This window comes from Diceros bicornis, chromosome 1 (assembly GCF_020826845.1).
Source record: "Diceros bicornis minor isolate mBicDic1 chromosome 1, mDicBic1.mat.cur, whole genome shotgun sequence".
Lineage (NCBI taxonomy): Eukaryota > Metazoa > Chordata > Mammalia > Perissodactyla > Rhinocerotidae > Diceros > Diceros bicornis.
In genome coordinates, this window is record NC_080740.1 from 26,925,678 (window position 1) to 27,502,393 (window position 576,716).

The 576,716-nt window shown below is 37.3% G+C and overlaps 4 protein-coding genes and 1 pseudogene across 34 annotated transcripts; 4 read left to right on the forward strand and 1 right to left on the reverse strand.

Moving 5' to 3' along the window:
- Nucleotides 1-71,693: 71,693 nt before the first annotated feature.
- Nucleotides 71,694-352,726, forward strand: PAM (peptidylglycine alpha-amidating monooxygenase). Of its 13 annotated transcripts, none has more exons than XM_058536239.1 (27): nt 71,694-71,812; nt 118,753-118,862; nt 199,278-199,739; nt 200,699-200,819; nt 233,724-233,781; nt 246,053-246,140; nt 256,336-256,421; nt 257,807-257,890; nt 282,881-282,929; nt 284,552-284,619; nt 286,389-286,469; nt 286,755-286,831; nt 287,423-287,526; nt 293,462-293,646; nt 294,727-294,798; nt 306,309-306,632; nt 316,293-316,422; nt 328,547-328,663; nt 330,526-330,598; nt 331,544-331,754; nt 332,161-332,361; nt 334,321-334,436; nt 340,059-340,158; nt 342,199-342,252; nt 348,034-348,237; nt 351,153-351,209; nt 351,890-352,726. In XM_058536239.1, exons 3-27 carry the CDS (start codon nt 199,651-199,653, stop codon nt 352,069-352,071), a joined length of 2,931 nt encoding a protein of 976 aa, XP_058392222.1. In that variant the 5' UTR covers nt 71,694-71,812; nt 118,753-118,862; nt 199,278-199,650; the 3' UTR covers nt 352,072-352,726. The 13 variants fall into 13 exon arrangements, with proteins under 13 accessions (XP_058392222.1, XP_058392291.1, XP_058392375.1 ...); XM_058536392.1 differs by having other exon boundaries at nt 71,695-71,812; nt 351,156-351,209; XM_058536308.1 differs by lacking the exon at nt 118,753-118,862.
- An 11,208-nt stretch (nt 352,727-363,934) lies between these two features.
- On the forward strand, nt 363,935-365,369 carry LOC131409676 (tubulin alpha-3 chain-like; annotated as a pseudogene).
- An 11,029-nt stretch (nt 365,370-376,398) lies between these two features.
- GIN1 (gypsy retrotransposon integrase 1) lies at nt 376,399-407,939 on the reverse strand. Of its 4 annotated transcripts, XM_058537219.1 has the most exons (9): nt 407,793-407,939; nt 404,282-404,406; nt 394,055-394,200; nt 391,966-392,159; nt 390,036-390,341; nt 384,684-384,875; nt 384,409-384,585; nt 383,632-383,917; nt 376,399-377,087 (listed from the first exon to the last, which is right to left on the reverse strand). In XM_058537219.1, exons 3-9 carry the CDS (start codon nt 394,191-394,193, stop codon nt 376,813-376,815), a joined length of 1,569 nt encoding a protein of 522 aa, XP_058393202.1. In that variant the 5' UTR covers nt 394,194-394,200; nt 404,282-404,406; nt 407,793-407,939; the 3' UTR covers nt 376,399-376,812. The 4 variants fall into 4 exon arrangements, with proteins under 4 accessions (XP_058393202.1, XP_058393180.1, XP_058393223.1 ...); XM_058537197.1 differs by lacking the exon at nt 404,282-404,406; XM_058537240.1 differs by lacking the exons at nt 390,036-390,341; nt 404,282-404,406.
- Nucleotides 407,812-481,323, forward strand: PPIP5K2 (diphosphoinositol pentakisphosphate kinase 2). Of its 9 annotated transcripts, XM_058537172.1 has the most exons (31): nt 408,060-408,221; nt 413,270-413,648; nt 417,308-417,503; nt 420,234-420,324; nt 421,591-421,676; nt 422,739-422,893; nt 424,132-424,233; nt 425,433-425,594; nt 427,259-427,380; nt 428,636-428,737; nt 429,831-429,917; nt 430,688-430,767; nt 430,855-430,960; nt 431,922-432,007; nt 434,209-434,334; nt 434,477-434,598; nt 434,867-435,049; nt 448,338-448,479; nt 449,257-449,480; nt 454,128-454,255; nt 454,815-454,929; nt 458,475-458,582; nt 458,674-458,790; nt 461,271-461,438; nt 463,797-463,970; nt 465,496-465,568; nt 467,416-467,535; nt 468,435-468,497; nt 471,946-472,086; nt 475,512-475,637; nt 481,116-481,323. In XM_058537172.1, exons 2-31 carry the CDS (start codon nt 413,535-413,537, stop codon nt 481,226-481,228), a joined length of 3,732 nt encoding a protein of 1,243 aa, XP_058393155.1. In that variant the 5' UTR covers nt 408,060-408,221; nt 413,270-413,534; the 3' UTR covers nt 481,229-481,323. The 9 variants fall into 9 exon arrangements, with proteins under 9 accessions (XP_058392993.1, XP_058393155.1, XP_058392945.1 ...); XM_058537010.1 differs by lacking the exons at nt 408,060-408,221; nt 463,797-463,970 and adding an exon at nt 407,812-407,885; XM_058536962.1 differs by lacking the exon at nt 463,797-463,970 and having other exon boundaries at nt 408,062-408,221.
- A 32,996-nt stretch (nt 481,324-514,319) lies between these two features.
- Nucleotides 514,320-541,078, forward strand: MACIR (macrophage immunometabolism regulator). 8 transcript variants are annotated; one of them, XM_058537457.1, is made up of 5 exons: nt 523,583-523,722; nt 530,533-530,622; nt 536,553-536,601; nt 538,377-538,477; nt 538,602-541,078. In XM_058537457.1, the coding sequence occupies exon 5, from the start codon at nt 538,625-538,627 to the stop codon at nt 539,246-539,248; it is 624 nt and encodes a 207-aa protein (XP_058393440.1). In that variant the 5' UTR covers nt 523,583-523,722; nt 530,533-530,622; nt 536,553-536,601; nt 538,377-538,477; nt 538,602-538,624; the 3' UTR covers nt 539,249-541,078. The 8 variants fall into 8 exon arrangements, with proteins under 8 accessions (XP_058393390.1, XP_058393440.1, XP_058393470.1 ...); XM_058537487.1 differs by lacking the exon at nt 538,377-538,477; XM_058537407.1 differs by lacking the exons at nt 523,583-523,722; nt 536,553-536,601; nt 538,377-538,477 and adding an exon at nt 514,320-514,335.
- Nucleotides 541,079-576,716: the final 35,638 nt, after the last annotated feature.

Here is a 576,716-nt window from a genome sequence, read left to right on the forward strand (position 1 = left end):
GCAAACTCTGAAATCACCAAGCTGTCGGACTTGAGTATTTACGGTCTTTGATTGCAAACTTCCAAAGAACAAAGACCATGTCATGTGTATTCTGAACCAGCACTCTGTGGATACTCAGGGAATATTAAACAATAATATTTTCTTGTAGAAGGCCTTTAAATGTCCTTTCGACAGTCAGGCCAGGCTCCTTAAATGGTATTACATATTTTGTATTCATTCTGAAGCCAGTGCCTTCCCTCTGGTAAAATATTCTTCCTCTTACCCCTCCCTTGAATTTCATAAAACCCTAGTTATCCTTCAGTAGGAGGCTAAACACAATTTCTTTCTAGAAACTTCCTCTGGTTACTCCAGCCCATACTCAGAACTTCTTTTGTAATTAAAGACAGTATGATGATTTACTACTTTGCACTCTTATTGTTTTTCCCTGTTTTAATCTTGATTTTAGTCCATTTTTTCAGCTGTGTTATCAGTTCACCATGGTGAGGATCATGCCTTATCATTCTAATACCAATCCCATTCCCATTTATTCTTAGCTCATGGTATGTGAGTTTTTAAAAATAAATAATTTGATTAATTGAAAATCAGTTGGATTATTAAAATCTACATATCAACATTTTTATGTTTGTATCCCCCAAAATTCATATGTTGAAGCCCTAACTCCCCATGTGATTGCATTTGGAGATAGGGCTTGTGAGGAGGTGATAGAAGTTAAATGAGGTCATAGGATAGAGTCCTAACCCGATAGGGCTGGTACCCTCATTAGAAGAGGAAGAGACACCAGAGCTCTCTCTCTGCACCACGTGAGGATGAAGAAGGCGGCCACCTCAAGCCAGGAAGAGAGTCCTCACCAGAAACTGACTCTGCCAGACCTTGATCTGGAACTTCCAGCCTCCAGAACTGTGAGAATAAATTTCTGTGTTCAAGCCACCCAGTCCATGGTATTTTGTTATGGACATAGCCCATGCAGACTAATACACCATTAAAAAAAAGTACACAACAAAAAAAATAAAACTGTTTGAAGGAAGCAATATGCAAATCCAATACGTATGTTTTCAATTTAGAGAAAGAACTACATTCAAAGCCATAAGAAATCAATCTTTGGTTTACATGCACAAAGAAAGAAAATCTATGCACAATTCTGGTAGGAAACTTTGCCTTGCACTTTCAGTAATGTAGTGCCAATTTTAGAAAAAGATCATGAAAGGAACTGAAGAAATTTTGTATAAATTTATGAAGGAAAACAAAGTCAAAATAAACATTTAAAAAACAAATCTACTGGGGCCGGCCCGGTGGCGCAAGCGGTTAAGTGCGCGCGCTCCGCTGCGGCGGCCCGGGGTTCGCTGGTTCGGATCCCGGGCGCGCACCGACGCACTGCTTGGCAAGCCATGCTGTGGCGGCGTCCCATATAAAGTGGAGGAGGATGGGCACAGATGTTAGCCCAGGGCCGTCTTCCTCAGCAAAAAAAGAGGAGGATTGGCGGATGTTAGCACAGGGCTGATCTCCTCACAAAAAAAAAAAAAAACAAATCTACTAATAATAAAGTAATAATCACTATATAATATTGATGTAACTTTTTTAAAACCTTTATGAAAAGCTTCCATAAAAAATACTTCTCAAATGTTGAGATCAATTTTAAAAATCTGAGATCATCTGGAAGGCCCAAGCCCAACAGTATTTGGTCACCAGCAGGGGGCAGCAAGGCACATCAGATCCCTCAGTGTCTGCAACTTGAGGGAGGCTTGCCAGGTTAGTTAGGAAGTGTCCAGGGGAGCAACGTGAGGCATGGCAGCATGAGATATGCAGGAAAAAAGAAACCTGTAAGTCAGGACCAGGCACCAGAAAGTGGAGATGGCAGGAATACACAGGTCAAAATTTCATGCATACCAATGGAGAGCTTTGGGTTGGAATTAAGAATGTTTATGGGGGCCTGCCCAGTGGCGCAAGCTCTGCTGCGGCGGCCAGGGGTTCGCCGGTTCGGACCCCAGGCACCCGCCGACTCACTACTTGGCAAGCTATGCTGTGGCGGCGTCCCACATAAAGTGGAGGAAGATGGGCATGGAAACTGGCCCAGCTTTCCTCAGCAAAAAAAGAGGAGGATTGGCAGATGTTAGCACAGGGCTGATCTCACAAAAAAAAAAAAAAAAAAAAGTTTATGCTTCTAGAAATTAGTATGTGTCAGCAATTCCTTAATTCTCCTCAAAATTCACCAAAATAGTACAGAATATTTGGGATTATCTTGCCCTGGTTTCTCACAGTTAAATCTGAGTGCTTTTCCTTTCCCTTCTACTCATTGCCTTTAAGCCTGCATGGAAAGAAGCTCCATATCATTTTGAATAGTTCAGTGGTCTACGATGAAGGGTAAGTTGACTGTTTCTCCCCCAGGAAAAAAGAAGAGGAACTTTCAGTAGTGCATAATGGTAGACAAAGTAGTTTGGTCCAAAAGTAGACTAGCCTTTGCCTATCAAAATATGCCCAGAGAGTTAGGCCCTGAAAGAAATTAAGCTAGATCTAAAAGATCTCAGGCAATGAGAAAGCTTAGAATTGTTTAATTCCTTCCTAGTTTCACTATCGTAATATGGCACCCCTTTGTAGCTACTATGCATTTAATAAATGTAGAGAAAGTCAATAAATATTTCGCTGGTCAGTCAAAAAGTTTGTGAGACGATAGATCGATTTTCTCGCTTTGCCACAAAGTAAGAGTTTACACTTTTCCCAACTTATTGAGCTTACTTCATAAGGTTTCTGTGGAGAATGTTTCAATGCTGAAAAGATTATAGGGAGCCAGAAGGAAAAGCTCAGAGCTTATTTTCCTCAGGATGTATGTACAGCTCTGATTTCCTTTCTCTTTCGCCACTGAGCAAACTCCCTCCATATGTCAATCATGTTAGAAGGACCAACTTCCACTCAGGACCATGATACAAAAAAGAAAGCAAGCCAACAAACAAATAAAATGCCAGTACATACCACCACATCTGACAGCACCAAGATTGATGCTAAATTTCCAGAAATGAAAGCTTATATATATTCTACCTTTTCTGCTCTCTGACCATCTTAGTCTCAGAAACATGAGCAAACTCTCCTGTTGAGATTAAGGAAAGAGATTTCTCTTCAAGACTTGATTTCAGCCTGCAGTGAATTTTTATGACCAAGTTATTAACCCCCTGAAAAATGGGGTTTATAATGGAAATACTGATAGATTCTTAATGGTAGCCATGCTGGCAGGCACCTACATATTAGCCTTAATAATGTCAAATTGTGAAACTAAAGTGATTGAAGACCTGCTAACTTATACTTAAGGAATCCTTGCTCCAGTAGTTTTTGATATCTCTCTCATTTGAATGATTTTTCAGGCTGTTCTAAAGACGAGCGTCCTATATTTGTGAGAATGAGAGTTACAATCCTATAGGGTTTTGTGAACATCATAAACTTAGAACGGCATATTTATTTCCGAACGGCTCAAGACTCTGTGGTCCTTTTCTATTTAGGAAATTTGCCTGCATAAAAATCATGAGTTCTCTAGCCATAAATTCTACAGCCTGAGGCCTGTCTCCTTTTCCTCCCATTTTTATACATTTTATTCTTTTTTCTAGTGGCTCATTGAACAGCTGAAGGGAATAACAATGTAATTTCATGAACAGTGACCAAAAAGAAAAAAAATATATCCTTGACTTGGGTGGATAAGCAGACTCTCCACACTGTTAGTAGAATTACAGCTGGATGCCAGACTTTCATTGGCTTGATCTCGTTACATAACCCATTCCCTGCAACTGTCTTCTGTTATGGCCTGTTTTATGCGACCTGACAGCCCGTATACAGATATAGCAGTAAATACATGCTGCCAATGCTTAAACAAAAATTTTCCCTATCATCATGTTTATCAGGATAAATGTGTTGCCAAATACATTCTTCTCCCTGAGTTGACATTAGCAGAGCACGGCAAATGTCATCTCTCCTTCCTCAAGGGGCTCTTCGGAAGCTCTCATTTGGCATTTAAAAACATTGAACATGGTTGAATGGATCCAGATGCATTCTCTAACAGAAGTTATAGAAACATGGAGAACAGCTTCATCCTATCAAGTGTTATATTATTTCAGGGCTATTCTGACATACAGCAGGAAATTTAAGTACTTTGCCCTGAATCAATTGTAGCTTACAGAACAACAAGGAAAATCAAATCAGTCATTAGAGAAAATTTCGAAATCTCATGCTTAAAAGCTTTTGGGATGTGGGAAACAATTTCTTGGTGATGGTGTGTTTTTCAAGAATGATTAGAACAAAATCGTGTAAACATCATAGACTGAGAAATACAATGCTGCTTCTGATTTCCGATGTGTGTGTTTAAAAGTCAAACACAGCACATAGAGAAAATAGCAACAGTACCAGGATATAAGCAGTACATGTATGCCACTCCCTTACAAATACTGTGCTAAACAGAGTTTGCAGGGATGGAGTTTTCCCTTAGCTTTTATAAGCCACTAGAAACAATGCAAGAATTTCAAGTAACCAACCAGCTTTCCATTTTCCATCACTGAAAGGCTTACCCTTTGCGTGCAAACCTCTAGCTGTGGCTGACGGCTGTAAGCCCATTATATTTCAACTGCCATCTGGCAGCGGAGATTCAATCCATTGCTTCAATCACAGTGGCCTGTCTTCTCTAGCTCTGGGAATTGCACTGAAGTGCATGATTTAAATGTCTTCACTGTCAAATTATTGTTGTTTAGTTCATCAAGATAAATTAAAAAAAAAACCCGTGGGGAAAAAAATACACCCTAAAGAGTATGATTTGTTGTAGGGAAGAAAAGTATTTGAAAATCAACAGTTGCTGAGAGCCCTCAAATTAGTTTTATTCATAATGCTAGGTTTTCTAAGTGTGCGATAACAGAATAATAATTACCAAATAAGCCAAATGCTTAACATATAAACGACCCGATTCAAACATTTGGGTAGGAAAAGGCAGTGTTCTAAATAGTTAGAAGTTTATAAAATCTTTGTCTTTTTGCTCAGCACCCTCCCACAATCATTTCTCATTCATTTTGCGGTACATTTGTTGGGCAATTGTTCTGTACCAGCCACGGTGCGAGACAGTGGGAAGAGAAAGAAAAATAAGACACAGTCCTTGTCTTCTAGACACTAGTGAAAGTGAGAGAACAGCCTTTGATTTATGACATACTGTAAGTCACTAATTCTTTGTCACAAAAGAAAACGCAGCTGACAGTGGGAGCTGGAAAAAACATGGCTCCCAGCTTTGTGTAGTCTCGCCTGGTTTCTGGTAGTTTCCCTGCACACCACAGCATATACCACCAGAGGATGCCTGCAGTTGTTCTCAAGCTTTCATTTACCCAGCTGCACCTGGGGGATGTGACACACCTCTAACAGCGATTGTAACTCACTTTGGCAGTAACTTTCAATGGGGGGGGGGTAGTGGGGAATGAGAGAGTTTCAGGGTGTCCACAAAACTCTGTGTTTGAAAAAGACCTGGAGCTGGTTTTGGTTGTGCCCTTTATCTCCCTTGAGAATCACTGCTCTACATGCAGAATTGAACTGTGCAAGAAGGATGTTTCCATAGCCGCCCCTTGTGTAATCAAGAAAGACAACTGAGAAGCTAACTGTGAGCTTTTACTAGCGATGAGCCTCATGCATCAATTGGCCCACTTACCCTCTCCACTCCAGGGAACACAGACTTTCTATTTATGAAGAGCAGATCCTCTCTCTTATCTTCTCACATTACTCTCCTAAGTTCTTTGGCTCCAATATATTTCTAGGCTTTACTGCAAACAATACAGACAATTTTCAGATTTGGGATTTGGGGATTCTTATTCCACTTCTGGGAGAATTCCAGCAGAATATCTCGTAAAGCCCAGGACCCCAAAGTTTACATAAGCCAGGTCTCCAGGGCTAGTCAGAGAATGAGACTCACTCAGACATAACTATAAAATGGAAGTTTGAATAAATCAGATTAAACATATGAAAGGAGGATTGAAAAAGAATAGAAGGGCAGAATCTATTATAAATTACTGCACTTGGTTCTTAAATTCTGATCTCTCCATTGGGTTGTAGGAACAAAAGGCAGGGAGGGAGAAGAAAAGAAAAAAATAATGTGAATGAAAAGCTTTCTGCAAAGGATATTGGTTGAGAAAAGGGTATCCAAGAGATAAATCCTGCCCCCTTCTCCTCTCCCTTCTCCACAGTGAAGCTAGTGGGAGATCGGACCATTTTACTCCTTCTTAATCCTTCTATGGTTCTATCATCTACAGAATGACAGCCAACCAACCAGACTATTCGGTGAAGGGAGGTGTGGCAGTCCATGCCCGGAGCCCCACCTACCTGCTCCTGTCACAGTTCTGCGAAGTCTGGCAAAACCCAACTGCTAGGCAATTCAGTCTCCCCCCCACACTTACCATGCCCCATGCTGTTTTCTGCCTCGACGCTTTTGCTCCTTCTACTCCATCTGCTAGGAGTCCCCTCTCCACCTTCCTTCGTCTGGCTGGATCTTACCCACTCATCAAGACTTACTACAGTCGTCTCCTCTAGGAAGCACCCCTGTTTTCCCAGGTTGGCCAAAGGCTTCCTGTCTTATATTCCCACAGCACCTCAAATACACCTATGTTTTACTCCTTACTATATTTTCATTTAAATTATCTGTTTCTGCATGTGTTTCTTCATCTAGACTGTGACTTTAAGGCTAAAGTGCTAGTACAATGCCTGGAACATAACAGACTTCAAATAAGTTGGGTTTTTGTTTGCTTACTAAACTGAAAAACAAGCATTAAGGGAAAAATCCTGTTTTAATATCAGGGCAAAACTTGAGGATAAGATAATGTTGAGTATATTAATGAAATTCTATGGATTTACATTTCTAGACATCACAAAAATACAAAAGCAAATATCATCAGAGCTGAAGATCCTCAAACGTATACAGGTTTCCCTTGCTATCTGAAAGCAGAGCATTCCTGTGAAACCTTTCATAAACTGAGATGGTGTGAAGAAGCAATTACCAGTCATTTATATGGGAAAATTTTTTGAGCTTTCCCAGACCCAAAAAATAACCTACCAAATCATACCAAATAACACATAAAACCTAAAATAACACTAACATATAGTGAAAGCAGGAAAGATATGATACATACACAGTCTATATAAAGTAGAAATAATGTTGGTACAGTGTAGTTTCACTTACCAGAATCGGGAAGACAGCGAGCACACTGGAAGGCTGAGAAGTGGTGGGGTGGTAATGACGGCATTTAAGGCTGAGTCGTGGGAGGTTGGGGTGATGGGAGGTACATGAGACTGGGGTGTAGGAGAGAGAGGAAGAGGGTCATCTATTAACATCTCATGGTTGAATCCATCAAAGCAGGCAGGTCATTAGCATTTACACCTCCTTCTATGTCTGCCTGCCTTAATGTCAAATGTCAAGGTTCATCGTCTGCTGTGGCTGATGTGGCTGATGTGGAAGGCTTGAAATACGACAGTAGGCTTGACTGCTTAGCCCCTGTAAAGCCTCGCTGCAAAACAAACATTATTTTCGCTTTTCGCCTTGCCTCATAAAAATGAAAATGCTCTTTGGATTTCTTTCAGTTAGCGAAAACATGTACTAACGTAGGTCTTTGTAAAAGCAAAGTGGAGTCCACTGCACCCCCTTGTCTGTTGTCATAACCAGGGGAAGTGGTCTGGATTAGAGGTTAAGAGCAGGCTCTGGAGACTGCTCACTGATTTCACCTGCTCCACGAACTGCCAGCTGAGTAGCCTTGAGCAAGTTACTGAGCCTCTTTTGCCTCAATTCTTCATTTGTGAAATCGGGGCAAAATTGAGTTATTGTCAGGCTTAAACAAGCCTCACGTGTAAAACACTTATTAACTTAAACACATGCTTACTAAAGTTTATTACCATTACTATTGCAGACTTGTTCCTCTCTTACTGTATTGTTTCTCCATGTGTTGTATTATCTCCATCCACTGTAGCAACCATCTATTGAGTAAAGCATACTGCATAAATTACCACTAATTTTCACAGCCCTGTAATTGTTAGCTGCCATTTTATAGATGATGACATTGAAGCTCAGAGAAATTAAATTTATTACCCACGGTCACACCACTAGTAAGTGGTAGATCCAGGAAATAAAGCCAAAGCTAGCCAGCTCCAAGCCCGTCACTATTTCACAACACCAAGATACTTTCTCAACTCCCCAGGAAAAATAGAATTGTGTAGGTTTTGTAAGTTCTATAATCTTCGAGAATGTGGTTGTATGATTTCAACCAATCTAAAAAGTTTTCCTATCCAAAAGCACCACTTCTCTCACTTCCTAAAGCTTGATAGTCCTTAAATGGGCAATAAGATTTTTAGTTCCACATTCAGAAATGAAACAAAAAAAAAGAGCAACTATTCCTGAGAAATAATACGTTAATATTCCTACTAAAGTAAGTGTTAATGATAAATATGAAGTCCTTTCCTGAGAGCAATCTCAAGAGAAAGCATTAAAGGAAAGAGGAAGTTGTATAAAGTTACTTTACTGCTGAAGGCAGAAAAAAATGAAAGGCAATTTTTTAATAGCAAAGTAATTGTTTTTTAACCTCCTTTTTTTTGGATTATTTCTGATGAGTTGCTGAAAGCTATGAAAATCTTGCCAGAAATATGCTCAACAGCACACATACTCATTCATTCCAACTTTTGAATGTCTTGTCAGGGAGTTCACAACTCATAAATCCCAAACCTAGATTTCAGCTCAAGGATCTCTGGCTGGAGGCCAATGAGGCCAACACAAAGATTCTGCAGCAGAGACCAATATGGGAAAAGAAAAGCTTGAAAAATCTTGAGGAGGCCAATTCAAGCTGTTTTCCTTGCTCATAGACTTACCACCAGTGTCACAGATTCTTTTCTACTAACTTTGAAATGCCCCAGACTTTTCCACGTTGTGTTCAGGTTAAGAACTAATGACCTGAAACATTAAATAGTATGCACTGCCTATAACACTTAACACTCATTTCATTATGCTCCAAAATGTGCGGTATAATGTGTTTTAAACAAGGCTTTCTTGACCACATGTAACAATTCTGACGAAGCTAAAGAAAGGGAGTACAGCATTGGGCTTGGGTTATATGAATATCAGTTGTCTTGGAAAAAGGAGAGAAGCAACAGGATTTCCTCTGTTAGGTACAGTGGAGCTCATTTCCCTTTCTCTCCCACTCCAGCCCGGACTCAGTCTGCACCTGCTACGGTACGCCATCCATGACAGACCAGTGACCCACTCTTTCACACTTGTCTGTTCACTATGGTTTCTGAGAAAGATCTCCATTTATCCATTCATTCCTTTGGACAAACTGAGGTCATATGCTATTGGAGTTGCTGCTAACTTCTTTCCATAGGGTCTTCCTTAGAGACTTCAAAACTGAATAGATTGAGAGAGAAACTATTCAACCTTTGAAGGTCAGGTCATGGTGCTTGTCTAGGGAGAACCAGTGAGGGTTATGGTGAAGCCATTGATTCCAAATATAAGACATTACTTTTCATATGGCTTTCATACATATCCTTAACTTAGCCATCAGGAGCTGTGCAGGCTGTCACCACCATGGTACCCACAGGCCAGGCTGTAGGAAAAAGAATGCTAACCACATGGTGACTCTGTTTCAGCACAATTTTGCAATATTGAAATCATTGTAAATAGGGTTGATCCATTTTTATTAAGCATTCATGACTTTGCTCTGAACCAAAAGACAGATGGGCAAGAATGTAAGGAACAATGTAGCCATTTAGTAAGTGAAATGGCATCAAAACATGTGCTAGAATTGTGCTTGTGAAGAACATTTAGATGAAGCACTTACAATGTCACAAAAATAATGCCCTCCATTTTTTTAAAATCACATTTCAAAAAGCTATAGCAGCCCATCAGTGAAAGAAATATCAGGCAGATGTTTCCCTTATTTCCAAATATATTTTGAATTCTGAGGGAAAACCACAAAGGGTGTTTTTATCATGCACCTGTCGTGGTCAACATCTGGCCCCAGCTCTTGCCAATCCATCAACTCCACAACGTTGGATCTCCTTCCAGCTCACAGAGACTGTGAATAAACCCACAGAGCAGAGCATGCCTCTTCTTTGTTCTTTTTCTTTCTTATCTTTCTTCTTGCTTTTCTTTTTTGTTTCTTTTTTTTTTTTTTTTTGTGAGGAGATCAGCCCTGTGCTAACATCCGCCAATCCTCCTCTTTTTTTTTGCTGAGGAAGACGGCCCTGGGCTAACATCTGTGCCCATCTTCCTCCACTTTATATGGGACGCCGCCACAGCATGGCTTGCCAAGCAGTGCGTCGGTGCGCGCCCGGGATCCGAACCAGCGAACCCCGGGCCGCCGCAGCGGAGCGCGCGCACTTAACCGCTTGCGCCACCGGGCCGGCCCCTGGTTTTGTTTTTTATAGCAAGAAGGAAGCAGCACAGAAAACAGAAAAAGTCTGTTGGTACCATTTATAAACTATATAGTAAATGTGCCTCCTAAAGAAGGAATTACGAATGCAGTTAAAGGCAGTGGGATGAGAGAATTTAAAGTCTTTCTGAGAGAAAATGAGTTGTCTGGTATTTGCCAAATTTTCCATTCAGTCATTCATTTAACAGGCGTTTTTTACTAACTACTAGCAAGTAGAACATAGCATGGTGCGTTAGGGCCTATGGCTACACAAATTAAAAATACACAGCCCTTGCTCTCGTGCAAGACAGTCCTTGCTCTCTGCGCTCAAAGAGCTATTATCAAAGTCTGTAAGTGAGGGGTCACAACCTGCTGTGGTCTTATTTATGAGACTTTCATTTGTGTAAACCGGGAGGGACATTTTCAGGCCCCAGAGCAGGAAATAAGAGAAAACTTTCTACCAATTATTCCATGGAAAGAGAGATAGATCAAGTTCCATTACTAGGAATATAGTTATTATCCAAATTATTTTGTTATTTTTAGACTCTGAATAAATGAGTTATTGACTAAAGATCAGAAGTTTGTTTTTGTAAAAGAAAAAAATATTTTATCACACTTGTTATATTGGATTTCTTTGCACAACAGATTTTTTTAAGCCACTTTTTCTTGACTATCTAAAATCTTATTGAAAATTTCAAGTAAGTAAAGAGACTAGACTTGCATTAATCAATCATCCTCCCATTTGGAGGAACTTGCACACACACGTATCATTTCTAGATAGAAGTTCAGGATATGTATTAGGACTCTTGATTGCAAGTGAAGAAACTCCACTTGAAATAACTTGGGCGGAATAGAGACATCATTAACTCGTCACAAATGAAAGGGCAAGCATGACTGGAACAGGGACTGACATATCTTGGAGATTCTTTTGCACCCTGATCTCTGCTTCTGTCTGTATGTTAGCAGCTGCTTAATTTCTCCTACACTAGGCAGGTCTTTCCATGCTATAGGAGACTTGAGTATTGGCAGCAAGCTCTGGGTTCAGATCATTCCAGATTCACCATCAGAAAGAAGAAATTCTTTTGTACCATTCTTGATTGTTTCTCACCCCAACCTTAGCCTGAAACTTCTCTAAAACATGCAATTGAAGTGTTGACCTCTGACTCATCACTAAAGTCATTGAGGCAATGTCGGGCCAGAGGAAAAGAAGCTCCAATTCACACCATGTGGTGATAGTTGGGATCGGGGTGGGAGGGAAAATGAGAGAAGTTCTACAAAGGTAGGGAGAGCTGGTCCTCCAAAGAGAGGGACGCTAGACAGACAAGTAATGACCCCAAATGTGGCTTAGATATTGCAAAATATTTTATGCTATTGTGATTGTTTTTATCAGAGCTTGTAGTTTCTCTGCAGAGTGTGCTCATTCGTTATTGATAAAGGAGTTCTAATTTTGTTTTGCTGTTCGAGCACAAAGTACATTCCTTGTGATTGGAAATAATGGAATTCTATCTGGAGTTATTATTTGATTCTTTGTATTTTATAACATTTTATTTATACTTATTTAACCTCAATAATAGTGTTAAAATACTTAGCTGTTGTAGTGATAGTTGTGAAATCACTAAAAAATATGTGCTTATAATGCTAGTAATTAAAAGCAACACAAAGATTTGGGCCATTTCTAAACATTTACAGTAACCTAGTTTTTTTTTAAAGCTTCTAATAAATTTAGACAGACCTCTTCTTATAATGCAATTTCTTTTTATATTGTTACAATGAAAACGTCTTGCTCAAACTGTACTTACTACCATGATTTAGAGGGGAAAAATGTACTTTAGATAATTTTAGCTTTCTAAATGGCAATTCTTTTCAAGTTCAAATTGGAACTGACTCAAATGAGTGAAAATCAGTTTCATTATTTTCCTTTTCTACAATGCCCTTCATTTCCATTTTTTTAATGTCATGAGCTAGCTATTCATTCTCTATTTTCTTCACTTTTATTCCAAGTAGATTCATGTTCATAGCTTCTAATTTCCCAGACCTGATATTTTTAATTTCTTAAGGTCTATGTTAGATTCCTAATTTTGAAACTTATAGCGTAAAAACCTAGAAAGGGTCAGACAGCTGAATGTAATTAAGATTGATTGGCCAATTCAACAATAAAAACAACAAGCTAGATAAGGGATTAGTGGTTGTGCCAAGAAAGTAAGAAAGAATCAAATTACCTAGTAGCTGGAATGAAACACTTGAATTTTGAAAGAATGAAGACTGGTGATATAATAAACTTGCAAGTGGGGTGTCAATATCTATTAAGATGTACTACAGTGTGCTCTTTTTGGGCCCAAGAAGATATAACATGCCTGCTAGGAAGATCCGGGGAGACATGCTCAACTACAAACAATAAACTGAAACTTACTCTACATTGAGTAGGGGATCTTAGGACATTTCAGCATAAACACAGAGCCCCTGGGTCTCAGAGCTGTGTATAGCAGAGTTTTCATGAATCCTTCGTACACTGTTCCGTGAAATCCCGGACGCACACTAGTAGTGGTCATGCGATAATTTTAGGTGGTACACAGAACCTTTTTCTTTTACTTTTACTCAACTTCTAATATATTTACTATATAAACATGAGAATTTTATATTAGAAAAAATATAACATATATCACACCCATTTTAATGGATAATTTGTTAACGCTAAGATTGAAGTAGATATTTAAGATAAAACGGGATCAATTTAAAGAAAAGTATTTAGTATTTAGTTGTTCTTTCTGCAAATATTAAGCAGGTGGTCAGCGCTGACCTCTGTGAGAAGGTGAGATTTGAGCAGAGTTGGAGAAGGTGAGGGAGTGAGCCAGAGAGATATCTGGGCAAGTGTTCCATGTAGAGGGAAGAGTTAGAAGAGAAGCCCTACAGCAAGAGCGGCTGGTGTGTGGGAGGAAGAGTAGGGGGACCAGTGTGGCTAGAGCAGAGAAAGAGAGGAGGTCAAAGAGATCACGAGGAGCCAGATCATGTAGGGCCTTCTCGGTGGGTGACCAGATAATCTATCGTACAATCTGGGATGCTTATTAGGGTAAAAGAGGACACGTTTGTTTACACCAAAATGGCATGCGTAAACGGGAGCTATCCCAGGCAGACTGGAACATAGGGTCACTCTACTTACAGGACAATGTAAGGACTTTGGCTTTTATTATGAGTAAAATGAGAGCCATTGCAGATATTTTTAAAGGATGATCCTTGCTGCTATGTTGAGAATAGACTGAGAATAGTGGAGCAGGTGTAGAAACAGACAGTAGATGATAATTCAGGTGATGTGAGCATATGACTCTGGAAAGCTCTGTTCTAACACATGTGGCTCTCTTAATCCTCTTGATCCAGGATAATTCTGAAAGGTCCCTAGAATAGGTGATGCCACAATAAGCCTAAAGAGTTTTTTCCACACACACGAGATTACCACTTACCTTCTATAGCACTGGGCTAAGTACTAGAAATATAAAAATTGAAACCATAGATCTAAACTCAAGAAATTTGATTGGGGAGATAGAACATATATTTAAATGACACATAATAAAACCCTCAAAGATGATGATTTGGGAATACTCACAGCCTGGTGAGTTATTCTCCTCCTCCTGAAGTTAGAGGAGGAAGAAAAGACATCCTGGGCAGACACTAGTAGATGAGCTGTTTCAAACAACTCATATCCTGTTTCTCTTCTAAAGCTTCTGATAAACCCTCAAAGAGAGTGTGTCTAGTTTTAAAGCTTGAAAAATCTTCCTGGGTGATGCTAATATTAGCCCTTAGGTGGAGAACCACTTACCATAGTGACAGCACATTGAATTATAGGATATTCTTTTGGGACCTGTGTTCCTCATTTCAGAATTAAAAATCAGTGTACAGTTACACCCACTGTGAGGTGCTAAATATAGAAAAACTGAGAAGAGAATAGACAAAGAAAATGGGTTGAGTAAAGTTTTCAGTTGTATAAGAAAATGTAACTAGATAGGTAGATAGATAGAGATAGATAGATAGATAGATAGATAGATAGATAGATAGATAGATAGATGGATAGGCATAAGTATATATATGTATTGGTCTGCTCAGGTTGTCATAACAAGATACCACAGACTAGGTGGTTTAAACATTTATTTCTCATAGTTCTGGAAGCCAGAAGTCCAAGATCTGCACAGAGAGAGAGATCTCTGATGTCTCTTCATCTTCTTATAAGGACACCAGTCTTTCAGATTAAAGCCCCACACTTATGACCTCATTTAACTTTAATTACTCACCTAAAGTCCCTGTCTCCAAATACAGTCACATTGGAGGTTAGGGCTTCGACATATGAATTTTGAGGGGACACGATTCAGTCCATAACGATGGATATCTATAAATATCCATATAACTATATCTATCTATCTATATATCTAAATCTAAATCTAGAGCCAGCCCTGATGGCCTAGTGGTTAAAGTTCAGTGCACTCTGATTCAGTGGCCTGGATTCAGTTCCCAGGTGTGAAACCACACCACACATCAGTCAGTAGCCATGCTGTGGTGGCAGCTCACATAGAAGAACTAGAAGGACCTACAACTAGAATATACAACTATGTCTTGGGGCTTTGGGGAGGGAAAAAAAAGAGAGAGAGGAAGATTGGCAACAGAAGTTAGCTCAGGTGAATCTTTCCCAGCAAAAAAAAAGAAAGAAAGAAAAGCTTTAAATTAAAAAAAAAAAATCTAAATCTAAATCTATCTATCTATTTGTCTACTAAACTGCTGGCTACAGGTAAGTCAGTAGGGACACAAGTGCTTTGAATTGCTAGGTTGAAGCTAGTTGCTGTAGCTCTTCTGATGGGCAGCAAGTCTGTCACTTGGAGAGGGAATTGATTTCACTTTGACTGCATTTAATTAACATGGACCCAAAAGAAATAAATCTCTTGTGTGTGTTTGTCCAACAGCTCATTTGGGGAAAAGAGCTCTGACTTGGAGTGGCTGACAAGTTATACAGCCTGGGTGCACCCCAGGAGTGAGATACAGGCAAAAATCCTCATCTGTCTCAGAGCCCTCACCAGTTCTGGACAAGTGTGCAGTGCCTAACAAATACACCAGTAGTAATTCTTGGTAGAAGTAAATGTGCCTCTCCTCATCTTCCTCTTGCACAAGAGGATAATTTCAGTGACTTCTGTCCTATTCTCCAACCTCTTTTCCCAATTGCTCTACTGGATGATGGTACACTTTATCACCTTTTTCCCAATTTGGGTCTTAGCTCTCACTTTAATTAGCTTATATTTTACTGGAATGAACTGAACTTGCCACTTTTAAGCTCTCACTTTAAATTGATCTAAATTCCTTTGCATTATACATCCTATTCCTCTTTATTTCTTCTGATTGAATCTTACAAATTGGATATCATCTGCATACTTGAAGAAAGAATTTCAGTGCCTCTCTCTGCAGCTCTTCTGTCTTGTGAACAACAGTGATTCTAAAATGTGTCCATGATAAATCTTCCTTTGAAAGGAATTTAGAGAATTTTCAAGTTGGAATGCACATTAAATGTAGAGTGTAAACTCTTCATTTTACAGATGAGGAAACTGTGATCAATAGAGATACCATGGTCCGCTCAGAATTACTCAGTTAATTAATGTCAGAGCAAAAACTAGAACTCAAGGAACTTAATTCCAAATCAAAATAATGTTGCACTAAGAAAAGGATCACACTGAAATGTTTTAAGAGACAATTACTCACTTCCTGGATTAGAAATCTAGAGACCAATGTCGCATCCCTATTAATAGATTACCACTGACAAATCATATGTTCTTTTATCTGAAAAATGAAAGAAATAGTCTTCTCAACGTCTTCAAGAGATATACAAATTCACAGTACAAATATTATGGGCCAATGACAGTCATAAATGGTATTCTGTGATATTCTTTGGTATGCATCTCGTTTCAGTGGATTTAAGTCTCTTATTGTGTGATCTGATCATTGTAATGAATAACATGAAAATGATGATAATGATGATGATGATGGAGATGAAAATAGTTAACATCAACATGGTACAATATGCCAGGCACCATTTCAAGCATTTTACATTTATTTGACCCTCATAAAAGCTATCCAATACGGACATCATTATTATCCTTTTTTTAAACATCTTTCATAAAAGGCTTGGGTGTGTAGGGGGGTGAAGTTTTATAAGATCAAAGAAAAAGAGAAAGGCTAAGAGGAGTAGCCTTGGAGAGGAAGTCTATCTTCAGTATATGTAAGAGTAGGGACTCTTGGCTACATGGGAAGAAAATCCAGCTCAAACCAGCTTAATTAAGATGTAAAGGTATTGGCTGGTATAAACCAAAAGCTGGATCCAAGGGCTCAAATTGTGTCCTCAGCATTTGGTCTCTCCATCTTTTGGGTCTGATTTCCTCTGTGATAATTTCATTCAGGTCAACTCTTCCTGGAGGACTAGAGAAAGTCAACCACAGCCCCAGTATTAGATCTCACCACTTTAGCAATCTCATCAAAAAGAGAACTTTTCTATTCCAAGCATCAAGGTCATATTACCATGTTGGAGTTTCATTGAACCCATGCCCATCAAACTGGGCGCAAGCTCATCACTGTGGCCATGGAGTTAGAATATGAGTCACCAGAACTAGGCCATGGGCCTATTCCTAATGCTAACTATCCTCCAAAGAAAAATCAGTTTCTGTTACTGGATGAAGAGAGAATGATGCTGGGAAAGCAAAAGTCAAAGTTGTCTACCACAGCATAGAAATAGGTGCATAAATAAGCAGAGGGAGAAGAAAATCATAAAATATTGGTGTAGGGAACTCTCGTAAGAAAGTTAGTTTAGGAGGCACAAAAAGCATATAGGAAGGAAAAGGAGAACTGAGAGTAGAGTATAAAGGGTGTTCTTGTCATTATGCATGTAAAAAATCATAGTGGGATTTAAGAGAAATATTATGACTTTTATTCTGCATTGGGCTTTGCCCTAATCCTGGGGCTCTATTGAAAGTAAAATACTACATTCTATTGGGTTCTGCATTAAATAAGCTAACAGAATGTAGCGTCAGCTCCCAAATTCAACCCAATGCAACACTCAAGCTATAGCACTGTGTTAGGCAATAACTGATTGATGAAAAAGACAGACTCATAACCAACTACAACTCAAAATAGACCAAGATAAGTACTATAACAGAAACTGTCATAAAGTTCTTTGCAGGGAGGGGATCTGGAGAAGCTGTTAAAGAGAGACAGAAGGCCACAGGGACAAGCATTGTGGAGGAAGTGGCATCTGAACTAGGCCTTGAAAGATGGGAAACATCTTGACGTAAGAGATCACAGGGACAGTGTTTATGGTAAGAGAACAAAGGCAAAGAGGTAAAAGTAGTGACTAGTGGCCCAGGAGTAGAATGTTTGAAGGAATTACATAAGGAGATGAGATTATAAGTGTAGTTGGTGAATAAAGTATGGATGCCATACTGGGAGATTAAAATTCTTCAGGCAGGGGCCTGCCTGGTGGTGCAAGCAGTTAAGCACATGCACTCCACTTCAGTGGCCTGGGGTTCACAGGTTCGGATCCCAGGCGGGCACCAACACCCTGCTTGTCAAGCCATGCTGTGGTGGCATCCCATATAAAGTAGAGGAAGATGGGCACGGATGTTATGTCAGGGCCAATCTTCCTCAGCGAAAAAAGAGGAGGATTGGCATGGATGTTAGCTCAGGGCTGAACTTTCTCACAAAAAAAAAAATTCTTCAGGCAAAGAGGGGCAAATGAAGAAATCTTCAAGTATCTGCAGAGTCTCATGAGTTATGCAGAGTGTCTATAGAGTTGTCCTATAGGAAGAATGTTTTGGCAGTAGCAGTGTGAAAGATAGATTGGAAGAAACAAGCCAGAGGCAAGGAATCCCACTGAGAGATTATGGCAAAATTCTGAGTGTAATAGTAATGGAAATGAAGAAAGTAACAAAGGAAAGAGATGAGAAATTGAAGCAAGAAATATTTTGGAGTAGAATCTGTAGGACTTGTCAATAATTGGTTGTGACACTTGAAAGAAGAAGAGATAAAAACATTTTCAAGACCAGGAACTTAGGAGAACGGTGACACCATTGAGGAAGCTAGATATTACAGAAAAGGAGCGGGTTTGTGTGTGTGTGTCTGCCGTGTGTGTGTAGGTGGAGCGGCGCTGGGCTTGGGCAAAGGGTGAAGAATCACCTCACAGCAGAGAGGAAATAAATGCATGATGGGAAGGTGTTGTATGATGCAGTCGAAAAAGACAACCTTCTGCCATGAGTGAATGTTAAGATACAAATTATAGTATATTTAGACTTTTTAAAATGTTATTTATGTTTTCTAGTCACTACCTCTGAATCAGACTCAAGCAAAATGAAGTTTAAAAAATACCAATTAAATCTACCTTTATTTCTCTGACTGCACCTTCTTAATAATCCTGAACACTTGCCATCTAAACCTGCAGCTTTTTTGCATTAAATAAGCCTAAGCTTTTAAGAACCAAGTCAATCTGTGCAAGGTTTAATTCATTTTCTGTCATTTCTAGAAAACTGATTCTTGACTTGTGCAGTCTCCACTTTCCTTTCTCTAAAGACATTAGAGAAGTAAATATTTAGTGAATATGCCCGTATCCTCTGACACAAGCTCTCTAGTCTGCTTTTAAAACATCCTGCAATTTCTTTAATCTTAAAACTAGCCAGGGGGGAAAGGAAGACGTTGGAGGTGATCACTTGAAATCAAACATCATTTTTCAAAAAATGTCAAGCACTTGTTTTGAGTGAGGTTCTGACTGGAGAGGGAAGGGAAGCAAATGACCTGACAATAGCATTCTTAAGGGATGGCTTTAGTGATTATGATTTCCTAGCAAGTCTTTTTCCTCCAGCCTCTATGTTCTCAAATCAGGAACGTTCCCTGAAGAATTCATCCCAGATTCAACAAGACAAACAGCATGCACTGAGATGAGAATACATCAGGGAGCCTGAAATGACTTGAGGTTAACTATCAAAGCTAGAGATGCTCATTAAAGCTGTAACTTCCTTTCTCTAAATCAAGATGTTGGGGTACTAACTGAAGACTCTCAGGGAATGGGAGTACAGCAGCAGCAAAGACAAACCAACCAAGAAAGTAACAAAGAGAGCTGGGACTAAGGGAGAAGATGGGATAAGGGTCAAATAAAGATGAACATGGCCTTAAAGACAAAGCAGTCACGTTAAAAGAGAAGAAACAATTATTCCACATGTAGTGGATCTTGCCTTCCCAACTACCTCTTTCTTATTCATTATTGTTCATGAAGCTCTAATTTTTTTCCACTCCGTCTCAGATGACTTAGAGTTAAGTCCTAACAAAGTTACCAATGTCAAAAAAATCCCATTTTTCTTCCCAGTGATTGGCTTAAAAATGAGTATGCGATACCATTCTGGCCCGTCAGATGAGGGGAAATCTACTGAGTGGCTTCTGGATGAAGTTGAGGGGTGGAGCACACAAAGGGATGCCCACTAGTCATCCCCCTCCCTTATTCTCTTAAACGGTGTCAAGACTGCCTGTGATGACATCTAGAACCTGAGCAGCCATCATCTCTCCATTAGGGGTGCTAGTCAAGGACAGAGTCAGATGGCAGGGCAGAAACCAGAAGAGCTTGGCTTCTTGAGGATTCCATTTAATTGCTGAATTAACCAATCTGGAAACCACCTGTTATAATTACTAGAATTTGCTTTGAAATACTGTAACACATACATTGTGATATTATGTGAATGTATCTTGGGTTGAGCTCTAAACATTCTAATCAAAGATTCCCTGTCCAGGGATGGTCAATGAATGTGGCAATTAAGAACACAGGAGTGGGCTGCTGGCAATCTCTTCAGGACGTCTATGCACCAGAAGGATTATTACAAGCACTTCTGTTACCTGTGTCTTGTTCAATAACCTACACTTGGCTAATTAGCAAACTAAATGTCAGCAAAGGGCTTTTAGTGATAAAAATAGCAGCCTGTTGACTAGCATGATGAATGTTAAATCAGGCTCTTACTGGTGAACTTAAAGGTATTCAAGCTATGTGGATTAGCTAAAATTATTTTATAGACTTCCTACTCTTGTGTGAATAGAGAATAAGAATCTAGCAAGGTCGGAAGCCTGTACTACTTGGGATTTTGCTCCAAGATAAATTCCTAAACAAGATAGTCCCTAGTCCCATAGTCACTATGGATTCTAGAATTCTGGTTGCCTGTAGCCAGCTGTAAAGACAGCAGAATCTTGTCTCAGAAATCCTGGCTGTTGCCTTCAATGACTCTTTCATACAAGATAGTGATCTGATATTTTAAAAGCGTAGGAAGTTGGGACTTCCTCAGCCTAAACAACAGATTATGTGAACTCTTTTCATTCATTTGCTCGCTAATGAACGTTTACTACAATAAATATCTGTAAGACTGTCAGTGTACTTCGATTATTTTGCAACACCACCCAACTCTGGGGATGCTTGTTTTGAGAATAATTATTTTATTTATTGTTTAAGCCAGCTTATTCAGGAATAATAACAATAGTAATAATAACAGTAAGTAATAGGAAACTATTACTTGCTGCCGACAGCATCCTAAATGATGTACAACACCACCACCAGCTCACTAGTTATCTCTGCAATTTACATTGTAGTTTGAGGGTTATATGATACAGGAATTTTTTTTTTTTACTCAAAAACTGTGTTGTAGGAGAAAAAGCAATGGGACAGGAAATCAAGAGATGAAGTTTGAGACTCCATCCTCAGACAGCCTTGGGTAGGTCATTCAACCTCTTTGAGCTTGAAGAAGAGCCAAAGTAGCAAACGAGGAAGAGTGAGTCAGGCGGCTTGGGTTTAATCCTGGCTTCATCTCTTACTAGCTGTGTGACCTCTCTGTGCCTCAATTTCCTTATCTATGAAATGAGCTGGCACCTATTTGTAGAGTTGTTATAAGGATTAAATGAGACATGCTATGTTCAACCCTCGGCACAATGCCTGGCATGGTAAATAGAAAAGAAATATCATCATTATAATCTCTAAAATAAGAGTATCAGTCTGAATGGTCACCTTATTCCTCCTCTTTCTAGAATTTTACCTTTTACTTTCATTGTTGTACGCTCCAAAGAGAACATTAGTGAAGAAAGGTAAAATTCATCTATTCTAAATTCAGCATAATCCTTGTGTTAGGCAATGACATTCACTCCTTTATAGATACAATCAAACATTTATTGAGTGCCTACTATAAACGGGGCTCTGTGCTAAACACAGGGTGAGAGCTCTGAAGAGCTCTTGGTCCTACAGAGAAACCAAGAATACCTATTTTTCCCCAAAACTGAAATTTCTGCTGGCCCAGGCATTCCCAACTTTCATAATAGTCCTTTCTCAAAACAGGCCTTTGATAGTAATTTGTGTTGCATGTCATACAAATCTGTGTTCCAGCTTTAGCCCCTCACTCAGCGTGGAAGTTGACATTCATCTCTTCGCAGGTGGTGAGGGAACAATAGCTGTGACCAATGAAAAGCCTGCAGAGGGCTAAAGGGAACAGGCAACCAACGCAATTACAAAGGCTTTTGGTGCTATTGTCCACAATCACAGCTACTTGTGATCTGACACAGCCACGCCAGTGAGACCTCCTACACTGATGAAATAAAGCGGCAAAAAGGAGGGTCTGGGACAAGTAGCTCCTTTAGAATTAGTAACTCTTTCTCCCTCTCTTCTCCATAGGGCTCAGTTTAAATTTACTCCTTAGCCAAGAAAGCCAATATTTTCCCCTATAATCATAAAACATTGCTTATAAATTGGTCTCTTTTTATCAGATGCAGTCTACTACATGTGAAAGCACAGTGAGTTTTGGCAACCCAAACAAAGCCTCCATGTGTTTGGAACCCACTGTATCGTACGCACTTGAAACACCATCTGCAGGCAGCCTTTTCCTCTCCAATTTGTCAGAGTGAGTGGCAGGAGAGATTCATGAGCTGAGATGCTTTGTTAACTGGCAGCGATGCTGCCAGTACAAGGGAAACCTCTGGACCAGCCAAGTCTGGTGAAAATTAAACAGTTAACTGAGTCTGAACACATATGCAAGGGAGAATCCCAATGTCCTTAAAACAAAACGTGTGCCTCTAAGACTCCTAATTAATGTCTCCGTGTCTTAGCATTCACTGCAGGCGCTGGGGTCACTTGAGAGTAGTGGCTCTCTGTGGCTACTACTTGGAGATGATTCTTAGATTTTTAGATTGTTAGTGGCTTAAGGGGAGTGCGGGAGGAAGCTGAGAACCAGAGAGCCTTGTCCTCGTCCTGAACTTTTTTGACCTTTCTCCATAGTGAGAAAACAATGAATTATCTCGGCATGAACAGTATTTTGAAATGTTCCCTTGAAATAATCTCTAAAGGAAAAGTGTTTGTGATAGGAGGTTTTGTGAACTACAAATAATTTTTTTTAATCAAAACCCTCTACTTCTGCACAAACTGAAACAGGTTGATCTTCTCACTGTGACTTCTGAGTTTAGGTTTGTTGAAAAGGCTGAGTGAAGAATTCTGAAGAAAATTTCTATGTGTACGCAGGACAAATTGGACAGCTAGAGTGGTTGCCAGCCGATAAATCATGGGGGCACGGGCTATGTAGGCCTAGTCATGAAGTATGCTAAGACTTCCATTAATGATGGCTGCTGGGGAGATGGAGTCAGGAAGAGAGGTGCAGGGAGGACCAGGATTCATGGCTCAAAGAGGGACCAATGTTCTGAACCTTGTTGCCAAAGTCTCAGGCAGAATTCTGACTCCAACCAGACCAGAACTAACACCTCACAGGCAAGTGACATAGGAGACAGGAGTTCCTAGGCTGTGGGTGGCAGTTCTGGTTGAGAAAAAGATATGAACCAGTAACCACGGGTGTAGGAAGCAAGAATATTAAGAGATAACCAAGACATTCAGGCTCCGAATAAGTGAGCCCGTGTTAGGGCTCTATTCCAGGTGGGTGCTTGTAATGCAAACAGAGCATCTGCTGATCTGAGTGTATCACAGCGCAGGTTGAGAAGAAAGCTGCACTATAGCGCTCAGGCAGATACTTAGGGTGTCATCTCAGGGACCCTCAGCTTCCAGAAGCAAGATGAGTTCCAAACCACCACTTGTGGGAGGGAGAGGCATCCTAGTTTTTATAGTGGCTGACTTAACTAGTATTGGTTCAGAAGCTAGATGGTTTGAACCTGTCTACAGCCCTCAATGAACGCTATTGAACAAGATCTATAAAGACAGGACTGGCGTCTGGCAGGACTTTGTTCCTGGACCTCTCCACACCCCATGCATATTACCCTTGACCTAGGTCTGTCTTTATCTCCTCATTATTGGTACCTGGCCACCACCCTACAAGTTGAAATGTATTACATAGTTTAATTTGAGAGTCATGACTGCATCTATACACACACCTGAGAAAACTGTCCTTATAAAGTTATCCATCATCTCAATCCCAGCTCTTAGCCCATAATTATATTGACACCACTTTCAGCATGAATATAATTAAATATCCAGTGTAACCACTGAACTGACACAATTATCAGTAAAAAGGAATAAATTAGAGTGAGGCCTTGCTTTAAGATATCACAATAAACATTTTCTTCTCAAGTAATTAAAGAAGAATAGAAAAATCTGGAGATAAAAACAGTGGATTGAATAACATTTCCATGAGTCCTTGGCATACCTCTAAAAATGACTCATAATAATCAGTTTTAAGTCCTAGAAATGTTCATCTATTTAGCAAATGCTGGAAAAACATCAGAAACTTTTGGGCTGAGGTCAACTCTCTGTAAGTGTGTCACTTCTGCTCCACGTGATCTGTTGATGATTTAACATATTTAACAGGGTGAGTTAGTAAAAAAAAATACTTACTGGTTTTAGCTTGTCGTTCATTCACACCCACTCCTAAAAAGGAGAATATGGTGTTCCTAAAATCCCGTTCACAAAAGATTGTGTTGACTCATGGGGGGTGGTGGGGATGGGGGAGGAAATTCAAAAGAGAAAGGTATGGGAAAGAGGTTTTGATGGGTTTAGGGAAGTGGCAGAGATTGCACCCAGGGTAGCTGGCAGGGCCCTGAAGAATGGTTGAGTATCTCCCTTAACCTCTCAGGAAAGCTGCAAACTAGGCTGAAACTGGCAACCTCATCACAGATCCCATGCACAAGCAGGGCAGGTAAAGGCCAAAAGAGCTTAGATAGTAAGAGTATCCGCACTGACCAGCGGGGAGCAAAGTTGAGAATTCCCTCTCTCCTCTTCAGGCTTGCTTCAAACCCTCGAACTTTAGCATGACCCTGAAGGAAAGGGAGTCACGTTAATGACTGAAGTTGAATTTCTAGCCACCCCTGAAGAATTGGGGCTTTAGAGGCAAATATAATTTGTTTTTGAAAAATGAAGGATTGTAAAATTTTTTCCAACCAAGTTTTGAGGATGATAAAGTTTATACCCACTCCCCAGGTTACATACTAAGAATATCATCTAACTTTGTGTGTGTATAAGGAAAAAAGGATGCTAATAAAACATCCTAGTAGTAGTGGGAAAAGGTTTGGAAAAAAAGAATTAGGACATGTAGGAGAATGGCTCCTCCATGGCACCCTGGTGACTTTGCACAGAACCACCTGAGCCACAGGGGAAAAGGCTTGAACTGGAGCCTCCCTGAGTGTTAAAATGGCAGACTATGAAACTGCTTAGTAGCAGACTAGATTCAGCTGCTAGCAGTGGGGTATCCCACCATGTGCAATCCAGTCATTGGACCCATTGGTGTTGCTGGCATTCTTTCTGGTGTGTCTGAATAAGTTACTCTTCCTTTTGCTGTCTATGTAAGTAATAAACTCTCTAAATGTAAAAGTGGTTTGTTGTCAAATCAGTCAGGTGTTGGCCTTGGCTTTGCCTTGTCTTCTGGTTTGACAGAAGAAAAACCAAAGTCAAGAAAAGGAGCATGGAAAGTTATCAATGAAAATTCGCTTTACAATAAACTTCTTATCAGCAGTTAGGGAAAACGCAGTAAAGGAAATGGCCCTTGTTTTTAACTTCCACTGTGTCTACACACCTGGAATATGAGCCATCCCTGACTAAACACTGTAGCGTGTTCTCCCAAGTTGGCTAATGTGGACCATCGTACTTGAGCGATGGCGGGTGTGCCTGCAATAACAGGGACTGGAGGTTATGATGCCCTCGTGGAAGCACACTGAGTGTCCTCCCTATTCTTAACTTCTTCATTGTTGGTTTTTCTATTTTAATGTTCAGTGTAATGAGATAGAAGTACATTTTATTAAAAGTAGGGATCATTTTGCTTTCTTGTTGCTGTATTCCAATTGATGTAATGAAAGTTGGGAAAAAGACAAGAAAAGACTTTAAGCCAAAGCAGAGTACAAGTTTCTAAAACTGTACTTCCCCCCTGCCCACATAAACAGAGTCAAACCTCAAGAAAATGCCTTGGATTTGTTTTTAATCTTCTCTCTGCCAAAAACACTAAACCATGGAGGAGGCAAAAGCTCAGTTAAAGGGCAGGGCTACAACTGACATGCTATCAATATTTACTAAACTCATGTTATGTGCCCAACCTTGTGTTACGTGCATTGCCGAAAACAAAAATAAACAAACAAAAATTTCATTTAATCCTTATGACTATCTTGTGGTAGTGGGAGTGGAGCCTCTGACCATTTTCTTTCACATCTATTTAGTTTAGCTGATGGCAAAGGCTTAAAGAAGAAAACTAGAAATTTAGAGGGAAAGAGAAGCCCTAGAATACACACACACATATTCGCATATATAAACATAAATTTTGACATTTGACTTATCTCAAGGAATGAGATGTAAGTGAAAATGTTAATGCATTTAAGAAACCATCTAGAATAACATTTCAGTTAAAGCATGGAAGCTTAGGTTGTTTCCATGAAATACACTTTCCTAAATTAAAAACTCTATGTACACTTCTTTTCCATGTGAAACTGTATTCTGTCTTCTGAAGGGTGGTTGCATATGCTTTTATATATAGGATGACAAAGAATATATATACTTTTGCACTTTGACTGTTTTTCACTTTCATTATTCATTTACAAAAAGTAAATTGTTGCCATCACTCAGTAAATGTTTGTAGCAAGATTGCTTTCAGCTGTGCTAAGAAACAAACTAACAACTCTCAATCCAGAAGTTACTATTGCTGCTGTGTATACCACCCCAACCTCTGCCCCACTCCCAACAGTGACTGATATATATGTTATTATGACATAAATGGAAGCAAAAAGGCAATGAGGCCAAAGAAAGCCCATCCTTGTTTCACTCTGCCCCTTGCACTCTAGCCTCAATTAAATGCTCTGACATGGAGATGAATGATAAAACTACATCTGCCATTAAGGTGTTATGAAATTTCTTTAGTTTTAAATCAAATGTCTTAGACAGAAAAGTGCAGAATACCCAATCATTCATTCACTCACCAGCAAATATTTATTCATCCTGTACTATACACCAGGCTCAGCCACTTAGAAAATCTAGGGCCTGCTGCTGAGTTTGGGTGGTTGACAATGGTTCTAAGGCCATCTTAAGTAGCCTAAGAAATTAGAAAATATCCCTAGAAAGCTGAACTCTCTACTCTTAAATCCAATTACTTTATAAGAAAACTACTGTGGCTCTAACAGAAAAACTCCACTTGTTATGTTCTTAATGGAAATTCCTCCATTTTCAATTTGTCATTGGGTGGAGGAAAGACACCTCAACTTCATTAATGAGTTGGCTGGTTAGAACACTTAAATGTTCTTGGATAGGCCAAAGGACTCACGACAAAGAGATAATTGCTGTTCCAAATGTGGTGATACTCCAGACTTCAAGAGTGAAGAGAATGTACAGTTCCACAATCTATAAATAATAAAAGTGCAACAACAAAAGTAGCTGTAATTTACTAGTTATTTTTTATGTGCAAGTCACGGTGCAGAGTGCTTTACTTATAATCCCGACTCTTGTGTAAATAAGGAAAGATATCTTCTGACTCTGCACAATACGGACACAGCATATTTTCACTAGGAGACTGTATTTCTTTATATATATCTTTACTGGGATGCCTTGCCCTGTGAAGATGTATAGGACCAGAATTATCTCACATATGTGACTCAAGAAACACAGGCCCATGAAGAGGTCACATACATATTTGGCAACAGAAACATTCAAAATTGTCATGAAACCAATCAGTTAAAGCAGTAGTTCTCTACTGAGGGTGATTTGCCATAACTGGGATAGTGCTGCTGGCACCTAGTGGGTAAAGGCCAGGGATACTACCAAACATATTATAATGCACAAGATGTCCCCCCACAGCAAAGGATTACACGGTCCTAATTGTCAATGGTTCCAGGATTGAGAAACCCTGAGTTAGACTAATGGTACCCCCAGTGTGGTGAATACCAGGTATCCACTGATTAGGTCAACCCAGGCTTCTATGAGTGTAAGGAAAAGTTATACTCAGAACAATTATTTAATGTTTCTGCTCCTGAACATGTAAGCATAACATTAGCCATCACAGATAGAAAACTTACACAAATACCTTAGAAAAAGTAGGTTTTTAGCAGAAAAAGTAGGTTTTTATTAGGCTATCCCATAGCCTCCCATCTTTATAATAAAAACTGATTGTAGGAAACAGATTCTAGAATTTTTGTCTTCTGTGCTCGTATCAGGTATATCCAAATTATTTACTGAATGTTCATGATGTACAGAGCCTTAGAGAAATTTTTTTGAAATCGTGACACTTTTCAACTTTCCAAAGAAGGAAAGACATGTTCCTGCCATCAGGGAGTTCATTGGCCTCCCCTGTGCTATGTAGCGTTCCCTCCCCTGGTGTACTGTTGTGAGAAAAAAGCTAAAATTCTGCCAAATAACATTCACTTAAAGATGGTGTCTGGGCTATCAATTAATAAGATAATAATTATTGTAACCTCCAAAGTGGCATGACTATATCACAAACTTTGAAATTACTAGAGATTTGACTCAAGATTTCATATCTAATTACATCTTTTTCTTTATTTAAAATCTAGGTCCATTTTTCCCCTGGGGAATGTTAAAAAGAGGTGACACATTTTAGATCGGACCTGGTGGATTTGAACCCCGCCCCCACACACACACACACATGAACCTAGAATTATTGCCATTTCAGCACATTGCTTAAACCACGAATTACCTATCAAACTCTGACATCCAATTTTTGGAGTTACATGTATTTCTGTTGTCTAATGTCAGCATTTTAGAACTGAGAAGTAATAGGGAGACTTGATTTCTTTCTCTCTTTTTTTCTTATTTGGAAGTAGAGGAAAAAGTATAATTCCATTTTATTCCTAATTTTGAATATTCTTTAACAATATGAAAATAATTTGTTAAGGCTGCTTGAAAAAAAATGAGGAGAACTCTACTTTCCGTGGGATATCTGTATCCTCAACTTGGACCGATTATATGATTCTTCACGTTAAGCCTCAGAAAGGAAGCTGCCATTTGAACTTCAAGCCAAGGGTCTAATTTGTTTCTGAACTGGAGTCCAGCATTAAATATGATATAGTGCCAGGCATCACATTTGATTTTAGTTGAAGGTCAAGATATTTAATGGAATCTTAGAGATTAAGGAAGATAGGGATTGCTTCACGTATACCAGAAACTGGAGATGTAATAACTTGTTACAGAAATATGATTGCTTTAATCATTTTTTCAGATACCACTGTACACAAATGGCATACATATTTAACAAAGATTTAAACAAATATTTAGCCAATATTAAAAAGTATTTGCTAAAAGGATTATCATTATTGCTAAATCTGTTAAACGATCCAGCTAGCTAAATGGGTAATTTTTCAGAATATTTATACATGTCAAACTTTGTATATAACACATGCGGTACAGTACATTAATTCTCTAAAGTGTCTCCATAGGTCAATGGGATAATAAACCCCAGTCGTTTATTATAAGGATGGAATGCTAATGCGATTTTCTTGTGACTTTAAACCATATGACTTCTACCCTGAAAATATTGAATGATTTATACTTCAAAGATAAATTACCAACACACAGATTATGCTTCCCAGTGTTGGGAAATGTGAAATAACAACAATGGTCAGAAAACCATATTTCTGTTTATATTATGTTACAGACATGAAAATAAGCCCTAGGACTTAAAGAGAAATTCAGATGGCTTCAGAGCACTTAGGCATAGACACATGCCTCTTTTTGTGTTTCAGTTTATTTGGTTTTCATAACATCTTATTTATGAGGTATTCTGAGAGACTTTGCTTTAGAATGCCTTTTGTTTTCCTGATTTAGACACATGAAAAGTAAGTGAATATAAAGGATATGGTGGGGGGGGGAAGAAATGTCATTCATTCGAGATAATATAAAATTTCTTCTCTAACAAATTATAGCGTTAATGATTTTTGACACTAAGTCCAGGTCTAACGAAATCCTTTAAGGGATGATAGAAAAAAATGTCTAGTTCCTTAACTTGTCATCATTTATTACAAACCCAAAGGTTCTGACTATCATACGATAGAATTTTTTTTATTTCTACAAAAAGAGAGAAATGACAGCTTAAACTGTGTCTCAAATATCCCCCACAAATACTAGTACGAAACAAAGTAATAAAGTCCAATATTATCACATCTTACTATCATGGAAATTATATAGATTTCTAAATCACTGCCTGTAATTTTAAGTATATTATATTCTTTTGACATGTATTGTTATGGTAGTAGTTACCAGCTTATAAAAATTCCTTCTAAAAATATTTATTGAACACCTACTATGTGCCAGATATATCGCTAGCCTTATCGATGCATGGCTTACCTATAACCTAACACTTTTCACACATTACAAGAATGATTCATTCTCTTATCTGTTTTCTCAACTAGACTTATATTCCTTGAAAGCAAAATCATTGTCAACAGAGTCCTTGCCACTAACAAGTTCCCAGAGAAGGAGATACTCAAACAAAATTTTGAAAACCACTAATGGTAATTATAGTATTAGTAATAATTACAATATTAAGAAGGAAGAGGAAAACGAGAGGAGGGAATATGAAGGGATTGCTAATTGCCAATGTTCTGTGTTTATTTTCCCATTTAATCCTCATCATAATTCTACGAGGTAGGTAACGTTACAGACCCCCTCGATTTACATATTAGTAAATTGAGATGCAAAGGTGTTAGCATCAAGGTGTTAAATTGATTAAAGTCATCCGAGAAACAAGTGAGTGGGTGGAGAGAGGCAGAGGAGAGAGAGAGAGGTGTCTGTGGCCCACCCATGATGAAGCAGTTAGATATGTATATCTGGACCTTGGAAGCCAGGGGTCTGGGTCCTAGGCATAGATTTAGGAGTCCTTGACTAACATGTAGTAATCAAATGCTTGAACATGTATAATGTCTGGGTTGTAGACATAGATTTAGGAGTCCTTGACTTACATGCAGTAACCAAATGCTTGAACATGTATAAGAGGGATGAGTAGAATACTTACAGAATACAGACGAGAAAGTATCATGAAAACAAACAAAGGAGGAAATGATGTCAAGAAAGAGTGATTGAAGTGTCAAAATCTGCAGGAGAGATGAAGTAGGATGAGAGGGAAAGTACACAGTCATTTGAGAACTAGAGGGCGATCTGTAAAGTCATAGAATTGGGCGTGTGATAAGGCAAAAGCCAAAGCTCAGAGCTGTGGAAAGAAACAATGGAGACATGGAGTGACAACTTTCTCTCAAGAAACTTGGCTATAAAGAAAAGAGTATAGAAGTAAGGGCAATGTAAGAGAAAGGAAAGATATTTTATGTTTTTAATTTGGGAGATATTTAAATATGTTTATGCACTGAGGGTAATTCAGTAACTTCCAGTAACAAGATTTGACATGGAACAAAGTGATTGATACAGGAAGTTGGGGATCATGGGGTCCAGAGCAAAGGTGGAGAAATTTGGAAAAGCTGGAGCCCCTGCAAAGAAGAGCCTCTGAATTAAATGTGGATGAGTTGTACCATAAGCTAAGTCATTAAACACACAAACATACTAGAAAAGAATATTTGCACTTCATATTACAAATAGCTAATCTCCTAATATATATAGGGCTCCTTGAACTCCATATAAATGTGAGTAATCAATAAAAATAGGCATGTGATTTGACTAGACAGTTCACAAGAAAGCAAATATGATTGGCTCTTAAACCAACACATAAAAGGATACTTACTCTCACTCATAATAAGAAAAATGCAAATGAAAAGTATACTGAGATATTGTTTTTCACCCATCAAATTAGCAAAAAATGCAAAAGTTTGACAATTTTGAACTCCTATGTTACTGTTATAACCTTAAGGAAGGAAATTTTGCAGTACATCAAAATTACAAATTTATTTATCCTTTGAACCAGCCATCCCACTTCTGAGAGTCTATCCCATCCTCAACCCAAGAAGCTCTTGGGCTGCCAGGATTCCTTTTATTTTTCAGATTCTGAACTTCTTGGATCCCAAAACCCATGCTATTTGAAACACTTTCTGTTTTTAATAAGAAGATATTTATATCACTTACATACAAAATAACACATATACAAGGTTATTTGTGGCAGCATTGTTTATAACAGCAAAAAAATTAGAATTATCTCAAGTGTCCATCAATATTGAACTGGTTAACTAGCTTATGGTATAGACTATGTAGCTGTGAAAAAGAAATATATAGGGATGTATATACATATGTATATTCTGTATAGGGATATATTATCACAGTATGTGATATTCAGTACTCTAGGATAGATTGTTAAATTAAAAAAAAAAGCCACGGTTCAGAACAATGAATATAGTAGCCTTCATTTGTGAAAGGAAAGGGGGAAAGTAAGAATATGTATTTGTGTATGTTCGTATTTACGTGAAGAAACACAAGTAAGAACCTGAAGATACACGCTTACCGCAAAGGGCAAGAAAGGAAAGAGGGTTAATGAGAACAGATGCGAGAATGAGACATCTCAGTGTGTGTTTTTTTATATCATTCTGATTTTTGGATAATTTAACTGTTACCTATAAAAAAAATAAGACCGTTGAAAGAAAAATGAAATAAAATCTATTGTTTGCATTCCCAACCTTTTTCATGATCAAGTCAGTGAACGCCGCAGAGAAGTTCTTCTCAGCTATGATGTGCTGAAACATTTTATCTCTATTAGGTGTGAAGTATTCTGTATAATAAAATATCAAAGCTTAGGAATGATTTTTTTTTAATTAATTAATTTTTTTTTTTTGAGAGGACGATTAGCCCTGAGCTAACATCTGTTGCCAATCCTCCTCTTTTTGCTGAGGAAGACTGGCCCTGGGCTAACATCCATGCCCGTCTTCTTCTACTTTATGTGGGACACCGCCACACATGGCTTGATAATCAGTGCATCTGTCCATGCCTGGGATTCGAACCCAAGAACCCCAGGCCACCAAAGTGCAGCATGTGAACTTAACCGCTGCACCACTGGGCCGGCCCCCTAGGAATGATTTTTAAAAATAAATTATAGGAGAGCCAATGTTTTCCTGGAATATTCTCATGCGCTTAATAGCCGATGTGTTTTCTTGAGTAGGAGAGAAAGAGGAGTTACAACTGCTTCCTAGGAATTTGGAGGTGAGTACTTTGGGCCTCTATTGGCCACAGGGCAGCCCATAAGCTGGACGCACATTGAGAATGTGACTCAGATGTGAATACTATGGTCACATTTTACTGCAGAGGAGCAAAAGTTTAGCAAATGCTGCTCTAGCATGCCAAAAAAAGATGTTTAAGCTACAAATCTCGAATTTGTTTGTATCACACTGTTACAACGTGAGAGAAAATTCCTAGTAATTTCTGCCATCAAATAGGAAGTACAAGAGCTCACCAACATATTACCCTGAACCCAGGAAGGACCTCAGCTGCCCAGTTCCCTTTTGCTCAGGTTCTGAACTTCTTAGACACAAATGTCCAGGTTTTTGGAAATATATTTTGCTTTTTAGCAAGAAGAAGGATATTTATATTTGAAATCATAAAGTTCTACAGCCAAATAATTTTTTTTTAGTTTCATGTTCAAATAAATTCTGAGGGAGAGAAAAAGAATCATTTTTCTTATAAGTTATTTGTATATCAGTCCCAAAGAATAAGTGCTTTCAACTCTGCTGCATACAGCTCTCAGCTAGGGAAATTTCTGCACCAGACATGTTCTTCTAGAAAGTGTAAAATAAATAAACAAAAATCTGTCTCAATATGTCTGGTGGCTTGAATTCTAGGTAGCAACCTTAATTTAGAGTTACAAATTAGCTTACCTTTGTAGATCCAAAAACCTAAAAGAAATTGAACATTAAATAAGTGAGAATTTGCCCCCAAATGGAGAAATTGATCTACAGCACTGGTTCTGATATGGTTCCTTAGCCTGTAAAATTAAGGATTGGGGACTAGATTAAGTCTACAGTTCTCACTGGCTTAAACATTCTATGATTCTCCTCCTTTTTGGCTGGGCTAGGAAACAAAGCTGCGTTTTCAGGTGAGCCTTACTCGTGAGACCAACATCTCACGTCAAGCTACTCACTGCAATAGAGAAGAAAATGTAAGGCTTAAACTGTACTTCCTGCCAAGAAGAATTTTCAGAAACATATTCTTGAATGTAGTAGGGGAGCGCTCCACAGTGCAGACCCATGAAAAATGAGAATCTTCTTTTTTGGTCCAAGTTTCTCTGGAATTCAGAAACATTATCGTTGTTTCATAGCCTAACCGAGCAATGCAAGATTTCTTCTCACAATTCTAGTTGAGAAATACCATTATGAGGGGAAAAAAATCAAAGTAGTATACGGACAGCTAATTTTTGACAAAGGTGCTAAGAACATACAATGGAGAAAGGAAAGTCTCTTCAATAAATGGTGTTGGGAAAACTGGACAGCCACATGCAAAAGAATGAAAGTGGATCATCTACTATCGCTATTCACAAAAATTAACTCAAAATGAATCAAAGACCTGAAGGTGAGACCTGAAACTATAAAACTCATAGAAGAAAATATAGGCAACACACTATTTGACATTGGTTATAAAGGAATCTTTTCGGATGACATGCCTACCCAGACTAGGGAAACTAAAGAAAAAATAAACAAGTGGGACTTTATCAGATTAAAGAGCTTCTATAAGACAAATGAAATCAGAATCAAGATGAACAGACAACCCACCAGCTGGGAGAGAATATTTGCAAAACATACATCTGACAAGGGGTTGATCTCCATAATATATAAAGAACTCACACAACTGAACAACAAAAAAACAAACAACCCCATCAAAAAATGGGCAGAGGAAATGAACAGACACTTCTCCAAAGAAGATATACAGATGGCCAATAGGCACATGAAAAGATGTTCAACATCACTAATCATCAGGGAAATGCAAATCAAAACAACACTAAGATACCACCTCACGCCTGTTTGAATGGCTATAATCACCAAAACAAAAAACAACAAGTGTTGGAGAGGATGTGGAGAAACAGGAACCCTCATACACAGCTGATGGGAATGCAAACTGGTGCAGCCTCTATGGAAAACGGTATGGAGATTCCTCAAAGAATTAAAAATAGAGATGCCCTATGACTCAGCCATCCCATTACTGGGAATCTATCCAACGAACCTGAAATCAACAATCCAAAGAGGCTTATGCACCCCTATGTTCATTGCAGCATTATTCACCATAGCCAAGAAGTGGAAGCAACCTAAGTGTCCCTCGACTGACGATTGGATTAAGAAAATGTGGTATATATATACAATGGAATACTACTCAGCCATAAAAAAAGACAAAATCGTCCCATTTGCAACAACCTGGATGGGCCTGGAACGTATTATGTTAAGTGAAATAAGCCAGAAAGAGAAAGACAAACACTGTATGATCTCACTCATATGTGGAATATAAACCAACACATGGACAGAGAAAACTGTACTGTGGTTACCAGGGGCAGTGGGGGTGGGGGGTGGGGGGTGGACACAAGGGGTAAGGGAGTCATATACATGGTGATGGACAAACAAAAATGCACAACTCAAAATTTCACAGTGTTAAAAACCATTAAAACATCAATAAAAAAAGAATCAAAGCAGTCTAACAGTGCTCCTCTGAGGTGGTCTGCAACTTTTGCCCTTTCTTAATTGAATATTGAAAAATCTGAAAAAACACAGCCAGAATAAAGTAGGTTTTATCTCTTTATTAACTTGAGATATTTCTCACAGAAAAGAGAGAGAGGTTGTTGGCAGAAAATAATGAAAACACAAGGGCTTGTGCTGTGTGCTGGAAGAATTGCTCCTGAGACGATAACGGCGAAATGCAGACAAGGATCGTCAAGATGCAGCCTATTTGCTTTTTTTATTTAAAGAAAATTGTGTTTCTGTTCCATTCCTATCCATCCTGGCTATGAAGTAACTGTCAACCCAGAGATCTGGAAGCTCTAGTTAAATAATGTAGACTTACTTTGATGCCCTTTAGGTATCTAATGCATGCTGTAGATGATTGCACTGTCATTTTATCACAGGGAGGTACAAAATAATAGGTCCATCTTCAAAAGATGTGGCCTTAGCAGGACTAGTGTTTTTATTTTTAGTATCCAGAATACTGGAATAAAGGGAATTGCTAAACATAACTTAAAGTGGAAATGTGCATACGTTTAGTCATTGCAAGCACTAAGTCACTTGGGGTATTCTTTCAACACTGCATTTTAACAGAACCAGGTTTTCCTACCTGAAATAGGAACTTTGTAATAGTCATACTGTTAACGGAAAAGGAAGGAACTCCTTGGGCCATGTCTATGCCATGTAGTCCACTGAAATCACCATATCCAATATTTCATCTATTTTAAGACACGTTTTATAACATTTTAACATGTATTAAATCAGAATGCATCTTACATTAGGGAGTGAATCAGTTTAATTGGCAGTATTTTCTTTTTTATTGGTACATAAAACAACAGCGCAATTTTGTGATCATGAAGATGATTGGTAGATTACTGATGCTTTTGCTGTCTCATATGCTAAGAGTCATTCATAAGAGAGCATTACTTATTTCACGGAATGGGCTAAACAGATAAAGAATTAAACTCAGCATATGTTTTCGCCAGGTACTAAGGGATACTAATAGCCAAACGCAGAGTAAAGACCACAGTATCCTGTGGTAAGCTGAATAATAGCTTCCCAAGGATGTCCACATTCAGATCCCTAGAATCTGTGACTATGTTACCCAGCAAAGCAAAAGGGACTTTGCAGATGTGATTACATTAAGGACCTTGAGATAGGAAGATTGTTCTGGATTATCCGTGTGGGCCCAATGTAATCACAAGGGTCCTTATAACAGCGAGGCAGGAGGATCAGAGATGAGAGAGAAGATTTAAGGATGGAAGAAAAAGTTGGAGTGATATACTTTGAAGATAGAGGAAGGGGCCATGAGCCAAGGAATGAAGGGATCCTTTGGAAGCTGGAAAAGGCAAGGGAACAGATTTTCCTCTAAAGCCTCAGAAGGAATGTAGCTCTACTGACATCTTGATTTAAAACCCATTTCAGATTTCTGACCTCCAGAACTATAAGATAAATAAATGTGTGTTGTTTTAAGTCTGTAATTTGTGTAATTTTTTACAGCAGCAATAGGAATCCGATGCTGTCCTCTCTAAGAAACATCCTCTGAAAAATTCAAAATATTTTTTTACAATCCTTTTGATTGGTCTCAAAATATATACGCATACTAGTAATTCCTTTGCTATTTTATAAAAGGATGCAGAGCTCAAAAAAAAAAAAAAAAAAAGATGGGGGCTGGCCCCACGGTGTAGTGGTTAAAGTTTGGCACACTCTTCAGTGGCCCAGTTTTGCAGGTTTAGATCCCAGGCGCGTACCTACACTACCCGTCAGCCATGCTGTGGCAGCGACCCACATATAAAATGGAGGAAGATTGGCACAGATGTTAGCGCAGGGCTAATCTTCCTCAAGCAAAAAAAAAAAAATATATGGAACGATGGATGGATAGAAGGATGGGTAGATGACTAGGTATATAATAAAGCGAAAAATAGCAACATGCTAATTTTAGAATCTAGGAAGTAGGTATGTGTGTTTACCGTATACTTTTTCTTTCAACTTTTCTATGTTTTTTAAACATTTTATAATAAAATATCAGGAGAGAGAAATGATGCATATTCAACAGCCTTAAAATAGAGCAGATACCATTCTTTAAAAGAAAAAATGAGATTTTAGCCTAGTGATTCTCCAAAAGTATAAGCGCCTGTATGGCTTTTACTGTGTAATTGGGTTAAATTACAACTTTTGTATTAGTCCTAATTTTCAGTTATGATGGTTTTTCTATATTTAAAGTAGAAAACTTGAATGAAAAACTGGTTCTTTTTCTTCCTTAAGAATAATTTTTTTAGTAAAGAATGACTTTTAAGATAGCAAAAGAAATTACATGGAGTGTACGGTGATGGGTTGTAATTAGTATTTGGGTGGTGAACATGATATAATCTATGCAGAAATAGAAGTATAATGATGTACACCTGAAATTTATACAATGTTATAAACCAATGTTACTGCAATAAACAAAAAATAAAAAATAATAAATAATAAATTAATAAATAAATATCAAAATAAAAAAAGAAATTACATGGAGAATTTAACAATATGTACTGAAGGATATGCTTGCTGATATTCTTATGTTAGCAAAAGAATTATAAAACATCCTTAGTATTTCCCAATCTAAGAAAAAATGTGAAGTAGAATTTGCCTTTGATTCTCTTCCACTCTCTCCACCAGTACTCACTCTCTTGATTTCTCCCCCTTGCTCTCTCTCTGCAAAGAGATTTGCTCTGCATTAGAGTTGGAAAATGAACATGTAGTTCTTACTCACATCCAGGGTTGTTTTTTTTTTTTACCAAGATTCATTTTTAACAGGCTTCTCTTAAAAATTTTAGTGCTTTCAGTCCCTACAGTGAGTGAATGAATAATGGCAGAGTTCCAGGTCCTACGATGTGCCGCAAAATATCGCTGAATCTCTAAAACGTGAAGCCGGGCTTGCTTCCAAAATCAATTCCAGAGGTTAGCACTGCAGCCAATACATGGTCAACAGCTCCTGCTACCTGGCTAATAAGTGAAATCATGTAGGAACTGTAAAGTAGGCTATTATTTCCTGATTATTTCCATGTCTTTTTATTTGCAGTTATGCTCACGGTCCACAGCATTGCTTCTGAAATTTTAGGAAAAGTAAAACACGATTAACAGAAACAAGGTGTAAAACTTTTATCCCACCTTTAAATTCAATGACTGATTTTAATTATCACACTTATATCTCAATTGGTTAATTGTATTTAATTTTTTTCATATCCCTGCTACTTGTTTCGTTATATGTATTATCCTCTTAAAATTGCCTATAACCTACAGTAGGTATCTTCAGAAATTAGCCAATTAAACAAAGGCACAGACCATTAAGTAACTTAATTGTTTGTTCAATGGACTTTGCCAGTTCATTTTAGATTATCTTATTTTAAAAATTCACTTAAATGTACGGCCAACATGTACACTCCTTGGTCTCAACTGGAAACCATACTCTGTCATTATACCTCTTAAACATCATCCTTGATCACTGTTGATAATATTTTCCTCCTTTTAGGCTTTAAACTGAGCTCCTCCAGAAAAGGCTCCCTTATAGCTTCACCTTCTTTATTAGTAATGTAAAGAATATAGTTCTCTCTTTCTCTCTCTCTTTCTCTTTTGTTTTTTTAATTGCACTGGATTAGAATCTTCAGCTGGGCCCCGAGTGCTACTCAGCTATTCTTTTCTTTACCTCTAATTGATTCCCTATTGCACTTGCCACAGCAACTGTTTGAAAATGAATCTCAAGGCCCTTAACCCACACCTGTCATCCTTACTCTCAGTAAATAATTGCCATCCACCTAAATTACACAGATGACCAAAGCCCCCCGAAGTAAATTTCTATTCTAGCATCTACCCATCATTTCAGATTTTCTCAGAAACTTATTCTTTTTCATTCCTCTGTGAGCTTAAGGCAGGAATGTCATTCCCTTCCAAGACTAATTCTTCCACTACATAGGAAGAAGCTCTGCTTTACCAATGACATTTACAAACAAGTACAAACAAGCAGATGCCCCTTGACACCCCACAGCACACCAGAAACAAGGATGAAATATTTAAATCTGACTTTACTGAAGGCTAGGGGATAACAAAAGAGAAAAAATTCCAAAGTAGTATGTGTCACTGGGGGATCTGATTTGCAATACAATTGACTCATCTTCAGTTTATGGCCCACCACAGGGTCCCATCTTCTTGGCTTCCTAGACTATCAACACAGAAACCAACAGCATTCAGGAGCACAGATCTGGATAGATGTCCTCCTCAGGAAGAGGCCAAGACAGTGGGACCCGAAGAGAGATAAGTGTTTTCTCTCTTGCCTTCACGGGGACCAACTTCAGAGTATTCTTTTCTTTTCTTCTCGAGACTGACACTAGGAATGTCCACTCTACCATGACAACACTATGTGTTCTAGCCTCATGAATTTTTTTGCCCAAGTTCTATAAATAGCTTCCTTATTCTGATTTATAGTCTCTCTTTCTTTCTGGAGTGTATTTCCTTTGCTTCTCCTTCTGTCAATGATCTACCCATTCCTTAAGCACATTTTCAACTTTCTTTTCTTCCACACCACCTTCCCAGGATCTCCTTGTGCTCTGATTGCACTTATTTGTTCTTCATCTAATGTAGATGACTCTGGGTCTATAAGACATTAGTTAGCTGTGTATTTGGCTGCCCCTCTCACTGTACTGAACTCTTGGATAGTAAGAACTCAGTCTTTTTGATAACAATAATAGTATCAATAATTCTATATAACATTACTATAATTTACACTTAGTTGTCTTAGTTCCTTCAGGTTGCTTTAACAAAAATACCATAGACTGGGTGGCTTGTAAACAACAGAAATTTATTTCTACAGATCTGGAGGCTGGAAAGTCCAAGTTCAAGGGGTTGGCTGTTTTAATGTCTAGTGAGGGCTTTCTCCCTGATTTATAGACGGCAATCTCCTCACTGTGTCTTCACCTGGAGGAAAGAGCAAGGGAGCTCTCTGAGGTTTCTTTTATAATAGGATTAGTGCCCACATGATCTAACCACCTCCCAAAGGCCCCATCTCCAAATACCATCACATTGGGGATTTGGTTTCAACATATAAATTTTGGGAGGACACAAACATTCAGTCTATGGCATACTGGACACCTATGTATCAGATGGTCTGCTAAGCACTTTAAATGCATTATCTCATTTAATCTTTACCACAACCTTAAGAAGTAGGTTCTATTATTAGCTCCATTTTACAAACAAGGAAATAGGGGAACAGAGAGTTCAATAACTTGCCCAGATTCACACAGGTAGTAAGGATGGAGCCAGGCTTTATGTGTAGGCATCTAACTTCAGTACTCTTGCTATTGTCCCCTACACAACCCCCACAGCAATCTCTTTCACTTATAAGCACTCTATAAATGTTGGTTGACATTGGGGTTGAAATGATCCTTCCACTTAAAGCAAGATAAGTTTTAGCTCTCAACTATATTCCAAAAGAAAGAAAGGATTGGACTTGAAAAACAAAGTGCATCAAAAAGCCCACTGCGAATCCAAGACCTCAACCAATGCAATCTACAGGAAAAAGCATAGTTTTGGTTCATTTGGGATATCAACGTAAGGGTTATTGGCTCTCAGTTAAAAGAAATTTATGGAAAAATAATGAATGAATGAAAACTTACAGAGTATGCAAAGCCACTTACATTTTCATTACACATACACACATTCATACACAACTAAGTTATACTAAAAAGTCTCTGAGCAGAGTGTGTCACCATAACATGTCACCATTTTATTTAACTTTTATCCGTAAGCAGTAATGCTTTCCATAGTACTTTAGTTTTCAAGCTCCGAAGTTAATTTAGAGCTATATCTTTGAAATGAATCATCTCTTGTTGGCATTCATGATGAATGCCTCACCATGTTGACTACAACAAGATAAACTTGAATTTTGTTAATCAAAATAAAAGATGATCCATATTTTTTGATGGACAATATGTGAAAAAAATTGGACCCAGGCAGGAACAAGTTGTTGATGAAGCTCTCAATGATCTTTGAACAAAAAGATTCCAGGACCAATTGAACTTTTTGTCTAAGTGAAAGCATTTTTCTTTTCTCAAATAATTGGGGAAGAGTATAATATCAAGACAATAGCTGTCAAGTCCACTCACCAAAATCGAGCTTATGAGACTAGAATATAAAAATATACATAAACAAGAGGCAGAAAGTAAAGCATTTTATTGGATGGGCAATTATAATTCAGTATCAAATATTTTCTAAAGACCTCCTTATTTCCCAAATTGTTTCCATATAATTGTTTTTGCTTTCCTTTGAGTGCATTTTAAAGTAAAACGGGAATTGTGAATACTACCACATTAGCTGCTGCACAGAAAAAAATTTTTGTTCCAATTGTTAACGGTAGATATAAGAGATGAGAAGTATTGCATCCTCTTCTTTAGCTCATTCCAACACCACTCAGCTTTTTCTGCTGTGCCTCACTTGTGCAGATACAAAAACGCAATAGAATATAGAAATCCTAAACACTACATTTGAATTCATGTGGTTTGTACGTTATTGACTTTTTAAAATCAATTTGTTCCTCTCCTTAATATTAGTGGCTCAGCACATCAATTTAAGAGAACTGTGCCCTGATTGATAGAGAGTCTGGGTCTCAGCAGGGTTCTCTTTCTACTAGAAGCAATGAAATGTAGGATGAGCTATTAGGATTGAGGGGTGGGTTGAGGGGAGGACGGAGGGCAAAGGTGAGAGATTGCCAGAGAAAATATCATGAAAGGTTCTTAAGCCTGCAAGAACTTATGGGATAATTTCCATCCTTAAAAGAGATCTTTGAAGATTTTCATGCTTGATTATTGCCAGCAGTGTCTTCTGTTGAAATAAGATAATTTCTGTAATTTCGTACCTCAGAAGGACAAGAGAAAAAAAAAATAGAGACATTGGCATATTCTTTCTAAGATACCAAATGAAACAGAATGACAGCCTGAGCTAAAGACAGAGAAAAGTGGCAGCTTTGCATGTGCCTTGGCCTCAGATATCTTGTCATATATTCAGTTACGTGGGTGCTTTTCACGTGCTTAAAGCAAACATCTATGTGAGACAATTACGTAAAACACGATAAAGCTGACCAGAGTTTATTGGTGAAGTACCTAAGGGAGCAGAATTTCTTTTAAAAATTTCTGAGTTACAAGCAATTTGTCAATTACATGAAGAACGATGTAAAAAATATTCCAGATCTTCGTAAAATGAACAGTGTCTCTTTTTCCTGAGGAAACAACGAAGTTGAGAGACCAAAAAGCAAGGCATGGAATAATGATGTTGCTAACTAGTTGCATGAAATAAAAGCTTTAAGCTAATACTAGATTTAAAATATATATATATGTATTTCATAGGTGTCATTGTCCAGTCGTCTACACATGGTATAATATCCTTTAAAAATGTGTTTCTTGTTGCGTTTATCATTCAGATTTATATCCCCAAGGGATTTAAGCAAAGGCTGAGAAACTTTTATTAATGCCTGCAATATGGTTCATCTCATTGCAGGGACATGAATGCCAAAAAAAAAAAAAAAGAACCAGACATTGCATTTTTCGTCAAATATTGAAATAGAGATTATCTAGTAAATGCAGCTTTTTCCAGGAGCTTATGGGAAGTGATTTGTATGTATCTGATGGAGATCTGAGCATCCTTCACTTTGTGTGTACACTTGCACATATTTTAAACAAAAACGCCCTCCTGCTTTCAATGCCCTGGGCCTCCAGGCAAATCGACCAGAGACCCTCGACCAGACATCATTCCGCAGGCCGTGTCAGGCCATGTAAAGCATGGTGACTTGGCAAATGAAGGGCAAACGCCCATGACCACATTCTCTCATTTCCCCCTCTCCTGCTGTCTTTGGTGTTCTTTTATGCCTTTATGTGAAAATTCTGAGCTTATTCTTCCAGAAATTCCACAGGTTTTAACCATCTACCTGTCTAATAGTAGACATCTGCTCACCTATTTCCTCTCAACCAAGAGTCTGCCTGTCACCTTGACAACCTTCTGTGCTTCCCCTGTTTCCTCTCAATTACGTGTAAATACCCAGCTGCTCAATATAGTGTGAGACGTGACGGGATTTCATGTCTTATGAATTTCAGTGTAGTCCTAGTTAGAATATAAAAATAAGAGGATATAGGTTACAGCAGCAGTCTTCACGGATTTTAGTCTCTGTATCCCTTCATACTCTTAAAAATTATTGAGGGCCCCAAAGACTTTTGGTTTATGTGAATAATATCTGTTGATATTTATTGTATTAGAAAGTAAAACTGAGAAAATTTTAAATATTTATTAATTCACTTAAAAAATAACCACCATAAACCCATTACATGGTAACACTAATAATGTATTTATGAAAAAATACCCTATTTTTTCCACAATGAAAGAAATTTAGTGAGAAGAATGTCATTATTTACATTTTGGCAAATCTCTTTAATGTCTGACTTAATAGCCAGAAGTAAAGGTAAATTCTGGCTTCTCTTATCTGCTGCTACAGTTAATCTATTGTGATATCACATGCCATAGAGATTCTGGAAAACTCCACCGTACATTTGTGAGAGTGATAAAGACAAATAACTGTCTTGTTATAGTTTAACCTCATTAATTGTGGGATCTTTCATACTTTGTGTGGCATAACCCTGAAAGCATCTCAGCATCCCTCAGCCATCTCTGGATTTCATTTTGAGAATTTCTGGAGTAAAGGAACCTGAGAAAGGAATCATTGGGTGTACAGTGCAGTGCTTCCTAAAAGTGAATAAAGAACAGAATTCTTGAAGCAAAAATAATTTCGTGGATTCTCCAATGATTACTTAAATTATCTCCAATATAATATAAGCATAAACTAAAAACTAAGTGGAAATTCCATTGCATAAGCACTTGGACAACTATCAAATTGAAATTGAAAATTATAAAGTAAATATAAACAAAAAAATAAAATGTAAATTCTTGACATTGACAATGTGACAGATGATTTTTGCTGAAACAAAATCACCCCTTCTAATATGAATATGACACTCACTGCTCTAGTAGCCATGTTATTCAGCACGTATGTACTATCATGTGCCCCGTGCAACACATTTCTCTCTCTCTTTTGTTCTTTCTGTCTCATTGGAACTCAGGTGCACAAAATTGCATAAATCACCCATGGCAGCCATCATCCTAAATTCTGTATTTACCTTCCCTTTTGCTTTTTAAAATATAGTTTTATTTCATATACATAGTTTTATATACTTCTTCAAAGGTTTATATATTTCTAAAAAGTATATATTTTTATTTTTATCGTTTTTAACTTTGTAGAAGGAGAAATATATATAATATTGGAGACATTCTTTCCTTCAATATTATATTGCTAATATCCATCCATATTATATTGCTGCATGGTGCTGCACTTCATTCATTTTAAGTACCGTATAATATTCTATTGTGTGAATATGTGGGAGTTTATCCATCCACTTTCAGATTGGTGGGTGTTGTCTTATTTTCAGTATCTTTACTATTGCGCACAGCGTTACTTTGAACATTCTTATTCACATGTTCTATTGCACATGTGTAAAATAAGTCATTTCTTCTATCATTTTTCTCTACTCAAACTATAGCAAAACCTATAGCATATCTGATGTTACATGACTTTCACTTGGCTCAAAAACATCATTTATGTAATAAAAAAAATAGAGCATTATTAAGCATTTACTACCTGGCAGACAATATTCTAAGATCTCTACACATCAACTCCTTTAGTATTCACACCAACCTGATGAGATTGGTACTATCATTTTCTCTATTTTACAGACAATGACACGAGCAACCAAATGTTAGAACAAGTTAGAAGAGATATTTCCAGGATTCAAACCCAGGCAGTTTGGTCTCTAATTACAACCACCCTTATTCTTTTCTCTTTAGCTCACAAAAAAGACTAGTGACAAACAAAAGCAATGAAATCACACGGCAGTCCTCAATTAATGAGATCGTCCAGATAAACCAGACTATTTTCACGTTAATTTTAAGCTAGAATTGAAATGAAGATGAACATTTTAAAATTTGTATATAGTTTTCTGGACATTCTAAAAACATGTCTGCAGATGCTAGTTTGAGAAACAATGTTATCATGGCATGACTGGTTGGACCTTATCTGCAATCTAGGACTTAAATCAAATTTATTGTAAGTGGCAGAAATGCAACTGAAACGGGCATAACGCTAAGATAATTTATTGGCTCACAGATTTAGGAAGGATGTGGAATAGGCAGAAAAGAAAAAAAGAAAATGTTGCAGGAGAGATAGACAAATCCACAATGATAGTTGGAGACTTCAATACCCCTCTTTCAACAATGACTAGAATAACTAGACAAAAAAATCAGCATGAGTATAGAAGAATTCAACAGCACAATCAATCAACAGGATCTAATCAATACATAAAACACTCCACACAACAACTCTTTACATTAAAATCAACTGGTCCATTTTGCGTTTTACTTTATTTTATTTTTATTATTATTTTTTTTTTGGTGAGGACAATTGGCCCTGAGCTAATATCTGTTGCCAATCTTCTTCTTTTTGCTTGAGGAAGATTGTCCCTGAGCTAACCTCTGTGCCAATCTTCCTCTTTTTACTGGAAGAAGATTGGCCCCGAGCTAACATCTGTGCCAATCTTCCTCTATTTTGTATTTGGGTCACCGCCACAGCATGGCTTGGTGAATGGTGTAAGTCCGTGCCTGGGATCTGAACCCACAAACCTGGGCTGCCAAAGCAAAGTGTGCTGAACTTAACCACTACGCCACTGGCCAATCCCCCTAATTTTTTTTAACGTGAGTGTATGGCTATGAAAAAGACAATGATTATTAATACAATTTGGTGCCACTGACTTGATTCATGTTAAGGCACCAGCAGATTTACCCATCATTTCTGTTGCACCATCATTGCAAATGGCAACACAGTGAAAAGGACAAATAATGTCTTAGTATTATTATTAAAATAATTTTGACTTCATGGACCCCCAGAGAGGGTAAGAGACTGCCAGGGTTCTAGGGACCACATTTTTGACAGCCACAGCTCTTAGAACAAATCATTTGCTTCTTTAGTTCAGCTAGTGCTTCCCGGATACTAGAACAAAGTAACTTGCACACAGTAGGTGTTCAACACATATTTGTTGGATAAAGAATGAATGGATGAATGAGTTAGCCCTGTGGACACTTGGTTGAAATTTCTTTACACACTGGAATTGTACAAAGACATAGAATTCATCCATGCATTAGTTAATTCACCTTTTTGAGTAGTGCCTAACCCCTGAAAAAAGAAAGAAAGAAGAAATTTTTCTAGTCTGAGGTCTAGTATATAAAGTCTGATGCAAATAAAGAAGTACACATAATATGGATACAAAACAGAGATATTAATAAGTCACCTTAGAAACAATGGGTTCTTTCTTATCTCAAACTTCCACATAAGTCCAAAGGCAGATGGTAGTAACCTTTTATTATTAAGATGAATTAGATGACAAATTCATTATAAAAATATGAGCTTTATGATTACTTTATAAGAATCTGTTAAACCAGATTATCCAAGGAGAAAGAGAGAAAAAATTCCCATACCAGTATCCCTCTGGCATTATTACCCAAACATCTAATATAGTTATTATGATTATCTTTATTTTTGCAATGATTAAATGTCAGTAGATCATTAGATTTTATTCTTTAATAAACTGTGTTTATATTTTTATTATAAAACATGCCACTTCTTCACCTAAAACACAGAGAAAGAGAGTCAGTTGTTTACACAAAGTAGCTATTAGAATAAAAAGCAAGATTCAAACCTTCTCCTTTGAATAGCCCATCATCATTCACAGGCAGCAATGTATAGTCAAGAGTTTGGGGTTAAAAGGAACAAAATCAGGGTTAGAACCCCAGCTCCACTCTTTTCCAGCTCTATAAGTGCCTGGGTGAGTTTTTGATTTATCTAATCCTGAGTTTCCCCATATATAAATAGGAGATGATAAGTTAATTTCATTTCAAAGAATTTTTGTGAGCTTCAAATAGAGTAATGATATGAAAGTGGCTTACAAATTGTAACGAAAAATCAACCGATAGTAACGTTTATCACTATTTTTCCAATTCTGCTGAAGTTTGGTTACACCTAAACAGTCTTCTTAAGTCATATCAATATTGAAAAAGAAAAAAGGTTTTAATTATGAATATTACACTAAAGGAAAATGCCTCTTATTTTTGAGAATAAAGAGTCCTGGCAATTTCAATCATCATTTCCTGTCTCCAAACTGATGAGCTCCAAATCATACGTGTTCTAAGGCTCCCAATAAAAGCAGAAGAAAAGAATTTTAAGATCCAAGATAGCAGATGAAGAAAAGATAAACTGCAATTTACTAACCACTGAAAAAACACCTATTGGACATATAATAGGTAGCTACTATATATGACCACGTTAAGGTAATATATTTTTTCCTCTGTTTAAAATATTTTTTGCACGTAAAGTATGTCTATTTGTCATGTAGTCAAATATCTCCCACAGCATGAGACCATTCCCAACATATGCACATGAGAGTAATAATATAGTATACTGTTTGTTTGAAAGTAATAGGTACACTAGAATATTTTACCACACCGACTTACCTTTCATGTCCCAGTGATAAAAAGGCTCTTTAAGATCGTGAACTAGCAATAGAGTATGAATGCTCCGGTATGCAGTACTGATTCAACAACTTAGAATGTTAAATGCATCGGGAAATCTTTCTTTTTATTTTATTTTCCTCACAAATGCAGAGGGGAAAAGCTATAGCGATCATTTCTTGTCTTAGTCTGAGCACCCCTGTGGAGAGGATCCAAGCGTGAAGTTTCCTTTGAAGTGAATGGAATCTCCACACTCAGATCAGCTCTGAGGATATATGGAGAACAAGAAACTGGCCGCATGAAAACAGACATTAGCATTTAAATGAGGCTAACCTTAAAAGAAAATTCATGCATCAAAAATACTAACATTTGAAAACTAAGATACAATTTTTTAGTACTACATCAAACCACCTTGTATTAGAAGCAGGTCTTTCTTTGGCCTAACACAAAGAAAACAATAATATAAAATGTTCAAAAAGCTTAAAGATTAGGTGAGATATAGTGGACCTAGATCATATTGAAATAGCACAGATGCCAAGTATTCCTCTTGCGGGTACACATAGAAGTCTGACAAAATCCGTGGATTGTATGTGTCCCAAAACCTGATTTTCATTCATAGTATTTAATACTAGTGGACTGGCAAAGTAAAAAACATCACAAAACAATATTCCAGTTAAGAATTCAAGCATAAATCTTGCTGGTGTGTGTAAATCCAGCATAGGAAATATAATCTTCTTTGAATGCAAAATGTGTCTACCATCTGTAAAACCAAAATAGAAATCAGAATCAGAGTTATTTCAGAGTATCCATCCTCTGCCAATCAAGAGCTAGCTTTTGAATTACACCACTGTTCAAGACACTGTGCTCAGCTGAGTTTAAGTCATGGTTCTTGATTTTGACGTTATACGTAAAAAGGTAGCTAACTATATAAGGCAATATATGTTGAGCATGAGAAATTCTTTGAGAGAAGATGATCATATAGTAAGATCAGATGGCCTGGAAAGTCTTCCTAGACAATTCTAGAAGGATGGAGAGCACTTAGCTCAGCAGGTGGAATGTTGAGGTCCTCTACATAGAGGGAGGTGCCCAAGCAGAGACTTGGAAACAGGCAAGAAGAGTGAGTTTGGAAGATAGGAAGAAGACCAACTGGACCAGATAGGAAGAAGACCAACCGGTCCTGTTAGTGCCTGGTGAGAGATAAAGGAGGAAAAGAAAGTTGGATCAGAATTGAAAGGTCTCCCCATGACAGATCTCCCATGGCAAGTCATAGACCTGTAAAATCACATCTAAGGGGGCAGTGGTGATGATCAGGTTCAACTTACCAGGTAACCCTTGATTCCCTCTTCAAGCACCCATGACAAATTGGCATCCAGTGTCTGCTTAAAGAATGATGCATAATTGATGGGCGTATTGTTCTGAAAGCGAGCTCCTTAACTTTCTTAGGGCCCTGGCCTGTTCTCCTTCCATACATCATGAACTCATATACAGTCATGTCCAGCATAATGATGTTTCGTCAACGACGGATCACATATATGACGGTGGTCTCATAGGATTAGTACCATATAGCCTAGGTCTGTAGTAGGCTATACCATGTAGTTTGTGTAAGTATATTCTACGATGTTTGCACAACACGAAATCGCCAAACAATGCATTTCTCAGAATGTCTCCCTGTTGTTAAGCAATGCATGATTGTAATACGAACCGCCAAATTATGTTTTAATGAATGACTGAATAACGTACTCTTAGTACCAGGAAACTTCAAGGAACACAGATGGAAATAGCCAGGGAAGGTATTACAGAAAAGGAAGACATCAACGGGCTTTGAAGAATGGGTAGTACTTAAGCAGAAAGGAAAGGGATAGATTCCGGGCAGGGAGATTTTAGAAGCAAAAGCTCAAAGGCAAAAAAGAACATGCATCAAGGGGAAAAAAAACTACAAAGATCAGCCTATTTAGCACAAAGAGTTTTCACTGAGAAGTGGTGAAGACCCTTGAAAAGGTGTCAAAAGAGTTTGGATTTGTTGATGTAGACAATAAGCTGCTATAGTAAATTCTTGAGTAAAATTAACGTTTAGGATGTGAGGAAAACATATGCTGGAAGTAGCATTTTAGGAAGACCAGACTGACGGTAGTGGACAGGATAGACTGATTTAGAGAAAAACTGGGGGCAGAAACACCAGTTAAGAGTCTTTTTAATTAGAAAAGTAATGAGGACGAAATTAGCAAAACCACTTTGGAAAAGAATTTGGCATTACCTTCTAAAGCTGCACAGGCACGCATTCCATGGCCCAGCAATTCTGCTCCTTGGTATTGATGGTGCTCAGGGCAAGCTGCCCCAGGAAGCACCACTCTGGTATGCGGATTATTTCGAGCTGAAGACAATAAGGACTCAGAGAGCTCAGGAAAAATATTTGAGTTTCCCCTCCCAAACTGCCTAAAGAATTTAAAACCAAAAAATCTGTTTTAGGAAGGGGTTATTATCATGACTGCTATAAAAGATAATTTAGGATAGAGGTTACAATAGAAAAGGCACCAACAAGCCCATCTTATCGGGAGTCCTGTCTCTCTGGCCACATTCTTTGGATGGCCCTGCGAGGAGTTGTCAGACAATCATTTACAAGGGAAGTCTCCATTTGTAAAGGTATCTCCCTCTCTGTATTGAGAAAAAGGGGGGGTGAGCTCATTTCTAGTAACTTATCAATGTGGAAGATGAGGCCTTGGGGCTGTATAATAAACCTTACTCTTGTTTACTGTGCTTTAGTGGTAATCTCCTGTAACTGACTCCCCCACCCCCAAAATCCTCCTTTGTCATTGGCTGAAAATGATATTTAAGACGAGAATTTCTGCTATTGTGTTGAGAAACGCAGTGTCCCTGCTTTCTCCCATGTATACATGTTATTAAACTTGGTATTATTTTCTCCTGCTAACCTGTCTTGTTGATTATTTGGCCAGCCAGAAGAACCTTAAGGGAAAGGGCAGAGGGAGATTCTCCCTCTTCCCCCGACAGTTTTGGCGAGCCAGCCAGGAGAAGCACTGGCTGGTAAGTTGCCTTCTCTGGCTAGAAGACCTGCCTTCTCCCTGGACTACTGCAGATGATGAGATACGGGAACGCCTGACGAAAGCCGGCAAAAGGTAAGACTTCTTACCACGTCAGCCTCCCGGAATCTCTATCTGCGGAGTCCAGCGGAAGGAAGTGGTGAGAATTTTTTCTCTTTCTAAATTTAGATTGGCAGGAGAAAATATTTGGGAAACTAGTTTCTTGGGCTTTTAGTGACTCTTGGTTTAAATTTGGTAGAGTACTCTTGGTTTTGATCTTGATCCCTTTTCCTCCCAGAGATAGCCTCTGTTTTTCTCTTTTGTCTGTGTGTTTTGTCATAAGGAGGAAATACCATAGGGTAGGACGCAGGCATAGGCCCTATAAGCCTGCTGTCCGGGCCGGCCCCACAGACTGGTGAGTTTGCGGGTCTCACCAGACCGGCGTCTACAAACTTTGCTGTGGGTTATTATACACATGAAGTGAAGGTCATTGCCAAGGGCATCTTGGAAGCCAAAAAGGCCGCAAATTTGGTGGGCGCGGGTCGAGCAGTTAAGAGCCATTAGGGCGCTCGCCACTTTCAAAAGACTCCCGTGTCAGGATAAGTTGGGTCACGGAACGGGGTAGATGACACAGGTCCCCCGCCAACTGCAAGAAAATGTCCGTGCAACGACGAGGTACTCTATAAAGCACACAGTCCCCAACCCCGCGGCACCTCCCCCGCTAGGTATTATTCTGGCTCCAAGAGACCTAAGGCGTGGCTAAAGCTGTCATTGTGCACATAAGAAAAAAAAAAAAACCGGATGAGATTTTTCCTTCTGTCTTGTTCTGTGTCCTGAGAAAACTTGGCTTTGTGACCAGTGAGAATATTCTCCTTGGTCTCCACCATACGGAAGGTGCATTTACCGGGGTGCACCTTGGTGGCCAGTCGAGTAGACTGGGGTTCCGAACTGTCTCTTTGTCCGCTGTGCCAAGTTCTCAGGGGAGTTTGTCATAAAAGGCCCAGTCCATAAGGGCTTTTGTCGTCTTAACCTTTGTTGCTTGTTAGTGCTGGAAAAATCCCATTCCAGTATCGCCTGCCCGGTGTCACAGATTAGCGGGTCTGTGACTGGAGGCGTCCCACACTATTGTGGGAGACCGGAGACACACCATCCTTACCGCCTGTGCAACGAAGGTCTTCACTGTCTCTGAATATCTTTGGGAGTGAATTCTGTGGATCATGGGGGCTACATCATCTGCACTCTCACCAGGGACGCCTCTTGCGTCCATGGTGAAGATTTATTCTAAGCGTGGAAAGTTGCCTCCGGGTCTTTCCTTAAAAAGGCTTATTGGTTCGAGTCACTATTGGAATAAATATACAAGTGAAGATCCTACTGTCAATGGCCAGACGACGGATCCTTTGAATTGGAAAAACTTCTAAATTGGAAAAAAAAAATGTTTTGAGAGCTCTCACATAATTGCTTAATTGGTACCTAAGAATTAAGGCCAAAAAAAAAGAAGGAAAAAATTTGACTAGTCTTAAGACCTTGACTCAGGTTACAATTGAATTGAAAACATGTAAAAGTGTAAGTGTTGATAAGATGATAAAGGTTGGAATGTTTGAGCTAATTTTATACAAAGAGGTTACATCAACTTTGCCTGAATATGTTTTAAAATGTCTGACTGGGAATGCTCCTCTTGTCCAAAATTAGAAGACCAAGACCTATTGATAAAAATCTTAATGATAATTATGTTTAAAGGTATAAGAGGTGATGAAATTTACATAAAATTTTGTAGAGAAAAACTGATGTTATTTCTATTACAGAACTGGTTAACAAAAATAGTAATTTAAATGATGGCTAATTTTATCTGAAGTCTTATGAAGTCTTATAGGCAATCTAAATAATTATTGAGAATAAATAACTAAATAGTTGTGAAAAGGATGAATGTTGGATGAACTTTAAACAATAATTATGTGTTATGGTGGTTACAGCTTCCAAACTCTTTTTGGTGACTTAAAACTTGAGAGTTTTGCTAAGTTTTATGATAAAAATTCTCTGAGTATCATCATTTCCAAATAAGATAAGATAGTAGACATTGATTGCTAAATATACATTTGTCTACTTTTGGCTTTTCATTACAGGAAAACTAAAAGGTGTTTTGGATCTATTGGTAAACATGTGTTTTATTAAAAGATTGTACTATAAAGTAATGTGTTTCCAGAAGTTATGAAGTGTTTATAAATTTTCCAAGCCACAAGATACTAATGTAAAAAAAAGTTTATAATTGTTTACTTAGTTTTTACTTACAAATTAAGGTTTCTAAGGGGTAAAATTCCTAATTAGTATATGTGATTAAAGCTACTAAAAATTAAGAAAAATATGTCTGTGTACAAGGAAAGTAAGATGTATAAAGGTACAAAGAATGGAAATATTTTGTTTGGTTGATTAAGAAAGATAAATTTGTCCTCAAGTACTAGAAGGGAAAAGAAAGACATGGGACAAATTCTGAATGTAAAAGGAAAGTTATAGAAGGTTTGTGGAAGAGGAATTCTGGAAAAGGAGTTTTATGCATGGTCAAGTTGGCTAAGATTGAAATGAATTTAATTAAATAAATGAGTTTTAATAGCAGACATAAGCTGGTGCAAAATTAAAATTTGGTCTTCTGTCTCTTAAAAGGATAATTTGCTTAAACTTGATAAAGAGGTTACAAAAGATTTTTCTTTACCTTTGAGTAAGTCTACCTAAAAGACAGAAAAAAAAAAAAAAACTGTTAAAATAATTTCCTGTGTTCAAAAGACTGAGGTCTCTCTATTAAGGCTTTTAGACTGTTAATGCTCTGTTTGCTTTGATTGTTTATATTTTTGACAAGCTCCCCCAAAATTCATATCTTAAAGTCTTTTTTTTTAACTTTTATTTCTTTGGGAATTTTCAAAGCGCCCTGGAACTTCTCAAAGAAATTTGCTCTCTTCCTATAAGGGGAAAGATACTAGACTTATTAGGCTTATTCGATATGTTCAATTACATGGAAAGCATTGTCAGACAAGTGATGATAAGCCTGCTTAGGTGCTATTATGTGGGCAAATGTTATTGATATAGGTGTTTTAAAATTGTATAACATTACTGAAATTCTGATCTGTCCTGGTTATCAGTCATAATTCTGGTTATTATTATTTTAAAGTGTTGTATGTCACAAAATTAACCAAATTTCCTTGTCAATTGCCATTTTGAGGTCTTGTTGTTTACAGACTTATTTCTTTGCTCTAATGCTTTTGCAAAATGTTTCGACTTCAGAAAAATTCATGGAAAGGACTCTGACATTTACACTGGAGTACAGGTTTCTGACAAACTTTCTGATCATAAAACTGAACTTGGTAAAATATTACAGAAATCCGATGGAGAAACTGATGACTTCAATAAAGCCACTAACAAAAAGAGTGGGATCAAGAATGGATTACACAGGACTGAATAAACTGATAAGGATGCTTATAATTTTTATGATTTTTCATTTGAAGTATTGCTGAATTTTTAATGTTTTGTTTTTTCAGATTTAAGGAAAACTTTTTCTCTTTTCTCCCGAGATAGCTATGACTTACAGCAATTTAGTAAATGATATTTTTGTAAGTAAAATTAAAATATTTATCTTTTTCTCTCTATCTGATCCCTCCAGGATTTGGAAACTCTTAGTGAGTGAATATTGTTGTTTTCATGGCAATATAGTTATTTGCATAAGTTCAATAAGAATCTGTTCTCCTTATAACAGGACACAATTAGAAACACTGGTTATATTACCAAGGTTGTGACTGGAACATCATATTTGCGATATAACCATACAGCTTTTGAACAATGAAGATTCGACTTTATGGAATAAAGCCACGTGGAAATATTGGCCTGGTACCTTATGTTCCAAGCAGCACTTACCAAGATAAGTAAAAAATGTCACTTATCTGGCAGGTACAAGGAACCTTGAAATATTTTGGGGAAACCTCGGAATAGAGGAATTCACCCAAATCTATAGGTATTGCAGGCAAAGTCTGATGACAAAATCCTTGGCTTGGCTTTCCTGGCCTCGAGAGACCTTTAAAGTTCAATGTGAGATTCCTTATAAAAAGTTCCAGCAAAGCAGATTTAAAAGAGCCTATGTGATCAACTGCTATTCTTGCTGTACTTATGTAAATAATTGGGCCAACTCTATTGGAACTAGACTTATTTTGCAAACTAGTTTTAATTTTGCTATCTTAATAAAAATGAGGGTGATTTTAGAGAGAAAAATTATATTTCAGTAAAAACTATTTCAGTATAAGTTTGCAGATATTAGATCCTAGTTTTGTTGTCTTTTGAGGTTTTTGTTTTATATCTGTTGACTAGACTGGATCCTGATTTCTTCTAGTCTCCTGAAATATCTGGCTACAGATGTCCAAACCAACGTTTTTGATTTTTTCCATCATTTTCATTTGAAATCACTGAAAACTGAACCTGCCCTTTTTCCTGAAGCCTTACAAACTGAAGCTGATGAACTTGATATAAACTTAAGAGATGACCTGACGACACCATCAGAGACATTTTAAACTGCAAAAGATACTTTGACGCTGACATCTAAAATTCTTCTTCACTGGCTGTCCTCTGAACTCAAAAACTGGTTTACAATTTGCTCTAACCATTAACCTTGTTTTTCTTTCGTTTACACAAATATGCTTTTGGAGTCTGCCATGCTGTTGGCACAATTTGAAAATCCTGTAGATTCTTAACTTCTGCAGGAACTCCTATTGCTAATGGACACTTAATTGCAGCCTTATTACAAGTTATTCACCTTCCTTCAAAAATTGCCATTGTTCATTGTTCAGCCCATACTAAGGAGACTGATGTCATATCTTTAGGGAATGACAGGGCTGACAGAGCTGCTAAACATGCAGCTCACTATGGACCCCCTTATCCGTTTTCCACCCAATTTTTAAATCTGCCTTTATCCCTGACTGATGTTATTAACTATCAGACAAATGTCCCACAATCTGAAAAAGACAATTGGATACAAAAGGGTGCCAAACAATTATCAGATAGATTATACATTGGACCAAATGGACTTCCAGTAGCTCCTTTTCTTTTGACTTTTTGGCTTACACTTATCTCCCACCAAGTGGGACATATGTGCAAACGGGGGATAGTTAAGGAACTGAAAGACAATTGGTTTTGCCCTGGCATCCATAAAATTTCTGGCCAAATCACCTCCCAGTGCACAACTTGCAAATCTTACCAAGTCTCTGGGAAAAATCAGTGTGATCCAGGAAGTCCTCCCAGGCCCACGTTGCCTTTTGCGGCACTCCAAATGGATTTTATAGACTTGCCTTCAGCTTTAGGTTACTCTCACTGTTTGGTTATTGTCTGCATGTTTAGTGGATGGACTGAATGCTATCCGACCAGACATGCAGATGCCACAACAGTGGTAAAGAAATTAATAACTGAAGTTATTCCTCGCTTTGGCATTCCTTTATGGATTGAATCAGACCAAGGAACTCATTTTACAGCAGAGATAAACCACGTGCTTGCAAAAACTCTGGGGTATTCATTAAAATTTCATACCCCATATCACCCTCAGTCATCAGGGCAAGTGGAACGTAAAAATCTAGATATAAAAAGAACTCTAGGAAAAGTCTGTCAAGAAACTGGACTTAAATGGCCAGAAGCTCTGCCCTTGGCCCTTATGAAGATTCAAAATACTCCAAATAGAAGGCATGGACTGACTCCTTTTGAAATAGTTTTTGGACGTCCGATGCCTACTGGCGTCTCTAAACCTTCAATTCCTGGATTAAATGAATATTATGGGAACTTAAGTGAACAATTTGATGCTATGACTTGTTATATACAAAAATTAACTAGTATACTTGAAGCATATCATCAACAGGTAAAAGAGGCATGGCCACCACCTTCTGACAAGCCTTGCCATCGCTTTCGACCAGGAGACCGGGTGTACATCAAGGTCTTTAGAAGAAAACACGCACTGTCACCTCGCTGGGAAGGACCTTATGAAGTCTTACTGACGACCTGCACTGCCATCAAAATAAAGGAAAAATCTTCCTGGATCCATGCGAGCCACGCCAAAATAGACCCAGAACATCGCTCTCAAGACAACTGGGAGATAATCCCCACAGGTGACCTTAAACTAAGGATTTCGAGGGCCAAAACCCAGGCCCCAGAAGCAGCCGACATCACGAAGTAGACAGCTTTTCCCAAGACCACGGATCAAGAAAACCTACTTTGACCCATTTCCTCCCCCTTGCTTCAAAACTCCCTATATATATACACACTCACACACAAACTATTAGTGGATATATATATATATATATTTTTTAATCATTTATTAGAAAGCTGACTGGAGAGTTCTGGTCTCTATCTGTCCCTCTTCCCCTCTCTAAGTCTCCGCTATGGGCTCTTTTCCGATCTGTGTCTTGCTTTTACTAACTCTCTCCTTTTCAACAGGGCGGGCACAGACCAAACCCCCCCTCGTGCCAGTTTATCAAGCCTTAGCCACGTTAACTAATCAATCTGACTGTTGGTTATGTCAACAGCTAGATAGTGCAAAAGAACCGGAACTAGTCTTTGTTCCTGCTGATATGAACACCTGGTAGACTAAGTACGGAAAATGGATGAATAACAGAGTATGGTATCCGCAACAAGGGAAACTTCACTCTGCTTCTTCTCCTGGTGAGTCACTTGGGCCCCAGAAAGACTACTTAGAAGGTCAAGGACTGTCCCTTGCCCAAGTACAAGCAATAGGTGAAAGTTTTTCCCTCTGCATTGAAAGTAAACATGGCGCTGGACCTTTCCTGGGTGACATACCGAGACAATATTGCAGTCAAACTCTGTGGTTTGATTCCGCAGGTGGCATCTTCAGAACTCTCAAGGGAATTGTAAGTGACTCTATCACTACTCCCTCTGGCACAAACATTTGCCAAATCACCAAGTGCTCTGGATGGCCTACGAGCCACCCGTGTGCAACTTGGGGTATAGCAGCTATCCGCATGGTTAAGCTGCCCAATGCCACAGACTATATATGGGTGGATCAAAAATCTGGACTCACCTGGTCAGGTGACAAGACCAGGCTTTATAGCTGTCAGAATCAGACTGCAGGCCTCCTGTACCAGCTATTCCGCAATCTATTCTGTTCTCGCAGACTGACAGGAGCTCATGGGAAATGGAGATGTTTAGGTAGTAACAGTGCAAGTGGCACAGATCATGAAATAGTCCAGATCCTGGGAACTACAGACTCAATTCTAACCTTGTCTTTAAACTACACTGGTCTTTTCATTTTATGCGGCAACAAAGTGTATAAAGGATTCCCACCTAATTGGTCAAGACGATGCGGACTTGGATACCTAGCTCCTCTGTCACCAAACACTCCACCTTAAATGCTAGCCAAATTACAAACTTGGGTTCGTTTGTTCATAAGATTGTGCCACATAAACGTGCCAGTCGAGAAATCGTGGAAAATCCACTTGTGTATCACAACTCCAAGTTCTTTTCAGCCTTGAGAGTCCTATTCCCCGGCTTTGGAGATTATGAGTTGGAAAAAGCAATATTAAATCTCTCTATGGTAATGGAACAAGAGTTCAACACCACCATGCAAACCTTAAACATACTCCAGTCAGAGATTAACAGCCTAGCATCTGTGGTGCTCCAAAATCGACGTGCTCTGGACGTACTCACTGCCCAGCAAGGAGGAGCATGCGCAATCATTGGAGAAAAATGTTGCTTTTATGTGAATCAAACAGGTCAAGTAATATCTAACTTAAATCTATTAAAAGAGAAGATTGACATTTTTCATCAGATAAACGAAGCTCACACATTTTATTGGACTGACTTGTTTCCAGGATTGGGGGACTGGTTTAATGGAGTGTGGGGAAATGTGCTCCGATTTGTTCTTTTCTGCTTGTTCATCCTCATTCTAATCTACGTTCTTTTCTCTCTTTGCAGACTTCTTATCACTCGGATACTAACACGATTTCTCTCTCCACAGTCACCAGCTCAGCTTTTAATATGTGAAACTTCTAGGGAAGTTTCAGAGGAGGGAACTGATGGTGCTCAGGGCAAGCTGCCCCAGGAAGCACCACTCTGGTATGCGGATTATTTCGAGCTGAAGACAATAAGGACTCAGAGAGCTCAGGAAAAATATTTGAGTTTCCCCTCCCAAACTGCCTAAAGAATTTAAAACCAAAAAATCTGTTTTAGGAAGGGGTTATTATCATGACTGCTATAAAAGATAATTTAGGATAGAGGTTACAATAGAAAAGGCACCAACAAGCCCATCTTATCGGGAGTCCTGTCTCTCTGGCCACATTCTTTGGATGGCCCTGCGAGGAGTTGTCAGACAATCATTTACAAGGGAAGTCTCCATTTGTAAAGGTATCTCCCTCTCTGTATTGAGAAAAAGGGGGCGTGAGCTCATTTCTAGTAACTTATCAATGTGGAAGATGAGGCCTTGGGGCTGTATAATAAACCTTACTCTTGTTTACTGTGCTTTAGTGGTAATCTCCTGTAACTGACTCCCCCACCCCCAAAATCCTCCTTTGTCATTGGCTGAAAATGATATTTAAGACGAGAATTTCTGCTATTGTGTTGAGAAACGCAGTGTCCCTGCTTTCTCCCATGTATACATGTTATTAAACTTGGTATTATTTTCTCCTGCTAACCTGTCTTGTTGATTATTTGGCCAGCCAGAAGAACCTTAAGGGAAAGGGCAGAGGGAGATTCTCCCTCTTCCCCCGACAGTATAGTCCCTAAAGAAATGCTTCACATATGGACCAGAAGACATGTATATGAATGTTTGCTGCAGTATTATTTGTATTGGTAAAATCCTGGAAACCTCAAATATTCATTAACAGTAGAATAAATACATTGTAGCGTATTCAAACAGAGCAGTGAAAATGAGTAAATTACAGCTCCATCAAACGTGTAAGAACCACCAAAACACAATGTTGAGTGGAAAAAAACAACTCACAAGAGAATTTTATATATTATCTTGTTAATTATATACATATGCATTTAAATATATATTTATATATTTATGTGTGTATACATATATAAATTCTATTGTGAGAATTTTATATATCTTGTTAATTATACATATATACACATTAAAATATATATTTATGTGTGTATACATATATAAATTCTCTTGTGAATTGTTTTGATAGCATATTTCATTTTTATAAATTTCAAAAACATATAAAATAACTATATTTTTGTTTAGGAATACACACAAATGTGGAAAACCTATGAGGAATGGTAAGGAGATGATAAAGTTCAGAGTGTTATTTGCTTCTGTGGAAGAGAGGAATGTATGACTAAGGAGGGATGCATAGGGCCTTTCTGAGGTTCTGGCAATATTCTATTTCTTAAACTGGGTGTGTATACCTGAGTTCATTTTGTGATTATTTAACTGTACAGGTACATTGTATAAACCCTTCAGTAGTTGTGATGTATTTCACAAGTTGAAAACAAATAATAAGGACTTGATCTAGGGTGATCAAAGTGGGCATAAAATGAAATAGATGTGTGGTGAGATCCATAATTCATTTGGATAAGATTACAAGACGAGTTAATTCTGTACTAGCAATACTAGTGCAGAGGATAAACTATGCAAATCAACAATGCCCTAAAACACTTACTTGGATTTGGAATGAAAGAATAACAATTCTGAAAGTCTTTTGCCTAGGCTTTTTGACAAAGGGTAGGATAGGGATAGAAGGCGTGAACTACCGAGACATGCTCAGGCACATATTTTATCCACTCAGAAGCATAATGCTGAAGGGGTTCAGAACTAGCCTCCCCAAAATGTACTGCTTTGGCATGTGGATTACTTTGAGCTGAAGCCAATCAAAGCCCAAAAGACTCGGGAAGAGTTCTTTTACCTCCACCTAACCTGCCTAAAAGAATTTAGACAGAGGACCTGTTCCTGAAAGAGAGCTATCATATTCTTTGATAACTATAAAGAATATGAGCTAGTTGTGGTAGACTGGAGGGCAACTTAGCAAGGCCTTCTTGTTCAAAGTCCTCTCTATGTCCTTCCTCAAACATCGAATACTTGCTCTTCCCTTCTTCCTGCGAATTGTCTTCCTCCCCTTTGAAGTCCCAGACTCCTACCTTCTTCTTCTTAGCTCAGAATGGCATATAAGCCTCAGTTGCCTGACTATTGGGGAGCCTCTCATTGTCTTCATGGGGCTTCTGTACATATGTAATTAAATTTGTTTTTCTCCTGTTAATCTGTCTTACGTCATTTTAACTAATAGCACAGCCCAAAGAACATAGAAGGGTAGGAAAATTTTTCCTCCCCTACAATGCAATAAGGCTCTCCAAACATGAGCTGCAACGTGTGTGTGTGGGTGTGTTTCCTCTTCTGTCTCACCAATTCCATACCTATTGTTGACTCCGAGTTATAGAATTTCTCTTTCACTTTCCCAAAAATATTTATGGAAAATGAAAACTCATGATATGTCTCCCTGTGATACTGTGATTTATAATAAGAAATATACGTATTTGGTCATTCAGATGACCAAAATATATTTCTCATATATATTTGGTCTTCATTCACAGTTCCTGGATCACAGCTCCCAAAACTCTAGGAATTTCCTGAGCAATAAGAACAATGAGAGCATCTTTTGTTATAATATTTGATCTCTTGTCCTCAGTTCCTGAAAACACTTTGGAGCCATAAAGGTGAAATGGGTATCTTGCTATTCATAACAAAGCCCTTTCCACTACGACTGGGTTTATGTTAATAAGGTGACTTTTGGAAAGCACCTAAGGATGAAGACTGCTTTCCAGGGGAATCAACCACGATTAGAGGGTTGGAACTTTGAGTCCTACCCTTGATTACCGGGGAAGGGAAATGGGCTGGTGGTTGAATCAATCACCAATAGCCAATGAGTTAATCAATCAGTCCTATGTAATGAAGCCTCCATAAAAACCCAAAAGGAGGGTATTCGAAGAGCTTCCAGATTGGGGAAGCAGAACGCTTCCATGCACCACTGTGCCTGGTCCCAAGTTCTGCAAGGACAGAAGCTCCTGTTTTGGGGACCTTGCCCTATGTATCTCTTCATCTGGCTGTTGATTTTTATCCTTTAATATCCTTTGTAATATATCGGTTTCCTGAGTTCTGTGAGCCATTCTGGCAAATTAATCAAACCTAAGGAGGAGGTCGTTGGAACCTCTGATTTATAGCCAGTTGGTCAGAAGTATAGGTAACAACCTGAGCTTGTGTTTGACATCTGAAGTGGAGGGCAGTCTGTGAGACTGAGCCCTTTACCTGTAGAATCTGATGCTGAGATGCTATCTCCAGGTAGATAGTGTCAGAATTGAGTTCAATTGAGTTCAATTCTCAAACACCTTGCTCTGTCCTAAAATTGCTGGTTGGTGTGGGGAGGACTCCACACATACACGTTGGAATTGGGGTCTAGGAACATAAAATACTCCCTCGCTCCCTCCCTTTCTGTCTTTTCTTCTTCATCCAATATTCATTCAAGTTAAATGTCAATGTCGCATAAGATACTGATAGCCAAAGGTGACGAGTCCTGGGTCTTAACTTTTATTCAAGGTTTAGTGGATGTATTACTTTTCTATTGCTATTGTAACGAGGTACCACAAACTTAGCATCTTAGAACACACAAATTTTTTATTTTACAGTTCTGTAGATCAGAAGTCCAAAGTGGGTCTCACCAAATCACCAGTGGGCCTGCCAAAATCAAAGTGTTGGCTGCATTTTTTTCTGGAGGCCTAGGGGAACATCCATATTCTTGCTCATTTAGGCTCTTGGCAGACTTTGCTTTCTTGGGATTTTAGGACTAAGGACCCTGCTTTCCTGTTGGTTGTTGGCCACAGGTCATTCTCAGCTTCTAGACCCACCTGCATTCCTTGGCTTATGGTCCCCTTTATTTTCAAAGTCAGAAATAGCAACTCAGTCTTTCTTATGTCACATCTCTCCTGCTGCTTCTTCCATCATTGAATCTTTCTGACCAAGTTTCCTGCCTTCCTCATCCACTTTGAAGGACTCACGTGATTAAATTGGGCCACACAGATAATGCAGGAAAATCTCCCCATCTCACAGTCCTTAACCTTACTCACATCTGCAAAGTCCCTTTTGCCAAGTAAGGTAACATGTTCACAGGCTCCAGGAATTAGCTTGTGGACATCTTTGGAAGCCGTTATTCTGCCTATCACAACGGAGTTTTTAAAAATCGTAAAATGAATAACAAGAGCCACATACTTATTAATGTACAGCCATGAAGTGGTGATTAATGGAGCAGCCATGGTAAGAAAGGTGAGAACTATCATTTGATTCAGTATATTTCTCTAATTTTTTTTTCTGAGAATGCAGCAAGATGCAACAAATGAGGGACATAGCATAGTGCCTGATGCATAGTAAGCATTCAACAAATAGGAGCTCTCTTGTAACCCAAATGCCCTCAATAATCTCACCCTCAGATGCCTTCTCTTTAATATTCAAACGGTACAGTCATGTGTTGCCTAACGATAAGGATATGTTCTGAGAAATGTGTCGTTAGGTGATTTCATCATTGTGTGAACATCACAGAGTAGACTAAAGAGGAAAAAAATTTGCCACCTCAAAATGTGTCTCTTAACATGAGGATTATTTTAGGCTGATCATTTTGAAGAAATAAAACTCAGAAAGTTTTTCTTGTTACCTCCCCCGTAACTGCCTAAAAGAATTCAGATGAAAAAACCTGTCTCAGGAAGTGAACAATCACCTTAGCATAACACGAACTGTACGGGAGACAGGGAAGAACCTAGACAAGCCTGTTTGCTGGGCTTACCTCTGTGTTCTTCTGTTTCTATGTAGCCGAACAAACAATTGTTTTCCAAACATTTGCTCCTTTACTCCTACCTGTGAATTGCCTTCCTTCTCTGTGAAGTCCCTGACTCGCCCCATCCCCAACATCTTTTGTCTTTAGCTGAGGATGGTATTTAAGGTGAGGGCTTTGGCCATTTTGGCAAGTTACTTGGTTTTCCTGGGTTTCTCTCATATATACATGTTATTAAACTTTTGTTTGTTTTTCTCCTGTTAATCTGTCTTATATCAATTTAATTCTTATACCAGCCAGAAGAACCCAGAAGGGTAGAGGAAAATTTCTTCCTCTCCTACAGTACTTACACATACCTAGATGGCGTAGCCTACTACACACCTAGGCTGTATGGTACTAATCTTATGAGACCACTTGTCATATATACGGTTTGGTTGTGGATTGAAACGTCGTTACGCGGCACACGACTACAATACAATCCTCCATCTAGCTGGATTGATAGGAAGGGCTGCCTTTTACCACATTCCCCTTCCCAGACAATTCGAGGATCATTACACGTTCCACAAATCAGCCCTGGGATTCCTCTTTCCCTCTCCTTCTGCACTGCTACCCCGGGTTGCTCTGCAGATCACACCACCATCATTTCCCTGCAGCTGCAGCTGTTGCCCATGCCTCTCAAGCTCTTCCCTAAGCACTGACCCACACCTTTCCCTTCATTCTCCAAAACTCAGCAAAGACAGGATATAGGGATGAGAAAATGGATACAATGCAGACAGGAAAACTTAAACTTGGATATTCATTATTGCTGTTCACAGAGTCCATTACCTGTACCCACAACACAACAACCCTCCTACCAACCATCTCTCTCTGACTGCTCTGCTGCTGGGACCAACGTGGCTGCCACTGACCGGAGAACACTTTGACTAATCCACCCACACCTGCTTCATGTATTCAGGCATTCAGTGTCTCGGGTGTACGTTTCCTGAGGAGACTCAGGCCTTCATCTCAGGAGAGTAAAAATGCCCACTGGTGCATCCTCCCAGCACAAGACCCTCCACCAAGGGCAACAGTATAGTGCCTCGCTGCTCAAGCACCAAGAAAATTCTGGCATTTTAAAATAGTCGCTTCTTGTAGCCATCAATATTTCAGAAACATGAGAGTCTAATCTCAAAGTAATTCCTTGCATTAATTTTTGCATTATTTTTTTATAGAATAATCTCATGTTATTTTTGAAGGAAACTTGTAGCACTCTAGGCCAACTCCTCACTGTGTATTGGGAAAACTCAGACCCAAAGAGGAGAAGTGATGTGCATGTCACACAGCTCATTAACAATAAGTGTACAATAATGAGAATCAGGTATTCTGACTTCCCGTATGCTACTTTGAAAAGCTTTTTTTCTATTCACGATAAAAACAAAAATTTTCAACACCTTTATTGTGGTTTTCTTTTGCTGCTAAATATGACTGGAAAATCTATGTCATTCTTTATACAACTGGAGATTTTTCTTGTTGAAACCAAATCTCTAATGCCATCCCACTAACAACCTAAAATAGAGATGCAAATCTACAGCTGCAAAATAAGAAAGGAAATACAAATATGATGAGAAAGAACACTATTTGTGTAGCAATATACTTCATTTTCAGTTTTCAATCACTGAAAAGAAACAGAATGCTGTGAGAAAGGATGCAGATTACGCCTTTTGAAAGTAACATTGATCATTTTTCCAACAATAAATGTATTACATGCTTATTTTGGAAAATCCAGGAAAGTATAATGCATCTTTTTTTTTTTAATTCAGCAAAGTTGAGATCATGCACTCAAATATTTTCAAAGAATCTATCAGTCCTTCTAATTTCATTTACATGTACTAATAACTCTTTGTATATCTGTCACTTGAAAAATATGTGAGATTCCCACTTTTTATTAGGAAATTAAATTAGTCCATCTGGCAAGAAATTAATCAGATTTCTCATTTATTTATTTATTTATTTATTTATTTATTTATTTTTCCCCCAAAGCCCCAGTAGATAGTTGTATGTCATAGATGCACATCCTTCTAGTTGCTGTATGTGGGACGCGGCCTCAGCATGGCCGGAGAAGCGGTGCGTTGGTGCGTGCCCGGGATCTGAATCCAGGCCGCCAGCAGCGGAGCACACGCACTTAACTGCTAAGCCACGGGGCCGGCCCAGATTTCTTGTTTAAAAAAGAATCAAAGCTCAGGAGCAGTGTTGGAGATATTGATGTCCAGAAGTTTCTAGTAGTATTCTAGCCTTCATCTCTGCTATACCAACTTCTTACACTGCTAGTAACGTCTCCAAATAAGGCAGTGAAGAAAAGCAGTATTTACTTTACTTGACCTTGTAATCTCTACTGTCCACTCAAATACTATTAGCTTATGGAACTTCTCCAATATAGTCATGTCACATAACGACATCTCAGTCAACAATGGACTGCAAATATGACAGTGGTTGTGTAGTGGGCTACACCATCTAGGTTTGTGTAAGTACACTCTATGATGATTGCACAACAATGAAATCGCCTAACTTAGAACATATCTTATGCATTTCTTAGAACATATCCCTGTCATTAAGTGATGCATATAAAACCTATCATAGGGGCTGGCCCTGTGGCTTAGCGGTTAAGTGCGCACGCTCTGCTACTGGCGGCCTGGGTTTGCATCCCCGGCGAACACCGACGCACCGCTTCTCTGGCCGTGCTGAGGCTGCGTCCCACATACAGCAACTAGAAGGATGTGCAACTATGACATACAGCTATCTACTGGGGCTTTGGGGAAAAAAAAAGGAGGAGGATTGGCAATAGATGTTAGCTCAGAGCCGGTCTTCCTCAGCAAAAAGAGGAGGATTAGCAGGGATGTAAGCTCAGGGCTGATCTTCCTCACAAAAAAAAAAAAACAAAAAAAACCTATCATAGATTCTCTTTGGGGTTAGATTATTTTCATTCTACAAGCATAGTCAAAGTATTAACCACTTATGTGAAACTGCCAGCAGCATTTTAACACTCCTTTTTCAGAATCAAATATTTAGTTCTTCTTTAGTGCTGAATCTACATAAAATGGATGATCCTGGTTGTCCTAGTAATTATTTTGTTTCTAAACCTTGGACTTTGCAGAAAGAATTAATTATAGCATGTATCTGTTTTTTAACTGCTAAATTGGATAATGGTCTAATAGCTCGAGGGGATTACTTGTGAGAATGTAAGACTTATAAGGTTCAATTCCCCCAAGTCTGTTTTCCTACAGTGATCTATGGCTTTGATTCCAGTAACAAACCCACCAAAATGAAGGGAGGTCATGGACTTCCATTGTGAGCCAGACTAGCTATCTTAGCCAGAAAGCTAGGTAGAGAGAACATAATATGGAAAATCAAATTAACAACTTTCTTGATTAAAAATAGTAAGAACTGCACCTAATAGGTAGATTCATTCATATTAAATCCTATATTAAAAAGAACGAGTTTATTTTTATTTGCTAGATCTTTATACTCTATCAATGGCTGCCTTGACTGCACAGAAAAACCATTTAGGGAATTAAATGAACACCTATCCTCGGGCTCCACCCCCAGAAAGTCTTGATTATTTGATTTGAGGCTGGGTTGAGGCATTAGGATTTTTAAAGCTCCCCAGATGATTTTAATGTGCAGTCAGCTTTGAGAATCACTATATCTAGCCACTAGGAATGAAATGTATTTTTCTCCTCTGAATAAAGGGATTGTATGAAATTAGAGAGAACAATTCCTGGGGAATGTGGGATATATGAATCATAATTAGGCCCTCCAAGTGTCAACCACAGTCTGGGCAGGGAACACCTGTGGAGCCAAGAATTAAAAATGAGTGATGCCCTTTGTACTGTAATGATAATACATTCTACTCTCTGGGAAGCTATTAAAATATTCCTCTTAAGAATTTTTTTCGAGTCTATTTTAAAGTGTCACAAAAGAAAGTAATATGAGATATTCAAGAAGGCTCTGTGTACTTAACCTGGCAGAGCTTTCTGCAAAATATTTTGATATTTTATTTATGTGTGCATCACACAGTGAAAGAGGGGAGAATGGGAGTTTGCCTGAGAAAAGAAGGAGAGAAAAAGGTTTCACATTTTCATTACATCAAGGAAGTTTGGGCCTAACTACCTCTTATTGCACTTTTCAAATCTTGAGGTCTGCTGGATGCATAAATTTCATAAAAGTCTAGCCTCATTTAAATGATAATTTATGTCCTTAGAATGCCATTTCTAGCCGTGTTCTTCTGCACACCCCTGCAGCGGATCAGAGTGTGGTGATCCCTTTGTTTTCAAAGGAAACTTCGTGTTCACTGTTCTCTCTACAGGGGTTAGTAGAGGAAAACAAGAAAATAGTCCCATAGTGTTTCTGCCAGTTAATGGGGAAAATTTTTCCTCCTATATATATCATGATAGGTAAGTGAATTAGTACTCCAGTAGGAAAGGGTTTGCTATTTCATACTCCTATAGTTTTTTCTTAACACCATGAAATTAAAGACATGCCAGCATGGAGCTGCGTATTCCCTATCACTTTCAAATAAGCAATGTACTATATTATTTCTTTTATGTGCTTTTATAGCACATGCTGTGCAAGATAATTGACTCCATGACAGATGTCTATATTTCAGGGGAAAATTTATTTGTGAAAGAGCAAACATGTATTACTTTAACATAGGGCTATTCATTATGTGGCCCACAAGGTGCTTTTTGACGACTTGTAAATTGAAATAAATATTTTCTCTTGTCATTCTGAATATGCATAAGCAAATTTGACTGTTTGATATAACCAATTTGAAGCTTATTCTACTATTTGAATGTAATCTGTTCTCATTCAAGGTTGGGTGCCCTTAGATCTCATTTGAAGTGCTGTGGAATGAGGAAGGGTGCACTTTTATTTCTTTTCAGAGAAGCCTGCTGGCCTGCACATTCCCCAAGTTGTCCAGGATAAGTTCTGTCCACTGGACCCATCTTTACAATGAAATGACTCTCAGAAAGGTCTAAAAATAAGAAATACAGGAAAGATTCCCCATGGATCTTCCCTTACTATGTCACTTCTGCTCAAAATGTCACTCTTTTCCAAGACAAAGATTAGTAGGCAACAGCATCTAAGTCCCTAACACTTTTGTGTGAGCTGGATTGGCTTGGAGAACTGGCAACAGTAGGTGGACAAGACTGCTGTGAAGGCAAATTGGAAAAAGGAGGTTTACAGAGGAAGGTCTATCTCCATCTACTTTGAAACACTGCCTGAGACCAATTCTGCTGCCTCTAGATAAACTCTCCTGTTCTTTTTGGTTACAAGAATTTTTTCCCAGGAAAAAAACTAGGCCCTCTATCCCCATTAGCTGACTGGACACTTTTTGCAATGAGATTATACCATGAATATAAAATTAAAATAACTAATAGATACAAAGGGATTACCATACTCAGAAAGGATGTAACTTTAATAAGTTTCCATTTCAGAGATGATTTTTCTTTTAATGAGAAGAGAGGAGAAACTTTTTATTCAGGCAAGTCTCTTCTAGACTCTTGAACTTCCCATGGCTTAGGCTTTTGTGCACTAGAGGAGGTTAGGGAAGAAAAGAAGATTTTATATTTAAATTGGAGGCAGTCTTTACAAAAGTAAAACTGGGACGCTAAGGACTGGTTTCGTAAGGACACTTCTAGAGTGCAGAGCCATCCTCAGGGGGGTGGAGCCCTGAGGCCAGGAGAAAGGAGCCTTCTCCTCACCCAGGAAGCTGAGCAGTTGGCTCCTTTCCATAAGTACACGTGGAGCTTGTGTGCCCAGTGGCTGGACTGGCATGCCCTGAGGCTGTAACGTCTGACCTCCCGGCTTGGCGGTGGCTTTCTCAGGCACCATGGCTCTGTCAGCACAACTGAAGCTGTGGCTGTGCCCACCAGGACCTTGAAGGTGGGAGAAGGCTGCCATCAGGTAACACTGGAAATGTTGTCCCAGCCATTCTCCCACATTTTAAGGTAAAAATGTGGTCACTCACTGAACAGGAAAATTATCTTGACATTAAAATGCACTGAATTGGACTTAAAAATAACAACTACCAAAGCCTTAGGATTCCTGTCCCTCCCCATTTCCTTCTCTTCTCACCAAAACTTATTTATTTAAGGGAGGGTTCCAAGTGCTTGCTTTAGTTAATAACCCAGACCAGGAGGGAGGGATTTAGGGGATGCCTAACGCAGAACAGCCTGACCAGTTGTTGACTGACCCAGCTCTGTTTTCTTGCATGTTGTCATGACGATCATTTTCCAGGATGAATTTCTCATTACTGGCCAAGAGCTTGGGGTCATCAGCCTTCTTGGGAATTTAGGTTGGGAGATGGGGCGCGTGAAGGCATGCTCTAGGTCCTGAAGTTTATCCTTGACTCTCCACTGCTCACTCGGAACTCTGTTGGGAGGCGTCCAAATTTACCAATCTATCCACTGCAAGCATCAGTGGTTTCCCTACAGGGAATTGGCTTTTCTTTCTGGGAATTTCCCTATGGCTGGAGGGCTTTGCCTCGTTCATTACAGCTTCTCTCCCGCGTACTCATTCCGTTCGCACTTTCCTTCCTTGCCCTCAGTCCACTGGATACTCCTTCCTCATCTTCAGTGTCCCTCTTCCCAGCCTGCTCCCCGCCCCCCTCCCCCGACCTGAAGACCCCAGTGGGAGGAGGTGCCTGGAAAGACCAGGGCACTGCGCTGGGGATCCGTGCCCGGAGCTGGGATTGGAGAGGTTGGGGGAAGGGAGGATGGGACTTGGGGAGATGAAAAGCGGCTGGCGCTGACGAGAGAAAAGGCGCGGCGAACACGCCCAAGAAGCTAGGGGGTAAAGGCAGTGGCAAACACCTGCCCTCGAATTTAACTCGTATCAGTTTGTGTGTGGGGCCAGTAACGCACAGCATCAAGCTACTTGGGTATAAAACCTTGCGGCTGGAAATCCCCAGATCCCTGGCTCCCTGTTTTCTCCTGCTTTGGGGTGAGGTGGGGAGAGGATTGGCCCCTGGATTCCCTGCCTGCAGTTTACGGGCGAAGTGGTCAGAGTGTGCGCACTGGGCGCTCTGCGGGCTTAAAAAGCTTTCGAAAAAAGGGATGTGCAGACAGAGGTGGGAAGCCGGGTTAGGAAAGGGGGTGCCCTGAATCCAGGGATCGGGCGGGGGTGTATCTGTGAATGGAAATTGCACCTCTTCCACAGGTTCAACCCCGGTGCCCCGTCTGCCAGTTCTGTAGACTCTCTTTGCCGGAGTCCCCAACCCCAGGCAGGAGCGGGGGGGAGGGGTCTTGGTTCTCCCGGGAAATGTCCTCCCAGCCCCGCGCTGGGCGGAGGGAGAGTCGGACATTTTCCTGAGCCTCTCTCCGGGCAGCCGGCGTGGCCACCTCGCAGGCCTGCTTTTAGGGACATGGGACTTGGGCGGAGCAAAGGGAGACTTGCAGGTCCGGCCTTCACCCCCTTCCCCAGGGCTCACGGGCGAAAGTTCCAGCTCTTGGCCACCTCCTTCCCGCACGTGAGTCCAAACACCCAGGACAAGCGATCCCCGCAGGAAAAGCCCGGGAAGCTGCGCGCGACCAGGAGGTGACCCTGCGGGGACCTCGTTCCCAACGCCCGCGGCCCCCGCGCCCGAGGGAGCAGGGCGGAGCGGAGGCGGCGAGCGCGGGGCGGGCTCGGGGGCGGCCGGGAGCCGCCCCGGGGGAGGGCCTGGGAGCCCCCGGGAGTCGAGGGCGAGCGGCGGACGGGCTGGGCCGCGCGCGCGGAGGAGGGAGCCCCGCCGCCGCGGCCGCCGCGTGCTCAGCCTGTCCCCGCCCCGGGAGCCGGAGCCGCCCAACTAACTCCGCCCGCCGCGCCCGGCGCCCGCAGGCTCCGGCTTCCGTCCCGGACCGTGCCCGCGGCCGCGCAGGTTGGTGCCGCCCCCCCGCCGCCGCCGCGGGGCGGGCAGGGCGAGGGCGAGGTGGGGAGCGGGAAGGGGGCTCGGGAAGTTGGGCAGATGCTGGGCCAGGACGGGGGTCCTGCTGCCTCGGCTCCCTGCGCTTCCCGGCACCCGCGGCGGTTTTTGATTTCTTCCCGGGCTGCTCGGGTCGCGGAGGATCCAGCGCCGCGGCCGGGGAGGGTCTGGGGGACTGAGCCTTCCTCGCACTCCCCAACCTCTGACCGCCCCTCACCACCCCCACGGCCTTGGCCAGTTCGCGAGGGGTCACCCTCCCCTCCTGTCCTTCTCACCTTCGCACCTCTCCTTGCGCCCTCACTCTGTGGGTACATTTGCTCATTCGCCCTTTCTGCCCCCAGATTGGAGAACTCTCCATAAGCGTGGCAAAGCCTCCCCCGTTCCCCGGCCCGCCCCGGAGACTCGTTTTGGGGGAAAATAGGGGCCGCGGCGCGGGTAGAGAGGGGCTGGAGCGGAGGAGCGTCCTGGGGTGCCTGAGACCCGGCGAGTGCCGGGAAGCGGTGGAAATTCCCTCTCCTCTTCTCTCCCGCCCTTGCCCAGCTCTGCTCTCCTTCCTGCCTCTCCTGCCAGACAGAGTGTAATACGCCGGTGAAGGGGGCTCGCAGAGGCGGGATGGAAAGTATCCACCACTTGGAGTTAAATTGGGATTTATGTCTGGTTTCAGTCACCTTCGCATCTGTGTGGCCTCTGGGACCCTCTCTGTTCTCGTCTGCAAAATGTGCGTCTGCTCTGCCCACCGCTGAGGGTGGTTGTGACGATCCAGCGGGATGACTTAGGTGTGTTACTTGATTTTGAGCCACGGTCTCTGGTCTTGTGAAGCTGCTTGATGGCACGTCCTGTGTTCTTATCGTCTGAGTTCAGGTCCTTCGGCCGAGATGTGATTATGTCTCTCTAGGTGGTTTGACCACTAGCTTTGTTGGGATAAAAGATTTGTGTTTCTGGATCTGGTCATTAGTGTTCAGAGCTGAAATCGTCTCTTCCTCATTGAACCCTATGTACTAAGCTGGACCTTACATCTTTTTATGGTCATAGAAATTCAAACAGCAGAAGACTTATTGGCCCCTTATTTCTTATTTGGAAATAAGAACTGTGTTTGCTTCAGATCTTTGCCAGTCTCAGGAAGTAGACCTTGATTTTAGTAAAGTAAGTTCAGACATTTAGCTCAAACAAATGACATGTGCCCTATCATTTGTAAATTTTCAGTTTAGAATCACAGGTGCAAGAAGCATTGTTAGCACCATTCTATTTACTATATGAAGAAAGCAAGTAAGTGGCCTAAGAAAGTCAGCTTTAGACTTGATATTAAATAGCTAAGTCCTGTCAATCATGAATTCCTGATTTAATACACATTTCCAAGTTCCTGTATTGTGCAGTGCATTGTGCTTCTAAAGATAGAAAGATATAGAAAAGTTCCTTGTTCTCAAGGGGCTTCGAATCTAACTTGGAAACTAATTTTTTATTTCATTTTTTTAAATTGATATCATAATAGTTTATAACATTGTGAAATTTTAGTTGTACATTATTGTTTGTCAGTCACCGTATAAATACTTCCTTTCACCCCTTGTGCCCACCCCCACCCCCCTTTCCCCTGGTAACCCTCAAACTGTTCTCTCTTTTATTTCATATTTTTATATGAACATCATATATATTCTAATGGCTACATATGGCAAGTAGAATGATGTCAAGAATGCATTATCAAAGGCCCTTTAAGATCATTATTTGGTGAATCTACTTAATAGATTGAAACAAATAATAAGTTTAGCTAAGCCAGTGTTTTATGAAATAATATTTCAAATGCTTCTAGTGTATCAAATGGGAGGGATACTTGGAAATAAAATGAGTTCTGTATTTTTAGAATGAAAGCTCAGAAAAGCCCCCATACATGTATCATGTGGTAATCAAATGTTAAAAGCTGTAGAAATTTCAATTCTAACTTCAGTCAATAAGTCAACTTCTGGTGCCCATATACAATTTTTTCTCAATTCCTTGAGAAAGGAAGTTACATTATAATGGCTAGAAAAAAATTCCAGAGATTGAATGTAATATTTTTAATAAGTTGAAACTTGAACACTTAAAGGCCTGGTGGGTCCTGGATTGACTGTGGAAAATTAACTTAAAAAGTTATAAGATTCTTAATGAGAGTTTTTTTTTTTTTTAACCATTTTTTAAAAATTTGGCTTGGTGCAGAGGACGGGCAAGAACTCCACCTGGAAAAGATTGACCAGACTAGGTTGTATCTGGTCTGACTCAGTGACATCTGTGATTCTTTTCCTGCTCCTGGGAAGAATTCATTCATCTGCTGGATGTGCGTAGAATTTCTTAGGTTTTACACACCAGTACTGGGCTTTGAGAGCTTTGATTTAACTCACGCACTGAGGTGAGGCAAGCCGGGTTGAAGGGCAGCTGAGGGATGTGAAGTTACCTTTACTCTTCGCCTTTTTGCTCAGTACCTTTGTTTTCCTGTTTGTGAAATGAGAGTCAAGATCTTGTCATTGCCCTGGGACTGTGTGGTTTGGTATAATAGTTATGAATATCAAGCCAGAAAACTTCTTGAGTAGAAACTTTCTTTACCCCTTTAACTCCTTTAGCCAGTAAAAGCTAATTATTAAAACCACATACAAGTAGCTTAACAAAAGTGCTCTGAATAAAGTTGGTGGTATCATGTGCTCCCAAGTTTCCTGGGAGAAGTTTTGACCATCTTTATCTCTTACAGTTTACTGTACTGATGTAGAGAATAAGACCATCTTTTCCAATGTTGACCAACTAGTTACTGGCAGGAATAGAACTATAATTCTGATTGCCTGATAAATAGTTCTCTGGTTTCTCCTTTCCCCGTGTGGTCTCTTATCATCCAGGCACATTAAAAATCTCACATTTGTATATTAATGTAGGGTGAAAAATTTTGGCTTTGGGTTCTCATGGACCTGGATTTGAATCCTGCCCAAGTATTTACTAGTCATGTAACCCTGGGTAAGTTACTTCAATTCCCAAGTCCTCCATTTTCTCATCTTCAAAATGGGAATAATGGAAGTACTTAGTTCAACTGCTGTTGTAAGGATTAAATGAGCTAATCGATGTGAAGAGCTTAACACATTGCCTGTTCTTTAGTACACACCTACTATTCAAGTAGTTTTTTCAGTTTCTTGGGGATGGGGAGATGATATGTCAAAGGTCCAAATAAAAAAAATACATAGAAACATAAATATATGCACATCCCCTCCCCAAATATTTTGTAGTAGCCATTCCTTAGCTAACTTTGTTGCATTTATTTATTCAACAAGTGTTTATTGAACTTCTACGATGTGTTGGGCCTTTTCCTGGGTACTGGCATACAATGGTATATAGGACAGTCATAGTCACTCTGTTATGACCTAAAAGTCTAGGGAGAGATGCAGACTTGTAAACAGAAAATTACAATCTCATGTGATTTCGTGTCATGATAGGGGTAATGCAGAGAACCACAGAAGACCGACGGATGGGATGGTGGGGACCTGGGTGGGTGTCATACAGTACATCATCTCGTACTCACTGGGGTTGATGGTGGTCAGGGAAGACTTCTTGTGAATATGCCAAGAGCTGAAGAATGAGTGATAGTTTGCAGCTGAAGAAGTTGGAGGATTGGAGAGTGTTCCAGACCAAGGGGAATGGAGCATGATGCATTAGAATGGAAGTCAGGTAGATAATGTAAAAAAATAAATAAATGAGAGCAGGAGGGAAAGGTGTGACAACCTGGAGAAGCCAGGCTTTGTCTAAAGGGAACAGTAGATAGTCAGCTTCAACCAAGTGTTGTCATGTTGGGAAGCAGGCCAAGTGTTGCCAGATGCCCTGGTTTTTTAAGAGGAGCTTAAAACTCATATTTTGTAAATCTCCTTAACTGTGAAATGGCCCAAATGCTTTTTATTTATTTATTTTCTTAAAAAATCTCAGTTTAGTTTTTTTTTTTGGCACTTTGATTTTTTATTTTTTTTTTTGAAGAAGCTTGGCCCTGAGCTAACATCTGTTGCCAATCTCCCTCTTTTTCTTTTTTCTCCTCAAAGCCCCAGTGCGTAGTTGTATATCCTAGCTCTAGGTCCTTCTGGTTCTTCTGTGTGGGATGTTGCCTCAGCATGGCTTGATGAGCGGTGAGTAGTTGTGCGCCCAGGATCTGAATCGGCGAACCCCGGGCCGCCAAAGTGGACTACGAACTTAACTGCTGCGCCACCAGGCCGGCCCCCCAAATGCTTTTTAAACTATTGTGTGGGCCAAACCAGACACATTTGTAGTTGGAATTCAACCCAGGGCCACCGCTTTGTGACCTCTGCACGGAAGGAAATGAAAGAAGTTTAGTGTGGCTAAAGGAATGCATCTTAGAAGAAGAGGCAAGGGAAGTGCTGCAGGGAGGGGCAGAGCCACATCATTCATGGCCTTTTGGAACTTGCTAGGGAGGGCTGGCTTAATCCTAAGAGCAGTGGGTGACAACAAAGATTGAAACAAGAGTGACATGATTAGATTTGTGTTTACCAGGTACATTCTGGCTACTCTGTGGAGAATGCCCGGGAAGAAGCTGTAGTGGAAGCAGGAAAACCAGTTAGGAAGCTATTGCAGTAGTCCCAGCAAGAAATAAGCATGGCTAGAAGCAGGGTATTCAAGCAGGATGGAGGGAGATGGGTGGATTTCAGAGATGTATATGATACCTGCTCTGTTGGCAGATAATTTTCCATTAGTCATTCAGGTTTCTGCACGTCCTGTGAGCAGAGGCACTGATTGCTTCCATTCCAGGCTATCTTTTCAAGGACATTTGTATAGCAGATAGTTGTGGAAGATAGAGGTAGTCTTTCTTTCTGGAGGAAGGTAGGCTTCTGAAGAGTAGGTAGGCTTACTGTCCAGTACAAAAGGTTTGGGTACTCGAAGCTCAGAGTTCTCCTTCTGTAATGCAAATCACTGAGTGCACAGGTATCACCTGCCTGCTTTGCATCTTACTGTGGGAACTGGGCTTCAGGGAACTGGCACAACTATGCTGATACTCCTGCTACTGCTGTTTCTGTGAGTAATGGAGTCCCTTGTCTCTGATCTAGGAATCTCATGTCTTCTCCCGGTATCCATGAAACAAATAATGCTTATTTGTTAGATTGCAAGTAGGGCAAAATTTCAGATCCATTACTTTCTTTAAAAGCCACTGGACACATTGTTTATTTAGATTTAAGTTTAAATTAACTAAAGTTAAATAAAATAAAAAATGTTAATTCCTTAATCTCACTAGCCACATTTCCAGTGCTTCATGACCACATGTGGCTAGTGTGTACTATAGTGGGCAGAGAAGATATAGAACATTTCCATTCTTGCAGAAAGTTCTGTTGGATGTTGCTGGTTTAAAGCTTCATATTTTTTTGTGTTGTTGAATGAGTACAGGTGGTAGAAGTTGTTGATTTTGACAGCATAAAAATGATGCTTGTTTTTATGTTAGGTTCATAGCAGTTATTTTGTACAAAGGAAATATTTCAGTTTGGATAATCAGTACACTTGATCAGTACACTTCAGGCCTGTTGAGGAAAAAAAAGTAGAAAATTATCTATGATGTCAATTTGGAGACTGGACAGACTGGGACCATGTGGCAACAGAACTTCTACATCTATATGGCATTCCTCAAAATCACGTGTGACTGTGAGATTAGGATCTGTGCTCAAAGGAGCTCGAACTTCTGAACACTGTCTTCAGCCTCATCTACTAGCCATGCTTGACATGAAAGGACAAGGGCGGCACATTCACAGCGAAGGTCTGGAACACAGCCAGCCCACCAGCACCCAGGCAGCGCCTGCTGCAACCCAGCGGTGCTGCCGGAACTCACATCAAGGATGGAGGACAGGAACAAGCTTTCCAGATGGCTCTTGATCAGGGAGTTTAAGAGGACAGCCTGGAGAAAAGGGGGAACTGGACTCAAAAAGAAAAAAAAGTAGTACTTTAAAGCACAACTTCAAATGATACAGCAGAGGCGGGGGGAAATGCCCAGAAACAATAAAAGCAGCAGATCCGCCTCCCTATCAGATGGGAGAAGCTCGTTTTGAGGAGGGTGTGGACCACAATACCGGGAAGGGAAAGCACAACATTCTGTCATTCTTGCTGTCATTCAATAGGTCCAGCCAACAGCAGCTGCAGCCAGGAAGGATGCTTTTTTACCTGCGCTGGGTTGACGGCTAGTCATGTCCTTACAACAGAAGCGAAACATAGGACAGTGGTAGAAATTTTAAAAAGTCAGGGTGGTGGCCTTATGGAAGAATCATACTACCACCTGCTATTTCCAGGGCTAAAAATGCCCTATACAAAATTTCAGATATTAAGAATTTCATTTACGTATGCCAGAAGAAATTTACTTTAAAATAGTACCTATTTGTGGTGCAGTAAGATTTTACTTATATGAAGACTAATTGAAATTTTAAAAAATCTGAGTTTTAGAATATTTCAGAAATTGAATTTATTATTTTTAAGTGCTTACATACATAACCCAGAACCTGCTGAGGATGTTACCTTTTAGAACTGTTTTGAGGAAAACTTTTGTAAAGAGATGTGTTAATTTTGAAGTAGCATGATAATTGTTTGCATGTATCTGGACGCTTCTATAGCATTTCAAGAAAACTTGTGTAACTCTTGTTAACACTACTAATTGCATCCACAAACCCTTATTTTCACAAATATTCCTCAAGTTTCAGTAAATTCTGGGAGAGCCAAGGTCATGTGCTATTAGGGTTTGTACCAACGTTGAGTCACTTGCATACATTTCTCAATTAGTGAGGTTTTACTCCATGGAGTGTTTCAACACTGCTTTGCTAAATGTCTTTTTTTTTTTTAATTGTGAATTTTAAAATCTTGTTTCTGTAGGGGTGGAAAAAGTTGGTTATCCCCCTCCCCACCCCCGCATTCTCCCCTCCCCTCCTCCCCTAAACCTGGTGATGGCAGTTGTTCAGTGAGGGTGCTTTCATTTTTCCCCTTCTGTTTTGTCTGCCACAGTTGTTCCCATGCGTGCTTCAGGCTTGCATTTCCTTGTGCCTCTGTTCTCTTTGTATAAACAGCATGAAATTGAAATAATCCCTGTCTGTTGTGTTTCTGAAGATCAGAATTTTCACCAGCTTCGTGCTGTCCTTGCTCAGGCAGGGTGTGGTAAATCATCTTGGGAAGACTGGCTCCAGTAGAACTGGACTGTGCGTTGAAACTGTTGGTGTGCCCTCCTCAGAAACAAACCCAGGTGACGTGCTGTTCATTGTATGAGTCACTGATGGGTTCAAATGAAGGGAAATGATACCAGATTGCTTTCCATGCACGTCAGTGTCACATCTTATTTTAAAAGAAGCCTGAAATAAGGAAACACAAATAAACATAAACTAATAAGCTCTTTCTTTCCCCCAGAGAATTTAGAGTTATATGGATTCTCTGTGTTAGGTGATTAAAACAGTAACAATCAGCGTTACAAATTAGGCCTTGTCGTTTAACACGAGGTTTCCTGTGGTGCCCAGGACTTTTTAGTGTGTACCTTTCTTCAGGTTGCACATGAGTGACTTTAATCAGGAGCAAGTGGGTTCTTTTTCTTATATGCCATTTCCTGCATGGCCCTTGCCTCACTTAGCTATTACTGTATGCCTAATCGACCACAGTGAAATGTCTTTAAAACATTTTCCAGGGGAGTAAGGACTTTTTGAAGAATTTTTATAAAGGAAAATGCCAAGGAGAAGGAAAGTTTGAATGGTTTTTTTGCAGAGATAAATGTTTCCAGAGAGACTGATGAGTCAAGGAGTTGTTAATAGGATATGTAAATGTAACCTTTCACCTAGTTCCTGTCATTACCTAGTCATAACTACGTTGTTTTAGCAGATTGTTTGAACTGGTTCTTGTCTAGTTCCTTAATGAAACAGCCTTTCTTGGTCCCATTCTTTTCCAGTCTATAATCAGTGCTGTTTCAAAGTTTGCATTGTCCTGGGCTTCCCTTCTCTCCTTCTCTTTTAATAGCAGCTGATCATCATATTACAGATTTTCATTAATATCTTTGTCCTCAGCTTTACTTAAGTATTGGTGGAGAGTTTTTATATCTTTATATTAGATATTGATGTTCTACCTCCTTGGTTTCTAATAGGGTGCCTTCTTTCACTTATCCAGCAAATATTTATTTGCTGCCAGCCATGTACCAAGCACTGTTCTTGACCCTAGAGATTTGATAGTGAGGAAAAATTCATGGTCTGTGCCATCATGGAGCGAAGAGTCCAAGATGTAGACAATCATTAATTAGAAAAAAACACAGCAATTAATAATCACATGATTGCAAACAGAGGTAAATGCTCTGAATAGAGCAATACAGTTTTATGGGCTTGTGTAACAGAGGAAGTGACACTTGATTGATGTCTGAAGCGTGAGTAGGAGAATTTGAGAGAGGGTGGGAAGAAGAGCGTTACAGACAGCAGAGGTAAGTTTGTGCAGATGCCCTGCAACAGAAAGGAGCAGAGTGAAATCAAGTAACTGAAGAGAATCAAGGGGCGAGTGGAGCGAAATGAGGCTGGACACCTGTGCTGGGGCCAGTCCATGTAGGGTCTTCCTGGCCACAATAAGAATTTGGTGTTTATCTTACACATCATGGAGAGTGTTTTAAGTAGGGGCTGGCGACTCCATGAGATTTGGGTTTTGATAACATCTTCTGTAGGAGAATGAATTGGAGGGGGGCCTAGGGTGGCAGTGGGGAGAAGTTGGGTGGCTGCTGCATTAATCCAAGAGGAAATGACAGGATATACTAGGCCTGTTGTGTATACTGGGAAGTTGCAGTGAAAATGGATTAAAAAGTGCTTTAGGGAATAACTTCAATTGTATTTGGGAATAAGATGAGATTTTCTTTTATTCATTCAACAAATATGTAGTGAGTCCCTACTTTATGCCAAGCTTTATGCCAGGCTCTGGGAATACAGCAGTGAATAAGACATGCAAGATTCCTGTACTCATGGAATTTATGTATTAATTGGAGTGATGGCTAACCAATAAGTAAAAAAATAAATATAATTTCAGGTAATAATAAGGCCTATAAAGAAAAGTGAAGCAGTATAAGGGAATGGAGAATGACAGGGGAGGGTCTTCTTGTATAGAATAGTCAAGAAAAACCTTTCTTAAGAGGTGGCATTTGAACAAAGACCTAAATGAAGTGGGCAAGCTAACCATGCAAAAATCCTCTACCAAGCAGAGGGAACAAGTGCAAAGTCATGAGGCTGGAGCAAGGCTGGAACACCCTCAAAGAATACCAAGAAAGCCATTGTGTTCTTGCCTAGAAATATGGGAGGGAGGGAAGAAAGACAGGCGTCAAGGATGTCTTGCTAGTAGCTGAAACTTGAAGCATCTAGACAGAGTCATTATATTCTCTACAGTCATGACTGGTTTTTCAAAGCCACACACTGCACCAGCCATAATCCCAGGTTGCTCTGTGGCTAAACCATTTTTAACACCGCTGCTGGAACAGCTTCCTTCATCACATCACACCTTGCTAAAAACTTGACAGTGGTAACTGCATGTCCGTCATGTCAAGATGACCCTTTGATCAGCTCAATGAAAGGGCCTCTCCCTTATCTTAACCCCGTTTCCCATTACAACCCTCTGGATTTCTCCCATTAGTCAGTTGAAGGCCTTCCTCCAGTATTTGTTTAGGCCTTCCACATAATTTATTGTTTTTCTCCTTGGTGTTACATGTATTCACCATGGTGCCTTTTTCCTTTCTATTAGTCTAATTTCCGTCTCTTCCTTCAAGGCCCGGTTCACAAGTTATGGGTTACCTTTTCTACCAGTGTCTTCTGATTTATTCCATCTTACCTGGATCACTGAGCCCTTCAGCCTACTTAATCTGTGTGGTATTATTTTTTCTTTCTTCCTCCAGTCACTTGAAGAGCACTCCTTTAAAGTGCTACCATTGTTCCAAGTTAAAATATTTATGATTATATTCTTTCTTCCTAGAAAAACTTTGGCACTAATACTAGCTCTGCCATGTGTGCATGTGACATTGGCCAAAACATTCAACTCGCTGAGTTTCAGATTTCTTGTCAGTGAGATGAAGATAATAAGTCTCCCCTATTTCATTCATAGTGTGGTTGTGAGGAATAAATGAAGTAAAACAGAAAATCTGTTTTAAACAAATGCAAGATATTATTTTTAATATTTTAGATGGGCGTATTTCATATCCTCATCTAAACTACAGGCTTTTTTGCACCAGTTTCCCATAGCGTGGAATCACATGTGTCCTGCAGAAATTCCGTGAGGCTTCTTGAGCTTCCAGACACGTTATGCAAGTTTGGGACAGCTCAGTCCACGGCATGTTTAGTTTCCTAGGGCTGCTGTAACAAAATACCACAAACTGAGTGACTTAAACAACAGAAATTTGTTGTCTCTTGGTTCTGGAGGCTGTGAGATCAATGTATTTGGCAGGGTAGGTACCCTCTGAGAGCCTGAGGGAGAATCTGTTCTATTCCTCTCTCTTAGCTTCTGGTAGCCCCAGGCATTCTTGGCTTGTAGACAGAATTCTCCCTGTGTCTTCACATCGCCTTTCTTCTCTGTCTCCAGTCCAAGTTTCCCCTTTTCCTAAGGACACAGTCATTGGATTGCAGCCCACCCTAATGACCTAATCTTAATTTGATCATCTGCAAAGACCTTATTTCCAAATAAAGTCACATTCCACAACTACTGGAAGTTAAGATTTGAACATCTTTTTAGGGGATACAATTCAACCGATATCAGCATGATTCAATACACATATAAGAAAAGGTAGTCACAAACATGGAAAATTACAATCAGGTGTCACTTAACAAGGATAGATTCTGAGAAATGTGTCCTTAGGTGATTTTCTCATTGTGTGAACATCATAGAGTGTACTTACACAAACCTAGATGGTATAGCCTACTACACACCTAGGCTATATGGTACTAGTCTTGTGGGACCACCGTCGTACAAGCAGTCCATTGTTGACCAAAATGTTGTTGTGTGGCTCATGACTGTAGTTCTGTATTACTAGAATGATTCATAGAGGAGATGAATTAGGTGTGTAAGAGCTAGTTTCCTGTATGATATAGGGAAAAATAAATGAAATACTTGGTAAAAGTTACATGTGAAATTCTGATCCTTCATATGTGCTTATTTTAGAGTTCTGCAAGTCCTGTTAACTTCAAATTGGTATAAATTAGAGCAGAGAGGGCCAGCCGAGAGAAGGAACAAAAGAACCCAATAACTTTTCTTTCAAATTTTAATAGTACATTCAGTTATTATACTGATGTGAATGGAAAAAATATGCAATCCATGTGCTTATTCATATAATCTTTATGTGGACTTCTTTGTGTGTGAAAAATTTAATTGCTTCAATTGGTTTTTTGGCCCAGCATGCTTCTCTTTCACTTTCTGGAAGGCCACATGTGGTCCTATGACACAGACTGACCTGTCTCTGCTAAACACCCAGAAAGGTCTGTGTTTTTTATCTTATTAGATTCCCCAGCCTTGACTGATAAAAGTCACTCTTCTTTTAGACTTGAAAAACTCATTGATGGGGTTGGCTCCATGGCCTAGTGGTTAAATTCAGCATGTTCCGCTTTAGCAGCCCAGGTTTGGTTTCTGGGTGTGGACCTATATCACTCATCAGTGGCCATGCTGTGGTGGTGACTCACATACAAAATAGAGGAAGATTGGCACAGATGTTAGCTCCGAGTGAATCTTCCTCAAGCAAAAAGAGGAAGATTGGCAGCAGGTGTTAGCTCAGGATGACTCTTCCTCAGCAAAAAACAAAAAAACAAAAAACCCCCAAAACTCATTGATGTTATATTATTGTTTTCATCAGTTTCTTTATTGTTTGTTTTTATTTTGTTTTGTTCTTTTTTTGTTTTGGTGAGGAAGATCAGCCCTGAGCTAACATCTGCCAACCCTCCTTTTTTTTTTGCTGAGGAAGACTGGCCCTGGGCTAACATCTGTGCCCATCTTCCTCTACTTTATATGGGATGCCACCACAGCATGGCTTGACAAGCGGTGTGTTGGTGCACGTCCGGGATCCGAACCTGCAAACTCCAGGCCGCCGCAGTGGAGCGGGCTCACTTAACTGCTATGCCACAGGGTTGGCCCCTGTTTTGTTCATTTTTGATAGTGCAGGGAAGTTTGATACATTTTTACGTGTTGATGTTGGAGAATACCTAAATGCTCCTCTTGTTTTATCGGATTTGGCATTAAGATGGTCCATTTTGTCTGGTGAGCATGCATTAATCTTCATTTGGCTTCTGATCGTGGCATTTAGGGCAGCTGTTGCTTTAGGGACATTGAGGAAGGTACCTGAAGCTGGTGTGGTGGTATTTTCCTGTGTACCTGGCTGACCAGTTTAAAAATTTAACCATTTTTTATTTTCTAGCAGTCTGGCTCATAGGTCACTTCTGAGAAACCTGTTGTATAAAGTCATTCAGATTTAGTGACTAAAAATTGAATACTTGACCTTTACTTAGAAGAGTGGCTATTTTTTGTCAACTAGAAGAGCTTTCTTTTTTTTTTTTTTTTTGTGAGGAAGGTCGGCCCTGAGCTAACATCTTCCAATCCTCCTCTTTTTGCTGAGGAAGACTGGCCCTGGGCTAACATCCATGCCCATCTTCCTCCACTTTATATGGGACGCCACCACAGCATGGCTTGACAAGCGGTGCATCAGTGCACGCCCGGGATCCGAACTGGCGAACCCCGGGCCACCGCAGCAGAGCATGCGCACTTAACCGCTTGTGCCACCGTGCTGGCCCCTAGAAGAGCTTTCTTAGTACAGCTCCCACATTCCAAATAGCCCTGTGATAGAGAAGGTTTTTAATTGTTGAACTTTCATTAATTTGCTTCATTATTATTGCCGCATCAAGATTTTCACTAAAAGAAAAGCAGCCATAGGTTGTTTATTTCTGCTTATGGTTTTTTGTAAAAAAATTTTTATAGAACAAGACACAGTGAATTTCAGATTTCATTGTTTTTGTAGAAACAAATTTCCCCTTGATATCCTATCAAGTAGATATTACCTGGAGAAGAAATGTTTTGATCTTAATCTTCCTAATCTAACAGAATACCTTCTTTCTGAAACTATAAAAGAGTGAAAAAATTATATGAAAAGGATAAAATAATGGACAGGAGATTAAATTTATTGCCACCTTAATCTTCATCATTTGCAAATTTTGATTCTTCCTTGTTCTTCAGTAAAGTTTTTGACACATATTTTCCCTCCTAAACATTAATACCGGAAGGTCAAAACAGTTACTGAAGTGATAACATCAACCAAAAAATGTGTTGAAGAGAGAATGTGTTGGATAGAAAATTTCATGGGCTGAGGAGTGGTGTGGTAAGCAGGTGAGAGGGACTGTTAGGCAGGACTTTTTTTTTTTTTCCCAATTTTTTTGGTGAGGAAGATTCGCCCTGAGCTAACATCTGTGCCATCTTCCTCTTTTTTTTTGGCTTGAGGAAGATTAGCCCTGAGCTAACATCTGTGCCATCTTCCTCTATTTTGTGTGTGGGTCACCACCACAGCATGGCTAATGAGTGGTGTAGGTCTGTGCCCGGGATCCCAACCTGAGAACCCCGGGCTGCCACAGTGGAGTGGGCTGAACTTAACACCCTGGGCCGCCTCCAGGACGGGGCATTTTAAAGAAGTGTGTTTGTTCTCAGAGTCAGAAAAGACATTGTTTCTAGCTATTTTAGATGTTCTTTTTGCTGTTTTTGTTTTTGCAATCTTCCACTGTTGTTCCAAGTTAAAATATTTATATGTAGATTCTTTCTCCCTAAAACATGAGCTTCAGGCGACACCTGGGAGCATCTGGTGTTTTGTGTAATCCAGTAGAGGTATTTGACCCAGGGAAGGCTCAGCCATTAGGTTCCAGGGCAGTCATAACCTCATTATACCAGTTGTCTTATTTGATGAATTCCCTGCATTTTTTCTGAGATATAAATATGAAAAATATATATACTTGAAAACTACAAGGGCTTTTTTGAGGTGGTTAAGGGTATGGACTTGAGAGTCAGACAGCCTTGCGTTCAAACCCCAGGTCTAACTTTTAGCAGCTGTGTGACTTTAGAGAAGTGATTTACCCCCTCTGTTTCCTGTTTCCTCATCTCTGAAATCAAATAATAATAGTGATTAATAACAACTGGCCTTATGGTATTTATTATGCACCAGACATTGTTCTATGCCTGTTCCATATTTTTAACACATTTAATTCTCATAGCAACCCTCTGAGGTAGCTACCATTACCTCCATTTACAAATAAGGAAAATGAGATACACAGAGGTTAAAGTAATGTGCTCAAGGTCATATAGGTATTAAGTGGGGGGCCAGGATTTGAATCCACGGATTCTGGCGTGGGGGCCTGTATCACTCGAGAATAAATGAGATGATGGTGTAATGCGCTTAGAGTGGAGTCTGGCCCATAGCAAGCACTCCTCCCCATCACTATTATGGCTACTATTATTACTGTCAATATTGTCCATTCAGATTCGTACCTAACCATATTTTAATAATAGTTCATCATTTTCCCAAACACTCTCTATAGACTCTGAAAAATGGCTTTAGTGTCTAAAGCCATTTATTTTTTTTTTATTTTTTATTTTTTTGTGAGGAAGACTGGCTCTGAGCTAACATCTATTGTCAATCCTCCTCCTTTTTTTCCTCCCCAAAGCCCCAGTAGATAGTTGTATGTCATAGTTGCACATCCTTCTAGTTGCTGTATGTGGGATGTGGCCTCAGCATGGCCGGAGAAGCCGTGCGTCGGTGCGCGCCCGGGATCCGAACCCAGGCTGCCAGTAGCGGAGCACACGCACGTAACCGCTAAGCCACAGAGCCGGCCCTCTAAAGCCATTTAGACACTAAAATGTCTAAACTAAAAATGGCTTTAGTGTCTTTAGTATCTCTCTCGTTTGTTTTTTCAAAGGCAGTAACACTTGCATTGGTTCTCACAGGGGTTTATATTTGTTTTTAAACTTGATTTTTTAGCATGTTCATATAATAAAGTATTTTGTACAGTGGAACCATTTGAAGGTTGCAGCTGTGCAGGGAAAAAAAAAAAGCCACAGGGTTTTGGTTAAGCTTTCTGGGAGTTATAAACTCCTGGTGGCCATTTTAGATTTGCTCCAAAAGAGTTAGGCCCTCTGGCAATTTAAAACTTTTGTTTTACCGTATAGTCTGTACTCAGTTTCAGGAATGTAAGGTTTGAGGGTGGTTGGGAACTATATTACCTAATAACTTTTTTCCATTTCTAAAAATTATAATTCTCTTATAATAATCATTTAGGATGCCTTTTTTTTTTTTTTTTGTGAGGAAGATCAGCCCTGAGCTAACATCCGTGCTAATCCTCCTCTTTTTGCTGAGGAAGACCGGCTCTGAGCTAACATCTATTGCCAGTCCTCCTCCTTTTTTTCCCCAAAGCCCCAGTAGATAGTTGTAGGTCATAGTTGCACATCCTTCTAGTTGCTGTATGTGGGCCGTGGCCTCAGCATGGCCGGAGAAGCGGTGTGTCGGTGCGCGCCCGGGATCCGAACCCCGGCCGCCAGCAGCGGAGCACGTGCACTTAACCGCTAAGCCACGGGGCGGCCCTAGGATGCCTTTTAAAAATGAAAATAAACTCATTTGCCAGGCATGAATGAAAGTGAAAATCTTTGTCATTAGTACTGCATTCTAAGCAGGGGGAACATAGAAGATGGGAAGAAAGTACAGTCCCCTTCATATTTGCAGGTTTAATCGCGGATTGAAGGGCCTACAATGGTTGCGTCTGCCCTGAACATGTACAAACTTTTTTTCTTTTCATTATCTCCTAAATAATACAGTATAACAACTATTTACGTAGCATTTACTTGTATTAGGTAGTATAAGTAACCTCGAGATGATTTAAAGTATACAGGAGGATGTGCGTAGGTTATATGCAAATACTGTGTCATTTTATGTAAGGGACTTGAGCATCCGTGGATATTGGTATCCGGGGTGTCCTAGAACCAATCCCCCGTGGATACAGAGAGATGACTGTAATTTTATTTTTTAATGCGTAACCCTTCTGGGGTTTAAGCTCACCAACTTTGTAATGTTAACCAAGCAGTTTTTCATTTGTACAGCAAACTTGGTGGTGATGATGTTTCTGGCTCCTTCCCATAAGCACCGTGTACTCATGCCTGGTGGTTTAGTCTCGAGCTTTCAACTACGGGAACACAAAGGGAAGAAAGACTGGGGGAGGGACCTTTTAGCATCCTGAGAAGAAGAGGAAATTGATGTTTACACTGCTGTCAGCTAGAATTTTGAAGCCTTCCAAAAATAAAGTTAGACTGTATACCCCAGATTTTTTGAAGAGAAGCCTAATGCCAACTGGAAAATAGCAGTCTGGAAAGGTTTATGACCTGAGTGGCTCCTCCGCCCCTTCAAAGGCTGTGGTGCGTTAGGAGGTCTGTGGCTGGATTTAAAAGAAATGTTTATGTGTTCTCATTCTAGTAAACTATGGACATCAGTATCATAATTGCTCCCATTTATTGAGGTAGTTTTGTATAGAGGAGAAGAAAATCAGCTTTCTGGCATTAGACATTTGGGTCAAGTCTTGGATCTGTCTCTTACTAGTTATGTGACCTTGGACAAATCCCTGAACCTCTGAGTGCCTCAGCTTTATCATCTTTTAAACAGGGCTCTGCTGGTACCTATTTCATATAGCGTGGGAGTTGTAATTATTCTTTCAGGTGATGCATATAAAATATATGCATATAAAATGTTATATGCATATAAAATGCTTGGCACATGGTTAACTTCTTAGTAAATATTAGGTGTTATTATTGTATGTTGTATATCTTACATAGAGTACTTGTAATGCTTTCTATAATGATGCAATGTAAGCCATTATGACTATTTCACAGAAGAGAAAATTGAGGTTCACAAAGGGTGAAGGGCTTTGTTTGAATGTGAAGGCGTGTGGAAATGGTCTTTCTTTTGCCCTCCTCCTCATCGTGGTGGTTGTACTCTGTCCATCAACACCAAGATTGTGAGATGGAGCAGAAGGGTATTGCAATTTGTTTTTTCCTCAGAATTGTGTGTTAGGATGCTTATGCAATTCACGAGATACACACAGCATTCTCAAACTTGTGAAATATATAGGCCCCTTTCAAAGGAAAACATCCTTGCTTGCTTCCAGTTTGACTTAATTATGTTTGTCATAATGTTACGTAAATATATTCCGATGTGGAGTAAATGTCTTAGTTTATGGCACTTATACGGTTATAAAATAAAACAGATTTACAAATTAAATGCCAACAAAACTATAAAACCAATAAAATTCAAGTAATGACATTAATTTATGTGACAGATGTTATATTTAAAAAAAAATTTTTTGTGTGTGTGTGAGAGAGGAAGATCAGCCCTGAGTTAACATCCGATACCAATCCTCCTCTTTTTGCCTAGGAAGATTGGCCCTGGGCTGACATCCGTGCCCATCTTCCTCTACTTTATATGGGACACTGCCACAGCGTGGCTTGCCAAGCGGTGCATCAGTGCACACCCGGGATCCGAGCCTGTGAACCCCAGGCCGCTGCAGCAGACTGCACCTAACCGCTGCCCACCGGGCCGGCCTGACAGATGTGTTGTTTTGCTGAAAGTCAACTGTCAACTTTGGGTTCGTCCATACTCAGGATGGATTTTGTTTAATCTGTGTCCACCTTTTGATTTCATGACATTAATTGTATTGTAAACCTAGAATATCTGTAGTTTCCTGTGGTTCAACCTAAAAAAAAAAGTCTTTTTAAGTAAGTATATTATAACTTCGTAGTAATAATTTAAAGGTTTTGTTTGATAGTTCAGAGTAATAGGACTTCAGGAATACCAGTTTTTTTTTTTTTTTTTTTTTTCTGATCTTACCAATTTTATTCAGCGTTATACTGGAGATTCTAGTTAGTGCAATAAAGGAAAAAAAAAGGCATCCATATTGGAAAGACAGAAGTAAAACTCTCTGTATTCACAGACAATGTGATTGTCTATACTGAAAATCTGATGGATCTACAAACATAAAACTACTGAAACTAGTAAGGGAGTTTAACAAGTTTGCAGGTACAAGATCAATATGCAAAAATTAATTGTATTTCTATATACTAGCAATAAATGCAAATTAGTATTAGAGAAACAATATCATTTACAATATCATCAAAAATATGAAATACGTATAAATCTGTCAGATTTATCCCAGTACAGGCAAGACCCATACACTGAAGACTGTAAAATCTTGCTGAGAGAAATTTAAAAAAACCTAAGTAAATGGAGAGATGTACCTGTCCTGAAGACTCAATATTTTTTTTTTTGTTTTTGTTTTTTTATTGATGTTTTAATGGTTTCTAACATTGTGAAATTTTGGGTTGTACATTTTTGTTTGTCCATCACCACATATATGACTCCCTTCACCCCTTGTGCCCACCCCCACTGCCCTGGTAACCACAGTCCAGTTTTCTCTGTCCATGTGTTGGTTTATATTCCACATATGAGTGAGATCATACAGTGTTTGTCTTTCTCTTTCTGGCTTATTTCACTTAACGTAATACGCTCCAGGCCCATCCATGTTGTTGCAAATGGGATGATTTTGTCTTTTTTTATGGCTGAGTAGTATTCCATTGTATATATATACCACATTTTCTTAATCCAATCGTCAGTCGAGGGACACTTAGGTTGCTTCCACTTCTTGGCTATGGTGAATAATGCTGCAATGAACATAGGGGTGCATAAGCCTCTTTGGATTGTTGATTTCAGGTGCGTTGGATAGATTCCCAGTAGTGGGATGGCTGGATCATAGGGCATCTCTGTTTTTAATTCTTTGAGGAATCTCCATACCGTTTTCCATAGAGGCTGCACCAATTTGCATTCCCACCAGCTGTGTATGAGGGTTCCTGTTTCTCCACATCCTCTCCAACATTTGTTGTTTTTTGTCTTGGTGATTATAGCCGGGAATACCAGTTTTAATGGATGTTACTTGGTAAACCTGAAAAGCTGTTTGGATCTCTTCGGAGTCAATCTTTAAGTGTGGCCCTCGGCCTAGTCCTGGCCCTGCGCTTAGGGCCTGGAGTCCGACTTCCTGGGTTCACTACTGCAACAATATGTTGTACGTAAAAATTTCTATGAATTTTACATTTCTTTGTGATAAACCAGAATTACTGGGTCAACAGTCATGAAGATAAAAAGTTCTTGCTTTGTATCGTATTTGACTGCCATTTACAGTGACAGTGTAGAAGAGAGGATGTTTACCATGTTTCGTATCAGGAGTCAGAAAACATTTTCTATAAAGGGCCAATGGGGTAAATATTTTAGGCTTTGCAGGCCACGTACAATCTCTTAACTACTTAACTCTGCCGTTACAGCATGAAAGCAGCTGTAGACAATACATACAACTTTATTTATTGACATCGAAATATAAACATCATATAATTTTCACGTCACAGAATATTAATGCTTGGTTTAATTTTTTTCCAACAATTTAAAAATATAAAAACCATTCAGTCGTAGCTTGCAGGCCGTACAAAAACAGAATGCAGGCCATTTTTGAGGGCCTGGTTTGTGGAGGCCTGCTCTAGATGACATTTGATAGAGTAAAAAGTTATCTCTTTTTTCCTTTTGTTTATGGGGGCAGTGTAGTGTGATTAAGACAGCAGCTCTGAAGTGGCACTGCCTGCCCTTGGAATGTGACCTATTGTGACTCAGTTTTCTCATGGGGAAAATAGAGGAAAATTTTTCTTTGTACCTCAAACAGTTACGGGAGATCAAATAAGAGACTGGACATAGAACATATAACATGGAGTAGTCTGTAGCTTTAATTCTTGCTATTTCTTGTTATTTCTTGCTATGTGCTTATGGGCCATTTAAAATTTTTTATTTGTTCTTTTGCGACTTCTACGTTATATCTATTACTTGTTTTTTATATATTAACACAATATTTATATATTAAGGTTATCAACCTATTGTCATCTATTTTGCAAACCATTTTTTTTCTGTTTGCCTTCTGGTTTTGTAGTGGTGGGTTTTTTTTTAAAAAAAATGAAAGATATGATCTTTCATTTTTATGTATTTCAGTTATTGAAGATAATTATTTCAGTTATTTCAATTATTGAAGATAAAGTCAATACATTTATCTTCTCCATTATCTTTACTTTTATAAAAATATTCTCAATCTAAGGTCAGGTAATATTTACCTATATTTTTATTTTAGTTGCTTTATAATTTCACATTTTATAATTTAACATCTTAACTATTTAATTCTGGAATTAAATTTTATGTATGTCATGCTGTATCTAAATGTATATTTTTTACATAGATTTTACAGATTAGTTCAACATCGTTAATTGAATAGTTATTTCTTCCCCACTGATTTAAAATGCCACTTTTATCAGACTCTAGATAATTTAATTGAATGGAATTTGGCCTGAAAAAATTTTTTTAAAACCAGGCTGTCAAGATGACACTATGCTCTGATCTTCAGTATTGGTAATTTGGTGTAATATGAAACATTTTGTGTTACTTTAAGAATTTTTATCTGTCTTTTAAATTTGGTAAAAAAACACATCACAAAATTTATCATCTTAACCATTTTTAAATATAAAGTTCAGTAGTGTTAAGTATATTCACATTGTTGTGCAACAGATCTCCAGAACGTTTTCATCTTGCAAAACTGAAACTCTATACTCATTAGACACAACTTCCCCCTTCCTCCTCCCCCGTTGCCCTGGTAACGACCATTCTACTTTATGTTTCTGTGCATATGACTACTGTAGATACCTCATAAATGGAATCATACAGTCTTTGACTTTTTGTAACTGGCTTATTTCACTTAGCATAATGTCCACTTAGAACTTTTTAAAAACTTTTTTTCCTTTTTTTTATATCTTGCTAATTCTGGGTCAAATAGAAATGTTTTAAAATCAAGTGCCTCTGATCTGATGGGATTGTGGATGTCCTTTATGTTTTGTAGCTTTTGGATTTATCTTAAAGAGCATGCATACATTTTGTAGGAAAAAAAATGCAGCAAGAATTCTGTCGTTGGACATTCAGGTTGTTCTTGCTGATCTCTTATGGTAGGATCCTTAGCTGGTCAACAACCCTATTCTGGCCCATTTATTGAACAGTTATTTACTGAGTCCCCTCTGTGTACCAGGCAGAGTGCCAAATCCGATCATCCTCTATTGGTGAAATTTGGTTTGCTCTAATATATCCCCTTTTAATTTTATTTATTTATTTATTTATTTATTTATTTATTTATTTATTTATTTATTTATTTATTTATTGTGGGAAGATCAGCCCTGTGCTAACATCTGCCAGTCCTCCTCTTTATTTGCTGAGGAAGACTGGCCCTGGGCTAACATCCGTGCCCATCTTCCTCCACTTTATATGGGACGCCGCCACAGCATGGCTTGCCAAGCGGTGCATCAGTGCGCATCTGGGATTCCAACTGGCAGACCCGGGCCGACGCAGCGGAGTGCGCGCACTTAACAGCTTGCGCCACCGGGCTGGCCCCTATATCCCCTTTTTAAATACTCATTTGTCACAACTTATTGCTTTAGTTATTCCAGCTTTTAAAAAAAAATTTGATCTGCCAGAGCAGGAATTTTCAGCAGGCTGAAAATTAATACGCAATAGCAAAGCAATAATTAGGGGAAAAACACTTTTTAAGATGAACAAAACACTTAAAAACCCATAAAAGTTTTAAATCTATCTTATTATGTGCCAAAATTGCCATTACATGAAAAAAAAATCAGTGAACAAATTAACTGAGTAGCTTTGAAAAATAGATACCATTTTTTAAAAATTAAAATGTGATGCAAATTCATTGCATGACATCAAGATACTAAACATAAACTAAAAGGAAGAAAAATCAACCAGAGTCACTTACTGTAAACATTTGAGTATATATCCTTACAAATATGTGTGTTGATAATTATAGAATAGAATCACACTGTGCTTACTGTTTTGTAATCTCTTATCTGTTGACTCACCATTTGCATTCTAATCTAATTTGTGAGTCCATGTCTGTTTTCTCTTTTTCTTCTTTTCAAGTGGTTTGGTAAAAATGACCTAAATTCTCTTATTTTTCCTTTTCAATCATTTTTGATGTCTGTTTCTGTGTTCCCCCTCTCTCTCCTTTAATTTTTTAATCCACCTGGTTGTGTGAGGTGTGTGTGTGTGTGTGTGTGTGTGTGTGTAGGTCTGTGTAGTATGAGATATAATTGAAATTTGATCCCCTCCCCACTTTTCTTAAAACAATTTAGAGAACGGTCTATTCCTTCTCCATTGATTTGTGATTTTTCTTTTATAAGAAGAAGTTTATTCTTCTCCATTGATGTGTATATCTGTTTTTCTTCAAGTACCACATTGATCTCATTGTTGTAGCTTGTAGATTGTAATAGGTTGTAAATAGGTTGTGATGAGTGGTAAGTCATACTTCCTAATCATTCTTTTTCTTTCTGATTAGCTTTCCTCTCATTTATTATTCCTGATCATTGATTCTTAACCAGTGTCGTGCATCAGAATTATCTGGGAAACTTTGGCAAAATATATGTAATCTTTGCAGATTATCATTTAGTAAGTCTAAGGTGGGCCACAGGCATGTGTATTCTGAGAAAACTCCCTGACGGATTCTGATATGTGTCCATGTTTAAAAACCACTGTTCAATGACATTAGCATTGTTCTCTACCTTGAGATTTTTAATGGAATTAGATTAAATTTAGCAATTAATTTTGGGAGAAGTAACTCTTTACAGTATTTAGTCTTCTCAAACTGGTTAACAATATGTATTTTCCAGTGTTGCATAACTGCAGTTGTTGCTATCAGCAAGATTTTGTTGTTTTTCTTTGTTTGTGTCTCACTTTTCTTATTAAGGTTATTTTTCTTATTAGGGTTATTCTCACATATTTAGGGTTTTTTGTTGTTTTTTGATAGTTTGTGAATGGTGCTTCTTCCCTCTTTCTCCCTCATATTTTATAACTTGTTTTTGTGGGTATGCAGAGAAGTTTTTGCCAGGGAGAGAGGAGAAATGTTTATATTGTAGGGCAGTTTTCTTTGCATGGAACTTCATCTTAGTTGAAATAGAGCTTTTTCAAAATTACCATGTAGCAATAAAAATAGTAATATGAAAATGGAAAAAGTGAAACAACATATGAATTGACATAATCTAGAGAGAAAGGGGATTTTCTGTGAATTGAAGACTGTTCAAGTCACTTTCTCATTAAGGCCGACCTTGACTACTCTATCTACATTTGCAAACCTTCATCTCTAATTCTTGATCCCTTTGTTCTGCTCTCTTTTTTTTCCCCCACAGAGCTTGTTATAGTCTAACATGTTATATAATTTACTTAAAATTTTTTCCCCTTATTTTCTGTCCCCACTAGAATTGAAGCTTCATTGGGCTGGAATTTTTAGAACAGTGCCTGGAACATAGTGGGTATTCTATAAATTTTAGTTGAATGAATAAAACTTTAAATGGAGAAAAATCAAGTTTTAAGTGAGGGTTTTTGAATATAGTGACCTAGTTGTCTGAGTCAGGTTGAAAAACCTGATTCTACTAGAGAATTTAAAAATGACCCCAAATGAGGATTTTTCTTCCCAGAAGGAATCTGTGGGTAAAACGCACTTTCAGAAAACAGCCTTTCAGCTAAGAGGTAAGTGATTTATATTTGAATATGTGAGGAACAGGAAATGTCACTGTTTACTATGTGAGGTCTTGTATTTTCTCTCAGAAATAGAGAGCATATTGGTTTAGCCCCTCTTTCATTTCCCCTACAAAATAGAAGTCATTGAAGTTATCTTTCTCCATTTTTATAGATGAGAATAAAGAGAGAGAAAGTTGTTTTGCTAGATCAGAGATTAATGTGGGATAGTTCTGTTTATTTCTTCTGTGGTGCTGTCAATGGAAGGTCATCTGCCAAATGTCTATCTGCCCTTGAGAGACCTGCAGTCATTTCTTCTGCAGGCAGAACTGTGTTAATTGTGACTTAACACTTGAATGGCATCGTGCCGTCTTGGCGTGAGCAGACTGGATAGCTGGTTAAAAAAAAAAAAAAAAATAATCCCCAACTGTAATATAAAAAGGCAGTACAAATCAAGTAGTTTATAATAAAATAACATGTATTTCAATATGTAAATGCTTAGTTATGATTACACGAGAGGACGTAATGAAGTATTCAAAAGTACCTCTTGGACCCCACACTAGATAGAAAAAGTTCAAAGGAGAAAATTAAAAAGGAGACTTGAGAGGATTGTCTTTCAGCTTCTCAGCTCCCCACATGGTTTTTTTTTAATATTTGTTTTGTCTTCCCCTTTAATACTTGCATATTGTTCTTCTGCAGTCTCCTTAATTTTGCCCTGTACTTGTGTTTATATGTTTATATTTGTTCTGTCTCCTCTTTTAGGTGGTAACATTGTCAAAGGCAGACAGTTTGTCTTCTACTTTGTAATGCTCTAGAGCATTCTGCTCAGTGTTTTAAACAAGAAGCACTCAATTAGTTTTTGCCTCACAAGTAAACAAGAGGGAAAATTAAGGTTTCAGGAAGGAGATTGTAATATTACCAAAAATCATATTAAGGAGTCAGAGTAATCAAAACGGGCATTTGGTCTCTCTGGCATTTAGAGTGAAATGAAAACTAGACCCCATATGAATGGATAGAATGGGTTGTGGGACTGCCCAAGTAGATTATTGTTATTGTTTCCTTCCAAAGCCTGGTCTGTGGCATTTTGTTCCAGAGGAAATTCTAGACCTGTGGTAATTTAATTTTGCCAAATTAGAAACCTCTGAAATGAGTCATTCTCATTTTCATTCACTTTGTTTTTACGTGGACGATTGTATAAACAACCAAATGAATGAAGTTTAGTTTTCTGATGGGTTGGCGATGACAATTTTCTAGTTTGTTCTTGTCGTGGTTCCCATGGTAATATGTTATATATATTGATGCTGTACAGGTCAGGTTTCTATTGTGTGATTGGAGGGAATACTTGGTGTGAATTTGAATCAGGCGGTCTCTAGTACTCAGTGATCTGTGGATAACATGGATCTAAGATCAGAATGGAAGAGAATGATCTGTTGTGGAAACCTCCTGGACTTGCCATCAGAAGACCCTGGGCTCCTCTCTGGGCCTCCAACTTGACTGTATAAAATGAAGGGGTTGAAAGCATTTGGTCATTTCACATTGGGATTATTTTATTGCCTGGCTTTGGAGGGGTGGGAAATATGTACAGTATAGGATGATGAATTTGTAGTACGAGAGTGTAGAGAATGAGAATTTCAAGAAAAACTACCCCAAGAAGAGAAGGCCCTTTGATAAGTAGGAGTTCACCAAATTCCTTTCTGACAAGTTCCATGTTAATGTTCAAAGGTTACAAAATCAGAATTTTAGTTCTGTAGGAAATATTAGAAATTCGATGTGTACCTTCTCATTTTACAGATGAGAAAAGAACTAAATGCCCAAATGCAGACACAGCTTAACTGTGAACCAGGACTTTAATCCATGTCTTGGGTGTCCCCTGTGCTTCTCTTTGTACATATAATGTTTCTCAACCAGGCTATATTTGTAAAATAGTTTTAGCTTTCTACAAGCGCTGACTCTTGAGAGGGAATAGAAGACAAAATAATACTTCAAAAAAAAATCTTAATCTCTGTTATGCATGCCAGGAAAAATAAGTGAGAAGGTTAGCTATTATGTACAGGGAGTTGCGTTCATAGATTAAACCCAGAAACGTTTTTCATACTAGTGTAATAAGAGCACTTCCATCGTGCTTTTGTGGACTAGGCATTGTTCTAAGAACTGTACCTTTTAATGCTTACAGCAACCCTATGAAATAGATATTGTTACTATTGTCCCACTTATGTGGGTGAGGTACCAAGAGCCTAAGAAACTGGCCCAGGGTGATAGGGTTCCTAAGTGGCTGAGCTGGGATCTGAAGCCAGCAGTCTGCTGCCCATGTCCATGCTCTTGTCTGCTACCTACTCCAGTCTACTTGCTTCAAGCCTTAAGCACTGAACTGATGAAGAATAGATTGCTGTAACTCCTGCTTGTGAAATTGATATTCTTAGGAGCTAAATATTTGGAGAATTTCAAACCTGCACACTTTCAGAACACATTATATTTTCTTCAAAGATTAAATCATTCTTCACACTTCTCCAACATTTACACCAAAGGTGAACTTGCTCTTTATAGGATGTAAGAGCTTCTTTCATCTTGTCTGCGTCTGAAGCACAGTAAAGCAGAACCCCAGCATGAAGTTCATAGCAGGAAGGAACCAGGATCTGAAATGAAAGGATTATATCAAGTCATCTTCCTTGTTTGTTTCACCCTTTGTTATTCCCCCAGAGGAAGGAGAGAAGATTTTGAAATCCTTTATTGCAAAATGAGTTGGAAGTAGACGCAAATAATATATATGATTGACAGCTATAAAAAAGAAAGAAAAAGTCCAACTCTTATTGCAGAAAGACACTTGAAGGAAAAACATCTATATTTATTGAGAAGTGGATGCAAACCTTTCAAACATAATGTTTTAAAATAAAAATAGCGTCACAGGTTTTAGAAATATTTCCAAAGTCAATATTAGGTTTTTAAGTTCCAGGTAGTAGAAAAGGCAGAATCAATTAAATTCTATATTCCCAGCGCTCACTCTCTCTCTCTCTCTCTCTCTAATTTTATTTATTACCAGTGATATTGGTACAGGCAACATGTTGGCTTTTTTTTTTTTTTTTTTGGGAGGAAGATCAGCCCTGAGCTAACATCCAGCCAATCCTCCTCTTTTTGCTGAGGAAGACTGCCCTGGGCTAACATCCATGCCCATCTTCCTCCACTTTATATGGGACTCCGCCACAGCAGGGCTTGCCCAGTGGTGTGATGGTGTGCGCCTGGGATCCCAACCGGCGGACCCCCGGCCGCCGCAGCGGAGCGCGAGCACTTACCCGCTAGCCACGGGGCTGGCCCCTGGCTTTTTTTTTTATTTTTGAAGAAATTGTACTTTTGTGAAAAATCTTTTTTAAGTTTTCTTTCTTTCTGTTAATACTCTCCATATTGTTGATTGTATCTAAATCTCTAATGAGCCTTCATTTCCAAGTTTTTATTTCCTCGTTGGCAGCACCACTTTCACACCTTCGCACAGATGGAAACTTGGCAGGAAAGTTGTACATCAGAGTGTGTTTATGTAAGGAGTGCGAGGGCAGGAAAGGAAGACGCTTGAAGAAAAAGTAAGAAAGCTTTTCATTCAGTGTGATCTCAGCTGGTGTTATATATTACTCAGTTCATCCACTTGCCTTATGAAATGAATGTTTAAATTTATTGTCATGATCAGGATCGGTTACATAATTTCTAGGGCCCAGTTTGAAATGAAAATGTGGGTAAGGTTGCCAGATTTAGCAAAGAAAAATAGAGGGCATCTGCTTAAATTTGTGTTTTTTTTCCCTAGCTTTATTGAGATATAATTGACAAAAAATGTATATATTTAAGCTGTACAACTTGATATTTTATTCTCTGTATGCATTGTGAAATGATCGCCACAATCAAGCTAATTAACTTATCCATCACCTCATATAGTTACCCTTTTTTTGTGTGTGTAGTGAGAACACTTAAGATCTACCCCGTTAACAAATTTTAAGTATACAATACTGTCTGCAGTCAGAATCACTTGGAGGATTAAAACAAAACAAAACTATCAATGCCTGCAGGTAATTGGTTTAGGGTGTGGCAGGACATTTTATAAAACTTCCCCAAGTAGTTTTAATGCACAGCACTGATTGAGAAACCGAAGTGTGATCGTTGGCCTGGTAGCGTTAGCATCACCTAGGAACTTGTAGGAAGTGCAGATTCTTGGGCCCCATCCCAATCCTTTTGAATCGGAAAGGGGAGGGGGGGTCTGTGTTTGTTTTAACAAGCCTGTGCGTGAATCTAATCACTTAAAGTTTAGAACCTCTGCCTCTGCTATAAACAATTTTAAACTGTTTTTGTGTTTTAGAAGAGAATTCTGGTAGATATGTGGGGGACTGATTAAATAAGGAACAAACCAGAGGATAAGGCAACCTGTTAGAAGCTGTTGCCTTTTTAGGATCAGGAAGGTAGGAAGGTGGGGGCTGAGAACCAGATCAGTGAAGACTGGAATGAAGGGAGGTGGTAGATTCAGGAGATGTTTGGGAGACAATTATTGGAATTTCGTGACTGAATGATTGGAGTGAGGGGGTTGAAGAGCAGGGTCAAAGAAAATGTGAAGCTTCTTTCTGGGTTAAGTGATGTCATTAAACACGGCAGAAATGTCTTTAGAAAGTGTTAGCTTGAGGGAAATGATAAAAGTGTTGAATATGTGGTGCCCTTAAGCATCCAAGAGCTGTCTTACCTAGTTAAAAATTTGGTTCTAGAACTTTGAAAGCAAGTGGGGTTTGGAGTGTGGCACTGGGAGTTCCCACTGTGGTATTTACGTTTTTTAAATCATTCATTCAAATGGTTATATATACACTAAATAATTTATTTTTAAATATGTCCACTTTATGTCAGATTGAGCCAAAGATGATGAACTTTACACAAATCTATAATCTCTTATATTTGGATCATTTATATGAAGCTATTTTTAGTAATTAATAGAATTTATAGACCATGTTAGCAAAATTATAGTAAAACAAAAGTTACTTTTTGTAAACTTGCTATTCAGTTCTACAGTCAAGCGTACACTAAACACATTCGTTTTCAGAGAAGGAACTAGAGAAGGAACTAAGATGGGAAAAACAAGATGCTGTCAAAGGAGGCAGTTTTGTGTCATGGTTAAGCCTACAGTTTCTGGAGCCGGACTGAGTTCTACCCACTTAACAGGTGTGTGACTTGGGACACGTTGCTTAAATTCTCTGTGCTTCAGTTTTTTCATCTGCAAAATGGCTAAATTGATATTACCCATTTTACAGGGCATTGAATGAGTTAATACTTATAAAAGTACTTGGAAGATTTCCTAGCATTTGGTTAGCAATCATTAAATGTAAGCCCTTTTTAATACTGAAAACAATTTTCCTCATTCTCTACTCAGTTTTTTTTTCTAAATTGTTGCTGTTAACAGTTTCTGAGTCTTTCTTATGTAACTTCTGTCAGCTTTGTGAACTTCTGAATATTGAAAGGAATGATTGCAAACTGGCGGATTTCTAGGAATTAAATTCTGAATCATTCATGGAGAAAATGTAGAAATGTACCAGAAATGTAGTATAATTTCTAAATATGTAGAAATTAAAACTTACTTTTTAATTTAGACACATTCTAGTATTTTAGCTCAAAGTTGGGGATTAGGAGGGACTAAGCTCCACATTCTTGACAACTTTAAATCTTATTTCATTAATCCTCATTCTGAGCATAGTCAGTAGCAAATCAATAATTTACTCTGAACAAGAATAAGTAAATTACTACTCTTTTGATGCATAGTATAAAAGTCAAGAATATATCATAACAATTTCTACATCAAAAGTTATGTACAGTCATGCATCACTTAAAAATGAGGATATGTTCTGAGAAATGTGTCATTAGGCAATTTCCTCACTGTGCAAACATCATACAATATACTGAAGGGGAACAAAATTTGCCACCCCAAAATGTGTCTCTTTAACATGAGGATTATTTTAGGCTGATTATTTTGAAGAAACAAAAGGCTCAGAAAGTTTTTCTTGTTACCTCCCTGTGAACTGCCTAAAAGAATTCAGATAAAAAACTTGTCTCAGGAAGTGAGCTATCACCTTACCATAACATGAGCTAGGTGGCAGACAGGGAGGAACCTAGAAAAGCCTGTTTGTTGAGCTCCCCTCTGTGTTCTTCTGTTTCTGTGTGGCTAAAAACACTTGTTTTCTAAACATTTGCTCCTTTTCACCTACCTGTGAATTGCCTTCCTTCCCTTTGAAGTCCCTTACTCTCCCCATCCCTAACATCTTCTTTCGTCTTTAGCTGAGGATCATGTTTAAGGTGAGAGTTTGGGCCATTTTGGTGAGTTACTCGATTTTCCTGAGTTTCCCCCATGTGTACATGTTATTAAACTTTTGTTTGTTTTTCTCCTGTTAATCTGTCTCATGTCAAATTAATTCTTAGACCAGCCAGAAGAACCTAGACAGGTAGAGGAAAATTTATTTCTCCCCTACAGTACTTACACAAACCTAGATGGTGTAGTGAACTACACACCTAGGCTATGTGGTACTAATCTTATGGGGCCACTGTCCTATATGCAGTCCATCATTGATCGATACATCGTTATGCAGCATATGACTGTAAAAGAAAACTACCAAGCAAATGATGATTATAATTAGTAATAATAATGATAATTCCCAGCCAATACATTTGACCTTTCTGGTGCAATGAGGTAGCAGCTCTGAAAGCAGAAAATGATCGTACTCTTCCATCTGAGATTTGTAAATTAAGGATGCTCATCACTGCTCTTGAATTATAGTGATCTGAATTTCACTTAAAGTCTTCCCTGACTTTAGAAATCATTATGCTGGTGTAAAGTCCGGGGAGAAATGCTTCATCTATAACATTTTATTTATCCTCCTTGAAATAGTTTTACAATCCACATTTTTCAACCTATTTCAATTGGGATGGGAAGCTGGCAGAAGAGGAGTAGACGAAGTTCTGGGTATTTGTATTTCTAGGCCCTGTCAGACCCACAGAGCTCTTCTAACTTGGGCATATGTCCAGGCAGGTTCTAAATGTAGCTAACACTATCCTGTGCTACTTGCAGTTCTTACGTTCTGGGAATGGCCCATGGTTGGGACAAACTTCCTGGGCTCAGTAAAAGGTATTGAAAATATGCCACTTTATGGTCTCAGTGCCTAAACTCAGCCTGGACAAGACCCCAGGCAGCTTTACTCCTGGGAGGGAATTATTTTGCAGCTCTTAGGAAAGAAATCCATTTTTTATGATACTCCTGGGGGCTAGTAGCTCCTTGAGAGGTGTGAATTCCTTGGTGAATGAATGGAAAATTTAATTAATTTTAGGGCTTTACAGAGATAAAAGCATTGGATATTGTCAGAAAATGTTAGATGTTTTCAATATTTATTTATAGCCCCCTCATCTAAGGAATTGGGAGTTCTCTGCGTCATGATTTAGCATGTATAGTGAGTGCATGAATTAGAAGTTATTAAATAATACATATATTATAGATATTTCAAGGTTGCTACTGTCAATGTTGACAGATTTGGCAAAACAGTTTCCCTAGCTTTTGATTTAAGTACTAACGTTGTATCACATCTGTGAAAAATCTTTTGCTCTTCTTTGCTGGAAAAATACTGGAGGAAAGTCCTATTTCAGTTAATTTGCACTTCCACAGCTCTGATTGACTTCAGTACCAATCACTGGACCCCAGTAACAGAAATCGTATATTTGATGTCTTAGGTGAGAAATGAACAGATATGAAGTAATTTGCTTTTATAATTTAATCACATAATTCAGCCTGCTTTAAATTGTTTGTTAACAAAGTATGACAATTTATGTATTAAAGATAAAAATTTATAATAAGAGACTGCCCACATAGGTACTTGAAGGGTAATTACCCTTCATCTACTTCATAACTCTCCGGCTTTGATGAAGGTGGCAGTGAGTTATTATGGTCTTTATATCATCAGACTTTAATAACTTCATCATGCCACTGGTGTCTTAAAGTTATGGATTGTATGCAAGGTATAATAACTCTCTTTCTTTTTGATAGAAACTACATTTCTCTTCCCAAGTGGTCAGTAATTCACAGTTAGGAATTTGAAAATGGTGACTTCGTATCTCTAGATTATATTTCCACTCACAACAGTGATGAAATGCCTTACTTATATTTACATAATTTAAAAAACTACTCACATATTAATGTGAGTAGAATCCTTACATGCTAATTTTTAAAAAATATAGTGGGATCCTTTGGTAACACCACTGAGTAGCAGATGGTAGTATCTGTATTATGGGCCAACTGTGTTACATCTGGTTTTTATGATGGTATGAATGAAATATTGTGTTGAGAGAAGGTCATAATTTTATCTGAAACGTGTTGCTTTGTTCTTATTCCATTTGACTGGAATTCTTTCCAGTAACTATTAGTTTATTACTTATTCTAAGTAACTATTAGTTTAACAGCAAAATTGTGGCGGCATTATTAAAATATGTATGTGTTATCTGGAAGTGGGAGATGTGTTAATAGCTGGAGGGGAACATATTACCTACAAGGACAGAATGGTTTGCTGGTTAAGTGCCCTAATGGTTGACACTCAAGGGCAAAGGCTAGAAGGTGTGGGGAAACAGGAAGAATATTTATGGGTGGCATTATCAAAGAGAGATTCATTTTGCTAGAGAAAAATTGGCTAACACTGGCATTATTGGGAGATTTACCTGTAAGTCATAGATATGAGAAATACTTTTATTTTTAACTGGAGTTTTTAAAGCACAATGAAAGGGAATAAAATAGTTGTTTTGCTGTTAAAAATTCAGTCTAGAGACAAAATTTGATGTTACTGATTTTTACAAAATCAAAAGGCATGTTTATTGAAAGTTGGAGTTTTTAAAAGCAAAACTTATCTAGCAATTCCACTTCTGAGTATATTCTCAAAAGATTTGAAAGTAGGACTTGAGTATCTGTGCACCAATGTTCATAGCAATGTTATTCACAATAGCCAAAAGGTGGAAATAAGCCAAATGTCCATTAATAGATGAATGGATAAACAAAGTGTGGAATAATAATATGCAATACTATTCAGTATTAAAAAGGAATAAAATTTTGACATATGCAACAACATGGATGAACCTTAAAGACAGTATGCTAAGTGATATAAGCCAGACACAAAAGGACAAACATTGTATGATTCCACTTACGTGTGGTACCTAGAGTGGTCAAAGTCATAGAGATAGAAAATAAAATGGTAGTTGCCAAGCACTGGGTGGGTGAGGGGCAGAGAATGAGGAATGATTTCTCTTCTCAAGTGCAATAATTTCTCTTCTCAAGTGGGGAAGTCATGGATATAGAGTTTCAGTTTAGGAAGAAGAAATAGTTCTGGAGATGGATGGTGGTGATGGTTGCATGACAATGGGAATGCACGTAATGCAACTGAACTGTACACCTAAAAATGGTTAAAAAGATAAATTTTATGTTATGTGTATTTTACTACAATAAAAAAGCAAAACTTACTAAAGTGGTATTATAAAGTAATAAAATGCTTCCAGTTAGAGAACAAACTAACATGACAAATATAAGGGTTAGCTAATTATTCATATTCATAAATATTCAGTAGTCATCATTAGACTAAATTTGGGGAAAATACAGTTTCTTTATCTTGTGTATGATCTGGGGAATGATTTGCCCATACTTAAGAATATTTTCTTTCAGTACTTGACATAATTCTTGGAACATGGAAGATGCTCAATAAATATTTGTTGATATTTATTTATTCAGGAAATTATGGTCATAGCTTCATGTGCAAAATAATCAGCTTAACTGTAACTTGTTAAGCCTACTTATAAGCTCAGTGAACAGGTGGAAAGTATAACCTTTAAAACACAGATAATCCAAAATGTAGTGTATGATATACTATATTATGGGAGCTAATATATCTTAGTTATTATAAAATACACCATGAATTTTTGTTGTTGATAGTTCTTGATATTACCTTGAGAAATGGGCAGTTATTTGCCTGAAAGACTGCCTCTAGGATTGATAGTGCTGTTACCTCCATTTTATAGATGTACAAAGATCACAGTGGGTCTCATGGCCATCTTGGTGCTTATTTTACTATGACAGTAGCTTCATCTAAGCCTCTGATTCTTATGAGGGTGGTTTGACTATTATTCTGGGTATGGATCCAAGTGGTAGGGTGGAAGACCTATCTAAATAGTGTGGTATGAGGTTATGTAACGCTGCTTCATAGGGCTGCTTTTGCCAGGTGGAGAAAAGATGCCACTCTCTTCATTTCTGTGGGCAAAGAGTCTATCTTAGCCTCTTACAGGAACATTATTTTCATTATTATGAACAGTGTTATTCTAGTTATCAGAAACTGAGTATCGCCTATAAGAAGTTACACAGTTTTATTTTTCTGAGTAATTATGGTTTTCCCCCATTGTTTCTTGAGTTATATTTGTTCTTTATGGACTGTTGGCAAATGCAAAAGAAAGCACAAAGGTGACAATATTTCAAAAATTACCCATTATTTTACCACGCAGAGATAGGCACTGATGTCATTTGTTTGCGTGTCAGCAGTTCTACTGTTCTGTCCGTGCATGTACGCACACACACGAACAGAGATACAAAACTGGGAGAAATAAAGTTACGGCTGTAATGATCATTCTGTTTTATAACCTGTCGTTTTTTTCACTGAGCATCAAATAGTGAACATTTCCTCATGTCACTAAATGTTCTTTTACAGCCGCTTTCTAAGCAGCTGTGTTGCGTTTTGTTCTATGCCTGTACCAATCCTCTGTTACTGGGATTTTAGAATGTTTCCTTTTTTGCTATTATAAGTGGCACTCTGATGAAAATACTTTTAGATTAATCTTTTGCCTATCTCTATTTATCTTCTTAGAATAAATCCCTAGAAGTAAAATTAAATAAAAGGGTATGAATATTTTAAAAGGCGTTTGATCCATATGTGCCAAATTGTCCTTCAGAAAGACTGTGTGGGTTTATACTTCTATGGTGGTCTATATGAGAACACCCATTGCCTGTCCTGGAATTAGTTTGTTGTTGTTGTTGTTTTTTTTTACTGCTAATTTGGGAAGTAAAGAATTGTAGTCATTTATTTTAATTTGTATTGGCGACGAGCATTTTTTATATGGCTGTTGAGCATATGTATTTCTACATGTCATGGTTAATCTGATGTGGTTCCTCTTTTCTGTTTGTAAGACTTATTTATGTTTTAAAGATATTAACCCAGTTGTATGTTGTTTCTTTTGCAACTACTCTTTCTCCAGTGGATTTTTCTGTTTTAAAATTTGCTAAGTGTTAGCAAGGAAAAAAATAAAGTAAATTAAAAAGCAAAGAAACAAAAAACCTTTTGGATAGATTACTTAACTTTATTTGGACTTTGTTTCTGAATGCAAGATAGATATGGTGAATTCTCTTCCTTCAAACCCAGGTGAGAAAAACTTACGCTGTCAATTAGTTGTAACACATTCAGTCTTTTGATATGTTACGGGTAACTTCAGATGGCTTGTCTCCTGGGTTTTGTCTAGGACATGCTAGGAGTTTCTTGAAGGAAAGTGTAGCTATAGTGACCATTTCCATTTGAGTATGCTCTATTATAATAAGTATTGCTGAAACACAACAGCAATTGGCATTTTTACTGGGCAATATGCAAACATGGAGAAAAGTTGTACCCATGCTAATAAAGAAGATAATAAATTATTAATAGAATTGTGTTTCTTACAGCAGAGTATTTGAGCAACTCTCTGACCCTTTTTTTCCATGAGTGGAGATTAGAGCCATTTATTGTTTGGGGGTTATAATTTATATTTAAACATGATATGTAGGGAACTTAGGAAATTCACTTCAGATATATGAAAGTTAACATTTACGTATGTGGGTTTGTGTATATGTCACAGGGCATGGAAGGTTACAGAAGTAATGCCAAAATCAGAATGTTGAGAAGAATATTAAAGATAAATGAAATCTTTATTGTCATGAATTGCTTTCCAATCCAATAGTGATAAAGGGCATGTGAAAAGACTAAGGTTACTTTCAAAACAAACATTTACCAAGTTCCAGGAAACGAGTGTATTTGTGAAAAAACACTTGGCAATCATACAAGCCTTTTTCTTTATCTGTTTACCAAGCAATTTACTGTTAAGTTCTCTTTGGTTGCCTTAGGGTCACTTGGTGTACACTCTCTTAAGCTGTCAAAAACATATATATGGTGACTCATTTGCCACTGAGTGCCGTTATGAAATAGAGTTGGAATGGGGCAGGGTACTAACATAATTTGATGGCAAATGTAGTTTTTGTAATTTGAAATTTCTTCTAAATACATTAGAGGTGCTCCCTATTTAAAGGAACCCTACAAACCATAATTTGGTCAAGTGAAGAATTTGTAACACGTAATTACCATTGGTTTATTCTTCTTGCAAACCAGAATACAGCTTCTCGGTTTTTGAGACTTACGAAGGTCTCACACTGACCGACAATTTGATTATGAGCAGGAAATGTGCGTTCTGTAGCCATCTTAGAAAAAAAAAAGTAACACAAAAGTCTCAGGTAGCTAATAAGTTAAGAGTGCTGCCAAGTGGAGTTTAGGGTGAATCAAGTAACATAGAAATAATTTTTTTTTCTCTCTAAAAAATCTCCCCTTTGGCATCATGGTCGGGTAGGAATCTTGGTCCTCACAGGAACAGAATACCTTCTTTTCTTGCTACACTAAAATAATGTCATAGGCCTACTTTTTTCTTTCTTCCTTTAAAAATTATGCAAAATAACTTTTCTGAATTTTTGTAGAACACTTGATTCTTTGCTTTTAAAATACCTAGAAGAAACACAAAGATACATATTTAAATACCCATATAAATTGAGTTGTCTGAAGTGTCTAGGCTTTCCTGTTTTTAATGTTTAAGTTAAAAGCTTCTTGTAAATGGAAATTTTTAACATTTTGAAACTATTGGAAAATCTCTATTTAAAACAGTTGTTGGTTAAGTGCAGTGTTTTAAGTATATTATATACGTATGTATTATATACCTTAGTATATTAAGTACCGTTAAGTAAGTACTGGTTTTATTTTGAGCTCAGATAGCAGTGATATAGTAACATCCTTTCTCATTTAAAAAACTAACTTAGTAAAAGATTTTTTAAAAGTTTTTTAAAATATTAAATGTGTTAATTATAGCAACACTTTGATCCTGGATTTATATACAAAATTAACTTATCAATTTTGTAAAGTGATTAGAATTAGAGCAGATTATTTTTACATGTAGAATTTAAAACTTTTAAATTCAGCAATATGTCTAACATATTGAATGTATTGTGTTATATTTACCTGAGAATTCTGGTTTAACAAATTATGTGCACATTTCTTTCTTTTTTTAAATTCATTAAACATATTCATATATCCACTGATCTCTTTATTGGAGAATTTTAAATAAAATTCATTACTTATTTAACACTTTTGAATTTATAATGTACTTGAAGTGGTTTGTTTATCCTTGGCCAGTTACCCCTTGAGACTCTTTCTATTTTATAAAGCTTATTTAAACGATCATTTAAACATGAATTGCTGTTACTGGTTATCTTCTATTTCTGGTATGTTGAGGGTCATGCAGCACTGGCCACGATGACCAGGTCCCACGGAGATGAGGGAGGAGGCAGGACATTCATCTCCCTGAAGGCCAGGAATGGCTCCAGCCTGGCACGGAAGTGTGATTTGGGCAGGTGGAAATGAATGTTTTCCTGGAATGAATTGGCAGAAGTAGGTTCTTACTGATTTAGATACATTTTCAACAAACTGAAGGGAGGAATTATTATTATTATTTTTTTTGAGGTAGATTGGCCCTGAGCTAACATCTGTTGCCAATCTTCCTCCTTTTTTCCTTTTTTCTCCCCAAAGCCCCAGTAGATAGTTGTATGTCATAGTTGTGCATCCTTCTAGTTGCTCTGTATGGGACGCTGCCTCAGCATGGCTTGAGGAGCAGTGTGTAGGTCCACACCCAGGATCCAAACCGGTGAACCCTGGGCCACCGAAGCAGAGCTCGAGAACTTAACTGCTGTGTCACCGGGCCGGCCCCTGAATGAAGACGTTATTAAAGCCAGGGTTGAACGAAACATTTCAATCATTTTGTCAGAAGTGATTAAATCAGGGAGACTTTTCTTTCCTACTTTAAACTCAGAGAGCAGATATTAATATTATTAAATTAGCAGATTCTTTCTAATCTGTATTTTCAATGAATATTTTTTTTTTTTTTGTGAGGAGATCAGTGCTGTGCTAACATCTGCCAGTCCTCCTTCTTTTTTGCCGAGGAAGACTGGCCCTGGGCTAACATCCATGCCCATCTTCCTCCACTTTATATGGGACCCCGCCACAGCATGGCTTGCCAAGCAGTGCGTCGGTGTGCGCCTGGGATCTGAACCGGCAAACCCCAGGCCACTGCATCGGAGCACGTGCACTCAACTGCTTGCGCCACCGGGCTGGCCCTTCAATGAATATTTTTAAGAAAAATTTATTTTTTGCAGAAAACTGAAGACATTTTGATTAAATGTGAAATTTACAATTATTTGGTTATGTTATTCCCCACCAAAAAAATTACCATGTGTGTGCATTAAAGATTATCAGCTTTAAAAATATATGTCTATTGAACATGTAAAATGTAACTATGAAAAACCTTATGTTAATTTTTTGTTTAATAACCATGTGCTTCAAAATCTGGCCGCATCTTTCATGGGATTCACAAATCCTGTTTCCACTGTGTTGTTCACTTAGGTTTTGTGGCTTTTCTCAAACTTAAGCATTAACTGGTTCATCCAAACAGTGACAAATGAAAGAAGGTACAGAAAAGTGGTTGGAAAGGGAGGAGAGTTATCCTGCACTGATACTTTCTCTGTTTCCTCTTTCTGCTGTTTTCTCCGCAGATAAAACTCAAAACTTATTATTGAGATTTTGTGGGAACCAAGTGAGACAGGAAGAAAAGTTGTAAACTACTGTCTGCCCCGTAATACTGGTGATGCTCAGCTTTTTAAGTGCCATGAACAGTTTAAAAGTGCTTATCAGAGCAACTCTTTACTGCCTTAATTTGTGTGTACAGATTGCTGTTAGTGTTGTTACTATCTGCTTTGTATCAGGCTTGCTAGCTAATTTCCTTGTTTATTAGCTAAGTGATTTTCTTAATGGCTACCCTTTTGACAAACGAAGAAATCTTAGCTGCTCTGAGAGGAAAAACTGAATTTAAAAAAAATCACTGTGAAAGGGGTAAGGAACATCTGTATGCATGCTGGTGCTGTATTGTTGATGTGGGAGAGAGTCTGGTGATTGACCTTGATTCTTAACTGAAGTCACAAAAATATGCATAATTTGGCCTTTATCCATAAAACAAATAGCAACAGTCTCTAGTTAAAGCAGAGATTCAATTTCCTTTGTTTTGGGTGTGGAAAAGGGAATCTTTTCCAACCTTATTGTCAGAGGGTTTAGTGATTTTTTTCCTGAAATATTTTAGAATCTCTATTTTGACAGAAGCATTCAGTTTGAATTCATATTTTGTTAACCAAGACCTATTTTGTTTAATTTACACTTGACGATTTAGAGGCCTGCAATATTTTGTTTAAGGGAGAAATGTCTTTTGATTAAATAATTAAGCAAAATCCAAATGCCCAATGGCATTGACAAAAACTCCCAGGATCTGATAATAGATTTTGGGTGAGGGCGCTTGGAAGGGACACTGGGCATTTACATTTGAGAACCAGTTTAAGATTTTTTACAGGGGCCAGTCCCGTGGTGCAGTGGTTAAGTGCTCGCACTATGCTGCTGGCGGCCTGGGTTTGGATCCTGGGCGCGCACTGATGCACTGCTTGTCAGGCCATGCTGTGGCGGCGTCCCACATAAAGTGGAGGAAGATGGGCACGGATGTTAGCTCAGGGCCAGTCTTCCTCAGCAAAAAGAGGAGGACTGGGATGGATGTTAGCTCAGGGCTGATCTTCCTCACAAAAAAAAAAAAAAAAGATTTCTTACAAACAAGTTTAGATTGACTCAAGTCAATGAAGGCAACACTAGTGGAGTGGAACCTCTAGAGCTAACAGTCAGCGAACCCCACTGACCCTGCATGAAGTCAGTCTCCGAGGGTGGCCCTCGATCCGTGTTAGGAACCGTGTTCATAGGTGAGTAGACTAGGACTTCTATAGAGCCATCTGTGCCTCTACAGCCCATGAATCTGACATGCTACCAAAATGTGTATTTATTCATCAGATGTCATTTCAGAGCTGGGCAGTGAGATTTGGTATTTGCAGTTCCATACAGCAAAAATCCATCTTTTAAGTAAGGCAAGAAAATTTGAGCTTCCTAGTGTTTAAGTAGGAGTCATCTTTGCTCTTGCAAACCTGGTTACAATTCTGTTACCTCTTTATTTTGTTTATTAAGCGCCATAGTTTATTAAGCACAGATAAGATTAGAGAAAATAGTGAGAGAAAGCATTTATCTCTAGTCTGTCTTTTTATTTGACTCTGCTTGTACTTCCGCCTCCTTCATTTTCTTTCCCTTCGTTGTCCATCACATTCGGGACCTCACGTTCTATAAATTGTAAGTTTCCCTCATTGAATTGTAGCCACCTGCTATCTATATAACTCTGAGCAAGTTACTTAACCTCTTTGTGCCTTGTTTTCCTTATTTATAAGATGGCAATAGGATATTACCTAGATCATAATGTTGTTTTGAGGATTAAATGCATTAAGATGTGTCAAACACTTAGCTTAGTATCTGGTTGTACAAAGTGCCAAGTGACCAGTTATCTAATAGTCACTAATAGAACCTATTAATAGATTAATGTTACAGAGCCATACGCTTCATGCTTCATCACTAAGTTTCAAAATGTTAAACAAGATAGAGTTGTGAATTCTTTGTGTGCAATAGCACAGGGCTGGCGTTTTGCTTCTGCTGTGGGGATAGACTTGTAGAATGTCTTAAAGATACAAAAAGACTGTTGGGTCAGTCCCCAAGACTGTTGAATGGCAAGAGAGAATGTCCTAAGAATCCCAGGAATCATATTGAGTCTGTTACTTGTATTGGAAAGGAGACAGCAGTAGCCATATATTGTTGAGCTGGTTGGTTTTTTTATGTATTCATTTCTCTCATAGTAGATATGGTGCTGTCTGTATCCAGTGTGGATGTTCTAAATTATATGATCATTATTAAATCTTATTTGGAACTTAATTTCTGGTGAGTGTCTTTCTTTTTGAGGCATCACATTTTTAAACATTTAGAATATAACCTTATCCATTTTACTTTGAGAATACTGTATGCAAAATAATTTTGAAGGACATTTTATTTCCTAGTATATATTTTCAGCAGGTGGCTAATGGCTTTTGACCTGCTGTAGCAGCATACAGAACTGAATGTCAGACAGAATATTTTTTAAAAGCTGCATTTTCATCTTGCATAATGAAACACAGTAATTCTTTTTGAGATTGCCTTGCATATTTTCCCAAGTAGTTATTGATAGAGATATGTCAATTTGGCAGAAGAGAAAAGAGAAAATTGTAATGTTACAGCATTTAGGTTTTAAGAATATTTAAATGTATTCAGATTGGTAAATACAAGTACTATTTCAATAAATAATATCAGATCTAATATATTTACATGTTAAAAGCAATTGAAGTACATGGTGCCATGTGTTTTCACCTTTCCCATATCTTTGGGCCATTGTTATGAAAAAATCACACATTTTAATCCACTCACTTTTCTTCTTAGTGCAGGCATACTCACTTTATTGTGCTTTGCTTTATTGTACTTTGTAGATACTGCTTTTTTTAAATAAATTGAAGGTTTGTGGCAACTCTGTGTCTAGCAAATCTATCAGTGCCATTTTTCCAACCCCGTTTGCTCACTTTGTGTCTCTGTGTCACATTTTGGTAATTCTTGCAATATTTCATTATTATTATATTTGTTATGATGATCTGTGATCAATGATCTTTGATTTGTAATTGTTTTGGGGCACCATGAACCGCACCTGTGTAAGATGGCAAACTTAGGGGCCAGCCTGGTGGTATAGTGGTTAAGTTTGCATGCTCTGCTTCAGTGGCCTGGGGTTCGCAGGTTGGATCCCCGGGCATGGACCTATGCACTGCTCATCAAGCCATGCTGTGGCGGCATCCCATACACAAAATAGAGGAAGGTGGGCACAGATGTTAGCTCAGGGCTAATCTTCCTCAGCAAAAAGAGGGAGATTGGCAATGGACGTTAGCTCAGGGCTGATCTTCCTCACCAAAACAAAAAGTAAACTTAATCGATAAATGTTGTGTGTGTTCTGACTCCTCCACTGATTGGCCGTTCCCCCCTCTCTCTCCCACTCCTTGGACCTCTCTATTCCCTGAGACACAACAATATTGAAATTAGGCCAATTAATAACCCTGAAGTGGCCTCTAAGTGTTCAAGTGAAAGGAAGACACAACAATATTGAAATTAGGCCAGTTAATAACCCTGCAGTGGCCTCTAAGTGTTCACATGTCTTTCACTTTACATCAAAAGCTAGAAATGGATAAGCTTAGTGAGGAATGCATATCAAAAGCAGAGATAAGCCAAAAGCTGGGCCTCTTGTGCCAGTTAGCCAAGTTGTGAATGCAAAGGAAAAGTTTTTGAGGGAAATGTAAAGTGCTACTCCAGTGAACACACGAAGGATAAGAAAGCGAAAACAGCCTTATTGCTGATACGGAGAAAGTTTTAGTGGTCTGGTTAGAAGATCAAACCAGCCACAACATTCCCTTAAGCCAAAGCTGAATCCAGAGCAAGACCCTAACTCTCGTCACTTCTATGAAGGCTAAAAGAGGTGAGGAAGCTGCAGAAGAAAAGTTTGAAGCCAGCAGAGGTTGGTTCAGGAGATATAAGGAAAGAAGCCATCTCCATAACTTAATAGTGCCAGGCGAAGCAGCAAGTGCTGATGTAGAAGCTGCAGCAAGTTATCCAGAAGATCTAGCTAAGATAATTCATGAAGATGGCTACACTAAACAACAGATTTTCCGTGTAGACGAAACAGCCTTATACTGAAAGAAGATGCCATCCATCTAGGACTTTCATAGCTAGAGAGGAGAAAGAAATGGCTGGCTTCAAAGCTTCAAAGGATAGGCTGACTCTCTTGTTAGGAGCTAATGTAGCTGGAGACTTTAAGTTGAAGCCAATGCTTTTTGACCGTTCTGAAAATCCTACAGCCCTTAAGAATTATGCTAAATCTGCTTTGCCTGTGCTCTATAAATGGAAGCCTGGATGACAGCACATCTGTTTACAAATGTGGTTCACTGAGTATTTTAAGCCCGCTGTTGAGACCTACTGCTCAGAAAAAAAGATTCCTTTCAAAATATTACTGCTCATTGACAATACTGCTGGTCAGCCAAGAGCTCTGATGGAGATGTACCAGATTAATGTTGTTTTCATGCCTGCTAACACAACATCCGTTCTGCAGCCCAGGGATCAAGGAGTAATTTTGACTTTTGAGTTTTACTATTTAAGACATACATTTCATAAGGCTACAAGTGCCCTAAATAGTGATTCCTCTGATGGATCTGGGCAAAGTAAATTGAAAACCTTCTGGAAAGGGTTGACTATTCTGGAAGCCATTAAGAACATTTGTGATTCATGGGAAGAGGTCAACATGTCAACATTTACGGGAGTTTGGAGGTTGATTCCAACCCTCATGAATGACTTTGAGAGGTTCAAGACTTCAGTGGAGGGAGTAACTCCAGATGTGGTGGAAATAGCAAGAGAACTAGAATTAGAGTGGAGCCTGAAGACGTGACTGAATTGCTGCAATCTCATGATGAAACTTTAACGGATGAGGAGTTGCTTCTTAGGATGAACAAAAAAAGTGGTTTCTTGAGATGAAATCTATTCCTGGCGATTAGCTGCTGTAAAGAGTGTTGAAATGACAACAAAGGATTTAGAATATTACATAAACTTAGTTGATAAAGCAGCGGCAGGGTTTGAGATGATTGACTCCAATTTTGAAAGAAGCCCTACTGTGGGTAAAATCCTATGAAACAGCATCGCATGCTATGTAGAAATTGGTCATGAAAGGAAGAGTCAATCTATATGGCAAACTTCATTGTTGTCTTATTTTAAGAAATTGGCACAGCCACCTCAGCCTTCTGCAGCCACTACCCTGATTAGTCAGCAGCCATCAACATCGAAGCAAGATCCTCAACCAGCAAAAAGATTACAACTTGCTGAAGGCTCAAGTGATGGTTAGCATTTTTTAGCAATAAAATATTTTTTTTTTTTTTTTTTTTTTTTTGTGAGGAGATCAGCCCTGAGCTAACATCCGCCAATCCTCCTCTTTTTTTTTTGCTGAGGAAGACGGCCCTGGGCTAACATCGGTGCCCATCTTCCTCCACTTTATATGGGACGCCGCCACAGCATGGCCCACCAAGCAGTGCGTCGGTGCGCGCCCGGGATCCGAACCAGCGAACCCCAGGCCGCCGCAGCGGAGCGCGCGCACCTAACCGCTTGCGCCACCGGGCCGGCCCCAATAAAATATTTTTTAATTAACGTATGTACACTGCGTTAATTAGCATTATGTTAATGCTAATTATGTTAGCATTATATATTTTAGACATAATGCTACTGCACACCTAATAGACAACAGTATAGTGTAAACATAACTTTTATATGCACTGGGAAACCAAAAAATTCATGTGACTCGCTTTATTTCGGGAGTCTGGAACCAAATCCGCAGTATCTCCAAGGTGTGCCTATAATTTCTGTTTTCTCTTGAAATTTATACAGTATATTCCATGGCCTATTTTGACACAATCTTTAAGAATTATACATACTTAATAATAATTCTGAATTTTTGTGTGAAAATGGACCACGGCATACACTATATAAATGACAGAGATTACTCACGGCTCCAAGATTAGCAATTTTAGATTATTGTCAATGTTAGTTTCAAATTAAGTATTGGCTCAAGTTTTTGTACAACTGTAGTCTTTGCAGTCATGTGCCACATTTATGCATTGAATAACACTCCGATTTAAACTTAGTTAAATTTTTGAGATGAAGATGTGTATGCAACTTGACCGATGTCCAGATGTCCATCTTGTGGAGTGGATGAGTTTGAGAAATGGCAATGTGAAGAGTTATATTTCCTGGACTGAACACATTAGAGTGGTATTTTGCCACTGAACTGTATGATGAGGGAGGAATATTGTTTGTATGCTTTGCATTTAAGGCTTAATTTCTGAGGCTGGGTTCTAATTTCGTTTATTCCCTTAGGTAATTACTGGTTTTCAAGATTCGAAAGAAGTATATTATTGGGTTTTTTTTTAATGGTTAAACTTGTATCGGAGATGTTCTTTCTTTAAATTTAGGTACTAAAAATGCTCACACATCAAAGTAGCTTGTGATTCTCATTTGTGCTTAGAGCGTTAATCATCTTTCAATACTGCTTTGAAGTTAGCTTTTTTCTTCTTTTTTTTCCCTTAGCCCAGCATGGGTTCATGAATAAAACTAACCACTCTGATAGATATAGTGTACTATTGCTCTTGCTAATAAAAATTCAAATTCTGGCTGGTTTGCTGGAATCAAATCAATGTAGTATATGGCATACTTGTTCCTGCGGTGAAACCCTGTCACAGAAGATCGGCGGGAAGGAAAGCATGAGGGCAGAGGGAAAGGACAAGGTAATTCAGGGTTAAATAGGTTTTAGCTTTTCTGCCTGTGTTGTGGTTAGTCTGTAACCTGTATGAGAGTTTTTACTTCTTACTGCCCTAGAATCCTTAAAATTAAAATTCCTCTTCCTTAGGACTAAATTCCTAAAACTTCGTATTCTTTCGTCAAAGTGTGTGATATCTGCTGTTGTGTGGTGAGGTAACAATAACAACAATAGCAGTAACTTAATTTGATCAAGTATACTTGTGTGTACTTTTAAATGCAGCTAGATGAGAAGTTATGAGCTGAAGAATCCTGTAGGTGATGAAGAATAGGTAGGTGATTGTTAAAATAACTCGCAGTTCTGACGGTTACTAACATTGTCAGCTTCATTTACAAGATTACCTGATCACCAGATCAAATAGGATTTGGCATTTTAACAAATAGGATGTTTTCCACTAACATCAGCACGGAAGAGATTTGTGCCTGGATGCTTCCTTCAGAATGCGACATGTGAATTTAGAAACCAGAGAACGTGCCAGAACTAGAGTGATGATTGTACAAGACATTTCCTACTGGAGCCAGATGTACTAGGCTCGGCCGGAAAGACCCTTAAAGTTAGGGGAATGCAAATACGGAACTTCTTTAGCAAATTTACATGTCTATGTATCGAGGTGGGTAGGAGCATGGTCTCAAGAGTTAGAAACACCCAGATTTGGTTCTCAGTTTTAACTAAAGGCTGGTCACTTTGGGGAAATAAAGTATTCTCTCTGAACCACAGATTTCTTAACTACAAAATAGGGATAGTAATGGTATCTAATTTATAGTATTATTATGAGAAGTAAGTACCAAAAATTTAAAAAATTAAATGAAACTTATAATGAACAAAAACGACCAATTTCAGAGCCTTGAAAATTTGTTATCATTTATGTATTTTGCAGATAATGGCACACATTGTAACAGAGGCTCATACTTGGCCTCAGAATCCTGCTCAACACAGAATGCCAGGAATTCCTACTATTTTGTAGAAGTTAGCACTCAATGTGAAACATATTCGTTCTCCCTGAGCTAATCCAGCCCTAGCAGACTTCTGTTGTCTTTCTGTTTTACTGACAGTCTCCCTAATGCAAATATCAATTCAGTTACTTGGAAAAGTGGGAGTGGAGAGGTTGCTTATCCATAATCATTATGTTCAGGCACCGTGCTGGGTGCTTTACAGAGATCTGTGTGAGGTAGCTGACTCCCAAATTTATATTTCCACCTCTGTCCTCTACCCCAAGCTCCATTCATTTATTACTTGGCTCCTTCACTTCATCGTCTAATAGGTGTCTAAACTTATTGCTCACTATCCTCCAGCCACAATGGGCCTCTTTATTTTCCTTGAACATTCTAAGCTCATTTCTATCTTGGGACCTTTGTTCTTGCTGATCTCAATGCCTGGAGGGCTCTGTCCTTTTATTTTATGCATCTTGCTCCTTTTCCTTATTCAAATGTAATTTCTTCTGCGACTGAGGTTTCTTTCTGACGACTGTGTCTAAGCCCTCCTCCATCCAGTCAGTCTCTTCTCTTATTGTCCTGTGATATGTTTCTTCACAACCCTTCTCCATATATATAAAATTATGTTATTTATTTGTTTATTGTTTTATCTTCCAACCCAGAGTGTAAGCTCCCCGAGAGCGGTGGCCTTGTACAGCTTGTTCAGCACTGTGTTCCGGATATCTGAAACGGTGCCTGGCTCCTAGAAGTGCTCCCAGCACCCTTCAGAGGTGTGAGTATTCTTCCCTTGATGTTATAGATGACCAAGTGAGGCCCAGGGAAGTTAAGTATCTTGCATAAGATCACAGAGATTGGAGGTGGCAGAGCTCGGATTTAGACCCAATGCTGTGCTCTAAAAGACTGCGACAATGCCTCCCTTCCCACAGTTGAAGGCCAGGGACATTAATGGGAGGGAGGGGGCTGTGTTGAGTTCTTGGAACTTCCTTTGAGTCCCTGGCCGGCAGTTATTGTTTCCACAGCATTGTTAGACAGGAGCTGGTCCTGATCACTTTGTACTTTAATATCCCTGGCTTCTCTTCTCTTCCCTTTTCCTTTTCAACTCAGTGCCCAAGACACGCATGATTAATATTTTACAAGAATGCATTCAATCCCTTACTGCTTGGAAAAAACAATGAACCATCAGATTTTAAAGAAGCTCCCAAAGGGCTAGAATCCATGGTTTTGAACCCAGATGGAATTTTCCACCTGGCTTGGGTCCTTCCTTTTTATATACATGCTGTTTTCTGAGCGTTTATTGCTTGACAATGGTTACAGCTATAGCTTTCTTTTTGTGAGTTTGTGTTAATAATACAGATAATGCTTTGGTTGTACTTGGCCCCTACTGACTAGAATAGTTTCACCTCTGTGCCTTTCCGCCCCATCCCCCACCCTCCATGCAAAACGTGATGCTGAAGCTGGGCTGTTTATATTGTTTTCTCCAGATATACTGTAGAATAAAACAGGCAGTCTTGTAATATGCATCATTAAAATGTATAAATGTGGTTCAGCTTTTTGGGAAAAGAGGAAAAAAAAAGAAAACCAGGGCAGGTTGATTAAAATGGGATAATCCAGTGAGCACATAATAAGTCACACCCAGCAGATTGTAGAGGGAGAGGTTATTGACACTTTTTACTTGAGGACATTTGGTGTGTGGTGCCGCATTTAACCTTTTAGGAGCTATTGACATCATTTGAGAACTGCTAGTAAACCTGCCTTAGTCAGTTAAACAGAAGGAATCTTAGTATTGGGAAGTGACCAATTGATTAATTTAAAACCAAACACACACAGTCCTGCCTGGATGCCCTTTGTGAGACCCTCGCACAAAAGGATTTCATTCAGAAGCATTGTAACCCACATCCTGCTGTCAGACCCTTTCAGCTCTCTTGGTCTTAGGCTGCAGGCATCATCTTTAACCCCTCTTATGTTTCCTTTTATTTCCTTTTATTTCACAATATCTACGCTTAGATTCGTACAAATGCTCTAAGTTTCCCTCCAAGTTCTTTGTTTGTATACTGGGGAAAAGGTATTTTAAAGTTCCACTAATTGAGAGACTAAAATGGGAACTTATCTTAAACTGGCTTCTTTAGAAAAAGTATATTAGAACTTAATCCAGTGCTTCCTCTGGGAATTATAATCAAAATTAGAATCATGAAATGTTGAAATAAGTTTCTGGTATTAGAGGAAGCCATCATCTGTAATTCTTTTGAGTTTCAGATTCAAAATATTGAAAGGTTTATAATTGGCATTTGGTTTGGGAAAACACTGAACTTAGTTGACTGTTGGGCGAATTCAGAGGTAGTATAAGGATCTAGTCTTGGATCTTTAAATGAAAGCAACGTTAAAATTCTTTAAGGATAAAACTTTGAATAATTTCAGTCTATTACATGGACTGAGAAAAGTACCTACCTGTTGGGCACTGAGCTGGGCTTGGTTGCAGAAGAGAGCAGGTATTTGTGTGGGAGAAATGAAAGAATTGCTATAGAATGCTTTCATAGGTCATAGAAAGTTAAATTGGAAAAAAACTCAACACTTTCCTTTAAAACACCAAAAAACTTAAGGTCCCCCACTTAATTATTCAAGCTCCTAAAGGCCTTTACTTGGCCAATTTCTGCTTCCTCATCACCCAGTTACAATTCTGTTCCAGAATACAAATGAAGCCTTTCAAAGAAAGTGGTATAATCCGATTCTCTGTGGTTTTGTTCATTATTATTAATTGTAATAACTGTTGTTTATCAAGAGCTTTTGATGTGCCCGTACTTTATGCATCATCTTTATCTTCATAACTACAATATGAGGTAGTACTGTTCTTCTCTTTTGGGAAATGAGGAACTGATGTTTAGGAAAGTCAGAGACTTGTCCAGACGAACTGAATCAGTGAGACAAGATACTTTTTTTCCCTTGAGAAGGTAGGATGGTAGCCAGATATAGGGAAGAGAAATGGGTAACGAGTTGTTTCCCCCAAGTCTCAGAAGTTGCCGTGACAATATTACGGTGATATGAATGACTATGTCATGAGTCACTGGCAAGGACAAAAAATTAAGGCCATTCTGGCCTTAATTCATCAGAAACAGTAGATTCGCTGTGAGGGAATATGAGAGCACCTCATTTCTGGCTGCAATTAGAAACACTAGATGTCCAGGTGGGGGGCATGTTGGGGAACCAGGGGACCTAGAAACTATGTAACTCAAGAGAAATCACAGCAGCATTTTGACCCTCTGTTTTTCGTTTTCATTTCTAAAAGTGAAATTCCAATTATACCTTATCCTACCACACTAGGTTGTTTCAAAGATTAAGTGAAATAATTTAATCTTAAACACTTTGGAAAAATGAAAAAAATTAGGATATAATAAATTTTTTCTTCATTTATTCAATAAGTATTTATCGAGTGAGTGCCAAATGTAAGGCATGGTGCTACATAGAAAATAAGAGATTGGGCCGGCCCCGTGGCTTAGCGGTTAAGTGCGCGTGCTCTGCCGCTGGGGGCCCGGGTTTGGATCCCGGGTGCGCACAGACGCACTGCTTCTCCAGCCATGCATACAGCAACTAGAAGGATGTGCAACTATGACATACAACTATCTACTGGGGCTTTGGGGTAAAAATAAATAAATAAAATAAAAAAAAAATAAGAGATAATTATAGACTTTGTCTCTACCTCTCAGAATATTAAAGGGAGTACAGAAATCAGATACATGATAGTAACTAGGCAATAGAATGTTTTAAATGCAGTTAGCGAGGTGGAGAACACTGGAATTTCTGAAGAGGAACTGATCCCTTATGGAGTAGATGGGTCTTGAAGGGTTGTAGGGTTTGGATTGGTAGGGAGGAGAGACAGGAAGATATTGGGGGCAATGGGGAGGTAGGTGTGTGATTCCAGGAGGAGACAATAAGAGCAAAGGCCCATAGGAGGGAAAGTTCGGGACATGTTAGTGTATCAGGGCCTGTAGGAGGGAAAGTTTGGGACATGTTAGTGTATCAGATTAATTGGCAGTAGCCCAAGGTGCCCGGATGTAAGGCTGGCAAAGATGGACTTATCTTGAAGCTATGAAATCTGCACTTGCTTCAGTGGCTCCCAGGGGGAGCCTTTTAGGACTTTGGAGTTTCGTGGTAACCTGGGCAAGGCAGTGTTCAGTGAAGATGCATCAAGGACAAAGTGATGCATAGAGTGATTAAAGGAGCCAGACGCTGAAGTCAGAGAGAACAGAGCATTTTGAGAAGATTAAGATTAGTAGAAGATTAAGACTGGTAGAGAAGATTAAGCTAAAGGGACAAGTGTGGGCCTGGAACAAAGAGGAGGTGGATCAGTGAAATTTGGCCCCTGACTGGATTTAAGGGTGATGGGGAGTTAGAACCCTTTTGCCGTTGGGAGTTCGTGTGATACTTTTTCATTACATCAGTATGAATTTGCTTTAATTAACAAATTTAAACCCAAATGCCAATGATAAAATCCCATATACCACTGTTGCTTTTCAGTACTTACAGTATGCTTAACTGGAATTAGGAAAGGTGTTGTATCAAGTCTAGAAGAGCCAAGAATGTTGCTCATCTGGGCCAGGAGGAAGTTCAAAATAAATTATGAGGCAAAGCTAGGTTTAGGATTAAGGGTGTTTTGCCTTATCATCAGAAAAATAATGAGAGAGGAGGCAGGCTGGCTTCTGTAGCTGGGCAGTCAAGGCTTTAGAAATCCTGGCCAAATATCCTCTCAGAAGTGACACTTTAATCCTCATTTGCTCCTGAATTGGCACTTGCCACCATGAATTTACTTTAGTTTAAGAAACAAGTTAGGCTCAGGGCCTTGTTGAACCCCAAACTTCAATTTAAGGGTTAAGGTGGTTGTGTGGGAGTTAGATGAGATTTATAATATTTGACAGTCGAGGAGTAATTTCTTTGGGAAATAGGCTACATCTTTTTTTTCTTGTGAAAGTGTATTTCCACCTTCTAACTTTTGTTTCCTTTCAGTTTGAGAAATTATAATATTGTTTGGATGTCTGGGAAGCTGTGGGATCTGCTGGGAAATAAAAAATGGGTTTTCTGAAATTTAGGACAGATTAAAGGAGGCATACAGTTACACAGCAATAATATGTCAGAGCTTGGTGGAGCTAGTGCTGTTATTAGGTAGATTTTGTCCCTGCTCCCAGCTTTGTGCTTCGTGTGGTCTAATGTGGCTGTGTGTTTTCCAGGGCCTCTCTGTGCTGTCCTTGGAATCCAAGGAAAGGAGGTGCTGATTTTTGTATCAAGTTATCAATTCACGAAAGAGTTTATGATCTTCTCTAAGAAGGTGGTGAGATTGCACCAATCAAAAATTTAGTGGAGTAGCAAGGAAAAATAGAACACTGATGAGAACATGACATGTTGAGCTGTTTTTGTAGATTAAGAGAAGCCTGGAATTAGGGAATGGAGGTTGGGGAAATTAGGCCCCTTTTCTCTAAAGCTAGCATCTTTAACAGGACACATAATCTGGCCACCTGGGGCCGTTGGTCTCACTGTCACTTCATTTCCGTTTCTGCTGGTGGTCTTCTCTATTCCCTTTAGCCTTTTGTAGTGGTCAGAGACCTCTTGATTTAGTTTTATTTTTGGATAGGCTCTTTTTTAAACTGTGCCTTTTTTAAAAAAAACTAACAAACTAGCTTTACTGTTGGATTATTCCTTTATGACTCTCACCTCTCTGGAAAAGTCTATACACCTGCTCCCTTTAGTGTGTGTGTTATCTGGATAACCTTTATTTGCTTTTCTCATCCTAATTCTGTTTAGACAGGTGGATTGTCTGCCTAGTAAGAGTTGTTTGAAACAACCTTTTTTTTTTTTAATTTTTATTTATTTATTTTTCCCCCAAAGCCCCAGTAGACAGTTGTATGTCATAGTTGCACATCCTTCCAGTTGCTGCACGTGGGACGCGGCCTCAGCATGGCCGGAGAAGCGGCGCGCTGGTGCACGCCCAGGACCCGAACCCGGGCCGCCAGCATCAGAGCGCACGCACCCAACCGCTAAGCCACAGGGCCGGCCCTGAAACAACCTTGAAATAGTCTGGCTAGTATGTTAGGATCTGGTCCACTAAAGCTGTCATTGGTCTTCTCTGAGAGCAGGTAAACCAGGATTGCAAGTTCAGAACACATTTAGATGAATTTCCATTTTTCGAATTACAATAGTAATTCATATCCGTGGTTAAAAAAAACTTTTAAAAGCTTAAAAGTGTATAATATAAAAATTGGAAGACTCTTTCAGCCTGTAATTGAAACTGCCAGAAGTAACCACTCCCAGCAATTGGGTCTTTATTTTCCAGACATTTTTCAATGCATATTCAAATAAATAAATACGTTTATTTAAAAATTTGAATCATATATGATGCATATATGTATATATGTGTGGGGTTTATATATATATATAAATATATGTTCGCTATTTTCACTTACATCTTGATAACCTTTGCATATATATGCTATTTTCACTTATATGGTGGTAAACTTTGCATGTTTTGAGTCTCAAACTCAGGACCTCAGGAAGAACAAGTGAAAGGACAGAAGTAATTTCATTTTGTTGGAAAGCTTTTTCACTTTACCTAAGTTAAGGAAAACTGAATTATCATGGTTTTTGTAAGGGCTGACTTTACTCCTCCTCTTTCAAAATTCTCCCTAACCTCTACAGTAGTGAAAAGTCCAACTTGTCAGTTAGGTTAAAATTCTCACCATTTTTCCAGATTGTCCATCGGTGCTCCTGTATTCCATTTTACTATTTTTGTAAGCAGTGTTATTGCTGTACATTTGTATGCTATTTACTCACAAGGGAGACATTAAAAGGCGGGCTTAGCTTCATCTAAATTGAAATAGAGATAATAATAGTTTCCTTGAAATAGCTTAGATCTAAGTATACAGTACAGAATGACAACCTTCATTTTTTATTGTGTTATGAATATCTTAAAGAGGATCTGCCAAGTTACTTGCTTATCTTTACAATTACAGTATTTGCAGTAAAAAAATTAGACCATGGTATTGTTTAAAAACATGTCAATCTGATAGACATGAAGAAGAAAACAGTAGTTTTCGTAGTACAGATGATAAATGTATACTTATTAAAGCGTCACATCTGATAAAATAAGCATGATATATCATTATAGACTCAGTTTGATGTTGAAACATTGTTATTTTAAGCAATTACTTTAAACCTGGTGTTGTTAAGAGGGGTTGTATTCCTGTGAATGTGGGTGACAGATGCAGGGGAGGACAAATAGTTCAAAGGGAAGATTTAAATTATGTGTAGGTTTGGGGGTTGTTAGAAGTAGAAGTAATTCTGCCTGTGATGGAAGAGACTTAATCAAGAAGACTGTAGCAGTAAGACGGCAGATTTCTTCTGATTTTATCTGGGTGTCATCATTAGGCATTTCGCTGGAGGTGTTTTCTGGATAAGTGATGTATTGGCAAGGCTTTACTGGGGCTTGGAGATAAATGGAATGGGCAGCTGCCGCCTCCTGGAGAAGTAAATAGAGGGAATCAGTTTTCATTGTTATCTCTGCGCGACCTCCGAAGGCACAGATGTGAGCTTTCTTTTCAAAGGGATTCAAGTATTCCCCCTCAAGGAAGAGGATGTTTGTAATGCAATAATATTAATGCTTGTTAAATGAGAAAACCATCCTAGAATACTTACACTGTTGCTACCTGGGAGCATTATTTATTGACCTGTGACTTCGTCAGAGCTTCAGCTGTGAGAGGAATATTGCTAATGGAATCGTGTAATGACATTTGTCATTAAAAAGTCACATCGCAATGAACAGAGTCAGAATTCATTGAGTCCCCTTGCTTTGTGTCACACTCGCCGCTTCTGTGACAACCTTCATTTCCTACTTAGCAAATCCAAGCCTGGTAGCTCGAGCCCCAGGAAGTTGTTAAAGCAATTAAAGGCTTCTGTCTCCCAGCACATTGCTTGGTTACCATAGTATCCTCTGCCTCCAAGTCTCTCCCGATGATGTCAGTATGCATACAGGGGTTGTTCAGAGCATCTACGTGGGGATGATTCACCCCGTAATAAAGCCCCTCTCCCGTTGCTCGGTTTCCAGTGCGATTTCAGACGTCCTTAGAAATGGAAGGTGAGTGCCTTGTTTTGCATATCAGAGAATTGCTAAATGCCTCTATTATTCTGTTTCAGCTGTATGAATGGTTTCATGCTTTCCAAGATATGTTACTGACTGAAATCATAGTGTATGGCAGCATTTCAGCCAATTACCTAGAACAGACTTACAGTTTGTACTTCAAGTGTGTGTGTGTGTGTGTGTGTGTGTGTGTGTGCACGGACACACGTGGGGTTGGCTTTTAAAAATAACTGAATGCACAATGTAATGCCTGCTACTCTCCCTGGTAAGCAATCGCAAATACAGTAGAGTTTTTTATTTCAAACTATTTGAAATATAGAAATTCTGTAAAATATTTGGACAGGTGTCACAGGACAAATGGGGCTACGTATTTTTTGTTGATACTGTATATATTTTATCCAGCTTAAGCAATATTAACATTTGAAAGGTCTAAGATGATATGGGAAGATATTATTAGAAAGAAGGGCCAAGTTAGATTGAGAATTTGAGTGTTGGAGAAATTAAAACTTACATTGTAGGACAAAGATTTAGTTACGGGGAGATGCATGAAGTTTAAAGTATATTGATAACCATTGTTTTATATTTTTAATGCTTTTCAAAATATCTCACAATTTGATAGTAAAAATAGTGCTTCTATTGTTGTGATAAATGAAAGTAGTGCTTCATAAAAGTTTTCTCTTAATACGTGCCTGTGCTTCTTAAGGATAAGCCAGCTGTGTTCAGCTTTGTGAAAAGAATACTGTAGAACCACTTACAACATTCAAATAGAAGAGCCATGAATGAATATTTCCCTTGAAAAGTTAGTTTTCTGTTTCTGTTTTTCTACTACAGTATGCCTCACCAATAAACAATAAATGACGAGGCACAGAAGACAGGTTTCTCTCTACCAGCCTACTTCTGAATCTCTCCATTCTGAGAGTTCTGTCCATATGACAACGTTAGTCGTGCATTTATTTCCTCTTCTTGATTCCCAAGGGACTGTTTCAGCATATTCTGTGAAGAACGTAATACTGTGTTTACATAGAGGTGGTAGGTAAAGGCAGTTTCTAATTAATTAATGGATAGCTTTGCAAGAGAAAAAAGACTGAGTGGAGTGGGTGGGATGGGGAACTCTCCCATTTCTGTGTGTAGCTGAACCTTTATTCTGTGTAGGAGGTAGACAGATGGCTTTTTTGAGATGTTGGTAAATGGTTTTGACTGTCCATTTCTGGAGAGATGTTGATTAAAATTGGCATTTTGCTTCTTGCATTTTTGGAGTCTTCTGGAATATACCCTGCTGTCTAACTTTGCTTTGTTTTTGTGTGAGATTATGTTAGTGGACTGATGATACTTTTCATTCACTTTCCTATAAAGAATCAGTGAGAAATACAGTTGTGAAATACAGTTGTGAGAGCGTGTAAACTTTAAAAAGTTTAAAAATTTTAAATTTAGTTACTTGTGCGTAAGGATATCTGTCTTATCTTAAATATAAATACTTAGTATGTGAATTCCTTTCTACCCTGAAAACATGCTAATTTCTTTTAATTTCTCTACTCTTTTGCATACTTAGCCCTGTTGATGTGTTTTAAAATTTGCTAGTTAATTGCTATCAAAAAAAAAATTCCTGAAAAGTAAAGAGAAATTATAATACTTCATTTAGATGATGGTAGGTTAAATATTAAAGCAATTGAGTCAATATAAACCGTTTTCATACTTTTTAAAACCCTTTTATTGAAACACTTTCATAATGCTTGTGTTGAAAAGAAGACTATTATATTCTAGGATGTATTATATCAGGGTTTTGCTCTTTGTTGTATTAATGTTTTGGATGATATAATTTAATCTATTGAGTTGCTAACTCTTTGTAATTAAAAAAAATACTTCTGCAGTTTTGAACCCTTACAATATCCATGAAAATATTCTCCTGCTGACTTAACCGATACAAATAGCAGTTTCTAGCAAGTTCACTATAAAGATTACAGTTTCCTACATGCTTGAGTAAGGAAGTGGTTCCGAGCAGTTTTAGACGGGGTGATTTAAAAAATTGGTTTAGGGGAGTTTTCATTTCATTTTTATGCCATAATAAGAATGTTTTAAGTTTTACAGATACTTTAATTTGTTCTTGCTAACATATGGAAATGCCCCATCTATAGACTTGACCAGCATGAGACGATGAAATATGGCAGAAAAAGGATCACTTGGGCTCTCACTAGAAAGACAACAAATTAAATCAAACCAGTATCCAAAAGAATTAGAGGATGCTGTATGGGGAACGTGGACCTGGAAATAAACGTTTTGTCCAGTGATAGGAGAGAAGCTCAAGCTGTGAGGGGTTGGTTTCGTGCTTTGCCCAGTTTTCTATGTTTGTTTAATGGCAGAGCCAGGGCTGGAACGTGGACGCCCACACTTTCACTGGTCTGTTTTCATTTTCATGGCAGCGCACTCTCTAGTTGGAGTTGAGCACTTTTTCTTTTTTATTGAGGTAACGTTGATTTATAACACTGTATAAATTTCAGGTGTTCATCATTATATTTCACCTTCTGTATAAACTACGTCATGTTCTCCACCAAAAGTCTAGTTGCCATCCGTCCCTGTACACATGTGCCCAGTGAGCACTTTTTCTTAGTCAACTTTTAAACTTATTTTTTTTCCACAGAAAGAGTGATTTAAACAGTATAATATCTAGGAAAGTGTATTAGTTTTCTTTTGTTGCTGCAACAAGTTACTGCAACCTTAGTTGTTAAAAGAATACAGATTTATCTTACAGCTCTGTTGGTTAGAAGTCTATACAGGTCTCAATTGACTAAAAATTCAGGGTGTCAGCAGGGCTACATTTCTTTCTGGAGCCTCTAGAGGAGCATCCATTTCCTTGTCTTTTCCAGCTTCTAGGGGCTGCCTGCATTCTTTGGCTCATGGCCACCATCTGTCATCTTCACAGCTGGCAAGTGCAGACCGAATCCTCATGTGGCCATCTCTCTGGTTCTCCACAGCTGGGAAAGTTCTCCACTTCAAATGACTTGTGTGATTAGATTGGGCCCACTTGGATAACCCAGGATAATCTGCCCATTTTAAGGTCCTTAACTTAAATCACATTTGCAAAATCCTTGATGTCATGTAAGGTAACATATTCACAAGTTTTGGGGATTAGGACATGGACATCTTTAGGGACCGTTATTCCGCCCACCACAGAAAGATTACAAAATACATGGCTGATTCTATCAACATTAAATTCACAAATCAGATATTTTTCCTGACAACTATAAGTTAAAACTGGTGATTGCCCACAGAAACCATGAAATTTTGACCTAATTCGGTGCATGCAATCATCCCCAAGGATATTAAAATGCCTCAAGATAATTAATGAGGGAAAATCAGATTAGAAGGAAATGTTTCACCATCTCAAACATTCAAAACTCTGAGATACAGATGTGAGCCTTATAAAGTGACACAATTTTCAATTTAATATTTTTAGTGAGAGGCTCACATCAGATGAAGTTAATTAAACAAAGTTGATTTGGGATTGCAAAAATTCCATTAGTTAACTCCTATGTGAATGAGCCTAGGTTTCTTCAGAAACTGAAAGGTAATGGCTGGGCCACTAGAGACCCAAATGTGAGATCTAGTAACCCTGAGTTTTGAATAACACTGTCGTTCATTGATCTGTCATTAAGCCATATGAGTCACAAGACCCAGCAGATGAATCTGGAAGGTATGCCCTACGTGGTTTCCTAGGAAAGGCACAATATATTACCATAATCAGTGGTGCAGGACTTGAGGCTAACAGCTGCGAAAATAGTTTCTTTTATTGTTCACATCCTGTGTTTATCATAAATCTGAGACAATTCATGGCACATGGGTCCGTCCATACTACACATAAGATAATTTATATCTAGTCATAGGTTTTAAACCTTCTTTGCTAAAGTAAACACTAGTGGTAAAACATGCAGAGGAGAAACTACTCTAGCATATTACTTTTGGACAGAAAGCCTAAAATTACATTTTGCTGTGCTTCTCAAGGAAAGGAGGTGGAAAGAAAACCAGCTCTTTCCTGCTTGTATTTTTTATTTTTGGAATCACTTGCTGGAAGAAAACTGAACAGTAGTACCTTAGGAGCCTTGCTTAGAAGACGACAAGGGCTTGTGGAAGACATTTCTTTACAAGAAGTAATTATTTTGACATTGATTCTTTTAGGTACTAGAAGGGTAAAACAATCTTGGGATTCTATATAAAAGTAAAATCTGATTTTATGCCATCATGGGATTTATTTGTCAATCAAAATATCATCATTAAAGGAGAGATGTTATTTGACAATGAAGTTAAAAATTAAAATCAGCTAGTTACACCATTGGATAAACAACAAAATAGCTGTGCATCTGTAGAAAATATCTCTATAAATAAAAATGTATATTTAGTTGAGTTTCTTACTCTATGCACATATTAAATTCACTTCAATGTTTAGTTTCTTTTATCTATTGACAGTATATATGATTTCAAGTGCTAATATAAATAAATAAAACCCAAACACCTTTAAACATTTTTTAAAATGTTTATAGAATATTCAGTTTAATACTGAATTTCCCCAGCTATGGTCAATTAGAGATTAAATCTCGCTGTTTCCTTAAAAAAAAAAAAAAAAACTTCACAGAGCAGCTGCCTTCTCTGTGATAGAAGAGACTGTTTAATCTTTAAATCATTTTGAACTGGCTCAGTTGCTTTACTGATCCTTTAACTTTGTTAAAAATTATCTTAAAAGTTTATCTTTGAGAGAAATCAGAGATAAAGCAACTAATGGAGATGAGAGTTTTGAGGTTCTAAATCGTATTTGGTCAGTGGGTGGTAGATAAGATGGAAGGAGACTTCAAAATCAAAAACTTCAAAGATTGTTATGATTTCTCATTGACTATTTTGAAAACTAGCTCAGAGTTTTGTATCTAGGGGGATTTTCCCAGGAATGAGAGTAAAGGTGATCAGCAAGTAAGTGATGGGGCTGGGGAGTTATCCTAAGTCTTTCCTGCTCCAAAGGCTTTGCAGATCAGAGAACAACCGCAAGCTTGACTCGTTTACCTCACTGACCTTGCGTTCGGTTGTTTTCCTTTAATTCATTGTTGCTTCAATTTGACTTCCATCTTTAAAATGGGTGAAACTTAAAAAAAGAAAAGTAATTATTGAAATTATTTATGAATAGAGTTCTGTTATTTTAATTTGTGGAATGCCCCTAATTCTGCCAAGTTCTGCTATGGAAGTGAGATTCTATAAGGGGACCAATTTTTTCATTAACTCCTTTAAGATAGCCTGCTTTGGAGTGAGGATTGGTGGAAATAAAGGCTACCCATCTGCAAGTAAAATCTGTGGCCTGAGGCAAATAGGGAGAAGAAAGTTTGAGCAGCAATACTTTAAAGGGCATGAAGGCATGGGCACGGATGCTTCCCATCTTCTGAAGGGGGTTTGCTCTGACCACTGCTTTGTAGGACTAGCCAGGAGGTGGGAAAGCTTAGAGAGAACTGTGCCCCATGCCTGGTGCTTACTGTCTGTCCTAGATGACTTTACAAAAGGGAAGCCTGTGTTGGGGGCAGGTGGTTGGTTCCTGGGTTTTAGCCACAGCCATGCTGGGAAATAGATGCTTTTTCTCCAAGCCAAGGGTGCAGGAGAGGGCTGGCAGCTGGAGACCGTCAAGTCAGCCTTCAATATTCTTAAGTAAGGGAGTGAGCTGACCAATCCAGAGATTTTCATAAATTCAAACCTTCGAATGGCAAATACATACCACAGTTTAAGCTCAAAAATTTCCCAAGAGTCTCAGGAGAGAAAGTGATAGAGGAGTATGACTTACTAATTGGAATATTAGAGTACGATGGGAGTCAGGCGGCATTGTTTCCCTTATTGACAAAGGTCAGTCTTATCCTCTTCAATCAAAATGCAGTCTCGGTAATTACTATTGAATGTCCTCATGTGCATGACGGTGCGCTAAGCACAATGCAGAATTAATCAAAGGACAGTGTGATTTTGAATGTCAAGGAGCTTCCACTAAGAGCAGGACTTTGTATCGAGAATAACTTTCTTATCACTTAATAATTATTATCGTTTTATTTTCATGGTAATTTTTGCCAAGCGGTAAATTCCAGTTGGGATTTGATAAATTCATTTTATTTGCTTTTGAATGAAAAGTAAATTTTTCCTGAAATTCTAAATGAACTGATGTATTTACTTGATGGCAGACCTATTGTTAGCTTGTTAACCTTTTTATCCCCCCACCTCTCTTAGTCCCATTTGCCTGACTTTAAAACTCATATATCTTACTCTTGTGTTCTTTCCATCATAGAATATTTTTCTCTGTCTTTCTTGTACACACCCAAACGTGCAGCGTGTACACACTCAAAAATACACAGTTACTTTACAATGAATGATTCCTATCCTAGTCCTTCTCTTTACTCTTGTTTCCATCTTCCTTTAGGCTGCCTGTAACATTTATTTTAAGCAACCAACTCCTGTTTATTGAACCTCTACTGAGTGTAAAGCATCATGCTACATACTGAGGCCTCTGCCGCTGATTTTCTCCCACTGCAGACTCTTCACTGTACGTTTATCCGTGTTTCCTTCTGATGGGTAGAAGGTAGGCAGAATTAAAGGAGAGAGTGGGCAGAGGGAAGGGACCTGGACCAGAGAGAAGAAATTGAAGATAGACCTTGTGAACTAGGAGAAAGGGAAGTGAGACAGAGTGCTGAGATTGTGCTGGGAAACTAGAGTCTTGTTAAGTCAATAGAGAAGCTGCACAAGCAGAATTATTTTGAGTGTTTTATCAAGCATTTTATAGCGAGCAAAATAGATGGGTATATTTACACATTGAAATTTCTGCACCAAATTACCGGTTTATCCTTTCCAACTAGTTAAAACCTAAATTTAAAAACCTCAAAACCTTACATTTCTTCGACATCACTGTAACTGTTCCACTATCCTGCCCATTTTCTGGCCACCATTTCTCAACCTCAGGTGCTAAACTTTTAAAATGAAGTCCCTACATTCTATTTAGAAACAACTTGTGTTTTCAAAATGAAACTTAAAGAGGAAGATGTTCTTATGCCAAGAATCAACATGTATTAGACTTGATAGTTATCTAGAATTACCTTCTAACATGTAAGCTCTGTGAGGATTTTCCAATTGAGTTGAACCGTTGTTGAAACACTGATTGTGCAGAAACAATAGCTTGAAATTTGTCCAGACTTAGTAAAATGTTGAAAATTTGAACAATAATTGATTTTTCTAGTCAGTGTATTTTTCATTGTAACAATCTCCTGTATTGATTTAGTTCGCATCTATGGTCTTTATGCATCATAGCAGATATCTCACTGGTTATCTGCCTGATGTTTCAATATTTGGGATTTTTTTTTATCTTTGCAGTAATGTCAAAGAAAAGGAGGAGATAGTGGTTTTTAAACTTGAGATTTGGCAAAAAGAAAAAGTTCTTTCTTGATGAAAGCTTTCACTGAGTTATCCAGGAATTTATACTTAAGCTTCCTGACAGCCACTAATTATCAGATTGCAGTTACTATTCAGAGGTGTTTACCCTGAGTTGAGATTTTCTTCTATTCACGATTGGAATCATGAATTAACTCTCATGTTAATCCAGTAGTTCACATCAGCAGTCAGTCTGCCAACCTGTGTAAGATTACTATATTACTGCTAGACACACATTTTAAATTCTTTGCCACAAAAGCAATATTGGAATCAGAGAATTAAGGCATTCTCTGCTTCAAGGAGTTTACATTACAGTGAGAGAGATGAGAGGACACAAGGACTATGATAAGACACTGCTACAAACCCCGCTATATCCTTGTCCCCTTCACAGCAAAACTGTAGAAGTGTGGTCTATGCATTTGTCTGCAGTTCATCTCCTCCTGGTCTCTCTTGAACCCACTCTTTCAGAATCCATCTCTCTACCAAAACTGCTCATGTCAAGATCATGAGTGGCTTTAAAGTCAATACTGTGGTCAGTTCTCAGTCCTACTAGGGCTTGACTTTCAGTATCATTTGAAACAGTTGTTCATTCTTTACTCCTACAAGTACTGCATTCTGGTTTTCCTTCAACTTCACTTGCTGTAGTTCCCAGTCTTGTTTGCTGGTTCTTCATCATCTTCCTGACTCTCAAAGTTGGAGTATCCAAGGATGCAGTCCTTGGTCCTGGTTTCTTCTCTATTGAAACTCACTCTCTTAGTGATCTCATGCAGTCTCTTGGCTTTAAATTCCATCTGTATGCTGACAGTTTCCAAATTCATGTTACTGATCTGAACCTCTCTCTTGAACTCTAGACAACATATTTCTGCTTGGGGTATCTAATAGGCATCCTAAACATAATAATTCCAAAACTCCTGATCATCCCCCTGTGCCAAACCTGCTCTTCCTACAGTCTTTCCTATATCAGTTATCCCAGAAATAATCAATGGTAACATTTTGATATATGCCTTTCCAGGCTCATGTGGGTATGTATGCTTATTTCTCACTACCACTCATGAGATCATTTTGTGTATACTATTTTCTTTCTCCAACCCTCCTCCCTGACCCCCCTATTTACTATGAACATGTTTTGTATATTCTTAAATATTCTTTGGAAACTTAGCTTTTAGTAGCTATTTGATTGTACCCTAATTTATTACTACCCTTGTTAATGAACATTGGGTTGCCTCCCATGACTTACTATTATAATTTAAACTATGGCTTGTATCCACATGACATTTAGTATCCTCATTACAAAAAAAGAAAGGAAAAAGCACTTCATCATTCTAGTTCTGCACTATCCCAATATGGTAGCCACTAACCATATGTGGCTGTTGAACACTCCAATGTGAGTAGTCCAAATTAAGATGTGCTGTAAATGTAAAATACACACCAGATTTCAAAGACTTAATTTGAATTAATTTTTTATATTGATTACTTGTTGAAATAGTATTTTGTTTTATTGGGCTAAATGAGGTATATTTTAAAATTGATTTCATCTTTGTCCTTTTACTTTTTTAAATGTGACTGTCAGAAAATTAAAAATTACGTGTGTGGCTCACCTTATATTTCTATTGTATAGCACTGTTTTAGTTGCTCAGGTTAAAAATCTTAGAGTTATCCTTTCCTTCTCTCTTCCTCTTATACGCCATATCCTGTTAGGGCTACCTTCAAAATATATCCAGAATCTGACCACTCTTTATCAGTTCCACTACTTCCTCTCAAGTCCAAGCCATCATTAGCTCTTGTTTAGATTCTTGCAACAGCTCTTTGATTTTTCTCCACGTCTCTGCAGTCTAATCTTAATATAGGCAGTCTAATCTCAATATAGTGGCCAAGTGATTCTTTCAAAACATGTCAGATCATGTCTCTCCTCTCCTCAAAACCCCCCAATGGCTTCTCATCTTATTCAGAGTAAAAGTCAAGTCCTAAAAAAGCTAGTGCCCATCCCTCCCTTGGACTTTATTTCTACACTCTCCATATCATAAGCCAAACACATTTCCCACTTTGGGTCTTTCCATTTCTGCCCCCCGTCTGGAGTCATCTTCCTCCGGATATCTGTAGGGTCCGTGCCTTCACCTCCTTCAGGTCTTTGCTTCTTTGTGAAACCTGTACTGAACACCCTGTTTAAAATTATGAGCTTACCCCGCCCAACTGTACCCCAACAATTCCTAACTGCCTTTCTTGCTTTTTTTCTTATTCTTAGCCCTTAATCAGTATCTAGCATAATATACATTATTCATATTGATTGAATTTATTTTCTGTCTTTCCCTACCAGAACCAGAAGTTCATAAGGGCAGGAACCTTTGTTTTCTCACTGCTACATCTCCAGCTCTGAGAACAGTGTTTAGCACATATTAGGTGATAAATAACTATTTGTTGAATGGATGAGTAATGAATTTATTGGTACCACAAGTGCTCTAGGGACGTGAAGAGAATGACTACAGGAGTTTTGGGAGATAAGACTAACTGCTGCTTCCTAGACTGAAATTAACTCAAAGATAAGACTGGGTGGTCAGGGTGGGGCATTGTTAGAGAGGGCCTTAAATCCTAGGCCAAGGGATCTATATTTAATTCAGTGGGAAATAAGGAGCCGTTGAAATTCTTTAAGCAGGGCCGGCCCTGTGGCTTGGTGGTTGAGTGCGCGCGCTGTGATGCTGGTGGCCCGGGTTCGGATCCCGGGTGTGCATCGAGGCACCACTTCTCCGTTCATCCTGGGGCCGGGTCCCACATACAGCAACTAGAAGGATGTGCAGCTACGACACACAACTATCCACTGGGGCTTTGGGGGGAAAAAATAAAATAAATAAAATCTTTAAAAAAAAAAAAAAATTCTTTAAGCAGAAGCATAGCAGATTGGGATTTCCTTTAATCTGTAGTTGAGAGAATAAATAGATGGACAGACAGATAGTTGACAACAGTGCATAAAAGAAAAAATTGATCAGATCATGGAGAGACCAGAGACAAGAAGACCCGTTGAATGGATAATGCAGTCATGCAGTTGTGAATTAAGGACTTGCTGGCTGTGAAAGTCAAAGAAAAAGATGCAGGAAACTACCCACTGCTAGAACCTATAAGATTTGACAACTGATTCATGTGGAAAAGGAGGGACAAGTAGTTAAAGATGACTTTGCTCTAATCCTCATTGACAGAGTTGATGAGGAGATAAAAAGAAATGAAGAAACCTGAAGGAGGCAAGTTTTGAAGGAAGTTGATGATTTCAGTCTTGAGAAGTCTTTGGCTCCAAGAGAGATGGCCTCTGAATTTCTGAAATGTTTTCATGGGCCTTTCAAGTCTCTTCAATAATAAGTGCACATTTGACCAAACTTGGGAGCTTGCTGTCTCTGAATTCATGCTATGTAGGTGTTCTGGGAAAGATAATAGAAAGAGGACACTGCTTTTACTAGTATTTGCCAGCGGAAATCTAGTGAAGTCAACTTTAGATTTGTGTACTGCAGAAACATTAATTACCCTCAAATAAGTCCAGGCCAAATAATAACATGGAGCATTGGTAAAAGAGATAATGAGTAGTGTAGAGTATTTGCTTGCTGCTAATTAGGAATATTGGGATTAACATGTTTGGAGCAGTCAGTGGAACTCAAACTGAATTATTTTAGTCACATTTGCAAAGAAAGTCTGAGAATGCATTATAAATTATTTTGGTTATGAAATTATGTTTTCTGAAGTCTTTAAAAACTGAAGTCTGCATGCTCTTGCTCATTCAAAAGCTTTCTGTAATAACGTCAAGGAGCCTTAAATAAAGATGCTTTAAATGTTTCGTCAGTATTTGTGGGTGTCCGAGATAATCTCATTAATTTTTTCTGATTATTTAAGGATAGACCCAAATGATTGACATTACCATTGACTTTATCTCTTATTTTTGATTTTTGTTGTCAGATCTTCATTTAAAGTTATGTTACTGTGCCTCAGAGGTAGCTTATGATGGGATTTTTTCCCCTAAAACATGAGTTGTAAAGAAAACTCTTAAAACTTACACCAGGCTAAACTTTTAACCACTGTACAGGCAATGAAGAGATTTGTGTATGGTTACCAACTATCTGCTCCCTGAACTGTCTGATTTGATTCATTCAACAAATATTTATTGTGAATCAACTATGTGTCAAGTGCTATTTATCTACAAACAAAAATTTCCACCTTTATGGAGTTTACATTCTAGTGGGAGAAGACTGAAATTAAACAAATGATTAGACTTTATTGACTACTAGAGGATGGTTAGCACTAAGTAGAAGAATGAAGCAGGAAGTAGAGGAAGGAAGTGATGGGGTGTTCGTGGCTGGGTTTGCAATTTTAGTTTGGGTGGTCTGAGAATGACTCATCGAGGGTTGCAGTTGAACAGAGACCTAAAGGAGGTGAAAGACGAAAGAGCAAGCCGTGCAGAGGACTGCAGGGAGAGTAGTTCAGCCATAAGTAAGAGCAGGGGCACAGGCCGTGGGGCCGGTGTGTGCCAGACGTGTTTGAGTAACAGCCAGGAGGTCACTGTGTCTGGAGTGGGGTGAATGAGGGTGAGAGTAGCCAGAGATGAGGTCAGAGAGGTGACAGGAGCCAGATTGTGCAGGGCCCTCTAGGTCCTGGTGAGAGCAGAAACCGCCGGGAGGTTGAAGCACAGATGTCACATGGTCCGACTTGCCTTTCCCAAGGCTCACCTTGTCTGCTCTTTTGAAACTAGCCTCCAAGGGGCCAAGAATGGAAGAGGAGATCAGTTGGGAGGAATTGGGATAATCTTGGCGAGAGGCGATAGGGACCAGGAGAACAATGAAGACAAGAGATCAGATTCTGAATATATTTTGAAAGTAGAGTGGAGAGGATTTGCTGAAGGATTGGGGTAGGAAAGAAGGAGAGGAGAGCCTGTCACACCCCAAGATTCTTTTTGTTTTTAATTCTTAATTTAAAATTTCCCCTTTCCTCCCTCCATGTAAAGAATCTATTTTCTGAAACTTTTATCCATTGCTGTAGCGGATTATAGCTGCTTTCTCACCATTTTATTAATTGGACTATTGGCTGCAATGATAACTCTCGTGAGTCATATACATTTACTTGTGTGGGGAAAAATTCCTTTAATGGAGCAATGTAACAAAGAGTATAATGTATTTTGTTCTACTCCAAATTTAGTAATTTGTTCTAATAAATAACTGTTATATGGAGAACACATTTTCTTTAAAAAATAATCACGATTTGTTGGAGCAGGGAAAAGAAATTGATGTGGCTTCTAGTCTTGTAAAACTTTAAAGTTAAAAAAAAGGAAAAGAAAGCATACCAGTTTTTGAAAAGTTTCGTTGTCAGTATTAGATTGGTTACGTAGTTACCCTTTGTAGGTGGATGAGGTAGCATTTACTTAAGGATCAAGGTTCTGATAATTATAAAATAGTGGTGATTTTAGGGTTATAATGGTGATCTTTGACCTATTTCTAAAGTTTTGTGTTTTTGGAACATTTTGAAAATGTTTCTCTTAATATACTCAATTCTGAATTATCTGTGCTTTTGGGAATCTCATAATGAATTGATTATCTGTATTCCATAGTAAATCTGAAAATTGACTCAAGAGGACGAAGTCTTTACCAATGCTATGAAAAGGTAACCTACAGTAACTGTCTTGTCCCTCCTTATTCTGGGGATTCAAATGAGAAATAAAATTATGAGAAGGTAGGTAGCATTAAGTGTAGGGATAATTTGGATAAGAAAAAGATAAACTGGATTATTTTAGCAAAAGGTAAGTATTTTCTATATGATTGTATAAACTTTTCTGATTATTCAATATAAAAAGAAACTAATTCTTCAATTAAGTATGAAAATAAGCCAAACTTCTACAGTGTCACTAAGAGCAGCCATTTCTGTCACATTTCAGCATGCTCAAATCTTATCCAGTTTTCAGTTCTGTCTCAGGGGTAATTTTTCCACGAGTAGTTGTAAATTGGCTGTGTCCACGGGAGGAGGTGAGTTCGGAGTCTGCTTACGCCGCCATCTTGACTCCGCCTCCCAGCATGCTCAAATCTTAAACCTTTTTTCCACCCTGTCTCCTCTTCAAGATACTCACCCACCTCCCTCTCCCTTCCCCTCTCCCTCCTTCTCCCCCACACCCTCCTCCTCCTCCCCTTCTATCTCTTCCCCACCTTGTACTCTTCCCTCTTCCCCTCCCTCTCCTCTTCCTTCTATCTTTTCTCTGCCAAACTGCTACCCACTTCTTCACTTCTCATTCATTCATTTCAACCTGCTTCAAACCTAAAACTATTCTGTAAAAAATCAGCAATAACTATCAAATGGCTAAATGTAAAATACCCTAGTCAGACCTTATCCCAAATAACCTCTTGGTAGCATTTGACTCTGTAGATCACCATTCTCAAGAGATAAGTAGACAGGAGGAAGCGTTATGAAGTGTCCCCAACTTTCCTCGTGCTGCCCCCTGGCTGGTATGTTCTTCCCCTGTGTATTATTTGTCCCAGTGAAAGTCCGCTTATCCCTTTGAAAGTCTCCCCTAATCCCAGCCAGACCATTTCTTCCCTCCTGTCTGCCACCAGTCATGCACTTTGTTCATATGCTTTCTTATATGTGTGGCCCTCTTTTGCATTCAGTTATTTATGGGGTTGGCCACTTAGCCAGACTCTGAGATCCCTTAGGGCAGGGGCTATCTTTATTTATCTTTATACCCCAACTGTCAACATCTAATAAGTACTTGATGAATGCTTAGTGGACGAGTGAATTTGTTATGATGCAAATTGAGAGTTTAGAAATCTTTTCATTGTCAGTATTTGTGCATACTCATACTTTTCCTCAAACTTCAAAATATAACTGAATCTTTTGAGATTGGTATGAATCTTGGAACTTACTCTCTAATCCTTGATGCCTGATACTTGGTGCTACTGAGAGGGTGGGAGAGAAGACTGAGTTGGGAGAATACAAAGCGGAAAAACAGAGGAGAGCTCTTGTCTTTAATCCCTCCCTGTATTCCTTCCTGCTTGCTTGCAGTCCCAGTCTCGAGAGCCTCTGAAACCCTCCAGGGTGGAAGTGCAGACTAAATTATATCTGTTCTCTCACATTTTCGTTCACACAGTGATGAAATAAAGTGAGTCCCAGAATAAATTCATTTATGAGAATAACAGCAAACAGGAAAACAGAATAGAATAGCAACAACAATGAAGCAACCTAACATTGTTTGGGAGAAAATGAACAGGATGACACTTGCTAGAAAAGTTTTGAAAAGTTCAGATATTTCTTTGAATAAAATAAATTTTTACAATATTTGTTAATATAAGAATATATTAACAAATATAATAAATATATAATATGTAATTATAAAAATGCTAAATGTAATAATATAACTTTGTATATTTATAAATTTATAAATTTTCTCATTTTATTGAATTTTAGTAGGATTACTCTGAGGTGTCCAAAATATTTGGATAATATTTTACTTTTCAAATTTCACCTCTTCACTTTTACATATATAATTATTTCATGTACTTTAGAGAAAGAGTATAACACGTAGAGCTGCAGTAAAATAGAAAAATTTTTGAGAGGATATTCATACTGTCACTAGATTTTGTTCTTAATTGACAGTGCTCATTTCTTTCTTGTTTTTTTTTTCTGGACAGTACTGTATATGGCAAATTCTACTTTCATTTATGAAAGAAAGTATGTGTTCTATCTCTTGTACTGTATGCAAATGTGCAGTTCTGGCAGTTACACTGGATGGTTTTGCTGTAGTAATTAAAACACAGATGGAGCTCATTTCTTTCCCAAGTGTTTGATTGGCAGATACTCTGTGATCAACACTTCTCTCAGCTGAACACGTTGGCACCATCTGCCTTCAGTCGGCCTAGAGAGGGTGGTCACAGTGAAATTTCCTGATCATCACATGAGCCAGTTTACATCGAGTATATTCCTTTTGCTGAAGCCATCAAATGATTTATGAAAAATTACGTATAATATGTAAGGGTTTTCATGACCGTTGGTTTGCAACTTAATGAAATATTAATTAATAAATATATTTTTTAAATCCACCACCCTCCTTCTCTGATTAAATTACTACATCTTAAAAGGTTAAAGTTTCTAAAGAAATTGAGCTGATGGAGCATTTTGTTTTTAGCAAAGTTGTTAGAGATTATTTCAAATCAGAGTCCTATATTTTGAACCATCAGTGCAAGCGCTAGTTACAGGTAAAAATGCTGTCTCCTAAACCCAACACTAAAATAGTTTAGAAAAATATTCTAATTTAAGAAACTTTGTATATTTATAACTGTTAGAAATAGATTTTCATAAATAGTACTTCTTTATTTAGATATCAGGATAAGAAATGTATAGAAATTTATGTTCATCCAATTTTGATGCAGATAATTGAATGTGGGTTGATTATTATGTAGAAAAACATACATTTAAGACTTTGGCAGCAAAGAGACAATGACATATTTAAAAGAAAAAGAAAAAGATAATTATTTCATTGTCCAAGAAATATATTTTGAAATGTATGATACTTGTGCAAACATATAGTCTAGATTTGTAAAAGAATACACATATTATGCATAATAACATGAATTCTATATATAATTAAATAATAGAAAACTGATTTGAGTTGCCCTTTCCTCTCCAAATGGATAAATAATTATGATTGCCAAGATGAAAAACATAGGAAGCTGGCCCCATGACATAGTAATTGGGTTCAGCACGCTTTGCTTTGGTGGCCCAGGTTTGTGGGTTTGGATCTCGGGCATGGACCTACACTAGTCATCAAGCCATGCTGTGGCGGCGACCCACATACAAAATAGAGGAAGATTGGCACAGATGTTAGCTCAGGGCTAATCTTCCTCACCAAAAAAAAAAAAATAAATAAAAAAAAGATGGAAAACATGCTATGTAGAACTTATGGCAGAAACTGAATGAATTAGACTGTTGCTCACAGAATGTTAGAACAAAGAATAAAGGAATTAGATTGGAAAACATTCTGAAGAACCCTGGCATACACTCATTGCTTGTAGTTCCTGTGGAAATCCACTTACGGTAATAAGGGCAAGAGTGACTTTTGGGTCTTTGGCAAGAATTTGAAGATTAAATTCATAAAGCTAATCACTTCACAGTTGGAGTGAAAAATATGATGACTTTTGGAGCTTTGAGTTAGCTTCCCATTTTGTTTGAATATATGATCACTTCTGTTCAAGCTTGGAATTTGTCAAGGTAAGGAGAGGGGGTGGGAAGGAAGAAAAAAGAGTTTTAACTTTAGTTATTTAAAATGCATTTTAGTTTATGTAGTAAACATTTATCCTGAGGAGCCTACATTCTCGTAAGGGGAAGGATGTGAATAATCTTGATATAACAGACTAGGATGAGTACCATAAACCAAGAGCTGCAGAAGTTCAGAGAAGAGAGTTCCCAAATTCAGGGGAGCCCCAGACCAGCTGAACGTACACTCATCACTTCAGTTGTACTCTAACTTGCACTGTCATCTTTCCCAACCTGTTTCTTCTACTGTGTAGTATTATTCTCTCTTGACATTTTTCTGTATAAGATAGTTTACATTGCAAACACCTATCTCATTATAATTATGTATATAATATGGATCTCCAGAGAACTTTATCAGATGTCATTGGTTAATAACAGCCAACATTTATTGAGTACTTACTGTGTGCCAGACACTTTTCTAAGCACTGTCTTATTTCATTCTCACAGCAACCCTACAGTAATAAGTACTATTATTATTACCTTATTTTGCAAATGAGGAAACTGCCTAAAATGACCCAACTAATCCTGTAGGGGGATTGGGATTACTTGGGCTGAATTTGCTCCAGATTACAGAACTCTAGTGCTGTTGAAACCCGCCCAGCTCCTAGAACTTCCCTGAGTGTGAAGAGTAAATGTCTCCCCCACCCCCAACCCCTCTGATTAAACCCAAGGAAGGGGCAGCAGAGGAGACTAAGAAGATGGTCTTGTGATGAGAGATTAAACTAAAAAGAAGGAAGAGTTGCTGAGAGGGGCAGTTACAACTGAGAGAGACTGGACAGGGAGCAGATTGCTGATGCACACGCAGCCACCCTGGCACACAGCCACGTTTGCCAGAACACAGACTGCCTGCCATGTTTGCCCACCTGGATCCCTCCACCTCGTCCCTAATCTACGTCCCTCCACCTATGTCCAGTCTGAAGGCTGATGGGCAACTGAGAGACAAGGTGAGGACAAATAGTCCTTAGTGGAAAAGAAGTTTCATCTCATTAACTTTTTTTTTCCCCAAGTTAAAAGGGATTTCTGAGCCCCTGGGCTAGGTATTGAATGGATGTGGGAAAGTGAATCTCTTACCCTCAAACGTGATAGGAAGTGCCCATACCTGAGGGAGCGTGAGTTCCCTTGTCTTAGTCTCAGGCTTCGCGCTGTCTCCGGTTCTTTGTTTCTTTGTGGGCTAAAAGGTCTGGAGTCCCTACCAGCGCTGAAAAAAGTTTGTGTTGATAAGCAGTTTACACTCTAGCTGAGCAGATATGAAAAATGTCTATAAAAAGTTAAATACAGGGAAAACTTATATATGGTGAAAGAAAGAAGAATAGAGGTTGCCCATGGGGTGTGGAGATTGATGGGAGTGGAAAATGCCTACTGATGTGGTGGTTACATAGGTGTGTAATTTGTTAGAACACATTGCATTGTTCGTTTAAGATGTGCATTTCATTCAAACACACAGCAAAGAGAAAAGTTAATATAACAATGCATTTTTAAAAGTATATCTAAAATCAGTGTAGAGGCTCCAAATAAACTCCAAGTAAGGACAAAAGATTTTAGAGAGGTGCCGCATTAGGAAGGTGGAGGAGGAAAATGTTATAAATAGGTCTAAGATGGCCCAATAACAGACCCTGCTTTTTTTGTGTATGATAAACTATTATTTTGCTTTCCTTAACTATTTTTGTTTCTTGAAATAGTTTTTTTTTTTTTTTTTTTTTTTTTTTTTGTGAGGAGATCAGCCCTGAGCTAACATCCGCCAATCCTCCTCTTTTTTTGCTGAGGAAGACGGCCCTGGGCTAACATCTGTGCCCATCTTCCTCCACTTTACATGGGACGCCGCCACAGCATGGCTTGCCAAGCAGTGCGTCTGTGCGCGCCCGGGATCCGAACCAGCGAACCCCGGGCCGCCGCAGTGAAGCGCGCGCACTTAACCGCTTGTGCCACCGGGCCAGCCCCTTGAAATAGTTTTGAGATTGATTTCTTTTTTTTCCTTGTGTTTTTAAGATTGTATCACATTTTTCTTTATCTTTTTTTAAAAAATTAGCTGTGCTATTTCTTCAAATTGCCCTCCTTAGTTTTTTTCTTTTTTAAATCTGGCAGTTACTGTGTGAGCCTTACACGTCTAGACAGTTTGTGGCACATAGTTAACACTCCATAAACATTTGTTGCATAGAACCATTGAGTTTATATCACTATTTATTTGTGGTTCAGCATACTATGTGGTTTTCTCTTTAACCTATTAAACATTCACCTACTTTTTTACTCTTTTTCTATAGAGAGATGATGTTAGTATACTTTTGCCTGTTCCTTTAAAATTTTCCTTTTTCTTATTTAAAATTCTTATCTTTGGTTAAAATCTTAAACTATTATTTCACTGCTTCCTTTCATCCTGGTGGTCAACTAACTAATCTGTTATACAAATAGCAAATTGAGTGGCATTGATTGAAATTTGTTCTTTTGTTATGTCCAGTCTAAAAGTAAAAAAAATTGTTGACAATTCATGATCTGCTGTGTTAGGTGACACCAATATTAGAAGATAATATAATTAAAAATGCATTATACTAAAATGTCTTACATTAAACAAGATGGAAAGAATGAAGGAGAGAAATAGATGAAAGAAGTTGGAATAATTTTCAGCTTAAAAGATGAAGTATTAAGTATGGAAAAAAGCGTAAGGTAAGGGAGGGCAGCAGTGTCTGCCCTGCTCGTGATGTTCCTTACATTCTCCCCTATCCCAATGCCATTAGCAAAGGTAGCAGATCTAGATTTTTGCAGGTTTGAATTCATTCTGGGCCATGCTTATTTAGTGTTGGTCATTTTTGGTCTTTTTTTTTCTCTTAGTCTCCTGAGCTCTTCAAGTCCATGCTCAATGTTACTTGTTTTAAAAATCCCAAAGGCAAAACGGATCCTAGAAGGTGAGGGTAAGAACAGAAAGTGGGACAGTGGCATAGGCATCAGTAATTGGGTGCTGCAGACAAAATTAGGTGGGCAAGAGACACAGGCCAAGAGTGTGACCACGATCTGTCCAGGAAGGCTGCTCCTGACTTCCCATTCCCCAGCAGGTGAAGGCACGCTGGACCCACCTGCTCAAGCAGGTGGGGAGAGGGGAGGATTGGGGCTGTCAACTTGAAAAGCAAATTTATCTGTTGTTTTATCCTCAAAACGAGTTTATTCGGGAATAACCAAAGGAATTGCAATTCAGGATGTGCATTCTATGGCGAATCATAGGCAAATCCAGAAAACAAAGGTGGGGAGCTTGGTTTTGTAGAGAAAATACGGAGGTAAAGAGGGGCTGTTCTAAAGGAAAGTCCATTGGGGGAAAGTAATAGTTCAGGGTGGCAACGGCTTCACATTGGCTGAGCTGCGGCATTTCTCATTGGCTGGGCTGTTGCCAGGTGGGGAGAGAAATCTTCCTTCAGTTGTCAAGTAGTTTTACTTCCTGTCAAGAGGCAGGCATTCCTCTCTTCCTGTTTGGTGTAATTGCCCATGTGTGATAGGGCGTGAGAGCTCCCCTATAGGCCTTCCCAACTCCAAATTAGTTAAGATTTCTTTTGTTAATTTCCATAGGGCTCAGTATCTCACATGATTATAGCCCTGGCTCCCAGGAGGGTCTAACTCCAAACTGCCTAAGAGGTTTAATTTGAGCAGGTTTCGATATCTAAAGGTATCCAATCTAAGAGTTTTGATAGAGCAGGAATAGGCTGTGGGCAGTGGCAGTGTCTGAAGTCATGGGAATAAAAGAGGTGGAGTTAGAAAACTTTATGAAGAAAATAAACACATTTTTAAGGTACTTGGTACAAATCAAATTCTCAATTCTTTACAGTATAGTTCACTGGGAGGCCACATTAGATTCTAAGTCCCAAGATTAATGAATCCCCAACTGGACGTTAACACCAAGTCTTCTCTGAAGAGAAGCCCAGCATCACTTCTATTTCTTAAGGCTCTTGGATTATTAAAAACTGAATGCCAAAATCAGGTTACAAAACTGCAGCATATTAAATGTTTACATTTAATATGTTTATCTCCTTTGAACACAGTCACAAAATACAATGGCTGGATGTGTAATATAATTACACGATAACATTAGACGTCCAAATTTAAGGTTCTTCAGCTAGCCAAATTGCTCTCTGTTTTCCCACTGCCAACCTTCCATAATTTCTGAATACTGGGTATTTAAACTTTTTCAAATGGATGTATGTGATAGAGTTTATTTTTACAGAATTGTACAATATTGAGAACAAAATTCTCAAAAGTTATCTCTTTGAAATGGAAAATTTTGGTGGGGGAAGGGGAGGATGAATGAAGATTGTAGAATCACGGGGAAGATAGATAAGAGAAAATACCAGGGAATAAGTGTTAGCCTCTTCAGAATTAGATCCCTCACATTTATAAATTTTATCACCAAAGCATAGAGTTTTAAGAGTATCAGAAATTATTACCAATCAGAACAGAATCACAATGTTTATTTAGCAACATTGAGTTGAAATAGAGTCATAATTTGCTATAAAATCTTATTACTAAACTTTAGGGAAGAAAGTTACAAGAGAATTAGAAAAATATTTTTTTAAATGTAAGTAGGAATTAATGGTATATTATTCCTCTAGTTTTTAAATGAAAGCTTAAAATAACTTTTTTCACCTTAAAATGCTTTCATTCTAAGTATGTGACCATCACATAGAACTTTGGTGTGGAAAATAAATAGGTATGAAAGACTAAACAACTGGGCGATTCAGGCTTTCTTGCATCTGTGACTTGATTCCTGAAGGGAACACTGGAGCAGATGTCAAACTACAATCAGGGTGAGCAGTTAAAACCAAGTAATCTTAGAGCATACTTGACTAGGAATTAGAGAGTGGGCATGAAGAAAGAAACTGAAAATGACCCAGAATCAAACTCTAAACTTCAGTGGTCTCGAGTTTAAGTTTACTATAAACGCTTACATTCATGCTCATAGGTTAACTTTTAATAACCTATTCTTATGTATACTTTATAAAGCAGAGTCCAAACTTGTGATAATCCAATCACAGAAAGCAACTGAGTCAAACAGACTCTGACCATGAAAAAGACAGCAGTTCTGCCTCCTTCTCTATTGAGGAGAAAAATACTTGCATTATTTAATCTTTTCTTTGTGTGTCTCTAGTTTATTAAGCACTAAATTAATTTAATACTTTTATTTTATTGTGATTAGGAGCATTGGAAATCAAAACATTTAATATGACATTTGGTTTATTAAAAACCCGCAAACATAGCAGACGGTTTAGGGAAGCGGCATTAAGGATGCTACTTGATCCTTAATTCAAGACCATCTTTGCTGCTGCATTTGGAAGAAGAGCTATGCCAAGAAAAATGCTGTTGAGTTAAAGACTATGTTATTCATAAATGTTTAGGAAAATAAGAGACGAGTGTTCTTGAGCATAGTATATGAAATCAAATAGATATTCCATGGGAGGAGGGTTCTGCAAACATTTCTAAATCTGTAGTATTTATTTATATAACTTTTTTAAAAAATACTTTTATTTATTTATTTTTCCCCCCAAAGCCCCAGTAGATAGTTGTATGTCATAGCTGCACATCCTTCTAGTTGCTGTATGTGGGACGCTGCCTCAGCATGGCCAGAGAAGCAGTGTGTCGGTGCATGCCCGAGATCTGAACCCGGGCCGCCAGCAGTGGAACGCACACATCCAACCGCCAAGCCGCGGGGCCGGCCCTATATAACATTTTAATAAACCTATGGAGCATAGAATTTTATAACGAATCCAGCCAAAACTTTATAGCTACATTGCTTTATCTTATTCATTTTCTGAACAAATGGAAGTTGTCATTTTGTAATAGTTACTAGGATAGATAGTCATTATGTATTTAAACTCCCTCACACCAAATATAGAATCTCCAAGTTTTTGTCTTTAATGTTTTCCCAACACTTGCAATATTAAAAAGCTGAGCATAAGTAATTGGTGCTGTGTGTAACTGTGATAGCCGGCATCTGGTTACTTATCCCGTTATTCAGTTTACTGTTTTGTTGTAACCACTCTATTTCTGAAAGTTTTTGTGCTTCCTGCTTAATACATGCTAATTTCTTTTTTTTTTTTTTTTTTTTTTTTAGTGAGGAAAAGGAGGCTTCAAAGCACTGTTAAATATGGGCGATGGATGGCGTTTCCTAATTTGTTTTATGAGAGTAGAAATAAATCACTTAAAAATTCATGAACTCTTTTGACCTTTTTTTTTTATTAAGATATGTAAACTTTCTGGAATAAGGACTCATTCTAAATAAACATTTTTGTGTTATAATACATATAGTTAGCATATTGTTGCTAGATCTAAAAACTTATGTCTAGATGCCAAGTTAGACTTCAGGAGACCCTGCAAGATGCTGAAATGGTCAGGAAATAGGAAATTACTCTCTACTGATATAGGTGATGGTTTGATGAGAGACCTGTGTGGGCTTCCTAAGATCCAAGACACCCAACAGCTGAAGAGAAAGTGCCTTTTCTCCTTGAGCATTGGTGCTCTGTGCAAGCCCCTACAGGCTCCTGACCTGTAACATGTCAGCATCATGTGTAAGTTCACAGAAAAAGAAAATCTAAGTCATTTTTAAATATATAAACTAAATACTACTAGTTTTATTTTTAAAATCAAACATTTCCTTATAGAACTTCCTGGAAGAAAACTTGGATAATGGATCTCCCTAGATACAGTTGGTTTTAGATTCTAAAATAGACTGTTATCTTTCCTTCAGCATTGCACATTTTAGATCTAAGCTTTGGGTAAGCAACTAAATATTACCCAAATCAAATATGTTCTTAATAGCTCAGAAGAATACACTCAGGAGAGAATCATTGACAATCTTTATAGGAACCTGGCCATTTACTGTTTGTGTATGAGATCAAATAGCGAATGCCGGATTTTAGTGTCAGCGTGCTGTGCCGGAAAGACCCTTTAACGTGGAGTCATGAGACACTGGCCCAGTGTTCAAGCTCCAGAAGGACAGGCTGTGTGAACACAGCCAAGTCACAGAACCTTTTTGAGTCCCAATTTCACCACAGGAATAAGAGTTTATATGAGAATACTACTACTTTCTAGAGTTAGAGTATTATGAGAAATAAATGAGATTGTTTATGAAAGTAATTTGTGCTTTGTAAAGCCTGGGTTTGAATTCTGCCTCTGCCATTTTCTAACATTGTAATTTTGGATAAATTACTTAACCCAGTAAATCCTTATTTTTCACAATTTAAGATGAGTATAAGAACACAATGTTTGCAAACTGATTATTACAGAGTAAGAGCTCAGAAAATGTTAGTGGCTGTTATCACTTATTTTTACTAAATCTCTACAAATGTATTGTCATCTGGAGATTTAAAATAATGTAATAAAATTTTATTTTGTTAAAAGTTATTTAATGCTCATTCCAATAGGTATTTATTTTTATTTGAAAACTTGTTACTCCGCACACTTTCTTGTAAACTAGAATAACTTTTAAGCTAAGTATTTATGTAGAATGAGAAGTTTTCTTCCTAAATAGATGATGTCCCCTTTATATGTAATGTTTTAGCTTTCTGATACAAGAGACTTGAGGAGGAATGGATGTCCAGGATCCTTTCATTGTTCATAGTTTGCCATAATCAATAACAATTTAAATTGTTTTGTTCGTGGATTTGGTATAAAACAAGAGCTTGTATGACTGTAAATGTAGAGTAAGTTTTTTAAAACTTGAGAGGAAAAAATATTTGAGGTTACATTCGAGAGCTGCTGGTGCCCTCTCCAGAGAACATATTTGAGATGCACCAGCAATTGCCTACCTCTTACAATCCATTTAGAATCAACCTCAAACCTTTCCTGAGGTAATGGGATTAGCACTCTGTTGGGACTGCAATCCTTAAGGATACAAATTTGTTTCTAAATGTTCCTGCTAGTAATCCTATGCTCCTTGACAGGTTTTACAATGTAACTGGCACTCTTGGAATGGAAAATGCAGACCTCAGACCTCTTTCTGTCTGCTGGGTTAGGAAATTCAAAGACTTTAACAGAAAGTATTCTGTCTCGAGAAAGTTAAAATTAGTTGCTCCTCATCTTTGTTCTTCAATGATGACATCATTGAAGGAATGAGATGAGTAACCTGAATTTAGAATACAGTGGTGTATGGATGCTTTTATATGCCAGTCAACCATACATGAAAAATTTTCCTTTTAATGTCGTTAATGTTTACTACTTTTTAAAGAAAAGTATGCTAAAAAATACTTTTTGGTGAAGCATATTGCTTGATAATTAAAAACGTTCTGAGCCAGTTCACTTGGTTGGAATACAATATAAAAGCAATGCAAGTCAAGAACTGTTCGGTTCTTCTCTTTTCTATTCTCTTTCAAAATGCCATTTTTTACTTCCCTGGAGGACAATGTAGGTATTCGAGGCATTATGATCCTTGGAAAATAAAACAAGATAAAATCTTAGTAAGCTTGTTTTATGACACATTCCTGATCATATTCTAATATTTTTATTCTCTTTTATTTTTAATTATATCCCAATACAAATAATGACTGAACATTATAAATAAATATTATTACTTGTAGAAAATGTCTATAAATTTGAAATATCCCAAATCTGTTTTCCTGAATCGTATTTTTTTTATAGCTAGGATTCCAATGGAATGTAAAATATAAATCACAATACCTTTTGAAGATCACTGGAGTTTAATATAAAAACCACTCTTGGACAACACTGAGTAAATTAGATAAAAAACAAATATTATTATATAGTAAAACTGATATTTATTGTAATATTTTTCTTTTGAAAATGTTCTTAAATTTTTCGAAAGTGTTCTAGTCATTTCCCTTTCTTTTTGGATGTACTATATTGACTACGCGTTTACCTCGTCTCGATGGCTTCTGGTAGTAACTTTGAATATCAGTTGTGTTTGTGCTGTAGAAATCACTGGGGACGTTGTCTTCAGCATCAGAGTCCTGATCTACTACCCATTCTCTGACTGCCTAGTGCAAGTTACTTAGCCTCTCTGAGCTTCAGTTTTCTCATCTGTAAAATGGGGCTAGTAATACACATCTAGGGCATTGGTGAGGATTACATGAGATTGAATTGCATCTAACAGTGTCTGGCTTATAGAAGGTACTCAGTAAATTTAGCTCCCTAGTTCATGGTAGATGGAAATGCAAAGGCAAATGTTTGGGTTTGAGTTTGGATTTGGATTTGGAGCTGAGTCCATGCTGACTGCACCTGTAGCTTTGGTTTGATAGTTGGTCATTTCTTTGTTTGCTTTTTATTAAAAAAATAAAACAAAAACAAATGAAGCTATATAATATCCAAGGTAGTATGGCATGGCTCTCAGCCAAGTCTGAAAATACATATAACTCAGTCAACTGCATTTGCAGATAAGAAGTTCCTACCTCATAGAGTTCTTTGAAAGACTCAAAGCTGTATAACAGTTCAAATAGCTTAGCACATGCTAAGTGCTCAGTAAAAGTAAGCTATTACTAATATAAAGACACAACCCTTGTGATAGAGGTTAGGGTTCTCCATATTTTGGCTAGAAGTCATATGTACAAAACATTTTCTAGGTACTCCAATTTAGTCTAATCCTTTTCATTTCATTTTGTTTTTTTAGGTTAAACTTGAAATGGTTATAATTAACAAAGTTACTAAATTTTGAGAATATATTCATATAAACAATTGCCCCCTTTGGATCTTTAATATGTAGTCTTTAAATAAAAGAGCCAAAAATTAGCAGACGGGAACTTTTTGTTTTTAGAAAATTATACTTGTGAGAAATAATTGAGAATATACCTTATATTTTATCCAAATTTATACAGACTGTGTGTGTATTACCTTTAAAAATCTCAGAATCTAGAAAAAATTTACTTAGTCCATCTCTCTGGGCCTTGGTATTATACCAGGGAGATGGGTCAATATTTTACTGATCTAACAACATACGTAAATTTCTTTCAACCTACTTGGTAAATATTTCTCTGTAACTGGGGCTTTGTGTCCAGCTGCCATGCACTGGTGTGACTGTACTGGTTGTATGGCTGGCCTTCCTTCTGATTGATCACTACCTATGTAGTACCAGTTGTTTAATATTTTGAATATTACCCCTGCCTATAACTATTTATATCTATATCTGCATCTCTATTTTCTCATGTAAGAGTAACGTAATCTTTTTATGTGTCTTTTCTTTGTCTTTTACTTCAGGAAGATGGAAATGATTAGAGTGAGGTGGTTTCTACCATTTGGCTAGATCTTTCAGTAGAAGAACATTATTTGCTGGGTTGTGGCTTATTTTGTCACTGTATTATACCTCAATACTTGATATAGGGCATGGCACCTCACCATGGAAGTGTATTGTTGGATCACTTCATCATTGCTTATTGACCTTTTCATGGGTTTTTAAATATAGAACTCATAACTGCTTGTCTGTTTTTCTTCATGACTCTCCTATTACCTGAAATTCCCCTGGTGAGAAGATATCCTAGAAAGTCCTGATCATTAAGCTTGAGTGGTAGAGGTCATTGCAGGGGATTTGACAGTATTAGAAATCAGATTCACTTTTATAAGGAGCATTTAAATCATCTTGGTCAGTTAACATCCTCACTGGTGCTTTGACACCACTGAATGCCCGAGTTGCCAAGAATGTCGCCCATGCCTATTTCCCCTGGTATGTTGTCTATATTGCTGAATAATACCTGTCTTCTATTAATTAAGAATACTATACATGGCAAATTAAGCATTTTTGCTTTAGAAAGAGATGGAGGATCTAAAGGAGTCTCACAAATTTTATAGGAACAATGCCTTTATCAGATGTTAGACCTCTGACTCTGGTTTTTTGGTTATCTGAGGGTCTCAAGGTTTAACTCAGAAGCCAACTCTCTCAATTTATAGTTCAGAATAGGAAGTTCAGAGAAGTGAAGTTACTAGCCTAGGGAGGGATAAGTTTCAACTTCCACGTCAGCTCTGGTCAGTTGGGATTTTGGCTGCTTTGGAGGCCTTAGATTTGACATTCTTCCAGGTCATTAGATCAAGGTCACATAGCTTGTTGGTGGCAGAGCCCAGCTCTTTTGGTTTCTAGTCTCATTTTCATTTCTCCTAGTCATTTCATTATAAACCTCATGGAAACCTTTATATCGAATACATTTTTATAACCTGTAATCCATTATGTAAGCATGAAAAGTTAAGATTCTGACATTTTTATTATATGCAAAGAAAGTGAAAATTATCTTGTTAAAAATATCATGCTTATTATTCAATTTTGAAAGGGTAGAAAAGGTATGAAAGAGAATATAGCTTCATATGCATATCTTTTAAGTATGACCCTTCATTACTGAGCTCTTCTTTACAAAGTATGCCATCAACTTTTTTTTTTTTTTTTTTTTTTTTTTTTTTTTGTGAGGAGATCAGCCCTGAGCTAACATCCGCCAATTCTCCTCTTTTTTTGCTGAGGAAGACGGCCCTGGGCTAACATCTGTGCCCATCTTCCTCCACTTTATATGGGACGCCGCCACAGCATGGCTTACCAAGCAGTGCGTCGGTGCGCGCCCGGGATCCGAACCAGGGAACCCCGGGCCGCCGCAGCGGAGCGCGCGCACTTAACCGCTTGCGCCACCAGGCCGGCCCCTTCTTTTTTTTTTTTTTTTTTTTTTTTTTTTTGTGAGAAAGATTGGCCTTGAGCTAACATCTGTTGCCAGTCCTCCTCTTTTTGCTTGAGGAAGATTGTCCCTGAGCTAACATCTGTGCCCATCTTCCTCTATTTTGTGTGTTGGATGCTACCACAGCATGACTTGATGAACAGTGTGTAGGTCTGCACCCCGGATCCAAACCTGTGAACCCCAGGCCGCCAAAGTGGAGCGCACGAAATTAACCACTGTGCCACAGGGCCAGCCCCGCCATCAGCTTTTTTATGGACACATTTCAACATGGATTACATCTTTGGGGAATTAGCTTGAATTATTTATAGGTAATTGCCAAAACATGCGTATATCTATGTGTGTGGAATAGAAATATATTTATCAATAGCTAAGAGTAATTGTTTGTATCGTGATGTTATGAATAATACAACTATATTTCATGCAATTTTTAAGCCCAGTGGGTGTAGTTTGTGTCCTTCCCTGGGTAACATTGTTGGCACACAGTAAATATCTAACATTAGTGATAATTCTTTCCCCATACAGTATTCGCTTTAAGTGGAAAAAATTTACTGCTATGCTAATGTGATACAATTTTTAAAGTATGTTAAGATGCTAAATGAATTTCATGACATTCTGTTATAGTATTATCATTTTTTATGAGAACTATTCTCTTCCTTTCTCTCCCTTTTATACACACACTACTGTACACCCTCCTCTAGTCATTTGCCTTTCCTATGGCATGTTCTATGTTTTCATCCTACCACCTAGTAACCAGTGGTATCCAAGTTCTGCATTCCATTGAAACCCAGGCTTTTTCTTTTTTTTCAATAATTTATTTAAACTAAAAAAAAAAAGTTCACCCATTTCTCCCCCGCCCCCTGCCTCTGGCAACCACCAATCTGTTCTCTGTGTCGATGAGCTTGTTTTTTTAAGATTTCACATATAAGAGAGATCATATGGTATTCATCTTTCTCTATCTGACTTATTTCACTTGGCATAATGCCCTCAAGGTCCATCCATGTTCTTGCAAATGGCAAGAATTTGTTCTTTTTATGGCTGAGTAATATTCCATTGTATACATATATACAGCACAATTTCTTTATCCATTCATCCATAGATGGATACTTGGGGTGTTTCCATATCTTAGCTATTGTAAATAATGCTGCAGTGAATATGGGGGTGCATATATCTTTTCAAATTAATGTTTTCATTTTTTTTGCATAAATACCCAGAATTGGAATTGCTGGATCATATGATAATTCTACTTTCAATTTTTTTTAAGGAACCTCCATACTATTTTCCATAGTGGCTGCACCAATTTACATTCCCACTGACAATGCACAAGGGTTTCCTTTTCTCCACATCCACACCAACACTTGTTATTTCTTGTCTTTTTTGATAATAGCCATCCTAACAGGTGTGAGGGGATATCTCACTGTGGTTTTGATTTGCATTTCCCTGATGATTAGTGATGTTGAGCATCTTTTCCTGTACCTGTGGGCCATCTGTATGTCTTCTTTGGAAAAATATCTGTTCAGATCTTCTGCCCATTTTTAATTAGATTTTTTGTTTTTGTTTGCTATTGAGTTGTATGAGTACTTTATATATTTTGGATATTAGCCCCTTATCAGCCCTTTATTGCAATTATTTTCTCCCATTCAGTAGGTTGCCTTTTCAGTTTGTTGATGATTTCCTTTGCTGTGCAGAAGCTTTTTAGTTTGGTGTAGTCTCACTTGTTTATTTTGCTTTTGCTGCTTTTGCTTTTGGTGTCAGATTCAAAAAATCATCTCCAAGACCGACGTCAAGGAGCTTACTGCCTATGTCTTCTTCTAGGAGTTTATGGCTTCAGGTCTTACGTTCAAGTCTTTAATCAATTTTGAGTTAATTTTTGTGTGTGGAGTAAGATCATTCTTTTGCATGTGGCTGTCCAGTTTTCCCAACATCATTTATTGAAGAGACTGTCCTTTCCCCATTGTATATTCTTGGCTTCGTCGTAAATTAATTGACCATATATATGTGGGTTTATTTCTGGACTCTCTATTCTGTCCCATTGCTCTATGTGTCTCTTTTTATGCCAGTACTGTAATGTTCCAATTAGTATAGCTTTGTAATATAGTTTGAAATCAGGGAGCGTGATGCCTCCAGCTTTAAAGATATCCTCAGAGCCTTTCTTTTTACTTCTTTTGTCCAGTGGTTCTTTATTACCTGAAAAATTCATAAATTTCCAAATTTAACCATGATTACAACTTTCCAAACTTTTCTCCGTCCTAGTATTTGAGTCCTACTTTGTGTCTAGCACTGTATTGATTATTTGGGGATACTCAGTAATTCCTCTCAACAAGGATACTAAAATATTGTTGGAGCTAGCATCCTCTAAGACAGGCCCGACAATGACCCATGCCCACAGCTAGGACAGGGCCAGGCTGGTCCAGTGTAGTTTCAGGGGCTTGCATGTCCTCTTTCTCCCATTTTCCCCATTTTCTTTTATTCTTATATACTGCCCTTTATTGTGTAATTAGATATACAGCTTCCTTGCAAGAACTGGTTGGAGGAATAAGTCACGGGAAACTCATCCACGTGAGAGTGTATAAACCACAGAGCTGGGCACATAACCCACTCTAGACAAATGGGAGGCAGGACAGCTAAGTAACTAGGAGCACAGGCTTTGAGTCAGACAGTTGTGGGGTTAAGTCTTTTCTTTGAGACATTCTGTCACTTTGAACAAGTTAAAGTTACGTACTTTGTTTAGACCACTGTTTCCTCACCTGTAAAGTGAAGATAATTTTGTCAACCATATTATTAGATTAAAAGAAAGAATGTATGAAAAAATTGAGTGATTTGCTTGGTGTTTAGTCAATACCCGGAAAACATCAATGAATATAACAACAAAAATAGCAATGTGTTTGACAACTGAAGAGGGAGGGAAAGTGAATAAATGAGAAGCTGAGAATTCTAAAGGGAGATTTTGTGGGATTCATGTCTTTGCCAGGAGTCCTTCTGTCCACCTTCTATTGGTTGGGGAAAGGTAGACGCCCTGACTGATTATATCATGTCGGTGCCTACAGCTCTGCTTCCCATTATTTATAAATCTTTTTGCTTTTCTTTGATGATGTTATAAACAGGGATTTCATCCTCATCAAACTGAGAATTTATTAATTGAGGATTTTGGCCCTCAAGGAGCTCTTGTGTAGAAACAATATGGATACACAAGAAATAGTTCAAGTATAAAACTTGTTACATAAAGATCCTCAGTGCTACAGGAGATGAGGGAAGGGAATGACCACATTGTGGGGGTCAAACATGGTATGAATGACAACTCCACCTTCCTGCTTTGATGTGGCCATGGAGAAAAAACGGCATAAAAGTGTGTTTGACCCCAGGACTCAATGAGCGTAATCCTGAATCAGCTACTGTAAACATCGTAATTTTGCCAGATCTTGTTTGCAAGATTTTGATTTCCTAGAAGAAATTAGTTTCTTTTTTTTAAGTATTTAATTCATTTGCCATCAGTACTTGAAAGGCAGGTAGAGACTTGGTTTCTTCACATTCTGAGGAGTGGAGCCCAGAATTATCAAGCTGAAGGATGCTGGGTTCCCCACTGCTGTTCCCTGGGGGCCCACACTTTCTGCGAACAGATCCTACATTGAGCTATTTGTGGTTGTCCAATAAACTGTGGTAGTATGATGGCCAAAATACAAACTTTATTTCTATGTGTTTGTGGGAGCAAAACACAGAGGTACTGAATCTCCTATGTGTTATAGTGGCATCTTGATTTCATATAGAAGAGAATTAAAGGCATGTATAATTAATTTAATTACCAAATATATTTGACATTAAATGGTTCCCTTTTTTTGTTCTTTAAAATTTTAATCAAAGATGGATTTGAAATGTGTTCTTTAATGCTACATTGATATTTGGTTTAACTAAAGGTTTTATGAATATGTTTGAACTTTCCTGAGTTTAATGCCAATTTATTGATATACTAGGCATGTTTTGGGTTATTTTGTTTTGTGATGATTTTTAACAAGAGAAAGATCTCACTCTTATTCCTCATTTTTTGTGTAATCTTTTCTCCTTATTTTTGGAACATTTAGCTTGAAACTGAGTTCAACAGAGTTAGTTATAATATTGTAGTTTACAGTTAGCTCACACACGTATATGATTTAAAATTTGCATATCTGTTCATTTAACAAGTATTTACTGATGTCCTGCTATGTGCCAGGCACTGTGCTAGGTATTGAGGGTACAGTAGTGAACAAAGCATTCAAAAATCCCTGCTCTCATGGAGCTTACAGTCAGAAATTAAACCAAGTAATAAGTAAAGAGGTCATATTGTAATGAGACTAAGTTCTTTGGAGTAATAAAGGGGATGCCAGGAGCGTGGGGAAGATTGCAATTTCAAATACGGACATCAGGGAAGACCTCACTGAGAAGGTGACAATTGAGCAAAGACCCAAAGGTGAGAGAGAGAGGAAACCACGTGGGTACATGGGATGAGAATGTTCTAGGCAGAGGAAACAAGTGCAGAGACCCTGAAGTGGGTGCATGTGTATGTAAAGACCAGGAAGGAGGCCAGTGTGCCTGGAGGACAAGGAGCAGGGGAGAGGGTGGAGGGAGGAGAGACCCACGAGGTGGGGTGGGGGGTGGAGAGGCTGGTTTTGTAGGGCCTTGCATGCCAGCATAAGGACTCCCGCTTTTACCCTGATGGAGATGAGAGGCCGTGGAGGGGTGTTAAGGAGAGGAGCGATGTGAACTGCTTTACGTGTTAAAGGCTTGCTATGATTGCTGCGTCCTGAGAACAGGTTATAAGGTGGCAAGGGCAAAAGCAGGAGACGAGTTAGGAGGCAATTACAATAACCTGGGCATGAGAAGATGGTATCTGTCTACTTGCTGTGTGTTCAGTGCTGCGTATATTGTATCCAGAGACCATGCAAAGGGGCCATTTCTGTTTATTTCTCAGTCTCTGCCTTTTTCCCTTGGTGGTTCAAATCATACAGTGAAAGGAAAGAGAAGTCAGTGGTGTGTTTCACATTGTTTTAGTCATTACTGGTAATAATATGAATCTTCCGTGTGTATGGCATTTTATAGTTTTTAAGGCATTCTTATATATATTGCCACATCCTGTCTTCACAATAACCTGTTTAATGGATGGTAGTCCCGCAGCTTATAGGACGCGCCCAGAGTCATGCGGCTGGTCCCTTCTCTTTTCAGGAGTGTGCATATTGGCTTCAGTGAACATGTGCAAACTAAGCAATAACCAATAACTATCTATTCGTGGAGGGTGGGATTTGGGTACACTTAAAGAAATTTACTCAGCTGCCGACTCATTAAGGAGTATATCTGTCATTGGGGGTGGCTGGGTTGTCATGCTGAAAAAACTTCATTGTTAATGGAATTGCGTCTGTAAACTGTTCAGAGGAGAGTCTTTATAAACAGGAACATTCATAATTTCCACCTCTTCTTTTTACAGGATTCACGTATCTAAAGATGAAATAGATAAAAGTACATTAAAACTGGAAGAACCCCCCCAAATGTGGGGGGAATTATAATACCAAAAGATATTTAATTTTTGCTGAGCAGTAGCACTAGGTACAGCGTTGCCTTGTGTATGTCAAAATATTTCAGGCAAAGATGGTTTTCTTATATGGAATTTAAATAATGAGGCCCATGACATTTTACTTTTAACCTACAAGATACATTGAATACAATTAAAATATTCAATTTAATGTCAAAGAAAATAGCATAAATAACTCTTCTGTGTGATTTAATTTAAATTTAAAATATATTTTAAATCTTTCAGAGAAAGGATGAGGGACTGTAGAAATTGCTATATGTTATAGTAGTTGAGAAAGCAGACTGTATTTTGTATCTTGTAACAGCTGTTGTGAAATTTGAATGAAAAAAATCTGAATGGGCAAGTATACCTTTGTAGTCAAAGGGAATAATATATCGCTAGAATTGTGTTCTTGAATTGCCATTTGTCTAGGAGATTGAGTTTTTGAACATAACAGCAGTAAAATGCAAAAAAGGCAGATTAATATAATGATGTCTGTGAAAAAATTTAAGTGCTCAAGATAGAAATTTGAACTTATGGTTCACACAATAGTACTCCATTTCTTTCTTACAAATATGATTATTGAAAAGATTAATATTTTACATTGAGAAAAAGCTACTTATTTGAATCAACCCTCAATTATAATATTCCCCATTAAAGATGTGTTTTTTTCACTTCTCAATTGAAATAGCAATATGTGTAAAATGCAATTGATGTTCTGGCTTTCAATCTGACAAGCTTTTGCAATATGTAGAATACGTGGTAGACATAGTCCTTTCGAAATGTTCTTTGGGAACCTTTTGGTAGGAAGTGGTTTCTGGGGCAGCTGAGGGATGGGTGCCGTGGGTGACATCTGAGACAGTGGCTTGTTGTTCTTTAATCCTGTCTTTTTTTCATCTGGACCACTCATTACATTCTTCTTCTCTCCTTTTCCTTTCTCCTTTCTTGTTGATTTAATTCCACCATTCAACAAAAGTATCAAGTGCTTACTATATGTCAGACATTATTCTAGGAGCTAGAAGTACAGCTTGCTCTCTTGAAACTTACCATCTTGTGGGGAAGGTGAACAATAAACAACTTAACCAAGTGAAAATATTCACTGCGAATAAGCCAAAACAGAGAGCAGTAAGAGAGCAGTATAGTATTGTACTGGGGGTGAGAGAGAGCAGTGCATCATTGTCTTGGGGGTGAGGGAGGGCCACTAACCTCACAGGGAAGCTGAAACCTGAATGATAAGAAAGAAGGAGCTGTTTCTTCCTCCTTGTGGAGGAAGAAGGAGCTGTTTCTTCCCCCTCATTCTAGCCCACAGATTCATAATAGCCTGGCTGCGCTCACAGCTTTCCTTGTACCCATAGTTGAAGCCAATGGCACGCTATACCTCTTCTCCCTCGCCAAGGATATGCCAGAGATACAGATGGACTGTCATTTCCTAATATGCCTTCACTTTCTTACTTCCTATTAAGAATTTGGTCATTATTACGTATTTTAGAAGGTTTTCCTGGTCCTTCCACCACCCCCTTGCTTCATCCTCTTAGTACCACACAACATGTTGTATTTGCTTCTATTAGAGGCCCTCTCACACTGCCTTGCAATATTTGTCTTCCATCTCTATCCAAAATGCCACCCCCACTTGCCCCAGTAAAAGCCAGGTAAGCATCATTTCTATTCCTTTGTTCTTCCAGAGGCTAACACAGTGTCTGAAGCAGATAAGTGTCAATAACTGTTATATTTTTTAACCAAATTAGTAAATTATTTAATCCTACAGTGCTTGCTCTTATGATAATTTCAACCCACAAGTATACTCCTCTCCTTTCTAACACCTAAGTGATTAAATGAAAGCATAAAATGTAATATGAGGGGTTATTTTAAGTAACTTAATGTACGTGTCAATTAAATAAAATGTAAAAGGTATATTAATAACTAGGTTCCTCTCTTTCACTATTTATATTTTTCTCAACAAAGAGAGCAGGATTCTGAACCACATTTAGAATTAATCAGAAGAAACCAAGAGACATAGAAAAACAACATAATTACATATGCTCTTTTAGACTGCAAAGTGAAATTGGAGAAGTCTTTTGAAGATCTGTATGATTCATTATAATGCAATCAATTATGTGGCTCACCTTAAATTATAATGTAACACTGAGAAAACTGCCATGGCCCCAAAGAAATATTTTATGTGGATGATGTTGTCATGCATTTACAGGAATCAGTATAGATATTCGTAATTTTTTGTGGAAAAAATTTTAAACATTTTAAAGCAACATTTTAAAAGAAAATTACATTTTAAATATTTAGTTACACATGCTTTCATTTGTTTGCCCACTCCTAAGATGCATAGAAATTGGTCATAGTACGTTCATTCTTACAGGTCTTTTTTTTTTTTTTGGTGAGGAGAGTTGGCCCTGAGCTAACACCTGTTGCCAGTCCTTCTCTTTTTGCTTGAGGAAGATCGGCCCTGAGCTAACATCTGTGCCAGTCTTCCTCTGCTTTGTACGTGGGTTGCAGACACAGCATGGCTTGATGAATAGTGTAGGTTCATGCCTGGCATCCGAACCCGTGAACTCTGGGCCACTAAAGCAGAGTGTGCTGAACTTAACCACTATGCCACCGGGCCAGCCCCCACTCTTACAGTTTTAAAACTGCTTGCCATCTGTTCCATTTGTTAAAAAAAAAAAATAATAAGTATCTTCGATGTATAGATTAGCAGTCATCATCTTTAAACATCATGGCATTTTCCCACTATTTCTGGTAAAGTCTTTTTAAGTCTACATATGATTTCACCATTTTTAATCATACCGGTCTTAAAGAATGGCCATTATATTCTTTGGACATGAATTATTCCCAAAAAGGGAAAGAATATAAACAACATAAATGCTTAAGTTTATTTTTTTGTAGAAATAGCTACTTTTAAAGACCATTTGTATATTGTTCCTTCTAAAATGTTAATTACTAGACAGTAAAAAGATAAATTCAGCTGAATATAATGGAGAGAAGGGAAGAAAAGATACGAATATGATTTAATAGTTTCTTAACTTTTGTTTTCTTCATGTATGGGAGAGAAACTTCTTTAAACTCCTAAGGTTTTAGTTGAATGATAATTCTTATTATTTAAAAGAGAAACGTAGCATCATTGTAATTGTACTCTCAAGGTAGATGTCTGCTTTTGTTTTGTTTTTAATTTATTGTGAGTTCAAAGGGGATAGTTGTTTTATAATGAGTTTCTGTCCATGATCAGTAAATAAAAATAAGAAGAGAAAAGTCGAAGAGAGGGCAGAGTTTCAGCTTCTGCTTCGTATTCTAATCCATTAATTAACGCATATATATATCATGAATGTCCTTAATTCTTGCTTAAAAATCTTGATTAAGATGGAAGAGTCTCTGGTTTTTCACCTTTAAATATTCTTTAATATGGAGAGTTGACAGTGATGGATTGACTAATATGTAGTAAGTACAGAATCAGAGGTCTGGAATAATCCTTGAAATAATCACCTCCAACTCCCTGAATCTCAGAAGTATACCTAAGTATTTGAATTCCTAAAGATCTTGAAAGAAAATTTCTTTACTTTTTTATTGTGATATATATTATACATATAGATGCATGCATAGAGCTTGGATGGTTTAAAGAATGACTATAAACTCCTGTAGAACCCCCACCCAGGTCGAGAAATAGAAAATCACTAGCATCCCAGAAGTCCTCTCCATGTGAAATTTCATTTCCTTTCTCTCAAAACCAGTTCCAGTTGTTTTCAAAGTTTATATTCAAGGATTCCATGTAGAATCATCGTTTCTCTTCCCCAAAACTTCAGGGATTGATTATTGGAAAGAGTTAAACTCCATAGGAACCCTGTACACGTGAGAGGTTATTTCCATTCCTGGTACTTTTGAAATATGTTTCATGGCTGAAAGTAAAAGTGTATCATGGAGGTAACTGTGCCCGTTGATGCATTTGGTGAATAAGCTGTGGAGAGCGTCCTTCCTGTCTTTAAATGCAGAGGCTTAAGATGAAAAGTTAGAGAGGTTTGGGTGGGTAGAGTTGAGAAGAGATTCTTAGATCGACACCAATTACGTCCATCTTTCATGATGACACAACAAATCCAATAGAACTTCAGTCAGTTGTTGAAATAGCAGGGTAGAAGGCAGTTACTAGAAGGCAATTTTCAATTAATAAGATATCAGACAAATGATTTAACAGTAAGATGATCAGGTTTTTCAGAAGAAAAAATGTCTACTGCCATTCTTGACTAGACACTAGATCTTTAAATATACACCTCAGTGCTCTGCCCATAAAACATGTTGCTTTTCTTCCTTTTGACAGATACTGCATTATGTCCAAACTTATTACTTATGACACTTTCTTACATTGGGACCATTTGTTTGGTTTTGTTTTACCGTATTTTGAATTATTAATCGCTGAGCAGATACTTTATTACTGTAAAAGGAATTATAAACATCATTGACATGATGCTGCTAATGAAGGAGCAGATGGGTGCTGGTTTCTGCAGTTTTTTGTTTTTTTAAAAGTTTTCTTCCCCTAGCAGAGCTGTTGGCAAAGTATAACAATCTATGATCCGATTACTGGAACAAAAAGAAAAAAGGAAGGAAAAAGTAAATTAGGTATATGCAAGTCTACATATATTTTTTCTAAAAAGGGAAAAACACCCATCACCTTTAAATATGTGTATTTATTATAATTAAAGAGTGTAATAAATACCTCCCTATCAGATTTAATATTATCTCTCCCACTTAATTCTTTATTTTCATTTTCCCTTGCCCCCGTTGTTCACTTCTGGGCTCTACAGCAGAACTGCTTAATAATCATTGCTGCCAGGGCAAAGCTGCCATCAGCCAGAGATGTGACAGTTCACAAAGAGAGATGTTTTAGCATTCGAGGACACGAGGACATTAAATACGGTGTAAGACGGAACAGGTCTTCTTTATTTTGACCTATAAAAAACATAGATGCTATTGTAAAAAATATCACTGCAAGATATCTTCAGCCAGCAGCTTTGGATGATATCAATCTTCAAGGTTTGCACTGTATTTTATTACTGTATTTTTTGCCTCTTCCTCTTCTTTACATTTTGAAAAGAAAACCAAGGGCATTCACTATACTGTATATCAATTTTGAAACAACTTGTCTGGCTTCAGAGGCATCTCTGAATGGAGTGTTCCGTTTTCTTGTTAGAGTATATGCTTTAACATGTTAAAGGGTCATGGGTTTTATTATCACTAGCTGGGGTGAAGAGCAAGAATATTCTTTTCTAGATCTGTCCCTGGGTGTCCTACAGCCCCATCTATTTGTTTCTTATTTCTCCTTTACTTCTCCTGGTTGAGATTGAGATCTTTTCTAGTTAAAGTCTCTCACATCTCGTACACACTCCATTAGGATATCCTATTGTCCCTATCTTCGACATACTTCCAGAATCCAACCACCTGTTATCTCAGCTGCTGCCACCCTGGACTGAACCACCTGGATTAGAGCAGAAGACAATTATTTAATATTCTTTCGTTGCTTATACCTTTGTTCCTCCCTTCCCCCACAGTCTCATCAATACAGGAGCCAAAGTGATCCTTTTAAAATGGAAATCCAATCATGTCATTCTCAGATTGTGCAGTGACTCTCCATTTGCCTACAAGGCAAAGTCCTTACAGTGACCTCCAAGGCCTTACAGATCCCTTCTCCATTGTCTGTCTGACCCGCTCCCTCACTTGATTCAACCACATTTGCCTCTTTGTGGCTGCTTAGCTCCAGCTCTCTCATCTTCCTGGAGACATCCACAGATAGCCGCTATGCTCACTCCCTGACCACCAAAGAGTCTTGGTCAAATGTCACCTTTATAGTTTTGCAACTTACCCCATACCTTACCCCAGCAGACCCACTCTCTATTACTCTGCTTCCCTTTTTCTTTTTTCCATGATGATTATCACCTTCTAACATACAAAATTATTAACTTATTATTAACTTATTAGTGTTTATTGTCCATTTTCCTCCTAGAATGTAAGTTGCATGAGGGCTGGGATCTTTATTTTGTCAATGACATATTTTAAGCACTTAGAAATTATTTATTGAATAAATGCATAAATATTTATAAAATAAATGACTGGTATACCCTCCTACTTCTTAATACTTTTCTCCCTTTCTGAGTCTCATAGCCAGCCTTGTCTGTAACTAGACAAATGAACCAGGGCAAGCGTCAGCTCCCTTAGATGTAACATCCAAAACCATAGATGTAAATATTAAAACTGAAACTAAAAAAACTGAAAATTATTTTTAAGTGATCATAACACCTTTATTTCTGTCTCTGTGAAAAATATCCACAAACCTTCATTATCTCTTTTGTTTCCAAAAAGGAGTTACTAAAGAAAGGGAGACATTTTTGGTCTAGATTTAATATCCTTGATATCCATGTGACTGTAAGTGTAATACAGTTCTCCATTAATTTATAGATGGGAGTGAGAAATGAGAATCTCAGAATGAGTGCAGAATAGTATCAGATAAGAAAATAGATCATAATCCTCTTGTCTTAGTCCATTTGGGCTGCTATTATAGAATACCATAGACCAGGTGGCTTATAAACAACAGAAGTTTATTTCTCACAGTTCTGGAGGCTGGAAAGTCCAAGATCACGGCACCAGCAGATTTGGTGTCTGGTGAGAACCTGCCTCCTGATTCATAGATGGCCATCTTCATATTGCATCCTCACATAGAAGAAGGGACTAGGGAGCTCTCCAGTGTCTCTTTGATAAGACCACTAGTCTCATTCATGAGGGCTCTGCCCTTATGACCATCACATTGGGGGTTAGGATTTCAACATATGAATTGGAAGGCGAGGGATGCAAACTTTTCAGTCTATAGCACCTCTCTATTCCTAGATTTAGAAATAAAATAGCAGGATTAAAGGAGGAAAGTTTTTAGGAGAAAGTTTGGTATTAAAAAACCACAAAAATATGAAACAAATTGGTTTATGGCAATATTTTTTAAAAAAACAACCGCTCTACATGTCACGGCATAGTTGGAAAGTATTACCATTTAAGTCAATGGATTAGAAGATTTTAGGTGAACTTAAATGACAACAACATTTGAAGACAGTAAGGATTCTAAATGAAGAGTAAAGATCTTATGTAAATTAATGAAAAAAATATAGATCAGCAGAAAATGTAGTGAAAGTATGGGTTTGATGCTAGAACAGGAGGGTGGATTAAAAATTTTACCAAAAAGTTTTATCAAAATTTGGCTGAAAAATTTTACCAAATGCTAATTAATGAAGGGTGGAATCCTTTAATTTAGTTTTGTCCATTGAGCTAATCACAGTGTCATGCCGAAAAGCTGGAAGGGGCAGCAGATAGATACATTTAATTGAGGAATCAAGGTCTTAAGCATTTGAGATGGGTTGGAGCAAAACGAGTGAAATTTAATGCAATAGCGTAGACTTCTGTATTTAGTCAGAGAAGCAACTGCGTAATTAAAGGATAGTAAAGCTATATAGCATAGAAGGATCATTAGAATTCTGTAGCTACCAGATAAAAAGTCTGATGTGAACATGAACTATTTTAATGACCGCTCAGTTTACAGGGACACTTCCTAGGATTTTTTTTATTTTTATTTTCAGAAACCACAATTTAAGAGGCATTTGGATAAATGGAAACTCTTTCCAAGAATGTTGGCCAGAGTGGGAAATGGAGGAAGAGGAATGAACTATCTAGGAAGCACACTGCCTAGGCACTGACGTCATATCTCATTTAATCCCCTCAGCTCTGCAAGTTCATTAATGTCTCCACTATACAGACATTTTAGTGTTGTTCAGATGAAGTACGATAACAATAATTAACTTCTTCAAAGTCACACAGCTATCACTTAGTAAAACCACCATTCAGACTGATCTGTCTTCATTCCAAATCCGTATTCCTTCTCATTATCTGCAAGAAGATTTAGGAGGACTTTTATAGTTGACTTTAAATATTTTAAGACTGTCATATCAAAGACTTGATTTTTCTCCAAGAAAAAAATGAGTAGACCAAATTTGTGTAGGCTGTTGGGAGTAGGATCTTATAGCTCAGCCTAAAGAACTTTTAACTGATGCAGCTCTCTGAGGACAGAGAGGGCTGCCTCGTGATGGAGTGGCTTTCTGGTCCTTTCAGTGTTCATACAGGCTGGATAATGATGGATTCTTCCTGTTTGCCGTTCCATCTCTGGGAGTCTACGATTAGAATTCCTACCCCCTAAAATCACTGCCAAAAGCCCCAGTGGTAACATTATCACGATTTTAATTATTTGTGTTTTAGAGTAATACATTATAAGAGTATCACGTCATGTAGTCTACAGGGCTTTCAATACATTATCAAAGAATTAAATATACTTCCAAGACCTCTTTGAGCTGGATATTACTATGTCTGGTCTATAAATGAGGGAGCAGCTTCAGAGTATTTGTGGCTTGCCTAGAATAAAATGCCTGGTAAATGACGGAATTGGGAGTTTAACCAAGGCCCTTTAAATTCACTACTCTTTTGACTACATGGAAATTATCAATAAAACTGTCAAAATGGACACGGTCTTGGGAAAATATTTCAAGAGAACTAACTTAAGAAGAAATAGAAAATTGAAAAGGTCTATAACCATTAAAGGGATTCAGTCAGTTGTTAAAAACTTATTTACCAAAAATCACAAAAGGCCTAAACATTTTTACAGGAAAGTTCTGTGAACAATTTCAGTCTTATACAAACTGATCTAGAGACTAGAAAAATATTTGCTTCCCAAGTCATTTTTTAAGGCTTGAATAACCTTGATGTCAAAACCAGAGAAGAGAGTATGGTAAGAGCAAATTAAAGGGAAATCTCACTTGTAAAATAAGATGCAAAGATCCTAAATAAAATAATGAAAACTGAATCTGGCCATGTATTTAAAACATGCATCATGACCAAGGAAGTTTCATTCAATGAGTTAGAAGGGTAGCTTGACATCAGAAAATCTATTAAGATAATTCTCCACATTAATAGATTAAAAGAGAAAAAAACCATTATTTTCCTAATGATTTCACAAAAAGTCTTTGATAAAATCCAGCAGCCTGTCATAATAAAACCTCTTAGCAAACTAGAAATAGAAAGTAGTTTTCCTACCTGGATAAAGGATGTCTACGAAGACCCACAACAAATGTCATCCTTGATGCTGAAACATTAGAAGTGTTCCCTTTACAGTTTGAAATGAAATGTGTCTACTCTCACTGCTTCTGTTCACCATTGTCCTAGAGGTTCTAACCAGAGCAGTAAAACAAGAAAAATAAAAATTCAAGTATCTTACACATATGTTAAGTTAAAATTAATATATTTATATATTATATATAATTTTATATGTAAAATTAATATACATTAAAATTAGTATGCAGTCTTTTCTTTGAAACAACACTGATCCAAACTATTTTTCAATGATGATACTTCAAAGGGAAGAAAATTAGATTATCTCTATTTGTTGCTTGTGACTTTTATAAGTACATTTTTTGTTTCTATTCAAAAGTGTTGATATTGCTGGAAAAAACATGGACAAAACAAAGTCTAGAGAAAATAGTGATTATCTAGTTTGTCTTAGAAACTTTTTGATATAAAAATTCTTTGGTTAAAATATATTGACTTGTATATAGTGAATTTTTATAATGATAATAATTTAAAGAGAAATTTCTGTACAAAGTAGTTTAATACAGTGGGTCTCACAAACTTTGATCTTATTGGGCAATAGTGGTATATAATTTGGGATTGGGTTCAGCTACATATAACAAAACAAATGAAAATAAGATAGTAGTTAATTTCTATCACAAATGAAAGAATTTTGGAGATAAGGTGGTATGGCTTCTCCATATATTCATCAGGGACACAGGCTGCTTCTGCTCATCACTCTTCCATCTTTAGATATAACTCGTGTCCTCAGGGTTCAATACAGCTGTTCAACCTCCAGTCATCACATGCCCCCTTTCACCAGCAGGGCAGATGAAGGAGTGAAGGACACACAAACAGAACTTTGCCACGTGGTTTTACCTCTCTGCAGTTGAGCCTAGAGCATGTCATCCTTTAATTGAGCAGCAATATGACCAGCTAAAAATTAGAGTTCTTGTGGTGAAGGTGGGCAGGGAAAGGCGATATTGTAAGGCTAGTGGTCTCTGTTACAGGTGGGTATTTTCACTCAATAACTAAGCCAGTTTAATTGTGGATGTGGGCCGGCCTGGTGGTGGAGCAGTTGAGTTCAGGCACTCTGCTTCGGTGGCCCCAGCGTTTGCAGGTTCCGACCCCAGGCGTGGACCTACGGACTGCTTATCAAGCCATGCTATGGCGGCGTCCCATATAAAGTAGAGGAAGATGGGCACGAATGTCAGCCCAGGGCCAATCTTCCTCAGCAAAAAAGAGGAGGATTGGCAACAGATGTTAGCTCAGGGCCGATCTTCCTCAAAAAAAAAATTGTTGAAAGATTAGAATAAACATATTCTTTATTTGTTTACCTTGTCCCTTTCAGTATAGGAATAGTGTGTCATTGAGCCTTTTTTTTTTAAGACAATTTTGTCATTATGAATAGTAAAACATAATAAGCTTCATTAAAATTCAGTTATTTAGGGTGAAAATTGCCTCATTCTTTCAGGCAACTCATGTTAACAAATTGTACTGAGCGTAATTGCTGGGTTAATACTGTCTCTTTTTCCAGATTAAATATTTTTGATTTGCATTTATTATGGTAGTTGTTCTCTGCACTTGGAGTGATGGTGCACTGTTTATTTATATAGTCTAGGACCCAGAATCAAGCCTTGCTTTCTCTACCGTCTCCACCTGCTCACTCTTAAACTCCTACATACACACACACACACACACACACACACGCACAGACTGTTGTTTTTCCACTCTGTAGCATAAGTATCATTATTTCCTCATTATTAAAAAAAAAATCAAAACTAAGTAATTATCAGAACATGCACAGTCTGGTTTTTCTGTCCTTTGAAGATCGTAGCAGTTCTGTTGTATGTTTAGAGAGCATTCTTAACCATTTTTCTCAATCTGCGTTTCATAACTTGGCTGGAGGACATAAATGAACAGTTGCAGAAAGATAGAGCACCCCTAAAAGTATTTATAAATTTGATCATAATCAAAATCTCACTGGGATTGTTTTTTGAACTTGAAAATATGGATTCACTAATTTGTCTTGAAAATTAAGCTGCAGATAATAGTAGCCAACAGAATGTTGACAGATAAGTCATGGGGAACTTAAATTGTTAGATGTCAAAGGGTACTCATTATAAAGTTAGAACCTGACACAAAATGGATAGTTAAATCAATGAAATAGAATAAACATCTGGAAAATATGCTTACATATATGTAGGTACATAGCCTATCTCAGCACTCTCTAGATAGGATTTAATGTGGCCACACACAAAATGGGTAATTATCTGTGAAAAATAAAAGTTGATTCCTATTGCATGCCATACACAAAAATATATTTCAGATGGATTCAAAAGTTATTGACAAAAATGAAACCATGATCCAACTAGTCTCAGGATGGGGGAAGGACTTAAAAATGAGAGAAAAACACAAAGGAAAAAATATTGATCATTTGGCTTCACAAAATACAACCTAAATTTATTATATGTTTATCCACATATATGTAAATGCATAGAAAAGAGACTAAAGAATACGTGTAAAATTAATAGAAGTTACTTTTTTTAAGAAATTGGGATTGATATGGGGTATTGTGTCAGGTGATCTTTCACAATTTATTCCAAGTACTGCTATGTTGTATAAGTCTTAAACAACAACAGTGTAATGGGTTAATGCATTATTTATTAAGTCAAAACAATGAGGGATGTGAGAAAAAGCAAACAATTAATTCACAGGCTTTATTGAATGACTTCTATGAGCCAGACTTTGAGCCAGACCTAACTTCTCCATTGGTTATGCCCAGTGATATTGTATTAGGATTTGGGTAGTTTGCCAGAATTTAGAAACATTCTTATTCTGCCATCAGGGACTGTTCTAAGGGAGAAGAAAGAGGGAAGAAATGCATCAACGTGATCCTAAGGAGCAAGTCAGTACAACACCTTCTTGAAGAGGCAGAGGCTTACAGCTTGGTCAGTGGTATTGTTATACAGTGTTCTATCCTCAGGCCTGATGTTTTAAAGAAACCACTACAGCCTCAGAGCTTGTTGACGCATTAGCAGATGTACCACCAAATGTGACCTAGTACATGATAAAACAATTTGATGTTTCTAGAACTGTGGTTTCTTACATTTGATATGTACATTTAGTGTAATTAACTCTTGATTTTTTTTCTCCTTGCAAAGTTACTGTGAATTTGGGGGTGCATCTCAAAACTGATGGTCATGGGGCCGCCTGGTGGAGTAGTAGTTAAGTTCACATGCTCTGCTTTGGCGGCCTGGGTTTGTGGGTTCAAATCCTGGGCACAGACCTACACACTGCTCATCAAGCCATGCTGTGGTGACGTCCCATATACAAAATAGTGGAAGATTGGCACAGATGTTAGCTCAGGGCCAATCTTCCTCACCAAAAACAAAAACGAAAACAAAAAAACCCCCAAAGAACCTGATGGTCGAAAGAAATAGGCATTCAAAGGCAAAAAAAAACAGAAGAAAAACTTCAACCTAAACCTCACAGCTTATGCAAAAACTAACTCAAAATAGATCACCGAGTTAAATGTTAGACATAAAACTATAAAACTTTTAGAAAAAAACATAGGGGAAAATCTTCAGGACCTAAGTTTAGGTGAAAAGTTCTTAGACTTGACACTAAAAGTACAATCCATAAAAGGAAAAATGGATAAATTGGACCTCAAAACTAAAAACTTTTGTTCTGCAAAAGACGCTGTGAGGAGTATGTAAAGACAAACTACATACTGGAAGAAAATATTTGCAAACCACATGTTTGACAAGGCCTTGTATCTAGAACATATAACAAGCTCTCAAAATTCAACAGTAAAAAACAAAGCAATCCAATTAGAAAATGGACAAAAGACATGGATAGATATTTTTCTGAAAAAGATATATAGATGGCAAATAAACACATGAAAAGATGCTCAACATCATTATCCATTAGGGAAATGCAAATTAAAAGCACAATGAGATATCATTACATACTATCACACTGGCTGAAATTTAAAAAACAGTGATAACACCAAATGTTGGCAAGAATGTAGAGAACTAGATCACTCTAGTTGGAATCTAAAATGGCACGGCCACTCTGGCAAAGAGTAGGACAGTTTCTCACAAAATGACCATATGACCCAGCAATTGCATTCTTGAGCATTTATCCCAGAGAAATGGAAATTCATGTTCACACAAAAGCCTGTACATGCCTGTTCACAGCAGCGTTAGTTGTAGAAGCCAAAAACCGGAAACAACCCAAATGTCCTTCAAAAGGTGCATAAACAAACTGTGGTACATCTACACCATGAAATAAGACTCAGCAGTAAAAAGGAATGAATTAATGATATTCGGAACAACTTGGATGGATCTCAAAGGAATTACACAGAGTGAAAAAGCGAATCTCAGAATCACTGTATGATTCTGTTTATATAAGATTCTTGAAATGACAAACTTATAAGAGATGGAGAACAATTTCCTTGTTGTGCTGTTGTACTAAAGATACCGTGGGGAAAATTGGGTGAAGGGTGTGTGAGATATCTCTGTATTATTTCTTCCAATGGCATGTGAGTCTACAATGATCTAAAAAATCCCCAAAACCCAAAAACAAAAACCTAACGGTCACTTCAACTCAAGGGAAAAAAGACAAAAGACTCAACAGTGTGATTGAGTAAATTGCCCAGGGCTCCCTAGCATATGAGTAGCAGAGCTTAGATTTGAACTTAGATCTCTCTAACTTGAAAGTTTGTCTGTATTTCCATTGCACATGTCGTCTTCCTAGAGTGTCTCACTTGAGGTAAATGGCAGTAGTTTTCACATGCAGGCCTTGGAAGCCATTTCTCCAAACTATAAAGAAAATGAGGTCAGATCTTAGGTTGTAGTCAAACTCTCCTCATCTATGTTTTCCAAAAATATTTGGCAGTGCTTCTCAAACATTACAGGAGCACCTGGGGATCTTGATAAAATGCAGCTTCTAATTCAGTCATTCTTGGGTGGGGCCTGAGACATCTGTTTCTAATAAGCTCCCAGGTGACGCTAAAGCTTTGATGGGTGGACCCCTCACTGAGCAGCAAGGATAAAAACAACTTCTGTCATAGCTGTTTGTAACTAAGGTGGCTTAAAGAATGCCTTACAACGCACAGCATTCCAGATGTGGTGAGGAAGCTGCACTCCAGTGGCACTAGGAATGACAGAGGAAGGAAACTGTTATCGGCTGTAGTTTAAGCATGGGGATCCATCCATAAATGAAGACAGTTGACAGGCATTTTGAGTGTGGACAGACAAAAACTCAAGAGTCAAAGCATAATGTTATAGTGGTGCTTTGCGGTCAGTTACAGTAATAACAGTTGTGTGTTGTAAATGTAGTGTTGTCTACTTTCTACATTCGTTTGTAAGAGAAATTACTGATAAGGTGGGAAGTTTATTGTGCCCACAGCCTAGATTGTCATCCAGCCTGACAGCTCCATTTCTGTTCATTTAAGTATTTGGGGATTTGATTTGTCCTGTTATCTAGACTAATTAAGATCAGAACAGCCATAGCTTCCATTTATTCCGGGGTACGCATGTTTTCCTTTTGTATTACTGAATAGCACAAAAACATTGTGTCAAAGAGTTTTAGATGCCCTTCTTTCAAAGTCAATCTTTAATTATTAATGCTTTTATCAGGCTTTATGAAAGGTGCCATGCTTCCTAAAGGAACTAAAGCTTGATATGGCTTTATGTTGTGATGGGAAATTAATAAATCAGTATGAGAAGTGGGGAAATGAAGTGTGAAATTGTGTGGCATTTCAAAGTGTGAGCTTCTTTTGTGATCTATATTTTATCCTGAACTAGGTCACATTTGGTGGTGCATTTGCTCATGGATCAACAAACCTTTAGGCTGTAGTGGTTTCTTTAAAACATCAGGCCTGGGGGGTGGAACACTATACAACTATACCACTGGCCAAGCTACAAGACTCTTTCATGTCACAGGGCGTTGTGCTGACTTGCTCTTAGGACCAAGTTGATGCTTTTTTTTCCTTTTCCTCCGTCCTTAGAATAGTCTCTGATGGTGGAAATCGTAATGACACACAAAGTTATGCTTGAGAAGCTCACTTTCTCACTGGGGTCCTGCCTCCAATCTTGCCTTCAACCTCCTCCACTTCAGCCTCCACATCACAGCCAGAATGATCTTCTACAACACACCTCTGATCCCAGCACTTGCAAGATAAAGACTGAGTACTTGGGCATGAATCATTTGGTCCCTTGTGCATTGGGTCCTGCCCCTCTCTCCAGCCTTATTTCCTGCCCCTCCCCCCTTCCAGCGTTCCTGGCTCTGGCAGTACTTAAACACTCTTAGTTCTTAGAACTCAACTTGCTCTCTCCTGCCTCAGAGTTGACCTATAGGCTGTTCCCTCTATTTGGGATACTTTTTCTCCACTGGCCACCTGGTGAACACCTGGTGTTTAGCTCAGAAATCACTTTCTCCGTGAGGCTGCCTGCCTTAGTTAAGGCTGTTTGGTTTCAAGGAATAGAAACCCACTCAAATTATCACAAAAGTGTTTATATAAATGAAAGTGCAGGCCACTTCATGGACATTCCTAAATAGGACAGGAAATATGCTAGGACTTTGGAGATAGAAGAGGACAGTCGGGAACCAAGGTTGCTCACGCGTTGTTGCCTGGTTTCTGTCACTTCTCTGTGTCTGCCCCATTCTTCTCTTTTCATTTGCAGAGTGATGTTCTGGCTTCTCTACTCTTTTGTCACTTCAGCTTGCTCATGGCTTTACTTTTGCTTACCCTGATGTCAATTTGGCCCTGATTCTACATGAATTTTCAACTCAACTAACGTCTCATTTTCCAAATTTCAAATTCCCAGGGAGAGATATTTGGACTGGCCCAGTTAAGTCAAGTGGTCAATTAGCTATGGCTTGAGGAGTGGGGTCATAGCTTACATGGGCACAGCTTTCAAGGCTGAAAGGATGTATTTGGTGCTGCTGCTGTGCCTCCACCCCTCAGAGGTAGGTGATCGTTCCTCTTTCTCCCAAGACCCACTTTACTGAGCTTCTAAACACACGGCTTTACTCACCCTTTGCTCAAAGGGTATAAGGTACTCAGATTTTAGGGCACAGTGTCTTACTTTATATTAAGAAACTCTTCTCCAAATTCTGGTGTTGTTTTCCCTTTCAAAGTTTTCTTGCCAAGTAAGAGGAGCAAGTTCACTTTTTCTGACTGGGCATGCTGTCACTGGGATTATTATAAAATCTTTTTTTTAGTTGGTGCCAGGGACTCAACTCTTTGTTTATTTGGGAAGAAAAAATTACAGTAAAATTTAAAAGAAAATTAGATTTTTTTTTTATCCCTTGTGCTGTGAAAATTTATCTACTTGAGGGAGCTAAAGATAGTAAAATTACATTTAGGTTAATATCATTCAGCTCTCTAAACTACTTCTGAAGACTATTCCAGTGAGAGTGCTTTAGATGATAAGGGGCAAAATTTTTCTAGGAAAACTTAAGTGGAAATATCCTAAAGAAACTCAGTTACAGCTAAAATTGGTCAGAGAATTATGGAGTTTTCTCTTTAAATACGTACCACATCCTACAAATCCTTCCATGGTGCCCTATTTTGAGAATTTATCTTACAGAACACCAGTTCTGTAATAGGGAGAATGGTGAATATTTGATTATCTCCAATGAAAAATGCTGTTTTTTGAGGGGCCGATTCCAAATAGCCTGCGTGAGTCTCTTAACAGACCTCCTGCTTTCCTGCTGGGATTTGCAGAATATATGGAATGATTTCCCACTGTGAGTGTCAGGAGGAGGGTATACCTGAAGAGAAGAACTGGGTAAATTTTTTCAAATTATGAAATATGTTCTCTTTCTCTCTCTCCATTGCCTTCTTTTTCTCCCTCTTTTTTTTTTTTTTGTTTAACCGGGAGTCAAAGAATTTGGTTGTGCTTTACTTTCCCCATCTATAGGAAGAAGAGACTGATACCTGTTATGCTTGCTTCTTATGATTATTTTGGGGAATCATGTGAATGTACGTTATAAACTGTTGCATTTTAGAAAGATGAGACACTGTTGAGGCCTAGCATGTGTGGTGAAGGGAACAAAGATGCCTACCTAACCCATGGCCCCTGCCCTGAAGGGTTAGCACTTTGCTTGGGAGTCAATCAGATCTAGGCTTTTTTGCCTGAACATTCTGAGTCAAAAGATTTGGAGTAGGGCCTGCTACTGTTTTAATCCCTCAACTCCCCAATTATTCTTATTATTGGTCAAGTGTGGGAAATACTGACAAATGATTTCACTCTCATTTTCTTCATTCCCTAAATGAGGGATAAAATAAAGTGCCTACACAAGAAATTGTGACAAAATATGAATAAGGTCACATTCCTGAAAGTACCCATGTGGTGCTTGGAACACGATAGGTGTTTAGTAAATGGTAGTTCCCCTTCCTTTCAATAAAACGAAGAAAGAGTTGATCAGAACCCTAAGGAAAGAACAAAGTATCGTGGTAATTCAGAGCAGTAGGAGGAAGAGCTTACTTCCTTTTGGGAAGGAAAGGAGACGAGTTCCCTGTGCTCGCCTATCACTATGAGAGGTGGTGTGTGTGGTGGGTTTCGTGGGCAGGCTCTGGCATCTTATAGAACTTGGTCCTACAAGACTTGGTTTCAAATCCTGGCTTTTCCATTAATAGCTGAGTAACCTGGAACATGTCACTTAACCTCGTATGCATCAGTTTTCTCACTTATACCATAAGCATAATAATAAAACCTAACTCATAGGATTGTTGTGAGGCAGTAAAGCACTCATTCATTCATTCAGCAGGTATTTTTGAACACCTGTTATCTGTCAGGCATTATTCTGGATGCTAGGGCTGTAACAGTGAAGAAAGAAGCAGCAGAACACTGCCATATAGTCAGTGCTTAAGAAATGAAAGCATTATTATGCAGTAATAAAAAGTCTGCCAGTCCTGTTGTATGATTTATATGTTATTACCATGACAGAGATATCAATTGCTAGAGCTTTAATTATTTGGCTGGAGCCACAGAATCAAAATCATGAACCTTGGTTGGAAGCGGCCCCAGAGCTCCTATGGGATGTTGTTGACGTTGCCCATCGTATACATATTTGGTAGCTGTTGGTGCCTGGTGAGTGTGCGCCACTGTTTGTTTTTCTAGAAATGGTGATTGATCAGTGTCTGATCTAGGCACATGCTCCTATTAAATCCCTCTTGTGAGCCAGGGCCCATGTTTTAAAGCACTTGATGCTGGTGAAGTCATGGACCACGGACATAATAAATTTAACAGGTCTACATTATGTGCATATGTATGTTTTGAAGGCAGGGCATTGACAAGGAAGGGGAAGGAGAGGGAAGGAGTAGGGTTTTAACTTCATTATCATCAAGCAGGTAATTGAATTAGTCAGCCACAGTTGGCCAATAACCAGTTTAATACTGTCAAGATTAACATATTAGTGGATTATTGTACTGACCATTTTGTTCCTAGTCTATTGCTTATTTGTTTTGCCAAGTTCCATCTCTTTATACATGGCATTGGTAGAGCATCAAAACCATGTAGAAGGATTTTGGCAAAGTGCCAAAAAGCCAGTTACTCCTAGTTGAAGTGTTGTGATAACCCAAATAGTCAAGAAAACCAGGCCTAGAAATAGCTAGCAGCAAGAACTTTAAGATGGTAGGAAGAGAGAGGCCTTGATTACATTTTAGAGGCATTGATCGTGAGCACAAATCTGTGGTGTCTTCACCGATTCCCAAAGCTGAGAATTAGCACTGTAAGCTTTTGTGAAAATTAGTGCTATTTGTGCAATTTATTGATGGTATAGAGGCTACCCAAAAGACATTTAGCACTTTTATGAATGAGAATTCTCTTTTTGGTTCTATTTTTAGTCATTTAGTTTAAGAAATAGTTTTCTTTACCCTAAAACAGTTTCGTTTTTGGATAGAAATTTGAACGCATTTTTATCATATAAAAGTCATTAATGTGCACACTATTTTCCAGAAAAAAAAATTATTGCCTTCAGAGTAGACATATGTAAATTAGCCCCTAATTAACAAGTCATTTGTCAGTTGTCTGTCCCTTCTGTATTTATCAGCCATAATAACATATATTTGGATTTGTGTTGATTCGTTTTTAACATTTTAGATGATTAGACAAATATTCAAATTTACTTTATTGTCATTCAACTAACAGAATATTTTTCTGCCTTCTGGGAACAAAAATATTGTATGGAAAATGAATAAAGGTGTGCAAAATTAATAGTGACTTCTCTGTAATTCTGCAAGGTGGTGCACTCTCTCACATCTTGTGTTCCTGTTGGTCCGTGTAAAGCCTCTACTCTTGCCATGGGCCAGGACATGGCCATTAAGGCTTTGCTCATCCTTGAATATACTGTGGTCTGGACTAAGCAGGGGTCAGACAGAACTGAAGTGCACATACTATGTTCTCATGAGGCCGTCTCTTGTCGTCTTCCTCTGTTTTAGTCTCAAGTCATCGCCTTTGAAGGATTTCAGTGTATCCTTGTTGGAAAGGTGGGGAGGTGCAGGGGGCTGGAACTAGAAGACTATCTAGCTATGTCTGGTTTTCATCATACCCAAAACCCCACCTATGCCCTCATGGTAGCCTCTGAGCTTTTTCTTTTCATGCAGATAGCACATTTAGAAACAAGATACAGAATCATAGGTTAGTGCGAGTGGAATGGTTCTTTAGTATACCCTCTGTTATAGACCAATCTAGATGTGATTGGCTCAAGAAAGTGAAGACCCAAGGAAGGAAGGTCAAGGAGTGAGAAGTTTGTGGGAATAATAAGACTTTCATTTCAAATGGCCTGAGGAGATCCTGTTGGTTTGGAGATCTTACTAGTAGGACAGATTATTATGCATCAAATTTAAGATGATGGTCAGACTTCTGCAAGAACCAGGAATGCCCTGCCTGTTGCAGAGTGATCAAAACTCCTAGGCCATGGTTTTCAAAATTGTTCCTCACTCCACCTGCATCAGAAAATACATATTCCAAGCCCTTACTCAAAGCTACTAAATCTGAATCGGTAAATGTAGACCCTGGAATCTGCATTTTACACTCCCTGGGTGATTCTAGAGTTCGAAAAACATTGTTTTATGGGGTTGCAGGAATCAAACTGAGATTTAGAAAGACCCAGAGGTGAGCTGAATCCCAAAGACTTTCTGCTGGGAACAGCTTCCTGGTTATGCCCCTGAACTGATCCATCTAGACCTGAGCAGATAAGCTTCAGTGACAACAGCACTGACCTGGAGAGCAGAAGTTCTTAACTTGGAGAACTTTTTAAAATTACACATGCCTTGCCCATCCCCAGGGGCTCTGACTGAGTAGGTCTGGGCTTAAGCATTGGTATATTTTTTTTAAGTTTCACAGACCCTATAGTCAGAGGATTCTTGGGCCAAGCAAGCTTGTGACTCTACTTATCTAGTCTAATTTTGCTTCAGAAACAAGCTCCAAGGTCGTCTCATCTCCTAGTTTGCTTTCTGACCTTTCAGAAGTGCGTTGGAGTAGTTCAACGGTGGACAGAGACCAGACTCTGAGACTGCAAGATTGACGCAAGAGTACGTTGGACTTTTTGGAGCAGTTCCTCTCTTCCTGATTGATCCTCATGGGAGAAAGTTTTTTAAAGTAATATATGTAGAACCCTTTCATGAGTTTAGTCCTCCAGCATCCCTGTGAAGTAAAGAGGACAAGAATAACTTTTGTTGTTCTCCTTTCAATACTTGTAATTAAGAGTGAGTGCTGGAACATTCTGTGGCAGAGCAAGCTTGGGTATGATACATAGATTTGAATTAGCTTGCTTCAAGAGCAAATTCAGAAATGTTTCTTGACCATTAGTGAATCCACAGTTATGAGATACTGGGTCTATTTCTATTACTAAATCTAAAGGGATTTGAATAATCTACCTCGTTATCTTCCCTCAATTAAGCTATAGTTTCATCAAAATATAGTCTAATTCTAGGTAGTGAGGACTCCCATCCCCATCCTGAACGAATAGCTAAAGCACACATATTTTAAATCTCTAAATAATCCTACAATTTCAGTGGAATTAGATAAGCAAAAATATTAGGAGGAAGTGTATGGAGTTTTTCTGCTGCAGATTGAGTGCTTTTTGTTTATGTCTTATTTATTAAAAACACTTGTTTTATTTTGAAATATCCAGTTATGCCTTTGTACTTAGGTTGACAAAATTAAATAGAAACTAGCCCTTTTCTATTAGAAGAGGCAGTGTGTATGCCAACGTCATAGAGTAGTGGAAGTTTGGTGATACTTTAGCTACAAAAACTGCCTTGAAATACCAACAACAACAAATATAATTGCTGCTGCATTTTACAACTGTCTTAACTATTTAAACATTTAGTTGTCTTCCTAAGAAAGATAAGTATTGAATACATTATTTTAAGCTTTTATTGGCTATTGAGAAGTGTTTCTTCATGCTTTCTGATTTCTTTTGACATATGACATAGAAAGATAAGTGCCAAAATTTTGGATTTTTTTTTTTTTTGGTGAGAAAGATTAGCCCTGAGCTAACATCTGTTGCCAATCCTCCTCTTTTTGCTGAGGAAGATTGACCCTGGGCTAACATCCATGCCCATCTTCCTCTACTTTATATGGGACGCCGCCACAGCATGGCTTGCTAAGTGGTGCATAGGTCTGCGCCTGGGATCCAAACTCACCAACCCCAGGCTGATGAAGTGGAGTAGACAAACTTAACCGCTACACCACCAGGCCGGCCCAAAATTTTGGATGTTTTTGATGGCTTTCAATTGAATTTTAAAATTCTACCTCACCTAGTCATATTTTTGCCCTGTAATTATTATTTGAGTCCTTAAACACAGTGTCTTACCTGGAAATACTGCAGCTGTGTCATAAATTTCAGAGTGTATAGTTTGAAAATGGCTATCAGGTAATGTAACTATAATAAACAATGAAAAACTACCCATTGATTCCACAATACAAACTACAGAGAGTAAGAGTCAACATAATCCTATTGGCTTGTGGAGATAGACAGAGTCCACAAAAGCAAGCAGTGATTCTGGTGGTTTGTGTGTCCTGGGCACTTGTCAGAATGCGAGACAAGAAAGGGACATGTTACAGGAGTGGATTCTGCCTTTTATGAAAGTGGCCTTGGTGAAAGTCTGTGAAGCACTGATCCCTCACTGCCTCCGACATAGAGCCTCTGCCAGCACACTGCCCTTCTTCACCCCTTACCTGGAGTTCCTGGCACAAGATCTAATGCAAATCTCAGCTGCTTCACGGAGGCTTATGAAATTGTCCTAGCGGTCAGGGATCTCCCCTTTTCTCAATGCCTTGGTGCTTATTATTTTTTATATACAGCATTCAGTATATGCTCCTCTGGTTATTAGTTTTCTTTTTAACTATGTAATTAATGGATGGTTCAGTGGTATATTTCTTGTCTCTTATCCAGAAAGCCAACAAAATACTTTTCTTAGAAAGACATTAAGTTGGGACTCGAAGAAGCACTGGACTAATAGACAGGAGACATGTGACCCCTGGTTCTGCTCTGAACTTGGAGAAGGAACTTGGAGCAGAGCACTTAACCTACCTTTGTTTCTTTCCTCAGCTATTGAATGAGGGAATTGAACTAGATAATCTTCAGATAATCTACTTTAAAATTGTATTTCTGGGACTTCAGGTTCAATGCAGTAGATTGAGTACGGGACTTTTATCTTCTTTACCTCCCCAAATCTCTCTAAAAAGGATTGAAAAGGAATTTAAAAAGTTATAAACCTGCAAAGATAAAGAGAATAGGAGAGGTTCCACAGTGCATGACAGATTAATACATATTGGGAAGTGGAAAGTAGAGGGCTGATAACAGACTTGCTATAGAAGGAGCTGTTTCAACTGAGTAGCTTCGAGAGGCAACCTATGAGAAGCAAGCTGATTGGCCTCAAAGACGGCACGAGAGGTTCAAGACTTGGTGGTACCAGAACCGTGGAAAGGAAGGATGCTATATGGAGCTAAAACAGGGTATTAATGTAAGTCTGCTCCTCCTTCCTCACCCTGCCCTGCTTCCAGAACACTGGCAGCGTACTGGACCCTTTCAGGAGGTGGCCGGATTCTTCTCTAGAGAATTGAAAAGCCCCTTGGGTTGGAAGGGGAATTTAGGGAGACGTCTGACTGGAAAGGGAGAATTCAAAAAGAAAAAAGAACTCAGCTGGAACAAACAATGTAGAAAGGAATATAGAATAGAAAAAGCTGAAACTAGAAAATAGAAAAAGTTGAAAGGTAAAGTTGAGAAAATCTCTAAGAAAGGATGAAAACAAAACAGAGAGATAGTAGAAAAGAATGGTAGGAAAGTTTGAGCATTCCAGCAGTTCCAACATCCAAATTTGAGTTCTAAAAAAGATACAGATAATTGAAGAAAAGAAATGATCAAAGAAATACATAAGAATATTTGTCAATAGAGTGGTTCGTAAGTCTTCAGGTTAAAACGACCTGGCAAGATGAATGAGAAATGCCCAGGAGAATGAATGAGAAAAGACTCATATTAAGCACATCAGTAAAAATTCAGAACAGAAGGCTAAAGAAAAAATGTTAAAAGCTTCCAGAGTGGGGGTGGAAGGGAGAGAAAGATTGAGAGAGATCACAGATAAATTATGAAAAATCAGAATGGCACCTCACTTCTCAAAAACAGGATTATAGGAAAGAAGATAGAGGAGTAATACCCTTAAAATTCTTAGAAGAAATGATTGTCATCTTGTAAATCTATATTCAGCCAAACTCAATGAAAGATGAAACTAAAATAAAGATTTTCCAAACACGATTCAGGAACCATATCATAGTTCCCAAACTCCAGTAAAAGTAAAAAGGTATACAAGAAAGATAACAATCATAGGACACTGACTTGGTTCAGTAGAGAACAATATTTATATAGCATTGACGATTTAAATATTGATTTTACTAAAAATTGTGATATGTCTATTGGGAAGCTGATGGGATGGGAAGCGGGGTATGAGACTTAAACCCTCGTCTATCAAAGTAAGAAGTCAATAGATAATGAATAGAACTGTGGATTGGTAAATCAGAACATCAACACATTTGGAAAAATGAAAGAAAATACCAGAATAGTCTGCTAAAAGAATGGCCAAGAGTTACATCTGAGGAGTAGGACTTGAGGTAGTTGGTCAGAGGACTACTGTTTTCATTGTGGGATTTTAGTACTATTTGACTTTTAACTATGTGTGTATACTACTTGGATTTTAAAAATCATTTTAAAAAGTTTATTTCCTCTTTCTAAAACTTGACATGTATCCAAATTTGACATGTATAATTTTTCTCAAACTTTGCTGTGAGTCCCTGGAGAACTGTGCAGTGTATTTCTTTGTATCCCTTGTTCCCATTCATTTGCTTAACATTTGCTGAGCATGTGTCAGTGTTGGAACAGGTAGGCTGAAGCTCCAGTCTCACTGGATAAAAACAAAAAAGACTTTTTTTCTCACTGGAGATGAGTCTGAGGCCTTAGCAAACATAGTGCACTGGGTCAGAGGAGGCACAGGAGTGTATCTTGAAATTCATACCCTTTCTTTGTAATTCATATAAACTTCGTCATAACCCCCCATCCGGCTGGGTAGTTGGGAAGTTCTTAAATTTGCCCATTAGAGTTAGAGATTCTTCTGGTTTAACATTCTTTTTTCATGTAAATTTTGGGTAATTTCTAAATTCAAGTCCTCATAAGGTGGGGCTGTTCCTTCTCTTGCCCCCTACCTTCCTCACGGAATATCTGGGTTCAGGCTGATGGAGCAGCCTCCCTCTGAGTATCACTGGTCACAGGGAAGAAGGGGTAGGGGTATTTCTGTAAATAACAGAGAAGGAAAAGAGGGGAAAAGTGCGGTGAATAATAGCAAAAGCTTTGAAATCTTCAGCTCGGATTGACACAATTCACTTCTGTTACCCTTTCATTGGTTAAAGGAAGTCACATGCTCATTTGGTGGAACTTCCCTCCCCAGCTGGCCCACAAGTTACCCAGCTGTGGGAAACTGAGGTGTGTCTCCTTTGCAGCAGATATAGTGCCCTGCAAAAATCAGACTCTTGGGAGATTTTGATATGAAGAATAGAGAAAAAAGAAATGTAGGGGTAGAAAAAAGAGCAGCGGTAGCTGTTGACTACCATTAGGTCTTGGATTCAAATAAATTTAATTTGTGAGGCAAATATGAGGGGACAGGAAACTCAAATGAGCAAGTTCCATTAAAGGAAGGCGAAAAGAAGAATAATGTGCAGGGCCGGCCCCGTGGCTTAGCGGTTAGGTGTGCGTGCTCCGCTGCTGGTGGCCCTGGTTCGGATCCCAGGCGCGCACCAACGCACCGCTTCTCCGGCCATGCTGAGGCCACGTCCCACATACAGCAACTAGAAGGATGTGCAACTATGACATACAACTATCTACTGGGGCTTTGGGGGAAAAAATAAATAAATAAATAAAATTATTTAAAAAAAATAGAAGAAGAAGAATGTGCAGATTGGATCTACATGGAGCAGTAGGAATGTGGAATTGAGAGAACCTTAGCTGAATGTATGGGGAGAACTCTGCTCAGTAATCAAATGCATTTTCCCATTAGTTTAGAAAATACTATTTTATGTGCGTAAAAGTGTGATTGCAGGGCCAGCCCTGTGGCATAGTGGTTAAGTTCGTGTGCTCCGCTTCACGGCCCAGGGTTCGCAGGTTCAGATCCCAGGCGTGGACCTGTGCACTGCTTATTAAACCACACTGTAGCAGGCATCCCACATATAAAGTAGAGGAAGATGGGCACAGATGTTAGCCCAGGGCCAATCTTCCTCAGCAAAAAGAGGAGGATTGGCAACAGATGTTAGCTCAGGGCTAATCTTCCTCACCAAAAAAAACCCAAAAAACTGTGATTGCTTCTCCTTAGAATTTTTCTGTAATTTTATTAATGTTGACTTTCTCCTTAGGAGAAAAATTCAGAAGATTTCAAGAGTGAAATGCTTAGATTGTGTGCATATGTATTTTGAATATGTATTGGAATATGTTGCGTAATTAAACTTAAATATTTGAATGATATCTCATTTGCTATATCCTTGGAGAATAATTGTAACTCAGTAAAGAATTTCCCCTCTAGTGTGTTGTGTTTTTACATAACAAAGGCTGCCTTAATGAACCTTTATCTCATTATAATGTGATACCAATAGTGATTTAAATATCAAAATGGAAGGGAAAATTTACCACAGTTTTAGTCTCTTTTAGGCAAGTTAATACTGCTTAATCCATTTATTTTTCTGAGTTAAAATTAGCACTTGGTTAAGATAAAACTTACTGATAAAAGATGTTGACCTCTTTGATAGCAAGCAAATTTTTGATATTTTATGAAAAGATAGCAAGATAATTACAAAGTTTGGGGGACAAGAAATAAAGTAGGCCATCTTAAAACGTTAATTTGGCTAAATCAGAATGAAACAATTAATAGTGTTTTTTTGAATATTTTAAAACCACTCTGTGGCCTTGAGTTCAAGACAAGGAGAGCACATGTTAGTGCTATATTGTTATTTATGGAGGAAGATATTTCCCCCTTTTTCTTAACCTTGACTTAACTGATCAAACAATTTAAAGTATATTTGCCCATTATGTTTGAATTAACTTCACTCATATTTAACAATATCATTCTTTCATTTCTGCCATTCAATTTATCTTTTCTTTAATCATAGATGAAGATATCATAAAATAAAATACAAATTCCACTATACGAAAAGAGCAGTAATAAGTACAGTATTTTCCTAGATGTATACCAGCATGACCAGTCTAGAAGCTGCCTTCCCAGTTGGTATTCATCCCTGAATCAAGCAAGTGGTCATCTGCCAACCATTAGGGTAGTGGAAATGACCAGCTAGTCAAGCATGGGTTATTAATTTTGAATGCACTGATAGAAACATAAATTTCCTTGAAAATCATATTGAAAGATAAAATGATCAGCTTCTTTTAAGTACATTCTGATATACCTCAGAGCTGATTATGGGAACCACTGATTATTTTATAATTTTATTCTGTCACTGGAATTTTAAAAGGTTTGATGATGACCTTAATGAATTTTAAAGTATAATAAATATGGTAGGTACTAAATCTATAACTATTGTACCTTTATGAATAGTATACTTAAAGGCTTAAGGTCCTATTTTTTCTATTTTTACCAAATCTTTACAAATATGCCATTTCAAAAGAGATAGTCTTTTGGTGGAATTACTGGACTGGAAGTAATCCAGTAATTTGCTTTATCAATAGAGTTTTACGTATGTCATGAGTTAGTTGTATCATGATCAAAGTTTTTTTATGTGCATGATTTCTTTACTATTTGAAAGAGAGACTTAACCTTATGATAACAGAAATTCGTTATAATGGGAAACAAATTTTAAAAAAATAAAATTTGTGCTTATATACTAACTTTTAAAATTCCATTTCAAAAGCTGAAAAAAAATCCATTTCAAAAGAACCATCTTTCAACAAGGCAATTCACATAATCTCTCTATTTAGGAATATGTATTAAGTTCAATAGAATCAAGTAAATAGTAAAACTGATTACTCACATAGAATTTAGTACTTGTCTAGTGCTTAGTCATATAGCACATTTCATCTTTAGAATGCTTTGGCAACAATAAGTTGTGTTTCTTGTCAATACTCTTTTAAAGACATAGGCAAGTATTACTAATAAGAATCTTTTTGTCACATTTAAATCCCAAGCGCTTAGTTGGGTCTACCATTTTATGTTTGTTTTTTCCCAGAAAGTATCTAACTGCTTTTATGCATGTTATTTACTCCACTTCTGATTTCTTTGGGCAGTTGGTTCTGCTAGCCTGCCTCTGTATAGTTTCCTTACATCTTGTCTTGTAACACAAACTTAAGGCCATGACATATAATGCCTGTCAGTGCCAGTATCCAATAAATGTTTCCTAATAATCTTGACATAACATTGGTAATTCTCTTGAAATATAAATTGTTATTCTTGATCAGTGGCGCACATTTCAAATGATTTAGGTTAAGATTTTAGTTCTATTTTTGGTGAATGACAGTTACTGTTTTTGCTTTTTAGTGTTAGGAAGAGTGTTTGAATTTGGGTTTTTAGTTTTTTTCCTTACTCTTCAATGATAATTGTACAGTGTCTGCCATCTGAAGATATCGTAGTACTCTGAACGTTACTCTAAGAGAAATAAGTAGATTCAGAATGAATAGTACAAAATTTTAAAAAGTAAAAGAAATACTTAAAATTTCATCCATTGATAAAGCTGAGCCTGCAACACTAATAAGAACTTGTATCTCTATGGCATTTTACTTGTTTCAGAATTGGGTCAGATTATTTTGTTTCTCACAGTACCCCTTGGTGCAGTTATCAATACCTGCTATTTATACAGGACAGAACCAAAGATCAGAAATGTCCCCTAAAGTGGGACTTAGAACCACGATTTCTGATTTTAAATTCAAGTCTGCCCCCTCCATTTTACACCAGTGGTTTCCACCTATTGAGTCAGAACCCACTGGAGGAGAGAGATTTGGGGTGGAACCTAGAATCACTGGCAGGAAGCAAGAGTCGTGCAATGTGAAACATGTCTTACACTTATGTGTACCATTGATTTTAGTTGTAAGGGGTATAAAATACCACATATTCATTTACAAGCATTATTGGATCAGCAATAGTTTATTTATCCTTTACATAATTTCTTAATAAACAAATACCAGAAATACAGCCCCCATCAAGTATAGCCTGGCAGTAATTAGCTCCTGCCTCTGAAATCAGCCAATGCCAATGTCAAGCAAGTTCCTTAATCTCTCTGTGCCTCTATTTCTTCATCTGTAAAATGGACATAATGCTATAACATAGCTCATAGGTTGTTGTGAGAACTAAATGAAATAATACATGAAAAAGTACTTAAAATGCTGCCTGGCATATAGCAAATACTCAGTAAATACTCAGTAATACTCAGTAATTGTTGAATATTATTTTAATTGTTAATAGTATCATTATTATAGTGTATAGGTCCATGAAATATTGTGATTTTAAAAAGAGATTTTCATACTTCAAAGATGAGGACCAATTCTCCATACTATACTGCCTTTGGGTGGCTTTATTTTGGTTAAAATTGGCAAACACAATTGGGCTATTTCACATTTTTCTGTGACCTAAAAACTCAACTTTTAGTTTTGATATAACTTCAATAATTGGAGAGAGAAGGCAAATAAAATCAACTGGGCGTGCTTGGTTCCTTGGAATGATACCACTGAGACCACACTGAGGCACAGAGGATCATGGGCCTCATCTTTTTTCAGCTCTCATTTCAGTTACAGGGTGTAGTGCAAATCATTATGGGAAACCTTGTAAAGAAGCTTAAAAACTGGGGAAGAGCAAGCCAGTCTGTAAGCATCTTGTTAAAATAAACCACTTCTTCCTAAGCTCAAGACAGCAAGAAACAGTTTAATAGCTGTGAAATAGATTCACCACCTGTTTGTGTAGCAGTATCAAAGAGTTCTAGCAAACATGAGAATGCTTTGATCCTCTTCAGCCAGAAGAAAATTATGAAGCTCTTCATTGATCATTCATGGGGAGTTTGGGGACACAGATCAAAGAAAACTATTATTACTCTAGACTAGAAATTAAAATTAATCTGAATATAAGCTACTTCAGTACATTGTATTTCTTTCAGTGGTGAATTGAATATTTGAAAATTCAAATAGTCTTGTTATGATCAAGCTAAATTTTATTGTAGCCTCTCTACCCTAAAATAAAAGACATTAAAATGTTTTTAAGCAACCGTGTTCCTTTTGTTAATGGCTTTCAAATTATATAGTTGAGATGGATTGAGGGGGCAGTGTGTGGTGTATATTTTATAGAATCCCTCTAGGTTACTGTAAACTCAATTGAGCAGAATTATATAAATGAGAGAATGTTTTGACATTCTTTCATGATCTTTAAGAAAAATTCCCATAAGTTTTTCAATTATATAATAGCATTATATGATTATAGATTCCACTTTAAGTACTGTAATTATACAGCTTAGAGGCTTAAAGAAAAGGATAGCAAAACTTTTATAATAGAAAGGGGTATGTTTATGGCATTTTATTGTAAGGATTGGAACATACGAAATGGAAAACATAAGAATCATTTGAAAGTAATTCTGCTATGGAGATAATGCTTCTGTGTGAATAGCACGAGAGTTATTTTTGAGTGAAAATATAGACATTTCCTGGAGATTTTTTCTTATCAGGAAAAAGAATACTCACTTTGTAACTGCATGTTATGGATCTGAGCCAGATTTCATGTGAAGTTAATAGCTCCTGCCTCTGAAGTCATTGGGAGGCATTTAACAAAACATGTCTTAAAATGCTTCGGGAATAACTATGCCTAACGATGTGAAATCATAAACGGAAAAACATCCCTACAAAAGAGGACATCTCATAAAAAACTGTGTTGATTAATTGCAAGAAAGACAGCAGGAAAGGCAGATCCCCACCTTCGGACCACATTCATCTAAACCCTGTGCCTGGCACTAAATATTTGCACTTAAATGCAATACCCTCCCACTCTCCATTCTATACCAACTTCTTCTTAAAAATAGAAGAAAATAATAATGCAAAGATCCACAAAGGAAGCATTACAAAGTTAATATAAAAGATCTTTCGATATCTAAATCGGTGGGCCATTCAATGATTCACACTTTATTGAAGAAAACAAACCAGACATTTGAAATTTACTCAGGTCTTGGGTATGAGTTTCAAACTAGTTCCTCAAAAACTTCACTGAAGAGGAAAAAGAGAGTGTATTAATTTCTGAAGTGGCATATTGAGGAGATAGCAAGTAAATTTAGGCCCTCATCTCTGACTTGCTCCACGAGTGGGAACAGAAATCACCAAGGGCTCTCCACCTCGCTAAATGACTGCAGGACAAGGCTGACGGCCTGCTCCCCCGCAACTCAGCAAGAATGTTTACAGGAGAAAGGAGGTGATAGCTGCAGAGTGCTTTCTGCTCTGCTTCTGAAACTAAATTCTATGTGACGCTCTGAGCTTATAAATAAATAAGATACCTGGTGGGCAAATGAGTAGCATACAAAGGAGCTGTTGTACCTCTCTGACATCATCAGGAATGATGCTCGTCTGTGCAGTTCACTAGTCTCTTGAGAACTTCCAGTGCAGTCCTTAGAACTAAAAGATGTGTGCTGATTGGAACACAGGGATCTGTTTTATCTTACATGAAAATATGCTAGCACTGAATTTAGATACATGTGTTATGAAGTAACATTCTTATTTGTCAAAGCTGAGAAATTTAATTAAGAATGATGTCTCTTGTTTTTTTCCCCATGGAAGTATTTATAGGACTGGGCGATTTGATGACTAATGGACATATTTAAGGGGCATCTGTTACTGAGCATGGAAACCAAAAAAGTATAATAAAATTTGTTACTGTTGGCAAGTTCTTATTGCAGTAGAATCATATGCTGAATGGCACCCCTGAAGTTTTTTAACGTATATATTCTAATAGGTACCCAGCCAATTTTGACTTGCAAGGGAGGGATGCTTCAAATTGGCTACATGTTGCAAGAGTTGAGTCCCAAACAAATCCACACGCAGAAAATGCCATTCAATTTGGTGTGCCTTGCTAATGAAGAGAGCCTTACGAAAAAAGAAAAGAAAAGCAGCAACAACTTAGTATATCTGTGTGTGAAACTCTATGCTATATGTAGGGTGAAGTTTACCTTTTTACATAAAGAAAGGGTAACTTTGGGATCACAATACAAATGATTTTACGGAACAGCTAGTAATATTAATGAGAACAGCTGGCCAAATGTAAAAAAACAAAAAAACAAATGGACAGACAGATGACAACAACTGCACCCCAGGGCTGTATGGCAGTTAACTACTCTTGGCCTCAGAATCTGGGAGTTAATAGGGAGCAGTGGTGACTGTGGCCATCTGCAGATTGTTGGCCCTGTCTAAAAAGGAAGGCACTGCTTGGCTCAGCTGATTATTGCCATGTGGAAGTGTGGGTCCAGTGATGTGAGATTTTACAACACTTCAAGTGACACTTTTTATGTGAAATCTTTTCGTTTTGAAATGCTTACTCAGGATTCAAATTCAGGGGAGGAGTTGGGAAAAATTCTTGCAAGCCAAACAAAACCTGCTTTTAGACCAGATTTTGACCCTAATCATAGATCTTCAGCTTGTTCTTTCTGAGTTAGCTAAATGAGTAATGTTAGTAAGGTTGTAGAAGAAATGTTAATGCTGCCTAATATGTGAATGAAGAAATGACTAGGTTACATTTACAACTGAGTAGTTAAGGGCTTCAACTGTGGCGTCAGATTGCTTGTGTTTATATCCTGGCTGTGTACCCCAGGCAAGTTACCAATTCTCTCTGTGTCCAGTTTCCACTTCAGTAAAGTGGGAACGATAATGGTACAAATCGCATATAGTTGTTTTTAGCATTCAGATGAACCAATCTATATACAGTGCTTATTAGCACAGTGCTTGGCACATACTAATTGCTCATTAAACATTGGCTATTATTATTTTACATAAAATGATATTCAGAGGATTTGCCTATTTATTGTACTTGAAGAAAACATCCCCTGTGAATGTGGAGGGTCTGTTTTGTGTTAAAGAATATAAGTTAGGAGAATAGATTCTGGAGTCCATAAGCCAGGATTTGAATCCTTGCTTTACTGTTGTTTAACCAGAGCAAGTTAATTAATTTTCCTAAGCCTTAGATCCTTCATCTATAAAATGGGAATAATAACCTGTAACTTAAAGTCATAAAAATTCAGTGAGATAATGTGCATAAAGTTAGTGTCTGGTGTCTAAGTCAATAAATGTTATTTGCTGTTATGATCATTACTTTCCCATTGTTTAGAAGTTCCACATTTGCAAACACTTATTTAGTGATATATGTCTCATTATGTATATTTGAAGAGAATTAAATCATATTTGATTTACAAATTAAACTTCATCTTAATGACCCATATTATAACAGTGGTTCTCAACCAGGGTGATTTTACCTTCTAGAAGACATTTGCTAATGTCTGGAGACATTTTTAGTTGTCACAACTGAAGGAAGTGCTACTGGCATCTAGTGGGTAGAGTCTAGAGATGCTGCTAAACATCCTGTAAAGCATGGGACAGTCCCCTACAACAGAAAATCGTTCAGCCCAAAATGTTGCTAGCACTAAGCTTGAGAAACCCTGCGTTACAGCTGTATAACCACCGTAAAATTTAGTTTGTAAAGTTCTTGCCAAGCAAAAGATGGAGAGTTATCCATTTTTCAAAACATCACCCTAACTCAGATAGAAATTAACATGTAAATTGAAATCTGTAGAGCCACATTCAATAAAATATTTAAAAATGTATATATCCCTATTTTCTTCTGGTTACAAAAGTAATATAAGCTTGTAAAAACTAAAAGACTATAAAAGCATATAAATGGAAAGTGAGTGTCTCACTTTCTGGTCTACCTGTCTCCATAGAAAACCAATAGAAATACAGTCGAGTTATATTACTTCAGATTTTTAAATATATGTGTATACTGTTCTATAGTTTGATTTTTAAAAATTAATGTCCTTCTTTTCTCTTCCTAAACTATTCAGTCTTAAAGGCATTATATGGGGCAGAGCAAGGTAGGCATTCAGGAAGGGTGGCCTGGCATGGGGCATGGAGCCGATGTGGAGTAAGGAGGGCATCAGTGCGGTAGGGTTGGTGGCCTGGCGTAGGGTGTCATAGCCCAAACAGGTGAAGATGGCATCCATGTGTATGGGCATCCCAGAGTAAGGTGGCAGCAAAGACCAAGCGGGATGAAGAGCACAAAGAGAAAGGCCTGGTGCAGGGTTTGGAGCCAAGATGGGAGAGGAGGCAAAAAGCAAGGAAGTGCTCAAAGGATGATGGGCATGTCACAAGGACACAAAAGCTAGCTTGAAGGGGCCACAACTGAGACAATTGGAGCATCAAAGTAAGTAATATAAATAAATACAGTTAGTAACAGATTAAAACCCATTGAATAAAATAGGAAAGCATGAGTCTATTATGATGTAATAAATAAATGAATAAAATGAAAGTTTGATGAAAAATGGAATGTTGATAAAGTCAAAAATAACCTCTCCACCAAAAAGATAACATTAGTTACAAAGGGAAAAATAGTAATTTTACAGTTGAAAAGCCTGGAAGACACCACCTTAATCAAATGATCAAAGTTAACATCATCAGTAATGAGACAAATCAAAATTGTATGCTACCTAATAAGATATTGTGGTAGCCAGCCAGCTTCCAAGAAGATGATCCTCACCCCTCGTGTTTATGCTCTTAGGTAGTCTTCGTCCACACTGAGTGAAGCTGACTTGTGTAACTGATATGATGTTACAGAAATGATGGTGTGTGACTTCTGATGCTAGGTCCTAAGAAACATTGCTCACTCTGGTGGAAGCCAGCTGTCATGGTGTGAGGACACTCAAGCAGCCCTACATAGAGGGTCACATAGGGAGGAAACATTTCTGCCAACAGCCAGCACTAACTTGCCAGCCATGTGACTGAACCACTTGTCAAGCAAATCCTCCAGCCCCAGTTAAGCCATCAGATGACTGCAGCCATTGCCAATATCTTGACTGCAACCTCATGAGACACTGCAACCTCATGAAAGAACCAGCCAGCTAAGCCACTCTTTTACCTGAAGCACAGAATCTATGTGTGATAATGTTTAGTGTTTTCAACCACTAAGTTTTGGGGTAATTTGATATGCAGCAATGGACAGCTAACAAAGATGCAGTGAGAACACAGCATTGCTTCTGTGATATTCCTGCCAGAGCTAAATAACCTGAATCTAGTTGTGATGAAACAGAAAACAGACACTAATTGAGAGGCATTCTGCAGAATAACTGACCTGTAGTCTTCAATACAATCAAGGTCATAAAAATTAAAGGCAGAAACTGTCCCAAAGGGAAGGAGACTAGAGATATGACAACTTTACAATCAACACTTGATTCTGAATTGGGTTCTTTTGCTCTCAGGGACATTATTGGGACAGTTGGCAAAGTTTGGAGACTGAGCGTTATATGATAGTAATGTGTCAATGTGGATATTTTTATTTTGGTGGCTGTATTGTGGTTATGTAGTGGAATGTACTTTAGGAAATATACACTAAACTATTCGGGAGTGATAAGGCATCGGGTCACCAATTTACTTTCAAATGGTCAAAGAAAAAAGGTCTTTGTACTGTACTGGCAGCATTTCTGTAAGTTTGAGATTGTTTAAACATTTTTTAAAATTATGCAAAAAAAATTAATATGTCATAGAATATGACCTTGCCCATAAAAATAGACCCATCTTGTCCGTTTTTAAAGGTGTGCATAGTATTCAAGTTTTTGTATCTAAGAAAAAATAGCGTTTTTACCATCTCCTATTGATGGGCATTTAAACTGATTCCAGTTCTTTGCTGTTATAAACGTCCAGTTCATAATTGTTATTATGAACAATGCTAGTAAATATCCTTAAAAACATATTTGTGCCCTTGTTCAATTTTTGCCCAAAAATAAATCCCTAGAGTCAAACTGTTATGTGAATGGATGTGCATCCTTTAACCAGTTTAATCTAAGTCATTCTAGGAAACCACATAAAATCTCCTTAAAAAAAAGGGAACTTATAATTTAGCAGGGTTTTTTTGTTTTTGTTTTTGTTTTTTGTGAGGAAGATCAGCCCTGAGCTAACATCCATGCCTATCCTCCTCTTTTTGCTGAGGAAGACCGGCTCTGAGCTAACATCTATTGCCAATCCTCCTCCTTTTTTTTTTCACCCCCCCAAAGCCCCAGTAGATAGTTGTATGTCATAGTTGCACATCCTTCTAGTTTAATTTGTTTTTTTTCTCCCACTAGAAAGTAATCTCTATAAGAGTGGGAATTTTATCTGTCTTGATTATCACCATCCCCAGCATTAAGATAGTCTGCATTCAATAAATATTTGTTGCAACAACAGTAATAACAAACATTTATTGTGTGTCTGGCACTGTTCCAAGGCTATGAATTCATTGATTCCTTATAACAACCCTATGAGATAGGTAATAGGATTATTTCCATTTTGCAGATGAGGAAACTGTGGCAAGGAGAGGATAGGTACTTGCCCGGTTTCACAAAGCTGGGAAGTTGTGGAGCCGGGAGTCCAGGCAGTTTTTCTTCAGTTTACAGCCTTTTAGTATGCCATTCTAGTCTCTCTTGTTGAATAAATCATCAATGAATGAATGGCCAATATCTTTGAGTCTTTGACCAATTACAAATTTCAGCTATCTTTTTGTTTTTGCTTTTTTCTTTTTTCAAATGAAAATTAGAAGAAACGGACTGCCCACTTTGTAAAAGCTAAATTAGTTTTATGGTCCTCTGAATTAGGCTGTACTTACTACCTAATAGTACTGCTTCTGGAATTAATATTCATACAAGTATAAACTGTACATCATTTTACTGAAGAATTTATAGATATGTAAACAGAATATTTGCTTTGTGTTACAAATAAAATAGTAAATCTGGGTCTGCAGCTTGAGTCGAGGAGGCAGAACCTTTATTACTTGTTTTTCAAACACATCCTCTGCTCCCCACCTGGGCTCCTGTGCCCCTGCCCTTCCCTGCACCTGGAATGATCATGTCCATCTCCCACAGTGGAAACCCAACTCCCTTCCAACCTCCTCCATTGAGGAAGGCTTTACCTTTCTCTTTTTTCTTACTCTCCTCTTGAAAGTTGAAATGGTCTTTCCTTCCTCAAAATTCCCTGGGTTCTTTCTAGAGTACTATTAGAGAAATACTACATTCTAAACATCCCTAATATTAATTATATCAAATCCTCATCTCCTTAATAGACTATGTTCTCTTTTAATTTTATTCATTTTATAAAACCCCAACATGTATTACAATATTTTGTACAGAATATGAAATTAAGTGTGTCTTTTGGATGAGTGAATGAATTCTCTCAGGGAAATATATTTTGAATTTTTAAAATCCTAAATGAGAAGACTACTAAGATTTGAATATTGTATATTCCACAGTTATCAGAATTGTAAAATAACAAATGAAATGGTTAGACATGATTTTCTTCGAATTTTGTTTACGAGGCATCAAGAACCAAGAAGCATAATTAGCTTTCATTCCTATAAGCCCTTTTGTTCTGTTCATGGCTGCAAATATCAACTATGCTTCTGCCCACAACTTCAGTTCCCTTTTCTTTTAGTGGGTGGTTTAGGGACATCAAAGGTAATAAAATCAATCAAAGAGATAAGTGGAATATTTTTTTCAAAGGCTAGTACTTAAGGATGTGTTCCTGTTAGAGAATTTTAATACGAAATTTGTTTTCAATTGTTTGTATAATACCAAATCTCCCTGCCACCTGGAAGGACTGTCCTTGAATCCTGTTCTGCATGAAATAATAAAATATAATCCTTTCCTCACATGTATTCTTTTTAAAAAAAAGAACTTCAGGGAGTGTTAAGTATTGTCATTAGACAAGATTATACTTTGTTGCTAGCAAAGGCACTAGCATAGCCTTCAGGCCAATTGTTTCTCTCTTCCCCCATCAGCAGTTCCTTCCTTTCCCCCTGGAACTGGACAAAGCTGAAGGGTTTTGTTGCTGAAAGCTCAAACAGCAAGCCAAAGAGAAAGTTCAAACAAATATCATCAGTCTTTTAAAAATGTCATTGCTTATGTAAATTAACTAGTCCTTGGGTGCTGGTGAACCTCAAGCATCCTTGGATTGGTTGGATATTCAATCATGTTATGTTTATATTTGGTGCAAGGTCTGTTTCTTCTAGAAAGCATTGACCATGAAGTCTTCACTTTTAATTTTAGTTCATGCTTTTTTGTTTGTTTTAGTTTTGGGGTTTTTTTTTTTTTTTGGTTTGTTTTTGTTTTTCTAGATTGGCTTCACTATCTTGTGATTTCCAAAGGATAATTTAGAGGCTAATGTATTATTGCGGAGCCCTTCTATATCATCTTACTAATTTTTGCTTTTTACTGTTACTCGTCTGGCCAATGGATTTATTTGAGATTTTCCGAACCATGTTTATAAGTGATTAAAATAAAACTTTAAGAAATCTTTTTCTTTGGAGGTATTTTTATATTGCGAATGATACATTTTAAAATAATGCCTTCTGACTAAAATTTACAAACTTGATACATAGTCTGAAATATGTTCAGCACAAAGTCAAAACATGCATATTTATAATTTAGCCTAATTGAGTACTCTTCATAAAATGTTGAGATGTTGCGCTAGTTCTAAACGGCCTCTCGTTTATTTTAATGTGAAGTTCTTGATCATACCCTTTGTAGATAAAATTCATTTGGGGGCCAGCTGAGATTCTCCCTACTGTTTCTCATTGCATTGCATTGTAAATCTCCAAACTTTCTTTAGGAAAGAATGTCTTTTGGGACGCATGCCTTATTAGTTAGAAATTATTACTTTGTATATTAGATGCAGGAGTTTTAGATAGGCATTTACATTTCAGCTGTCAAGTTAGCTGTAGATTTGGGGTTTGTTTTAAAATAATTGAGAACTTAAGCAGTTACTTCTGTGGTGATCCTTCTCGGCAGGGGGTATCTTTCTCCTTAGATCTGTAGCTCTGTGATGCATATATATAAGATGTCTTTGTTCTCCAAGTCTTTTTCTATCTGATTACTGTTGTATCGACGTGCTTTGTCTCTGCCTCTCAGTTGTTTTGTTTCCCGTGCCTTAGCCTGTCATTTGTGTGAATAACTTTGTTTACATTCCGCTGAGGTATTAAGTGCATTTTTGATGATAGAAGGGCGTGATATAGGAAGTAAGAAGAGGAAATCCGGGGGGGGGGGAGTGGATGGGAGGGAAAGGGGGGAAGAAGTAGGGAAAGAAAAGAAGAGAGTGGGTGTAAGGGAGGAAGACAGAGCAAAAGGCAGAACAGGGGCAGTGGGTGTTTGTGAAATCTCGGGGGCTGGTCGTGGGGGAGGGGGGTCAACAGACCGGCATTTTCCAGGCTTGGGCTGAAGCTCGTGAAACTACTAATGTATTAAAGAACCTCAACTGGGATTTGCTGAGGACAAATGCTGTAACGTGTTAGTCATCCATTATCTGCTTCTATTTTTGCAGGTTCTGAATGATGACTGACGCGGGTTTGTGTGATATCCCTCACAGCCCCTGTCATTCCCGAGCGATAAGGAACCCGCACGTCTAGCCCCGGCACCAGGGCAAAAAAGCAGCTCTGGAGGGAGGAAAGCTTCTGCTTGCGGACCGAACAGAAGTACCGCCTTCCCACGGGTTTCTGGCCGCGGCTGGTGATCCCGACACCTCGCCGCCTCCAGCTCGCGGCCCTCGCAGGCAGATGGTGTGTGGCCGCCGCAGGACGCCCGCCGCGCCCCGGCCATGAAGTAGCGGCTGCTGGCGGCGCCGCTGCCCGACCGCCGGCCCCAGCCCCGCGCTGCGCTGCCGGGTCCTCTCCCGGCGGGGCCGGAGCGGCGTGGACATGGCTGGCCTTCGTAGCCTGCTAGTTCTCCTCCTTGTTTTTCAGAGCAGCTGTTGGGGTTTCAGGAGCCCACTTTCTGTCTTTAAGAGGTGGGTGTTTTGTTTTTTTTTTTAAACAGGCGCAATGTTGTTTCGATGGTTTCTGTGCATGCTGTTGAAAACTGTGCTCACTTTTACGAACCAGAGTGTTGGAGAAATATACAAGGTTGATTTACTTTGCTGAAACGACTTGGAATTTTAGCACAGTAACTTCTTGTCAAGTCCCCTTAACAGAAAAAGCCCACTGTTTTGTAGCCAAGCTGCACTGGCTTTCGAAACTCCAATTAGAAGTTGTGATTTCCAATGCTAATCACTCCCTCTTGGGGAGATATTTTAGAAACTACAATATAGTCGTTTATACTTGAATGCCTTCTTGTTTATAACAGCTCAAAGAATAAAATATGAAGATAAGTGATGGGGAGAAGCAGATCATGGACTGTAATAGCTCACGAGAAAATACTGAGCTGTATACACACTCCTCATAATTACCATATTAAATATTTATACACTTGTACATTTGTAATTCACAACGCAGTCCTTTCCCCCCCTCATTCAATTCTGCCTTTTAGCAATATTATTGTTATTTTTGTTGTTTCTGACCAGAAATACTGGACACTCATAAAATAGTTACAAAAATTTTACTGGATTATAGTTAATATTTCTGCCATTAGAAAATCGGCAGGCCTGTGATAATTTCTAATTTAATAATACTGTCTTTTCATTAACTAGAGACAATTATATATTTTGACAAGTTTTTATTGAATCGAGTTTAAATGTAGCCTGCTTGGTTGCTTTGATTATATTTTGTTTACAAGTTGGGCATAGATTGCTCTTGGACTATTAAATGCAATTCTGAGTATATTTCAGAGTATTATATAGTCATCACATCTTTTCATTGGGTCTAAGTCAATTTTTAATCTCAAAGTCATAGAATTCCTTTCTTTTTCTTTCTAATATTGAGTTGATTCCATTATGTTCAAGGATAATTGAAATTATCTTCTTTTTTTAAGGTTTAAAGAAACTACCAGATCATTTCCCAATGAATGTCTTGGTACCACCAGACCAGTAATTCCTATTGATTCATCAGACTTTGCATTGGATATTCGCATGCCTGGAGTTACACCTAAACAGGTGAGAGGAATTCTGTATTTCATTATTCACTTGTTCTGTATACAATCCATAATTAAAGCAAAGAAACTGATTTTACAGCAGTAGTAACTCTTTAAAAGTAGGCGTTTGCTTTCAAGACTCCTCAGATAGGGCCAGAATAATTGAATATTATAAAGAGGAGTAAAGCTTTCAAGGTAGATCTTTCAGTTAGATTTCTTTTTAAAAATTTTACTCACTTTTTGTGTTTTGAAATGGAACCTTGAATATTTATGATTTGGAATTCTCAACGGAGTAATAGCCTCTGTAATGCAGCATGTAAGTATGTATTAATATATGAAAAATTATTCTAATAAAGGGAAATGATATGGAGCAGCTGCATCTAAGAGATTGCTTTGTTTAAATACCCTTCTATCGCAGCCACAAGTTGAGAAATAAAAGCATGTGGTTACTGCCAAGAATTTGAAAAACACAAAACATTCTACACTTTTAAAAGTTAAGGAAACTGTTCATACAGGTGGTTGATTGTGAGTTTGCTTTCACACGATTTGCTTGTTATAAGAGATATATTTTGCAGAAATAATGGCAGAGCTCATACAAACATGACTTACAGAGCATTTTGAGTGGAACTAGATTGTTGCTAGGGCTTTCCTATTTTAGGTACATGCACGAAGCTCAAACCCACGGCTGTCATGTGTGTAAGGTGTTTCATTAAGCATAAAAAGGCCAGAATTAATTATGCTTTGCAGCCAGGCAGTGCAGGGATTTATGCGTGTCATTAAAAGATAGTCCTCTCCTTTTGAAGGGCTGCAGAGACAGGAAAGACCGGGGTGTTATGGAGCTGCAGTGGCTGATGACTCATTGTTGCAGATAACTTTCTGTTTTTCTTTTCTTTTTTTTAAGTGCTGAGAAAATAAAAGTATTCTACTTATTGAGGAGAAGGCCTTTGAAATTGACATCTAGAAGCTCTGGAAAATACACGTGGTCCTTTGTGGGAGGACTAAGGATTGACATTCATTTATTTGAATACCTGTGTATTATCTATCGATCTATAAATAACTACTTCACTATTGTAAAAATGACCCTCACCCCCCACCCCTGCCCATCCCCAAATTATCAATGACTGAGATGACTTTTCTGTACATTCGGTTATTAGTGTTCTGGCCTTTAGTTCCAGAAGCTCTTTATTTAGTATTTAGTCAAAAGAGGTGTAATGAGATTGGGAATAGGAGAGAAGAATGGCAGTTGCTCACTTGTGAAGTGTGCTTCTTCTGGTGTCTTCTCACTTTTAAAAGTGATTTTTCCCCCCTATATTTGCTTGAACTGATTTTATATTACTTTAAAAAGAAAATCCACTAATTGGTCTTTAAGCACTCTTTCCCCTTAAGAATATTATTATTTTCTCAAATAGTCTTTTGTTGTGGGTTGTTGTTCTGTTGTTTTTTCTTCTCATTATTTCACAGTAATAACATTTAAATTATTTAACAATAGTATTAATAGGTAACTATGTTGGGGTCAATATTCTCAGAAAGAGTTCCTAGAGGAATTGATTGTAAAAGAGCGTAGAAGAGCTCCAGTTTCATAAAATAAAATGTGTTTAACTCATTTTTGTAATCTTATAATTATGAAAATAACTCCATGGAAAAAGGACATATATGAAGTAAATTATGGCTTGTTATTTTGCACTGTCTGCATTCAGCTTTGCCTCATGCAGTGGACATTTGTGGGTTGCTTTCCCAGCATACAGTTGCTCTTTGCTCCTTCCCTGAGACCATGGGTTCCCAGGAGCTGACCATGGAGGATCCAGAGGTGGAGCACATGGACTGAGATTAGCAAATCACTGCACATAGCCCCTCCCCTTCCACAGTGATTGGTTCCGAGGAAGGTCTGTGACCTAAATCAGGCCAATCAAATCTTAGGACTTTCGCTAGGGGTGCAATTTTCTGTTGCATGTGAGCAAAAGACCTGTGTGTAGTTCTAGGGTCTTTTGAGTTCATGAGGGGAGGCAAGCCTAGAATAAAACTAATGCCAGAGAGGGCAGCGCAGAGAGACTGAAAGAAGAGAGGTTCTTGGTGACGTTGCTGCTTAGGAATTTTTCAGTTATTTTAGCCTTTCTTGTTTCAACCACATTGAGTTGGGTTTTCTCTGACTTGTAACTGAAACTACCTGAGTAAGAGATTCAGTTGTTCTGCCTGATCAGCTCAGCACTGGTTGTTGAATGTCTCTTCACTTTCCTCCATCTCTCTCTCTACTGACTACATGGCAGAAGTATTTACTGACTTGATCTGGCTAGCATATAGATTATATACCTCCTAAACCTTCATGAGAAATGATAGCTATACTCCCTATTGAGTAAATCCAGGAAGAAACGGATATGGAAGCCCCAGAACCCCTTTCCTCCTGAACTTGGTGTTCTTGGGGAAGAAAACCCAGAGCTGTGATACCATGAGCACTTTTGGTGAAGAAAGTATTCTTTTCTTAAAATGCAGATGAAACTATATTTAACACAGGTCCATAAGAGGACAGGAGATAAAAAGGCAAGGAAAGAAAAATGAGAAAGTATTAGAGGAAAGAAACAAAAAGTGGAAGGGAATAAGAAGAGTGACCAAGAAAAATTCAAGAGAATAGAATGATCAAGAACAAAAATAAAGGGGAAAAATTAAAGAATAACTATAATATGAAGAATGAACATTTAAAAGATCATATAAGAAAAAGAGAAGTGAGGAAACATAAAAACAAGGAAAGGCATTGAGGAGTTAAAATATATATTTTTTAAAAAATCGCAGAGGATCAGGAAAAGAAACAAAATTTAAAGAAAGAAGGAACTGAGGACTCAGAACTTCAGTTGGTAATTGAGGCAGGCCAAGTTGGTTAAAGACATATATTCATTCCACAGATTTTTTTATAAAGTACATTTTAGGTTTTGGCAATAATGAAAGATACCTCAATAAATCTGATGTAAATTCTTTCCTTGGGAAACTTGAGACAATGTTAGGTAGGCTGGGATAGGGAATCGAACAGATGTAGAATAGAGGTAGAGAGAACCTTAGCTATAATACAGATAGTGCCACTCACTAATTTTGCAGATGGAAACAGGTCTAGATTAGTGTCATACCAAAGAATATCTGGGCATGTCAGACCTCGGAGCTGTAGTCCATTCTGCCATACCGTGGACTTCCGAACAGCCTTTAAAAATTGCTCCCATTAAACCAGCTCCAAAAAGTCTGGGGAAAGTAGTTTATTATCTATTGCAGTATCAATTTTATAACCAAAGTGAGTGTACTCTTTCTCTTCTTGAAATTAAAAAAAGTGATTTCCGTCCTTTTTCATAAATTTTTCGTTAACCAGTATTTTTTCAGGCTTTGGGAAGATGAGGGAGAAGAATAAACAGCTTTTGAGTAGCCTGGAGTAGAGGTAAAGTGTGCAGATCTGGTGTCCGATGGTACTGGCTTCAGATCTAGCAGAGCTGTGAAGAGGTGCATTTCGAGACTCTTTTAGCACTTTTTCTTCCTCATTTGATTCCCTTTCTCACCAGGGACCCTGTGGGCTTTTGCTGTTGCCAGCTCTCATATCAACAAACAAAACAATTAGATAAACTGCCAGTTCATGGTCATAGTAAGGTGCTATCATCAGTTTGATGTGTTAACTATCCCATGGGGGTTTGATTTTAAAATAAAATAAATGAGGCATAAGTACAGTGATTTTACATAAAGTTTATTGCCTAAATCTAAGCCAAATCTTCTGGGTTAGAATGTAGGCTTTGGGGCCAGGCTGACGGCATTCTTGTCTCAGCTCTTGTAGTGTCAATTCAGATATGTTTCTTAACCAGTTAGTCCTGCTCCTTCGTCTGTGGTCCAGATAATAATAGTACCTACCCAGGGTTGTGCTGAGGACTGAGCAAGGTAATAATACTAGTGGCAGGTTCAGTTGCCTTGCACATGGTACGTTCTCAGAAAATGTGAACTCGTATTGTTATTATTTATGTGTTGAGGGAAATGTGAATGACCCTTAAGAGAAGAAAGAAATTAGCAACCCTTATGCTTTCAGTAATGACTTCATGGAGCAGGTAAAACGTCACAATAATTTTGAAGAAGGGCAAAGGTAGCCAAATGAAGACAAATAGAAGTACAAGTCCGGGCAAGAGAAACCTAGAGAAAGAAAGCGAGGAAGTAAATCTTTCAGTGTGCTTATTCTTAAGCAGTTATTTCCATTAAAAATGGCCCTTATAATCAGAGAATTGAAGGAACACTGAGTATGGATATGTTTTTCTCCATGTTCTTATGTGTCTTTTATACTGTATAGAAAATAAGTTATCCAAAGCAGATTCATCAGTATGAAGCCTTAATTTTTTTTTATTAGTTTGAAATCAGACTGGATTTCTTCACTTTGCTGAGGACTTTGTACATTGACTTTATGAAAAAAATCACTCTTATCTAATGTAAGTCCTTTCAAATCCTATATTTCCATAGCATTTTATTTACTTGTTATTTGTTCAGCTTAGGTCCTCTGCAGTCTTGGCTTAAGGACTAACAAATGTAAACTAATTGGTAAAAAATATAATTTTACAATATTAAATATTTGCTTTGAACCTAATATCTTGAAACCATATAATAATTTAATTTCTTTCCATGAGTATGTGTTAGGTTGTCATTTTCTTCCCATATTTTGGGAGCAGTTTGAGAACTACGGAGGAATACACTTTTTCCTTTCTGAACCTCTTCCAAATTCTTGTCTCATTCTGTATTTGTCTTTTGAAGAGTCACAGATCAAGCTTTGAAGTCAGAAAGCAGCCTTCTCTTGTCTTCCTCAACGCAAATTATCTATTGCCAGGAACACCAGGAAATGAAACAATTCTGACTTTAAGGATCACATCAGATGCCCCAGAGCAACAAGTTGAAAAACCTGAAATTAGAGTCTTGAGTTATCACTTATTTTACAATAATGATGAAAGAGTATAGTCATTGAAATAAAACCAGAATGAACAAAATACTCCTATGAAATTTTTTGAAAAGCTTCCCACAGTGTTTCTCTTTGCTTGTTTCTTAAAAATGAACAATCATTAGAAAATGTTTACTAATATATTTTAACTTTTTCATTTTCTAACAGAAGAAGAAAAGAGATTCCCCTTGCCTCCACGAAGCAAATATAATTATGTAATAAGAACTCAGCTTTCGTAGGCTTTTCTTACTGCACCTGTTTATCAGTTTCAAAATATCAAGCCATTATCATAACATCACTTATAAATAGCATTTGTTCAAGATATCTGTTTATCGAAGAGGTAATGTACAAGTTAAATGCAGAATTGCTGTGGTGCCTATTTTTTCTTATGTTTAGAATGTGGATTAAATTAGATTTTTTTCATGTACAATGACTTAGTTGTACAGAAGTTTGGTTTGTGGTTAATTTGGGAGATATTATAATATGTTAAATCTGTTTATTTTTAATTCAGTCTGTATGGGGAAAAAAAGTATCCCCAGTCAGTGCTTAAAGTTTAGGACAAAATTAGCAAGGACCCCAGAAGAATGAGGCTTTCCTGGAATAATTTTTAGTTCTTTGAGGGTTGTGATTTGCTTGTCTCCTTCTCTCTAGTTATTAGTATGTAATAATATTTGCATTTTTAAAAAATAAAAATACTGAGTTTTCTTTTGGGCACAAGAATAAAAGGAAGGGAGACACCCCACACTTCCATTCTTCCATTTCCCCTCACAGGCTAGCTTGACTTTCACGTTAAGCCTTATTGCACAGGGGGAGAAAGTTAATCTGTAGGCACCAGCAGCCTTCTGGGCACCAGGGATAGGTTATCTGTTATACTCCTTGGAGAAAATGGATCCAAGCTCTTCCCAAAGCAGCCGGGTGATTGCTAGGAAATGCCCAGAGAAGATCCTCACCTGACTCTAGAGTTTGTGCATCTTGAACCCCTGTGGATTCCCTGATCACCTCTGTATGGTTGGTGGCCATGTTTTATCCCGCCTACTCTGGTCCTCTGACCTGTCTGCTGCTACACCCCTCACCCTCTTCTAATTCAGCCTGTGCACTAGAACAAACATGGCACGTGGGTTTACTTTTTGAGGCAAGTCCATTGAATTGAGAGGAGCTGCCTGGAAAATGTTAAGAAGAATTCTGAGGCCGTGAGTGCGAAAGACAGAAGTGATGGCTCCAGTAGGTACTCCTGCACCAGCGTATTTCTGTTGCTAGAAAACATAGACCACGGGTGAGGATTGATTGTGTTAAGTCATTGTCTTAAAATGAACATGAGTCATGACTTTTAGTGTTTCTTTTTCCTCTATTCTTAGTTTTTCTCCCTTCACAAAAAATAAAAGGAGCATGGTGATCTTGCTATTCAAGGAGGAAAATCGAGAAATGTGCTGATTCTGGACTAGCATTTGCTTTTTATTTAGAAAGATTTAGGCAATGTTTATAAAATTCCAAGATTTGGAAAAAGAGCAGCAAAAGAGATTAAAGTGCTATACCCCTCCCCTCTCCCAAACCGAGGAAGTAATATTATCCATTTTACCACTGGAGAAGCTAATAGCAAAGAACATTTAATGATTATTAGCAAGGACAGTCACCAAGCCCTTGTTTTATTTACTTAGCTGCCTCATATCAAATTGTTTTTTCCACTTTTTACTTTGAAAGTTCAAGATTGGTGTCATTTAAGATACTGCATCACAACTTGTCTTTATCTGTGTAATTCGCTTCTTGCTTCATCAGCAAGGCTCAATTATGTGAGTTAAGTAGAATAGGAAAATGTGAAGTAGATGATGTAAACGGCAAAGTAAAGTCGCGTGAGTTCACTGCTGATTGTTTAAGTTATGACGCCTCCTCTTTATTTTTACTAAAACCTATGTAATGTCCACTTAGGGAAGATGATTGAACTATTAACCGTGTTTTCCTCTTTTAGAATAATCTAAACGTGTCGTGAATCTGGGTTCACAGCTGCAAATATGGATTGACCGTTTTTCTCTTTCTTTATGAAAAAGGAGAAACAGAAAGGAGACTATTTTTGATTACTTCTCGATATTTTTGAATTAACATGACATTTGAGAATATTAGAAAAAGTAACTACAGTAAAGGGACTCCCTTGTGATCACCTCTTTTCTCAATATGTAGAGTTCTTTTTGTTTTGTTTTGTACTAGTAAATTTTTAAAGGAGAAAGCGCATTTATTGAGTGCTCATTAGGTAACACTACTGAATTAGGCACTTTACACGCATTGTCTCATTCATCCTCATAAAAACTCTGAGTTCAAGATACGATTATTCCCATTTTTTATATGAGAAATTGAAACTCAGGGAGATTAAATAACCTGTCCATAGCCAAACAGCCAGTAAATAGACGAACAAGGATTTAAATACAGATCTGTTTGAATCTGAGACCCATGCTCATTTCATAATTCTGTGCTGCCAATCTGTTAATGGCTTATGTGTTTCCCAGAGAATGTTACTATATATATTTTTATGTATGCATGTGTGTGTACACACACACACATAAATTTTTTATCACACATGTATTGTAAAATACAAGCTTCCTTTTGTTAAACAAACAAAATATAGATTACTGGCTCCATCCTAAATTGTTGAATCACTTTTTTCTTATATTTTTTCATGTCCACCTAGAAGGAGATGCTGATAATCTGAATTCTAGTAAGATATCCCTTATCACCTGGCTGTTAAAAGGCACGTTGGAATCAACCTGGTCTAGCTTATTTTAACACAATTTTGAATTATTCCTGTTTAAATCTAAGCCAGAGATTAGCAAATTATTCTTTAAAGCGTCAGATAGTAAATCTTTTCGACTTTTGAGCCATACGGTCCCAGTTGTAACTGCTATAGTTAGAAAGCAGCCATAGACAGTATGTAAATGAATGGCTTGGCTGTGTTCCAATAAAAAACTTTATTTACTAAAACAGGCAGCCACCCACAGGCTGTAGTCTCCTGATTCCTGATCGAAACCATTGCATATGCCATTTAGGCTAATAAATAGATTTAACCTTTGGCATCTCATGAACTGTGTCTCTGACTTATAGAACATAGAGAATGAAAATACCAATGCAAGGTTAACAGCACTTTGATCTTTGTTCCTTAGTTACCTGTTCGGTTTTCGTAAGTAAATGGTCATAAACAAGAGTTCTCTTATTTGCAATATTGTATTTCAGGCTTCTCCATCTCAGTAAATGGCAATTCCTGTGTTACAGCTCCTCTAGGCCAAATACACTAGAGTCTTTTTTGGCTCGTTTTTCTCACACCCCATAAACAACAGGCTGGAAAATTCTATCGGTTCTACCTTCCAAATATATCCAGAATCCAGTCCTTTCTCACCATGCCCATATTTCCCACTCTGGCCCAAGCACCATCCTCTCCTTCCTGGGTTATTGCAGTAGCTCTCCTGACTGGTCTCCCTTGCACCCTTAGATCCCTAGAGTCTGTGCTCCATACTGCAACCACAGAGATGCTGTGAAAACAGAAGTCAGATCACATCACCCTTCTACGAATACCCTTTAAGAGCTTCCCATACCCCTCACATTTAAAACCAAACACTTTATAGTGACTTCCAAAGCCCTTCATTTTTTCCTGCAATCTTTTCCCACTCCTGTGTCTCTCATCCTTCATTTCTAAGTCATTGTAGATATAAAACAATTCAGAACTCTAATTCTGCCACTTGCTGCCTGCAAAATCTTAGGCAAGATACTTAAACCTTAATGACCTTCAGTTTATTCATCTGTAAAATGGGGATAATAATAGTTCCCATCTATTAAGATTGTAGTTAAGTGAATTAATATATGTAAAACCCAGTACTGCTCAGTAAATTTTAGTTATTATTATTTCTACCCCCAAGTACATGAATTAAGTCATGTTATCAAGAAACACATGCAAGGCACTATATGATAATACCTTAGAATTGTTGAAATAAAGAATTACAGAGGATCAAGTTGAGCATGAAGAGGGTGACTGCAACAGGAATACCTTAGTCAGGACTGCAATCATAATTTTCTAAAGCACATTATAGAAGCAGATTAGAATCTGCATTTCTCTCGCTTCACTAGGGAAATCTTTGTGGAGGCAGTAGGATTTGAAGAATGTAGTTCAATGGGTAGAGAGAGAGATTTGGAAACATATTTAGACTCTCTAAAAGGTACCATTCTAGAAATAGTGCTATAAAGAGATGAAATAATTGGAAGCTCAACTTTTATAATTTTGTCTTTGAAAGAACCTAGTAATAGGAAAAGAATCTAGTAGGTACAATTTACTAAGAGAATGGTTAAATACCTTTAGACAGCAAAAACCATCACTGCCAAACGTGAAACAAAGATTCAAAGTGAAGTTGGTTAAAATACAATTATAGAGACATTTTTGGTAATATCAAATAGACTCCGAAAGAGAAGTGTATAAGGCATTTTAATGTTTCAATCAACAGAATAATTTAATATATAGTAAATATAATTTAATATCTATATAGATATTAAATTTTACATTTTAGGAAGAGAATATACATTCTTTTTGAATGTATATAGAACATTTATAAAAAATCACATAGCTAGACATTAAGAAACTTCAGTTGACTACAATAATTAGAGTTTTATAGCTCTTATGCTCTAATAATAATCCAGTAAAACTAGACATAGACCATAAAGAGATGTCATGGAGAACTTTGTTACTTAGAAGTTAAGAACTGTTCTTCTATACAACCCCTGAAACAAGGAAACAAATAAAAACTGAAATTCTAAATTATTTGGAGAATTGGCAAGGAAAATACTTGATAACAAAACCCATGAGACCCATCTAAAGCAGTACTCAGAGAAAAATTGATAGCCTTAAATTCTTTTATAATGAAAAAGTAGAATAAAACTAAAATTATATAAATATTCAACTTAAGAAATGAGGAAAAGAGCAATCAAATCAGTGCAAAGGAATAATAAAAGATAAAAACTGAAAATAAAGTAGGTTAAAAAATAGTATAAAAAAATAAACCATTTTTTTGAAACACCCATTAAAATGAATAAACTCATGGGAAGCCTAACTAAGGATAAAAAAGTGCAGAAATTATACATTATTAAGTATTAGAAGGAGTAAAGAAAAAATTTTAGACACTATTATGTTCAACTCTGTGTCGGTAAATTTTATCTTGAGGAAATGGGTGATTTTCTAGAAAATACTTAGCTATCCAAATTTTTAAATTTTATTTATTTATTTATTTATTTATTTATTTATTTATTTATTTTCTCCCAAAGACCCAGTAGATAGTTGTATGCCATAGCTGCACATCCTTCTAGTTGCTGTATGTGGGACGCGGCCTCAGCATGGCTGGAGAAGTGGTGCGTCAGTACGCGCCTGGGATCCGAACCCGGGCCGCCAGCAGCGGAGCGCGCACACTTAACCGCTAAGCCACGGGACCGGCCCTTTAGCTATCCAAATTGACCTAAAAAGATATTTAAATAACTGAACAGACCACTAACTACAGAAGAGACAGGAAAGGTAGAAAGATTTTATTTATACATATACACATACATACTCACACACACACATGCACGTGCACAAACTTTTGAAGATGAGAATTATTTAACCAAGAACAGACTGCAAATGAGTAAAAACACCTATGACAGAAAAGGGGCTCATGTACCATGTATAAAAAGATGTCCCACAGACTATTGAGAAGACAAGCAGCCCAAAGGAAAAGTAAATGAAGGATATTAATGTAAAATTAACAGAATGAAAAGAAGTTCAAGCCTGTTAATAATCAGAGAAATTAAAATTTAAAAAGTAGGATACCTTATTTTTTCATCCACTTATTTGGCAAAAAAAATAAAAAGAGCTGTAATGTACAGAGCTTTGAAGGATGAAAAGATGAGCAGTCTCATACATTGTTGGCGGGAGTGTGCATTGCCACAAGCTTTTTAGGAAAGTTATCTGGAATTATCTTTTAAAGTAAAAATACTGCTATCCTTAAAATTGTGGGAGATCATTCTGTAGAATATTATGCAATAGGTGAAAGACTGAGATAATTCTACATGTCTTGCCCTAGAAGTATTGTCATTGTGTATTAAATGAGAAAAGCAAACTGCAGGGTTGTGTGCAGAATGTGATCCCATCTTAATAAAAATAAATAGTAACACAATCCCTATATATGTGGGTCTGTCTGGTTATATATTTTGGTATGGGCATGGAGGAAGTTAGAAGGAGGCACATTAAGCTGTAAACAGTGGTTCCCTTGGAGAGGTAGCAATGGAGGAGGATGACAGCAGATTTTTTGGTATATATCAAAGTTGTTTTATCATTAAAAAGATCATCTATTATTTTGTAATTGTTAAAAATTAATAAGGGATTAAGTAAGCAATATCATCAATAAAAACAATATCAACAAGAATGATCTTCTACCTTTCTGATATAAACTCCTAATGTTCTAGAAATCTCCAGAGGGGTTTTCCACACAATGCCTCTAATTGATAAATTTTTAATTCCTGTTCCTCTACTTTGCAGCAGTGCTGTTAAGAGAGCCTGATTAATTAGAGAATTTAGGAAATTTGGTACACGCTTAGAAACAAATAGAGCCAGATTTGTAAGGGGTCATTCTTCTATTATAGTCAGTCTGAAGATATTTGTGGAAGGCAACCATGCATATCTGTCCACATTAGCAAGAAAAGTGATTCTCTTTGCACTTATTAGCCACCAGAAAAATCTTCTTTGTTTTACTTATTTTCGGATTTATGTAGTCTGAATTAATATTTCAATAACCCTATTCATGAGGAGCATTTGGAACCATTCCACATGAATGTTGCATTCGTTAAGCAAAAGTGCAGAACACACTCTTTCAAGGTACAGATTGCTTTTCATAGATAATGTATTCTACTTAATCATGTATAAAGGAATGAATCTGATATACACATTAAAGGAATAGCTCTGTTTTAGCATGCAAAAGTCACCCCATCCAACAAACCTGAGAGCAGTTTTAAAGAGGAAGGTCTATAAAAATAGTGAGTACATTGCTGCTATACATTGTGTCACACTCCCACCCTCAGCTAATCCAGTATTAAATGAAAACATTTGCCATAGCAACATTGATTTACAAAGGGCAAATGATGTTTCTTAGAGATTGGAGTATTTCCTTTCATAGATCTCAGATGTGCACGGAAACACTTCAACACTCTATTTAATAATTTTATATATAACGTAAAAAGCTTTACTTGATTATTTTTAAATGTTGTAATTTGGAAATAGAATCCAAAACAAAACAACAAACTCTTAACAAGATCTGACATCAAATTAAATACAAGCAGAAAAATACCACTAGAATATTTCAGCCTTCACTCTTACAGAAATAAAAATTATTTCATGTTGTAAACTGTACTGAACTATGGTTAAATCATTTGCCTCCAAATGAATAATCATTTTGCTGTGAAAATGCAAATTCTCTGTTTACCTTACTATTTCTACAATTGATGTTATATTTAGCTTCCCCATTTTGGACATATTAAAATATTAATTTTATCTCCTTAATGTATTTTTCATAAATGCTAAGGCAGTATTCACAGATGTATTACTGTTGTGGTTTCAACTCCTGGCCTCAGACTTTGAAGGCAGACATAGTAAATGTAAGAGAGAAGACAGATTGGTAGCCTGGGTAAATGCAAATATTAAAGAGGTGACCATACTGGGGTCAACTAAGTTTAGACGTTAACGAATAGTCTCTGTATTGTTTTTCTGCTGTCATAACCACTCCATAATACAAAATGGAGAAAATTGTGCTCAGGGGTGAGGAAATTAAGTTCCTGCCCTAAATAGCTCAGAGTTGAGAGTAAAAAATATATCTTACTCAAGGGGAAATCTTTGACTCTGCCAGAGGTATATACTGTTCTATCTTCTACCTATCATTTATTTAATCTGCACAGTAAGCTTGGGTCTAGAAGCCCACGGCTGTTCGGTGTAAGGGGACTTTTTGTCCTTCAATCAATTATGGCAGGAGTCAGTTGAAATATGATAGTTCATACAGTCACTGCCCACAATATTCCCTTTTCACTTTGGTTTGCGATGACCTGAAAACCTTCTACAATAGCCGAAGAGATTTGAAGCACCACTGAAGCAAATAAAAGCCAAATCTAGCACTCTTTTAATGCTTGCAAGTCTGCTGCTGTTGGAAGACTCCAAGTTTATTGGAAGACTGTGTGTTATTTATTTCCGCACTTCCCTTCCTTCCTCAACATGTATTCCCCAAGATCCAAAAAAATTTCAGTTGTCCAAAAAAAGTTTACAGATATATGAATCCAAGATAGTTTCCTTGCATTTTTTAAATAAACCTTCCAGAACCTATTTGTTATGGTTAAGAACTTTATAGAGAATAGAGATTTGCAGACCTGTAAATCACTCTGTTATGAAGGAGAACATTAATTAAATTAAGAATGACCTTTTCTTTTCGTTGTGGTAGTCAGTTCAGGAAATCATTGACTGAGAATGAGTTTTTTCTTCGAGGTGTATTCAAACCTGCTAGCGAAATCCAAAGATATCATCACACATGTATTAGTATTAGTAGAGTTAATTCAGGCAAATATAAAATTTTTGGAAGTAATTTTGCAGGGTATTGAAATGTAAACAAGATTTAAATGATTTTCCTAACTCTTCCCTTTCTAAATATCTGTCTGCCAGATAATTTTCTTTCCTAGTCTTTTATAAAATAAACTTATGTCATCATTGTGACACCAATATACAGCAGTCACTTAAGTGTACCTAACATATTGTGTATTGCAATGAATAAAATAGCCTTGTTAGCTAACCATTATTTACAATATTATTTCTATGGGTTGGGAGGAGAAGTCTGAATTCCATCTGAGTATTCATCACTCCAGGAACAAATTTCCGTTTCATGTCTTTCATTGAAATATCATCCCCACTCTATCTTTCTGGAGATATGCTGTCAGGAATATAACTTCCTTGAGAGAAAAGACTTGTCTGTCTTGTTCACTATTGTATCCCCTGGGCCTAAAACAATGCCAGATGTCCAATAAAGATTAGTTGAAAAAAATTTTTTTTAAAGGGAAGGAAAGTATCTTCATACCAAGAATATTCCCTGCCTCTCCCCAGTACCTCCAGACACACACATGCACGCATATGCACACACACACGCACATATCAGTGACGGTAGTATTTTTATGCCTCCTCACTGATCACAAGTTATGAGTTCCCTGCTGTCATGCTCTTCATATGTAAGAAATGTTCTTAAGTTCGAAGTTTTAATTTCAACTGCTAACTTTTTTTTTTTTTGGTGAGAAAGTTTGGAAACACTGAGCTAACATTAGAAAAGACTGAGCTAACACCTGTTGCCAGTCTTCCTCTTTTTGCTTGAGGAAGATTGTCCCTGAGCTAACATCTGTGCCAGTCTTCCTCTATTTTGTATGTGGGACACCGCCACAGCATGGCTTGATGAGCAGTGTGTAGGTCCACACCCGGGATCCGAACCCATGAACCCTGGGACACCGAAGCGGAAGGCTCGAACTCAGCCACTACGCCACTGGGCCGGCCCCTGCTAACTTTTTACTCTTGCATGATTTTTTCGTTTTTATTAGCTTATTTGAGATGTAATTTACTTAAAAATAAAAATTCATTAATTTTAAGTGTATAATTCGATGAATGCTGACAATATATGCAGTTGTGTAACTGCCACCAGAACATGATGAGGAACATTTCTATCACCCCAAAACATTCCCTTGTGCCCCTTTGTGCTCCCCCTATTCCTTCCCTCATCCCCGACCCCTGGTAACTACTGATCTCTCTGTCATTATAGTTTAGCCTTTTCTAGATTTACATATGAATGTAATCACAACAGTATATAGTCATTGGTGTCTGGCTTCTTTCACTCAGTGTGGTGCTTTTGAAATTCATCCCTGAACTCCTGTTTATCAGTAGTTTGTTCCTTTTTATTGTAAGTGGTAGCTGTGGGGGAGTCTAGACTCTAACTCAGGCATGCTGGCTCTAAACCCTGTGCTTTTCACCTTTATGTTATGATGTTTCTCAGTCCATATAATTTTGCTAATAATCATCTCTGATAATGCCATTCTCCCACTCAAAAATCTTGAGCGACTCCTCATTCTGACCAAATATATTTCCTAGTCCATATTCTGGTTTTTAAATTCTCTGCCCTGTGGTCCGCATCAGAGCCGCTTTAATTTTTATTCCCTGCATTGCCCCTTCCTGAATTCCCCCATTTTCTACCACACTTAGCCTGTTATTCCTACAGGTAGATGCCTTGGAACCTCCTGATGTTACTCTTTCTGCCTGTTATAATTTCCTTCCCCTGCATCTTCACCTATTGAAATCACACACCGTTTATTAAGTTATAGAATACGTGTCTCTTTCCCTGTGAACCTTCCTGATTCCCTCAAACTGATCTGATCCGAGTGCCATAATTTGTACCACTCTTATAGACCTATTGTATTGTTGCTCACAGAGATTCATTTTCATGTTTTAAATCTCTCACACTAAAGGGTTTCTGAAACCAGTGACTACATCTTATTCAGCTTTGTGCATATTTTTGTCACTTTATTCTCATACTGAGCAAACAAACATCACAATCTGTATTTAAAAGAAGCCAGCTCATACCTGTGCTGCAGACAAGATGTTGTTTGCACAGTATTTTGTATTGTATTTTGCACGTAGAAGCTACTCGGTAAATATTCATTGATTAATAGATCTTCCTTGTATCTGTGCTTAGCTATTTCTTCTGCTCTTGGGTACGTGTAGGAGAGCAAGTTGGCTGATGACCCATATGATGTAATGATTGTCTGTCTAGTTAAGGCTATGTTCCCAGTGCCTTGCAGAGTGCCCAATGAATGTTGAGAATAGATATTTATTGCTTGTGCTCTTTGGTCCAGGCACAAAGCACATTAGCAAATACAGATTCAGTAGGCAGTTAAACATCTCATCTTGGAACCACATTAGACTGTTTTACTTCCTTAGTGGTCTAAATTCTAATTGTCTACAGTTCTTTTTATTTCTTCCTTTGAAATGTCTTTCACATTTGTCCCTTTTCCTCTCTGTGCCAGCGACACTGGTTTTCCTTATTCCCTGTGCTTCTCACACTCCCTGTCCAGGCTTTGCCCTCGCCTCGACCTTGCCGTGCTACTCTTGCCTCCCATCTGCCCTGGGTAATGCCTTCCCAGCTTTCAGATCTCAGATGAGCATCATTTTCTCAAGAGAAGCTCTTCCTGAGCACCCCCCATTCCCCCATCCCTCCTGCTCCCCACCCCCACCTTTCAGAGAACTGTCAAAGCTCTCAGAGCACCTCAGGCCTCTTTTTCAGGGGACCCTTCACAACTGCGATTTTACATTTGTTCATGTTGTTCCTGAGTTCACACCTCTGTTTCCTCTTCAGACTGCAGACTCTGTGAGGGCAGGGAATACATCTGTTTCTGCTCACCAGCATATCCTCCCTGTCTAGTCCAGGGTCTGGCAATAGTACACTCAGTATACATTTGCGGGATAGGTAGACACATGGGACATAGGCTGGATGAATGGATGGGTTTCCACGGCTGCTCTTCTGTTACAGATTTAACCCAGGTTGATAGCAACACCTCCTGGTTTGTTTCCAGACTCTGTTGCCCCACCCCCACCCCCACTGTATCCTCATTGCTCATTCTCAGCTCCATCGAAGCGTTGCTCCTAAAGGACAGCACTCATGGTTTCATGCCCTACACCTCACTTACTTGCCGTGACTAACATCACGTCTAAACAGATCAAGTCTAAATTCTCATCTCCCAAACCCTTTCATCATCTGGCTTTGTTCAGTCTCTCCAGTTTCCTTTCTCAGAGCCCCCTTAACAATGTCACCTGTGCCTTTTAGTCCAGTTACCACTCTGTCTCTGCTTCCACCATGCTTACTCCCATCGCTGGTTTTTGTTTAAACTAATATTTCAGCTCAGAGGGTCTTCGTCTTACCTTTGTTTGTGTGAATTCTTCTCCTTCTACGTGAAGACTCAGCTTCTCTGTTCAGGGCTTCTCAGATGCTAAGAGAAGCTAAGGTCACTTCCTTTTATTTTTGAGGCTTCCATTTTATCATTTTTTTAATATTAGGAAAATGCCAAAGCAAGTGTGTAAAAGCAGGGATGTATTCTGCATGATGGATATTCTCCACTGGCCTCTCCAGATGTGCTTTCCCCTCTTCTCCAGCCTGCTCCGGGCTCCGGGAGGCTGAGCTCTAGGGATGCCGTCAATAAGCTCTGTTGCTCTCTGGTTTCCAGTTGTCTTTAGTCAGTGGGAGGAACGGGCGGAGGACTGGGAAGCAGGAGGATGAGCTCAGAGTATCTATCTCTTTGGCTCCTTTTCTGTTGGGCACCAGGTTGACAGTGACTGGTTTCTCTTCCTGTACCATAGCTCCTGTCATCTTCTATGGCTAAAGCAGTTTCTGGTTTTGATGACTCTTCCTCTTCTTGCCTAATATGTCTTTGAGTGGTAACAACTTGCTGCTTTATAAATCCCTAGGGTGTTTCAACATCCCTTACTTGCTTCCCTTAACCTCGCCCACAGCTTTGTTCCATGGTTAAATTTTCCTCATTTGCCCCCTGTATTTGTGCCTTCTGTTTCCTAAAGGAACCTTGACTGATATATTTTAAATATTAAATATAACAAATTAATACTTTCATTATAGAAATGGTCCAGTGCCATATACAGTGCCGTTCCCAAGAAAATTACAAGATTTGTAAAATATATTAAGCCTATGCATTACAAGTGGTGGAATCTGAACACAAGGTGAACGTTGTAAGATAAGTGTCATCTTTTTTCAATCCTGTTTGTGTCTCTCACTCTCTGCGTAATCTTGTTAGGAGGAAAGGCCCTCTGAATGTTAGGCTCAGCCAAATGGCCCTCCTACCCTGGCCCTGGACAGGTCCTATCTAGGACCAAGTCATCCCTTCTTATCTCTCCCTTCTCTGAACTTCTGTCATTCCTCTCGCCTTTAACACAAAGCTTAAGAATTCACTATTTCCTATCATAGGCTTTGTCTCCTTCATTAGATTCTAAAATTTCTGAAGGAAGAGAATTTTTTATATCTATTTTTATGTCCCAGGAGCAAAATATATATAGAATCAATATATATTTGTTGTTCAGTTTGTTGGTTGTTGCATTAATTGGTTGGTAGGTTGGTATCAAAGATTCTTAGAGACAAACTGTATCTTTTTTATATTTTAAACATTTTAAGGGAAAACTTCTAATATACACAAAATCAAAAGGCCTGTATCATATATAATGAACTCCCACATACACATCAACAATGATCAACTCATAGTCAATCTTGTTTTACCTATATCCTTCCCCAACATATACACTGAATTGTTTTGAGGCATCTACTAGAAATCATTTCATTTCATTTCACTTTAAGTGTTTTGGTATGTATTTTAAAGAGATAAGTACTTTATTTTTAAACATAACCACAATCACCATTATTACCATTATGTCATCAAATATCTAGTCAGTGTCACATTTCTCTGTTACATTTTTAAAGTGTTGGTTTGTTTGCATCGGGATCTAAATGTAGTCCACATGGTAAATCTTGTTGATGTGTCTCTTTTATAGGGAGTCTTGAAATTCCTTTTGTCTCTTTTTTTCCTCGTAATTTATTTGTGAAGAAAACAAGGTATTTCTTCTAAAGAGTTTTCTGCTTTGTAGGTTTTGCTGGTTGCATCACTAGAGTATCATTTAACATGTCCCTCTGTCTTTTGTATTTCCTGTACTGGTACATCTAAAGGCTTGATTAGATTTTTAGGTTAGAGTTTTTGTCGAGAATATTTCATAGGTGATGTTATATGCTACCAACAGGAAGTGTGTAATGTCTGTCTCTCTTCTTATGATTTTAATCTACTTATTAAATTGGAATCGTGAGATTGATTAATCCATTATAAAGTTTCCTATTAGCTTTTCACCTATTGATTTTAGCAGCCATGGATGATTATCATTGCCTAGATGCATTAGAAGTTGCATATGATGAGTATTCTAATTGTGTCATTCCTTCTGAATTTGTCAGTGGAAATACTTCTATAAAAAGAAACTTCCGGGGGGCCGGCCCGGTGGCGCAAGCGGTTAAGTGCGCGCGCTCCGCTGCGGCGGCCCGGGGTTCGCTGGTTCGGATCCCGGGCGCGCACCGACGCACTGCTTGGTAAGCCATGCTGTGGCGGCGTCCCATATAAAGTGGAGGAAGATAGGCACAGATGTTAGCCCAGGGCCGTCTTCCTCAGCAAAAAAAAAGAGGAGAATTGGCGGATGTTAGCTCAGGGCTGATCTCCTCACAAAAAAAAAAAAAAAGAAAGAAACTTGCCCCCACAAATTATTTGATCACTCTTAAATTCAGTTTATATTGTTAATACGGTTTGTGTTCTATAGCTGCTGTATATAAAAGGTCAAGTTTTCTTGAAATACCTAAGGGCCACTAACTATAGACACCTAATTATGTAATAATGATTTAGGTTTGTTTAGTTTTATTGTTCTTATCATTCTGTGTGTGCGTGGGTAAGTCTGAGAAAATGTAAGAAAATAAAGCTGATTTTGAAGCATTGAATTTACTTTTTCATTTAGTATTCCTAAATTTTCCAAGCTAGCTTAAAGGATACCATGCACTGAAGTGCAGGATTTATGTTTATAATGCAAAATGAACTAATGACAAGTGAAAAACATATCTGGAAAACGGACATTTGCAATTTCTACAGCTATTTGGTTCATTATAATAACTCCATTAACTATATGACAAATGCCCACCCCTGGGAGTTTAGTTACAAAGAGGAGACATCCTTTGTAGAATCATTCCTTTGCTTGAATTATTAATACTGTCTTTCAATGGAAGTTGGAAAATTACAGTGGGATAAATTTGGTTTGGTAATTTTAAAAAAAAGCACAAATAAAATCCTTAAAGGAAAAAATGACTCAATGCTCTGGAACTATTTTTGTAAGAATAGGCCCTTTGTGAAAGGTTATTAGTCATGTAACATAACAAAATTTAACAAACTAATTCAACCAACATTCACTGCATACCCAGTTTTTATGCCAGGTGATCTTTGGGAATACAAGCAAGAATAAACCAAGGGTTCAGCTCTTAAAACACATAGCAGGAGACAGACTAGCAAACAAAGAGCTTTGTTGTAACTGCCTAATGTTGAAACAAAGATGTTTATGACGTGCAAAGGAAAAGCAAAGAGCGTTCCGAAGAATATTTTTATATTTCATTTTATAGTTCCTCTTAGAAGTTCAAGGCAAAGGATGCAAATCTGTTGTAATATTTTCTTTATGAGTTGGACGTCTAAGGAAAATGAATAGGTCATGGAATCACTGTGAGGGAGGTGGAGAGAAGCAGAGTGACTTTGCCCTTGATCATTATACTTAAATATATGACTTCATCATTAAACATAACTTCCCCATGCCTGTTGTGCCTCTTGTTTTGATGAAAAAAGTATCGTTTTTCAAAAGCCACAGTTGTCTTCATTTACCTTAGAATTGAATTGGCTTTCCATCTCTTATTTCCCTCAAGATCATCAGGCTTGGTGAACTGAGAATTGGCATTTTATCCATTGTTGGCCCCTGTATCTTAGTGTATCTTGGCATCTAGCTAAAAGATGCAGCAGGAAATGTCTAATTGAGTATATATTTAGTTACACAGTTATTTTACTAGACAAGAAGACAAGGATTTCCAAAAATTCTGAACATTACAGATCAGTACATTGAAATGTATTGCCAAATTTGCCCAAAGATTATCTACCGCGGGTTAAATTTAGAATCATGAGGGTTTTGTATTTGTTTTCTGAAATGTGCTATCAGGACCTATTGGTCGCCTACTCTACAGACATCTCCTCCCCTGCTTTCTTGCTAACTGAACCCCACTTTGTTTCAGCATTGGCCTTCCCTAGCCCGAAAGCGAATCTTGATTAGACTAAGCCATTCATGGTAATCGCTTTTCCCTTGCTAATGACTGGTTTAGAGCTGGGCACATGATACAGTTCTGGCCAGTTAGATGTGAAAGGAATTCTGCTGGAGGTGAAGTGCTTCTGGCAAAGTTTCACTCTTGAAAAGGAACTTAAGGAAGAGGCTTTTCCCCTGCTGGCCTTTGGGAATTGCTTTATGAGAATATGATACTGGAAGCTGCTGCAACCATCTTACAGTTATGAAGAAAGCATCCTACAGATGAAAGGCAATATACTGAATATGATAAAGCTGAAAGGTGGAAAGAACCTGGGTCCTTGATGACATTGTTGAGTTGCTGGATGAAATAACCATTCCTGCGTCTGTCCTACTTCTGGACTTCTCATTATGTGAGAGACTATATCTCTGTTAGTTTAAGCCATTTTGAGTTGTTCTTCTGCAATTTGCAACCAAATTCATTGTTAGTAATCCTAAGCATTTTCTTAGACCTCTTACATATGACTGAGATGGCATATATTTGAGTTAGTATGGTCTTTGTGATATGTTCTGGTGACCTTATGCTCAATACCCTCTAAGGAGAAAGGGCTGTTTCTGATAAATACTTTCATAGCCCTAACTGTGCGTTGCCATTTTGCTTTCTTGAAATCTTTGTACCAATTTTAAGCACGACTAGCGATGAAATAAAAAATTAATCACCTTTCAGGTGAAAAAGTCTGCTAATAGTTGCCATAAGTACATAAATATATTTGAGCTTTACAAGATTATCTGCATATTTTACATCTCTTCCACAGGAAACCCATCAGGCAGTGATACACTGTGCTAATGCCGGTTATCAATGCATAACAAATAGTAAAAGTGCAAATAATACATTAATTTGCAAATTGTTCTTGGCTTATGTATGTAACAGTCACAATTTATCCACTCTTCTTCAAGTATGCAAAGCAAATAAAGATTTTAATTGTCAAAACTGATCTGATTTAGCTTCTTAAGCCCCTGACCCTCTGGGTCGCAAGGGAAGAAAAACTTAGTATCAGTTGAAGGTATCTCACTCTCTCCAGGTTCATGACAATCAGCTCAACTTTTGATTAAGCTGTTTTCCTTCCTCTCTCTTTTTTATTTGTCAGGATAATATCTGGATGTATGAAAAGGGGTGGTCTTACATGAATGGCCTTGGGCAGTGAAAGAGGTGAATGGGGTCCATAGGCTCTCTTCCCTTAATTAGTATCAACTCTGACATCTCATCTATGACTATGAAATTAACTTCTCCTTGGCCAGAGACTTTCTTTTATTTTCTCCTCCTGTCTGGAGGGGTATTCTGCTATGCCGTGTTCTCTCCCTTTCCTAGCTAGCATTAGCGTTGCCCCATTGCTGGGGGCCATAATACCAGAATGGCTGCTGGGGAACCAAGTGTGATTTATTTGGGAGAGGAATGTGAATACAGCAGTGTAATATTTTCAAAATATTAGTCTCCTTACAAATATATAATACCTGAAGACTCGAAGCCTTGTCTAGGACTGTAACATTTATACAAGTATGCTAAAGTCTGTTGGATTACTTCTAAAAGTTGCCTTTTTTAATATTGTAGTATTTGCTCTTTTCTAACTCTTTTATGTAAAAAGTATGCACTTTTATAGTGTATCACCTCATTAGTTCTTAATACATTACAAGAAATTAAAATCAATGGGTGTGAAAGGGTAAATCCGGCATTCAGATTCTTAGGTTTGTGTTGACATCACTAGTCTGTGGAGCAGTAGTTTCCTGGGTTGGAAGTCAGCATCCATAGAGACCTTACTTGGTGGCAGTATACTCTCTTGGAGCTTATATAATACCAGTATTGCTTCAAATAATTTTTCCTTATACTGTTTTATTTTGAATATTTGGATTTTTTAATTTTTTTGCAGGGAAAGATTTGCCCTGAGCTAACATCTGTTGCCAATCCTCCTCTTCCCCTCGCCCCCTCCCCAAAGTGCCACTGCATGGTTATATATCCTAGTTGTAAGTCCTTCTAGTTCTTCTATGTGAGCCCCTGCCACAGCATGGCAACTGACAAACAGGTGGTGTGGTTCCGCGGCCGGGAAACGACCCCAGGCTGCTGAAGCGGTTAGAGCACCAGACTTTAACCACTAGGCCATCAGGGCTGGCTCTGGAAATTTTTTTAATTAACTTACTGACCCATCTTTTTTCTTCAACTTTCTAAATCTTTGTCTGGTTTTTGTTGCTGTTGTTACTGTTAATTTTTTCATTTTTCTTTTCATTGATGTTCTTTCCTTCTTTCCTGTTTCCCAAGTGGCTGTAGGCCCTGTGAGCATCACCAAAGGAGCTGGTAGGAGAACTTTGTGGTGACTCTGCTATGTACTGTTTGTTGCTGCAGGCATTTTCTTGTTGGGAAGCAGTGTGGATGACAGCACTAGAGAGGCTGTGCGTTAACTTGGACAATGAATGTGGCTGGAGCTTTACATAGTCTTGAGAACACCCTGAGTCGTGAGACCAGAGTATCCACAGTCATAATCCTTGTAGGAAGAGCAACAGAAAAGAACTGGGTTCCTTAACATAAGTTAGGGATATTAACAAACACAAAAGTAGATGTCCAAATGTTAGTATTATATTGTAACCCTCCCTATAAGAACACTGCTAACATATGAATTTTGATTAGTGACATTGTCAGCTACTCCCTCCTTGAAACATTCTCTTCTTTTAGCTTCTATGATATAACACTCTCCGGGTTTTTCTCTCAACTTGCTGGCAGCTCTTTCTTTCGCTGGCCACTTCAGAGCTCTGTCAGTTCTCTTTTCTGTTTTATTCTCTACTGTCATGAAGCAGCCTCCTCCACACCCACACTGCCCAGTTACCACCCAACTTGCCTGTCGCATAAATTTACATCTCTAAGCCAACCCTTTCTTCTCAACTCCAGACCTTTGACCCAACTGCCCATTTGACATTTACAGGTAGATTTTTTCAAAAGCTTCTTAAATTCAACATGTCCAATGCCAGATTCATCATCTTCAAACCTGGTCTTGTTGTGTTATGTCTCAGTGAATGCTACCACTTGTACATTCAGTTATGCAAGCTGGAATCATCCTTGATACTGCCTTCTTACCTTCCATTTGAATCCACTCCCAAGTCATGTTTCTTTTACCTTTTAAACGTCTGCAGAATCTGTACTCTTCTCTCCTTCTCTACCACCGTCACCCAGTTTCAAGCTACTATTTTCACTTTTCTTGAACAACTGCATGGCCTTTTTACTGGCCTCATCTGATTAATTCTACCCTCCATGTCAGTTTCCTACAAAAGATTTCACTGGCTTTCTGTTGCTCTCAAGAAAAACAAAGTAAAATAAAACAACCAAAGTCCTTAACATTGACTAGAAGATCCTGTATTGTGTGCCATATCTACTTTTCCAGTCGAATGTGAAACATGTTTCCCATGTCTATATGTACTGGCTTTTATCTTCTCAATCACAGCAAGTTTCTCCAATTACAGGGCCTTTGAAAATACTGTTTCTTATGCCTAAAACATTGCTAGCCCCCCTTCACCAAGATCATTTCCCCTGAATATCTGGCTCTTGTAGCAATCTGTACTTCTCCTGTGTATCATTTGAAACAGTAAAAATTTAACACTTCACTTATGTGATTGTCTTTTATACTAGTAGACTGTAAGCTCTATGAGGATTGAGACCACCTGTACGTTTGCTCACAGTTTTATGAGTTTAGCACAATGTCTAGTTCCTGGGAGTTACTCAACATATATGTTTGTTGAATGAATGAATGGATGGGTGGAAGACTGGACTTCTACACAGGCATTAAAAGAAATTTAAAGGTTGGCAAGTATTAATGAGATAACTATGGCAAGATATGAGAACAGGCCCAGAAAGAACAGACTGTGTTCTACACAGAACAACTGTGTAGACCACAGTTGTTTTCTGATGATTTCTTTGTTTTCTGATGGTTCATTTTAAACTTCAAGAGAATAGCATGCAACTCAAGTAGTAAAATGGTTGACAGACCTGTTCAAGTCTAGAGGTTCTCTTCCACAATGCTATATTGTCCCAGAATCAAATGTAAGCTACTTAGCATAGAAATATAGTGTTTGGGGTAGGGATTGTGGGGCCTTTTCTGTTCTGAAGTGTCTTCAAGCAGATTTGATAAATATAGTCAGTTTCCAATCAGCTGTGCTAAAAGAGAGGAACGTAGGTGTGACTAGTTAATGTTGGCATGAGGTTCAGAGAATTGACTGCTTCCATATTCCGTTTTGTTGACTGATGAAAAACAAAAACCACTGGCTTAAGCTTGGCGGGGGGGAAGGTTGAGTGGCATAGGTTATCAGCAACCCCTGTTCAGAACAGTAGTTTCCCCTCACATGACTCCCTGTAACCAGGAAGCCAAGGAGGATCCCGCCGCTGTCACCACCTGTTGTGCACAGGCAGTTAATTATAGATCATTATTAGTATGCCCCTTTTTGTTTACTCTTAGATGAAAGTGTGTGCAAGCTCTTAGACAGATGTTCTCTCACCAGAATATTTTTTCCTTCATCATTTGCTCGTACAGATTTGTAATTCCCAAAGAAGAGCCCTTGCCAGAAAAGTAGCTTCCATTTGAACTACTTGGCATTGAGAATCTTGTCTTCATCAGCCACAGTGTGATTATGGTTTAAAGATGCAAACGGGATTCTGGGATGAATCAACTGAAGGATAAAATTCATATGAAAAGCTGATGCTGTATAAAACCCAAATTAGGCGGCATCTATAATACAGGTTTTAGTTCAGCCTTTCTTAAACTGTGAGTTTATTGCCACCAAAAGAGGAATGTACCTGCAAAATTCAACAAATATTTATAGAGCTCCCAGTGTGTGCCAAATATTATTCTCAATGCTTGGGATGCTAGCAGACATTATACAACAACAGTACATTCTAGGTTGGGATAAACATCCAACAAGTTGGTGGGGAAGGAGCTTAGTTTAATGGTAAGGAAAAAAGGAGAGCATTTTGGAGAAAACTCTGTTTTAGGCATTTGGGAATGTTTTAACATAAAATCTTCACTATGATTATTTCTTCCAGAGCCTAATAAATAAAAATAGGCAACATATCTTTTATTTATATAGTAAGAGATAGGAAGAGGAAAAGGAAAATTAGGATAGACTTTATCCAAAAGTGACAGTTCAAGGAATTTTATCTATAGTTATCTTTAAGTTCTGGTTTCCAGGAGGTAGAGGTAGATTTTTTAAACCTGAGTATTTCACTCCAGAAAATCATTTATGCTTTGGTATAATTTTCCTTTGCCTTAGCTTCCTTCTATTCTAGGATAAGGTTGGAAGTACAAACACCACCAAGTCAGGAAAGCTTACTGTGTGTATATTAAAATTACTTTGGGAAATAGCAATTTGATTCTGTTATGTATCTGGATCAATTAAAAGAAAACTTTGAGGGGCCGGCCCGGTGGCATAGTGGTTAAGTGCTTGCGCTCCACTTCTGTGGCCCGGGGTTCGCAGGTTCAGATCCTGGGCGCGCACCAACGCACCTCTTGTCAAGCCATGCTGTGGCGGCGTCCCATATAAAGTAGAAGAAGATGGGCACGGGTGATAGCCCAGGGCCAATCTTCCACGGCAAAAAAGAGGAGGATTGGCAATAGATGTTAGCTCAGGGCTGATCTTCCTCACAAAAAAAAGAAAAAGAAAGAAAGAAAGAAAACTTTGAGGGGCCGGCCCAGTGACATAGTGGTTAAGTTCACGGGCTCCGCTTTGGTGGCCTGGGGTTCACATCTCGGGCGTGGACCTGCACACAGCTCATCAAGCCATTCTGTAGTCGCGTCCCATATACAAAATAGAGGAAGATGGGCATAGATGTTAGCCCAGGGCTAATTTTCCTCAGACAAAAAGAGGAAGATTGGCAACAGATGTTAGCTCAGGGCCAATCTTCGTGACCAAAAAAAAAAGAAAAAGAAAACTTTGAAAGTGATTTTCCTGTTGCTTTCTTCCTCTCATAACCAAAATTCCTGTCAAAGAGGCCCAATGACTATCTGTGCTTTTCTCTTGTTGGTCTGACAGCACTAATGTTAGTCCCTGAGATTTCCATTAGTTCTTTGCAGAACTCAAGTTATTTAAACCTGAAGTGTGTACTGGGTGAAAATGTAGGACTTTCTGGATCCTTCATGGTTTGTCTAGATCGGATTTAAATGGTGCATGATCTGGGTTAGTAGAGAGGTTACTACCTACTTTTTGAGCAACTACTCTAAGGCACAAAGTCACAATTGCCACCATGAGATGCTTCCACTGCTCTGGTTATTTAACAATGGATGACTGGGAGAAGTTATCAGAGACCATATTACACACAATATAAAATTTTTGTGGGTTATGGCCTATTTACAGAGAACAACCAGTTTGCATATAGCCACAGAAGTAAGCAAAAGGGCCATTCCCAGGTAAAACTGGGTCATGTTGTCTATTTGTACACCTATTTGTGTCACCACATTGTATAGTCTCTTTAAGAAATGTCGTCTGCAGGGATTCTTTAAGCCTGAACAATAAAAGGGCAGTGAAGATATTATCCAATCAGGATCGAATCATAGCACTCCACACTCGAATCTGAATGGTACCTCTGGTTTCCCAGAACAAAAATTACTGGTTTTATGTGAACAGTTTTCACGTGTAATAGTATACAGATGGTTTTGTTTGTCCCATATTAATTTAAATAAGCAGTTGATTTCATTAACTACTTACACCATAGAAACCACTGCATCTCCATCTCACAAATGACTAAATCAAAATAAGAACACTTTTTTCTTAAATAATGTAAGCAAGATGTTACTGAATACTATTGTCTACATGAGAACTCTTGGTTTAAAATGGGTAATAATAGAATATAATAGGAGGTTTCTAGGAATAAGCACATTTTTTTTCATGTCTACCACACTGTCTTCTTTTGTCAGAAAAATGTGCTTTTCTTGGAGAGTTCCCAATAGCAGTAGTAAAGAGGCATCAGCAATATCATATCCCTCTTGATTCAGATTTGGCTGATGTGCCATAACAGATAGCACTGGGAGACATGGCTACGTAGATTCACATTATTTCTCCCTTTTTGTACATCTGAGCCTTATGTTAGCAGGTTGAATTCGCAGTGTTTTACAGACAGTCCCCTGGCAGCAAGCTCACTGTTCTTGCCACAGGGAGGAAAAGAGGATTCATGATGATGATATATGGAAAATTGTGAAAGGTTGTACTGGTAGTTTGGGTTGAATTATAGCACTATCCTTTCTAGGACAGTGTGTTCAAATGAAGAAACTATTATAATGGGCAGTAAGGTGCTGTTTTTGTGGTTTGAGAATGTGTTAGAGAGAAACATTGATCTGAGTTATGTATATGTTTTCAAATAGCTTTACTTTGCAGAAACAAAATGATGACAAAATTAAATAACTGCGGCTCTAGTCTAGTTGCAGTTTGTCAACAAGCTTTCATGAAATGTTCTCAGGTGCTATTGAAAATTTAGAGGACTTGGACTAAAACTTCTTGTTAAGGTTTATGTGTCTTTGATTCCTTTATTTCTCCCATTAATCAAGTAAACAACTAAAATTGTGTCTAAGAACTGATATTTTCCTTTGAAACATTAGAGGTTTGAAAAACAGCCTTTTAGTAGCTATCTTTCTATAGTGGAAAGAAGAGTGCTGTAGTGAACTGGGTTCAAATTCCATTTCATCAGTTTTGAGAATTTTTTAAAATCATAAACAACTTATTTACCTTCTTGAACCTCAGTTTTTCCATCTTTAAAACAGTGTCTGTAATACCTACGTGGCGGTGTTATCATGGGAAATAACTATGATGGAAGGCTTCTAGAATAAAGTAGAAGGCTCAATAAATGTTCTCGCTTTTGCAAGATCATATGCTGACTGCTGATCGTATGTATAAATCATTTGAATTTTTTGTACGTGTGTTGTTAAATGACAGAGGTTGCAGAGTTATATTTACCTAATCAGAGTATTGTTAAATAGCGTTTTTGGTGTTCATCCTGCAAAAAAGAAAAACACAGCTGGTTACTTGCTCATATCAGTGATATAATTATCACTTTGAGAAATGTGTTGTTCCAGTTTTCTTAATATTGCCTCAGGAGGCTTTGCTTTTTAAAAAAGAGTTTCTTGATCACAGGGTTAGTTGTAGTTGACTATGTGATTACACATTATTATAGTTTTAAATTTTTAAACTGACTATTGCTTACAGCATGGAATTTAAATTTAACGTAATTATCCATTCTTGGGGACCTGCTATAGAAATTAACATATATTGATGAAACAGTATTTTGTAATTGCCTAAATAATCTCTCTTTCCCCATACTGTAATGAACTTATAATAGTTGCCAAAGGCCATTGTCCAATTCATTCTTCAACAAATGCATATCTTGTTAAAAAAAAAACCAAAATGTTATTCATTGACTTATGAAGAGCCTTAAATTTTATTTAAAATATTAGACTTAGTCTCATAGTTAGAAAACCAGGTGTGAAGGTTGAAAGACTCTTCAGAATCACAATTAACTAGATTAAAACTCAATGGCAAGAAAGTGGCAAGAAGGATACAGAATTATGTCTAATGATCTTCAAGGCATAAACTTGAAGAGTTTTAGTCTTAACTCTGACATAACTACCTGGGTGGCCTTAGGTAGATCAATAACCTTTCTGTGAATCAGTTTCCATTTCTGTAAAAAAGATACAGTGCCTGTTAGACCTACTCTTAGCATAATTGTGAGAAGAAAATGAAGTAACACAAAAGAAGTGCTTACGCATCCTCAGCTGGCCTATGGGAGACGGACCTTGGCCCTGAGTCGCCCTTAAGATTTGGCTTCTCCTACTGAACCATGTAAATGACCCTTAGGAGCATAACATCTTTATATAGATCTTGAGCTCTCAACTTAATTCCAGAAACTAAACTATGTACCAGAATACTCCAGAACAAAATCACTGATACCTTTTACAGTTGGAGAGAAAAGAATAAATTACCTTTTGCTGTTCTCTGTTCTATTGAACTGTGGTCTTCAGAGCTTTCAGCTAAAGGCTAATTATTGATTTAATACACACTGTATTTTTTTGATGTGCTCATCTTTAGAAAAAAAGTTTTACCTTCTTTTCTTCTAACAGAATTATTCTCTATCTTGAAAATGGGGCATAAATAAAATCCTAAGTCAATGTATGATGGTGTATGGTAGGCCGTTGATACAATGTCTAATATAGACTTTGCTCTCCCAAAATAATTTTGCAGGATACTGGTTATTATGTAGAGGATCTCCGTCATCTCTCTTTCTCTTTAAAAAAAAAAAAAAACCTGGCCTTAACAAAACAGGAAAGAAATAGTTCAAATCTGAACACGTTCTCATCATTAGAGAAGTTATAAGCCAAGAACTATAAATTGCTAGAAGAAAGATGTTCCCAAGTTCTTCTGTCATTTTAAATTGCACAGGTGATGATAAGAGCAAGAATTACAGTATGGATCTGATCAATTCTGAGTATAAATAGTAGTTTCCTTTATTCTGTATATGTAACCATTATTGTGCTTAGTTTTTTTTTTAATCAAAAGAACCAACTTGCTGAATTCTATATATCTATTTATGCCCATAACTTGTCTTTTCCAAAAACAACTTGAGGTGGTGTATTAATAAAATCAAAGGTAAAATAAAACCAAAAACTGTAAGTCCAGATTTAAAAGAACTTCTGTTTGGTTTGCATTTCATTGCAGCCTTTGGATCCTTCCTTGTTATAAGTGTATGCTTAGTTACTTTAAATTTACTTTTGTGTTTATATTTGCTTCTAAGTCATTAATTGTTCACATTGCTTTTACTGATCTGTAATACATTAATCAGACTGCCTGTGTTCAGGTCCCAGCTCCTGCACTTGCTAGTGTCCAAGATAAACCAGGTGGGCACTAGTTAAAGTGATAAGGACAGATTTTCTTCAATAATAACTATTGCAATAGGGAAGGGGGGTCTAATGTGAACTGAGCTCAACTTTGCCGAAACAAAAGGCAGGAGACCTTTCAAAGGTTGGGAGGGGCTAAGGGAAAGGCACTGAGGGGAGTTAAGGCGGGTTGGTCTGGCCCGTGTGACTAGGCCATCTGGGTTTGTTAATTGACACTTATCCAGAGGAAAAACAAACTTCTCTTATCTTTATGACAGGAGACAGTGATGTTAAATTAGAGCAAGGTATCCACTAGCTGAGAACCAGAGCAGAATTATCTCCTTGAATGTGAGAAGGAGAAGATTTACATCTCAAAGAGGCAGACAAAAGATTTATAATTGCCAGCTTTCTGAAGTAACTGAGGGGTTCAGGAGCCTGTCCACCTATTACCAGGTTTTGGCTAGAACAAACAATAAAGTTACTTAACCTTGGTTTGCCTCAATTTCCTCCTCTGTAAAATGGGGATAATACTAGTACCTACCATCATAGGAATGTTTTGAGGATTAAAGAAGTTAATACATGTAAAGTGCTTAGAGCAGTGCTGGCATATAGTAAGTGCCCAATAAATGCTAGTTATTATTCTTATTATCTTTAAAATGGACTTCATAATAGTATCTGTCTACCATATTGGATTGTTTTAGTTATTAAATGATGTAAGACAAAACATTGAGAACCACGCCTGGCCATAATAAGCATTCAATAATTGTTGGCTGGAAATAGTAATAGTAGCAGCAGCAGCTACAGTAGCCACTAAATATCTTCCCGTCCTAAATTACTCATAGCTCAGGATGATCACATAGAAAAGAATCATGAGTTTATTATTATTTATGTCAGAACAGAGTAGGTATGTTTTGTAACATTAATAATTCAGAGATTGGAAAAATGTTTATGAGCAGTTTGTACGTAATTGTAAGATCTTTCAGCACTATTTTGCCAAAATAGTTCTTGGGCTTTGGATACACAGTTCACATCTCCTGCATTTATGTGGCTTAACCTCCTGCCTGTGCAACTTTCAGCCTTTCCCAGCCCATTCCTTCTTATCAAAATAAGGGTGAATCTAAATAATTTTAAAACTTTTCCGAAATGAAACACTTTGCTCAAATGAGAAAAATATGGCCTACATAAAGTAGGAATGAAGACTGAATCATATTTCTGTAATTTTTCAAATTTTAAGATACTTGTTTGATGTGTATTTGAATCTCCTTGCTTCCCACCCAACACAGAAGTTAACAAAAGAGATGTAAATTTCAAAGTTTTTCAGTGCTAACCAGTAGTTTTAGAGAAACCCAAATGATCTCCATCCATGTTTGTGGAGTCTCTTGATTCTAGCACTATACAGTTACCATCCATGAAGTATGAATTATTAAATGAGTTCAGTCTCTATTTGTGTTGGATATATTATTAGCTGTAGCACATACTTCACTGCATATGGATTTCCATTAAGTAGGTGGAATGCGTAGATCAACAGAAGCCCATTCTACTTAAATTGGAATTTTTATCACTAAAAATTCTTGATGTTAATATATTTGATGTGGAAAATGTGGAAAAATGGCCATTTAAATAAAAGACTAATAACTGGAAAAGAAAGATTGAGTTAATGTTTATTTCTTCAATGTACTATATAAAAATTTTAAAGTCAGGGAGAACAACCAAATATAATATTTTATTTTAAGACTAACTTTTGTTCATTGTACTTCTCTGATAAATATGTGGGGCAGTTGTAAAGTGATTCAGGAAATTAAATATTTAATTATGCAAATAGCAAAAATAGTCAAAACCAAGCTTCTACCATTTTTAAATCAAATGTATTATTGTTTCACTGTTTTTATAGTAGCATCTAAAATGTTGCCTCAACTGTGACAATACTAGAAATAGCACTCATGATAATTGGCTTTATAAATAAGAGTTGAAGTCAGTTAGGAAAGAGTCTTAGGAAAACGTCTTGGGTACCTGAGTTCTAGACTTAGCCCTTCCGTTAACTTGGCACCCAGTGTTTGGCAGGCAACTTCACCTCACTGGACCAGTAGTTCTTTTTCAGTCATACAGTCCATGCTTTTACTGGTTATTATTCTTGACTAGCAGCAGTTTAATTCGGATTTTGTATCTTTCTTTCTTTAATAGTCTGATACATACTTCTGCATGTCGATGCGTTTGCCAGTGGACAAGGAAGCCTTCGTGAGTAAGTATTAACTGAATGCTGTGGGAGTGTGGGCAGTTGAAGGGAGGGCAGCTATTTGAAATCAGTGAAAGGTTCTCTGTGATGGTTATGAACATATTAATCTTTTACTGTCAGTTTCTAAGATGCATTTATCATGCCTAATGCAGAAACAAACTAGAGAGAGCCACTGAGAAACAAGATTACAAACTGTATCTGGAGAGATTCGTGAGTAATAGTAGTTAAGGAGTTGCATGCAGATGTCAGTGTCTGCCGATACCGTGTGGGCCCATTTGCAGAGTATTGGCTTTCTGTCTGTGGCTGGGTGCTTAATTCCGCTCCGCTCGACAGACTGTGTGTTTACCCGCTGGTTCATGCTATCAATCGACTGCACTTAGAATCAACATCAAGGAATGTAAGATTTTACCTGCCAGACAGGTAGATGGATAGGAAGGAAGGAAGAAAGGATGAAAGGACGAAAGGAGGGTGGGAGGGAAGGATGGAAGAAGGAAGGAGAGAAGGAAAGAAGAGAAGGCAGGAGGGAGGGGGAAAGGAAGAAACGTCAGTCCTGTTGTCTATAGTATAGAATAAGAGGACTCTTAAACGTCAGGTCCTTCCACAACTGAGCCTTTACATCAGATAAGAAAAGTGACGAAGCACCGTCTATTTTCATCTAGGTTGTTTGAATTTAAACATCCCTTATAACACACTTTTACCTCTTTAGGGAAGAGGTGTGATTGGCAAATTATTGACTGATTTCTCATCTCCCCCCACCTCCTTCGCTTTCCTGGTTTGAGATGTTGATTTTGGGGAGAAAGTGATGGTAATGAGAATTGTACTGTGGTCCCTTGAAACTAAGCTTCAAGTGGGCTGTCTGAAATGGCTACTATGTGAATTGTAAAATGTATACAATAGCCTTGGGGCCTTCTGAGGATGAATTTTCATGAGGTGCTCCCCACAGGAATATACTTTATAGACCTGTAAAGCCAGAGTAATGTGCCTTTATTTATTTTTTTCATACACTTTGGTGGCAATCATGACAGAAAATACAACCTATAACAATCCTCTCCAGACAAAATTTGCTTCATAATTAGTTCCTAAAAATGCAAGCCGGACCTTGGGAAGTTGAGCATTGCGTGACTGTTGTTACTTTGTATAGTAATTGGACATTACCAAGAAAAAAGTTAGGAAGGATGGTGCTCCCAGATTCTGAACTTTAACTTTCAAGACAAAAAAATAATTTACGTTCCTAATTGCAGTGCTTTGAGTAACACCAAATGTGAGTTAGGATATAAATTCATAATTAAAATATTAACAGTAAAGCTTTCCTCAATTTCATATCCACATGTTTGGCAGCCTAGGAGAAAATAGTATTTACTCATAAAAAGAAATTTTACATGAAGTTTTTTCTTTACAAATTTTATATTTTCTTTGTCCAAGTTCAGAGGTAGACTTGATTCCTCCTGTTTTGAAGAGAGGGCCACTCTCCACACCAGTATAAATATAGTAGTCATGTTTCAGAGCACTATTCCAGGTCTCAAATTAATAGGTAACTGGTTTGTTTCTGGAAGTTGGTAGTAGTGTATGATTTCAGAGCTGGTAACTCTAAAAACTATAAATATATATTCTGGAATGTGCTATTGCTCTCCTAACATAAGTGTGTTTACTTTCACTTAATTTATTTTTTCTTTTTTTTTCTGAGGAAGACTAGTCCTGAGCTAACATCTGATGCCAATCCTCCCCTTTTTTGCTTGAGGAAGAGTGGCCCTGAGCTAACATCCGTGCCCATCTTCCTCTACTTTATATGGGACGCTGTCACAGCGTGGCCTACCATGCAGTGCGTCGGTGTGCGCCTGGGATCCGAACTGGCGAACCCCGGGCCACCGGAGCAGAGCACCTGCACTTAACTGCTTGCGCCACCGAGCCAACCCCCTACTTTCACTTAATTTAAAATTGAAAAGTACAAGTCAATATATTCAGTCAAGAAAAATATTCACAGGAAACACATAAAGGGCTATGTTAGACCAGGGTGCTAAACTTTTCTGCATTTTCTTAGGTAACTCTCTTCTAAGATTAAACTGTTCCCAGTTCTAAGGTCCTTAAAGGATCTTATAAGATTAATAATTATTTTCATTATTTCTTCTTTACTTTATTGCTGGAAGGATTGAGTGACTACTAAAGATTTTATCACCTGTTCAGAACTTGGTTGTTTCATCTTCAGTGTGAGTCCTTTAACGTGCTACCCTCAGGTGATTTGTGGTTACCATTGTTTGCATAATCCAGCAACCACAGAAGTTTAGGTGTAGGCAAATTAGAACCAGAAAGTTTAAAACCAAAGAGAAGTACCAAACAATCTTTTGCATAAGGGAATAAGTAATGGGAGTTTTGCATGTATTATCCCATTAATTCTTAGGACAACCCTGAGAATAGTCTCATTTTATAGTTAGAGAAACAGAGACAGGAACATCTGTGTCTGTGATTTAATCAGGTGCTAGGACAGTAGTTTGTATGGAATCCTTGTTCATATAATCAGCCCACCACCAGCCATCGTTTACTGAGGACTTGCCAGACACTAAGATACTGAACAATAAGCAATTTAAGCCATTTTACAGAAGAGGAAACAGGGAGGTTAAGGACATGCCCAAGCGTTTTACTAGCTGTGTGTTACCCTATTTGTATGTCATTTAAATCATAACAGATTTGGATGTGGGGATAGTGATAACAGGGAAGAGAGGGAAGAAGTTATTGAGTGGATAGATGGAGCTGAAATACGGCAACAGCACTTCTCTGTCTTCCTCACATCAAACACAATTATTCTTTCATTCCTTACCTTCACTCCCTACTGGGAGCACTCTGGTCACTTCTGCCAAAAAGTAAAATAAACCTCAAACCATCTTACAAAAAACCTAATACACATGAAGACTTAAAGATTTGCAGAAAGGAAGAGGGCTTGAATATAAAGGTTGTATGTTGAGCAGGTGATCATGCATAGCTTTTCCAGATTCTAAAAGTGAAAGTTTTACTTGCAGGGTAACCAAGGCTTTTCCATGACTGAAGCTTTAGCCTTTTTTCTGAATTTTTTAGCCTTTTTTAGATTTTTTGTGGATCCCTAATTCTGGGTGTCAGGGTGCCTTATCATAAGATTAAATGTGGTTGAAGATGAAGACTGGTAAAGACCTATAATACTTTGTTCATTCTTTACTTAAAACACTTACCGTTTTATACCATCTGCTTTCATTATCTGTGCTTTTACAGTTTTTGAATGCCCTCAGGGTATGTGCCACAGGATGTGGGAGGGACTCAATAATTTCTTGCTTAATACATGTGTGAACAGTAAAAAAGTGTTTTGTTTGGCCATTTTCTAAGGCAGCATATCGAATAATAGACAATTTACTTTTTTGCCTTAAATTATACTCTTGTTTGAAAGTAAGGGAATAATTGTTTTTTAAGAAAAGCCACTTGTTCATAAATTCAGCAAACTTAAAATTCTGCTGTGTGCCCATTATTGGAATGGGCAACAGAGATGTGAGGTATGATACAAATGCAAGGAAATCACAGCCTGGCAGAATTGTAGAAGACAAGAATACACATGTTACAACATATGAAAAGGACTTTCTCCTTTTACTTTTCAAATTCTGAAGAAAATCATAAAAGGCAGAGTACAATTCAGACGGTTTATTAGGACTAAAACAAACTCTCTTGATGGTGTTAAAAGCCCAAATTGCATTTGAATAATTCATAATTTTGGCTTTATGTGTGTGTGACTAATTATGTAACTCATTTTAGATAAACATACTCTTAATTTTGAGAAGATACCATCACAGTTGTCATGGAATTTATATGTGCGTATGCCTGTCATATTTACATATGAGCATACACAACCCGTTAGATGTGTTTATATGTCCATATTGAATTATTAAATGTGAATTAAAGTAGGTGTTTGGGGAAATACCATAATGAAAATAAGAATAATTTTTATATTTTGAACAAAATTATAGCTTTCCCTAGAGGATTGCTTTTGTTTGTCGTTTTAACAAGAAATCACAGAATTGGAATGGGTGAAGGTATGATAAAATCTGCATTTGACCACTGAACTGTGATGCTGTCTAAAAGGTGTTTTACAGACACTCAGAGGAATTGGCTCTGACAGCAGCCCACTCAGCCAAGAAATTTGACTGTCATCTTCATCCACTTGCTTTCCTTCACATGGATGACCAGTAAATAAATGTGTCTTTTCCTTAGTGAATGATGGCAGGGCCCTATCTATCAAATGGCAGTATACAAATGAGATAGAAGCCACTGAATTTAGAAATAGATCAAATTAATCTAATGATTCATTGCTTTTCATTTTCTTGGGCTTCTCCCTTGAATGTAGAACAGTTTCTACTGAAGAATAGCACAGTTAGACTTGAATATTTCCAAATGTGACCTTTCTTAAACAAAGCACGTGTTTAGGTGATGTTGGGATACTTCAAAAACTGCAGGAACAATCTAATTTTGATCATTCTTATGGGTCACTACATAGTGTGACTATAAAGACCAAGGTCTGGCAGGGTACAGTGCTCATATATCCATATTTTATGGCTTTGACAGCAGTAAATAGAAGAGTGTGTGTGTGTGTGTGTGTGTGTTTGTACATTTATATGTGGTTGTACATGTATGTGAGTCCCCATCTCCAAGCAATCACTCTGTCTCCAATTAGTTGACTGCATATCCTTTCTCTTCTCTCTTCACCTAGAATTTTCTCCAACATGAATAATTTAGTCTCTGTCTTCCACATGACCATTGGGTACCTTCCAGCAAGCACCCTTGGAAGCTGTTCTAGTTTCTTAGTGAAGCTTGGAGAGAGCTGAGATAGCACAAATAAGATACACTATGGGGGCCGCCCCGGTGGTGTAGTGGTTAAGTTCACGTGCTCTGCTTTGGCAGCCCGGGGTTCGCAGGTTTGGATCCCGGGTGCGGACCTACACCCTGCTTATGAAACCATGCTGTGGCAGGCGTCCCACATATAAAGTAGAGAAAGATGGGCACAGATGTTAGCTCAGGGCCAATCCTCCTCAGGAAAAAGAGGAGGATTGGCAACAGAGGTTAGCTCAGGGCTAATCTTGCTCACACACACAAAAAAACATACACTATACTAGATGTCTCTGATGGGTAGATAAAACCTAATTTTCTTGGTCATAATCATGAAGGAGAAGCTGTTACTATATACTCTGTCTCAGAGTATTTCTTGAATGTCCTCTATGCTTTAGTTACCCAAATACCCACATTTCTAATATGACAACCCCCAACAACTCCCAGGGTTTTCTCAGGAAATAAAAAAGGGAAGGGGGAGAAGTAGGAACCATTATATTTTATAAAGCTGAGAGGAATGTCTTCAGTTAGATACATCTAGAGATCACCAAAAAGTAACTGACATGCTGGCATAGCTGTTTTAATGCAGTAACATCAAAATGCCACCCCCTCCTCCACTCCCAGGAAAATGGCCAATTCAGAAAGCCCGTGTCTGAATCAGATTTGATGTGTAAATGTCCTTCAGTGGAGAGGAGTTCATGGCATTTTGACAGTCATTCTGAAGTAGCCATTTCAGCTATTTCAGTTGGGACGACTTCAGTGGCCAACTCTAAAATAATCAGTATGAATTGCTGTAGTCAGAGAAAATTTCATGAGATAGGCAAGATCTGATCTGGATCTGGGAGGATGGGCTATTTGGATCTGCAGAGGGGAGGAGAATATTCCAGCCGCCAATGGTATGGGCATTGAAGGAGCACGCTGGGCACATGTGTGAGACTTACCACTTGCTGCTACATGGCCGTGGACAGTTACTCGGCCTCTCTCTCCTCATGGCTCATCTATTTGAGGGGAAGAGGACCAGACTCATAGGGTCTTCGTGAGACATGAATAAGCCTGGCACAGGAAAGCTCTCAGTCAATGTTAATGGCTATGGTTATTAAGTGAGACGGGCTGCCTGATGTGAGTGAAGAGTGGATGTTGAGGTCGTCATATTGGAAATGTGGTGGCCTAGGAGACTGGTGCAATATTATGCATAGTCTCAAAAGGCAAGAAGGGGGATAAGGAGTTGATTCTGTAGGAAATTAATAGGGGATTATTATAGGGATGACATTACAAAAAAGGGTTTAATGAAGCTTATGCTGTTTTATCTTGCATAGTCTGGCTGATAAAGTCTATTTATTGATTTTCTAGTTGGCTCTGTCATATACCAAAAAGTTCTATTTTAAAAGATATATCATCTAGAAGTTTAATTCTTTTTTGTGCTGAAATTCCTTTATTCAGAGGTAAGGATTCTTTAAATTTGTGTTCAATTTATAGGCTTGCTCAGGTGTCTTATTTCTTGGTTAATTTGGCAACAGCAGCTTAAAATCCTCATAAACCACGTTAAGGATTCTTTCTGAATTGTACATCATCATCCATGCTAGGCGAGAGTTAATGACAATTTCTCTATTAAACTTTCTGATTAAAAATATTCAAGCAAAAGGTCTTTATTTGAGAGTAGAATTGCTTTGTGGTTATCTGGAAAGCTGGTGAAAGATAATATAATATGCCATTGCTGTGGGTTTTTAACATGCTGCCAAATGGACTATACTGCTGTGAGCTTTACATTTATCTGAACCTTCTGGCCCCACTGCAAGATTATAAACATTAAGATTGATCATATCCTACGCTTAAATTACAATTTAGACATTATCTTCAGTTCCTATGAATGGTTTTTGAAGTATAATCTTTACTTTTTGGAAGTAATGTTTATGGGAGTGATATTAAGATTTTGAGTCCTGTAATTTTTTTTAAATTATGACAACTCTTTTACATTATTGTTTCTTGAACCTTACACCTCTCTGTTCTCTCAATATTGAATATGGCTTGAAAGCACTAACACTATTAGAATACCAATTCTGTCACAGACGGGAACATAATCACCAGAGGCTCCATTTGTGTGCCTGCTTCAGACCTCAGCCCTGGAACGATTTTAGGTGATGTAGCTAAAATTGCATGATGTGATGCAGAGTTCCACTGACCTTTTAATAAAACAATTCTGAAGGATCAACTAATTTTTATCTTCAGAAACTCTTTTTATACATTTGTTTTAGAAGAAACCTTGTTTTTACTGTTTGTTCTGTACGTTTAAAAGAGCAATACAATCCAAGTTAACTAAGGTGAGTTAACTAAACTCTGAGTATGCTCGTATAATAGAATATATTCAGCCACTAAAAATGTTGACTATAGTCAGAATCACCTGTGATTCACCTGTGACGCTTTTCACAGATACACTCACCTGGAATGACCTCCGGAGATTTAAATGAGATATTGATGAGGGAAGAGTCAGGACTGATCTAGGATCATCCCTGAGCACTTGTATTTTTAACAAGCTCCAGAGGGTAATTCTAATGCACAGCACTAGCTGAAAAATACTGTTGACGAAAATTGTTTAAAAACATATAAAAATATCCATAGTATGCAAAATAAACCATTTACTGTGTATAATATGATTCCACTGGGAGGAAAAAAAAAACAAAATTAATAATTATCTCTAATGATATATACAGGCAACAATTCGAGAATGCCTAGGTTCTGGAGATCCAAACCTGTATTTGTAAGTCAGTTCTTTTTTATTCGATAGTTTAATTATTTGTGGTCTGTAGTATCCCTCTACTGCGTATCTTTAGCTAAAAATGGTGTTCCTCTCATTTCCAGTGGTAATTTAGGGTTGGTTATACGTACATGGATATTTCCTAAATTGCTTGTTCCTCCACTTGTCTACACAGGTTCTTCGAAATCTTTCCACATCCTGAGTCTGGCAGATTCATCAAAATTGACATGCAGACCTGGGTATCCACTTGGAAAGGAAAACTGGAGAGAAAGCCAAGTGCTAAATGAAGTTCTCTCCTAGGTCACATTCTTAGAGAATTTTATGGCCCTGATTGCAGTCTGATGGTAGCTAAAAGAGGCCATAAATCCAAAACAACCTCATGCAGTTAGAACAAATTTTGCTTAGAATTTTGCTCCAGAAAATAGACCTAGTTATCTCTCCTCAATATGTCACCCACACACATACTTTTAAGTCTTTCATTTCAGATGATATTATCCTTTGAGAAATCCTCCAACCTATGCACTTTCGGTGTCATCCTATTTCCTTTTAATTAATGTGCATGAGTCACTATTTCTGGAGTCTTAGTCCTTCAAAAGTATTTGGTTCCCAGGACTTACTCACACTTACTTGCCTATAAAATTTTCTCTGATCTTATACATCAGGTAATCTGAACTGTTAACACCCTTTGAGACTGAAGTACCATTTCCACTTAAGCAACTGTCATCTTATTATTGAGTTAGAAGAGTCGGTGGCACTTTTAATCTTGTCAGATATAATATTCCCTTGCATTCTCACAAGGCTGTGTTTTTGCCTGTTTGTCACCATCCCAAGGCTGCCTTTGTTTATTCTGCCTGTCAGAATTGCTCCTTAACCATAGTTGTTTTCATTATTACCCTCTGGCTCTGTTCCCCTTGGATCTTTTATTTCTTTTGTGTATAATGGGAGAAAAAGAAAGAAGGGGGAATTTTTTTTAAGATGTGATTGTTAAATATTTTTCCATATTCTGTTTTGTGTAGTGTTGAAATCTCCAGCATAGTCGTGTGTGTCTTGTGCTCAACAGACCTTATTCCTATTCACTAGGAGTGGGGTCTTGTTTTGTAAAGCCAGGCATAATAAGCAGGAATGGAGCAAACTCAGGAAATGAACCTGTCAACCTAATCCTTTTCCAAGTGACCCCTCCCCACTGGCAGCAAGCCCTTCAATGAAATTGTGCAAATCTTGCTTTATTTTATAGCGTCTACTGTTTGTTTTAGATTTACATTTTGATATGATATTCCTTTTGCTGGAGGGATTTTTCATTTCAACCTGCAATGAATTACACTTTGAGCTATAATTATATAAATACTTCGATATTATAGTCTTTTTAGGATATGAAAAAGATGGTTAGTTGCTTGTTTTCACCCTGTACCAATAATTTATTTAGCATTTAAATTAGATCTTGAGTTTCTGGAGGAATGTATGAGTCAGTGAGAATAAGTTTTTATTAGCGAGAACTCTGAGGAATGTTCTTTTACTACCACTTAAAGATATTGATTTGTTTCTCATTATAGAAACTGAAATTAAACACATATCTAGTAGAAGTTCAATGTGGAGTAAATAAGTAGTTCTTAAAATAGTATGTCAGAATGAGAAAAAACTCAAAAAATGCCTAGAGAAGTTATACTTTGAATAATTTTTGCCCTTTACAAAGAACAATGAGAAGATCCTCTTGCATAAGCAAGGGCTTAGGCGAAGAATTGGGCTTTCCTTCCTAATGAAAAACCGTGGAGATTGTAGTTCTTGTCTTCATGATCTATTCCTCTCCCAACAGGTCTCTTCCCTATCCTTACCTGAATCTTTTGCTCGTTAATATTTTATTTTATAAATTTAATGATAGCCCACTCTTTTTTCAAAAAATTTTTTGCCTGTTTCACAGCAGTGCACACACTGCATTAATATACGAAAGTTGCTGTTGGAGTCTCCTGCACAGATCCTGACAGCTCATGGTTTCCCTAAAAGTCTGTCCTGAGCCTTCTCTGTGGTTCTTATTTTCACCTCTCATGCTTTTGTGCACCCTCGTGGCTTCAGGGTTCAATTTTCGAGTGATTTCCAAGTATGTAATTCTTTCTTGAACAAGAGTCACGTAATTCGAATTTTCTGCTGGATATTTCCATCTGGATTTTTAGGTGACACTTCAAACTCAAAATTGTTTTGCATGCAACAGTTTAATTGTTGGTAAAATGCACTTGGCCATGTTGGTTTATTACAAAAATTTCCAGAATGACTCAATCTTAGGAAATCTATGATATCCACCCATAATAAAAGAATGTAAGGGGGATGGGAACCATGTGATCATCCGCATAGGTTCTGAAAAAGCAGAGGAGTCAGCCTCTTGTTTGCTAAACCTCTCATGAGTTGGCAGAGGGATATTGAAAAAAAAAAAGAGTGAGAGGCGGATATGGTCAGATCAAGAAGTTGTAGGTGCCCATGGAGTGATATATGCCATGTAATAAAAATGAGTATAAGATAACAAATTGTATCACATACCAAAATAAATTTAAAATGAATAAAAGACAAATAAAGGCCAGATACTCACACCTCAGGGCTATTTCAATTTTCCTTCTGCCAGGAGTGATACCCCGAGAGGATTCTGGAAAGGAAGAAAGAAACCCCGCACTCAACTGGAAGAAAATGAGTCTATGGAGATAAAATTGCTCTTTTTCCTTCTATTTCTCTTACTAACAAACTTAGGCTTAGTAACAATATGATTTTCTGTGATTTGTGAACTGTTGTAACTTCCAATTGATTCTTTCCTTCCGAAGTATCTTCTTCGATCTCCTAGGATTACTGTAATCTTTGGCAATAAAAAACAAAGCCTCAGGTTATATCAAGTCCATTTTCCAGTCGTCCTTTCTTTGTTAGTTTTTTAAATGGTTGGTATGAAAATCTCAAGATGTGATTTTTAGGCTTTAAATTCTTATTTTCAGTGCAGTAAATGAATTTTTTTTGTTGTTTTTACCTTTTTATTTATTTATTTATTTTTTTGGTGAGGAAGATCAGCCTTGAGCTAACATCCATACTAATCCTCCTCTTTTTGCTGAGGAAGACCGGCTCTGAGCTAACATCTGTTGCCAATCCTCCTTCTTTTTTTTTCCCCAAAGCCCCAGTAGATAGTTGTATGGCATAGTTGCACGTCCTTCTAGTTGCTGTATGTGGGATGCAGCCTCAGCATGGCCAGACAAGCGGTGCGTCGGTGCACGCCCGGATCCAAACCCAGTAGCGGAGCGCCCACACTTAACCGTTAAGCCACAGGGCCGGCCCTGAAATGTTTTTTATTTCCCATGAAAGTTGTGAGTCAAGATGGCTCATAGTAGGTACCCTGTGTTTTCTCATCAACCACACTTTGCAAGTCATGGTGCTGTCGTTTAATGTAGAACGTCTTTTATTTTATAAATACTTATGTGTCAGATACATATTTTAGCAATAAATGGTGTTTTGTTAATTTTATCAGACAGACAGACAAAAAGAGCTAAACCATGCGGTTTTGCACACACCGGAGAATTCAGATCATTTTAGACTTTTAGCATTTTTATGTGGAAAGGTGACTTCTAAACTGCCCTGGTAGGACAGCATTTTAAATGGTGACAAAAGAGGATGAGCCAAACCCAAACCAGGAAAGAAGCTCACGCTCAGTACTGACCAGAGATAATAGTATCACTTATCTTTAATTTTTTGTTTTACCTCTGAGCTGATTTTTGTTTATTTTGTTGTCTTTCAACCACTATTATTAGGAGAAAAAGAGAAATGACATTGCGTAAGTTTCAGTATCCCTCTAACAAGTGCGCAGTGCTCATCCAGAGCTGTGATTTTCCCTCTTCTGTATTTTTGTAAAGATACATTTTCCGGGCCGGCTCCGTGGCTTAGCGGTTAAGTGCGCGCGCTCTGATGCTGGCGGCCCGGGTCCGGATCCCGGGCACGCCCCAAGGCACCACTTCTCCGACCAACCCGAGGCCGAGTCCCACGTACAGCAACTAGAAGGATGTGAACCTATGACATACAACTATCTACTGGGGCTTTGGGGGGAAAAAAATGAATAAATAAAATCTTTAAAAAAAAAAAAAGATACATTTTCCACTTTTCTTTTCTGGTAAATTGTTTCTCCATATCACATCCCGGTGACTACTGTTATTTTAAGATGGTCATAAATTTGAATTTATTATGAATAAATGAATTTATTTATTATGAATAATAAATAAATTTGTTATGAATCCTTTGCTCACGTTTTGACCACTCACTGTGGCTTCTGTGTCAGTGCAGTGTTGTGCAGTGTTTTATGGTACTCAGCACTCTCCTGAAATCGGGAAGGAAATATATTGTGAAGACATAGCCTGGAGCTTTCATTTTATACCCACATAATAATACTCTCATCACTTTAAAAGGCATCTTCCATTAAAAAATGTATGTGTGTGTAGTAGTCAGCCTATTAATTATTATTTTCTCTTGTACATAATAGTTTACTATCCTATTAAATTAAATTATCAAGTCATGCTCATCTTAAGATAATTTATACAACCAGGGTGTTTTGCATAAGAGCATCAAAGCATGTTTGTTATACAGCTATTCAAATTGTTGAATGATGCAGTCTCTTGTGACATTTGTGCACAGAAGTGTAACCTGTATTCACATGCATGTATCATTTTCTCTTAACAGTTGACTTCAAACCTCGTGCCAGCATGGATACTGTCCATCATATGTTACTTTTTGGATGCAATATGCCCTCATCCACTGGAAGTTACTGGTAAGGGATAATGCACTTGTAGTACAGTGGTGTAGTAAACGTACAGTACAGGGTGTAGTAAATGTGTGTTTTTTTAAGTACAGAGTGCATCTGTGCCAGTATTTCACAACTGATTAATAAATAGGCAGAATATTTCTTTTTTAGAAGAGAGCATTGTTCTTTTGCATTGTGTGGTTATCATGGTTTAAATTATCAAAGTTATTTCGTCTGCTATAGAGCACATCCATCAGTCTTTGTCACTGACTTAATAAATATATGTCTGTTATCATAGATAATGTGTCAAGGTGTAGAAGGCTTATAAAGAAAGATTGAAAGTTTACTCTGATGTTTATTTTTTTAAGTTCGTGATTCAACCCAAAGAGCACCATGGCTCTGTTCATTGAACACTCCTTTGTCCAGACACTGTGCTAGGTGATCTGTATACACATTTCATTTTATCCTAATGTATCTGCAAAGCAGGTATGACTATCCCCACTTTACAGACAAGGAACCTGAAGCTCAGAGATTCAGTAACTTGCTCAAGGTAACACAGGCGGTTAGTGTCAGACCAGGATTAAACCCTAGGTTGTCTGGTTCCGAATCCAAAGTTATTTCCATTTCCCTACACTGCCTCCCATTTATTCAAGTAACTGTTGCAGTTTTAGAATTTTTTTTAATCACCGTAGTGAGTCTTAATATCATGTCATGAGCAGTCAATAAACATCTATTAGATGCCTGTTATGTGTCAGAACTGCAGCAGATGTTGTAGGAGGTTGTAGGATAAATAGCAACGTTTTCTACCCACAGAAGCTTACAGCATAATTATGGCTTGAGATCTTCCCTTTTATTTTGTTCTTTGATGTTCACGAAGATCAGTGAACTTTGAAAAAAGCTGTGCATTCTAAGCCTCACATTTTGCACCTATAGACTCACTGTTATATATTTAACAGTCCAGGATGACTAGTGTGTCTTGCTTTGTGTTGGGAAGGGGTCTGTTTTGTGGTCCTGTTCCTGCATAATCATGTAGACTGATAGACCTTTCTCTGTGCATCCTAATATTCATTAGGCTGATGCGAGGCATGCAGCAACTGCTCTCCAGTCATTTTTATAATAAACAATTGTAATATGTATTTGGAACTGTTAAAAGCACAGGGCAATTAGTGGAAATCTCCATGGACCAAGTACCATCAAAGCATTTGTTAATAAGCTTAAGTCATTTGATGAAAGGGGCATATCACATCACCCAACTCACGTGACTGAGTTTATGTAAAAATGGGAGTCAGCAAATCACAGTTAATAACCTTTAATATCAGCATTCCAGTTTTTGCTCTTCAGTAAATTTTTGTAAATAAAATTCTGAGATTAAAAGATTATTCTGTGACAGCTTTTCTGAATCTTATTCAGCAAATCACATCCTTTGGTTTTTATGTTGTAGAAGTATTTCTTCTCTGGGCATGGATGTTAGCCCAGGGCCAATCTTCCTCAGCAAAAAAGAGAAGGATTGGCAGCACATGTTAGCTCAGGGCTAATCTTCCTCAAAGTAAAAAAAAAATTCTTCTGAAATTAGCAGTATTTACCTTTGGATTAGAATTAGTAAAAATAGCTAGAAGGGATGTAAGCTTTTAAAATCTTCTTTAGCTTCACCTTGGTTAAAGAGAATAAGTGAAAAAATAAAACATCCTTTAAATGTTATTATAGTTCTAATTTTGAAGAAAAATTATATAAAATGAACTAAGCCTAGTTCACTGTTCTCATGTTGAGAAAATATCAGAGCAAACATCCTCTGGGCCCTTTTATTTATTAATATTCTTAAATATACTGTTTTGAGATTAAGTCTATAAAACATATTTTCCAAAAGACTTCCATGTTGCAGAAAGAGAATTCAAAGAAAAATGTAAGTACAAGTAGAAACAGCAATTTTGAGTAATTGCCACACATATTACTTTGCTGAAGTTATTACGTGAAAAGGCAACATAGTAGAGTGAAAGATTAATGAAGTAACTGACTGGATTCCCTGGGTAAATTACTTATCCCATGCGCACTGGCCTCGGTTTCTTCATTTTATCAAGGGACTATCACTAGATCCTTTATAGAACTCCTCTATGCTCTAAAATTCCATAATTCTAGGAATATAAATTGTGTGCAAATGCTGAGTCAGATTGGAAAGGCATCATTATAAGGAGTTGGAGATGCGTGCACTGGTTGAATCAGCTCAGGCAGGCAGCCCCACTGCATTTTGCCATTCAGTTGCATTGCTGAATAATTAGAATTCTTAATGACATTATACCCATGTCATTTTAAATGGATTTTTAAAATCTGCCTTGCAGCCCATATTCCCACTTAATCTATAGGTTTGTTATAATTAACTGTATAACCATAAACAAGGATAATAATTCATACTGTTATTCATCTTCTTTTAGCCAAGCCCAAAGTATTCATCTAACATTTAAAAGTAGTATCTTTTTTCTCGCTCTCTCTCTCTCTCTATATATATGTATATATATGTAATATCTGTTCCATATGCAAACTGGGAGATGTGCATTAAGTAAAACTTTTCTAGTGACTCTGACTTTCACAGTCCCGCCTTTTTCTCCATTTAAAGATGGTATAGACTTTTTATCCCTCAATATTTGGCAAAATCCTTGCATCTTTAAAGAATTAGAGCTCACAGGATATTTCATGGGCTGAACTTTCCAGTTGCTTCACAAGAACATCCTCTGCTCCCTACCCCGAGAGCCACACAGGCTCACCCCTAGAGACAGTCAGTGGATGTTTTCCAACTGCTCAGCCTCTTATCCTCCCACCTGAATTATAATACTAATAACAAAAATCTGTCAGTGTCAAAAGCCTTACATTATTTTTTTAAAATATTTGAGTCATGGAATTTATCACACTCATTTTATGGTTACAAATCTTTTCTTCATTTGCTCCAAGATAGAGACAGTACTTAAATGAAGATTCCCAAACTTTCACATATATTTTTGGTTATGATTCCTATAATGGTTTTTGATGCTTAAGAATATCAAGAACTCATTCAGGCTCTAGGGAAGTCTTTTTGGGAATACAAAGCTGTTTTAGCGAAAGAAGAAAAAGCTAATAGGATATTTTAACACCAAAACGTCAAGCTCGGATTTCCTCTCTTTTCTATTTGTTAACCAGGATTTCCCCGTTGTCACTTGGATGTTCTATTTTCATTGCCAGCAGGTTGGCAAATAGATATGTGTCTCTAACAAAGTAAACATTTTTCCCCTGAAATTATGAAGTTATAATTCATCCCCTGTCTTCAGGCAGCACTTTTAATATGAAGGCAAAGAGCTATTCTGATGATGTTTCACTGTTGTGCTGCCCTCCTTTGCTCTTTGTAATTGCCTCTTTCTACTGTTCATTAAAATATATTTACAGTTATATTAAGTTTACATGAAAATAGTAGACACAGCATGAAGCAGTTTTCATTATGCAGTCATTTTAATTTTAAAGTTTTTTTTTCTCTCACATATTCCAGTCTTTTGTGTCTCATTCCAAATTAGCGACTCACACTGGTAATGTGTCTAGTTAATTATATGCATGTGCATTTAAATCGCATACATTGATGTGAACCTTTTAATATACTGTGGGGTGGTCCCTTTATAGTTAGAGTGGGCCTGGTGCTCGATTCCCAGTTAGCATACCTCTCGAGGATGCAAATAAGGACCAGCTGATGGAGAAGCAGTAGCTCTGCTGGGCCCTCTCAAGAAGGCAACAGTGCCTGTCAGATGTCACCCTCATACCTTCTTTCCCAGGCTTTTAAAGGAGGAGACAACCACATCTAGGGACCAACAGAAAGTAATAGCACCAAGATTGGAGCAAGCATAGCAATAGCATGATTTGTTGGACTCCATTTGTGCTTGCAGACTTAATGTAAAGCGTAGCAATTCGGAGTCTCCCAGATTTGTTGGCTGACTATGAGTCATAAGTGAGCAGATGCTTTTGGGGGCTTTTTAGGGTCAGTAGGGAAATGAAGTGCTGAAAAATGGTCATTTTAGATATAAAAAAATATCTATTACTGCTCTCCACTAAAAAATGGTAAATTTTAGGAGATCTTGGAAATTGAAATATTTCATTTATCTATTCTATGAATACCTTTCTTTATTCTATCTTTACTCGAACAATAATTTTAAAAAAAAAAATGAGTGGTTAGCTACGCAGAGTTGCAGGCTGTGAAAATCATGATATTTTGTTCATACAAATTGTTTTGGCATTGGGGGAATTCTGGAGAGCTCCCTTTTTGTAACGTGAGATTGTATAGGCTTGTGCACTTTCTGTTCTGCTGAGCATAGGCCTTAGGGCTTAAGGCAGACCCCAAGATTCTGTGTTCACAATATCAAGTGATGAAAGTGAATGGGCTTTTTGCGTATCCTGCCTTGTACTTTTGCGTGATCTTCTATGCAGAGCTAAAATTATTATTTTTAGTCTTAGTAATTACTATTTGATTTGAAAACTACTTCTAATGACACATAACCAACTACTCTTTACAAATCAAAGATAGCTTCTACAGGTTGTTGGATCTTTTTTGAAAAGAATCCCAGCTGGTTAAATGAGGCTATTTCCAGCTGTTCTAACTTGGAATCATTCTCAAGTTAAAGCGGTAGTGCTTTACCATCCTATGAAGCTTTGGCTTAAATCCCTTTCAACTGCTTCTATTTATTAACCACCTGCTGTGTCTTTTAAATGCCACTATCTCCACAGGGTTACAGATGCTGATGAGGGGAAAGAGAGAAGTAGCGAAAACATGTAAATATATATATATAGAAGCCTGTGTGTGAGACACCCTGCTTGGTTACTCGTTTCAATGACTGTTTTTTTTTAGGTGATGTTATTTTCCAGATAAGTCTACAGCTTTGTTGCCTCCCTTATGATGATAATGATTCTTTGGTTGAGAATGGTATTTGCATATGCTGTCTTTATGTGCCCTCTCCATATCCTAGCTACCTGTCATCTATACAGCAAGATTCACAGTGTGTCTTCTGCAGTCCCTCCCCTCTTTGGTTCTTCTGCCATAATGAAACTTCTCAAGTTAAACATACGTGACATCCTTGTCCGTATAAATAAAAATAAGTCTCCAACGTCTGTGCTGTCTCTTATTTTAAGCACTATAAAATGTGTCTTTGAGTGTAGTAGCAAAGTTTAGACATATATTTCTGCTAGGCTGAAATTAATTGTATCCATTTCCTTTTTCTACTTTAATATTGTAATAGATTCATATAGTATTGCATATCAGGATAGTATAAAGGATCTTCATTAAAATACAGTTGGCATCTTGTTCTGACTTCTAATCTCCAATGATCATATTCCTTGGCTAATTTTTAGGTGCCTGGATTAGAAATGTTGACAGGAGTTCCTTAGCAACTGACCAATTCTTAGTAGACTAGTGTCACTTAAATAAAACAGAATGGCGTGGTTGTAACTGTTTGACAGTTTCAGCAGAAACAAACATTACATAATTTTGAACATTATTCTTTCCTCACAAAACTAGTATATATGTTAAATAGAATAGCAGTATTATAGCACAGTGCTGTAACATGTAACACAGAGCCAGAACTTTGAAATGAGAGCATCTTGGGTTCAAACTTCAGCTCTGCTACTCGATAGTTGTAATAAACATTGGTTAAATTATTAACCTGTATTGGTCTGTTTCCTCATCTGTAAAATGGGGCTGCTAATCCCACCTGATTGGGCCATGGTGGAGAGTAAGTGAGGGGAAGTAACTAATGTGGTTGGTGTAGTGACTGGCACATAGAAGTACTTAGTAAATGGTAGCTATTATCCTTATTCCTTTATTAATAGAATATTTATTAACCATCCACTATGTGCCAAGCACTTTGCTGGGCACTGAGAATTTGGTGTGGACAAAACAGACACACCCTCTGCCCTTGTGGACTTTATGGCCTCTCTAATCTCATGACGCGGTTGTAGGGCGTGGGGGGGTGGATATTGTGGTGCTGTTTATCAGGCTGGTGCCTTTTAATCACCACTCATTTAGCTTTCCAATTAAGTATCCTTCTAATTACTATGTTGATGCATACCTTCAATTTGCTTTGAAATTCACAGAGGATTTGTCTGATATGGGAAATATGTTCAATGGGTTTATTGAACAGTTAATGAAATTTGAATACCTGGCTCAAACTGACTCATACAATTTTGAAAGGTAAGGATATTCCACATATGCCATTGATTTTATGTTGTGTTTCTTACAGAAACTTTCTAACTTTGGATTAATTTTCCTGTGGTTCTATTAGATACTTAATGCATCAAAATTGGAATTTAAGACCATACAGACTTAACTCGAGTTTTATTTAAAACAAAAATTTTTTTTTGCCAAAAGAAGAGATGACATCAGTTCTGATCTTCCCTGAGTAACCTTGGATTTTAAATAGTCTTTCACAGATACAACCAGAGAGTACTTTAACAGTCAATCTTGCTTTATTTGGATAATTCAAACTGACAGGCTAGCACTTTTCAGTTCTTGGCATAGTCTGAAAATATTCATGCCGTCTGAATGGTTTCCCCATGGATTAGAGGTGAAAAGGTTCTATAGGAAAGGTCCAAGAATCCAGAATAGTTTTATTTTCAAATGTTAATTCTCATCATTTTTACTATGAATACTAAGAAACCACAAGGGAGCTATGTGAATCTTTTCCCAATTAATTGGCTTAATCTGGAGGAGCCTTTAGGAGAAGCTGCTAGAATTATAAGAATAAGAAACCTGGTTGATGAGGCCTGAAATTACAGCAGCCATTGATCAAGAGTTACTTTGCTTCCTAGCCTTAAGACTCTTCTTATTAATAAGAATAGTAAAAATCCTCTCTGTTTTTGTAGGTTTCTTTTGGGAAAGTCAAAGTATGCAATACCATCTCTATCCTGTTGGTCATTTTATGTGGAGAAAATATTTTCATTTAAGATGGGAAATAGAAATCTGAAAATGAAAAGGTGCAGGGATTTTATCAAAAAATTCTTTGCCACTCTGTCGTGTTCTCTTGATGGACTCATTTCTCTTGGCTTCTTGTTTTTCTTCTTCATTTAGTCCTCATTAAGTTTTAGGATTAGTTTCAATATCCCAGTGCCCTCCAGTCATTCTCTACTCAGTCTTGAGTTTAATAAATTTTTTAAAAAATCATAAAACAAGGGCCAGCCCTGGTGGCCTAGTGGTTAAGTTCAGTGCGCTCCGCTTTGGCAGCCTGGGTTCAGGTCCTGGGCGTGGACCTACACCACTCGTCTGACGGTGACCATGCTGTGGTGGTGGCTCACATAGAAAAAGAGGAAGATTGGCAGCAGATGTTAGCTCAGGGCGAATCTTCCTCAGCAGGAAAAAAAAAAGAAAAAAATCATAAAACAAGGTTTTAAAAATCAAACCAAAGTTTGCTTTTGAAGCTCTTTTTTTACCAGAATGATGAAAGAATAAAACATAAAATCATTGACTCTTTGAAAATAAGTCAGAAGAACTTATTTTATCTAGAATTTGATTTCACAATTGCCTGTATACACAAATTGCAACTTAGTTCAGATATGATAGTGGTCATCAAAGCTTATCTTTATATGAAATCATTCTCTACCCATAAATCAGCCTCACAAATGGAGATATAAGAGTGTGACAGGGACAGCCAGAGCTGTGAATCATGGCTTGGCTGTGTGACTTTTGGAAGTTACTTAAATTCTCTGAGCTTAGTCAGCTGTAAAGTATAACCTACTTGCAGTGTTCTTGTGAGAGTGAATATAAAGCTGTTTTGTACAGGGGGAAAGGTAGGACCCCAAACCTCAGAGCACTCACAGCCTGGTGGGAGAGGAGACAAGTGAGCTGATGCTTAGATGAGTGCTGTGGTGAAAGAATGGGAGTTGGATGGGATGGGGATCAGAGAAAGCTTCCCTGAGGAGGGAGACTGGAACTGAATCTTGAAGGAGAAGGTGAGTACAAGTTTGTCAGGCAGAGAGCTGGGGAAGGAGTTTTCCAGGCAAAAGGAACAGTGCAGAAGCGAGAGATCAGGAACTGGTAGGAGCTTGGCATGACGAAAAAGGGGCTTTTTCTGGAGCTATAACCAGGTCTCAGATCATGAAAGGCCTTATGTGTTATGCTACAATGTTTGGATTTTATCTTGATGTTATTTTTGGGATGCATTTGAAAGATTTTGAGCCAGCGAATGACATAATCAAATATGTAGCTTAGAAAAATTTACTAAACCCATTTTCTCTGTTATATTTCATTCTGGTTCTTTCTAGTCATACACTGAATTGACTTCCCTATCAGAGGAAACAATTATCTTGTTTAACCTAAGACTGTCATCGCGTTGATGTTAGGCACTTGTATATTTATGATCTTTGTTGAAAGCTATGAAAATTGCCACCCAGATCTTTAAATTTTAGTAGCTCCGAGCAGCGAGATACAAAGTTCATCACATCTGACAACCTCATTTCTTAAACAGTTATAGCATGAGGCGAAGGAGGAAAATTTTGCTTTTGGGCACTGTCCAATACCCTAAGGCTTTTAACACACTTGGCACAAGGATGTCACAGACATTTGTTCCAACGCACAAATCTTACATGGTAATGATCCTTCATCGTATGTATATTGTTCTTGACAGTGAACAGTAAGAAACCACTGGTTGATGTGTTTTACATTGCACATTACCTAGTCTCTTTCTGAAGCCTGATTTATAGAGGCAAGAGCATTTGCTAAGCATAACCTTATGGGGACCTCCTGGTTCCCAGTCCCTCACCCCTTGATTCAGACGGGTAACAGTTGTCTGCACTCACTGCCTATCTTCTCACACCATTTCTGGCTATAAGCAGGAAACATGTTAGGAGTCCCTGTCTCTGAGAATGAAGGTCTTCTTACTGGTGATTTTCTTACCTGAGACCTGGCTGTTCTCTAGGTTTCTAGCCTCAGTTTTTAATCTGTTTGGGAAGCCAGCATGCTCTGCCTTGACTTCCCTTCGAGGCCAAGGGCAGTGCACATTTTCTCCCATGTGAGCCAACCTCCTGGCCAGGAAGCTGTATTTGTTCTCATCCTTGAAAGTCCTCAAACCTTTCAGATCTGCCTAAACGCCTGACTCTGACCTTGCCTGGTGCCAGTTTCCCAAAACACAGATATATAAAAGCAACATAAAAATGTCACCTAACAGTGTTTTGAACAAATTCAATTCTATAACAGAACAAACTAAGAGATATAGTGTAATGGGAAAAAAAAGTGTGGTTTGGAGTCAGCTTACCATTTATGAAATTGGATCTTTCAATGTAGATACCAATGTGCTTGTTACCACACTGGGTGTCTTACACACATCATCACAACCCTATCAGAGCGGTTTCCACGTGAGAAGAGCCTCTGAAGACTTACAGCATGCCCATGATACACAGCTGTTGAGGGGAGGTTCTGGGATTCCACTCCAGATGTGTCTTTCTGCCTGAGCTCCTTTCACCCTACAACGCTGCCTCTCAACAGTGCATCTTTAGATAAAGTGAATGTTTTGTTAAATAATGCATTACCCTGGTATAGCACTTTGAGGTTTGTAAAGTGCTTTCGCTTCTATCTCATCTGATTTATAGAATAACTCTATAAGGTTAAGTATAACTAGCCTTGTTTTACAAGAGAGAAAACTCAGGCTCGGTAAGATTAAGTGACTTGCACAACATGGAACAACTTATAAATGGTGCAACCAGTAGTCATCACACCAAGAACCCCATAGGTGGGGTATGCTTCTATTGTTCTCCCTACTGAGGGTGGGCACCGTGTACTCTTTGTTGCTGTGGCCACAGATTTATTGATAACACTGGTCCCTAATGGGGAAATGTGTATGACACTTCTTTTAGACCACTTCCAAATTTCCACTATGTTAGCTTTGGGTTGTCTGCACTCTTCTATGTAATGCTTACTTTCCTACCTGATTACATAGAGTACATTCCACATATGAGTGTATCAAATGATAAATTCTACATCTACCTCACAGGATTGTTGCACCTCAGGCAACAAACAAACAAAAAAATCTCCCTTTATATGTGCTTTTTATGTATATAAAATTCTTCTTTAGTCTTCATGAGGATGTTAAAGCTGATATGACTACAGTGACAATATATTCATGTGCTTTTCTTTTCTTTCAAATACCTTCCCCTCCTCCCTCCCCCCATGGTGAGTGATTTATGAATTTTACTACTTGAATCTTCATTTATAGCTACTTTCTTTTTTCTTCAGGTTTTGTGATGAAGGCACCTGTACAGACAAAGCCAATATTCTTTATGCCTGGGCAAGAAATGCTCCCCCTACCAGACTCCCCAAAGGTACATCTCAAGCCTCTTGGATAGTCTTATATTAAACTGCTTAATTTCTGATTCCAAAATACTTTTTATTTATCTCCTTTCCAATAGTTGACAATGTTCCATTTTGCAATTTCACACTAAAAAGTACCTGTATCACCTGCTTTGTGTTGAAAAGGTTTCATTTAGGTAGTTACTCTTTCTCTGCCTCTCTTTGGTAAGTAATTTGCCCACACAACAGTTTAGACAGAAAATAACTAAGTATACCTCAAGCCACCTTTGGCGTAAGGCACATTGGTTCTTGACAGCAGGAGCACTTCCTAAGCCAAGAGAGCTAGGAATTAAATAAATTGCTGTTTCAGCAAACAGATTTTTTTAATAGTCCTGGAACCTGGGTATTTAATGTGATGCCAAACCTCAGCTGGCTATCTATCTGACTTCACCTCTAAACTGTTCATAGCTTCCAATGTGCGAGTGAATTACCACACTCTCTTTTATTACCTGGATGTGTCTTAATATCAAAGGGAATGGGAGTTCTCTTACAGAATAGGTCTGCTGTGGTTCGGGGATTGCATGATGCACATATTCCTCTCTTGTTTCCTTAACTCATGCCAGCTCTGATTGATGTCTCTTTGGCTTTGCTTGAAATGAGCCTCAGAATCCTCTCTATAGTTTACCAGGCAGCCGCTACCAAACACGTTTGGAAACTAATAGGGAGGTCTGTCAGAAATTTGTTGACATTTTTAAGATCCATTTGTAGAATAGATAGAAAAAAATTTTTTCTCTACCTATAAATGTTTTCTCTGTAGATTTTTTTAGCTTGCTAGCAAATTCTATTAATAGTAAGACTATTAGGAATCCTTCTGAGTCCAAAGATTTATTGACACACTAGACTTAGTAATCTAGTTGGTAACTGGTTTCTTCAATGACATTTTTGCATATACCTGTTTTCATATGGGAAGAAAAGTAATTCCTCTGAGATGCTCCTAAGAGGTCTATTTCATATATTCAATTGGAAAATAAAAACTGTTATGAATATATACAAAATAAAATGAAAGAGTGGGTTTGTGTATGTCTGTATATAGTCAACAAGGACAGAATTTTGTTCTGTTTTGCTTTGTTCTGTTCCTTTCAAAATGAGTCAATTGTCCTTTATCTTAAAGCATAAGTGATTACTCTGGTTCTGAAGTAGGAACTATGTATAGAATTCTATCAGAGCTTTGAGAAGGAATGATAAATTATATTAGAAATTTTCAGTGAATGCCTAGTTTATTTTCATTTTCATATAATTTCCTGTGTTATACGCTATTTTTTTCCCTTTGGATTTTATAGATCAGCAACCTGAGATTAGCTCTATTTTGGACTTCCATTTCTAAAATATTAGTTTATCTTCTTTTGTAAATCTTTAGGTGTTGGATTCAGAGTTGGAGGAGAGACTGGAAGTAAATACTTCGTACTACAAGTACACTATGGGGATATTAGTGCTTTTAGAGGTAAGTTTTGAAATGTTGGAACTAAGCACAACTTTTAATACTATATTGTTTAAAATATATGTACTAACTATTATCCACATAATAAAATGAAGAATTGACCACACTCTCTGCCCACTAGGAAACAACTGCTTTTGGTTCCTTCAATTTGGGACTGTTGAAGAGATGATTTTTATTTTGAAAGTTAAATTCTCTTATGTATCCTACTGTGCTTTCGCTTATGCTGACGGTAGGGTTCTTTTGTTTTCCAGTGTATTGTCTTACCTACCTGCTCCTTCCTTCCAAGCAGCATTATCAGAAAGAATAGGGACTAGTAATTTATTTACATTAGTATAAGAAAGCCGTTGGAGAGTCAACAAGTTTTGCAATACCAAGGAAGTTCTCAAACACTCAGGCTCACGTCAATGCTTGTCAGTGCTTTATCTGTAATCCACACTTCGCACTTCGTGAACTATCCATTGTCCACTCACTAATGCACAGACCCCACCTACTCCTTAGACACTGCTAAATACCCCACTAGTACCTGTTGCTCTATCTGTGATTACCATGCACTTCATTTAGATGCTCCTTTTCTTATTATAGAAGCATTAACATGAGGAAGGGGCCCTGTTCCCAAGGCAACCGAGACTGGTGCTTGTTATTCCTACTGCTGCATTTAGTCTAACTCCAGCTGCATTCCAGGTTCACACTTGTGTTCACAGGAGTGTAAATATTAAGCAGTCTTCTCCTTGTCAGCTTTTTCACTATGTCTTGCTGACTTATACTTATTCTCCCAAGTTCTCTAATTTAACATTATATTTCTACTAACTGACTAGATACATTTCCCTCTCCAGACACATTAGCTTTCTATCTGGCAACTAAGTCTAGAAGGACGTGGCCATCTCTGCCGATGAAATATCCTCTGGGGCCTTTGCAGAGAGCGCCGCCCCATGTGGTGAGAGGTTACATACATTCTTGGCATTCAGAACTGGGACAATAAATGCAGTCTCCCTGTGGAAAAAGATGTTGGAAAGAGAAGTTTTATGTAATTGAAGAATTATAATTAGTACTGCAGTCAGACATATTATCAATTAAACAAGTTTCTGGGGACCAGCCCAAGAACCTAACTTCCAAATAAAACCTGTTTTTATATTAAAAATATGTTTTGAGTTATATACAAATATTTTTCCATTTTTGGAACAGAACCTAATCTTAAGTTGTTAACTGTCTGTAGTGCTCAGATAAGGTTCTGTTGAAAACAAAGGAATAAATAATGTTTGTGTTTGAGGAACAAAGACAGAAATTATCTGCTCTAAAAATTTACCATGTTAGTATCAGTGGGACAGGCAGATTCTAAGACTGCTGGCTTCCAAAGTATTGACAAGACTATAATTTTTCCAAAAAGACAGGGAAGGCTTTCCCTAACCACCACCACTAAAGTAACTGGTGATACCCACACACCCTCCCCTGCCCCCATGCTGCATCCCTCTACGGACCCCTGGCCTTGACTTTTCAACCTAATTCCTCTTAGTTTTGTAGTACCTCCTACAGATACTGCATTGATACCCAGGGAAAATGGATGATATATACTAGTTTTTAATATACTACTGTATATTATACACTGTAATAATTTAACGTATTATTGATGAAGAATTAATTTTATTTTCAATTTATGTTTAATCTGGGGGTCATAAAAAGTGCTGATATTTTAATATATAAATATATAGTTATTCTTTACTATAAGAAACTGATGAGCAACTTTATATAGTAATTTTTCAATTTTCACTTTTGTGAGGACCATTTTTCCAAAAGAAGGTGTGTACGAGGTATGAGGTGGAAAGATTACTAGTGTTGTAATTCATAAACTTTATTGTTATATAATAAAAATGTAAACAAAAAATTTTACCCGTGTAACTCATTCAGTACCATTAGATACTATCTTGTGCCTTAAGCTATACCTGACTTAAACAGTTAATAAACACATGGGAAAAGATCAAATCTCAGTAAAACAATGAGAGAGCATTTTACGTTTATTAAATGGGAGATGAGTGGAGATTGAATTATAAAACCCAAGACTGCCAGAGTTTGGATGAATCTGGTACAGTTTGGGGGGCTTTATAAATTAATGCAATGTTTTGGAAAACAACTTTACCATATTTATAGACATTTCATATAGAACATTAAAATTTTACTCTAGGTTTTTATCCTAAAGAAAGAGTTTGTTTGTTTATTTTAAATGAGCTACCTACCCACAGTTATTTATGCACCATTAACTATTAATGTGTAAAACTGGAAAGTTAACAAATGTCCCTTAATAGGAGACTAGCTAAATAAATGACATAACAAAAAAAATAGCAAATCATAAAATTTTATACAGACTACATAAAACTGTATGTATGTTTGTATGGTTCCAAGGATTATAAGGAACAAGGGAAAAAGGGAAACAGTCAATAGGCATGAAAGACGGGATTGTGTGATTTTTTTTTTTTTCCTTTAGAATGTTATAACACGATCTTTCTATTTTTAAATTCCACAAGTAGAAGCACTATGTTCAGTCCTTCAGGACCTGCCAGTAAGTGTGCTACATTCCCACTCAGACCCTCCTGACAAAAAAGAGTTCATGTAAATCTTTATGTGCCGATTTACCGTTAAGGAGTGATATACTATAAAAAGGTTCTATATGGTGCTCACACACTTATCTCCAGATGCACCTAGAAGTAGAAAATAATTGTATCATCATATCTTCTAATGTATCATCATATCTTCTAATGATTAAAAAAATATGTTATATATGTATTTTATATGTATATATATATACACGTGTACCTATATAATCGTATTAGTGTCTGTGAAGATTTGAACTTTAATAATGTTAATTTGAACTTAATAATGTTAATAATATTGATGATATTTTTAAGTATACAAATTGTAACTCAAAAGCAGACTAAGACTACCAGGAAATTACTGCACTCTACTGAAAAGCGGGAAAATGTTTGGCTTAAGGGTATGAGCATTTTTCCACACAGGGAAGGTTTTAGAGAGTTGAGAAGCCTAGGACTTTTCTTTAATAAAGCACCAGCAGTGAAGGCAAAATATCTTCTGAACTTTGTTGGAATGTGGTCAAGTATCAGAGAACATAGCCTGGAGCCAGCTGGATACGTCTTGGCCTAGGATCTCTGTTAGCAGGAAAAGATTGGGTGTGATTTTAGAGTGAGTTCTGTGGGATTACATGAAATGTTTGTTTGGTTTTGGTTTTGGTTTGTTTTGGAAGTTGCGCAGAATGTGAGGCTGTAAAAGCATCATTTAAAAACAGGCAACTTTATTAAATGCCATGTCAGTCATAGTGTCAGACCTGTGCTAGTGCTGGGTGTACTAATCTTCCTGCCCACGGGAGTTTAGTGTATTCTAGCATGAGACACAAGCACAGGGGTGCCTTTATAGGCACTAATAGAAATGCATAACAGATAACGAGGCTGAGGCAAGGCAGAGTGTACAGGTCTGCCTGGAAGGGGAGGGGGGCATCATCTGGGAAAGGCTTCTTAGAAGACGGAACCAGAGCAAGGGTTTGAATGGTGATCAGGAGCCCCCAGGTAGGCAGAGTCTGGAGGAAGACACGTTCCAGACAAAGGTAAAGTGTATGCACAGACGCAGGGGAGTGAAAAGCCTTATGTCCACAGGGAACTCTTGGTAATTTGGCGTTACTGGAGTGTGAAATGCAAGGAAGATGTGGCAAGAAATGAGAAGAGAGGTGAAAGGTGGGGACCAGACCTTAAAGATCCTTGTTAGGACTTAATTCTGAAAGCGCTCAGAGTGCTTATCAGTCAAGCAGTGACCTGATAAGAATTTTCACTTCAGCCCTAGGCTTAAGTGTGTGGAAAAGCTACTAGCCTTTTGAAGAAAGGATTGGGGCTCTAGGAGGCCAGGGTGAGCCAGGTTTGGGACTCTGGAAGCCAGAATAAGTTTTTTTTTAAATGTAGGCTTCTTAACTTTTTATAAATTAATATTCCATGGAAAACAGAAGGAAATCTAATTAGAAATGAATTATCTCGTATATAAGCAATAACATAGTACAGGGGTTAGGTCATCAAACTCGATGATTGGATGGCCTGGCAGTGGCACTTGCTAGTTTTGTTACCCTTACCTCATTTCTCTGCCCTCCTCATCTGTAAAGTGGGATCATAATGGTTCATGGAAAGGTACCTGGTAAGGACTCAATAAATGTTAGCTGGTATCATTATAGCCCCTATAAAAGGCTTCAGGGTGACATAAATTCCCCCAAATGCGACCTTTTGTCAGAGTTGCCTGTAATATGAAGAGTGTGTTGGTTACTTTTCAAGAGTGTTGTAATTTCCCGTTATGTTTAGACTCTGTGTCTAAACATAGTTTTGTACTGTGTTCACGTCTGTCACGTTGCCAGTGGGAGTTTCCTAGTTATGCTCTGTTTCCTGTTCTCCACAGCAGTTTTTGTTATTCATAGTTCAGTTATACAAAGATAAACTGCAAGACCAAAACCCTGCCCTTAAGGAAATTCGAATAGTGGGAACAAGAGATTCCTCCTGGTCCTTGTTTTTTTTTTGGCCAAGTTTTTTTTAATAAAGTCTTGTTCCAAAGAGAAATTTCTCTTGAGATGGTTGCAGAAATTTGCCACATTTCTTCTGGATGTTTTGGCCTGGGGGAATCTTAAGAATACTGGCCTCTCCTTTCTAGAGTTTCTGGCATTAGCTTCCTAGTCTCCAACAATAACTCATTTCTCAAATTGGAACACCCGTGCACTCACCAACTGAAGTTGGAACTGATATTCTAAAAATGGAGATAAGGTGCCGGCCCCGTGGCTTAGCGGTTAGGTGAGCGCGCTCCGCTGCTGGCGGCCCTGGTTCGGATCCCGGGTGCGAGCCGACGTACCGCTTCTCCTGCCATGCTGGGGCCGTGTCCCACATGCAGCAACTAGAGGGATGTGCAAGCTATGACATACAGCTATGTACTGGAGCTTTGGGGGGAAAAAAATAGATAAAATTTAAAAAATAAAAATGGAGATAAGGATCCTGTCCCAAGTGCATAAGCTCTGTCTTTAGGTTGGCAGAATTTCCAAGCTATAAACTACTTACTGGCCTTAAGCATTTGGTACATATAGGAAAACCAGCAGATATTATCAAGGGTACAGACCACACACACACATGCACGTACACACACACAGAGCACACACGCACACCACACACACATCCAGGGCTTGCTTCCCTCCTTCATCACAGCCCTCAAAGTACACCTACATTTTAGCATGTTCCTGGGAGTACAGCTAAAAGATTCGTTTTCCTTGGAGTGGGTCTTTAATACCTATATTCTAAATGAGATGCATGAAACCTGGGGATCCGGTTTTCAACTCTCCTTTACATGAGCTCTAAGAAGTGTAGTCTCCGAATTTCTGGGGCTTTATTAGTAAAATTAGATCATAAAACTCTAGTTAGAACCCTTGAAGAATGAATCATCTTCAATAGCCAAGTTTTCCAGAAAGCTAAGGTTTTAACCCTTTAAGTACTATAACTTTAAAACATTTTGGACAGAAATCTTTCCCAAATACATTACGTGTCTTATGACATTAAAATAGGTGGTGGATGTTAAGTGCCTACAGCTGTGCCCAACACGGAGCGGACTGGCAATAAATGTTAGTTGTGCCTCTTATCCCTTTTCCCCTTTTCTTCATAATTTTGCGATCTCATCCTGAATACCAACTACTGCACAATGATTTCCCTCAAAATTTTAGGAGTAGAGTTTTTCCATGTTACTGGGCTTGTTGCCTTCTTCTGTCTGCTTTTCTATAGCTTCCTCTGTTGTCAAGCTACCAATTCAACTCTCTAATTCAAGCAAAGCGCTACATGGAGGCAAAGATGAGAAAGAACAAAAGTCTGCCTTCATATAGCTCACCGTCCAATGGGGGCAAATAAAAATAAAACAGTAACTGTAATCATGTGAGCCAGTACACAGTGCAGTGAGGGAGGGGGTTGAGAGGCAGGCAGGAACACACCTAGTTTTTAGAAAGAGAGTTCATGTTGCCAGATTGATTTCCTATAAGCGTCCTTCTCCCTTGTTCTAAATTGATGCTTTAGATGTAGAATCTAGGTAGCTAAGTTTCATATAATTCTTTGTAAATTTTGAACAAACAGACTCTGAATTGAAGCCTTTAAAGGGAACTTTTTGAATAAAATCATGGGAACACCAGTGCCTGGACTTGGTGACCAAGGAGATGTGATTTCTCCTTGCCTTCTTGGTGTTATTCTATCCTGGCTGTGATCCGTTTAGTTGTCGATTCTGAATAGCTTAGTTCCAGACAGGTGAGTGTTACTGACCTGGGGTACGCATTGACGCATGCCCTCTCCACACTCACGCACATGCGCGCACAGGGGTTCCTAGCTCACCACAGCTGAAGGAGTAGTAGAGCGAGCATGAGGGAATGGAAACAATGGCAAGCGGAAGGGAAAACAGAGGACTCCAGAGGAATTCTAATTCCACTGTGACTCCTGCTGCATCTCTGCCTCTTACAGGACTTCTGCCAGGGAGCTATTGGAAAAAGCTTTGAAATTGTGAGCCCAGGAAAAATCCCTCGCTAATGCATTTTTTTAACAAGATGGAGCATAGATCAGTGGCAAGGCAGCTACACTTAGAGTTATTTCGTTCCAGTGGAAAGCAGACTGCTCTGACTTCAGTGTAAGCATTAGAGTGCTCTTGACTCCCTGATACCTGATTGCAGAGAGAGGGGGAACCTGGGCGGGAGCTTGCCTGCCATTGCTTCGTTTTCTTCTCTACATCTGTGAGGCGCTTCCTCCTGCATGCTTTCCAGTGAGACACACCAAGCCTGCTTTTACTCACTGCTCTGCAAAGTGAGGGACACTGTGGCTCGGGGTATTTAAACCCAGTATTTTCAAGCACTCTGGATTATTTTCCATATTTAAGAATCTCCTTTGAAATTGCAAATATGGAGGCTGTTGTTAATGCTTCCTCACCCCCAGGGAAATGCCCGAAAGCCGTTGAGTCTCTACACTGAAAGGGAAGCATAGATAGCACCCTTCTAGCACTCAGCTTGGCCTTCCCTGAACAGGATCCTGCTGTGCCATAGTCCAGCAAGCCTGATCTCCTTCCAGAATATAGGAGGTTAATTCTCATCATGATCTTTCCTTCCAGGCGCACATAATGTTTCCGAGTTCTCAACTCCAGGGACAGCAGCCCTGCTTAAACAAGCCTCATCCCCAGTAGATACAGAAATGTGGTTCCAGGAAGGGTGCACATTACCTGTTTCCCTTTTCTCTCCCAAGGCTGTGATACCAGTACTTCAGCAAGTCTCCTTTCTTCCCTCCCCTACTCTCAATTCCTATTTCTCTAATATTCCTTGATATGGGGCACAAACTTTTTTTTATAGACTAAAAATATATTTTATTAATAAGATATCAGCTCAGATTTAAATATTGAAATTAACACCACATCATTCTGATTATTATTACTTATGTGATATACTCTTTCTCTCTTCTCTCCCTTAAGAATTTATTTTCTATTTAATATCCCTTTTTTTTTATTGTGGTAACATTGGTTTATAACATTGTATAAATTTCAGGTGTACATCATACTTCTGTTTCTGCATAGATTACTTCATGTTCACCACCCAAATACTAATTACAGTCCATCACCACACACATGTGCCTAATCATCCCTTTTGCCCTCTTCCCTACCCGTTTCCCCTCTGGTAACCACCAGTCCAATCTCTGTCTCTAGGTGTTTGTTTGTTGTTGTTTTTATCTTCTACTTATGAGTGAGATCGTACGGTGTTCGACCTTCTCCCTCTGACTTATTTCGCTTAGCATAATACCCTCAATTTCCATCCATGTTGTCACAAATGGCTGGATTTCATCGTTTCTTGTGGCTGAGTAGTATTCCATTGTGTATATATACCACATCTTCTTCATCCATTCGTCCCTTGATGGGCACTTAGGTTGCTTCCAGGTCTTAGCTATTGTGAATAGTGCTGCAGTGAACACAGGGATGCATGTATCTTTACACATTGGTGGTTGCATGTTCTTTGGATCAATACCTAGCAGTGGAATAGCTGGATCATAGGGTAGTTCTATCCTTAATTTTTTTAGGAATCTCCGTACTGTTTTCCATAGTGGCTGCACCAGTTTGTACTCCTACCAGCAGTGTATGAGAGTTCCCTTCTCTCCACATCCTCTCCAACATTTGTTGTTTCCTGTGTTGTTAATTATAACCATTCTGATGGGCGTGAGGTGATATCTCATTGTAGTTTTGATTTGCATTTCCCTGATAGTTAATGATGTTCAACATCTTTTCATGTGCCTGTTGGCCATCTGTATATCTTCTTTGGAGAAATGTCTGTTCAGGTCTTTTGCCCATTTTTTAATTGGGTTGTTAGTTTTTGTTGTTGTGGAGATGTATGAGTTCTTTATATGTTTTGGAGATTAACCCCTTATCAGATGTATGGTTTGCAAATTTCTTCTCCCAATTGTTAGGTTGTCTTTTCGTTTTGTTGATGATTTCCTTTACTGTGCAGAAGCTTTTTAGTTTGATGTAGTCCCACTTGTTTATTTTTTCTGTTGTTTCCCTTGCCCGGTCAGACATGGTACTTGAAAATATGTTGCTGAGACCAGTGTCGAAGAGTGTACTTCCTATGTTTTCTTCTAGAAGTTTCATGGTTTCAGGTCTTACATTCAAGTCTTTAATCCATTTTGATTTAATTTTTGTGTATGGTGTAAGATAATGGTCTACTTTCATTTTTTTGCATGTGGCTGTCCAGTTTTCCCAACACCATTTGTTTAAGAGACTTTCCTTTCTCCATTGTATGTTCTTGGCTCCTGTGTTGAAAATTAGCAATCCATAGATGTGTGGGTTTATTTCTGGGCTCTCGATTCTGTTCCATTGATCTGCGTGTCTGTTTTTGTGCCAGTACCATGCTGTTTTGGTTACTGTAGCTTTGGAGTATATTTTGAAATCTGTGATATCTCTAGCTTTGTTCTTTTTTCTCAGGATTCCTTTGGCTATTCGGGGTCTTTTGTTGTTCCATATAAATTTTAGGATTCTTTGTTCTATTTGTGTGAAAAATGTTGTTGGAACTTTGATAGGGATTGCATTGAATCTATAGATTGCTTTAGGAAGCATGAACATCTTAACTATGTTAATTCTTCCAATCCAAGAGCATGGAATATCTTTCCATTTCTTTGTGTCTTCTTCAGTTTCTTTCGGCAATGTTTTGTAGTTTTCACTGTACAGATCTTTCACCTCTTTGGTTAAGTTTATTCCTAGGTATTTTCACAAACTTTTACTTAAATGCTTTGGGCCAGATGTAGTTTGGAATTAAGAACTTGAAACCTTTTTGAAAGGTCCTCAAGTGCATAAATCACGTATTACATTATATCACCTTTGGCAGTTTGGGACACCATGCCTAATGAAACATGCTAATATTCCTATAGCAAAATGTTCAAATAGTCACGATACAAGGAATAAATAAAGACCGTAAACAACATCACATTTGTTCAGATCAGATTTTGCTGCCAAACATTATGAAAAAACTTTAGGCTTCCAGAGCTCTTCAGATTTCAGAAGTGCAAAAAGTTCTAGTATTAGCATGAAGAAACCTATTCCTTAATACTTGAGTTATTGGTTATAATACTAACAAGGATGGAGGACTCTAGATATATTTGAAATTTTCTCATTAAAATAATCTCTCTCAAACTTTATTTTTCAACTTTTGGAAAACACAGAAAAACATTAAAGAGAAAACACAATATCTTGCTATTTGAAAAATCTATAAATGAGGTGATGGTTGCAGATATCTGTGAATATACTGAAAACGATTTACTTGTACACTTCAAAGGGGTGAATTGTATAGTATGTGAATTATATCTCAATAAACCTATTGAAGAAAAGTTACATATATTTAAAAGGAAAAAAATTCTAAGTACCCTCTTCAATCCCACCTCCCTTTTTCCCTCCACCCCCAGGTAACTATCATTTATATCTGCCAACATTTCTGCTTATCATATGCTTATCCCAACATTTCTCTATCACACAGAAACCACAGATATGTATGTATGCACTTTTTTCTTTTTTGGACAAAAATCAGATCACACTCTCCACAGATCTATATCTGCTGTTGTTTTTAATTTAACAATGTACCCCAGGCATATTTCTAAGGCAGCACATCTAAAGCTTTTCCATTATTCATAATGGCTGCCTAGTATTCTGCTGGGCTGATATACTATAATTTTTGTATCCCGTTCCCTAATAAAGACATTTAAGTTCTGAGTTTTTTGCTATTACAAGCAATGCCGCAGTGAACTTTAATGTTAGAAATGTTTTAGGTAACCATGTATTGCTACTGCAGGGTAGATTTCTAGAAATGGGATTTTTGGGTCATGGAGTGTTTAAACCTTAACAGATTCACCAAATTACCTGACAAAACAGTTTTTCCAATTTACAATCCACAGTGAATGAGCAAGCCCCATATCCTTACCTGCATTAGATGTTTTCACACTTGAAAAATTTTGCCCAGTGTTGACTTAAACAAAGGAACTCCTCTTACTGTTTCATTAAAAGGATTAGAATTAGCTGGAAGGTCTTAATAGAATTACCTCTAAAATACATAGTCTAGGTCAGGATTTCTCAAAGTCTGATCTGAGGACTACCTGTGCCAGAATCTCCTTGGGGTGTTTTTTGGAATGAAAATTCCTGGTTCCAATCAGACCTACTAAATCAGGTGCACAAAAAATAGAGGCTAGCCAGTGCTGTACTGGAGCTGGCTCATATATACTCACAAGAGCCAATTTTTTATTTTCAGGTACATTGTGTGCGGATTGTATGTGATATGTGAGATAGCCATCATTAAAAATAAAGGCAATAGGGGCCCGGCCCCGTGGCATAGCATTTAATTTCGCACGCTCTGCTGCAGCGACCTGGGGTTCACAGGTTTGGGTCCCGAGCGTGGATGGATGCACCACTTTTCAAGCCATGCTGTGGTGCTGTCCCATATAAAGAGGAGGAAGATGGGCATGGATGTTAGCCCAGGGCCAATCTTCCTCAGCAAAAAGAGGAGGATTGGCAACGGATATTAGCTCAGGGCTAATCTTCCTTGCAAAAAAATAAAATAAAAAAATAAAGGTAATAAATACTCAAAAATCATCATCTCCTACTTATTCTACTACATTGTACTATTATCTGTGCTCTTGGGGATATTTACGTTTATTGTATCTGTATGGTGGAAATACTATAAAATGGTGTGTTAACTGCTCATCTCTTCCCAACCAAGTGTTCAGTGATGTCATATTGGTATCTTGAAATCGATCATGGTGGGAAAATTTCCACCATGGAAATTGACAAACGCTGCAAATCAGTGATTGATAAATTATTTTGTTCGTTCTTTAGATTTAAGAAAATGGTGGAAAAGATGTTAGTAATGCAGATTATTGTGAATAGCCAAAGAATTTGAGGAAATAATTCTTCCAGTATTCAAAAACTATTATCCAATACAGCAAAGATTTTGCTCACATCATTGACAAGCAAGTGCAGTTCTAACATATATCTTTGTTGTTTCAGTAAACAAGAATGTCAACAAACATTCTTGTCTGAACTATTCACATATCAGTCACAACCATAGGTTGGTTCAGCAAAAATTAACAAAACAATTCTGTGAAATTCAACTGATTATATGGAATTTACAATAAAGAGTATTATGTATTTTATTATTATTTATAAATTGTGTGCTACACATTTTTTATATTAATAAAAGCTATATTAAATTTATATATACATACAAGTGCATATTTTTGTCGGGGATCCAGTTTGTTACCAGCACACCATTGAGCCTATGATTCTGAAATTTTAACCAGCTCCCAGGTTGATTTTTCTGAAAACTAAAATTTGACAACTGAGGCTCAGATTTTTCTAGTAAGCATTGAAGTTACTTCTACATTTTTTTCCCTGTACTATAGGTGTGTCAGGGCTACCTCCTGGGACGTGAGACAAGAACAGAATAATTTGCATTTACCAAAATAAGTATAATTAAATCTCAATTCTCTTAAGCAAAGAGGAGCTTTGAAAGAAGAACATGGGTTTAATTACTGTCTGGTTATTCTAGCACTTTCTTTTCTTCACTTAGAAATTTGAAGGAGAGTTTATTTTTATTCTTGACTTTTTCACTTTCTCCATAGCCTCTTAGGCCTTTTCAGGTAAAGGGAAGAGATTGAAACATGGCTAAGAAGACATTGTTGAAAAGGAAACCATGACTTTTATTTTCTTTTCTTCTGAAAAGAAAGGAGTAAAAACCATAGATCTTATGTGTTGTGCACCAATTCATTTTTGAAGCATTTGTTTTTAACACCAGAGACAGAGTCTTTGGGGTGATAGAACGAGAATGGTGTGACTGGAAGGGATTATCTAGCCCAGCCCTCCATTTGGTCAGAAGGGTTAAGTGAGTTGCCTAAGGTGATATAGCTACTAATCCCATGCTGTTAAAAACTAAAAGAATTTAATTTGTGTGGGATTTCTAGTTAGTGTATGTGCCAAAGTTCGTGTACCAACTATATAAAACAAATAATGGAGTCAGTATTTCTAAAAGTCCTTTGAACCACTAGGAACGAAGAGGAATGAACTCATTCATACACAATGGAATAAATATGAATAAAGATTGGAGTCCTTTACCTCATCTCATTTATGCCTTTTCATTCTGAGGTATGAAGTAATCCACTTCCCTTATCACGTAGGGATATTTCTAAATCAGGTTGCTTGATAATCCCACTGATTTCAGAAGAATTGTAATCGGATGTTCTTCATGTTCTTCTCTAACCTTCATTATACACAAGCAGCTTGATGTGAGTCAGGAGAATGATTTTAGGACTATTCAGTACCTCTCAAATGATCTGAAAGAAGCCTATTATCCTGAAGTATTTTTTTGCTCTTGCCAGTCTCTTCACATAAATGTGAGCTCCCTGATTCTCTAGCTTCCTGCATTTCAGCTTCGTTAATCATCTTCCGTATGGAAGACTAATGATCCTTATTCATCTCATTCATTTCCATTGGACACCTGTTTATCTTAATACCTAAATATGGTCATTAAGTATCAGGAATTACACTTTCATTCATTTGGTTATGAGACGATATGTAAAGCACTGCAGTATTATTTCTTTTTTAAAGAATATATTCAGAATGTTCTTTATCCCTTAAAAGGTTGGTTGAGTTTTTTTTAAAAAAAAAGCAATTTAATGTTGAACAATATAATATTTAGCTTAAGTGATGTCTTTTTTTAGGAAGAAAAGACTTTCCTTATACCATTTAGTTTTTCACATTTCGTGTTTATTTTCTAGTTGTTCTTTGAGAAAGCCTTATAGTTTACCTTCATTTACGCCTTTGCAATTCATGCTTTTTTAATCACTCATAATTATTAACTCCTTTTTTGAAGCTGGTCAGAGGACAACATAGTCATCAGCTAATTAATTCCATTTACATTCACAGCAGATAACATTTCATTGTTAACCAAAACAAATTAAGAGGAGAAATAAAGTTACTTGCCCATTGACTCGCATAAAAATTAGGAGATGCAATTAGGTTTCAATGAAATCTAGTTCAGGGCACTGCAACACCATCCCAGGTGTTTTTCACATATTCCACACGTACTCCCTGTCCCTCACTGCTTTCCTCCTTCCCTTGGCATGTTTACGTTTGTTTACTGTGTTCTAGGAATTAGGGAGAAATGCTAGGATTTGCACCTTCCATTTCCCATTTACTATCAATTCCTTTTTATATTAGTTGACTGTCTTACTTGCAAAATGGAAAAGATGCTCTAAATAGATACACGACCAAAAAAACATTTGATGAGGCCTGCCCTGGTGGCCTAGCACTTAAGTTTGGCGCACTCTGCTTCAGAGGCCTGGGTTCAGTTCCTGGGTGTGGACCTACACCACTCATTTGTCAGCAGCCATGCTGTGGCGGCAGCTCACATACAAAAAGAGGAAGATTGGCAACAGATGTTAACTCAGGGCGAATCTTCCTCAGCAAAAAAAAAAAAAAAAAAATTGGTGAAAACCATTCAAATATAACATTTAATGATATTTACAAAATATTCTGTTAGAAAAATAAAATCCAACCTTCCCTAGGCCCAGAAGGGACCCATCTAACCTTCCTGTTTCTGCCAACAGACACGTTACTCTCCTCTTCATCCATTTTGGAAACCCTTCATCCTGCTCTCCATTTCTTCTCGTTACATATTAATTCTTCTTTTCTCTATCTTTGAAAAGTTTCAAAAGTCTTTTTTCTTTGGGGGATATTTCTCCTCCTCCATACTTTTCTAGCCCCATTTCTTTGTAAGTATTCCTTATCCTTGTTTTCCTAACTTACACGTAATATACCACCTATTAATAACTGAAAGCGTAAAATTGGATCAGTAACCACAGACTCTTCTCCACTGACCCTTTATCTTACAGTATAAAGACTTGCTTAAGGTCTGAGGGAATTTTGAGAGATAATTTGGGTCACTGAGGGGTTTTACTGTTTTTCCATTAATGTAGTAATGATATTTAGCATTTATATACTGCTTCTCAACTCAGAAGTGCTTTATAAATATTACTTTATTAATTCTCATACCACATTACAACAGAAATATATAAAATGACTGAAAATTAATGCTAAGTCAAATATATGAGCTATAATGTTCAAAGTGTATTCCCTAATTAATACCAAGAACTACATGCATTCATAATTACATGTCAATTAGATGCTTTGGATTTATTTTTTCATTGAAGAACTAAAACACAATACACAATAGTATTTTAAGTTGATGAAGATAATTGGGTTGAAAATGTAGCCACTGATTTTAGGTTGAGCTTCAAAAAACACATCTTCCAATTAAATTACAGCTTTTGCAGAATATAAACTTTCTGTTTCCAAAACAAAATAGGATGGTGTTGCTGCTAGGTTATCCTCTCTTTGTTTATCATTCATGAGCATTTAGAGGGTTAAGTTAAATAAAAGTAAAAGAGGAAAAACACATGTAAAATAGTTGAGAATTCCAAAGGGATTGAAAGGTAAGCCTTTTATATATATAAAAAAATACCCTGAACGTGATTCAAAAGTTTATAATAGTGCATTTTATATGAGAAACATGTTTTTAGCTTTATATTTCCAAGTGAATTGAAAACAATTTCTTTGATCAAAACTCTTGAAGTCCTTTTTCATTCCATTATTTATTTTATCTAGTACTTTCTCTATGTTTCCTACACTTTTGCAGGTACATTCTGCCTTCAGTGGAGAGAACAGACGATAATTGGGAGAATGTAAAAGGAAATTGATTATCATTTTAAAAATGAATATATATTAAAAACAGAGACACAGAAGTGAAAAGTGGTTGACAGGACTTTTCCCTGGGAGAAAGGGGAAATTAAAAAAATAGTTTTAGTAACCAGGTATATTATTTAAAAGTGTCCAACCAAAGTCCGTGAAGCTAGTGGACAAGCTAGTTAAATGTGCCTGGTTTTAGCCAAAAGACAACTCCTTCAGAAAGACAAATAAATGTTTAAATATGATATGTACATAAACATAGAGGTTTAAAACTTAATGCCTCAGGAAGGGGACAGAAGTGGAGAGTTTTTGCTTCTTGATCTGGGTGCTGGTTACAAGGTTGTGTTAGTTTTGTAAAATTCCTGAAACTGTACCTTCTGATTTGTGCACTTTTCTGTATATTATAGTTCAACAAAACGTTCAAAAACCAATCAATAATTTAAAAACTCAGTGCCATGTTTTAAAAATAATAAGTATTTACCTAGGATTGGTGGGTTTTGTCTTTTAATTTTACTTCCTTAGAAGTATGATTCTAGAGCAGGTTCATAATTCTGAGAGAAGAAATAGTGTAAACCATAAGCTTTGCTGTAGATTCTTTTTTTTTTGCATTCATAAAAGATGGAAACAGGAAAGTGCTCTGACATTAGTCATGCCATAACATCTTCCATGCACAGGGCGATTATAAAAGCACATTGGTGAGCCTGCCTGCCTGCCTTCCATTTGATCTCTTTTGGGACCTGCACAGGCCGTCATTTGTGAAAGTCGTCTTCTTGCAGGGTGAATAAATACATTTTCTCTTCCTTGCCACAGGACAAATGGAAGCTAGTAATTTCTAGTCCCATAGCAGTGAATACAAAATCAAATGAGGCGAACTCGCTGCAGTGACAGCTTCAAAAGGAATACTTTTTTGAAGATTTTTTTTTCCGTAGTGCTGGTGTATTTAGCACTGAAGCTTGTCTGCTAAGCCAGCTTTCAGCAGCCTCCAGGAAGACTTCTGTGCAGTTTATGTCATATATTAACAGTGCCCCTATTTCAGTTATATTTGCTTAAGCAGATACACATTTGCCATGACAGCTTAAAGTGTTAGTGCTTTTTGAGTAGAGACTATTTTATATCAATGTATCTGTAACTGGAGAGTCCTGATATTCTGAAAACATGCTTTCAGGGATCCGTGAATTCTCCACAAGACATTTGGGGACTTGGTTTTTGTTTTGAAGAAACTCTAACAGAAAGCTTTAATATATGCATTTTCTGGTTGATTTGGAGGATCGTCCTTTTACTGAGTACTGTCAAGTGACTTGAGGACCTGAATTTATAATCCAGGTGGTACCAGAAAACCAATGAAGGGACTGTGTCTTTCACTTCATTAAAACCAGGGTTCCAGGCCGGCCCCATGGCATAGCGGTTAAGTGTGCGCACTCCGCTGCTGGCGGCCCGGGTGCAGATCCCGGGCGCACACCGACGCACCGCTTCTCAAGCCATGATGTGGCAGCATCTCATATAAAGTGGAGGAAGATGGGCACAGATGTTAGCCCAGGGCCAGTCTTCCTCAGCAAAAAGAGGAGGATTGGCATGGATGTTAGCTCAGGGCTGATCTTCCTCACAAGAGAAAATAAAAAAATAAATAAAATAAAATAAAACCAAGGTTCCATTCAATGTTCCTGTGCCGACAGTGAACACAAGATAAGACCCCAATCTGCTGTTCCCTCTGCTGTTTCCTATTCCCATGTCTTGTGCTTGTGTCCTTCTCTCTGCTGCTGCAGGGTTTCAAATGTACAGAAATAACCTTTTTTTATATAACAACACAGTCCAGCTATATAGAAATAACTTTTTTTTAACAACATGGCCCAACCGACACAACTGACAGCAATTTGTTCCGACAGTAAGGAAACTGGCTGTGTTGGATCTGTTAAGAGACCTCACTCTCCACTTTCCTAAAGGATTTTCCAAATAATTTTGACTATATGAAATTTTCCCTGACTTTAGAAATGAATCCCCTAGTAATTGCCTGGTTTTGGTCACCTTGGGAGCCTTGACTTAATCTCAGCAAAACTATCATCTGTCCAATTAATTTATTGTTGTTAATTTAGAACAAACAAAGAACTGTAAGGTAAAGATCAAGTAGCTTAATAGTCAAAGAGTTATTACAATGTCTAAGTACATACATTATTGCAAAGTTATTGATGTGTAATATGATATCCTTGATTCATTTTTGTTTGTTTGTTCAAAACGGAGAAAAGTCGGGAAGGTACCTTTAAATTATATTCAGAACACTCTGAGAGGGTGGAAGCATATGATACAGTTTATAACTATTTGCTTACAAACTTTCTTAAATACCTTTTTATTATTAAAGATGTTACTTCTTTGTCTTTCATAAGACTTGGCAGTGGTTTCAGCACTTCCACAAGGAAAGGATCCATTGTTCCAAACTGTGATTGGGATAGTAGATAATGGGTTTGCTCTACCTTTGTCTTCCTAGGAGAGAGTAGTGAATTGAAATCTACTCTACGACTGTCTGTCTGAAGGACTTTTCCAATTAGTGGGATTTAGCTTATAACAATACATTGGTTCCCTCAGGATTGATGGTTAACCTATCCTTTTATTGAAGCAGGAAACAACCAAGACAAGATGAGTTCATGAAGTGTAGAGGGCTATCTCTAGAGGGAAAGATTAGGAGAGACTAACAGACTTCTAAGGATCTAGGATGTAATAGGTTATTATCATGCATTATTCCACATACTTACTTTACTACTTAGCTATGAACCCAAGCAGGAACTACAAGCTATTATCAGAAAAACAAGCTAAATAGTTTGGAATGGATAACCTCATATCCCATGCATTCACCTCCCATTAGGAGAAATAAACTTGCTGCTTAAGTGGATGTCCTTAATACCACTGGTTACTTATCCATTCTTGCATAATTCCTTTATCTTAGCTTCAGGATATTTCATAGATAAAATGCCTTGGAAGTCTCTAAGAAATAGAACTCTTTTTTTTTTTTTAAGTAAATAACATTTACTAAATATTAACATTGGAGAAGTAGATTTGATACCCAGGCTAGTCAAAAATTAGCTGAATTACTTTGGCCAACACTCTCACTGTCTGTAGCCTCTTTTTCCCTGTCTATAAAGTACAAGAGTTGAACTCCATCATCTCCAGGGTCCCTTTCAGTTCTGAAATTCTATGAGTCTGTATATTGGATAAAATACCTTGCTGTGGTTATACATCTCTGCCTAAGCAGAGGAGGGCAGTTTCTCAAAAAGGTAAGCTGAGACCCTTGTGGAGCGGTCATGCAGTTTTCATCTTGTTCAAGATTAGATTCTGAATGAATGCTATTTTCAAGTCTCATCCAGTGGCTGGAAATACTTTATCTGACTACTCTTTGGAAGTCTTACCACTCAACCACCAGTACTGCAGTACTCTTCTATGCTGTGATGTGCTTCTAAGGCATTATTAGACTTTGTTCTTTTACATTTCTTTTTCAAAATGATTCTTTTAACTTTTCCACTGTTAATGTCTTCATCATTACAAAAGCTTCTAGTATATACATATGACATTATAATGGAATATAATGACATATAGTGAAATATACGTCTTAATGTCATAAATACCCAATGAAATTTCATCTCCATATCCTGAAGTCCTTTAAGCTAAAATTATGTCTTACTGAAAGAGAACAGCAATCATGAAAGATCCCTTTTACAGAAATGTCTTGGGTTCAATCCTCTGTAAATATAGAACATTAATGGCAAAAAGTCAAATATTTACCAGTTTACCTCGAGAGAGAGTGGACCTATAGCCCCGTCCAATGAAGAAGAGAACAATTTTACCTTGGGATAAGAAAACTAAAATAAGATAAATGAAGCTCCCTGGAAAGAAGAGCTGTCAGGATTTTCACATGGTGACAGTCGTACAGGATAAGTGAACAAATATAGATTAAAACAACAATTTCAATATCAGTATAAAAATGACCTCACTCTCTTTTCTACAAACATAGGATCCTGTTGAACTGACTTCTAGCCCAGAACTCAGAAAGAAGCAGATTGTCCTAGGTCTGGTTAAGGGGAACTTTAATACTAAAAGTCGTACAAGAACCTTGAAGCAATGCATTATTGACTTCTTCATGGTCCTTAGGTCCCTAATATAAGACTTTCATTTTAGCCAGACCATGGTGTTTACGTCTTACTAAAATTTCTTAATTTCACTGATGACTCTGTTCTGTATTTACCTAGTCCAGAACATTCTGAATCAGCATTTCTATTGCCAGTTTGAGAATATCTATTTTGTGCAACATCTTTAACATACCATTTTAATTGTAATTCCTTTTTTTTTAAACCATCTCTTGACTCATTTAATATTCCCATATTCCTTTCCCCCTTCTATTCCTGTGTTATTAGTTGGAGAAATCTGAGTGCTTCAGTTACTTCAATTAAAGAAATTTCAGACCTAGGACTTTGAAAATATATTTCTTAAAAGCAAAATATTCGTGTGCTGAAACTTTTTGGAATCTACTAATAAAAAGAATAATGATAATAATAACTGATACTTGCTGGATTTTTCCTATGCTCCAAATAGAGCACTACATTCTTTATGTAGATTATCTCATTTATAGACTGGAGTTTCTTAGTGGTATCAATACTGATTCTTAAATACTAATCTACCAAGTATTAAGATAACCTTCTAGATCCTACTCATTTTAGACAAAGGAACCCAGTGAGCACCTAGTTGAAAACTGACGATGATCTTGTAAGGCACTGTGGTCAAATAACTGTGTGTGGTTAAAATACACGGATTAATTCCACGCTTTCCACACAACAAATCTTACGTATTGTACATTGGAAATGCATAATATTTATGCTGAAATATAATTCTGGAATAGTTCAGTTCCTATTCTGCTTTTCATTCAGACAAATTCAATCCTATAATTTCAGGCCATTGTAGTGATTTGACTCATTACTGTTTCCGTCTTTTTTTAAGCTATGGGATTCCATTTCTCTCGTCTTCCACCCTGTGATAACTTTTCCATCTAGTTCCTCTCCTCCTCCCAGTTTACTTTCATTCTAGTCACAGAATCAGTCTTTCTGGCCATCTTTGTCAGCCAGCGTACAATTTTGATATTCTGAGTTTATTTTCTGTACATTTCTTAACTATCTCAGTTCTGATTTCATTTTTTCGTCTTATGTGGTAAAACACTAGCAGAAGCACTGATGTTATTTCTTTATGATAATAGGCCTTTTAAGTGCCATCCATTTTTATGCTGATGCCTGTCAGAGACAGATTTCATATAGAGCCGAGTGAATTGAAATGAATTAATTCTTATGAGGCTTCATATCTGGTAGCTGAAGCACTGTGTTGCAATAGAAGGGCAGGCAAAGTTACAGCACACTGGAAATCATCAGCAAAATATGCAAAACTAGCTGAAGTTTCTGAATTCACCACCAGTAAGATCAGTATAGAGGTTATGGAAATAATAATGCATCACTGTAGCAAGGATCACGTTGGAGCTAGAAGGTCGTAAATCTTCACACCAAACACTAGGCTGAAATATGCTTCTCTCCAAAGCTGCCACTTGCTATGGGAATAGCTGTGGATCCATGAGCCCTCCAGAGCCCCAGACCACCATGTTTAAGGGAGTTCAAGTTGCTCCTGCTGGGACTTCTCACTGTGTGTATATGCCAGCACATGGGCTCTTCAGGCCAAACTGTAGAAAGTTGTACTAAGAGATCACATGCTGTATAAGTATTTTCTTTACTTGGCAATAACTTCTAGAATTTTGTTCAACTAAAATATCATTGTGAAAATGTGTATTTATGCATTACTAAATAACAGAGTTTCTTAAGTCACACAGAATTGTAATTCTATCACCCCATGGTTAAATAATGATGATAATCTAAAGTGTTATCTGTAATTTAAAGCATATCTACATACTCAGACACACATACAAACACACCGCATAGTGTTTAGAAATGCCTCGTTTCTTGTTGATTCAGTGGATCAAACTGACCTGATAAATTTGATGTAAACAAATTCCTTTAGCCATGACTCAGAAACTCTGTCTGGTTTTTAAGTGTATCTCTTCACTAATTTTCCTTCTGTGTATTTTGACTTCTGGAGCTTTTTGTAAAATAGGTGAGATTTTCACTTTGAATCTTTGTTTATTCACCAGCCTTCTACCCATATAAGATTTACATTCTATGATACAAAACTTAGAGTCTCTAAAATTCAGTTTTCCCTAAAGTCATTATATTATAATACATAGGTCAGAAGTTAAGTATATTTTTCTCTAGAATGTGTTGATCATCTCATATTACTACTTCAGGTTTTTTGTTTGTTTGTTTGTTTGTTTGTTTTTGGTGAGGAAGATTGGCCCTGAGCTAACACCTTTTGCCAATCTTACTCTTTTTGCTTGAGGAAGATTCGCCCTGAGCTAACATCTGTGCCCATCTGCCTCTATTTTGTATGTGGGATGCTGCCACAGCATGGCTTGACAAGTGGTGTATGTCCATGCCCGGGATCCAAACCCATGAACCCAGGCCACCAAAGTGGAGCGTGCCGAACTTAACCACTATGCCATGGGGCCGGCCCACTACTTGAGTTTTTAACTGTTTTGTTATTATTGTGTAATACCCTTGACTTTCTTATAGGATATGGCATGCAGTTGATAAACATGTGGGATCAAATAAACATGTGGAATCGAATGAAAACCTGATACTATGTCTTTGCAGTGGAGTGAGTGGTGAGACTGTGGCTCACTTTTAAAACTCTAGAGGGAGGCAAATAGACAACAATTATATAGCAATGGGTGTTAATTTAATTTGGAGAAAACTTTGATAAGTATGGTTATAAAATGTCTTCAAATTAAAATTTATTTTTGACTTATTTTCACGCTTTTCTTTGAGTAAAAAGCTACTCAATCTGAAAATTCTAATAACGTTATCTAACAGGAAGATGCACTGTTACTGTCCATATCTGGCATGTTACTATTAGTAACATTCCTACTTCTCTTAATTTGGTGACACACTTCAGGTTTAATAATAAACTTCTTTAATAGTTCCTGAGATGTGTTTGTTTATTAATTTCTCTCATTTAATTTTTTTAAAGTCATGGTAAAGAATATCAACCAAGTTGGATATCAAAATGTGATTCTCTTGATTCTTTCAATGCAAAGACATAATGTAAAACAAAGAGGCAATTCTCATTGCACATGGACCCCTTTGCTTGGATAGATGTTGTATGGGGAAAACTCTCTCCCTGTATTGTGAATTAAAATAAAAAATTGCAAAAACTGACATTCAGTAATTAGTAAGTAATCTGTAAATGCCAGGTACTGTGCTAGGTGGACACCTTATGTGAGCCTGTTACTCCATTGCTTAAAATCTTCCAGTGGCTTCTTTGCAGACAGAATAAAACTCAGACTTAACACACTCTGCATGCCCTGTGTAATCTCCAGCCTCGTGGCCACTCCGTCCATCCTGGATCACAGTAGATAAAACAGCTACCCAATCAGGTTATCCTGTTGGGTTCGCTGTGTGACATTATCTTGTTTATATATTTGGTGTTTTGTTTTTCCCTATCCCTCCTACCCCATTTCCCTATTTCTCCACTCCAATGAGAACATAAGCACCATGAGAGCAGGAAACTTGAATATGTTATTTTTCACTGTATCTCCAGTATATAGAACAGTGCCCGAATATAACGATTACTCAGTAAATATTAATTGAATGAATGGATGATTCCCATTTCTCAAAATCACCTTATAAGTATGATGTTTTTTATACACAAGAAATGTTTCCTGAAATCAGCTAAGATAATTAGGTGAGTCTCTGGAGCTTAGAATTCATTTGGTATGAATGAATGGTATACGTTCCACCATTCTCTTTTGATCAGTGGAGATATTTACATAATTCTGGGTGAAGTCATTGGCTAATCATTTTGAAAGTATTATATACCAGGCATATTTACTAAATTTCATGCAGTACATTTAGGAAACCTTGTTCTCAAAAATAAAATTTTTTTAATAAATTAAAAACCAATAGTCAATTATCTTTTCTGCATTTAAAAGCATAGGCAAAAATTAAGATAAACCTGTGGTTATTTATTTTTATTTTTTTGCTGAGGAAGATTGGTCCTGGGCTAACATCCGTGCCTATCTTCCTCTACTTTATATGTGGGATACCTGCCATAGCATGGCTTGATAAGCAGTGCTTAGGTCCGTGCCTGGATCCGAACCTGCAAACCCCGGGCTGCCAAAGCGGAGCACAAACTTAACCACTACACCACCGGGCCAACCCCTGTGATTGTTATTTATTATTATTATTATTACTATTATTTCCTCCTTATTTCTTTAAAATTCAGTTGAAATTTTAAAAAAAACTCACTGAAATTATTACGAAAAATCACCTCATTGAAATTGATTTAGGAGATTGGATAGAGATCCCTTTGTAAAATGACAAAAAAAAAAACCCAATTGATTAAATATAAAATGTTTATCATTGAATTTATTTTTGTACTATCTTTGTTAAGATCTAGCTTAATACTATAGAGAGAAATTTCCTTTGTGTTTTATTACCAGTGTTGAATATGATGTGTTATACTTTCTAAACTCCATGGTAAATCAAAATGCATATCTTGTTAGTTGTTACCTGTTATATATTTCTGTATGAAACTACTCTTGCTTTTCTCATGAGAATTACAGCAGAAAGAAAAAAATTCTCTTAAAAAAAACTCTTCCCATCTGCTATTTATTAGTGCACTTCACTTCTTAATTGCTAGTATAAATCTATCAGTCTTGTACACACACACATGCAATAGTTATTTATGTTAAAATCAACTCTCAAAATTGAGATATAAGGTTTTATAATGACTTAGAATAAAATGTGAAATAGAAAGAATTTAACAGATACGGAAATAGAAGGAATGAGTAAGTGAGTAACTGTTTATGGTCTCTGTGGTGCGAGATCAGCAAGTTCAACAGAGACAGGAATTTGGATGGGTAATTTAAATTTTTACCTTACTTCTGCTTGGAGAAGGCAAAGGAAGAAAGAAGAGAGAGGATTTGTAAGAGGTCTCTGAAGTGTCCTTGGCAAAGATAAAGAGATACTCAGAGGCTTTCCACTGACGTTAGAGTGTGAAAAGAATGAGCATCAGGTTTCTATTTAGAAGGTGGAATGAGCGAGGCTTAGAAACCAAACAAAGTGATTCCTATACAGAAATTTGAGACATTACAGACTCTAAAAATGGTAAAAAGCCCAAAATATGGACTACTTCAGTTTTTGAAAAGTAGAAAAGCTAGTTGTTTAGAGCCCCATGGAACAAACCATTCAGTTCACCAACTTTTCTGGATGTTTCAACAATATAGATAATGCATAGAGAGTAGCAATGACTTTTCTTCTGTGAGCTTATGACTAATATCTAGTATGTCTGTAGGAAAGCAGGTAACTGGTCAGTTTGATGAGTCAAGAAAAAACCACAGACTGCTTGAAATGAGAGTTTTGTTGTTGCTGTCGTGATACATTGGAGATTAAATTAATTCATGAATATGAAAGTACTCTGTAAACTATAAAGCACCATACAAATGAAACATTTAGTTTTTTTAGTATTGAGTTATAATCACTTAAAATTTATTAGTTTGAAATCTGCTTTTCATGTTTTCATATTTACGATGTGTATTTTGTGTGTGTGTGTTTTCAGATAATCACAAGGACTGTTCTGGTGTGTCCTTACACCTCACACGCCTGCCGTAAGTACTTCTAGTTATCCTAGTTGAGTGACAATTTTAAGATCTTTGAGAACTTAAAAGTGGGACATCCACTGTATTAGTTATCTATTGCTATATAACAAATTACCCTAAACTTAATGGCTTAAAACAACAAATATTTACTGTCTCAGTTTCCTGTGTGTCAGGAATCTGGGCACAGCTTAGCTGGGTGCTGTGGGTGGGCTGGTGGTCTCACTCAAAGGCTGCAGTCAAAGTCCCAGACAGGGTTTCAGTCATCTGGGGACTTGACCAGGGAGGAGCCGCTTCCAAAATCACTCACGTGGGTCTTGACAGGATTCAGTTCCTTGCTGGCTGGTGGCTGGAGAACTCCCTCGTTTCCTTGCCATGTGGGCTCTAAACAGGGTAGCTCACAACATGGCAGCTGGCTTCCATCACAGCCAGCAAGAGAGGCATGCAAGATGGAAGCCAGAGTCTTTTTGTAGCCTAATCTTAGAAGTTACTGAATAGTATGTAAGTCTGATAGGTGAACAAAATAGGTGAACAAAATAGTGGCTACAGGGGCCGGCCCGGTGGCGCAAGCGGTTGGGTGCGCGCGCTCTGCTGCGGCGGCCCGGGGTTCGCTGGTTCGGATCCCAGGCGCGCACGGACGCACTGCTTTGGCGAGCCATGCTGTGGCGGCGTCCCATATGGAGTGGAGGAGGATGGGCACGGATGTTAGCCCAGGGCCGTCCTCCTCGGCAAAGAAAGAGGAGGATTGGCGGATGTTAGCACAGGGCTGATCTCCTCACAAAAAAAAAAAAAAAATAGTTGCTACAAATCTTCATAATGTGACTCCTATGAAAAAAAAATGAAATCACTTTTGCCATATTCTGTTTGTTAGAAATAACAAGTTACTAGGTCCAGTTACTAGGTCCAGCCCACACTCACGGGAAGAGGATTAGACAAGGGCATGAATGTCAGAACCAGGGATCGGGGGAGCTGTATCAGTCAGTGTTCTCCAGAGAAACTGAACCAATAGAATGTTTTTATATATGCATATACGTAGACAGAGAGAGAGAGAGAGATACTTTAAGGAATTCACTCACATGGTTGTAGGGGCTGGCAAGTCTGAAATCTGTAAGGCAGACTGTCAGGCTGGCAGTTCTGGCAGAGAGAATGTTGCAGTTTTGGGTCCAAAGGCTGTCTGGAGGCAGAATTCCTTCCTCTTCGAGGGACCTCAGTCTTTTCTCTTAAGAGACCCACCAACATTGTGGATGGTAATCTGCTTTACTCAAAGTCAATGATTTAAATATTAATCATATCTAAAAAATACTTTCATAGGAACATCCAGACTAGTGTTTGACCAAACAACTGGGAACTATAGCCTAGCCAAGTTGACGTATAAAGTTAACCATCACAGGAGCAATTTAGAGACTGCCTCCATGTTCACCATGCCATAAAAAATGTGTATTTAGCTATTTGCCCAAGAAAATAAGTTATGTTTAGGAAAAATATATATATTCTACTTTTTTTCCATATTATTTTGTTTTAATTTTCACACAAATTATATTTCATAGACCAATGTATTGAAATATATCTTATTTTTCCAAGGTAATAGTTTTACCTTTTCAAATCATTGAGATAAATATTACTGTTTTCTGCAGACAGCCTTTAATTGCCGGCATGTACCTTATGATGTCTGTTGACACTGTTATACCAGCAGGAGAGAAAGGTGAGTAATGATCTTTTAGTATTTACCATTACCTCATTACTAATCTATAGGAATGGATTTACAGTATATTTTTTATAAATTTTTGAAATGACCAATATTTTTGTGTCCCTGAAAAACAAACTAATTCTTTATTATCCTTGGATTTAAAATAGATTTTTGTGTTATTCCAAGCTAGTAGTTTATTATTTTCCATTCTTTTATTGAGATGCTAAGAATTGAGCCCATGAGTAGGTAGTAGGTTATATAAATTAAAGAATAAATCTTGAGTATAGTACAAATCAATCATCCATTCTTTAGATGCCAAAGACAAACTTCATAACATACTGTGGCATAAACTACTATAGAGAATATCAGGTTCAAAATCAAGAAACCGGCAAATGCAATACCAACTCAGTCTTTTAATGTGGATACCCTGATCTTATTTCCCCATTTGTAAAATGAGGATAATAATAGCTGATTCTCCTAAACTTACAAAAAGCTATTGGAATAAGTATAATATTATGTATCAATGTATCTGTTCCTCTGATGGAAGTGCCGTGTTAAATACAGTGGTCCCCCATTATCTACAGTTTCACTTTCCATGGTTTCCGTTACCTGCTGTGAGCCAAGGTCCAAAAATATTAAATGGAAAATTCCAGAAATAAACAATTCATAAGTTTTAAATTGCATGTGTTCTGAGTTGCATGATGAAATCTCGGGCAGTCCAGCTCCATCCCGCCCTGGGAGCTGAATGATCCCTTTGTCCAGTGTATCCATGCTGTATATGCTACCTGCCCATAGTCACTTAGTACCTCTCTGGGTTATCAGATTGACTGTCACAGTATCGCAGTGCTCGTGTTCAAGTAACCCTTATTTTACTTAACAATGGCCCCAAAGCTTGAGAGTAGTGATGCTGGCAGTTTGAATATGCCCAAGAGAAGCCTTTAAGTGAAAAGGTGAAAGTTCTCAACTTAATGAGGAAAGGAAAAAAAAATCGTATGTTGAGGTTGCTAAGATCTATGGTAAGAATGATCTATGGTAAGAATGAATCTTCTATCCGTGAAATTGTGAAGAAGGAAAAAGAAATTTGTGCTAGATTTGCTGTCACACATCAAACATGTATGTATAGGAGAAAGCGTCGTCTATACAGTGTCTGGTACTGTCTGTGGTTTCAGGCATCCACTCGGGGTCTTGAACCATCCCCCTCTGAAAAAGGGAGACCACTGCATTATTCATTTGTTTTCACTGAGAATCTTTTAAAGTTAATAACAAGTATGGTCTCATTGTTACTGTTCATTTGCTTATTATCAGATATGTTCATTGAACCGCTACTATGTGTTAGACTATAAGGAAGGAAAAGTATATGAAATGGTCCCTTCTCAACAAGAACTGTCAATAGAGTTATCTTAGGTATTTGCAATCAATTTTTCAAAAATCCTTCTGTTCTAAAAATAAAAAGCAATTTTTAAGCTTTTTCAACTGCATAAATTTCATAATAAAGGTAACAAATTAAGCCTGTGTTTTCACTGACAGGGTGTTTTGGTTTGGCCCTAGTCATTTTCTTTATGAATAAAATACAGTGTGAGGGCACGGGGTTCTAAACTCATCTTAGTCAAGTGGCTGGCACAGAGTAGGTGGTTAATGTCTGCTGAGGACATGAGCGTGTGTCTACTTCGTAAGAAAACCCCCATGCCTAGCATCCTGTGAATACCCTATACATACTTTTAGACAAGAATGATGTTATTTTTCACTTGAATAGTGACTTTTTTCTGTGTTTTTGTTTCGAATAGTGGTGAATTCTGACATTTCGTGCCAATATAAAAAGTACCCAATGCATGTCTTTGCCTATAGAGTTCACACTCACCATTTAGGTAAGAACTTTAAATTACATGTTAAATTATAAACATTTACCATCATGCTTGCTATTGCTATAAATGTAAAATGTAAATTATATTTGACCTTAAATCTGTTAAAATGAAAGAGGTTTTGCACAATACCTTGAAATTCTGTATGTTTTTTCATCATATGGTTTTCATAAACTACCTAGCATTTTGGGTTCTGAAAATATTCAGATTTGATTTTGAAATGGGAAAGCAAATAATGTCTTTTATTTTCCTAATGCCTTATTATATGATTATAATTTGCATTCATTACAGGTAAGGTAGTAAGTGGATACAGAGTAAGAAATGGACAATGGACACTGATTGGACGTCAGAGCCCCCAGCTGCCACAGGTGTGTAGAATCTGGTTTAATTTTGGAAGAAAAAATATTAATCAGCACATAGTAATTTTAAAAACCCTCACAATTTTAAAAACTTTCACCCTTGTGAATTTCTCTGGCATCTCAGCAGCTCTAAATCGAGCTTTACTGTATATCCAAGCTGTGTATAACCTCCTTTCTTACGACTTCCAACTTGGTTGTTTTCTTGTCAGTTCACTTAATATTTCTAAACATGGTGATGAAGTGTGTGCGTATGCGTGTCTTTATCCTCTCTACCCAGGGTGCTCCAAGCCTCATGTTATTAATGCATGTGGTTCTGGGTTTTAGTGATAATTTTTTTTTTTAATTTTTTTTTAATTTTTATTTATTGATTGATTTTCCACCCAAAGCCCCAGTAGATAGTTGTATGTCATAGCTGCACATCCTTCTAGTTGCTGCTTGTGGGACGCGGCCCCAGCATGGCCGGAGAAGGGGTGCGCGGGTACACGTCCGGGATCCGAACCCGGCCCGCCAGCAGCAGAGCTCACGCACTTAACCGCCAAGCCATGGGGCTGGCCCTTTAGTGATCATTTTAATCAGTCATTTTGTTTGTCTTCTTGGCAGGCTTTCTACCCTGTGGAACACCCAGTAGATGTCAGTTTTGGTGACATATTGGCAGCAAGATGTGTATTCACTGGTGAAGGAAGGACAGAAGCCACACATATTGGGTATGATTCTGCAAATTCCACTATTTAAAAATATTTTATTGGGACAAGGCATGATTATAGGTGACAATCGTCTTTGTGAATGGATTGCACATTTTTTTCCTGTCATGAACAATTACAACAAACAATAGCATTTTATCATTTTAGAACTGATTGATTTGGATAAACTCCAGAATGTGTGCTTATTTTTTCATGTTCCTTTCTTCCTGCTTATTCAAGACCTTCAGTATCACACCTCTACATATTACAGTTACCTCAAGAGTGCATAGTACTTCCTCAGACTCATCTTAATAAAGAAAAATATAATAATTATGAATTTTTTTTCCTCAAGTGTCCTTTTGCCCTGTGTTCAAGTTAGGCAAATATATGGGTTCTGCATTTGGTGGTGCTCGTTAATTACTCAGAGCCGTGGTTTTTTCTGCCTGTTAAAGCTTGGATTATTCAATGTCTTCCAGTTGTTTTGTCTACCCCAAATAAGATGCAGCGCTTTTGCAAAATAGAATGTTGGACTTTTAAATAATTTTCAAAATACTGAGCCTCTTTGAAGTAAGTAAAATTTTCAAAGTACTGTGCACTCTTTCAAAAAAGGTTTGCCTAAATTAATAATGAAAGATAGTCTCTTATCATGTTTTTTGTTAGAAAAGAACCAAGGAGCCCTCCTTTCCGTGTTAAATTAGGTTATAAAATATTTTCTGGTGCTACCTGGAAGCTGGAGTTCTAAACCATTTATCTCTTGATCAAAGAGAAGTTACAGAAAGTAGGCATCTGAAAATATGCATTAGATGCCCTGAAGGTGATTCTTATGATGACAACACTAGCTGTTGGTTGTCATGAGAAAGGGAAAAGGTACTGATGTAGGTAAAATTACAAAAAGGCATTTGAGATGGTGGAATAGGATTTTTTATGTCATTCTAAAAGGGTTTTTATATTAATAAGCATCAATTTTAAGGCTAAAGATAGAAAATCTATGTTCAAAATAGAAAAAAATGATCAATTCATATTAAACGAGAAGTTTCCAATGGCTTTGCTTTTGGATAAATTTGATAAATTTGGAAAAGAAATTTGAGAAAAGCAATAAAATTATTAAATGACATGAAATGGTAATAATAAAAGGATAGACAAAGTCGACATAATTAGATTTGAAGGAAGGAGTCTGACAATTCACTTCTTAACAGTCTTTTAATACATGAAGTAATAGGAGTCACAGGGTATTGATCAGCTGATCTTCGTTTTACGTTAGTGTAGAGCTCCAGGAGCTTGACTTAAATGCCATTGGTTATTTTATTAAGTTTTGAAAGAGGTAAACAAAGTTGTAAAAAATCCTTTTCAACACATTGTACGTACTAGTTTACAAGTTCAAGTGTGGAATAAGTAGAATTTTTTGGTTAGAGCTCCCTTTAAAATTAGGGAGGAGGAGGGCCTTGTAACTGACCAAATTCTATCCTTTGAGTCTCCTCTTGAGGCACTATCAACCACAGAAGTTAATGACCTGTTCTAGTACCAGGATGAGAGGCCAAAGTGGTCTCTGGAGGCCTCTTTCAGTTTCATGAGTCCAGAATAATTCTAATCTTTTTCAAAATGTGCGTTTTGCTTTAAAATAATACCCCCAAATAATTATATCAACCTGTCTTTCTGTAAGTCTCATGTGGGCTAAAGAAAATGCCATTTTGTGTAATACAAAAGAAATAGAAAAAATTATAGGAAATTACCTTATTTGGTGAGTCCACATTCTGAATACTTAATTGATACTAAGGAAGCAATTGTTTTCAGTGGAATGATAAACTAATAAGACAAGTTTGAATAAATTTAAATATGGATAAAAATCTTCATAATAATGCTTAGCATTCCTATAGCACTTAATATGCTTTTTAATTATAGAAAAGTGATAGCAGCAATGCATCTGTTTTGTAGAATAATGGATACCACTTCCATGGGGTACTATAGAATCACAGTTGAGAATGTAACCAGTAAAACAAGAAAACGAGTATTTTATGATGTCTGTTAAATTAAATGATACTCTTTAAATCTCCTCTCCCTCTTTCTTCTCCCCCCCACCTAACCCCCAACTCACATACACAAACATACACTCCCACTGGGCACAAGTTTGAGCACTGAGCATGAAGCCGACTTAGATACAAATCCCAGTTATCCAAAGGTCCTATGGGGCTAGTAGATTCCCCTCAGGCACTGGAAGAACCATTGGCTTCAAGTTTTTAACCTTCTTATCATGCAGCCACTGGAAAACTAGGTTTTACAGGAAAATTGTGTCATCAATGGCCTACTAGGAAGATTTTCAGTTGAGTGATTTTTCCACCCAATCTGAGCTTAACTCTGTATTAAGCTAGAAATTTTAGGACTGGAGAAAACTTTGCTTGGATAGAACAATCATAGTTCTAATAAAAAGCACTTTAAAAATTAGTGATTGATTTTCCCATACCAGGGATTCGTCTCAAAATACAACCATTAAAAATAGGTGGATTTAAGACAAGACATATTAATGAATTTACTTAATGGTAACTTTTTTTATTCATATATATAATATTTCTCTTTAAATAGTAAATGTGATAATATATCTTAGACAAAGTTGCACCAATGTATATACTGACAACATAGTATTATCAATATATGAAGAAGCAGTATTTTGTGCCTGACTGCATTATGTATTTTTTACTCAACATGACACTTCTCTAAATTCATTTCAAATGTTTAGTCAAGTTTAAACTACAACAAAAAATAATTGTCAGCTAATTTGCCTAAAAGTTTGTATGCTAAAATTTAAAATTACTTCTTGAGAATTGGTAGATAATATTTACCTATTTGATCAATTTTCTTAATCGTATTTTTCATTTGGAACCAGTTATTTCATGTACGTATGAGAATGTCTAATGAATATTCGTAGATACCAAACACAGCACTTTAATCAGCATTTTAAATTGTATTATATGCAAAGATAAAGTTATATGATCAATAACTTCTTAATGTATAAATTTAAAAGCACCATGAAACCTCTTAAGAAACAATTCAAAGTTTTGTAAAATAACTTCTTTAGAGTTTTCATATTTCTCTCCAAAATTAGTATGACCTGCCATTGGTTATTTTTAAGCCTGGCATCTGTTGAGTGTAAGGGGCGGGAGCAAGGCATGAGGGAATCATCAAAGTGCAGTATCACTGTCTGAAACATAGGCATGGTGTACAACAATCTATGGATTTTTTTAATGATACATTTCAGAATGCTTTGTACTTTCTTAAATCTCTATTACATATCCTTATAGTGTGAAATAATATATTTTTGTAAAAACTCTCATAGAACATGATAGATAGATAGATACATAGATAGATAAACAGATACATATAAATATTTTTCAGAAATGCTATAAATCAGTTGAGTTCATAAAATTGACCTGACTCAGCAGTGTGATATATTAGGTGTAACAGGTTATGCCATAATAAGTTGTAAATATTTATTAAGATAGATGATTCATTCTTCTTTCATTCAACAAATATTTATTGAGGGCTTACCTTTTTCAGGCTCACCACGCTTTGTCAGATTTAAAGCTAGCTGGTATAAAAGAAGTAGTTATCACATAAGCACTTTATTATGCATGAAGACGAAGGAAATGCACCGCTGTAATTTTGGAATGTAAGCGATGCCAGCAGTCGTCATTTAGGGACTGACGTTGGCGTTAGGGAGTGTTTAAAGGGCCATTCAGCAAAGCCAGGGCAGACATGTGGGCACAATGTCCCTGTATGCTTTCTCATGTTAATAATCGTTAGATTGACAGAGTTGAATTGCATATATTGTTCCCTATGGAAAATAAGAATAAACGTGTCAAAATTCTCTCTTAAGAATACAAAAAGCAGTTTGGTTTAAAGTCAGATTTTTTTTTTTTTTTTTGAGTGAAAGAAAGATGAATGTAAAATAAAATAGGCAAACTGTTGCTGAGACCAAGGATGATTTGAGTCCTAACATATTTAGGATATGTTAGTTTCTCTGTCAGATGGGAGCTCAGAGTTACCTTGACTATAAGTTCAATTATAGGTGGAAAGGAGTCAAGTATGACTCTTTTCTTTTTCTTCAGCTGTTTAATGAAATTTTCTTTATGATAGCAAAGATTCTGAAATTATTTGATCAGCTCAATTTTGTATCATAGAATCAGTACCTTAAATGAAGTATATTGGGGAGCTGATAAGGCTGTCTCACAAAATCACATGTGTTTAGAGATCAACATGGGCATGATGTTCCCAAACAGATAAAATATGGAAGAATCTGTTCATGGATTAGTTGTAAGTTTCATTTATTATTGTATAAATTTATTAAATTTTTCCTTTCATTAATTTGAGAAGCTTGCATGATTATTTTGTTTTCCTTCTCTGCACAATGATTCTAATTTTTCAAAGCTAGAGCCACATCTTAAATTCCTTTTCTCTCTCTTGGTCTATACATTTTTCCTCATTTTGAACAGGGGGAGGGTAGATAATATGGTGGAAGGCTCTGGCTTATTACTTTGGCAGCAGCCATTCCTTTTATAGCACAGAATTTTCTGACCAACTCTAAGGCTGTTAAAATGTAATTCTTAGGAATGGTGTTTTGACACATGAAGATGTGTGTAGTGAACAGGTGTTTGTTTGGATTTGCACTTCACTGTTTGCTTATATTTCACGGGAGAGGCAATTACCCTGACAGGTATCAGATTCAGAGTGAGAAGCCAAATGATTTTTTAAAGCATAACCAGAGCTTCCCATGGCAGGGGCTCATTCCTGTGGTCTCTCAGGGGCTCTACGTTTTCAGAGCTTAGAGAAACCACATCCGTGTTTGGAAAAGATTTTTACTTTTCCCTTCCCTTACTGATGTCATTAGTGTTGCTATGGAGAGCAAGTGAGTGCTGCATGACATTGCTGGAAAAATCAACACTGACGTCTTTCTGTACAGCAAATAGTCCACTTCATAGCTTGTTTTTTATTAGTAAAGGCTTGCTAGAAATTGTCAAAACTAACACCAAAAAGGAAATGTTCATTTGCCCAAACTCCCTTGGTATATAAACGTTTTTTGAAGGTGTACCTAAATAATACCTTCCTAATGATAGTGAAGAGAATGAGATACATAGTAACTCATGTGAACTGAGGAAGAGGAAAACATTTTATCAACTATTAGGCATAATTTGTATTATTTGGAACTTTTTTCTTGGAAATGACCATCCCACTGTTTTAAAATCTATTTTTAACATTAAGTTGTTCAATTGTACTGAACTACCCCATTCAGGTCTGAGCCCTTGGAAGAGATTAGGGCTGATTTTATTTTGTGTCATTGCTGAGGCATTCTTTTTTCCTTCTCTGTAGAAGCCAAGCTGCGAAGTCAGATATCAGGGATACGTTTATGATGTCTTAGTATCAACACATGATTCTTGATTCGTCTGATCATGGGAAAGGAGTCAGTTACCAAAAACAAGATCCCAGACTCTCAGGGTTAAATGGAAAAAAGCCATTTTTAAAGACTTATGAATAATATATGATATTTATGTTGAAGTGTTCTGAATTTTACTGTTATTAAGTAAGTAATTAAGATTTTCCATGAGACAAGAAGTTTTCCCAATCTATGAGTTGTAGCAAATGGAAGAAGGACTTAAGAATAAAAGGATTTAGAAGAGGAAAGAAAGTGTCTCGCTGCTACTTAAATGCTATTTCCATCCGCGGTATTTGGTGATATCCATGGAGTGACTGCAAACGGATACTCCATTATTAAGTGGAAATATGGCTTTGACAATGTGCTTTTGATGTTGAAAACTGTGATGGGTTTTAATGAAAGCTATAAAATAAATGCACAATATTTCCAACTTTGAATCCATTGCTGGCAGATTTACTGGTTGCATTTTTCATGCATTAACAATGTGTTTTATGTGAATGGCTGATTTGTTGTGTCTACTTTTTTTTTGGCCTGCAGTGGCACATCTAGTGATGAAATGTGCAACTTATACATTATGTATTACATGGAAGCCAAGCATGCAGTTTCTTTCATGACCTGTACACAGAATGTAGCTCCAGAAATGTTCAGAACCATACCACCAGAGGCCAATATTCCAATTCCTGTGAAGTCTGATATGGTTATGATGCATGGACATCACAAAGGTAAAATTGTTGTGAAATTTAAAGGAACATATGATTTTGTATTTTATATTTTCTTATGCATCTCACTTGAGTATATGATTAATATTTAAAATCATCCTCCTTCTGTCAAACAATCCATGTGTACACATAATCTGATTCCCTCTTTTCTCTCTTCTATACCTTGTCTTCACTCCTGACATGGTCCCATCAAAACAGTTAAAGTGAAAAATCTCGACTAGTGATGAAACAGATTCATTTTGGGACCAGTTCCATAAATGTAGATTTTTCTTCATTTAATTCATGTTTTCTAGTTTCTCCATTTCATTCCTCCTATAACCAGTAATGACTATGCAATTTGTGAATTTATATACCACGTTCTAAAGAGTGCTAGAATTTGCCAATGAAAATGGTTATCATGTCCAACCATACCCCAAATTATCTGTTTAATGGGCCTCCTCAAGCAAAGAGTGGTTCTTGATTTATGAGGCATTACTAGTCTTGACCTTTTTGGTCTCATTCTCAGAAGTGTTCTTTAACTTACTGTTCATCTGCAAAATGGTCATATTGATTGTCATTTCTTAAGTTTAAAATTGCAAAACCCACACCCTGTTTTATTAGATCAAGTATGCTGAGACTACTAAGCTTTACAGGTTCAATCTTAAAATGCCAAAGCAACTTCTTATTTCTTTCTACTGGAAATTTTATGAAAGAAATTAACATAGCAGTCAGGTCATTTATTAAGATCCTAATATATTATAGAATGTGCCTTAAAGTGTTCTTAAAATATTACTAAATTCAATTTAAAAGAAAACAAAAACAAATGCAAGCAGTTTTATTAATGCATTTTTAAAATTCTGTATCGTGTATATATTACTGAAAGGGTAGTTAATCTATTTATTAAGTCAGAAGTCTGATAAAGGTGGTTATGCCGGAGTTTGTGTGTAAATTAGAGCATTTCTACCATATAAATTCTTAATACTGTTGTTTTTATGAAATATAAGACCCTAAAATATTTTTATATTGATAGCATATTTCCAGTAAACTATTAAAGTATGTAATATGTACTGCAAATTTATGCTCAGCTTTTTAAATCCTTTACAGAAACAGAGAACAAGGATAAGACTTCTTTACTACAGCAGCCAAAACGAGAAGAAGAAGAAGTGTTAGAACAGGGTATGTATGCTTACTTCTGTAACTAGGCCTATAAAGTATTCATTACCCAAATAGGCAACCAAATTTTAAAGTTACTGAGATATTTTAGGTCTTTCTTTATCAGTCTCCAACGCTATGTATTGCTCTTTTTACATTATGCATAATTCATGATAAAATGGTCAGTTGTTGCACTTTAGCTTAAAAGTAAAATTCATTAGTGTAGTTTAGTCCCATTAGATTTTTCTGTCTTTGTTTTAGCTTATTTAGTATTGTAACTTTTAAATATAATGCAAATAAGGGCAAATTTAATTAGTAGAAACAATAGGTGGGCTGCTTTTGAAATCTTATGACCTTTACTATTTAAATTCTTGTATGTTTTGTATGATGTGTTCATTAACTGTATTTGAGGTTCAAGAAAAAAGAAATTAAGAATTAAACCTGCATCTTGCCTCTCTTAAGTCATTCTTCTCTGCCTTCAGTAAGGTAGGAGGGATTATCGTCTTACTCTTTTGTACTTTTGTATTAAGTTGCCATCTGATGAGTTAAGAAAGCATCAGTCTTCCTCTGTTCCATTTATTTGAAGTGGTGATACTTGATGCTTTATGTCATACACTGCATGTGCTGGCACTGAAAAATTATTCTCCTGAATCTTGGTTTCTTGCCAGTTGTCTGAAAGATAGTACTTTGTGTTAGATGTTGGAGTATGTTATCTTATCAAGTCATTTTTGGCCTAGATATGATATATCTTGAAACATTAGTTTAACGTTAATGCAAACAAATTCTAATGACAACATAAAGTGTAGAGGAAATGGGTAGGATTTTTCTTTTAGTGATGTGTAGAAATTTCTGACTCTTTGGATATTGTAAACCAGTTTGGAATTCTTCAAAATGTATTCTATTAGGTCTAGGTCAAAGATACCACTCTTGCACTAATAGTATTTGCAAAATTAAAGAATCTAGACTTTTTAAAGGAAAAAATGCACTCTGAAAGGGGAATAGAGTAAACTGTAATATAACAGTTTTTAAATTATATAGATTATGTTTCATAACATCTTATTCTAACAAAGTGGCCTTTAAAAAATACAACTTAGCTCAAAATTGTTTCTATTTTTGTGTTGTCAAAAAAAAGGGAGATAATTTTATACTAAATAGTTTATGCTAAGTGGTTCATAGTAAACTATTGAGTATGGTTTAAAATAGCTAAATTTATCAACCCTGTGTATATATTTGTAAAGAAGTCAGTAATTGCAGCCTAAATATAGTAGTATTAAGAGTGTTTACTATAATTGTACTGAAATTTGTTCAGACTTAAAATGAATTATTTTGACATTGCACACACTGTTTGAAATGTATGTCTTTGAAATGATTTGCGTCATCTTAGAATACATTTCCAAATATCAACATATGTGATATAGTATGGAATGAGACCACCAGCTGGTAGATGCATCTTGTAAAATGGTCAGTTTCTGTGGAAACTGAGGGTGGACTATGTTTTCTTTTTGAAGTTAGTTGAGTTGATCAAGGGAGACATTGAAACCTCTGGAAAATTAGAAACCCAAAGGTTTTGTTAGCAGAGGAATCTTAAATGTTAGATTTAATCTGTTCTTTCAAATTATAGGATTTAAGGGGTGTCATATATGCCTACAAACCAAATCGTTTAAAACACGTTCATATTTTGCCATTCATTTACCCTTTTATGTTTGACAGCATATATATAGTATTAAGTTTAAATATACCCAAAGTCTTATTGGTTCCAGAGAAGAGTTCTATGGACATCGAAGAAATTATTTTCCTGTAGTTATTGTTTTCTTCTACTTATGAATAAAAATGCTGTAAAGTGATTTAACTTTGGAAGGAAAAAAGCCTTATTTTGACTCAATTTTTATACTGCAGAAAATAGGGTGTGGTATTCATATGTTGAAATCAGTGGGTTTATCAAAATGTCACCTCCTAGACTATGTGAAGACAAATACCTCACCACAAGCCATTTCAGTGACCAGGGTAGCCTGTGTAATATTCTACTGGTCTTTGGGGACCACCAGCCTAGAATTTAAAGAGAAATATAGAAATATACTAAATGCACATTTGTACACAGAGTCCATTTGCTTTGCTAATGAGATCAATCTGTCTCCTTGCAATATGCAGGGCAAATCTACTCATTACTGAGAGAGTATCCCATTCTTCTCAGAGATGTTTGTTTGCACAAATGACTATTTGTATTCATTCCCTAGGGAGTTAAACTGACCAAGTAGCAAATAGGAGGGCTCTAATTATTCAAATAAATTATGCCATGTATGCTGATTTTTAAAGTAAACGCTCAAACTTAATGCTTTGCCTTATTTTGGTGTTCTGCCCAAAACAATTTATGTTCGAGTACTCATCCAGGTTGTATTGATTCTTTTAATATTTTAAATCCCAAATAAATGAAAGTCTTAAATTATTTCAGCTGTGCTAGCCACAAGCTGACAGATAGCATCTGTGTTGGTCACACAGAAGATGCCAACCCCCCATTGGAAATGGAACATTTGAGGGGCAGGAAGGAAGAGACCCAAAAACGTTAGAGGACATGCACTCAAAGGCAAGCTCTGTACCCATCAGTGGCTAAATGATAGAGACAGTTCTGTCTAGATAATACAAACAGTATTTTTTTTTACTTCCTATCTTAGTACATTGGAAAGCAGATAGGAAGACAAAGGTCAAGATATGTAATAAATGCTGTGTTGGAAAGAAGGGACAACCTTTATTAAGGTAGTAAAAAAAAAAAATAGAGAGAGAGAGAGAAATATTCATATTCCATAGACTGGAAAAAAAGAAGTGTAGCTGTGCCACAAATGGACAGGAAGTAGTAGTTAACTCCAACATGGAGAAAAAGAATTCAGAGCAAACCAGTGATCTATCTAACACAAATTTATCCAGTACTCTGTTTCTCCAGAAGAAATACAAGTATTTTATTTTCTTTGCAATTCTAATCACTAAAATTGCTAGCTGTTAATTTTTGCCAGAATACTAATCTTGATTGGAAATTAACTAGAGTTTGAAAGAGGCATCTGAGTTGTGTGAATCCTTGTAGCCCAGCCTGTGCTTACTCACAGACATACTAGCCTGCCACCATATCCTTGTCTACACCTGCTCTCTCTAGAACAAAATTTGGTGTAAGGCAAATATATCTCAGACTCTATCTGAAAAGATTTAATCACAGAGACACCAGGAGAGTCTCGTTATATGACACCTCTACCTATCAGGTTGTCCTGGATCCTGCAACAATGGGAAACATTTTAATGAGGCTTTAATTAAGTCTGCAGGAATTTTTTAAAAATTATGCTTCACTGATTTTTTAAATAATATTTGTTATAGAAGATATGGAAATTGGGAAAAGTATGAAGAAGCAAATAAAAATCATCCACAATCCCCAGAAATATGGATGTATACCTACATCTATGTGTATAATATATATTATTCATGTAAGCACAGTTTTGTATTCTCTTTTTAACAATATTATATCTTGAATATTTCCTCCAACTGTAAAAATTATTGGCAAGCACAATTTTTAATGGCTGCATAATACGTGTGTATTCCTGCCAATACTGCTTTGAAAATAGCCTATTTGCCTATAGGTGAGTTTAGCTGAGTGAGTTGATTATGTCTGCCTCCATGCAGAAAAATACTAATGGATATTCAAAACTGAAATGTCACCATCTTTGGAAAACATTGTAAGTGAAGAATTACCTATGTATGTAATAAGTACAATAAACTGAACAATAAAACCCAATTAGACAGTGATTTGGGGTGGAGGAAATGAATCCTGGGAGACTGTGTAGAATGAGGACAGTGGCGTTAGGTTTCCCAGAGCAGACACACATGTCCCTCACTTATGTGTTATGCTTGGCACTTTGAGGAAACTAAAGCATGTTTAGTACATTCTTTTTATTTCTTATGCATTATGATTTCTTATATACACTCAGTATACCACAGGTGCAATCTGAGCTTTCTATCAACATTTTTAGGCAAGGAATATGGGCTGAACCTAAGAGGCTTGCCAGCAGCAAGCAAGAATCTGTACAACTACATTTAAGAGTTCTGAATTTGAGTGTTTCTCTCCTTTAAAATTCAAAGTATAGATGTAGTATTGAAATTTATGTCAGTTGTATTGGGAAGATTCAGTGTCTTAAAACAACTCAAGGCAGAATTGAAAGTCCAAATCTACAACACCAGGATGTCCTTGTTATTGTGCATTATGCTCTGGACAGCATTTCTTTTGCTGCAGAAAGAGCTTTAACATGTTTTATTCAGTTTGCTCCAAACTCTTCTCATTGTAGTCTTTGTGCCCTCGTGTAATCAATCTCTCTACTCAAAGGTCAGCATGAGCTACTATATTCCCAAGGCAGGGAGACTATGACAAAAATACAATTTGTAGAGGGAAAACACTCCCTGACCCCAGATAGTTAAAGGTCTTCAGACACCTTCTGTGAAACAGAATAATTTCACAGTGGTTTTATGCTAACAAAAATGAATTACCATTGGCATGTTTTATCAAATAAGCAGAATCAAGGGGACAAAGTTGCCAGTTAAAAAGACAATAGTCTACTGTAAAAGCTTGTTAAAGTAACAGTTGGTAAACCATTTATGAGAGGAGTGAAACAAAGGCTAGGCTTAGTAGCTAAAATTTCTGTTTCTTTGCTTTGTTCAAAATAGGATGCTCCCTTCATCCTCTGATAAAATACAAATGATTTTAGTAGCATCTTCTTAGCTAATTCCAAGTACTCTCAATGCCACTTTGCTGTTTTAAAGAAGACACAATTCTTGTTTGTATTCCCATTCACTAAAAATTTATTGGTTCGTTATGATTTATGAGCAGCTCACAAGTCTTTATTTATTGAGCTCATCTATCAAACGCCATTCTAAACACCCCTCAAGGCTCTGGGAAGCTGAGTGGATGCTGTTTTGAATTGGTTTCCTAACAACAGAATAGGCAGATGTGAATGATCATTTATCACATGGTTGGGCTTTCCGATATAGATCTGTGTGCGTGGTAGTTGCAAAACCATCATATCCTAACTTCTCCTTTTTTATATTTGTCTCATTTCTGATTGTTTTTCAATCAGATGAGTCCTATAAGAGGGAAAAATAATAAAGTTCATTTTATTTGTGATCCTTGAGCTGGTCATCATGATCATGTGTTTTATTTTTCTAAGGCTAGTAGGTTAAATGTTGTGGGTTAGTAATAAGTAAACAGTAAATAAAACAAATAAGCTTTAACCAGAAGGGACACTCAGCTATGACTGAGTCATAGCCAAAATATCAAAATCTCAAAAGAAATGCTTTTATTTTTCTATTCCTCATATTTCTCTCACTAATCAGTTGTGTTGCATGGTTGTAACCTCGTTAGCTTGGATACTTGGCATATTTTGTCAGTAGTTAAACTGCTGATGAACATCCTATTTACTCTCCATGTACCATAGAAATCACAGAGCAATAAGCAGTAACAAGAGCTGTTTGTTTTAGGTAATGAAGCACTAGTGATTTGTGTGGGAAATGGGAGTTTAGATTCTGAAAGATTACCAAGAGGTTCTTGATCATTTTTAAAATAAAAATGCTTGCCACAATTAAGATTTTTATGGTTTCTAAAAGTAGAGATACTTATTTTTTTCATCCAATAATCTTAAAGCATTTTATTAAAAAAATAAAAAAACTCACGGGGCAATTTTTCAATGTATGTTTCCATCTATTTGATCTCACCATATTCCTGAAAGTAAACCAGAGAAATTAGAAAGTAAACCAGAAATGCGGGTGGCAGGGAATAATGAGTGATCCTCACTAAATAGAAAAATGCCCTTTGAGCCATGAAGTAGTTAATGCAAGCACACAACTTACAAACTTAGAGTTTAATCAGTATTATTTTAGATTCTCTTGTGCTATGCTGTGTTCCTTTTCCTGACGCATTAGCTGCTACTACAGTTGTGTTTTCCAAGTACCAAACCCACTCAGCCAAATTACTTAAAAGCCTGGAGCATGTCTGCATTTCATTAGATAAGAATCAAAGTTTGAGTGAGGAAAAGAAAGAAATGGAACCCACTGCAGCCTAAAATCATCAAGGAAATATTTTTATCTTTACTGATGCAATAGCAACGAGTGACATTTGTAACAAATTGTTCATTCCAGAATCATTTATTGAATATCTGCTATGATAGGAAAAGTACTAATCACTGGAAATATGACAATGAATAAGAAATGAGAGATTTTTATTGTTTGTATAAAATCACATTTATACCTTACCACTTGTCCCTTCCCAGATAATCTTAATGTACAGAAAACATTTTTAGACCATCTTATAGAATTTGATCATACATGTAAGGTATATTGCCAGTGGTAAGTGAAAACTATTGAAGAGAACAGAAGACTCTTCTACTTTTTCAGACCAAAGAAAACCAGTCATTTTTCTTTAGGCCAGTTTTGTGCACATCACTATGGTATGTATGTAGGGACTAGTTTATAAGCATCTTATGTTATAATAAGGAGAAGACAAGCCAGGACAGGACAAAAAGAAACTTGTTCAGTTAAAGAATAAACCCAGCACCTGAGCTCGGAAGACTTATTTAAAAAAAAAAATTAAATATAGTAAGATTGACAGGTCTGAGGTAGATTCACAGGAAAGAGTATATCGGCCAGTACAGAAAGGAGAGGGGAACCTGAATCCAATCTAGTGATCAGTTAGAAGGTAGGCTTCTCAATCAGGCTGTCTCCTCCAAACCCAAGTTCAGCTTCCTACGAGCTGTGCAGGTTAGTACTGTGCCATTAGTTTCCTCATCTATAATGAAGACAGTAACTATTTCCTAGAGATTAAAAATGTTAAATGGTATGAAGCACTCAGCCAAGTGACTCGGTCATGCTAAGCTCTCAAAAAATATTAGCTGCTATTACTGTTATTGTCATTTGTAGTTATAAAGTACTTCTTTATATGTTATCGCTGTCAACAATAGGTAGGGTTACTATACATCCCAGTTTTTCCAGGACTGTCCCAATTTATGCCTAGTATAAATATTAACAATGCCCTTTTCCTTCTCAAATGTGTCCCAGTTTGGGAAATAAATGATATGGTTCCCTTAGCAGTAGGACCCAGAAAGAATTGGAGAATACCACCCAGAAACACATAGGTTGACAGAGCTGAGGAAAAGGTGGGATATAACCGAGGAGTGTCCAGGGGAGGTGTGCTATCAGAGGTTACAAGTCATTTGGACAGACGTAGAGCAGCTTTAATACCATTCCAAACAGATTTTGACATTCAAGGCAGGGATGAGGATCTACTCGGAGGAGAAAGAAGAGTCTTTCAGCATGCCAATCATAGGATGATGAGAATCTCAAATAGGTACTGTGGTAGGGAGGGAAAAAACAATGTTGACAAATCAGCATCGACGAATCAGTTGACTCTGTGATTCACTGGTGAGAGAGGGAAGAATCTAGTTTTCTGGATTGATTGACCCAAAACACAGTTTTATCACTGAGAGAGATTCTTAAAAAAGATAAAGTATGGAGAGAAGATTAAGAGCTTTGTTTTAGACATGTTGAGTTCAAACTGCCTATGAAACAGACATCCAATCCAAGTGGAAATTTCTAGAAGGCAGTTTTATATACCAGTTTGGTACTAGGAGAGCTTCAGATTGGGGAGTCATTTGTTTGGAAGTAGCACCTTAAGCCTTGTGAGTGGCTGAGATCACTTAGGAGGAAGAGGCCATAGCCAGGGGGAAAAAAGTTATGTCAGGGATAGACCTCAGAAAACACCAACATTTTCGTATGTTGGGCAGAATAAGAGGAGGCAAAGATGACGGGTAAAGAGGATCTGGAAAGAACAGCATTATAAGGAGAGAGTTTCTGAAGGGACTTTCAACAGTGCTACATGCCACCAGTGGGTCAAGATGAGGAGTCTGTTAGCTTTGGGAACTGGAGGCTCTTGAGCAGCTCATGCAGAAGCCGTGCAGGGCTGAAGTAGGAAGTGCAAGCAAATGCCTTTGATTTAGGGAAGGAAGAGGATGTGAGGAAGAATAAAGCAGCATGTAGCCCTGCACTGTCCAATATGGTAGACACTAAACAGATGTGGCTATTTAAATTTGAATATAAATTAATTAAAAGTCAGTAAGATTAAAAATTAAGTTCCTCAGTCACACTGGCCACATTGCAAGTACTTAATAGCCCCATGTGCCTAGTGGCTATCATATTGGGGAGCACAGATACAGAATATTTCCATTATCACAAAAAGCTCTTTTAGACAGTGCTGGAACTTGTTGAAAGAAGAGGAAAGATTGGGGGCCGACCCCACGCCCTGGGGTTAAGTTTGGCACACTCTGCTTCAGCAGCCTGGGGTCGGTTCCCAGGCGCGGACCTACACCACTCGTTGGCAGCCGTGTTGTGGCAGCAACCCACATACAAAATAGAGGAAGATTGGCAACAGACGTTAGCTCAAGGCAAATCTTCCTCAAGCAGAAAGAGGAAGATTAGTGACAGATGTTAGCTCAAAGTGAATGTTCCTCAGCAAAAAAAAAAAAAAAAAAGGAAGAAGGAAGAGGGAAAAGTTTGAAACACATATTGTGTCGGAGAAAAGTCTCTTCTTGCCTCCCTGACCACTGAAGACAAGCCCAAAGTAGTGTGTTTATAGCCTGTGAGTTGTCTTTGGCAGAGAAGTATTTATAGAAAAGAAAAGAAAGAAGATAGCTAAGGCTCTAGGGGGCGCCGGGAGGGCTGGCATCCAGAACACTGGAGGAGGGATAGTTCTTTCTCCAAATATAGACTAAAAAAATGAGAGAAAATGCAGGTACAACCTCCTTTGGCAAAGCCAGGAAGCAAATCTCAATGGCAGCCATAGTGACTTGTTGAGAAAATAGAGGGCTATAAACTTAAAGGGAGGGGGCTTTTTCTCCGTTATGAAAATTCCAATACTTCAATACGAAATAGGAACTGATTTGTAAAATTTTAGGTAAACAATAGATTGAAGCAGATGCATGTTGCCACTAGAGTTTATATCTTTTTCGTTAGTAATTATAATAGCTACAATTTAGTGATACCTACTTTATGATATACAATGGACTGGTCATTTTACATTCACTATCTTCTTTAAATCCACAAAACAATTCTTAGAGGTAGTTGTCATTATCTACTTTATAAGGTTAAGTAACTTGCTTAAAGGCACAGAATAGCTATGAAGTGTCACAGTTGGATTCGAACACTAGTGTGAAATACAGACCAGACATTGGGAAATAACAATTTAGGGAAAGAGCAGGGTGCTATAGGTGCACATAGCAAAGGTCCCTAATTTGATTGTCAAGGAAGGTTTCTGGGATGTAAGTGAAACTTAAGTAAGATCTGATAGTTGAGGAGCTAGTTGATTTCTGGGGAAAGAAGGTCCCAAGAAGAAGAAACAACATCTTAGAGTTGACATTCAAGGAAGTGAAAGTCCAATATGCCTGTAACATAAACTGAAAAGAAAGAAAGGAATACTGAGAGATGGGACTGAGGTAGAGACCAATCCAACTTCCTCCATTTATATTCTATTCCATCCTTTGCACTCAAGGTAAGATATATTTCCTAAATCAAGATCTTAATATGACTGAGAAAAATGGTTACATTTCAGGATTCCATATATCCAATACATCAGAAGAGAAAAAAAGAAAAAACCTTTTCTGGTTTGTGCATAAGAATGTAAGAGATAGCCATCTAGTGGTCTCTCTCTCTCACGTGTAATCTCTATAAATGAGATGCAGCTCTGAAACTATGTTCTCACAAGGCCAATGCGATCTGTGTGCAGGCAAGCCTGTCACATTGCCAAATTTTTGTTTTCCTAACCCCAATGATAATTACAAATGGTAATTTCAAAGGAACCGGAACACTCTGCATTTGGTATTTTATCACAGCTTGTAGATTTTTGCTGACAAACCTGAGTAACTATGCATAGTTCTGAGCCTGTATTCCTCCATCAATGTTAGCCTAATGACATGGATTCAAGTTTTAAAATTATGTTTTTTATCTGTCCCTGAAATAATCTTGGTTTATTTTGTATATAAAATGTTTCACTGCACAACAGCATATTAAACTATTTATATTTAGTGTGTAGGGCAGGAGAATTTCGCAGTAGTGGATTAATTTCACTTCTGTGAGGCAGAATGCCACTGCGGCCTAACAGATGTGGTTGACTTATAATTTGCTTTGTTCATATTAATGAGATTGGCCCTATTACTTGGTAATTATTTTCTGATTGAAGATTTCACGTGGGATAAGCTGCTTTCATGGGCAAGAATTGAAAACCTACTTTGAGTCATTAAACCAAGACTATTTGTAAACTTGACAGGATCTCTTAGCATCATTTTGGAAAGACTTCATGTCCCCTTGCACCAATTTCTTAATAATATATTCTTTAGTGGAATGTATCATAGCTAAACCAGTTATCATTTTCATTTCCTAATGGTCATAAAAAAGATTTTATAAATGTTATCTGGTCGTGCTGTAAATGTGATTAAAACTTAAGCAATAGGACCCCATAGTCATAAGTAATTTCATTAGCAGCACTTGGTATAGGGTAAGGAAAAGGCAGAGCTGTGGGTTACCTTTGAGTTTGGCTTAGGAAAGTGGATTTCTGTTTCCATTGAGAACATATACATGTTTCCTATTCACACAGTTGATGTAAATGGATTTGAAGACATGGATGTAAATGATGAGGATTAAAATGCTTCATGAACTTTTCATAGTCATATTTTGTATCTGTCATAACATTTTGTAAATAACTTGTTTCTATGGAATTAGATTATTGTATCCAGGTTTACTTCTTAGTACAGGAAGATATGAAATACATTTTAGTGATGAATCATTCCAGTGATATTAGTTTGTTCAAATCTTCTGTTTTGTTTGAAACTGATTTAAAAGTATTCTTTTCTCACAAAATTATTTTTCTGGAATTTGTTCATTTCTTGTTTAAAATAAACAACCGGAACTACTTGCAGTAGCACTGCTAACAAAATAATAATAAAACTTGGGTTTTCCAATTGCCAAGTAGATGCATATCTGGTAGATTTCTTGTGTTTTATAGCACAATATATATTTAATTTCTGTGGATTACACTTCAATAGACGTTTAAAGACAACTTCAAAGGGTTTGCCTGTAGAAATAGCTGTTTTCTGATGTAGCTGTTGATAATATTTTATTTTAGAAATCTGACGAATCTAACTTCTAAATCAATACAACTATACTATGCAAACCATTTATTGAAATGTGCATTGCAATCACGTATGCATTATTTTGTTTCTACTAACATATTAATAGAGATCATCTAGTGTTGTTGGCTCCTGAGATGACAAAAAGAAACAGGTGGTGTATAACATGAACTATTAAGCATATTATTTTTTCATTGTTCTGGAAAATCATCTTTTTTTCCCCCATGCTTGAAAGTCTAAGAGCAACCTTCTCTTTCACTGATTTTTAAGGCACAAAATTTTGTAAATTTTGCACTCTTATCAACCCTCCACCCCTTACCTCTTCTCTTTTTTCCACAGGTGATTTCTATTCACTACTGTCCAAGCTGCTAGGAGAAAGGGAAGATGTTGTTCATGTGCATAAATATAATCCTACAGAAAAGGCAGAATCAGAGTCAGACCTGGTAGCTGAGATTGCAAACGTAGTCCAAAAGAAGGATCTCGGTCAATCTGATGCCAGAGAGAGTACAGAACATGAGGAGAGGGGCAATGCTATTCTTGTCAGAGACAGAATTCACAAATTCCACAGACTAGAATCTACTTTGAGGCCAGCAGAGAGCAGAGTTTTCTCATTACAGCAGCCCCTACCTGGTGAAGGCACCTGGGAACCAGAACACACAGGAGGTGCGTTTAGGGCTTCTTTTAAAGAATATAATGTGAAATGCTACAATCCACATTAGCAAAATCTGAAGGGAATAAAAATTAATGGGTGAAAAAACTCATCAATAAAAAGGACTTATCATTAGAAAAAACATTACTCTGATTTGGGTTATCAGATATCACCTTCGTTTGAGGAGTTTTTGTTTTGGTCCAATACTACATAAATTCAGTTTCTGTTCAATTCGTGAGCTGGAATTACCAGGACCAAAAGTATTTGGATCATGTTGGGGAGGGCATATGAAATTCAGGGTAACAAATTCTTACCAAATCAACATGCTCCATTTTACTCAATGGAAAGAAACTGAAAATTCAAAACCTAATATGCAAAGTCCCAGTGTATGAAATGCTTATACACTACCTTCTTTTAAGGCCATTAAATTTCTTTCAAAGGAATCTTATACTTCAAACATTCTCATCCAATTGACTTGTAAAATGGAACCATTTTTATGACTTTGATTTCTTAAGTTCCATTACCAATTACCATCTTAATTGGAAAGTTGAGTAGTTATTTCTGAAGGGACCTCCAGCAAGTCAGTAACTATCAGATTTATCTTTATTTCTAACCAGGATTGGCTTCCATAATTAGAGGACAATACCTTATTCCCTTCAGGTTTCTGTACCAGCAAGCTATGGATGCCTCATCTTTGTCTTTAATTGTATTGTGGCCTCTGTGATATTGATTGTGTTTCATGTTACTTGCTAATGTGGAAAGCCAGATAATACAGCATGTGGAGATAATCTCCAAAAAAGTAACGGATATGCGTGCATGGCAGCTGTCCATGCGTGGGCTAGAATGGCGCAGGCTGCCAGCTTGATGTTTTCAAATACAGCTTTGCAGGAAGCCATAAATTGTTCAACACCCAGCTGATTTTTATTTATAATTGAAAAAAATTAGCATGCAGTGTCTTTTGCTCACAAGGAAGTTTCAAGCACTGTCCATTGGGATTGGCCTAATAGTCTTTGTGAGATATTAACTGGAACCTAGATTTTTACCTCTTCCTATGTAAACAGGATCAGTCCTGCTCTAACTCATTCTAAATTTATCTAATAAAACTATGTTTTTCAAGAGGTGGTCCCTGGACCCCTTTGCACCAGAATCACCTAGGGCTTATGAAAGATCTAGAGTCCTGAATCCTACCAAAGAACAATTGAATGGACATCCTTGTGTATGGTGCCTACAAATATACAGTTTCTCCTGCCCCTATCCATTTCATAAACAGACTGGAATGTCTGTCTGAACCTCTATATTAAGGACAGTAAATTGTAACTCAAACAACACAGAAATGTAAAAGGCAAAAGGGCCTCTTTGGTGAGAATCGAATTCTATTCAAATGTGAAATGGAGTTGTAGCATGCTTTATTCCATGACTGGTCTCTGTTATTCTTGGATTTAAAATAATAACATAATCATTTATAGGCATCGTAAGTGTCAGTGTAAAAATCATAGTTTGACTTAAGGCACTGTATCCCTAAAACCTACTTAGTTTTTCTAAGAAAGAAATGCTTAAAATACCCGAAATACATTTACTTTCCAAATCTCCTCATACCTTCCAGGGCAGTCAAAATGGCAGTGCCCAGGAGAAAAATGTTTCTCCAGGATCTGGTTCAGGAAGTTTCCTTTCATTTTAAATATGTGGGTGAATGTCTCTGAAGTAAATAAAACAATGAGTCATCTAAACATATAGCACAAATCCTAATTATAGAACAGAAATGTGCATGTGTTTCCTTTCTGAAGTGATTTATTTTACTGTTATTTCACTACTCGGATTCAAAAACTCTTTTAAAATTGAATGCAAAATAGCAAAACTCATATTTAGGTAAGCTATTTCTAAAAGTCTTTTTTTTTTTTCAGTTCTTTTTCACTGTTTATCATGACACAATGTAATATCTAACTTTAATGGAAGATGTTTCATTCCTTTGTGTAAGCCAGAGAAAGACCCATCCTCAGGAAGCTTCCACTTGCAGAACAGAAATTAGGAAATTATTAGCATGTGATGCCCTAATAAAATATATTAGTAGTCTAGTGCGTGTATATTCCACAGGGTATGAGCAAGGGGACTAAATTTGGTGGATCATCTTCCATTGTTTCTCTCATACCCTTTCTTTACTCCAGGTGAAGCCAAGAATGAGACCCTAATGGTCTGGAGGAATTAACTGTCTCTCTGAGTGCCTAATTTGCTATAAGAAATTGTATTAGCTACAAAGAAGAAAGTAGCTTTTCATATGAGATTATTACTAAAAGAAAATATAAGGCTGTGGTATTGCTTAATATTATAGCTGATACTCACTTCATATATCTTTGAGACCTATTATTAATTTTCAAATGAAGAAACTGAAGCTTGGAGAAGTTAACCCATTTGAATGAGGTCACAGAGTCTGAATTTAAAACTTGCACTAATGTGTCCCTTCTAGTTCCTTACACTTCAGTACAGCTCAGTCAACTGGGTTAACTTGCTAGCTCAGTTCAGAAACCGCTTCCTAGAGCTCTGGGCCCTCACTGCTTAGAAGCTGGAGGCTTCCACTCAGGACCCCGTTCTGATGTCCTCAGTTCAGGGCACCAGCACAACCCAATACAGTGGGTTTTCAGCAGCAGCACTTTAGATTTCATTAACCGACCCATATTCTGGAACTGCAGTATGGTAATGGATCCCATCCAGCTGATTTGAGGATTCTAAGGTGAAATTATTGGATCAGCTCAAAAATCCAGTCACAAAAATGTGACTATGTGTAGTAGGCCCAGGACTATCTGAGGATTTCAAAAGCAACACCATTTTGTGGACCTTTAGATTGGTCTGAATTCCACTTGGTGCCACACACTGGCAACTGCCTTTAAAGTTGAGTTCTTCCTCATTATGAGTCGAGAATCAACGGGCACAAGCTGCAGGAAGAGCGCAATAGAATGACATCTCCCAGCTTTGCAGAGCTGAGAAAGTCCTTAGCATTCCTAGGAACCAGATGGTTCAGTGCTGTGTCTTCAGCGTATCTGAGTGCAGACATCCTCACACAGCACCCTTTTTAGGTCTTACCTTCACCACTTTTGATGAGTCTATTCTGAAAACTCGCCTCCCAATAATTGTGAAAACAGTGTCAGAAACAGAAATTTCCTGGACAGGCTCAGCTAGACTAGATCAGAGGTTTTCAGACTGTTGTTGGAAAGATCATGCCTCAAGTGTAAGTAGTGGTTGCAGCCTCCCGCCATTCACACACACCCAAGCATGCGTGTGTGCATGCACAAGTATACTCACAAGACAGCTTGCTCCAGAGCAGTTCTCCATTTGGCCAAAATAAAACTTGACAACCACTCCCTGGAAGTCGCATGATGTAGAACTCTTCCGACTCCAGAGCCTGACTGCCTGACTTTGAGTCTCAGCTGCACCATTTATTATGTGGTCCCTAGGCAAGTTTTTAAAAAAATCCTCTGGGCTTTAGTTTTCTCATCTATAAAATGAGGATTATAACAGCACCGTCCTCATAGCATTAAAGTGAAGATCAAATAATATTTCCATGTATTCCAGATAATACATAGAAAGTGCTTTGAACAGTTTCTGGCACATAGAAAGCATTTAATAAATGTTATAATATGTTGACAATAATTATGATTATAATTGCTACCATTAACATCATGTTGGATTAATATTTCAAAAATTTAAACACCAAAGTAGTAGAACTAAATATTAACTACTTTAACTTAAGCAGCATCCATGAGAGAATTTTCTTGCGATGTGTAGGAAAGCTGCAAAATTGGGCACTCTAATTTGATAAATTCAGAAAATGACTTGGCAGTGTTCTGTCATAATGGGAGTTTGTGGCTCTTCAGATCTGATCACTTACATTGATCTGCCTTGATGTTTGTGATATATGATGTACAGTGTGAAAATAGTCAACTTGGTAAATTGAGAATCAAATGCACTTCTTTTTATGCTTAACATAGTTTGGTTTCTACCGTTAGTTTGATATCTACATTAAGATATCATTAATAGTTAGAAAATCTTAGTCTTTATTCTAGTTGCCTTCTGCAAACTAGACTCATTGAAAAATAAATTAAAAACTACAGATAGCTATTCTCACTGGCAAACTTGATTGGACTACTACTTGCTAGCAAATGGAATCCTGATTCGGTATATACTGACACCTCTGGACATCAGAAAATACACATTTATGTGATGCTTTCCATGAGATAAGAGAACTCACAGAGTCTGTAAATATTCTTATGATACGTTTAGATTTTAATTAATTTCTATGGACAACTTTTACTTAGCTCAGAGTCCATACTTTTAACATATTTCAGTCAAATGCTTACCTCTAGGTTCAAGTCTTAAAGAATTCCCAGGATAAAATAAGGCATTCAGTGGGCTGAATTTTCATCTCTGGAGAGGAAGAGACTAATAAAAACAAATACATACATAGCCCTTACAATGAACCAAGTTGAGTGTTTCAGATGCATTAATTCATTTAATCCTCATAACAACCCTATTTATAAACCCATTTAAAAAGGAAGAAACTGAGGCATAGAAAGATTAAGTCATGTGCCCAAATTGCCACGGCTCGCGGAACCAAGATTCAAAGCCAGGCAGACTTGCTCCAAGTCTTGGTTTTTAATCACTTTGTTATTCTGTCTCTCATAACAGAATAAAATGATAGATAGATAGATAGATAGATAGATAGATAGATAGATAGATAGATAGATGGATGACTGGTTTTTTCCAATCATCCCATCATCTCATCTACAATCATAATAACTCTAGGTGTAGATTACCTTTGGTCATACTTTCTCAATCAGTATCCAAACAATTTGACCAAGATGAAAATCTCGTTTGCGATTAAATTTTAAAAAGAGAAGAAATTCTGCTAATGCTTTTGAGCCCTTTGTTACATCTTAACTCTCTTCCTCACTTCACTCCCATTAAGTGAAACATTATAATTAATTCTTGTTTTCTTTCTTACTTGGGTATAAATATTTCTCCTATAGTTTTAGTTAATTATAGTTATTGCTGGCACTTCAGATGAATAACAATCCCTGACCAAAATAAAGCATCTTTTCCTCGCTAGATGAGAATTTGCAAGTGCAGAAAAAGCAGCCACTGCATTTTGTTCTTGTTGTTGAAGTCTTCTAGGGATTTCATCAGGGTCTTTTCCTTAAGATTAAATGTGAAGAGCGTTGTTACATGGAAGTTAAGTCATAGGTTCTAGGTTTGAAATTATATTTTTTCTCAACTTTATCTAAAAATTTTATTAGTCCTTATGTAACACAGATGAATGAATGCCCTTTTAAATGCTTATTAATAATTTCATATGAAAGCAGAAATGATTACTAACATTAATCTCTTGGAAAGGTGTAATTCGTTAATCCTTTTCATGATTTATTGGTACAATTTTAATAGTAATGTTAATTTTTTTATGAAAATTGTAACTTTTTTCCTAAATATATGGCAGAATATGAGGCTGCACATTTACCTTTATTTATAATGAATGCAAAGATTCTTCTGAAATAATCCTATCGTTTGATATCTGAATTTAGAGCAGCTGACACTTGGAGTTGGGAATGGCTTGCCCAAGGTCATGTGTAAGAAATTTGTACTGAATTTTCGAATTAAAACTGTAAGTCTACAACATTAACCAGTCATATGCTGAATCACTTCTTAAGTAAAGGCTAAGAGCAATCTGAACTCGAATTTTTAACTTCTCCATGATGGAAAATGTTAAGTTTAAGTTAGAACCCAAATATATTTTATCATACAATTGCTTTAATAAGGATTTGGAGTATTCCTTAATTGGAGATTAGAGAATAATCATCCTTGATGTTGATGACTGAAGTTTGACCCAAGCCTACAGTTTTTTTCCTGTGAAATGAGAAAATGACCTGGGATAAACCAGCACTGTTCTAGCATTCTGTGATTCTTGTGTAAAGATGGGCAGGGATTAGAAAAACATCAGTATTAATTCCATATACATACACCACTAGTCCTAAATGACTGCCTTGATTCTTGATCATTTAATCTTAAAAGGAATAGCCTTTAACTACCTAATAGCGAAAAAAATGGTGACACTAGAAGCAAAAACATCAGTTAACTGAGCTAATATTCACAGAAGAGAATATGAACTCACTTTTCCTTTAACTATTTTAGAATTTCTGGTTAACACAGAGACCTAGCTTCTGAAAGTTTTGAGGTCTTGGCTAAGTAATCTTAATAAATGTGCAATGATATTTTTAAATGAAATTTAAAATAATTTAATATAATTTCTCCAAACATTCTTGCCATACACAAAATAGTTCTCCTTTGCATTGACTTAGTACTCAAAGAGCCAGTTTGCTCACAGAGTTAGCCCTCTTATATATTTCGTTACATACCACCTTAACTGTTTTGAAAATTCACCAAAAGTAAGTGTTTAAGAAATATGTTCTAGATATTTATACTGATTTTCCTTCTTGAAAATTTCCAACCAAAAAGGATTCTTATATATGACAAAATAGGTTGTTAACAACCTATTAGTCAATGCTTTTTGCAGACTTTGGAGCACTTACCAATCTAAGGTCAATGATAATTGGGATAATTCATAGCCAGATTAAAAGTTCTTTACACAATATTTCCAATATTTTATGAAATTCACAGTTGACCCCAGAACAACGTATTTATTTTGGACATTGCATATTTTCTCTTACAATTAGTATCTGTGCACCTTCACGAGCACCTAGCTTCTAGGACCTGGTGGTGGACCACTGAATAGAAAGGTTCCAGGAAGCATGATATTTATTTGTCTTTAATGAAAATAATTAGCCAGTGGTAGGGGTAAAAATAGATAGTACAAGTGGATTATGAGATACTAAGGATGTTGAAATGCTAGTTGACAACATAACAGTAGAGACTCGAGCATAGAGTACAGTTTAGTGCATTTATTAGGCTGTTACAGTGGGCCAGGCCCTGGGCAAGATGTGATGACAAAACAGTGAATAAGACATGATCCTTTCCCTTAAGAAATTCCATCTAGTTGTAATGGTTCTGGGCTCTGAGAATCTGATGAAAGCAATTAAATGTCTGTATTGTCATGAAGTTTGAGGTTCCTTAGAGCCCATCCAGAATCTACAGGAGTTAGTGAAAGAGTATAGAATGATGACCACAAAACGGACAAGCTGTAACTGAGATGAGAATGAATGAAGTACAACCTGAGATTCGAGCATCTTTAAAATAATCTAAAACATTTTCTTTGAGGAATGATTTATCCATCTGTTGATACATCTAGACATCTCTAATTATTATGCTTATACCATATTTCTAGAGTTCATTTTCAAAACATGGTTTTAATCATGTCACCCCATGCTTAAAAACCTTCCATGGCTCACAGTCGCCTGTAGCAGCTATTTGTATCCTTTTTTCCTGTTATGACAAGCACGATAGATGATGAATGCTGTTCATCTGAGCAGCCCCATTCACATCCATTGCTGTGCCCAGAATTGTTTGCAAATTTAGGCATGCCACCAGTAACTCTGCCTCTCTTCTCTCCAGCTCAAGGCATATCACAACAAACATGAGTGAAAATGACATTCTCATGTGCTCTAATGTATTTCAAAAGTAAATTATTCCCAAACTCTGTGCTTTACTCCTACTAATAAAGTACTTGCAGCATGCCTCAAAATTAATCATGGTATAGATCAAGACAGCACAGCTGAGAACTACATTCATTCATTGTTAAATCCATACTCCTTCGTGTGGTATACAATACATTTTCCAGTCTAATGTAGATGTTGGGGTCTGTTAATCCTGTCTCTCACTCCCCTACCCCCATCTGACATGTACAGATATCCTTCCCAGATTATTTTAAGATCTTGAAACATATTCTGCAATTATAAACATTCTCACTTTTGATCTTTCTGACCAAAATATCCTCTACCCACTTCTATACTTGATGAACACCCTCTTAAGTGCAAACACAAATGTTTCTTTCTCTAGAAAACCTCCCAGCTCTGACCTTAACACTGCCCTCTCGCAGCCACGCCTCAGGGAGGATCATGGACACTCTGCTGTGTTCCTGCACTATGTTGTGTCACGAGTATTTGGTTTCTTTTTTTTTCTCGTTTTAACCCAAGAGTTCCTCAAGGCCAAAAACCATGTTTTATTTCTTTGTCTTCCCAGAATCTAGCATAATGCCTTACACAGACAATACACTTAGGGAATATCTGCTGAAGATGCTTCAGCAAAGGCTGTGGGCAGAATTGATCTAGGCATCCTATTGATTGTGGTATCTTTGTTAATTTTTATTAAAGAAAAAATTCAATGTGCAAAGGTAAAAATATTTTGAGTGGAAAGGTACTATTTCCTTTTGTGTAGTTGAGAGAATTATAAAGTGTTTATTCTCACACTGGCCTCCTCTGATGTTTTCAGAAGCTGATTAGACAAGCCCTGTGCTTCCCTTTCTTCCTCTGGTCTTTAATGCCTAGCTTTGAGGATTTCACTGCATGTTGCCACATCCTCCAGAGGGTGGAAAGGAGAAATGAGACTAGACTTGCTGCTTTTCTGCTTCTCAGCATCTCTGTTGAAACATTCGAGAGGGAAAGAAATATTGACCCTGATACAATAGATTCCACAGTATCTTCATAGGTTTATATCTTCAGTTAGTATAGCTACTCCATACGTCAAACCTCTTTATTCATGAGCATATTTATAAAAGGGTTAGCACAAATGAACCCAGGTACTCTCTAAGAATAAATGTATTCTGATCAGAAATTTTTCCTTTCTCTTGTTACGACACAGTGAAATATAAGCAGTGAAAGAGAGTATCTTTCCATTCCCATTGTTACAGGAACACTGAAGTTAGGAGAAATGAGATGGGTATCTTATATAGTTCCTTGTACAAGGGATAATCAGTAATGGTTTATTATAGTGTCTAATGTATATTGAACATTCAGAATTTACACAGGAGTTGGATGAGAGACAGACAGACAGATACACACACATGCACACACACAGACTTATTGCCCATGCTTGCTGTTTATTTACAGCATTCAGAAAGCTTTGTACTGAGGCCGGCTCCATGGCCTAGTGGTTAAGTTCGGCACACTCTGCTTTGGCAGCCCGGGTTCAGTTTCCAGGCACAGACCTATACCACTCATCAGCGGCCATGCTGTGGCAGCTACCCACATACAAAATAGAGGAAGCTTGGCACAGATGTTAGCTCAGGGCGAATCTTCCTCAAGCAAAAAAAGGAAGATTGGCAACAGATGTTAGCTCAGGGTGAATCTTCCTCAGGAAAAAAAAAAAAGCTTTGCATTAAAATGATGCCATCCATGTTGCCATATTTTCCAAAGATGCTAATGTAAAATAAGAATCTTGTCAAGGAAAAGGCAGTCTCAAATTTGCTCTTTAATGACTTAAGGGTAAGCTGGTTTTATAGCCATCTAATCAACAGGAAAAGAGAGCATATAGTCCCCAAACAAGTTCACAGTCACTTTATTTCACTCAGGAAGCTACTTGGCATGTGCATGTAGTATATTTTATGTAGAGCACGGCTTGATTTTTTTTTTCTTTGCATCTAGTGACATTACTGCATGACTTTCTTATAACCATTGTGAATCTTCATGAGGTTATACAGGCTTTCTTTTTTACACTAAATGTATGGATTTATCTTTTAGATTTCCATGTAGAAGAGGCACTGGATTGGCCTGGAGTATACTTGTTACCAGGCCAGGTTTCTGGGGTGGCTCTGGACCCTAGGAATAACCTGGTGATTTTCCACAGAGGTGACCACGTCTGGGATGGAAAGTAAGTAATATTTTTCCTTTGACGAGTAAATGAAGATAAAAATAGCATGCATCACTTTTCATTAAACCAAGAAAAATGGTGAGAGAACTATCAAGATTCTTTTTGAACTTGATTTTTGAGGGCAAGACATATTTGTTCTCTTAATGTATGACTGTGATAAGGAGCAGAGAGGAATCTTGTGCATTTTAAAACAATTACAATAGTTTCAGGAACTAGTTTATGGAGAGAATGCAATAACAATCTGTGAGTCTGCCACTTATCATTTTGCCCCCCCCCCATGAAACTACCTTCACATTCCCAAGGAGAATAACATTAAAGGCAGTTAAGGCAGTACGTTGCTGAGGCATTTCAAGACTTCAAAGAAAGTGCATCATGATAAACGATCAACTAAGAGAAGTTATTAGTTCACTACAGTAAAGCACTTTGTTATTTCCATGTACTGGGTACAGAACCATTCTAAGGCCGTTGGACTCTCCCTTCCATCCGACTGCTCCACGGCAGTGACAACGATGAGCCTCCTGGAGACTGTGGTGGGAGCAGTTTGGCCACCACCTGTGTAGAAGTAGTCAGTACCTTGGCCTTCACATTTTCATATAGATTAATTTTATTCCTCAGATTTGCTCTTTTCATGAGCACCAAAGACTTAAGCATAACACTAGGACTACTACCCCTGCTTTTCTCTCTGGGTTTCTCTTTCCAACCTTTTATTCTATCTTCCACTATCTTCTTATATGGGGATTTTTTGGTAAAAATGTCTAAAATTTATTGTTCAGTGTCGGCCTGTTACTCTTCTAAATGTTTACATAAATTACCCCACAACAGTTAGGCACTATTATCATCATCATCATTCACATTTTACAGATGAAGAAACCGAGAGAAGATAAGTGTTTTGCGCTATCACAGTTGACAAGTGGCAAAGCCAGGCTTCAGTTTCTTTCCATCTGACTCCAGAGCTGGCCCGCTTATGCACTTTGTGATATTGCCTTTTATAAGACTGTGAGCACATTCACATGATTTTGTTTGTTTTGGTTTTTTGGGGGGTTTTTTGGTGAGGAAGATTACCCCTAGGCTAACATCTGTTGCCAATCCTTCTCTTTTTGCTGAGGAAGATTGGCCCTGGGCTAACATCCATGCCCATCTTCCTCTACTTTACATGTGGGACACCTGCCACAGCGTGGCTTGATAAGCGGTGCGTAGGTCTGCACCCGGGATCCCAACCTGGAAACCTTGGGCCGCCGAAGCGCCGAGTGCATGAACTTAACCACTACACCACTGGGCCAGCCCCACATGATTTTGTTTTTAAAAGCTTGCTCCAAAATTTAGCAGGTCATCTTAATTCTCCTGAGTAATGAATATCCATTTTCCATTTGTTTTAGCACAAATTTACATATGAAGGTAATTTTAAAATATCTTATCAATTAAGTGTAATGAATCTTTTCCTTTCAAGTGTACAGCTATAGGGTCCCATTTGGAAAATTGAGGGTCTATGTATATATAGTTTGTTTTTTTCCTTGTTTTTCAGAGATGTTGATTAAACTTATGCTACACCTGCTCAGTCATGTATACGTGTATGTAGTTTTCTTTGTGCAGTTGAAGATGGAACTCAGTCGGCATTTCAAAGTAGATTGATAGCTTCATTACTATTTAATTGTCCTTTCCAGTTGTCACACTTGAAAATGGAATCTGAGAAAGAGATCACTTCAGAGTTCAAAGCAAACAATTGAACTCAACATTCCTATTCATACATCTCTGTTACATTGTCTTAGTCATTATTGAACATCTAATGGTATTTTAACAAGTGCTTTTAAAAGCAAACTATTACTATTCATTGTAGCATATTTTCTTCATTTTAATGAATATTGCTACATTTTCTGCATGGATTTCTAGCCACATTTTACCAGAGAAGAAAATTGCAGCATCATTTTCTCCCATTGATACTGTTTCAGCTAGTTAAAGCTAAATTGGACAAAGTCCAATTTTCCATTTTAATGTGATATTCATTCCAAGTGAACAGCAGAGGCTGGAATAGTTTAATAGAAAAAGGGGTCAGTAAAGGCCAGCTTGGGATAGGAGGTGACACAAGACTATGAAACAAAAGCCACATAAGAATATTTTCTGTGACTTATATGGCAGTCTTAGCTGAAAAACTGCTTTTTCCTGGCATCTAGCTTTCATCTAGATATTACATGTAAACAGATTCCAGTTTCATTGCCAAAGCCCTGGTGTGTTTACCCAGATAAATGGCACCAAGAAAGGGGCGTGTTAAAAATGCAAGACTTATATGTGGAATCTAAAAAACAAAACAAACAAACAAAACAAAACAAAACATAAACAGACTCACAGATACAGAGAACAAACTGGCGGTTGCCAGAGGAGAGAGAGGTGGGGGGATGGGCAAAATAGGTGAAGGGGACTAAGGTACAAACTTTCAGTTATAAAATAAGTAAATCGCAGGGATGTAGTATACAGCATAGGAAATATAGTCAATAATATTGTAATAACTTTGTATGGTGACAAATTGTTACTAGACTAATTGTGGTGATCATTTCGTAATGTATATGAATGTCGAATCACTATGTTGTACACCTGAAACTGACATAATATTATATGTCAACTATACTTCAATTAAAAAAAAATGCAAAACCTCTTCAAAGCAGAAGTGCTGATTTAACTCATTAAATCTGTTTCTTCTTTCTTCTTCATCTTTATCTTTCAGATGTAAGAATATTTGTTCTCTCTCTTTCCTCCTGCTTCTCTTGTATTGCCTCTTGGTCTCCAGCGTCCTTTGTAATCTGAGGTTGTGAGGAAATTCTCTTCTGGAACTCAGATCTCTGCTTTCAGCCACTCTCTGCTTTATTATTCATGAAGGGAATTAGAAGTGGATTACTCTGTTAGTTATTTTTTAGGAAAATAGAGTCAGATTTGTGAGTTCTGTTCTTTGAATGGTCATGCATGACCATCCTTCCTACATGCATAAATCACATTATATAAAATAGACAAACTACATAGTTTTTCTTACCCTTCATTAAATATCCAAGGATTATACGAAGAAAAAGCTTCTTCCTATAGAATTTATGATGTGCTGGTGAAAGACAATGGAAATTAAAGTTGGGGTGAAAATTACATTCCTGTTGTAACTGTAGGGGAGTGAGCACTATTCCTCTACCCTCTTGGTGCTTCTGGCTGTTCTAAGAATTAAATTGACATGAGACAGAATAACAGGAGAAAATCAAACAAAGTTTAATAACATGTATACATGGGAGAGATCCAGAAAACTGAGTAACTCTCCAGAATGGCCAAAACTGCCACCTTAAATACCATCTTCAGCTAAAGACAAAGGAGGATGTTGGGGGTAGTGGTTTGGAACTTCAGAGTGGAGGAAGGCAATTTACATGGAGATGGAAATGCAGATGTTTGATAAACAAGTGTTTGCTGGGCCATCTATAGACAATGTGACGCGAGAGACAGAACTTTGATAAAAATGGGCTTGCTAGTGCCTTCCTGTCTGTCACACCTGGTTTATATCATACTCTAGTTATCTTCTGGTATTAGCCACTTCCTGGGACAGGCCTTCTATCTTAAATTCTTTTAGGCAGTTAGGGGGAAGGTCAAAGTTTCTTTTGTCTTTTGTCCCAAAACTAATGGGACAAAGAGACTCATTTGGGGGTGGCAAATTCTGATGCCCCACACTACCACTGTTTGGATGGAGTAGTGAGAAATCCTGTATTAATTTTCCTTGGAATCTTTCCATCCTGATATTTCTCACATTCACAAAATTGTAGGTTACATAAGGCCAGAGCTTGCTCTAAATCAAATCTAAGCACCCTATAGCCCGTAGTTCTTAGGAGGTGATCATTTTTTAAGTATCAGAAAGTTATTGGAGGGCTGGCCCCGTGGCTTAGCGGTTAAGTGCGTGCGCTCCGCTGCTGGCGGCCCGGGTTCGGATCCCGGGCGCGCACCGACACACCGCTTCTCCGGCCATGCTGAGGCCGTGTCCCACATACAGCAACTAGAAGGATGTGCAGCTATGACATACAACTATCTACTGGGGCTTTGGGGGGAAAATAAATAAATAAAATCTTTAAAAAAAAAAAATTATTGGAGTTAATAATAATCCCTAATTAATTCTCAGTAGCCAAAGCTCTTTTGATTTCATCATATCAACTGTCTTTATAAAGTACTATTCTCTTCCTGCCTGATAGCCCTGATCAGCCCTTACTCTTGTAGTTAACCATGCTAAGTAAGCATGACAACCAAAATAATAATAATAATAATAATAATAAACCACTTAACCTCCTGAAAGATGATTGTCACTCCCTTTCTCAGTTTGATTTCCATTTTCCTTGCTGTCTGTCCCTTACTTCAATATGGCTACTTTAAGAAGCTTCTTCTCTCTGAAATAGGAAATGCCTATAACCAGCAGGGTGTAATGAAACTTTAAAGAGCCTTTTGTCTGCCCTGGTGGTAGAGCAGCCTGTCAGCTAGAGCCCTTTAAAGTTTAAATGTCCCCCAGCAGGGGCTGGGCAGCTCCTGTCTCAGTAACAGCTTGGATCTCTGTCTTAAAATCACCAGCACTGTCAAAGGCTTGTTTCTTGGCCTTTCTTTTACTTATCTCAGCTATGGTTGAGGTTCTGCTGTGCACGACTCATATCACATACCCAGTTAACTAAACCACGGGTTGTACCCCTGATTTTTGAGTGTTAAAAGTTGTTTCCTATATATCAATTATTATTTCTTCACATGGAGCTGGAAGCGTTCTTGGAAGTCGTTATCTCTTGGGATTCTTTCTGATACCAATAAGAGAGAAAACCCAACACAAACTAGCTTAAGAAAAGAGGACATTTATTAGTTTGTGTAAATGAAAACTTTAAGGGTATGGTAGCCCACATCACCAGGATCCATTTTTCAACCCATTTTCTCCTAGTTGGCTCCATTCCTAGGGCCTGGTTTATTCCCCCTCCTGTCGTGCAGCTTCAAAATCACATCATCACACTCATCTCACAAAAGAGATAGTCTTTGTCCCTGGTAGGTCAACAGAAAATCCTTAGGTTGAGTCTTTTAGCATTCTTTGGTCTGACTTAGATGATGTCTCTTCCATCCCTAAACCAATCACTGTGGGCAGAGGAATGAAATCCACTCTTTGGCTTAGTCTAAGTTTTTTGTTCTATCCCTGGCATGTGCGAGTGGAGTTGACATCATCCAAAGCAAATGGACTGAGAGTGAAGCTCAGAGTCTATGTCACCTAAAGAAAAATTGAGGTTTCATTAGCACGAAATAGGCCAGTAGACATTGGGCACCCAGAATAGCAAATGTCCACCAGTGAGCTCATCTCCAACCTCCCCCCTGATGCAGACTTCTCTTTCGTTATAAAATCTTCCACAGTCATCCAGTGCTTGAACTCTTTCCATGCCAAGAAATTCCCTGGATATGAGACATACTTTCTGATTATGGGACTCATCTAGATGTTATAAAGTTCTTCATTATGTTAAACTCAAATCTGAGTCTTATAACTCCAGCTTCATGACAGCCTAATGCAGGATGAATTCACTCCCATTTGTCAATGTCAATTATTTGCATATTTGAAGAAACTCTTGTCTTCTCCAGCCTAAACCCCCAGGCCCTCAAGCAATCTTCATGCTGACATGATTCTTTCATCTGAAGGTGCTCTGGTTTCTTAGCTCTTTAAAGTGTTTGGTTGAGAAGTGGCCACAGTTGCTCATGTATTATCTGATCAGCAATGCAGTTGCTTTCCTTGCTATGTATTCTAAATATCGGTCAATATAAAAGGATTGTATTCACTGTTCTTCAACAGTCATATCACCTTGTTGCCTTGTGTTGAATTTATAATCTACTAAGATCTCCAAATATATTTCATAAAATTGTGCTCAAGTTTTTACTGGAAATTTATACTTACACAGTGTTTTTAAAATATTGAATTCGGGACTTTATTCCAATTACATTTCACTTCATTAGATTTAGCCTTGCTTCAATTTATAGATATTATTTTATTCTTAATTAACCAGAGAATATGCTGTCCCTCCCAGCCTTGTATTAAGTCTGTTCGATAAGCACGCCTTTCATATCTTCATCAATGTTTATAAAATTTTAACAGTTGAGTAGTTGGTTTAGCAAGTTTTGTTCTTAGAGATGTGGTCTTCTGGGAATCTTGTGCCACCTGCCTGGCAAATAGTTCACAAACCATCTCTTCATCAATGCTTTACGGAATTTTGCCAAGATCTATCGTTTCAGAAATCTATCTGCTTCTTAACTTTTCAGAAAAATCAGTTCAAGATTTGCCTTGCTAATTTTGTGGAGTCTCAGTTAAGATATCTGCTCAGGGTTCTGCTTCTACATCTGCAAATTCTTTCATATCTTGAGAATTAATTGGGTCTGGAAAACAACTCAAAGTGACTGAGTGGCACCTTAGGACCTTCATATCTGAGAGAACACTGTGAGGAGTTCTACAAAAAGAATGTTCCCCTTTTCTCCCTGTGTCTGTCATATTGCCATTTCCCATTTTACTCGAGCCATTTTCTTCCAGTTTTATGCCACTTTCTGTAATTCCTCTTAGTTATGTGACTATTCTTCTATCCCTTCTACATATCCAATTAAATTTTATACCTGGCAGGGACATTCTCCAGTCTAGTGAGGTCAGTCCTAGTAAGAGAAAACCACATTTTTGAAGACAGGAGACCTGGGTTTGAATCTTGGTTACCATTTCCTAGGTTTGAGACCTGCATCAAGACATTTGAACTCCCTAACTCTCAGTTGCCTGGTCCAAAAAATAAGGCTTTAATAAGTGCCTCATTCTGTCGAGTAACAAAAGGCGCTTTGTTAAGTGACTTGTCCCCAGTGGCCTCACTGACCAACAGAGCCCAGTGCCATCATACCTAGTTCTTTGTTCTTTTCATCCCTATTTGTGATGTCTCTGATGCTAGGTCCATCAGGGCACTAAATAGTGATACTGGTTTCTTTGTATGCCAACCTCTTTTCCTCCTCACAGGGATTTTTTGCAATGTGTATATATTCAGAGGTAAATGTTTTCAATATAATATTAAATTACCTTCCATTTAAAGTCTCTGGCCTTTGTATGATATGTCTTTGCTTTCCTAACATTGAGGGTACATTTCCACTTATTTTCTCTCTTGAAAACCTATGGTTCTTTCTCCAGCTTCTTAATTTATATAATTACAGCATTATATTTTACTTCTCTCTTCAGTTGCTATTATTTATTTTGCACTCCCTTAATTTTGATTGATGGCCCAGAAGTTTATTTTTCTCCTTACTTTAGTTTTTTGTGTGTGTGAATCTAGCAAAGCATTTCTTCTCAGCCTTATCTAAACTGTTTGATTAGCTGCTAATGTGCAGAATCATTAATGGGGGATTCAAATTGCTAAAATAAAGAACTGATGAATTCTGGCCCACAGGCTGCTGTTCAATCTTTTTGGCTGAGTGCTTTTTCAGAGAAGCAAACAAAAATCAGGAGTGCTCCAGGCACTGTGTGAAATGTGCAGGGGAGTATTATATCCTGTAAAAAGTTAAATGGGGTTGAAATAAAGACCTCTCCCCAGCATATAATGCAGGGTAGCTGCTTTAAAACACTAAATAAGCAGTTTGCTATAGCAACGGTGTATCCAGCTCTATAATCTGACACCCATTTGTGAACTGTTCAAGGATTACCTTTCTTTAAATTACAAAAGAGTTTATAAACTACTTTATTTCACAGATTTAATGTGTGTGTGTGTGTGTGTGTGATTTTCCCATTTAAGAAAAAAACATCAATTTCTTTTACTTGCTTTGTGTAACTATGAGGGGCAAGCCATTAGTTGCATGAAGCTCCAGCTCTCCCAAGTGAAAGAATTAGGACTGGTCCACCAATCAGTTGAGGGATTGAATGTCCCTTGATGCTGTCAGTTTAAACATATAGACATCTGTTAAAGGGTATCACAAAAGATTTTCAATGAAATGGTTGGGCCTATTGTGTTGTAGTTAATTCCTTTTAAAGCTATAATCTTCCTAAGAATTCTAGAATTTTGTTAGTTGTTATTTATGTTACTGAAGTAAATTAATACATTTAAAAGATGCTAATATATCTTAGCATATTAGCAAAAACCATCTTTGGTTTTTGATTTTTATGTTTTGTTTACTTTGTGTTATTTTTTCTTCTTTGTTTTGAGAAGTGGTGGTTAAATGAACAGAGTCTCTATAATCATTAAATTCAAGAACTTGCCTAATCACTGAGATCCTTAATGGATACAGAGAACATGTAGGAATATTATGAGTAGTAATCGTAAAGCTGTAAACGTAGGAAAAGTGGCTAATCTTAAGCATTATATAAAATGCCCTCTGTACACACTAATGACGTGAGGGTAATTTGTGGTAGCAAAAAAACCTAAAAAACACACCAAATTATTGGTTGTCACATTGTAATGAGATATTGAGAAAGATCAGTTGAGAGATCTGACATTTTCTGCGTATCCAATTTTTTATTATAAAAATCTGATTTATTTACTCTATAGCTTATTTAGTTTTGTTACATATTTTTCTTTTGGCTCCTTCATTTTCTATTTCACAATTTACTGTAACACCACCAAAAAATGGATAATAAAGTAAAGGGGATGATGCTCAAATTAGTTAATTTTACTGTTTATTACCACCACTAGAAACTTAACATTTCTAGATTATGAGTATAGACACCCACACACAAATTGTGTTTGTGACAGCAAAGCATCAACTGCTTGATACGTTTTTTTCTCCATTTGTGGGCAGTGCAGAACAGTACCAGTGATAAAGGATGTTTTTCACTTACCTAGTCATCAGCTACATTTTCATTCGCCCTGACTGGCATGAGGACTCTGGGTCTGGGTTGTTTATATTTCTTCCTTAACATAGCTTATCTTCTGGGAAGCCAAGTCCAACGTTCAGGTCCTTGATTCTGAGTTTACATGGCTGCCAGTGAGTAATTTAAGTTAGAGTTTACATTTTGGAGTATTTGAGTGTCTGGAGAAATAAGCTGGAGCTATCAAAAACATGCTTTAAGTTATAGGAGTTCAACGTATGCTCCTGGGGTGGGAGTCGGATCTCCTTCCTACTTTCTCCCCATCAATAAGTTATAGGAATGTATTTCCTAAAGTAGTAGGACCAGAGATTTAGGACTGATGGTGAATATTTAAGTGAATGACAAGACAGACCAAAAGGGCCATTATCTTACAGAACTACATAACCCATTTCTTGGGGAAATTCTGAGCAAGTAAATATGCCAGGCTTCCTGTGTGGTTTGTCATTTTGCAAATAAGAGATGTGGCATTAGGTGTGCTGAGTCTGATAAGCTCCAGTTTTATCAGAATATCCAGTTGGACCACCACTAGTATTTGCTGTCAATGGTGAATCAGAACACTATCTACATATGAAGTGGAAGGCAGTTGGTAAGAATTATGAGGATTTAGTAACTTTCCATATTACTAACTCCTAGGTAGGGGTAGAGTAGAGAAGTAATGTACTAGTATATTCCATGCCCAAGCAAACAAACTGTAAGAATAAAGAAAATTTTAGGAAATACAAAAAGGAAAGGGAAATCTAAATATGATCAGTGGATTTTATGAATATCAATATCCTGGATATGATATTGTACTATAGTTGTGCAAAATGCTACCACTGAAAGTGTACATGGAATCTCTCCATATTATTTCTTGCAACTGCATGTGAATCTACAATTATCTCAAAATTTCAACTGAAAAAAAAAGGAAAAACAGATTTTAACTCCTTATAGTTGGGGAAAGCATAATTCTCACAATATTTAGATTGCCATTACAAAGCACTGAAATGTTTCTGAATAATGAACATAAGATGTAAGCCTTAAAGGAGATAATAAATGAAGAGACTTCATCCTATTTCACATGTATGTAGAAGTCGTAGCATACTGTGAGTCTTAGACATGCTGAACTTAGGTTATCCAATATCATAGACAAGTTGGAAAACAAAGAGATCATTGATGGTTGAATCCAATACCTTGTTTTCTAGAAGAATAGTTATGATGTTTTTAATACAGAAATTCATATTGAAATAGAGTTTCAGATATAGGATAAACTCTTTGGTGTTTCATAGTATTGAGAAAGAGTTACCTCATGTTCCCCCTTTACCAGTCTCCCCTGATTTAATAACACCTTGTATATTCTTACATTTCTATCTAATAAAATTTCACATTTCAATTTAATAATGATCTCATGAATGTCTTATAAAATATGCTTTGTTAGTGATATTACTTCCATTTCATAAACTTATGTTTTTTTTTCCCTGAGTACTGCTGTGTGGTTTTAACTACACATAATAGCATATGTAAACAGTATTACTTAAGTTTTAGGTTGACAAAGCTGAATCAATATTCTGGGTTCAATTGAATGCATCATTAATAAGAACTACTTCAGGGACTTATTGTTATCTTTCAGGAAAAATATACCCGAAAGACTGTGACAGTCAAGAAGCTCAAATAATTGTATGATATGTACTTTTAAAGGCAAGAAAATGTAATCTTGAAATTTTTATTCTCCTAATGTTACTCTACATAAGTTCCATAAAAATATCAACCAGCCAATCAATAAGTGTGTGACAGATTTAAGCAGTCTGCCACTTTTCCAAATTACAAATATATCTTCGTAAATATTTAATGTTATTCAGATTCTTGTTTTGCTTATACGGTTGACCTACAAAATACTAATAGTTTTGGTTTCACAGCCTTGTCAGATTCTATAAAGGAAATTTTATTTTACAGAAATATTCATTGATCATCCATTGACTTCATCTGGAAAAATATATTATATATTTTATACACACACACACACACACACACACACGTATGGCTCAATTATGTGCTGATCCAGTTCTTCTTTTTTTTTTTTTTTGTGAGGAGATCAGCCCTGTGCTAACATCCGCCAATCCTCCTCTTTTTTTTTTTTTTTTTTGCTGAGGAAGACGGCCCTGGGCTAACATCTGTGCCCATCTTCCTCCATTTTATATGAGACGCCGCCACAGCATGGCTTGCCAAGCAGTGCGTCGGTGCGCGCCCGGGATCCAAACCAGCGAACCCCGGGCCACCGCAGCGGAGTGCGCGCACTTAACCGCTTGCGCCACCGGGCCGGCCCCCCAGTTCTTCATTTTTGAAAATATAAGTTGGTCTCCTGGTGCTTTGTATATTTACCTCTCTGTTACATAAGCTTAGATTAGAAGAGTTTATGTTTGTCATTTATCCCAAATAATTTCCCAAACAGGAATTGAAGTAAGTACAATGTCTATGATAATTGTCAATTTAAGGAACAATAATATGCCAACAATTTAGATAGAAATATAAATGGAAAATATATATAAACATATATGTATATAATATTTTATAATAACCTGGAAGGTACAGAGTTAAAAAGCAGAAATTGTCATATTCGTTTTAGTTTTTATATTAATTATTACATAGTTGTCCATTTTTTACTTACAGAAAAGCCGTTACATGAAAAAAGTTTTATGTCTCTGAGCATATTTTTGTTTCAAGAATCAATTATGTTTTATATTTTTGAAATATTTTGAACATTCTGTTCTCTATCCTTATAATATGTTTCCGTTTTGTGCCTGTAGCAAGTACCACAGCAAACATATTTTTGATCACTACCTTTCCTCCCATCACTTACACTTCCCTTATCATTACAGAGAAAGTTAAAATGTTATGCTTTCTTATATAGGTTAAAAGAAAGTAACTATTGAATTAAAATATTTTGAGGAGCTTTAAAAAAATTAGTTACTTTAAGAGTTCGGGGTAGTTTTTCTCAAACTCTCACGTGAATGTGAGTCACCTGGAGGTCTTGTGAAAGTGCAGGTTCGGGTTCGGTGGGTCTGAAACCTCACGTCTCCGTGCGGTTTTCATGGTGCTGCTCCACTGACCACTCTGAGCAGCACAGTTCTACAGGCTCGTGGGGTATGTGTCATCCAAGATGCTGAATCACCGGGGACAAAGAGTGAAGTCAGATACATCTGAGCTCTTCTCTTGATTCTGCATTTAGAATCTCAAGTGAGTGGTCTGCATTTCTCAAGTTCTTTGAAGTTTCTCATTGGTTTATTTTCTATTTTAACGCATTTTTTTTAGCTCCTTTGACAGCAAGTTTGTTTACCAGCAAAGAGGACTTGGGCCAATTGAAGAAGATACCATTCTTGTTATAGATCCAAATAATGCTGCAGTCCTCCAGTCCAGTGGAAAAAATCTGTGAGTTAAATCACTTATGTTGTTATTCAGGCTTGTACTACATCTATTGGGTATAAAGTATGTCATTGGATCTGGTCTTGGAAAGAGTGTGTTGTACAACAGTGGTCAGAAAGTGCAACTTAGGAAAGCAAGAGACTTATTGGGCCATCTCATCCTTCATTTTCTAAATGGGTAGTTTTAAAACTTGATTGAACATTAGAATTGCCTGGGCAGCTTCAAAAACATTACATTCAGATTTAGTCTGAGATGGGGCCCAGGCATCAAAATGGTACTTTAAAGCTCCCCAGGTGGTTCTTATTAGACTACCTATTGGCAGTCAAGCTTCAGAGAACCACAGATACACATAGCTATTGAAGTGCATTGCTGGTCAGCTATATCTGAAGATTAAAAAAAAAATTCTTCAGCAGAAAAGTTACATAACCAAACTCATTACATAATCACCGTTAAGAAAAAAGGCTTCTCTCTTCCCATCTCAAAGTGAAAACTAAATAAATGTCATTTTTAGCTTTCCTTAGCATGCATAGATAATTTGGCTTTGAAAGCCGCTCCCTATTTGGTCTTATTCCTAGATGGCATTTGGCAAAAAAAAAGTTGGCTGATATTCATGGTCATTGAAAGAAAGGGGCACCTGCTTACAGAGTGTCCTCAACCATTTTAACCTGGCAGCTTCAGGCAGGGCAGCGTCTGCTTAGGCACAGGGACAGCCAGCTTCTTTGAAAGGCGGGGAGCCATCCACTTTGAATGCAGCTGCTTCTGGAAATGGTAATAAATAGATTTTTTATAGGATTCTAAGATAGTGAATCAGGAGCCAAATTCTAATACCAGCTCCACCACTCAGTGTGTTTGAACCTGTCTCTTTGGTGCTCTACCCATTAATCAGAAGCATTCCCTTTCCAGAAAGGAATTAAAGGGGAAGGCAGAGCAACTGCTGCTAAATCAACTTGGCCAACAGTGGGGGCAGTCTGTGTCGAAAGCAAATCATAACCCTCACATTCAATCGGCAAAACAGAGATCTAGTTCAGTTTATTAGTCAAGGTCAGGGTATTGTAGTCTTGGCTCATGAGAAAGAAAATCTGTTGTGTCAACACTGTGCTAAGGCTAGAATCTGACAGACACAGTTTGTGGACTGTCAGGTGTCATTTGGCCACAACCACATTAAGATGTTGTCCGTGTGTCTGTTAACTCTGTCCGAGTTCCTTAAGCTTGTGAGCCTCTGTCTGCATTAGTTTACAATTCCCTTACCCACATCATTCCAATTGATTCGTTAAATAGATTAACCTTCTCTAATGATTATCCAGCAGACCACTTCACTTTGCTGAGACGAGCACAGCCCATATCTGCTGAAAGTTGTTTTCTGTGGGTTTTACAAGTCTTTAGTAGGCACTCTTAAAGCTTTTGAGGCATATATTTAATATTTTATATTAACACAGCCTTACATTACCTTGGAGTATATTTAAACTATTCGAACTACATAAATCCATTTATATTTCTCTAGGCAATTGGTTTTATGCACGTTCTAAGATGTTAATATTTATGATCTTAGAACTTGTTTTTAAATTGATGTTATTTGTGTTGTTTACTCTAAGATACCATAGTTTATAATAAATATTTGTAATTGATATTTAGGCTTCGTTTGTAGATTTTAAAATGATTAAATACCACTTAAGATTTGTTACAAGGAGGTCTCTATTATAACAGGTATTTTCATTTGACAACTCTTGTGATCTTTTTTATAGTAATGCACATATACATTTATCGATTTATAAGTTTATGTTGCCTTTATGGATTGATTAGCAAAAAAATCCTCTCATTTATGCTTTGGGCATCAATATATAATTAAGACAATTATTTTTATTTTGCAGGTTTTACTTGCCACATGGCTTGAGTGTAGATAAAGATGGAAATTATTGGGTCACAGACGTGGCTCTCCATCAGGTAATCTTCCATTTGGCAGTTAGTCAAATAGAATTTATGGTGTTATGCTTTTGAAATGCTCTGGAGTTGTCTGGGTCTTTTTCTGTGATCCAGTAAGTTTATAACAAGAAAATGGAGTGACCACATCTGAAATTCTTGTTTTAGAACTCAGTGCTAGGAAAGCTAGTATGTAAGTGATCAAGTTACCCTTCTCGTCTGGGCTGGCAAGAAGCTTAGGGCCAGATGTGAAGCTCATTCTCGTGACTGTATCGCCCTCCCTCCTCCTTTTTGGCTTTCCACATTTGCTTTTCTTTCCTCTGTCCCCAGGTCTCAGTTCTGTTTTGCCACTTGTGTTTTATGTTTTCTTCCTGAGCCACCTTAATCTTCTATAAATTGAGGCAAGGTCTCTAGTACATACATGTATATGTATAATACATCAAATTTTTGTCCTTTTTAAAAGAAGTTATATTTCAATCACAGAATAGTCATAAGGTCTTTCCCTCAAAGAGTAAGTCATGTTTAATGTTGTTTTATGAATAGGTGGCAAAGAACTAAGAAAACTAGAAAAAAAGAAACTGGAATTCAAAAGACATAGTTACAAGACTCTTCAAACATCATCTCAGTAAACATCTGTTGCTCGTGTATTATCTGGAGAGTGTTGTACTGTTAGCTAAGGAAAGACAAAAAGGAAGCATGGAAAGGACATCCATGTTCTAGTCTCCATTCACCACTAACTACCTGGGTGCCCTTGAGCAGACTACTTAATCTTTATAGGCCTCACTTATCAAATGAAGGAATCAGACCAGATAATTTCTCGAGTCCCATCCAGTTTGAAAAAGTATCTTCCTTTAAATAAGTTTCTAGGCGCCTACTCTCTAATTGTCTGTGAAAGTGGTTTTAGACAGGTAGGTGTATGCCTCTAATATTCATGCAAAATGGGTAAGGCTTTTGTTCCTTTTTAAAAAGGTGTTCAAAATGGATCCAAACAGTAAAGGAGGCCCTCTGTTAACCCTGGGAAGGAGCATGCAACCAGGCAGTGACCAAAATCACTTCTGTCAACCCACTGATGTGGCTGTGGATCCAGACACTGGAACCATCTATGTATCAGATGGTTACTGTAACAGTCGGATTGTGCAGTTTTCACCAACTGGAAAGTTCATCACACAATGGGGAGAAGGTACTCAGTAAGACTCTTGATCTCTAATTGTAATTCTTAGGCATTATTACAGGACAAGAGATTGGCCACCCCTCACATTCTTTAGGATGTAATTGTCCTCTGCAGTGAGGAAAACAGGGCCTCTAGACAAATCCAGTTGGCTATTCACACACACATACACAGTCATCTAAGAGGAAAAAGAATGCCTATCTAAAAAGTACTTTATCCAAACAGGGAGAAAATCTGTAAAGGGTTTGTGGGTAAGAGGTCTTATGGAATAAACTTATAAACTCCTTTACCTTGTTTTTCCCCTGGTTCTAGATATTTAATCATTTACTATCATGAATTTGAAAAATTGGAAAACTTTAGAGTCAGACTTCAGGTGATTTTACAAATTGATTATCTGAGGTTTTTCTTTGTTCTGTAGAGTCTTCTGGGAGCAATCCTAAACCAGGCCAGTTCAGTGTTCCTCACAGTTTGGCCCTTGTGCCTCATTTGGGTCAATTATGTGTGGCAGACAGGGAAAATGGTCGGATCCAGTGTTTTAAAACTGACACCAAAGAATTTGCGCGAGAGATTAAACATGCAGCATTTGGAAGAAATGTATTTGCAATTTCATATATACCAGGTATTTCATCTTAATTTATTTTTTGTTTTGTCATACTATATTCTTAAAAATTATTTGTCTTATCTTAATATCCTCTTTCTATGAATTTTTTCTTATTACAGGATTGAAGATGCCTTATATGTCAGATCTTAAAATATTTTAAAACTGTTAGTGCATTGTAAATCATTTTCAACTCAAATGCCACTGCTCTTTATATGGAAATAACAAAGACCTCAAAAAGATTTAACAACTGTTTGTAATGGATTAAAAAACTGTTCTTAAACATTGATTTTCATTTTTCCTTAATTATGATCATTTTCTCTAGTTAATGAATGATTAATATTATGTCTTCACACATCATCAACAGATGGTATGTGTCTGATAAAATCAGTATTCAAAATACTTCTGCTTCATATTTTTTTAAAAAGTGGTGGCCATTTTTTTTTTAAAGGTAAATATGGAAACTAAGTGAAGCTTATGTCTAAATGTCAGGAGGAATGACCAATAAAATCTGAAACTTTTTTTCACATTTTCAAAATAGATTTTCTTGAGTTGAAGAAAATCAGAAAAATAATCTAAGCTTAAGATCCACTTAATTCATATCACAAAATAACTTAGCATAAGATTTCTTTAAATCATGACTACTGAACAACTGAAAATATATTTCTAAAATTTACATACAATTTTTGCAATACATTTCATTAAATATATCTATACTTACATTAAAGTAGCATTGACTATTTATGGTCGTCACTGTAGTATTTATGTTTCTGATGTTATTCAAGTTGCACATGGCTACTGTCTTCCCAAACAGCCCCCAATTTATTTAGGACATGGAATAAAGGGACTCAGGTGACTGGATAAGGAGCAAGTTTGGTTTCCCCAAGGAATAAGTAATAAAGTAATAAAAGATTCTCATTAATGTCAATGAAAGAGAAATTCTCATGTTGGTTTTTACCTCATATTTAAAGAATAAATTTGGCATAACCATTCACTTGATAAAGAGGATGATCATGTTCATAGCAAATAACAATAAGTCATATATGAGGAGAAAAACATCAGGAGAGAAGATGAGAGGTTATCTGGTTAAAAACAGAATCTAAGCAAAAGACAAAGTGTATTATAATTAATTCTCTCTACAATATTGCACAATAGTAATTGATGTTGATAATGTTGATTTTTTTTTTTAGTATGATATGCTAAAGAACCGTATCCTGAAATCCTTAAAGAAAGATAGAAAGATCTTCAACAGCAGTTTAGTGTTGTGTATATTTAATTGTTTTAAAGATTTAATCATCTAAAGTATTTATTTAACCAAAACATCACAATTTCCATTATTTTGGATAAACACTACTATACTAAGAAATACAATTTTACTACAAAGAGTATTCATGGAATTAATATAAAAAGATGGTCTAATTTTTTTAATTGGGAAAAAATATGTCTTTGATAATCTGAAATATGCAACTCACATATTCAAACTTCAGCTGTTTAAAATTAGATCATTCTTCTATTTATACTGTAACTTCCCTTACTTTCTTTGCATATTTTTCTATGATTCTCCTTATAGCTATAGCAGACATTACATATTTTTTAAAAGATCTGATATCCCAAAATTGGCTTAAGTAACCTAACTCTTCCCAATACCTGTTTAGGATGCCTGTGATCTCTATCTCTCTATGTCTCTTATTCCTATATCATCTATATCTATGTGTTCCTGATTTCCACTGGCTTCCTAAGTGGAATAGGCCTTCCATTTCCTGGTTTTTCTGTTACAAGGAGGTTAGTCCCCTACCTGGTTTGCTCCTGATCTTATTACTCAGGAAGAGACATTTGCTAAGTATTTTCTTTTCTACTTTTGTTGCCAATTGTAGGGACCACGTTACCCTACATTTATTATTTGTCTAATGTATATGCATATATGTGAAGGCCAGTCTTCTCCATATTTTAAAGAAAGTTTATCTGGATATGTTGTCACAGGTTTGCTCTTTGCCGTGAATGGGAAGCCTTACCTTGGAGACCAAGAACCAGTACAAGGATTTGTGATGAACTTTTCCAGTGGGGAAATTATAGATGTCTTCAAGCCAGTGCGCAAGGTATTTACATACATTGCCTAGGTATCAATTTTCATGAGACTAAAACTAAAATACAAGTCTTGGCATTCAATTTCTACTTGAATAATTTAAAAAACTTAAAGGAGATATGATAACTTTCTTAGCTAGGTTGATGGGAGTATCCTAGTAATATGTTTTATTTAGAGTAAATGTCTTAGTCTGTTCCTAGATCAGTTTCTTCTGATGCAAATTAACGCTATATGCAGTTCTAAGGTTCTTAGTAGACTTTGCACTCCATAGCAGGTTTAAATTCACTGTAGTTAGAATACCAAAAGAATAAGTCTTTTCCTGGTTTCATCCCAGTAGAGAAGATACCACAATATGTTAAACTGTACTTTTATAGTTCTCTTAGATCCAACGGAAATCTTGTTTATTTTTTTTGTGCTATGACTACACTGAGCAACAAGACTTGAAAATAGCACTTCCTGGAATTTATTCAAGTCCTAAAGACTTGGTTTAGATAAGAGATTAAAGGCTAGTTTTGGCTTCGCAGATGGTTTACCACTGTTTATTCTAACAGGGATTTTTGCAAACACGGTGACTATGGCTCAGTAAGCGCATAGCCCTTCTGTTGCCTTGATTTACTTTCTCTGCAATGTGATTGCCAGAATGATCAGACTGTTGACATATACTGCCTGAATGTGCTTGTGGTACATCAATTTTAGAAAATTCAGCCTGCTAAAATGCTGCAAATAAGACTTATTTTTCAAGACATGTAAAGATTTATTGGCTTTGCTTGGATCATAAGCCACTGGACCAAACGTATCTCCATACTCATAACTCATTTATAGTATTCTTTAAGATACCAAATTTACCAGATTAAAAAAAACTTGAAAATACCTCAATATTTTAGAAATTAGTCTGTTAGAATACTGACAGCTAGTCTGGGGTTTATCAAAATTCATTCTCAAGGTATTTATCAAGAACCTACTAGGTACTAGTAGGTAGTATGCTAGGTACTAAGGATATAATGGTGAACAGAACAGGACAGAGCATCTTCCTCAGTAGAGTTTTAGCAAAGGTTACAGGATCTGAGTTGAAGCAAACTGGATTTCAACTAAAGATTCCAATACAAATTCCTTTTCTTGAGTTTCTATTCATATACAGCAAATAGGACTTTTCACAGAAGTATTTCACCTGAAAAGCAATCAAATATCAAATCATATTAGCCTTTAAGAAAGAAATTCATTACATTGATCATATATATTTTGCTTCAGTAGTGTTTCAGATCATTATTGATTATTCGACCTTCATTGTTTTTGCTCCTTTGAGCTAACTGCCTGCTATCTATTGATGAAGAAAGTGAGATACTTAACCTTCTTTCAGGTCTTCACTTTGTATTAGTACAGCGTTTGTCTTGATTCTTGTTTTAATGATAACATACTGTGTCAACCAGGATATTAACTTTTAATTCAAATATGCATCTAGAAATCAAAACTAAGTGCTAAGTAAGAGGCTAGATTCCAAATGAGCCTTACCCTCATAAAAATGTGAACAGCTCTGAATTAAAATTTCAGAAAGCGTTATGCCTAAACATCAGCATTCATCTGACATTCAGCGATGAATGAGTCACAATATATGGGTCAATACAGCAAACTTGAAAAGAGAGTCTAACTCCAGGGTGAAATTTGCTTTTCCTTTCAATAAATAAGATTTCATATTATACCAAAACATAAAAATTTGTTCTGTGTTGACTCAGTAAACTGAAATCAGTTTATGAATCTCTCAGAATTTTCATTTAATTAGATTATCATCACAAAGATTAGATTTGGGGCCGGCCCCGTGGCTTAGCGGTTAAGTGCGCGCGCTCTGCTGCTGGCGGCCCAGGTTCGATCCTGGACGCACACCAACACACCACTTCTCCGGCCATGCTGAGGCCGCGTCCCACATACAGCAACTAGAAGGATGTGCAGCTATGACATACAACTATCTACTGGGGCTTCGGGGGAAAATAAATAAATAAATAAAATTATTAAAAAAAAAAACAAAGATTAGGTTTGGGTGAAGAAAATAATATGGTGCGTTGACTCCAATATAAGAAGCAATTTTTGGGGGCCTGCCCCGTGCCTTAGCGGTTAAGTGCGCACGCTCTGCTACTGGCGGCTCGGGTTCGGATCCGGGCACACACCAACGCACCGCTTGTCTGGCCATGCTGTGGCAATAGATGTTAGCTCAGGGCCAGTCTTCCTCAGCCAAAAAAAAAAAAAAAAAAAGAGGAGGATTGACATGGATGTTAGCTCAGGGCTGATCTTCCTCACAAAAAAAAAAAAAACAATTCTTCTTTCGAGTCAGAAGTCACATTTTACATAATGTGTCTATGCCTCTGTTCGTGCCTATCCACTACTTATTTCCTCATGTAGTTCAGTTCTCCCTCTTCTGTTACATTCTTTAGAAATGTTTATGTCTGAATATATGGTCCCCATCTTCATGTCTGTGCAGGGAAGCTGAGACAGTAGGACAATAAAGAAGAGGGTTCTGTCAAATGGTGTCAAAAAGCTGTGAGGGCAAAAGACACATAGTTGCCTCGCCAATTCTTCCCCCATAATCACAGGAAAAACTTAGAGCCCTTATCATCTGCTTTCACACACAGCCTTCAGGCTGGCACTTTTTTGTCTTTTCTCTTTCTGCAAGGCAGCTCATGTGGAAAAAGAAGGAAATGGTCCCCATCCCTCCAAACCAAAAAAAAAAAAAAGGAAAGAAAGAAAAAAATAGAGAGCCCAATTCATGTTGTCTCACCAACCTCAACAATGGAGGTTAAAATTACAATATTTGAGCTGAAAGATTCACATAAGTTAAAGTACTTATCCAAAGCTACCCAGTAAGTAGCACACCTGGATCCCAAACCCAGGTCTTTCTGACTATAAAATGTGTTTAGCCTTTTAATCCCTTGAGGTACACATTGGTATGCCAAGGGATATTTTAAGCCACAACATAAACTTGGTGCCACTTCTTTATTTATTTATTTTTATTTATTTATTTTTTTTGTGAGGAAGAGCAGCCCTGAGCTAACATCCATGCTAATCCTCCTCTTTTTGCTGAGGAAGAACGGCTCTGAGCTAACATCTATTGCCAATCTTCCTCCTTTTTTTTTTTTCCCCAAAGCCCCAGTAGATAGTTGTATGTCATAGTTGCACATCCTTCTAGTTGCTGTATGGGGGACGTGGCCTCAGCATGGCTGGAGAAGTGGTGCGTCGGTGCGCGCCCAGGATCTGAACCCGGGCCACCAGTAGCGGAGCACGCGCACTTAACCAGTAAGCCATGGGGCCGGCCCCTGGTGCAACTTCTTAGAGAACTATTTTACTTAATATTAAGTAAGTTTAAACATTATTTTATATTAAAGCAAACATAGTTATGATATGGAGAGCACAAATTCCTTATGAATTTCTAAGACAAAATATAAGATTTTGAAGGCAGGTTGCTCTGGGCTATGTCACCAGATTCCCCAGGAGAATGCTATCATTCTTCTCTCTTGTCAATTTTATTTTGCTAGGGAGGAGTACCTCAAGAGAAGAGTTTGCCAAGCCTGAATTAGAAGTTCTTTAAATCTGTTCAACTCTGAAATCCTAAAGCTTACAACATAATTTTCTGTTTCAAATGACACAGAGCAGTAGAATAGTTCATTAAAAAGATTACAGTTGGGTGCCTCTGATTGCAGTAGGAATAGAGATCCCAAAGTCCCACCCACTGAGCCTGCCGCTGAACCCCTCCAATGGCCCCAAAGTATTTCCAGCAGAACCCTTGTCTCCCTAGATCAGTATGAGAACCATGGATAGAGGCTTATTGTTATTGTAGCCTTGAATTGATGACATATTGTGATTTATTTAAAGCAAAGTCCTCAGCCAATGACTAGTTCACACACTCCCCCCTCACCTTTATTCTCTCATCTATTGTGATATTTTTCCTATCAGAAAATATGAAGCTGGGCCAGCCCAGTGGCTTACTGGTTAACTGCGCACACTCCACTACTGGTGGCCCGGGTTCAGGTCCTGGATGCGCATGGACGCACTGCTTGTCTGGTCATGCTGAGGCGGCGTCCCACATACAGCAACTAGAAGGATGTGCAACTGTGACATACAACTATCTACTGGGGCTTTGGGGAGAAAAAAGGGAAAAAAAGGAAGAGGATTGGCAATAGATGTTAGCTCAGGGCTGATCTTCCTCACACACACAAAAAAAGGAATAAAAAAGAAAATATGAATTACTTTACAACCATATGTTTTACAAAGCGGTTTCTGAGAACATATTTTGGTATAGAAGAATAACTGCCTGTCATTTGCAAGTCCATTGCCACCCACTAGCTGAACCCAAAATAGAGATGAACATTTAATGACAGGCTTGTGAGATTTCAACAAGGCAACATTTCTGGTCCTCTGTCCTTGTCGTGCACATTTGCCACAGCTCATTTGAGAGTATGAAGGAATGAGCCTCCTTGGCATGGCTCTCTCATTTTTCTTTTCAATGTGAAAAACTGTTGCTGATTTTTAAAGCGTGCTAGTATCTCCAAGCATGTATTCTGGCCCTCCTAAAGAGAGCTAAGAACAGTAGTTTGCCTCATTAGCGCCCTTTGTACTCGGCAAACCGAAGCGGGCAGATGCTGGCTAATAAGCCCACAGTCAGGATAATGCTCCTGTTCAGACTCACTGGTCATATTTTTGAGAACTGTATATTCAGGCAGGCCTGCTGGCCTCTAAGATGAAAACATCACCCACGTCCTGCCAACTGGCGGGCACGTGGCGCCTCTGGAGGCTTCAGTAGACAGATGGAAATGGCGGCAGCGCAGCATTTTAAGGCTGCTCTTCCAAGAACTAGCTTGGTGACCCTGAGAAGGTCACATAAAGTGCTCCTCTACCTCCTGTGTCCTCATGACGGAGATGGTGATGATCTGGACTGGAAATATGTCATGGAGAAAGACATGCTAAAACACCGAGTATCTGAGTCGGTACAAAAGTAGGTACAAAAGCTGAGGAAGTACTGGGAGGTAACACTCAATTAGTTTCCTTTGCTTACTGAAAATATTGCAAACACTAGGCTTCGGAGTATTAAACTCCACGTTGCTACATATCTGCTAGTATGTATTTCGGAAATAATCTAAATTCTCTGGATCTTTGAAATGACTCCTCTTATCAGTAATGCACAAATAATGTTTAAGGTAGATATGAAGCTTGATGGGACTAATAGTGAAAATTAATACCTGGTCTTTTTTACTTGTATAGATTAAAACACAAATTTGATAGTGATTGAAAGGTAGAAGAACTATGAAGGCAAAATAAATATAAAGAAATAGGTAGGTAATGCAGCACCAACAAAACAACACTGTAAAAAAATAATCTACTTGTACATGTTTACTTTGTAAAAGACTTGCAAGTCAGCGGTGAGGGTCCCTTAGCATTTCCCGATGCACAGAATTATGTCTGGCAGAGTCAGTGCCCAGAGAATAAAGGAATGATTCTCCTGGCCTAGAGTTGGTTTGGTGGAAATTATTGTTTCTTTGGTGTAAGTCACATGCTCATTGTTTTGTTGTGTGCCTTGCTTTGTTTTTCTGCCTTTTCATGAAGAATTCAAATATACGCTCACCCCTCTAACGTCTGCTTCTTCTTCGGGCAGCACTTTGACATGCCTCATGACATTACTGCCTCTGAAGACGGGACTGTGTATGTCGGAGACGCTCACACCAACACCGTGTGGAAGTTCACTTCGACTGAAAGTATGGTTTTTACAGTATTTTTGTCCACATTTTTCCTTAGTTTTATTGCTTAAAAATGTGAAAAAAAATTGCATCTCCTTCTCTTTTTATTGATAGGAGTGGGAAATCAAAGGTATAATTGACAGTTGTTAAAAGACCTGTTTGGTATTAATTTGAGAGATTAAATTAATCTTCAAGAGTGGAGAGAAGCATCTTTTTTTTCCTGGCTGTTATCCCCTTGTTTCCACAGATATTCCACAGGAAATTCTTGACTCCTGCAGTAATGTCTGCTACAGTGAAAGCCAGTGTTAACTCCGGTTTAGTTCCAGAGAAGGAGATGGCTTTGGCAAAGCAGGGGGCTGACTGGTTTCCACAGAGGCATCACTTCCCGTGTTGCTCTTCGGCTCTCAGCAGCTGCTGAGCATCTAGGAATGCCGGCTTCTGTGTCAGACACACGTCATCCCGCACAGGGAGCACTCTGCATTTTCCCTTTAGGCTTCAGCCTGCTCAAAATACTAAACTGCTCTTTTCATGTCACTCGAAAGTATGTGTGGGGACAGAAGAGTGTCTCTGTCGGGATCAAGCCAGCTAGTTTGGGGATATTCAAATTGCAATTTGGACATTACTTCTAATTCTTAAAAAGTATGCTAACCTAGCCTCTAATGTCATGCTAAAAATGTAAGGTTTCTAAATTGAAGAGCACTGAATGCTTAGTAGGTCACAAACCTCAATGTCCAGAGATGCTTTTAAAATATGGCAGGGTCCATAGGAGAAAATCGAGTTAAAGAAAAGAGTTGAGGATGATAAATTTGAGCTGCAACAGGCCCTTTTAGATGGAGAAATAATAAGGACATGGAGACTTGATGAAGGTAAGAAATATTAATTATAACCAGGAAAAATGCAAATTACAAGGAAAAAATATAAATTATAACAAAAATAAAATCAAGAATTCAAGAACTTTAATCAGATACCATACAAGAGCCCAAGTAAATATGATAACTGCTGTCTTCAGAATTGTCCTTTGAGCAACTTTTGCTGTTTTGTAATAAGGACCCAGTTAGAGTTGAGTGCACAGAAGTGCCCATGGACTGCTCTACTCCGGCAGTGGCTTTACATGCCCGCTTGCAAGAGTGGCTTTCCCACAAAGAGGATCAGAAGCTGTGGGCAGACAAGAGAGCAAAGAGAGATGGATAATTCCCAACTGGATGACTAAACCCAGGCTTTTCACAATAAAAAAATGAATAAATACATTTAAAGATGGAAAAGATTTCAGAAATCTAGCCAATATCTTCATTTTGAGGATAGGAATATGATACTTGAACTCATTAAGATTCCAGGCTAAGGCTCTTTATACCACCCAAGGGGTCGGTATTCAACAGAGATCGATATCTGAGTCACCTGGGGAGGATTTTTAAATACACAAGGCCAGACCCCACTCAGTCTCTATAGAAAGAAGAGGAATGATAATATGTGTATTTTGGAAAGGCTTCCCGAGTGGATTTGATAGAGCCCCTGATTGAGAAGCATTGCAATATAGCATTCAGCTTCAAAATAGAAAAGCCCTCTGCATAGTCCAGAAAGCAACCAAATAATAAATCTGGAAAATGGTACCTTTGGAACAGTAAGACTGCCATCAGAGGCTTAACAAGTGTCTCATGTATTTGCATTCTAGTATTTAACTAATCGGATCCATTTATGTCAGCTATAAAACTGGTACTTGAGCATGGCAGAACTAGTAATTAGTCTAAGATGTCCCCATGAAAGCAGAACTACTTGATACTTCAGAAATAATACAGTGTTATGAACTCCACAAGAAAAAGCTCATTCTAAATATGAAGACCTTTGAAATATTATTTCAGCTTTCCCTAGGATATTTTATTCAAGATTCATGGACCTGGCACCTAATTAGTGCTTTGTATTAAATTATTTTCTAATATTGTAATGCGTTTGATAAATTAAGGAAATATTTTGTACTGAGTAACGTTAGTATCAAAATTAAGTTTTCAAATGTTCTTTTTTGGGGATTCTGATTTTCTCTCTCCCTGTTGTGCTATATTACAGAAATGGAACATCGATCAGTTAAAAAGGCTGGCATTGAGGTCCAGGAAATCAAAGGTTGGTCAGATTCCTCTTATCACTGTGAAACCCAAGGCTATTTGTGTTGAGTTCTTTTATGGCTCTTGACTGCACTTAAAAAATTATCAAGCTAAAAATATAATATAATCTGGTAAATTATCCGTAACTTCTGCTATGTACTGAGCCTTTTAAACCTGCATGTTGCCACTGCTTTTTCTGATAAATGGAGTAGTAATAATGAGCTCAGATTTACTGATTTCAAATGATTGAGAATGTAAGAAATCTATAACGAGTGGGCCAGAGACATTCAGAGAGGAAAAAACGTCAGTCAATCACTTTGGGAAGTACGTTAACCCCAGACAAGCAGAAAAATACCATCGAGCATACTGGAAAAGGCCTTTCCTAATGGTCTCTAATCTAAAGGAGTGAAAAATATCTTCTTTTGTTTGTGAGGAAGATCAGCCCTGAGCTAACATCCACGCTAATCCTCCTCTTATTGCTGAGGAAGACTGGCTCAGAGCTAACATCTATTGCCAATCCTCCTCCTTTTTTTCCCCAAAGCCCCAGAAGATAGTTGTATGTCACATTTGCACATCCTTCTAGTTGCTGTATGTGGGATGCGGCCTCAGCATGGCCAGAGAAGCAGTGCGTTGGTGCGCACCCGGGATCCGAACCGGGGCTGCCAGTAGCGGAGCACGCACACTTAACCGCTAAGCCACGGGGCCGGCCCTGAAAACTATCTTTGATGAGTAAATACTATAGGTGCCTGAAAAAATTAGCTGCTCCTTAAGCTCCCGTCTTAGTACCATTCAGCCCCCATCATTTACTGAGGGCCATCTATGTGTAAGGCACTATAGCGTGTTTAAGGGAAGTAAACTGCCTGACTTCAGGAGACTTACAGCCTGTAAGGAGTGTGTGTGTGTGGGGGGGTGTATACATAGATATACATATATAGAAATAAATATATCGCTGGTATATATTATAGGAATGGGGAAATGTGTTCGCTACTGGTAAGTAGCCACTGGGTTCATTTGGAATCTCAGTCAAATTATTTTCTCCCTCTCCTAGGATCAGTTTGTATTTGCATATTTTCTATATCTGCAGACAGATTTTCTACTATCTGCAGAACTATTTCTACTATTTTCTATTATCTGACATGGTCATATATAGTTAACAACTCACTAGAGGTGCCCCTAACGTTTAAGTAGCAAAGTGATTCCATTATTAGTTGCTTTACAAATGATTCGCCTAGATATTCAGACTTAACCCTAGGCTTACTTGTTTTCCTTTCTCATGAAAGCAGGTGGAAAAAGATGAAAAGAAGCAAGAATCAAGAGGGAGTTTAGGGATTTTATGTAGGCAGATAAGAAAAAATAGCCGGCTCAAGGTTGAAAGGGGTAAGAAAGTATTATAAAGTAAATAAATAGCAATTGTTTGGCATTTGTAGAGATTTTACCCAGGTGACACTACAAGTGGCATTCATAGCACACTCATATATTGAAGAAGGTTCCTGATCCCCTATTTTTCTATCACTGTTATATATAGAATTATTGGTAAGTTCTGTTTGTCCTGGAATGAAGATGTTGGGAAAGATATTATTATTAATAATGGCTGTCACTTATGGAGCACAAAAAATAGCTATACAAAAATTATCATATTTAATACTTACACCAACTATGTGATAATTACCATTATCCCCATGTTACATATGAGGAAACTGAGGATCAGAATTACTACTAAGATAGTAGTACATTTACCACAGCTTCTCATTCCATTCTCAGTCCAATTCATTCACCACAGATTCTCCCGAGAACTACAGGTTGGAAGTGGTTATAATTGACTCTGAAACCTCTGGGATTTCAAAGTGGCTACAAACCATTTCTGTTTAAGTAGATCCCACCAAAAGATTCTAGACTGTGCTGGTTGGCCTGTTGAGAACATCCCAACCCATCCCAACCCTCCCCCACTGACCTCGTCTTCGCTGGCCAGTGAAGATGAACGAGCTTTCCTATAGGGCATTTCCTTTCTCCTCAGGGCACACCACTGAGTCCATTTGGTCAGAAAACCTCCCAGCCTTGTGGCAGAGCCCAGCAGTTCAAATAGTAAATTTTATTGAAATGTCTTGTCATGACAGTCCCTTTTTAATAGTTAGGAATACCCAAACTCAAATGAAGTTGTTCTGTTTCTCTTTAACCCTGTATGACTCTCATTAATCCTTTTTTTTTTTGACAATTTTCTTTTTTTGTGTGTGTGTGTGTGAGGAAGATCAGCCCTGTGCTAACATCTGCCAATCCTCCTCTTTTTTATTTTGCTGACGAAGACTGGCCCTGGGCTAACATCCATGTCCATTCTTCCTCCACTTCATATGGGACGCTGCCACAGCATGGCATGCCAAGCAGTGCATCGGTCTGCACCCAGGATCTGAACCGGCGAACCCTGGGCCACCGCAGCAGAGCACATGCACTTAACCGCTTGCACCACCAGGCTGGCCCCTACGATTATTTTCTTATTACAAAAAGGAATATAAATAATGCTGGATCTCCAAGAGTTTATCTTTTATCAAAATCTGGAAGCTTAATTTAAACCACCACTTACCAAAAAAAGGGGAGAAACACCATCCCAGATTTAACAGCCCTATAGATACATGTTAATTGTAAATTTCTAATTCGAGTAACCAGTGATGACGCTCATCCCCACTGTGAATGGTCACATGACTGATCAGTAATAACAGTTTCAGACCAGTGTTGTGTTCTCAGGGGGCTGCAGGGCTAAGAGAATTTGTGACAAGAAACTTAGGAAAGGGATTTAAATTTTCAAATAAAGTTACCAGGCATAAAACAGATATGCCAATATCCCACCAAAAGCATAGCCTTCATCCTTCCCTCACCCCTTACAATAAAAGATGATGATGGCGAATCAGTCTCAAGAAAATAAAAAGAAACTCTCTAGTACAGTTAGTTAGCATCTTGGGCCTTATGGAAAACAACACAGTGTAGGGGAAGAACATTGCATTAAAAAAAAAAAAAGTAATCTCATTGGTGCTATATGCACTTTTCATGTCTTCTAAAATGTTACCTGCTAGTAGCCATCTAAAACCTTCAGCCTTCAGGTCTGTCTGTGATGAACTGGGTAATAATCGCTGTGTTGCTGTTAAAAATGTCTCTCCTCTCCTGTCCTGGTAATTCCAATTCCAAGTGGTCTCTGGGCTTCTCTCTTTCTGTCAAGGGGAGAGAGACTTGTACAAATTTGTATGTGTGAGCTCACACAGGAGTGCACCTAGCCTCGCTCTTGAAATGCATTGCTTTAAGGAAGAAGGAGGAAAACTTCTTACACATCAGCTTTTCAAAATTATGTTTATTGCTAAGTATCTGTAAAGATCAGAAGAGCTTGTTTGAAGCATTTTTGTTCTAGATGGAATACATCTGGCATCTTATATGATAGACGAATGTCATATGAGGTACCCCCTATCTTCCAGAATTCTCAGGTCCTGGCTAATCTTAGAGCTTCTTCACTCCTTCATCAGCGATGCTCCAAATTATTGGGGTTTTTAATTAAAGAATTTAGAATAAAGAATAAAAGTGGCAGAATTTGGATTATTCTTTATGCTTTGAATGGATTTCTTAGAATCTTAAGGGCTAACTATTTTTTAGGCTTTTTATTCCACTTATAAAGGCTCCTGAGAAGAGCAGCAATTTTTTTTTTAGACTGGGAAATTTAAAATTTTTATCCTCTTTCTTTAAAATGCAGAGCATCTTTTAGAATCTAAACATACTTCAGCTGGTTCCAAAGTCAGGATGAGTAAGTATTTTTAGTAGATGACACACAGAATACCAGAAGGGGTGTGGAAATCAAGAATTTCTGAAGTGCATTGTGTGTATCTCAGCAAGTTCGTTACCTCATTCTCAGCGCACTTTCTATGAATGCTAAACTGATTCTTTTAGTCTATCACCTACTTCATAGTTCTTCTTTCCTTTTAATGGAGCCCAATCCTAGCTCTGTCTTGTGAAAGAAACTAGATATGAGCTGGTACGGCCATTGTCTTAGATGCAGGGAAACCCACTAAATCACAGGTAGAAAATACTATGCAGTTACTCTGGTTATAGTCGCCTTCAAATAGAAACAAACCCTTCTTCCAAGGCAACAGGTTCTTGACCACCAGTCTACATCTCTGGCCTATATTTTTTTAATCCTATCATCTATTTATGGTTATTTTCCCACTTAAATACAGGACAATTTGTATACCTTTTATACAGTAATGAAGAAAAAGACAAAACAGTTACTTGTTGGGAAGACTAAGATCACACTTATATTCCTCTTGGAAACTGAGACTTAGAAAGGTTAAATTTGAACCATATACATCTCCGAACCAATTCCTTGTCTTCTCTCCCGCTGAAGTTTCAAGAGCCACTCTAGTGGGCAAAAGAAGCGAAATAATGCTCTCCCCTTAACCATAGTCCAGGGAAGGAAATGAGGACCATGAGGCCATCTGTAAATGGTGATAACAGTGCCTACTTAAAGGCTTGGTGTGATGATTAAATGAGAACAATGCCTGAAACAGTGTAAGTGCTCAGTAGCTATAACTGAGACGGTGAAGGAGGCTGGCTCAGAACGTTGAAGCAAAGAGCTGGGCCCTGCCATTTGTGTGTATCATAAATCATGTTTACAGTGTCTTAAGTAATTTGAGAAATGCCTCCTTGGAGAAGTGTCCAGCAAGCTACTAAGCTGCTGGACATTAACCAAAGATTTTCCTGATGATGTTAAACCACCTATGCCTGCCATTTAATCAAAATTTCCATGAGGCCATATAATGCCCTCTGCATCATAGGGCAGAAGGGCACGCCAAGAAATTGCAGTTCCAGAAACCTTGTGAGTCTTTTGGCAAATGTGGTTGTAACTTCTAGCCTTTGCATACTAGGGTTTTTGTACAAACACACATATGTGCTTTTGGGAGACGAGAGTGTCTCAAAGCTCAACCTCATCTTCAAGTCAGTAGTTATTAAGGTCTCTGCAGCAGCTTATATCATTTTATTGCATCGGTTTCCCAAAGAGTACTTCAGGCCAGATATCTGCCTGGTACCTGCCATTCTCAGAATAGTTTTATAGTTATTTTTATCAACAAGCAAAGGATATACAGTGCATCCGTGTGCTCTTACATTTGCTGGGAACTGTAGAAGCGAGCCTGAAAAGGACACAGTTCTTTTTTCCAGTTTGCAATCCTAGAATTAATGTGTGCAACTATGCGTATGATATACTGATAATTCATTGAACATGAAAGAGATTCATAAACTAAAGATACAAGGAAGCAGATACTTATTAAGCACCTTCTTTATGATAACATTTACACTCAGTAGTTTTATGAAGGAGGCATTATCATCACAGTTTCACAGATGAGGTTACTAAAACCCAAATCATTTAAGTAACTTGCCCAAAGTTACACAGGTAGTTATATAGGAGAACTGGGATTGGAGCCCAGATTCATTTGACTCCAGTGTGCACACAAATTCTGTCCCCTACACCTTGCTGCCTGTTAAATAAAAAAATACAAAAAGAGGATATATTTTTTGTGGAATTATCACTAAGTACAGAATAAAGCATAGAACTAAAGAAAACCAATTGAAAGGTGAAAAACCATTCAGTAGAAATTACTAATCACAATTCCTGCTGCCAGCTTGGTAGATCCAAATATTGAAACATGAACCTCACGTGCATAGAACTCAGCAAGTTCTTTGGGAGCAGTTGTTGATCTGACTGGGAAGGGGTGGGTGGGGGTCTTGAAGTCTTTGAGTCAGTTGAATATTGTGAACTCTTCTTTCCCTGAAGAATCCGAGGCAGTTGTTGAAACCAAAATGGAGAACAAACCCGCCTCCTCAGAATTGCAGAAGATGCAAGAGAAACAGAAACTGATCAAAGAGCCGGGCTCAGGAGTGCCCATTGTTCTCATTACAACCCTTCTGGTTATTCCGGTGGTTGTCCTGCTGGCCATTGCCATATTTATTCGATGGAAAAAATCAAGGGCCTTTGGAGGCAAGTAAAATGAGCCCCTTGAACTTGGAACCTACCTTTGAAAGAGTGTTTGGCTTTATTATCCTCAAAGTTCGGTTGTGATTTTTTTTCAGTGTTTTTTTTTAAGTGCTCTCTACCTTTTTTGACGTTATTGTCTATGTTCCAGATACTGTCTGTAGTTAGCATCACAGTAGAAAATATATCTGCAGTCTCAGAAATTTGGATAGTTAGATTAAAATATAACCTTTAATATTGCCTTTTAGCAATCGACTTAAGCCCAATTAATATCTCCCTATGAAACTATGTAGATAAGTAGAGTCAGTAGAAATTAGCTGAAGGGTCAGGAAGGCAGAGATCCCTGCTGTTAGAACAAGGCTCAGTCCTCAAAATAGCTAGCTCAGTTATTTGGGAGTTGTATCTTGGCCCCTCGTCCTGGCTCTAGCTCCTAGCTACATGACCTTGGGCAAGTTACTTAATGTCTCTAAGCTACAGTTTCCTCATCTATACAGTGGGGATAAAATACTCACAAGCTTGTGTGAAGATTAAATGAAATAATGTACATAAGGCATTTATCATAGTACCCGGCCCTAGTAAGTGCTCAGTTAATACCACCAATGATTATGAGGAATAATCATTGGTAGTAAAGTAATAAAAGTCATAAGAAGACATAAAAGATACATGTCTTAAACCTTGGCTTTCTCAGGAAAACCAACTATTCTATAACAAACTATTTGGTAGTTTTTAAATAGTCATAATTTGGGCCATCAGCCTCCCCTAACCAAACAAGGCAGAGTCCAATACTGGAGTCAGTATTTTAGCAAATCATTATTATAGTATAGAACCCAGGAGCTGAGTTCCTTTCAGGACATCCAAATAAATAAACAAATAATCCTACCCATGATTCTCACATCTCAGGAGCTGTCCCTTGGCTGGGTCCCCAGGTCCTAAGGCAAGAGTCTATAGCTGCGTCTGGGAAGGAATCCATGGACCAGGATAGGAGGTAGCATTTGATCAAGAAACAGCATCTGATCCTATTTCAGGCCAAGGCGGCCATGGCAGGGATTCAGTGCCCATGGCAAAGCCCTGACACAGAAACAAAAACCAGAGGATTCCATTTACTAAGTTGTGAAAGGGAGTTTTTCTAGGACTTTCTTTTGTTTTTCATTTGCAATCAATAAAGCTCTGCAAAAATACAATTAACTCTTCCCAAAAAAGACTTCTGTTAAGCCCCTCTGATGGGTATGGAACTGTGGTAAGCAGGAGCAAAGATAAATAAACGTGGTCACTGTCTTCATGGAGTTAGATGAAAGCTTCAAAAGAACAAGAATTTTGTATGTTTACTTGTTTACTAATGTATACTTAGCACAAATAGTAGTTCCTGGCACTAGGGGTTCAATAAATAGTTGTTGCAAGAATGACTGAATCATTAAATGGAGCTCACAGAATAGATGACACATAAAAAAGACATGACACATAAAAGTAATAATCGAGAATGAAAAGTGCAGTAATAAATACACAGAATCTCAGGAACATGTGCAGCCTCGGGGGAGGTAGCAGGAATGTTGGTAATCAGCCCACACTGGAAGGAGTTGTGGCTGGGGAGTCAAGCAGTGGCTAGGCTGCTTGGTCTCTGCTGTTTGCTGTTAAGCATATGTGACATGGCCCTGTTACAGAATGCTGAGTCTACAGGAGCGTGTTGGGAAGGCAGAGACCTAGGTCAAACCATATGAAATTGCCATTATTCAATCATGTTTTATTTAGAAAAATTGCAGTTTTATATGGTTCAATCTGTACAGTTTAATTCTAAAAGTAGATCAGCTTCTCACATTTTTTCAACATTTGTTCTTGATAGACCTTATCCAATCTGTGAAGGTTTTTAGTAACCCTCATAAAGGACCTTCCATTTATTCAGCACATACTTAATGCATGTCAGCTCCACATCAGACACTGTGCTAGGCACAGGGGATGCAAAGCCAAGAGGACTGTCCTGCATCCTTGTAGAGCTTACAGTCTAATTTGTTGGCTTTCTGACAGTCTTTTCAGATTCTTGTTCCCTGCTTGCCTGTTTCTCCCCACACACACCCTTCTGCCTTCCCTCTGTCATCTGCCTGCTAGCTTTCTCCAGGATGCTGCCTCCACTCCTGGTTAGAGATTTTTAGGAGAACCCTGAGCCTTGCTTCCCTTAAGGAATGTTGGAAGCCAGGGCAAAGGGTGCAGAGAGATACACAGCAAGGGGAAAAATGAAGTCTGTTGGGAGTTCTGCCTCCCCATAAGGAAAGAAAGTCAATTTTTCATGGAGATGGGCGGCCCCATAGGAGCATTTGGGTCACCTTGTATGATTGAAAATACTCAAGGGTTCAAAGTCCTTTGCCTTCACTCAAGTCTTATATAAAGGGGAGATAATGTACATGGATCCCATCCCAAGCTTTCTCAAGCAGGACATGCACTGTTCTTAACAGAAAAACTAAAGCCTAAGACAAATATTCCTAATATTTGTAATAACCAAAGCTTCTAAATTTTTACAAATTATTGACAACTTAATTTTGTCCTAATAGAAATAACTAATATTTATTGAGCATTTACTCTGTACGTACCAGGCACTGTTCTGAGCATGTCATATGCAGTATCCCATCTAAACCTTATAGATAGGTAGGGATTGTCATGGATTCCTCTTCTCTCAGAGGAGAAAACTGAGGCTCAGAGAAGTAATTTCTGGAGATTGCACAGCCTGTAAGAGACACAGGCAGGAGTAAAAGCCAGATCTGGCCCTCAGAGACATCACAATAATATATTGCCTTTTTTTTCTTAGAATTGCATACAGACAAGAACCAGGCCTTATTAATCATTTATGAATTCCTGATTTTGTATTGAAAGTTGAGCCCATGGATTGAGGAGGGTGATTGGGACTCATTTTGAAATGTGCCATCTTTTTCTAGCAGATTCTGAACACAAACTCGAGGCAAGTTCAGGAAGAGTACTGGGAAGACTTAGAGGTATGCCCATGACCTTTTAGAATCCTTCACATTCGGTTCAAAGTCAACAAGCTCATGTCTTTTAAAGAGCGAGGAGATATTTCTCATTTTCTCTCTGAAAATTAAACTCCTTTTGTGCAGAGTAGCATCCCCCCAGTGTTAAGTACAGAATGCAAACCATAAACTAAACTGAAGTGTGTGGCTATGGTGGCAAATTTCGCAGTTTCATTTTTCCCATCTTGCCATTCTACATTATCTAATTCTCTTCGCCTGCCTTTTATCTGGCTTCATTTGTCTTCAGTAAATTTTCTGTCACTCCTGTCAGCATGTCAGTGCTTGTCATAGTGAATATGACCTTTTCATAAAGTCATTGAAATGAAGAGCTTCTCGAGGGATGACAATGCCAGAGAGCCTGGAAAAAGCAGGAGGTGAAAAGTGAATCTGAAATAATCCTGTGGGAACACATAATCCTGGGGAGCTTTGTTTTTTCCCTTATTTATCTTACCAAGTCTGTGGAGTAGTATCTTTCTGACTCTGTAGGATAAGTCTCTCTGTATGTCACTCTTTTTATTATTATTAATATCTACCCTTTCCCGTCTCCAACTTCCAACTTTGTTTACCATTTTAAGAATTTACAAGGAAACTGAGAATCATTTGTGCAAACTTGACCTCAATTCTATGTCATTGTTTACTTTCTTCAGGAAAAGGAAGTGGAGGCTTAAACCTCGGAAATTTCTTTGCAAGCCGTAAAGGCTACAGTCGAAAAGGGTTTGACCGGCTTAGCACGGAGGGGAGTGACCAAGAGAAAGATGAGGATGACGGAAGTGAATCCGAAGAGGAGTATTCGGCACCTCTGCCCGCGCCTGCACCTTCCTCCTCCTGAAAACCGGCTTTGATTTAGGTTGATGAGATTTACCAAGAATGCCAGATTCCTTTCCCTTTAGCACGTTTAGAGTTTTGTGTATTTAATTGTAAACTGTACTAGTCTATGTGGGACTGTACACATTTTATTTACTTCGTTTTGGTTTAGTTGGCTTCTGTTTCTAGTTGAGGAGTTTCCTAAAAGTTCATAACAGTGCCATTGTCTTTATATGAACATAGACTAGAGAAACAGTCCTCTTCTTCCATCACGCTACTAATTCAATGATGGAAGCTTTGCTCATTTACATTTTGAGACTTTTCTGTAGATGTAAATAGCCCCCTTCTCTGCTTGGACACAGTATTTTCCCAGTAGCACTTCCATTGCCAGTGTCTTTCTTTGGTGCCTTTCCTGTTCAGCATTCTCAGCCTGTGGCAGTAAAGAGAAACTTTGTGCTACACGACGACAAAGCTGCTAAATCTCCTTCTATTTTTTTAAAATCACTAACATTATATTGCAACAAGGGAAAGAAAAAAGTCTCTATTTAAATTCTTTTTTTTCAGTTTTCTTCTTCAGTTGGTGTGTTTTGGGATGTCTTATTTTTAGATGGTTACACTGTTAGAACACTATTTTCAGAATCTGAATGTAATTTGTGTAATAAAGTGTTTTCAGAGCATTAGCTGTCAGAGTGTATTTTGCCAATTTTTGCATATATGCAGGGTTTTGTATACAACTTTTGTAATAATTACATAAACCACAGATATAGTGAAACGTACTCAATGTCTTCAACCAAAAGAAATATGTTGTATTGTATTAAAATTAAGAAGATATTTTGTTATGTAGCTGATATAAATTAAAAACCAGCCTAAGAGTTTACATACATGTGTAAAATCAGGCTCTCTTTTACAATTCAAAGAGGGTTTTTGCCTGTATATCAATCAGAAGATAAATACTTTAATAAAAGGTGATCATAGCTAAGAGGAAACCTGTGTCTCAAATTACATATGCAAATGAATTCATCAGTGTAGGTTACTACTGATAGTTTTCTTTTTAAAAAATAATTTCACTCAAATTCCCGTGTATTCATAGGAATATTTATCTCTTAAAGTGACTACAAATTACTTTTAAAACAGCTTGTTCATAATCCATCAATGCAATTTAGTAAGAACCTGATGATTTTCCTTTTTGTAATAATCAGACTCTAGAACCCTTTCTTCAAAATGCCTACTTGCAATTCAGGCATCTTAGTATTTGGGATATTAGAGATTTAATTGACTAATCGTAAAAACAATGCAGGGTAATTTGGAAAAAATATAATGTCTTCCAACTATGTTATTTAAAAAATGTAACCTAACCTAGATTTTTTTCCCCTCATAATTGATAGCAGAGAGGATCTGATTGAAACATTTGTCACTTCCCATATGTTCACCTCACCCTCTTGTTAAAGCTCAATTTGGGCATCCTCCTTGGGTAGAAACTTGACCTTTTTTTGATTCCTGTGATCTTCCTTCTCAAATAAAAAATACATTTTTCCTCCCTCTGACCACTCCTTTATGCCCCTTTCACTGCATCGGTGGTAAATATGTAAATGTAGAATCACATCATTATTCTGATGTGGGTGTGCCTGTTCGCTGTGTCTTACATATTTTTATTTTAACATCAGAATTAGTCCAATGCCCGAGACATATTTTGTAGGTTGACTTTGATCCTGTTCAGGTTTTCTTGCAGTGAGGAAATCAGTTGACTTGCACTAAAGCCATCTTTTTTGGTGCAATGTTTGATCATCAACTCCATTAGCTACAATTTTTTTGATGTTATATACATCTAATCTTATTCCTAAACAGTTTTACAGTGGATTAATGGAGGCAAAAAACTAGACCAACATGATAAATTAGAAGGACGTGAGGAAGAAAAAGGGAAAACAAGGATAAAAAATGGAAAAATTAATATAGGAATAATTCCTATGACACGTGCTCATGGAGAGAAAATTTGGCTTCAAACTTTCTAGCAGCTCATTAAATAAAACCTGATTATTTGGATAATTCATGAGTCCATTAAACTTTAGAATTCCTAATAATAAGACCAGAAAAATTTGCTCCCTAGTATCTTCTGAAACATAGCACCTTTCAAGTGTTCAACAATATTCATAGAGTAGAGAAATACATTTTGCAAGTCAGTTCTTAATGTATGTCCCTTAATATAGTACGTGGCACGATATGCCTAATATAAGTAAGTGGCATTATAAGAAAGGAAATTCAGAAAAAGAAAGTCTGGTGAGGCATACAATCCTGTCCTAGTACATGACCCTTATTCTACCAACCTGCTTTAATTAAAGATGGTAGACTAGAAATGAGTGAACTGCATTGACTTCAGGCAATCTCTCCATGGGTTATTATTCTTAGCTGAACTTCATTTATTGAGTCAATCAGAGATTGTACTACCTGGGAAGTGCCTAAAGGAGTGGATCCCATCCCTGGCTTCACAGTAGAATCACCTGGGGAATTTAAGAAAAATTGGGCACTCCCTCCAGAGATCCTGATTTAGTTGGCTTACAGTAGGATATTGGTATAGGTCAAGTTTTAAATTTCTCAAGATAATTCTAATGTGTAGTCAGAGTTGAAAATCCTGTCTTTGAGAATGACTGTTCTACTTTACCAGTTACTACAAATGGATAGCTATATTTTTACATAACTTATGGTTTACAGATGTTTAGAGAGGAAAGATGGTCTGAGGTGTTGCTATGACCATTAATATCAAGATCTGAGTGCCTTAATTTTTCAGTGTTTTAAATTGGATAATTAAAATAGGCATAATTGACTTATTAAAAAGGCAAAGGTAAACAGCTGTGCTTTGATGTTTTTTTACATTAAATTATCTAGAGAATATTGTTTGAGAGAGTTAAAAGAATAGCTTTGTCATTCACTGTATTGGCCCTGAATTACCATATGCATAAAATCTTCTGTGCCTTCTTCCTTAGTTTATTAAATAAGCACATTCTTTTTCAAAACTCCCATGCATCTTTAAACTCTCAGTCAGATGTTATATAAATTGAATATTTAAGAAGCTGAGTGACAAGGGAAGCCACAGACTTGGTATTAGAGCTTATTCCCCAGACTGTTACCTACCTAGTAGCTCAAAGTTGATGTAAGTCAAAGTGGATGTAGCCTATTGCAATATTTCTTAGACTTCACCGAGCGTGAGAATTAACTGGGAGTACTTATTTTAAAAGAGTTCACTCTTGGTCCCATTTCCAGAGTTTCTGATTCTACATTGGGCTCCAAGATCTGCATTTTTAAGAAGCAGCCATGCTGATTTGGATCCAGATGTTCTATGGACCATCACCAAAAACAGTCCTACAGAAAATAGCTGAGCCTTAAAACAAATTATTGGGCACACAAAACTCTTTTCTCAAATATGTGGTGTCTGTAGAGTAATGGTTAGGCCCAGAAGTCATCAATCCCAGTTCCTCAAATCCAGCACAAAAAATTCAGATGCAAATTACCTTCAGGGCCAGAACTTGCCTACCAGCAGCGTCCCCCTTTAGTTCTCTAACAGTGATTATTCCACCATAGGAAATAACGTAGATGCATAGAAAGGCTACTAGGGGCCTCCCAATAACCCTCATTAAAAAAGCATCAAAGACAAAATACAAGTGATATCTTCAGCAGATCACCATGGTAGACATTTTTTAAATCACATCTAAAGGCAAGAATCAGCCAAAGCTATTTGGTGTGTTTTTCTAGCATCATGATTTAATTAAGGGAGCATATTCATTCTAGAGAATATGTTGATGATGATAAATGTACTTATAGCCTTAAAATTTTTGAAACACCAAAGCACAAAGATGTCAATCATATATCCAAACTACAGGGATGAAACAAGGACATGTATTTTCTGTGCTCCAAAATTGAGTACACACTGTACCATCATAGAGAAGGGGTTTACCAGTGAAGACGTGATAATAAAGTGCTCAAGTTCAGATACACCAAGATAGACTATGAAATAGACAGGAGTTTATAAAAATAAGTTTGACAATAGAAGAGAGAATTCTCATTTCTGAGGGAAAATGCATTTCATCACATGTACTCTCCTAAAATGAATAAACCACTCACTTGAGAATGCTCTATTTATTTCCTCTACTATGCCATATCATTCTCTGTTTCTTTCAAAAAAAATATTGTTGGGGGCTGGCCCGATGGCGTGGTAGTTAAAAGTTTACCCACTCCACTTCGGCGGCCCAGAGTTCACAAGTTCAGATCCTGGGTGTGGACCTACGCACGTCTTATCAAGCCATGCTGTGGCAGGCATCCCACTTACAAAATAGAGGAAAATGGGCACAGATATTAGCTCAGAGCCAATCTTCCTCAGCAAAAGGAGGAGGATTGGCAACAGATGTTAGCTCAGGGGTAATCGTCCTTACCAAAAAATAAAAAACTGTCCAGGAACTCAGAGGTAAGCGTGCATGTGGATAGAACAACACAATTACACTAGTTCTTACAACCCACTTCTAGAAAAGGAGACAGTGTTATTCAATAGTATGGCCAGTCTTTGCCAACAATGAGTTTGGAAAGAATACTGGGTTAAGATCAGAAAGATCTGAAATTCCAAGTTCTAGATTTGATTATTTTATATACCATTGTATTAGACTTCTTTAGTCATAAATTACAACTCAATTCAAAAAGGTTTAAGAACAATTCTTATTTATCAAGAATTAATAATGATATAATAAATAATAATGAAATAATAATCAAGAATTAATAATTTATCAAGAAAAAGTATTATTATTTATTGATTCACATAACTGAAAAACCCAGGCAGGGCTAGATCCAGGGATTCAGATGATGCTATCAGGATCTGCCTCCCTCCATCTCTCAGTTTGGCTTTCTTCTATATAGAATTCACTTTCACACAGACTCTCCACACATGGTAATAAAGGTGGCAACTAGCAGCTTTGGGTTTAAACCCTACCAGCATTAACTCAGATCAATAGCTTCTTTTTCTAAAGAGTTCCAATACGTTGACTAACTAGCCTGATTTGGTTCATGTGCCAACCTCAGAACCAGTCACTTTGGGCAGGGAAAATGTTATGCATGGAACCAGGGTAGACTCATGTCCCGCAGTAACCACACTGATGATTTATAAAGAATTCATTTCCCCAAGAAAACTTCTGCTACTGTTGCCAGTTGAATAAGAGTAGATTCTGGGAAGAAAAAATAGCACATATTCGCTACTGTTATATTAAGACCATAACCACTTAACCATAAAATTTCTAAGAAAAAGGGGTTTACTGAAATAGCTATTTGTGTGGTGTTTAAATTATTACATTAAAGAGGGACATTGAGTGATTAAATCTGTACCAATGTATAAATAAAGATAGTCTCAAATTCCCACAAACAATACTGAATACAAGAAGAAATGTTCAACTTTGGCTTGTCACAATAATAACGAAAATAAAAAATATACAGAGGCCAACCAAGTGGCATAGTGGTTAAGTTCGTGTGCTCTGCTGCAGCTGCCTGGGGTCCATGGGTTCAGATCCCGGGTGCGGACCTACACACTGCTCATCAAGCCGTGCTGTGGCGGCATCCCACATACAAAATAGAGGAAGACTGGCACAGTGGTTACCTCAAGAATAATCTTCCTCACAAAAAAACAAAAAAATGTATATATATATATATGTATGTATGTGTGTATATATATGTATATATACACAAAGGACCAAAAGCAGAGATTTGATGCCTAAAAGTTGTATTTATACTATAATTTCCACTCAACCAAGGTTGATGGAAACAGGTAGCTTCCAATCAATAAAAGAGGTAGTTGCCTTAGTTATAAAAAGATAAACCATTGGTGTTCAGTCCATCCAATTCATTCTAAAATAACACACAAGCAAATTATTATTCTTTTGTCTCCACTTTTTCCTCTGAAAATTTCAAAGCTACAAAAGTATTGAAGACTATTACAATGAACACCCACACACTATTGACCTAGATTCACCAGTGATTAGAATTTTACCATATTTGCTTTCTCTTTCTCACAGGGGTGCACGCACATGCATACACACACTCCCTCTAATTTACTTACTTTTGCTGAACCATTTGAAAATAAGTTAAGGACATCATAACCTTTACACTAAATACTTCAACTCGTATCACCTAAGAACTAGGCATTCTCCTACATAACCACAAAACCATTATTACACCCAAGAATTTAACACTGCTTCCTTCATATCAATCAATATGTAGCCCACATTCAAACCCCCAATGACCCCAAAATGCCCTTGGGAGCTTTCTATTTTTGATCCAGGATCCAATTAAGATTCACACAATGTATTTGTTTATCATATCTCTTTTGTCTCCCTTAATCTAAAATAATTCTCTTGCCATTTTTTTCTTCCAAAACATTTTTTAAGAGTCCAGGTCAATTGTCTTGTACAAGGTCTCACAGTGTGGATTCATTTGTTTCCTCATGGTTGATTCCTGAGTGCAATGTTGCCTACCTCCCATGGCCTCATATTAGAAGGCACATAATGTCAGTTTGCCTCATGATTAGAGATGCTAAATTTGATCACTTAAGTAAGATGATGTCCAACAAATCTCTCCACCATATATGTTCCATTTCCACTTTGTCTTTAGAGAGTGTTTCTGAGAGAAAACACTTTAAGACCTGAATACTCTGTTCCCTAACAACGTTTTACCCAATAGTTCTAGTATCCATTGATGATCTTTTCCTGAATCCATAATTTTGGGGGAGTTCTTGAATAATGATGATTTTCTAATTCTATCATTTCATGTTCATTTATTAGCTGGCAGTCTTCTGTAAATGAGAGTCTTACTGATTCTCACCCCCAAAATACTGGCAGCATCTACTCAAGAGCATAAAATAATCCCCTCATTTTATTTATAACCAATATGACATGCTTCCCAAACTCATTGCACAAATATGGTCAAATACCTTTTATTATCCTACTTAATTGCTCAAGTCTTTATATTTCTTATAGACAGAAAGCCAGCTATCAGCCTTTTGATGATTGGCTTCTCTCTTCTTTCCTTCTATGGAGTGGTCAGAAAAATCCAGATCCCAAAAGAAGAAGACGGGGCATGATTCGTCTGATTCATCCATGCTTTGATTCCTTCTGGCTGCCTCATGATGTTGCTGTTGAAGATTGTTCTCCATACCAGTCCTAAGAAAGTTGTTGCTTGGCCTCCGAGAGCCAAAGTTTTTAGTGCTGGGAACTTTTAGTTCACACTCACACAGCCACCTTCTCAGGTGCTGATAGGCCCAGGAGTCCTGGGTCAAGGCTGATCCTAATATCTATGCCCCATAGACACAGAACCATCACCTACCTGCCTTCCCTCCCTGTAATCTACACTAGAGGTCAGTTTTTCCTCTTAAACCCTCAAAACTCACAGAGTTCCTTTAGCCCTTCGTTTTTTTAGGGTGGTAACAACAGTTAACGTGAGATCTACACTCTAAACAAAATTTTAAGTGTATAATACAGTATTGTTATCTATAGGCACAATGTTGTACAGCAGATCTTTAGAACTTATTCATCTTGTGTAACTGAAACTAATACTCATTGAATAGCAACTCCCCTTTTGTCCCTCACTTCAGCTTCTTGTAACTACCATTCTATACTCTGCTTCTATGAGTTTGACTATTTTAGATACCTTTTTAAGTGGAAACATATAAAATTTGTCCTCCTGTGACTGGCTTATTTCACTTAGCATAATGTCTTCCGGGTTCATCCATGTTGTCACATATGGCAGGATTTCCTTCTTTTTTTAAGGCTAAATAGCATTCCATTGTATGTTTATACCACATTTTCTTTATCCTTTCATCAGTCAATGGACATTTATTTTTTTCCCACATCTTGGCTACGTGACTAATCCATCAGCCCTTCTTTACCAGAGTCTGGGGCTGGCTGTTGGCCCTCAATCCCTTTCTGAGACTCCCTGATGAGTCTTAAGTGTCCCAACCTGACCTAGCCAGAGAAGCTTCCTTCTATGATTCAGAGGTGATTTCTGACACCCGTTTGTCATTTAGTGAGCACTTCTGAATGTCTAACAAGCAAAAAACTCTAAGTTCTGGAGACCCAATTTTGAAGGGCAATATCCTAGCTCTACTGGGATTTACATTCTAGTGGTGTGTATATTTTTCTCTTATTGAAGAAGAGAAAAACAGAAATGTAATCCCTGGCTGGGTACTCTCTTACATATATTAATTTTAAAAAAAGGCCCGAACAAAGGAATTGATCAGTCTAATTATACTAATCCCAATTCCTCTTTAGGTTGATTTAGTTTCTGCCACTTTGATTTTCCAGTTTATTTTCTCTTATATTATTGTATTTCCAAGAAATCACAAAATTCACAGAAATCTTTAAGTGTTTCAAATTTCTAGGGCCTTGTTCTGAGGCTTTTTTGGCCTCCTTAAGAAAGGAAGTGCTCTTTTTTTTTTTCCCCCCCAAAGCCCCAGGAGATAGTTGTATGTCATAGCTGCACATCCTTCTAGTTGCTGTATGTGGGACTCGGCCTCAGCATAGCTGGAGAAGCGGTGCGTCAGTGCGCGCCCGGGGTTCCGGACCCGGGCCGCCAGCAGCAGAGCGCACGCACTTAACCGCTAAGCCACAGGGCCGGCCCAAGTGCTCCTTTCTTAAAGTGCAACCACAATTCTCACATCTATAATAAAATATGTACTCAGGTAATCCAATAAAAAATTAAATAAATGGAAAGACAAAGGATTCATTCACCAGACATTGATTGAGCTTCATTATGTGCAAAATACAAAGATAAAAAAGGCACAGCCTTGCCCTTGAGGGTTTGTAATCTAGCAAGGGAGCTAAAATAAGCCTACGAATTATTGCACTATAAGGTATAAGAGAAGCACATGCAAAATGCTATCAAACCTTCGATAGAAGAGCACTGAGTTTTTGTAAAGCAGGTGATACTGAGTAAGGAGGAGGAGGGCTAAGGGACAATGCTGGTCATATTAGGGGATTAACAGCACAGCTAGAGCTCAGGGCAGTTCATGGGAGCAGTGGTAGAAGGGCTAGAAAGGCAACAAGAAGGGTTGCAAAACCAAAGGAGGAATTTGAATTTAACTGCATTTATTATACTTGATTTTATCACATATATTAATTTACTAAGGTCTGTTAGTAAAAGTAAAAAAAAATTACTTTATTGAAGAGGACAAAGAAAAGAACAAATTATACTTGTAATAAAATCTCGAGTCCAAATTCTTCGGAAATGGGGTATTGTTCTTTGCATACATTGGATAAATGTCCTTTATCAGATATTTGATTTGCAAACATTTTATCCCAGTATATGGGTTATCTTATCATTTTCTCAACCTTGTTTTTCAAAGGGAAGTTTTTATTTTATTTATTTTTTTTTTGAGGAAGATCAGCCCTGAGCTAACGTCCATGCCAATCCTCCTCTTTTTGCTGAGGAAGACTGGCCCTGACCTAACATCCGTGCCCATCTTCCTCCACTTTATGTGGGACGCCACCACAGCACGGCCTGACAAGCAGTGTGTTGGTGCGCACCCGGATCCGAACCCCGGGCCGCCAGCAGCAGAGTGCACACGCTTAACCGCTACGCCACAGGGCTGGCCCCCCAAAGGGAATTTTTTAGTTTTAATGAAGTCCAATTTATTATATTTCCCAACAGTCATAAAATTCACAGAAATCTTTAAGAATTTCACTAAGGCTCTGAATGCTCTGTTTCAACTCAGAAAAGAAAGTGAACACCAAGAATACCTCTATCCCAGAGGCATGCTTACTTCTCCAGCCTCATCTCACCGCCACCCCACCCCAGCATCCCCAACTCTCCTCACCAGGCTCACTCCAAAAAGAAGCCATATTCAACTTCTTTCTCAAATGGCCGTGCCCTTACTGCCCTTTCAGCTTCTAGACATTTTTCCAGCTGCCAAAACAGACTTCCTCTATCAAAGCTCTTATCTCATTGGGTTATAATTGCATAAAATAAGAGAGAGAGAGAAATTTATTGGCTCCTTGGCGCATAAAAATCCTAGGGTAAGAGGACATAGGGACACAAAGACTAACATCAGGACTTTCTCTCTCTTTCTCTCCCAGCTGTTTTCCTCCGTGTTTGTTTCATTCTCTAGAATGTTCTTTTTACATGATATGAAAGATGTCTCTAGTAGGTGTCTGAAAATTTGAGACTCCCTACTCTCCCAATATCTATATCAACCCCCAAAAGGATTCAGAAACACAAGAACATTAGGTTTTTTGTTTGTTTGTTTTCAGAAATGAAAATGGATTTACAAAGATTCATCCACCAGTCTTCCTTGTAATCTGCTCTTTCAGGAGTGAGGAACATTTTCCTTGAACCCTCTAAGAAAATTTTCCCTAACATGCATCACATGATCATTTCTGAGCTAATCCTTAGCAAAGGGAATGGGATTATTTTTAGACCACTCAGGCCCATGCATGAAGCTTGGGTGGGATCAACTTTCCTCAAGTCCCATGGCTCCACAAGAAAATGCTAGATATCTAAATACAATTTTGATTGGAAGGAAAGACAGAATAAAATGATTGCTGAGTAGGCAACCAACAGTCCTCTATAGTCTGGCTGCAGTCCATGTTTAGAGAATGAAATTCATTCACCAATAGATACCTGCTAAGCTCCCAAACACAAGTAGCTCGCAATGTAAAGGGGAAAGAAAGCATAAATTTATTGTGTTAAGTTCAGTGATGAAAGTAGAGTCAGGCACTAGACAAAGTTTGGAGTGAGGGATCATAGAAGATATATGTTAATGCTCAAGAAGGCATTTGATAGAAAAAAAATAAAATAGAAGTTTTGGTGGGGAAAAATTCTCTTTGCAAAGTTCTCCAATAGTTAATTAGTTTTTTAATCACCTTAAAGCCTTTCTTAAAATCAAATATTGCATAGTTTTCTCAATATGTTGTTGATACTCTTCCAATAGGAATGTAATTCCAGAATAACAAAAAGAATCTAACAAAAGTTCCAAAAAGCATGGGTTCTGGGTGACAGTTGAAAGTATGTTATGAAACAAAGGCTGCAAAATATTGCATTGGTCTCAAAGTCCATGGGCTGAAAAGAACCTGAATTCCAGACCAAAGTTTAGGAAACATTTTAGCATCATTTTCACATTCGTATGTGTAAATATTTATACTCTTCATTGTGTTAGTTTCCTTAAAATACCTAGTATATCCCTTTTATCATTTAGATAGAACAGATATGTGCATTATAAGTAAATAAATAGATGATAGATCAATAGATGATTGATTGATAGACAGACTGACAGTCATAGCAGGAAGGAGTGAAAGAGAGAGGGAAGGATAGATGAAGGAGACATCCACATACCTAGATTCCTCATAAAAACTTCTTCAGAGAGTTATGACCAATGCAGTGAATGGCTGACATCTGGTGGTAAAACTTAGTAAAAATTGCGTGGATTTGTGCCCTCATAAAAGAGGTACTATTCAGTGAATGACAGCTCTGTTTTCAAGAAGAATAATTTAAAATGTTGCTAGTCATCCAATTTTTATGTCTACATCATGCCAAGCTTCCAGTTTTTTGAAAATATCTGGAACATCAGGTGTCACGTAGTTACTGACAGTATCCATGTCCTCTTTACCGACAGAGTCACTATTCTTTAACCAGAGAACAGAAAATCATGAAATTGTTTAGCTATTTTTTTTACAGGAGCACTTAAAGAGGCAAAAAGTAAACATACATAATGTCATTCAAAATCATTGGCATATTTTGTTAATCTATTGCCATTTTAAGAAATAAAAGTAAATTAAAATTAGGTTCAACCAAAAAAAAAAACTTGGGCACTCGGTGTTGGACAGAGAGGAGGTGCGAGCGCAGCGTGCAGCTGCGTGGCGACCACCATGACCATGCACCAGTGCAACTCTGTCCACCTCCGGCGGGAAGGAGTCCAGATTGGTAATGCCTGCTGGGAATTGTACTGTCTGGAACATGGAATTTAGCCCAATGGTCAAATGCCAAGTGACAAAACCATCGGCGGTGAGGATGACTCCTTCAACCCATTCTTCAGGGAGATCGGGGCTGGCCAGCACGAGCCAGAGCAGTGTCTGTGGACCTGGAACCCACCAGGGTCGCTGGAGTGCACACAGGGACCTATAGGCAGCTCTTCTACTTGGAGCAAATGATCACCGGGAAGGAAGATGCAGTCAATAGCTATGCCAAAGGCCATTACATCATCAGCAAGGAGATTGTTGACCTGGTCCCAGACTGGATCCAAAAACTGGCAGATCTCTGCGTGGAGCTGTGGGGCTTCCTCGTCTTCCACAGCTTCAGTGTAGCACTGGCTCTGGGTTTGCATCTCTGCTTATGGAGCAGCTCTCGGTGGACTGTGGCAAGAAGTCTAAGCTCAAATTTGCCATTTATCCAGTCTCCCAGGTTTCCACAACCATGGTGGACCCCCTACAACTCCATCCTGACCACCCACACAACCCTGGAACATTATGACTGTGCCTTCACGGTCGACAAGGAAGCCATCTATGACATATGTGGACACAACCTGGTTGTCCAATGGCCCAGGTACACCAAACTTAATCGTGGGATTGGGCAGATGGTGTCCACCATCACCGCCTCCCAGCGATTTGATGGGGCCCTGCACGTGGACATGATGGAATTCCCAACCAACCTGGTCCCTACTCCTGCATCCACTTCCCCCTGGCCACCTATCCCCCAGTAATCTCAACCAAGTCTACTATGAGCAGCTGTCCGTGGCCAAGATCACCAGTGCCTGCTTCTCACTGGCCGACCAGATGGTCAAGTATGACCCTTGCTGCGGCAAGTACATGCCTGCTGCATGTTGTACATGGAGGACCTGTTCCTGAAAGATGTCAACGCCGCCGTCGCCACCATTAAGACAAAGCACACCATCCAGTTTGTGGATTGGTACCCAAGTGGATTTAAGGTGGGCATCAACAACCAGCCTCCCAACTGTCATCCCCCGGTGAGACCTGGCCAATGTGCAGAGGGCCGTGTGCATGCTGAGCGTGTAACACCACCCCCATCGCCAAGGCCTGGGCCCGCTTGGAACATAAGTTCGATCTCACTTGTGCAAAGCGAACATTTGTGCCCTGATACATGGAGGAAGTCATGGAGGAAGTGGAGTTCTCTGAGGCCCGGGAGGACCTGGCAGCTCTGGAGAAAGATTACAAAGAGTCAGGCATGGATTCCGTGGGAACCGAGACCAAAAAAAAAGGGCAGAATATGGTACTAAATAGGAGAGTGCTGCTGGCGGGTATTCCTCTCTTCCCCTCTCTCCTGCCACCCCTCAGCACGGCTGGTTTCAAGTAGTTTACAATTAAAGTTTCTATATTAAATGATAAAAATCACAACTCTGTGAACACTAAAAGCCATTGAATTTCACTTTCAATGAATGGATTTTATGGTATGTGAATTATATCTCAATAAAGCTCTTTTTAGAAAAACTGTACAATTATTTTCAAGCCAGGTAAATCATCGTCCATCCCCAAGGCCCGAAAACTTCCAGCGACAGCTGGGCCACAATGCAGCTGTGCTCAAAAATGCATTCATGGCTTCCAAAATTGAGTCTTGGCTCCTTCAAATACTGAATCATTCCTACTACTACCGAGGGCCTCACTAAGTAATTCCCCAGCTTCACACTTGTGAAAACACACTGTAGATGCCCTGCTTAGGCCAGCTGTATACCCTTCCCCAAGGTGTCCTGCAACATTGCCTTCCTTGCTTAGGGAAAGGCCCACGGACAGGGGAAAATTTTTATTGTGTGTGGAAGTCTGCGTCCACAGCAGCATCTCCCTGCCTGGTGTTGTCCTCTTGCCATGGATACATCCCCCATCCCATCATCAGATAGATCTACACCCTACTTTAGCTTCCTCAGCTCAGGGAGCCTCAGTCTGTGGGATTCAAAACCTGAAGGATAGAAGGCTTCCCAGTGGGGAGAGATGTGAAGCTAGCTATGGAAAGGGCTGAATGAATAGGTGTGTGTGAAGAACAGAAAACATTCAGCTTTCTGCTTCTTTGCTGCCTTCAATGTCTACTCTGTCTTCCCTAGTTTTCCAGACATTCGTTATAGTTGGAGTAAAACTCTTTGCCAGTGGAGCCAAACACAGCTTACGTCTCTGAGTGAACTGAAATGTCGTATTGCTTCAGCAAAGCCCTGTATCCCAATGACCTTGATAATGTAGGTGTCTTAGTAAAATTATGTACAGTGCTAAAACTTTTAGGTTCTATTATTCACAAACATAAAATTCAAAGGAAGATTTAGAATTAAAGGCTAATAACTTCAAGTTTGTGAGGTGGCATAGAAGATATTCCAAAGAATTTCTGATTCTTATTCCGGAAAAAAAAAGTTCTCTCTCCAGTTTTCAAATTGCAAATTGAGGTGAAACTAGGAAAGCAATATTGGAACAATCTCAGAAATTCTATATAAATTACATTGGGTTGTAAATTCCCTAGCAAAGACAAACTACTATGTGATTGCAAAATAATGCGTTACGGCAGAGACTAATGTTCTGCCTCCTTCAGTCTCCACTGGCAGATGAGAATGCAGTTCTTGAGAACTTGCCGGCTCTATTTGTAGTCCCTTAAATGTGGTGTTAGCATTAGCTATATCCATCAAAAGGGGGAAAAGGGACAAATGCTCTGCTACCATCATTCATAAAGGTAGGAAACTTACTAGAGCATCTGTTTGCTGTGCCAGGTAATATAAACAATGCCATATAGGATGTATAATCAATCACCAGATGCTTTGGATTGCTGCCTCAGCAATGATTAACAGGAAGTGTGGCAGATCAACAGCAAGTGCAGATCTCTGCAGCAAACAGAATGCCTTGGCTTCCCCAAAGGGAACATATTAATTAAAGTTCTATTTTGGAGAGTTCTGATCTGTGCATAAATGAATGCTGAATTCCTATTCCCTGAACTCCAGACTCTTATATCCAAATGTCTACCCAACACATCCACTTGAATGTATAATAAGAATCTCAAACTCAATGTGATCAAATCTGAACTTCTCTTTTCTTCTCCAAACCTGCTCCTCCTAGTGGTCTTCATCTCAGTTAGCGGCAGCTGCATCCTTCTTCCAGTTATTGCAAGCCTACAATGTTTAGAGTCTTCACAGACTCCTCTCTTCCTCTAAATGCCTACATCCAATGTCAGTAAATTTTGTCTAATCTAGCTTCAATATATAACAGATATTAATGCCACATCATCTCTCACCTAAGGTATTGCCACAGCCTCCTAACCAGTCCTCCATTGCCCTGGCTCAGTCCATTCTCATTCCAGCTTCTAGAGTGATTATCTAAAAAGTAAGTCAGATCACATCACTCTTCTCAAATATCTTCAATGAGTTTGCATATTACTCAGACTAAAATCAGTCCATACAATGGCCTACAAGGCCTGAAACAATTTATTCTATCCCCTTACCTCTCTGATCCATTATATCCCTCTTATTCTGTTCTAAGTATCCTGGGCACCTTACTAGTCCTCCAAACACCAGACACAGAAACACCCCAGCATCTTTGCACTTGCTGTTTCTTCTCTCTGGAATGCTCTTCACACATGAAGAGGTATACACGTGGTTCCTTTTCTCACTTTCTTCAAAACTTTGCCCATGTGTCACCTTCCTCTGTAAGCTAATTTTCTGCTCCCTGTTGTGTTCCTGAATTTATCCATGCTTTTTTTTTTGGTAGTTGGAATTTATTCATTTTCACTGCTATATAGTATTCTATTGTATAAATATGATACTATCTGTTGATATCTGTGCTGGCTCCAATGTTTTGCTATTACAAAAACTCCTATAAATATTCTTGAACGTAGCTCCTGGTGCAACATTGCTGGATTATAGGTTTGTGCATTTTCAACTTTGCTAAATAATGCTAAATTGTTTTTCCAAAATAGTTGTATCAATTTATACACTTACCAATAATGTATAACTGTATTGTCTTCTCTACATCCTTGCTAATATTTTTAATTATTCCCTATCTGGTAGCGTTTAAATCATCTCTAATAACGGTTTAATTTTTTTTTCTGGATATTAATGAGACTGAGCATCTTTTAATATGTTTATTGGCTGTATCAGGATTCCAACAAGGAACAAATGACAAGTTAGGATAATCAAAGGGACTAAGTACATGGGGTGTAGGAGAACCCAGGCTGTCAGCCATAGAGCTGTTTCCATCCCTAGATCCAAAAGGACAAGAGGAGGGAGAGGTTACTGGAAACCCAGAGGAATAGAGTCTTGTAAAGCAGGATTTTTGGTTGAAAGAAATGATGAGGGTGAGGAAGGGAACAAGGAGAACAAGTATCTCAATTTCCTTCTCCTTCCTCCTTCTGATCTTCTGCCAGGAATCTCCACTGGCCAAATCCAACTAGAAGTCAGAAGGAATGAGAACCCTGCTGATGTTAGTCCACAGAGGCCAGGATCCTGGGCAGAGTGCAGAGTGAAGAAGAATGGAAAGCTAGGGTATACGGGGTACATTCAAGATATCTGCAGGAGCCGTTCAGCTTTTCTCTTCTACGAAGTACCCATTCAAGACTTTCGTCCATTTTTATACTATCTTTTTCATACTGATGTATATTAGTTCTTTATGTGGACAATTCTAATTATTGTAAATAAGATCAGTTTTCCTTCTAATCCTTATGACTTTCTTTTTTCTTGCCTTAATATGCTGGCTAGAGCCTCCAGCACAATAGCAGTGATACTTGTCTTGCTCATGATCTTAAAGAGAATACTTTCAATGTTTTCTTCATTAAGTGTAAATGTGTACCATGGATTTTTTTCTTAATAACATACACTTTATCAGGATAAGGAAATACGCTTCTAAGTTTGCCCAGAGTTGATTTTTTAAAAAATTTCAAATGGATGTTAATAGTCAGCAAATACTTTTTCTGTATCAACTAGATCAAGAGTCTACAAACTACTGCTCCCGCAGGCCAAATCCAGCCAACGATTTTTATTTTTGTAAATACAATTTTATTGGAAAACAACCACACCCATTTGTTTGGTATATATGGCTGCTTTCACTCTGCAGTGGCAGGATTGTATAGTTCCAAGAGAGACTGTTTGGCCTACAAAGCTGAAAATATTTACTATCTAGCTAGCTCTCTGCAGAAAACATCTGCCAACCAGATGATACTTCTAAAAAAATAAGATGTAACTTATTTTTTTAACATCTGATCATATGGTTTTGCTGGCTATTCTCAACTTGCCCACGCTAAATTTGTTCTCTGTTCTTTTCTGTTCTGTTCCCTAGGAGGCTGATCTTTACTGCTTGCATCCCCAAGCTCCCTTGCCCTGGCTTTCCATGGGGCCCGAAATGAGAGGCACTAGCAGGAGATAGGAGGGTGGCACTCCCCATTGGTCACAGTTTGGGCAGTGGTGGTCACAATTCTGACCTGTTATAGTTCTGGCAGAGGTTGCCTTCCTCTATGGCTACAAATACTGATGGTTAAACCCTCTTCCATAATTCCATCTCTCACTGGGCATTTCCTCTGCTTGCCCCTTCAGGCCTAGAGGTTTCTGGCTATTGCTGGTCACCAAATGTCCCACCATTCCTTGTGGATTCCATCAACCTTTCTTTAAACAGTTTCTTAAATTCTCTTAAAACCATTCTGTGTGTTTCATCTCTTTCTCACTAGGTCTCTGAAATGTGGTTGTTAACTGTGTGAATTGCTCTTCTAACATTAAACCAACCTTGCATTTTTAGGATCCACTCAATTTGGTCATAATGCATATTGTTATAGGTCACTGGATTCAGTATGATAATTGTTTTTTTAGGTCTTTGTATTTGTGTTCATGAGAGAATGATGTGTTGTTTTCCTTTCTCATTCTGTCCTTTTCAGATTCTGATATCAAGATTATGTCACCCTCATGACAAGATTTAAGGAGTATTCCTTCTGTTTCTATACTATGAATAATTCGTGTAAGATTAAAATTATGTACTCCTTAAATTTTTTTATAAATGTTTGGTAAAATCATCTGGCTTATCATTTCTTCTTGACTCACTTTTACAGGTTCAATTTATCTAAAATTTATCCATTTTATTAAGCTTTCAAATTTATTGGAACAAAGTTGTAATAGTCTCTTCTAAATATCTGCATATACGTGGTTCTGAGGCTTTTTACATTACAATATTTATTTATAAATTCTCTAGGTTTATTTTTTTTATTAGGATTGCTAGATTAGTCTCAATTTATTAGTGTTTTAAAGTAAGCAACTTTTGGCTCAGTTCATCCTGTCATTATACATTTATTTTCTATTATCTTCATGATTTCAAATCTTCTATTTTCTTTAGGCTTATTCACTTGTTCTCTTTATACCACATTAAATTGGATGCTTAGTTCATTACTTTATAACCTTTATTTTTTCCAATATAAGCACATAAGTTATAAGTTTTACTGTAATCATAATTTGAGCTGCAACCCATAAATTTTTTTAAACAGCTTTATTGAGATATAATTCATATATTATACAATTCACTCCTTTAAAGTGAGTAACTCAATAGTTTTTGGTATATTACATTAAGTTAAAAAAATTGTGGTAAGTATATATATAACATAAAAGTTGCCATTTTAACCATTTAAAGTGTACAATTCAGTGACATTAATTACATTCACAGTGTTGTGCAAGCATCACCACTATCTATTTCCAAAACTTTTTCATTACTTCCAACACAAACTTTGTAACTATTAAGCATTAACTCCCCATTCCCCCTCCTCTAGCCCCTGGTAACCACTAATCTACTTTCTGTCTCTATGAATTTGCCTATTCTAGATATTTCATGTAAGTGAAATCATACAATATTTGTCCTTTTGTGTCTGATTTATTTCACTTAGCATAACGTCTTCCAGGTTCAATTATGTCGTAGAATCATTCAGAACTTCATTCCTTTTGATGGCTGAAAAATATTCTATTGTATATATATACCACATTTTGTTTATCCATTCATCTGTTGATGGGCACTTAGGTTGTTTCCACCTTTTGGCTGTCGTGAATAATGCTGCAACAAACACTGGTGTATAAGTATCTATTTTAGTCCTTGCTTTCAATTCCTTCGGGTATATACCTAGGAGTGGAATTGCTGGGTCATATGGTAATTCTATGTTTAGCTTTTTGAGGAACAGCCAAACTGTTTTCCATAGTGGCCACACCATTTTACATTCCTATCAGCAATGTACGAGGGTTCCAATTTCTCCATATTCTCATCAACATTTATCTTTTTTATTTTTTAAATTGTTATAGCCATTCTAGTAGGTGTGAAGTAGTATCTCACTGTGGTTTTGATTTGCATTTCCCCAATGACTAAGGTGTTGAGCATCTTTTCATGTGCTTTTATTGGCCATTTGTATATATTCTTTGGAGAAATATACAATGAAGTCCTTTGCCTGTTTTTAAATTGGGTTGTTGTCTTTTTGTGTGTTGAGTTATAGGAGTTTTTATATATTCTGGATTTTATGCCTTTTCATATTACATAAAAAGAAGCCATTACCCCTTTAACCCATAACCCATTATCTACCTCAGGTAAAATTAGTGATTATTAAACATAGTTTGTGATCAGTGTGGCTTAACAGAGGAGTGATTCTAAGTCCTATTCTCAAAGCTAGGCAGACTTGCCACTGATTTGCTTCTGGCTGTGACCCAGTTACATAAACCACCATTATGATTATTTTATCACTGTTTATTTACCAAATAAAATTGAAAAATGAATAATATATGTATATATTTGTAAGGATGGAATTCTAAATGGAAAGAGCAAAAACCCAGAATAAAATACTGCCCAGAAGCCCAGAGACTACAGACTGTAATATATATATATATATTACTATGCAATAGCAAGACATGATATTGGAAGAAGATACCCATTCCATTTAGTATTTTTCTCTCCACCACTATATGATAATGGTACCAGGGGAGGAGAGAAGTCAGATTCTCCTTCCTTTAGTTTCTCCTCCATTTCAATTTCTAGGGCCTCTCCTCTCAGAACTAACAGAAGCTTCACTGGGATGTGGGGGAGAGGAATGAGGTTGTCATCAGCTATCTGGTCTCTTCCAGCCACCCAGCAGGACAAGGAATTGGCTCTCTTCACGGTTTACTCCTCACAACGACCTTCCAAGTTTAGACAGTGAGGTGGTCAGAAAAGGAAGTCCCCTGGACCCAGTGCTCCTTAACTTCTAAACAAGGTTGTGGGTGGGTACACTAAGGAAGCAGCATTATTGGGGGTGAGGAAGTAAGGAAGGGAGTGAGGAGGACATCGAGAGATTGGAAGAAGCAGAACCATTTGGCTCGGGCCTCAAACTCAGAGCAAACTACCAATTTAGATACTTTTTAATTTGACGACATTGAATTGATCTTGGCCTGCTAAATATCAGTTGTAGCATTGCACAAAGCTAGCATTTCCCTCTCAATAATAAATGCATTTGCAGAAAACAAAAGTTTGAAAAATTTTTCTTTTTAAATGCTTATTTTGGTTTTTAATTATTAATTATAATGGTTAGAAACTGCATCTGGAAGTGGTCCAGTCCTTTTTAGACCTCTGAACAAAACGTTGTTACAACTTTCTACACAGCCAAAAAATAAGTGGAACAGAATATTTATGCTTTTCAAGGCTTACGGTAGGGATCCCAACAAGATGTCTGTGAAAAAGGCTATCAATGAGACTTTAAGATTGGATGTAAGTAAAGAAATGTGTTCATTAAGAACTACTGGTCACCATTTCACCATCCTACTGGAACGTAAACTCTAGGAGGGCAGGGATTTCTGTTTCTCACTAATATAACCTCAGTGCCAGAACAGGACCTGGGACATAGCAGGCGTTACATGTTTTTTGAGTGTATGAATGAATCCCATAGTTAAAAATGTAGTTAAGTATTCTTTTATAAATCTTACTTTTTTTAGATGATATTATAAGAAAATTTTACACTTGAAATGTTTATCATATTTGAAAATAACTTTTCAAACCAGGAAATTATTCTCAATCAAAATATATTTTTCCTTTCTTGTATAGCTCAGCATCTCCATTTCCTTCTATATCATGTTTTAACTGTTCATTAAAATACCACAAGATGGCATATAGAACCTCATAAAGATATTTCTGGATTTTTTTGGTCAAAATTTTACTCCACACTTCTTATAGAAAACCTCCCTTAAATCCAGGCAAGAGGGACCCCACTCTGGACACGGTGCTTGAAGGCAAGGCTGTCTCCTTAGAGCATATGTCCCCCCCTGCACGGTGAGAAGACCACAAGGCCCACGGACATGCCCTTCCTCCCCTGGAGAACCTCTTCCAAGACCTTCCTGGTCTGTCCCGGGAGGGTGAACAGAAAGCTGGAGAGCACATTCCAAAGGCCTGGGCTGGTCAAGGGCTGCGTCTGCAGGAAGTGGGGTGGGTTGGGACAAAGAGGGCTCTCTGAGAACAGCTCTCCCTGCTTTGCCCAAACTTATTAGGGTGAGGCTTGAGAAGTTCAAGAATTCTAGAAACCTTAAGAAGGCATATTTGCCGAGGTAGGAATAGTTTGTTGGCTTGATTTATACCTTCTAAATATTTAGGTATCTGGTACGTAGATCTCCATTTTTGCTGTTGTCCGGGATCTGCAAACATTAAAGACTATGTGCATGTATATAATTTGTGGGTATTTTCTGTATTTGTTTACTTAAAATTTGTATTTGGAATCTCCACATTAGAATCCTGAGATTTCAGTAATAAAATCAGCATTTTATTTGAATAGCTTGTATTGGCTATTTATCACGAAGTAAAAATAACTTTCATCACACATGCCTATAATAGAATTTGCAAACAGAGATGAGAATGGCAACTATTACAGCTATCCACCAATATTCTGCTTTTCCTCCTTCCAGGAATATAGTAGGATGGTACTTACCTATCCTTTGGTAATAGATGTGGCTCATTTTTTTTTAAAAACTTTGGTTTAGACTCTTTTTATAAAATTTTATTGAGATGATTCTCATACCATAAAATTCATCCTTTTCAAGTTTACAATTCAGTGGATTTTAGAATTTTCAGAGTTATGCAACCATCGCTACTAACTTGAGAACATTGTCATCACCACAAAAAGAAACCCGTATCCATTAGCAGTGTGTGACTAGGTTTGACCATTGTAACACCAGTGGGAAGGATGTGCGTAACTTCACAGCAAGTCCCTTCAGAGCCGGTGCTCACTTCCCCATCTTCTCCCCTTGCTATGGTGATGGTGTATTCCAGAGGTGAGGCTCCATCAGCCTGCATCTTGGAGTGAGGATGAAAATGGAGCCACGCTCTTAATGAACTGAGAGGGTGACTAAGAAATAAAGCTTTGTCGTTTTAAGGCACTAAGATTTTGGAATCGTTTGTAGACCCAGCATAGCATAGCTCAACATGACCGACGTACACAGGATAAAGGTCTGTTTGATGAAAAATTATTAAGGAGAGGCAGAATTAAAAAAAAAATGTTTAGAAATTGTAATTCTAAAATGACTCATTACTAATTATCCTCTTACAATGGAAAAAGAGGCTGATTCTGGGTCGGATGATCACTGAAAGAAAGTTACTTCATTTGAGCTAAGAAAAGGACACTTGACCACTTATATTTAACCAAGAGAGCATCCAATATGACTCCATCATGAACTTTGTTCTGCTGACGGGAGCAAGATAGGTATCACTGTTTGAGACAACTATGCTTTCTTAAGGTTTCTTTCTGGAATTCTACCTGGAATTTATTCAGTCTCTCGTATAAGATGAGGTCCTGGATTGATTTCTTTCCCCAAATCACTTATCCTTCAGCCTATATTAAACATAATTTAAATCTTTCTTCTTAAATTAGTAATTGCAATACAGGTCTCCATTTTCAAGATCACATATCACTGTTCAGTATGGTTGATGCATAAAATATGTGAGATACTCTATAGATCTTAAGAAATGCTCCATTCATTACTAATGCTATCAGCATAGTTAAGGTTTCTATTACTCATCATCACTGCAAATTATATCAACTAATCCCCATGCTTTTCTTCCCTCATCCTTTAATCAATTCTTTACTAGGTGCCAGATCAAACTTCCTAAAACACTGTTCTGATTATGACACTTCCCTATACAAAGACTTTCAATAGGTCTCAGAAAATAAAAAATAATTTAGCCCTTTGGTAGGGCTACTGTAACAAAGTGCTACAAACTTGGTGGTTTAAACAAAAGATATTTATTGTCTCAGTTCTGGAGGCCACAAATGTGAGATGAAGGTGTCGACAGGGTTGGCTCCTTCCAAGGGCTGTGAGAAGGAATCTGTTCCATGCCTCTCCCATGGTTTCTGAGGTTTGTTGGTAATCTTGGGCATTTCTTGGCTTATAGAAGAATCACCCCAATTTTTGCCTTCATCTTCACATGGCATTCTTCCTGAGTCTGTGTCCAAATTTCCCCCTTTTGTAAGGACATCAGTCATATTGAATTAGGGCCCCACTCTACTCCAATATGCTCTCATCTTAACTAATGTTAATATCTGCAATAATCTTATTTCCAAATAAGGTCACATTCTGAGTTACTATGGGTTAGGATTTCAACTTATGAATTTGAGGGGGGGAAACAATTCAACTCATAATAGTATTCAAAGCCCTCACAAGGTTTCCTACTTCCCTTTTCAGCCTTATCTCCCTGTACCTCTCTACTTCACTTTATACTCGAGGCACTGTGGACAATAAAAAGCCCTGCCCTTCTGTGAATCATTAAAATACTTTCCTGTTTCTGTGCGTTTCTTCTCCTCTAATTCTTTTGTACTTTCACCAATCCTATACATTCTTCAAGGTGAAACTCAAATGATTCTTCTTCCATAAGCATAAACAAGTTTACTATTCAGAAATAACCTCTCTTTCTTGCCTCAAGTACATTATTTGTCCTTCTCTTATGGAATTTAGCACGTAACTTCTAACTTGTGTTATTCTATATTTTTTACCAAACTGTAAGTCCCTCATGAGGACCAGGCACACATCTGACTCATCTTTTGATCTTCCCACAGTATTCTTCAAAGTGCTTTATAACAAATATTGTTGAATGAAGATATATATATCATAGAAATTATAGTTGAAAATCTTTGATATTGGTTACTTTATCATTAGTGACTTTTTCATGATTGCGAACGAAAATCCTATTAATGGATACTTTTGGCTTTAAGAGATATTATGGAAATGCACAAATGTTTTCAAATCAACATACAGTTTCAGATCCTAATCCTGAGCCTGTCTAACAAGGTAAAAGTACCAATATCCTGTAAGAGCTCATTAAACAATTCTAAATATTTTCCTACAATATTGTTTTTAGAAGTTCCAATGACACAGAAAAAAGTTTCACTTAATTCACTGTATGGTTGAATAAATATTTATTAATCCCATTCTAGGTAGTTCAAACATTTTTTAAAAGGGGGAAATATTTCAAAAAAATTAAAACTGAAAACATGGATCCATATCAGATAAAGATCTGAGAGTTTTAGGCTGGAATTTAGTTTACTTCTTAAGAAGCAAGCATGCTTTGCCTGTTCTCTTTGTAGAAGAGAAAGTGAATTCTATATACGCTTCCTTTGCCTTTATATGTATGCACTGATATTCAAACGTGGCACACCTTTGGATAAATAAATAGTTATAAAATAAACCTTCAGGATTTGTCATTAAGAGTGTGTAAAGACACTTCTTCTATACAACCTTTTTTGATGGAAAAGATATCAAGATTCAAGGAGTTATACATTCTAAACAAGCACTTTAAATGAATTTTGGTATTCACTAACTTAAGTACTCAAGGACTTGGTTTGAAGAGTCCAACAGACTAAAAGTCTGCTTTTCAAGAGTACTGTGATCGTCTATCAACGGACAGATTTTGGCATTTCTATATTCTAACAGTTCACGATCCTTGCTTGATGTCAGTAATTCATTACCAACTATGCCAATAGTTGCATCTTCTACCAGAATATTGGCTTGGTATGCTCCAACTGGAATTTCAGGCAATCCAATGTAGTCATGATCTGCCACCACTGAACCTTGTAAGAGATAAAGACTGTCTGAAAGAAGAAACATCATAAGTTTGCCTTTTAGAATTATAATCAAACATCATTTAAAAAAAATTAAACAATGTTTAATGTGGAACAAAATTCCCAGTAAAAAAATTAACTATCAAGATTAACTTCTGGTGTGTTCTCCTATCTACTAAATAAATATATATGTCAAAGAATAAATAAAATGATATATAAATTTGACAGTTCATACATACAGAATTCGGGAAAGACCAAGGATTTTGAGAGTCATGTTTTCCTGTTCCATTGACCCGTCTTTGGTAGGTGTGGGTGAGGGGGTGAAAGGGGCTCAGGATTATGGTATAGATTAAAAACAAAGTTATAAAACTATATTTTTGATGTTGATGATTTTTTTTTTTTTAATTTTATTTATTTTTTCCCCCAAAGCCCCAGTAGATAGTTGTATGTCACAGCTGCACATCCTTATAGTTGCTGTATGTGGGACACGGCCTCAGCATGGCCAGAGAAGTGGTGCGTTGGTGCGCGCCCGGGAGAACCCAGGCGGCCAGCAGCGGAGTGTGCACACTTAACCGCTAAGCCACAGGGCCGGCCCCTGATGATATCCTTAATATGCTTTTGCAAAGCATTTCTGGGTGAATTAACAGGGTCTTAAAAGATTTTAACAAACAGAATTGTTAAATCCTTAAATTTACAACTTGAGATAATTTTCCAATCTTTATAGAATCCATATTAGGGCAATATCAAATTACAATATATTATTTTGTATTGTATTGTACTGTATTTATATTGTATTATTTGTATTGTAATAAATATTATACAGTAATTACAATATAAAGTTATAAACTAAAACGAAGATAAAGTTTCTAGAATCAGTCTTATGTAATAGGAATGTGTAAGTAGGCAGGTTGCAATGAAGTAGTTTTAAAAGCTTAGCTTACTTAAGTCTAATTTAATATGAAAATACTTAAAAACTTTTAAGGTGTAGCTGACTCCATACTGAAATACTGACAAGGAATTTTCCTTGTCAAATTTTGTTCTATTTTGAGCAAATTTATCATCACTACCAGGAAAAAAATACTCAAATGTTAAACTGATAGCCAAGCAGCAGCATCTTTATAAATAAATGTTAATGTATATAAAAGGATTCCTCCCTACCTGACGTTTTAATTCATTACAAGGAACTCTTCCACCACAGCTGATTAACTTCCTGGACCCCTGCCTTCTGTTTCTGGATTTTCTCCCAAAACATTAAGATTCTCTTGAAGATTTTAATAGCTTAAAGAGTTCTCAAATTTTAAGTTCGAGAAATAGCAAAAGGAAGATTAATTGCCCATTTAAATTAGAGATCAATGAAAGTTTCTCAGAGCAGACAAATTTGTTAATATGTCCTGGAACACGATCTCACTCCACTCATCCTCATACTAATATGTGAAAAGCTCACTTGGGCCTATTCCAATCCCAGAAGTTTATACATTTAAGAACTTCCAATTTACAAACTTTAGTAGATGAAACAAAGCTATGCTCTCTACTGACAGATGGAATAAGTGGACTTGGACTTCTAAAGACATTTAGTTTTGCCCACTTAGTTCTTCATTAGGCAAAGTATTCTTGGTATTTTAGTTTTGAGAAGTTTTCTAAGTTTAATCCCCCCAATTCTTCTTAATGCAAAAGTAGTAATTAGACTGAAAATATTCTTAAGAAGATACACATATTTATGATGGAAATAAAAGTATGGATAATTGAAGGTGGCAAGACAATGAATTTGTATGTTAGTATGGATGAATTGCTGGACAAGAGGCACAATTCTGAAGCATACAAAAAAATCATGCAACCCAGGAGAAGTGCTATGCGCAATAGCAGCAAGAAAGAAGAAAAATGATTAATGAAATTGAAACACTTTTAGAATGTGTTGCTAGAGGTTCAACATCCACGTTTGCTATTGGCCTCTTAATACCTGGAGAAGGCTAGATAGTAGTTTAGAAGAGAGCTTAAAAAGGTAAGATATAGTAAAAGTGCTGCTGATGAAATTTTTCTAACAAGCCATGGAGAATTCCATAGATTCAAGGCCTGTACAGTGCTGCAGAGTATCAGTGACAGCACATACCACAGCACTTAGGGTATTTCCAAAGATCTTTGCAGAGATTTTTGATGAAGGAAGTTTTCTATCTCAAAATTTTTTTTCCAAACAGATGAAGCAGGTCTATTTCAGAAAAATATGTCCAGTAAACATATATCAACTGGGAAAATATGCATATATGTAAAGCTCTTAGAAGTTATTATTTTGATTTGCTGGAAATGCATTCATAGACCTGGAGCTTAAGAACCTCCTAGTTACACTGGACTTAGAAAAGAACGGACTTTACCAACCTCACTTGTTTGTAAGAGGAGAGCTATATAAGTAAGTGACATACATATATATATTTGAATATATATATCTGAATATATATATACACACTTTCTTTTAAATAAATGATAAACTTTAAAGCACCTTATTGTAATAAAACTGTAGAGAACAAGGATTACATTCATCAAATTCTACACAAATCACTTTATATGCAATGGAAACCCACTCTGGAGATTTCAAGCCTTGTTTGTGTAGGAAAAAAACAAAATTCTCATTCATTCAGAAAGGTCAAATATGTTTCAACTCCTACTATGGTCTCAATCTTCTGGAACCAAGAGAAATGCTCTTTACCTTCAAAAAAGATTACCAAAGATAACCAGAAAAGAGACTCTTGAGGCCTTACGTCCATGTTGAAATAATATTTTAGATTCATTGGGTTATATAAAATATATTATTAAAATTATTTTCACCTATTTTCTTGTAATTTTTTAACATGGCTACTAGAAAATTTAAAATTACTTATTACACAATTTTTGCATTATATATCTATTGGACAGTACTGATCTAGAATAATCCTGAGTTAAAAATATAGAAAAGAACAAGATAAGTTTTTGCCCTCAAGATAGAGAAAGGTACACAAACACCATTTTTAAAGGACTTCTCTACTCAGTCACATTACACTATAGACTCTTCTTAAATATTTTTCTTTTCTCATTCTATCAATTTAGTTATGATTATGACATCTGTTTAATAAAAGCATTATTTCAGCTTTGACAAGACTAAATAATTAAGGTTTTTACTTTCCTAAAAATGGAGATATTTTCAAGACATTACAGGAAGGTGTCATTAGCAGTTTTGACACACTTTTCCTTATGTAGCTTTAAGGAGTAAAAAAATGAGATTACGATATAAATTTTTAAAGTTCTTTAAGGAGAAAAATAAGTTAAAATCAAAGCTTCAGAAGTCTGAGTGATTTGGATTAATCTATTTCTTCAAATGGAAAGGAAAGTACAAGGTTTCAGAATAATTAATTTTCTTATTCTGAAGACAGGTGACTAGAGTAATCCTATACATGGCCTGATAATCCTAAAACTATTAGAATGTGTTGCCATACTAGTATACCCTTTCTCTTGATAAAATAACAACTAATATAACAACTAATAACTATAACTTGATACTATATAATTGTCATTATAATAGATAACCAATACTAACAGAAAACTGAACGATTATTAGTTTAGAGATTACATAACTAAGAGGCCAAAGGGAGGTTCTTTGTATAAACTATATTAATAATAAAGCCAAGATCATGGGCTTGATAATACAGGGGCTAAGCTTTGTTTTGTTTCATGAATGTAGACCATAATTGTGGTAGGCAGAATAATGGGCCCCTAAAGATGTCCATGTACTAATCCCTGGAACCTGCGAGTACGTTATCTTACACGGCAAAGGAAAATTAGGGTAGTGATGGAATTAAGGTTGCTAACTAGCTGACCTTAAAATAGGGAGATTACCCAGGTGGGCCGAAGGACGAGGGTACTTAAATGTGGAAGAGGGAAGAAGAAGAGCAGGTTGGAGTGACCTGATGTGAGGAGGCCTCTATCTGCCATTGCTGGCTTTGAAGATAGAGGAAGAGGGCCACAAGCCAAGCAATGTGAGTAGCCTCCAGAAGGTGGAAAAGGCAAGGAAACAGATTCTTTTCTAGAACCTCCAAAAAGGAAGACAGCCCTGCCAATGTCTTGATTTTAGTCCAGTGAGACCTATTTTGGACTTCTAAGCTGCAGAACTGTAAAATAAATTTGTGTTAAGTCACTAAATTTGTGGTAATGTTATGGCAGCAACAGAAAACTTATAAAATAATGAAAAACATCTCACATGTTTTTCTGTGAAGGAAAATCAGACTAACACCTTTGTAGGAGGCAGACACAAATCTACCACAATAACTCCCACCCAAAACAAAACAAACAAATAAAACTACTCAAAATCTATGGTGGATAGAATAATGGGTCAATAACATTTTCCCTTTCAAAGGGGAACATTATGATTACAAAGACACTATGGTCATAAAATTTCTTGTTAAAATAATTAATCTTGAAAAGGTGCCTGGCATTAAACTAGACAAAATGACAGAGGCCTGCCTAAAATAGCAATGAGAAATATTATAGACCTAGTACTGAATGTGCTCTCTCTACATTATGTTCTAGATAAGAATGGATAAGAAGTTGGCAACAGAAGCATATCTGCTTTGGACAGTGAGTCTTTAATACAGCTACAAAATCTCAAGGCTGGTAAGAGTACCACTGACAAGTGCAGACAGACAAATTCATAGTTCTTTTGGCTACAGCTCGTCCAAATTTACATCAAATAAAAAAACTGGGATGATTATTCAAAGACATTTTGTTTGCTTTAAATTCAGTTCAAGGACTATTTAAAATCAGCTTTTGAGGTAAAGATTTTCAGGAAAATATGCAATAATGAAGAAAAAGATGGCAGAAATCACATTTATTTCGAATTTCTGCAAATTAAGAGAAACACAAAAAAAGGATCAAATAGCACCAGATTCCAAGATGGCCAGATCGGTACTTCCTTTGGTTAACAAGAAAAAACAATTCGACCCATCAATCTCAGGTTCCTTATATATACACCAGTACTAATGTGAGTGAGCAACTTCCTTTCCATTACTGGAAGAGTATCTGCAGAGAACTCAAGCAAGAGGCAAAAATTATACTGTCTCTGTTTAGAAACTCTTCTACTCAATTGGGTTCTGAAAAATGCAGGAGTAGCAAAATGTTTGGCCTCCTTTCTAAGAAAGTCTTTGGTAAGAGCAAATTGCAAAATGTTGAAACAGATCCTGATACAGCAACATTTTAAGCGTAAATTTTGTATTAATTAAGGAAGGTTAACACATTAAAAGGGAGCAAGTCCTGAATGCCAAAGATTAATGGGAAAATCAGCATAAAGAAGAGAGGACAACAGGTATAATCCTTTTTTTTTTCTACTTAACTTGCACAAGGGAGAAATTAAAAAGGGTAGTTCAGAACCGAGAAGAGGCACACAGGGAACGAAAATGCTTATCTTCTAAGAGAATGAAGGTACTGTGAGTTTTCAGAATGAGACCAGTCCAAGATAAGTTTACCACTAGAGCAACTAGGTCTGTCACAAGCATAAGGAAAGGTACTAAAAGCTTTTGACACAAGAGTAGTGACCCAGATGAGAGGCAGAGTTGAGCTGTTACTGAGCAGCCCCCAAGGGCTTCATATCCTAAAAAATAGGGTAAGTGTAGGTTATCTGTTGTTATTGCTTTTGTAATTATTATTTACTTATGCCTATTAAATAACTCCATTGTTTACATTGTTCAAAAATGTACTAAATTCTATCTTCCATTAATTGTTACTCATATTCAAATAATACTGATGCTTTTTCTTTCTCTATAGAAAAGGCAAAATTAACTGGCTAAGGTACCAAGTAACTTCTCAGTTATCTACCCCAGAGAAATTCTAGGGAGCAGATACAATAGGACAAAATAAAAGAGTCTCAATAAAGTGGGCCTTACTCTGAAAGCTATGGGAAAATCTCATTTAGCTCTAGTCTATGAAAAGAAAGGGTTAGAAAGATCAGGATATCTTGACTGTTCAGAACCTTATTTTGGGGCAAGTACAACCTTGTTTAGGGTGCTGTCATTTCTTCTTGTAGCATCTTAGAGCACTCTGGGTACATCCCACTCTGTACCATACCCTGCACCCACCATGACCTGACTATGATGCAACAATACTCAGATTATTAAAAATTAATCATATTTTTTAAAGTACCCTAATATATTTATCTCACAACAGGATTCTGGACAGTATGGGTTTTTTTGGCATTAATTATCTTAATTGCTGATTTTCCATGCTAAAATGAGGCACAAAGTGACTAATAAAATATTGTGAAAGTGAACACAAAGAAGACATAACTCTTCCTTCTGTGAAACAGGCGCACTATCTCCCACATGAACTGTGGGAAAGTGTATGAAAAGTGCACTAGAAATCAAAATAAAATCTCTTACAAGCCTGACAGTTCCAGAAGAGACATTCTGATAAAACAGACTACGAGGTATCTAAAACTGTACCAAATTTTATAAAAATGAGAACGGAAAAGAAAACCTAACCAAAGGAGGGGGGAGATTTCTTATATTTTTAACTTCTCATTCAAAGAAAGTAAAAATGTGGAGAAACGATAGATATTTACCTTGTTCACTAGATTCTCTTACGTAGGGCTTAAGGTGAGACATTTTGATAGGTCTTTTAAGTCTAGTCCCAGTGTTGTCTCTCAGAACAGCACATCCACTTTCTGTAATATAATCTATGACACAAGGACCAACCCATTCAGACTGAAAACGGCCATCCTTCCACCAATTTTTTCTTTGTCTTAAAACTTCGTGACCCACTTTTAGATGAAATGGATTTAATTGCTTTGGTTTCTTTTTAACAATGATTTTGCTTTTATTTAGTTCATCAAAATTGTTGTTCTCCATCTACGAGTGCAAAAAAAAGAGAACAAAGGGATGAAAGAGCTCGAGTTTCTTGAAGGTAAATGCAGATAATAATATTATAACAAAATGGTTATTTACTGAGAGGCTATAAAAGGTAGGCATGAATCCCACTTAATTCTTAAAACAATATTTCAAAGTTAGTATTATTACCTCAACTTTACAAAGAAGGTAAACTGAGATAGATTAAGTAATTTGCCCAAGTCAAACAACTGGAAAGCAACAAGACCAGGGATTTGAATTCAGCTCTACTTGATTCCAAAATACATGGCTTTCCCATTATTGTCTCTCAGAATTTCATAGCTAATAAGCATACTGTTTAATCAAGACAAGAAGAATTTGATAGAAAAAAATTTGGTTTAACGATATATCGTATGTATGTGTGTGTGCATCCATGTGTGTGTATATGCTGAAATTAAAAAAACAATCACTGTCTAGATTTTTAGATTATAGAGTTTTCTATTAAATAGAATCACCTGGCCTGCTGAAGTTGTCTTATTCTCCATTATTTTGTCAGCTTCTTTAATTGCACCTAGAATTTTGGCAAACATATTTGTATTATCACCATCCACTTCATGAAGAATATCTGAAGTCTCAGGCACACAAGGATTTCGATTAAACATTTGAAAATATGGTGTATTTTTAGAAGGCTCCTATTTTAAGGAAAATAAACCACAATTTGTAATAAAACATTTATCTAGCCAAGAAACAGTCATAACTCAAAAGTAGACAGTTCTATAAAGGCACATACCAAGTGAGTCACATTGAAGGCAAATGAAACAGCTGATAGGTGATCATCCCAGTTGTTTGGGTGGTCAGCACAGTGTTTGGAAAGAAATGTTTTGATTGCGCTAGATGGACTTTCAGTTGGATTAACAGTTTGGGAGGCGTGAGAAATTACAATTTGCTTTGTGCCAAACAATCCACGAAGTTCAACATTGATCTGCAAAATATATAAAACAAAGTTGACTTTAAAATTTCTATTTTATTTTTCCCTTGACTGAAAGGTTTCAAAAGAATTTGAATCTTGCCTTTTTCATTGACCATAGCCATTCTATATAAAAACATACATATTTTGTTTAAAACAGCAATTACCATTTATTGAGTCCTTATTGGGACTCAATGCTGACCAATGCTGGTCAACACACTAAGTGCTTTACATTACTGTCATTATACCTTACAACAATCTTATGAGGCATTATTAACCCCATTTTAAAGATAAAAAGCTAAATGAAGCTTTGAGAGGTTAAGTGCCTTGTCAGAGACACACATACAACAAAGAAATGGAAGAACAGAATTTAACATGAACTCTGAGTTCAAATAACATTTTAATTCAGTAGACAGTTTCTCAAATAAACACTAAGTCACATAATCCTGTAACAGTTATGTGTCCTTGGCCACATCACTAAACCTCAGTTTCCTCATCTGCCAAATGACGAAAATCCTAACCAGGACTCTTTTGAGGATTAAATGAGTAAATGTTTGTAAAGCACTTAAAACACTTCTTGGCAAGTAGTCAGCATTTTATAACTCTTAATTTTACTATTATTACTGTTGTTGTATTTATTATGTGCAGGGCCTAAAAGAAGTCAAGAGGTCAGCCCCGTGGCCTAGTGGTTAAGTTTGGCATGCCTCTCTTTGGTGGCCCAGGTTTGGTTCCTGGGCGTGGACCTACACCTCTGGTTGGCGGCCAACAAATTAAAGAAGTAATTTTTCCTTTGAAAATGTTTATTCTCTTTCCTTCAGAGGTTTACAAAAAATTCTTTGTGAATTTTATTGAAACAATTTAGCAAATACTCTAAGCTGTGTTGGAAACATCTGTATTTTCATCGAACTGTATAATAAATCTCCCACGTTGTGTAAAATGTTCTAATCTTATTTCAACACTTCAGCAGTGTTTTCTGTCAGTATTTGCTGACAAAAGAAAACATTTTATTTTGTTATCAGTATGCTTTCTGTGTAATATTTAAGCCACTTAAATCATAGCAAATAGAACAAATTTTCCCAATCATATGTGATTTTTAGTTTTTTGTTATCATTAAACCTCACAAAAGAGGCTTATAAACATTTACTTTACCTTTGGTAAAATTTTCAAAGTCTTGGACTGATTATTACGTGACTTGAAACTTGATGCAAAAACTGCTGGCGATTCATAATGGCTTCATACTGTCATTATCTAATATCTTGAAGCACTGTACGCACTTAGGGTAAGGCTCTTCATTAATAAAGGTGGAAGCAATCCAATATTTCAAATAGTTTTCTTGATAATTTTGAATTTTGGTAGCCAATTTCCTATCAGATCTGATTCGCTCATATTTGTTATCATCTCATTAATGTGTCTATGAAAGAGCCAGGACAAGAAGTTAAGCAGAAGTGTCAGCTCTATCATTTTGTTGTGGTTGATAGGTGATTGCATTACTGGTATTATCTTGTTTCACTGAAAGAAACTTAAGCCACTTGGCTATTCTGTGGGGAGTAGTCTGGCGAAAACTAGCCGATATCCATGAATTCAATTACTGTTGAAAACAAAAGAATGAGTGAGGGAACCACTGTAGACTCCTACATGTTGTGGATTCTCATTTTTCTCTCAGGATACCTTCGCGTACAAGGTGTGACATATAATCATCTGCCTTGTTGATTCAAGATGCTATTATCAATCTGCATACATTATTAGTAAACCTTCATTTTTTTCTTATTAGATAAAAAAGAAATAAAAACAGAAGTTTTAATATTCCCATCCCACAAACTGGACTGTCTTACACACCCCATTTTGCAGACCACTGCTCTGGGATCCGAACTGGCAAACACCGGGCTGCCACAGCGGAGCGCGTGCACTTAACCACTTAAGCCACCGGGCTGGCCCAATGATTATGTATATTTTAATCACTAAAAACTTAAAAGGAACATAATAAACTCAAAAATTAAGAAAAACAGGGCCCGGCCCCATGGCGTAGCAGTTAAGTGCGCGTACTCCACTGCTGGCAGCCTGGGTTTGGATCCTGGGTGCGCACGGACGCACCGCTTATTAGGCTATGCTGTGGTGGCGTCCCACACAAAGTGGAGGAAGATCGGCACGGATGTTAGCTCAGGGCCGGTCTTCCTCAGCAAAAAAAGAGGAGGATTGGCATGGATGTTAGCTCAGGGCTGATCTCCCTCACAAAAGAAAAAAAAAAAAAATTAAGAAAAACAATCTATAATCTCATCACTCTAAAAAAAAAACTCCTTGGTAACCTTATGGATTTTTATTTTACTTTTTAATATCTTTTTTTAACATAGTTATGTAAATATATGTATATGTAATATATGTAATAATATTCTTATCCAAATTTTCAACTTAATGTGGTAAACACTGTCCATGTTATTTGTTTCATTGCAAACGTCTTTTTTTTTGCTGAGAAAGATTTGCCCTGAGCTAACATCTGCTGCCAATCTTCCTCTTGTTTTTTTTGTACATGAGCTGCCATCACACCATGGCCACTGACAGACAAACGGTGTAGGTCTGCACCCGGGAACTGAACCTGTGCTGCTGAAGCACACCAAATTTAACCACTAGGCCACCGGGACTGGCCCTAAACATCATTTTTAATGGCTACAAAATATTTCATCATGTGGCTAGACATAATTTTCTGAAACACTTCCTTTTTTGGATACTTAGGTTGTTTCTTGTCTCTCAGTAATATAAATAGCATTGTGGTAAACAGCATCATAAAAGAACTATCTCTATTCTATGAATAATTTCCTTAGAGACAATTCTTAGAAATAGGATTACTAATGAAAAGACAAAAATATAAATAGCTCTTAACGGACTTTTGGCAAACCGCTTTACAAAAGAGTTAGTTTCAAGTTGTAATGCTACCAGTAATGTAAGGCTATATCATTCTACCCAGAGTCTCTTTGGTATTATTACTATTTTTGTTGATTAGATAAGCAAAAAGTGGTCTTAATGTGCATTACTCACTACTATTATGTTTGAACATTTCTTCATGTTTATTATTTTTATTGCCTTTTGTGAATTACGTTTTTGCCATTGACTATATTTTTAAATTTGTTGTATAATAAAGACATTAGCCCTTTCCTGCATGGATTTGCTTTATCTTTGCTGGCCTATTTCTTGGTCTTTATGTTTTAGTTATTTTACCACACATAAGTTTCTAATTTATATGCAGCCAAATTTAGTGATGTTTTCCACCAAAATTCATATCACTGTTGCTAAGCTTAGAATGTTACCTCTGTCTCTAGAGATAAAAAAAATAAGAAGTCAATTGTACTTTTTTTGTTTCAATTTAAAAAAATAATAATTCTTTAATTTACCTGAAAACAATTTTGGTATGTGGTATGTAATTCTAAAATCACATTATAGAAATAACTAGAAACAATTAGAAAACTGTTATCTATTGTTGTTAAATTAAATTTATTAAATAATCTTTCCCTACTCCACTCATTTGTGATGCCACCTCTATCAAGTTAACTATGGTTTCCAAATTGTGCCAAGGGGCCCCCTTAACATCTGTTGGACACCTTGGAAACCACTAGCTAAAGGTAGTTTTTGGTTTCAACATTAGATAAGGCTACATTCCTTTTGATGATGTTTTATCTTTACAGAACTGGTTTTTCAGTAGATGCTGTGATAAAGAGCAACTACTGTGTAAAAATCAATGTGAAACAGGAAATGAGTGTTCAATCTGATTCCAAGGTTTGAGAAGCTGAGCAGTGGTAAATAGGTACATATACACATCCCATTAGTAAGTAATTGTAGTTATTTAAGAATGAAATAAAAATATTTTTTCTTTCAATTTATGAGTCTTATTTTTTTAAATGGTTAAGCGGTTAGGATGTAAATACTTATTAAGTTGTTTAGACCTGTGGAGAAAAGAGTTAACATAGCAGACCTCAGGCTGCTCTCCTTCGAAAGGCCTGCTTACAAAGTTGGCCCTTGGCTAGTGTCTAGGAGCTTGGATTTCAGGAGGGTTTCCACCATTCCCTAACAGAAAAGGGTGGCTCACCGTGCCTAAACTGTTTATACAAACAAGGTGGTTTATGCTCAACACCTTCTTTCTGTTGGGAGTCTAGAATTTTGGTACATACTAGGCAGAAGTTGTGTATGTGACCAGCCCCAATAAAAATCCTAGGCACCGAGTCTCTAATGAGGTTCCCTGGTAGACAACATTTTACATGTGTTGCTACAGCTCCTTGCTGAGAGAATTAAACATGTCTGGAATGATTCCACTGGGAGAGGATACCTTGGAAGCTTGTACCTGGTTTCCCCTGGACTTTTCCCCGTGAGCCTTTTCTCTGCTGATTCTGCTTGGCATCCTTTCATTATATTAAATCTTAACTGTGAGTATGACCATCTGCGGAGCCCTCCTAGTAAATCATAAAACCTGGAGAAAATCTTAGGGACTCCCTGACGCAGGACCTAACTACTTAATAAATATAACTTCAGAATTTCTTTTGGACTGAGATATTAAGGGTGCTGTGAACCAAGACAGTCTGGCTATCTCTGATTTTTTTCTTATAACAATACCCTGTCAATTATTAAAAATTTTTAAATATGCCTTGAGTATAGTAGTTATTATATTCCTTTTTTAGATTTTTCATATATATTCTTGCATGCTTATTTTTCCAGGTTAACTTTAATCTAGAAAAAGGTCTGGACAAGGGAAAAAGCTCCCTCTTTTTTTAAAGCTGATTAGAAATTTAGTAATTATATAAATTAATTTTGGTTTGGGAAAAATCGTTATCATTCAATATTGAATATTCTCATTCATGAACATGATGTATTCCCCTATTTAGTCAATTCTCCCTCTACATGTCAATCATAGAATTTTTAAGCTAGAAGTTAACAAACATAATCTGGTTGGTCCAATCTCCTTATTTTAGTTTGAGGAAATCTGAAGATAGGTTTACAATTAGCTAGTGGCACATAAAGTACTAAAATCTTGATCTCTTAATTTCCCGTCTAACTATCTTTGTACTATACAATATTAAATCTCTACATCTGTAGCAATTTATCTAAACTTATTAAGCACCCTATAATGCACAGGTGTGCTGGGCACTGAAACATGAGTAAAATACGCTCCTACACCCAGGTAGTTTGTCTTACCTGATGAATGAACTCATCTCTTTGGTCCATTATTATTTTCTGAGGAGGTCCATATAAGAAAAATATATTGATAATAGCTTTAGAAATTTCTGAGGCTGAAACATCACACAGAGGCAAAATCACAACCCATTTGGTGAACAAATCTGTCATGATTATAGCATATACATGACTTCTGTTGCTTGTATGAAATGGGCCCATCAGATCAACAGTAACTATACTCCATGGATTTTCCACCTTGAGAAGGTGCTGTTTAGGTGCTAGAATAACTGTATTTTTTGCCACTTGGCAATGCTGACAAGCATATACCTATAAAACAGGCACACAATAAAGAAAAGATAGACAAATGTTAATATAGTCAACACAACAAAAGCAGTCTTATAAATGTAAACTTTAAAGTGGTTAATAGGTACTTTGTGTTTTAAAGGAGAAACTTTTGGACTACTCTCAGAATAGAATAAAAGCTTCTATTCAGAGTAATAAGCAAATATTACTTGCTACTGGTATTCAATGATCATCTTAAGAAGTCTTACTCACAAGGAACGTAATTCTGGTTTACATTCAATAAATATTTATTAAATTAATAAATCTTAAAACAAGTTTGCTATAAACTTTAAAACAGTACGTGAAAATACACTAATTTCTATAAGCAAAAGCTTTTTCTTTTAAAGTTATCATTCTAATAAGTTCATTCACTCATCTATTCCAATAATATTTATTAAAACATAATTTTATTCAAACAATATTTATAGATGCTAGAAATTCCTTTAGGTCCTGGGAAAAGAGAATGAACAAAAACAAAGCCCATGCTGTCATGAAGCTTTCTTTTGAGTGAGATGAGAAGAGGTCAACGGATCAACTTATTGATGGTGCCATTGCTCAACAGGTTTCTGGAATTCCACTTTGGAAACTACTTTCAAACCAACTCCTAAACAAAATTTTAAAAATGATCTTATTGCATGATAGTTACTTTTGATCAAAATTTTTATTTTCCAACTTATGCATAAATAACCTCTGGTTATTCCGAAAAATCACGTCCATCATATCCATTCTCAAATGCAAAGATCTGACAAAGATTTCATTGAATGCTTGTAAAGGAATGTGTGACAGGTTCTTAAGGCAAATATAAATATCAAGGTCTTTGGAATACCCGCATAGACTCATAAACTGAGAACACATAAAAGATACTTAGCTAAATGTTGGTTTAATTCTTTATGCCTGAAATGACAGTCTTTTTGATGCACTATTACAATTATTACAGGGATCTCACATACATACCAAGGAATTCCTACCATCTGCCATATACAGTACGCTAGAAAGAGGAGAGATCAGTTGACCTACCAGCAAGAATCCCAGAATTCCTAGGTGAATTTTCTATTAGAAGAAGTTGAAGGTCCTGATGGGTTATAAAGTTACAAAACTCAGACTGATTTCATCATCTTCACAACTTGATTCTGCATTTAGCTGATTTTGAGTTTCTTTGACATTTTCTATGTCAAGATGAAATAGGCACAAAAGATGAGAGCACACACTGGGCCTGACTTATTATGAACATATTCTCCTCTCAAGAAAAGATTCCATGACTGCCATCAAAAAGGCAACGATTTAGTCAAAAGAATTTTATTCCCCTTTAAATTCTGCCTACACAAAAGAGTTCAATGATGAAAATCTGGTTCTAAAAAATCTCCTATCTAAATATGGTATTTCAAAATGTTTAAATAATGCTTTGTTCTAGTTCAAATTATACTTTACTGATTTTAAAGAAGAATTCTGAAGGGAAATAAAACCCCTTTTAAATGTTTTTGTACAAAAACTACCCATACAAAAAGTACTTAATGAGAGGTGCTACCCAGAGTAAGTCTGGAGCAATAATGAATTTTGGATATCTATTACAAAGACATTCTTCAAAATATTCTAAATACATAAGCCATACCCACTGTTTGACATCATTGGTCACAGAAGTCCAGTAGTAATTGGATTCCACTAGAGTAAGGGTTCTGGAGATGCCATGATGGGCTCCAGTGTCATTTTCATGGCATTCTCTTAGGACTTTCTTCTTTTCTTCTTCTGAAACAATTACCAAACGATTTTGTTTTCTGTCTTTTCCAACATAAAACAGCTTTTTCTCTGGAATAAATGATACCAAAAAGAGAGAGTTGCAATTTTTAGAGCTCTATATAGTTTTAAGATAATCATAGCCTTGTCTTCAAACCAGAGGAATTTTTTTTTACTAAAAACTTTTTTCCCTCTAAGACAGAACATTTATTTGTAATGATGCTACCATACAATCTGAAAGGTCCTCAGCTGTTACACTTACTAGATATGTAGGAGGAGCACTAGCTGCTATAATTTTGTAGCTATCAATATAAGTGGAGCTAGCTTGTTCATCGAAGCACATAATAACTATGGGAGTATGAAATTATCTTTCGACGGGAGTACTCAAACTAGAAAAATACTTGCAGGCACCTCCTAAAAATGGCATGAATTAGCAAATGAATTATGTACAGACAAGCAATTTTAGGAATACATTTTCCAAAATAGTATACATTTTATCATAAATACATTTTTGTAAGCCACCACCTCTCTTAAGTTTTTCTGGATTTGAGTAGGAGGTGGGGTTGGTAAAGTCAGAAAGTGGAAGAACCTTAATCCTCAAGACAATTCTCTGTTTTCCTTTGGAGGATACCCAGAAGAACTGACAGCTGGGAAGCAACTAGGGCAGGGAGAGAACCACCAGTTCTCCACCGAGGATGAGGTAACTATTCAAATGCCAGAATACACCTTTAAGCTACTAATGTGCTTAATTAAGCACATGCTGAGTGAAACATTCCTTATTTGAATTAGAAGGTAAGCAAGTTGAGGGCAGGAACCTCATCTATATTATTCATCTGTGAATCCGCAATGCCTAAAATGTGACTGGCACACAGCAGGAACTCGGTAAACATTTGGTGCATAAATGATTAAATAAATGAATGCTTACTTTAGTCTAAGAGGTAATAGGTGTCCCTGTTTTTAAGTGTAAGGGAGTTACTGGAAGGGGTGTACATAGGGAGAGATGAGTATGTATTTATTTATTATCTTAGAATTTTCTTGACCTGCTTTGAAAATGCCTGATTCTGTATCTATAGGCAAAACTCCCATTAATAGCACCAACATTCATTTAGTTACCTGGTGACTGTATTTCTTGCTTATCTCATCCCAAATTTCTTTTCCCCTTGGAAGGAGGAGGAGAAAGAGGCAAAAATTATCATAATCTTTCAAGATAAATATTCCACTGTGCCTTTCAAATATTTAATCCATTCAGGAGGATTCCGGGGTCCAAAACCAAATGTAATTCTGAGAATTGAGAATGTTTTATGGCAGTGGGAGAGGGGAACTACAGAAATAAATATAGTAAACCAACAAGTTAACTTTGTCAACATTTTCTACTAAGCATCAAGTAAGTTCTTCATTGATAGTGACATAGGTGCTTGAAAATGCACCATTAGAGTAGGAACCACCTGAGGACAAAAGTAGGAGAGGTTAATTTAGGGAAGTGTTTTGGTTTTTTATTTTTTTTGTGAGGAAGATCAGCCCTGAGCTAACATCCAATGCCAATCCTCTTCTTTTTTTTTTTTTTTTTTTGCTGAGGAAGGTTGGCCCTGAGCAAACATCCATGCCCATCTTCCTCTACTTTATATGGGACACTGCCACAGCATGGCTTTGACAAGCAGTGTGCCGGTGCGTGCCCGGGATCCGAAGTTGCAAACCCCGGGCCGCCAAAGCGGAGCGCGTGCACTTAACCACTTGCGCCACCGGGCCGGCCCTGCCTATGATTTTAAATGCCCTTTTCATGCTTACTGGCCTTCAGTTAGCTTCAGGGTGATTTTTATTTTGCTTTTGACTGAGTGGCATCATCAATTCAACTGGTAATTGTTAAGCAACAACCAATTACTACAGAAATTCTCTAAATTAAACAAGGAACACATATAGAGAAGCATCTCTATTAACTCTATACTCAAGATTTGGGGCATTAATTTTACCTTTGAAGACAAATTTTTTTGCTGCTCTTCTTATGCCACTTCTCTCACTCGGCAGAGTAGTTGGATGATATTCACCAGTTCGTTTATAATATGCAATCTGTTTAAGATGAAGGTCACCATTTTTTCCACTACGGACCATCGTGAACCTAGGTAAAAGGTATTTAAAGATATAATTTAAATGATAAGCTAATTCAGTTGCTATTTCAGTTCAGGCTTCTGTCATATTTCTGCTTACATATGAAATGAACATTCCCAGAATATTATCTGTGACAGAGATAATTGTAGTACAGAAAAGGAACAGTGTGATGTTCTAAATGAACTAAAATATTCAAATGCTATTTTTGAGATACATCATGGCAAATTATCTTGTCTCTTTCCATGTGACAGGAAATGTTGAAAAATTTCCACATACTTGGGGAAAAAGGAAATGAACAAGAACACTTCAAAAATTTTGCTTAAAGTCTCTCATCACCATCAATTGAAATGTTACTTATATAGAATGGTTCATTATGTGACATTTAAATAAATGACAGGTTATAAGGGGAGATATATAGTTTTATATTACTTCTAAATATATTCATGGCCATTGCAAAATGCAAAAAAAACTTATTCAAATTATTTATGAGAAAGATATATTTTAAACATGTTCAAATGATAAATGACAGGGAAGATATTTAGGTATTCTAGATCTCATACACTCTTCTGAACTACATCTAAGCTGCTTTTTCTTGAACAGAAATGATTTTTGATCTGTGCATACTTTCTCTATGTTACAAAGAAAAATCTGGCTGCACTAGCCAAAACAAAACTTCTCTATTTTTACACCCTAACTAAGTAATAGGTGAAACCACTACATTAAAAAGAAAAAACCCTCTTTTTTCAGTTGAAAGGAACTATTCTGTGCTGGTTCTTCTGTTTGCCAGCACCCCCACCCATCCAGATCCATTTCTGGCCTTTTTCTCCCTGCTGTTCTGCCACAGAAGACTGACTCTTACAGACTGCATTTATAGTTTTCTGATTGGACTTGTCCAATAGGAGGCACCAGCAGGCAAATCAGAATACAGAAGAAAGAGGTCAGGATATTTATTTCCTGAGTTCTTCCTTGGTTTAAGCTGCAACCCTCTACAACCACAGCTCCTGTCAGGTAGCCCACCTCCCATGTTTCTACTTCTCACTGGAAGTCTACAACACCATTTCTTCTTCTTGCTGCTTCAGCCCTGGAAGCGGTAACTATTTCCTGCTGTTGCTAGTCTCCAGGTGCCATGTTGGTTTCTTTGACCTTGTCCATATGTCTGTAAATAGGAGCTTCATTAAATTTCTTTAAAATCCCAGCAAGGTACATCTTCTGTTTCCTGCTAGGACTCTGACTAATATAAATGCCTAAAATTTTGAATGTCTAAAAACAATATGGATGTTTTCTGATGACTAGAAGATGTAGAGATGAGGCTAAAAGAGCACATTACCGAAGAATAGACTGTGCCTATGAACTATGGCTTAAATTAAGTCTCTTCCCCTATCATACAGCATTTTGCACATTCAATAACCATCTTTCTGATCTTTTCATAATTTCCAGTGAGATTATCAGTACATTTCTAACATACCTTAATCTTAGGTTAGCGTGAAGTGTAAGCTATTTTAAAAGCAAAGGTTCTGCAAAGCTAATTCTGTCCTAGCACAGCCTAAAAAACAGGTTCTCTATGAAGTATTATAAAACGATTAGTTTGTTCTAAGTTTAATACACTTTCAATTAAATATATGAATTTTTTTCATTTTATAATAGATGGATGTACCCCCAAATCAAACAAATGTAGCTAATCACAGTTTCTAAAACATCTCAGAAATAAATGAATCAGATTTTAAGACCTTCTATAAAACTACAGTAAATAAGACAGTAAAGTACCGGCATAAGGATAGACAAATAGGTCACTGAAACAGAACAGGGAGTCTAGAATTAGATCCACACAATACAGTCAAGTAATTTACAACAAAGGCATCAATACAACGGCAGAAGAGATGGTCTTTTCAATAAACTATGTTAGAACGATTGTATATCTGTATACGGAAAAAAATGAATCTTAACCATCTACCTACATCTTCCACAAAATTAATTCCAGATAAATCAAAAACCTAAATGTGAAAGGTAAACTATAAACCTTCTGGAAGAAAACATAGGAAAAGATCTTCAAAATCTTGGGAAAAGCAAAGATTTCTTAAACCGGACACAAAAAGCACTATCCATAAAAGAAAACAAATTATAACAAATTAGACTTCATCAAAATTAAAACCTGTTCATCAAAAGACACCATTAAGAAAGGGAAAAAGTAATACACAGACTGAGGGAAGCTATCTTTAATATATATACCTAACAAAGGACTCATCCCCAGCACATATAAAGTGCTACCACAAATCAAAAAGAAAAGGATAAAAACCCAATTTAAAACATGGGGAAAAATCTTACATGGCACTTCAAAAAAGAGAATATCCAAATGGTTAATAAGCAAGTGAAATGTGCTCAACATCATTACTCCTTAGGGCAATGCAATTAAAGCCACAATGATTTATAACTACACACTATCAAAAAGGCTAAAATTAAAACCAACAGCAGGTTTGTGAGGACAAGTGATAACTGAAACTCATACATTGTCTGTGGCAGTGTAAAATGCTATAGCCACCTTGGAAAACTGACAGTTTCTTCTAAAGCTAAACATATGTCTATCAAAGGACTTGGCAATTCTACTTTTAAGTTTATATCCCAGGGAAATGAGCATATATGACTATCAAAAGATGTGTACAAAAATGTTCATAGATGTTTTATAGTCATAATAACCCCTAACTGGCAATAGTAAAGGCATCAAGAGGTTTTACCATGTGTACATTCAGTCCTGTCCTGTAGCCACTTGTATTGTTTTCCAGTTCCATGTTGCCCTAAATCTTAGTGCTTTCAAACTATCTGTGGTGAAACACTAGCCTCTCTCCTCCCCCAATCTGTCACTTAGGACCCCTTCATGCCTTTACTCTCAGGTCATCCTCATTACAGCCTTTCCTCTGCCAAAGGATTCTGTGGCACACTTCCACCCTTCATTAATTTTCAATTCAGGAAGCCTCATGTGGTTTCAAGTAGGGGATACAGACTATGTCTGTCTACTTATCCATTTGCCTGTCTGTCATTCTAGTTATGTACTAATCCTCCTCAACTGTTAAAAAACAAACCAACAAACAAGCAAAAATCATTTTTCTCTGTGTCCTGTTTTCATCTCTAGGCTATACTGACACAAGTTCTTCCAAGTCCAAAAGATAGAAAGACCTGCCCTTTCTCAGTTTAGATTAAATCACTACAGTCTACATTCTGTAAAATGTACAATATACTATATATGACTCCAAATTATTGTTTTCCCTTAATGGCTTTTGGGATCATCAATATTCTAAATCATCTAAAAGAAAAACTTTGAAACATCCCATCCTAGCCAGCTGGGAGCATATCTGTAGGAAGATGAGGTTTATAAAAAGAAGATAAAATCCTTTATTGCCTCCCTTTCAGAGACCAGTAAACGTTGCAAAATCTCCTGAGGGACTTTAAAAAGAAAACAGGGGGAAGTCTTTTCAGGCCTCTAAAAAGCCCCCAGGAGCAAAAGACCAAACTCTCACACTTTAGAGGAAGAACAGACCCCAAAACACAGAGGGGTATAGGTAATTGTAACTGACAGAAAAAAACGGGCCATTGGAAAACATGCATGTCTGCATAAACCACAGTGATGTTCATATTTTGCTCTTATACTTAAAAATCTCTCTCTTCTAAGTTCCTACAATCTCCCCTCCCCCATCTCCCTTCTCTGGGGTGTCTTAGTTCATTTGGGCAGCTATAACAATATACAATAGACTGGGTGGCTGATTAACAATAAACATTTATTTCTCATTCTGGAGGCTAGGAAGTCCAAGAACAAGCCAGCAGATTCCGTGCGTGGTGAGAGCTTGCTTCCTGGTTCATAGATGGCCTATTTGCTACGTCCTCACATGGCAGAAGGGCCTAGGGAGCTCTCTGGACTCTCATTTATAAGGGCACTAATCCCATTCATGAGGGCTGTATCCTCACGACCTAATCACCTACCAAAGGTCCCACCTTCTAATGCCATCATATTGGGGGTTAGGATTTCAACATATGAATTTTAGAGGGACACAAACATTCAGTCTATAGCACTGGGGATACCAGAATATCTTTTATCTAATTACTCAGTATAAGATGAAGTCCTCAGTACATTTAAGTATCTGTGCTGTTAGGATACTCTTTACTTTCCTATCTACAATACATGCACAAAGATTCATCTTCAGAAAGTCTACTTACTGAAATTAACCTCTCCACTTTCAAACACTAATTTTTGAATAACTGAAAACGGATCAAAATAGAGTAATTCGCTCTTCTCAGAGTAAGCCTGTAGTACAAAAGGTCAAGGGGTAGAGGAAATCACTAAACAAAATTTTCAAGACTGAGCTCTGAGGTTTTTGGTTTGTTTATCTTTGTCATCATCAAGGTAGAGACTCTTCTAGTGGCAGAAGACATAAAAATCAGAAAATTTCTACATATTTTCATATTTCACAAGTGTGTTATTCTCATCTTATATTTTTTATAAGGGTCAGCTCTCTTGGCTTAGTAAACAAGAGAACACTTAAAGCGGTGATTATTTGCTTGACATAGTTATCTTGAAACTTATTTAGACTATCAATCGTCCTTAGCATATTTTTACACAAATGATTCACTTGACAGAGCAGACACTATTAGACTGCCCCTGGGCATCTCCACTGCTTACTGACTGAAGCCCAAACTATTTAGCCTAGCCTCTACCACCTGGCACAACACAAGCCTTACAGCTTCTTCCCTCAATAGTCTCCTTTATACATCTTTGGCCACATCCCAACCACTCTCTGTACCTTGGTTTACATCATCATTTTTCCCTTGAATGGCATATCTTTCCAATCCTACCTGATTAAGTCTTACCCATCTTTCAAAATCAAGCTCTAGCTCCTCAATGAAGCAAGCCTTCCACGATTTCTGAATCTGAAGTGATCTCGACCTCCCCTGACCTGGTTTGTACCTTTGTAGAACTTCCCATGTTTTACCCTCCATTATAGTTGTTTGCCCATTCATCCATACAACTTTTTATTTGTTTGTTCATTCATTTACCAAGTGCTTAAATCCTTACACATACTAGGTGACAGGAATACAAAGTTAAACAAGATGAAATGCCTGCCCTCAAGGAGCTGACGGTGTAATGACAGGAACAGAAGAGTAAATCAGCATTTATATAGTACAGAATGGTGTTATGACAGAATACGCAAAGAAAACTAGTATTAAAACAGATGAGCAGGGGACGGCCCGGTAGCACAGTGGTTAAGTGCTCGCGCTCCGCTGCGGCGGCCCGGGTTTCGCAGGTTTGGATCCCGGGCGTGCACCAACATACCACTTGTCAAGCCTTGCTGTGGTGGCGTCCCATATAAAGTGGAGGAAGATGGGCACGGATGTTAGCCCAGGGCTGGTCTTCCTCACAAATAAATAAATAAACAAACAAATAAATAAATAAATCAGATGTGCAGAGACCCAGATGCACTTAGGGAGGGAGGCAAAGCATTCTGGATGAGGTGGTAGCTTGGATTTCATTCCAGGGCCACTGTATTCAGACTCACTTCACATCTGACCTCGCTTCTCCCGTCTCTAGTTTTGTCCCTCTCCTCACTGCAGCTACAGAGGTCATCCTAATACCAAATCTTATCAAAATACCCACGTAACTTGAAATAATGGCCTTCTGATATTCCTGATGATATCTAAACACTTCAGTTGGTATACAAGATTTTTCAAGTTTTGGTTTTCACCAATCTCTCTATGCTTATCTCTTGGCATTCTCGATTCAAACTCTAAGCTCCAGTTACACAAATCACCATAGTTCTTCAACCATTCCATGCAGTGTGCTCACACTTTTTATTGATACTTTTGCCTGGAATAGAACTCATGCCCATCTCTCCAAGCCTATTCATCTTTCAAAACTCTGGCTAGATGTTGTTTCCTACAGAGTGCTTTCTCTGACCACCCCCACCTGGGATAACCTGAATTTTGAAAAAGGAATAGATAGAATATTGCACATCTTTCTTGGTACACTCACAGTAACACGCACCAACTTTTATAAAGTTCAACCTACTGGTTTATATTTCTCTCTCCCAAACATATTGTAAATCCCTCATGGGCATGAGAATAGCCAGAGAAATAGGAAAAAAGCCAGAAGAGGTTCTGGTTACAGAAGCCTAGGGAATAAAGAGTTCTTAAGTGCCAAGCAGAGGAGAGGTTAAGTGATACAAGAACTAAAATGTGTCTAGTGGTTTTGGCAATAGCTACAGTAGAGAAGGGCAGGTGGACACCAGAGAGCAATGAGATAAGGAATAAACAGGCACCAAGCCAAGTGAATTCAGTAAGCTTAAATTTACTTTGAAGGCAAGAAACTACAAGACAGTTGCTAGAGACGAATATGAGGCTCATCCACTGATCTAAAAAATATTATTGGGGGGCCAGCCTGGTGGCATAGTGGTTAAGTGCATGTGCTCCGCTGTGGCGGCCCTGGTTCGCGGGTTCAGATCCTGGGCGCGTACTGATGCACCATTTGTCAAGCCATGCTGTGACCGCGACTCATATAAAGTAGAGGAAGATGGGCACGGATGTTAGCCCATCCCATGGCCAATCTTCCTGTGCGGATTGGCACTGGATGTTAGCTCAGGGCTGATCTTCCTCACCGGAAAAAAAAAAAAAATTATTGGGCACCTGCTATGCATAAGACACAACACTGGAGAGACAATAATGAACAAGACATATACCCTCTTGACCCTTATAGTGTTTACATTCTAATGGGGTTAAGAGATTGTTTTGACACCCATATTCATAGCAGCATTATTCACAATAGCAAAAAGGTAGAAGCAACTCAAGCCTCCATAGATGGATGAATGGATAAGCAAAATGTGGTATATACATACAATGGAGTAATTATTCAGCCTTAAATGGGAAGGAAATTCTGACACAATACTACAACATGGATGAAGCTTGAGGACATTAAGTGAAATAAGCCAGTCACAAAAAGACAAATACTCTATGATTCCACTTATATGAGGTACCTAGAGTAGATAAATTCATAGAGACAAAAAGTAGAATGGTGGTTACCAGGGGCTTAGAAGGTTGGGAGTAATGGGGGAGTTACTGTTTAAAGGGTACAGAGTTTCAGTTATGCAAGATGAAAAGAGTTCTGGTGATGGTTGCACAACAATGTGTACTTAATGCCACTGAACTGTACACTTAAAAACAGTTAAGATGAATCAATGCCTTTTTTGAAAATAAAATTGAACAAGTTGAATCTAAAGTTTCTCTGCAAGTATATATAGAGAAATGAAGCCAAGGAAATGTTTAAGGGATGAAAAAAAGAGCAACTTTTTGATATCAAATTCTACTATAAAGTTATAGTAATAAAATAGTATATTATTGATGCACATATAAGCAGAGTTCCATGAAAGAATAGAAAGTTTAGAAACAGAAACATTTATATACGAAAATTTATAGTAAAATGAATCACTAGAGAAATAGCACATATGAAAAACTGACTATCAATTTAGATTAAAAAGTTGAATCCTGGGGCCGGCCCCATGGCGTACTGGTTAAGTGCACGTGCTCTACTGCTGGTGGCCTGGGTTTGGATCCCGGGCACGCACTGATGCACTGCTTGTCAGGCCATGCTGTGGCAGCATCCCGCATAAAGTGGAGGAAGATAGGCATGGATGTTAGCTCAGGGCCAGTCTTTCTCAGAAAAAAAAAAAAGAAGAGGATTGGCATGGATGTTAGCTCAGGGCTGATCTCCCTCACACACACACAAAAAAGTTGAATCCCTACCTGGTATCATTCATAATAAAAAAACATAGTTAAGATGATAAATTTTATGTTATGTGATTTTACTACAATTAAAAAAAGTTTTTAAAGAGAGATTGTTTTGCTTTCAAGAGAATGACCCAAAAAGCTTTATGCTAAGGGAAGGGCTTCGAGAGACTACTGGAGAGAAATTATGATTGATGGAAGAAAATTCCTAGGACAGCAGTAGAGAATAGGATCCAATTCATAAAAAGAGGTATTAGTCTTTTGATCTCTGCCATTAAAACAAGAGGAAAGGAGGAAGAAAAGGTAGAGTTTAGAGTTATATTCACTACACTATCCTTAAGGAATGGACCATACTTATATACCATTATATCCCTATGCACACATACCAGTCTTGAAGATAAGACTAAATATATATTTTATAGATTCAATCTAATTTATACATTAGTATAAAGAAATACCAGGGGCCAGCCCAGTGGCACAGTGGTTAAGTGCATGCGCTCCGCTTCGGCAGCCCAGGGTTCGCATGTTCAGATCCTGGGCACGCACCGATGCACTGCTTGTCAAGCCATGCTGTGGCAGCGTCCCATATGAAGTAGAGGAAGATGAGCATGGATGTTAGCTCAGGGCCAATCTTCCTCAGCAAAAAAAAGAGGAGGATTGGCATCGGATGTTAGCTCAGGGGTGATCTTCTTCACCACAAAAAAAAAAAAAAGAAATACTTATACATTTATTTTAATTAATTTTTTATATTTCTATTTTAATTAATTTTTTATATTTTCAAATACATATACCCAGAGAGAAATTAGGGAATTATGCTCCTTTCCTAATTTGTGGTTTAAACTAGCTTATAATATAAACATTTAAAAAGCATACTTGTGGTTTGGAAATGAGGGAAGGGTAGTGACTAGGAAAGGAAAGAAGGGGGGGCTTCTGGTGTACGATTAATGATCTATTTTATTATCTGGATGGTGAGATCTGGGTAGTCGTTACATGGGTATTTCACTTTTTTAACATTCACCAAGTTCCATAAGTGTACAACAGCAAGCACCTACCAGGTCAATCCCTCATTCCTGTTTTCTAAGCACTTCCTGAATAAATAAAAAAGGCAAGAAGCAATTACACAGAAGACTGAGATTTCCTATTTCATTTTCTCTTTGTAAAATTAATTTTTACACTTCTTAAATCATATACATCATGGTTGGTGATATGTATTTCTAGCTTCCAATAAGTTCATTAAGTAAGGCCTTCTAATGTGAAAGACTAATTATCATCAACAGGAGGGTGAGTTTATTTCATTATTGCCATTTGCTGGCATCTCTCACATAAATATAATGCAGCAAAGGATAATAAAAATATATTCAATTTTCAAGAAGTAAAGAAATATGGGGGCCAGCCCAGTGGCACAGGCGGTTAAGTGCACGTGCTCCGCTGCCGCGGCCTGGGCTTCGCTGGTTTGGATCCGAGGCACGCACCAACGCACCCCTTGTCAAGCCATGCTGTGGCGGTGTCCCACATAAAGCAGAGAAAGATGGGCACGGATGTTAGCCCAGGGCCAATCTTCCTCAGCAAAAAGAGGAGGATTGGCAGATGTTAGCTCAGGGCCAATCTTCCTCACACACACACACACACACACACAAAAAAGAAGAAGTAGTAAAGAAATATGAACAGATTTTTGAAAAATTAAATATATCACACCACGTGTGGAAAAATTAGATCTTGACTAAAGAACACGTTAATATGGCACTGAAAGGAAGCCAAAAGATTGTGATTCAATCTCCTATTTTCCAGATAAGAAAAAAGACTTCAAATGGTTAACTTAGATTGAAATTGGTAAATTATAATACTCAACAATGTAAGTAAATTATTCCTTTCTGAAATAGCATTAAAAAAATTCCCATATAAGCTTCTGTCTAGAATGTGGAAAGCTGGAAAAAGAGTCACTCCCACCCTAACAATGAGAAAAAGCTGGATAAACTCACTAAGATGTGAGTTCTCTGCAAACTGATCTACAGAACTGATGCGATGCAGTTAGAAACCCAGCAAGCTCGTTTGTGGAAACTGACAAGCTGATTCTAAAGCTGATACGGAAAACCAAAGGACTCAGAATAGCTAAACCAAGTTTGAAAAAACAAGAACATAGTTGAATTTCACATTACCTAGTTTCAAGACTTCCTTTAATGCTATAGTAATCATGACTGTATGGTGTTGGCAAAATGACAGCCATCCATCCATGGAACAGAATAGAATGTCCAGAAACAGAGCCACACAGAAATGGTAAATTAATTTTTGACAAAGGTGCCAAGGTAATTCAACAGAGAAAGGATAGTACTTACAACAAATGATGCTGGAACAACTAAACATCCATATGAAAAAAGATGAACCTCAATTCATAACTTGCACCATATGCAAAAATTAACTCACGATGGATCACAGACTTAAATGTAAAACTATAGAATTTCTAGAAGACAACAAAAAAGAAAATTTTTGTGAGCTTAGGTTCCTGGATAGCAAACAAAAAGAACCATCCATAAAAGAAAAAATTAAAACTTTTGTTTTTATAAGGACACTGTTAAGAAAATAAAAAGATAAATCACAGTTGGAAGAAAATATTTGAAGTACACATACATAATAAAGAACTTGTGTCCGGAATTTATAAAGAACTCTTGAAGCTCAATAATAAGAAAACAAACAATCCAATTTAAAAAAGGGGCAAAAGATTTGAACAGACACTTCATCAAAGAAGATATGGTTGCCAAATAAACATATGAAAAGATGCTCAACACCATTAGACAATGAAAAATGCAAATTAAAACCACAATAAGATACCACTACATATCCATTAAAATGGCAAAAAACAACAAAAACAAAAACCTAATACTAAGTACTACCAAGGATGCAGAGCATTGCTGGTGAAAACACAAAATGGTGCAAACACATTAGAAAACAGTTTTAACTCAAGAGAAATGAAAGTATATGTCCACACAAAAATCTATATGTGAATGTTTCTAGAAGCTTTATTCATAACAGCCAAAATATGAAAACAATCCAAATATTTATCAACTGGTGAATTGATAAACAAACTGTGGTAGATCCACCCAGTGGAACACTATTCAACACTGATAAGGAACAAACTACTAGCATATCTAATGGATGGATATGGATGAATCTCAAGATCATCATGCTAAGTGAAGCCAGACACAAAAGGCTATGTGTATTATATGCCACTATTTATGTAACGTCTGGAAAAGCCAAAATGATAGGGAGAGGAAACAATTCTTTAAAAATTTTAGAAATCTTTTAAATAACTATAAAAGCAATTTTTAAAAATAATTGCAGACATTTATACAGTACTTTATGTGATGATCCTCACAACATCCTACGGAGTAGGTACTAGTTTTATATCCATTTTATAGATAGCAAAACGGAGGTTCAAAGAAATTATCCAATGTACTCAAGGCAACACAGTTAACTGAGTGCACGTGCTGACATTTGAACCTTGGTCTCTGTTGCTTCAAATTTCATGTTGCTTTTTTTTCCCCTGCTACACTAATAATTATTTGTCATCCTCAGCTTTCATAATACTTAGTTCAGGCCTCTGCTAGAAAAGTTATCAAGTGATTTTTGTAATAAATAATTTAGATTATAAATGAGGAATGAGAAGGTCTTATTAACTTTTAATGTTTACATTGTTTCACACAGTGGGACACAGTGGACATTCAACTATTTGTGAATGAACAAAGAATTACTTGCATTTCCTGACAGGAGAGGGAGCACTGAATTAAAAACACCACATGTTCCAAAGGTAACTATTACTTCACTTCGGAAAATATTACTTCACTAGCATATTTACGGCACTATAAATAGGGTGTGTCTAAGAAGGTGGTAAGGCTTTTAGGAGTCAGAATTTAAGGGGGGGACAGTTACCTAAGCGTCAGTATCCATGTTTGGAAAAAGGACAATACCTATCCCTCCTTTTTCACAATTATGTGGATCAATGAGATAATGGATTTGACAAGTCCTTTGTAAATGGTAAAGCAATACATAATTATTGTTAAAATATTTAAGTATTATCATTCCCATCAAGCTGTTCAAAGAAACAGAATGCTTTTTATTCTCAAAATCTTTATCTACAAAGAAAAATATTTTAAAATCTCATTCCTTTCACTCCTAGTAATTAATGTTTTATAGCAGTGTTGATAATGTTTCACTGCTAACAACGAAACCCAGAAGACTCAAGAGTTGTGTACTTTATAACGAGACTATAGTCTAAGCTTCCAGTTCTGGCAGTAAAGACGGATGACAAGGACAAGTAAAAAACGTGTAAGAAAGAAAAATCAATTCACAAAAAATAATCTTTTAAGTAAATGGTTAAAATTTGCTGCTAATAATTGGTATTTACATACAGGAAAAAAGAACCAGTAGGTTTTTTTCGTTTCAAAGTATATTCACTATTTGGTCCCTGGAAACTGTTTGCTTAGTTAATATGAGAAAATGGTTTTAAGCTGTAATATTCAGAATAAATATAAATAAATAATCTTCCTATACCTGAATATTATTAAATGAAAGTACCATTTACAAGGGAGAATTAAATGGCTTGAATTATGAAAATGAAGATTATATTAGGCCTTCTTTGGATATGCTCATATTTTCAAGAATTTTTGTTAAAATAATTGCTTGTGTATTAAGACACATAGGAATAAGAAAAGGCGTGAAAGTGGCTCATTACAACTTTTGGTTTTGCAAGAGGAAACGTCAGGGTCGTATTTGGTTGAACTTTTTACACGATGTCCCTTGTACAACATCAAAACCAATAAATACTCGTGTAAATACTTATTATTTAATTCCCTTAATAATTTTATCTTGTATGTGTTATAAGGCAGTTATCACTTTAAATAAAATTAGGATTTAACTGTTTCACTAAGGGCAAAACGCATCAAGGCTACCAATTGAATCCCCTGAAAGATTATAATATACGTGTCTTCCAACTTAAAATCTGTAATATTTCAATAGACATGTTAACTTGGGATCAGAATTTTTACTTCTGAATTAAGCTATTTTAATCTCTGAAAAATGCAAGAGCACAATTTTATGTAACATCAAAGACTGCGAAATCTAAATACACTAGACATTTCTCTATAATCTGCTTCACTTCAACGCACAAAATCGTTTAGCAAAAACACCCTCATCTCCATATGCATACACACAAAGACATGTGATACATTAATTTCCATTTTGAAAATTATGTCTCTACTTTGGGTCAGAAACGCTCATTCAATGAAAATCCAAACTAGGATAAAGTGTGTCCTTTTCCCTTAAAACTACGGGACAAGATTCTCCCTGAGCTTGCGTTTCTCCCCTTCACAGGAGATTTTAATTGGGGGAAAAAGGGTAATACTTCAGATTAAATGACAACTATGGTAAAGTAGGGGGAGAATTTAATATCAACCAAGCGCCGCAATCAACTTGAATTTGCTCGGAGTCTCGGACGCTACCTTAATTGCGAGGGAGCATTTACAGAGCGTTTAGGCGGCTCGTTAATTCGTAAGGGCAAGGTCCAGGTAAACTTAGCATAAGGAGGGAAACGGCCATTAAGTAAAGCCCGGTTACAACGAGTCGTCACCTCCCCAAGCCCAGCAACGGAACTCGCCCCTTTTCCGCTCAGCTGGCGCGGGACATCGCAACGCCCAAGCGAGGCCCTCCCGCCCCAAGGGCGCCTGCGCAATACCCACAAACTCAGTTAAACCCTTCCTTAGCTAGGCGACGCGAATGGTTTTGAAATTATCAGGTCACGCCTCACTTTAAAAATCATTAGGTATGACAAACCACACCAGAACCACCACTCACCGAAGTGGTCCTAAACGCAAGCGACAGAATTTAGGCTTCCTCTCGCGACTTATCTGATGCTGCCGGAAGCGGAACTACCCGTGTCGTTAAGAGGTGGGTACTTATGGGGCCGGTGGAGCCTGGGTCAGGGAGAGTGACGGCGGATCGTTTGGCTCTTGTCGGAAGTTGTTCCGCCCGGTGAGGTTTGTGTGTGAGACCCGAGGCGGGCGAAGAAGAGGCGTGACCAAGGTTCGCTAGATGTAGTAGCGCCTTGCAGTACCTGTCTGTGGTCCTTCAGCTGCTGCTGAAGAGACAAGACCCACGTGCACGCCCACAGCTGGAGTCTCTGGACGAACACCTCACTGCTGCCCCCGGGATTCAAGGGGAAACCGAGACCTGAATGGGCTCGGCCGTCTCCAGCAGCTCGCGTGACGACCGCAGCCGTGGCAGGTGAGGCCCCGCGACCGGAGGAGAACCGGGATGCGGAACCTGGTCGCCCGAGGTCTGCGGCCCCTGCTGGACGGTTTTTTGTCCCCCGCCGCGCTCTGCGGAGCCTGGGCGCGCGCTCCTCCGAGGGGCCAGTGCCGGAGCGGAAGGCAGCGCGGGCGCGGAGGAGCGACAGCACAGCCCTCAGGGTCCTTTCGCCTCTTAATGTCCCCTCCCCCTGCGCCTCCATTGCTTCCCTTTTTCCTTTCCTGGGTTGGAGATCCCAGAGGCTGCAGCTCAGCTGGAAGCGAACTGGCGCGCTGCTAGCTGGTGCTCCAGGCTGCGGTCTCGCTCCACCCACGTGGGCAGCCTCGAGTTTGGGGACTGCTGTGGAGAGAGATGGCTGTTTTTATGTTCATTCCTCAGCCTTTCTCCCTCTGCTCCTCGCCGCCTGCACCCCACTTCCAAAGAACAAAAGGCCCCACGCGTCGCAGCTTTCCAGTGTAAGGACGGAGGCTGCAGGGCGCTGCCGCACCCCGTCGGTTGGGAGTGTTGCATGCTCGCGCGTTTCCAGGGAGAAGGGGCGACGGTGGCGACCAGTGGATCTCACTTACTAGGTTCCCGACGCCTTCCTGGGAGTCGGCGACCTTTCGAGTGCTGTGGGTAATACTTGTCTTGCTTTAGTGTGCTAGAAGGCTTAGCTGTGGAGGTAGGAAGCATGGCTGACTTAGTACCTAGCTTCCTTGCCCTCTTCTGGGATGGGGTTTTGTTGTGCTTTTGAAAATTCTTCAGTGAAAAATAAAGTTCTTGTTTCAGGCAGACAAAATAATGATAGCTGCCATTAACCGTGCCAAGTGTTTTACATATTTTCTGCTATACTCCTGCAATTCCATGATGTACCCGTTAGATTATTATTGTCATTTTATTTAATTGTTCAGTTTAATAAACTGAACAATTGGTAGAACATTTATTGATCACCCAAATAAGTGCTATGCACCAATTAAGTACTGGGACTATAGATGAGGTAGGTCCTTGTTCTCCAAAAGCTCCCACACAACTGCGTGTAGATGGTATCGTGGAACTATTAATTTTCTAAAGTGGAAATGATATTGTGGTTATGTAGAAAGATGTCCTTATTTTTAGGAGATGCATACTAAATTATTTAGGGAATGTGTTGATGTCTACAACTTACTTTCAAATGGTACAGCAAATATATGTTTATATATGTGTGTATAAATAGAAAGTAAATATGGCAAGATGTTAGTCGTTGTTGAGTCTAATGGTGGGTATATGGGTGTTTATAGTGAACTGTTCTTTCAACTTTTCTGGATCTTTGAAATTTTTTCATAATAAAAAGTTGGGGAGGAAAAACCCTAATTCTAATGGAAACAGGTAATTGTAAAGAGACATCCAGAATGCTGTGGAGCGTGGAATTTGAGAGAGGGTGCTGATGTGTGTTTGGGGCTGGCAGAGGCGTGATGGTTGTCAGAAAAACATTCATTGAGGACTTTCTAGTTGGCTATTGAAGGAGAAATAGGAACTTTCAAGGAGAGTAGTGAATTCCAGTTAGAAGGAAAGGCAGACTCAGCAAAAGGGTATTGCATGAACGTTTGAAGAAGGAAAAAAATCACTGTGAAGGTTGTGTGGAGCTTGGCATGGCCTTTTTTGTATAAATAATTTTATAAATGATACTGGGCTGCCTTGGCCACCCTGCAGAAGCCTATTTAATAACCTATTATGTAGCTGTAGCAGTAGTTCACTGGAAAGGAGTTGCCATTTGTAACAATGTTTCTTTCCATTGGCAAATCGTTTTAGGATTTCAGAAAAACTGGTTATGCGTCTGTGTTCAGGCTGAGCAGCAGGAGCTGGGACTCCTATTTTCTCTGATTTTGGGAGCAGAGATTTACTAGTTCATATGGGCTCCTGAGAACCTATGAAAAGGGCTACAATGATGCCTTGGAAAGATTTTAAGTTCAGGTAAGGGGAGTGGTTCTGAATGCTTCGTGGGACTGATGGATGATCCAAGATGTCATTTTAAGGATTAGGTAGCTTTGACCATGACCAGTAAAGATGTGAAGGAGATGACTGTTTATTCCAGGCAGTAGTGTTCGTGATAGTCTCAAGCAGTGTGGTAAGACTTGAAAAAAAATGTAATGAGGTCTCTAGCAGCAGCAGTGGCAAAGAGAAGTTTCTGTGGCTTCATTACACAGGAGATGAGTAGGTGCATTCTAAACTGATGTATTTGTTCTGTGCCAGTTTAGTTTAGCTCAGAGATCTTAGTTATAACAACAGCTAACAAGATATATAAACAGCTAACATTTACTGAGTCCTTACCATGTGCTAATTGCTATGGTGTCTGCATTGTCATTTTTTTTTTTTTTTTAAACTGGGACCTGATGAGGTTAAGGAACTTGTTCAAGGTCACACAGCTTTTTTTTTTTTTTTAATTTATTTTTTCCCCAAAGTCCCAGTAGATAGTTTATGTCATAGCTGCACATCCTTCTAGTTGCTGTATGTGGGACTCGGCCTCAGCATGGCCGGAGAAGCAGTGCGTTGGTGCGCGCCCGGGATCTGAACCCAGGCCGCCAGCAGCGGAGCACGCGCACTTAACCGCTAAGCCACAGGGCCGGCCCCTGCATTGTCATTTAATCTTCAAAACAATCTGAGATTTATCATCCCATTTTACAGATGATACCTAGAGAGTTTCAATAACTTAGTTAAGGACACAGAGCTGAGCAATTATAAGAAAAAGGTTTCTAACCAAGTTTTGTCAAGTGTAGAGCAATGGTTCTCAAAGTGTGATTCTCAGACCAGCAGCATCAGTATCACCTTCGAACTTTTAGAAAAGCAGAATGTCGGCCCCCACCCCCAGACTTTCTAGTTCAGTATTTTAACAAGCCCTTCAGGTGATTTCCCATGCTAAAGTTTGAGAACCACTGCTTTGAGTGTGGATACTTCAGTAGCGTGGTACTAATTTCAAATTTAGCATCAGGGTTAAGTAGTAGGTTTTTTTTTTGCACGGATTTAAAGAGATTCCCAAAGCTGGCTGCACATCCCTTTGTTAAAATATAGATTCTCTAGTTAGGCAATGCTACTTCAGAAAATTTGTGGTAGGCTTAGTAACTTGAGTTTTTACAAGTGTCCCAGATAATTCTGATGTGGTCAGTCCATTATGGGACTACTGCTATAGAAAGAAGCTTAAAAATGCAGACAGACTCAACTCTGATATTTGAATAATGTAATATTTTTAAGGCTAAATAGTTACATATTTTGGAATTCATGATCGAGGATGTAGTTTGATCAAAATGTTGAATAATGTGGAAATGCCCTATGGGTAAACTAGGTTTGGTTTACTTATAGTGAAATGAGGGACATTATCTGTATACTTCAGGCATTTTCATAACGAGGAAAAGGGCCATGTTTACTTTGATTTTATATCACCAGCACTCAATACTGTGCCTGCTATAACGGGTGAAAAGTATTTGTTGAATAAATATATTCAGTTCAACAAATAACAAGCAACATTCATTCTATTAGATTTCTACATTATGTTAGGAGCTTGGTTTATAGAGTGCCTATAGAAGCTAAGTTTCATTGAGTGTTTAGTATATGCCAAGCACTTATGCTACTCAGTCTTCACAGAGTTACAGGGTATTATGATACCCCCTTTTATATAGATGAAGAAACTGAGACTTAGAGAAAGTAGCATAAGTTGCCTGTTAATGTAGTGACAGATTTAAATAGGTGTCCAAAACATTGTGCCCTTCCCACTACTGACATCTTAGGGCTGTTTTTAGATGGGAGGAGTAAGAAAGTGAAAAGAAACTAGAGGATGTAGGATATAAAACAAGAACTCAAGTCAACTTATACACTGCCATCAAGTTTTACAGCAATTGGAAGCTTTCTTTTGTTCTTTTTCAGCAAACATCTTTTATATATAAAACAGTGCAAAGGGAGTAGGAATAAAAGGCATTGATTTATAAAGTGAATTATTTCTACTTTTATTTTACTCACAAACTGTTTTAAGTTTCATAACACTGTGTAATTATAATTATGAAGAGGATAAAATCAAGCCTGGATGAGTAAACTAGTTTTCTTATTTCATAGGAAGCCACCAATTAAACTGGAATTAGATCTATAGGACTAGGACTTTTGGAGTTATGCTTTGCAATTGTATCTTGCATATCATTCAACTCTTCTTAAGAATATTTGGTCAAGTAATTTCTTATATTACCTGTAATCAAATGAAGCATTTGATATGTAGTTTCATCTTCGCAGGTAATTAGTTTTAATATGACCAAGGAACAAGTACCTGCAAACAGCTTTGATAAAAAATATTTTGAGGTTATATCACTATTATTCTCAAGCTGATGCTCACGGACATCTGTTTATGTGGAAGAGTTTGGATGTCAGTCACATACAATTGCTTGCAGGATTTAGTGCACATGTCCATTTTTTCTGAGGAGAAGATCTATAGATTTTATTAGATTTGCCAAAGAGTCTTTGACTTCTAAAAGTTTGAGAGCTGCTGTTAAAATGAAATCTTATTTTCACTCTGATCTTGTTTTGTTGACTTATATATAAGACCAGAATGCCGAATGGTTATGTTCCTTAAAAAATCCTGTTTGCAAACTGAACTTTTATAAATTAAAGTCTTTTGAAAATTGATTTAATATAATTTCAGATTGATGTATAGCTGTCAGTGGTTTTTTAAACTCAAATTACATTTTTATTCTTTTCCATTCAGATATTACTGAACTATGTGCAGAAGGATTTAGCTTTTAACGTATTTTTGTTATAATATGAATAGTTTTCTCCTAGTTTGTTAGATATTTTTGGACTTGAGGAATTTACTGTATAGTCTTTGTTATTTTGTACCAATTTGTCAAATTGCTAAGATGTATATTATTGAAGATCAGTCTTAATTTCTTAATTTTATGGAAAAAATGTCTTTTCATTTTGAAGGTATGCATCAAATTATTGGTACTGATTTTACAAGTGTCATTTAAAATTATTTTTACATGAATATTTTTGAAGTACAGTCTCAAATTATTTCTTTCATTGCATTTTAGGTGAAAAGGTTGCTGTATCAACTCACGGAAGCCATAGCCTCACCATCTTTGTCTTTTAAACTGCATCAACAGTGAAGTGATGATATCTGAGAACAGAACATTTGCCAACTAACTGTCATCACAGTTTTCAAGTGATTGTATAAGCAGAAACAAGCTGCAGCAGACCTGTGTGTCAGCTAGTATAGAGAGAATGCTTTCTTCTGAGGCTGTTTATTTAGAAGCAGTTTAGGTATAGCACATTTAAATTATATCAAATGAAATAAAAATGAGTGAAGCCCCCAGATTCTTTGTTGGGCCTGAAGATACAGAAATAAACCCTGGAAATTATCGACATTTCTTCCACCATGCAGATGAAGATGAGGAGGAGGAGGATGAGTCTGTAAGTTGTTTGGTGAGAGAAGACCAATATGGGATAGGCTTTTTACTGATCACTGTTAACATGAGTTAATACTATTATCTGAAATTGTGAAAACATTTTTTCACAGAGAAATTTGTTGGAAATATTTTAAGTTGAAAAAGCATATTTTGTTTCATGAGAACGTTATTGAATCTATGGTGCATTAAGAAATACACTTGGAGGTCAGACTTAAGTTGTTTAATGATGCCTATTTCAGTATCTTTCAGTGATGTGCCTAGCATAACACAGACTTGGGTAGAAAAAGTGGCCATAAATCCAAAGGGTTTCTTGTATGTAGTACATAACAAATACATCAAGATAAAGAAGTAGGGGCCAGCCCAATGGCTTAGTGGTTAAATTCGTGTGCTCTGCTTCAGCAGCCTGAGGTTCACGGGTTCAGTCCTGGGGTCAGACCTACACACTGCTCATCAAACCGTGCTGTGGCAGCATCTCATATACAAAGTAGAGAAAGATGGGCAACAGATGTTAGCTCAAGGCCAATCTTCCTCACCAAAAAAAAAAAAAAAAAAAGATAAAGAAGTAGAAGGAAATAACTTTAAAGATGCTAAAGAAGGACTACTTAACTAGCCTCATTAGGTTTCCATGTTGTCAATACAAGTAGTGGTTGACCTGAGGATACCCCTATTTATTAACTATTCAGAAGTCTGTAAACAGGCTAGAAGGAGAGACTACCTCAAGTTATCTACGGATGTGTGTGTATAAGTCTTGTTCTCTTTCTCATGTGAACCTTTAGAATGTGTATCCATACAGGATCTTAAGGAATGACACACATATATTATGTTCATTTTGCTATAGTTATGTTAGCTTAGCCTTTTTCTTATCATCATTGTTTTCCCTTTACAAGTAGAGATTGCTTTATTCTGAGAACTGATTTAAAATATAAACTTAGAATATGTTTGTTTTTCTTTTTTTTTTTTTTTTTTTAATTTTATTTATTTATTTTTTCCCCCCAAAGCCCCAGTAGATAGTTGTATGTCATAGCTGCACATCCTTCCAGTTGCTGTATGTGGGACGCGGCCTCAGCATGGCCGGAGAAGCAGTGCGTCGGTGCGCGCCCGGGATCTGAACCCGGGCTGCCAGCAGCGGAGCGCGCGCACTTAACCACTAAGCCACGGGGCCGGCCCAATGTTTGTTTTCTTATATCTCCAATTGGAAAGAGAATTTTGTTTGAAAAACAAAAACCTGTTGTACTTGGTAAAAGTAGTAAAAACAAACCAAGAATAGCTATTAGATGACTCTTGAAATTCTTTTTCATAGTTATTTAACAACACCATTCACAGTGCAGTTACACATATCTGAAATGCAAATCAGACTGCCATCATTTAAAACCTATCCCACCCCCCCACTTCACCCCAGAAAAAAGTAATGATTTTCAAGCTTCTCTTACCAGCCAAAATTTTTCTTTATCTTAAGTCTTATGTAGAAGTCCAGTAAGTAAAACATAAAGGCAGAGCTTCTCTGGCTGACTTAGAATAGAAAGTACTGTGGACTCAGGCTCTAGTACCCTTACCCCTTTTCTCTGAGTTCTTCTGAACACATTGTGAACACCACTGCTGGATCAAGTCCAGTCTTCTTACATATAAGGACTTTATCTCGTATCTGTATTTAGAACTACTTGTCTCTCATCCCTTCTGTGTTTTAGCAGTATCAAATTTTTATTTCCCACGTATTCCATTCCTGTTTTACCACGCCTCTTTGCTGTTGTATAAACTCCTTTATCTCTATGAAATGCCCTGCTTTTTGGGTACCTTGTGAATTGTTTTTCATTCTTCAAAACCCTACTCAGATTTTATGTTGTTGACTCTTGCCCCTCCTTGCTCTTTTCTCCGTGAGAAACTCAAAGACTTCTTCCTCAGTACTATTTCTATACCTTGACGTCTATGCTTGTCTTCCATGTATCATAATTTCCTGTGTTAATACTGTGTTCCCTTCTAGACTCAAAGTGTTTTGAGAACAGGTAGTTCTCAAACTACCCTTTAACATAGTTCTTGGAATATTGGCTTGGGTGCAACTAATTAGATTGAGTTTACATTGATGATGTGTAGTTGTCACTTTTGAGGAACTTGATATGGTTGATTTGACCTATAGATTGATAAAATGGTTTGTTCCTGATCATTCTCCTGGTTTTAAGATTTCAAAGATGTAAACTATTTTAGACATTAAATCTAGCAAAATTACTTAGATCTGTTTAAAAAATTATTTTCATGCTTCTGAGGTTTTACCTAATAGGGGTGTTCTCTAATTTTGTCTTAATGTAGGTTTATTGGTACGTTTTAAACTTGAATGTTTCCAGTTTATCTTAGCCAATGAGCAGATACTCATTAAATAGATCTATAATTAGTAAACAAAACTTAACATATTAGCCTTTTTATTTTAACTGTAAAGCAGCATGAAATGTTAGATTGAGTACTCTTGTTGTCTGGAGAAATCAACTTTAGGAACATCATAATGAGCTATGTCGAAATGAGCTTTTGGTTAGAAAAGAATTGAATAATGAAACGTAAAAGTGGATGATTAGAGGGGGAAAGAAAGCAGATCCTAGGGAGGTTAGGATTTACCATCTGTTTGATTTACAATCCAATACCAAATTGAACTCTAAATTTCATGAGTTAGAGGAGGCAGTGAAGAAATATAATTCTAGGCTAAAGAAGAATAACAATTTAATTCTGATGTTATATCCAATTTTATTTTTAGATTTATAATAAGAGAAAGTCTAGTAAAATAATCTTGAGCAAGATTGTAATGTCACATGAAATATATAAAATATCATGGAAGAGAGAGAAGAATTGAAATGAAAAACTAGACACACTTTATATATTTGATAAAACTCCAAGCTCCTAAATGCCAAGACCTCAGAATGAATCTTGAGTAATTTTATACACCCGTGAGCTACTCCTCAGTTATTATTTCTGTATGCTGCTTTTTCAGTTTCAGGCCAAATCATGGCCTTTGAGCTGTAACGTGGGTGCCAGAGATGAGCAACACCATTAAATGGGAATATCGAGCATGATGATTGGGATGTCAAAGAACGTTGACACCTCACTTAGCAATGTGGCTTTCTCCAAAATTTCCTTCCAAGTTGTCATTGGTGTCCAACTAAGATTCAAGCTCAATCTACAAACATAGTTTAATACTATATAGCTTTGTAGTCAGAACAACATTTTATTTTAGGCAAGAGAATTTTTTTCTCACTCCCATTGGCCATTTTACTTAGATTAGATGCTTTCTGGCCCTTATTTGTCCCTTTCTGGTGTGAGGAGGGTAAATAAATGCTAGAGACAGTTAAAGAACCAGTAATTTGTGTAAGTTCGAAATCTGAATGAATATAGTAACAGTGTTCTGAAAGGTTTTTTTTGTTTTAAAATTTTTTCCAGGCCTTTGTAGAAAACTATTTTATTTATTATAACAATGATATAATTTTGAAAAGGCCTTTAATTTAAATTTAAATATTTAAAAATATTTAAAAATTATTAAATTTTGAAAATGCCTTTTTTGGTTAATACGTCACTTTTCATTGATTCATGACATGCCTCATCTACTTATGAAAAAGGTGTAAAATAGCTGTACTTTGGAGTTCTTATGAAGTCAACCTGATTTTTTTTGTTTCTTTTCTGTTTTAGCCACCGGAAAGGCAAATTGTGGTTGGAATATGTTCCATGGCAAAGAAATCCAAATCCAAACCAATGAAGGAAATTCTTGAACGGATATCCCTATTTAAATATATCACAGTAGTGGTATTTGAGGAGGATGTTATTTTGAATGAACCAGTGGAAAACTGGCCTTTATGCGATTGTCTTATTTCTTTCCATTCTAAAGGTATTAAAGAATGAGGAGGGAAACTCCTTTATTGTTTCTGATTATAAAACTAATACATATTAATTGTAGAGTATTAGATGAATTAAAAAAAAATTAAACTGACCTATTCTCACAGATAGGTGATGTTATCATTTTGATATATATTTCTTTCCAGTCTTTTTTTCTGTGTGTATTTTTTAAAAACAAATTTAGTTTTATAGTATATATTTAATTTTTTCACTAGTTAAAATGTGAAGTTTTTTTCTGTCCATATCATACTTCAAAAACCTGATTTTTAATGGCGTCATAGTTTATCATCGTGTGGATGTACTGTAACATACTTAACCAATATCCTAACAGATGATTGACAGTTTTCGCTATTAAAAATAAGGCTATGATGAACTCTGAATGTATATCTTTGTTTGTATCTCTAAATTTCTTAGGATAAATTCTTGAATTCTTGAATGTTTTAATCCCTTATGCTTTTGCCATGTAGAAAATGTTCAATCATTCCTCATACACATATACTTTACTTCTTAGGAACTTAATCATTTGAATTTTAGATTTTACTTGCTATCTTTTATAAATCAACAAATATCAATTAAGCTTACGTATTACTTCATAGTCAAGTCCACTAATCAAACTTATTAAGTGTATATGTAGGGCCAGCCCTGTGGCTTAGCGGTTAAGTGCGCGCCCTCCGATGCTGGCGGCCCGGGTTCGGATCCCGGGTGCGCACCGCTTCTCCGGCCATGCTGAGGCCGTGTCCCACATACAGCAACTAGAAGGATGTGCAGCTATGACATACAACTATCTACTGGGGCTTTGGGGGGGAAAAATAAATAAATAAAATCTTAAAAAAAAAAAAAGTGTATATGTGAAAATTTATAACCTAAGAATCTGTGAATTAAGTGAATTTCTCACCAAGAACTATAATTTAAAAGATGTGCACTCAGTTATACATGTATTCATTTTAAATCATTCTTGTTATGTAGTCCCCAGCTGTGTTAAAGTCTCACTTCGGTTAGGTGTTCAGGAAGCATCTCCTTCAGCAAGAAGGAGATGGAACATGGTTGAGCCTTTTTGTGCTCCCATAGCTTATACTGATTTTCATTATTTCATAGACAAGCCAAGACCCTGGTCTTCTTTACAGACTAAATCACTCTTGCAGAGAATCTTAAAATTTGCTTATCCTTTAGGGTAAGGTGTTCTTCCCTTACTACCACATGGTTCTTCCTATGAAAGCTATTTGTCTATAAAAACTAGGTGCTGTCTAAGGTCATATCCCATATGCTCTCTCTTGGTAAGGAAATAGTTCCTCTTTAACAACAACAACAAAAGCAGGGCACTGATGGTGTAGGTGATTCTTATTTGCTGAATTCTGTTAGGAGGCTTCAAATCATAGGCATTGAGACATCTTTACCACAAGTGATGAATTCTTCTGTGAGTCTTTATAAAACTTGAAGAGTTTGTAATTTGTGGCCAAATGATTCTTGGTATGGATTACTTCTATTTAAATTTTAGAAACTAACAGGAATTTAGCAATAAATTTTTAATTGACGTAGCTTTTTTTTTGTTAACTTCAATATGCTTTAATACTTACTTCCTCTACTAACTATTCTGGTAATGCTACAAAATACAGTGCCTTTACAGCTATACTGTAGTTACTATCGTATACTATAGTTAAATGCTGAAGTTAGACATGCTTGCTGATTTTTACCCTTTTCCTTAAATAAGATATTCATTAAAATATTGTCATTAAAGGAATAATAATAGTTAACATTTATTGTGGACTTACTATGCCAGATATTCTGCTGTTTTACATACACTCTTTTATTTGATTCCTTAAAAACTCTAGTATGTAAGATTGGTATAATATATATAGCCAGGAATCAGAGGCTGAGAGATGTTAAATAAGTTTGCCCAAGGTCACATAGCTAGTGAAAGATGGAGCCAGGATTTGAACCCTGGTTTATGCTCTTAACCTCCATAGTATACTGCCTCTCTTAATAATATATATTGATCGATAAGATTGTAGACTTTTAGTGTAAAAACAGAGAGTGAAGTATAATCATTAAAATTCTTTAGATTTTTTTTTTTTAGATATCTGCCATTCGATTTGTTTTCATTGTAATTAGTAACTTTACCAAAGTCTAGAAATTTTAGGGAGTTAACTTCTGATACCTTAACATTGCCCTAGTAACCACAAGCATGATTCTACTTGTATATTTTATATCTGAGCACATTTGTTGTATGTGAATTAGTTTTTGTTTTTTCTGCTATTTTTAAAGATGCCTAAGTTCTTTGAATTAGCAGCTAATTTATATGTATAAGCATCAAAGTATTTTAAGTGAGAAGAAGAGGAGTGGTATATATTTTTTAAAAATCATCAGGTGATTGTGATACACTTATGTGTATAGATTGATTTCTCTTTGCATATGAGGTAATCATACCTTCTGTCAGGTGACCGAATAGCAGTGACTAACATGTCACTGCTCCAAATTTGATTATATAACTGCTGGTTTGCTGTGCCTTATCAATCAAATTAACTAGGGAAAAATAAGATTTATTTAATAGTGCAAGTTAAATCAAGTTTGATGTGTTTATTATTCCGTGCTTTATACAGAAAGCAGTTAGATACATAATGAAATTAATCTTTTATGGGAAGCAGTATAAATTCAAGTTGATAAAGTTATAGATGTCAACTTACCTTAAGATTGTACAGAATATGTTAATAATATGTGTTCTTAGGATTTCCACTGGACAAAGCAGTTGCCTATGCAAAACTCAGGAATCCATTTGTAATCAATGACTTGAATATGCAGTATCTCATACAAGATAGGTGAGTGGGGAAGTTGGCTGAATTAAGGGAAGGAAAATTAACATTTATTTAGTATCTATAAGCTGACATGACATCAGGTGTTTTCATATACATTAATTTGTGGTATCCTTGAAATAATACTTAGAAATAGGTATTTATACCCAATTTTACAGATGAAGAAACTCAGGAATCAGGGTTATCAATTAATTTGTCCAAAGTTACAAGTAGTTCCACAAGTAGTGGGACAAGGAGTTAAACCAGGTTTGTTTAATTTCCAGAGCCTACTAAACCATTGAAAATTATGAACAATTGTTCTATCGTGACTGACGATGAAATTAGGGCTTTACTCATTAGAACTAGATGTTTTTTAATGGTAAAGTGTAACCATTTTGAAAAATATTTCACTATATATCTTAGCATTCATTTAACAGGCCAAAAGCATGGATTTCTAAGAGAAATAAAATAAGAATATATTTATATATCATTTAATTGATGTTTCACTCTGATGACTTCCTTTATAATTTCACTAGCATTCTATTTTTTGTGTGTTAGCATTACAATTGAGATTATATATATGAAAATACTTTATAAAGTATAAGGCCTTATAGTTTTTGTATTTCTCTTTTTGTTTTTTTCTATTCTTCCAGAATAGAATAATTCTTCCACATTATTAATATCTAAAATTTTAAAACATTTTTCCTGGGTTTACATATTGATGCATGTTTATATATTATAACTATAAATATGTACAGATATATATACATATTCATTTTAAGAAGTTTGGAAAATAAAAGCATAAAGAAAGGCATTTAACCCTTCTGTTACATCTACCATATTTTTTTGATATAGAAAGCAATAGATACATATACTCAAATTTTACAAAATTAGGATCACTTTTCTCTTATAATATTGTGAACATTTTCCCACGTCATTACATGTATAGAGTATCAGGTTTTCAATGGTTAGGTAATATTCTGTCATTGCAATATAGCAAATTTATTTAACCATTTGTTTTTATACATTTGCATTCCCAGTTTTAAAAATTAGTATTTTAATATGCCACAAAATGTATTGTGCATGCATTTTTGTTGTAATTGCTGAATATTTCCTTAGAATACATTTTTTTCAATACTTTAAATGACATATTTGTTTATTTAAAAAATAAAAAGAATATACATGCCTTTTTTAGTGGTGGAACAGTAATAATGTACTTTATGAACAGTACAATAATATACTCATTGTGAAATAGAGCAATAAAATAATAAGGATGTTTTCCTTTTTCTTTAGGAGGGAAGTATATAGTATTCTTCAAGCTGAAGGTATTTTACTTCCTCGTTATGCGATTTTGAATCGAGACCCAAATAATCCCAAAGGTAGGAGTAAGAGATTGTAAACAAGCTACCTTCTGTCACTCAACATACTTTTGAACCACTTCCCTTGTATTTAAAGAATGCGTAGTATTCTATTCAGGTTTTTTTAATGATCCAAATAAACAAGCATTATATTTAGTTAAAATGTGACACTATGAGCTAAAAGGCTAACTAATAATTTAGGAGTTAATATATCGTATTTTTCTTTGGTCTACATTTGACATATCTCTGAGAATCATAAAGAAGAATTTTTAAGTTACATGCTTTAATAAATTTGCATTGATGGGGTAAACAAGTGATTCATCTGTGACTGTTGAATTAAATATTAGTAACTTCATGCTGGGATACCACAATTAAATTTCTGGTGACTAGGAATTTTGAAATATTACTATTAATATTTTAAAGCGCCTTTTGCTTCATTTTTCTCGTTACCTAAAACATAGCTCGTAGGCTATATGTAATTTAGTCTACAAAGGCAAGATAAATGTTCTTCTGTCTTAAGATTTAATATTCTGATAACAATATTTTGGTGAATTTTGATGACTTTATTGTACCTTAAAGCAACTTTTATTAAAAAACGGATATAGCATTTATTATCTGTATCAGGGAACTTTTCTTGTTGGTCTAGAGGTGAAAAATTAACTTGCTGATTGGATTGCTTGCTTACTCTGCATATAGGTTACTTTTCTAACTTAAATAGTTTCATGTTTTATGGCATCTGTGATATGAATGATTCCATATGTTTTTCAGGAGATGATAGCATTCTGGAGTTATTTCTCAGTTTTTCTTGTTGGCATCATTTCATATTTAACTTTGAATTCTGTGGGATGATAGAGTGAAATGGCAGGTCCGTAAGATTTTAAAGAACAGCTATAGTTCTGAATGCCGTATATCATAAATGTTGGCATATGTTTGCATAAACATTTTTAGTTAAAATCAAATCAGTACATTATCCAAGGTTACTTTTCTTTGTAATCAATATTCTAGCAAAAAGCGTCCTCAATAATATTATATCTAGATAATATACAATATGTAATTTTTCTTGCTATTATGTTTGATTTATAGAATGCAGTCTGATTGAAGGGGAAGATCATGTAGAAGTAAATGGGGAGGTTTTCCAAAAGCCATTTGTAGAAAAGCCAGTCAGTGCAGAAGATCACAATGTTTACATTTATTATCCAACGTCTGCTGGTGGTGGAAGTCAGAGACTTTTTCGAAAGGTAACCTTTGTTATCTTACTGAATACTATCTTGATACATTGTTGTATAAATTTTACTAAAAGTAATCAAGTATTTAATAAAACTATTTTAAATAAGAATGTATCATTTAGAGATAAATTAATGAAATTGATGTCATACTTTGTTAGAAAAGCAAGGCATCATTTTAGTTACATAATGTTGTTTATGCAATATTTCTACCTACAGAATACCAAGAAAATTACTTGATTTTCCTTCTACCTTCCATTTATGTATCTGTTATATAAGAAATTCAGATAGCGATCAGCAGTCTTTTAGAAAAATGGCCCCCAAAATGGATAGTTCATAGAAAAAGTAATATCAGTAACTTTTACATCCATTAAATTATGCTCAAAATTATACCCATAATAAATGCAAATCAAGTGTAAAAGATAATGCCATTGAATTACTTTTTTGGATTAACAAAGATCAAAAAGATTGAGGTAGTTGGAAAAGAAGCACAAATCCAAACATTGGCAGAAATGCAAATTAGTATAGCCTCCTAGCAACATAACTTAGCAATATATCAGGATTGAAAATGCACGTATACTTATAAACAATCATGAAATGCAAAGTAGGAACACAATTTTAAATCCATGAGAGTGCCAAATATTAAAAAGTCTAATAATAGCAAACATAGACAAAGATATAGAGCAGTAACAACTCTTATACACTGCTGGAGAGACTAACTTGTTAAAACAGCGTATAAAAGATTTTGGCATTATCTTTGTAAGTTGAATATGAGCATATTGTATCACCTAGCGATTCCACTTCTGGTATATACCTTAGAAACACTCTTGCACACATGTGCCACAGGGATACTTATAAGAATGTGCAAAGCAACATTGTTCTACTAGCTAAAGCTTAGAAAACAACCTAAATATACATTGATAGAGAATGACTGAATTATGGTGTATTTATACAGTGGAAAATTCTATAGTGGTAAAAAGGAACAAACTAGAGTTACATGCAGCAACATAGTTGAATCTTAGAAACATTATTCTTAGTATTCGTTGTATTTTTATGCTGTTTAACTTACATGTAAATTACAATTACAGCAGAAAATAATATAGGGTCAACTACATAGTAAGTTTTGTTAAATATTTGTAGATTTAAAAAATGTTTGGAAGTATCTAAGATGGAAGTAGATGGCAAAAGGGTTATACTATAAAAATGAGGGGAATAATTTAGTTTTCATATTGATGGATGTGTTTGGTTTTCAGATTGGCAGTAGAAGTAGTGTTTATTCTCCAGAAAGCAATGTACGAAAAACAGGCTCATATATATATGAAGAGTTTATGCCCACAGATGGTACTGATGTTAAGGTAAGATTGATTAAAGTATATTTTAATTGTGTATTTAGAGTTTACTAATGATTTCAGAAAAAGAGGTTACCCTTTCATTAGCTATATCTAACCTCTACTCTGTGTGTCTTTCTTTTTGACTAGGGATTCTTAATCTCTTTTGGACTGTGAATGCCTTTGGTAGTCTGAAGCCTATGGACTCTTTTTTTAGAATAATGTTCATAAAGGCTTAAAAGAAAACATACAGGATGACCAAGGAGACAAATTTTATTAAAATATAGTTATCAAAATATTTAAAAACAAACTTTGTGATGCAATAATATGTATGCTTCTTTGAAAGGACATTAAGTAATAAAATATAGTGAGTAAGGGTCTAACAGCCACCACAGTTTCCAAGCCTTGAATAGACTAAATGATGTTTTGAGATCTACAACAACTATAATGTGATATAAAAATATGTGATTTCTCTTGGTGAAAAATAAGGTCTTAATTGCTTCACCTTTAGCCAGTCTCTGTCTAAACAGAGTGTTCTTTCTAAGGGTAAACCTGATGGTGAACCTCTCCTTAAAAATTCTCTTGTGGATCCTCTCTTGTGGATCCTCACTGACCACAGAATAATAATCAGATTCAAAAGGCTGGCATACAAGATATTTCACATTCTGCCCTCTGTCTGTCCTATGGGCCTTATTTCTTACAACGTAAACCATACCAAATAAGTTACTCTTACCTGAATGTCGTGCTGTTTCATGCCTCTGCCCCGTGTCTGTGTTTATTACCTTTGCTTAGAGTGCCTTTCCCTCTTCTGTGTGCCTTCAAATTCATGCTGTCCCTCACCTCCCACTCCTTTTTTAATCTTTTGGCAGTTACTTCCTTATGGTTATTTGTTCCTTTTATGGTTATTTGTACCTCTCCTTTGTTAAACTAAAAGCAATTTGAGATGGATGACATCATATACATCCTAGAATTCCCTCATAATGCTCAGTATAATTGTTTTCTATGAAGCATGGAACGTCACTTTACCAGTTTTGCTATAAAATTAGTTATTTATAACCTCTTCCAATGTATTGAAAATTTTGGCATGTAAAATAGAAAAGTGTGTGAAAGAATAGTCTGGAAACTGAAGTATTTCTTATTGATTATTTTTTTCTTTGAATTTGTTGTCTGCTGGTTTTTATATATAGATATCTTTAAATAAAATATACATTTAATATTTGTGAAAGGTTTACACAGTGGGTCCAGATTATGCCCATGCCGAAGCTCGAAAATCTCCAGCACTTGATGGCAAGGTGGAACGAGATAGTGAAGGAAAAGAAGTAAGATACCCTGTTATTCTTAATGCACGAGAAAAATTAATTGCTTGGAAAGTCTGCCTCGCATTTAAGGTAAGATGTCATACAGGCCATATAGGCCCTTGTAAAAAGAATTCTAATTTTCTTTTTTGAGTAAAAGAGATGTTATTTGGGCCTATAATTGGAGAAGTAAGCTGAGAAAATAAAAGCGGTGCATCTGAACAATTTATGTACTTTTCAAGGGATTCTTGTAGTGCCAATGATAAAAACTAATATGATGATTAAAAAATGATAATAAATGAAGGCCTTTGTTTCTTTGTATTCTTTCTGTATTACATAAAAGGGAACTTTGGGGCTGGCCCGGTGGCTTAGTGGTTAAGTTCGCGCGCTCGGCTACCGCGGCCCGGCGTTCAGATCCCGGGCGTGCACCGTCGCACTGCTTGTCGAGCCATGCTGTGGCGGCGTCCCATATAAAGTGGAGGAAGATGGGCACAGATGTTAGCCCAGGGGCAGTCTTCCTCAGCAAGAAGAGGAGGATTGGCAGATGTTAGCTCTGTGCTGATGTCCCTCACCAAAAACAAAAAAGGAACTTTGTCCGTTTATCCAGAAATTAAAATTACAGAGGAAAACTTAACTAAAACAGTAGGGTTAACCAGTGTTTAGAGGTCTTGTTTAACATATTAAAAACAAAACTGGTTACAAGTATTATTTACTCTTAGAATTGATAAATGATATTTTTGTCGAATCAAAAATGTCCTCAGTAGTCTTCCAGCCGTGACAATTGATCTTTGGCCTATTATGTGATAAAATATGTTCATGAAAGCAATGCAAATACATTTCTCAAAGAAAACTTTTTACTTCTGACATTTGACTAATTCCTTCAATTAATCTATATTGTTAGGCTTTTACTACCATATAGTAAAGATTTAAATAGAAGTAGTACAACCTGCATCTAACAAAGAATAAACTACCTTTTTGAAGCCTTGTCTGGGATATGTAACTTAAAGACTAGTGTATAATAATGGTTAGTAAATAATAAATAAATTTTTTTTGTCTTAATAATTTGAAGTCTCTTTTATGGAAGGAATATTAGCCTATAAATATGTTTTAATAGCTTTATATAAATCATTGCAATTTTGTAATACCAGGATTCTCAAAGCCATGACTTAAATCACATTATATTAATATGTGATGATTTGAATATAAAATGTAGAAGATCAGAAAATTCCTCGAGCCTGAGCAGGAAATTCATAGCTTTCAACTGTTTTCTTCTCCCAAATAAAGTAAATTTATGTGGGGTGCTTACAAGTGTATGGTTGTTAGGGTTTAAAAGATTCATAGGGATAATTGGACATTTCTTTGGGGATATGTCTTTTTAGGTTAAAGTGGTATAATTGTGCTAGCACAAAGTTTATCAAAGCCTTTAAAATTTTTTACTTTTTTTTTTTAATTAAATGTTAGTTAAAGAACTTTTTGATACAATGTGTTATTTTTTTGGCCTCTCTAGTCCCTTAAGCATTATTGTTCTACATCTACTTCATGGTAAGGAACTTAACTATTTGGCATGTGCTATATATTTTCAGAGTACTCAGGTTATAAATAAGTAGTTTCTTTCATCTTTTACTTATTATGAAGTAAACTAATAAACAGTAATACACTTTTAGACCTTTATAAAATTTGATATGTTCTAGTAAGACTGGAAAACTGTGACTCTTAATTCAAATGGTACTTTAAAGTTTATAATTTATTTTAAATAGCAAACAGTTTGTGGCTTTGATTTGTTACGGGCCAATGGACAGTCCTATGTCTGTGATGTCAATGGCTTCAGTTTTGTGAAAAATTCCATGAAGTATTATGATGATTGTGCAAAAATACTTGGGTAAGAATTTTTTCCTCTCTACCTTTGTTATAGCTAATGTATACTGTTTATTCAGAAACCAAATAATTGTAAACATCAAATGATCAAGATTTTGTGTAAGCACTCAAGGATAAAAATCAGTGTTCATAAAATGACATCCCCAAAGACTGAGCCAAATCCTGAATTATACTTTGGGTTATCGAAGACAGATTAATTTATGATCAGTATAGATAAAGGCTTAAAGGTATTTTAACTTCATAGATTTAGAAATGCTATAACAGTGATTTATACAGTGATTATTAATCAAAACAGCTAATTTATTAGATTACTTTGCTCCTGAAGTTTTTGCTGTATAATTATAGTTGAAAAAGTTTCCTTCTCTTAATGGCACAAAGTTAATATTCGTAAAATAAGTAACCAGAGTAAAATAGAAATATTTGGAATTCAGGATTCTTTTGAATGTTGCTGCTTTTAACAAGCATGTGTTACCTAAAGATAATCTCATGAGATTATCAAGTGAATATAAAAGAAATTATTGCATATGGGAATGCCATTTTTATTTTCTTTGACCTGTTTTCTTATACTTTGATTTAGAAGACTCACAAGACAAAAACTGTTTTAAACTCTTTCAAAGTAAAAATAACAAAGCCATAAGAAACTTACACTTAAAAAGGTATTGTAATAATTGGAGTCAGCTTTTATAGTATATTTCAAAGATTTGTGAAGTTACCCTTAAAGTGAAGTTTGAGGGAGCTTACTAAATGTTAGCATGAATAAATGCTAAATTTAAATAAAACAAAAAATGTTTGTGTACTTAAGCATGTTTTCATTGTTAACCCTATTAGTAAAATACAATAGAAATTTGTTAAAAACGAGCAATGGTATTTAGAATAGCTTTATAGGTGATCAATAAACTGGTAAGAAATGATCAGTGGCTGCCCAGAAGAGACAGTCTTGGGTTTCAGAATCTATGTAAGTAGATATGATGCAATTATAGTGATTTATTTGAATCCAATGTGATTTATATTTTTAAAACTAAAATAAATAAATAATTCCGAATTCATGACATCCCATTAATGTGTTCTGATACACCAGTTTAGAACTGCTAATCTGATTTTTCTTCATCAGGATTGATTCTTTGGGTTACTTTTTATATGCTGTTATCATCACTAGATAGTTTGACTTAACTCCTATGATTCTGTATCATTTGTCATTAAGTATCCAGTGTTGTCTTAAAATGAACTAATTTTTAATTTTTTTTCTTTTTGTCTTAAAGCAATATTGTAATGCGAGAGCTTGCTCCACAATTTCATATCCCCTGGTCAATTCCCTTAGAAGCTGAAGATATCCCGATTGTACCAACTACGTCTGGAACTATGTAAGTTTGAATATTTTAGTTTAGAAACTCCTTGGGTTTTCCCCATCAGTCTGTGCTATTACAATAAAGATTAAATTTCTGAATGATTATTAGACACTTTACTGTGTATGTTGTATATGATTCACTTTGCAGATGGAGAACTAGATTATGTGTTTTTACAAGGGTTCATCTAGACTAAAAATCTTTTGGATTGTTACAAATAAAATCCTAAAAAGTACTTAGATAATTGTAGAAGTACTGAATTAAGCTATAAGAATAAAGGAGGCACCAGAGGTGCCTTACTTAAAGGTTCATAGCCAGTGACCCAACTTTGGTGCTTTCAGCATGTAAAGAAAAAATACACAGTTATATCTTGATGTAAGTTAATTAGACCAATATTGCCAAAGTGTTTCATAGCATTCTGCTGGTGAAAGTTACTACTTGAAACTCACCAAATGCTTCATATTCACAGCTTAGAAATTTACATTAGCATATTAAATATTCTGAAGAAGTCTTGATTAAGGTGAGGGAGGACCAAAAATATTTAATTTTGTTTTTAAACCAGTATTTCCCAACTTATTTAACACGAATTTTTTGGGGGGTAAATTATTAAAATCCTGCAGGGTTGTGTTCTGAGGCTCACAGTTTGGCAAATACTAAATTATACCCTAACATTCTTCCTAGGACAGTTTTATCCTCCAGTAATTTGAGTTTGAAATACTTGTTCTTCTTACTTGGGCAAAACAAAGCAGCTATCAATAAAGCTTTATTTTGTTTTGATTTAATGAAATTTCAGCCTGGAATGATCTAAGGGCAAGGATTTAATGAAGTTCTGGGGTTGCAGTCCATTTACTTTTATCCCAGAGTTAGCATAGTTATCTTGAGAGAGGAAGCAGATATTATATAGCTTAATACTACTCCCCCTCCAGCTTCTTAAATTCTTTTTAGGATTTTATTTGGTAAAATTGACTGGCTGTTACAAGTACTGTTCTTCGTGGGGAATGTCTTGAAATAGTAAAAGATAGCTCTAAATAAATAACTAGATGTTGTATTGATCTGAATTATGCAACACAAATCTTTGTTGGAAAATTGAGAACGTATTTTTTTCTTTTAGGATGGAACTTAGATGTGTCATAGCTGTCATACGTCACGGGGATCGAACACCAAAACAAAAAATGAAGATGGAAGTGAGGCATCAAAAGTATGTTTTAAGGGGAATAATTTAACACTCAGGAGATAATAAGATTTCTGATAGGTGATTAGCTGTTTTGATTAATATGTCATAGAAACACTGTTTACCACCATTTCTTGGCCATTAATATTTAAACCACTGGATACAAACAAAATTCATTTAAAATAATTGTATATATCTGCATCTGAGAATTATTGTAATGGTATCCATAAATGATCATCAGTCTGACCTGGCTTTCATTTATTGTTGTAAAAGTGTTCTATTTAATCTTGGTTTATTATTCTCTTACATTGCTTTCTGAGAGTCATTAACCTCTCAACTTTCTAGAAGAAAATTAGTAGAATGAAAGTTTATGTTATTTCTATTCAGTATTTGATTTGGAGATGATAAAATTTGAAAACCTGAACTATTAAACATGCATTGAAACTGATTTTTTAAAAAAATTTATGTGTATACAGTGACTTCAGAGAATATATGATATTTGTATTATAATCATATATTCAGTTTCTATTATGAGAAAACTTTTAAAAATCATCTAGTGATTATTAGTTTGATATGGTTTAGGAAAATACTAAGTTTTATGAATCAAAGTAGAGGAGCAACATGGCATAGTGAAAGATGACACACAATATTTGAAATCCGTAGATCCCTGAGTCCTATATCTGTCAGTTATAATCATTCTTGTCCCATATCTTTAATTTTTTATAACTGACTTTTTTATGTATATGGTGGTAATGTTAATTATTGCAAACAACTAACAGTGCTCTCTTTTTTATAAGATTTTTTGATCTTTTTGAAAAGTGTGATGGATATAAATCTGGGAAATTAAAACTCAAAAAGCCAAAACAATTACAGGCAAGTGCAGTTGATTTCTTGTTGAGTTTTACATTGCTAATGGCAAAGTTACATAAACATTCAACTCTTTTTAAATTTATTTTATAGGAAGTGCTGGATATTGCACGACAACTTCTTATGGAGCTGGGGCAAAATAATGATTCTGAAATTGAAGAAAACAAGTCAAAACTTGAACAACTGAAGACCGTGTTAGAGATGTGAGTATCTTTTTGAAACGCTTAATTTTGATAACTACTTGTAGTGCTCTTTTTGTGTGTGTGTGACTTTCCATGTTAATTTCCTTCACAATTTGATCTGTTTGCTCTTTGTCACTGTAGCTGAAGAGAAATTAGTGAAAGTCTGATTTATTTTTACCAGTGAGAAAATAGATTATTGTATTACAGGTTATAGTTTTAGTTTTAATTTTGATGAGAAGATCAAAAGAGGACATCAAATTTGCATCTTTTGTGAAGTACTACTTAGGCTGCAGGTCACATTGCTAACTTCACCACGGATTCAGTGCTGTTTAAAAAAACAATGTTGGTGTTTTAATCAAGTGAAATTGGTACCACCAGTATTCCTATTATAAGCTTTACATATTTGGCCACTTATAATCTCATTTCCTTTATTTTTTAAAGACACGTACATTTATATTTTTATATATTTCTATACTTTGTCATCTCTTCAAAACTGTCAAACTTTTGTAGAGAAACTTTTTTTGTATTTTCACTTTGTGTGTGTGTGCGTGTGTGAGGAAGATTAGTCCTGAGCTAACATCTGTTGCCAATCCTCCTCTTTTTGCTGAGGAAGGTTAGCCCTGGGATAACATTCGTGCCCACCTTCCTCTACTTTGTATGGGATGGTGCCAGAGCATGGCTTGACAAAGCAGTGCGTTGATCCGCACCCAGGATCCAAGCCTGCGAACCCCAGGCCGCCGAAGCATAGTGCGCGAACTTAACTGCTACACTATTGGGCTGGCCGCTGTATTTTCATTTTTAGTGTGGTTAGAATGACTACCTGTGGTGCAGATTTTCTGCTAGGATATTTTGAAGAATTCAACAAGGTAATTACAAATACAAGGAGACATTAATATGTAAGATGGATTTTTGTTTTTCTTTAGGAGTTTGCATTGAATGCTTACTGAGTATTGTCCATTCTGCTTGCCATTTTATTTTTCAGGTATGGCCATTTTTCTGGAATAAATCGTAAGGTCCAGTTAACCTATCTCCCTCATGGTTGTCCTAAAACATCTAGTGAGGAGGAAGGTATGTCATTATTAATGCTTGTTGTGTTTTAATTATATGTAGGGACTTACTCCTCATCGTTGATTATCTTTGGACCTCCTTCTGCTAATAGTTTAGGGACTGGCATGCTGAATAAAGGAAAAATAAAGTGAAATTTTGTTAACTGTGCCTTCTATCCTTTAAATAAAGTATAGATTTTGTTCTTTATCATTTAAGTAAAGAATAGATTTAATTATTCTGAAAACTGCTTAGGACTTCCCTTTTACTCTGAGGTTGTTTCAGAAAGCTTATTCATTTATAACTAAATGTTACTTAATAGGTCCCTTTCTTCCTCTTTTGGTAGAAGAGGGCAGAGTATACAGGAAGAAAGCTCAAAAAGTATGAAAAGACTATTTGATAAAATACACAATCAACATGTTTCTAAAATAGATATTTTCCTCCATGCAGTAAATCAGAATAAGCACTTTAAAATTAGTCTCCTAAGAGCAGTCAGCACAAAAGTCCATAAATTTATTTAACTTTCAAAAGAAAAATGGGCAGGGGTTGGAGAAGCCATTTCATGGAGAAATGGAGATGCACAATAAAATAATGATAACAGTGGTAATAATTACTCTTGTCTGTCACACTGGCAAAGTGTTTTATTTTTTCAAACTGGTAGTAAAGAATGTTGATGAGAATATAGTGGGACAGGATTTCAGTCTACTGGTAGGAGTATAAATTGAAATAACTCTTTGAAAAGTAATTTGGCAATATATATATATATCAGAACTTCAAAAAATGTTCATATGCTTTGACTTTAATTCTACTTATAAGAATCTATCGCAAGGAAGTAGTTAGATAGGGAAATATTGATCTATATGGATATTTACAGTGGCATTATTTATAATAGCAAAAATTGAAGTAGTGATTATCTTCAGTGCAAACAAATATTTTGATTATGTTGACCTTTATATATTTATGTATATATATTTTAAAATTTGACATGTTGCTCTCGTCACAATCTGTGATTAATAGCAATACAGATTAATTTCCTATGTCTTAATGTTTATGATCAAAAACATTCATTAAATAACTATTCATTTAAGTCAATTAAGGGGCCGGCCTGGTGGCACAGGCGCTTAAGTTTGTGTGCTCCGCTGCGGCAGCCGGTTCAGATCCCTGGTGCGCACCGACGCACTGCTTGGCAAGCCATGCTGTGGCAGCGTCCCGTATAAAGTGGAGGAAGATGGACATGGATGTTAGCCCAGGGCCAGTCTTCCTCAGCAAAAAAAAAGAGGAGGATTGGCAGATGTTAGCACAGAGCTGATCTTCCTCAAAAAAAAAAAAAAGTCAATTAATTGTTCTTTCATAAATTAATATTGGCCTACGTGGTAAAGCACGTACAACTACTAACTAATCCCAGGGGAAAGGGTGATTTTCTGTCACTTCTAATGAATTATCATTAAGTTCTTTAGTGCTTGTATTACTTATTTTTAAATTGTCTTTGTTTCTGTAACCCAACATAGATCTTAGGCTGTGATAAAGGGCAGGTCAAAATTAAGTATAGAAACTCATTCACTTATGGTACACTTCCCCTACGTCTGAGAAAATTACTTTCATCTGGTACATACAGAAATTCCACAATTTGAAATTTAAAGAGCTGCTCTTGGCTACATTTTATTGTATATCTCACCCATAAATTTAATTTATAATAAATATTAGGCTCTGTCATCTCACATCTACCTAAAAGTATTCGAATCGCTGATTCCTAATCATAAAAATCTATACCTCTTCTTTACTTCAGCTAACATTATCTTTTATGTGACAGCACTACAGGAGGCTCTTAATATAAAGACATCTGGATCCTGTCATCAAGGAGTTCTTAATCTAGCATCTCGAGCACAACTAAATTAAATACATTGGGCAAATACCATTACTTTCATACCACTATGAGAGCAGGGAAGGGAGAGGCAGTACTTCCTTTCAGGAAACTGGGAAAGAGCCTTCTTCCTCAAGTGTGGAAGAGATTTTGAAATTTTCGTAAGATTTTAACAGGTGGACCAAAGGGTATTCCTGACAGAAGCAACAGCCTACAAAGATGGGTATGTTTAAGGGACAAAGTAATTTACATAAAGGCCATTATTCCACTGCAGAAGAGAGCACAAAGAAAAATTAATCTTGAAACATGTCTGTTTAAAAGAAATAAACTTGACATTTGCTTTATCCATTCACATGTATCTTAGACAGCCGAAGAGAAGAACCATCCTTACTTTTGGTTCTAAAATGGGGAGGAGAACTAACCCCTGCAGGCAGGGTCCAGGCTGAAGAACTTGGAAGAGCTTTCAGGTGTATGTATCCTGGAGGTCAAGGTAAATTCTGGAGTTTCTTTAATTTGGTGAAATTCGTACATCGTATTTTCAAATCCTCATTTATTTTAAGATGTTATTAAATATTTATAGAAATACAGTGAGATAAAAATATAGCTTAAGTGATTTGAGGATTTATTTTCAGGAGATTATGCAGGATTTCCTGGTTGTGGTTTACTCAGATTACATAGTACCTACCGACATGACCTCAAAATATATGCCTCTGATGAAGGACGGGTCCAGATGACTGCAGCTGCTTTTGCAAAGGTATAAATAAATGTTTTTTAGAATTCCTAGAATTTTCATCAAATACTGCATTTTAAAAGAGTTTTACTAATGCAATGTTTAAAAATTCCAAATTTGAAATTCAAACTAAAGCCCTGAGACGGCAATGATAAACTGTATTATTAATAAAGTTTTATTTAGTTAGCTCATAACTTATGAATTTCAGCATGTAACAATAATTATTATGATACTTTCTATTATTTCACATACTAATTTTTCAATCTGTATTGGCTTTTTAAAATATGTTTAGGGGCTATTAGCTCTGGAAGGAGAGCTTACACCCATTCTTGTTCAAATGGTGAAAAGTGCAAATATGAATGGTCTTTTGGATAGTGATAGTGACTCTTTGAGCAGTTGTCAGCAACGTGTGAAAGCAAGACTTCATGAAATACTTCAGAAAGACAGGGATTTTACTGCTGAAGATTATGAAAAGGTGAGTTCTTAGCAAACTCTTTTACATTGTGAAATATTATGCACACATAGAAAAGTGCATAAAACATAAAGTTAGAGCTTATTGTATTATAAAGCAAATGCTCATATAATCACCATCCAGATAGAGAAGTAGAACCTTGGTACAATGCTAACCCCTGTGTGCCCCTTCCAGTTGCAACCCCTTCCCTATCTCCTAGAAACAACTACTATCCTGACTTTTTATGTTGATCTTTTTTATAGTCTTATCATATCCAGAATACTTATTTGGACAAGTATGCATTTCTAACTCCTTTAGTCTCAGTTTTGGCTATTTGTTTAAACTTCATATAATAGAATGGCTTCTTCTCCGTCTATTTTGCTCAATATTATGTTTGTGAAACTCATCCATATTTTTGGGAATTTCCATAGTTAATTAGTAGTCATTTCGGTGTAGTATTTTATTTCAGGGATTGGCAAACTTTTTCTGTAAAAGACCAGATAGTAAATATTTTAGGTTTTGGGGGTCACATATGTTCTCTTGTTGCTTATTTTTTTTTTTTTTTTTTTTTTTTGACTACCTTTTAAGAAGTATAAAAACCATTCTTAGCTAATGGGCTATGCAACAGACCTCATTGAGCCTGCAGCCATAGATTGTTGACCCGTGTTCTGTTTTATGAATGTACTACAATTTATATATGCTCTCTACTATTGTTATAGTTTTGGGCTATTATAATTAACACTGCTGTGGATATTCTTGTGTGCCTCCTAGAGCATATGGCATACGTTTCTCTTGGGTATATTCTGGGAGTAGAATTGCTGTGACCCATAGTATGCTTGTGTTTCAATATTAGTAGATAATGTCAACCTGTTTTCTAAAGTCATTGAACCAATTTACACTCCCACCAGAAGTCCATAATAGTTGTCATTGTTCTACATAGTCTCTGTTCTTGGTATTCTGAGACTACTCTATTTTGGCCATTCTGAAGGTAAATGTATTGACCATCTAGATATCCTCTTGCGTGAGGCCTTCTCTTCAAGTCTTTTGTCTTTTTTTTCCTATGGTTGTCTGTGTTTTTCTTATTGAGTGGTAGAAGTTCTTTATATATTTTGGATATAAGCTCTTTGTTATGTGTGTTCTAAATACTACTTCCTATTCTAAGCCTTAATAATGTCTTTTGGTAAGCAGAAGTTCTTATTTCTGTGAATTCCAAATTCAGTTTTTTCCTTTATGGTCAGTGCATTTTGATGTATTGTTCATAATGTCTTTTTTTTTTAAATTTTATTTATTTATTTATTTTTTCCCCCAAAGCCCCAGTAGATAGTTGTGTGTCGTAGTTGCACATCCTTCTAGTTGCTGTATGTGGGATGCGGCCTCAACATGGCCGGAGAAGCGGTACGTCGGTGTGCGCCCGGGATCCGAACCCAGGCCGCCAGCAGTGGAGCGTGTGCACTTAACCGCTAAGCCACGGAGCTGGCCCCTATAATATCTTTTTCTAACCAGAGGTCATAAGATATTCTTATATATGATCTTCTATAAGCTTTACTGTTTTACCTTCCACATTTATCTTCAGTCCAGCTAAAGTTGACTTTTGTGTGTACTATAAGGTAATGATGTCAAAATTGATATTTTTACCCCAACTATATGTACATCCAGCACCACACACTGCAAAGACTGTCCTTTCCCGACCTCTTTGTAGTACCATCTTTATCATGTATGTGTGGTCTGTTTCTAGACTGTATACTTTTGTTGATCCTTGTGCCAGTGAATAAGATCTCCCAAATCCTACGTTGTTCCTTCTTCAAGTTTTTTTGGCTTTTCTTGCATTTCCATATAAATTTTAAATAAGCTGTTCAAAAATCCTTTTGGGATATTGATTTAGATTTCATTAAATTTGTGGTTTGTGAAAATTTTTATCTTTTTTTTTTTTTTTTTTTTGGTGAGGAAGATCAGCCCAGAGCTAACATCCATGCCTATCCTCCTCTTTTTTTGCTGAGGAAGACTGGCCCTGGGCTAACATCTGTGCCCATCTTCCTCCACTTTATATGGGACGTGGCCTCAGCATGGCTGGAGAAGCAGTGTGTCGGTGCACACCCAGGATCCAAACCCAGGCCGCCAGCAGCCGAGAGCGCGCACTTAACCACTGCGCCATGGGGCCGGCCCCAAATTTTTATCTTTTAAAAAAATTTTTGTGCAATTGTGAGTGGTACCTCTAAAAATTTTATTATCTGATTGTTGCTGCTATGCAGAAGTAGTTTTTAAATATTGACTTTATGTGTGTCAACTTTATTGAACTAATTTAATCATTTGTAGCTTTTTTCTTTTTCTTCTTTTTTTTTTTTTGTAAGGAAGACTGACTCTGAGCTAACATCCATTGCCCATCTTCCTCTATCTTGTATGTGGGACACTGTCACAGCATGGCTTGATGAGCAGTGCATAGGTCCGTACCCGGGATCCGAATCCGTGAACCTGGGGCCACCGAAGTGGAGCATGTGAACTTAACCACTGAGCTACCAGGCCGACCCCCAATTTGTAGATATTTTGTTTGATCTTTTAAAAGCGTATCCACAGATTTTTTTCTTCCTTTCCAATCCTTATGTTTTTTGTTCTTTTTCTTGCCTTACTTCACTAACTAGCACCTTCAAAACAAATTAAATAGAAGTGGCGTTTCTTTTCTTGTCCATATTCTCAAAGAGAAAGCTTTTAACACTTGTCCATTAAGTGTGATGTTTTTTGTAGATTTTTTATAGCTACTCTTTTTCAGAATAAGGAAATTCCATTCTGTTCCTATTTTGCTGAGAGTTTTTATTATGAAACATTTTTGAATTTTATCCTATTTTCTTTTCATCTCTTGCATCATATGATTTTGGGGGATATGAAGCTACATTGGTTCCTAGAATAAACTCAACTTTTTTGTTTTTTTTTTTTTTAAATATGTATCACTCATTTAGGATTACTAGTAATTTTGGTTAGGAGTTTTACGTCTGTGTTCATTATCAGATTGACCTTTTCTTTTTTATTCTTGCCATATCTTTGTCTGCTTTCATTATCAAAATTATGCTAGTCCCATAAAATTAGTTAGGGAGTCCTATTTTGGGGGAATAGTTTGTGTACATATGTTTCATTAAATGCTTAAATTTCCTAGTAAATTCTATGAACATTTTCTTTGTGGGAAAGCTTGTAATTAGGGATTCCAGAATAATTTAGTAGTTTTCAATTGTTATGTCTTTTGTCAGTATTAAATTACATTCTTCTAGAAGTTTGTTTATAATATCCTCTTTAAGTTCTTTGTAGTGTCTGCGAATCTGTAGAGATGTCCCTTTTTGTTTCATAACATTGTACTGTCTAATTTTTTCTTGATCAATTTCGCCATGGTTGATCAGCTTTATTATTCCATTCAAAGAACTTTCTTTCAAATTGGTTTGTCCTCTGAATTATGTGCTTGTTTTCATTTGATTAATTTTTATTGTTTAATATTTTATTCCTTCCACTTCTGTAGTTTTATTTTGCCCTTTTCCTAATTCTTGAAAATTAATGTCACTAGATGGATGCTTAATAACTCATGAATATTCAATATTTTCTAAAATATACACTCTAGGCCATAGTTTTGCCTTTATTCACTGTTTTGACTATTCATAAATTTTGAGATTTATGCAGTTTGGGACATTTTCTGATTTCCTTTGATTTTTTTCCCTTCAATCATAGGTTATTTAGAAGTATATTTTAAAAATTCCAGACCTATAGCATTTTTAAGTATACTTTTCTATTTCTAACTTTATATCATTTTGGTAAAAACAAAAATTCTTCCTGATTTTTTTTGTCTGTTTTTTCTTTTTTTACTGTTATGTGTTAAAATTTTCTACTATAATTGTGGATTTTTCTTGTCTTTGTACTTCTCTTAATCCTTGCTTTACATATTTTGATGCCATGTTATTAGATTATCAAATTTAGAATTGGTATATTTCAATCAGTACTTTTTACCTCAAAGTTTACTTTGTCTGAGATTAATATAGCTACAATAATTTGTTTTCTTTTATTTGGTGTTTGCATAGTATATCTTTTTTTTTTTTTTTTATTGATGTTTTAATGGTTTCTAACATTGTGAAATTTTGGGTTGTACATTTTTCTTTGTCCATCACCCCATATATGACTCCCTTCACCCCTTGTGCCCACCCCCCACCCCCACTGCCCAGGTAACCACAGTCCAGTTTTCTCTGTCCATGTGTTGGTTTATATTCCACATATGAGTGAGATCATACAGTGTTTGTCTTTCTCTTTCTGGCTTATTTCACTTAACATAATACGCTCCAGGCCCATCCATGTTGTTGCAAATGGGACGATTTTGTCTTTTTTTATGGCTGAGTAGTATTCCATTGTATATATATACCACATTTTCTTAATCCAGTCGTCAGTCGAGGGACACTTAGGTTGCTTCCACCTCTTGGCTATGGTGAATAATGCTGCAATGAACATAGGGGTGCATAAGCCTCTTTGGATTGTTGATTTCAGGTGCGTTGGATAGATTCCCAGTAGTGAGATGGCTGGATCATAGGGCATCTCTATTTTTAATTCTTTGAGGAATCTCCATACCGTTTTCCATAGAGGCTGCACCAATTTGCATTCCCACCAGCTGTGTATGAGGGTTCCTGTTTCTCCACATCCTCTCCAACATTTGTTGTTTTTTGTCTTGTGATTATAGCCATTCTAACGGGCGTGAGGTGGTATCTTAGTGTTGTTTTGATTTGCATTTCCCTGATGATTAGTGATGTTGAGCATCTTTTCATGTGCCTATTGGCCATCTGTATATCTTCCTTGGAGAAGTGTCTGTTCATTTCCTCTGCCCATTTTTTGATCGGGTTGTTTGTTTTTTTGTTGTTCAATTGTGTGAGTTCTTTATATATTATGGAGATCAACCCCTTGTCAGATGTATGTTTTGCAAATATTCTCTCCCAGCTGGTTGGTTGTTTGTTCATCTTGATTCTGGTTTCATTTGTCTTATAAAAGCTCTTTAATCTGATAAAGTCCCACTTGTTTATTTTTTCTTTAGTTTCCCTAGTCTGGGTAGGCATGTCATCCGAAAAGATTCCTTTAAAACCAATGTCAAATAGTGTGTTGCCTATATTTTCTTCTATGAGTTTTATAGTTTCAGGTCTCACCTTCAGGTCTTTGATCCATTTTGAGTTAATTTTTGTGAATGGCAATAGCACATGGTCCACTTTCATTCTTTTGCATGTGGCTGTCCAGTTTTCCCAACACCATTTATTGAAGAGACTTTCCTTTCTCCATTGCATGTTCTTAGCACCTTTGTCGAAAATTAGCTGTCCATATATGTGTGGTTTTATTTCTGGGCTTTCAATTCTGTTCCATTGATCTGTGTGTCTGTTTTTGTACCAGTACCATGCTGTTTTGATTACTATTGCTTTGTAGTATGTTTTGAAGTCAGGAATTGTGATGCCTCCTGCTTTGTTCTTTTTCTTTAGGATTTCTTTAGCTATTCGGGGTCTTTTGTTGCCCCATATAAATTTTAGTATTCTTTTTTCTATTTCTGTGAAGAATGTCATTGGGATTCTGATTGGGATTGCATTGAATCTGTAGATTGCTTTAGGTAATATAGACATTTTAACTATGTTTATTCTTCCAATCCACGTGCATGGGATGTCTTTCCATTTCTTTATGTCATCGTGGATTTCCCTCAATAATGTCTTGTAGTTCTCATTGTATAGGTCCTTCACCTCCTTGGTAAGATTTATTCCTAGGTATTTTATTCTTTTTGATGCAATTGTAAATGGTATTATCTTTTTGAGCTCTCTTTCTGTTAGTTCATTATTAGCATATAGAAATGCAACTGATTTTTGTAGATTGATTTTGTACCCTGCAACTTTGCTGTAGTTGTTGATTGTTTCTAACAGTTTTCCAACAGATTCTTTAGGGTTTTCTATATATACAATCATGTCATCTGCAAATAGTGAGAGTTTCACTTCTTCGTTACCTATTTGGATTCCTTTTATTCCTTTTTCTTGCCTAATTGCTCTGGCCAAAACCTCCAGTACTATGTTGAACAGGAGTGGTGAGAGTGGGCAGCCCTGCCTCGTTCCTGTTCTCAGAGGAATGGCTTTCAGTCTTTCCCCGTTGAGTATGATGTTAGCTGTGGGTTTGTCATATATGGCCTTTATTATGTTGAGGTACTTTCCTTCTATTCCCATTTTATTGAGAGTTTTTATCATAAATGGATGTTGTATCTTGTCAAATGCCTTCTCTGCGTCTATTGAGACGATCATGTGGTTTTTATTCTTTGTTTTGTTGATGTGATGTATCACGTTGATTGATTTGCGGATGTTGAACCATCCCTGCGTCTCTGGTATAAATCCCACTTGATCATGGTGTATGATCTTTTTAATATATTGTTGTATTCGGTTTGCCAATATTTTGTTGAGGATTTTTACATCAATGTTCATCAGCGATATTGGCCTGTAATTTTCTTTCTTTGTATTGTCTTTGTCTGGTTTTGGTATCAGGGTGATGTTGGCCTCATAGAATGATTCAGGAAGTGTTCCATCTTCCTCTATTTTTTGGAATAGTTTGAGGAGGATGGGTATTAAATCTTCTTTGAATGTTTGGTAAAATTCACTGGAGAAGCCATCTGATCCTGGACTTTTATTTTTTGGGAGGTTTTTGATTACTATTTCAATCTCTACTTGTTATTGGTCTATTCAGATTCTCCATTTCTTCTTGGTTCAATTTTGGGAGGTTGTGTAAGTCTAAGAATTTATCCATTTCTTCTAGATTGTCCAATTTGTTGGCATATAATTTCTCATAGTATTCTCTTATAATCCTCTGTATTTCCATGGTATCCGTTGTAATTTCTCCTCTTTCATTTCTAATTTTATTTACTTGAGCCTTTTCTCTTTTTTTCTTAGTAAGCCTGGCTAAGGGTTTGTCTATTTTGTTTATCTTTTCGAAGAACCAACTCTTTGTTTCATTAATCCTTTCTACTGTTTTTTTGGTCTCAATATCATTTATTTCTGCTCTGATTTTTATTATTTCTCTCCTTCTGCTGGCTTTGGGCTTTGTTTGTTCTTCTTTTTCTAGTTCTGTTAGGTGTAATTTAAGGTTGCCTATTAGGGCTTTTTCTTGTTTGTTAAGGTGGGCTTGTATCGCTATGAGTTTCCCTCTCAGGACCGCTTGTGCTGCATCCCATATGGTTTGATATGGCATGTTATCATTTTCGTTTGTTTCCAGATAGTTTTTGGTTTCTCCTTTAATTTCATCAATGATCCATTGGTTGTTCAGTAGCATGTTGTTTAATCTCCACATTTTTGTCACTTTCCCAGTTTTTTTTTCCTGGTTCATTTCCAGTTTTATAGCCTTATGGTCTGAAAAGATGCTTGTTATGATTTCAATCTTCTTAAATTTATTGAGGCTTGCTTTGTTTCCCAACATATGGTCTATCCTAGAGAATGTTCCATGCGCGCTTGAGAAGAATGTGTAGTCAGCTGTTTTTGGGTGGAGTGCTCTGTATATGTCTACTAGGTCCATCTCGTCCAGTTTTTCATTTAAGTCTAATATTTCTTTATTAACTTTTTGTCTGGATGATCTATCCATTGCTGTAAGTGGGGTGTTAAGATCCCCTACTATTATTGTGTTGTTGTTGATTTCTCCTTTTAGGTTTGTTAATAGTTGTTTTATGTACATTGGTGCTCCTACGTTGGGTGCATATATATTTATAAGTGATATGTCTTCTTGATGGAGTGTCCCTTTTATCATTATATATTTCCCTTCTTTGTCTTTCTTAACCTGTTTTATCTTGAAGTCTACTTTGTCTGATATGAGTATGGCAACACCTGCTTTCTTTTGTTTGCCATTAGCTTGGAGTATTGTCTTCCATCCTTTCACTCTGAGCCTGTGCTTGTCTTTAGTGCTAAGATGTGTTTCCTGAAGGCAGCATATTGTTGGGTCTTGCTTTTTAATCCATCCTGCCACTCTGTATCTTTTGATTGGAGAGTTTAATCCATTTACATTTAGGGTAATTATTGAAATATGAGGGCTGAATGTTGCTGTTTTGTCACTTATTTTCTGGTTCTTTTGCATTTCCTTTGTTTCTTGTCCCATTTGTTTTGGACTGCCAATTCAGTTTGGTTGTTCTGTCTTATGATTCTTCTAGTTTTCTCTTTGTTTATCATATGTGGTTTTAATTTGATTATTTGTTTACTGGTTACCTTGAGGTTTGGGCAAAAAATCTTGTGTATGAGATAGTCCATTATCTGATAGCCTCCTATTTCCTTATACTAAGTCAATTCAGTCACTTTCCTCTTCCCCTTCTAAGTTGCTCTTGTTATACCTTATTCTATCTTGTGTTGTGGCTGTGTGTTTACAGTGATGAGGTTAAATTTATTTTTGGTGAATTTCTTCCTTTGATCTTTGAGTTTAGTATTTAAGTGGTTGCTAACCTATTCCGGTAAAGATCTACTATTTCTCTGATTTTGTCTACCTACTTTTCTCCTTCCTCCAAGCTTTGTGTTCCCTTTCTCTTCTTTTTTTCAGGCCTGATGGCCTTCTTGAGTATTTCTTGTAGTGGGGGTCTCGTGGCCATGAACTCCCTTAGCTTTTGTTTATCTGGGAGAGTTACTATTTCTCCATCATATTTGAAGGATATTTTTGCTGGATAGAGTATTCTTGGCTGAAAGTTTTTGCCTTTAGTATTTTGAATATATCATTCCAGTCTCTTCTAGCCTGAAAAGTTTCTGTTGAGAAATCCGCTGAGAGCCTGATGGGAGTTCCTTTGTACGTTATTTTTTGTTTTTGTCTAGCTGCCCTTAATATTGTTTCTTTGTCGTTGACCCTGGCTAGCCTTACCACTAGGTGTCGTGGTGAAGGCCTTTGTCTGTTAATATATATAGGCGTCCTGTTGGCTTCGCTTACTGGTATTTCCTGCTCCTTCCCCAGATTTGGGAAATTTTCAGCTATTATTTCCTGGAATAGGCTCTCTGTTCCTCTTTCCCTCTCCTCTCCCTCAGGAATACCTATAATTCTTATGTTACATTTTCTAATAGAGTCCGATATTTCTCGGAGTCTTTCTTCATTTCTTTTTAGTCTTAGTTCTCTCTCTTCTTCCATCTGGAGTATATCTGTATTCCTATCCTCTAAAGTACTAATTCTTTCCTCCATATTGTCAGCTCTGTTCTTTAAAGATTCCAGATTCTCCTTTATCTCCTCCATTGTGTTCTTCATCTCCATCAGCACTGATTGGTTTTTCTTTATGATTTCAATCTCTTTTGTGAAGAAACTCCTAATCTCATTTAATTGTTTGTCTGTGTTGTCTCGTATTTCGTTGAGTGTTTTTATGATAGCTATTTTGAAATCTCTGTCATTTAGTTTATGGATTTCTGTGTCTTCGGGGTTGATTTCTGGGTGCTTGTCATTTTGTTTCTGGTCTGGTGATTTCATATATTTTTGCATTGTGGTTCCTGTGTTGGTTTTGATTTTCCTCATCCTGGAAGTCTCTGGTTGCAATTTCCACCTGCCGCCACTGTCTGGTGGTAAAGGGCTGTGTAGTCTAAGGCCCCTGCGCTCTGCCCCAGTTTTTCTGCTGCGATCCGCAGTTTTGTTTTGTTTTGTTTTGTTTTGTTTTTCCCCACTGCGATCCACGGGTCCAGTCCAGTTTGTTCAGGTCTGCCTCGGATCGCTAGGTCTGGTCCAGCTGCAGACTCCGGGTTGCGGGGAGGGGGGAGCTCTCTCTTTTGCCCTCTGGGTCCCTGACGTGGGAGGCTTCTCGTTTGCCCCTCTGTATCCGCTCTCTGGGGTGCTCAGATGTTGATGGTAGCCCTGTGGCTCCTCTGAGCCCTCTGTGCGGGAGTTTCCCACTGGCTGAGAGAGCCCGAAGAGCTACAGTTTCCCGCCGAGGGCCGCCCCTCCCCCCTCTCTGGGAGCCGCGCGGACCGGGATCGCTGATCTGATGGGGAGGGAGCAGAGTTCTCCTTACCTCTCCCCACTTCCTCCGGGGGCCCAGCACGTTCCGCTCTCAGATGTGCGGCAGTGTGGATCCCTCCACTCTAGGTTTTCACTGTCTGGGATTCCGTTGTTGGTCTGTGGCTGTTGCTTTTGTTGTATCTTGTGGGGGAAGAATTCACGGGAAAGCTCACTCTGCCATGATGCTGACGTCACTCTCTTCAGTATATCTTTTTTTATCTTTTTACTTTCAGTCTTTCTGCAACTATATTTTTAGGTGTATCTCTTAATCTGCATATGGTTTTTAAAAAATTTATTATGAAACTCTTTAGGACAGTTGTTCCATTTATAGTATAAATTACTGATAAATTTATATGTGAATCTATTTTTTTGTGTGTGAGGAAGATTCACCCTGAGCTAACATCTGTTGCCAGTCTTCCTCTTTTTTTGCTTGAGGAAGATTAGCCCTGAACTAACATCTGTTGCTAGTCTTCCTCTTTTTTTTGCTTGAGAAAGATTTGCCCTGAGCTAACGTCTGTGCCAGTCTTCCTCTATTTTATACGTGGGTTGCTGCCTCAGCGTGGCTGATGAGTGGTGTAGGTCTGCTCCCAGGATCTGAACCCATGAACCTGGGCTGCCAAAGTGGAGTGTGCTTAACCACTACGCCATGGGGCCGGCCCCTGTTATCTTTTAAGTGCTTTATATTTGTACTGCCTGCTTTTATTTTTCTCTTCCTTTCTTGCTTCATTGGAATTGATACTTTTTCTTTCTTTATTTCTTTCTTTCTTTGTTAGTCTGAAAATTGTATTGCATTTTACTATTTGTTTCTCGTTACCCTAGAGATAACAATAGGCTTCGGTGACTTCTGAAAGTCGAATGTTTACATCATGCTTTTACTCTCTTCCTGGACAATGCAACTACCCTAGAGTGCTTTTCAGACTTTAACTTGCATGAGAATCATCTAGGATCTTGTTAAAAATGTAGATTTTGATTCATCACATCAGGGGTGGGGACTGAGATTCTGCATTTCTAATAAGCTTCCAGTTCATGCCAGTGCTGCTAGTCCTTGGACCACACATTTAGCAGTGGATCATTGTATTTAGCCTAAATCATTGATTTAGCCTAAAATCATTGTAACATTTATGCATCTTGCAACTTTCATGCTATTGTTTATTTTAATTCTGTGTATTTTAAACCCCACGATATATCATTGTTGTTATTGTTCTTTTATACAAGCAGTATTCATTTAGATTTACCCATTAATTTACCCTCTTAATTACCTGTTATTCTTTCTGAATTTCAGCGTTTCTATTTAAGATCATTTTTCTCTGTCTGAAGAAAAATGTAGTAAATCTGTTAGTATCTGTGCACTGGTAGTGACTTCTTTTTTGTTTGTCTGAAGATATTTTTAGTTCAACTTTACTCTTATAGGATATGTTCACTGGGTATAGCATTCTAGGATGGCATTTATTTTCTTTCATTGCATTGAAGATGTTGTTTCGCTATCTTCTAGTTTCCAGTGTTTCCCTTGAGAAGTGAGCTGTTGACTTTATTGTTGCACCTTTGAGGATAGTCTTTTTTTATTTTAATAACTCCTTCTGGCCACTTTTAACATTTTGATTTTATCTTTGGTCTTCAGCAGTTTTTCTATTGTATGTCTAGGTGTAGATTGATTTTTAATTTATCCTGCTAGTAGTTTATTAGGATTCTTGGATCTGTGATTTCAGTGTTAGAAAGTTTTTAAGAAACATATTGCTTCTGTTACCTTCTTCTGGATCTCCAAATATATCTTGTTAGTACTTTTTCTTCTCTTATCCTTTTGATTTTTTCATCCTTTTTTCTCTATTCTTTGTTCTGGATAAAGTCTTCTAACCAGTCTTCCAATTTACTAAATCTATCTTTGGCTATATCTAATGTGCTTTAAATTCAGCCAGTGTATTTTTCAATTCTAGAATTTCTATTTGTGTCTTTTAAAATATAATTCATTGTCATTTTTCAGTAGTTTGCAGTTCTTTGATGATTTCTGATGTTTTCTTTTATCTTCTTGAATGTAGGAAGTCTCCTCACTTTTTAGTTTTTGATAATTCTAATACCTAGAGTCTCTTTGGTTCTGTTTCTGTTGTCTATTCTGCTGATTGGCATTGATGATGTGTTTTCTTGTGTGCCTGAATATCTTTAATTATAGATGTATATTTTATTTGTTTGTGGAAATAAATTGAGCTTAAGATTATACTGTGATCTTCCAGTAAGGTTTTTTTTTATTCCTGCTATGTGCCTGTGGACCTCGCAATCTAAGACTGCTTAATCCAGTTTGATAATAGATCTTTCTGGGCCAACAGTTGACTTGAACCTGGTGTGCAGTTTGTTGGTGGGTTGGTTTGCTTCTGACTCACCCTCACTTTTTTGAACCCTAAATGCAGAGAGTTTACCACAGTTCCACCTTTGGGAACCTGGACTTCGCTTTTGTCTCCTTAACCTAATAAGACTATTAAAGCTCTACTCCACTTCTCTGCTGTCTATTCAGAATCAACAAACTTCTCCAGTGCAAAAACAGCCTTAAATGCCAGGATCGCTCTCTGGATCACTGACCTATGAGTTTTGGTTACATAATTCTTTACCATCTTATCATCTCTCAGATACCTTAAAGCAGAAGTATAGAAATTCTTTGCCCAGGATTTTTACTTATCTTCAGTGGTTAGATTGGTCCAAACTACCTAGTTTACCATAACAAGAGTTGGAATTCCACTTTACATTTTTTATATTTGAAGAAACTTATTTGATGGGGTTAAATAATTTACCAAGCTAAGTGTCAAAACTGGAATTTAAAACTGTTGTCATTAATGGCTTTTGTTGACTTGAGAAAATCTCATCACAAAGGCATTAGCATGGTGGTTAAGAGCACCAGCTCTGTAGCCAGACTACCTGCTTTTTTATACCACTCTTCACATGCTGGTGGTTTGATCTTGGACAAGTTGCTTAACTCTAAGTATCTCAACTGGAAAAACGTGATGATACTTATAGAGTCTTAGGGTTATTACATGTAAATGTACGTCAAATGGTTAGAACCATATTTGCACATATTAAGTGAGTCATCAAATTGTCATTTTAAGTTAGAATAAAATCTCATTGTAAGTTAGAGTACTTCTGCTAAATTTTCTCTGGGCAATCTAATGATAGCTAAGGTTTAGTATTTTTTAAATATGAAATTCTGAGGTTTTTAGTTCCACCTTGATCTTATTACTTACTTGGGAGGTTATCTTAATTTGTGGTATGGAATTGTTCTCCAGCTACTGGGAAATTTTATGTATTGTTCTCTTGGACAATTGGGCATAATCAGATATAAAATTGGTACTTTACTCATTTGTAGCTTACTCCATCTGGAAGCATTTCTCTTATCAAATCAATGCATTTAATTAAAAATCCTGTGAAGACCTGTGACAAAGTTTATTCCTTGATACAAAGTTTGACTTCTCAAATCAGACATCGAATGGAAGATCCCAAATCATCAGGTAAATATTGTTTTTCTTAGAGCATAAAACAAATAAAAATTACTGTCTGATTATTATAAATATTCTAAAATAAGATGCACCAATCTTAAGTCATGCTTCTCATACTATTTCTAGGTGTAATATGAATTAGTATATATCTAGCAAAAGAATAATAGCTAAGTTATAGTTGCTTTTATCTATGATAGCATGGAAGAGATGATAAAACATTCTTATCAGATTAATTATGTAGCATTGCCATATAGTTAAGCAGCAAATAGGCAGCATAATAAGAAGGAGCAAGCTGCAGGAAGGTGATCTGGGCTCTGGCTGTGAGATTAGCTTGGTTAAGAACTTGGGCAACTTTGGCATCTTTTGATTTCTTACTGGTAAAAGTTGATCCTTTGAACTGTTTAATTTCTAAGGTTCCTTTCTGCTAGACAGTCTGTCTATCCTGTTAGTTATGTGAATCTAATTAAAATAATAGTATTTAAAATTCAGAAGTGAAAATGTATTAGCTTAAAAGAGTTTTGTTATAATTGTTGTTCTTTTTCTTATTATTATTGAAGTGTGTAGCATATGGAAAGATCTTTTATAAACCGAGTTCTTAACCTATGTATTTATACCTTTATTCAAGTCTACAGAATATATGGTTGCTAATAGTATGTGCCTGTGATAACATTTCTTAGCTTCTTAATTTTACCTTTGATGTTTAAAAAAGTTTCTAATTATCAACTTTTTAATATATATTCTTAATCTGATTTTTAAGCTTAATATACTAAAAATGTTATGTTGTTTTAGATATTCAGCTTTACCATAGTGAAACATTAGAGCTTATGCTGCGTAGATGGTCCAAATTGGAGAAAGACTTTAAAACAAAGAACGGAAGATACGACATTAGTAAAATCCCTGACATATATGACTGTATAAAATATGATGTCCAGCATAATGGTTCCTTGAAATTAGAAAACACAATGGAATTATATAGACTTTCAAAAGCTTTAGCAGATATTGTTATCCCTCAGGTAAGTAATTTCTAGGAATCAATTTTCTTAAAGTGCTGTAGGGATACTTTTAAATGTCTGTCAGTGGATAAAAGATAGTTGGTTTTCATGTCCCTGTAAAACCCATAACTTTAAAAAGGAAAGTAAGTATGAATTTATATTTTAAACTTTTTATTTGTTATAGTAAATCATTATTTGATTTCTTAATAGTTTGTAGTGACTTTTTAAAATTTAAGAATTGATACTCTTAAAGAACAATAATATACTAAAAATCAAGACAACTAAAAACAGGATGGAATAAATCAATTAAGTATTTATTGGGCACCTATTGTGAACCTACCAGCTCTATGCTATGGAAATGTGAGGAGTGGGAGAAAAAGGTAGTTATGGCCCTATATAAATTTTTCAGGTCTTTTTCCTTTATGTGAAAGCATTTTGAAAATAGTATTTAGAGGTCAAGATGTAAGTGGTTATTTGTGTGTGGGGGGTGGTTATGGGTATTTTCATTATAGGAGAATAAAAATAAAGGTGAAACCAGAATTCAAATAACTCAAATGCAGTTAAGCAGAGAATCAGATTGATAATCAAGAGGCAAGTGACTAGACAAGTCTGAAAGGGCAACTATTTATTTGTTTGGTCAGATATATAATATAGTCAATTTTAGGTATATTATATGAATCAGTGATTTGCAAATATGAATTCTTTTTAAAAGACAGGATAAAAATATCTCAGACTTCTAGAATATGTCTTTGGGCCTCACTTTAAGAAACACTGACTTAGAAGACAAAGACTTATTCTCTGACAACTTCTTTTGTTTACTAAATAGAAGAGAAGTTTTAGTCTGCAAAAGAGAAATTTTATTTTACAGAATAAAGTTTTACTTTTGTAACTGATAAGACATTTTAAGATTACCATCAAAGTGAACACACTAGATTCTGCAGAACTCAGGTTTAGCTGCATGGTACAGACAGATGATCAGTGAGTTAACACTGATTTGATTATAACTCATTCAGTAAAGTTACTGAATCATCATCCATCTTTGCTATCAAATTCAAGATAGAAAATTATTCAAATTTTTCTTATTACTGATTCTGAGAAGAATGGTTACTGTTAATTCTGGTAAATGTATAATTAGTTTGCATTGGAAGCATAAATAAAACCCTGAATTTTTTCATTGTTTTGGATTGCTTTGACGTTAGTCCAGGCTCAGTGCATCTTAGTTGTACAATTCTTACAATGAAGATTATTTAAAAGTGTACTTTTTAACAGGTAAGCTGTAAATATAAGACCCTTTTAAATTTTTATGGTGGCTATGTGTGTTTTTCAAGGTAGATTTTCAATCTGTCTAAATGCGTCACCTACTCAGTGGCAAAATGCACAAATGATTTATTAGCATAATCATGTCTGTGTCATTACATGGCTTATTTAATCTCTCGCCTCTTCTTTCTCAGTTATATATACTAACCGTTCTCGCATTGGGAATGAAAAGTTGGTTTCTACAAGTTGGGCTTAAAGGAATACTCAAGTATTAATGGGGTTTTAGGTAGTTTTTCCTACTTACATTGTGTATGTATTTCAGGTATTTTCCTTATATAGCTGAAGAAATTTCTCACCTTTTCTTGTAAACTAAATATTTATAATGAATTTTTTCAAGTATTATAGTTAGAAGACACACTAAAGATTAGAATGCTTAGGAAAGATATGAGACATCATTTGTATCTTTTAAAGCAATTTGTCATGCTCAGCTGTTCTCAGTCGCTATTACAGTAATTGTCTTTTTATGCAATTATGTTAGATTTTCACAACAGTCTGAGAACTTGTTTGAAGACATCTCCAAAATTATTTTTCTTGGATAGATTATTTATCTTTGAAATCTCGGGACTGTTCAGAGAACATTATACCCAAGTTTCCAGGAATCAAAGTCTTATTTTTGGTAAATTCATCATTAAATTTTGGTAAATTTGTAGCTTTAAAAGCAGAGGTTTTTTTATCTGCTAGATTATATATTGAGGAAAGGATAGCCTGGGAATTACTTCTCTAACTTTTTGGCTTGATATTCCTTATTGTGGCAGAAAGTTGGGATTTCTTCTTTTTTAATGTAGTGTTTAATTCAGTTCAGTAAATATTATTTTGCTTCATTACTTTAGCCTTCATAAATCCAAAATCATGGACAAAATGCAGGCGTTTTCAATCACTGAACAAGTAACTAAAAATTATAAACATATTCATAGTAATTGTAATGAAACTAGTTTGTAATGGAAAAAATGAAAATTTCACATAGTTCTCAAGCAAATAAATACTATTTCAAGCTTAGAGGCTTGATGACTCAGTTAAATAATATAAAATTTTGACTTGTTTAGAATATGCTAATTTAGATTAAGAGAGTATCACTATCTTTGAAAGAAAAATGTATATATGTTCTGGTGTACTTCAGAATATTTCTGTGCCTCTAAAAAATCCATTTCCACTCTTACATTGAATTGATTAATTCTAATATCTATGCTATGTGAATTATGTAATTCTAATCATATCTAAGCTTAAATATGACAAACATGGTTTATTACTTTTTAGTTATTTTAACAGTTAAACTAATTTTAATTATGATACATATTTTTGGTATGATAGAATCAACTCTTCACTTTTTAACTAGTCTCAATTCTCAGAAAATAGAAGCCCTGGTTTAAAAGTGATACTTTAAAATAGTCACAGTGGTATGATGGACAACGGTATGGTGGTAGGTAAGAACATTTAAAGATTAATTTGGTGTTAAGATTCTCTTAATTGAGATGGCACACATTTATTGAAGTTCAACGACAGTTTCTTTGGTTATTTATAGATTATGAAATGCAGAGGATTCTTTATAACAGCATTTGCTATGTAAAGTCCAATGACGCTCTCATTAAGTATCACCACATAATAAGCTTTCAAATAGCCTCATCTGGTATTTTAATCAGTTCTATTTATGGCAGAAATATTGTAATTACATATGAGAACTTGAGTATCTAACGATTATTTGGTCCCAGTTGGCAGTGGCAGATGAACACAATATGTCACTGTGTTGAAGGGAAAGATTTATCACAAAAGGAATATATCTTTGTTGTAAAATTAGAAAATGTAGATATAGCAAAAAAAAAAATCACTGACATTATCAACTAGAGAAAAACATTTCAATGTTTTGGAAAATTGTTAAAGGCCTTTTTCTTTAAATTCATGCAGATATAATTTTTCTCATCAGTTCATCTATATAACATGTATTATTCTTTGCAAAAATGGAACCAGGAAAAGCATACTATTTTACAACTTGATTTTTTTCCTTTGCTTAGCATCAGAGACTTCTTTCCATATCAGTAAGCTATATAAATATCATTACTCCTAATGGCTGAATGGTGTGATATAATAATAATTTATTTAACCAATTTCTCGTACTAGATATCTGGATTCTTTTCATTTCTTTCACTCTCTACACATATCTTTACATGTAGCTCCAGCAATCTTTTACCAACTCTTTCAGACGAGCAGTGTATGAGTGCCTGTTTCCTCATGCCTTGCTAAGAACAACAAAAACTTTCCCCTGACGTTTTTTAATTCCAACATTTTCCTTTTATTTACACATTTTATTTTACACAGTACATACACAATTATATATATATATCCCTTGTGCATTCCCAGTTCACATTCATCTATGTTGGTGAGATTCTTGAACCAACCAAGCTTTAGTTTAAGGTAAATGGCCCCAAGAAATTCCATTTTCTTAGGTCTTCTATCTGTAATCAGTCAACCTTTTCTTTATTAGGCAGGTTTGAGATCTGTTATCCACACTGATGTTTTGCCATCTGGGAAGTACAGGATAGCAGGAAGTAGCCTTTAGATTTAGGTATCCCAGAATGAACTTAGAAAGGGTAGGCCTATTTCTTCCCTCCTTCTCTTGACTCTCCCTTCCTTCCCTCTCCTTCCCCCCTACCCTAGTTTCTGTCTCTTCCTCTTTCCCCCTCTCTTCCCATCTACACACAACACAGATTTTTCGTATCAGGTATTTTCTAATCTATCTCTCTGAACTGTAATTTTTATTACAATTATTACAATTACTATGTTTTCTTGACACTTCAGACTGTAATTCCTCATTATAAATTTAACTCATAATGATTATAGACATCATTAAATTTGATAATTTCATGGCATTTTTTGCCCACCACTAGTTAAAACTTTAAAAGTACTGGCTAAAGGCTCTTAAATAATATGTTAGCCTTTTTAGTCTTTGACGTTTGAATAGATAAAAATCTCATAGTTTCAATTTATATTTCTTATCATAGGTTTATTGACTATTTGTTCTATGCATCAGTGTTTGTGTCCTTAATCCATCTTTCTTTTAGGGTTGTTTCTTCCAATTAAGTTGAACTACTGTCCATAAAGATTGCGTTCATCCATTCATCCTCCCCTTTTCAGAAATTACTTGCTTTTTCAGTTCCACCAAGAAATCCTTCCAATTATACTTAATAGTTTTGGTAATAGTATACTTGCAGTTGCAGAAATATAAACTAGGAGTTGTGTAATAATGTTCAAAAAAAGGCTTAATAAAAGTATTTATCTCTCACTAGAATTCTTTAAGTACATTTGTTAGAGCTCTTTGCAATTATACTCTTTTTCTAATATCATGTATTTTCTGCTCAGGAATATGGTATAACTAAAGCTGAAAAACTGGAGATTGCCAAAGGCTACTGTACGCCTCTAGTTAGAAAAATTCGCTCAGACCTTCAGAGGACACAAGACGATGACACTGTGAATAAACTCCATCCTGTGTAAGAGACTGTACTGGTATTTATAGGCATCTATTTTTACATACTTCAAATCTAAATTACTTTTTTAATGTTTCAATGAAGAAATCAGGAGTGTGTCACTTGGCACACTGTGGAAATAAGGATTACCTAGGTCTTCCTAATTGTTAACTTTCACCCAAGATTCTTTTTGGCTCCAAATTGGGGAAAAACTGAGGTGAACAAGGAAAGGGGCTATGTGTCATCATTCACATGGGCATCAGTGTGTACTCCATTCAGCAGCATAAATGTCTGCTAGATTCTGTCATTGCTAATAGAGGAGCTAAAATGACCTATTTACAGTGAACTTGACCAGCGTTAGCTCTTCTTTGACTAATCTCAGAGGTTCCGGTTAGTTCCAGTTATCTTCATGTTAGAAGAGTATCTACTAAGATAACTCCTCAATTGTTGTTGGAAGAGTGATAGATTTACTTATTATGGTTTTTTATTTCTAGTAAGATTAAATTCCATTTTACAAAATAATTTCAGTACTGAAGTTTTGACTATATGGTTTTGTTTTAACACTGTCTGCTTCTAACTTTAGATATTCCAGAGGTGTTCTGTCTCCTGAACGTCATGTCCGTACCAGATTATATTTCACCAGTGAAAGTCATGTGCATTCTTTACTATCTATTCTTCGCTATGGTGCCTTATGCAATGTAAGTAAAATGAGTTATTCCAATCTACTTAACAAATACATTTCCTTGAATTTGTAATCAAATCACAAACACCAGTTTTTACTGGGCAACTTTAATAATTCATCATTTACCTTCATTTATCAAGGGTCTACTATATACCAAGCTCTATGCTAGATGTTGGGGAGAAAGACATGTTCTCTTTCCTTTGGAGAAGATTCATTTAAGCAAACAATAATGTAAAATATTTTAGGTGATGTTATAGACTGATGGCATTGAGATAAAGAGAATCTGATAAATTTGAGTTATTTGGAGTTAGAATTGACAGGACTTATGGTTGGTTGGACATTGTGCCTCTTATCTACTGTTATGTAATGAATCTCATACCAAAGCTTATTGGCTTAAAACAAAACACAGTCATTTTATCTTTATTTCTCATAATTTAAAGGCTTGACTGTGATCACTTAGGCAGTTTTGTTTTGAGTCTCTCGTGAGGTTGTAGTCCAACAGTGGCAGGGCCTCAAATCATCTTAAAGCTTTGCTCTCATGTCTGGTGCTTGATGCTGGCTATAAGCTAAGACCTCAGCTGGGGTTGTTGACCATAATATCTACATCTGGCTTCCTCGTGTGACGTGCTTCCTCAAAAGATGGCAGCTGGGTTCCAAGAGTGAGCTTCCTAAGGGAACAAGGTGCAAGTGCAGGGCATTTTTATGACCTAGCTTATGAAGTCATGTAACATTACTCCCGCTAAGCTTTATTGGTTGAGGCAGTCGTAGAGGTCCATCCAGGTTCAAGGGGAGGGGAAATAGACCCACATTACTAGATGAGTGGAGTGTCCCTGTCACATTGTAAGATGAGTACTTGAGATTGGGTATACTGTGGTGGCCATCTTTGGAATACAGAATCTGGTACAATATGTCCACTGGCCACACAATCCATATTTCTCTCCATATGGAAAATTCACTTAAGCTTTCCTCCAGTATTCCCCCAGTCTTATCCTATTACAGCATAAACTTGACATCCAGGATCTATCATCTAAATCAGGTCCAGATGTGGATAGAGCTCCTTGGGCATAGCTCCTTGAGTGCTCAAGAGCACTCAATCTCAATTCAAAGACCTATGAACTGAAGAGACCAATTATCTGTCCTTCAAACACCCAGCATACACTGGTGGGATAGGCATTGGATAACCTTTCAAAAGAGAGGAAAATGGAAGGTACCCCATAGTCACTGGTCCATAGCACTTTTGCAATCCACCTAGCTACATGTTGCCCATTTCTTAATTAGGGCTCTGTCATACTGCCAGAGAGTTGTTTACAATGGCTCGTGAGTTCATACTTTTGGTTCTTGATAGCTTCATCTGAGCATCTTTCCTTTTCCATAAAAAAGCTCATGTTTGTAGCTGAGTAGTTTTCTTCAACCTGTTTCCTGCCCAAAGAAGTTTGGGGATCCAAAGGTCTGTTTATTTTTAGTTCAAGATGGTGTAATTTTAAATACAAAACAAAATGGAGTAATTTATAATCTTCTTTAAAAAATCACACTCATCTCTTGAGAATAAGCCCTTTTCTACGTTGAGCTCCCTATGTGGCTGCTGAGGGACAGCACTCAGCAGTCCTTATTGCTTAATAGTGAACATCAGAGATGCACGCTCGTAAGGTCTTGAGCAAGTCTTTTGTGTCTATGAAAGGTCTGTGAAGCATCTCCTTAAATATTTCTGAGGTCTTAGCAAGTGTTTTTACAATCATACCCAGGTTTTCATGACGGATTCCTGTGTTTCCTTTCTTCCAGGAAGCCACTTTTTAATTATAGCATTGTTTGCTCTCTAGAGAGGCTGGGAATGAGAAACGGTTTTATTTTTGAACCCAGCAAGTCTTGGCTCCTTTATAATTAATTTCCCTGTAGCCTATCTCTCTCTTCTCATAGTTTATCACAGGCAGTGAGAAGAATCTTGGTGACACTTTGAGTATTTTTCCTGGAAATCTCCATAGCTAGCTCACTGAGTGCATTAGATACACTTCCTATTTTCCACTGTCCATAGGATACAGTGTTTTTACACTTTCTGCCACTACATAGCAAGTGTTCCTTTTCCTATAGCTCCCAATAACGTTTTTCTTAACCTCCCTTTAGTCCCTCACTGACAACCTCCTTGATGCCCTTTAGGCTTTCAGTAACTTATATCTAGTGAAATTCAGCAGTGCTATGCTAATTTGTTTTGTCACTTTTGAAAAAAATATTCATGCACTGCACCGCCATATAACCTAGGTGTTTAGTAGCCTATACCATATAGGTTTGTGTAAGTACACTCTGTGATGTTCACACAGGGACAAAATCACCTATTGACACATTTCTCAGAACATATCCCTGTTGTTAAGCAACACATAACTACATCCTTGCCCCAAATACAGACACAGGCAGACACACCAAGCACACAGACACACAGATGCAATTTTTACTCTCAGGTGTAGCTTAGGTTGAGAATAGCTGCTCTGTGGCTTGGCCTTGGAGCATTTAGAGATGTGAATAGCCATTCGTTGAAATGAAGCTAAGAATACATGTAATTAGACAAATTACATGATATTGATTCAACTTTACTCTTCCAAAAACTTCAAAAGGGGATTGCTTCCTCAGGGATGTACAATGTCTCAATTTAAAAAGGAAATATATGCTGAATTTTTTTTTAGATGAGTAATCAGCATATGGTCTTCTCAGTTTGGGCTTTTGCATACCAAATTACCAAATTTTATTTTTTAAAACAAGGCACATTGTATACTCAAGTCCAGAATATTGTATATTCTTATTGTATACAAAAAATTCTTTGATGCTTATATATTTGTAATGTTTATGACATATGAGATGAAAGTTATCTGTGATGTACATAAGGTCTAAGTAGACCCTGTTGGCTATCGACTGTAGACTTTGTACTTTGAGTAGTTTTACCTTTTCAGATAGAATTTTCTACCTGGAATTGTAGTATGTGTTCTCTAAGATCCCTTTCAGTTCTGATGTACTATGATGACATGTTTAAAGACCAATGATTCTTTAAAGGCGGAGGAGTGTTGAAGGAGATGGTAAGATTAATATAATCTACGTATGCCTCCTCCTGCTGATTGTTTTAAAATATCACTGCAGTGAATGAGGGATATTTACAGATAGGCATGTATTGCATATATGGACTACATGATAGCACTACTCCTGTAGGATAGTTTTCTGTTTATGATGCATACTATACGAGGTACTTTGGGACCTAGGGTTAACAACTGCCCCTTAGAATTCAATTGTAGGTATCATATTTCAAGAGATTCTTTATTTTTACTTTCTATAAGCTATTAACAAAAAGATACCATTAGAGTTTCTAATAATACTGGTAAGAGATTTTTAAAATAATTTACTTAAGCTGAAGTAATTTATTGAGACTTAAATATAGTGGAGATATTTTGAAAGATTGTGCATGTAAGTATTCATCTTATTTGTATGGTATCACTCAGGATTAAACAAATACCATAATGAAAATAAAGTGACTTTCAAGTAATGCAATATGAGAAAATGCTTAACCTTATACTTTTTGTTCAGGAATCAAAGGATGAACAGTGGAAACGAGCTATGGATTACTTGAATGTTGTCAATGAACTCAACTACATGACTCAGATTGTTATCATGCTATATGAGGATCCTAACAAGGTAAAAAGAGTTCTCGATTTGCTTGTGTTACCAGAGGTAAATAAATAGCTTGAAGTTTCTTATTTTGAAAATGTTCTACAATATTTTTTAGGATCTTTCCTCAGAGGAACGCTTTCATGTTGAATTACACTTTAGTCCGGGAGCCAAAGGATGTGAAGAAGACAAAAATTTACCATCTGGCTATGGATATAGACCAGCTTCAAGAGAGGTAATGAAGATGAAACTCTCAGTGCTTGATTACTGCAGTTCTAGATTTTCCTGAGGTTTCCATAAGAGTTTTCTGTTAATGTACTATAATTCTTATCTCAATTACTAAGTAGCAAGACAGTTTAAATTTACTTTAGGTGTGATTTAAGTAGACAACATTTTTAGGCATATTAGAATTGTACCGTTTATTTAGAGTCTTTGGATTTTTAAGATCAGTATTTAGAATGGATAGCTATAGTTTTGGTTTTGGTTGTTGTTTTACTTGACGGCTAGTCCATGCTAAGCACTTGGCACGAATTATTGTATTTTAGTCCTTATAATAAACTTACAAAATTAAATATGTACTCAGTTTAAAACTTTCCTACTAAATTATAATACGTATTGATGAAAGTACCTAAATCATATAAGTGTATAGCTTAATGATATATCACAAATGAACACAATTGTAAAACAGCCAGCCAGGTCCTAGGTAGAACAGTATTGTCATTCCAGAAGACCCAGTTGTGGCCCCCCCCATCATAGTCTCCCTGTCTTCTCCTCAGAGTTAGCTACTCTCATGACTTCTAGCACTGTAGATTAATTTTGCCTATTTTTGAACTTTATGTAAATGAAATCACAAAATGCCTGCTTTTTTTTAGGGGGGGAGTGGATTTGGCTGCTTTGTTTCATTATGGTTGTGATAGTCATCCATTCTTTTCTTCATTTTTGTTGCCATGTAGGATTCCATTAAATAAATGTAGTGCAGTGTGGATCTATTCTGCTTTGATGATCATTTGATTTGTTTCCAATTCAAGCTATGAAGATGAATGCTTTTATGAACATTCTTATACAGATCTTTTAGTGAACATATGTACACATTTCTTTTGAGTATACACCTAGGAGTAAAATTGCTGGGTCATAGATATTCATACGTTCAAGTTTAAAAGATATAGTCAAATAGTTTTCCAAATAGTTTTCTAAAGATACTGCCATATCCTTGTCAGCACTTGGTGTGATCAGTGTTTTTGATGTAGCTATTTTGGGGGGTATGTAGTGATATCTCATTGTGGTTTAAATTTACATTTTCCTCATGACAAGTAAGAATTAGTACCTTTTCATATGTGTATTGGCCATTTGGATAGGACCAGTATGATGTTGAATAAAAGTGTTGATACTAAGCATCATTATTCATTCCCAAACTAAAGTGAAAAGTATTTTCCAAAGAGAACTTTTTGCGATTTTGATTGAGATTATGTAAACTCTGCAGATCAATTTTGAGAGAAAGAACACTTTTACAGGATTGAATCTTTTAGTCTAAGGACTTGGTATATCTCTGAATTTATTTAGCTATTCTTTATATCTTTTTGATAAAATTAAGATTTTCTTTACATCTTGTACCTTCTTTGTCAGGTTAATTCCTAAGTTCTTTGTGTTTTTTTTATGCTATCGTAAATGGTTTATTTAAATGTAATTTTCCGTTTGTTATTGTTGTATTGAATTTTAACTCATTTTTGTATAAAGATTTTTAACTAGCCACTTTACATGCTGTTATTCATTCTAATAGTTTATCCATAGTCATTTAGATTTTCTCTGTGTATGCTCGTATCTCTGAAGGATGACAAATGTCCAGTAAAATGTTGAGTAGATTTAGTGCTGGTGGGTGCACTTGGCTTTCAATGATTTATTATTAATTGTGACGGTTGTTTCAAGGTTTTAGGTATCCCTTATCCGGTTAAAGCAGTTCCTCTTTATTTTCTACACCCTTCCTTCAGGGAGGGTGTTTGCGTACGTCTGCTTGGCTGCTTATGGTAACGTTAGGTTTGTGAGATTCATTGATGTAACTGTATTTAGTTTTCGTTTGTCCATTCTTATTGCTTTAAAACATGTGTTTTATTGTTTGTGCCCCAATTTATCCATTCGATTATAGATGGGTATTTGGTAGAAATTTTTTAACTTGTCTGTCTTCTGTACTGTAGTGTGAGATTCTTAGAATCTGGGACTGTGTCTTATTCATGTGTACACACAGTAAATATTTAGTGAGTCATCAAGTGATTGTTGTTTATGTATGCAGTCACCACATTTGTTTGAAATATTTGTAATAGAATTTAAATACTCTAAAATTTATAAATTCAGAGGCTGTTTTAGTTTGTGCTCTGGTTGACATTCTCTATAACAAAACTGATCTCTGCTCATTCTTACTGTCATTTATTATGATTGCTTATTTATTTGAGCATTTGATGAAATTTAATTAAGCACTTTTTTTATATGGCTTTTTATTGTCATTTTATTGTTTAATTTATCCATAGAGTATATGTATTTCTTGAAGTCCTAATACTCAGTATAATGCTATGCTGTTGTAAGAATTCAATTAATATTAATTCACTTGAATAAACAAACTTGTATGTGTAGTTCAGGTGACTTCACCAATTTGTGGTTGAATTTGTTCATCAGAGGAGATTGTTGTTTTACCTGAATTTTATATGTTGTATTCTTTGCCCACAGAGTGAAGGCAAGAGATCTTTTAAAATTGATAATGATGACGAACCACATACTTCTAAAAAAGATGAGGTTGATCGAGCTGTGATATTGTTCAAACCGATGGTATCAGAGCCAATTCATATACACAGGAAGTCTCCACTTCCAAGATCTAGGAAGATGGCTACAAACGAAGTAAGTATATGTATCAGAGCATGTTTTTCATAAAGTAAACTAACTATATTTTAATAAAACAGAAAAGAAAATACAGCTTTAATTGTGGAGTTTGGGAACCTAACAGATTTTTAATTGTCAACTTTGTCTGTTTTTCAAACTTTAAAAAATATAGAGGCAGTTAGAAAATAATAGAGATTAGTTTCAGAATTTGGAGCTTTATGTATAGTTTTCATAACAAAATTGAATAGAAATTGTAAAATTAGGCCTTTCTAAGAACTGATCCATTTTTTTGTCTTTTCACTTTAGGTTATTCTAATAAAGAACTTTTATAAAAGTATGATTTAATGGATCAGGAATAATTTTTGGTTAAAAGTAGTGAAGAATTGCCAGAGATGCTTCAGCAGCAACTGATTCCAATGACACTGTAGATTAAGATATGAAATTCTAAATTGTTAGCCTGATTGCAAAAATCAGTATAGGAATTTGAAAATGTGATGAGAGAGTTGAAAAATTTACTTTTCTATTAAGATCTACAGTTAAATAACAGGCTAATTCTTATGTTCACTAATAGAATAACATTTAAATAACTACTAAAATAACATTTAAAAGGAAAGTTGAACAGTTGGAATGTAGCTTGTTAAGTAAATCTTTAACATCTGTATATATTTTTATACTTTCAATACATGTATTTTGGGTTATCTGTATTCTCTATAGGATGATTCTCCCAGCACTGATTGAGATCAGTGCTTATAAATGTTTTCTTAATGCTCCAATAAAAGTATAAAGCAAGAATTTCTCTTTAAGATAGGAAGAACCATCAACTTTTATGTGAGAAAAATATTTTTTGTTGATAATTAAATATGCGAAGTCGTAAGAGTTAGGTATAACATTATCTAGCAGTTGGTGAGTAAGAATATAAACAACAAAGAATTACGCTCATTTCCACAGCCCCAAATTATACAAACATAAGTGCTTTATGATTCTCAAATTTCAAATATATATGAAATTTGACAATTGTATATAGGAAAACACCCATCAATAAAATAGATTGTTGTCATTTTGATGGAAATTGTATACTAGTTAGGGTTCCTGTGAATGTGATACATATTTTAAATTATAAAAGAGGATGATTAGCAATTGTAGAACTTGGGATTATTTGTTCTATTATAGCTTAATTTAAAAATGAGAAACGTGGTGTTATGTTCAGGTGTGTTTAATTTCAGAACATCAGGAAATGACATATATTAATATAACCTAAACTACCATTTGTAGTTTAGGTAGTGAACGCAGTGATTTTGATGTTGTTGAACAAAGCAGTCTGCAATTAATTAATCAGATTGTTCAGAATTTCACCGTTTAACCTTCTCCTATACTCCAAAAAGCCTATAACATGATACAGCCACATGTATTGTGAGTCTTCATTTTGCAACTCATCTGTATTTGTAAAATCTTCAACAAAATCACTGCCCTTTGTTAACTCTTAAAACTCAGAACACATTTATAAACCTTTTTCTCATAAATACTTAAATAGTTGCTTTCAAGAGATTATTTCTATGCCATGCTAAACTTTTACTTCCATAAGGTAAATTATTCAAGTAAAACCTTGAAGACTTTTTCCAGCGTCCACCATCTCCATGGATATCAGAAGTTTGTACTTCCAAAAGACACACAGAGAAAAAGACTATTCTCTTCATTTTGTGCAAGTAGATTTTACTCTGTCCTCACTGTCTGAAACCTGAACATGCAAACATGTAAAATGAGAATGTTTGCTGCATGTTTTGCCTATTGAACTCTAAATAATCTTTGGAGGGGGTAAACAGATAGCTTGGAAGTGTAAACAAGTGCAATTTGAATCCATCTTATGATCTCTAATTTTTTTTTTTTTAAGTCTGACAGACAGATTTTCTTTTCTACGTTATATACAGTGAAATCTCTTTAACAGTTTGCACAATTCTTTAGTGCTTTGGATTGAAAAGTTTACCCAATATAGCACAAAACCTCTTGAATATATAAAATTAAACAATACTTTCCATATTTTTTAAATTGCTAAGATAGAAAATTGTTAAAATCTTTCCAGTTAAAGGGAAGGGACAACTATTAAGCAGTATAAATATTTTGTATATTTAAGATAATGAGGTAATTCTCATAATTGTTAGCACATACAATTAGATTTATAAGTCATTCCTATCAATTTCTCAAATATTGGAATATTTGGCTCCCAAATTACTGTTTAATAGTTTTTTAAAAATTGATAAGCAAATGCAAACAAACTGTATTTTTTTTTCTTTCTGATCATTTGGCTCTGTTGTATCTAACTTTGCATGCTCTGCTTTTTTTTTTTTTTTTTTTTTTTTTTGCCCCCTTTCTCACTTCCAGGAAGAGAGCCCCCTGAGTGTGTCTAGCCCAGAGGGTACTGGTACCTGGCTGCATTATACCAGTGGTGTGGGTACTGGGCGTCGAAGACGCAGATCAGGGGAACAAATCACTTCTTCCCCTGTCTCCCCCAAATCATTGGCTTTCACATCCAGTATTTTTGGCTCATGGCAACAGGTTTTTAAACTTTACTTCATTAAACATTTTTCCTCCCTGCATTCAGAGCAACATACAGCTGTCTTTGAGGACATCTAATCCCTTATATTTTACATCAGAGTAAATCCTTCTGGTTTTTGAGTTCGTTTCAAAATGCTTGTGATATCTGACAATATTCGAGGAAAGGAAACCACTTACATTGCATGTGTTTATCGTTTTTACTGGGAGGGTTTTAAATATCCAGGATTAAAAAATTAATCAGTAAAATATCCACTCCTGGAACTTTATCTTGTTAATAAAATTTTTTAAAAAGGAAAGAAATCTTTCTTTGCCTTAGTTGTCCTTTAAAACATTCAGAAACAAAATTACATAATTTGATGGTTAGAAAATTTAATAATCTTTTCCCTCATAATTGAAAAATTAGATTCCATTTGGAATTTGCTGAGAATATGAACATATTTTAAAATATCAAAATTTATGTGGCTGTGTGGTAATTAGCAGGATATATCTAATAGTGATCGTTCTCTCCTTTACTTTTGCATTATCTGGAAGTATCTAATTTAAAGGATACATACAGTATGATAATTTTTTAGTTGTATAATATTTTAACGCTCTCTTTAACATAAGAGGGGGTGGGGCCAGCCCGTGGCGTAGCGGTGCACGCACTGGTGGCGGCCCGGGTTCGGATCCCGGGCCTGCACCGACACACTGCTTGTCAGGCCATGCTGTGGCAGCGTCCCACATAAAGTGGAGGAAGATAGGCACGGATGTTAGCCCAGGGCCAGTCTTCCTCAGCAAAAAGAGGAGGGTTGGCATGGATGTTAGCTCAGGGCTGATCTTCCTCATAAAAAAAAAAAAAAACGATAAGAGGGGGCAATGTATATGTGCCCAGGACAATATGGGTCAAAATAAAATGACTTCAGAAGGACTTTCTGTGATGACATTTGGAAACTTAAAATACCAAGGGTTTTTTTTTTTTTTTTTACAATGGAAGGTCTGCTGTTACACGTGACTTTTCCGAGAATTTCAGCAATTTCCTTTTGGAAATATAATGCATTTGATTATAGGAAAAGGGATTATGGTATCCATTAAGGCTGTGAATATTTAAAGGTTACTCTGATAAAGCCCGTGCATGGATCAGTAATTGTATGGTGACCTCAACAGTCTTTGTCTGTCTTTTCTTTCGTTTGTGATTGTTTTTCCCCCCCTTCAAACACAGGAGCTGTTTAAGAGTGGGCATTTGGCTTCTTTTAAGAGAGAGTGAAATTATATCAATCTATTAATTGTTTCTTTTCATCTGTCTTGTTTTATTCATGGTATTTCATTCTGAATGCCTGCTTCGCACCACTTCATTGCAAGGACCTCATATGAAATGGACTCCCTTCAGAAGGGGATCTTGCATGATCTTTCATGTTTTATGTATTTCTACTAATATTTATCATACAGCTTATTAACCTCTGTCTGTCTGGAACAGGCTGCAAATGAAGTATGGATTTTTTAATTTATTTTACAGTTTTACCTCATTTATTTTGCTTTCCTTGTGCAGGTTGTATCTGAAAACGCTAATTACCTGCGAACACCGAGAACACTTGTGGAACAGAAGCAGAACCCTACTATAGGTATGTGGTCTAAAGGAAATTGTGTTCTAAACCTTCTTAAACTCACTATTTGCACACATGTAAAACTCTTCAGTGGTGAAAGCATGACCAAATGCTATGCTTTAGATTTTATTTAATGTTATTTTGAGTTACACAACTAGAAATATACAATAAAGTTTATGAACAAGAAATAACATCTAATTTTGTTTCATAACCCTTTTGAATGCCTGTAATGTAAACTACTTAGTTCGATTGCCAATTCTAGTTTTTAATCTTATATTTTGTAAGTTAAGATCCCAACATGTTTTAATTTGGAAAGGAAACTTCATTTTTCCCAGTTGATAAAAGGTGAAAATATGCTATTGCATACAAAAGAGAACTTCCTACTATTCTGATTAAAAAAAAGTTTTAAGGGGCCAGCCCAGTGGCGTAATGGTTAAGTTCTCGTGCTCTGCTTTGGTGGCCTGGGGTTTGCAGGTTCGGATCCCTGGCATGGACCTATGCATCGCTTATCAAGCCATGCTGTGGAAGGCGTCCCACATATAAAGTAGAGGAAAATGGGCACGGATTTTAGCCCAGGGCCAATCTTCCTCAGCAAAAAGAGGAGGATTGGCAACAGATGTTAGCTTAGCGCTGATCTTCCTCACCAAAAAAAAAAAAAATTTTTTTTTAAATGAGTAGTGTTTCCAATCCCATCTGGGTATATTAATTTTCCCTTTCATCATCTCTTAAGGGAAACCAAAGCAAAACTAATGCACAGTGGCAGTGTTATCTTTATTGACCTATAGAACATAATTAGTTCTTTGCTAACATTCAAGCAAAGCAACGTTGAAAAACACCTTTCTAAACATATTTGGTTTTAAGCTCATTGTTGATAAACTATATGAGGTAATGGCATATTATTTTCTGTAAGTAGTTGTCTAAATAGGTTTAATAAAAGCAAAAATAAATTTCATTATAAGTTTCAGCTATGTACGCATTATGATCGCTATACTAAGTATGTGAACTGTCCATTGATGTCTGCATACTTGAAGATCTTTCTTTAGTTAATTACGTATAGCTTATGTTGATAGCTTTTAATATTCCCACAGTATCTTGCCAGAAATATATATATATTACTCCTTCCTTCATGTATCATAGTATATTTGATGGGAACTGATTTAATCCTTATCCAGCAGTAAAAGTTTTGCTTGGGTATAAAGACTTTTGCTACAAGTTAAGCATCAATTTATACTGGCTGTGTTTTATCTGTTAATAATGTATTTCATTGGGGTCTTATTAATTAAGATCTTAAGTCGTTTAAGTATTAGAAATTTAAAGTGATTTAGGCCTGGATGACATAAAAGAAATTATTCTTACCCGTTCTTCTCACAAATAAGTAAGCTTTGATTTGCTTTATTTCATGAAAAATATTGATAATTTTTAATGCAGGGGCATCAGAAAAGATTCTTCATTTATAGACATACATTCAAAAATATTGATTTAATATGACTTTGTGCTAGGAGAAGTTTTTTTATATGACTTCATCTATCTGCTCATGTAAATTGATTGACAGAGTCCTTTATCATCCTAAATTAATTTTTATGGTAGTGTTTTTAATACTTTTAATATGTATATGTCTAATTATTGTGTCGGCATATTATTTTCTTCAAAGAAAACATTTCCTCCAGTGTTAAATACCCCTATTTGTACATATGATAAGTGGTGGTGGTGATTGTATTAAAGTTGACATTACAAGCAAATTGTGAGCCTGTTCAAGGCACTGCCAAATATGTGTGGTAAGAGCCAAGTTATTGCATGCTGCATGAATTCCCAATGTGAATGGAAGAACACCCGTTGTTGTATGTATTTTCTCTAACTCCCATCAGGGTCTCACTGTGCGGGCCTGTTTAGCACCTCGGTGCTCGGGGGTTCTTCAAGCGCACCTAACCTACAGGATTATGCTCGTACTCATCGTAAAAAGCTGACCTCTTCTGGCTGCATAGATGGTATGTGCACACATGCACACACAGATTCATACCTACACCCATGCACACATCCATGAACATACAGTATTTCTCAAAGGCAAGCCTAAGGCCACTGACTGATTCAAGTGGAATCCTAGCACCCTTTGCTTAAATGACTGTCAGTGCTTTATTATCCACAGCTTGGAATCATGTTTCATCAACAGTTAATTGTAGTTAGGCTTACAGTACTTGTTCAATGAGTAGTTTTTTGAAATGTGAAATTTAGAACTGCGTGATGTGTATTCTTCTTTTAGATAGTTGATAAGCCGTATTATAAAGAATGAATCTTTCTTTGATCTTTTAAACTTTTGTTCACTGTTAACCCTTAAATTTACTTACTGATACTGATCTAAATAAAATAAAGTGAATAGAATGTTTATAAGTAGAAGAAAATATCATCTTGGCAATTTTTTATAAAAATAAATATAGGATGAGAATATTTTAGGATCCCTAGTTGAAGGAGATCCTCTCACTATTGTTAATATACCTTCAGTTTTAATATTCAGGGTATCTTGTGAGGCGCATGGAAGCTTGTCCCTTTTGTTAATAGGAGTGTTTATTAGCCCTTTCAGGATTAGCTTTATTTAAAACTTTTTCTCGTGTATCTACAAATTTACTTTAGTCAGTAAAACATGGATTTACCAGAATTGCCAGCTCATCCTGCTTCTTTCTTTTGTATATTTCATTAAACACTTTGCCTCTATCATCAAGCCATTTTACTTCTTCTAACCAGTATTTGGCTTATTCCCCTCTCTCATTGTCCCTTCTGCATGTCACCTAATTCTAACCTCCTTATTTATTTGTTTTTCCCCTCTTTTTTTTAAGTGTCCTTCCTTTGGTAGCTGTTACGAATTTCAGGTACCTGTTTTTCTCTTTCTCAGACGCCACACGCGGTTCTGCTGTTAAAAGGTTTTCTATCTCATTTGCTCGACACCCAACCAATGGTACGTTTTGCTTTTATTTTAAAAGATACTCCCCTGCTTCATCCTTTTTTATTTTTTTATTTCAAAATGTGGGGTAAAACAGTATCATCATTTCTCTGTCCTTAATTTCAATTGGCATGTGATTCCAACTTATTATTCACCCAAAGTACTGATACTGTCTAGCTCCCTTTTTCATCTGTAATTTACACAAGAATTTAGTGCGCTACTCATCAAACTTTTAAGTGACCACAATGATGATGAGTTTTAATACTAAATTAGCACCTGAAAATTCCATCTAATTTCTCAAGTGATCAGCCTACACAAATTTAAAAAATACAACTAATATTCTTTATTTTCTTTTTAATTCTTAATAATTTTAATGTTTTTTTCCTTGTTGATTTCTGATCACATGGTTATTTTACTGAGCTATTTAACAAAAATGCAGAGCCACACTTGTCAAATAGCCAAATGAGATGCGTCTTTGAAAAGTCCTTGGGAACCAGGGGATGTAGATTTCACAGTGTAACATCTTTTATCCCTGGCTCTTTGTCTAAAGCAAAACCCAACTCAGTCTGGAGCACTCTGAAAACTTCACCCAGCATTCACTTTGACCTCATGTGGCAATATGGTTTGCTGTTAAGCAGCCAATTCTTTTTGGTACCACTGCTTTTTGTTAAAATTTGGAGTATTCCTCATAGGAAGAAGACTAAGCTAAAAATCTAGAAAGCTGATTCAATTAAATTTAATTTTTGAGGCTAAACAGGAAAGTGTTTTGTGGCCATTATTTATAAGCTGAATTGTTGCATTCTTACAGCTTTACATAGAGCTTGTTCTTGTGGGCAAGAGGGAGTATTTACTGATTGTTTTTAAATAATTAGGATCAAAGAATTTAAAAGAAAGCATACAAGTTTTTGCTTTTATTCAGAATGAAGGTACTTTTATTCCTGGAACTTTTTTTCTTTTTCTTTTTAACTGCAAATAAGTCTTTCAAAAACATTTATGAAGCTAAAGGATTGAACACAAGTTTATTAGTCACTCTCCCCCTTCCGGATCCTTTTACAGCACACCTAAATAACAGTGCACTGATACTTCTTGAAGGTGGAGTAAGAAGATCTCATCTTCAGCAAGTGAAAATTTAGCCTTAAAGCGTAATGTGCTTTCCCTTCTTTGTAGCTGTTTAAATGCTACTTTTTGAAGAAAAAGATTCTTAATTGATACAGCTGCAGCTTCTAAAGAACCCATATGTATAAGAACCTCTAGAAGAAAAACTGAAGTCATGAGAAAAACAGAAGTCACAAAATTCTAAGAAGAGATGTTGCAGGTTTAAAACTGACTACAGTTTTTGTGCAGATTGCTTATGTGTTTATAGCCAGTATTGCAAGTTTTATGTAGGAGAAATCTGTTTACTGAAGCCAAAAAAAAAAAAAAATCCTTTTGTTAAATTTAACAGAAAATAGAGTAATTTTATATTATTTTGGTTTATGCTTTTAAAAAAATGTTGATTTTCCACACATTGTGTGAGTTAATGCATATAAAATGCATTCCTTTCAACTCTAGAAATACTTCATTTGGCTTTTCAAGATTTCTTTTTTTCTTTTTTATATTATGTTGTCTTATCTGTCCTATGAATTGTCGTTTGACTCTTTCTTTCACTTTTTATTTCCCCTAACTTTCATGTTATTTCCATCTTAACACATATCGTGGATTTACCCTCCCTTCATCTTTAGTTCAAGGAACATGGTGAAACAAGTATCTTCTGACAGTGCTTTACCTTATTTTCTGGGCCTCTGTGCAGAACACCTACACCTCTATAGGTGCTGGTCCGTTTCCTCTGTGGAATTTCTAGGCTCCAGTGGTATGTTTTTATAGCTTCTAAACATGACAGCAGGGTGGCTTTTTAAATTGCTGCGCTAACCCTTTCATTGTGCATTAAAGAAAAGGTTTACTAAAGATAAATGGAAAAAAATATAGTCCAGAGAAACTCGATTATATTGTTATTTGCCTGTTATAAAATCTAACAGGCAAATGCAAGAAAATAGTTGTTACAAAAGACTTGTAAATACTCTGAGGAAAGGATAAAAATCCACATTGTTAAGTTTAGTGTAATGCAAAGAAAGGGTTTGCGCTTATTTGCATGAATCTTGTACTTTAAAAAAATGCAATACTTGTGCAAGCCTAATTTCTTTAGTGCTTAACTTAGGGTGCTTTAGCTGCTGTTATGGTATTATAGTTGTCTTTTGTTTTTCTTTTTAAGTATATGTAATGTTCTGTCATGCTGTGGTTTGTACCTGAAAATCAAACATACCAGTTTTGCAAATCCTTTGGTTATTTTCTAGGAAGATTAGATTCTCTTTTAACCAGTTTCCCTATTCTAGCTAAGAATTAGGCAGTTCTTGGGCCAATATTTCCTCCCAAAATTAAATAAATATCAGTCAGTGTTAAAATGAGTAGATGACTATTGAAGCAGAGCGTTTTGCAGTCTATTTGAATTTAATTAACTTTTACTTTTTAATTAACAATATTAGATTTCATATAAAACTTTAAGTATTAAAAGTAGTTCCTTCAGAGGAAAATTAGTTTGGATTTTTGGAAGTAGATGCAGAAAGACTTGTTATTTTAGGTATATGAAAGCAATTTTAAAAGCCATTCAGTTGAATAAAGTTTACATAAACAGGTAATTTTTATAAAAAGCAAAGAACCTATATCCTATTTCTTAAAAAACAACTGTATATTTAAGTGCTTTTGTTTCACTGATGGTATTATTACATATCAGCATGGTTTGTTTCCTGAAATTTTTGTATTTCTGTGCCATTGTTGAATGCAAACATGTTTGTATTTTGTATTGCTTTTTACTTGGCCTAACTTTACTCAGCTTAGCAATTTCCAATAGAATTATTGTGTTAACTCAATAAAGGTAGGTGAAATATATTTTGGAATTTTAATTTCAGCATAAATGAATGAATGTTGTTTTGGGGTCACACTAGAGAGTATGGTTGGCCTTGGTATGACTAGAAGAGTATTTAAAATCACACTTCACGCATAATTATGTAATTGTTTTTCAACAAGAGGTTACCTTTAGCATCCTGGCATCAGGGACACATCATGGCATCAGCTTGTTCACCTATCAGATAGACCTGATTTTAAAAAGTAAAATCTGAAAAATTGTATTTTTTTCTGTCTTCTCCCCCAGGTTTTTTTCTTTAAGTATTATTCTTAGATTTTACCAAAATATAGAATGAAATTGTGTGCATGCTGTACTATGTGATTACATTTAAAATGAAATCTTTGTCACATCTTGTTCCAACCCCATATTGCATAGCATCTGGTGTCATGACTTCAGAGATCTCATGTGTTTGCATGTGATAGATTGAAAAGACCTAAACTGTCCAATTCTAAGCAGTGGTCTTCTTCCTTTCTAAGTAATGATTTTTAAATATCCAACTTTTTTTTCGTTTTGTTTTTTTTCCAGGCTTTGAATTGTATTCCATGGTGCCATCTATTTGTCCTCTAGAAACTCTTCACAATGCCCTGTCTTTAAAGCAGGTGGATGAATTTCTTGCTTCCATTGCTTCTCCATCAAGTGAAGTTCCACGGAAGAGCCCTGAAATTTGTAGGAAAATTATTGTTGTTATTGGATTTGGGGGCAATAGATATTATCTGAATATAAAGAGAATTACAAAAATATAAAGTCAAGTAGTGGTAGTAAATAGAATTTTAGGAGAGAAAGGGGTGAAAAGGAATATTATTTGGGATTCTTTGGTGTAATATGTAACATACCACTTTTCTTGACTCCCAAAAGTCTTTTTTCTTACAAAAAGGGAAAAAAAAAATCGAAGACCCAGCAATAGAAGTTGACAACATAATATAGAGTCATGGTCTTTTTCACATTCCTATTGTATGTCATTTTATAATAAACTTTTAAAAAATTACAAAATATCGGTCCACATTAACCCACACATGCACACGTGCCCATCCCCTCACCACTTTTCATAAGTAGTCATATTGATTCAGAAAGAGCTCTTGACTAAAGAGAGCAAATTAGGACAATTGTTTTTCAAATGGTGTTCTTCAGAAAATATTTTGAAGAAGTGAATTCCTATGTGTGAAGAAAAGGGGTTCATGGCTAAGTATGTTTTGGAAACTGTGTATTATATCCCACCTCCCTTTGGAGAGGTCTAGTTACGTTAGCATATAAACAGCTAAGGTTCTTCTGTATACCCAGATTTTCCAAAACTTATTTTTTGAGAAAATCCTTTTTTGGCTAACACGTTCAAACATCCTGTAGCGCTATTCTGAGGGACATCATTTGGGGAAATGTTCAGGGCTACCTTTTTAGGTGTGAGAAATAAGCTGGCTGTTGTCATTTTCAGCTCTATAGGATCCTTTGGCACGTTGGAATTTCCAATTAAGGAAACATTAGTTTGAGGAGAGAGTGTTCTTAGAGTTAAGAGTCTTGCTAGTCCTAGTCATCTCTTAGAAAAGCTACAAACTTTCTGTGTGTACCATTTTACCTTTTGTAAGGAGACTGCTGTAAATATGTTTCTCCCAAGAATAAAATTGGAGGTCTTGGAATGAAAGCCACTTTCATGTCTTGTTATTCTCTTCCCTTTCCTGGGCCACCACATTGTATTATTCTAGAGAGTTCTATTCACATTGTATTCTGCTTCCAATCATTGATGGTAATAGAGAGGTATCTTGGTGTGAATGTTCTAAAAGATTTTGCTTTAGGAATGGTTTTGGGAAGTATTCATTTCAAAATTTGCATATGAATATGTCTGATTCTGAGAATTGATAACACTCCAAATGAAATAACTTCTCCAAGCTATAAAGTTAAAGTCAGGAAAATGAAGGATGTTCATCTCCTTTTATTCTCTGATAGCTCATCGAGTGGACAATGCTGCTCCTCAGAATGCAGTAGAACCTGAATAAATTCTCATTTTCTCTTTTACTCCTCTTTGTACTTGATGCTTCACTGCTTCCCTGGGGCAGGGATTTGTAATCTTAAAATAGAGATTAAAGAAAGATTCTGATTAGTAAATAAGAACTTAGGGTAGGTATCAATACTATTTAGAATTTAGAAGCTTTTCAGTGAGTGACTTAAAGGTAAAAGCAGTAATGACATCTGTATGTTTTGGAAAGAGAATTTTGGTGGATTTACGAAAAGATAATCTTTGAAGGTTTTTTCTGTGGGTGCTGTTATTTTATGAAGGCTTCATTTCTGTGGTTAGTGAATTCAGTTCGTCAGAGTGTATTATTTAGGTATATTAGCTAAGGGAAGGATGTTAAATTCCTTCTCTGGTTCTAATTACCTCTTTATATTGTGGATACAAGTTGTACCCCAATCCCTCTAGCTCTCTTAAAATTTCATGTCGTTACTTACTAAGGGAACTAGATAAGAAAGTAAATATAGTTAATGCAATTCATAGAATTGGATAAACCTTGGAGTTAATTCAGTTCATTGGTCTTCAAACTTTATTCCCAAGAGCTTTTGGAAGTTCCATGAGGAAGAGAGAAGGATGCTGAATGGTTAGGCCTTGTGTCTTCCATGGCTGCTTCAACCACAGTATCTACTTTGATCCATTTTATTTAAGATTTCATTTGAGAAAAATTTACTGTTTAAAGGAAAAAATTAGACACTGTTGAGGAAATCAACTAGTTAGTGGTCAAGTAAGACCAAAATGCAGATCTTCTGAAGTGTATGATTTTTTCATTCTTTTTGAATATTAAAGGAAATAGGGTGCCAATTATTATGGAAGTATCTGAATGCTATTTTGTAGTGTAACTGCAGAATTAATATTTAGTAATCATAGTATATGTACATTATTTATACTTAACTTCCTGAATTGTCAAGGAAGTAGCATCATAATATAGAACTATATTGATTTTTGTGGTATTTATAACAAGGGAGAAGACATTAATCTTCTGTCATTCAAAAAATTTTTTCCTCACCTAGTACAAAATTAATCAATATGTGGTAACTAGTAGATGGCTTACAGTGGGGCACTGATAATATCAGATGGGGGGGAAAGGTGTGGAAATACCAACTGGATAACTTAGAGGTGGAAGTTAACAGAATAGGATAAAAAATGCAAGCAGGAAAGCGCTAAATAAAGGTGAAGTTAGTGCTTCATATGATGTTTTAGGGACGTTTTCATCACTTGTATATTATTTCATTAGTGACTGCTTTGAGCTTCTGCCAGTGGAATTTATGTTTGTTCACGTAGATATCAACCACCTAAGCCACGTTTGCCGTAATTGGCCCAAGTATTGATTTTTCAGAGACATACTGTTTATTGCTGTTGGGTCCTCCTCCAAAATTACAAAATTAGGCAAATCCGTTTTTTGTTATCTCCCCACCTCTGTTTGTTTAAGAAGCCAGAAACACATGCCAGTAGCTCCCCTACTCTGGCCTATCCTTCCCCAGAGGACTCCATACTTAAGATTATCCCTACTTTTCCTTTTCACACCTCTTAATCTCCCCACCTTGATCAGAAAGAGAAAAAAAAGGCTTTAAAATTCCCTTGCGTGAAAATAGATCTCAAGTGGGTAGAATTAATATAGGAAGATAGTCTGATTTACTTAATTACTTGTAATCTGTTTAGTTTATTCTTAAATATGACAGTTTAGTAGACCATTGTGTTTATAGATGAACTATCCTTGAATCTCTACTTGATATTTTTGAGAGAAAAACAATTTTGTCTTCTATTACTAGCAATAACACTATGCCATCAGCTCTCTGAGTTTCTATCAGGGCAGGATAAAATTAAATCTGTTCTTGTTGACATTCCTTTGGTGAGTACTGTTAAATGCTAATTGTTTGCAATATAAACAGAACATCTATTTGGCCAAGAACATTAGAGAACTTTTTATAGGAAAGATGGTTTGCTGAATTTACACTGCAAACCCTAGTCTGTTTTCTCCTGTTATTATATATATTCATAGGACCACTACATATGTCATAAGAAATTTTCTAAACTGTAAAGATAAAATTGGCAGGAAATTATTGAATTACTATGTTTGTTTATTTTTTTTCAGCCTCTACAGCTTCACGTTCCAGTCCAGTAATGAGAAGAAAAATATCTTTAAATACATATACACCTGCAAAGATCCTGCCGACACCACCAGCTACCTTAAAGAGTACTAAAGCAAGCAGCAAACCAGGTTAGGAGTGTATGTGATTTTGTGAAGTCTGTGTATCAATTAGAGAAGTAATAATAGCTTGCTTTTTAAGTGTAAAATCTGTTTTTAAGTGTAAAATCATTACACCTCCTGGAGTGTAATGATCCTAAGGGTTAAAAATCTATTATTGTAGCCTATTGATACGTTTGCATTTTTTCTCTAATTGTCCCCCCTCCCCCTGCGTCTGTTAAGAAAATTATTTCATATACTTTTCTCCAAACTAATTTATGGACAGTCTTCTTTTGCTTTTCTGTTGAGCCTAGGCATCATTCTATGTGAAGATTTTTTTTCTCTTTCTTTACAGTATTTTGATATCTCCATTCTCACTCTGATGGTATGACTACCAAATTCAATTATCTTTTATTAGCTTTTTTTTATTTTAAGTTCTTGGCATGTTTGATTGTGTTGTTGATCCTTCCTGAGATATTTTCTTATCCTGACTCCCGGGATGTCACTCTGTCTTGATGTTCTTTCCATATTTCTGATTCTTCTATCTTCTTGTTTGATGGTTCTTCTTCTTTCTACTTTGTTACCCCAGACAGGGATAATCAAGTCTATTCATTTTTTTCTTACCCTGTGCCTTTTTTCTTCCATATAGCTGCAATTCCATGTGGCTGCAAAGCTTTGACTGTCTCCTTCCTCATTGCAGATGTCTTCATTCTTTTCCTCCTTTTAGTGCTCTCAAATATTCTTTTGGTTAAAAGTTTGCGCTTGGGAGTCAGAGGGACCTAAAATAAAATCTCAGCTCTGCTACTTATCAGCTATATGACCTTGGGCAAATTACTTAACCTCTCTGATCCTTGGTTCCACAGTCATAAAATCAGGGTAATAGTACCTGTTTTATGAGGTTGTCAGAAATGAATGCAATAGCATATAAAGTACTTGGCACACATAGTAAACACTTACTAAATGTTAGCTGCTTTTGTTGTTGTTATGCTATAGCCAAACTATTCTCTTCAGTTTTCCCCAAATAAATCCCTGTAACACTGATGTCTTTTTTTTCCTTCTAAAATGTTCCCTGTCTTACCTTCCACTCTTCAAGACCCAACCCAACCCCCTCCATTGATGATGTATTTGTATGATTTTCAAAACAAGAGCTCTGATGACACGCTATACTACTGATTTGATCTATTATACCTGATTATAGCTCTGTCAGAATACCAGGCCTTATAAGTCAGAGGCAGTATCTTAAAGAGATTTGAACCTTGTACATTTCTAAATAGTCAGTACATGCAGCTACAGACAAGTGAAAAAGTACAAGTGAAAAAGTATCTTAAATGTAAATTGTGGTGTGTTCCCTATACAACTCAAAGCTAGCATTTGTATAGTTCTTTATACTGCAAAACACTTTCTTATTCTCATAGTTCTTACCGTAGCCTTCAGAGATCAGTACCATTCTTAGGACCATTACAGATGAGGAAACGTGAAGAGAGGTTGTGACTTGTCCCTGTTCACGTAGCTAGTAGTCAGTAGACCTGAGATTTAAATACCCTTTGAATCATGGTACGTTGTTCTTCCCTACATATTAGATACATAATAAATGCATTATTTCATATACATTTTTAAATAATAAAGATGAAATGGTGTTTTCAAATATAACACAAGGCAATCTTGCATTCCTGGGATGAACCCTACTTGGTCATGATGTATGATTTTTTTAATACATGTTGCTGGACTCAGTTTGATTTTTGAGGATTTTTGCACCTGCATTTGTGAAGGATATTGGCCTGAAGTTTTCTTCTTTTTGTAGTGTCTTTCAGGTTTTGGTATCAGGGTAATGCTGGCCTCATAAAATGATTTGGGAAGTATTTCTCCCTCTTCTATTTTCTGAACGAGTTTTTCTAAGATAGTCATTTCTTCCTTAAATTTTGGTAGAATTAATTTTGTTTCATTTTTGTGGCAGTTTTGGGAACTTGTATTTTTTAAGAATTTGTTCATTTTATCTAGGTTGTCAACTTTCTTGTTTATTATCCTTTTAATGAATGTGGTAATAACTGTTATTCATGATACTGATAATTCGTATTTGGGTTTTTTTCTTGATCATTCTCACCAGGGATTTATCCATTTTGTTGATCTTTTCAAAGAGTTAGATTTGATTGTTTGGTTTTCTTTTTGTTTTATATTTCATTATTTTCTTTTCTTTATTATTTTCTTCCTTCTACTTACTTTGGGTTTACTTTTTCCCCCTATTTCTAATTTCTCAAATCACTGATTGTTAGACATATCTTCTCTTGTTATATAAACATTTAAAGCTGTAAATTTCTAAGTACTTCTTTAGCTACATCTCACAAAAGTTATGTTGTATTTTCAGTCTCTTTCAGTTAAAAATATTTTCTGATTTACTTTGTGATTTCTTCTTTGAGTCATGGAGTATTTAGAAACATTGATTAATTTCTAAATATTTGGGGCGGGGCGAGGTTTGAATACCTTGTTACCAATTTCTTATTTAATTTCATTGCAATTATAAAACATACACTATATGATTTCAGTCTTTTAAAGGTGAGGCTCTTTTTATGGCTTAACATTTGGACTTAGTACATTTTAAATATACCAAGTGCGCTAAAAACGAATTTTTTTTGCATAGTTCATTGATGTAGCATTCTATAGTATCCATTAGGTCGAGATTGTTGATAATGTTATTAAGATCTTCTGTGTCTACCATTTTGGGAGATGGGGTCACGTGCAAGGAAGGGGAGGTTCTGATTGTTCTATCAATTGCTTAGAGAGCACTTTCCACTCACAACTGTGGAATTGTCTATTTTTCCCTTTAATTCAGTCAATTTTTACTTTGTGTGTTTTGAAGCCCTGTTTTCAGGTGCATATATATTTGCTTGTTATGACTTCCTGATGTATTGACCCATTTATCATCATGAAATTTCCCTCTTTGATATCTAGTAATGCTTTGTCTTCAAATTTATTTTATCTGATGTGAATTTAGCTACTTCAGGTTTCTTATGCTTACTATATGCGTGGCATATTTTTTTAACCAATCTGTATCTTTATATTTAAGGAGATTTTTTGTAGACAGCTATATATTTGGCTTTTTAAAGAAGCCATTCTAACATTGTCTGCTTTATAGTTGCAGTGTTTGTAGTCCATTAACATTTAATGTAATTATTGATGTGGTTGGGTTCTACTGTTTTATTTTCTATTTATTCCTTCTGATTATTATTATTATTCCTTTATTCTTTCCTGCCTTGTTTTGTATTCATTATATTTTAGAATTTCATTTTAACTTACCTGTTGGCTTTTTAGCTATAACATTTTGCATTATTCTTTTATTGGTGGCTGTAAATATACATCTCTAACTTTTCATGGTCTACTTAGAATTAATTTTATACCACTTAAAGTGAAATGTAGAAGCCTCGCAACTGTATAGGTTCATTTACCTTCCCCTCCTCCCGTCCTTTACACATAGTTACCCATATATGTTACTTCTACATATATTATAAAGGCTGCATACAATGTTGTGATATTTGCTTTAAACAGTCATGTATTGTAAAAAAATTAAGAGGAGAAAAAAGTCTTTTATTCATCCACATATTTGCCATTTTTGATGCTTTTCATTCCTTCTTCTAAGTCTTTGTTTCCATCTGGTTTCATTTGCCTCCAACCTGAATCCTTTTAGCATTTCTTATGCTGTAGGTCTATTATTATATTTGAAAAAATCTTTATTTCACCTTCATTCTTGAAAGGTAATTTTGCTGGACAGAGAATTCTGGGAAGAAAGTTTTTTCTTTCAGCATTTTAAAGATGTTGTTCCACTGTCTTCTAGTTCCCATTGTTTCTGATGAGAAGTCTTTGTTAATCTGAATTGTTGTTCCCATGTATGCAATGGGTTAATTGATTATTTTTCTCTGCCTGCTTTCAGTGTTTTCCCTTTATCTTTGGTTCTCATCAGTTGGACTATGGCATACTTAGGATCTTTTTTTTTTCTTAAGTGATAATCCTGGTTGATGTTCACTTTTACCTGTCATCTCCATTCTGCTGTTAAACCCATTTAGTGAATTTTTATTTCAGATATTTATTCTAGTTTTAGACATTATTTTTGATTCTTTATAGTTTTTTCTTCTTCAGAGATTTCCCATGTTGTTATTCATTATGAGTATATTTTCCTTTGGTCTTGAGTATAGTTAAAATAGTTGTTTTAAAATTCTTGTCTATTAATCTGGCTGATTTCAGGATTAGTCTGTGTCAGTTTACCCATTCTCAAGAAGAAGGATGATTTCCTGTTTTTTCATATATTGAGTAATTTTGGATTGTATCTTAGACATTATAAATGATATATTGTAGAAACTCTGGATCTGTTATATTCCTCCAAAGAGTATTGGGTTGTTTTGGTTTTTTTAAAGCAAAAAGTTAACCTTGGCTGAATTCAGATTGCAAAACTGTGTCCCTTGAAGTGGCTGGCAGCTCAAATTTCACTTCACTTCTTTTAGCCTTAGCTGGACTTCTTGGAGCTCACTCTGCTCATGCCATAAATTTGATCAGGGTTTATACAAAGAATTGAGGGCTCTCCCTTTCTGGGATTTCTTACTTAACTTTCCAGCAACCCTAGTTGCCTCAATACTTGTCTTTTGGTTCTTCATGCTAATAAGACTGAGTTTTATGTTGGAGTTTTAGCCATTCCACACAGTGCAGACTGGATCCTGTCCTTATGCCAAAAGCTTTAAAGGGGGGGTGGGGGGCAGGGGGGACTCATCCCATGTTGTTTCCTTCTTCCAAGTGTTGATTCTTTTCTAGTATATGCCTGCTTTTATTCACTCTTCAGTGTCTTCAGGTAGTTGTTTTTCATATTTTATCCAGAGTTTATACTTGTTCCTGGCAGGAGGATTGGTCCGACAGGAGCTTACACATCCGTACCAGAAGTGTAACTCGGCGTAGAATAACTTTTGATAATTCATTAGGGCTTGCTGTTGGTTTGGATGTTGAAAGATGAGTCCTAAGTCAAGAACGTTTCTATCTTTCTAACCTTTTAGCTGTTTAGATAATGGTGACATAGAAGCTATAGGAGAAAATAGATGTTTATAGGGAAAATGATGAGTTCAGTTTTAAACCTGTTAAGTTTGTTTCCTGTCAGATATCTATATAGAGATTTCTAGTAGGATATATGGGATATACAGATCTGAAGGGGAGGGAAAAGGTCTGGGCCAGAAGTATAAATTTGAAGTCATTATCGTTAGCTCAATAGATGGTAGTTAAAAATGATGGAAAAAATTAGTTTCCTAGGAAGAATGTAGAGTGAAAAGAGAAATTTGTTTTTTGAACACAGCCCATTGACATTACTTTTCTGTATTGGTGTTGAATTCCAAAAAGTAAAAAATGCTGTATTACATGTTTACAGTGTTTCATTTATATCACAATTCTAACATAAGATGAATTATTTTGTTATTCAGCCCGATTACTTGAACGTGGATTGCTTGTGAAAATCTAAGCAATAGTTCTTCTTTTTTTGTATAGCTACCAGTGGACCTTCTAGTGCAGTTGTTCCTAATACCTCATCTCGGAAAAAGAGTATAACTAGCAAAACAGAAACGCATGAACACAAAAAAACCACTGGGAAGAAGAAATGAAATCTTCTTAGCAGAAACTGGAACTCGTTATACTTATAAAAATCATGTATTCAATAGAAAAAGACACGTAATAAATCTTGACTGAAACTGTTAAAGCAAGTAATTTGTGTTTTCTACTTAGACGTCTCTGTCTTCATTTAAAAATGTTAAATCTAGAGAATTATTTGTATATAGTCAGGTAAGGAACTTTTATCATGATCTGGAAATGTTTAAAACAATGTTTATTTAGCATTTTATGAGTGGCAAAACCTATGGTGATGAAGATCTGTCATCCTTAATATGATGTTTACATGTGCCTATGATAAAGAAAAGGAATATAAAAGCCCAGCTGGCCTGTGCCAGTGTCACACCAGTGATGCTCTTTACTGAAGAATCTGTGAGGTGGCCTCTGTACGCACTTTCATTTTCACGGGATTGCGTCTTGGCTGTAAAAAACTGTAGCCTGGGTTGAAATTTGATGGCCAGGGTTACATATTGGGAACTTTTAAAAAGTATATTTCCAAAGAGATTTCATTGACCATTAAGATTAGAAACTTTTTTTTCTCCCAATTGTTAGAATTACATATATGCTGCAATATTTAATAACTGGAGTATTAGCATATGGGTTATTTTTTCAGTCTGTGCTTTGAATTTTTTTATTGCGTGTTATTTAAAATATTACGTATACAGCTGGGATAACTACACCTTTATGCACATAAATTTGTATATTAATTTGTAGAAAATATTTTCTTTATGTATTTCCTTACCATAAGGTGCTTTTGTTCATCAGGAAAATTTTGCTTCATATATTGGCAAGAAAGACATCTTTAGAGTTTCTTTTTAAGAGATGTAGTTGACAAGTTCATAAATGTTACACTTATTTTCAGAATTCTTTTTGTATCTAAGGAACTTAGTTCAAAAATGGAAATCATCAATGTGAAAAGAATATCTGAATTCTATAGTTAGTAGATATTATGTATAGCACCTGTTTTTACCATTTCCGTTCTTATCTCTAGTGTATCAGTTGATCTCACTAAGAAAGCTTAAAAGATGGAGCATTTGTAATAAATGCTCTTTTCAAATGATTAGATTTTGAAGGGATATAGAGATCATTGTGTTGTGATTTTATGTATGATGTGAAAAAATATTTATTATCTTTGGTGCTTTTTTTCCCCTAATGCACAAATAGTTACAAACCACTTGAAATAAACTGTAAACCAAACAGTACAACCTAAGAATTCTATGCATTGCCAGTCAGATAACTTAAATTACTAAATCTTTAGTTTGAAGCTTATGTTTAGAAAAATTATTGAATTCTCGTATAAATATAACTATTAACATTCTTCAAAAGAGACTCTCTTAACCTTAAATCATCATATGTGTACTGACTTTTAGTAAATAAGCATATTACATGTTAGTTTCCAAAGGTACCAGATGCAAAAGTCACAAATACATACAATTATATATAAGTTCATATACTTGACAAGAATGTAAATGTATTATATGGAGATATGTCTTGTAAACAGTTGAATGTACCTAAGCTTTCTGTATGTGAAAATGTGGTTAATGTGCTCATTGTGTGACTAAGGAAACAACTTTTATTTTTAAGTGGAACTGAATTAAAGTATTTTATTTCCAGAATCAGAGAGTGACTTAAATGGCAAATAATTTTTTATTTTCTTTATCTATTTCCTTTCTTTATCTGTTTCCTTTTAGCTTTCAAAGTAGAAAGAATGAGGAAAACTGTTTTAACATTAAACAATGCTTATCTTAGATTATTACATATAATTTCTTATTATTGGCTATACACATCACAGTATATTGCTTTCCACAGAAATTAACTAGAAAGTTCAGTACAACTCACTTTTTCCATTGTTATTCAAGAACTGTGATTTCACTGTAGTCACTAAATTCAATAATATTGCTATGTAGACTGGACAGTCTTATTTGCAAGAATCTTAGAATCATTTTCCAAAACGAAAAAAAAGTCTTTTATATCAGAGCAAGAAATTATAGTTATCACTGTTTATTCAAAGTTTTACTGAAGTCTGTTTCTTACTTTATTCTATCCCTGGAAGGTGTATTTTTTAATTTGTTTTTTTTTTTAATGCTAGATTTCTTGCCGCCTAATGCTCCAACCAGCAAAGTGATGAGAAACCACAGCTGAGCAACTGCTGAGTCATTCTGGGATATTAGTCGTCATAGTGCATTATTCAGTCTTTTCACCCTTAAACACCCTACATCTGAACTCAGACCTAACTTTGCCCTTGAAGTCTAGCGCCGGCAAATTCTGCTGCTCTGGTTCTAATGAGTTCTCGTAGTCCATTCTCAACTACTAGCAAATGTTTTTGGGGTGTTATGCCAATCTTGAGTTAAGGAGAAAAGTGTGCTAAACACCTTATCTCATGTTTCCTTTAAGTAGGAAATGGAGGCAGAAGGGAGACAGTAAAGGGACAGAATGTGTAGCAGTGTGCTTACATACATAGAGCAAAAGGGCTTTAGGTGGCAATTAAGAGAGAAAAGTTAAATGTTTAGTTCTTCAAAAAATATCTAAAACTCTTTAGACAAGGGAAAAGTTGGCTTTGGTCAGGACCACCCAGATTCCCTCCAGGTTCTGCTGACTCTGATCTACACGCTCGCTAGTGTCTAGTTCCAGGCCAGTTTGAACTAAGGTTTTACCGTTTTGTCTTGTACTTTGGTAGAAACTTCTTGGTCTTTCCTTGTGTGCTTATCAAAGTTTGCCTTACATATAGTGTTCATTAAATTTACATCATTTTATCTTTATGATGTCGACTACTTGTATTTATTGTTCGTAGGTTGGGATCACTTCTGTGATGGTCCAGCCGTTCCCTCTCTAGTCTCTCTCATTCTTTTCCTATACCTCGAGCTGTCACAAACAGCAGCTGTTTTTGCCCAAGGGAACAATTTTTACACTCCTGAAGGAGTCACTTGTGATAAGGAGTCCAAGTAGAAACAGTTCTCCCTTTGTACAGAATCATGGGTACCAAACTATTCCCATGTAAAGTTTTCTTTATAGGGGTCAATTTTGTGAAAGATCTAGTCTCCTTTCAGAGAATGCAGAGCTATGTAAAATGTATTTATTATATATAAATTATATCTCAATTAAATATATTATTTAGATTTTCTGTAACCTGCTTTTCCTTTGGTCCACATGCTTACCATGACTTAAGAGAGAGAGAAATTTTTCCCTTAGGGATTTCTGTCAGTTTCCCCTTTTATTTGTGGTTTTTACTTTACTTTTTTCTATATAGTGTGTGGTTGTTTCCTGATGGATGTGAATTCATGACTGTTAGATTTCCATTGTGGGTTTTGTCTTTATCATTACAACATCTCTTTTTTTTTTGTCTCTGGATGCTTTTGCCCTGTAATTTAAAATGTTGTATATTAAGGTTATGACCTGTGTTTTATTTTGGCTTGCATCTGCCTGATATACCTTTATCCGTTTTTTTTTTTATTTTTTATATTCATCTCACTGTTTAGGTATTTTATTTTAATATAGTATATAGTGGATTTTGCTTTGTGATTCAATTTTAGGATTCCTCTTATTTAATACATTAGTGTAGTCTATATTTATTTATATGTACTATATCTTTGCTTTTAGCTTATGCTTTCTGTTTTTATTGCTTTTTTTAAAAATCTTTTTGTAACAATACTTTCATTGCAAATAAGAAAAACTCCAATTGAAATTGGCTTAAAATCATAAGGAAATTTATTATTACACATTTCTGAAGGTCCGAAGGTGGGGTGGGCTCCACGGTTCTATCAGCCATAATGTCATCAAGGACCCAGATTCTCTCCCTCTCTACTCTAGCATAGTATAAGCTTTATCTCAAAGTTGTTTTCCCTCCTGTTCACAAGATGGCTGCCAGTGCAGTCAGGGCTACATGTTTCTTTATGTCCAACACAAAAATTGAGGAAAATTCTCTCTCAACCATGGAATAGTAAGTCTTTCACTTCAGTGTGACTGGGCTAACTTATTTGGTGATCTGTCAACTCCTACATGATTAACATTCTCCAAGAGAATGCCATGAACTTATTGGCCTTGGAGATAGTGATGGGGTCAGGTTCCCCCAAAAGCTTCAGCACTGTTGATACTTTGGACAGGATGATTCTTGCGGGAGGCTGTTCAGTGCATTGTAGGATGGCTAGCAGTATCCCTGTGCCAAGTTGCAAGGGTTGATGTGGTCAATCAAGGCAATGAGCCAAAATGAAAATGTCTTTGTTTATGTAGTGTAATAATATAAGCAAGAGGCCAAAAAGGAAAGTAGTGCTGGCTCCTCACTGTTCCATTTCCCCCATGGAATGGCACTGAGCAAGGGTCAATCAAATGACATGCAGTGCAGGTATGGGAAGTTGTCTCACGGCTACATTTTCTATCTTAAGAACATTAAATTATGCAAGAGTTTTTATGAAACTAAAAACGGATGCTGAGGAGTGCTGAACAAAAAGTTCCTGCATTTTATGAACCCAGGGGACTGGGGCAGGGAGAGGAGGAAGGGCTAGGGGTGGAAAAGAACAGTGGAGAATAGCATCTTGGTCAAGCCCCCTGTCTTCCCATAAGGAAACACCTGAAAAGTGTTGCAGCCGTGGTCCCCTGATAAGGAGGCCTCCGAATGGAGGTGGCTGGGCTAGGAATGCAGATATGCATAGGAGCATGCCGGCCCATGGGGTCCTGAGTCCTTGGCTACAACTGCCTTGGAAGACTGTGGGGAGGGGCATTCCCCCATGAAGCTGCCAGGCAAAGCCTTTGTAATTGTGTATGGGAAGGCCTGAAAACTCACACATAGGATATTGGCCTGGAGCCAGTCTCTTCATCCTGGCCCCTACCCTAAATGCCAGTAGCATCCCCGCAAATATTGAGTCAAAAATGTCTCCAGACATTACCAAATGTCCACTCGGGGGCCGAATCACCTCCAGTTGACCACTGACGTAGGGCACATGATGGTGTGAAGAAAGGATGGACATATGATGAAAATCAGAGTTCTAATAGGAAGGAGGGGTGGGGGGCATGGATAACAAGTAATCAGCAATGTACACTGTACACTGCACTTTCATTATATTATCCTTTTTTGCTATAGTATCCTTTGTTCCTCTAGTGGTTTTCTTCTTACGTGTGATTTTGAATGATACATTTAATTTTTGAGATGCTTTTGACTCACAGCTGTAAGCAATGTCCAATTAGTATACTTCCTTCTACCTTTTCTCTACTGCACAGTTTTAGTTGTGATTGTCTTATTTCCTTGGTTCTTGTGTTTAACTTTATACCTATAAATATGTTTATGTCTTTATTACATGCTAGTCGATTTAAATGCTGTATTTTGAACCTCACGTTAATCAAGATGAAGAAAGCATTCTACTTTGCTTGTTCTGCCATGGTGTTTCTCATCACCTTGTCTCTCTGTGTGAACTTTTCATTTCCTTAAGTTCTTTGAGTTATGACAGCATATTTGGTCACATATTTCTTGTGCTCAGTAGATTCATTTTTTCTGTTGAATGGTTTTATCTGCTGTTGTCGCTCCTGTTCCTTTCCTCCTTTTCTTGGAGGGTTTTTGTGTTAACACTGTGCAGTTTCATTCTCAATTACTGCTCATCTTTAAATGAGGTAAGTTCCCTTCTGGCTCACCTAATTGATAGAAATTCAAATGATGGGTAGGGCAGTGTTTTGGGCTAACACAGTTCTTCCTGGGTTATAGTGAAGCTGTTTGTGGCAGGATTGTGGGTCTGAGAGAGCTGTTCTAGCCTTTTATTCTCTCCAGCCAACAAAGATTGGCAACTGCAGAGCTACTCACCTCTGGAGTCTCTTTCCTCCCCTTTGTCTCATCTACAGACGGCTTCTTGTAAATGTGATATGTCTCTATTTCCTCCTTTGGCTTTGCTTCTCCTGCTACTCTATGGTACCAGGCAGTATCCAGAAAATTCCCTACTGCCACACTCACCCCATTTCCATTGTTTCAGACAAGGAATTGGTTTTGCCCCTCAGATTATGCCATTTGTTTTGGAGTCTTTTGGCCTAATGACTGTGTCTGAGATCTGGAGCTGCAAGCATCCTCTCTAGGCATCTTCCTGGTTGACCTTGACTGCACTTGTCAGCTGTCTCTCATATATTGTGCTTGAGATTACAAGTGTCTTCTAGTTTTGTTGATGACAATTTATATTTCTGTTTTATATTCGGGGAACATTTTTTTATTGATTTCTCCTTCATTTTCAAACCGGGCATCACTTTTTGTTGTTGTTACTATCCTTTGACAAGAAGGAAGAGGAGGAGGAGGAAGAAGAAAAGAAGCCCATGTCTTCTCATCACAGTTATATTTTTTAAATGACGTTAATAATGCCAGTCCTGCCTACAGTGCAATGTTGTCAGGATCAAATGAAATGATAATTTGGTAAACTGTAAAGGAAAAAACAAATGTGAAGCATTATTTGTACTCTTTTGTTGTAACAGAGTTGTGTAGTCCAAATGTTAGCTAGGCCTCTGTTTTCATTGGTATTTCAGCATTTTTGCAGTCAAGGATGTTCTAGACAGCTCCCAATACTCTTTTATAGTTACTCTTGTTACCACGGGAACAGCATGCCTAGTAACAATCTGACAAGCCAAAAAAAAAAAAAAAAAAAGAAAAAAGAAAAAGAAATCAAGGTTATTCTGGCATCTTTCCTTTTTAAAAAATCTTTAAAATAACACAGTACAATCCTTCTTAAAGCAAGGTTAAAAATAAAAATTCGCAATATTTAACAAAATAAAATTGGGCCTCCTCTCCCACCTATCCATCTCATATTGTGGTGTGAATAACACAGTTGTGTGACCCTGGTGGGATAATGTACGTACAGTTTAGATACTCACTTTAAAGCCCTTATAAGGATGTATCTCGATGAGGAAAGTAGGCCATTTCTTTATCATTCTATGTAAGGTGCTTCAGTATGGGAGGAGGATTTTTTTAAAGAAAAAAACCTATGTGCCTCCTGAAAGTGTTTTGCTGATTTTAAAAACTGTAGATTTTTCTCAAGTTAGTTAATGCTGAATAGAAGCTCAGTGATAAAGGTGGATGGATGGATGGATGGAAAAATGAAGAGAAAAGAGAGAAGGTGAGGGAGAGAGAATAAAAGAACACAGGCTCTACTATTGTATTATCAAAAAGCATCATTGCTAATGTGAAGAAATTGGAAGCCAAATAATTAAAGACTCTCTTTCACCATACGTAGAAATGCTAATTTGTCATATAATGCCCTGCTCAAAATTCATGACAATAAAATGAGACCTAGGAGTCCCAAATGTTATAACTCATCACAATTGTGTATATTGTGTCATCTTCATTGGTCATTTAGAAACCTTTTTGAAAGTCCCATATGCCATTCCTACCTCCCAGTGGGATAGACGGCAAAGCCACAAAGAGAAAATAAGGCACACAATAGTACTCAGACTGGAAGAGAACAGAGTCTGCTTCAGTCTGCTTCACCTGTGGGAAATGCAATCACTGTAAAAATGTGAAAATTGAGAGTTGCAGCTCGAGGAAAGCATGGAGTCATTTCAGAAGTCCCGTAAGAAATAGTAAATGTCCAGCTTGGAATCATGTGGCTGAAACCCCACCGTGTGCTCATTCCACAGGCTGGGCAGGAGGATAGAGCACTGAGTAGCCAGATGCTTTAGTTCATTTTTGGCAATGAAATTTGTGCGTGTAAAAGCATGTGTATTGAACTGCCTGGTTATAATGTCTTTCTCCACACTTTTTCAAAGCCTCCTCAGGAAAGAGCAAAGTCATTCCTTTACCGGATAGAATAAGGGACTAAGAATGGATAGGATAAGAGACTAAGAAAGGAGAGCTGGATTTGAATCTCAGTTCTGCTACTGGCTATCTGGGAGACTACAATGCTCCATACTTTGCTGGGCCTCAGTTCCCGTATCTGCATCCACAGGGTTGGCATGAGGCCCCTTCGTCTCAAAACGTGTCTGTACTTGCTTTTCCCTTCTTCCTCAGAATTCTAGGGAAGAATTAACCATTTCTTCTACTATCACCGGCTCCCTTCTAGCAGTACTCCCTCCCTCTTCATCATAGTCAACAGGTGTTTTTTGAACACTAATTTAGGTAGATAACATAACTAAAAAGAGTTAGTGGTACTGATGACCATTGCTACTCCCTCTTGCTCCCAGATGCTCTTTTGAGGAATTTACTGTTAATACAGTTAATGCTACAATACTCATAATGATAATTTTGAGAATTATCAACATTAAAATATTTACATAATAGCTTCCCTTTATCATTCAGAATGCATTTAGTTCTGGATATCAGTTGATATTGTAAATGCAAAATATTTTTCATATTAGCCTAAATAAAATGAAATATAGTTATGGAAATGTTTTTGCATCAAGACAAAAATGATTTATAGCCAGTATGCATATGGGTGATGTAGTCTTATAGACTGTGTAAAAGCAGATGAGTGTAAGGGGAAATCTTTGAGAGTATAAACTGTGCCATATTCCTACTACATGCGCATTATTACCTTTGACTGGTTGTCTAAATCAACATCTGTAAAGTAATCATCTGGGTTCTGACCTCTCTCTTACAGTCTATGATGTTGTGATTCTAAGAAAGTTCTTTTCCTTATTGTCTTCTGTCCCCTATATTCTGACCACTGCTGCAACCACAAATAAATATCTATCCTGCTCTATGAGAAAGAACAGACCTCATATCATTTTATCATAACACTTTGTTGTAATTCATTTTAACAACAACAACAAAAATTATCCTTAAAAACCTAGAGTGACTCCATAGGAATCAGATAACCTCATATTACTGAGCTGGGCCAGGAGGCTACTACATAAGCAGAAAAGTTAGTTGCCGAGTTAAGGTGTGGGAATTTGAGAGGAACGTATCTGCTCAAAATATCTCCCTACTTACTGGATCTAGTGTCTGAAATGTCAACACTGGAGATCCCATGGGGAAAAAAAAAATCATTAAGAAAGCACAATGAACTCCCTGGTGAACACATATATAGCCCCTTTTAAAATGCAAATGTCCTAGGAAGGCCTACCTCATTAATCTGGCCATTAACCCCATAATTAATCAAATGCTTTTCTCACAGTCATCGGAGAACAGGCATTCCTTCACGAAATGTGTGCTGAGTGTCAATGATAAACCAGTTACTGTGCTAAGCCCTGGTGACACAAATATGAAAAGTCCTGTGTCCATTCTTCAAGGAATTTACTGTCTAGTGGGGACCAGGTGCTCTAAAGCAATCATAGAGTCCACAGCAAAATGACCAAGTAATTAACTCTTCCATTCCAAACACTTAAAAATTCTGGATAAAATATTTATTTTGGAAATGGATGTAAACAGCTCAAAAACAAGAAATTAAAACCAGAAGATATCAGAAATATAAAAGAAATCAACAGCTACATCAAGCTTGAAGTCTTTCTATTCAGGATTCGAAGGGTACCTCAATCTCTGATTTTTTTGGGATAATTTATTTGGTCAACATGAGCTATAGCTAAGGGTACTCTTGAGGGATAATAGGTGTTGAGGTTGCAGACTATATGCGTAGCATGTTGCTGGAGCCGGGCTCCACTCGTAAAGGAGAGAACAAGAAAGGCTCTGCCCTGTCTGTGAATCAGAACTGTAAAATCTCATGCTTACTCATTATCTTGATAAGCCCTATAGGTCTATAAAAAGAAGCAAATGTGAAAACATACCATGGGGACACTTTCACAATCCAGGACACGCAGAGGGCACTCACAACAGAAAATCACACTGAAGAGAATCTCGCTATTAAAAAAAAAAACAACTCGCAAATCCCATGAGAAAACCACAGGAAACAGTTGGCATCCTAGGAGACTTCTTATCTGAGGAACTAGATGGTGCTGTGTTATTGTGGCATATAAGGAACAGAATAATGTTGGGGTAGGAAGAGGCACTTCAAGGGGAAGCTAGGAAATGCAAACAATGACAACTTCATAAATGTGCCTGGGCTGGCTCTGAGTGGGAGGCTTTGGTTTAGGAGGCTTAAAGAATTCTATAACATTTGAGTATAAACTACTGGAGATGGGGATGATTTTCATTCTACTAGAATTCCAAATGTAGTGTGTACTCTAAAATGTTGCTCTGTAAGTTGTAAAAACTTTTCAAAATAAAGTGATGTCAAGCTAATATTATAATATGAAATGAAAAAATGTTCTAAGTCATTTATTATCCCATTTCCTAACAAAACTTTTCATTTTTCCACTGTCTCGTTGTTGTTCTTAGGCGTTTTTACATAGTTGTAATCATTGTGCCATAAACATACAATTTTGTTTTTCCTAGGCTCTTTACTCCATATTACATGATGTTTTCCATCATCTGATGTTATAATGTTCATAATTTATAATGTTAATAATTATAATGTTCATAATTATCACTTTAAAATTCTGGCATTTTACTTAAAATTTAAAAAAATTTTTATTAAAGTAATATATGCACATTAGGTCAAATGTTACTAAAATGTAACAAAGAGCTGCAGTTCCCTGCCTGTTTTTCCTTGACCTCTACCTATCCCTACCCCAAGTCTCATTTTCTAAAGGCAACTCCTTACAAATTTTCCAGCTTTTTCTTCAGATATTTGCCTCCAAATTTTTATATAATAATCTTATACATCACTGTTTTGATTTATCAATTTTAGATGTTATCAATTGACTTCTTGTTATGGCAAGTAAGAAGTTAACTTTCTAAATTCTACTTTTTTTCTACCCTCTAATAATATAATATTGTTAAATCATTAATCAGTGCTTACAGTATTAGTGGCTATGTAAATATTGCTTATTGCTGAGCCAAATAGTATTCTATGATTGTTTCCTTTCTTGTACAATATTTGTATCTTCTTGGAATTAATTGTTTCATTGGTTTTCATTCAGTGTATGTATGGCAAGTTCTTCAAATTCTCCAACAGATATGTAAAGCAGAGTTCAATATTATTTTCAACACAATAGAAAACCAACTAGTTCCATTTTTTCCTCCTGCATATCTCCTTTCTGTTTCTTGTCAGTAGAATGACTTTAGAAGTTGGGCCCACAAAACTAGAAAAAAACAATGGCAGATACTCAGAAATCAAGCCAATGTCATCTTACTATTCCTAAGAGTTGTATGGTCTTGCCAGTCAGGAAAAATTTGAAATGAATGAAGGATTCATAAAGTTCAGTTTTTAAAGTTAGGCAGAGAGATATTTATACTTTAAGAAGGGCCAAAGAAATTCAAAATCCAATCAAGTCATATAGCCAATTAGATGGAGGTGGTAGACTTAAAGACTTCTCTGAGTAGACAGAAAAGTTAGGTAATGTATATTTCTAATCCAAGAGATGCAAGCTACTTAAAAACCTCCTCCTTTATTAGCTCATAAAATGCTTAACATAGTAACTATAAAGCGTGCTCAGTAACGTTGAAGGCAAGAATCCAGTTCTTGCCCAGGCAAAGGTCTTCTCTGAACATAAAGAAACTTTGAACAAGCTAAAAAGGTGGCCACCAAAATGACACGAAATGGTAACTCCAATATTTTGGTGGTGGGTAGCAATTTTTTCCTTAGTAGGAAAGAATTATCTTTTAACCTGGGGAAGATTTAGAATTAAATAGAGGAATATTTAAGGGACTCAAACTTAAAATAACAATATTGTTTTGTGTTAAGGAATCTCTGCACTTTTTTTATCTCATGTGATTATAAAAAAGAAAAGTTGGTCAACTGGAGTTAGCAGATCAGCCTTGTAACTCCAATTTTAAGATGTGTAATTTTAAGTTGAAATCAAACTTAATTTATTAGATTTATAAGAATTATATGAGCACCTTGGAATATTTGTAGACATTTAAAATGCAGTTTAAAATGCTTAAACAAGTATCATGAACCAAGCTACTAAGTGAGACTGAAAGCTAATACAAAGGATTCCTCGAAAGTAATTAAAATTTGCTAAATTTACAAATTGAATAGTGTTATCTTCAAGTCAGTTTAAGTGCTTAGGAATTTTTACTTTGTAGCTTTACTAAATTGAGCATTTTAAAAACCAAACTGCTCTCTGAATAATCTTTTTTCGTGCCCCTAGGCTGCCCTGAGGGCATTACAGAACCGCATTAAGCGAGTCCCCTGCTCTTCTGCTCCAGTCTGGGTTGACTGCTTTCTAAACCTGCTTCCTCCGCTTTCCTGTGCAAGCTCCGCGTTTCCCAGATTCTATGCCCGTGTCTTCCTCTGAATCACATGGCCACGCGGTCGCACTCAGAAAGGACTCAGCGTCCTCCAAGAAGGAGGAAGGGTGAGCCTATAAGGGGCTGGATGGGAAATAAATGAATAGAAAACCATCGCTGTCTGCTCCACAGCTTCTCCCCCAAGCCCCATCCCATCCTGCTTCCCCCAGACTACATGCCCTAAGCCCTGCTGCGCTTCTTGGAGCGGCTGGTTTGCTTCTCCTTATGTCCCCATCTGCAGGGCCTTCGGTTGCAGTGCCTCTGCTCTTTAAATCCAATAACACAATGTTGTATGCTTTCTTCTTTCCAAAAATCTGTTGATACGTCTTATCTGATGCTCTTTTCATTCATACTCTATGGTTTATTATTTTTTATTCTTCCCTTCTTGTCATTTTGGAGTGGTTTGGGATGGAGGTGTAGATAAACGGCAAGAGTTGACTTTCATTAATGGGAAATCTCATCATTTTTATATGTATAATAGTCTATTAGTTGATCTACCATAATTTGTTTAAATGTCCCTTATTGTAGAGCACTTAAATTCCTTCATTTTCTTTCTGGTTAGCTTGTTTTCTTCTGATAAATGATTTCCTTACAGTAAATTACAAGAGGCAGAATTATTGGGTCAAAGTTATAAAGGGATACATTGTGGAGAGTAGAAAGAATGTGGGCTTTGGAATAGTTCAACTCCTAATTCTGTTCATTGCTACCTGTGTGATAAGCAATTTTTTTTTTTTTTTTGATCTACCTGAGTGTCAGTACCCAAATTCAGATTAAGGCGTAATATTTGTTCCAAAAATCAAAATACTCTGCAAAGTAAGTAAAGTAAAATAAAAGTAAATAAATAAAATTTAGCTTTGTCGTATATTTTGAAATCAGGGAGTGTGATACCTCCAGCTTTGTTCTTTTTTCTCAGGATTCCTTTAGCTATTCAGGGTCTTTTGTTGTTCCATATAAATTGTAGGATTCTTTGTTCTATTTCTGTGAAAAATGTTGGAACTTTGATAGGGATTGCATTGAATCTATAGATTGCTTTAGGAAGTATGGACATGGAAATCTTAACTATGTTAATTCTTCCAATCCAAGAGCACGGAATAGCTTTCCATTTCTTTGTGTCTTCTTCAATTTCTTTCAGCAATGTTTTATAGTTTTCGGTGTACAGATCTTTCACCTCTTTGGTTAAGTTTATTCCTAGGTATTTTATTCTTTTTGTTGCAATTGTAAATGGGATTGTACTCTTAATTTTTCTTTCTGCTACTTTGTTAGTGTATAGAAATGCAACTGATTTTTGTATGTTGATTTTGTATCCTGCAACTTTACCGTATTCATTTATTACTTCTAAAAGTTTTTTGGTGGATTCTTTAGGATTTTCTATATATAAAATCATGTCATCTGCAAATAGTGACAATTTCACTTCTTCCTTTCCAATTTGGATCCCTTTTATTTCTTTTTCTTGCCTGATTGCTCTGGCTAGGACTTCCAGTACTATGTTAAATAGGAGCGGTGACAGTGGGCATCCTTGTCTGGTTCCTGTTCTTAGAGGGATAGCTTTCAGTCTTTCACCATTGAGGATGATATTAGCTGTGGGTTTGTCATATATGGCCTTTATTATGTTGAGGTTCAAAATCATTAACTATCAGGGAAATGCAAATCAAAACTACAATGAGATATCACCTCACGCCCATCAGAATGGCTATAATTAACAAGACAGGAAACAACATGTGTTGGAGAGGACATGGAGAAAAGGGAACTCTCACACACTGCTGGTGGGAGTGCAAACTGGTACAGCCACTATGGAAAACAGTATGGAGATTCCTCAAAAAATTAAGGATAGAACTATCATATGATCCAGCTATTCCACTGCTGGGTATTTATCCAAAGAACTTGAAAACACCAATGCATAAAGATACATGCACCCCTGTGTTCATTGCAGCGTTATTCACAATAGCCAAGACTTGGAAGCAACCTAAGTGCCCATCAAGGGACAAATGGATAAAGAAGATGTGGTATATATACACGATGGAATACTACTCAGCCATAAGAAACGATGAAATCCAGCCATTTGTGACAACATGGATGGACATTGAGGGTATCATGCAGAGTGAAATAAGTCAGAGGGAGAAGGTCAAATACTGTATGATTTCCCTCATTAAGTAGTAGATAATAACAACAACAAACAAACACATAGAGACAGAGCTTAGATTGGTGGTTACCAGAGGGGAAGGGGGGAGGGAGGAGGGCGAAAGGGATAATTTGGCACAAGTGTGTGGTGATGGGTTGTAGTTAGTATTTGGATGGTGAACATGATGTAATCTATGCAGAAATAGAAGTATAATGATGTACACCTGAAATAAACCAATGTTACTGCAATAAACAAAAAATTAAAAAAAAATTTTAAGTAGCTATAAATATAGCTTAAAAAATAAAAAGTAAAGTAGACCTCTTGATGTTAATATCCTGCTCCATAACCTCCTTAACAAATTTAATTCTATTATTTATCATTTTCCACCCTTAAAAAGTCTCTAGTTTTGAAAATCTCTATGTATCAAATCACTTCCCAATTTTATCAAGCTGTCTACGCCCTCAAGGCTTTCTAAGGTAGGTTGAACAGTGCTTTTTGGACCTAATTAGAGCTTAGCAAGTGGTATTATAATAAAAACGAGTTCTCTCCCTAACACCCTTTTGTAATGCACGTACAAAGTTATTATTCCTTTCTGGAATTGTCCTATAGACAATGACATTAAACTAGTAAGAATGGGACAATGGTTTCCTTGCCTCATTATCCTAGTTGTAGTAAAAAGCTGATTGCCAAAACTGCACAGAATAGATCTCTAAATTTTCTGCTTCTGTTTTCAGTTTGAAGAGACTAGTTTACTACAAAATCTGTTTGGATTGAAACCTGCCCAGTTTTTGATTCCTGCCTCACTCTCCTCCAACTACAGATGAGCCATTAAATATTTCCTTGAGTATATATCTGTCCTTCAAGGGCACCTTCATTAAAAAGAAAAGTACAAGTAAAATCATAGTAGATGGGAGCAGTCGTTACAACATAAAATTATTTAATCACATTTTTCTGAACGTTACACATTTTACCAGAAATAAAATACACAATTAAAAAATGCTAAGCCTGGGACTAGCCCCGTGGCATAGTGGTTTAGTGCGTGTGCTCCGCTGCTGGCCGCCCGGGTTCGGATCCTGGGCGCACACTGATGCACCACTTGTCAGGCCATGCTGTGGCAGCGTCCCACAGAAAGTGGAGGAAGGTGGGCACAGATGTTAGCTCAGGGCCAGTCTTCCTCAGCAAAAAGAGGAGGATTGGTATGGATGTTACCTCGGGGCTGATCTTCCTCACAATTAAAAAAAAAAAATGCTAAGCCTATTTATTTTTCACATGGTTTAAAAAGCTGATGTTCTAGTCAAGGTACTCAACTCCAGGCCTTTCGTTTGTATAGAGACATATTCTTTTCAACCACATTATAAATTATTTTGTCAAGTTCTTCAAAGAGCCCTGGGAGGTTAGCAGAGCATGTATTATTATTCTTACTCGACAGATAAGGAAGTTGACATCCAGAGAATTTGCCAGAGGAAACAGAGTAGGTCAGTGACAAAGCTAGAAAAGGAATTCAGCTGCCCCAAAAAGCTGCATTTTTGTCACCCAGAACCATCTCTCAATGATTAGCTTTCTCACTGTTTATTACTTTAACTTTCTAACCTTGCTGAGTGGCTGTAGTTCTCAGGGAATATCATTTCTTTTTTTTAAATTCATGATGCAATTACTGAAAATGTATTTTCCAAATTAGAAGAAGTATTTTAGTTAGTGCACAGAAATTCTGGTAGCTTGACTGGGTTACAGGAGTCTTCATTCAAGAGATATAGCTCAGTTTTGTCTTTTATTTATTCAGCCTACATCTCAACTCTTTGTATTGTGGTTATGGGAAGAGAACTGGATGAAAATCTTGGAGGCCTGTCTGTCTTAGCCCTATCCTCTACGGGTGCATGACCCTAGGCAAATTGGTCCCCCTCTTCTAACCTCAGTTGCCTCACAGGTGAAACGAGAATAACAACTACTTTTCCGGCTTTACCAGGCTTTTTAGGATAAGCAACGATAAGATGACGTGTGGGAGAGTGCTCAGTCAATTGTAAAGTGCACACCAAGGTAAGATACTATTATTTCCTCAATACCATAGAACAGGTGAAGAGATACCCCTCAGGCTAATATAAGGGAGAAGGTGAAAGGCCATTTAAGACATTTCAGTCTTAGCCATTGTTAGGACTTATTTGCTTGAATGATACAAGTTCACTTTTAGCAAAAATTTCACTTGAGAGCAATTCAAGGGTGGCAATTTACAATAGGCTGGGTGTCTCTCCAAAGTACAAAAGCGCACCAGTTGGAGCAGGGTGAATTTCCTAGTCTTCAGGGAGTTTGCTGTAGGATTGAATCCAAGTTTACTATAATTTAGTAGTTTACAAGTTGTTTTCAGATTTCCCGTCTGGCTGCTGGGTTTTCAAATTCTCTTACCAATGTGCAGCATTTTTTGAAAGAGAAATAATTTAGTAAACTCTGTGTGTGTGTGTGTATGTACATGTAGGCACTCATGCAGGCAAGAAATAAATGTTTAGAGAAAAATTGAATCGTTCAAAATTGTTTTTGACTTTTATCACAAGCAGAGTTATCCCTCATGAATGATTCATGGAGCTAAAAACACAATCTAGCGCCCAGTATAGAATACCGATCCAAAGGACCTGACTGAAATGTGGTGTCATAGAAGTTTTAGATTTAAGTTTTCTGTTCCACTTTGGTGGAGGGAGAGGGGAACAGAATCTGTCAAATTAAAACGCATCTGCGAGGCCGGCCCGGTGGCGTAGCAGTTAACTTGGTGCGCTCTGCTTCGGCGGCCCGGGGTTGGCAGGTTTGGATCCCAGGCGCGGACAAATGCACTGCTTATCAAGCCATGCTGCGGCGGCGTCCTATATAAAGTGGAGGAGGATGGGCACAGATGTTAGCCCAGGGCCAGTCTTCCTCAGCAAAAAAAGAGGAGGATTGGCAACAGACAGCTCAGGGCTCATCCTCCTTACCAAAAATAAAAGTATCTGCGTGGTAGATTGTAATTGTGGTTGTCCAGATATCCCAGTGCTTTCTTTGCACTGATGATGATTTACATCACCCTATCCATTTCTACCCATTCTGCCTGACTTTTGCAATTCCTTTACTGTATGGTTCTGAGATAAGGAACTTGGATCAATAAAAGTAGGTGAATGAGACTAAACAGAAAGAGAAAAAAGAAAAGAGAATAGATTTTTTAAGTGAAAAAAGTACCATAGAAAATAATTATTCCTCTCTCCAACTGCAAGATAATTTATTTTCTAATATATTTGAAGACCCTCTGGTACATTATTGGCATCAATGTGGCCCTTTAAGAAAATTCTATATGGGACATTGGTCAAGTCATTGAGTGATAATATTGGGAAGTCCCTTAAACATGTCAGTTTTTCAAGCAATCTTTCTGCATCAGAATACCCCAGTGCTATGCCACTTGCTAAGTAGAAAAATTGGCTTAATTTGTCCAATTTTCTGATAAATGATTGTTGATGGTTAATAAAACTGACTTGAGAAATTAATGCCATTTTTCTCCGTCAAACATATATATATATATATATATATTTTGTGTGTGTGTGTGTGTGTGTGTGTGTGTGTGTGTGTGTGTGTGGAAGATCAGCCCTGAGCTAACATCTGCCAATCCTCCTCTTTTGCTGAGGAAGACTGGCCCTGGGCTAACATCTGTGCCTATCTTCCTCCACTTTATATGGGATGCCGCCACAGCATGGCCTGACAAGTGTGCGCCTGGGATCCGAACCTGGGCCACCAGCAGCAGAGCATGTGCACTTAAACCACTACGCCACGGGGCCGGCCCCAAAACATATATTTTTGATAGTGGATTACGCTACATGTCTCACAAAAAAGTTTAGAAATAGTTTTTCCTTTCATGGCATTTATAGTGTAGCATTTGACTAAGAACTAAGAAACAAAAGCATACACTTCTTTTTATTCTTTTAAGACCATTTTCTTGCTCTAATTTTTGCTAAACTCTCATCTGAAATACAGCCTGTCCAAATGTAGTATTGGTAGTACCCAGGCCTTTGTGAATGTTTGATGATAAGCTGTTCATTTAGAACAGTTATTAAGGTAGGTCCTCTGGATGTTAGTAGCAATTACTTGGGAGGAAAAGTTCAATGATTAATTAAATCTGGGAATAAGCTTAGATTAAACAAAGTTAAATGGGCTTTATTAATGCAGGAGTCCTCGCAGCCTTTAAAAATGATAAATTTGTGATTCGTCCAATGGGGAATTTAATAGACAGTGTTCCCCAAATATATTTGACCATGAAATCCTTTTCTCGTGAAGGCATCTCTTGGGAAAGATAATTTAGAAATTGATATTAGCATGGATATTAGGAAAGCCTTTAAAATAGGTGCTGGCTCTGGATTAGAATCAGACAGAGTTCTAGTCCTAGCTCTGCTACTTATTAACTATGTCCCTGCACACGTCGCAAAAACCTTTCTGAGCCTCAATTCCCTCATCTGTAAATGAGACTAAGAATACTTACTTCAAATCGTAATTATGAGAATTTTTGAAAAACAAAAACTATGTGAAAGTGGCCTGTACATTTCAAGGCATTTTAAACATATAAGCCTTATGAAGATAATGAGTACAGCATTAAAAGTTGGTCTCACTAAGAATGTCTGACCTACTCATTTTTTCAAAAATGTGCTTTGACATTAGATTAATGACGTGTAATAATCAGATTTCCTCATTCAGCAGAGGAGAGTTGTTCTCTTCCAAACCATTCAGGTAGAGAAGTGTTAACTGTAGGAGAAATAAGTGTAAAGCAATGAGGCAAACGTTTCCCTGTGGTTCGTTGTTTTATAACAGTATCACATGAATTCTCGCGCAGTCTTTATTGAACTAGAGATGATAAATGTTAAAGAGTAGCTTTCATTATGGTTGGTGAAATACCAGATTATAATTTTTCTCACTTGGATTAGTAGTAAAATACTAAGAAATGAGGAAGAAAAAATCATGTGAATAAATAAATAAAGTGATTTTGAGTTTCATCCTCCTAGCGTCAGCTAGATGGCTGGTAGAGATACCAACCACCCATAAAATGACAATAAGCAGGTTGTAGGAAAGTGAGGAAACAGATGTCCTAAGATATTTAGCATAACTGAAATAGAGTGAGTGGATTGATAGTATTCTCTTAAAATGGACTATAACTGTTATGGGCTGAATTGTGTCCCCCTGAATTCATACGTTGAAGTCCAAACACCCAGTACCTTACAATGTGACTATTTGGAATCAGGGTCTTTTAGGGCTAATTAAGATAAAATGAGGTCATATGAGTGGCCCCTAATCCAGTATGACTGATGTCCCTATAAGAAGAGGATATTAGGACATAGACCATACACAGACCTAGGGGAGAGACCCTCTGAGGATAGAGTGAGAAGACGGCTATCTATAAGCTAAGAAAAGAGGCCTTAGAAGAAACCAAACTTGCCAACACCTTGATCTTGGAATGATGAAAGAAAATGGTTATGAATAACTCTTCTGTATGCTGTGTGTGATTCATGTTTTAGTCAAATCTACTCTCTTACATACCATTGTTATCTAGTAAAAGTTTATGCGGCTTACTCAGAAGTGGGTTTCTGAATGTGAAAGTCTTGAATGCTCCTATATTAGAAAAATGGTAGCGTATAATAAAGAGCAAAGTTTGAAGCTAGAGAGCCTGGGATCAAGTCCTGGTCCTGCTATATAAATCGTCCATAAAATGGATATACAAATAATACTTATTTTGTAGGGTTACTGTGAAGATTAGATGAGTTAATGAATGTAAAGGTTAGAAAACCACGGCCCTAAAGGCTATGTAATACAGGGACATTGAACTTGCAATTTATATATCCAACACCAGATGGCAGTGTGGCCATCCAAGGTTAGGTTGCCATGTAGTCAGGATGATGCACCAGCGTGAATATCTGAAATACAGGGTAACCAAATTCTAGAAGATTTCCATGAAAATAAGATGAATTTAAAACCTATATGCAAATAATTCTATATAAGGTCACATAGATATACATAAAAGAAAAACTTAAATAAAACACTCCTGATTACCATTAGTTGCTTTCTGTCACTAATCATTCAAATCACGGCTCCATGGTTTACTAGCTGAATAAGCTTGGACAAGTTAGTTACCTTTTCTAAGCCTCAGTTTTCTTAGGCTTAGAAAGAGGCTTTCTTTCTAAGCATCTTTCTTTCTCAGTATCTGTAAAATGATACATGCATTTAACAAAACTTTGTTGAGCTCCTACTCTGTGTCAGGCATTGTTCTAGGAGCTGGGGATATAGCACTTTAAAAAAGAGAGAAATCCTTGCTTTCATGATGCTTATATTCCAGTCACTAGAATCTAGTGAATAATCAGAGAACTTCTGTCATTTAAAATCAGACACTGGTTATGTACCAGGATGTTAAAGTGAGACTCTCTACTTCAGTTTTCACTGAATCCCCAAAGGCCCGGAACAAAACGATAGGTTCGAAGTATCTCTCCATTTTGTGGCAGGGTATTCGATAGACCGTTGATGCAGTACCTGCAAAAGGAGTGGTCAACAACTGCAAACCTCAGGTACCCACCTTGGATAGGTTGAAAGACAGACTTGTTTTTAAAGAGAATTTATGTGGACAAAGTTGTTGGAGGACTGGGCATCCCCACCATAGTGAAGAGTGGGGAATGCTTCTTCTCACCTAAATGAGAAAGAGATCTTCAAGAGAATCATTGGGAGGGCTTGAGGTGAGTCCCCTGGAGTTGAGGCACATAAGGACTGTGTGAGAGGCGGTGGCTGCTTAGGCCCGAGGTGGCAGAGCTGAGAGAAGAGAGCTGCACTGGAAGCCAAGCACACTCCTATTGCTGACGCAAAAAAACACAAATGTTTCTCGTGGACCAGATGTGAACTCCAAGGATGTTAAGAATCCTAATCTGGATGGACAGTGTGATATCCACTGTTCAAAGAGAAACTGAGGCACATTAAAATTTTCAAGAGTTTATTTGAGCAAACATCGATTGGAATTGGGGGGTGCCAAACTGGAAGCGGTCAGGAGCGCTCGGTGGACAGGAGGAAGGGAGAAAGGCCTTTATAGCGCAGACCTGGAAGCAAAGCAAGGAATTTATTGATTGGCTATACCTTAAGTGGTTGCCTTATGTGGGAAAACTCAGCTGGTTGTTTGTGATTGGTTGTTCTTAAATTTCCTTTTCCACAAACGAATGCATTTACAGGAATTGACTCCGGCTTAGGTTTCTGTTTGCTTATATAGGCTACCAAGGCCTTAAAGCCACCTCAGTCTAATGACCACCTCATTCAATTACTCTAACTCTATAAAGGAAATGGACCACCAGGTAGATGCCCAGGGCATGAGGGAGGAATCATGATGACCAGTTGGGGTGAGGCATTGCCAGCATCACAGTGTGAGGGGCCCAGCAGCAGTGTCTGAGGCGCTGCACAGAGAAAGAATCAGTCCTGGGGATCCACCCACCCAGGAGGGCCCCGGAGGTCACATCTGCGCCAGCCATGTAGAGCTTTTCTGTCTCTTACTTCTCCTACCCTCATGCCAACTCTGAAGTGAGGGCACGAGGAGTTGCCCACGCTGGGACAGGGAAGGAGCACAAACTGTGAAGAAAGTTTGGAACATTAATTATTATAACGCACTGAACATTTTAATTACTAAATGAGAATATTCTGTGCCTAGAAGGGATTAGAGGACTTATGTTCTTAAGATTCTAAAAATTATTATGGGATCTGCCTGAGATTTCAACTCAGGACAGGAAAATCGCCCTCCAAATAGAGTGAAAGTAGATTTAACATATATAAAGTGCTTAACATAGTAAATATTTTCTGCTTTCATCATTGTTCTTATTATAAGCCCTTGTATCTTGTTGGACTCTAAGTTTGTACAGCTCTTATACTGAAGACTGAACAAAGGCTGCCAAGGACGCCAAAATAGTGTACCATGAAGAGTGGACCAAGCAGAACTCACACTACTCTTCAGTTCCTTCACCATCCATCCACAGCTAGGGGCTGGCTCTGCTCTTTCGGGCCCCAAGGGAGGGGGCAAGTCTCTTACCTGAATGTCCGATTCGTATTTTCTGATCTTCAGCACCTAGTCCCTGTGAGCTGTAGGGTAAGACTGTGTAGCCGCAACCAAGAAAACAAAGGCAGGAGCGCTCGTCCAGAACAGCTCCTGGCATGTAGTGGGCCCTCCATAAGTATCTGTAGAATGAGTACATGCATGAAGGCCTGTGGCAGAATGAAGGGGAGGAAATTACTTCTGGCATTTTGGTGGTGAACCAATTCTGACCATCAAAGCAAAATGGTGCAATCTGAATGGTGCCTTCAGAAACATTTCTTTCCCCCAAGACTGTGGGGTGCTTTTACCGCAGAGTGTCACTACTTTCAGTAAAGGCAGCATTTTTCAAAGTGGTGTTCTGCCAACTCTCCTAGGAGTTAATAAGAATATAGAGAGAAAATAAAAGTTTCCACTAGTCAAATAAGTTTGGGAAATGCTGCACACTTTGTCCTCCCCACTAGGACATATACATTTGCATATTATAGAGTCTTCAAAATCGCATAGGTTAATTTTGCTAAATCAGCATATGTACTGACTTTATAGGAGCTCAGAACACCTTTTCTCTGAGCACACTTGTTAACATCCCTCTGACCTATGTTCTGTGTCACACCATTCTGGATTGAGACATTGTCTGCAGGAAGGCCCTGTGCTAAGGAACAACATGTAAATAAGTTAGTGTGGAGATGATCCCCAGCCATGATTCTGGAAAGTAGAGAGCAGGGCGGCAAGGAAGCAGGATCTATGGGGGGAGGTAGCTCTTGATGAGGTGATGGAGGATCAAGAAAGAATTGAAAATCACTGTATCTGGATGACTGGGAGGTCACGAGGGATCAGGAGCCCGATGGAGAGATGCAATGTGTTTCCTTTCTGTGTGTGACAAAGTACAGAAATAGTATTTCATGTTACTATAGGGGACACAAGACTGGAGGAAGGTGGAAGTGCCATAATTGTGCCATAGCCTACAATTTAGTTGGAGTGAATTTTGTCTATTCAATTAAGACTTCTACAGCACTCACGATATACCAGGCACTGTTCAGAGCATGCTACTGTGGGAGATCAAGATTTGGCCACCCTGAAATATATCTCTTTACCTTGATTGTTTTATCTGAGGGACATTTGACCTCCCCCACTAACTGCCTAAAGAATTTGACATGGTGGCTCCTTCCTGGAACAGATCTTCTATCATGATGGCTGTAAAGATAATGTAGGATAGAGGTTACAATAGGAAAGGCATCAAGCCCCTTTTATCAAAAACTCTGTCTCTCCCTGACCACATTATCTATAGATGACCCTGAAAAGAATTGTCTTCCTGCCCTCTGAAGTCCCAGACCACTACCCATCCCCAACATGTTCCTCGCCTTTAGCTGCAATACTTAAGCAAGCAGCTTAGACAGAGGGACGAGTTGCTCATTTCTGAGTTTCTCCCATGTATACATGTTATTAAACTTGGTATTATTTTCTTCTGCTAACCTGTCTTGTTGATTATTTGGCCAGCCATAAGAACCTTAAGGAAAAGGGCAGAGGGGGATTCTCCCTCTTCCCCCGACACTACAAATATTAATTCATTAAATTCTCAAAATAGCTATAAGGTAGGTACTATTGTTATCATCCCCATTTCCCAGATGAGGCACAAAGATATTTACTAACTTGCTCAAGGGCCCGGGCTCAAGTCCAGATCCTCTGTCTCCAGAATCCACGCTCTTACTCTCTGCTCTCTGCTGCCTTTGGGAATCCATAAAGTAGAATGGGATGCTGCTGGTGGTGATCCCAAATCGTATAATAGTACAAACAGCAATTGCAAATATGGAGGAAAAACTCCCCCTCTTCTAAGTCCTCTGAAATGGGAGAAAGTTCTCCACTTTAATCAAAACTGACTGACATTAATGGTTATTCCTATAACTTCTTGATATGACCTTTTATATACCCAAGATGAAACTAAAACTGATGTGAAGGAAAGTGTTCCAGGTAAAACAACTTAAGTGATAAAACTTGTTACCTCAGCAATGTTGCCCGAGGCGCAGACTTACATTTTTCATGACAAATGTTAGGCAGAAGGTCTTGATGTCATTTCACGCACCATTTAATCAGATTTAGCTCTAGAAACAGGGAGAGATGGAAAGCTATATTTTTCTTTTTTAAAAACATAACTCATATTTTTGGCATAAAAGTAATTCATGCTCACTACAGACAATTTTGAAAAAACATAAATTATAATTAAGAAAATAAAAATTATGCATACCTCCACCACCCAAAGACAACTACTTTGATGTATTTACTTCCATTCTTTTTTCTGTGTTGAATATATACGTGTGTGTTTGACATAATTGAGATCATTCTGAATACATTTTCCATCTCACACATTTTACTTAACATTACGCTGTGAACATTTTTCCATGTCTCAAAAAATCTTTGTATGACTCTAATGTTTGTTCTGTCTGTCATCTTCTTTAAGGTTTTTATTTTTATGTTTTGGTGCCATGTCCTGTGTTCTTTGTCTTTCAATATAAGGAACGTGGTTCTTTTGCTTTTGTCTCCTGCACTGATTTTTATGGTTTCACTTCTTGTTCGCACTTGCGTTGAATGAATAGCTCTCTAATTATGCAAGTCAAGATTGAAACTGACTTTTTTGACTCGGCCCACTTCAAAGATGAGAAGTTTGTATGTTTCTATTTCTTCATACCTGTCCTCCTCCACTTCTTGATCTTTGTTAACATCATTTGGCTTTAAACTATTATTTAATATTATTCATATATATACATATATGATATCTTCAAAGATTATTTGTCAACATTTATAATAATTCTTGATACTATATTTATAGCAATTTTTTTCTTTTTTACCTTTTTATTCAGAAATAATTTCAGACTTTCAAAATATTGCAAAAATAAAAATAGTATAAAGAACACTCCTATAACTTTCACCCAGATTTGCAAAATATTTCAATATATACTTCACCAAAGAGACATATAGATGGCAAATAAGCATATGAAAAATGCATAACTTCATTAGTCATTAGGGAAATGTAAATTAATCCCACAGTGAGATACCACTATGCCCTTATTAGAATGAGTAAAATTAAAAATACTGATTATACTAAGAGTTGGCAAGGAAGCGGAATAACTGAAACCCTCATATGCTGCTGGTGGGAATGTAAAATGGTATACTACTTTGGAAAAGAGTTTGACAACTTCTTTAAAAAATAAACATATACCTATCATGTGACTCAGTCATTCCACTCCTAGATATCCACCCAAGATAAATGAAGGTATATGCACACAAATACTTGAACATGAATGTTCATAGCAGCTTTATTTGTAATGTCTGTAAACAGGTAAATGGATAAACAAATTATGCTATATTCATACTATGGAATACTACTCAGCATTAAAATAGAACTATAGATACATGCAGTAACACGAATGAGTCTCCATATAATTAAGCTGAGTGTAAGAAGTCAGGCAAAAAAAGAATGCATACTGTATCATTCCGTGTATATAACATTTTAGAAGATGAAAACAAATCTAATGACAGAAAGCAGATCACTGCTTGCCTGGGTGGGGTGTGGAGTGGTGGTGCAGAGAGGTGTGGGAGAGAAGGATGACAGAGGCACAAAGCAATTTCTGGAGTTATTGGATATCTTCGTTATCTTGACTGCTGAGATGGCCTCACAAGTGTGTCCATATATTAATACTTGTCAAATTGTACTTTTTATTATTTATTTATTTATTTTATTTGGTGAGGTGTCACTGAGCTAACAGCTGTGTCAATCTTCCTCTATTTTGTATGTGGGACACTGTCACAGCATGGCTTGATGAGCGGTGTGTAGGTCTGTGCCCAGGATCTGAACCCATGAACCCCGGGCCACTGAAGCGGAGCATGCAAACTTAACCACTACGCCACCAGGCCAGCCCCCCAAATTGTACTTTTTAAATAAGTGCAGTTTGTTGTATTTTAATTATACTTCAATAACTCTGTAAAAATTCATTATAGCAGACACATATAGTATATTTTGTATATCTGTTTTCTGGTTCTTCATAAAACATATAAAAGATATATACAAGCATTTAGCACTATAGTAGGCACTTATAGTAGGCACTCAATATAGTTAGTTGAAAATAAATCTGATTTATGTAAAACTTTTTCTATAAAAATGTTTGGCATAGAGTGGAAATTTTATCTGTAATTGTATATAGAATCATAGTTTCCCTTTGACACATTTTTGGACTACAACAACAAAAAAAAATACAAGAAAAAAAAGTTTTCCTGGCCCGTGGAACCCAATGACTAAACAGCAAGAATAGCAGCCACAATCATCTGCCTCTCTCTATATTTATAGATATAGATACGTATACATATATGTATATATATTCATTCAGACATATTACACACAGAGAAATGTACGAATTTAAATCCATCTCAGGGGATTAGATAGATTTTTAGGAATCTATTCCTTGATACCTGGATATCAGAGATTTCAAAGTCAATTTTTTAACAAGATACCTAAAGCACAGTTGGTGTTCAATAAATATTTTTTTAAATGAATCAATGAACAATCTTGTTTCCGGAATTAGTTACACATTCATGTAAAAGCCTTTTAATAAAAATAACTTCTGCTATTTTAAAAATCAGTTTGTTTGGTCCTGTAGCACTAAAAGTTGCTACTATTTATTAAAAACACCACTTTTAAATAGCCTCTAATTGAAGACGCTAAGTAAAATAAATGCTGTTCCAAAATTATTTTGGCATTGAAGTTAGTTAGCATTATTTGTGTAACACTAATTAGAGACAACTAAAAATGAAGATAGTCATTCAATGGTTTAATATCAGGAAATAAAGAATAGTACTATCTTTTCTCTTTTTGGCTACTTGTTCATAATTGAAATATCCTCATGCTGTCATTACTTACAATGCTGGTTTATCAAAGGGCAGAGCTCATTGTAGAATTAATACTTTTTTAAATAGTGAAGTTAAGATGTTAAGGTAAGAAAAAAGGTGGAGAGGGGAGAAATATGAGAAAGAGGAGGTAGAATGCTGAAGATTTCTACTATTAAGTGTGAAAGACTAGTAAATATGCATACTAAATATACAACTTCTAAAATCACTCTTTAGGCTTGAGCTGATATTTAATGAGTTCATCAATCATTCAATACTTATTAAACTTCTATACTTAAGGAACTATGAGATACACCATGATGGATGATTCTCAAATCTCCAAGAAAGACGTTATATAAGAAAGGTAGCATAAGGCTGCAAATTGAACCTTGGGAAACACATTTATAAGGGATGAGGAAGAAGTAATCCAGTGAACAAAAGAGAAAAGAAAGAATAAGAAAGATAAGAGGGAAATCTGAGCAATGAGTCATCTTGGAAACCAAGCTTATGTTAATATACTGACATGGCATTTAGGACACGTGGTAGACGTTACACCAGTGCTCATCAATATCCTGCTCTCCTCTCCTTTCAGATACTTAGAAAACAACATTTTCCAGTCCCTTTGCCGGCACACATGGAAGTTTGACTAGTTCTAGCTGATGAGGTTTGAGCAGTAGGGGCAGGTGTCACCTCTGTGCCCAGACACAGAAGAGCAGAGATAAGATGTCCTTTCATTTCCCCTGCCGGGTGTTGGGGTGGTGGAGTGTCCATCCGCTTGTGTCCTTCAGTGACTGTTTGAAGAAGAGCATTGCACTGTGACACATAACGTGAGGGAGAAATTAACCTGTATGGTGTCAAATGACTGAGATTTGAGGGCTGATTGTTTTCAAAGCATAAGTTTAGCTGTCTAGACTAATAGAGGAAGCAAGGGGTTAGCATTGCTGTGTGTCAGAGCAGCCAAAGCAAATCCTGCCAGCCAGATTTGGTGTGCCTGTGGTGGTTTACAAATAGATCATACTGTATGATGCTGTCTTCAATAGTTTTCTCTGTCTATAACATAATAGCATAATCATGTGGCTCAGACAGAAGAGATAAAACAAACATATAGCAACATTTTTTGGTGATATTGAATTACCATTTCCAATCTCACATCCTTAGTATATTTTATCATAGAATACCATTTACCTTACTGCAAGTTCCACGATGCAATTATCAGCACATTGCAGTCGGGCATCTTCTTATCACTGTGGACCTATACAAAATTTTAACAACTTTCATGAAGCACTTGGAGCACTACAAATGATTTTCTACAAAGTTTGAGTAAGATAAGTTTTAATCACCCCTTCCAATCCTACCAAGATACTGTACTACTGTTAAGTACCACAAGATCACTCCTCCAAGATCAACTCTAGTAGAACTAGAGAGAAACATCAAGACAGACATGAAACTGTGAGAAATTCCTGGGAAGACTGAGGGCTGTTTTGAACTGTTGTGTCAGGGGATAATGGCTCTAGTCTAGAGCATGCCACTCTGGCTACCATTATTCTCTACCTTGCCTCAAGGCCATCATGGTGCCAGAATCCACACAGATGCAGGTGTCCTCAGGTATAAAATGTTGGCAGCAAAAAAGCTGGTTAGGAGCTTCAAAAACATGTGGGGATGGATAAGCCTTGGATACTCACTTCTTCTCTTGCCCTGCCTCCTCACTCAAACCTCCAGGACCGGTGATACAAGCTAAGACGGTTTTCTGGTGCCTAACGCACTCCAACTTTAGACTCCCACCTCCCTCCTGCCCCACGAACAATCCAAGGTGATCACGTCTCAGCCAAATTGGAGTCTGACACTTGGCCTTCGCCCATATAAGTTGCTGGACAGAGTAATGAATACCCCAAGAGAAATGTTAACTAACAGGTTAAAATAAGGAGGTATCTGAGGAGCACAGCCATTTCAAAAGGAAACAGCAAATTGGATTAGAGTCCATCAAAAGAATAAGTGTTGCAACTGATGGGACAAGAATTGAAAATAAACATTATTAATATATTAAAATGGATAAGGAAAGACATTAGCAATATGAAACAATAATAAGAAAATGTAAGGAAATAACTAAATGGAAATATTATGTGTAAAAAATATAGTAGTTGAAATAAAGAGCACAATAAATGAGTAAAAAGTAGAATTGGTACAGCTGAGGAATTAATTAATAAAATGGAAAATCTGACTGAGGCACTCTGCCAGAAGGAAACAGGAAATGATAATGACATAGAAAATATAAAAGAGAAGTTAAGCGATATGGAGGCGATCAGTAGAAGAGCTAACATCTGGATAGTAGGAGTCCCAGAAAGAAAGAGAATAAAAGAGAGGAGTTAATATTTGAAGAAATAATGGAGATAAATTTCCTAAACTTAAAGATGAACGGTTTCAGTTTGAAAAAACCTATAGAGTGACAAACATGAGAAATAAAGAAAAAGCCACATTTAGGCACATTATATAAAATTTAAGAATATCAAGGACAAAAATTTTTGTAAATTTCAGAAAAAGCAAATCATGTTCCCCTATGCACTGACAGCTATTAGTCTGTGTTGGGTCTGATTATCTGTGTATGTATGTATCGTTCATAAGAAATTGTTACATTTCTAAGCTATCAATTTGCCTGTTAATTTAAACAAAGTAGCACTTTGTTTGCTAAGGCTGATTATAATGATAATTCAATCTGATTTGAGGACATGAACAATTAAATAACTTATTCAACAAGACCAGGGAAAATAAATTTTTCCCTGAATAGATGGGATATTTCTTTTGATTCTTTTAAAGTCTTCTAAAGTCCTAGGCATGCAACATTCCAAACGAACATAGCGTCATACTACATGACAACTATGAAGCAGTGTGTATAGATTAATATTCTGATAGGATAAAATTATAATAAAAATAATCTTATCCATTTAATAGTGTTTATCATCATTATCATATTACAAAGTTATCTGGCTTAGACAGGAAGCAGTTCATGTAAATGATTGTAAGTAAAATTATTACAGCTGACCAAAACTTTTGTTCTCTTCTCATTTTTTTGGTCCTCCAGTTAAAAATCAGTAAGTTTTAAGTAAGAATTATCATCATTGTCATCATCGTCATCATCTTTATCACCACCACCCTCGGGGTGTTAGTATTCCCGCCTCCTACCTCCCCATATAAAATGGCAAAGTCTTGTTTGTGATTGTCTAACTGTTGGGATTTCCTTGCCACCAATCTCCTTACACCATGCCTTAAATCATAAGTGCCCAGTTTTTTGTTTGTTTGTTTTTTGCCAAATCATTTGCAAAATGTTCCTTCCTTCCTTATCTCAACATTTATTGAGTACTTATTATGTACCAGCACTGAATGAAGTTGGTGATAAAAGAAAAAAAAGCTAAGCTCACTGACCTATGCCTTCTGCAAGACGCCAAGGATTGGTGAGCAATTGCTGCATGCTCAGCACTCCTGAGCTGAATATCCTGGGGGCTAGGAGATTTGAGGAAGCAGAGAATCTGGACCATGAAGATATTGATTATATGTCACAGGTATGCTCCCAAGATGTGAGAACAAAGATAGTTGCCAATCCAGGAGTTGTAGCTATGGAAAGGCAAGAACAAAAAATATGACTACAGGGGCCGGCCCCATGGCCTAGTGGTTAAGTTTGGCACGCTCTGTGTGCTCTTCTTTGGTGGCCCGGGTTCACTCCAGGATGTGGACCTACACCACTCATCAATGGCCATGCTGTGGCAGCGACCCACATACAAAATAGAGGAAGATTGGCACAGATGTTAGCTCAGGGCGAATATTCCTCTGCAAAAAAAAGAAGAAAAAAGTGACTACAGAGATGTGGTAAAGGTACCCTAGGTTTTAGGGAAGAAAGGATGATCAGCAACCTCTCTCTCTTTCTCTCCTCTCCTCTCACTCTCTGTCTCTCTCTTTCTCATGCATACACAAGGTTTGATTTAAGGACCAATCTTAACTGCACACAGTGTAATTTTGAGAACCAACTCTTTCTGTCTGATTCTGATGATTCAGCACTGAGAAACAAAAGCTTTCATTTGCCTGGTGACTATAATAGGGTTAAAAATGTAGTGTCTCTGAGATGGCTATGTTACTGAGGAGCACAGGAACCAAAGAGCAGATTTATGATTTCTGGCCGATGAGTCATTAAGGATGGGCTTAGTTTCAAAAATAATCAATAAAGTGATAGTGCAAAATCACAATGCCTTATAAGGAAGTCACAGTCAACCTACTGTTTGCTAATGGTACTTACCATGATAACATGTTGATTAAACTCACTAAATTGTGGTGGGTGGAGGTACCACTTCCTTAAAAGACCAGAAGCTGTCAGATGTTAAAAAAGTTGTTAATGTAGAGAGGCTGTCTCCATAACAAGACAGTCAGGTGTCTTTTCCAAGTAAATACTTAGATGTTCAAAGAACAGAAAGGGTAGCGTGGAGGAGTGAAAATCTAGGCTTGGGAACAATTTAGAGCTCTTGTCTGCAGTGTTGCCCAGGAAAGAGAGGTCCAAATGGGCCAAAAAGGGGACCTGCATAATCCGCCCAAACCCACCATGGTATCTGAAGTTCTTACCCAAATCCTAAATAAGCAGGCTTCTCATATCAAATTGGTTTCTCTACCAGGAAGAAATATTTCCCTTGAGAAGTGATTAAATGGACTTTCTACTCCAAATTCTTCTTGTGTGACTTTAGGTACTGAATTTTTCCAGGGAATGGATAAGCTGATCTTTATAGTTGGAAAATCACAGACTATAGCATAGGTTGCGAGAAAAGAAAGTATATGATACTTTTTGAATACCAGTTTATCCTTCATAACTACATAACTCTCAAAAACATTTCAAAACTTTTGTCATGTACAACAGAAGAAGGAGAGTCCCGGCTTGTAATAAGAGTATCTTTTTCATAAATGAATGTAGTGACACTGAGATTAGTAAACATGGGGATCCATACCATTCTGTCTCTGTGAGTCTTCTATTCATGAGTTCTGCTACATATTTAGGTAGGATGGTTACTTTATATAAAAATCCTGTAGAGTTAAAAGGAGTCTAAGAAATGATAATCACCTGCATGGTGCACATTAACGTATGTGTACTATTACTGAAATGAGTATATGGAAGTTCTGTGATTTGACTGTTCTTTTGACTAAATTATAGTTTGAACTAAGAACTTAGTACATGCAAATTGTACATCGACAAAGGCAGAATATTTTGGGAAGTGAATGTTAGAGTTATTACATATTATTGTGAGGACTTCAAAATGGCAACTGGAAACTTACAGTAAAAGTTGAATCTTAAAAATTTATTCTTTACCCACGTTTCAGAAACGCATCTACCACATGCAGCTATTGAAGCAAAGAGGAAATATGGAAACATCAAGGAAATGTCATATATATTCAGAAGTGTGATTTGATGTACGCTAATGTCTTATGTAACTGTGTCTCTGTTGGTGCCATCCTCAATTAAGGTGGATGCACATGTAGATACAACGTTAATCTACTGACTTGATAAGAACTAACCTGTTCAAATGGGCTCAGATTGATTTGTTGTCTTGATTTGTCGTCTTAGGTGGCTACGCAGCTGACAATTCTCTAACATTGGAAGTTTGCTTGTAATGAAAGAAATTACCCAAAATAAGAAGGGAGAGGGAAATGTGGGAACTGTGGTTGCTTTTATTAAGGGTGGTTTCACGTTGTGAGTAGGGATACTTTGCGTCTACTGAATGTAATCTATGTGGTGGCCTCCTCCCATCTCACAGACTCTACTCTCTCTCTCTCAGATTTACAAAGGAGAAGGTTGATTTCATTTTGACCGCTGGTGCTCATGTGGACTGGAAGGCAAAAACGGAACCTTGAGGTAACATGGAGCCAAAAACTGCAGGAAGCAGCTATCACCACTAGGACTGGGGTGACCAAGGGAGGAGGGTGGTTGGGGTTTTTGGGACCTGGGAGTTCAGAGAGCTGAACTCAGACCTCTGAGGTCGGCAGCACTGGTAGTGGGAAGTGTGGGGGAAAAATTGGAAACTCCAACAACTGCTGCTACTGGGGTGACAAGCTGTTACTGTGCTGACAGGCTGTTACTGTGCTGATACTGGCAGGTGGCGCAAAAAGTCAACCAGGAAGCATCAAGTCCCTACTTCCTCCTCCTGTTTTCCAGTCTCCCTCTAGTGCCCCCTATTGGCAGAGCTCACCAGGCAAAGCAGAAATGTTGCAGAGCAGAGTGAAGAAGGGTAGTGGGTTTAGAGTTGAGACTCAAAGGCCTAATAACTGTCCATTCATTAAATTGAAAAAATGGATAATTTGTAGTCCAGAGATGTGGAAGTGATTTTTCATCAGCTAGCCTGAGTTAACAAATAAATTAAGCAAAGAAAAGGTTAAAGATCACAGAAGGACAACTCTGAAAGGAAATTTGAGAAGTAAATCTAGAATTACTGGAATACATTTTATGATTTCTAAAGGACTGAGATATATCTAATCAACAAAGGAAGAGGTCTCTGTTTATGATGAATGAGAAAATAGAGGTAAAGTCCAAGAATTCTTTTATCCACTCAATAAACATTTATCAAGTGCTTAACATGTGCCAGGAACATTTAAAGTGCTACGAAATACAGCAGTGAATAAAGGGATAAAAATCTCTGCCTTCATAGAGCTTACATTTTGGAGGTGCTAAACAAGAGCAATTAAATGAATGGGCTGAATGCCAGAAATACTTTCAAGACCAACTGAAGAAGAAAGGGAAATATGGAGTAGCTGGAGATGGCAGAGAACTGCAGTTTAAAATACTGTGATGAGGAACAGACATTTATAGGTACCCTTGAAAAACTTTCTATAAAAGAAGAGCCACAATGACTATAAATAGAAGCAGGAGGATCTACGGAAAACAATATACATCTGCTATATTATAACAGAAAAGGTAACCTTACCTCATGTCTCGAATATTCTAAAGATGTCTCCTCTCTATAAGAAGAGTATCATCATGGTGTCACATAAAAAGTGGCTTCCTCAAGATGAGGTTAGGTGCTCCTCCTACAGACTCCTATAGCACGCTGTGCTTCCGCTGTTGCAGGAGCTCTATCCCCGATATTGTTCTTGGAGGAGAAGTTGAATACAACTGAGACACAGAGCATGAGGCCTCTGATAGAGAGAAAAGCCTCTAAGCTCCTGCTAACTTTTAAGTTTCCACAAGGTCACCTGTACTTTGTTTCCTGCCTTGTTTTCTGGAATATGTGTCCAGAAAATATTGCCACCCTTAGTTATTTTGGTGGACCTCTGTTTTTTGCAACTAACCTTTTCTTTCAATAATTTTAGCTCTTGAGCCACTACCACATCTCAGGTCCTGTATACAGGTTATATTAATACTCAGAGAAATCTGGAAAAATGGATATAATTATGTTTGTTTTATAGATGAGCAAACAAACAGGGTTAGGTCAGTTAAATAATATGAACAACACATGGCTAGAAATCCTGGACTGTATGATTTCAAAGTCCATGCTATTTCTGTTTTATCACACGGTATCTTGTAAAGTAATTCCATGGTGAGGTAGGATGTCGAGCCTGCGCCAACTGACTCACAAATGTGCAAATAGTTCACAGCAATAGGAACAAATAGGAACAATGTTTTTTTCCATAAACTTCTTATTCTGGAAAAGAATGAGTATATAGAAGTGAATCTTCATAATTAAAAAAGATAAAGATTTTGGCTGTTTGGGAAGAACAAGAAGTTGCAATACTGCAGTAGGTTAATTTAATGATTAGAAAGGTAAAAAAAGCCACTTCATATGATTTCTCAATAGAAAGTTAACAGACTAATCAAGACTGTTAACAATTGGAGAGCATCAAGCTTTGACTGGTTGAGGAATTTTAAAACTGATATTTAAAATTTAATTTTGTGAATAGACATTAATTTTGCATAGTTCAAAATTCAAAACACACAAAAGAATATATAGTAAAAGGTTTACCTCCCACCCCTGTTCCCCAGCCGTCAAGTTTTCCTCCCTAGAGACACCTCATATTTTCCATGTCTTGGGTATGCTTCTAGAGATATATTCTAAATATGCAGATGTGTTGCTTTTAAACTTGTTCAATTTTTAAGACCTTTTGATGTTGAGATAATTATATGTGCTCATGCAGTTATAGGAAATAATACAGAGATCCCATACACCCTTTACCCAGTTTTCCTAGTTGATAAGTATAGTGCAATATCACCCCAGGAGGCAGAGTACTTACATCACCAAGATACAGAATCCTCATGCAGCCACAAGGATCCCTCGTATTGACCTTTCACAGCCACATCCACTTCCTTCCCACCCCGTTCCCTCCCTCTCCCTTAACCCCTCCCAACCACTAATCTGTTCTCCATTTCTATAATTTGTTATTTTAAGAATGTTCTGTAAATGGAATCATACCATTTATAGCCTTTTGAGATTGGCTTTTTTCTCTCAGCATAATTCTCCAGAGGTTCATGTATCAATAGGTTTGTTGCTTTTTATTGCTGAGTAGTATTCCATGGTATGGATGCACCAGAGTTTAACCATTCAGCCATTGAAGGACATCTGGGTTGTTTCCTGTTTTTGACTATGATGAATAAAGCTGAGCCTTATTATTATGAAATCTCTGAGCATTCGCGTACAGGTTGTTGGGTGAATGTAAGTTTTTATTTCTCTGGTAAAAGTGCTCAGGAGTGTAGTTGCGGGGTCGTATGTAGCTGCATGTTTAATTTTTTCCAGAGTGTTCTTCCAAACTGTTTTCTAGAGTGGCTGTGCCGTGTTACATTCTTACTCGCAATGTATGAGTGATTCAGTTTCTCCACACCCTCACTAGCATCTGGTGGTATCATTATGTCTTATTTTAGCCATTATGATAGTTGTGTAGTGGTATCTCATTGTGGTTTTACTTTGCATTTCCTTAATGGCTGACGATCTTGAACATCTTTTCATGTGCTTATTAGCCATCTATATATCCTCTTTGGTGAAGTATCTTTTCATATCTTTTGCCTATTTTCTAATTGGATTATTTGCTCTTTTTACTGTTGAGTTTTAAGACATTTATTATATATTCTAGATACTACTTTTTTGTTAGATATACGGTCTGCGAATATTTTCTCCCAGTCTTCAGCTTGTCTTTTGATCCTCTTAACAGGGTTTTTAGAAGAGCAAATGTTTTTAATTTTAATGAAGTCTGATTTTTCCTTTTATGAATCATGCTGTTCATGTTGTGTCTAAGAAGTTTATCTTTTTCTAAATTTTTTATAGTTTTATGGTTTCCATTTAAGTCCATGATCTACTTTGAATTAATTTTTGTATAAAGTTTGAGACTTAGGTTGAGGTTCAGTGTTTTTTTTTTTTTTGCCTATAGATGTCCAATTGCTCCAGCACTATTTGTTGTAAGGCTATCTTTCCTCCACTGAATTGCTTCTGCTTCTATGTCAAAAATCAGTTTGGCAAATCTTTGTGAATCTATTTCTGGGTTTTCTATTCTGTTCCACTGGGATTGTCTACAATAGTTTTTTATAGTAAGTCTTGCAATGGGGTAGACTGAGTCTTCCCACTTCATTCTTCTTTGTTAAGATTGTTTTAGCTCTTCTAGGGACTGTGCCTTTCCAAATAAATTATAGAATGAGCTTGTCAGTGTCTACAAAAAACCTTGCTGGGATTTTGATAGGGATTAAATTAAACCCATTTTTGGGGAGAACTGACATCTTTACTAGTGTGAGTCTTCCAGTCCATGAACACAGTGTGTGTCTCCTTTTATTTAGATCTGCTTTGATTTCTTTCATCAGCACTTTGTAGTTTTCAGCGTACAAGTCCTATACTTCTTGGGTCAGATTTACACCTAAGTATTTCTCCTTTTTTGAGTGATTGTAAATAATATGATATTTTTAATTTTGGTTTCCACATATTCATTACTGGTACATAGAAATACGTTAGATTTTTTTATGTTTATCTTGTATCTTGTGACCTTGCTGAACTCACTTAATAGTTCTAAGGATGTTTTGTTGTTGTTGTTTTTGTTTTTCTTGGTAGATTTCTTGGGATTTTCTATATAGACAAGTCATCTGCAAATAGGGTCAGTTTTATTTCTTCCATTCCAAACTGTATTTCTTTTGTTGCTTTATTGTACTGGCTAGAAATTCCAGCACAATTTAAATGCGAGTGGTAAGAAAAACAATCTTGCCTTTTCCCCAATCTCGGAGGGAAAGCATTTAGTCTTTCACCATTAAGTATAATGTTAGCTGTAGCTATTTCATAGATGCTCTTTATCAAATTGAGGAACTTCCTCTTTATTCCCATTTTTCTATGAGTTTTTTAATTACCATGAATGGGTGTTGAATTTTGTCAAATGCCTTTTCTCTATTAATTGATGAGATCATACGAATTTTCTTTCTTAGTCTGTTACTATGATGGATAATATTGATTGATTTTTGAATATCAAACTAGCCTTGCATCCCTGGAATAAACTCACTTTGCCATGATATATACTTTTTAAAATATATTGCTGAATTCTATTTGCTAATATTTTGTTGAGGAGTTTTACATCTATATTCATGAAGGATATTTGTCTGTAGATTTCTTTTTTAATAGTGTCTTTTTCTGGCTTTGGTATCAGAACAGTATTAGCTTCATAAAATGAATTGGGAAGGAAGTGTTCACTCCTCTTCTGTTTTCTGGAAGAGGTTGTGCAGAGTTGGTGTTAATTCTCCTTTAAATGTTTGCTAGAGTTCTCTAGGCCTGGCAATTGCTTTTTTGGAAGTTTTAAAATTATAAATTAAATTCCTTGAATAGTTATAGGGCTGTTCATATTATCTATTTCATATTGGGTGAGTTGTGGTAGTTTGTATTTTTCAAGGAATTGATCCATTTCATCTAAGTTGTCAAATTTCTGAGTGTAGAGTATTTCCCTACTGTCTTTTTAATATCTGCAGGGTCTGTAGTAACATCCTCTGTTTCATTCCTGATATTGGTCATTTGGGTCTTCTTTCTTAGTTTTGCTAGAGGTTTGTCAATTTTATCGATTCTTTCAAAGAATCAGCTTTCTGTTTCATTCATTTTCTTTTTTTTTTGTTTCAATTTCATTGATTTCTGCTCTTATCTTTATTATTTCTTCTCTTCTGCTTGCTTTGGGTTTCTTTTGCTCTTTGTTTTTTAGGTTCTTGAGATGAGAACCTAGATTATTGATCTGAAATTTTCCTCTTTTCTAATGTACACATTTACTACTACAAATTTCCCTCTCGGCACTGCTTTACTTGTGTCCTACACATTTTCACATGTTGTATTTTCCTTTTCATTCTGTTAAATAAATGTATTTTTTAATTTCTTTTGAGACTTCCTCTTTGACTCATGGATTATTTAGAAGTTTGTTGTTTTGTTCCAAGTGTTCAGACATTTTCCTGTTATCTTTCTGTTTTTGATTTCTAGTTTGATTCCATTGTTGAAATCAAGACACTCTGTATGATTTCAATTCTTTTAAATTTGTCGAGATCTGTTTTATGAACCAGGATGCAGTCTATCTTGGTATATGTTCCATGGGCCTTGAAAAGATTGTGTATTCTTCTGTTCTTAGGTGGAGGGTTCCATAGATGTCAGTTACATCTTGTTGGTTGATGGTGTTACTGATCCTTGCTGATTTATCGTCTAGTTGTTCTATGAACTGTTAACAGAGGGGTGTTGAAGTCTTCAACTATAATTGTATATTTGCCTATTTCTCTGTTTTGAAGTCTTCAACTATAATTGTATATTTGCCTATTTCTCTGTTCAGTTCTATCAGCTTTTGTTTTACATATTTTGCAGCTTTGCTGTTTCGTGCATATACATCACTCTTTTGGGTACACTGACCATTTTATCATTATATAATGTCCCTCCCTGTCTCTGGTAATCTTCTTTGCTCTGAAGTCTAGTTTTTCTAATATTAATGTAGCTACTCTTGCTTTGTTTTCAACAATGTTTCCATTATATATCTTTTTTCCATCCTGTTACTTTTAACCTGCCTATATTATATTTGATATGGGACCCTAAATACAAATGACTGATAATGTGTGAGGCTTAGCAGGATGGTCCCAGATCTTAGAAATATTCTCTGGCTCCAACTGTGGTGCTGGAGCAGGAAAGAGCTGAAGGGAGGGACCAAGTGTATAGGGTAGGGCCATCCTATCTATGGACATGTGGTGTACTGCAGCATGTAGCTGTAGGTGGCAGCTCTGGGAAGGGACAATAGAAGCCTCTGTGGACAGATAAGTATAAAACAAAAGACCTCCTCCTACTGCCTGTCATCACCAACTACCCATGGCCTGGCATGGCATACGCTCTTGGAACTCTGACCCTACCCAAGGGAGTGGGGAAAAACCTTAAGAAAGACTGAAGCCTTGAAAGTGAAATAAAATGATGTGCTGATCCGGGGCCCGTTTGTCCTGGGATTCACAATCCATGCCCTTTCCCTATTCGCCTATGTGTTGCAGGGGGGCTGACCCCTGCAGCCTGTTTCCCTGGCTGTCATGGCATACTGGCAGGAGATTGGAGGGCAGGAGGAGAGGAGAATCTATGGTACGTTTTCCCTGCCATAGACGGCTTCTTTGGCAGTGGCTGTCTCTCCTCTGTGGCAGCAGCTCCCACCTGGCTGGCCATGCTGCCCTGCCCCTGGGCTCCAGTAACCCTGCCGCCTCCCTTTATTTCTCCAGCTAGAGGCTGTGCTTGCTAATTTCTGGATTACCTCACCAACCCCCGTTTAGCCTCTGAGTTCTTCTATTACCTGTGTTACCAATTTCTTGCATTCAATTATCTCTGTTAGTAAACATATTTGAAGTGGTCTCTATTTTCCTGATTAGACCCTGCCTGAAACAAGTGAGTTTAGAGAAAAGAAGGCAATGTGGTATTTCTTGCACACCTGGCTTTGTAGTTTCTATTTTATATCCACCATGTTGTTATCAAATTTACCTATCCTGTTCTCTCAAGATGGCTGTTTGCTAGGTGATACTATTTACATCAATGCACAATCTTCCCAGACAACTGTCATTTTAAAGTGATTTTTTTTTAAAGGATCCCTTAAGGCAAAGATGTAACTTACAAAGGGCATTTGAGATGGAGTGTCTGACTCCCCAGGTTCAGAAGGCCTTTCAGAGCACAAGGTCTATTTTACCTTTGTGCCTAATTCTTTATAAGTATGCTGTTTTTCTTTATAGCTTGAATAGATCTTCATAGAATGTAAAAAAGCTCTGGGAAGGGCTTCTGCAATACTTACACCCCTCAGACTCCCTTCAGCCACAGCCCTTGCAAGCCACAACTGATCTGAATTAAGACAATACCCAGTCTGAGTCTTTAGGTGGCAGAGACATATCACTGAGGGGCCACACATAAAGCTATTATCAGCCATTAACTGGTGAATTGGTTTATTAGGTGTTCTTTGTGACACTCTAGAACTGACTGAAGTTTTGATTAGGGGAGGAGTTAGGGCTAGGATGGGAGCAGGAACACCACCCAGGGAAGGAGGCAATTTGGAGACAATGCCCTCTGAAGAGGGCTAGACTTGGGCATAATAAACTTAAAGCCAAATCAGAACTTTTATTGCTTTTGGCCAAAGAACACTGTCAAACTTTCAGAGCAAAGGGCAAGTACAAGGCATTCTTCTGAAAAGGTTATAAGATTTCAGACAGGACAGAATGAAAGTAAATTTCTGAAAATAAAATATACAATGTTTTGGAGGTGGTTTTATGAGAATGATCACCAGAACAATACACTACTGTGTCAAACAGATTATAGTCTGAAATAACTTTCAGTGTGTTCTCTTAAAGTACTGACACACACACACACACAAAAAGTCCATTCATGTATTTATTCAACACTTATGTTGTAGCAGGTTCTCTATTAGAGAAGTTACATACATATCTATGTTGGAAATAAAGTAATTTATGTTTTCTAAAATTGTTCTTTAGAGAATATAAGTCAAAATTTCCTTCTCCCTCTACCATCCCATACTTATTCTAGGGCACACAGAGGTAGTATAAAATGTTTTCTAGCTGGAGGAGCCTCCAGGCATCACTCTGCTGAAATAGGGGTGTTCAGATTTATTTGCCTTTATATTTTCAGGGGCATATACAGATTTTGGAACCAGTTTGAATCAAGATTTGTTTAAATTTGTATTAATTTACACCAAGTATATGCCTTTTATGTTCAGATAAAGCATTTTGATTATAAAAAAAGAAAAAAGAACAATAACAACAAGCTCACTTGGACTGAGACTGGTTCATAAATTAGCAACATTATCAACAATTCTGGGGTTCCACTGCCTGGGTTCAAACTCAGCGCAGCCACTACCGAGGAGTGTGATCTCGAGGAAGTTACTTCAACTTTCTGCATCTTTAAAATGCGGATCATAGTTAGTCACTCCCTTATAGAACCGTTGAGCGGTGTAAATTTGGAAATGCATGTAAAAAGGCCTGGCACATAGTAAGAGCTAAATAAATGTCAGCAAATATTCTTAATGCTGGGTTTATTAACCAGTTTGGCAGAGGAGATGTACATGAATTGAAAATAGAAAATCTTGATCAAAGAAAAGAATTTCTTACAAGAATAGAAAAGATCCAGTCTGAAGATTCAAAAATAGCTAATCCAATCAGAATCTGAATTTGAATTTTGCCCTCCCCCCACATTCACCAGATATTTAGCAGTTTTCGGAAGCTGACCTTATAACTTGTCATTTCATGGGTTTCTGGTCTTCTCTACTTCTGCTCACTGCTGAGTCCCTTAAGCAGAGACTCACAAATGACAAATGTCACCACACCACTGACTTAACTGGGGAAACCTGAGTGTTGCCAGGCTCTGGAGTTGGAGCTCTTGAGTTGGAGCGCCAGGTTTAGACTGGGGAGGGGGTGTTACGACTCTTCCTCTCCGCCTCGGTCAGCACCCGCCCCCCCCCAAACCCCGCCCCCGCCCACTTCTTCAGGCCTCTTAGCGCCTTTCTCCCGCAGGTCCGCCCTGCCTCCGGGTGTCTGAGCCGGGCGCAGGAGGCGGGCTCAGCGCTGACGGGCTGCGCCTCCGCAGCCAGAGGGAGGAGGCGGGAAGGCGGGCGGAGGAGGAGGAGGAGGAGGCGGGACTACGCCGGGCGGTAGCAGGCGCTGCGCGCGGTGGGAGAGGAGAGGGTACCCGGCTGGCGGCCTCTGCCCAGATCTCGGCGCCGCAGCCCTGCGCCTCTCCCGCTCTTGTCTCCAGCTCCACGGCCCCAGGCACGGCGGAGGCGGCGGAGCTGTGGACCACTGGTAGGTTGCACGGGGACTGCGGTTCCGTCTGCAACCTTTTGTGCTGCGGGAAAGGTGGTGGTGATGGGTGGGTGGGTTGGGGGGGGTGCCCCACTCCCCGATCCTCGGTGCCAGCCCCAGTCGCGGCGCCGCCCCTTCCTCCCTGCCTCGTGTTGAGGCCGGGCGCGCGGTGTCCGCGCGGTGCTGGGGAACCCCGGCCGGGTGGGCCTCCGGGATGGGCGGCGAGGCGACCCCAGCGGCCCCCGGTCTCGGAGGGCTGGTCCTCGGGCGCTCGAGCTGGGGGCTGGGGTCTGGTGAACTGGGTGGGGCCCTTGCGGGGTGCAGGGAGCCCGCGGTTCCTTGGCACAGGGGTGGGGCCGGAGACGCCGTGAGTGTGCAGCGCGTGTGAGTGAGTGTGCGGGGGCGTGCGCCCCCGTGTGCGCGCGGCGTGCGCTCGCCAGGGAGGTGCGGGGACTCGGCGCCCCGGAGCGCCTCTGCCGCGGTGCAGCGGCGCGGAAGTCGGGGCGCGTTGGCGCGCGCGCTCGCTTGCTCCTCCGCCGCCGTGCCCGCTCCGCGGGGCAGCGGCCCGGGGGGCCCATTGAGAAGTAGCTCTTTCCCGGGCCTGCTGTGCCTCTGGCCGCGTGCCCCGGCCGCGCGCCGGGTGCGACTGCCAGGGCCAGATAGTGTCTCGGGGCGAGCCCTGGCGGCCTTATCTCGCCTGCCTTCCTCGCCCGCGCTGCAGTCTGGGGGGCGAGGCCGCCCGCGAGCCCGCAGCCCGCGCCCGCTGCTCGTCTGCCAATGCGGCGGGGGCGGACGGTCGGGCCGTGGCCGCGGGCGCGCGTGTGGATGGGGGCCGGGTGCTGGCCAGAAGCGAAAGCGACAGATGTCGTTGGGCATCGCCGCCCTCGCCCCACCTGTCGCGGGTGGACTTCGGGGCGGCTGGGAAGCGGAGGAAAGGGGTTTCCAGGCGGGCTGCAGGCAGACCTTGAGCAGGCGGCCCCATTGTGAAGCTGCCAAACTCGCTCTAGTGGTGGAATCTGCACATCTCTGCCAGAAAGGAGATGGGAACTCGAAGGGAATGATGGCCCCGTCCTTTTCCCCTTGGAGGTGTTCCACAGCCTAGGTTCTCCCTGCTTCTCCACCCACGTCAGTTTGTACCCGGGGAGGTTGGTGATTTGTGTCGAGCCAAGATGCTGAGTGTACACACTCACACTGTATGGCTGTGGTGCACAGGGAAAAGTGGGCCTGGGAACTTTTTAATCGTTTGAGAGGAAGAATGCAGTAGAGTTTTACAATGTGCTTGCTACTTCTAGCTGAAAGAACAATTCTTGCACAACATTTCTGACGCTACTAGACTTTTCATTTTACATTGTTTTTCTCAGATGAGCCACCCTACAATTTAGAGTTGTTCGTTGCGGTATTTATTTTTTTAACCCCGTAGAGCAGGTTAGACACTAGAGAGAGAGAAATCACCTCTTCCCAAAGTTTATTTTGCCGGTCATTTCAAAATAGAGTATTGGTCATTATTGCAGAAGCTTTTGGTACTTGATTAATTCAAGACCACGATTTATGCTTACACAATTATCTTTAATGAATGTTTCACAGATTTCTGAGCATTTTTATTATGTAACTGTGTATGCATTATAAACTTAATAAAATGACCAGGATGAAGTATGAGGATTAATGATATAAGATGGAGGGTATTTATTGACCTTCAGTGAATTTGTTTACTTTCTCTGTATAATTTTGTAAACTTTGAGAGCTATTGTACACATTAACCCTTAAAAGTATTTAGTGTGGTGAGAGTAATAAAACTTTATATACAGGATTTAAATTTTCTTCACTGATTTATATAACCTGGGGGGAAAATCAGCTCTTTTCCTCCAGAGAGAACTCTGATTTTGTCACCAGCTTATCGAAGTAAGTTCCTGGTTTTAACCTTTCATCTGGAACGTTAGCCAATTCCACTGTGTACACCTCTCCCATTTCATTATGCTTCCTAAGAGACAAATTTCTTGTAAAGACTGAATGTAGACTTGCGGTTCTAGTTACTATCAGTCATATTTGTAGTGAAACGGAATTTTTTTCTAAAAGTAGAAGGATGACTTCACATAATGATAAGAAGAAATTGGTAATCTAGCTCTAATTTCTATTTGCAGAAATAGAAAATGAATGCTGCACTTTAAGGGGGTTGCTATTAAAAGAACTGATATTAGAAAGAGAAACACGTTTTTGCCTTACTGAACCTATTATGGGTTGTCTTACCACTTGGTGGGGTTAATGATTTGTTTGTAAGGTCAAGGTTGGTTTCAGAAAAGTCACACCTTATTTAACACTTCTTCATAAAAATTACTGATGATTTAGTTTTTACCAGTTGTAAATGGAGAAGTAAGATTATTTTAAAGTAACCTCTAAGAGGAGCATGTAGGTGCAGCTAAGGATTCTGTTTTCCTTGTGTATGTTGTACTTGGGCAGTTAAATCACTTTATTTCTGCTGAATGTTGTGTTTCTTGAGAGATGTTTTGGTCCTTCTCTTTTTTACTTGTTTTTAGAGTAATCTTTGAGATTAGTGGTTACCAAATATTTTCATTAGTCTGAATGGAACTTTTAAGAACTATTTTTTTCCCAAATGCTTTTTCATTATTGATCTCTCCTCGGATAGCCACTCTGAGAAATACTACTTGTTTCCATTTCTTTTCCTTTGTGTTTTGGGGGCTAGTATTAGAACATATAACTTCTACTCTACCAGTTTTCTTTGCCTGAATTTATCTTGCTTTTCGTAATATAATCTTTAATGGTTAGTGGGATTTATTTAGCAAAATTTGTAAGGGCTATGTGCTGGCCTTCATATTTATAACCTTATGATTTGAAAGTGATAGGTTTTGTTAAATTTTTTCTTATTGCTATTTTGTTAGTGGATCTGTGGTGAAGCCTGAGATTTATGGCTTTTTCATGTGGAGATTTTGTATGGGCTTGAACATTTCCATATGTAGCTTTCTACATTTTTGGGAAAACCACTCCTTTCTCTGGGCTCCCAGTGACATTCAAGTTTACTGTTATATGTATTAGATTTATGTATTTCCATGTCTGTCTGTCTTCCCCTCTCCCCTGGTCTCAGGCTTCACTTTTTGTATTTGCCCTGGTGCCTGTACAATGCTGGGCCATAATAAGACTCAAGAAATATTGTTGAATGACTGAGTAAATGAATAATTGAATGGCTGAGTGGATACACCCAAAGAAATACTCCTCAGATCTGTATGGGAAGCCACTATGTAAGCAGAAGGGTGCACCTTTCTCTTTCTGTTTCTTTCTTTTTAAATTCATTACCTTTCCATTGTATGCATTACTTTTGAGTAGGATAACAATATAATCACCAAACTGGGACACTTTTGAGAGATAAGGGGGATGCTGTAAATAATTATGTCCGGGAATGGCTATGAACTGAGACATATGGTCACCTTACTTTTGAAGGACATTCTTCTTTATTTACTTGTGATATCTATCACCTTGCCTGAGAAATTGGACACGTTAGTTAATGTTTGCAAACTTTCTATTTGTAGAAGCTTCATTTGCAGTCAAATGCTGAGTGTCTTCTGCTTAGTCACCCATGGCTTCTCTATCCAGAGGCCTGTGGGCCGCTCTTGGCCATGCTTAATTTTTCCTATTTTCATTGCTTACAAGATAATGTCACAGGACTTTCTGTTTGTTTCAGCGGGTTGTAGCTGGAAGCATTATAAACTCTAGCCTCTGCTCTGTTTAATTCCGTCTGTTTTTCAGTGCAGCATTTGGTCCATCTTGTAAGAATTTCACTGGGATTCTTTTCCCTCTTGCTGACTGACCTTTTTTGAGAGGAGATCCACTGATATCTTGCCAAGCCTTCATGTTCAAAATATTGGCCAGAATCAATTGCAAGTGATAGAGACTTACAGGTTTTTAAAGTATTCTAAAAATGTTATTCGGAAGATATATATTTTGGGGACTTTCGTATAACCGTCTTTAATGGGAGGTGGAGGGTAAAGCCCTTAGTGTAATTTTTTACTAGATTCCTTTATAGGCAATCTCTTCAAGAAGGTATATTTTTATGCTAGTTTCTGGCCTTGTTTTTTTTATTTTTTAATTTTTCCTCTTTTTCACCATCTTCATCAGCATTATCCTCTTCTGAGCACCTGTGTACAGATAGCGTGCAATTAGGCACAGAAGGGTGGGCAGAGTCAGAAATGAGTCAACAAGGAGGAGTAGAATGCAGCTCCTGCACCTTGGTTTAGCCCAGCGTCTCACTCCCTTGGACTGTGTGTTTGTATTCTATTTTTGGCTTGGCACTGGCATCATAGGGATAATCAGTGACTACACTTTGTTTACTATGAAATTACCAACCATTTCCTAGACTGCCTCAGCAGCTCCAGTGCAGGAGGTGGATAATTACTCTAGGGCTCCTCGGCTTTCAAATCCAGAATGAAGTTTTAGGTTACTTTTGCTTTTGGGGTTGAAGAAAATGTTGGAGAACATATTTTTACAATGCATTTAAAAGCTCGCAAAGAAGACTGTATCACCAAATACGTGATGCAGATTATAGGAAAGTTTGAATGAGAAGTTAGATTGTTTTTTAAAACTAGTCTTTATTTAGAATTAGAACAGATTCAGACTTTTCTCATGTTCCTGCTTCTGAGTTTTCAATCTAAATCTCTAAAAGCCTAAATGAAATCTATCTCACTTTGTGATAGATGTAGCCCTGAAAAAGTAAGTGGAAATATCTATCTGTATTTGCTATCCCATCATATAACCAGCAAGTATTGGTTGCTACATTTTTTCTCCTGCTTTATAATTTATGATTTAAAAGAAATCTTATAAGCTTTTAGGAGAAAGAGTTAATGATCTAGAATGATTTTATATAAGACTGTCTACTTGGAATCCTAACATTTTTCAAGTTGGAAATAACCCTAGAGCTAGTAGTTAAAATTACCTCCCTTCAGCCATTTCACAATTGAGGCAATAAAGCTTTTAAAGTGCCTCCCCACACATTTAGAATAGGATTCCATTTACAATAGCTAATTAATATACATTTTTTAGGAACATGATTACTGTGTAAAAAGCTACACACCCAGGCTTATCATTGAACAGAGGCCACGTGTGTATAAAGCTGTGTCACTGGGCATTGGGGTCACATGGATTGGGTTCAGATTCCTGCTCTGACTCTCAAATAGTATTAATTGATCAAACCCTTTAAAACAGGGATAATATTTTCCTCATGGAGTAGTTGTTAAGATTAAATGATGTAAATTGCATATAGCTTTTGACATATAGAAGGTGCTCAAAAATATTAGTTTCTTTTTTTTTCCCCTTCCCCCATTAAAAATCCACTTACTTAAATAAGAAATCAATTTGAACCTTATAACGTTAGTATTGGGGAAATTCTTTGGGGATAATTATATTAAATAAAAAATTTTATTGTTAGATAACAATTTTTGTTACATTACAGTTCACTTTATGTTAAAACCAGAGGCTTCATTGGTGGAGTAGAACCAAGTCTTAATTATCTAGGTTTCTTGGTTACCCAATCTGAAAATAGTTTGTGGCAAAAGACATGAAAGGGAGCATGTCTGTATCGAAATCTAAAGAAGTTCCAAAGGCTGATATAAACATGTTTATGTTCAGAATGACAGTTCTTGGTGCATTAACTCCTTCTAGTTTCTCAAGCTGAGGAAGCAAACATCTTTAATTCAGTAATTATCCATTTCCTTTGGAGGAAACTCTTCTGTACTGGTAAGGAAGGTAATAAAGTGACAAACTCCTTGCCTTTTCCCTTGCTGTTTGTCCTCTGTTTGAGGACATGTTGGACTGTGGCCACTTCTTCAGGCTCTGTGCGCCTGTGTAGGTAAAATGAATCCCCTCAGCTCCTTTGAGGCTCCCCCACCCGAAGTTAAACACAACACCAGAAAACCCAACAACCGAAGAAACTTTTACAGGTGGAAGGAACTTGGGGGAATTTTCTTGGTCTCAAGAAATTAACCCAGTTAACTGGGGAGGTAGAAGGTAAAGATAGATTCTCTTACACATTACCTCCCCAGGCAAGTGAAGAAGGCACAGAGGAGATGCTAGAAACCTTAAGCAATGTGATAACTCTAAAGAAGTATTTTTCAAGCTGTTCTCTTAAAAAAAAAAAAGTTTTCTAAGAGCCTTCCAATCATTTGCCTCAGAGTGGTCTTATGAGGGATTTTTATTGTTGCTATTTTATGCCTAAAATGAGTGGACACCAAAAATTAATGGCATAATAATATTGCACTTTCATAAAGGGCTTTGCACATGCAGAACACATTTACTTAACTCATTTGATCCACATAACAACTGAAGGAGGAAGGATGGTATTGTCCTCATTTTAGAGATTGCTAGTTACGCAGGGTCAGGAGGCAGAGTTCTTAGCAAGGCCAGGGCTAGGGCCTGTTCTTGTGACCCCAGTCTCAGCGTTATTTTTTCTGTGGGATACTGTGAATCTGTTGAACACACGAGTAGGACTAGGATGGTGGAACCAATGTTTAAACCCGTAATTTTTCTTGTCTCTTTATTTAGCCTGGTTAAGCTACTGTTAGTCTCCAGGTAGAATTTAAGCAACAGAACACAGAGGAACAAACATGAAACAATGTTTGAGGTTTCATTTAGCTGAACAAATTCAAAATTACTTAATTAAGTTAGTTAATATTGTATCCTGTATAATCTGTACCTGGTGTTAGTACCACCTGCTAGTTTCATTCTGTTTTGCAGTTAGAATTTATATAATTGCTTTATAAGTTGTGTTACTTGTTAAATTAAAGGTTTATTTTTGTATTTCGTGTTTAGTATCTGGAGTAGAGCTGAAAAATTATTATGCCTGTGTTCTCTTGGGACTCATTGGAAATTGTACAGTGACGTCTCCTGGGATTTAGTCTGGTGAGTTATATTTTGCTTTTTCTGTTTGTGAACCAGTTGTACGAACATAATATCGTAATGTGTTTTAAGGACTACGTAAGCAGATGAATGTGAAATGTCAGTGTATTATTGCAAGTATCTATACTACACTTATGAAATTTTTAATGGTGAGAACTGAAATTGTTGCAAAATGCTAGCATGATTATGTGTGAAATGTTTGATTTTTTGATAGAGTAGATTTTCCTTTTTTTATTCCCCTAAGATAAAAGAGGTCTTATGGAATAATATTTCAAAATATAGTAATTAAGAGGTAGTTGCTCTAATTTCAGGGAAATTTCAATAAAAACATTAATCACCAAAGATTGGCAAAATAATTTGCAAAAAGTTCTGGTTGTATATTATCATACATAAAGAATGGCAGGCAGATGACTGAAAGGAGCATCACTTTCACAGTCATATAGCAGTTCACTGCAAGTGTGACATTCCTTTTATCACACCATGAATTAAAACTGTTAAAAATATGCAGTTCCTTTAATTGTGTTTTGTCAGTGTGTCATCTGTGTATCTGTGCTGACACACTTGTCCATGTGGCTCCAAGTCTTTGAAGGGGAAAAAAATTTAATAATGATCTTTGTAGCTCTAGCATTTTAAAAACTAGATTAGTGTGAGTTCATGCTTTGGTATGTCATTCTGCTTGGCCAATATCTTTGTAAGTCTTTGCTTTGAATTATGTAGAGAGGTCATAATCCTTGGAAAAACCAGTTTCATAATAAGTGATTTTCAAATCAGCAGTCAGCAGAAGAATGATTCGAAGGAATGCTGGGGAAAAACAAACACTTTGTCGTGTTGGGTAGATTTAACTTATCAAATTTTTGTTTTGTTTTTTTGCTGAGGAAGATTCGCCCTGAGCTAACATCTGTGCCAGTCTTTCTCTGTTTTGGATGTGGGTTGCCACCACAGCATGGCTGATGAGCGGTGTAGGTCTGCACCTGGGATCCGAACCCATGATCCCAGGCTGCCAAAGCAGAGCGCACTGAACTTAACCACTGTGCTGTGGGGCTGGCCCCTTGCTTATGAAATTTTTGAAAATACATTTTAAAACATTGAAAAAATAGAAACAGTACTAAAGCTTTCAGTTTTGAGGAAAAGAACAAAGTACTTTTAGAGGATATTGAATAAGAAATAATGTGGCTGGGTCATTAACGTATCCAATTGAAATAAAGCACAAAAAAAAATGAGTAGAAGCTACAGGAATGTGTGTTTCTATATCTCTCTGTGTGCATAAATGTGTACATATGTATGTATACATAGTTACAGATATAGTACAGATATAGTTATTTATGTAAATAAAAGCACGTTCTAGCAGAGCTTCAAAAGGTGAAGTGAACCAACTTGAGAGGTAGTGAGTTATCTGTCATTGAAGGTGTTCAAACATAGGCAGGACAACCCTTAATATTCCTTCTGATTCTAAGATTGTACAATTTGAAGAATTTTAAAATTTGGAGGACCATCAAAAACTTGGACACATGTACCAAGTTTCTTTTATTTTTGAAGTTGGATTTATTGAAGTATGATTTATATACAGTAAAAGTCATCCTTTTAAGGTGTATAGTTTGATGAGTTTTGACAAATGTATCCATTTGTGGACGGAGTGTAGTGACCACTATAGCAAATATATAGACTATTTTCATCACTCCCAAAATTTCCTTGTGCCCCTTTGTAGTCTCTTCCTCCCAGCCCCAGCCGTTGGCAGTCATTGGTTGATTTCTGTCCTGGTAGTTTTGCCTTTTCTAGAATGTCGTGTACGTGGAATCACACGTATGTAGCATTTTCTGTCTGCTTTTTTCACTTGGTGTAATCCTAGTTTGCTCCTTTTCATTGCTGAGTGATATTCCATTCTATGGATGGAGCACAGTTTCTTCATTTGTTTCCCTGTTAGTGCACGTTTGGATTGTTTGCAGTTTTTGGTGATTATGAATGAAGCTGTTATAAACATTCACGTCTTCGTGTGAACATATATTTTCACTTTTCTTAGATAAATACCTACAAGTAGGGTAGGTGGGTTATTTAATAAGCATTTATTTAACTTTATCAGAAATTGCCAAACTGTTTTCCATAGTGGCTGTACCTGACAGAGGCTTCTAAGAAGCTAAAATAACGATACCAACATGTGTGCAAATAAGGAAGCCTAATTCTCATTTAGCACTGATTTATTTTTATTTTACATATAGTTTTAACGTTTGGTTAGCAGATATTTTTTAAGCTCACAATGGATTAGAAACAGTAAATTAGAAGGCCTTAGGGATAGGTTGTTAGTAATTGGAAGCGGCCAAAAATGATACCCACTAATATGACTATAATTATTGATTAAAAAAAAAAGGCAGGAACTTAACAAGAGTGAAATTCTTCTATCTAGTAAGTTCTATCTGACAAGTTCCCAAACATGTCTGCATGTTAGAATCACCTGGGGATCTTGTAAAAATTTCAGAGCCCAGGCTACACCCTAGGTGAATGAAATCACAAATCTAGGGTAGAGCACAGACATAAGTATTTTTTTGAAGCTCCTGGATGATGTCAGCATGTAGACAACTTTGGGAACCATGTGCTCGAAGCACAGCATGATGAAATCGAAGGAGCACTGGACTGGGAGCCAGGAGACCTGGAGCTGCCTGCCTGGCTCTGGGCAGGCGCCTGCCTTCATTGCTTAGGTGTCCTCTTCTCTATAATCGGAGGTGCTGGGTAGGTGAACTCCAAGATGATTCTGGCATTAAAACTAGACGGTTCTAGATATCACTAGACGGATAATAGTCATGCTTAGGAGACTGTTTCCCAAGAAATGGCTGTATTCTGAATGGTTCATTTCAGGTACCTCTTGAAAAGGATTTTGTTCACGTGATGACATTTTTGTTCTGTATGTTTAGACATTTATGTTATATCTGCTTTCTTTTAAATGGTATTGCAGAGTGTTGCTAAAAACAGTTCAAGCATATGGAGCAGTTTTTTGATTACTGAGGGTGACTTTTTTAGATAAGCCCAATTAAAAAAAAATTCCCAGAATGCAGTGCTTCTGAAAAAGAATTCTTTGTACAGCAGTTGGGAAACTTAGCTATTTTCAGAGCTGGTCTAAGGAGCTATATCTTCTGGGTTATATTTTTAAAATGTTGTTCCTTGTGCCAAATGTAGAGGAACTTTGGCCTCTGGGAGAGTGTTCAAAGCTGAGTAGATCCCACACAGGTCACCGTCTTTTGAATGTGCTCATCTTGGGGCACCAGGTTCCCTCACATGTGTGTTGTGGTTTGGACCCGTTTGCTTTAGTTTCAGCCAAAATTCACAATTGCATGCTGTACCCAGTGTTTTTAAAATGTGCACTGTGTACATTTTCTAGTAAATATTAAAGTGTTACCTTGTCTATCATGGTCTAGTTTTGAATCCTCACACATTTCAAAGAAATATAGTGGCACCTATGAACATTGCCAGGTCTTTCGTATGTTTTATAAACATGCTTCAGTGTCATTGTTACTGATTGGATTGTGAGGGAATTTGATATTGAAGACCCTTAGGTGTCATTTAAAAAATTATATTTAGGGGCTGGCCCCATGGCGTAGTGGTTAAGTGCGCACGCTCCGCTTCTGGCGGCCCGGGTTCGGATCCCGGGCGCGCACCTTCGCACCGCTTGTTAGGCTATGCTGTGACGACGTCCCACATAATGTGGAGGAAGATGGGCACGGATGTTAGCTCAGGGCCAGTCTTCCTCAGCAAAAAGAGTAGGATTGGCATGGTCATGTGTTAGCTCAGGGCTGATCTTCCTCACACACAAAAAAAACATACATTGTACATCTGCTTTAACCAATAAAGTAAAGAATGCACTCTCTAAAAAAATAAAAATAAAAAAAATTATATTTGTTCCTAGTACTTGTTTGAGAAACTCAGTTTTAAAAGTATTGTTCAATTATAAGTTGACTTTTCTCTTCTTGTTGCATTTGCTGTTCTAGACTCTACTATCCACAGAAATTTTGCTGCTTCTGTTATTATAACAACATTTTTTCTATTTTCTGTTTCCAGTCTTTATTTTTGCTTTAAACTATAATATGAAAGGCATTGATGGAAGCAATAAGGGTATTGTTGGTCTCTGATTTTTAGTGCTCTGCACTGCAGAAGTTAGCACTGGACAGGATTTCTCAGTTCATGGTTTATTCTTTTTGATGCAGTGGGAGTGGTGCCTGTTGCATATACCTGCGATATTTACGAGTGCTTTGAGATCGTTTATCTTGGCAGTATACTTTTTGATACAAATTTTATTTTAGAATATGAAACAAAATGCTGAATCATGAATAAGCTTTAAAAATAACCAACCCATAAGCAGATTTTTCATGGTAAAATATGAATAATATACTGCTCAACACAGGCCGTCTCCAGTTGTAGTCATGGTAGCCAAGTTTCCTGATAAATGCCTTATAAGAAGAAATTTTACAGTGCAAAATATTGGACATGCATATATCAAGATACGTTGACTTGGAGACCATTCAATCTTGATTGTCTTTAGCGTCACCCTTTTTGGTAGAATTCCAGAATTAGAAAGTGCCTAGACTTCTTCCTGCTCAGATGGAACAGTACCTAGAGTTCTTCCTCTTCAGATGGGACAGTACGTACACTTCTGCCCATTTAAAAGATAATCAGAGAAAGTTGATCTGTAACTGCTCTCAGGTTCTTGCTCCAATATTTAAATCCAGTCAGGAAATTCTCGGGAATTTAACAGCATAAAAAATTTTGTTTTTGATCACGTTGAAGCATGGAAGGTATGCTGCTTAGTCAGCATTCGATCCTGCTGAAAAGGAAATATTTGCTGATCAGTGCTCTCTTCTCTGAAACCCAGCCTCCACCTGGCTTTCTTAGTGCCACACAGATGTTCTTTAGAAGGGCAATATATAACTAAGAAGGATCCTTTAAAAAAAAAAAAAAGTCTAAGCAATTTGTAAGAGTCCTGGTTGCACCATTAACATTCCTACGTGAATATGAAGATCTGGAGGTGTTCTTGTATGTATGGCAATACACTGCAGAGGCCAATGAAACCACCTAAAAGAGTGGTTAATTTTGAGAATATGCTATTGTTTGGAGCAGAAGTACTGATGATTTATACCTAAAAAGTGCAAACAGTTTTCCAGCCCTTAGAATTGCTCATCAGAAGTTTAGCAGGTTGCAGCTGTGTATATAATATTTGAAACCAGCCTTTTCATGTTTCAGTGCAACAAGACTCATTCAGAAATTTTACAGCGAGTATTGACCTTAATTACTGGGTTAAATATTTGTGTTAGAGGATATTAGAAATGCTTATTTCTTTAACTTTCTGGTTCAGTAGTGTTTTTTGCAGGGAGTGTGTTGTTTACCTCAGCAAAGTATGAGAGGTCTTGTATACCAGGCTCTCTGGTTGAAATTTCCCGAGCTCTTAAACCACATCTTCTACTTAACAATCTAGGTTAAATCATCGTCTATCAGGTAGACGTCTGAAGATCCGGCTGGATAGTTTTGTCCAAGCCAGCTGATATTTTTTATGGTGTTATTGGCTGCTGGAAACTTAACCAGTGATAGTTACTCATCTAACATTAGCTTGCCTAGCAATTTTTATCCATTATAGGCAAAAAAGATGACTTTTAGGCTGGCCTCTGTTTGAATTATTACCCAATTCAGAATGGGTGGGGTGCGAATTCATGGATTTTAGGAAGTTTATAATATACCAAATGAGAATGTGGTAAGGTGGCTGGTGGAAATCCATGGACTGTCCTGGACTGCCAGATTTGGAAGAGACCTAGACCAGTGTGTCACTTACGCTTGAATGTCACTTAAGGCGGACTGGGTAGCTCTCCTGGGGTGGGGCACCCAGCCTGTGTGTGCTCCGTTTCTTCCACAGCCCTGGTTATTTTGGCCTCATCCACCCTCCTCTCCTTGTCTTTCAGAAGAAGTATCAGAGAAGCTCTTCTCGCCTGTAGCTGCCTCTCAGGTTAGGTAGGTTTGAGGCCTTGGATCTGTCCTCTTATGCTCCTTCTGGGCTACAGAATTATTGTTATTTTTTTTTAAAGATTTTATTTATTGATTTTTTTCCCCCCAAAGCCCCAGTAGATTGTTGTACGTCATAGCTGCACATCCTTCTAGTTGCTGTATGTGGGATGTGGCCTCAGCATGGCCGGAGAAGTGGTGCGTCGGTGCGCGCCCAGGATCCGAACCCTGGCCGCCAGCAGCGGAGCGCGCGCACTTAACCGCTAAGCCACGGGGCCGGCCCTGGGCTACAGAGTTAGTAAGAAAGGAAGGATTAGTTTGTCATCTGGCTTAGAGTAAACATTTGTTTGTTCAGCATAAAATTTGATGAGGCTTCATGTGGCCCTCTAAAGTTTATTAGATGAGAAATCTTCAGGTTTTTGTACACATATCAAAGTAGCTGATAGTTACCTGCTATTCCCATCCTATCAACAGAGAAGTAAGTAATACAATCAAATATAAATTTATTTTTACATTAATAAGATAGAATAAAGCCAATTACTTTAGAAGAGTTGAGGGCTAAATTAGTTTAATTGGTTAGATTAAAATTGGAAATAGTCTAAGATTTAGAGTAAAAAGTAAGTAAATATTTTGATTCCTTTGGCATTTGCTGTATGTCAGGTATCATTATTAATGCCAGTGTTCAGTTGTGCTGTAGATGTGGACCATAGTGAGGACAGGGTGGCATCTGGTAACTCCTTCATAGTCTTGGTGTATTTATTTTCTAATGAAGGAAAGTACAGCATACACATAAAGGAATGGGTTATGACTTTTTTTTTAGCTTTCTAATTGCTTATATTTTGAATGAATATACAAACTTTAGGAATTGCTTCAATTAGGGAAAGGTTATTTGTTGTACAAAAGGATTCATAAGAATTATGAAATATAATAGCCTTTTTCAATAAATAATCTTTAAATCAGTTATTATTTGACATCGTTTTGGTTCGTGATCTGAGTTACTCAAAATTGTCTACTTCTAATTGAAGTTCAAGTAGAAAAAAGTTTCTCAGAAATGACAGTGTCACTCAGTTTCCCTTAGTATTTTATTTTCCAAGATTTGATTTATCTGCCACTTCCTAGGAACCTGGCCGTTACTTGTAGTACTTCTTGTTAGTGGGGTTTGCCAAACTGTGTACATAATGTGATCATTGTAATGAATAATATTAGTATTCATTGTGAATTGTTCTGCCATTTAGTGAACTATTCAAAAGAGCAATGTCTTATGTATTGCAAAATAAGATAATGATATATTTTATGATGAAATAGTCAAAATAACATCTGATATTTTATATATGTTTAATATGAAAAATGACCTGATTTAGACTACAAAATTGTTTTCTTTAAATAATGTATCAGGCATATGGAAGGAGGAACATTTACAAGGTTTGGCAGAATCTTCCCTTAAGACCTCAAAAAAATTTGGGGGGAGTTTAAATTGGCTTCTTTGCAGAAGTTGGTCAGCTTGTATCTTTTGTTATATGGCCCTTAAACGCAATTGAAAGAATTGCAGATGTGAAGAGCTGAGCACTTATTTTAAGTTAAATGATGGAAAATACGTTGGAAATATTTTGAGGATTCTTGTGAAACTGTGGATGACATTTTTTTTTTGCTTCATGTTGAGATCTGTATTTGATTTGCTTAATAATCACATCAAGGAGTAAACTTGGTGTGATTGAATGGAGTGCTGCATTGAGAGAAGTATCATTTTGTTGTTTTCTGTTTGCTTCTCCGTCTCAACCTTTCAGTAGTAATTCAGACTTGACCTGCCTTTGAGTTCTTGAGGGCAGAGGAGGAGTAGTCATTTCATGCCTGCTCTGGAACATTTAATGGACACAGATAACAATCCGTGAGTACCTTGGCTGCTTTTCAGGTCAGGGTTATTTCATGCTCCCCGAGCCTTCTAAAATGAGCCGGCTTGGCCCAGCCTTCTGCACATTTTACCTTTTTAATCTGAGTCTGTTTCCTTTTAGGAGTGTGCAGACTGGTGCCTAAAATGGAAGTAGATGTTAATGGAGAGCCCAGAAGTGCCCTGAACACCCTGCCCTTGCCCGTGGCCGAGGCCGGCTCCCCGGGAAAGGCAGAGGCGGAGAAGCCCCGCTGCTCCAGCACGCCGTGCTCGCCGATGCGCCGGACTGTGTCCGGCTACCAGATCCTCCACATGGACTCTAACTATTTGGTTGGCTTCACAACTGGTGAGGAACTCCTGAAGTTAGCCCAGAAGTGCACAGGAGGTGAAGAGAGTAAGGGAGAAGCCGTGCCTTCCTTGCGCTCCAAACAGCTGGATGCAGGACTTGCACGTTCCTCTCGTTTGTATAAAACCAGAAGTAGGTACTACCAGCCATACGAGATCCCAGCTGTCAATGGCAGGAGGCGAAGGCGGATGCCCAGCTCAGGAGACAAGTGCACTAAATCTTTACCTTATGAACCTTATAAGGCCCTCCACGGGCCGCTGCCTCTTTGTCTTCTTAAAGGTAAGAGGGCTCACTCCAAATCTCTGGACTACCTCAATCTAGATAAAATGAACATCAAGGAGCCAGCTGACACAGAAGTGTTACAGTACCAGCTTCAACACCTAACCCTCAGAGGGGACCGTGTGTTTGCTAGGAATAATACATGAATGATGAGCAGAGTGTAAACCAGTTTAGGTCAGCCTCCACTTGGCTAGATAAATCCACTGTTGTACTCTGTACAGGACTCTTCACATTATAGATGGTTATATCAGCTAAGTGTTCCTGGAACATACAAATTGTTTGGATCACATTTTGAATACAGGAATGAAATCACAGGTACTCGGGGGGAAATCATTCTAGAGCACGTGACTGCAAAGAAAACAATGTTGACCAATAGTTTGTATAGCTTTTTAGCTGGGAAAATAAAGGCTTTGGTCCAGTAATATCATCTTTATGATTCTGACACTCAAATTGGAAATGTTATCTGCTTGGTTGTTGCTGACTTGGTATGATTCATTAGCAATTTCTATCTTAAGTACTCAAGTACTTCTTTAATCTCTGTATTTTACTATAAAATGTATGTAATGATTTGTTTTATGAAATTTAGAACTTGAACATGGCTGAATTGGACCACTTTTTATTTTTAAATATTGAGTTTAAATATTTTATAACTGGTTTTGCACTGAAAAAATTAACATTTCAGACTGACAAGAGAATAATCTTTCTTCACTTGCCTCAATAATATTATTGAGCAATGAATTTTTTATTTCCGCATGGAAAGTTATTGATCTCGATGGCTGTAAGATATTTCTTTATAGCGTTATTAAAGTGTGTCTTAATAAAATTAAATTTGGGATACAAAGTATTTATTTTACAATGGGTGGGGGGAAGCTTTTCCAGAAAGTTTCCGATATGGAGTTTTCATAAGTTGAAAAAGTTTCCTTAGTGCTTATTTTCTAATTTAAAATTCATCTGGAACTTTAAAATGGAAAGGATTCTTTTAATTGTGGATTATAGGCATAATACTGTTTGCATCTGAATGTTCTGTAAGTGAATGGAACTTTAGTAGAGGAATTCATGATTTCTACTATCGAATGCTTAAACTAGGTATGAAGTGATACCATTCAGCATGGCATTGGGTCATTCCAGTTTTAGTTCTGTGCAGGACAAGCACTCATTGAAATTCCAGTTTCTAGGATTAGTGTAGGAGCCTAAAGTGCTTCTGCAGTTTTAATGGGTTAATCCTGGATTACTTAACAATTTATGTCAATTGCACTGGTTTAATTTGTTGCTAAAGAAATAATGCCCTGGCTTTAGTAACAAATACAGCTCAACTATTCTTGAATATATTTTGAAAAAAAATGTATGTAACTTACCTTTTGTAAAAGTTTCTATTTCTTTTTTTTCTTTTTTGACTCTTGAAGGTGCAATTTATTACTGAATTGGCATTTCTGGCAGCATAGAACTGCTTCTTTTAAATTTTATTTTGGGGGCTATGAGTTTCTTAGGTGTTAGCAATCTTGCTTATAAAATAAGAACACCTTTTAATTAATGATTGGGTCATTCCTGGTACAGGTGTGACTTTTCTTTAGCCAGAATGAATGGCAAACACTATTTAGAGCAGAGTAAGTATTAGAAAACCCTAGGAACTCTTAATCAACATTTATTATACTTTCTCTGAGGCAAACCATGTGAAAGAGCCTTGGGGAAGTTGACCCGTATCTTACTGAGTTGATCAGATTTCTTGGTGGGCTGGAAATTTTCAGCTGTTGTATATTTTAAAGTAAATTGCACCTTTGTAACATATTGTATTGACAAATGATCACTAAGATTAACTATATCTATACAGTCATTAGTTTGACGAGAAATAGAATCCTGTCAGATGCCAAAGAGTTGGGATTTTTACGTTTAATGATTAAACACCGTTATTTATTGATGATTTACCCTGTGGAACTGTATTATTTCTAATTATGAAATAAAAGGGTGATGTAAACACACGTTGTTGTGTGGTGCTTTAAACGAGGTCCGCCTTCAACAGGCTAGTTACTATTCAAGAATTCCACCTAAGCACTGATTTTTAGGCCCCATTTTTGTAAAAAAAATAATTCACTTTTGGCGTTCAAGGTAAAGGATGTATTCATGGCAATGATATGTATTCGGTCCATTAGGAAACATGACTGTGTACTGTGAGATCTGTCCCTGCCCATGTGCCTAAATCATTTCTTGAGCTAAATAAAAATGTGGAGCTGTTTTGTTTTGTTTTGCTTTTACTTAAAGACAGCTGAAACTCTGTGGCAAAAATGAAAGGGTTAAAAGTTCGAGATATGGCATATTTGCTCTTATCTGATTAGGAAAGATACATAATTTTAAGTTCGGTGACCTGGAAAGAAAGTTTTGAAACTCAAGATCCCTAGTTTTCAAAATGTGTTTGCAGAGCCCCCTCACTCGATCAGTCTTGCTTTCCCTGCACTCCACGGCCTCGTGCTCCTCGAGTTGGTAATATCCTATCAAGAAAAAAGATTAGCCTGGACCTCTTAGCTCAAAGAAAAAATCCCATTTTCTTTAGTCTTTTATCATGGTTCTATTTTTTTTTTTTTTTTTTTTTTTTTGTGAGGAGATCAGCCCTGAGCTAACATCCGCCAATCCTCCTCCTTTTTTGCTGAGGAAGACGGCCCTGGGCTAACATCTGTGCCCATCCTCCTCCACTTTATATGGGACGCCGCCACAGCATGGCTTACCAAGCAGTGCGTCGGTGCGCGCCCGGGATCCGAACCAGCGAACCCCGGGCCGCCGCAGCGGAGCGCGCGCACTTAACCGCTTGCGCCACCGGGCCGGCCCCCATGGTTCTATTTTTTAACTCTTTTTTCCCCCCATTTTTATCCAATTTAATATTCCATACTAAACAGGGCTCACTTTTGGCCATAATATACCTGATGATGTTATCATACAGTGTCTGCCCCCTTTATTCATTGCAGTACCCCATGACTTTAATTTTTTTGTGTATGTGCAAAAATACCATGCTTTAGAGGCTCAGCTGATGCTTAAAGTAGCAATAGAGTTTCAGTCCTTGCCTCAGTCTGAGGTGAGCTTTTGCTCCTCTGACTTCCATCTGGCTGCATTTGTACCTCTAGTTCCAGGGCTCCTGTAGTCAGCAGTCAGGGAAGAAAAGACTGTGGGGATGCATTAAAATGTAAATCCATTCAGAACCCCCAGATCTTCCTGACTCCAGCTCAGCTGGGCTCCCGTTCCAGTCCCATTGAGTCTTGTTCATTGCTCCTCAGGCCTTAACAATGCCCATGTGTGGGTCACTGTGTCTTTTTCCTTCCCTGAGATATTTATTTAAATGCTTTCAATATTTGGGGGTTCAGGAAGCTTTTAGAAGATTCTAAGTTAACTTTTATAGGCAAATTGGCCTTTCACTAAAGAAGGACTATGTCTTGAGACCTTGAGAAAAGCAACCTATTTTTACTTATTTTCTTATTCTAACATGCTTTTATCTTGGAAAGGCTTTTGTCCCATTATAACTATTGAAACATTTTTAAGGGAACTTTTAAGTGACCCTGGCCTAAGTGGTTTGTTCTCATTCAGAGGGGGTAGGAGGAGAGACTGACAAGCGGTTTATAAATGGCATAAATGCTCTAGAAGGGTTGGAGTGGAGAGACAGCAAGGATGTACATTATTCTAATGCAGAGAGGACAGTAAGTATCAAGTAAAATTGCCTTTTTAAACAATATAATTTGATTAGAGAAATGGAAATTGATGAGGAAGATTGCCTTGGAAATATAATAAATACAATTATAAAGCTAGGAGTGGAGGTTGTCAGCACTTGATGTGCTTCACTTTGTAATGTGCTTTAGATAAGAATTATGAAATGGATTCTTTGATATTTTACATTAGAAAAAAATTAAGGATTTTTTCTGGCTGTGGAGAACGCTCCTAGAAACAAACCAAAAGAAGAATGAGTTTGCTTTGTTATTTTGAGTTGGCTCAGCCCCTAGGACACTTTGTTACTCTAGAGGGAGGGAGACGTTCAATTTGTATGCTTGTCATTGTGAAACGACTTTGTACAAGGTTTTATTAAATGATTTCAGAGGAAAAGTCTGAAACCAAATTTCCTAAACGCTGTCGCCCCCGATCTTGAGATTGTCTTTGATGTACAGATTTATGTGAGAGCGCAGGATGAGGAAAGGGAACTCTTTCAACAGAAGAACGCAGCATCCACTGGAATAAAAGAGAGGAGCTGCACAGACAGTGGAAGCCTTAAGTGATCCTGGCTGGGGTCGCTTCTGGAACCAAGAGGTTTGATGCTTTTGCTTTTGTGGAAAAGCTGGCGGCGCTTTTAGTTCCTGCTGATGCCCTCGAGAAAGGGTTCTTACTGTGTGCTGGTGGACAGAGGAGGGAACGCTGGGTCCATGACGTTGACCTTTCAGTCTGATTCACCAGGAAGAGTATTTTTCACCAAACTTATGTAAAAGGATTACACGTGGAAATATATATTTGGAAGACTTTGAATCCTCTATCCCTGGCCTAGTGCTTCAGATAGGGAAAGGAACTTATGTGGTAAGAAGTTCTTGAACTTACTGAAATGCAGATTTTGGTTGAGTGGTTAGAGCTGGGATGGCACACGCTGAGCACGCATACCACCATGCTCCTCCCTATGCGTGCGGCAGACATCGCTGATCCATCAGTGCACAGTCTCTCTCTGAGTCCAGCCGTGGCCTCATTATCTTTCTTCAGCACTTAGGCAGCTGCTACTGAATTGATCAGCATGACACAGGAGATAAAATCTGTTTGCCCACCACACCCTCTGCAATGGGTTGCAGTGTGAATTGAAAAATGGTCTGATGGTTTTTCAGTCGGAGACTGTTCTGGGCCCTGTCTTCTAACCAGAGAACAGAGGAGAATGGTCTCCGTTACTGTTATCCACAAGGCACATGCTGAGCACATGCAGGATCTTTGGGGACAAAGGGCTTAAGACGGTTTTCACCTTCAAGGACATGCCTTTTATTGGGAGAGGGAGAGTAAGGTAGCATAAGATGAATGCCACGTGAGTGTTTTGTAGAATAGAGAGCAATTTAAGAGACAGGAGCTTTAATCCTATGGGACTGAAATCTGAGAACTGTCTTGTTCATTTTTCTGTCAGTAGCCTGGCCAACTTATTGGATGTGCTGACTTACATTGCTGTAAGTATAGAAGGTGAAAAAAAGTGCCTTCATGCGGAAGGCACTTGTCAAGAGTGCCCTCATGGGGAAGTCTGGGGAGATGAAAAATATGGGGAAGGCAAAATCGTAACAAAATAGTTGAATCTGAGAAGGATCAAGGCATGCCAACAATGCTCACTTGTTACCGCTGCCTTTCTCCTTGGTGGCCTGCTAAGATGTGCTGATTCACTTTCTAGATGAGAAGAATGGAGGTGGAGGGTAGGTGAACTAAATATTGGAATTGGTCGGGGAGGCGAGAGCTATGAGGGAATAAGTAGATGGATGTTTTAGTGATTTATTTTCTCTTGCATTGCCCTTCATCCTGGGGTGGAGTGGAGATGACAGAGAGAAGGTTTGCTTTAATTATTTAGGGTTTGAAGTACGTTTAAAAATGTGTATTCTTGACATAATTTGTATAAGAAATGAAACTATATGGAAGGTATTTGCTCAAGAACTTTCCTAACATAGATCATCTTTTGAAATGACCAACTAGAGCCCTGCATTAGTTGGTAGATTTTTGTATTTTACTTTCTAATATTTGTAATTTGAGTTTTGTTATTCTTGATGTTTCACATATACTTTTAGTGTCATGCTTGTCTAATAAGAAATTAATGCAGTTATAAGGAAAAATGTTTAAGGGATTAGGATATTTATAGGATTGAAATTTTTGTGGTAGGCCATATAAGGTAATCCACTCATAGATCAGAAAGATATTCATTAAACATGACAGATTTACTTTTTTTAAAGGAAAAGGGCATATTATATTACTTTTAGTATAACATTGCCTAACTACTTTTTTTTCCCCTGGAAATTCATTTCTTAAATGCCTGTTGGATCAAGCCTTCAAAGTGAAATAGATGGGAATTGTGTTTTTTTCTTTAGATTTTCCCTAAATCTTTCCTCGCTTTTTTTGAGGAACCTTTTGACTAGAATTAGTCAAATTGAAAGTGTGGGAATTATTACAAATTGGGAATTAACAATTGAAAGTATGACTTTCCCCATTGGGCCAGGTCACTGTGTTTAGAAATCCTAGGAAATGCTGCAAATGGTAATGGTTCTTAATTTGTGAAGAGAAAAGTCATAAGAGCTGCTTCATTTGTGTTATGCTAGACTTATAGTGTGACTAGTAAGGAGAGAAGTTTCCTTTGTATATTGACAACCAGATGTTGTGATCTTAGGAGGCTACAAACGGAATGCTCAGAGAACTGTGATGGATTTTATATCAAGTGTTATAAAAGCAAACAAATCCGTGTTTGAAAATAGAACCACTGAGACCAAACTGTTATAATTTATCTGTAGGAATTGATGCTCCTTCAAATTCATGATTCAACCTTTATTTATTCATCCACCAAATATTTGTTGTGATATATTGTGTGCCAGGTCCATAATAAGTCATGAGAATACAAGAAACACAGAAACCATGGTCAAGAGCAAATAGTTACATTTTAAAATGAGTGCTTCTAATAAACAGATTTAAGATTTTTTTGAGCACACAGAGGAGAACGTTCCTAATTCCACCTTAAATGTGGGGAAGGCTTTACCAGGGAAGCTATGCTTGGATGTGGAGGGTGAAGAGGAGTTTGTTGGGTGGGTAGGAGGGTGAGGGCCTCCCGGGAAGAAGAGAATGCCTGTATGGGAATATAAACCGGAAAAGGCCTTGAGGTTCATCCATTCTACTTTTCCTGCTGTCCAAACCCACCTAGACAGAAACATGTCATAGATCTTTCTGAAAATCTCCAGGAAAGGAAATCATGCTGAGTCACTGCTGTAGTTTGACCCTTGCTTTCTGGTGAAGAATTTATTGTGAAATTTCAAATCATGGTTGAACTTAAACTGCCAAAGTTTTACAATCAGCATTCCTCCTAATCCAACAAGCTTTTTATCGTAAAGTAGCTTCCGCAGCCTCATGGACCCTCTCATCTTTTGTGGGTCTCTGGCCGTCCAGAGTTCTCACAGATGTTAGCTGCATCTGCGTCTGGAAGAGGAATAAGCTTTTGGGTACCAAGTAGCCAGTGTCAGGCCCTGTTTAGGAACATTGCTGGAAACCGTGAGAGAAAGTCCAAGATGCTCGTACTGCATAGCCTGGTAAGAAGAGTGGGGAGGGAATCTAGCTTGCTCTCTCCACTGCTGTTCTTCCCCAGGCAGAACAGAATGCTCTACTCAGCAGGCTCCAAAACTCAGCCTTACCAAGTTCTCTTTTAAGATGGGAGGATGTCGTTTTGGGAAACACAGTGCTCATGAGCCTCTGAGGTTTCGGACAACTCCATCAGTAGAACCTTACCCTGAGCCGAATTGGTCTAACCACTGTAACCACTCCTGGAATTCTCTCCTGCAGGCCTCTTTCTAGGACTTAAAAGGACTGTTTGCTGGAGGAAAGGAGGATAGGAGCAGGTGGAAATATCTGTGGGCTGTTTTTTTTTTTTTTTAATTTGAAGAATTTTTAATAGTTAAAAGCTTATTTCTCAGTTCCCCTCTCTTTGCTTTAAGGAGCCAGCTGTACATAAAGAAAATATTGAAAGAGCTAAAACACTTGGCCCTTCACATAATGTCCTGTAATTGTGATTATCTTGATTTTGTGGTTTTAAAGATACTCATCCTGGCAGGATATGGTTGATCATGAGCCTTAGTTTCATTTTATTATAAAATGGGAAAAATAATTTCTACTTTACAGTTCTTGTGAAAGTTAGACATGATATATGTAAAGTAAAACGTCTGTTACGTAGCAGTTACTGAATAAAGGGCAGCCATGGGCAGTAATAAACACAATCTTTGAAACCCTGATTTACCATGTCTTTATTTGCCCCACAACTACTTTAAAAAGTTTCTACATAGTAAAATAAAAGCACTACATTTAAAGTTTAAGTATTTTTGGATAAAATATTGCAAAATCTCAAAACATGTGTGTGTGGGTGAGTTATGGGTGAATATATGTGTTGCCCCTCACAATGAACTAAACTTGTGTTTTCTGAAGTGGGCAGTTGAGTGGTGCAAACATGATCCACTTGGGTGTGGGAAGAAAATATTAGATCTGCTTTTAAAATATTTTTTATCTTATCCTTTTAAAACTTTTATTTGTTGTATATGTCATGTATATAGTTTTCCAGTAGAATAGTAAATGCACAAAATATGTAAATAAGTCTACACATATTGGAGATATCAACTCAATTTTTTTTAACTTTTTTTTTTTAACTCATGACCATAAGAGTTTGGAAATCACTGATTTAAATGGCCACATCCATTATAACATGAAAATTCTTCTTATTGACTCCAATTTACCTTCTTGGAATTTTATCCTATTAAATGTTTGAACATGGGCTTGAGATTTGGCAAGATTAAAAAATAAGGACCATCTTTAGATAGGTAGAGACAGTTTTATTTTGATTCTTAGTCTACATCTCTTTGCTAGTAATTTCCTATCCAGTGCAGTAGTTTTAAAATTTCTTGGATTTTCTTTCTGGTTCCCAACTTGAGGACTTGATACAATTTGGGAAATAAAAGATACCGGAACAGAACCCACCTGTCTCAGTAAGTTTCTGAAGTTTGTGCTGGGAACCTTTCCTTGTGCACGTGTTCTGTTTTTGGTTAGGGACTTCTGAACCATGCAGGGAAACATTTGCTGAATATCCCATTTGCAGAATCCATTATTTGTGCCTAAGTGAGGTTGTGTTCTTGGCAGTCGTTTTCAGTCATGTCTTTTAAGAGAATGATACCGCTTTACCCTGCAGAACTTTCTACTTCTTATCCCAAAATTTTTTCAGGCAACCATCTCTGATACTTTGAAGACCTTTTTAAAAAAAAAGATTAGCAGAATTCCTAATCTCATTCTTTGCTCTGTGACACTTTCATAGAATATGTCTCTCCAGAGGTCAATTTCACTTGCACTGACAGGTAAATTGTTCATATGGTTACTATCCTATCCTATCCTATCCTATCCTATCCAGAAAAACAAAAACAAAAAAGAGTAAAACCAGAGACTGTGTTCTGATGCTCTGTTGCCAGAAAATTGGCAATGAAGAGATAAATAACAATGACAGAAAGTGTCTAGAAAGTGGCTTCTTCCTCCTCGTTTTCTACCTCTACTACTCCTTTACCTCTTTTCCCTGATCCTGATGCAACTTCTAAGAGCCAGAGTTGATCCCACCCTCTCTAAGCCCAGGTTGCACGTGCTCAAGCACAGCATGTAAGGCACTGGGTTACGTGTGGTCCAAGGAGCTTCCCCCCAGGAATCTATACATTGTTCTCTCCATCTTTAGGACCAGCCAGCTCTCATCAAACAATATGGCTTAAGGTACCCTTGGAAACGATGATTTGCTACAGTAAGCTACAGCTAACTTGCTGTAAGGCATACATGTTACTTTTACTTACTTAATAAGAAAGGACATCCATTTTCATCATCTCCTTACTCTCCTTATAGAGAAGAAAACATTTCCATGTACCATACCCTGCATGTTTACATCTCTACATTAAATTTGTTTGGCTGTCCTCTCAATGCCTGGTCTGGTTTCTAGTGTTCTTTTTTGTTTGTTTTTAGAGTTGTTTTTGTTTTGCCTAGGGTAAATTGAGAACCCAGAGGGGAAATTTTCAGTTATTTCTGCTCGAGTTTTCCTGGGTTGCTAATAATGTCCTTATTTGTCGTCTAGCTACTGTGCCAACCGCCTTTGACAAGGACTGTTGGGAATTCGGCTTGTCTTCATTTTTCATATAGAAATATATTAGCCATCTTTTGATCTTTCTTCCAAAAATCTCTTTTGGCTGGTGCAGCTTACTTTTTCATAGCTTCTGAAGTAACAAATTTGTCTTTTTTATGCACAACTGTAGAATTCTTCGTTCTGTGACAAAGCCTCAAAATGATCTTAATTCTTCCCTTTGAGGCTTTGTGATATATCTGAAAGATGGACAAATTGGCAAAAAATAAAAGATCAAATTTTATTTGGTTGCGAATGGAAAAGGCAACATAGCCTGTTTGGCTTGAATCTGCATTCATTATGCCTCTGTAGTTGCTAGTTTTAATAAAAACAGCTGAAGCAATGGAAGATTGGGGTGTGTGAGTGTGTGACTGGACCTTTTTGAAATTACAGAAATTCTCAAAACATTTTGTACCTAAAGGCTTTTCAAAGCAGTATTCCATTCATACAAATTTAGATACATAATCAGAGTTTATAACAACCCTCTGTGCGGTTGGTTGCTCCATCAAAAATTTGTGCTAACAAGCCTCTTTATGTTGGCTGTTTAGTGAATAACTCCCCATTCACAGACTGCACTCTCAGCATACCTGGGGAGTCTTGTTGCCCTTTCTCAAGGCCTGCCTCATTGGTGCCATGCCTCATACTCATTGTATTAGTGTTTTGTTTTGAAATCAGTCACTGTTATTTCCCTCGACCTTTTCCTAAATTAAAAGTGATTAGGTTTATTCAGACTATGTACTGTGAACCTACAGTGTGCACGGAACCTTTTTGACACCAAACCAAATTAGGTAGTAGGTGACTCTTAAAGATGGTGCTTAGTGGTCAGAAAGCCTATGAGTTTTCCCTAAGTTAAATATTGCATGTTTTTTGTTTTGTGTAAATATAACCAAAGGTATCACGGAGTTGGGTTGTGACGACAGTTTAATCATCGGTTTGACAACTTAATAATTACGTGCTATTATTGATGCAGTATTCAAGGAACTTTGAAGATACTGGTCTAAAACCAGATAAAGAATCTTTACAAATAAATAATTTCACTTAATGTTTGAAGGAATATGCCAATAAAAGGCCTCAGTATGATCAAGTCAGCCTGTGTGTGAGGGTTTTGGAATAATTGCTCTAGATTTGTTCAAATCCTTATGACACAAATAGTGTCAGAAATGAAAGGAGCAATGCAAACAATACGGAAACTGAGAAATCTAAGTTGGTTCAGTAACACTCACCTCCTCCCTTTTTTTATTATCACCTGGTTTAGATTTAAAAATAACTTTTCACTTGCAGACTTCCTAGTTTGTCCCAATGTTCTCAGTGCTGTGGGCTATATGTGGATGCACAGTGTGTGTTAACAGTACTTTTGTAACCATCTCGGGATTTTTTAAATGACTTGTTATTTCTGTGAAATCACAAAAAACGTGACTGCTGAAATATGCAAGAATTAGAGCAAGGTGATAGAATCTGGAGCACCTCATAAAAGCCTGACCTTATGCTTTAATTCATTTAACTCCCACACAATTTTTTCTGCTCAAATGTTTGATTGAGCTGTAGTTGGTTTTTGTTGATTAGGATCATTATGCCAGAATGACTTTAAAATCTCTTTGCATTTAGCTTGGGCACTTCTTGTAATCACTTAGAGAGGGACAAGATCATCCTACCCAGAATTCCCAGGGTAGAGAGGTGGGGGAAACCTGGGAAATAGCAAGATGGGTTTAGGGAAGCAGTTATCTCTGTTCTGCACGCAGTTTAGCTACTCAGCACTGCGAAGGTCGGTCATTGCATTGAAAGATGCATGATGGGAAGGAGCCAGGTCAATCTGAAAGCAAGCAGCAGAACATGCAATAGAAAAAATATGGGCCTTGAAATCAGACAAAACTTGGGTTTGAATTTGGAGCTTAAACCTGGTGCTGACACTTAGCTGTGTGACCTTAAGCTACAGTCATTGAGACTCAGTTTTTAAAATTTATTGTGGAGAATGTGAGCTAAGTTTGCATGTAATCGCTTAGCACAGTGTCTGTTGCAATAGTTACTCATTTTTTTTCCAGCTTGTGATAAAAGAACAGACATCTATTCACCTTTGGCATACAATTAAGGATATTTGCATCATTCATTTTTATTGACTTTTCATTTTTTTATCATTAAAATAATGTCATGGATGTCATAGACCATGAAAACTCAGTTTAAAAACAATTTGCGGTATCTTCTTCTGCTATGAAAACAAGTTGTTCTCTCAAGATATCTTTTATATTTGATATTGTGCAATAGAAGTGATATGGCTGATGTCATATCTCAATCAAGTTTCCAAAAAGAGTGTCAAGCAATTGTGCATTTGCTCCTAGCTGAATGCTGAAATGATTCTCCTCTCTCTCATGTATATGCCTCATTTTAATGGTGAAGGCAATTCATAAAAACAATGCATAATCAAACCTGCCTATCAAGATAAAACAGCCTCTAGCCCACAGATTTAAATTTAAGAACAAACAACCAAACAAAAATCCCTGCCCTTCCATGACTAAACTACAAAGCATCCTTTATACAGATTGTAAAATTAATGGAATTATGTAACTTACAGATAAACATTAAGAAAGCATTTCTAAATTGCTTCTAAGCCTAGACCTGTAGGTTAGTCACAATGGGTTAGACTTAAAAATATTTTCTTAATTTTTTCTGATATATAGTGATAATTAAATACATATCCTTTTGGAATCAGATATTACAGTGAAGCTAAACAAATTAAATTGAAAATTAATTTAGAGGCTAAGTGTTGAGGTGGAAATGTAGGCTTACCTTGGTTTCAGAAGTTACCTTTTAAAAAAGGTATAATAAAGCTTTAGTCCTGAATCTTTTTTTTGGTTATTAAATCTGTTTCATATTTGGTGTAATTCTGAGGTAAGACTTTCCAGCCTTTCCTCTCTCAGTCCTAAGTCATTAAATGAATGTTGTGTAGGATCCTAGAGATTGTTGTGTTTCATAATTATGTCAACTTATGAATACAGTTTTGGAAATATAAAAACAATTGCAAATTTAATACTGGAAATCATGTATTTTTTATTATAAGTTATTTTTTATTGATTCTGTTGGGGTAGGGGATCTGTTTTCTGTGTGATTCCATAACCTACTTAATTAATACTTGATGACACATCAGTTTTATGGGTTTGTGCCCTGAAATTGCTTATTTTGAGAGCAGTGGGTTTCTCTAAGGAATATTTACTTGGGACTTTTTTCTTTTTCCCTTGGTGGTACAAGTCAGGAATTTTCTAGACCAAACCAGAACTGTTCTGATAAATATAACCTCATTTACACATTAAGAAGAATGTCCTGTTAGGTCTAGTCTGTCACAAGGGAAATAATTGTTCCTTTAACATACAAAAGAAACAGCAAAGTTAAATATAGCAGATGATCTTAATGCATTGAACATGCTGAGGACCCATAAGGACAGCTATTTTCCAATTTGAGTTTCCTAAACAGGGGCAGTAAGCGTAGGCGCCTGTGGTCAGCTGGAACGAATGAGAGAAAACAGTGGTGACCTTTGCATCAGAGGAAAGACATCATTCTGCTTCTGGCTTTTCACAGCCTATGTGTTTGTTTTTAATGTATGACTGAACTTGAAAGTTCATCTCTAAGCTTGATCCACAGGGAAATGGCAGAAATCCTAACCAGCCAAATGATACAACTTTAAATTTCCTGTGGAGGAAAGGTCAGTAATGTTCTGTTCGCTGGGGACAATCTCAGCACAGCACGTAATCCTTCTGATTAAAATTCCTGTTGAGAGCTGGTGATTTGTCTGATTGAAAAACTAAATAGGTCCTTAATCACCTCGATAAGATGACATCACTGGGGCATCATAAACTGTCCAACAGATGAATAACTCCTCTCAAATATCAACTTCGTTTTAAAACTGAAAAACAAAAACATAGGGCTGCCATTTAACAGCAACTGTTTATAGTTCTGTGATGTAAGGCCCCCAGTTTCCTATAATTCCCATTGTTCTCTAAAAATAAAGACCCATTTAATCGAGGAGGACTGACAAGTGATCTTGTGATGGATTTGAGTTATTGTTCAATGTGTAAGACTAGGCAGAGTTGCACAACATCATGTCAACACTGCTGGAAACCTCTGGCGTGACGGGGCACCCGCTGCCTTTGCCCTCTGTAGATATCTGCTTGCACACTGGTACTGTGGAGAAAATAACACTCTTGTGTTTAGTTTCTGCTTTTCCAGTAGAAAACACAGCCATTTTATAAGATGAGCACACAGCCAGCATATTTAGTTGGAAACAAGTGACCGACATAATGAATTAGGTCAGCGTGGAGAAGATCCAGTTCCCCTCACCCATCTTTAAAGCTCTTGTTTTTGAACGTGGGACTTTTGTATCTGTATCACCTACATCTAACTAGGGCCTTCCTATGAAGTTTCAAGATAGCCTTTATCCTGAATTTAAAATAACCTGAGATGCACCATTTTAACTAGAGGCCAACAAAATGATGTTACGTCCTTGTTAATGTTTCTAATATTAGATTTTACTTGACAGTCTCTACTTATAGTTTATTTTTTTTTCTCAGTTTTTATGTGCACTGCAGTGTCTGTTGTTTTTTTGTCTGGTAAGCTAGAAGAAAGTAATGAAAAATAAAAGTTAAGGAAAGACATACATGCAGGTTAGCTGCATTTCCAGTCCCACTTTGCAATCACATGATGCAGTTCCTGTCTTCTCTCGCTCCACGGGGCATGCAGGGAGCTCCTGAGGAGAGCCAGGGACTGTTGTCTGCTTCCAGAAAGGCCCTGGGAGTCCTGGTTTGAGGCTGCTCATCTTGTCAGTGCTGAAGTGCTGAAGGAGAATGTGGGGATTTCTCACAATTGGTAAACCCTGACATTTTGTCTTGAATCTCTTTTCAATGTGAACTCTGTCAGAAGCTCTGAGAAGACACCCAATTACAATCTGAATTGCTATCCAGTGTCTAAAACTGCTCAAGAAAAGAGCTTTCTTTTCAGGAATATGATAGCATATGTGTGTTCTGAGCTTTTAGCTTTTCATATAAAATTACAATAAATTGTGCATGAAGGTGAAACGCTGAGGATGAGGCAGCCTCATTAAACTGAATTTAGTGGATGGTTAATTCCGATGACTCTGAGATATTGCTCATTCTGAAGCAGGCACATTGGTGCCAGGAAAGTCCTTGATGCGTTTGGCATGGAACTGTGACATTTAGCTATTAGGCTGGAGTGAGAGATCCTGAATAGAGCTGAAGGGATGAAGGGACAAGGGCTAAGTACTTGAGTGGTCTCACTTCTAATGCATTTGGGTAGTTCTCCGTGTGCCTAATTATAATTAAGAACTCTATAGATTTCCTAAGTTAGTAAATGTATGGTCTTTATTCAAATGGATTTAGAAGGCTCACTGGTCAGATAAGTTTGAGATATATTTTTAGATGTCTAAGGTAGTTCTCCGTGTGCCTAATTATAATTAAGAACTCTATAGATTTCCTAAGTTAGTAAATGTATGGTCTTTATTCAAACGGATTTAGAAGGCTCACTGGTCAGATAAGTTTGAGATATATTTTTAGATGTCTAAGTTGCACATTTTCAGTTATCAGAATGCAACCATACATTGTGTGTGAAAATAAACTTAAAATAAAAAAAATAACTGAAATGTATGACAAAGGGGGAAAACATTGACTAATTCTTAGTAGGTTTTACAAAGCAAAATAATTTCAAATATATATTTTTTAATGGACACGCATTGTGGGAAGCAAGGAACAAATGGAAGGAAAACTAAAGGATAGAAGTTTGTGGATTCAAGAAAAATTTAGGGGGACAGCTTTCAAGTGCGTTGTACCTGGGGGACTTGCTGTCTGATATGGTGCTAGAGGGGATAGATAGAAGGACAAGCACCTGGAAGGCTCTGAGGACTCAAAGTTAAGGAATCTCAACTCTACTCCTTTCTGGTCACGGGATCTTGAATCAGTCCCCTGACTATTTAGAGAAGCAGAAAAGAGTGATGAGTGAGTGCTGTGTAGACAGAGACCTTGGTTTGAATGACACTGCTAATTAATTAGCTATAGATTTTGGGCTAAATTGCTGAATCTCTCAAAGTCTTAATTTTCTCATCTGTTTATTGGCCATAAAAGACTCTCTCTCACAGTGCTGGTAAGATAAGACAGAAGTTAAAGTGCTTTGTACTGGGCCTGGTACATGAAAAATGCACAGTACACTGTTGCCACTATAATGATGGGTAATACCAGCATCTACCTTAAAAGATTTAGGGACTAAATGAGAAGTATAAAGCGTCTAGTATATGGCACATGTTTTTAAAATGTTCTTACCTACTTCCTTCTTGGCTTTCCCTGGAATGGGTGTAATTCTCATACTTCCTGGAGAGTAATTTCCACCTTTTGCTCCCTTTCTCCTCTCCTGCAGCATCTCCTCACTCGGTCTCTGTGAGTGATGCTCACACAGTGCATCTGCCCACACCTCCTGCTTCGTGGTCACGAAATGCAAGATTCAGAGGAGGATGGCAAAACGGGCCACGTAGCGAGTGCCACACATTTCATCTTTTTGAGCTTTTCCACTGAAAACATTCCCACCTACACCCCTTTCTTCTTCCCAAAGATGATTATATCTACTCAGTGCTTAAAACCACAGAATGTTGAGGCTAAAGAGAGTTTTGTCCGGAGGCAGAAAACTGAGGACCTGAGGGCCAACGCAGCCCGGAGGCATTTTGTTTCATTGCCTAGGGTTTGCTTATGTAGTGGTTTTTTTTTTTTTTTTTTTTTTTTTTTTTGTGAGGAGATCAGCCCTGTGCTAACATCTGCCAATCCTCCTCTTTTACTGCTGAGGAAGACTGGCCCTGGGCTAACATCCATGCCCATCTTCCTCCCCTTTATATGGGACGCCGCCACAGCATGCCTTGTCAAGCAGTGCATCGGTGCACGCCCAGGATCCGAACCGGTGAACCCCTGGCCGCCGCAGCGGAGCGTGTGCACTTAACCACTTGTGCCACTGGGCTGGCCCCCTATGCAGTGTTTTAAAATTTTTGAACGAGTCGATAATATTTTTAAAAGTCAGACATTTCAAATTAAAACACACACACAGACTCACACATATTTCTGGCTACACTGGCAAAGTGGGACAATCTGACAACCGTAAGCCCAGATTCCCCCAAGTGACAATAGTCTGGAGTGGAGCAGCAGCTGCCCCTTTCTTTAGTGTCCTCTGTTTAGGCCCAGTCCACCACCACTGTCTTCCTTTATTTGCATTACCTCCATAGCTGCTGTCCATGTTCTTTCCATTTACAGGTACGAGACCCAAAGCCAACCGAGGCTCAGTGATGTTTACAAGGTGAATTAGTAAGTGAGTGGAGATGAGAATTCTAGTTTCTGCATTCTGGATTCATTCATTTCCATGAATGAAATTCATGGAAAGTCATTATACAGCTGAGGACAGGTTTTTAATTTTTTTTATGACGAATTTTCAAACATCCTGCCCATTGTCTCCTTGGTTAGAACATGAGCAGGTCTAAACGAATTCACAGGTTCAATCTTTTTTTTTTTTTTAAAGTAGGTGTATTTCTTTTTTTTTTTCCCCTTTTTCTCCCCAAGGCCCCAGTAGATAGTTGTATGTCATAGCTGCACATCCTTTCTAGTTACTGTATGTGGGACGCAGCCTCAGCATGGCCAGACATGAGGTGCATCGGTGCGCGCCCGGGATCCGAACCTGGGCCGCCAGCAGCGGAGCATGAGCACTTAACCACTAAGCCACGCGGCCAGCCACCACAGGTTCAGTCTTGCTCTTCAGTCCCCTGTCCTTCATCCTGTTCACAGCTCTCGGCTGGACACCTTGCGTTCGTTCCCGAGTTGTAGGGCACCGGCTCTGCTTGTAGACAATGTTCACTGACTATGAGGTGACATCACTTGATACCATTCATCCAGGGCTGGCAAACTCAGATGCTCATCGGAGCCAGGCGGTTAGCTTAACCGTGTGTGACAGGCTGGGGTGACCTGAAGATTATCAACCCTGAAGAAAGAGCACAGCCATCCCTCAGCTCTAGTCATCCTTTGCCATGGGGGATTCCTGGCGCTGTCACAGCTTTTTATGCTTTTATTTTTAAGGAAAAGCCTCAAATCAGGATTTTATATGAAATCTTCTGGCTTTAAATTTGGGAATTAATTCACATTTGTAAATAAAACTGTTTTGTCTAAGGAGAACAAAGCCTCAACAATTTGTGGCCCCTGCCAAGGAGAAAAAACGAACAGCTGACTAATACATCCCCTGCTACTGGAGGGAGGGGCCAAGAGAGACAGACTTAGGTTTGAGGCTCAGTTCTAACACTATTCCCCTGTGATGCTGGCCAAATTACTTCATCTCTGAGTTTCAAAACCCTCATCTGAAAAATGCCTTTAATAATGCCTTAGGGTGTTGATGTGAAGACCGAAGGGAGAACGTAGGTACAAGCACGGTGCAGAGCAGGTACTGAGATGATCTCAGCTCCGTTCTTCCTCTGGTGATTTCAGCTTGGCTTTTGCAGGGTGGTGCATTTGAATTTAAATCCATATCCTTGTTGCTTTGTTTCTTTTTTTCTATCTCAGAGTACCGTGAAAGCGGTGGGTTGAAGACTGCTCCTCTCTTGGCTTCCTCATGCTTGCTCCCTCTCAGATCCAGGACTAAAAATGACCCTTTAGGAAGAGATAAGTTGTATTAAATGTTACCTGGTGCAATTAAAAGACATTTCAGGGGCCGGCCCGGTGACGTAGCGGTTAAGTTTGTGTGCTGTGCTCCGCAGGCCCGGGGTTCGCAGGTTCGGATCCCGGGCACAGACATACGCACCACTTATCAAGCCATGCTGTGGCAGGCATCCCACATATAAAGTAGAGGAAGATGGGCACGGATGTTAGCCCAGGGCCAATCTTCCTCAGCAAAAAGAGGAGGATTGGCAGCAGGTGTTAGCTCAGGGCTAGTCTCCCTCACCCACACACACAAAACAAGCTGCTATTTATGGCATTAAAACAGGTATCAGCAATTAAATACATTCAAATATGTTGTTAGAACGTAACAATTCACTGATAGAAAATATGCTATATTTCCAAGCAGTATTTCAGTTAAAACAACACATACATATCAGAACAATCCAGAAATGCTGGCAAATTCAGATGTTCCACTTTATTTTTAGACATATTTCAATACTCATGGCAAAAAGACATATTTTATAGTTTTTTCTAGAAAAATTAAGGTATTCCCTATTGAATTTGGGTGAACTTTGAGGGAATTCTAAATGCCTTTTTGAGTAATGAAAGCTTTTAGACAGAGGCATGACGAAAGAGATGCCCACCTCCTCTGTTGATGTCGCCTCTGGCAGCTGGGTGTGGGGCTGGGGTTGGGGATGGAGATTAAGTAACTATAAACAGAATCATGGGATTTAGAGCCTCTATCTATTGACTCTGTTATTATCCAATTAGAAATTCTTTGATTTGTAACAATTCTCGGGTTAAGGAAGGAAATTAAAAAAGCCACAAAGAAAGAATGGAATCAGGGGTCACAAATCCGACCATACCCCATGTTGAGATGATGCCAGAGGCAGGAAATCCCCCCCCCTCCATTTCCCTCTCTGCCCTTACCAAAGGAGAGTAATTCCAGATACATCCTTTTTTTTTTTTTTTTTCGTACATACTAAGTTTTAATTCCCTAGACATTTCTAAGTTTAGGGGAAATGTTCTCATGACAAAGATAAAAAAACATTTGATAAAAATCTTTTTATGTATTTCCCTATAATTTCTCTTGTAGCTTAGAATTGGTCTAAGAGTTGTGTGATGTAGCCGTTGCTGGGGAAACTTGCTTTTTAGTGAGCAGCAATTTTCCAAAGCAGATGCATTTCCTCTCTTACTAATGAGTGTGTAAATGGTACCTCTATTGCTCTTTGCCTCTATATTTTGGAACCAACTTGAACGATTTGCTTAGGACAGCAGACATCTGCTTTATAAAATTGAAGCAGATAGACTCCTAGAATGTCTTATTTATACGCAACTTGCGCTGCATATTTCAAAAGCACATTTGCTGTTTTGCACTTTCTTGTTAGAAGACATTTTACACCTGTTAATGGCAAAAATAATTGCTTAGATTAAAAAAAAAAGTCCTCCTTGAAAGCTTGAACCGTGTTTGGTTGCATTGTGCATTTCGTCCCCGCCAGGCTAACGGTAGAGGGGAACTTGCCTGATTTGAGCTGGGAAGCAGGCCGGAAGTCGCGCTGCACAACAGCAAACTGAGTATTGTTACGCAAAGTGGAGTGGGAGCAAGGCTATTTCAGAGGCAATAACGTTTCCTTCCAGTTCACTGATCCACTAATTTCTATTCACTTTAAACTGCTCCTGTACTTTTTCGGAGAAAAAAAGCTACTTTCTACCGTTCGCACTGTTCTAATCTTTGGCTTTGAACAGAGTCTGCCAGGATAACAAGGAGGAATGGTCACCCTGTAGCTTTGATGGACAGCTGGTAATGGGTCCAAACAGATGCAAATAAGGAGTATAGCTATTTCCATAAAAGGTGGAGCCACAGGCCCTCTAATTCTGCTCTCTGATTTTAGATGGAGGAGAAAGATAGATTTAAAGAATTAGGCAAGGAAGAGACCAGAAAAGGAGGGCAGCAGCTTGGATAACATGAAGGATTATCTGAGCAAAAGACAATGTACTCACTTTTTTTTTTTTTTTCAGTATCTCCTTCCCTTAAAGAGTCCTTGAAAAGTTTCTAAATTTGGTGGCTTTTTATAGTACCACTGAAATGAAAGAATATTATTCTGATTCTTAGTTTAAATTTACAAAAAGGCCTCTCCTGATTTGATTAAACAAGATTATACATGACTTTTTCTTTTCATTAAATCACTTACTCATTTTTTTTTCTGGAAGTTTTGTACCTCTTGACAATCTTCCTTAAAGGGATTAAAGCTACATTAGCATTGGCTGTATTATGTGAGTGGTTTTAGAACTCAGTTAATTCGACTTGAAGATTTTTTTAAAGTAAATAATATACTTAATATAAAGAAGTTTCAAGGTGAATTGACACTCTGGCTGTGGCATGTATAAGAGAACGGAGAGGAACGCAGTCTTTTTCTAATATATCTTATACAAGATTATCAAGAGCGTTCTAATGTACACAGAATGAGAGCCAAATTTTCCTGCAAGTTACTTTGAATTGTAATAGGGACTTCCTCTGTGAGTTTGATGAGGTTATTGCTTCCCTTTCCCATTCCTGTATTGAGGATATGAATTACCTGCTTCTAGGGAATTGTGAGAACTTTTTTTTCCCGAGTTAGATATCAGAATAAAGTTTCTATTCTTGATAGGCTTTTTTTTTTTTTCTTTTTTCTAACTAAGCTCCAGACTTTTATTTGGATTTCACCAGTTTTTCCATTAATGTCCTCTTTCTGTTTCCAGGTCCAATACAGAGCACCACATTGCATTTCGTCATCCTCTCTCCCCAGACCTCTCTCTTCTGGTCTTTGACAGTTTCTCAGTCTTTCCTTTTTTTTTTTTTCCCCAAGAGCTTGACAGTTTGGGGGAATATGGCACAGATATCCTGTAGAATGTCTTAACTCTGGATTTATCTGATATTCTTTTTTTCATGGTTAGACTAGGGTTATGGGTTTTTGGAAAGAATACTACAGAGACGAAGTGCCCTTCTCGTTACATCATATCAGGGGAACATGATATCCACATGCCATCGCTGGTGATATTAATTTTCATTGCTTGGTCAAGGTGGTGTCTGCCAGGCTCGTCCACTGTGAAGGTACTATTTTCTCTTTCCCTCGTCTGTTCTTTGGAAAGGAGTTTCTAAGTCTAGTCAACACCCAAGGGGGCAAGGTGGGAATTAAATTTCACTTCCTGAAGGGCGCGTGTGTCTACCTACTGTTATATAGTTGCTTGACGATGGAGATACATTTTGAGAAATGTGCCATTAGGTGATTCTGTTGTCAGGCGATTTTGTCATTGTGTGATCATCATGGAGTATACTGAAGGGGAACAAAATTTGCCACCACAAAATGTGTCTCTGTAGCATGAGGATTATTTTAGACTGATTATTTTTAGGAAACAAAAGACTCAGAAAATTTTTTGTTACCTCCCTCTTAACTGCTTAAAAGAATTCAGATTAAAAATCCTGTCTCAGGCATGGAGCTATTACCATAGTATAACATGAACCAGGTGGTAGACAGAGAGGAAACCAGAAAAGCCTGTTTGTTGGGCTCCCCTCTGTGTTCTTCTGTTTCTGCGTGGCCAAACACTTGTTTTTCAAACGTTTGCTCCTTTTCACCTACCTGTGACTTGTCTTCCTTCCCTTTGAAGTCCTTGACTCTCCCCATCTCCAACACCTCCTTTTGTCTTTAGCTGAGGATGGTATTTAAGGTAAGAGCTTCAGTGATTTTGGTGAGTTGCTCGGTTTTCCTGGGTTTCTCCCATGTATACATGTTATTAAACTTTTGTTTATTTTTCTCCTGTTAATCTGTCTCACGTCAATTTAATTCTTAGACCAGCCAGAAGAACCTAGAAGGGTAGAGGAAAATTTCTTCCTCCCCTACAGTACTTACACAAACCTAGATGGTATAGCCTACTACACACCTAGGCTATAGGATACTAATCTTCTGGGACCACTGTTGTATAATTGGTCCCTCATTGACTGAAACATTGTTATGGGGCACATGACTGTATACTACTTGGAATTCTGTAAGGAAGTTTTGTCTCTTCTACCTTATTTATTTATTTATTCAATAGTTTTTATTTATATCAGTATGGATTCATGTACATTTATTTTATACTTTGCTTTATTTTGTTGCTCAAAATGTTCCACCTTTGGCAATTGAGAACTCTCTCAGGTGGGTTTCCGTGTTCCTTTCTGTGTTCCTATAACCTTATCTTTTTGTTGTTGTGTGTGGGTTTTTTTTTTTTTTTAGCACTTCGTTATCTTCTGGGAATACAAGATGCTCCACCTTAGCTTCAGCCGATAGGCACTTTTAAAATTTTTTATTAAGACTTTGTATTTTCAGAGCAGTTTTATGTTCACAGCAAAATTGAAGGGAAGGTAAAGAGATTTGCCACATATCTCCTGCCCCAAGACATGCATAGCCTCCCCCATTATCAACATTTCCCTTTGAGAGGATACATTTTTTGCAAATGATGAACCTACATTGATACATCATAATCACCCAAAGTCCGTAGTTTACATTAGGGTTCATTCTTGGTGTTGTACATTCTATGGGTTTGGACAAATGTATAGTGACATGTATCCATCATTATGGTATCATACAAAGTACTTTCATGGCCCTACAAAATCCTCTGTGCCCCACTTATTCATCCCTCCACCTTCAACCCTTGGCAACCACTGATCTTTTTACTGTCTCCATAGTTTTGGCTTCTCCAGAATGTCATATAGTTGGAATCATATAGTGTGTAGCCTCTTCAGATTGACTTCTTTCATTTAGTAATATGCATTTAAAGTTCCTCCATGTCTTTTCATGGCTTGATAGCACATTTCTTTAATGCTGAATAATATTCCATTGCATGGATATAACACAATTTATTTATCCATTCACCTGCTGAAGGATATCTTTGTTGCTTCCAAGTTTTGGCAGTTATGAATAAAGCTACTATAAACATTTGTGTGCAGGTTTTCATGTGGATATAAGTTTTCAACTCCTTTGGGTTAAATACCAAGGACCATGATTGCTGGACCCAATGATAAGCATATGTTTGGTTTTGTCAGGAACTGCCAAACTACCTTCCAAAGTGGCTACCATTTTGTATTCCCACCGGTAAAGAATGAGAGTTCCTGTGCTCCTCATGCTCGCCAGCATTTGGTATTGTCAGTGTTCTAGACTTGGGCTATTGCTAATAGGTGTGTAGTGGGAGCTCCTTGTCATTTTAATATGCCTTTCCCTGATGACATATGATGTGGTGCATCTTTTCATATGCTGTATATCTTCTTTGGTGAGATGTTTGTTCAGGTCTTTGGCCCATTTTTTAATTGGGTTGTTTGTTTTCTTATTGTTGAGTTTTAAGAGTTCTTTGTGTATTTTGGATAACAGCCCTTTATCAGATGTGTCCTTTGCAAATATTTTCTCCCAGTCTGTGGTTTGTCTTTTCATTCTTTTGACATTGTCTTTTGCATAGCAGAAGTTTTTAATTTTAATGAAGTCCAGCTTATCAATTATTTCTTTCATGAATTGTTCCTTTGGTGTTATATCTAAAAAGTCATTGCTGTACCCAAAGTCATCTAGGTTTTCTCCAATGTAATCTCCTAGGAGTTTTATAGTTTTGAGTTTTACAAAATGTCTGTGATTAATTTTGGGTTAATTTTTATGAGGGGCTGATAAGCACTCTTAAGTTAGCTGTGTTTTTACTTATGTTACAAAGTCTATTATAACCAGTGTGAACGTGTAATGGCATATGATGATGTCCTGATGGCATGGACCATAGAAAATATGGTGTCATTTTATTATTTTGAGCTCATTGTTTTTTAGTTGGAATAGGTGTTTAATGATAATATGGGCTGAATTGTGTCTCCCCCTTTTTAGTTCATATGGTGATATCCTAACCCCCAGTACCTCAGAATGTGACTGTATTTGGAGATAGGACCTTTAAAGAAGTAATTAAGGTTAAATGAGGTCATTAGGGTGGGCCCTTGTTTTAGTCAGTTTGGGATGCTATAACAAAATACCCTGGACTGACTGGCTTAAACAATAGACATCATTTGTTTCTCACAATTCTGGGGGCTGGGAAGTCCAAAATCAAGGTAATAGTAGATTCAGTTCCTGGTGAGAGATCTCTTCCTGGCTTGCAGACAGCCACCTTCTCACTACATTCTCACATGGCAGTAAGAGACAGAGAGAGAGAGAGCTCTGGGCTCTTCTTATAAGGACACTAACCCCATGGTGAGGGTCCCACCCTCATGACTTCATCTAAACCTGTTTACCTCCCAAAGACCCACCTCCAATACCATCACATTGGGGGTTAAGGCTTCAACATATGAATTCTGGGGGGACACAAACATTCAGTCTATAACAGCCCTAATCCATTATGACTGGTGTCCTTATAAGAAGAGGACATTAGGACACTGAGACCCACAGGCTGAGAGATGACCATGTGAGGACACAGCGAAAAAGTAGCCATCTGCAAGCCAAGGAGAGAGACCTCGGAAGAAACCAGACCTGCCAATGCCTTGATCTTGGACTTCCAGCCTATAGAGCTGTGAGAAAATAAATTTCTGTTGGTTAAGCCACGCAGTCTGTGGTATTTTGTTATGGTAGTCCTAGTAAACTAATACTACAAATGATAGTTAGTATTTTTTAAAAAATCACTTTGAGGGGCTGGCCTAGTAGCACAGTGGTTAAGTGAGTGCACTCTGCTTTGGTGGCCAGGGGTTCGCAGGTTCAGATCCCAAGCGTGTACCGACACACCACGTGTCAAGCCATGCTGTGGCAGCGTCCTATATAAAGTAGAGGAAGATGGGCATGAACGTTAGCCCAGGGCCAGTCTTCCTCGGCAAAAAAAAGAAGATGAGGATTGGCATCGGATGTTAGCTCAGGGCTAGTCTTCCTCACACACACACACAAAAATCACTTTGAAATTAGCAGTCTTGTGTGGGAGAAAGGCATTGATGAAGTAATGAAATGATGGTGATAAGTAGTGGGAAGAAAGGTGTAAAGAGTATGAAGGCATCAAACAGGGGGACCTGACCCAATCTGGGTTAGTATGGGGAGAAGTGGTGGGTGGGCAAGGAAGTTTTTCTGAGGAAGTAATATCTGAGCAAGAGATGAGCAAACCAGAGGCCAGTGCACACAGATGGCAAGGGCAGAGGACCTAAGATGAGGCTGGAGAGGTAGACAAGCATATTAGAAAAAAGGGGTCTTGTGCTTTCAGTACCTGCTTTTTCAGTTGGTATATTGATTCACATGTCATTAAAGATCATCTTAGGACAGTGGCTTTCACACTGTGCTCTCAGAATCCCGGGTGTCTTTGGAGTGCACCACGGTCAGGGCCTCGCTCTGGGCAGCTGAACCTACCTCAACCTGACCATCAACCTGAAAGACTCTGCTTCTCTCAAAATTTTTGCTTAAACAAAATGTTCTACCCAGAAAAAGTTTGAAAATCACTGTTCTACAACATGGTTTTTATGTTTTGTACAGTGATACATGCTCAGCCATTGTGTGGATATATTTTACTTTATTTTACTAATCCTCCATAGCTCAATATTTAGGTTGTTTTTAATGTTTCACTAATAACTTAGATGAGCTTCTCTATTCAGAATTGTTTGTGTATATAACTTTGTGCAATATAACAGATTCTTTCCTCGGAATTCTTTCTGTATACAACAGACTCCGTTTCTAGGAATGGAATAGTTGGGTCAAATGGGGTATTAATTATAATGCTGCATAGTAAATAACCCCAAAACTTAAAGCATAAAACAAAAGTAATCCTGGGGCTGGCCCGGTGGCGCAAGCGGTTAAGTGCGCGTGCTCCGCTGTGGCGGCCCAGGGTTCGCCGGTTCGGATCCTGGGCGCACACCGATGCACCACTTGTCAAGCCATGCTGTGGCAGCGTCCCATGTAAAGTGGAGGAAGATGGGCGTGGATGTTAGCCCAGGGCCAGTCTTCCTCAGCAAAAAGAGGAGGATTGGCAGATGTTAGCTCAGGGCCGATCTTTCTCACAAAAAAAAAAAAAATACAAAAGTAATCCTTTATTATTGGGTCAGGGATTCAGAATGGCTAGGCAGGATCTTTCCTGAGGTTGCAGTAAGATGTTGGTTGGGGCTGCAGTCATCTGAAAGCTTGACCAAGGCTGGAAAATCCACTCTATGACGCCTCATGCACATGGCTAGTAAATTGGTGCTGGTTATGCATGGGAAGCCTTTGTTCTTCTCCACATGAGCCTCTCCACAGGGCTGCTTGAGTGTCCTCACACATGTCAGCTGACTTCCCCAGAACAAAACGTTCCAGAAAGCAAGACAGAAGTTGCAATGCCTTTTAAAACCTCGCAAAGGAAATCACAAACTCTTACTTCTACCATTCTCTACTGGTCACTGTGGTAAGAAGAATAAAGACTCCTCAAAGATGGTCTAAAACAATGGAACTTATGAATATGTCATCTTTTATCACAAAAGGCAATTTGCAGATGTTAAGTTAGGATTTTGAGATGAGTAGATTATCCTGGATTATCCTGATCAGTCCAGTGTAATCACAAATGTCCTTATTAGTAAAACAGGGAGAGAGGAGAATTAGTGTCAGAGAAGGAGATGTGACTACAGAAGCAGATGTCAGAGTGATGTGATTGCTGGCTGGAAGGAGGCCACGAGCCAAGAATTGCAGGCAGCCTCTAGAAGCTGAAAAAGGTAAGGAAACAGATCCTCCCTTAAAGCCTCCGGAGAAAATGCACCCCTGTCGACACCTTGGTGTTAGCCCATTGTGACCAATTTTGAACTTCTGACCTCCAGAACTCTAAGATAATAAATTTGTCTTGTTTTAAGTCATTGAATTTGTAGTAATTTATTATAGCAGCCATAGGATGCTAATACAGTCTCATAACCATAATTCATTGTGGGAGTGAACTACACAAAGGAGTGAATACCAGATGGCAAGGATCATTTGGAGCCATTCCACAAAAGGTATGCCTATTTCTAAGGTGTTTTTTTTTCTTTTTTTGGTGAGGAAGATTGGCCCTGAGCTAACACCTGTTGCCAATCTTCCTCTTTTTGCTTGAGGAAGAGTGGCCCTGAGCTAACATCTGTACCCATCTTCCTCCATTTTGTATGTGGGATGCTGCCACAGCATAGCTTGATGAGTGCTGTAGGTCTGTACCCGGGATCCGGCCCACAAACCTGGGCTGCTGAAGTGGAGCATGCCGAACTTAACCACTACGCCACAGGGCTGGCCCCTCTAAGGTTTTGATATCTGTATTATCAAACTGCCCCCTAGACTGTATGAATCTCTGCAACCGGAAATTTGGATAAATACAGGTTCAGTGAGATCAGAGATGTCTTTCAAATGACCGAACTTTCCAGCACAAACATCTTCTTGTGGAGGAGGATATAAAGGGGAAGTGGTCTTTAACTGTCTAGGTATCTTTCCTTCTGACATACTGGGGGGACTAGGTAGCAAATGGGAGGTCTATAGCCGAAGACTTATCTCTATGCTTCTTGAGGCCATTTTCTTTTCCCATTATAGTTTATTCTGACTCCCTTTGATAAAAGTAAATTCTTAGTTGCAATGCGATAAATGCATTTTCACCTAACAGAATTTAAGAAACATGTCAGACTTTAAAGCCAGGAGATTCCTAAATATAGCTGAATTTTTGTTTCCTTTAATATTATTCTGAGATTGGCTCTCAATCAGGTGAACATTTTCATAGGGTTCTAAAAAGAGGAGCTTGAAATAAAGACACGTGTTTAAGAGGAAACAAGTGATTTCCATAGCAGCTAAGGTGAGTTTATTCTTTGCAGGAGGCAAAGTGTCTGGGGGAAAATTTTAAAAATGCTTATCTTTGGCTCCCTGTTGATTGCACTAATACCTGAATGTGTTTTCATAATGCTGACATTACAATCTTGGGCCACAGTGAGTGAGGAAAGACATTTTTTCTAGGGAGTATCTACTGCCCAACAGAGAAATGCTGAGCAGGGGTCTTTCTCATTTTGGAAGTTATTTTATTTTTCCTGGAAGATATAAAATGCTTTAAAAATTAATTAAACCAAAAAGGAGATAACACCAGTAAGCACATGCTATTTCCAGCAAGGAAGTCCAGATCCCTCGCGGTCCTTTTCCGGGCTTTCTCCACTAAACTCACAGACCTTCTCTGTCAAAGGCACACAGACTTTCTCAGTCAAAGGCCGTTAGAGGCCACTTAATTCCCTTTATCTATTAAATGAGGGATCCCACGCCTACAGGCTTGATCTGCCATGAAAACTCAGGATATGTGAGTACTAGACTGAAAAAGAATTTATTTTATTTACCGTTCAAGTGGCTTTGGGGTTTCTCTTTACTCTTTATCTTTTCCCTCTTCCCTTGTAATCAGACAGGAACTTTCAATTGAAAATCTTGGAAAAAGTAACTCAAGTTTGTTTAAGCCAACAGGGTATTTACTGAATAATGTAACTTTAAAAATAAAACAAAAACATGTAGAGAACAAATTGGTGGTTGCCAGAGAGGAGGGGGCTGGGGGAAAGGGTGAAATAGGTGAAGGGGAAAAGAGGTACAAACTTCCAGTCGTAAAATAAATGTCATGGAGCTGTAACATACAGCATAGGGAATATAGTCAACAATATTGTAATAAGGTTGTATGGTGACAGATGGTTACTAGCCTTATCAGTGTGATCATTTTGTAATGTAAATAAATGTCGAATCACTATGTTGTACACCTGAAAAAAAAAAAAAACTACAGATAGGCTTGACTCCCATGAGGTTTGAATCAGGTACTCAATTGCTTTCTCCAGGACCTGACTTCTTCCTCTATCTCTTGGTTCCATTTCCTCTATGTCAGATCCATTTTCAAATACACTCCATCCTTGCAGTGATATTGGCCCCATCATTCTCCAGGGTCACGTCCAGGAGGAGAGAGCTTGCTTCTCTCCCAGCTGCCTGGCAATTTCCCTGAATCACATTGTCCTGTGCTCATCACTAAATCACTGTTGGCCAGGATGTTGCATTGCTCTGATTTGTCAGCCCTTAGCCACGTGGCACACCCCTGGCGTGGGGGATGGAGCCAACACTTCTTAAGTCACAGAGACTGAGAGTTGAGGGAAATTCTGGATATTGTTACCAAAAGGAGGGGGATGGATGCTGATCCCCAAGTTTCAGATTGTTTTCTGTATTTCCTTTAAAAATTTCCTTCTTTTCATTTTAGTTATCGAGTATGTACCATGTGCCAGGTACACATTTGAGATAAAACAGACAAGGTCTCTGACACATGGAGTTTGTAATCTGAGGGAAGGGGTGGGTGTGTGCAGAAACAATTATTAACATAATAATCCCACAAATGGGTTAAGTGAAAAGACAAACAAAAAGAGGTTAGTGCTTATCTATTAGAGATATGTGCTGCAATATTTACGGATACAATGATGTGATGTCTGGGATATTTTCTTTTCTTTTTTTTTTTTATAATTTTTATTTATTTATTTTTTCCCCCAAAGCCCCAGTAGATACTTGTATGTCATAGTTGTACATCCTCCTAGTTGCTGTATGTGGGACGCGGCCTCAGCATGACCGGAGAAGCGGTGCGTCGGTGCACACCCGGGATCCGAACCCAGGCCGCCAGCAGCGGAGCGCGTGCACTTAACCGCTAAGCCACGGGGCCGGCCCTGGGATATTTTCTTCCAAGTTGTCTGGGTTTGTGCGGGAGAGCGGGATAGTGGATGGGGGTGTAGATGAAAAAAATTGGTGAGATAATTGATGAAGCTGGTTGATGGATGTGTGGGGATCCATTATACTGTTCTTGATTCTGTGTATGTTTGAAATTTTCTATAATAAAAAGTTTAAGAAAGCAATCCTACAGACAAATATGTTATTGAAAAGAAAGTGCCATGAAGGAAAAAAAAGTACATATAGAATTATATATATATATACAATGTACAGGAGGACCCAACGAAGTTTCAATGGTCAGGGAAGAGTTTCCAAAGAAGTGATGTGTTGGTTATAATCTGAAGTATAACTAGTGTTGAGATATCAGGAGGATAGTACGTAACATCCCTCTCTTTCCCAGTTGAGTTTGGAACCAATGGAGAGAAAGACACGGGAGACAGCCAGAGGGAGATCAAAATGTCAACTTTATTACTGACACAATTTAGGATGTGGCTTACATATGTAGTGAAATAAGCTTGCTGATACTCCTCTGAATTGAATTTATGCTTGAAAACTGCAGGCAAGGTTGCAGATGGGAATATACCCTCATGAAAGCTGGAATAGGGAGTAAGATAAGGGCTGGCTGGGCATATTCAACCACTTCTGGAGAACACTCCAATTAAATGGGACTCTTTGTCCTAGGACGGGGGGAGGAGTGAGTCAGAATGGGATAAAAGACGGTAAGTGTCACTATGGGAGTTCCTCACGAATGGATGCATGAGGAGTGGGGGGGATAAATGTTCCTTTCTTCAGAAGTAGTAGTAAACTAGTTTGGGGGCGGGGTGTGGAGAATAGGAAAGTGTTTCCTAGGCAGATGGAACAGTCTGTGTAAAGGCCCTGTCTGGTACAAAGCACTGTGCCTAGTGCTGGGGGTATAAAGGGATGGACAAGCTTTGGTCTCCATCCTCAAGTTGTCTATGATTTATGTGGGAGACAAACACAGAAAGATCCAACCACGATAAGCAAGACATACTTGAATCTTGGTAAAGAGGAAGAAGTGCAATATGGGTTGACATTACAGAGGAAGTCAAGATGAATTCTGAGCATGTGCTAGTAGAGGAGAGAGAGAAGGAGGGGAAAGAAGGAAGAGGAAAACTAGGAAAGGCTTCCTGGAGGAGCAGTTATTCAACTGGCCCTTAAGTGTGGGTAGAATTCCCATAAGGAAGGGCACTCCAGGCAGAGGGAACTGCATGGATCTCTCCCTGGCCTATTTCTGTCCAGTGTTCCCACCTTTATAATCATCTCCACATTGTTCCAGCTTCCAAGGGGGGAGAGGCTCCTCCCATCCCCTCCCTGGGGTTCTATGAAGCCTCAGAGCACAGAGCCTGCATTCAGAGCTCTTACCCTCTGTCCTCTCACTGTCCCCCCAAAGTGATCCCACCCTCAGGCTTCCTGATGCTGCTGCTTATATGGCTTGTGTGGAAGGAAGGCTATGAGCAAGCCAGGATGCAGGTCCATAATTTTGATGATTTTATCCGTGGTTTGAGGTCAAGATTGCAGAGAATCAGAATTTGTCTAGTGGAGTGTAACACACTTAGGTGAGTGGCAGAGGAGTTTTCATTGTATGCTGCTGCTGTCACAGAGAATGACATTGTCATCCTTTTCTCTTCCCCCTGCTTTCTAAAGCTTTTAAAGGAACAAGCTTGAGAGAGTGCCTTTTTAGAGGTGGGAGGAGTAGTGGGAGAGAAATTTTCCCTCTCAGGAGCACATGTGACAACTCTTTATCTGATGTCTTTTGCATAAATAGTGGGATTCCCGCTTAAGACTCTGTTATTCTTAAAACAATAGATTGAAAGTGTGTCTATTTTCAGAGATTCATCAAAGAGCTCTCTATGTTTAATACCTTCAGGTGTTTTTCTTGCCCTAAAATAATTTATATATAGTGAAAGCGCAGGTGAGGTCTTGCCATTCTGAATATTTTTTAACCTCTTAGCATTTACAGCCCCAGTCTGCAAGCAGGCAATTTTAAGGGATGCGTACTTAGGGAAAAAAAGAGGCAACCTTTTATCAGAATGCCAAGGGGTTTATCAACAGACTGTTGTTGACCAAAGGAGACAATTTGGAACAGCCTTCCAGGGCTCCTGTTACAACCCTTCAGGTTTGTAGCTACTCAGCGAATTTGAAAAAGGCACCCGTCCCCCAGGTGGAGACTTAGTAGAGTGTGGGGCGCAGAGCACCTGCTGGGTTTCAGGGCCTCCTTTGTCCCTCTGCCTGGGCCTTTCTTCAATGACCCACCTGCAGACTTGTGACTGTGTTCAGCAACAGGCTAATGAATTGTTGGCTACTCTGGTTTGGGTTGCTGAATTTCCTTATTTTTGCCAAAATAACGTCTTTTTAAACTTGAGGGTTGTGATGGCTAATTTTATGTGTCAACTTAACTGAATCATGGGGTGCCCAGATATTCGGCTAAACATTATTTCTAAGTGTGTCTGTGAGGGTGTGTACAGATGAGATTAGCACTTGGATTTGTAGACTGAGTAAAGCACATTGTCTTCCCCAATGTGGGTTGGGCCTCATCCAATCCCTTGAGAGACTGAATAGAACAAAAAGGTGAGGGAAGGGAGAATGTTCTCTCTGTCTCTGCCTGACTGAGCTGGGGCATCGTTCTTCTCCTCCTCCCAGACTGGGACTTACACCATCAGCACTGCTGGTTCTCAGGCCCGCGGACTTGGACTGGAACCACACCACAGGTTCTCCTGGGACTCAAGCTTGCAGAGGGCAGATCGTGGGACTTCTCAGCCTCCATGATTATGTGAGCCAATGTTTTAAAATAAACCTTTATATATATATTTATATATATATATATATTTTTTTATACCCATTATATATATACATAAAATCTCCTCTTGGTTCTGTTTCTCTGGAGAACCCTGACTAATACAAGAGTCAATAATGATATAAAATTGTTTGATTTCTCACAAATACATCAAGAAATTTTCTTGACGAAAAGATGTTCATTCTCATTAAAGGCACTTTTTTTTCCATCTGATTTTCCACATCACTTCCCCTTTTCAGACCACAAAGTTGCCAATCTTCTCAGTCTTTTTGTTTCAGGCTACATTTCTGCAGTGTACGTCAGCGCTCCTAAGGCTCCTCTGGCAACTCCAGTTTATTCATATCTGTCCTGGTAGGGATGCTCTATGCGGAAGGGTCAAGGAGTAGAATTTTTGATTTGGTCACTTTAGAAATGGGTCATATCTCTAAGTTAATTCAAGAATTCCTGCACATTTTAAATTAAGAGATTTTGAGACTATTAAAGAGAGAATACAGATTTCATAAAAACTTTATATATTTGATTTATTCATCCATTTATTGAATGCCAGGTACTGAGCTAGGTGCTGTGGAGAAAACAGAGAATAAGACGTCGTCCATGTCCTCAAGGTTCTTACAGTTTACTGACACAGTTAGATGAAAATAAACATATTGTGATACAAAATACAGTATGTCTAATAAGCAAGTTCCAAGTGCTACAGTAGTTCAGATAGAGGAGAGATGTCTTATGGTTAGTAGGACCTGGGAAAGCTTGATGGAAGTGACTTTTGAGCTAAGGTTGAAAAATGAATGGGATGACAATGGGATGGGGAGCAGAATTACAGACCAATAGTGTGGCAAAGCACACACAGTATTGGGGAGGGCATGTGGTCTGATTTAACGGAAGCATAGGGTATGATGAATGAGATAAATTATTTACTGAATACTTACTATTTGCATGCACTGTTTCTAATCTACAAATTCTATAAGAAAGACATTTCTATTCCCTTTACAGATGAAAAGATCTTCATTTTAGAGAAGTCATGTAACTTGCCCACAGTTATTTAACTGTTAAGTGGTGGTGTTGGGAATCAAATGCAGATCTAGCTGACTCAAAAGCCTGTGTTCTTTCTACTATGCTACTATTGTCTTCAACCTGTGTATGTGGAGGAGAAAATGAGGAATGATATTTCATTCATGCAATAGATTGTGTAGGGTAAGATAGAGGAGGTATAGGCAAGGAAAAGAGTATGCTTTGATTGAAAAAAAACTAGTTAATAGGGTGTTTCTGTGGTAAAGGAATCCTCATAGCTAGATGATACTGTAAAAAATGTTGATGACAATAAATGTAATTTACTGAATACTAAAAACAGGCCAAAAATTATGTCATCTCTGATGCTCACAACTACGTGTAGCACAGTTGTGTGATTTGTAACCTGATGTAGTGAAAAGAGCAGAAGCGTAGAGTCAGAAAGAACTTGGTTCAAATCCTTCTACTCTTGTCTAGTTATTGAACTCTAGGCAGGTTATTTAATATGTATGAGCCTCAATACCTTCATCTGTAAAATGGGCATGTATGCACATGTCATGGAGTTGTTATGAATGTTAGAAAAAATTTTAAAAAACTATAATGCATTTTATAACAACAAAAGCAGAAGAATTAGGTAAAAAAAATTTTACTATAGAGGCAAGGATATCTTTGAGCATGTCTAAATGAAAAATATGATAATAGCATGATGAAAATATGAATAGTCATAGTGCCAGAATTTAAACTATCTTAGTAAAGGTTCTTTCCTTTACAAAAAGAATTATGTGCCAGAATAGGCAGGTGAGGATATGATTGTGAATTTAAATGTATTCTGAGAACTGAGAGGATTTATATTAGTTATATCACAGCAAAATATACCTAAAAATTATTGATTGTAGAACCTTGTGAAAAGTACAACTCATTCTTATTATGTTGAAATGTGCTTTTACATCCATTGTATTAATGCAATTCTGTCTGGATTTTTAATGACAGTTTTTAATTCCTTCTGAGAAAAAATTCAGTACATCAAAAGTAGGTCATGCTGTGCATAGATTTCTTTTCCTGGCTTGATGTGTACTTACATAGTAGATTGAGAATTGAATCTTCTCAGAATGAAAAATGGATGACTCTGACATTTATATTGAGCATCAGAAATATTATGAACATATTTATTGGAAGTATTGCTGCTGTTGTTTTCAATGTAACATTCTTGCCAAAACCACTTGTCTAGAAGGCTTTGTTTTTGTGAATAGACTCTTCTAATTGAGACTCTTGTGTAGAAATCTCCCAGAGGGAAATCCTATAAATGGTGAAAGCAGGGAGGGAGCGTACAGCAGGCCACATAATTTCACCTTCCTGAAGGCCTGGTCCCTAATGCTTTCACTGATCTCTTACCTTATCCCAGGACACTGGATGTCGATGTCGATTAACTTATCCAAAGAAATATTTGGAACAACTTTTAAGCATGTGCAATTAGCAGAGTCTTTAGGATGTATTTATGTTTATCTTGTAAAACGTCAGATAACTATTCTTGGAATGTATTGTGAAGACCTCTGTTGCAGTGTCACCAGATTTGTAGAGCAGGAAAAAAAACAACCAAAACTGGGAGAGTATTTTCTTGAAAGGGTTCTTTTCAGGACAGCAGGACAAACTGCTGAAAAAGTAGTCCATCCTGCAAAATATTTCGTCAGTCTTGCCCTGGAGTGACCTGTGCACAAGATATAGTTTTAAAAGTTGAATAAATGCTTGTAGTAAACTGATTAGTCTATCCCCGCCTTGTAATCTAAATCTGAATCATTCGTTGCTCTTATTTTCTTAGTTTTCAGGTATTCTCAAGTCCTAAAATATTTATACATCTTAACCTTAGAATTTATCCTAATTTAAGAACTTATCTCATGTAAGTAGTCATACAGTTTGATGCATAAAATATACAAAAGTGGTCACTGTAACATTATTTATGACAGTAAAAATATTGGAAAAATCTTAAGTATCTAATAATAGGAGAGTGCTTAAATATATTAGACTAGACTCATAAGTTGAAATATTAGGCAGCCATTAAAAATTTTGAAGAATAGTTAACAACTACAGAAAATTCTTGAGGTTTGATGCAAGGATTATAATTAAAATTGTACATACGGTATCTTCCCAGATTGTAAAAATATCAAAATATGTTTGCATTAAAGTTATTGGAAGTAAATACATCAAAATATAACTGCCTATTTTGAGGTAATGGGATTTTGAGTGATTTGTTTAATTTCTTGTCTTTAATTCATTCATTCACTCATTCATTCATTCAGCAAGTCTTTATTGAGAACCTAACATGTGATAGGCACTACACTAGAGCTGCACAGGCAACGGTGAGCAAAAATAAAAATAGCCTCTGCATCATTATGCTTCCAATCTAGTGGAGAAGATATATATTAATAAAAATCACACAAACAAATGTAAAATTACAACTGCGATAAGAGCTAAGAAGGAAGGCAACTACGAGAGTGTACAATAGGGAACCTAGCATAATTTGAGGTTTAGTTTACCAAGGAACTGACAAGCGTACTTAAACTTGACTTGTGGGTAGGAGATTTAAGAAGGTGCGTGGGGTAGGAAGACTGGGAGAGCACTCCTTTGCAAAGGAATAGCACTGCAAAGTCCTTGTAGTAGGATGGAACATGGTATGTTTGAAGAGATGAAAGGGGGCTGAGTGTAGTGGTGTGGGAAGAGGGGTTAGGGAGTGTAAGATAAGATTTTTGTTTTTTAAATTTCGCTCTCTTTTGCAATGTAAAAAGAGAATGGAGGGAGGAGAAGCAGAATCAGGGAACCCAGATGGGGGATTAATAGCAGTAGTAGAGGTGAGTGATCATAGTACATCGGATTAAGGAGATGACAATGGAGATAGTCAAGTGGAAGGAATCAAGATATGTGTTGGAGGTAACAATGAAATGGGCTTGATGATGGATTATACACTGGGGTGAAGGGTCAAGGAAAACTAAAGAGGACTCCTGAGTTTCTAACTTGAGCAACTGGTTGGCAGGTGGTGTCAGTCACTGAGGTAAGTACCTGGGAAGAGGATTAGACTTGAGGGGGAGAGTATTTGTTTGTTTTAGGACGTGTTATGCCTTTGAGCTGGTCAAGTGGAGATAATAGTAGGCAGTTGGATGTATGGGTCTTAGACTCAGAAAAGTCTGAGTTCATTCACGCTCTTATCTCTAGTACTGGCACATTGTAGGCATTCAATAAATATTTATAGAATGAATGAATGAATGAATTGGACCAGAGAAGTAAATTTGGGAGTCATTGGCTAATGGTTGATAACTGAAGTCCTATTAGATAAAAAGCCTAAGAGCAGAATACAGAATGAGAAGAAAAGATAACATAGAAAAATACCATAGGAAATCCTCCACTTAATAACTTTGAAGAAGGAGAAAGAACACAGAGAAGTTGCAAAGAAACTAGATGAGATGCTATTATGAAAACCAAGAGGGAGAGGTCAAGCATGTCAAAATTGCTGAGAAGTCATGTCTGCTGAGGACTGAAAATGTACTTTGGGTTTAGATGTTGAAAGCCAGATATAGACACTCTTGTCTGGCATGTAGGGAAGTAGCCTCAAACTACTGCAGCCAT

Excerpts from the sequence above, each read along its gene's own strand:
- MACIR (XM_058537407.1), top strand. The coding sequence starts at position 538,625 with ATGGAAGTAGATGTTAATGGAGAGCCCAGAAGTGCCCTGAACACCCTG.
- PAM (XM_058536239.1), top strand. The coding sequence starts at position 199,651 with ATGGCTGGCCTTCGTAGCCTGCTAGTTCTCCTCCTTGTTTTTCAGAGC. Across the intron at positions 287,527-293,461 it reads ACAGAAGCCACACATATTGG|TGGCACATCTAGTGATGAAA; the intron begins GTATGATTCTGC and ends TTTGGCCTGCAG. Across the intron at positions 330,599-331,543 it reads CAGACGTGGCTCTCCATCAG|GTGTTCAAAATGGATCCAAA; the intron begins GTAATCTTCCAT and ends CTTTTTAAAAAG.
- GIN1 (XM_058537197.1), bottom strand. The coding sequence starts at position 394,193 with ATGGTCCGTAGTGGAAAAAATGGTGACCTTCATCTTAAACAGATTGCA. Across the intron at positions 390,342-391,965 it reads CCAATGATGTCAAACAGTGG|GTATATGCTTGTCAGCATTG; the intron begins GTATGGCTTATG and ends CCTGTTTTATAG. Across the intron at positions 377,088-383,631 it reads AAGAGAATCTAGTGAACAAG|ACAGTCTTTATCTCTTACAA; the intron begins GTAAATATCTAT and ends TTCTTCTTTCAG.
- PPIP5K2 (XM_058537172.1), top strand. The coding sequence starts at position 413,535 with ATGAGTGAAGCCCCCAGATTCTTTGTTGGGCCTGAAGATACAGAAATA. Across the intron at positions 430,768-430,854 it reads GCCAAAACAATTACAGGCAA|TGCTGGATATTGCACGACAA; the intron begins GTGCAGTTGATT and ends TTTTATAGGAAG. Across the intron at positions 432,008-434,208 it reads AACATCTAGTGAGGAGGAAG|ACAGCCGAAGAGAAGAACCA; the intron begins GTATGTCATTAT and ends CATGTATCTTAG.